The 432,379-nt window shown below is 45.5% G+C and overlaps 2 protein-coding genes across 9 annotated transcripts; one reads left to right on the top strand and one right to left on the bottom strand.

Moving 5' to 3' along the window:
• Positions 1-33,480: 33,480 nt before the first annotated feature.
• SPRING1 (SREBF pathway regulator in golgi 1) lies at positions 33,481-355,980 on the bottom strand. 7 transcript variants are annotated; one of them, XM_047761604.1, is made up of 7 exons: positions 355,727-355,974; positions 346,413-346,569; positions 343,362-343,513; positions 342,859-342,972; positions 181,450-181,527; positions 118,129-118,212; positions 90,087-90,104 (listed from the first exon to the last, which is right to left on the bottom strand). In XM_047761604.1, exons 1-7 carry the CDS (start codon positions 355,835-355,837, stop codon positions 90,102-90,104), a joined length of 699 nt encoding a protein of 232 aa, XP_047617560.1. In that variant the 5' UTR covers positions 355,838-355,974; the 3' UTR covers positions 90,087-90,101. The 7 variants fall into 7 exon arrangements, with proteins under 7 accessions (XP_047617562.1, XP_047617560.1, XP_047617559.1 ...); XM_047761603.1 differs by lacking the exon at positions 90,087-90,104 and adding an exon at positions 94,040-94,377; XM_047761606.1 differs by lacking the exons at positions 90,087-90,104; positions 118,129-118,212 and adding an exon at positions 33,481-34,456.
• Positions 355,981-356,117: 137 nt separating this feature from the next.
• On the top strand, positions 356,118-425,079 carry RNFT2 (ring finger protein, transmembrane 2). Of its 2 annotated transcripts, none has more exons than XM_047761505.1 (11): positions 356,118-356,281; positions 358,207-358,381; positions 358,903-358,961; positions 364,722-365,200; positions 367,782-367,858; positions 371,362-371,462; positions 375,049-375,202; positions 416,171-416,320; positions 417,933-417,998; positions 418,122-418,223; positions 424,044-425,079. In XM_047761505.1, exons 2-11 carry the CDS (start codon positions 358,358-358,360, stop codon positions 424,176-424,178), a joined length of 1,347 nt encoding a protein of 448 aa, XP_047617461.1. In that variant the 5' UTR covers positions 356,118-356,281; positions 358,207-358,357; the 3' UTR covers positions 424,179-425,079. The 2 variants fall into 2 exon arrangements, with proteins under 2 accessions (XP_047617461.1, XP_047617462.1); XM_047761506.1 differs by having other exon boundaries at positions 356,119-356,176.
• The last annotated feature ends 7,300 nt before the right edge of the window (positions 425,080-432,379 follow it).

Here is a 432,379-nt window from a genome sequence, read left to right as displayed (position 1 = left end):
AAATGCCTTTTGAACCCTTACTCCTAGGCACTGTGAGCATGCGTTCATTCATTGCATAAATGCTTTCTAATCTCCTGCTTTGTGCCAGAATTTTTTTTTTTTTTTTTTAACTCCCAGGCACTTTACTAGGGCTGTGTTGGGAGCAGACCTTCCCTCCAGCATTCAATCAGTAACCAACATTTCCAGTATGGGAGTACAGAGGAATGCCACCATAGGGAGGCTCTTTTCCAGCCCTCAAGGCTTGAGTTCCATGCAAAGGAGGAGAGAAGATAACTTCTTCATTAACAAGCCCTCAAACGTGGAAGAGCCGTGTAGATTGGACTAAAAGAGAGGAAGAGTGGAAAACAGGAGAAAGATGGAGTGTAAGAAAAGGAGAGAAGTGTTAGACATGTGAATTGAGCTTTAGGAACTACTACAAGTAACTGCTAAAGCAGAAGCCATAAGCAGCATGTTATAATGTGTACTATCATGGCCAACACTATGTTATAACCCACTGACACTATGTTATAATGAATGTGCCTACCTTATTTCACATAGTCCTCTGAACAACCACATAAAAAAGATACTGTTATTATCCTTAGACTCTAGGTCAAACCTCAGAAGCACAGTGATATCTCTAAGCTCTCCAGTTAGTGAATGGCTCAAACCCAGGTCTATCTGGCTCCAGAGCCCAAGCCTGAATCCACAAGGTTCTGTGGGCAGATGCCTGTAGATTGCTTTGGCAACCCTAGTTGCATTACTTTGATCACCATAGTTTAACTCTCTGAGCCTCATTTCCCAACCTGTCCAAAAGGGGTCCCAATTGCTGACCCACTGACCTCAGTCCACTGCGCATGTCTATTAAGATACTGTTGGTGAAAACGTTTGGAAAAAAGAAATGTCAAAGCACTCTATCGACATGCATGGTGTTAATTGAGCCTGAGCAATCATTGTGATGGTCCATCATATCCAGACATATTTATATCCCAGGAGACCTTCATCCTACACACCTGGTCACCCAGTTCTCATTCTTCAGCAAATCTCTTTAGACTCCCAAAGCAACCTAAGAGGAAAATGAGAAAAGGACATGTATAGTTTAGAGAATAGGAAAGACACATGGCTTTAAAAAATATAAAAAAGATGCTCAGTCTCACTTGCTGCTATTGACAGAATGTATGTGTCCCTCTAAAATTCATATGTTGAAACTTTAATTCCCAGTGTGATGGTATTTGAAGATAGAGCCTTGGCAAGTAATTAGGTCACAAGGGTGTAGCCCTCATGATTGGATTAGTGCATGGTGTAAGACAAAACGAAAAGATTTCAAGCCCTCAATTACTCTCTCTCTCCTTCTCTTCTACCCTCTCCCTTTTCCTCTCTCTTGCCACTCCCCACCCAGCCCCCTTTGAAGACATAACCAGAGGAGGGTTCTTACCAGGAACTAAATTAGCTAGCACCTTGATTTTGGACTTCCCCACCTCCAGAACTGTGAGAAATAAATTTTCCTTGTTTAGCCACCCAGTCCATGGTAATTTATTAGAGCAGCCCAACGAGCAGACTAAGATACTCATCATAAGAAAAACAGAAATTAAAATCATAATAAGTATTGACAATACTTTAAAAGCTTAAGCAACTGTGAAGGGAAGTAGAACTCTCACACACTGCCAGCGGGAATATAAATTAGCGCCACAGCTTTGGGCATCAATTTGGAAAATATCAGAATTTATAATGAGCATTCCCTTTGACCCAGCAATGTTACTTTTAGGAGTTTATCCCACAAAGATACTTGCACAGGTGTATAACATAGACATGTAGTGCAAAGATGTAAACTATAGTACTGTTTGTTGGACAAACACTGGAAGCAACTTACATGTCCATCATGCAGGGAGTAGTTAACAGTATAATCCAATGCAGCCATTAAAAATAATGAGTTTGCTCTATGTGTACTGACATAGAATAACCTCAAAAAGAAATTATTGATTGAGATATCCCTGGAAGGTTGCATGAAACAATGGTAACATCAGTTGCCTCTGGGGTTGGGGAGTCAAAGTGGGGAGAGAAGTTCCCGTCGTGACTTAGTGGTTAACGAACCTGACTAGGAACCATGAGGTTGCAGGTTCGATCCCCGGCCTTGCTCAGTGGATTAAGGATCTGGTGTTGCCGTGAGCTGTGGTGTAGGTCGCAGATGTAGCTCAGAACCCGCATTGCTGTGGCCGTGGTGTAGGCTGGCGGCTACAGCTCCAATTGGACCCCTAGCCTGGGAATCTCCACATGCTATGGGTGCGGCCCTAGGAAAGATTAAAAAAAAAGACAAAAAAAAAAAGCGGAGAAAGAAACTGCTTTTCACTCTACGCTTTGCATGCTTTAAACCAAATGTGTCCATTACCTATTCAGTGCAATAATTTATAAATAACACAAATCAATCAATAAAATTGAAAACAATAATCAAATGCCACCATAAAAGTAAATTAAAAAGCAAATAAACAACACAAGACAAAAGGGGAAAAAAACTTCATCTGGGGAGTTTTTCTTGGCTGTCAAAGCTAAGGCCCCAGAGTGGAAAAGGCTACAAGTGCAGTGTGCGATTGCCCTGGCAACATGAGTACAGAATGAGGACCCAAGGGAACTGGGTTCTAGTCTCAGATGCACCACTGAGCGACCCTATTATCTTAGATAAGCCACTGAACCTCTCTGGGCCTCAGTTTCCTCCTGTGTGAAAAAGCAGCTCAGGTGATCTTCTGGGTCATTTCTAGCAAAGAAACACTTTGACTCTCTACCATGGAGATGACTGATAAAAATCTTCAGAGTCCTTAATGGTGAAAGCAATGGGAGTTGATGGGAGAGCCTCAGGAGAGAAGATAGAAACAAAACAAAACAAAACCCATCACTGATGACTAGGAAGCAGCAAGGCACTAGACTCATCAGAAACATCCCCATTCATAACTGAGTTTCTCCATTTGTGAAAATGCCTACTGTCCAGACAGGAAATAGAGGTGCCCCTCTGCACAAATCTCAGGTCCTATTCTGAGAATAACAGGTTAGTTCCCTTTCATGGTTACCAAATGTAATAGCAGAAAGAAAATGGAAGCAAAAATATGACCAGAGGAGGAACCACCCTATTAGAAAGAACACAGGAAGCCACCACAGCTGCAGGGTGGGAGTATTTTGTAGGAGTTAAGAATATGGCTTCAGAGTAAGACGCACCTGGGTTCCAGTCTCTGCTCTGTCATGCACTAGCTGTGCAGCCTTGAGGAAGTCACTTAACCCCTCTGTCCCCTATTTCTTCTGGTGTGTTGACCTCTCAGAGTGATAACACAGGGTGAGTTCTCAACACAGTGCACGGCCCAATTGGCAGTGATCAATAAATTATAACAATCACAGTCACTTGTCCATCCTCCTACAGTAGAAAGCGGCACCCAGTCCCACCACTTGAAGAGTTGTTTTGTTTTTCCCCCTTTAACCTCAGCTTTATTAGATTTACTTCATTGTAAATAACAAAAGTAACAACATGCTAGCTGTAACAAGTTCAACACAGGAGTATGCAAGGAAAAGCGAACATTCTTTTCTCTATCACAGAGATAACCAAACTGAACCAAATTGTTGCGAGTCCTTACTCTGCTTCATCCACACTCACACCAAATCACATAATTTAAACACACATTCTCCTATGGGATTTTTTTATTTATATATTTTTTTACTTTTTACGAAAATGGGATCATGTCACATATATTACTTTGCAAGCTGCTTTTTTTCACTTAACAATTTATCACAAATATACCTCTAGGCCTATATATCTTGATCCAACTCAGTCTTTTATTAGTTGTATAGTGTTTCATAGAACACCTGTGCCATAATTTATCCAATTATTCCCCTATTTCGGAACCTTCCGGTGGTTTCCAGTTTTTTCCTACTCTAAATAAGGGTGCAGTAAATATCCTTATCCATATATTCTTATGTACTGACACTTTTATTTCTGTAGAATAAAGTCCCCAAAATAGGATTGCTTTTTTATTGTTAATAAACGTGTATTTTTATTGTTAATAAATACAGCCAGAAGACTTTCCCCAAAGATTGTGGCAATTCACACTCCCTCAAGCAATACGGGAAGAGAGTACACTTCCTCACCACCTTGCCAGTATCTGGATGTTGCCAATCTTTTTTTAATTTTTGCCACGCTGATGGTGAAAAATGGTGTCATTGTGTGAATTTGCTTTCCCAAACCCCAGTGAGTAGATCTTCCCTTAGGTCTCTTGACCATTTGCATTTCCTCTTGAGGTTTCTCGCTACTCAGCTACTCAAGTTGGCAGCTGAGAATGAGAGAGAACCAGAGGCAGTCCCAGCGAGACCAGTATGGGGTTTGGGACAATGGCATGCACCGGCCTTGGGTCCCTCCCACCTGGTGTGGACAAGGCCATTTGTTCCCTAATTCCATAAAGATGCTTCCAGACGCTGCCATGCAGCAGGCCTATCCTTTTCATTCCTTCACTTTCATTATTCAATTTTTAAGTGGAAGTTTTAAGTTCCCTCTGAGAGAACGGTCTTATACCAATCAAGCTGTGCTGCCTTGGGCAATAACAGCTCTGCTCCTAACCACCAAGGATTTCCTAATTGTTCCAACCTCTCCCCTAAGACAGTGCAGAGGATGAAGTAAAAACAATAGCAGAGTGCAGCCTGAGGTCTGGGGAAGGGCAAGAACTTCAGAGCTGAATGATGGCTGGTCCAGATCCCAGCTCTGCCACTGACCCTCTTGACCTCTTAGAGGGTGATTTAACCTTCCTGAGCCTCTGTTTCCCCATCCCTAAAGCAAGGTCCACCTTGTATCTGCCTCTTAGAACCATTGTGAGGATTCAGTGAGTTATTTGCACAGCAGCACCTGCCTGACACATACTAGGTATTCAATAAATATCAGTGACTATTCAGACCCAGAGCTTTTCAGAAAATACAAAGACTGAACTCCAAGAAATACCACCAAAGAGATCATGTAAGCAATGATATACGAGTTTTTAAAAATCCCAATCAGCCTAAATTAACTATATTCGGTGCCATCTACACCTTTTACCTACCTAGGACTCTTTTGCTTTCAGTAAGGTGATTTTTGAGTAATTTAGCAGCCCACGATAAATTGCTTTCAACTGGTTAATAATAAAGAAGTGTACAAATGATACCCTCTGATTTTTTTTTTTTTTTTTTACTACACTGACACTTGACCAAAGACAAGTGACTATAGTCATAAATTTTCAGCCTCTACTAACTTTACATGTTGCAGGCTATGGTCACAGCAGGTGGTGAAATATATCACATGCAACTAAATTCTGTTTCCTCTGGATGGACACACATACACACACACACGCTCTTAGAATCTGAACGGCCTCACTCATAACAGCCAACTCAAAATTATCTTTAAGGGAAGAGGGTGTTCACACGGTGGATTCTGTAACTTTTCCTCTCCAGGGCTGTGCAAGTGTGAATTCAATGCTCATAAAAGAAACGGCCTTCTCGGGTGGCCCTGAGCCAGGCTGTGCTCTGGGAGGGGAGATGCCAACTCTTCTGGCAATTCTGCCAGCACATCTCACCCTTTCTGCTTTCTGTGCTCCGGGCCAGACCCAAGCGTCCAGAGGTTTGTAAGGAAGACAAATGTCTTTTCACCAGTGGCCTAAATCAGGGGCTAGATAGGAGAGAAGGCAACTGATTGAGCCACCCCAGCTGTGTGATACTACTCTTGGAGAAGTGACATCCCGGTCCTAGCATGTTAGACAAAGGACCCCATGCTGCAGGGACCATACCCATACCAGTTCCTTCCAAACTGTCAGGCGCTTTAAGTTCCCAGCCTGAGAGGACACTTTGCCTGCTCCCTAGCACAGGTGTGTCAGCTCCCTGCTGGCTGGGTTCCTGCCTGGGGGGGTGGGGGTGGGGGTAGGCAGCTCTTGCTTTCTGCAACAGGTCGTTTTATTTGAAAGCAACCCTGGGAAAGAGCACAGTCCTTACTCAGGCAACAACTCGGAGGCCAAAAAACAGCCACATGTGAGAGGTGAGTCATCACCTTGTCTTCACATGGCCCAGTGACAGGCTCACTGGGCTCTCCTGGTCATCTGGGTTATGGTGTCTCAGCAAGGATGAGGCAAGCAACTCCTCTCTCCCACTTGAGTCTCAGTTTTTCCTTTTTGAAATGGGCCACTGACCTCTTAGCACACTGGTGAGTTATAATCAGTTGGTTTTTCAAATTGCGTACACAATTTCTCAATTTTCAAATGTGCTGACTGCAATCATCTCCCGCGGATGGAAATGGAGTACATCTACAGAGTCACTCTGTTGCTGCTGTCGGTACAGATCGCTTCCCCAAGGAAATAAATTACTTTTCATTCTCTATATATTGTTTACTTTATAGTCTCTTGATCTTACTTTGCTGACTTCTTGTGTAGATTTTTCTGTAGCTTGGTTCCCACTTAATCACAACAGCTTCTGTAAATGTTAGCAAGTTGTGTTATGGGGATTTTCTACCAGCATTTCACAACGCTTACTGAACAGAGAAGCCCCTTCTTTACATTCCACCAAAAATACCTAGGCAAATATTCCCTCACATTAAAAAAAAAAAAAAAAAAAAAAAGAATAGACCCTTAAAGTGACTTTCCAATGAGCAGACTTTACTTCATATTAATCATACAATAACTCAAACTCAAAAAACACCTTTGCAATGTTCTGTGTTTGTGGTTTGATGAAGAGGTCACTGTTCCCATAGCAATTGCTCCCTAATGAGCCTGTTCAGTATAATCTAATCAGCCACATCTCAAGATCCCAACAGAAGTACAGCTTTCTCCTCCCTAACAGAGCTGTGTGGTGGGTGCTACCAACAAGACATTCCATCAACCATATATACTCAATTACCCCCTCTTCACTGTAGCATCAGGAGGGGCTGCTTTCTGAATGTGTTTAGGCAGCTCATTTTCTGCCAGGTGTCTAATTGTCACAACTATCTCATGGGGTAGGTCCTATCACAGTCTTCATCTTATAAATGAGACAGCTGAGGCTCAGAGAGGTGAGCTGACTTGCTTAAGGTCACACAGCTTGGAAGTGCCAGGCGGGATCTGAAGCTTGACCACTGCTGCCTTCTGTAATAAGATGAGGTTAGAGGGTTCCCACTTGCTTAGACACCCTCTGCCCTTTATTCTGGGCTTCCCGTCTCCACACGGGCCAAGTGTGCCTCCCCATCAATGTTCTGCAGGGTCCTGGAACAGTATAGTTCCACTACTTACCAGCCACCTGCTCTTGAAGAAGCAGCCTCAACCCTATGAGCCTCACTCTTCTCATCCATCATGCGTGCATAATTATCCTGGCATCATAAGGAGGTTGGTAACAACAACAACAATAGTAGTAGTAGCAATAACAATAATAATAATAATAACTATAATAATAAGCACAGACATATTTATTGAGCATTTCCCATGCACCAGGCACACGGCCAGATAGTTTACACCATGGAATTGTTTAATTTTCCCGTGAGGGAGATACTATTATTGTTCCATTTTGCAGATGGGAAAAGTGAAGGGTGAAATGAAAATATCCAAAATGTGCCACCCCAAGCCTAAGCCATTTGTCTCTCTGATGATCTCACTCCTGCCCCACTCCCACTGTGTCCTCTTTCCTGCAGAGCAGTCGGAGGGATCCTAATCAAACCTATGTCACTCCTCTGCTCTAAACCCTTCCATGATTCCCATCTCCTTCAAAGTTAAAGCCAAACACTTTGTTGCCACCTGTGGGGGCCCTGGGTCATGTGGCCTCTTGCTCCTTTGCAGGTGTCCCCCCTGCACACTCTGCTGCAGGACCATGACCTCCCTCTGGCTCTGCTCACACACTCAGCCTCAGAGCCCTGGCCCTGGCAGGCCCCTCCTCCCCTTGGGTCAGATGGCCCCCAAATTGGAAAGACCCTTTTGGACCACTGCACCTAAAGCAGTATGCCCCAATCCCTCCCTCTTGCACCCTTACTCTGTTCAGTTTTCTCTTAGCATCTAAAAATCCTCTGACAGGAGTTCCCATCATGGCTCAGTGGTTAACGAATCCGACTAGGAACCATGAGATTGCGGGTTCAATCCCTGGCCTTGCTCAGTGGATTAAGGATCCAGCGTTGCCGTGAGCTGTGGTGTAGGTTGCTGACCCGGCTCGGATCCTGCATTGCCGTGGCTCTGGCATAGGCCAGCAGCTACAGCCCTGATTTGACCCCTAGCCTAGGAACCTCCATATGCAGCGGGAGTGGCCCAAGAAATGGCAAAAAGACAAATAAAAATAAAAAAATAAAATCCTCTGATATGTATCTGTTCTCACATATTTGTGCTTGTCTCCCCCTTTCCCTATTAGAATATAAAGGGGATGGAACATAAAGGCTTTTTTCTTCCCCCTCTTTGATCGCTATCATATCCCCAGTGCCTAGAATATTGTTGGTGTTTAACAAGTGTTTGTGGCTTCCCATGTGGGTCAGCAGGTTAAGGATCCGGTGTTATCACTGCAGGGGCTGAGGTCGCTATTGTGCCAAGGGGTATGATACCTGACCCAGGAACTTCCACATGCCGCAGGTGTGGCCAAAAACAAAAGCAAAATGTAAAAAAAAAAAAAAAAAAAGCATCCCACAAATGTTTGTTAAATGAAGGAATTACAAAATAATACTAAGCAGTAACTCCTTGGCCAGTGTCTGGCACAGAGCAAGTGTCGATCAATGTTGGGTTTATTATCAGAGGTGTTAAACCACCTTGGGCCACAGACAGCTCCTCTCTATGGCAGGAAGACAAAAGCCTTTTCAGCCCTAAGCCTCACTCCGCCTCTGTCCACAAAAACCAGTCCCATGAGAACTACTGAAGGGCCCACTCCCCCCAGTAGCAGCATAGAGGGGGGAGCAGCCCTTCCTTGCCTGTTGTCACCAACAGCCTGAGTGGACAATTGCCCTCCAGAGCCAGAATTAGGATCAGTGATGTAGCCTGAGCATCTCAAATGAGTTCTGCACCTGGCCACAGTAGCCTGACCAGCACTGAAGGTTAACTTTTGTATTACAATCCGTTGTTCCCTGTAATTTTGAAAGTAACACATGCCCCATAAAATATTCAAACATCAAAGAAATGTGTAATTTAGAAAATGAAACACCCCTTTCCCCAACCCAGATAACTTACTGTTAACAATTCAACGTACTGGATATTCAACTAATTTTTTTTTCCCTAAGCACAATCTAACATCTTTTATTATTCTTATTACTTACAAAAATGGGATTATACTGTATACAGAACTTGTATTTTGCTTTTTTTCCTTAATAGGGTTTACTGAGGTATATAATCTACTTATAGTAAAATTCACTGTTTTTAATGTAGAATTAGGAGTCTTGACCAAACATCTACAGCTGTGTAGGCATCACCACAACAAAGACTTAGGACAGTTTCAATACCCTCCCAAATTCCCTTGTGCCCTGTTGTAATCAACCCCTTCCTTCAACCCTAGTTCCCAGAAATGATTAATCTATTCTCTGTCCCTATATTCTGCCTTTACCAGAATGTCAAATAAAATGAAATTACAGGGTATGTAGCTTGCCACAAAACATAATGCATTTGACGTTCCTCCATGTTGTCATATGAAGCAGTGGCCCATTCCTTTTTATTGGTGTATAATATTCTACTGTGTACCATATTTTGTTTGCTCATTCATCAGTTGAAGGACATTCAGGTTGTTTTCACTTTGGGGGTGATTACAAATAAAGTCACTATAAACATACACACACAGGTTCTAGGGTGACTATAAATTTGCATTTCTCTTGGGTAAATGCCCAGGAGTGGGATGGCCGGACCAAAGGTATATTGGTAAATACCTATTTAACCTTATAAGAAACTGCCAAACTGTTTTCCAAAGTGACTTCCCCATGCTCCTTGCTTTTTTTTTTTTAACCTAACGGATATGTTATTATGTGATAATATGTATTTATTTGTTTGTGAAAATCTTTCCCATTAGAATGGAAGCTTCATGGGGGCAAGGACATTGTCTCCTTTCTTCACTGCTGCATCCTTTGCCTAGAACAGATACTGGAACATAGCAGGTGCCCAAGAAAGTGTGTAGGATGAATGATCTGTCAGACCTCCTTCCACATGAGGAAATGCAGAACCATGTCATTAATTTACCAGAGGCACTACAGTGTACATGACTATCTGGCTCTGTCTCACTTTTCTCCACTAGTCCCCATACTGTGAGTCCTTGGTACCCTCCAACTTTTCACTCCAAGACAAGGCTAAATTGGAGTTCGAATTGTGGCCCAACAGATTAAGAACACAACCAGTATCCATGATGATACGTGTTCGATCCCTGCCCTCTCTCAATGGGCTGAGGATCTGGTGTTGCTGCAAACTATGATGTAGGTTGCAGATGCCCTTGGATCTGGCATTGCTGTGGCTGTGGTATAGGCCAGCAGCTGCAGCTCTGATTCGATCCCTAGCCTGGGAACTTCCATATGCCGTGGGAGTGGCCCTAAAAAGAAAAATCAAAAACAAACAAAAAAACCCAACGAATTCAGGATAAGGCTAAATTGATGGGGTTGCATATTTCTTAACAAACTTGTGTGAGTGTTTCATTAAAACAAATTCCTGGGGAGTTCCTGTTGGGGCACAGCGGAAACATTCTGACTAGGAACCCCAAGGTTGTGGGTTTGGTCCCTGGCCTTGCTCAGGGGGTTAAGGATCCGGTGTTGCCATGAGCTGTGGCGTAGGTCACAGATGTGGCTCCGATCTGGCATTGCTGTAGCTGTGGTGTAGGCCAGCAGCTGTAGCTCTGATTGGACCCCTAGACTGGGAACCTCCATATGCCATGGGTGTGGCCCTAAAAAAGCAAAAAAAAAAAAAACAAAAAACAAAAAAACACCCAAATTCCTGGAAGTAGACTTGCTGAGTCAAAGGATACAAAAGATCACAACTTTCGTAGATACTGCAAAATGGTTATACCAGTTTATACTTCCACCAAGACTGGAGGAGAAAACCTGCTTCAAGAGATTATCTGCTTCACCACAGCCTTCCACACACTGAGTATTGCCAGTTGGGATAAATGTTAAATCTGCGCTGCTGGGGGTTTCAGAGTCATCAAGACCAGGGCTTCCCCAATTTTTGGATTTCATACATGGGTACACTCTCCAGAAAGAATTGGGGAGACTGACATAAGACTGCCAGTTTCTTGTTTTGCTAAGAAAAGACCGAAAAAAAGAAAAAGAAAAAGATGAAAACAAATCTACTATCTATAAAACATATTACCTCCTATGGTCTCTTAAATAAAAGGACATTTTTGCTCCATTGAAAAATTGGAAAGGGAAACTCTGAGAATAAAATCAATCTAATTGTAATCCTGTTGGACCTGGTTGTGAATTGGGGAATTCACTGTGAATTGGGGAAAAGAATGCAGTCCGGGTCTTGCAGATGAGTTTGGATGGGAGCCTGGTTGCTACCTGCAGGCCTGCATAGGTGACCCTGCAAGGACTTTAAATGAGAACAACAAAAGGTAGTTGGAAAAAAATGAAACTGAACGGGGGAAGAAATGAAAGTGTTACAATTAGCTAATTGGGCTTAGTTCTTCTGGGTGTAGCTTTATCTCCCCCACTGTGTGTAGAGTTCTTCTCTACATCAAAGACCATCAAATGCCTGGAGAATTGGAACCAAAGTTTATGGAGTGCTTTGAAGATGTAAAGTACTGCTTAAATGCTAAGTATTATTACTATTATTACTTTAAATTTTAAATACCTTTTGTTTCTGGTGGTGGAAATTTTTTATATGTGTGCCGTTTTTATTTTATGCTGAAAGGGAGCCTGTCTGTTAAATCATACCTTGATTCAGGCTGGACTGGGGCAAGCAAGCCAACATACCTTTGGAATACCGAACCAAATTCACCACTCTGTCCTTGTAAATTGTGTTCTCTGGGAAGATGAACACTGTCAATCTGATGCTGTCAGTTTATGTAAGAACATGTCTCAAGATCTAATTGAAATACAGTATCTTTCCAGGCAGAGTTGATAGAGTTATCACATTACAGATTTTATTTGACTCTGCATCTCAATTCATTCCTTTGTATAGTTTCCAGATTTCTTCATAAAACAGAAATTAGACACAGTCTTGACATTAGAATTTCACGAAGAAGCAATCAAATCCAAATTACTTCGAAGAAGGAAAGGACTATAAAAGTGACTAAACAAAATGAAAGGAAAAAACATTCTGGAGGGCCCTAGATCATGAATTAATTTTCTTATTTGGTCCTTGGGACAAATCCAACTTAATTTAGGAGGTTGCCCGACTTAAAACACAAGGAAACACTTTGCATCTGTGGCTACTAAGAGCTTGAAGATAAATATTGTAAAGTTTGAAAGTTTTGTTTACTTTCCTTCCTATTTTGTGGGGTGTGCAGAGAACTCAGACGATGAATTCGACTGGTCTGTATCCCTCTCGTGTGCTCACCGTGTGCCAATAGTTTTTTTTTTTTTTTGCATTAATGGGAAATATTTTAAATTATAAAATCATCAAAGCTTAAATGAATCACTTGGCATAAAACTTGGATCCAGAGTGAAACACAGTCATTGGACCTTTGCAATTTCCTATGGTAACCAAAGACCAAACTGTTTTAAAAACTCTTCTAGTAATGAGATTCACAAGAGGTCTCAAGTTACTAAGTGGCTTTGAGCCTCTTTTGAAACCAAGTAAAGGAAAATCTCATTAATTTGAACTGTGCTAATAATGGAATTTGTTATAAGTCAGCCTGGCCTAAGCTGCAGTTTACCTTTGCTCTACCTGTGAAGAAAACCTTACCAGCATAACTGTGTAAAGAAGATTGTGTAAGGAGTGTTCCATGTCTTTAAAAGAATAAACTGTTTTAAAGCTTTTAGCACCTTGTCTTACCCAAAGAAATTCCTGCCAAATCCAGATGAGTTTTAAATGTTGATTAGAACAGCCGGGAAGTAATACTACTTGGGAACTCTTTCTTTGTCAAATTCTCCTCTGTACTCAAAAGAAAGAAAGGTTCATTTTGTTTAAGGATTCTAAACAGTCCCTTTAATGCAGATGGATCTATTAACCTGCCCTTCACACATATTGTCAGGAATGAATGAGGTTTTATTGAGGCAGCAGCAAAGGTCTGTAATTACAACCACCAACAAAGGAAGCCACTGGATATAATGTTTTTTTCCATGACACTTATATGTGTCAGGCCACATGCTAAGCACTTTCTGATTTCTCCATGCTGTGCTTGGCAACCAATAGGATTTTACTAGATGGTCACATTTACAAAGTAATCTCTGTCTTCTTCCAGCTATAGGAGGACATTAACATCTGTTGACCTCATTGGTATCAATGGACAGGGTGGTCAAAGGAAAAGGAGGAAAAGATACATAAATCAAGAAATAGATAATAGATGATAGATATGGATGGATGGATGGATGGATGGATGAATGGATGGAAGGTTGGGTGGAGAGACAGAGAGAGACAGATAGACAGATAGAAGTACACAAAGCAAAGAAACAAGGAGAGGTTGTGCTTTGGACATGCTAGCCTGGTGTCAGAAGATGATTTTCTTTCCAGTCAAGAGCTGTGGCAGGGCACAGTAGAAGGTTAGCCACAAACTAAGAATGACACAGCCCTTCTGGCAATTGAAGCAAGTTGGCTTAGGATTCTGTGTGCTCTTCTGACGAGGTTCCAAACCTCATCAAGCTTTATTTAATTATTTCTCTATGGGGAGACATGTAGGTTGTCATAAGTCTGCTATTAAATATAAATATAAATGCTATGATGAACATCCTTACATATAGGTTCACTTCTAAAGAAAGTGAATAGATAAGTACTTGAACGATAGATGATAAGTAGATAGATGGATATTAGTAGAAGGGAAGAAGTAGGAAGGAAATAAAATAAACAAATAAATAAACTATGGTATGTCCATACAATAGAATACTACTCAGAAGTAGAAAGGAGTGAAATATTGGTACACACAGTAACATGGATGGATCTAAAATCAATTACGCTAAGTGAAAGAAGATAGACTTCTATATGTTTCTGTTTATATAAAATCTGAGATAGAGGAGTTCTCGTCATGGCTCAGCGGTAACAAACCAGACTAATATCCATGAGGATGTGAGTTTGATCCCTGGCCTCGATCAGTGGGTTAAGGATCTGGTTTGCTGTGGCTTGCCATAGGCTGGCAGCTATAGCTCTGATTTGACTACTACCTAGCCAGGGAATTTCCAAATATCAAGGGTTCAGCCCTGAAAAGCAAAAAAAAAAAAAAAAAATCTGAGCTAGAAAGCAGATCAGCAGTTGCCTGGGTACTGGGATGTGAAGCAGGCAGGAGGGATGACAAAAGGGGACATGAAAACTTTTTTTTTTGTCTTTTGTCTTTTTTGTTGTTGTTGCTATTTCTTGGGCCGCTCCTGCGGCATATGGAGGTTCCCAGGCCAGGGGTCGAATCGGAGCTGTAGCCACCGGCCTACGCCAGAGCCACAGCAACGTGGGATCCGAGCCGCGTCTGCAACCTACACCACAGCTCACGGCAACGCCGGATCCTTAACCCACTGAGCAAGGGCAGGGACCGAACCCGCAACCTCATGGTTCCTAGTCGGATTCGTTAACCACTGCGCCACGATGGGAACTCCCATGGAAACTTTTGTGAGTGACAATATACTAGTCATCTTGATTGTGGTGATAGTTTCATAGGTACATACCTATGTCAAAACTTATCAAATTGCAAATTTTACTTATTATTTATTATTTTTCTTGGCTTCTTTATTATTTTTATATTGCTTCTGCAGAAAGCATGTTATCTGAGGTGGGTAGAAGGCTGGGACTGCCCTGAGTTCATGCCTCAGCTCTGATTCTCTTTAACTTTGTGGACCTGAGCAGATGAATTCCCCTTTCTGAGCCTCAGTTTTCTCATCTGTGAAATGGGGATGGCAGGTAGTATTTTCCCTAGAGTGCTTATGAGGATTCACAAAATGAAGGCAGGAGGGGCTTAGCACACTATGTGGCACACAGCAGTCACCGAATACAAGCCTATTTTATTTTATTTTTTATACAGTAGTTAGGAAGGTGAAGAGCCTGGACTCTGGAGTCAGGCTGATCCAAATTCAAATCCCAGACAACTGCCCCTGGGCAAGTGACTTAATTTCTCCAAGTTTCCGTTTCCTCCTCTACAAACCAGAGATGAGAAAAATACACTGGTCAACAGCCTAGCAGGAAACAGGGGGCATACTGGAACCAGATAATCTAAGGAGCGTTTAATAGAGAGACTATTGGCAGAGGTGTGGGCAGGGTTTACGGAGAGGAGAGCAGGAAGGCATAGTACAATACCTGGGGCCAGCAGAGGGAGGATCTATTCCCACCCTGCCTCTGCAGGAGTAAGGAAAGGGGTTCATTCCAGAACCTGGAAAGGGAAGCTGTTTGGAGAGCATCACTCAACAGCAGCTATGGAAGAGGCACCCCCAGCCCATAGCCACACAGCAAGGAGGAGTCTGGGGGATTAAGTCCTTGTCTCATTGTCTTCCTTTCTCTGATCTCTCTCCAGTGCCTCTTCTGTTCCTGGGCAAACCCAACCAGAGGCCAGAGTACATGGCAGCCCACAATGCTATCCACTGCAGTCAGCCTCCTGGACTCAGAGCAAGGGGTGAAAGGGGCAAGGAGACCTAGAGGGGCAAAGAGATGAAATCCAATACACAAAGGTCCCACCTCATAGGATTAACAGGATTAACTGAATTCACATCCTTAAGGCATTCAGAACGAATAAGGCTTTGCTAAGTGGCAGCCTGTGGTTACCCCAGAACCCACCCTAGTTTGGGCTCTTGAGGTTGGTACTGGGCCAGTCTTGACCCAACCTATAGTGCTGGGAAAGGAACTGAGCTGATCTTCTGCTACATTCTGTGTTTACTTAGAGAAAACTTGGCAGCTGAGAGCAAGAAGAGGTTGACTGTGGTTTTCTGCAACAGCTGGGGGGTGGAGGAGAGGCGGAGAGAGGGGAGCTGGAATCTATTAGGACTCCTGAAAGCCAAGAGACCCCAGAGCCCAGGAATCTGAGAAGAGTCCACGTCGAAGGCCGTGTTTGCCTGCATTCTCTTTCCAAGGGGGCTGCAGGTCTGGGGGCTGAGCCATGCATCCTGGGACCTTGTCCCCTGGAGGCAGGGCCACAGGGCAGCCCCCAGTGCCGGCCATGTGGAATGTGCCACTCTTGGAACCGAGGTTTTTTGCTTTTTAAAATTGGCTTGTAAATCTGTATATAGTTTTCAGGGTTTAGGAATTTTATTTTATCTGGATTAAAGTCATGTTCTGCTTTGGCATTGGAAGGCGATTATGACTGTTAAAACAAGAAATGAAAAATATAGGCCTGGAATCATCAAGGCTGCCTCCTGCCAGACTCATAGGGATTTGTCTTGGGGGCCAGGCTGAAGGTTTCCTGCCCCCTCTCCCCTGACAGTTCTGGTCTTTCTTGGTAAAGCTAGAGCGGACTGAATCTGAGCAGTGAATACAATGGCTTAGGAGGGAGGGGTCCATTAGGAAGAAAACCTTTATCTTTGCTTAGGTGAACTTTACCACTTTCCCCTCATTCTCTGTTCCCCTCTCACAGCACACCCTCTAGGGCATTGTTTAAAGGACTTTCTCACTGTCACTGTCACTTGGCTTCACTTGGTCTGGGGGCAGATGGCTTAAGACTCTTATTTCATCATTTTGGCATAACTTTGAACTTCCCAAACTGCAGTTTGGGGCAAGACTGAAATCACTGAGGCTCCAGCTTCCTTGGCCTACTTTGTCACCTTCTCTATTCCCTCTCGCTTTTAAAGCACACATACACACACACTTCTTTCCTAAGGGCAAAAGTTATACTTGCTCCATGAAGAACACTTGGAAGGCAAAGGAAAAAAGCACCAAGGTGGGGAAAAGCATAATATTATGAGAGAATATCACTCAAGCTTTTGGCGAAGACTGTTCTAGTATTTTTCCTCAACATCCATCTAGCTGTCATTTTTAATAGTATCACAGGCTACGTGCAGGCTTGTTGCCTGTGTTTTCACTTATACGTCATGAGCTTTTTTTTTTTTTTTTTTTGGTCTTTTTAGGCCTGCACCCATGGCATATGGATTTTACCAGGCTAGCCGTCTAATCAGAGCTGTAGCTGCCAGTCTACACCACAGCCACAGCAACGTGGATCCGAGCTGTGTCTGTGACCTACACCACAGCTCACAGCAATGCAGGATCCTTAACCACTGAGTGAGGCCAGGGATCGAACCCGCAACCTCATGGTTCCTAGTCGGATTTGTTAACCACTGAGCCACGACAGGAACTCCTGTCTTGAGCATTTTTTTGTATTCCTGTAGATAATGTGCTGTATTTTACAACAATAACAGTAATGATTGACATTCATTAAGGGCTGCCGTTAAGAATTCAGTCTTTGTAGCCAGGGAGATTTGGGTCCCAACCTTGGCTCAGTTTTTAGCTGAATCTTTGGGGAAGTTACTTAATCTTACTGGGCCCGAGTTTCCTCATCTATAAAATGGGGCTAAAGGGTCATCTACCTCAGAGGAGAGGTAGCTGTGAATTCTGGCAAAGAAATAAAAGCCTGGGGAACAAGCAGGACTATAGTAAGTGTTTGATAAATTCCAGTTCATACTCCTATTGCAGTGATCCATGTAAGACATTTGTCTGTGTTTTTCTTTTCATGAGAGTGTTACATGCAGCCTTCTCTCTAAATCAGAACTTTGCGTTCCACAGCATTTGTTTCATGGTTAAGCAGCTAGATGATTTGAAACTTCCATCTTCCCCCAAGAACACTCGACAAAATTGGCAGTCTGTGCTATGCAAAAATTCACCCAGAAATGGAAGAGAGGGACATTTGCACAAGCTGGGTTGTGTCTACAGAATTAGAAGGCACAGTTGGACTAATTTTAGTGCCTAAAAATTGGAAACATTGGAAGCATGCTTCATAGGAAAGGCAAGTTCTCGAAAGCGGCAAAAGGAACCGTGAGGATGGGTTGAATTGGGGACCATTCCCTGAAGGTTTAGGCACCGACCCAGTCTGTACACAGACCCCATTTGGCTGAAGTTAAAAGGTTTGGGCGGGAAAGGGTTAAGCTCCTTCAAGTCTCCAGGTTAGAAGTGACTAGGGAGGTCCCCTCCATTGTCTTGGTTTTCCCAGCTATCTGCCTTCCTTTGTCCTGCCAGAGATAATTCTGATCCTGTGACCTTCTGTCGGGCAGTCAGTCCCTGTGTCGGGGGCTCGCTGGTATTTCGTCCTCCGGGATTTCTGAGAGGCGCAGGCCCCTGTGATTGGCCTCACGTGGGCAGAAACTGCACACAACTCACTTTGTATCTGGGGAGCCGAGCGGGGGCCTAGCTCCTTGCTGCCGCAGCCAATCAGGCCCGGGCTGAGAATTTATGAGATGAAGGGGAACCACTTTGAAGAAAGGCGCCCTTGTCTGCGGCCTCGCCATTGCTCGCTGGTGTGCGTGGGGTGGTGGGGAGGGGTGGGCTCGGCCAGAGGGCCGGCGCCCTGGGGATGGATGGGGAAAGAAAAGAAGCTGAGAAATCAGGGTCAAAAGTCTTTCTGTGAACAGGAAAGAAAACCGAACAGCTCGCCTTCCTCCTTGCAGGTGTGTTCTCACAGTGCGGAGCCCTGGCCTCCCCAGGGGTCAGGGAAGAATGGGAGCATCAGAGCCCTGCCTGCTTTCGCCCCAGACCCCCCTCCTCCAAGAGAGCAGAACCAGAGAGGGTGGGATTGGATCATTTCTAGAAGCAATCACGGCAGCCAATAATCTAGAGGCAGTCAGAGCTCCTTCAAGGCAGAGAGCTGTGGCTTCACATCTCACTAATGTTAGACCCTTTGGCTTCCTATCTCTGAGCCTCAGTTTCTTCCTCTCTAAAAGGAGGTGGTTAATAACAGTCCCTTGCTCATGGGGCTGTTGGGAGAGTTGTGTGTAAAGCACTTAGCACAGCGCCTGGTATGTAGTAAGTGCTGAATAAGTAGAAGCTATTATTAATGGCAATCTATTTGGTTTCAAAAGAGGTATGCTGCTTTCCTTAAAGCCCAAAATGGGAAGTCCATTCATTCACTTGTTCTCTCATTCATTTATTCAGGCAATCAGTAAACATTTAAGGGGGCCTACTATGTGCTGGTCATTTTGCTGGAGATAATGATGATAATAGAAGCTATCACTTGCTTGGAGCAGACTATGTGTTAGGCTCTGTTGCAAGCCCTGCCTATGTATTAACTTCTACAATCTTCACCAGCACACTGTGGGGTAGGTACAATTTCCCCAGCTATATGAAAGCAGAGCATTCCTGTGACAACTTTGTAAACCAAAATGGCTTAAATTGAAGAACAATTACCTTAGGACCCATCTTGCCAATGGATGTACAAAATAAACTGAGATAAAGGACAGGTGCTCATACAGTTCAAAGCTGTGGTGGCTGGATGCTGAGATGCTGAGTGTGGTTCCCGGGGAAGGAGATTGGCAGTGCCCATCTTGCTGCTTGGGGCATGTGTTGACTCTATAAACCACAGGGCAGCAAAACAAACACTGGACACTATTTTGGCTTTTAGTCTTTTTTCCATAAAAGTGAAAATCCTCTTCAGGTTTCTTCCAGTGAGCAAAACAGGTACTAATGTAGGTCTTTCGTAGAAGAGAGGTGGTATAAAGCGAACTTCTGATAAGTGGGGGATACTTGTTTGGGCCAAGATTGCACATCCAGTAATATTAGGAGCTGAAATTTGAACTGAGGCCTGCCTGCCTCTCAAATCTACGTCTTAAACACCCTGCTAGCTCTAAACTAACAAATATTAACACATGATGCCTGCCCCACCTCCCCAGAGCAGGTCTGTCCACTAGAACTTTCTGCAATGATAGAAATATTTGCTATCTAGGCTGTCCGATACAGTGGCTAATGAGGTAACTAGTGACACAGAGGAACTGGATTATAAACTTTTAAAAAATTCGCATAATATAAATGTAGAATTAAATAGCTACACTTGGCTGGCAGCTATCATATCAACTATTGTGGCTCTAGGAATTCAGAGTTTAGGTGAAGAAATTTCCGTTAATCAAAGCAGAAGGGTTTTGCATGGCTCTGACCAAGTTCCAAGGGCACAGAGAAGAGAAGACAGCTTTGGTTGGGGTGTGGCTTGGGGCAAGGTCACAGGAGGCTTCCCAGAGAAAGTCATCTCTGAGCCAAGTCTTGAGGAAGGAGGAGTTAGCAGAAGGGGAGGCATTCTTGAATATACCCAGATATGCTGGATTTCGCAAGAGGCACTGTGCTCAGTCAGTACTTTGGTGGAGATTGAAATCTGTAATAAAGACCCAGGGTCTCTGAGCTACAAGATAACCAGAGCTCACCCCTGATTCAGGAATATCTTTGTCCCCCCCACCACCCCAGTTTACAGGTATCAGCTTGTGTTTGGCTTCTAATCATCACCTCTCTGAGGACTTGAAAACACCTGGAAAACAAATTTGAAAAATTCACTGGCTTATCAGAATATTTTGTCAATATTGCTTGAAACTAAGGGTCCAAGAATCACCAGCTGGCTCAAAGACAGACAAAAGAGTAGTAATAGTAATAAAGATAATGATGATAATAATGAAAAACAGTTACCACTTATTAAGACACTTTGTGCCAGACCCAATGTTAAGTGCTTCTGTGTATTGATCGTCTCATGCAATCTTACAATCCATTCTCTACATGGCAGCAAAGTGGCCTTTTTAAGACATAAACTCTAAATCAGATCATGCTAGTCTGTGGCTAAAAACCCTTAAGTGGCTTCTCATTGTATTTAGAATGAAATCAAAGTTTCTTGCCCTGGCCTGCCAAGCTTGCCCTTTGCCTACCTCTCCCCATCTGCTCCCACTCTCTACCTACTCACTAAGCTCCAGACACATAAGAACTGCTCTCTGATATAAAGTGTCAAGCTATTGTCTGTCCCAGGACCTTTGCTCCTGCTGCTCCCCCAATAATCAGCTCATCTCCCTGCCACTAGAATGAATGTGCTGCAGGACAGGGACCTTGTTTCTTTGATCACTGTTGCATCTTTAGCCCTTACGACAGTAAGTACTCAATAAAAATATGTAATTGAGAGAATTTCAACCTTATGTACTAGACATTATTATTCTCATGTAACAGAGGAAAAATCGAAGGTCAGAGTGGTTTCATTTGCTCAAAGCCACACAGCTTGAGTTTCCAACTACGTAGCTGGAAGATTCTGTCCATTTTTTCCTTGGCAGCCAGCTGTGCTGAGACTGCAGGGCTACCTCTGGAGGACGAGCATCCTTCAAGACTCGGTTTTCATCCTTTCACTCTGCAAATGGCCCTGGTTTGCCTCACTTCATCCTTTACTGCCAGGATCTGTCTATATAATAAGAAACCGTAACCTGCAAAACTACCCAGTCTTCCTCTGGCTTTTACTTTATGCTTTGCTTTGATCATAAAAATGAGTATTGTAGACAGACTGGAAAGCATAGAAAAATATATACAGAAACTGGGGGGATGAACCACTCACGACTTCACTACCCTGAGGCAAATCAGTTAACGCTTTTGTTTCTTGACTGCCAATCTTTTCTATGGTTTTTATATCAGAGCTGTGCCCATCTCTGTATGTAATTTTGTGTCCTGCTTTTATCCCTAACGCTGTATCTTCAGAGTGTTCTTAAGGCATTAAACATTTTTTATAAGCATTAAAGATAAAGGTTGCATAATATTCCTTTCACTTGGATACACCTAGTTTACTCAACCAAATTTCTTCTTTCAGAGGGGATTCCCTGTTCTCATCTTGTAAATCAGTAAGCCAAAAAGAGGGCTTACATGTAAGGAGACACACATTAAAATTATGACTTAAATATAAAGAGATGTTTGGACAATTATATTTCCTTTTTGAGATCAGAAAAGGGCATGTTTGTATTCCATCAGAATAATTATTGCTATTATTTTATCATTTCCTGAGATTTCATGGCATATGAAACTTGTGGATATTCCAGAGAAAATCCTGAATTATACTTAAAATTTTTCACTGAAAGCGTACATTTTAGGGCTGTGTTGACTGCCAGCAAAATTCTCATGGCTGCCTTGTCACCTGTACCTTTTCAGCCACCAACACCCTGCCCCCCCATGATGCAGCAGCTGCCATGACAACCAGAAGGTAGGGTGACAAGGGCTGGGAACCTAGAAGCCAGAAACCAAGGATCAAGGTACAGCTTCAGGGCCTAATCACATGCCCTTGGACATGTCACTTCTTTTTCCTGAGGAATGAGGATGATAGTCTCTGTCTCAGAGAACTGTGAAGGTCAAATGAGGGATCAGACGGGGAGGGTGTGTAGTAAACTCAAAAGAGCCATAAAGTTGTTTGGAATTCTTACGATCCAATGAGTTATGAGCACAGTGGCTATTTAAAAAGACTAAAGGTCAGCAGAGCCAATGTTCTCCAACCCAAATCTTTAAAAGGCTGGCTCTTGTTATAAGATGATATATATAAACCAGATTAGTGGGCCCTTGGCTTGTGATAAATTCATGGGGATTTGAAAGAGTGGGTGTAATAGTAGCTGCCTACCCAGTATCATTGGCTTACTTTGCTCTGTTCTAACAAAAGCTCTGTTTGGGTCAGGCATTTGATGACTCCCCATTCAGCATGAGACACAGGACAAACTGGCTCCACCCCCAGCTACAGGGTTGGGCCTGATTGGTCAAAGAATAATCCCTCCTCTTGTCAGTGATTGGTTCCGCCATGTGATCCCGCTTTGGCCAAGGAGATAGTAGGCACATGCGAGACACACTGAGAAAGGTCTTTGTGCTCCCAGCAAAGTATCAGGAAAGGAGAGTCTTTCTTTTCCCTTTGGATGCCCCATCTTTAATTCTGGCTGCCATCTTGCTATCAGATGGGGAGGAAGCCAAGAGGGAAAGGGGAAGACTTGGGAGAGGATCCTGGCTGGTGGTAATAATAACAGCAATCACTGCAGCAAACACTTATTGAGCATTTAGAACTTAACAGGTACTGTTCTAACTGTATTACAGGCTTTAGCTGGGGGTGTAGGGGGTGGACCCACTTATTCTGGCGGTCTGTGAACTAAAAATGATTTTTTTTTAATGTTTTTAATGGTTGAAGAAAAATCAAAAAACGATATTTCACAGCACATACAAATTATACAAAATTCAGCTCTCAGTGGCCATAAATAAAATTTCATTGGAATACAGCCATGCCCACTCATTTATCTGTTGTCTATGGCTGCTTTCATGCTATGACAGCAGAGTTGAGTGGTTGAACAGAAACTACCAACTACCTTGCCAAGAGCAAAGCCTAAAATATTTACTACCTGGACCTTTATAAAGTTTGCCCACCCTTGCTTTAGCACACACAACAGTACTATGAGTTGGTGTACTATTACTATCCTGTTTTTCACAGATGAGAAAACTGAAGCTCAGAGAGGTTAAGTGATTTGTCCAAGGTCACCCAGCTATTAAGAAATTCACTGCCCAACAGTCTGCTCCAGAGCCAGTGTTCTTAACCACTTTGGGACGGAATCTGCATTCCCAATGACAGTGTTGAGAATCTGAGTCAAACAACCTCAAACCTGCCTCCCCTGGGGATTTCCGGGTTCAAGAGGTAAATGACATGACCACATTAGCAAAGCCAGTTTGAGACCATGTTTCTGTTCTTTGCAGTTGACAGCATCTCAGCTCATGCCGTGAGACAGCACCTTAAAGAAGTAAGAGAAGAAAGGAAAGGCAAGCTATCACCTTCTTGGACCAACTGCTTTCTTTCCTCAGTCAAAAGAATAAAAGCTTTCTTCAGACACTTCAAGTCTCTACAAGTTCTTCCCTCTAAAAGGGATTATGAAGGAAATCCTATTTTAGAATTGCTGCTGCTGTTGGCAATCTGCAGTATTAGCCTGATGAGGAATTACACTCGCTAATAAAATATCTCGAGTTGGGTTGAGTCTAATTGTTGCAAGTGCTGGTTGTAATGGCCTGTCGCGGGGACTTCTGTGCGGGAGCATCCCTCACTTGGCTACAGCCCATGTGGAAAATCAATTTCCTCTAAATGTTTGAAGAATGGCACAGAAGGACCTGATTTCTTTTCCCTCTGCTAGAGTCAATCTGGAGACGGTGAGCCTCTAAAATGAATGAAAATAGATATGGTTGCAAGAAGCAGGGTAGAACGCCACGCTAAGCCAAGCCTGATCTAAGTTCTAACCTTTTTGTCCTAGGCCGCAGATTACAAACATTTATGTCCCAAGTTAACATGCTCTTGAAAAGTCATGGAACAGAAAGGACTTGACCTCTACCAAGCAATTTCCCTTCTAGGACTCTCTCCCACTGAAAACCCCTAAGGAGTAGGCAAGACTCTACAGACAGGGTGTTCCTCACAACCTGGTTTGTGAAGTGGAAAGTTGGAGGTAAGATACTTTCTGACAAGAGGAGACTGGTTAAATAAAGGGTGGTATTTCTAGGCTCTGTAGCCATTAAGAAGAAACAGATAGATCTGTATGTATTTCATGTGGAAAGAGTTTTGTGATATGGTATTGAGTGAAAGAAAAAAAAGCAAGTTGAGACCAATATGTATAGTATAAGGTTGTTTCTGTTTAAACAAAACTATTCAACAATGATGTACACATTTATATGTAGATGCTTGTACATGAGTAGAGAAAGGTCAGAAAGGATATACACCAGGTTGTAGAGGGTGGTGGTTAAACCCACAAGTGGGAATAGCGCAGATGAGAGGGGAAACTGCCCTTTGATATTTAGATTTTTTTACAACAAGGGTATGTGACTTGGTAAAACAAGGGTAAGGATAAAGGAAATAAAGAACTGGCTTTCCGGCATGTCTGAATAGCACTATACTCAGCACCATTTCTGAGGGTAAGAGAATGAGGTCTCAATTCCATGGTGCTCACCATCCACCCAACCCATGAATGCAAATCTGTTACCCAGCCTTAGTCTACGGTTGTCACAGAGAAATGTCAACCTCAGCTATCTGCCACCAAATCAGAACCAAACCAAAATGTCCTGCTAAAACTTAAAGATTACCTAAACAAATTGTGGCCAAAAAAAAAAAAAATATATATATATATATAACATGAAATGTACCATTTTAACCATTTTCAAGTATACAATTCAGTGGCATTGGGAACATTCATGGTATCAAATGACCACCAACACTGTGTGCTTCCAAAACTTTTTGATCACTCCAAAAGGACACCTCATACCCGTTAGCAGTCACTAAACTTTCCCCTTTCCCCAGCCCCTGTTAAAGTACTAATCTCCTTTCTGTCACTATGGATTTGCTTATTCTAGACCTTTTTTGTTTGGTCTTTTTAGGGCCACACCCACGGCATATAGAAGCTCCCAGTCTAGGGGTCGAATCGGAGCTACAGCTGCTGGCCTACACCGCAGCCACAGCAATGCCAGATCCAAGCCCCATCTGCGACCTACACCACAGCTCATGGCAAAGCCAGATCCTTAACCCACTGAGTGAGGCCAGGGATCGAACCCGCAACCTCATGCTTCCTAGTTGGATTCGTTTCTGCTGCGCCACAACAGGAACTCCTATTTTAGACATTTTTACACAAATGGAATCATACTAAATGCAGCCTTTTGTGTCTGGCTTCTTTCACTTAACATCATGTTTTCAAGGTTCATCATGTTGTAGCACGTGTCAGCACTTCATTCCTTTTTTTTTTCTTTCTCTCACCTTTTTGCCTTTTTGTCTTTTCTAGGGGCGCTCCTATGGCTTATGGAGGTTCCCAGGCTAGGGTCTAATTAGAGCTGTAGTCGCTGGCTTATGCCAGAGCTACAGCAACGCCAGATCCGAGCTGCACGTGAGACCTACACCTCAGCTCATGGCAACGCCAGATCCTTAACCCGCTGAGCAAGGCCAGAGATTGAACCTGCAACCTCATGGCTCCTAGTCGGATTCGTTAACCACTGAGCCATGATGGGAATTCCTTCGTTCCTTTTTATGGGTAATATTCCGTTGTATGGATGGACCATAATTTCAACTGTATTCATCAGTTGATCAACATTTTGGATGTTTTTATCTTTTCGATGTTATGAATAACACTGGTGTGAACATTTCTAAGTACATTTTTTTTTTTTTTGGCTGTGCCCACAGCATGCAGAAGTTTCCAGGCCAAGTATTGAACCTGAGTCACAACAGTGACTTGAGCTGCTACAGTGGCAACACTGGATCCTGAGCCACCAGGGAACTCCCCTAAACACATTTTGTTGAGCATTTGTTTTCAGTTCTTGTGGGTACATACATTGGAATGGAATTGTGGGGTGATATGGTAATTCTATGTTTATCCTGATAAAATTTTGCTTTTAAAATCTCAGAAGGCTGGTCTCCTGACCATAGAGGAAAAACTTCCCCTAAGTTTCTCTATGTCCCCAAGTCTAGGCAGTTAAGTACACAGATGAAGATAATTACTATGTAATTACCTTATCTATGCTTAAAAAAAAAGATCCCAATTCTAGGATATTCCAAATACTGCCACCAGATGAGCAATTGGGAAACTATTATTCAAAGTACATTAATCAAGTGATTAATCCAGGATTTCTTGTGTAAGTTTCACATTCTGTTGCACTCGTGGAAATTCAACAGTTCTGACTATTACCAAGCACAATGACACCAACCTTGAATTGTCCAGGTGCCAGATCAGATCTTCCAGGTGAGTAGGGTCTTGAAATGGGCTTTTGCTGAAAAGTGACTTGCAATAATCAGCCTGTTTTAAGGTGGGCTTAACTGGGCATCAGTAAAACAGTAGGTAAGTTACTTTGGGAGAGTCGGACCTGGGTTGAAGTCTCAACTCTGTCATTAAATAACTTACCTTGGGAAAGTCACTTAACCCTTCTGAGTCCCCCAGTTTCTTCCTCTGTAATATGGGACTAATTATAGGACATACTTCATGGCTCATTTATTCAACAAATATTTATTATACACTTCTTGTGTGTGCAACACATACTGTTTACCAGCACAGACTAAAACAGACAGGAGTCTTTGGCCTTGTGGGCAGAGACAAGAAATTAACATAATAGTAAGGATGAGGTCCTTAGATGGTGACACAATCTATGAGGAAAAAAAGGGACAGGAGGGTGGAGGGAAAGTCTGCATTATAAATGGTGTGATCAGTATAAGTCCCATTCAGAAGGGGACATTTGAACAGAGGCTTGAAGGAAGGAAGAGGGTAAGTCATGTGGATACCAGGGAGGAAGAGGAAGGGGTAGCGTAAAGGCCCTGAGGCAGGGGTGTCTCCTTCAGGGAAAGCTAAGGAGACAGGTGTGCCTGGTCCGTCGTGCGTCTGAGGGAGGACGGAAGAGCTAGTTTTGTGGACCACAAGTAAGTATTTCGGATTTTACTCTGAGAAAGAGAAGGAGCCCTTGTAGGTTTCTGACCTGAACTGATTTATATCTCAAAAGCATCATTGAATCTGCACAAAACAGGAGGAGCCACCGTTACTATCAACGTGGGTTCCCCTGGAGGGGCAAATCAGGAGCTACAAAGAAAGTGATCCAGAGAGAGCTGAGTCCATTTTCCATGTGATCTGCAGTGAGTTATAAGGCTCTGACACAATGAAGACAAGGGCTTCTGCACCTTCAGAGAACTGGGAAGCCCAAAGCAGTAAAACTGCATGATTTAGGCCAAAATAGAGATTTTGGGGTCAAGCTTTCCAGGTAATTGTGAAAGCTTCCTTCTCACAGTGTATGGAAGACAACATCAATCAGGGAAAATATTTGTTTCCAGATTCCCTGACTTTAGAAATATTTACTGGCCATATCATTGCAACCCAGATATTTATTTTTGGGTTTTCAATTGATGCCCAACTCCAGAATTACTTTCGGGAAGAAGAATTAATCACCAAGAGACAACTGGATTCCTTTCAACTCACCTTCTCTTTGCTCCAGATTCCAGAGACAAGAGGTTGTTTCTGAGGCTGATCGAGATGGATTTTTCCAAGGGGGATGCCAATATCGCTCTTTGAGCCTCTGGTAATTATGCCTCCTGGAAGTCCTCTGCCAACCTCCTCCCATCAGACATCTGGCCCCAGCAGGGAGAAACAGGGACCAAGGCTCTTATTTTGATTTTGATGTTGGCAAAGGAAGGTTGACTAAATTCATCATGAATGCAAGTAAAAATCCACCAAACCGTATCTCTCTTTGTTGCATCTCTTGAATTTCTAGAGCTGACAAAAGTCTCGCTTCCCTTTTTTTTCTCTTTTTTTTCATTTTGCTCCGGATTAGGTGTGATTTTTCTTTAACAGTTAATTAGAAAATAATAATGCGAGTGAGCTTATTGTTAATTATTTGTATCTGTACTTAATACTTATAAGTGTGCTCAGTTCTTGCGAGCTACTGTTTGGCTTGTCAAATGTGTTCGTCATTATAATTAACTGAGCCCATGTACATTTACTGGTGCTGCGAGTAGAATTATGGGAACAGCAGCAGATATGAAATGTCTCCACCAACCTGCACTTGTCCCTAGAATGAGAACTTTGGGGCAATCAGATCCTCTGGTGACGTTCATTCTTCACCTGTCTGGCTTATTTCCTCACTCCTCCTGAGATGGTCTTCTCTGTAAGACTTCCACATCCTCTCTCTAGTGGCTTCCTATTAACTTCATTTGTACCACCAGGCCCAGCTGCATTGTCTGTGGAGTTTGGTGCAAAATAAAAACATGGATCCCCTTGGTCAAGAATTACTAGGAATTTCAAGATGGCAACAGCAGAGTATTAAACTCCACGTGGGGCTCTGGGGACTGTATAGGTTGCACCCACATGAAGCCAGCACTGCAGACCATGATTGCCTTTGCCTTTGCCTTTTGGGAAAGTACCCTATCCCTCTTCTCTACAGCTGGAACAGTGCCCAGCACCCCAGACAAGACCAAGAAATGAGCAAAAGTGTTTTCCAAATGCAAGCTTGAAAAATGCAGAGAGTAATCATGGACTTCCCTTGTCCTCCTGTGGGAGAACTTCCTGGAGGAATAGAAATGTTCTCTATCGATGCAGGGGTGGTGGCCACAGGGTAAACCTTGGTCAAACACATCAGACTTTAGGGGACTGGGACTGCGTTACACTATGTATCATTACACTTCAAGTAAGAAATAGCATACCCGGGGTTTTCCCGGTGGCCCAGCAGTTAAGGATCCAGCCTTGTCATAGCTGTGGCTTGGGTTTGAACCCTGGCCCAGGAACTTCCACATGCCACAGGTGCAGCCAAAAAATAAATAAATAAAAGAAAGAAAGAAAGAAAGAGGATACCTTAAAAAACCCCAATGGCTCCATATTACTTCAAGGTAAAGTCTATTTTTGTCACATGTCCCACAGTGGCCTTCCCTGGGGGGCCATTCGTCGTTTTCCAGCGTTACTTCCAGCTCTTCTACCAATCCATTTTCTAGCATGCTGGGTGCCAGCACGCCCACCTCTGTGCCTTCTTACTCCTGGTGGCCCGGGAGTGAAAAATCTAATACTAACCACCAGCAGACACTGACACTGGCACCAGTGGAAAGGACTGAGGAGCTGGAGTGGAGCCCAGAACTTCCAGCTGGACCAGGTATTAACCCCTTCACTTCTGCATTGGCAAGTAGAGTCCCAGGGGATTGGGGGGGGAGGCATTTGGTGGGCTGAGGGCACTGGCTATTTACCAATAAATATGGCTATTTACCAATGGCTTTTTACCAAAAAATCGGCTATTTACCAATCAAAGATGTTACCTGACACAACCAGTTTGGCATGTACCTCCTGAACTTCGACTCACTGCCTACTATTTGAGCCAGCCTCTCCTCTGGCTGACACCTTTCTCCTTCTATAACTCTATAATAGCATTTACCATACTGTCCTAAGTGAATTGACATCTTTCTCCATCTCTTTAAGGCTGAGACTGCATCTCCCTATTCCCACAGTCTAGCAAGGTGCCCGACACACACAGACTTGGGCACAGACAGGAGTGAAGGGGTTTTCTTGTTGGCTTTTCTGGCACGTGGGGAAGACACAGCTATACGTGTGTGGATGGATGAATGAATGTGTGAATGAATGAATGAGTGAGCTCATCTTTACCTTATCTATATTTCCTTTAATCGAGGCAATGCAGTTTGGAGAGAGGGTATCACAGCAGCGAAGATCTCAGACTCCGGACCTCTGGAGAGGTCCTACACTTGCTGACTGGCATGCCTGGGCAAGCAACTGGACCTCCAGGAGCATTACATCAGGTCAGCATTGATCTGGCTTCACAGGGTTGTTGAGAAGCTCAAATGAGACAATACCTGCAAAGCACTTAGCCATCAGCAGCTCTGAATGAAAAGGAAGTTGGATCTTGGAGTTCCTGTTGTGGTGCAGGAATCTGACTAGGAACCATGAGGTTGCGGGTTCCATCCCTGGCTTTGCTCAGTGGGTTAAACATCCCGTGTTGCCATGAACTGTGGTGTAGATGGTGTTGCTGTGGCTGTGGCTGTGGCTGGCAGCTGTAGTTCCAGTTAGACACCTAGCCTGGGAAGCTCCATAATCCACCAGTGCAGACCTAAAAAGACAAAAAAAAAAAAAAAAAAGTTGGATCTTGTTCACCAGGGAGGTAGAATCAGTAGATGTGGTCACTGGACAATAGGAAAAAAAAAAAGTCATCTGCCATTTGCAACCATCCTCAAATAAACAGCTCTGATTTTGCCTTCCGTGATCCACCCAGTCTCCTGGGTGAGACGATTGCACAACAAAAGTGAAAATTTCTCTGCAATAAGAATATAACTATTGGCAGATGTCACTGAACCGAAATCTGGAAGATGATAAAAATGGGCATTTTCTCATTGGCCTCCAGTGTCCTGTTTCTCTGTAGGAAGACTCCAATTTCAGCCAAGAGAGTAGTCTTCAATCACGGAAATCAAGAGAGAAACCAACCCGTTGATTGCTTTCCCAATCAGAATGCCTTGTTTTCAGTCTTTCTGGATATTCTGCCCAAGAATAATTCTTGGCTAAACATGGCATAGATCGTCCCATTGCCCCATACTTCTACCTCCTTCCAAACCACCGTCTCCCAACCAAGTTTTGAATTTCCAAGAAAAGGCAGTTTTCCATTCTGCCTAAGAACTCAGACTCCAAAGTCAGACAGAATGGAGCTCCAGTCCTACCCTTACCAGTTTCTGGCTGTGAGATCTTGGACAAGGCTCTTAACTTTTCATAGTTTTATTTTCCTGCTCCATCCAACAAGGAAAGAACAGTATCTATATGGCAGGGTTTCTGTGAGGACTAAATGACACTAAATGGCAGAGCTTGGTGAGATGGCATTAAATGTAGGCTGTTATGATCCTCATTGTTTTCAAAAAAGGATATGGGGTGGTAAAAAGATTTTTAAATTTTATAATAAACCCTGCAGAGTTGCAAAATCAGAAAGACCCTTGTTGAATAAGTCATCTCATCATGTCCCCAAGTCGCAGGCTGACAAATGCCACCTCCCAAGGTTCAGAATCAAAGCCCTGGAACCTGGGAAGGTGATCTTATTGAAAAAAGGACCTTTGCAGATGTAATTTAAGTTAAGGACCTTGGGATAAGAAGAGTCCCTAGGAGTTCCCGTCGCGGCTCAGTGGTTAACGAAGCCGACTAGGAACCATGAGATTGCGGGTTCGATCCCTGGCCTTGCTCAGTGGGTTAAGGATCTGGAGTTGCCGTGAGCTGTGGTGTGGGTTGCAGATGCGGCTTGGATCCCGAGTTGCTGTGGCTGTGGTGTAGGCTGGTGGCTGCAGCTCCCATTAGACCCCTAGCCTGGGAACCTCCATATGCCGCAGGAGCGGCCAAAAGAAATAGCAAAAAGACAAACAAACAAACAAACAAAAAACCAGAAGAGTTCCTAAGTCCAATACAAATGTCCTTAGAAGAGAAGAGAAGGGGAGGGTCTCACACATGAAAAGCCCATGGGAAGACAGAGGCAGAGGCTGGAGCTTTGTGACCACAAGACAAGGAAAGCCAGCAACCACCGGAAGCTGCAAGAGGCCAGGAAGGATCCTCCCCTAGAATCTTCAAAGAAAGCCTGGCCCTGCCAACACCTTCATTTCTGGCTTCCAGAACGAAGAGAAAATACCTTTCTGTTTTTTATGCACCCAGTCTGCAATCATTTGTTGCAGGCACCCCAGAAGACTAATATATCCTGTGGCATCTTTTTTTTTTTTTTCTTTTCCTGTCTTTTGTCTCTTTAGGGCCGCACCCTCGGCATACGGAGGTTTCCAGGCTAGGGGTCTAATTGGACCTGTAGCTGCTGGCCTACACCACAGCTCACGGCAATGTCAGATCCTTAACCCACTGAGCGAGGTCAGGGACCGAACCCACAACCTCATGGTTCCTAGTCAGATCATTTCCACCATGCCACAACGGGAACTCCCCTATGGCATCTTTAATGGGGAGTGCAATTCCCTGCCTCACCGGGGAATTCTGAGAATGAAGAAGGCAAATCTTTGGAGGTTTCTGGCCTTGAGCTGTTTGGGAAGAAGCCAGCAAGGGCCCCTCACAGCCTGATCATTAAGAACAGACAGATTGGGGTTCAAATTCTTGCTTCCCTTTTAACAGCTGTGCAATCTTGGACAGGTGACTCCACCTCTCTGAACTTCAGTTTCTTCATATATAAAGCAGGAGTAGTAATATTCCTACCTCGCGAGATAATGGGATGATTTGGAAAATATATCTGATGTGCCTGGTATGCAGAAAATTCTACAATGACTCTTTTGGGGAAATCCAACTGGCTTCTCACACAAGCTGAGAGGCTGATGTGGTCATGGAGGGACTGTGGCCGTGGGGAACCCACAAAGCTAAATGGCGTGAGTTGGGTTGAACTCGTGGCCATTCCTGGTTAGCATGGCTATTTTTCTCCTGAAGGAAAAGCCTGGCTGTCCTGGGGTGCCTTGTGAGATAGCCCACACTCAGGGATCCTGCTTTCTTGTTCCTGCTAAAATCGAAGGGGACAGAAAGCCTTAAAAGTCAACCCCATGCTCCCAAAGGGTTGCTCTGTGTCTGCCAGGAACCTTCTAAAGGCAGCGACTTCTAAACAAGCAATACTGACTCCAAGGCTGTTTCTGCCCCTGCTTCACGAGTCTGTCTGGGCTCAGAAGACCCCGCCATCCATGACCCTCCTACTTACTGCCTAGAAGGGGCACATCCTTTCCACTCAGTTAAAAGGACATTTTTCCGGGAGTTCCCATCGTGGCGCAGTGGTGAATGAATCCGACTAGGAACCATGAGGTTTCGGGTTCAGTCCCTGCCCTTGCTCAGTGGGTTAAGGATCCGGCGTTGCTGTGAGCTGTGGTGTAGGTTGCAGACGCGGCTCGGATCCCGTGTTGCTGTGGCTCTGGCGTAGGTCAGTGGCTGCGGCTCTGATTCGACCCCTAGCCTGGGAACCTCCATATGCCGCGGGAGCGGCCCAAAGAAATAGCAAAAAGACAAAAAAAATAAAAATAAAAAAAAATAAAAGGACATTTTTCCAATGAGAGCAGGTCATATTTCAGACTGCATTGCCAGGGTATCAGGAGCCAGTAAAAGGGGGCATTTAACACCGTATTTATTTTGACTGGCAAAACAGGTCATGGCTGTAAAAGAAACAGCTCTTGAGAATGAGGCAGCCTCGTCGACTCTGGGCTCACTCTTTCTACCCACACACACACTGTTTAAAGCATTCCAGAGCTGCTGCCAACTTTCCTGGCAGAGCTCTTATTTCTTTACATGTATGTTGCATTCCATCTGGTTAATGTGCTCTCTGTGCCATTCGTGGATTTTGGCAAGGCCTGGCAAGGTGGCCTGGCATGCTGAGGCTTGTTCTAAGCAAAGCAGGGCAGGAGGTAGAGGGAGGCTGGAGGCCAATGGAGGGGTCCGGTTTCCCCTTTGGCTCATGGGGGCCTGGAGTTGCAAACACTGAAGGGGAGTTGCAGAGCAGTTTTCTTCCAGATGTGGCTGAGTCATGTGCGTGCCACTCCTGCTGTTCACCCTTTGAGGGGACTTGGCGGGGGGGTGCACTTTTACAGTTTCTGATGCGTGGCCAGAAAAGTTAAAGCATTGAAGAAAGGTAACAGTGGGGAAATCAACTCATACTCATGAATCTGGAGTTTCCCTAGAAACCTTTGGAGGCGAAGGCCAGAAAACACCAACACCTGGATCCGATAGGCCCAAGGCCTAAAGAAAACTGAACTCAATCTTTACATTATTCTCAAGAACCATTAAGTACTTGGTTGGAGAAGCTGAGGTGACGTGCTGTGATTTGGATCCTATTTCATCCACTTGGAAGACAGGAAAGCCAGGTTTACGCACCGCCAAAACATCTGGTGAAGTCAGTTAAAAAGAAAATGTACCACTCCGGTTGGGGGTAGGTGGGGGTGGGTGGAGGTGGAGATAAAACCCTTTAGAAACAGTTGTTGGGTATTGGGTGACGAAAAGCATTCCATTGATTGACTCAAATGTTCACTTTTCCATTGATTCCTGTTGAGTCAAGAGCTTCGGGATGGGGAAACAACGAAGACTCTGGGCAATGAAAGAAAGATTATAGGGTTAAAAGACACAGAAAAGTTCTCACCTTTAGAAAGAGTGTGAGTGCACTTATTTTTTTTTGAGTTCAGCCAAGAGTGTGAACAGAATCCCCCTGTTAAATGGAATTCCTGGGAGTTCCTACTGTGGTGGAATGGGAATGGCATTGCTTCGGCAGTGACTCAGCCACTGCACGGGTGAGGGTTCGATCCCCAGCCCGTTGCAGTGCAGCTGCAACTCAGATTGGATTTCCTGGTCTGGGAACTTCCTTATGCCGAGGGGCAGCCAAAAAAAAAAAAAAAAAAGAAGGAAGAAATGGAATTCTTCACCTGAATCAGGAGGAGATGACATGGTACAGGAAAAAAATAAGATACGGGCTCCTAATAAGAAACAGCCACATGTGGAATAAAATTAGTGTGAGTTGTGTAATCCCAGTTGGCCAGTTGTAAGAACAGGGAGGAGAAAGGAGCATAGGGAACATGTTTCAGATGTGATTCAACAGGTCCTGGAGCCCGTCCTGACCCTCTGGGTTGGAATTTCTGACTCCCTTCTCTGCCTTGACTCAGAAAAGGAAACCGTATCCTGACCGCTCATTTCTTTTTATAGAATTAAACTTTCTTGCCAACTTCCTCCAGAGCACAAGATCATCTCTCGTAGTCTCTAAACAATACGCCAATCATCAGGTGGAAGCGAGGGGGAGCACTGACCTGTTCGCCCCAAACATCACCCAGAACCCGAGCAGAAGATAAACGGGAACAGTTTGGCTTTCGTACCCGGCCTGGTAAATACAACATGTTCTCACAGGTTGGAAAACCGTCTGGCTCATCTTTGTACTTTCTCTTCTTTCTCTCACTTCTTCCGACTTGGATCTCATCATTCGGCTCTGACGTGGGCCAAGTTCACATTTGCCAGTTACCGAATGGATAATGGGTGGTTTGTAAGATTAGTAATAGGCTCGGGATGAGGAGTCAGGCAGCCAAGTGTATACTGTGTGCGTACTGAAATAATGTCTCTTGATCTTGACTTCCCACCCAGCCCTGATTGGCTGGCCACATGTTGATAGGAATCAAGGGGGATGGAACAAAATGCCTTAGTTCCCACTCATTCGGTCGCCATATTTGCACCAGCCACAAAACCCCCACGATAGTTTCTTGCCCTGGAAAACCAGCTAGTGGGGGGTTGTTTCCTGGGAGTAAGGTACACTGGAGCTTGGAAGCCCAAAGGCACCATTAATAGAATGCAAAGAGTTTAGTAGTCCCTCATTAAAAATGGATTTTGTTTTCAATGCTTTGAGGACAGAACAGTGAAGTTGGAAACCGTGCTTGTAATTGGGAGCAGGTCTCCTGCCAGATTCTAACAGCTTCAAGGGATATCCAGTTTTAGGTTTACAGTACTACATTCTGGCTCATTGAAACTGCATCTAAACGTTGCCAGAATGTGTCATAAACTACAAAATCTGTACAGAAATATATCGACATAATGGCTCTGTAGCCTTAAGTCAGTGGGGTTGGGGAGCAGCGCTTGTCCCCAGCAGGGTTGTTCTTGCTCTGTCTCTTGGCAGACTTGGGGCACCTGGGACAATGATCATTCATGGGAGTCTGACCCTGGTCTGACCAGCTTGCTCAGCTGCTTAGAACGCCATGCTAAAGAACTCTGGACACAAAGCATCTTCTTTCAGATCCTCCACTGTCTAAGCTCCCTCCTGCCTCTGAGCCTTTGCTCATGCTATTCCCCCTGCCAGGAACCCTATTTTCCCAGCTTATTCCTAATCCAGCCCTCAGTTTACAGGCTGATTTTTCATGGAAGACTTCCCTGACCCCTCAGACTGGGTTCCTTTGTTTGAATTCATTTGGGCTGCTGTAACAAAAATCCTATAGACTGAGTGGCTTAAACAACAAACACGTACTTCACACAGTTCTGGAGGCTGGGAGACCCAAGATCGAGGCAGAGTCAGTGTCTGGTGAGGACTCACTTCGTGGTTCATAAATCGCCAACTTCTTGCTGTGTCCTCACCGGATGGAAGGGGTGAAGGAGCTCTCTGGGGTCTCTTTTATAAAGGGACTAACCCCATCTATAAGGACTCTGCCTCCCAATTGCCTCCTAAAGATCTTACCACCCAATACCTTCACATTGAGGGGTTAGGATTTCAGCATAAGAATTTGGGGGGGATGACACAAACATTCAGTCCATGGCAATAGAACTTCTCAAAATTGTCACTTAAAACTTCTATTTTCTGGGCGTTCCCATAGTGGCTCAGCAGAAATAAATCTGACTAGCATCCATGAAGACGCAGGTTTGATCCCTGGCCTTGCTCAGTGGGTTAAGGATCTGGCGTTGCTGTGAGCTGTGGTGTAGGTTGCAGATGCAGTTCAGATCCCGTGTTGCTGTTGCTATGGCTGTGGTGGAGGCCGGCAGCTGCAGCTCCGATTTGACCCCTAGCCTGGGAACTTCCATATGCCACTGGTGTAGCCCTAAAAAAAAAAATAGAAAAAAAAATCCCAACTTCTATTTTCTATCTGATAGCGGTGTAACTTAGACTATAATGTGCAGACAAATCACCTGAGATTGCGTTAGATGGCAGATTCTGATTCAGCTGATCTGGAGCAGGGCCTGAGAACCTGCATTTCTAACAAGCTCACCGGTGATGCTGATGCTGCCTCTGAGCTACACCCTGAGTGCAATGGTACCAACCTCTCTCAATCACAGTTCCATGAGAAAAAAGCCTGACAGAAAAGAAAATGAGCTGTTCTACTATTTTCTTTCTTTCTTTCTTTCTTTTTTCTTTTTTTGTCTTTTTGCCTCTTGCAGGGCCGCACCCGCGGCATATGGAGATTCCCAGGCTAGGGGTCTAATCAGAGCTGTAGCCGCTGGCCTACACCACAGCCACAGCAACGCAAGACCCGAGCAACCTACACCACAGCTCATGGCAATGCTGGATCCTTAACCCACTGAGCAAGGACAAAGATCGAACCTGCAACCTCATGGTTCCTAGTCAGATTGGTTAACCACTGAGCCATGACGGGAACTCCTGTTCTACTATTTTCTCAGTTCTCCTAAGGATGATGCTTAACTAGCAGTAAGATGTATAAAGAACCAGCAATAACTGCTAGCTGGTTCTTGACACATCTTGTCTGCCTTAAGGCAAAGTTTTTCAGCCTCTATACTATTGACACTTGGGGTTGGATAATTCTTTGTGGTGATGTGCTGCCCTGTGTATTTGCAGGATGTTTAGCACAATCCCTGGCCTCTATCTGCTAGATGCTAGTAGCACCATCCCCCAACTGTGGCATCCAAAAATGTCTCCAGACATTGCCAAAGTTCCCCGGGGAAACTGTATTGCCCCTACGAGAACTACCGACTTAGGATATTAGGGCATCATTTTCTGGCATGCCCAGCTGAGAAGACCAGGAAGTTGAAGAAAGCATTTTGTTCATAACCATAGTCTAGTGCAGCGCTCTGTATATGGGAGTCCCTCAATATGTGTTTGTCGATTGACTAACTGAATGGATGAATGAATGAAAATAAATGAATGAAAACGAACCCTCAAATCCTGCTTGGCTGCTGGGTGAACAGAACTGCCTTCACATAGCCTCTACCCTCCTCCACCCCCCTCCCCCTCAAAAAACAATAAAACTTAGTGGGGCAGTTGTCATCCAAGGCACAATTTTATTTTTATTTTTTGTCTTTTTGCCATTTCTTGGGCTGCTCTCGTGGCATATGGAGGTTCCCAGGCTAGGGGTCGAATCAGAGCTGTAGCCACCATACTGCGCCACAGCCACAGCAATGCAGAATCTGAGCCGCGTCTGCAACCCACACCACAGCTCACGGCAATGCTCGATCGTTAACCCACTGATCAAGGCCAGGGATCAAACCCGCAACCTCATGGTTCCTAGTCAGATTCGTTAACCACTGCGACATGATGGGAACTCCACAATTTTTTATTTTAAATGTAACATTTTCCAAAGTAAATATCCTTTTGAAGAAAAAGAAGAAAGATTCTCGCTTGAGATCTTTTTAAAAACGTCTCCAGTGACTAAAATCCTCTTACAGAGTACCCAGAGAATTCAATTTGCTTAATGAAAAAAAAAAAAAAAATGCTGTTTTTAGTCTCAGTTGTAGAAAATACTTGAAAATAATATCTTTTTTTTTTGCATCCAAATGGGCATATTATAAAATGGTAAAATTAATTTTGGTTCTAGTTTGTTTCTGAAATTCCACTTCAGACTTAGGCTTCCTGGATAAAGTCATATCAGGAACTCATTTGGAAAAAAAAAATTGCTGTAGTAATAACACCAGGAATTCAAACACACACACAAAATCCCAGTAACTTTAGAATTTTTTCAGGGGTGGGAAGGGATAATTTTTAAATGATTTCAAGAGGAAAATTGCAAATAAATACGAGTAAATCTGCACCTTGCTCAAAATCTAAGGACTGAGGTTCTATTGATAAAGAAGGTGGGAGTTCTTACTGTGGCACCATGCATTAAGGATCTAGCATTTCTACAGTTGTGGCATAGATTGTAGATGTGGCTTGGATTCAATCCCTGGCCCGGGAACTTCCATATGCCACAGGCTGAAAGAAAGCAAAGCTGACCTCTCCCTCTTCTCTTCCAAAGCTTTGGGCAAATGGGATTGAACCACTGAAGAGGTTTCTGGGAGTTCCCGTCATGGCGCAGTGGTTAACGAATCCGACTAGGAACCATGAGGTTGCGGGTTTGATCCCTGCCCTTGCTCAGTGGGTTAAGGATCTGGCATTGCCGTGAGCTGTGGTGTAGGTTGCTGACGCGGCTCAGATCCTGCGTTGCTGTGGCTCTGGCGTAGGCTGGGGGCTACAGCTCCGATTCGACCCCTAGCCTGGGAACCTCCATATGCCTCGGGAGCGGCCCAAAGAAATAGCAAAAAGACAAAAAAAAAAAAAGGTTTCTGGAAAAGGATATGGTGGTGGTGACATTTCAGTGTTCTAGGTACATTCTTCTTTACCTAGTAGAGGCATAAAATCTTTTTTATCTTGCATACCTAATATGCAATCAACTGGTAGAGGCTGAATGCGTGGTTTTTTAAAAAGAGAGCTATGACTGATTGGTAATGTCTGTAAAGCAGAGGAGTAGAGAATGGTGGTGAACCAGCTGTGTATTTGCCATTCCTGGATGCTGGTGTGATCTTCTCTATCACAGGGGCCTTAGGCAAAAGGAGAATATCAAAGAGAAGGTATCTTGCACACACATGAGTGTAACATGTCTCACTGCATGTCACAGAGACACGCCAAGGAGACATTTCAATTCAAGAAAGCACCCAAGGAGTTCCTATTGTGGCTCAGCAGAAACGAACCCCACTAGTATCCATGAGGGTGCAGGTTTGATCCCTGGCCTTGATCAGTGGGTTAGGGATCTGGCATTCCTGTGAGCTGTGGTGTAGGTTGGATGCAGCTTGGATCTGACGTGGCTTGGCTGTGGCTGTGGCTGTAGGCCACAGCTGCAGCTCTGATTCGATTCCCTAGCCTGGGAAATTCCATATGCCACACCTGTGGCCCTAAAGAGCCAAAAAAGAAAAAAGAAAAAAGAAAAAAGAAAAAGAAAGAGAAAGAAAGCACCCAAGGTAGATATGACACAGAAACACGCTTTGGGGAGACATTTCCCTTTCTTCTCTGGACATATTGGAAGAGGATACCATATGTATGACCCCCTCTCAGGGTCATTATGGCTGGAGCATGCCATCCGGTTTCACCCCATCCGGTACCCTACATTCCATTCTGTCACTGTGACACCATATGCTGCCAAAACAACATATCCTCCTTCCTTGGAATAAAAAGGTCTTTTCATAAGACTTATTAAGTCTGAATATTAATCATACTCATCATTATTCAATCTGTTTGCTGTCCACAATATTTAAATGAAGGGAAGTGAAAAAATAGAAAAAGGCAAGTTTAGGATTTTCATGACACTGATGAGTAAGTAATGATGGGGAAGAAAGTGACAGTGACCATAAAAAAAGAAACATCTTAGAGTGGAAAAAAAAGAATCCACAAATAGAATCAACTTTCAATATTAGTCTTTATTTCAAAAATAAGGGGAAGGATGATTAAAGAGATGAATTCACATTTGAATAGAGTCCAAATGACTTAAGAATTATTTGGATTCAAATATTTCAGTTGGACAAGGAATGATATTGGAGTTATGTGATACATTAGGGGCTGAAATGTAATGGAAATATTTCTTTCATTTAACAGCCATTTTCTGGCCTTTGCGGCCTTGAGAATTTCCTAGGTTGTCAGTGCCAACCACCATCCCCCAGCTTTCCTTTGGACTCATGGACTCATGGACTCCTATTTCAGATCCAGCCTGTTTGGGGGGAATTTGAAGTTTGTATTTGTGAGAGCTCCTTTTTTACACTATGTGGCCATTAAGGAAGGATTTCCATGGAGAGTTGAGAGGTGAGTGATTCTGAATCCAAATTAGAAAGTTTTGGTAATAATGATATAGCAGAATCACATCTGAATTTGGTGCTGGCTTCAGAGCCTCCCCTCATGGAAGAGACTGCATGAGGAGAACCATCCCTGATTAGTAGAGCAAAAGAGGAAGTGCCAGCTTGGGAAGACAGGAAGCAGGTGGCCCAGTGCTTCTCTACCACATCGCGAAAACAGAGTGTATGTGGTAGGCCCTAGCAAGCAGGATTTAACTGTAAACCCAGCAAACATTTATATTTATTTATTTGCTTTTTAGGGCTGCAACTGTGGCATATGGGAGTTGCCAGGCTAGGGGTCGAATCAGAGCTATAGCTGCCAGTCTACACCACAGCCACAGGAGTGCCAGATCCCTAATCCACTGAGCACCACCAGGGATCAAAGCTGCATCCCCATGGATCCTAGTCAGGATGGTTAACCGCTGAGTCATGAAGGGAGCTCCCGCCCAGTAAACATTTATTAAGTACCTACTCTGTGCCAGGCCCTGTACTAAGGGGTCTTACATATGGCATCTCATTACTCCCCCTGCCCTGCTGCCTATTCAGTGGGCTCCAGTCATCTCTCCTTCCTAAGTGCAGATTTGACAGTTGCCTTACAGCAGGGTTTCTTGGCCTCAGCACTACTGACATTTTAGGCTGGATAATCCTTTGTTGGGAATTGTCCTGTGCGTTATAAGATGTTTAGCAGCATCCCTGGCCTCCATCCACTAGATGCCAATAGCATACCTCATCCTAATTATGACAACTAAAAATGCCTTCTAGACATTTTTAGACATCCTCTGGGAGAGCAAAAGTGCCCCCAGTTGAGACCTCTTCCTTATAGACAGAATAGTTTGAATCCTCAGGTTGCTGCAGATGAACATTCTTTTATTCCTTCCCACAGTCTGACCTGAGTGGTTTATACATAATACTATAGCTACCCTATTTTATGGGTAGGGAATTGTTCAAGGGTAACTTGACTCCATCTTTTTTTTTTTTTTTTGTCTTATATGCTGATACGAGAACCCAAAACCTCCCTTAATTTTTTTGTTTTAGGGCAGCACCCGCAGCACATGGAGGCTCCCAGGCTAGGGTCCAATCAGAGCTGTAGCCGTTGGCCTATGCCAGAGCCACAGCAACGAGGGATCCGAGCCGCATCTGTGACCTACACCACAGCCCATGGCAATGCCAGATCCTTAACCCACTTAATCCACCAGGGATCGAACCTGTGTCCTCATGGATGCTAATTGGGTTTATTAACCTCTGAGCCATGACGGGAACTCCAACCTCCCTTGAATTTAACAACACTGGTCTCCTGCAGTGGTCACAAAGGTCCTTCCAGCAGAGAATCTAGCTCAGGCCCAGGCTTTTTCCACGAAGCCAGTGGTGACAACTGCTGTTACTGAACACTTCGCAGGGTGTCCTACCATCTTCCTAAAGCCTCACGTCGACACCGTGAGGAAGGTACTATTTCTGCCCCATTTCAAGAGGAGACATAGACTCACACAGGTTAATTAACTCAAATTATACAGCTAGTGAACAGTGGCACCCATTTGATGCCAAGTTGCATTGCTTTTCAAGAGAAAATATGCACAGCATACACTCAATAACTATTAGTGACTCTTTTCTAGAGGGGGAAACAAATCTGTCTAATTTGATCATGAGCAGTTACTCAAAATTATTTCCCTGAATTGAAAAAGCCTGATTGCATTTCCCAGTCCTCCCAACATCATGGCTAGCAAGGATGAGGATATTCAGGATGTATATGTATATACATCCCAAATTGTGTTTCTCTTCTAAAATACAAAACAGAAGCTACCCAAACAGGCACTAACTAACTGTCAAAACAAAACAGATCATTTCCTCTGGAACTACAAAAAGACTGGTGTTGGCAGGTACCATAAAATAATCATACTCATACTTGCCGCAGCATAGTATCTCTACACATTTGCTACTACATTTTCCCATGTGGCTGAGGGCTTCTTGAGGTCAGGGACCAACTTACTCATCATCACTAGATCCTGGTCCCATACCACATTTGTTGAGTTAGTGAATAATACATGAATGTACTTTTTTTGGGAGAGGGTCTTTTTTTGTTTTTTTAGGGCAACACTCATGGCATATAGACGTTCCCAGGCTAGGGGTCGCATCAGAGCTGTAGCTGCTGGCCCACACTTCAGTCACAGCAATGCCAGATCTGAGCTGTGTCTGTGACCAATGTCACGGCCACGCACTGAATGTGGCCAGGGACCAAACCCTCGTCCTCATGGATACTAGTCGGGTTCGTTAACCACAGAGCCATGACAGGAACTCCTGAACATACTTTTTCTATGTTATTGAACAAACTAATACACACTTTATCTCCATTCTCTCATTAATCATGGGTGGTACATATTTTCAAGAGCATCTTTTCCATAAGAAGAGACTGAAATTGAGGGAGATAAAGTGACCAGCAACAAGGTCATCCTGAAGAAAAGTGTGGACTCAAGTCTCATGCTTTGAACCCCATATGTCAAGCTTTTACAACAAGGGCCTCCAAAGTAAAGGTGGGTTAGGAACCCCAGGTGCTAGACTTCACCCTGATGTCTAACATTTCTGAACCGTCTTACTATTTAGTAAATTAAATATAGGGAAATTTCTTCCTACAAGCTTTTAATGTTCATAGATTCAGCTACACATGTTTGTGGAGAGAAAGAGAGAGCAAGGCAACAAGTACAGGGAGTTCCCATAACAGGCTATGGGACCAGAGTTACTTTTGGGTGGGACTCGAGGATGGCTGATCCCCTGATTCCCAGTCTCGGGAATCATCGGCCTCTTCTCATGTGTGGCCTTTGGCTGCCCTGAGTGGGAGTCCGGTGTTTATGTTTTTAAAGTGTTCAAGGGTCATCATTCCTCATACAATCTGACCCCTAAATACAAGGATATTGCTTCATCTGGTACTCAGCCAAAGAATAATGTGGGATAAAGTGTCTGGGCAGAACTCACTGTATTGAGATATGGTCTATGGGTGACCAAGGTGGCTGCTTCCTAAAGGACTTTTGAGGGATGTATGTGACTATCACCACATATGCTGTTTTTTGATCCCAAGATACACCTGAGAATTATCCAAAGAAAACATCAAAACCAGACCTCATGCAAGAGATCTATGAAGACATAAACTAAGAAAGACAACTCTGACCTTTTTTTTGAGTGCTAAGCATTGTTCTATGACATTCCTATAGACTAATTCATTTACTCATCAGACATGCCTGTTTGGTAGGTACGATCATTATTATTTCCATTTCACAGATGAAAAAGCTGAGGTATAGAGAGACTCTGTAATTTGCCCAAGGACATAGCTAGGAAGGACAGACGCAGTATTTGAAGCCTGGTGAACTGGGCCCTCTACACTAAACCACATTCCTAACATCCCAACCAGGCAGTGATCCCCAGGAGACTTAAGAGTTCCTCATCTTTCTATCTCCCCCAAACCTAACCCTGTCCACTAAACACTAAGAGTTCAATAAAGCTTATTTTTTTGTTTGTTTGTTTTGTCTTTTTGCCATTTCTTGGGCCACTCCCGCGGCATATGGAGGTTCCCAGGCTAGGGGTCTAATAGGAGCTGTAGCTGCCAGCCTATGCCACAGCCACAGCAATGCCAGATCTGAGCCGCGTCTGCGACCTACACCACAGCTCACGGCAATGCTGGATCCTTAACCCACTAAGCAAGGGCAGGGATCGAACCCACAACCTCATGGTTCCTAGTCGGATTCGTTAACCACTGCACTATGACGGGAACTCCAATAAAGCTTGTTTTGATGTGAATCAACTTCTTAGATGGTTGACAGTCCTTTAAAACATTTTCTTTCTTTCCTTTTTTTTTTTTTGTCCTTTTGCCTTTTCTAGGGCAGCTTCCATGGCATATGGAGGTTCCCAGGCTAGGGGTTGAATCGGAGCTGTAGCCACCGGCCTACGCCAGAGCCATTGAAACGTGGGATCCGAGCCATGTCTGGGACCTACACCACAGCTCATGGCAACGCCGGATCTTCAACCCACTGAGCAAGGCCAGGGATCGAACCTGCAACCTCATGGTTCCTAGTTGGATTCGTTAACCACTGTGCCACAATGGGAACTCCCTTTAAAACATTTTGACAAGGGAGAAGGAACAACTACCCAGGAGCTCAACATTTCAAGCAATCTATAGCTTAGTAAACACACCAAAAGGAGTGGAAACAGGGTGATAAAATGAAATATAAATAGCCTTACCATTATCTGCGGAGCACATTGTAATGCATAACAGTGGCTGGGCTCCTTCTCTGTAAAAAACACAACTTCTTTGCAATGTTTTGTTTGTGTTATTCTTTCTGTTAGTGTGAAAGGATTACAAATAAAGAGTTAAATATTTTAGTGAGAATTCTATTAACTGGGTCAGGAGTTGAACGCAGGCCTATATTTGTCCTAACTCTGAAAAATGCTTTGCAAAGCCCAATCGTGTAGGCAGGGGAAAGGCTTAGCCTACTCAAGACAACAGTTTTCAAGTAAGTTGACAACCACTTTGCTGGGGTTCCTTTAATGAGCTAATTACAAAGAGCTCTTAGGTGTTCTCTGCAGCCAGTCCTGAAGGAGCTCTGTTTAAGAAACACTGAATGAGTCATTAGCACCTGAAATACTATAAACACTATAGACTCTTAGAATTTAGAATGAAATGAATGTATCTGCCACTTCAGACTGATCTGCAGCCCGCAGGACTTTTTCAGTTGCAAACAACAGAAAACCAACTCAAACTGGCTTAAACAGAAAGGAATGCTTGTTAGCTTTAGGCAGGACTGAATCCCTGTGCTTAAACGATGTCAGCAGGAATCTGACTTTGTCCATTTCCTGACTTTCCTTCCTTTGTGTTTGCTCTGTTCTCAAGTAAGTCTTGCCTAAACGATGTTAAAGGTGTTCCTGGAACTTTCAGCCTTACAGTCTACCAGCTTAGCAACCCAGCAGAAAGAGAGTTCTTATTTTCAATACTTCCACCAAAAATTCCGGTCTAAGAGTCTTTGGCTCTGATTGGCCAAGCTTGGGTCACATGTTCATCTCTGAACCAATTCCAGTGGCCAGAACAATGCCCTACTCTAATTAGTCAGGACTGGGTCATGCCTACCTCTAAAGCCAAGACATGGCAGGCCCACTTGGAACTGCAAGGATGGGGGGGGGAGAATTTTCCCAGAGAAATATCCAGATTCTGATGCCAGACCATGGGGGCTGGGGTACAGAGGGGGTGGATGCTGGGCAGGCAAAACCAATGAATGTCCTTGGAATCTTCTCTCTAAACAACAAGCAAGTGTTGTCAAGCAGAAGAACTTTACGAGCATAATTTAGATATTTGCTTAGATATCTGAGGTTTAAAACATGACCTGTATTGGCTACAACAGTTTGGAAATATTTTCTGCAAATTACACTCACCCACATGGCTTGAAGTTTGGGGTTTTTTCTTTCTATCTTTCTGTTTGTTTGTTTTTTTTCTCTAATTCTCAGAACAAGTCCTTAAGAAAAAGAGGAACAGAAATGCCACAGAATGATTCAAAACAGACGACACTGAGAGCAGACAGAGATGGCAAATTAACACACTGTTGACATTCCTCCTGTCCTGATGACATTTCTTATGTTGAATAATATTCTCAGGGTTCCTTTCTGCCTTTCCATTTTTATGCTGATGACTTTGTTCCTAATTACAAAAGCAATATCTACCTAATTCAGGAAAATTTGAATGCATCCAGAAAATGCCACAGTGAACACACATGCACACAAACACACACACACCATTGGCCACCACTTTAGTTAGAAACATCTATTTAACAAGTACCATGCCCAGTGCACATTCCAGAAACTATCCTAACCCCATTTCACAGATGAGGAAGCTGAGGCTTATAGCATTCAAGCTGATGTGTTGTGGAGCAGAGACGTGAACTCTTGTCTGTGTGACCTCCAAAACCTCGTCCTTATCCCCTCTATTACTCCTCTACTCTATCCTATTACCTAAAGATTTCCAAAATTAACCTTACAAAAATGGTGTATTGTACATAATGTTTTAATGGCCTGCGCGCTCCTTCCTTCCTTCCTTTTTCTTTCTTTCCCTTTCTTTTCTTTCTTTCTTTCTTTCTTTCTTTCTTTCTTTCTTTCTTTCTTTCTTTCTTTCTTTCTTTCTTTCTTTTTCTTTCTTTCTTTCTCTCTTTCTTTCTCTTTCTCTCTCTCTCTCTCTCTCTCTCTCTCTCTCTTCTTTCTTTCTTTCTTTCTTTCTTTCTTTCTTTCTTTCTGTCTTTCTGCTTTTTAGGGCTGTACCCATGGCATATGGAGGTTCCCAGGCTAGGGGTCGAATCGGAGCTATAGCTGCTGGCCTATGCCACAGCCACAGCAACGCTGGATCCTTAACCCACTGAGCAAGGCCATGGATCAAGTCCGCATCCTCATGGATACTAGCTGGATTTTTTTTTCTGCTGTGCTACAACGGAAACTCCCTAGCCTCCTTTTTCATATACCACATTTCCCCATGTTATCTGTTATGCCTCTATGCAATTTTGGGGGGAATGCATTGAATCTCTCATTTGGATGTGCCATAATTTACTCAACTAATCCCTGATCATTGGACATTTATGTTACTCCTAATTTTTCATGCTGTAGTGAGCCACCTTGAAGGGACATTTTTGCATACATCTCTGATTATGTCCTTAGGATAAATTCTTAGAATTGCTGGATCAAAGGATTTGGGTATTTTGGGTGTTTAATAACTATTGCCAAATCGTTCTGTAGAAAGGCAGGCGCAGTGTATAATTCCATAGCAATGTATGAAGTTCTACATCCCCACTCTGTCCCATTATGCTCCTCCTCAGAGATTACTAGTCATTAGCTAATTGTGCCTCCCATTCCCTGCAGTGGGGAACAGGGACTTTTTCAGAGTACAGTCATTTAATAGTATTCAAATGGTTTAATGCAAATACAGTGGTAAAAACTGGTCAGTAATAATTTGCATCCCTATCATTGTTACTGTCTGCGTTGGCAGAGTTCATAAAAGCTTTTTTCTGTGGGCCTGGATCCACAGCCTTGGCACAGGACTCTGGCCAGGACCACAAAGATATCTCTGGGTACAACCAGGTGTTATGCACTGGCTTCTGTAAAGGAGGATATGAGGCTGACCCCCCATAATGATCCTCCCTTATGATAGCAAGTATTACCCTGACATGGAGCCTGTTCCACCTAACTTCCCTTTCTATGAAAACTGCCATGCTTTGGGGAGCTACTGTCAGCTGTTTTGTGTCCCATGGTGGGTCCTAATTGGACCAGCCATTGGCCTGTAATGTATTTGGACTCAAAGCACAAGAGAATCAGACTTTTTGGGGATTTGAACTTGAAGAATTGAAATATTGGAGGCAAGTGGAGAGTAGCTGGATCCACTGGTGGGAAGCAATGGGGCTTGGGAGGGAAGATTCTGTAGCCCAAGATTCTATGGCTCTATGTCAAGATAGGCTTGGACCATCATAGTAGGTGCTCAATATGTATTTATCCAATGGATGAATGGATTTGCTTACAATGGATCTCTCTCTTTCTACTCTGTTCAGCACTCCTTCCCCCTTTTTTTAGAGGCAGTGCCCCAGTGGGTAATTCTAAAATGTGCCTCTAGCAGGAAGAAGGCAGATTCTACATTGTGTGAGTTGAAATTGTCCACTTGACCTATCTGAATTGAGTGGTGAAGTGTAAATCCTTCAGCCTCCATGGTGTGACACCAATGCTCTTTTCCTTTTATTTTTATTTATTTATTGCCATTTCTTGTGCTGCTCCGGCGGCATATGGAGGTTCCCAGGCTAGGGGTCGAATCAGAGCTGTAGCCACCAGCCTACACCAGAGCCACAGCAACTTGGGATCCAAGCCACGTCTTCGACCTACACCACAGCTCACGGCAACGCTGGATCCTTAACCCACTGAGCAAGGCCAGGGATCGAACCCACATCCTCATCGTTCCTAGATGGATTCGTTAACCACTGAGCCATGACGGGAACTCCTCTTTTCCTTCTTTTACAACCACATTTCTTTAGGGCTTATTTCCACTCCCAGGATGCTCCCTGTACTTTCTGCCCTTTGTGCATTTATGCTACTGTTTCTCAAGTCTGGTGTGTTCTTCCTTTCATCTTTCCCCATGGAAATCCTACAAGTTCTTCCCAAAGGCCACCTCTTCTAGGAACTTTTAGCTGATCTGCCCTATTTTTTTTTTTTTTTCCTGCTTTTTAGGGCCACACCCAAGGCATATGGAGGTCCCCAGGCTGGGGTCAAATCAGAGCTACAGCTGCTGGCCTATGCCGCAGGCATAGCAATGTAGGATCCAAGCCTCATCTTCGACTTACAGTACAGTTCATGGCAACGCCTGATCCTTAACCCTCTGAGCAAGGCCAGGAATCCTCATGGATCCTACTCAGGTTTGTTAACTGCTGAGGCACGAAGGGAACTCCCTGATCTGCCCTATTTTATTTTCATCAAAGCACTGGTCAGGACCAAAGACCCCTTTATTTGTTTATGTGATTATGGTCTATCTTTCCTTCCATGAGGCTCCTAGGGTGAGATCTTCTTTGTCTTGGCCACAGCTACATTCCCAGCTCTTATAATAGAGCCGCATACACTGTAGGGGCTAAACTAACAAACAAATAAACAAAAAACCCAAAACCATCTCGACTGACCCAGACTTGGAGATGCCATCCAAGCAAGGCTGGTGAAAGATTCCACTCTTGGATAGAGCATGAGCACCTGCTCAGTCATCTGGTGGTCCTCTGTCATGGCCCAGCGTGGCAGGTCTGCTTCAGTCCACCCTCTTCCTGGGACCCAGAGGCTCATTTGTTCTTTAATTCCACAACCTTCCAATCACTATTGCTTTGTCCAAGTGACTCTGTTTCTGCTTCTTGCCATCACAGACTCCTAACCATATACTGGGTCTTCATAACTAATATTCATTTGCTCATTTGCAGAGGAGGAAACTAAAGCACAAGCCATCATCATTTGTGGCCTTTGAGGAGCTTTTCCTGAGCTCCTGTGGGGCTTGGCTGATCAGGATCCAACTCAGAACAAGATGCAGGCCCTTCACCCTGTTTTGCAAGTGCCCACCCTGTTGCTGGCAACCTGACCTCCACCTGGTAATGTGGAGGTGAGCGTAATCCTCAGGAAGTTGGGTCAGGTAGGAGGTGGTGAGTCCCATCTGGAAAGGTGAGAACTGAATTTGTTCCTTGGTGGCTTCCAAAGCTAAAGGAGACACAAAACCAAGGCCCTCTCTTCTCGGACCTGGGTTCCTCTTGGCTCCCAACACCTATCACACACCATCTGATGTTCTGGGTCCACATGCCCTTAGCCCCTCTCCATGCTCCTGTCAACTATGGTTGAACTCAATACAGAATTTATGACATGACATTGGGTTGATTCCTTGACCTGCTATCTGTCAGGACCTATGCCTCAGCATAATTCATTTATGCATTCATTCATTTACCAAATATTTATTGAGTGCCTACTATGCAAGGCCCTGTTGTGAAAAGTTGGGATACATCAGATCTGTACCCTTCCCAAGTTTACAGCAGGGGGAATAAATAATAAGTTATAGATCACAATAAATGAGCAAATTATCTAGTATATTAAAAAGCTATAAATCCTCTAGGAGAAAAAGTGAGCCAGGTAAGGGGATTAGGATGAAGTAGAAGGCAGGTTACAGTTGTAGCAGATTACAGGCATATCTCAGAGGTTGCTGTATCAGTTCCAGACCACCTCAATAAAGCAAATATTGCAGTAAAATGAGTCAGACACATTTTTGACATCCCAGTGCATATAAAAGTTACATTTACACTATTCTATATCTATTAGGTATGCAATAGCATTATGTCTAAAACAATGTACATACCTCTAAATCAAGGTATAGACCTCAATTTAAGAATACTTTGTTCCTAAAAAATGCTAACTACCATCTGAGCCTTCAGTGAGTCATCATCTTTTTACGAAACTCACATCAAAGATCACTGGTCAGCGATCACCATAACAAATATAATAATGTAAAAGTTTGGAGTTCCCGTCGTGGCGCAGTGGCTAACGAATCCAACTAGGAACCATGAGGTTGCGGGTTCGGTCCCTGCCCTTGCTCAGTGGGTTAACGATCCGGCGTTGCCGTGAGCTGTGGTGTAGGTTGCAGACGCGGCTCGGATCCCGCGTTGCTGTGGCTCTGGCGAAGGCTGGCAGCTACAGCTCCGATGAGACCCCTAGCCTGGGAACCTCCATATGACGCGGGAGCGGCCCAAGAAATATCAACAACAACAACAACAAAAATGTAAAAGTTTGACATATTGTGAGAATTATCCAAACGTGACACAGAGATATGAAGTGAGCCAATGCTGTTGGAGAAATGGCGCCCACAGACTTGTTTGAAGAAGAGTTGCCACAAACCTTGAATTTGTTAAAAAAAGAAAAAAAAAAAAAGCACTATCTGTGAAGCACAATCAAATGAGGTCTGCCTGTACTCAGTGGTGGCCTCACTAAGGAGGTACTGGAGGAGAGAACAGCTGAGTCATACGGGTGCCCGGGATAGGGGTGTTGCAGGCATAGGGACCACCAAGTGCAACATCCTTAAGTGAGAAGCTTTAGAATCCAGCAGGTTGGGGTTCCAATCGCCAATGCTCTACTTTCTCTCTGTGTGAACTTGGGAAGGCTAATTAACCTCTTTGAGCCTCAGTTTCCTTATATGTGAAATGAGGATAAAAATTAGATAATACTCATAAAACAGGTGGAAGAGAAGTAATATTCAGTAACTGTTAAAAATGGGCCCTGCCCAATCCTACAGATTTGGGAAATAACTGCAGGAAAAGTCCAAGGTAGCAGCAGGCAGTAAAGCGTGGTGGTTCAGAGCATCAGCTCTCGTTTGGTAGCCCTGTGACCCTGGGCCAGTTTATGTAACCTCAGGCTCCTCACTTTTAAGTGGGATAATAATAGCAAGGACATCAGAGAGTCATTGTGAGGAATCAGTGAGCGGATCCTGGAACGTGCTCAGGAGGTGGGCTTGGCTCTCAAGAAGCACTCGATGAATGGCAGCTATTTTTTGGCTGAAACCATGGGGAGAGAGGCTTTCTTTTCTCCGTAGGATTGCTAAACTGGTAGAATGTGAGCCGGGAGCTGCTGGGGGCCATCTGTGGGAGGTCCTGCCTGCAAAGGAAGCCAACTCAGACAAGGCAGAGCTGAGAGGCAGACAGAAAGGGACTCCTGATGACTTTTTTTTTTTTTTTTAAATATGTAACTTTAAAAATTATTCTGAGGAGTTCCCATTGTGGCTCAGTGGATTAAGAATCCGACTAGGATCCATGAAGATGTAGGTTCGATCCCTGGCCTTGCTCAGTGGGCTAAGGATCTGGCACTGCCACAAGCTGTAGCATAGGTTGCAGATGTGGCTCAGATCCCACATGTTTGTGGCTGTGGTGTAGGCCGGCAGTTGCAGCTCTGATTCGACCTCTAGCCTGGAAACTTTCATATGCTGCAGGTGCAGCCCTAAAAGAAAAAAAACTTAACCCCAAAAACTTACTACCGTGGGCCTGCACCACACACAAATTTAACTTATGCAAATCCAACACTACAGGCTTGCCTTGGTGTGAGGAAGTGAGTACAGTCCCCAAGAAGCAAAGGGCCAGGTAGGAGGTGTTAGGAGCCATCTGGAAAGGTGAAGACTGAATTTGTCCTTCTGTGGCTTCTGTAGCTGAAGGTGTCTCCAATCCAAGCCTCACCCTCTTCCCCTGTGATTCCCAGCCATTCCAATGTTTGGCACCTTCAGATGCCTTTTTTAAAACCTCACAAAATCTCACCAACCTGCACATGTAACAGTTGTATGAGAAAAGGCCTAACAACAAAAAGCCACTATGAATTATTCTCTGCTTTTAAAGGAATTTTTTTTTTTCTGTTGCACTAGTGCTGAAAATCTAGTCATATGTCTCTGTGTGGGAGGTATTGTTTATTCATTCTATGGACAATTCCAGCTGCACTTTCGATGTGCAGGCCTTCCAGAACCCAACCTCCCCCCCCTCCCCCCGCCCCCCCCACCCAGACCTCTGCCGCCTGCAGGTCACAATGGAGCACTTCTGAGTTTGTGGCTTGCAGCCCACAGAGAGGGTCTATAGCTCCCTCCTGAAGGCCACAACCAGGTCCCAAACGGCCCTACTCTTACCCTGGTTTTTCTGAGCAAGTAACTGATACATCCATGGGTTTCCTGCTTTATGCATGACTAAGTGCCACTTTCTAGGAAACTACTAAGTAAGTTACTACAATTTACTAGTCATAACTAAAATTAGTATGTTACCAGGGTTTACCAAGAACTCAGCTGCAGTGTTCTTCTTGGAAGTCTGGCTCCTGCTCCATGTTTGCCAACATTGTAAAACTCCTGCTGCACAGATTAGAACGTGGGAACTGGTGATGTGGATGGGATGAGGGGATGAGGGGTGTTTGTCCTTGCCTAAGTGAGCCAAAGGTCAAAAGAACTTGAGATCCACTGTTCTAAAATCTGGAGATTCAGAAATCCCCTCTTGGGGTGCTTTACTGCCCCCTCCCAACACATTTCAACAGCTTTGACGTTTCCAGCTACCCCTACGTCAATACTGACTCCACACACTTAAACCACAGTGAGCTACCCACACAACACATTTTAGACAACGAGTATCCATAAATAACATTAAGATTCTAGTTCTGACCTCCAGATGCCTAGGACTGCCTTCACACATTTCATAAACATTCATTAAGACTTTAAAATGGATCAGGCATGTGTTAGTTTTGGGGCTGACGGTGGTAATCAAGTCTGTTGCATTCCCTGTCTGCATTAAGCTTGCAGTCTAATGTTAGAAAAAGACATGACACAAAGAACAAAGCAGTTATACAATTCTAGGGGTTTAAAAAGCTAAACAAAGTATTGAGGTGGAGATTAGCAGGAGAGGCACTGTGGTCAAGGAAGGTATTATCAGCCAGGCTTCTGTGGTTGCAAGCAACAGAAAATGATGCTGGAATTTGGTTGGAAAGATTGGGGGGTGTGTGGCTCACAGAAGCAATGAAAAAGCTGGATCAGGTGCAGGAACAGAAAGCACGGAAATGCTGAGACTCTAGGGCATAAGAGGAATGGAGTGTCATTTAAAAAAAAAAAAATTTGGCCATCCCATAACATATGGAATTCTTGAGCTAGGGATCATATCTGAGCCATGGTTGCATCCTAGGTTGCATCCTAGCTGCAGCAACGCAGGATCCTTTTGTTATGGGCTTCAAGTCCAATTCAAGGAGATTAAACCCAAAAGCCTCTGGCCATGTTTCTTTGTAATGCGCCTTTTCCCACCTTGAGCAGACTGGACTGCTCCCTCCGGCTAGGGAAGGAAGGTGGCCCATTCCTCACCCCACCTCTATATAATCTGTCCCCCATGCAAATAAGGTATCCTGCCCCAAACCAATCAGAAGATCAAACATGCCGCATAGAAGGTCAAACAACATTCAGCCCTTATGCATGGTGTAGGCAGCCGGGGCAGGAGAAATTGGGTCTCTGCTCAGGTCCACAGTGTGGGGATATAAAAACAACTGTAAAGTGAGGGGAGCCCCCCAAACCCCCGCCCCGTGCCACGTGCGTGACCTCTCTCTCCTCCCTCAATGCCCGCTGTTTCAATGTTTTGCTGTGGCAGGGCAGGGACTGAGAAAACTGCAATTTTATCATTCTGGAACAAACTCTATCACTTTAACCCACTATGCCTGACCAGGGATTGAACCCGCATCCTGGTACTGTAGAGATGCCACTGATCCCATTGCCCCATGGCAGGAAATATATAAATGTCTCGTATACAGGATATGTCAAGACCAAGCATTTCCCATCCCTAGTTCATCTGGGTCAAGGCCTCTCCCTTGCTGGAGAAATGGGTGGAAGGACAGGACACCTTGACAGACAGATGTTCCAAGACCACATGGAACAGGCAGAGGGAAATAGGGGGTCTGTGACAGATTCCATTGGCTGGCCAAAGAAATATATGTTTCCACCTTCCCTGTTGCCTATTTCCATTGTCAAGGCTAATAAAAAGCTAATTTATTGCCTTCCCAGGCTCCCTTGCAGGAAGGGGTGGCCACATGATACAGGTGTGGCCAATGAGACAAGATGTTGGGAGTTGGAAGAGGGTTCTGGAAAAGCTTTTGTTTCTAAATAAAAGTGACAGAACTTGCCATTACCACCACTGCCCACTTTTTGCTGGTTTGAATGTGGGGGGAAAAAGTTGGAACGGCGGCCATCAGCCTTCTTACAACCATGAGAGAAAGCCCAAGAGAATTACAGAGATACTGGTCTGGATATTGCTGTGTCATAAAACAAACTCTTGGAATCACCTGAGAGCTTATTTTGTGAGAAAGATAAAACTTTTTTTTGGTAAAAGCTATTGTTTGTTGCGCATTTTCCTGTTACTTGAAGCCAACCATATTTTCAGCAAATTGTGGTAGATTGTATTATTGTTTCCATTTGCTCCCTTGTCCATTGCCATGTGAATTGCAGCACCTCCCACAGGGGGTCTATCCCTCCCCATCCTGGACATGTGACATGTTTTGGCCAATGGACTGTCAGCAGATATGACTGACATTCATATACCAAGTCTGAACTAAAAGCTTTAAGAGCAATTGTTCATTTCAGTGGTTTCCTGCTGTTTCCCATCGACCACAAAGGCAACTTGTCCCAAATAGGGGCTGCTCCTTCAGCCTGTGTTCCAGAATGAGAGATGCATGGAGCAGAGCTGCAGCAGCCGAAATGTACCAAACCTGAAATAAGTTTGTTGTCCTAAGCCGCAGAGTTCAGCTTACTCTGCAGCAAAGCTGACCAATACACTGAAAATAATAGTGGTACCCCCAAACTGGTATGGATGTCGGGCAGGCAAAATCATGGGTTTGAACTATTGAAGACCTTGTTGAGAAAGTGACAAAAAAAGCTGAGACCTAAAGTCTGCAAAATAGTCAGCCAAGGAATCAGGTGACATGGTCTAGGTCAGAGAATCACATGCTCAAAGATCTGAGGTAGAAAAGCACTTGGCAATTTTTAGGAATTGAAAGAAGGTCAGCATGGCTGGAACATCCTCCTTCTTACTCCTTACTCTGTTTCCACTGTCTCTATTTTCAAGCCTTTAGCTTGGACTCATGTTTCTAGTGCCACTCATCTCCTTGGACTTGCTGACCTAACTCAGATTCACTGTCCTTGACCATCCGCCTCTCCAAGGACTCAGCTTGCAATTGTCCCTGACTCATCCCACTCTTAGCTACTTGGATTATCATACATATTTGCCCATACGAGCTGTGACCACAGGAACCAAACACTAGCCCGAACCCAGTGGAGACCCTCTGGAAACACAAGGCCAGGCATCAGACAAGGTAGGCTTTCTCCCCATCTCACTACCTACGCTCATTCTGTGGGACTCCAATTCAGCACCAGGGAAGGAGAAATCCTTCCACAAATCTCTTAATTGGTGGCCACACACAGCTTGTTAAGCTTAATTAATGAGCTCTTATCAACTTATTGCTGATGCCTTGGTGGAAAGTTGAATTTTACGTGCAGGTTGGGAAAACAGATGGGTGGGTGTGTCTGCATGGTTCTCAGCGGGTTGAATTCCTGGTGGGCATTGGATATTCAGTCTACAGCAGTCCAGATCCCATGCTTATTAAACTGAATGAAAAGTCTGCTCCTAAAGCTTATGAAACAGATCTGTTTTAAGATACTTGCCTGCCCACAGGTCCCATCAGTGAGGTCCTGCCTCCATTTCAGCCCTGGAAAGCTCCCCGGTGGTTTTCTATTTCTCAGGAGGCTTCTCAGTTCTTTATTGGTTCCCTGTCCTTGGTTTCTGAGAGAATTGTGTCTTTACAATAAATCTTGTCTTGCTTAGAGGAGACTGAGTGGGTTTCTATTCCTTACAACTCAAGATGTTCAGACTAGACCATCTGCTCTCAGTTCTGCCCTCAGCTGTGTTATCTAGTAGAGACCAGAGTGTCTTTATCTGGAGAAGGCTGCCCGCCCACTCTAAGCTGATCCTTTGAAAGAAAGCTCAGTTTGAAGGTTTGGCTTTTTTTATAGTGGAGTCAGGGTGAGCCTTCATAGAGAGGAGCTGAGGAAGGATAGGAAAGTGGAGAAATGCAGACATGACGTTGGGGGCTGGCGGAGAGATGGAAGAAGCTGGCAGCTTTTCTGGAATTCATAAGCTGGAGTGACCAGGGGGCCCGACTTCAGCCTTGCAAACATGTTTGTTTGGGCTGGAGCTATGATTTTGAAACATCTGTGTATAAATGTTTTTGGGCAGGAATGCAATTTTTGTTCACCATAGTCTTCACCACTCCCTATTGTCTTCCGCCCAGGGCTTCCCTCACTTCGTCCTATTACCTTCTGCAGCCAGTTGGGATTGTCAGCTATGCTTTATGTAAAAAGCCTGGTAGGAGAGGATCAGAAAGGATCTACCATTAACTTCCACTGTGATTTCACACTTGAAATCTTTGTCTTTTGTTGTTGTTGTCTTTTTTAAGGCTGCACCCACGCATATGGAGGGTCTCAGGCTAGGGGTGTAATCAGAGCTGTAGCCGCCGACTTACGCCACAGCCACAGCAATGCCAGATCCAAGCCGCATCTGCGACCTACACCACAGCTCACAGCAACGCCGGATCCTTAACCCACTGAGCAAGGCCAGGGATTGAACCCGCAACCTCATGGTTCCTAGTCGGATTCGTTAACCACTGAGCCATGACGGGAACTCCCACACTTGAAATCTTTCTATCAGAGTCCCTTCCACCTTCTTGGCCTCATCATTTCCATGCATCTAACGTGCTGAAGAGTTAGGTGCAAACCTACACTGAAAGTAAAATGAGCATCTCACATTGTTTTGGACTCAACCACAGATGGAGAACTAATACTTCTCACCAGTTGCTGAAGCTCAAGCAGGAAAATAACCTCAGGTGCTCCCTTTGGAAGGAAAAGGGTTCTCCGTGGGAATCATTTCTGCCTCTGGGACCATCCAACTTCTCCTGGAGGAAAAGCCAAAAATGCCTCTCTGAAGAGCGGGAAAGAGAAAATACTTTGGGATGGCCATGATGGGGAAGCCTGGTCCAGGGGCAGTGGCGAGGGCAGGGGGCAATGTATCCAGGGCTGGTAAGAGACTCTCCGACTGCATTCCCCAGCTCGGCCTGAACTTTCGACCCCATTGTCTACTCTAATTACAGGAACCAGCAGGATTAATTCCTCGACCTACTTTCCAGTCCTTTTTGCTGCCACAGAGCGATAAGGCCTCACTGGGTTTCTCTCTGTCATTTTAATGTGGCAGAACTCGCTGAGAAGTTACATGCAAACTCGAATTTGAACGAAAGAAGCATCTCCTCTTTGAACTGAAGAAAGGGGCTCAGGAGAGCCCCTTTTCTGCTGATTCTAATGTTCAGCTTCACTAAAGAGCAAACACATAAAAAAACCCAAAAAACCAAAAAACAAAAAACCCCACTTTGAGAACCATCGGATATGGAAGTAAAAACAAGGTATCATTTTCTATCTTCTAAATTAGCACAATATTAACTTGATAATAACAAGTGCTAGTGAGGTTGTAAGAAACCTATATGTTCACAGTCTGCTGGGTGGCACAATTTTCTAATACAGCAATATATATCAGGGGCCTTTAAAAACATTGCTGTCCATTGACCCAGCAGTCTCATTCCTGGGAAGTTATCCAAAGGAAGTGGTTCAAAAGAAGGAAAAAGCTGTATACATAGAGACCTTCCCGGCAGCATAGAGACAGGGGTGGCAAAACGACCTGAAGGCTGGCAAATCCGTGGGCCAAATTCAGCCTGAGACCTGTTTTTTATATGGCTAAAATGCTAAAAATGGCTTTTTAAAAAGCAGTCTGAAAAGACTGTTAAAACAAACAGGCAAACAAAGGATATATAAAGTGCTGACCCTGAAGGAAGAGGAAAACTGGATGAAGACTATAAAACAACACGGGGAAATGTTTATAATACATTAAGCTTTGCAAAATATAAATGGAATGTTCGCTATGATATCAACCATGTAAAAGTATGTCAGGCCATAAAGACAGGAAGACAAGGCAAAAAACGAAATCTGTTGTTTGGGAGTAATTTGAGAGGATTTATTTTTTCTTAAGAGAATTCCTTCTTATTGGAAACAACCTAGATGCTCAAGAGCAGGGAGTTATTGTGAAAATGCTGCAGCCTTATGATGGAGTACTACACAGCCATCAAAATGGGGCTGTGGGTCTGTAGTTACTGGGGTGCAAAGATGCTCATGAAGTATGTCAAGAAAAAACGCACATTTTAGAGCAGCAGGCACAGTGCGATCTCATTTACATACAGGGAGACGCTGCTTTATTGTGCTTTGCAAATACGTTTTTCACAAATTCAAGGTTTGTGGCAACCCTGCATCAAGAAAGTCTATTGGCACTATTTTCCCAACAGCATCTGCTCACTTTGTGTCTCTGTGTCACAGGTAGATAATTCTCCCAATATTTCAAGCTTTTCTGTTTTTATTATATTTCTTATGGTAATCAGTGATCTTTGATGTTACTGTTACAAAATGATTAAGATTCGCTGAAGTCTTAGATAATCGCAAGCATTTTTTAGCAATAAAGTATTTTAGTTTTTTGGGGGGGGAGGGGGCCACACCCACAGTGTGCAGAAGTTCCTGGGCGAGGAATCCACCTCTTGCCACAATAGCAACACAAGCCACAGCAGTGACAATACCAGATCATTAACCCACTGAAACACCAGGGAACTACAGCAATAACATATTCTTAAATTAAGGTATGTACATTGTTTTTTTTAGATGTCATGCTATTACACACTTAATAGACTACAGTTTAGTGTAAACATAACTATTATAGACACTGGGAAACTAAAAAATTTGTGTAACTCAACTTATCGCAATATTTGCCTTATCACAATAGTCTGGAATCGATCCCAAAATATCTCTGATGTCTGCCTTTACATTGAATATGGATCTACTTCTGTGTATAGGGATGGAGAACAATCTGGAAGGAGAGATATCAAGTAAGTTTACGGCAGTTATTTCTGGGTAATGGGATTTGGGGTGAACTTTTTATTTTTACTATTTGAAGGTGTATGGTTGTGGTTTTTTTTGTTTTTGTTTTTTTTTTTTAGCAAAGACTATTTAGTTTTTAGAATCTGAAACAAAGTATTTTCATAAAAATTTTTTTTAATATTGTTGAAATGTTTTACAGTACAAAAAAGAAAAAACGTGCCATTTACAATGCAAAGTCATAGGAATCTGAGGAAGAATGTCCCCTCTCAGCTGCTGAGGCCTTGTACTGCCTCCACCTTAAATGCTCCATCCTCCAGCCTGAGGCTCCCAGATGCAGGCCTGAGGTCAGGCCAGGGAACTGAAGCTCTTACTTTGGATTTAAAGTTTAAGGTGACACCAAAATCTCCGTAATCACGATAAATATTTTAATACTCTATTTTTAAAAAGTAAAATTAATGGAAAAAATCCATGATGAACAAAATATTAACATTTTAAATAAAGATAGGATCAGTATGACTGATTTCCCTTTTGCCTCAGGCCACAATATGGCTTCTCGTCACACCGTTACTGATCTTGTCCTTATTTAAAATGCTAATATTTTATTCACCATGAATTTTTTTGGCATTAATTTTTATTTTTAAAAAAGTATCACATTAAAATATTACTTGTCTTGATCCTGAGTTTTTTGGCACCCCCTCAAATGTGCTGAAGAGTGTTAAATTGTACACTTTTTTTTTTTTTTCTTTTTAGGGCTGCACCCATGGCATATGGAGATTCCCAGACCAATCAGAGCTTTAACTGCTGGCCTACACCACAGCCACAGCGAGGCCAGATCTGAGCCGCATCTTCGAATTACACCATAGCTCACAGCAACACTGGATCCTTAACCCACTGAGCATGGCCAGGGATTGAACCTGCAACCTCATGGTTCCTAGCTGGATTCGTTTCCACTGTGCCACAAGGGGAACTCCTAAATTGTACACTTTTCAAAAGACCTTTATCATTTATCTCAATGGAGCTGTTTAAAAACCGTGGCTTGAAATTTGAATTTTATGTAATTTTCATATATCATAAAATTACTCTTCCTTTGACTTCACCCCCCAAACTTATAAGTGTAGAAACATTCTTAGCTCATGGGTGATACAAAACGAGTGATGGTCCCAGTTTGGCTCATGGGTCATTATTTGCTGACTCCTAAAATAAAACATGGAAAATGCGTGACACAGAACCTGACGAGTCCACTGGTGTCCTTGAGGCTGTGTCCTCTGATAGATGACCTACCCATACCCATAGTATTAATACCTACAGCACTTGGGGATTTGTTGGGGAGTACAGGCTATGTACCTAGAACAGAATTTCCTTTCGGGTGTCAATATTTAGTTTCCCCACATAATCAGGAGCAGGGGTGGGGGTGCTGCGGCAGGCCTGAGGCATCTTGCCCTGGAGGCCTGGGGGCTGCTGCATCAGCTCTGATGACTACTTCTGTTCTCACCACTCCGTAGTCTCCTTCTGCCATCAGTAGTCTCCGCTTCTCACTCATTTCTCAGCAGAGTTGGTAATGACTGTCCAAGCAGCCGCCACCTAGCAGCTTATCTGCTTCATTACCGCGTGACAGGGGCTGTAAAACTGCAGATAACCCTGGCTCTCTCTGGGTGAGAGGGTGGCTGCCTTATCAGACCCTGGCTCCAATAATTAGCCATTCAGGGAAATAAAAACAAATATTGGACAGTGACTGCCTCATACGTGACCAGAAGCCCCTGACTTGAGAGCCTGTGGGCTTGGTTATCTCCTTATCGCTCCCTCTCTGTTCTCACTGCAGTTTTCCTGAAATTTCCACCACCCGAGCTTCCGTTTCACTCACCTGTGTCCTCTGAGTAGAAAACCCCATGTCCTTAACCTTCCATTTTTCGTTCGCCCTCACCTAGTTTTTCACGCCCTCCAATTCTTCCACTTCAATCTGTCATAGCAGACGACCAAAGAAAGTAAAGTGGGCCGAGGATGCCTCCGTCAAAGGCCTGTTGTGTGGATTAAATGAGACGAAGTATAAATGAAGGACCTGGCCTGGTGCCTGACCCAAGGTGGGTCTTGGTCAATAGCTGTTAGTGTCATTTCAGCAGATGCATTCAACAGCAGTGCCCAGGATTTGCAGGCCTGTCCTTATTCCCAGGGGTACAGACTGTCTATTGGTCAAACTTCATCATCCCAAATGCAGTAAATACCTTGCCCTACCAAAATGGTTCCTAATCAATTTCATCCTTTCATTCATTCAACAGTGAGGGGCTTTTGTACCATATTAGGTAATTTGGTCTCTTCTCTAGATATTGGAGGCATTGACATTTTTAAAAAGTTAAAAAAAAACTTACCAAAACTATGCATCTGCACATCTAAGCAACCAAGCTCTGTTCTAGGCAAGAGTGACATGGTTTCTGTCCTCAAGGAGCTTAACAATGAGACGGGCAACCAGGCATATAATGCAAGGAGCTCTCAGGAAAGAGGAATCAAATTCAGCCTAAGGTTCGGACTTAGGGGCTTCCTGGGGTGGAGGTGGAGGCAGGTGCTAAGGGGGCTCAGGAATCCAAATCCCAGCACAAGGGGAAAGCACAGATGGTCCTTGTGCTTTCAGCATATTGTTACACCAGCAGGTCCTTCTTAATTGTAGATTGAAAGACTTTTTTTGGTTAAACCCACAATGTCTGAGCCTTGGCTGCTGCGGGAGGCAGAGCAAGCTGCTGAAGTACAGAAAGCTTTCTGTACTTCAGTTTCCCCATCTAAAAAATGGAGATGATGAAGACAGTCCCACAGGGGTGTCACCAGGGATAAAATGGAAAAATATAGCAAAACATTTGGAGGCTAGGAAAAGCTAGATATTGTTATGCACATTTATCTTTACCAACTTCTTCCTCCTGCCTGCTTCCCACCCACAGGCAAAAGAAGGAGGGATAGATAGTTATTTAAAACAAAGTTTTTGTTATCACCTGTAGCACCCAGTGGCGTTTTTTTTTTTTTAATGAATATCTCCCGAAAAGGAATCTATTTCCTGCCTTTTAGGACTTGACAGTTGTGTAGACCCTGTTAATTGTTTACCCAATATCGGTTCCCTCATTTGTACTTGCTCACAGAATGCAGTTTCGTTTGGGGTAACAACGTGCCAGCCTCTGAGGTTGGGTTGTGATGTGTCTAAGCTAGTCTGGCCATGTGACCCAGTTTGGGCCAATGAGACCTAAGCAGAAGGCTTTTGCTTTCTTGGCAAATGAGGTCCCGGTTGGCATTGCGTCTGCCATCATCTTCCTGCACTGAGTTGGGAAAATGATGGCTGGAGCTCTGGCAGCCTCAGTGCGGTCATAAGCAAGTAGTCAAAAGACTCTCAGAAACTAGTCCTGACATGATTGAGACACTCTGGCAACACAATTTTTGTTTGGTGAAAAGATAGACGCTCATGTGTTTAGCCATTAAAATAGTTTTGGTTACAGTTAGTGCCAAAGGCAATCCTGACTGGTTGAGCAGGGCTGATCACAGACAGGTTTTCTGTTCACAGCCAAGAGCACTAAACCAAAGCACCAAGTTATGGGTATCTGGGGTCTAGAGTCAGCTTACCAGGACTTCAACTTAGAACTCATGTCCTGGCAGTGAGACCAGGACCAGAATCCAAGGAAGCTGACTTCCCCTCTTTGTCACTAAGCCAGAAACATGACAGCAGATTAGCTGGAGAAGGAAGAAGTGCCTCCATCCAACCTGGCAGGCTGGGGCATGCAGAGGCCAGAGGAATGGGTCTCCACCTGGGATGAGAATGGCTCAAACACCCTGACACCTGACTGGATCTGGGGTTCCCACTCTACCACATGCCCTGTTTCCTCAACAGATCTGGCATTTTGTGTATCTGATTAAGTCTCATGAGGTCTTGTTTCTACAACCTTCTCCCTTTGTTCACTTGCTGCTCAGAATGAGGAATGATGATGGGGCAGCAGGCTTAAAAGTCCAAGGGGCTATAGCCCCTTCTCCTCATGCCCGCCCCCACCGGGGCATAAACATTTGCTGAGTGAGTGACTGAATGCATGAATGAGCCAGTCCTGCGGATTCCATCCCGCTACTATCTGTGCTAATCCATAATAATTTCTATTTGACTTTGGAATGCATTATATAATTTGAATTCTGTAAATTTACCTTCCTAATTAGGTTCTTCTTTGGCTAACACAGAAATTACTTTGCACAGATTGAGTGATGGCAGGGGGAAATTTGCTAGGTGTTGGGATCATTAGGTAGATAATCCATATATTGGTAGTCAAGAGCTGTCTATGCCAGGAAGGTCAACTAGCCTGATATTTGAAGCATGGGGAGTGTGTGTGCCTGTCTGTATGTGTGTATCTGGTGCCCTGTTTTTGCATTAGCCAATTCACAGAAACTGGGTCTATCTTTAGGAGACTCTACCTTCCAACTCAGTCTTGGTCTAGACTTTCTGACCTATCCGGTCACTGTTCTGAGAGTTACAAGATAGTTCACAGCTTCGAAGAGGCAGAAAAGAGTGGGATTACACGTGGTTCTGCTCAGACTTTGGAACCTCAATACCAAGGAGTAGGTTCCTAGTGAGTATACCAGAGACTGGGATATTGCATTATCCCCCTACTTGCCCAGTGCAGAAAAGAATGAGTGGATGAATGGTTGGATGGATGGATTGATGGATGGATGGATGGATAGATGGATGGGTGGATGAACTCTTTATGCAATAGTCTCCAGTCCAAATCTGGGTTCTCCAGGGATAACTGCTGATGTATTGACTCCTGTGCCAGCCATCCATCTGGATCTCCACTGACTGACCCTTCCGTTTGGGCTGGGGCTGGGGTTCACTTGGACCCTGATTTATAGACTCTAAAGAATCCCAGGTGCCCAACCCTGCTGGGGATTCTTGGCCCCATGTGCCTGGGTGTAGAATGTTTGGTTCCTGGTCTTATTTCAATGTTTAGACATTTGAGGGGACCTGGCCTGGCCATGTGCCTTTAAGTTGGAAGGTCTTATTCCAGCCACATGGCCAGTATTCAATACAAATGAACCACTGACTCATTTATAGCCTTTGTCCTGGACCATTTGCCTTGACCTAGCTAGCTTGGCTTTTGTTCATAACGTCCTCTAGGTATCTTGGCTCCAGCCACTATATCAACCCCCTCAGGCTGATTTGCATTTTCATATTGGCTGTGATCTCATAGTTCTCTCCTGGACAATGGGTCACACCTGACTTCCTACCCCAAAATTGTGTCATTGAGCTCTGCTTTCTTTCCTCAATGAAGATTCATGTCAATCCCTTTGATTTTATCACCCTTGGCACTTTGGGGTTAACACTTGACCAAATCTAGGACCCTATGTCCATAGCATCTTGTAGCCTTCTTCCCCTGGGTCCATCTGGCCTCAAGCATGAGAGTAGAATGTCTACACCTGTGGATCTGTTTAGGTCTCCAACCCCAGCCTTTCCTGATCTCTCTTGGCAGCTTTCCTTCATCAAACATTTATCAAATACCTACTATGTGGCAGGCACTGTACCAGGCCTGAGGGATTTAATTCCCACCTGGACATACATAGTTTCATTGCATGAAAACCTCTCAGAGAGACAGACATGTAAACAGACAATTGCAATGCAATGTGTTTAGAGCCAAAACATAAGGATGAGAGCTCTGTGAACCATCACAGCACCTCCCAACAAGGAGAAATCAGAACTGGAATAAAGGAGATAAAAAATGGTGCCAGACACCAAATGAGTTCAAATGGAAACCCCAGGGAATTACTGCCCCAGAGTTCCCGACCCTGGAAACCAGAGCTACTTCCTCCTCTGGGTGGGGGGGCAGGGAGGGGAAAGCACTGATGGTCCAACAATGGCAACCACCAGTGCCACAGGAGCTGATCTGGTAACCGGGCTCTAGATATCAAGCCGCCTCCCTCCAAAGCAGTACTGCTCCAGCACAAAAGTTGTGTTTCTGCCTAAAAGGAAAGAGTTGGAGAAATTACTGAAAACACAGTGATGGTAAATTCTGCTCCGAGATAATGGGGACAAGGGTTTTGAAAGAGTTCTCTGATTCTAAGAAAAAAAATTAGAAGGAAGATGAGCTCGTGCCTCCATGAGATGAGAAACCAAGAGACAAAGCAGTATGGATGTTCTGGCATCAGACCATGCTAAAGAAAAGAGTAAAATAAATGCCATAAAAGTAATGTTTGTTCCCCCTCTCCCTCACACGCCTATTCTTAGCTAATACTCACAGCATGGTACCTGGAAATCTGAACTCACTAATTTGAACTGTGTGAGGAGAGAAAGTCTAATCGAGTAAATGGTTCAAATGATAGAACTTATTTGGAAAGAAATGATTTAATTACCTGGAAGAAAGTATAGTCGCAAAAGAAGGAGCATAGGGAAGTGGGGGAGGGGTCTACTTATGTGAATATATGAGGCTTATTTGGTAATAGAACATAATTGTTTTCATAAAATGATGCCTAGAGTCCTCAAGAAAGTGCTTGCCCTTCCTCTTCCTGTCTGGATGGGCTTCCCCTACATCATATGATCTGCATTCTTGAGATGATATTCATTCTGCTCTTCCTCTTAGAAAATAAGGTGGACAAAGTGCAGGGGAAGTAGCATCTCAATAAAAGAAGGTCCAAAAATGCCACCTCTGTTATACTATTAAGTTCTTTGTCAAAACCTGATGGGATTCAAAGCAGAAGTTTCTTCTTAGGGGAAAGGTTCATGTGAGAAAAACCAGGGATGGAGTCAGGGAAGTTAGGAGGACCATCAGAGCCCCAGTGAAGAAGAGAGGGAAGGAAGGTCTTGTGGGAAGCATCCTAGACCACTGCGCATCTAGGGGAAGGCTTGGCAAGGCCCTTGGAGTACAGCTGCTGTGCTCAATCGTGGGCTGGGAGCAGCATCTCTGGCAATATCAGAACCAGCACTGAAGCCCTTGATCAGTTAAGCCCTGTGGTATGAGGTCCTCAACACACATTGTCATGATTGTTCCACCTCTCTTCATAGTTAGGGTGGCTCCTGTGTCAGGTTCAGTTCTTTGAGTGTTTAGAGTAGGGGTTTCTGCACAGCTTTTGGGTATGGTAGACAATCAAAGAGATAATTTTCATGCTAAAGTATTTCAGTTGCTGAGCTATTTCAATAGTTCGTGAAGACCATTGGGGTAAATATTTAAAAATCAAGACAGAGCTTCTCAACTGTAGTCCTCTTCTGTCAGAAAACACTTGGGATACCTGTTTAAATGTCTTTATTTCTGCCTAGACCTGTCAAATCAAAACCTTGGGAGTTGAGAAACAGAGCTCTATCAGATGCCATATTTGTTGATAGCACAAAGTAAAGGGAATCTTGCTTGAGATTATTTACACCAGATCCAAATTAAATGATACCTAAGTGAAATGTAACTACATTTTAACATCGAAATCTTCCTACTTTCTTTTCTTTGCCATCAGTAGCTACATACACCCTTCTGCTTCAAATCCTTCTGTTTTCCAAGTCCTCCTTTCAGACAGCTGGGAAAAAAAAGTTACAACAGTCTCGGAAAACTGGGCTTCAGAGAAAGCAGTAAGATTACTCAATTGTTTCCCCTTTGTTAATTTGAGGATCTTAAATTATGCATGTTGTTGTGCTCACATTTGCATGTTCAATTCACATGCCTGAGCTACCAGTCAGCAAGATAAAATCACGCATAATAATTTAAATAACCTGTGTCTGATTTCTCCTCACCCAAATTTCGGGGCTGACAGTCCTTGAGACAAAGAATAGATAATTAAATCACTTGGGAAATGCAAGGGAGGTGCTGGTGGAGTCAGGAAAGGAAGGACGGGGTCAAGGAGCCACCTCGTGCTTCCATCCCTTCTGGACTGCCAACACTTTCTCCTTCCACACCCCACTGGATTTCATAACCTCCATGAGGCCCCTTTCCCAGAAAGGACTGACTGTCTTGATTCTGATCCTTGGGCAAGAAAGGCCAGGAGTGGAGTTTGTCCCTCTGCCTGATGTGGGTAACCTTGAATATAAAGAAACCACCACAATACAGATGGTCCTGAAATTTGAACCAATGCAAGGCAATATGCAGATTAGGAACTTGGAGCCACCGGCCCATTGGCTGATTGCTAGTGTGACGTCACAAAGGCCCAGCCCAAACGTGGCCAGAAGTGCTGTGGGCAAGTTTCTGGACAAGTTTGAAAAGGTTTTATTATTATTTCTTGTATGTGTGAGTCCCCTTTTTAAAAAAAATGAGCTGGTGCTGGTTTTCTGAATTTCCTGTGTTAGGGGAAAAAAAAAAGTGCTCATGTACAGCCAGAGCTGAAGGGCTCAGAGCGGAAGAGCATTTTGTTCTCTGTGTGGCGGCTCTGTCCCTTTACTTAGGGTTGACTGGGGTTTTGAACAAAAAATGACATGAGGGAAAGCTGTGAATTCCAAGTAAGCTATGGGGATTTCATGAACCTCTGCAGCTTGGTGGTTTCTGAGAAGCCCCAGCCTGACCCAAACTCTGAGAGCCAGCTAGTGGAAGTCTTTGGCTGTGATCTTGACTCCAAAGCTAAAGAAACACAGCCATAGGAGGTTGGGGGACCCCTGACTTTTCCCTACCTCTATTCCAGGTTCAAGACAAAGAAGGAATCAAGTTCTCTGACTTGTGAGCTTCTGGCAATTGGCCTCTCAATGTGAAGTTTCCAATTTCAATACCTCTGAAGAGCTGAAGTCATTAGAATGGAGAAAGAAAGCTTCTATAGAGATAACAAAATAGATAACGTCAAGCTTCACACGCCCTGAAAGCTTGTCTTTCCCAAACCGCTGCCCTTGAAATGACTGGTGGCTCCTATTTGGTCTCCTAGGGCCACTGGTAATTTTTCCAGCATCACTCACCACAGGGAATCTCCCCCTTTCCAAATTGGCACAGGTAGAGATGTAATGCAGCTGAAATGTTTTGGGGTGAGAGGGGCAGGAGGAGACATTCTATGTTTGTTTGGTTTGTCCACATACGTTTTTTTTTCTTGGTTGTGCTCACAACATGCCGAAGTTCCTAGGCCAGAGATAGAACCCGTGCTATAGCAGTAACCAAAGCCACAGCAGTGGCAATGCTGGATCCTTAACCTGCTGAGCCACCAGGGAACTCCTGTCCAGATTCTTTTTTTTTTACGGCTGCACTCTCTGTATATGGAGGTTCCCAGGCTAGGGGACAAATTGGAGCTACAGCTGCCATCCTACACCACAGCCACAGCAACACCAGATCCAAGCCGCATCTGTAACCTATACCACAGCTCACAGCAACGCTGGATCCTTAACCCACTGAGTGAGCCCAGGGATTGAACTGGCATCCTTATGGATACTCGTCAGATCTGTTTCCACTGAATCACAAAGGGAACTCCCCAGATACCATTTTATCTCCTGGTAATACCATCCATTTTTTTCCTTTGGGGTATCATCCCACCCTCACAGCCTTACTCTAGATGGAAGAGGATCCCTTGCCCCCAACTCTAGAGGTGGACACGTGTTCCCAGGCCTGGCCAATCTGTGATTCCCATTCTCCTGGCTACACAGTGACTGATGGGACTGGGCATGTCATGCACATGAGGTCCGGTGATGGTCAATCCTGGGACCATGATAGGAACTCTCTGGGAATAGGGGCTCTCTTTTCTCACTGAGATTGCTAAACTTATAGGAGGCAGCCTTGGAGCTGATGATGACCATTCTTGCTATTCAACAATGAAGTCAAGTGGAGGCCAGCAGCTACAGCTCTGATTCCACCCCTAGCCTGGGAACTTCCACATGCCGCAGGTGCGGCCCTAAAAAGCAAAAAACAAAACAAAACAAAACCCAATGAAGTCAAAACAAGAAACAAACAAACAAACAAACAAATAAAGATGAGCTAAAAGAGAGAGACAGATTTCTGATAACGTTTGGGCACCTGGATCCAGCTGTGCCTAAAACTAATTTCCCTGAACATTTTGGTTAATGAAGCCAATATATTTTCATTTTGATATAAGTCAGATTGAGTTGAGTGTTTGTTAATGTGGTAAAAAGCGTCCTCATTTATACATCCAACCACAGGGCAAGCCTTACTCTTACTCTCAAGGAGGGGTTTAGGGCTACATTAGTTCCCAGTACTAGGATGGGAACTACATTGGTTCCTTCTACTAGGATGGTAGAGGAGGGAAAGGGTTGCTGTGATGGCATGCAGGTGACAGATAGAGGAGATTGGTTGTTCTGGAGTGGTGCAGCACAGGGACCAAATCAAGGGGGTTGAGGGCAGATAGGGCTGGGCAACTAATATTGCCTCTCTGAGACTTTTTTCTCCCATGTGTAATATGAGAATGAAAGTCTCTTTCTGTTGTGTGGATGTTTTATGCACAGGGTCTATGTGCATAGTAAATGCTCATAGCAAATATTAGTTAATTCTAGACAACCCACAATAGAAGAGATGGGCTCTCTTCCCTGGCCTCTGGTGGAATGTGGGGACAATGGAGAGGCGAGCTCTCCAACAATTCTGAGCCTCTGTTGACACTGCCAGACACAAGCACCTGCTAACCAGGCAGCATGCACCTGCCACCTGCCACTCTGAGAAGGGATTCCAATCCAGCCAAGTAGTCGGCCTCCTTTCTAGGCCAGATCCTGACTGTGTGTGGAGTCTGTGAGCCCGCCCACCTGTTCAGAAACCCCAGCTGGGCTCTGTTCATTCTTTGCCAGTCCCACCCCCCACCCCCAGCTTCCTTCCTTGATCCCACACCTTCCATGTCCTCGTGGGCACTGTGCTGGGAACCACAGGGGATGCAAGGAAGGAAATCTGCATTTGTAAAACTCCTACCATCTGTCACACTGTTGCCTATGTTTATCTGTCTGCTTCATGAACCTGAGTGTTGTGTTAAACACACCCATTTTACAGAGGCCTGAACTGAGACCATTGCCTGCTGTGGGTGATGGAGCAAAATCCAAATTCTGGGGTGTTTCTTCAAGGCCCAATACTTCCTGCTCCTCTCACATGCTGCCTACCACAAATAGAGAATATACGTAGTGAAATGATGTCACAAAAAATGTGATACACAGTTGCACTTGTGGGCCTTTATTCCAGAGAAATAAAAAGTAATGGTCATACAAAAACCTGTACATGAATGTCTATTGTGGCTTTATTCATAATTACCCCAAACTGGAAACAACCTAAATGTTCCTCAATTAGAGGATGGACTAAAAAAATTGTGGTACACCCATACTGCGGAATATTATTCAGCAATAGAAAGGAATGAACTATTGATATTTGCAATAACTCAGATGTCTCTCAAGGCCTTTATGCTGAGTGAAAAAAAGCCATCTCGAAAGTTTGCATACTGCAGTTCCCGTCATGGCTCAGCGATTAATGAACTTGACTAGTACCCATGAGGACGTGGGTTTGATCCCTGGCCTTGCCCAATGGGTTAGGGATCCAGTGTTGCCATGAGCTGTGGTGTAGGTCGAAGACACGGCTCAGATCCCGTGTTGCTGTGGCTGTGGCCCAGACCAGCAACTGCAGGTCTGATTCGATACCTAGCCTGGGAACTTTCATATGCCTCGGGGGCAGCCCTAAAAAGCCAAAAAAAAAAAAAAAAGTTTGCATATTGTTTGATTTCATTTATATACCATTTTCAAAATAACAAAATGGAGAATAATGGTTGCCAGAGACTAGGGGAGAGCAGTTATAGCTAGAAGGTAGCATGATGGAACTTTGTGGTCATGGAAAGGTACTGTATCTTGATTGTGATGATGTTTACACAAATCTACATGTGTTAAAACTGCATAGAATTGTTCACTTAGGAGTTCCTGTTGTGGCTCAGTGGTTAACAAATCCGACTAGGAACCTCGGGGTTGTGGGTTCGATCCCTGGCCTTGCTCAGTGGGTTAAGGATCCAGCATTGCCGTGAGCTATGGTGTAGGTTGCAGATGCGGCTTGGATCCCAAGTTACTGTGGCTATGGTGTAGGCTAGCAGCTACAGCTCTGGTTGGACCCCTAGCCTGGGAACCTCTATATGCCGCAGGAGTGGCCCTAGAAATGGCAAAAAGACAAAAAAAAAAAGAATTGTCCGCATACACACAAACCAATACACCTGAAACCAGCAAAATCTGAATAATTGGTCAGTTGTACCAAGGCCAGTTCCTGGCTTAGAGATTATGACAGTTATGCAAAATATTGTCACTGGGGGAAACTGAGTGAAGGTTATGTGGGACCTCCCTGTCCTTTTTTTTTTTTTAACTTCCTGTGAATCTGTAATTGTTGAAAAAAAATTTTTAGGTTAAAAACCCCAGAGTTATCTGGTGGCACAACGGGTTAAGGATCTAGAATTGTTTTTGCAGTATTTTAGGTTCAATCCCTGGCCCAGGCACAGACCAAAAAAACCCCCCCAAAACAACAAAACCCCAACCCCCCCCACAAATCTAGCACAGAGTAAGTGCTCAATAAATAGTTGCCATACATCCTACTAAATTCCAGCTCTTATGTAACCATGCACACAGAGTAGGGAGACAAGACATTAATAAGTGACTCAAATACAGAAGAGAGAAAGCAGAGATATGCAAAGACATACACGCAGAGCTACATACATAATTAAATTTTTTCTAATAACCACATCCAAAAGGAAAAAGGAACAGATGAAATTAATTTTAATGATATTTAATTTAACCTGATATACCCAAATATTATTTCAACATGTAATCAATATAAAAATTGATGAGATCATTTACATTTTTTTGTACTATGTCTTTGAAATCTGTGTGTAAGTATAACACATCTCAGTTCAGATGCTAAATTTTCATTGAAAATACTTGATCTGTAGTTCGATTTCAAAATTTATGGTCGAAGAATTAGTTTCACACACTCAAGTTGTTCCAAACAAACTTAAAGTTTTCCAATAACTGGATACAGTATTAGTTTTTTAAACTTAAATTTAAATTAATTAAAATTAAGCAATTTTAATTAAAAATTTCATTAGTTACATTAGCCACATTTCATTGTTCAGTGGCCGCATTAGGCTACTGTGTTGAGCAATGCAGGTAGAGGGGGATGAGTTCTAGCTACAGGATTCCAGGTAAGATTTTTAGGGAAGTGGTGGTATTTGAGCCAAGCCTCAAGGAATCAGTATGATTTTTAACAGGGAGGGAATGTGTCAAGTACATAAACCACTACAGACAAAAATTCTGTTGCTTGCCCACTCAATATCTATATCCCCTTTCCTTGGCAATCTAACTTGATTTTTGTTAAGTGGCAATAGACCACCCTAAAAAAAAAAACAAAAAAAAAAACAAAAAAACCCTACACTTCCCAGCTTCCTTTGTAGATACCAAGCCATTTCTGATCAATAGTATGTGGAAGTACTAGAGTATGGGTAGAATTTTCAGGAAAACTCCTTAAAAGGGGAGTTGATTTAGTCACTGCATCCTTTTGCCTTTCTCTCTTCCTCTTACCTGGGTTATAAACCTTGTGTCACAGTTTGGGGATCTTGGACAAGCCACTTCACCTCTGAGTTTTAACATTCTCATCCATACGATGGGACTACAATACCTCCTGTGGTTTCTTTTCTTTTTTTTTTTTTCCTGCAGTCCTCATTTGTTTTATGCTCCTGCAGTTTTCTGAGACTGCAAAATCAGATCATATCTGTAAAGAACTTACTTGGCAACATGCCTAGCTCCTTGACTTCTCCTTAACTGGTAGTTGCTACCATCCTGCTGGCATTGTCTCAGCTCGAGAATGGCCAGGTCAGCGCTATTGCCGCCTGGGTCTTGAAACTGAAGAGTGGAGCATCCTTGATTGTGAGCAACCACAACCTCCTGGCTCTGAAACTCAGTCTGGAATAATGGGAGGTATGCTGGTCTTGAATTTAGATGATCTGGTGTCTGGTCCCAGCTCAGCTGCTGATGGGGGACAAGCTGCCACTGCCATCTCTGAGCAGCTTTCCCTGAGGGGGTTGTAGACAGAGGCCCTGGGGGTGTCCAGTGGGCTGTACTTATGGGAGAAACAGGGCAGTGGGGGACTTGGGATTCAGACACAAGGAGAGGGGCAAAGGTAGTGGACATGAGGCCTGGGGGTGGAGAGGGTCCTGTCCTGGCAGCCTGGGGTGTATCCTAACACCCTTGTGAAGGGAAGGCAAGTAGGAAGCTATTAAGCTTTACTTTATTAAGCTTCTACTCTACCAAATGCTTTCTATATTATCTTATATAATTTTTGGGGGGCCCTGCCTGAGGCCAGGATTGAACCCAAGCCACAGCAGTGACAATGCTGAATCCTTACCCGCTGGGCCACCATGTAACTCCTATCTTTTTTTTTTTTTTTGTCTTTTTGCTATTTCTTGGGCCGCTTCCACGGCATATGGAGGTTCCCAGGCTAGGGGTCGAATTGGAGCTGTAGCTCCCGGCCTATGCCAGAGCCACAGCAACGTAGGATCCGAGCCACGTTTGTGACCTACACCACAGCTCCCGGCAACGCCGGATCGTTAACCCACTGAGCAAGGGCAGGGACCGAACCCGCAACCTCATGGTTCCTAGTCGGATTCGTTAACCACTGCACCACGACGGGAACTCCATAACTCCTATCTTATGTAATTTTTTTCCCCCCATTTTTGGCTGCCCCATGGCATATGGAGTTCCCAGGCCAGGGATCAGATCCGAGCCACAGTGGTCCGTCCCCTAGGCCATAGCTCTGGCAATGCCGGATCCTTAACCCACTGTATGGGGCCAGGATCAAACTCCCAGTGCTCCCAAGATGCAGCCAATCATGCTGTGCCACAGCAGTAACTCCTACCTTATGTGATTTTAATAACAGTTCAAGGAAGGCATTTTAATCCCCTTTTGATAAAGATGGAGATTAAGGCCAAGAGAGGGAAGTGACTTGCCTAAGGGTCACACAGCTGGGAGGCAGCAGAGCTGAAATTCAAACCCGGGCCTGACTGTCCAGGGGGGGTGTCTTTTCAGTTCCTTGAAAAATGTCACTGAGAAATGCCATCCTGGGATTTTCTCCTCTGGGTTCCACTCCCACGGGAGTTGAAACCTCCCTAGGCCCCCATCTACCTTCCAGCCTCCCTCCTTCTTGCCCTCAGGCTTCAGTTTAGACATCAGCCTTGGAGAGGCCTTCCCTGACCACTCCCACCCCTCAGGCCCTGAACAGGTCACACAAGTCTGCATTATCCTCTCTCACTGGGCTGCTCATTGGGGTCACACATCACAATCGCTTATTAACTTTTTGTTTGCTTTCTTTATCTAGACAAAGTTTTTACTTCTTTTTTTTTTTTTTGGTCTTTTGCCATTTCTTGGGCCGCTCCTAAGGCATATGGAGGTTCCCAGGCTAGGGGTTGAATCGGAGCTGTAGCCACCGGCCTACGCCAGAGCCACAGCAGCGAGGGATCTGAGCCACGTCTGCGACCTACACCACAGCTCACGACAACGCCGGACCCTTAACCCACTGAGCAAGGGCAGGGACCAAACCTGCAACCTCATGGTTCCTAGCTGGATTAGTTAACCACTGCGCCACGACGGGAACTCCAAAGTCTTTACTTCTAAGGTGCTCACAATTACATGGAGAAGAAAGACATGGAACCCAGAAACCAATAGTTATTCAGGATGGTGAGAAGTGCTGAGAAGAAAATAAAAGTAGGCAATGGGCTGGAAAGTGACAGAGAGGGAAAGGGAAATTTAGATGGGGATGGTCAGGGATGGTTTCTTGGGGAGGGGATGTTTTTGATGAGATCTGAGAGATGAGAAGGAGAGAGTCATGTGAAGATCCAGGAAAGCATGCTCCAGGCAGAGGGAAGGGCGGGGGTGGGGGGCTGGGGGTGGGGTGGGGATGAATTTGGGATGTTTAAGAAATAAAAGAAAGCCTAGTGGCTAGGGTTTGGCAGTCCAGGCGAAAGTGACAGGTAATGAGACAAGGCCAGGGGCCAGATCATAAAAGGTCTTAGAGGCTGAGAAAAGGAGTTGGTTGGTTGCTTATCGTTTGTCTTCCACGTAGAGTGTGAGCTCCAGGAGAGCAGGGAGTTTGTCTGTCTTGTTCACCACTGTATCCCTAGACTCTAGCCCAGTGCTGGGCACATGGCAGGTATTGTGGGTGAATCAAGGAATGAACGTGTCCCCCACTGCCTCTGGCACTCTGGATATGTTCCCTGTAGGTGTTTTAGCATCTCTTTTCCCCAGGCTTCCTGTCTTCCCTTTGGTGTCCCATTCATCCCAAACCCTAGCTTTGAGAACATACCCCAACCATGTGAGATCATTTACCCACAAAGGCTCAGGGGTCCCCTTTTCGAGGAGAGCAAAGTGCATTTCAGAAAGCTCCCCCACAAGCTTTATGATATCAAATGCTGGGATTTCAGGCCCAGGTGTGTCTGTGCTCCCGTGCATGAGTGCATACTTCGAGGTCCTAGTTCCCTGCTCAGATCAGCACAAGAAGGCGACCCCAAGCCACCAGCTGCTAGGAAACTCGGTCACATCAATAATTCCTCTGCCTTGCTCTACACTGGTGCCTGGGGGAGCGGGAAGTTAATTAGCTTTGCTGGAAAGGGCCTGTGAAATGTGTGGAACTCTACAGCCTGAGAACCTTGCACGCTCAAGACGCAATTCTGCATTCCAGCCCCAGCCTGGGCTCACTCGGCCGCATCTTACACCTGTTCACGGCCTTGGGTGGTATTTACAGACAGTGGACACTCATGGGTCAGCGGGAGGACAGGAACGGGGACATCCCCATGCTGTGTCTGAGTTGTCGCTGAGTTAACTTAATGATGAAACAATCACCATTCATTCTCCCTTCTCCTGGGAGTGCAAATGGCTTTATAAACACCAGGCCTAGGGCGAATGAGGGAGGCGGGGTAAGCGGTTTACCTGGAGTGGGGAGTGAGCCTTCAGTCCATTAAAAGGAGTCTAGAGCAGAAGTTAATGGTCCCTCCAGGCTTGGAAGTTAATTCGGTCTTGAAAATAGTTCTCAAAATCCATTTGCCCACCACTTGGGCCCACACTGATCTCCACGCCCTGCCTCTGCCTCCCTGGAACATCTCCATTCACTGTTTCTTGGACTGACTTACTCCAGGATGCCAGCCTGGGAAGTCACTGACCTTGGACTGGGTTTCTCAAAGCTGGACAAGGGTGACACAATACAAGTGAGGCACTTGCTTCTGGTCCAAAATTTAAGGGGTGGCCCCAAAACTCAGTCATCAGGAGAAAATAAATACAGGCAGTGACTTTTTAAAAATTAAGATCAATGAAAAACATCCATGAGGAACAAAATATCAAGATTGATAATAAAGACAGGGCTCTTACCTTCATTCACCCTACTTGGACCCTCGTTCAAAATAACCTTGACCCTCACTGGCATGACCTTGACCCTCACTCATATGACCTTGACCCTTACTTGCATAATCTTGACCCTCATTCATCTGTCTATATTCCCAGTCCTGATGCAAGATGATTTCAGGTGGTCCATGTGTGAACAGTTAAAATTTTAATACTTAGGTACTTTATTTATTTATTTATTTATTTTTTGGCCACACATGTGACATGTGGAAGTTCTGGGACCAGGGATCAAACCTCCACTACAGTAGTGACCTGAGCCAAAGCAATGACAACGCCAGATCATTAACCTATTGAGCCACCAGGGAACTCCTAAAGTTTTAATACTGGAACTCCTAAAGTTTTAATACTTAGGTATTTTTTAAAATTATGGCAAGTAATCCCAGCTTTCTATTCATGGTAAGGATAGACCATTTTTCTTTTACATCAATTCCAGTAAATAATTTAAATAAATTTCTTGGGTAAATAACAGCACAAGTGGTCTGTGGATGGGGCCAAGACCCTGGTGGGGGGGATGCTTGGGCTAAGGCTCCACATGTGACCCTGCCGAAGGCAGGGCCAAGCTAACCTCCTTTTCTGTTTTTTACTATATGAAAGTGACTTCCAATTTAAATCAGGTGCTTACAAAGAAGAGAACAGGGCTCAACAGGAGAGTTGCCTTGACAGTCACTGAACCTCTCCAAGCCCCCAACTCTAAAATGAGGTTCATAATACTTACCATAGAGGGCTATGAGGTTTATAGGAAGTGATCATAACATGCTTGGTGGGGATTATTGGGGCCACATCCTGACTTTTGTGGTAGCTTTCCCCATAAAAAAACACAAAAAATTGGTGTTCCTTTGTGGCACAGTAGGTTAAGGATCTGGTTGTTGCTGTGTCATGGGTTTGATCCCTGGCCCAGGAACTTCCACATGCCATGGGTGTAGCCAAAAAAATTATTTTTCATGACTTCATAATTATGAAGATGAATGCAATCCACCTCAGTTATATTCACCTTTATACCAATGCAAAGTATGCAACTTGTTTATTTCAAAAAGTTAAATATTTAGGGGCTTCTAAAAGTACTATGGTTGCAGGCACTGGGCTTGCTATGCCAGACAGAGAGGCCAGTCCTGGGCACTACAGGCAAACACTCAAGTCTTTTTTGATCTTCACAACACCACAAGGCAGGCACAATTAGCTCCATTTTATAGATGATGAAAAAGAAGGCCCAGAGAGGTTGAGCAACTTGCTCAAGCTCACACAGCCTCTGGGTAATAGTGCAGAGATTTGAATCCAGATCCCCCTGATTCTAGAGTCTGCCTTCCTGCCACACCCCAGGAGGTGAGATCATCTGGAGGGCTGCTGACCCTAGTGATCATGTCCTTTTTTTTTTTTTTTTTGTCTTTCTAGGGCTGCACCTGCAGCATATGGAGGTTTCCAGGCTAGGGGTCTAATCAGAGCTGTAGCTACTGGCCTATGCCACAGCCACAGCAATGCCAGATCCAAGCCGCTTCTGTGACCTACGTCACAGCTCACGGCAACGCCGGATGGATCCTTAACCCACTGAGTGAGGCCAGGGATCGAACCTGCAATCTTATGGTTCCTAGTCGTATTTGTTAACCACTGAGCCATGATGGGAACTCCTGATCATGTCCTTTGACAGAGGAAATTATGATTACATTCAGGGCCAGCTCCTTCAAGGTCCATAAGGGGGAAGCAATCTGCAGGAGGACCCCAGTGTCCTGGCCTCTTGGTCGCCTGTTAATTTGGGTGGGAGCTGGGTGACATGCTCAGGCTGGTCGTTTGAAAGTCTCTGGGCATTAAGCTGCCACCCCCAGGCAGCAAGATGTCCTCAGGGCCTCTGAGACACTGAGCACCAAACTCCAGCAGGGAGGGTTGCTATTTGCTTCATGCTTCTGTGTTCTTGAAAAAGACAAAGAAAAAGAGAGAAAAAGAACTTTGGATGCAGACCAAAGCCACTCAGGTTTTCCGCTGTGTGTCTCCTTGCAGCTCCTCAATGAGAAGGGCCTGACAAGTGTCACCTGAACAAGGGGTCAGCGCCATTCCCTTCCACGCACGCGACACTGCAATTTTAAACAATTGTGGCTTGAGACAAAGATCCTCCCGGGGAAGGAAAATCTAACCGAGTTTGCAGTTTCCAGCTTCGGCGCTTCTTGAATTATACATGGGCAAAACCCCCTTGAAGGCTGCTTTTTAAGCTGTGAGGGAAAGGCATATAATTTTGGTCTCTGGCATTCTGCTAGAACACTTGCTGAAAATGGGGCCCCTCCCCAGCCAAGTGGCGTTTGCCTCGAAACCAAATGGGGGACGTTTGACGCTTTAAATAGCTTCAAGCTGCCAACAGAAAGGATGCCGAGGGGACGGGTTCTTTTCCTCCTTGCCACAGTCTTGTCTCCTTAGGGCTTCTGTCTCTCGGAGGCCCTTGCCTTGTGGTGGCAGCTGTGACACAGACCACAGACATTCTCCTCCTTCCTGGCTGGAAAGAAGGAAAAGTGCTATATCCTTCCGGAAGGGGAGGCAAGGGACTGGGTTGGGGCCTCAAGGCACAGTAGGGTCCAGCCAGGCTCAGTTCAGCCTCCTCTGGGAGATGGCAACTCCAGGTCCAGCCTGAAACAACGCCATGCTGGGTCCAGAAAGGATGGCGCTATTTCTGGCCCCTGTAATTGGGCAAACTGTCTCCAGTGGTCTGTAGCTGCAAAATGCTACTCAGAAGATGGGGGTCCCTGGACTTTTCTCCCACCAGGGTTTGCCCAAGGACAGAGGTCAAGGGCATTTGAAGGGTGTGAGTTGGCTGGGGTCATTTGGGTCATTGGTGGCTTAAGAGTGTGGGTCCTGGTGACAGTCACAGGGGTTGGAATGGCGCTTTGTAATTTATTAGCCGTGTGAACCTGAGAAGTCACTGCACCTCTGGGACCCTCAGCTTCCCTGTCTGTAGAATGGGCTGATTACCTCCTTCAAAGGGTTACTGTAAAAATGATGTGCGTGCTTTATTTAGCACAGTAGCCCGCTAGGCTTTAAGCGCTCCAGAAGTGGTGGCTATCGTGATTACCTGCATGTGGAAGTTAAGGAAAGGACAAGTGATATTAGTGCCTGTTGGTAATTCAGAGGGGGTGTGTGTGTGTGTAAATGCTCGAGGGTGTGCATGTATGCCTGTGTGAGTGCCTGTGCCTTTGGGTGTGAATGTGTGTGTCCTTGCACTCGTGCACAGGCTCCAACCAAAGGTGGGGGGCGGGGCAGGGAAAGTGTTCTTGGCCCTAGATGTGGAAACCTGAGAAGGGCAAATACTTCATTATTTAGATTCAAAAGCTACTCATTAGGCGGGACTCGGGCACTTAGAAAGGAAAGCTGACCTACAAGTGTAAAATGTTATTATAAGTAATGACAATGATTATAGGATGAGGGTGTGAGTGGAGAGAGGGAGCTGGAGAGGTTAATGTCCATTAACTACTGCGAATTAGGAGATGGTGCTTCTGCAGACACTTCTGGGCGAAACCTAACGGTCTGTTTATTTACCTCACGGGGAGCTCTTAGCACATCAAAAAGGTATTTAAAACACAACCCCCCCCCCCCCAACAATTAGCTTTAGGAAAAGAGTAAATATGGACACAATTTATCACTCCAAGAGAGCCTTGCTATCACAGATGCCGTGCTTAAATAAAACAGACACTAAGACCCTCTGGAAAGATCAACCCAGAAGCAATTTACTTATTTGCTGATCATCGCTGGGCAGTGGGACTTTGGTGGCACCGAAACAGTTCATATCTTTCTGCTAATTTGTATAACCTGAGTTATGTGTTCCTTTTTGCATCCAGTGGGGGAAGGATGACTCAGGAATGGGTAGAGGTGATTTCACTGGCTTTGTCCATCTTTGGTTTAACAACATAATAGAAGGAAGCTGGACACTGAAGGAGCCACAGGAGTGGGACTTCATGTTAGGGGATGAGTTATCTTGGTTTACCTGGGACTGAGAGGTTTTAGTGTTTGAGCTGGGACATTCCTCAGGCAAACAGGGATGACTGGTCACCCAGCTATGTCCCCTCCCCTGGGCCCCAAGTGTGAGTATCAGTCAATCCCGGTTGGAGTAATAGAGGGGCAGAAGCTGGCTTGCCGCTTCCTTGTTAGAAATTCAACCTCTCCCCACACCCCCACCCCCCATATGTCAAAACAGACTGTGAACCCATTAGCAGCAGGAATGTGGGGTCATGTGGGACCAGAGCAGGAGAGCCACACACACCGAGGTAACCATCCAGGGAGACCTCTGATAGGCGAAGGCGCGGGGGTCCGAAAGCTGATCTTGTGCAGATTGCTTCTAACTTCCAGAGAACTCTTGATGGAAACTTGCAGAGCCTGACAACACTGCAGATTCCAGAATCTCTGCCCCTCTCCTCAATATGTATCTGATCATGTTATATAAACTGAGGCAAGAACACACACTATACCCTCGAAAAGCACATCATTCTACCATTTCAGCTGTTTCCACTGCTTCTGCGAGTTCGTATATAAATATCTCTGCGTGTGCGTTTGTGTGTACATTTCTTGACATATTTACGAAGTCCCAGTTTGCCAACCTTCGGGGCATAATGCAAGAACTATTTTTCATCCTAATCTGCTGTAATGACATGTTTTATTATACTATTTCAGCTGTTTCCATTGCTTTCGCTGTTTCATGTTTTATGTATTTTAACTAATGCTTTAATTTTAGGACGTTGTGCCCTAAGGTGATTTCACAAAGGCTCACTTTGGAAAATCGACGGGGATTCACAGCCATGGCCGTTGGAGGCTCTATCCACACCCAGCACTGCACAGAGGAAAGGGGGTCCGAATGCAGGGCAGGAAGCTAATTCATTTGAAGGCAGACCTGGGAGACTGATGGCCTAAGGGCCCGGTGTCCATAACACCAAGATGTAGAGGGACCCTGTGTTTGCCTAGGGCCTCTGCCCTGTTTTAACCCTGAAAGTCTGGTGTCTGGGACCCTTCTTAGCTCTGGATAAAGCTGGATGACTGGTCACCCTACCAAGGTGGCGGGTTTGATGCTTGCATAGGCTGGTTCTCAGGAGGTGGGGCGCTGTCGTGTGACACTGAAAGCGCCCGGGATTGGGGATGCCATCTTCGTTTCAAACCCCAGACTGCCAATGCCATAATATCATTTATAATAATATCATTTGAATTTGAGGAAGTCACTTAATCCCTCACTAAACTTCAGTTTCCTCCTCTAGGAAAAGGGGCTGGGAAAGCGAATCATACAGAAGTGCCATAAGGGATAGAGGAAGTGATACGCCTGCCACGCTTGGTACTCAGTCTCCCAGTTCCCCGACCTAACACTGAGGGAGTCACACTGGATGCTTTTGAAGTGCTCAAAATCCCTGCCCTGTGGCAGAGTGAAGGGCTGAGGCCTCTCAGACTTGGGCACCAATGTGTCCCCATAGCTTGTTAAGACCCTTTGGCAGCGAGGGCTGAGGGGCACAAGAGAGAATAATAATAATGGTAGTAATTATAATTATAAAATATTATAGTACTAATGGTAATAATACTAATAGCTTCTGTTTATTAAGTGCTTACTATGTGACAGGAAAGCCCTGTATTAAGCACTGCCTTTCCTCATCCCATCATCCCATGAAATCCTCCAATAGGACACCTGTTGGGTAGGTGAGATCCTAACCCCCATTTTGCAGATGAGAAAATGGAGGCCCAGAGCGGTGAAGGCATTTACTGAAGATCACAGAGCAAGCAAATGTTCAAATGGGGCATTTGAGACCACATCAGTTACTCCAATGTCCATGCTTTTAGCATGACGCCCTACAGCCTCTTTGTCTGGAAGCAGTGAAGAGTCACTTGGGGCTGTAAGGCATTGAGAAGAAGGGCAGAGGGAAGGTCAGAGGGCAGAGCCGAGAAGCCCTTTGATTGTTGGGCCTCAAATACCTGCTCTAGCCTGAAACAATCCCAAAGTAGGGCACAGGGAGGGCCCTGGTATAACACCTCTCTTTCTCCTTCCTCTTTCTCTCCCACACCCTCTCCATACCCATGGCCCATCCTGGACCCTCCTGCCTTTGTGTCTATGTATACACGTATGTTTCCCCTGAGCAGGAAGGTCATTACTTTCCCTTTATGCCCCATATCCTCTCTCTGAAAACTCCTATTCACCCTGCAAAGCCTAGCTCTTCAATGTCCAGGCCCTTGTCCCTTTAAATTTCCACTAGTGGCTTCTTCACTGACTTAATCACAGCATCTGCTTGTGCCTAACGTGAAATGATGGAAAGCTGGTAGAAAGTTTGTTGGTCAGAGAAGCCTCAGCTGTCTTGCTCACTCCATCTGGATGACAATCAGCCAATGTGTTTTGGACCCTGACCATGTGCTATCACACGCCACTGTGTTTAATTTAATTAATGAAGCCCCAGGAGCATCATCATTTCTATTTTGTAGATTATGGTTAAGCAAACTACAGCCTGTGGGCCAGCTGCCTGTTTTTGTAAATAAAGTTGTACTGGACACAGCTATGCTTGTTCATTTGTGGATGTCCATGGCCGCTTTCACGCTACGGTGACAAAGTTGAATGGTTGCCACAGAGACTGCATGGCCTGCAAAGATATTTACTATTTGATCCTTTGCAGAAAAAGTGTGCTGGCCTCTGTAAATCAAAAGTGAAGTACTGAGGTTCAGAGAGGCTTAGCGACTCGCCCCAGTTAACTCAGCCAACCAAGGACAGACAACCAAGACAGACTTCAAGGTGGCACTCTTTCCATGCCCTAAATGCCATCCTGGTTTTCTTCCAAGTCCCCCGCCCCCGACAGCCATTCCCCAGGGCTCTGCATCAAGCCACACAAAGGAGGGTCTCTCCTGCCTGGCATGGGAGCCAAGTGTAGTAACTGATGACAGAGTCACCTGGATGCAGGTATGAGCACTTAAGGCACATCAGGGCCCGGAAAAAAAGGGAGTGAGCAGGAGAAGATTTTTGTTTTATTTTTTTTTTACAGAAAGAAGGTGCATTTGATAAAGAATCTCACCTCGCCTGCCAATCTCATTTTCCAAGCACTTTACAGATAAACCAGTGGCGCAAAGTGAATCAATTCTTGCCTAACTGCTCTGCAGTTTCCACTTTCAGCCGGGCCAGATCCAGCAAGGCTTGCAAAGGGCAGGGCCTTCCTTGGGATTTGAGACCACCCCTCAACCCGGGAGACCAAACTCCTTCTCATATCCCACAGCTGAGCTCCTCCAATGTCCCCCGCCCCCCATCGGCACCCACCTTCCCCATTTCAGCCCTGCAGCTTCCCCCTTCCAGCGTCTCCTGGGGTCTGCTTCCCCACCCAGCTCGGGGAGCTTATTTCAAACTGAGATACAATTACAGATCACATTCCTTTTCTTCTCCTCTTTTTCTTTTTAATAAAGCTGTTTTGTGTCTCCTTTCCCCCGCCTTCCTGCATTCCTCCCATCTTAGTCTTCCCCTCTCCCCCTCCTGTAGGAAATGTCTAGGATTCTCTCACTGGGGTGTAATGGTTAAATTGCTACCAGCTGATTAAACAGCAGACGTTGAAGCCGTAATCCTTGGCGTTCAGGAACCTGGGGAGGCAGCGACGAGGGCCCTGACCCGCTTAGCCCCTGCTGACCCCCCTGCGATGTGCCCGCCCTATCGTCGCTCTTTTCATCTGTCCCAGGCTGCCGACAGAATCCTCGGGGAAGGGCCAGGGGAGGAAAGAGAGAGGAGAGGCTGTGGGAGGGGAGGGAGGAGCGGGGTGGGGGACGGTGGGGGTGGGGGTGCCCCCCTGGCTGGGCCCAGCCTCCGAGGAATGTCTATTCCCATCCATCCCTTCCCTGCTCATCTGTAAAGCCACACACACGCACACACCCATACGCAAACCCAGACCCCGGTCACACATAATTCACTCACTCAAACACCCAGGCTCTTTCTCACTCTGAAGAATGAAGACCAGAGGAGGGAAGGAAGGGCCCACCTGCCCTGCCCCCCCTCCCCACAGCGCACCTGCCCCAGCCAGGAAGGATGGGGAAGATAAGAGAAGTGTGACCTGGGAGAGGAGTGGTGAGAGGGAGGGGGAGGGCTTCGGGGATGGGCAGGCTCAGGTTTGACTCTGCTGGTTGCACGATCCCCTGAGTCAGGACAGCCCTTCTTGGAGCCTCCCTGAGCCCTGTTTGCAGACTGGGGGTGACTGCCACTTCACAAGGTGGCTTGGGACAAAGCAAGTGAAGGCACATCATCAGGTCTGGTCCAGCACAAAGCATGTCTCCTCTCAAAAAGCCAGTGCCCAGGGCTGCGGTGCAGCGTGTTCATCTTAACCTTCAAACACTTGGCCCAGGAAAAGCCATGTGCCCCTGGGCTCCTCTCCTCTGACCCCCAGCTCTTCCCCTTGCAAACTGCCATCGTCATGGCTTCCCGATGGGCATGTGACAACTGGATGCACAGCTCCAGGATCCAGGCCCCCACGAAGGTGTCTTTCCCATTCTGACCCACGTGGTTTTGACTCAGGCTCTGGGTGAAGCATAGCCGGGGGCAGGGAGGCTCCCTGGGAAAGTTTATTTCCACGGAAAGTACAGTTCAGATGGGGCGCGGGGGCGGGGGGGGGGGGGCGGTCTGGGCAGCTTCTTCCTCCCCCACACTTACTCAGAAGCCAGAGAGGCGAGCCTGAGGACGCACACGGCTCTTGGAAGCTTCTTTCCTCTTTCCAAGGGGAAAGGAAAAGCCTCTGTCTTAGTCATGGTTCTCCAGAGAAACAAACAGAACTGTCCATATGCAGACATGTGTCTCTATATAATTGTATCTATATAGATAATTCTGCATAAATAGATAGAGGTATGAAATAGATATCCTATATGTAGGATAGATGATATAGATGAATCCACATATAGGGTTAGATGTATAGTCGGTGCTCCTTATCCGTGGACTTTACATCTGCAGATATTTGCTGTACTGTGCCATTTTATGTAAAGGATTTTTTTTTTTTTTTGTCTTTGCTATTTCTTTGGGCCGCTCCCACGGCATATGGAAGTTCCCAGGCTAGGGGTCGAATCGGAGCTGGAGCCACCGGCCTACGCAGAGCCACAGCAACGCGGGATCCGAGCCGCGTCTGCAACCTACACCACAGCTCACAGCAACGCCGGATCGTTAACCCACTGAGCAAGGGCACTAGTCGGATTCGTTAACCACTGCGCCATGACAGGAACTCCTATGTAAAGGATTTGAGCCTCTTTGCATTGTGCTATCTACTGCGGCTCCTGGCACCAATCCCCCACAAATACTAAGGGCAACTGTAGGTATATATATATAGGTATATCATATATCATATATATATGATATAGGTATTGCGTATACCTATATACCTGATAGATCTATCAAGAGGGAGCAGGAGAAAAAGAGATAAGAAATCGGCTGGCACACTTATAGAGGCTGAAAAGACTCACGACGGGCCAGCGGGAGAGCCACTGCTGGGAGTTCCAGTCCAGGGGCAGGAAGAGACTGCCTCCCAGCTCAAAAATACTCAACTGAGAAAGTGGAATTCCCTCTAGGCATTTCTGATCAACTCAGGCCCTTGAGGGACTGGATGAGACCCACCCACTGTGGGGAGGGCTAACTGCTTTACTCAGTCAACCCATCCAGACGCTAATCGCATCCTTAAACACCCTCACAGACACACCCAGAGAGTATTTAACCAAATGTCTGGGCACCTAGTGGCCCCATCAAGTTGACACATGACACTGACAGCATAGCCTCAGGAGAAGGCTGCTGGAAGGGCTGAGGGCCAGACCCATTTCTGAGCAGGGGGGTCAGTGTTCCCCGAAATCCATGTCCACCTGGAACCTCAGAATGCGACCTTCATTGGAAATAGGGCCTTTGTAGACACAGCTAAGCTAGAATTGAGATGAGACCATGGTGGATTAGGTTGGGCCCCACATCCAGTGAGAATGTCCTTATGAGAGACAGAAAAGGACACAGACACAGGGAAGAAGGCCATGGCAGGACAGGTGGTGGAGGTCGGGGTGATGCTCCATCAGTTGGGGAACACCTGGTACCACCAGAAGGCAGGAGAAGCAAAGGATCCACTCCCAGAGCCTCGAGAGGGAGTTCAGCCCTGCTGACACCTTGGTTTTGAATTTCCGGCCTCCAGAACTGTGAGACAATAACCTTCTGCTGTTTTCAGCCACCCAGTGGGTGATAATTGTTAGAGCAGCCGCAGGCAACAAATACACTCTGCAAAGCATGCATCATTGGTCCCATTTTACAGATGGGGAAACCAAGGCACAGAGAGAAGAAAGTCCTTGTCCAAAATCACACAGCTGGTCAGAAGTGAAGGCAGGATTCAAACCCCTGTCTAACTCCAGTGCTCAGAGCCTGTACCACTGAGTTCATCCAGAAGGGACGTTTCTGCGGGGGAGAGACCTGGTGAAAGATGGAAGGGAAGGCAAGTGCTGGCTTCCTCTGCCACCAGCTCACAGGCTGTCAGGGAAGCTGGATAAGGGGTCCCAGGGATGGGACCTGCAGTCTAGGCACCCTTTCCTAGGATGAGTCTCTGGGCGGGTGGGGGTGGGGTTTGAAAACTCCACCCGTGTAAGAGTGGGAGAAAAAACTCTGGTCATAGCTCGTTTAACCAGAACGTTTTTCCTGTCTAGGAGCAGCCCTCACCTTGGTTTGGGCAACAAGCCACTAAACCTGGGCATTTACCTAGAGGCAGGGCTGGGGCAGGTGCCTAGGGCCCAGAATTCAAGGAGGCACTTGTTCTCGAGTCATGCCAGTGCCCAGCCCCCAGTGGTCTGACCCTGACAGTGGGTGCCTCCTAATATTCTGTACCCTGCTGGCCTCACCCCAGTCCTGGCCTGCCCTAGTGGTCACTTGTCAGAGGAACAGAGGGGCATTCTGGGTTACTGGCAGCAAGTGGGCTGTGGAGCCTCTAAAATCTGGGTTTAAATCCTGACTTGAGGCACTTACTAGCTGGGTGTCCGTGGGTGGGTCTGTTCTCTTGTTTGAACTCAGTTTTCTCATCTATAAAATGGGGATAATAGATTAAAACCTATCTCATCGGTTGTGGTGGGGATTAAATGAGAGTCTGAACGTGAGGTGCCTGGCACTTGGTAATGTCAGCTATTGTTGCTACATTCGCAGCTTGGAAAGAGGAAGTTAGGGGGGTAGCAACGTGAGTAATGGCTGCATCTGGAGGCAGATCAAAGGTGGCCAGCCATGCTGACGAGCCGGTCGGGTGTCTCTTCAGAGTGAATGATAACTGGTAATTTCTTGTTTAAGAAAAACTCAGGCTTAGACTGGAAGGGCGAGGCAGGGATGCGAGGCTGCAGCCCAGGCACAGAGCTTTTAGGAATCTGCACAGTCCTGAGCAGGGAGTCACCTTGCCAGCCTCTTCCTTCTGTCTGGACAGGAGCCATGAAGTTCCTGGGGACACTGCCTGGACCATCTCCTGGCGGGGAACACTGGACAGAAGTTCCAGCTCCCCACAGTTTCAGCTCTGAGGACATGAGCCGGTCACCTCCCCAATGTCTTGGTGTTTCCATCTGAGCCAGAGAGGATACTGGACCAGGGCTCTGGCAATAAGGACAGGTTGGGTTGAGCAACCGAATCTGTTCCTTATCCAAGCAACAGATCTTTTCTCAAGCTCGGCTTTGGTCTGATGACCTGCCTACGGTGGGTCCTATGCCACCACGGTGCGTTCATGATTTCCCAGGCTGATGGCGGTGGTCTGTGAGGCCCCACAACTGCCTGGTGAGGAAGGCAGGCAGGGCCTCATATCAGTTTACCCACTTTTACTTTTTAAGTTCATTGATTTGCCTTCCTGACCCTTGTTCCCAGAAAGAGAGGCTTACATCCAATATAAGCCGCAGGTTCGAAGTTCCTATTTGCAATTTTTTTTTTCCTTTTAAGGGTGGGGCTGCCCATCGGCGAAGGCAACCCCCTCCCAATTTTCCAGTTCAGACTACAGCACCTCCCACCCCCACTTCCTTGCACCTGGCTTGAACCCAGCTCTTTAACCTGCCAGGGATCCTCTGCCATGCTCCCAATGCCATGTTCTCACTTTTCCATTAGCACAATTATCTCATTCTTAATGAGTGTGGCTACCGTTTATTGAGCTGCTACTATGTGCCCAGCACTGTGCTAAAAGCTTTCCCATGTTATCTCATTTAGACCTGGCAATAAACCCAAGAGAAGAGGATTATTTTACAGATAATGTAAAATAGTTATTTTATGCCAGAGGATTATTTTACAGAGGGGATGAGCTATGTGACTAAGAGGGGGAAACAGGGTTTGAATTCAAGTCTTCATCTTCACATTCGGGGCCCTAAACTTCCCAATAAGCTATCCCGTACTTTAGTTACCTACAGACTTCTCCCCCTCCTTCAACCTTGGGTCCCTATGTCCGCTGAGATATAGAATCTGAGAGAGCAGAGAGGCACAGCTATTATTTTTTAAAAGAAATTAAATAAACTTACAATTACATAAATGCTATTAAAAACAAAGGAAATAAGTGTTCAAAACGCCTCACTTGATCAACCGACGGAATTATTCTATTATCTTGAGATTATTTACGCCTATTATGTCTGGATGGTGAAAATACTATATGGTATTTGTCACTCTGCATTTGCACATCTTTTCCCAACTCTGTGTTCGGTGACCTTATATTGGTAGCTTGAAATTGGCCATGGTGTGAGTATTTACACCGTGATAACTGGCAAATGCTGCAAATCAGGGTTTTCTTCCGGGGAGCCAACTATTAGACATTTACCTGCCCAGGGCTGAAAACAACATATGAAGCAGCTGAGGCTCGGAAATGCGAGGTGATTTGCCCAAGGTCAACTGCTAGGAAGTGATGGAGCCAGGATGACATCCCAGTTCATCCCATTTCCACAGCACTGAAACACCTTCATGTCTACTGAAGACAGAAAAAAAAAAAAAAAAAATCAGACTCCTTTCCAACCCACCCCAACCTCCAGCTGCTGCCTTGTGTTTGGTGAGTAAAATCAGAAGGTGGTTGGAAAATGCCAGCCATGTAGAAAGGCTCTGATTCAGAAAGAAGAGTGATAGGTAAATCCTTGTCCTGGGAAGAAGGGAGAGAAAGAGACAACAGACAAGGTCAAGTTTTTAACAGACAGTAATCTCATTTCACTCACCTGAGCCTTCAAGAGCTAGTGCTAAGTTGGCCAATTAAAAGTAATTTCATCTCTAGTGTCTATTTGAGAGTTATTTAAAGAAGACTTAAATAGTAATCTTTCATTTATCCCAAGAATAAAATAACATTCCCACCTCCCCCTCCAATCTAGCCACTCTTTTCAAAGTGAGATGCCGTGTTAAATGAACATTATTAATTGCCAACTGGAACTGCAGTTCTTTGAACTCTATGGACGCGGCACTGGTTTGTTGCTTCTTTCAGTTACACATGTATTTTTATGTAGATTCAAGGTCCCTCTTGTAAAAGAATTAGGAGCTCAGCAAATATCAGAAAAGCCTGAAACTCATTGGTTGGTAAATATCATTCGTTCCATCTCTAGGAGGGCAGAGAACTTGGCCTGGGTGCCCTGGAGGGATGTGATCCTTGCTCCTGGGAACTTTATAACCTTGTTGGGGATTTCAAGGCAAGTCTCTACTAAATGGGTGAAGAACAGTGAGAGGGGAAGTGCAGATATTAAACAAGTCTGGAGGGCAATTCGACAACAATTATTCCAGAGAGGCTATCTCAGACAACACTTAGAAATCACTTGTATAGACTTTCAAACAAAGTTGGGGTGGGGGAGACCCTAATGGTGGTCTGCTGGTAAGGATTTGGTGAACCAGTCATTTCTCATTCAGTACAACCTTTTAGGAACATGTCAGGCAGATCAGGCTTATCCTGATTCTGGTGTTCACTACAAGCCACTGCAGTTGCTCTGTAGTCTTTGCTGTTTCGTCCATCTTGGACCCCTTTTCCCTTCGGGTAAAAGCATTCCAATATTCCTTGGGGGGAGTACACCCCCAGTTCTCCATCCAGGTAGTTCATGGGGCGCTGGTTTTACCCCTGGCTTGCAAAGGAGTATAGTAGACAGACTTCTGTTTTTTTTTTTTTTTTAAGTAGACAGACTTCTAAGACGCACTTCGCCCTCACCCCACCACCTCATGATCCCTGTCTCTTGCTGTCCACACCCATGTATAATCCCCTCCTCCTGGGTGTGGGCTGAACCTAATGATGGGCTTCTAATCAATACAATAGAGCAAAAGTAATGTGATGTCACTTCAAGGATGAAGTTACAAAGTGTTGTGATTTCCGTGATGCTAGCAGACTCTCTCTACTTCCCTCTCAGACTGCATGCTTTGATGAAGGAAGCCACCATGTGGGAGAGCCAATGTGGCAAGGAACTAAAGGCTACCTCCAGCCAAGGCTACAGCTTGTGAGAATCTGAGGCCTTCAGCCCAACATCTTGTGAAACACTGAGTCCTGCTAAGTAAGTTTGGAAGCGTATCCTTTCTCAGTCGAGGCTTCAGATGAGACTGGGGACCCAGGGCTAACACCCTAAGAGCAGCATTGTGAGAGAATAGGAAGCAGAGCACCCAGCTGAGCTATGCCTGGATTCCTGACCTAAGGAAACTGAGATAATAAACGTGGGCTGTGTTAAATTGCTAAGTTTGGGGGTCATTTGTTATGTCATAATAGATAACTGACAGGGAAGACACGTGACCCTGTTACCCAGCCAGAGCACTGCAATCCCTCAGCTACGATAATTAGTTCAGGGCTGTCCATGTGATCCATTGTTAGGGTTAGGCCTAATCTTAGAGCTTTTATAAATCAGAGGAGCAAGAGGTGCTGTGTCTGTTGGTCTTGGGGTTGGAGGGTGTCAAAGACTACCTTGTGAAGAGGATATACTTGAGAATGAAACAACATAGCATCTTGATAGAGAGATTCCAGAACCTGATGACAATGTGTGAGCCCCTATATCTAACCTTACCTGAAACATTCCCTATGGAATTTTTAGTTATGTAATCTAATAAATACTACTTCATCACTTAAGTCATTTTGTGTTGGGTTTCTGTTATTTATTAAAGGCTCTTTTAGCCATTCATTTGATAGGTATTCATTGAGTTTTTACATGCTGTGACCCAAGCCACAGCAGTGACAACACCGGATCCTTAACTTGATGAGCCACTAGGGAACTCTGTGGTACCTATTTCTTATAGGTTGAATTATGTCCTCCCCCTAAACATATGTTGAAGTCCTTCTCCCCCCACCTCCCACCAAGTACCTCAGAACGTGGCCTTATTTGGGTCATTGCAGATGTAATTAGTTAGAATGATGCAATTAGGGTGGGCCTTTAACCAATATGACTGGTGTCCTTATAAAAAGGGGAAGTTTGGACACATATAGACACACATGGAAGGAAGACAGTGAAGAGAGGCAGGGAGGATGGCCATGGACAAACTGAGAAGAGAGGCCTGGGACAGATTCCTCCCTCCACAGCTCTCAGAAGGACACAAGCCCACCATTACCTTGATTTCTAATGTCCAGCCTCTGGAACTGTGAGTCAATATATTTCCGCTGTTTAAGCCCCATGATTTGTGGTACTTTGTAATGGCAGCCCTAGCAGAAGAATACACCATTTTACAGAGTAATGGTTGGGAAAGTTAAGTAACTTTTCCAAGCACTGATTCCAGCCCAGGTCTCTATGACCCCAAAGTCCATGCTCTTAACTAACCACAAGTCTAAAATGCATGGTATCCTACAGGCAGTGGGGAGCCGGAGAAAGTCCGAGCAGCCCATCCAAGCCATGTTTCAGGTGGAATATCCTCATGGCAGGGGTCAAAGTTCCTTCTCATGTCTATCGTGCATCTCTTTTATCCTCGGCTCACTGCCTCTGGCCGGGTTTCTAGGAGACAGGCAGAACCCCTCTTTGAGGCCTCCTCATAAAACCCCTGTGTGGAAGAGAAGTAGGTAATTAAGTCCCTTCCTTTCTAGGACCTGTGGTCTCAGGCTTTGATCTTCCCTCCCTCTGCCCTGAAGCTTCTCCAGCCACCGAAGGAGGCATGAGCAAGCTGTGAGAATGGCCAGGCAAGGGCAAGTGTCCGAGGGGACTCAGGGCCCACCCCAGAGCCAGTGGGATAAGGAAGGAGCACTGGCGGGAGGCCTGACCTTGCCATGTGCCATGTGGCTACAGTGAGCCCTGGACGCCTGTCTACCCAGCAAAAGGCTGCTGATGTTAAGTCCCCTTGTTTGCTCCTGATGTCCCAAGTCACCCAATAGCTTGGAGCCTCTATGCCCCCCACTTCACAAATTTAAATATACATGTTTATATACTACATATTTGGTTAAAAAGAAAGAGAGAGGGAGAACAAGAGAATGGGAAGCTGCTTCCTCTATCTTGAGTCACTAGAAAGCTCCTCTCCCATCCTCCCCCCACCCCACCCGCCTCCCCAGCCCCGTGGCCTCCTCCCTCTCCATCCTCTATTCTGTTTGCAAGGCTGTTATTCCTGCCAAATGAGTCATTGATGTGGGAAAGTTAATTTATTTTGGCAGACTTCACCACTGCTCCGAGAAATGGAGACTGTACCTACTGCCATAGAAGACACAAGCTATTGTGATGATTCACTCATTCCTCTCTCCATCCATCCATCCAACCAACCATCCATCCATCCATCCATTCCCAGAGCTCTGATTGTCTCTCACATACATATGTAGAAAACTGTTTTCTATCTCAGGGAGTAGATGTGATGCTTAAATGAGGTAATATAGGTTAAAAGACTTTGATAATAATAATAATAATAGCTAATCCTTGTTGAGCATGTATTATGTGTCAAGCTGCATGCTAAACTTTTTTAATAAATAAGGCAATAAATCAAGCAGGCTTGATTTAATAAATTTAGTCTTGATGCTGCTTTCTGGAATGGGAAGATTGTTATCTTTGTTTTTGGAGATTCAGAGACTGAAGTTCAGAGGGGTCAAGGTGACCTGGCCACAGTTGTTACATGTCTCACAAGTGGCAGAGGGAAGTCAAGCCCAGCTTCTTCTTCTTTTTTTTTTTGTCTTTTTGTTGTTGTTGTTGTTGTTATTGTTGTTGTTGTTGTTGCTATAAGCCCAGCTTCTTCTTATCATGATCCCCGTTTATAAGGTGTTGACCATGTGGCAGGCACTGGACGTACAACCTGCTTCTCCACTTCCAGCTCTCTTGGTTTTTCACACGAACCTGTGACGTGGGAACTGTGATTAGCATCTCTGTTTTCCAGCTGAGCAAACTGGGTTTTGGAGAAGTGGGGCAATGTGCCCGAGGAGGCATGACTATTACCCAGAAGAGCTGGGTGGGGAGCAGGCAGTCTGGGCTGGGAAGACGCTCTGTCCTCATTGAGAGCAGAGAGCCTGGCACTTTGCACCTGAGTGTCCCTGTTCTAGTTGATCACACTCACCATCGGCACCGTGGACATTCCTGCTGGTATCCTTACACAGTCCTGGGCACACAGATCCTGTGACAAAGACAGTACTGTGTCTCACCAGACCCCTTGTCTTCATTCAAGACACAGATGGACCCCGGCAGTTATGCAGGTTCACATCACCGGATTCTGACCAGTGGAATGTGGGATAAGGGATGACGGTCATTTCCAAGCCTGGCCATGAAAAAAGCCTGTGATGCTCTGTTGGCTGGTCAGATGCAGAGAGAGGATCCTGTGGAAAACTCTGAGACTCCAGGGGAGGGTGGAACCCTGAATTGGAAGGTGCCTGCCATGACTGTATGGAGCCGAGATCTTCCAACTTGAGCTGCACTGGACTGTGACGTGGACCTCAGCCTTTGTGGGGGTACTCACTGAGATGGGGCTGTTATAGCAGTTAGCCTGTCCTCATTCACACAGAGGTTATTCGAAGAGTTTTTTTTTTTTTTGTCTTTTTTGTTGTTGCTATTTCTTGGGCCGCTCCCGCGGCATATGGAGGTTCCCAGGCTAGGGGTCGAATCGGAGCTGTAGCCACCGGCCTACGCCAGAGCCACAGCAACGCGGGATCCGAGCCGCATCTGCAACCTACACCACAGCTCACGGCAACGCCAGGTCGTTAACCCACTGAGCAAGGGCAGGGACCAAACCCGCAACCTCATGGTTTCTAGTCGGATTCGTTAACCACTGCACCATGATGGGAACTCCCGAAGAGTTTTTGATACTACTGAGATTCTGGTCTAGGGTGTCCTTGGGAAAGGGTCCACCTTCACCAGAAGCCAAGCTTCATAAAGAATCCCCCGTATCAAGTGCAGGGCCTGGCACACAGTAGGTCTTCAGGAAATATTGGGAAGTGGCCAAATGAACCTCCTATCTCAGAGGTCGTTGGCCCAACTGGGAAGCTCCCTAGATGGTGATGCAGGAAGGTCTTAATTATGCCACCTAATCCTCCATCCTTCCCCAGGACTCATGCCAACTAACTTTCATCCACCTCCGTACATGTCCCCAGTACAGTGCTGGGGAGACAAGCCTAGCAGTAACATCTAGAACCTGCTTGTCAAGGCTGACGTGGCTCTACAAATATCAAGCTGACTTTATTCCGTCCTAACGGGCTGTCAAATATGGGAAAAGCCAAGCCAAGTGGGCTCAAAGCTGCACACACTGTATTCAGATGTTTACAGAAAACCAGTGCATGAGGATTTGCTTGAAAGCTAAATTTCCTCTTAGCCAAAGCCCAGAAATACCTTTTAAACCTTGAGCAAATAAGCCAGAGAAGAAGGCATTTTCCCTCTGACAGAGCCCTTAGAGCCCTGGGAGATCTTCTACTTTGCAAGGAAGCAAGCTCACTGCAAAAGGTGTGCCGCACGCCGCCTACAGCCAGCCTCTTCAAGAACTTTCCCTTTGGTCCCAGAGCACAAGGCACAAACAGCCACAAGACCCAGCCCTAACTTCAGGCTGTGAACAGAAGCCCAGAAATGCACATCTAGGTCCATTTGGAGAGATAACGTTAGTGCAGAATAAAATTAAAATGAGCCATTGTTTTAAAAAAAAATTAACAAAACAGGAGTTCCCACTGTGGCTCAGAGGTTACGAACCCCACTAGTATCCACGAGGATGCAGGTTTGATCCCTGGCCCTGCTCAGTGGGTTAAGAATATGGTGTTGCTGTGAGCTGTGGTGTAGGTCTCAGACACGCTCAGATCCGGCATTGCTTGGCTCTGGCATAAGCCTGGAGCTGCAGCTCTGATTTGACCCCCAGCCTGGGAACTTGCATATGCTGCAGGTGCAGTCCTAAAAAGAAAAAAAAAAATCAACCAGCCAAACAAATACTATTTCCCAATGGAGTGTTGAACTGAGTAGGATGTTCATTGAAGGAATATTTGCTAGAACTATCACTAACACTGAGAATATTGGCTGACATTTATCGAGTGCTTCCTAGGTGCCAAGCGAGGGTTTTCTACAGAAACCTCATTGAATCCTCACAGCTTCTGAGACAGAAATGATCATTATTAACTCTTTTACAGAGGCAGAAATGGAGGAGCAGAGAGATTCAGTAACAGGTTAGCTTTCATAGGGCCAGCAAGCAGCTGTGCCAGGATCCTCACCCAGCAGGTCTGGAATTAGCCAGGTTCCAGTTCAAAGCCCAGCTCAGCTTGGCTATAAGATCTTGGGCAACTTGTTTAATTTCTCTGAGCATCTGAAGACATGAATAGTAATAGTACCTAGTCCATAAATTTTAAGTGAGATGACATATGTGAAAGTAGCTAAAATTATCTTATTTTCTCTTATGGCATTTCATCTTGTGTGTGGTTTTGTTTATAAGGTGTTATTCAGGCTGTTGGCAGCTGGAAGCAGAAGTCAGCTGTCCACGTCCGTGTGCATAAGAGGCACTGGGGAGCCGAGGCCAGGACGCAGCTGATGGGAAGGGGCCATGGCAGGGGTTAGAGGAGGCAGGAAGCAGCCACAGAAGGATGAAGAGGGCTTGGCAGGATAAGCCACGAGACCTCCAAATCCAGCAGCAAAACTAGTGAAAATGGCCCCCGAGATCAAGTGTGCTGTGGCCCCACGGGGTATGGCCACGAAGGCACCCCTCCTTTCTTCTTGCAGTGGAGAAGATGACTTGGATGAGCAAGAAGGAAACTGCAGAGAGAGTGAAGGTTTTGGCTTTGGAGGGTGGTCAGGGCAGTGCTTGGGAGAAGGAAGGGGCCAGTTGAACAGGAAGAAACAGGCAGTGTATGAGTTTCCTGTGGCTGCTGTAACAAATGACCACAAATTGGTCACTTAAGAAATCACAGAATTCTTCCTTTTTTTCACTTTCTCACAGTTCTGGAGGCCAAAAGCCTGAAATCAAGGGGCCACACTCCCTCTGAAGTCTCCGTGGGAGGATTCTTCCTGGCCTCTTTCTGCTTCTGGTGGCTCCTGTCATCCTTGGCTTGTGGCTGCATCACTGCAACCCCAGCCTCCTCCTGCACATCCTTCTCCTTATGTGTGTCTCCCTGCTTTCTCTTTTCCTCTCTTATAAGGCTATTTGTCATCAGGTTTAGGGACCCTCCCTAATCCAAGAAAATCTCATCTTAAGACCCTTAACTTTATTACCTCTATAAAGATACATTTAAAAAAAATAAAGTCACATCCACAAGTGGAAATATATTTGGGGGGGCCACTATTCAACTTGCTACAGGCTAAGGAAATAGAGGGGTCAATTTACCCCTTAAAACTTATAATCATTAACAATTTCAAACATTAAAAACTATGGAACATAAAATAACAGACATCCATGTACCCAGAACCCCAATTTAACAGATGTTAACATTTTCTTGTAATTGCTCTGATCTTTGTCTTGGAAAAAAAATATATATATAAAACATTACAACACATCTCTTCCCTTTCTTCTCTCCTTAGGGAGAACCACAATCCTGAATTTGGTCTTTCACTCTCGTGCTATACTTTCTTTTTTTTTTTGTCTTTTTGTCTTTTTGCCATTTCTTGGGCCGCTCCTGCGGCATATGGAGGTTCACAAGCTAGGGGTCTAATTGGAGGCTTAGCCACCAGCCTACGCCAGAGCCACAGCAACTCGGGGTCTGAGCCACGTCTGTGACCTACACCACAGCTCACGGCAATGCTGGATCCTTAACCCACTGAGCAAGGCCAGGGACTGAACCCACAACCTCATGGTTCCTAGTTGGATTCATTAACCACTGAGCCACGACGGGAACTCCCGTGATGTACTTTCACTGTGTGTGTATGTAACTTTAAATAATTGATAATACTAGTTCCTGTGTGCCTTAAAATTTTTACATAAACGGTATCACACTGTATTTATCCTTGTTAAAATTGGCAGCTTTACGAAGATAAAATTCACATATAATAAAACTCATCCTTTTAAAGAGTACAATTTAGGGAGTTCTCTTCGTGGCGCAGTGGTTAATGAATCCAACTAGGAACCATGAGGTTGTGGGTTCGGTCCCTGGCCTTGCTCAGTGGCTTAAGGATCTGGCGTTGCCATGAGCTGTGGTGTAGGTTGCAGACATGGCTCGGATCCCACGTTGCTGTGGCTCTGGTGTAGGCCGGCGGCTACAGCTTCGATTAGACCCCTAGCCTGGGAATTTCCATATGCCGCAGCAGCAGCCCAAGAAATGGCAGAAAGACAATTAAAAAAAAAAAAAAGTACAATTCAGTGGTTTTTCAGTACATTTACAGAATTGTGCAAACATCACCACTAATTCCAGAACATTTTCATTCCCCCAGAAAGAAGCCCATACCTACCAACAATTCTACCCCTACCTTTGCCTTTCCCTTTCCTCCAACCTCTGGCAAGCACTAATCTACTTCCCTTCTCTATAGATTTGTCTATTCTAGAGACTCCATATAAAGAAACACATGTGGTCATTGGAGACTGTTTCCTTTCATCTAGCATAATGTTTTCCAGGTTCATCCATGTTGTGGCATGCATCACTACTTCATTCCTTTTTATGGATGAATAATATTCCAGTGTATGGTTAGACCATTTTTTTGTTTATCCCTTCATTAGCTGATGGGGTTGTTTCCATTTTGGGCCTATTATAAATAATGCTGCTGTGAACATTCATGTACATGTTTTTGTGTGGATGTACATTTCTTTCCTTTTCTTCTTCTTTTTTTTTCTTTTTTTTTTGGTCATGCCTGCAACATGCAGTAGTTCCCGGGCTGGGGACTGAACCTGTGCCATAGCAGTGACTGGAGCTGCAGCAGTGACAATGCCGGATCCTTAACCACGAGGCTGCCAGGGAACTCCTGGACATATGTTTCAATTCTCTTAGGTATATACTTAGGAGTGGAATTATTACATCATATGGTAACTCTATGTTTAACTTTTTGAGGAACTGCTTAACTGTTTTCCAAAGTGGCTACAGCTTTTTGATTTGCCACCAGCAAAGATTAGGGTTCCAATTTCTCCCCATCTTTGCCAATAGTTGTTACTGGCTATCTTTTTTTTTTTTTAATTTTTATTTTATTTTATTTTTTGGTTTTTTGCTATTTCTTGGGCCGCTCCTGCGGCATATGGAGGTTCCCAGGCTAGGGGTCGAATCGGAGCTGCAGCCACCAGCCTACGCCAGAGCCACAGCAACGCGGGATCCGAGCCGCGTCTGCAAACTACACCACAGCTCACGGCAACGCCGGATCATTAACCTACTGAGCAAGGGCAGGAACCGTAACCTCATGGTTCCTAGTCGGATTCATTAACCACTGCACCACGACGGGAACTCCCTGGCTATCTTTTTGATTACATCCATCCTAGTGGGCGAAGTGGTATCTCACCGAGGTTTAGATTTTCATTTTTCTGATGGTTGATGATACCGAGTATGTTTTCATGTGTTTATTGGCCATTTGTATGTTTTCATCAGAAAATCATTCATTTAACTAAGCAAATATATTCCTTCATTTATTTAAAAAAATTGGGTTATTTTTCTTTTCATTATTATTATTATTTTATATATTTATTTTTAAATGAGAGTTGCAACGTTTATTTCAGGTTCTCTCTTGTTTTTTTTTTTTTTCCTTTTTTGCCACACGGGCAGTGTGTGCAAATTCCTGGGCCAGGGATTGAACCTACACCGCACAGGAGCAACCAGAGCCACAGCAGTGAGAACGCAGGAGGCTCAACCAGCTAGGCCATCAGAGAACTCCCTTTCTTTTCATTATTGAGTGGTAAGAGTTTTTAAAAATATATTCTGGGTATAAGTCCTTTATCAGATATATGACTTGAAAATATTTTCTCCCTTTCTGGAAAAGAATGCACCTGTTTTCAAATTTGATAATCTCCAACTTATCCATTTTTTCCATTTGTCACTTTTGCTTTTACTTTTAGTGTCACTTCTCAGAAACCATTGCCTAAAATCCAAGATCATGAAGATTTATGCCTATGTTTTATTCTAAGAATTTTATAGATGTAGTTCTTACGTTTAGGTCTTTGATCCATTTTGAGTTAATTTCTATAGATGGTATAAAGTAGGGTTTCAGCTTCATTCTTACACATATAGACATCTAATTGTCCCAGCATAATTTGTGGAAAAGATGGTTCTTTTCCACTGAATTGTCTTGGCACCCTTGTTGAAAATCAATTGGACACAAATGTAAAGGTTAATTTCTAGACTCTTAATTCTATTTCATTGCTCTATATGTCTATTCTTATAGTAGTACCACATGGTCTTGATTATTGTAGCTTTGCGGGAAGTTTTGAAAGTGGGAAGTGTCAGTCCTTCAACTTTCTTTTTCTTTTTCAAGAGTTTTATCTCTTCTAGCTCTCTTGCATCTCCATCTAAATGGTAGGATCAGTTTGTCAACTTCTGTGAAAAAGACACCTGGAATTTTGGTAAAGATGTCATTGAGGAGTTCCTGTTCTGATTCAGCGGTAAGAGGATACGGGTTCAATCCCTGGCCTTGCGCAGTGGGTTAAGGATCTGGCATTACCTGAGCTGTAGTGTAGGCCAGCAGCTGCAGCTCTGATTTGACCTCTAGCCTGGGAACTTCCAATATGCTGCATGTGCAGCCCTAAAAAGCAAAAAAAAAAAAAAAAAAAGCAAAAAAAAAAAAAAAAGAAAAAGAAAAAACAAAAAGAAGAAAAAAGAAAACATTGCATTGAATACGTAGATTAATTTGGGCAGTACTGCAGTACTGCAATCTTAACAATTTTGTGTCTTTGGAATTTCTTTCAATTTATTTAGATCTTCTTTAATTTTTCAATGGTGTTTTATAGTTTTTAATATTCAAGTCTTGCACTTCTTTTGTTAAATGCCTCCCTAAGCCTTTTATTCTTTTTTATGCCATTGTAAGTGGGAATTATTTTTTTAATTTTATTTTTCGACTGTTTATTGCTAATATATTGTATATTGATCTTGTATACTATAACCTTGATTAACTTGTTTTAAAATTCTAATAGTTATTTGTCTTTGTTTTTTGAATTTGCGGATTCCTTAGGATTTTCTATATAAAAAAAGATCATGCCATCTGTGAATAAAGATAGTTTTACATCTTCCTTTCTAATCTACTTGCCTTTTATTTCTTTTTCTTGCTTAATTGCCCTAGCTAAAACCTCCAGGACAATGATGAATAGAAGTGGTGACAGTGGATATCCTTGTCTTGCTTCTGATCTTAGAGAGAAATTATTCAGTCTTTCATCATTAAGTATGATGTTAGCTGTGGGGTTTTTCATACATGCCCTTTATCAGATTGAGGAAGTTCCTTTCTATTCTTAGTTTTTGAGTTTTTTTTTTTTTTTTTTTTAATGAAAGGATATTGGATTTTGTCAAATACTCTTTCTGCACCTATTGAAATGATTGTGTGGTTTTCCCCCTTTATTAATATGGTACATTACATTGATTAGTTTTTTTTAATATATTAAACCAATCTTGCATTCCTGGGATAAATCCCACTTGGTACTGGTGTACAAATCCATTTTACACGTTGCTGAATTTTGTTTGCTTTGTTGAGAAATTCTGCATCTAAATTCACAAGATACTGGTCTATAGTTTTCTTTTCTTTTGATGTCTTTGTTTTTTGTATCATGGTAATACCCGTCACATAGAATGATCTGGAAAGTATTTTCTCTTCTTCTATTTTTTGGGAGAGTATAGGAAGGATCAGTGTTAACTATTCTTTAAATGTTAGGCAGAATTCACTAATGAAGCCATCTGTGTTTGGGCTTTTCTCCATAGGAAGTTTATTCAATTACAGATCAAAACCTTTAAAACTTAATAAGAATTTTTCAAAGGTCTAGCATATGGTTTATCCTGGAGAATATTCCATGTGCAGTTGAAAGGAATGTTTTCTGATGTTGTTGGGTGAAGTGTTCTATAGATGTCTAAGAGGACTTGTTGCTTTATAGTACTGTTCAAGTCTTCTATTTCTTTGTTAATTCACTGCCTTACTGAAAGCACAATATTGATGTGTCCAGCTATTATTGCTGAATAGTACTGTTCTTGCTGTTCTGTCAGTTTTTGCTTCACGCATTTCAGGGCTCTGTCGTTAACTCCTTCGCTGATTGATTATCATTATAAGATATCTATCTTTATCTCAAGTACAGTTGTTGTTTTTTTTTTTTTTTTCTTTTTATGGCTGCACCTGAGACTTATGGAAATTCCGGGGCTAGGGGTTGAATTGGAGCTGCAAATGCCAGCCTATACCACAGCCACAGCAACACTGGATCTGGGCTGTGTCTGTGACCTATGCCACAACTTGCACCCCCAGCTGGATCCTTAACCCACGGAGCCAAGCCAGGATGGAACCCACATCCTCACAGAGACAACATTCAGTCCTTAACCCGCTGAGCCACAATCGGAACTCTCAGGTTTTTAATTTTTTTCTTAATGTCCATTTTGTTTGATATTTGTATAGCCATTCTAGTTCCCTTTAACTGTTTGCATGGTATATCTTTTTCCATCCTTTTACTTTCAATCTACTTGTGTCTTTGCATCTAAAGTGTGTCTATTATAGACAGCATTTAATTGTATTTTTAAAATTCATTCTGCTTATTTTTGCCTTTTGAGTGACGTGTTTAGTTCACTTACACTTGATACAACAAGGCACAGTTTAATGTAATTACAGATGAGGTGTCTGTAATTTTGTTATGTATTTTCTATGAGTCTATGTCTTTTTTTTAAAAAAAATCCATTCCTTCATTACTGCCTCCTTTTGTATTAAATAGATATTTTCTAGCATACTATTTAAATTCCCTTGTTCTTTCTTTTACTATATTTTTCAAGGTATTTTCTTAGTAGTTGCCCTGGGGATTACAAATAAAACCTTAATTTAAAACAATCTAGTTCAGATGAACATCAACTTAATTTCAACAGTACACCAAAACTTTTCTTCGATATAGCTCTGTCCTTTACTCCCTGCTTTGTGCTATTGCTATCTCACAATGCAATACAAAGAAAAATTATATCTTCACATTATAAGGCCATCAACATAAGTTAGTAGTTATTACTTTATGCAATTGTCTTTTAAATAAGAAAGGAAAAGAAAAATACATTTATGCATTATTTTATTTTTACCTATGTAATTACTTTCAGTTGTCCTCTTAATTCCTTTGTGTGGATTCAAATTAATGCCTAGGGTCCTTTCCTTTTACCCTGAATGACTCCCTCTAGTATTTTTGTAAGTCAAGTCTCCTAGAAGTAAATATTCTTTGTCTTTATATATTTGTCAGTGCCTTAATTTCATCTCCATTTTTGAAGGATAGATATAGTGGATATGGAATCTTTTGTTGGCAATCTTTTCCTTTCAGTACCTTGGATATGTCATCCCACTGCTTCCAAAACTTCACAATTTCTTTATTCTTTGTTTTGCTTTGTCTTTTGTCTTTTTAGGGTTGTATCCATGGCATATGGATGTTCCCAGGCTAGGAGTCGAATTGGAGCTATAGCCATCAGCCTGTGCCACAGGCGCAGCAACATCAGATCTGAGCCGCACCTGTAACTTACACTACAAGTCACGGCAACACTGGATCCTCAACCCACTGAGCGAGGCCAGCAATTGAACCTGCGTCCTCATGAATACTAGTTGGGTTTGATAACCACTGAGCCATGACAGGAACTCCCAAAACTTCATAATTTCTGATGAGAAATTCACTCTTAATCTTATTGAGGTGATGAGTCACTCTTCTCTGCTTGTGAGATTTTCTCTTGGTCTTTGCTTTTAATAGTTTGACTACCCGTGACATATCATGTCTACATATTAATCTGTTTGAGTTAACTCTACTTGGAGTTTGTTAAGCTTCTTGGATATGCAGATTAGTTTTTTAAAAATCAAATTTGTGATGTTATTCTTCAAATATCCCTTTTGCCTTTTTCTCTCCTTTCTTTTGGGGACTCCCATCCTGCATAGCTGGTATGCTTGATAGTATCCCACAGGCTTCTGAGGCTCTGTTCTTTTATTTCTATTCCTTTTTCTTTCTGTTGCTCAAATTGGATACCCTCAAGGGACCTGTCTTCACATGTGCTAATTCCTTCTTCTGGCAACTCAAATCTGCTCTTGAGTTCCTCCACTGAATTTTTCATTCTGATTATGGCACTATACTTTTCAACTCTAGAATATCTATTTGGCTTTTTAAAATAATTTCTATCTCTTTATTGATATCTCCATTTGGTGATACATCATCTTATCACCTTAACTTTCCTTTTGTTCTTTTAGTTCTTTGAACATATCTAAAACAGATGATTTAAAATCTTTGACTAGTAAGTTCAAAATCTTGGTTTCCAAAGGGACTGGTTGCTGTGAATGAGCCATATAGTTCTGTTTTTTGAGAATGTCTTATATTTTTTATTGAAATTTAGTAATATAATATGGCAACACTGGAAACCAGGCTTCCTGCCTCCCTAGGGCTTTTGCTGTTTGTTGTTGTTACTGTTGGTTTAGTGACTTTCCTGGACTTATTCTGTAAAGTCTTTAATCTATGTTGTGTATAGTCACTGAAATCTCTGCTTTGTTAGCTTACTGGTCAGCTTTTTATTAAACAGAGATCTTCTTAAATGTCTTGAGCCAGTTAGTCTCCCAGCCTTTGCTGAGGGCCTATGTGTGTTGGGGTATACTTTTCATGCTGTAGTGGACAATTGCTTCATTTCTGCTTGTAAAGATCCTCAACGTCAGCCAGAGTTGAGACATGAGTGCCTTCTAAGGTATTTCTTGAGCATACACACCATCTTATGGCCTTCCAGATTCCCAGGTCTATATCCGAGCTGTTCAAAGCCTCCTATGGACAGTTGATAGCTCTGGGTTTTTTTTTGTTTTTGTTTGTTTCTGTTTTCTCCCCCCCCCCCCCCAGTTGTTTGGTCAGCCTCTTTTAGCCCCAAATGGTTAAACTGCCTCCAGATGACTGTGATGTTAAAAAATTGCCACTGATTGTTTTTGACAAATGCCATAGAAATAGAATTGGGTGAGTTGTGAGTCAGGTCAGATAAAGACAAGCCCCAAGAGTGGACATTTCCAGTAAGCCACCAGACAGGTTAAATTGTGACAGTTCTCTGGGTATGGAACTTTTGGGGAGCTCTAAACCCATCTGACCTAACCAGCAGCTACTGGGTTACTGTTTTGCATAGCTATCATAGTTGTAAGGCTGTTAGTTTTCAAGGCCACCATAGAACTAGGGGAGGAGGATGGGATTAGGGTAAGTTAAAACAATGCAAATACTATTGTCACTGAAATTTAGCTATTAAAAAAAATAATCTTCAGGTTGTTGTAAGCCTTTAGTTACTTTCCAGAGACCTCAAAAAGTTGATTTTGACAATTTTTGATAGTGCTCTCATTGCTTTTATGGAAAAGCAGGATTTCAGAGACACTTTCTCTCCCATTCTGGAAATGCTTCCATACATATATAAAACTGTACAACTTGCTTTGTTCTCTCATAATTGCCTTTTTATATGTATGCTGAGACTTAATTTATTCATGTTAATTGCTGAATAGTATTCTACTTTGTAAATAAACTACCATTTACTAATCTATACTCTCAGTAAGACACAGTTATTGTTTTCCAATTTTTGTTCTTTTTTTTTTTGTCTTCTTAGCTTTTCTAGGTTTGCACCCATGGCATGTGGAGGTTCCCAGGCGGGGTCTAATTGGAGCTGTAGCTGCTGACCTATGCCAGAGCTACAGCAATGCAGGATCCGAGCCGTGTCTGCGACTTACACCACACCTCATGGCAACATCAGATCCTTAACCCACTGAGCGAGGCCAGGGATCTAACCTGCATCCTCATGGATACCAGTCAGGTTCATTAACCACTGAGCCACGACAGGAACTCCCCAAGTTTTGTTGTTAATGATAACAAACATAAATATTTGTGCATGTCTGTGTAGACACATGAGAGTTTCCTCTAGAGCATACATGTAGAAATGTGTTTGCTGTGGCAGAAGGTATGTACATCTTTAGTTTTAATTGATATTTCCAAATTTCTAATCTGTAGAAATTGCTAACCCACTAGCAACAAATAAGAGTTCTAATTTCATCACATACTTGCTGCTCTTAAAATCATATTTTGTTTATTTTTGAGAATCTAATAGGTATGAAATGATATCTCATTGTTTCTTAATTTGCATTTGGAGGGTATTTTGTAATATCAGCCAAGGCTACAAAGAAGATAAACACTTTTTCAGCCTGGTAAGTTGTAGAAAAGCCAATGAGAATTGTATTCCTAGTAAAAAATATACCTTTTAGCCATTCCCACTGAGACTAGACTCTAATGACTACCTCTGCATCCTCCTTCTGCAGCTGCAGATCTTTTCTTGGTTGAACTTCAGATGAAACCACAGCCTCAGCTGACCTCTTGACTGCAGTGAGGGATGTTAAGCAGAGGGCCAAGATAAGCCTTGCTTGGACTCTGGATTCACAAAAACTGTGAGATAATAAATATGTGTTGTTTGAAGCCTTTAAACTATGGGAATATTGTTAGGCAGCCATAGATAACTAATCTGGGAGAAAAGGATTGATTGCTAACTAACCTTTGAGTTCTACGTGTCTCTTTTCCTGGGTTTGGGCTCCACTGCATTAGACAGTGGAGGGCCTGGGTCCCAAAGATCATCATCTATTTACTTTCTGTCCCCTGCAGGCAGGGGCCATGACTATAATCTCAGTGCCCTGCACAGTGTGCGGCATAGCATAAGTGATCCATCATTATGCGTCTAATTCTAAATTGATGAGTGAGCTCCAAGGCCCCTCAGAGGACTGGGGAAACCCAGCTGCCAAACACAAAGAGTCAGGCCTGAAGACCCTCAGGGAAAGGGTCAGGGTCTGGGGCTGAAATAGCCCATTTGCCTCCTTTTATGAGGACCAACTAGGGAGCCCCACTGGAAGTGTGGGCATGACCCAGACAATGGCACAGTGACCATGGGTCATGAGGGAGCCTCAGGCAGTGCAGGACAGTGGTTAGTGCAAAGGCTCCAGAACCCATCGGATTTGGCCCAAGATCCTGACTCAAACCCTTACTGATTCCCTTTCTTTGCTAAGCCTCGATTTCTCATCTGTAAAATAGGGTTAACAATGGTGACTATGTTGCAGGTTTGTTGTGAGGATTCGTGAACACATGCAAAATTTTTAGCACATAATAAATGCTCAGCTAAAGATCTCACGGGAAATATATTTGAATAGATCACTTACGTGCAGGCTGTGAGCCCCTGGCAACTAAAATTGTGTAGACTGGAGCCCAGTTTTCTTTTCCCGGGGCCACAAGAAGCTAGCTCCACCCAACATATGCCAAGGAGAGGAGGAAGCTTGGAGTGGGCCGGGGAGGTGGGATGGAACAATGCTATCTAAGAAGAGATCAGTTCCTCTTTCTCCTTAAGGAAGAACTGCTGCACAGACACAGAGAGATCCTGGAGACAGGACCAGTCTGACATGTAAACAGAGTAGCAGTCATGCAATGGAGATGACTGAAGGGGCAGAGAGAATGGCCCACCTCATCCCCAAATCCCCCACAGGCCAGTCACTGCATCTGAGATCTCCACCATTCAATCTGCTCCCAAAGGTCCCAGGAAATGTGATCCGTCAACTTATTTACACTCATCCAACATCTCTTTAGTGCCTACTGCATACAGACCATTGTGGGAGGAAGATTCACTCACGTTTGTTTGGGAATTTACAAGGTACTTGAACAGTTAATTTGATCATCATGGCAATGCTATGAAGTAGGTATTTATGATTCTCCCCATTTTGTAGAAGAGTAAACTGAGCCCCCATGAGGTTAAGGGTTAAGGGACTTTTTGCAAGTCAAGCATGTAGTAAGTAGTAGAGCCAGAAATCAAGCAACTTTGTCTGCCTCCAAGTTCTCGGTGTTTTGTTTTTGTTTTGTCATGCCCACTGCTCTCAAGAAGTTTACAGAAAACAGACAAGTCAGCCAATTGAGAAAATAGTCAAGGGCTTTTAAACTTGGATCCCTGGTGCTCTAGGGGTCCATTGGGTGCTGGGAAGTGGGAGAGGGTTGACAGGTGGGTGGCACTGGGCCTTGGGCTCCCTAGACATGGCGACCATATCTTCTACCCTTTCTTCTGTCTCTGGAGCTACAAGCTGTTTGATTTTCCAGGAGAGATAATACAGTAGGAAAACCAAACAAGACTGTCTTGAATACCTATTGTGCATCATGCCTGGGGTGGTGGGGGTGGGGTGGGGGGAGCCACTTTGGGGAGTTTAAGGGGAGCTTATAGAACAACCCACTTGTGAAAACTTGAAAAGCAATAAAAAATTAAATAACAGCTCAATTCAGCAACAGATGAGTTGTCCCACGGCCACATCTGGTTCCCTAATTAATTGCTTCAGCAGTGACTTGGGTGGTCAAGAAAGAGCCAGGATCTGTTTAGCTCAGTAACCCAGCACCGCCCATCATCAGCACAAGGAGCTGGAGCCTGGAGCAATGAAACCCTGGCCGGGCAGGTTGGGACGGGAGGAGACAGGAAGAAAGGGACTCTGTGGGAGGTGGTGAGGACTGGTGAAGCCTCTCAGAATGGGAGGACAGCACCAAAAGCCGGGTACCTCTCCACAGTGACTGCAGGTCTGCTCGCCCTCAATGAGAACTCACCCCTTAGAAAGCTCTGCCATCCCTTCGGCACCTCCTGAAGCAGCCCCTGCTACTGGCTTGCCCACTGGACCCTGCTGGACAGAGACCAAACACCAGTCGGTCCTGCAGGCTGAATGGAAACCCCTGCCCTTGCCTCTCTGGAACTGAAATACATGGATGATAACAGCCACCTGATGGGGCTGCTTAGATAGTGAACTGGATACTGCATAGCCTTTATGGGCTGGCATCATTAGTTGCTGGCACATGGCAAGTTCTCAATAAATGTTATTGGCTACTCTCTGCAGCTACATGTAACATGGGCAACCTGGGAACAAGCTGGTCTTGGTTTTTACTCACTCACTTAACAAGCATTTAATGGGCACCTACTCTGTGCCAGGTACTGCGCTGGGAGCTGAGGCCAGAGATTGAGAAGTTCATTTTCCTTAAGTAGCTCCTGGTCTACTGGGGAGGCGGAGAGCAGACAATCCCAGTTCGGTTAAGAATTGGAACATCTGCTTGGTAACAATGAGTCTAGTTCACACTTATTGAGTGTTTGGCCTGTACCAGTTATAATGCACTTTACATGCATTATTATCTCATGTGATCTCTATGAGGCAGGATTTGATCCTTCCTTTTCCAGATTGGGAAGCTGAGGCTCTGAAAGGCCAGGTCTTCAGCCAAGGACACGTGACCCAAAGGTGGCATAAAGCCTTAGTTATTATTGATTTTTTTGGGGGGGGAAGGGGTCTTTTTAGGGCCATGCCAGCAGCATATGGAGGTTCCCCATATGCTAGGGGTCGAATCAGAGCTGTAGTTGCCGGCCTACACCACAGCCACAGCAATGCAGGATCTGGGCCATGTCTGCAAACTACACCACAGCTCATGGCAATGCTGGATCCTTAACCCACTGAACGAGGCCAGGGATCGAACCCACATCCTCATGGATATTAGTTTCGTTACCACTGAACCGCGACAGGAGCCCCAGCTATTATTGATTATTATAGCAGTCCTTGCTTTTGCGTGGTTTTGATACGCATGAACTTCAGTTACCAAGTTTAAAACAATAACACTAGCTGCCCCGCCCCAACATGGTTCAAATTTCACTGATCATGGCATAGTAAGTGTGAGTGATTGCCCAAAGTACAAACTTTGCTGCTAGCTCTTCAGTCCCCAGATCACTGTGTAAATAACTGATGTGTGTCACAGTCAGTGACACATCACGTCACTTCTTTCCAAGTCTGTTTGTGACTGGTCACTGAGCATCTGCCATTCAGTTCATATATATGGACAGCTGAGTGTGTAGCTGTGTTGCCTCCCTGTCTCTCAGTGATAACTGGCGTGACATTTTGCACAAATAGATAATACAAAGAAAGGACTGGTCAACAAAGATGAAAGTGCAGGGCAGCAAAAACATGAAAGAGTAAAGCTGGAAATGAGATTTAAATCAAACTTCAGAGGGGTTTGTCATTGGAGAACACCAGGAGTTGGGGTTCTCTCTCCAGAGAGAAAGAAATAATAGAAGATGACATGTCAGGTACAATATATAGATATGAAATATATGCTCTCAATAGACAGACAGACAGATAGATAGATAGATAGATAGAGTGGTAGATAGATAGATTGAGTGGTAGATAGATGGACAGACAGATAGAGAGATGGATGGATGGACAGATAAAGGAGTAAGTCCAAACAGGGTATGCTGGTAGGTTGAAGACAGAGTTGATGCTGCAGCTTGAGTCTAAAAGCCATTTGCTAGCAGAATTCTCTCTTCCTTGGGGAAGGTCAGTCTTTTTATATTAAGGCCTTCGACTGATTGGGTGAGGCCCACCCATATTAAGGCAGGTGATCTGCTTTACTCAAAGTCCACAGTCTAAATATTAATCGCATCTGAAAAATACCTTCACAAAAGTACCTGAATGTTTGACCAAATACCTGGGTACCCTGGCCCAGCCAAATTGCCATAACATTAACCTTGAGAAGATTATATGTTTATAGAACAAATAGATGATCACAGGAATGTTGACACTGTCTCCATTTAAGAGGCTCTGGATCTGCTGCCAGAGGAAGATAGATTTACTGACATAAAGAGGGAAGTGGTTGGGAGTTTCCATGGTGGCTCAGTGGTTAATGAATCTGACTAGGAACCATGAGGTTGCAGGTCTGATCCCTGGCCTTGCTCAATGGGTTAAGGATCCGGCGTTGCCATGAGCTGTGGTGTGGGAGGCAGACGCAGCTCGGATCCCGCGTTTCTGTGGCTCTGGTGTAGGCTGGTGGTTATAGCTCTGATTAGACCCCTAGCCTGGGAACCTCCACGTGACACGGGAGCGGCTCTAGAAAAGGCAAAAAGACCAAAAAAAAAAAAAAGAGGGAAGTGGTTGTGACGAAAAGGATGAAGATATCTCAGAGGAAGTGAGGCCGGCAGGAACTCGGAGATATTTCATGACATTGAAAGCACAAAGGATAAAATGTTGGAAACTGATCCGATCTTAGAAAGGAAGATGACAATTTGCCAAGGCATATAAAAGATACTCTCTCTGTATTATTAGTTAACCAGAAGAAGAAGGCAAGCGCTGTTCAAACTACGCTCGATAATTTTTACACATGGAAATACAACACTTCAGTTCTCAGTGTTTCCAGTGGCCTAAAGTATACTAAATACATGTGAGTTTTACTAATTTTTCATTTCCTTAAACATTTATAACTGACAGTGAGAGAGTTTTCAATGTTTTGACAAAAATGTTAAAGGTCACAGAATAATCTTATTTTATCGCATTGATTTTTAAGCTCGTTCTGCACAATTTCAGCTTGCACGTTCTCTGCAGTCTGCACAACCATGCAAAGCAAGGACTGTCTGCTTTATTTGTAACATCACCATCATCATGATCATCAGCTTCACCATCATCTCCATCAGGCGGGCCTGGCAAACGCCCGGGATGCCGGGCCAGGTGTCAAGTTCCTTTTGACACATTTTCTGACTCTGGACAGGGGGGCCTCATGCAAAATCCCATGCTCCGGCCAACCTCATCCTCCCTCTGCAGGGGTTTTGGGATTCTCTACAGCCTCAGGAAGTTCCCAAGGAGGAGAGCTCAGTTTACACACCAATAAAAATAACTCAGGGGTGATAAATGTCTCCAGGACAAGCCGCTCTTATGCAACCTGCCTTGATTTCAAAAGCCCCACATGGCACCAGGATACAACTCGGACTGCGATGGACACCCTGGCTGACAGCACAGGGACGTGCTCCCTGTGGGCACAATGTCTGGGGACAAGTGACTCTGGCAGATGTGGGGTGATTCATTCACAACACAGGGCACACAGAAATAGCACATCAATTGACTGGCTTAAATACTGATATTTCTTGTTTGCTTTCTATTTTTGGTAAGGTATGTAAGTAATAGATGGTCTTAGAAGAAAACTCAAAATACAACATAGGCCAAAAGGAAAAAAAAAATCAAAACCACCCATAGCACAAGCACCAAAGAGCACGGCTCTTGCCTTTCACCCCTTCAGAGTTTTATGGAAGCTCTGTACCAAGAGCACAGGGTTCAGAACTTCAGAACACAGACTCTGGAGCCACTGAGTAAGATTGCTGCATACGTAGAGGGTTTCCGTTTTCTCTCCACTACAAAAAGAAGGCAAGAGGAAACCACAAGTCTGTTCTCTGTGTCCATGAATTTGCTTCTGTTCCGTAGATAGGTTCATTTGTGCCATATTTTTGATTCCATGTATAAGTGATATCATATGGTATTTGTCTTTCTCTTTCTGACTTCACTTAATATGAAAATCTTGAGTTCTATCCATGTTGTTGCAAATGGCATTATTTTGTTCTTTTTATGGCTGAATAATATTCTAAGGGAGGGGGAGGGAGTGGGATGGACTGGGAGTTTGAGGTTAGTAGATGCAAACTATTGCATTTGGAGTGGATAAGCAATGAGATCTTGCTGTATAGCACAGGGAACTATATCCAAGCACTTGTGGAGGAACACGATAGAAGATAGTATGAGAAAAAGAATGTATATGTATATATATGTATAATTCGGTCACTTTGCTGTATAGCAAAAATTGACAGAACATTGTAAATCAACTATAATAAAAAAATTTTAAAAATAAACAAAACAAAAAAAGAAGGCAAGAGGAAGCCCTTGTGATTAAGTCTTTGTGTACATCCTTTGTTTTTTCTTTAGGATAAATTCTTGGGAGTGCAACTTCAGTGTCAAAGAGGCCACACATTTGTTCATTCCTTTGCCAGTCAGGAAACTGTTTAAAATGGGCTACCTGGGATTTCTGCTCAAATGGGAACTGGCAGCCTAACCCACCATCAGAGAGGGGAGGCCCAGGAGGGCTAAGTCTCTCATCTAGGGCCCATGATACCTGTCAGCTCCATGAGGGCAGGGATGGTGTCTGCCCTGCTCACTGCTGTGTCCCTGCTTCCCCAATGACTGAATCAACTCAGAAGAAGAACCAGAATTTTCTAGAACCAACTGGAGCCCTGAAGCCTCCACGTGCTTCTGCTAATCGCTCTCTTAGAGATACTATGCTGGATTCTTTCACCACACAGGCTTTGTTAGATTCTGTAATGAATAAAATATTAGCCAACACACTTCAAAGAGAAAAGGAGGGCACGAGAAACCCCCCAGAAAAGGCACACAGGAACAAAGCAAGCCAGCTATGAGAGGTGAAAATAAATAAACGCATCATTTGTACTGTCATTTGATTGACACGTCTTGAATCATTTATGGCGAGCTCCACCTCTTTCTAATAATATGGAAATCGGGAACGTGTTGCTTTCAGTCATGATTATGAGTGAGTTTCACAGAATGTTCTCAGGTGAGGGAGACAGATGTTGGTGGTGGCACAGCCATTGAGGTGCACGGTGATTTATGGGTTTCAGTGGGCAGCCACCATGGGTTTCCTGCAGTGTGGTAGCCTCTGATGTGTGGTCAGAGAGGAAAATGTTACTTGTCCTTATAAAAAATGATCATCCAGTCATCCAATATTCATCAAGCACCCACTATGCACCAAGCACTGTTTGAGTGCCAGGACTCTGCAGAACTCCTCATTCACTTTGCTGGGACAAAATGCTTCATGAACACCTACTGTGTGCTGAGTGCCATTCTGGATGCTGTGCCAATAGAAAGTCAACAAAAGATTTTGGAGAGCAAGACAGATGCAGAAACAAGTAGCCACCTCTCCACCTGAGTAGGGCTTATTCTTTTAAAATCATGTTTCCTGTGCATCAAGTACTTTGATTCTCCTGGAAGTCTTAGAGACCACAGGCTTGAGGAGTCTTCTAGACTCAGACTGACCTGGCTTGGGCTCCTGACTCTGCCACTTACTGTGGAAAGTGACTCACCCTTCTCAGCCTCCTTTTCCTCATCTATAAAAGGGAGTGCTGCCAGATGAGATGCCTTGTTAGTATAAGTATATCCCAACTATTATATGGGGGTATACTTATACTATAAAATATTACTCACTGTTCCTCTGAAACTCCAGCTGAACTGGGTGGTCTGTTGTTTTTGCTTTTCACTAAATCTGGCAATCCTAGAAGGGAAAACTGACGGTTTCCGATGGATGCCTCTCAAGGGTAGTCAATACTCTCAGTTACTCCCAGAGCAGCAGAGAGGGGGGCCACATTGGCCCTGTGAAGGGATTCTATGCAGGACACCAAGCGTATCCTTGAGTAAGTCCTTACTCTCCATCCCCAAGTCTTCACATCAGGCGGACTCCCAGGCCCATCAAATTTGCAGGTAGACAATCAAGGTTGCAGCTAAGAATCACAGACTGTCAGCTGAAAAGACCCTCAACAATTGCCTAATCCGATTCTCTGATTTTGTAGAGGCGGCCTGGAGAGATTTGGTCATTTGCTTAAGGCTGGGGTCACAAACTCCAATGCCACAGGGGTCAGCCATGAGAAACTAATGCTGGCTAAGATGATAAGGAGTGGTGAGGACTGTGGCAAACTGGAGAGAAGGGAGCCCTCTAATAGGGCAGCAGCAGCAGGCTGTCTCCCACAGCCATGAAAGATTGGGGACCCAGAGTGGTTGGCACCTCAACAATTCTCCCAAGAAGTTGGAAATCTGCCTGTGTGTTTCATGTGAAATCTCTTGGTTTTGAAATGTTGGCACCTAATTGGAAATTCTTAAGAAGAGTGTATGGGCCAAGGAAAATATGTCGGCAGGCCAGAGTGGACCCTGGGGTCACCACATGCAATCTCTGGCCTACTTCCCCACAGGACATTGGAAGTGCAGCCAGGGTTCCTGGGCCAATGCAATTTGTATCTCGCCAGGAGAAGGCCACGACATGGGAGGAGGGAGACAGGAGTGGAAATATGGGGGGAACGGCTAGCGGCTCCTACCCAGAGCCTCCAAGGTGAGTCAGAGAGGGAAATCTCAGGCACCACTGCCATTTTGTTTTCATTGAGAAGGGACTCATAGAACATAAAATGAACCATTGTAAAATGTATAATTCAGTGACATTTAGTACATTCGCAAGGTTGTGTGACCATGCTGATTGAGCTCTCAAACATTTTCATCACCCCCAAAAGGAAACTCCGTACCTGTTAAGCAATCACCTACCCCCCTCCCTCCAGCCCCTGACAACCACTGATCTGCTTTCTATCTCTATAGATTTGCCTATTCTGGACATTTCATGTAGATGGACGCCTATGTGGCCTTTTGTGATGGGCTTGTTTCACTGAGAATCATGTCTTCAAAGTTCATCCATGTGGTAGTCTATGTCCTTCATTCCTGTTTACGGCTGTAATATTCCACTGTGTGGATGGACCATACCTTATCCATCCCTTGATGGATATCTGGGTATGTTTACCTTTCAGCTTCAGTAAATAGTCCCAAGGCTCTGTTTAGGGGGATGTAACCCTACCATGGTGTTTAGGGCCTGACGGACCCATTATGTACAGCAGCGCACACTGCCTGGTGTGGAAAGTAACATGTCTTTTCTATCAAAGGAAATCTTGGTTACTCCATTTTGCTCCCGTTTCAGCTGAAACCATTTCCTGAGACACCCCTCCTCTTTCCCTCTTCTCCCAGTAGCAATTTGTTTCAAATTAGCCAACCAGGAAGAATGTGTGCCCTGACCTGACCAATGGGAAGGGGACAGGTATATCACCTGTGTTAGGGATAAATGGGGAGGGTCTTTTCTTTTTTGCGCTTGCTTTTTGAGTACCTGCGCCCTTCTGCAGAAGTAAAGAGCCTTGTCGAGATATCCCCCGTGTTCATGTGTCTCATTTTCCGACACTGATGATCTGAGCCATCTCCCTGACACTGGTGCCCAGGAAAATGTCTTCATTTCTTTGAAAATCAGAAGTAAAAAAACCCAGGCTTTCAGAGTTGAAGAAAATGTATTCATTTTGCATTTGGCCTGGATAATATTTGTCTTTATACCAAAGCAGCCATAAAATATAATTATGGAGGAAGGAATCCACAAAGGCAAGTGACAAGGGCACACAAAAGTAGCCCTGCAGGGACGCAGAAAAACCAAGGACCCGGAATTAGAGAAACCAAAAGGGGGAACCATTTTTCCCCAACTCACTGGTCTGAGAGTGGACACCCAAGGGCCAGGTTCTTTGTCCTGTTCAATGTGGCCTCCCCTACTGCCAAAACAGGGCCTGGCACATAGTGGGTATGCAATAAATTTTTTTTTTTTTTTTTTTTTTTGCTTTTTAGGGCTGCCCTCAAGGCATAAGGAGGTTCTCAGGCTAGAGGTCCAATTAGAACTACAGCCACTGGCCTACACCACAGCCACAGCAACGCAGGATCTGAGCTGCGCCTGCGACCTACACCATAGCTTACGGCAACTGCAGATCCTTAACCTGCTGAGTGAGGCCAGGGATCGAACCCGCATCCTCATGGATCCTATTTGGACTTGTTAACTGCTGAGCCATGAAGGGAACTCCTCAACAAATACTTTTTGAAAGAATTAATTAACCTAAGATGAGTCACCGAGCTTCTCTGTGCCTTGATTTCCTTATCCAAGACATGGGAAAAGAAGCTTTATCTCCAAGGGGGGCTGGGAGGGTGAGAGGTCTGTGCCCGGTGCCAGGAAGGGAGAAGGCCTTCAAGATCTACTTCCTTCCCTTTGTTTTCTCAGCAGGGTGGGGGCAGGGTGACGTTGATAGCCGCCTTAGGAGAAGCAAATTTCCATCAAACCCGAGGTGCATTTGCTCTTGTCTCTCTGAGCAAATACATCAGATATTTCGACATCTTGGCGGAGGATCCCAGGGTCTGGGGAGAGGGGGTGATTAGCAGACAAAACCACAAAGAAAACGGCAAGGAAAATGATGCCAGAGAGAAACAAGTAGTAACAGGGAAGGGCCAGGGAGTGAGTGTGTGTGTGTGTGTGTCTGCGCGTGGATGTGTGTTCATGTGAGTGTGTGTACGTGAATGTCTATAAATGGGTTGTATGTGTCTGTGTGAGAATTCTGTGGTGCACATGTGCACGTGTATGTGAGCACGTGTGCACGTGCGCAGGGTAGGTAGAAGCGGTGGAAGGGAAGGGGTGGGGGAGGCAGAGAAAAGCAGCCCTGAGATCACAGACGCGGGAATTCTGCTTTAAGTCAGGGCGAGGCTGCGTGTTCCTAGAGGCGGGCAGCAGGGTGGGGTCTGAGGGCGGGAAATGACCATATCTGGGTTTTGTCTTGATACAAGGAAATTCTTTGCCCAAGGCAACAGTCCCCCCCTGGGGTGTGCCCTCCTCTGTGGGCGACTAAGAACTCCAGAGAGCCGGCATCCTCTTCAAACCCAATTTGCATTAGAAATCAATGTGGGCTCTTTTTTTTTTTTTTTTTCTCCCTTGGAGCCCTGAGATGCCAAGACCCTCGAGCAAGTAATAATGATGCTTTTTCAGACCAGGACTTCAAACTGCTTAACTGTGATTAGTCTCCTTTTAAACACAGGAAAACCAGGGTGACTTGAAGGAATCCACTGACAGGTCAAAGGGAGGCTCATGGAAACCTCAGCCCCATGCTGGGTCCCACTTACCTGGGGGCTGCGGCACCAGGAGGCCCTGCTGGTTTCTGGACAGAAGTAAATTGAGTCTCTTATTGATGTCCCCAGGCCAAAATTCTGCAAGCCAAGGAGGCAGGGTACTGTTAGATCATTCGGAAGACCTTTCTGTGGTCAGCTCAGTCCAGAAGCATCCATGTGTCACGGAATAAGAGGCAGCTTGTTGGTCAGAATAAGGTTTGAGTCCTGCGAGAGTGACCTCAGTTTTCTCATCTGTGAAATGGGGATAGTGTGATTCAGCATAGAGTTCATTGTTTGAGGACGAAGTAGACTTGGAAAAGTTTAGCGCAGCGAATGGTACAGACCCAAGAAATGGTAATCATTAGATTCAAAATACCACAATCTTTCCATGAAAAGACTATTTCCCCAGCAATGGAGATCCTGGGACTCTCAGTGCTCAAAGATCTGAGGGGGCTAAGAAAACTCACCCCACCCTCCTGAACCCTCCAGATCATGGTTGCTGAGAGATGAGATCAACTCCACAAAAACAGCAAAAATATTTCCTGATAAGAAGTCACTGTCTCCTGGCTTCCCGGGAAGCCTTGGTTATGCAGGCTGAAGAGGTTCTAAGAAACCCCGCATCAAGAATGTTTGACTTCAAGGAGTTCCCGTCGTGGCTCAGTGGTTAACAAATCCAACCTAGGAACCATGAGGTTGCTGGTTCGGTCCCTGCCCTTGCTCAGTGGGTTAAGGATCTGGCATTGCCGTGAGCTGTGGTGTAGGTCGCAGACACGGCTCGGATCCCGCGTTGCTGTGGCTCTGGCGTAGGCCAGCAGCTACAGCTCCAATTTGACCCCTAGCCTGGGAACTTCCATATGCCACAGGAAGTGGCCCTAGAAAAGGCAAAAAGACAGAAGAAAAAAAAAAAAGAAAGAATGTTTGACTTCAAGATTGAACTTTTAAAAATTTACTTCCTGAGAGATCTGGACTAAGGCTGAGTGTCCAAAGATACCCAAGTAGATGACTAGTGTGGCAGGAACAGGTGTCCTGGAAAGGGGCTGGATTTGGAGGGAACCCCAGAGTTCTACAGACCTGGGTTCAAATCCCACCTCTGCTGTGTTTCAGCCGTGTGGGCTTGAGAGAACCGTGCTGTAGTAATACACTCTCTTGGGTTGACAAGTGTCTGATGGCAGGCCCATAGTAGGAGATCCAAAATGGCGGCTCTGTTGGTTGGATCAATTCAATCAGTGAATGGCCTGGCTTGAGACCATCAGAATGATTCTCTATGTGAGTCAGGGGTTGGTCCAAGTCACAGACATTTATGAAGAACCTGTTATGTGCCAGATCCTGGGAACTCAGTGGGAAAGGAGATGGACCCCTGTCTAGGGATGAAGGATGCCACTGAGTGGCAGTGACATATACAGTCTGATCACCATGCTTCTCCTGAGAGATGCTCACTCAAGCAAAGGGTGACATGCTCCTTGCAGGTGCTTCCCATGCACCTCCTGGGAGGGTGGGTCCAACCACACATTCTTGGAACTGTTGTGGTGTTCCCCAGAGGCACACGGTGATGGCAGAGGGCTTTCTAGTTTTAGACAGACAAACAAGAACAGAAGAAGAAAAATGTGGCCGAGCTGTCAGGTGGGGGGAGGGTGTCCCTGGGTGGTGAACCTTGTTTCAGAAGACTGGTGTGCAGCCCAGTTCCATAGGAGCCTCTCTGAGGTCAAATGACTCACCCAGCATCACACGAGATTGACATGAGGTCTCCAGGCCACCAGCTACCAGCCAAGAAGCCCCCAGGGGGTTGTTTGCTGATAAGAATGGGTCTTTCCCCCCTCTATGTCCAACCTGCAGCTGCAGAGGCCTGCAGGGTTGGTTGAGGACAGGTGCCTGAGGAAAAGGAAGGTGGAGTGGATGGGGCTGGGCATCTAGCCTCAGGTCTTTGGGCCCAGTGAGAGTTGTCTTTGGGGCCTGGAAGCAGCCTGGTCCTACAGCTTCCCTCTTCCCTTCCCGGCACAAATGAAGTTAGGACAGAGGAGGACAGGGCATGTGTGAGCAGCCTGCCCTGCCTCTCCTAGGCCCTGGCATGAAAGCTCACCTTGCCCAAGTACCTGTTTTAGTCTCCTTGGGATGCTGTAACTGAATGGTTTCAACTCTAGGAATCTGTTCTCACAGTTGTGGAAGTGCTGTCAGGGCCATGCTCCCTCCCAAGTCTCTACAGGAGGGTCCCCCCTTGCCTCTTCTGGCTTCTGGTGGTCACCTGCAATCCTTGGCTTTCCTTGGCTCTGTAGATGCATCACCCCGGACTCTGCCTCCACCTTCCCATCCCTGCCTTCCCTGTGGCCTCAGCGTCATAATCTCCTACAAGGACATCAGGTTAGATGAGCATCCACCCTCTTCCAGGCTGAGCTTATCTTAACTGATCACAAATGCAAAAACTATTGCCACCTAAGGTCACATTCACAGGTTTGAGGTGAAAATGAATTGGGAGGACACTATTCATCCCTGGTCAACACTCAAGCATTGGATTCATGTAGTCCTGGGTTCAGATCCTGGCTTTACGCTTACAGGTTGTGGACTCGTATACCAAATCTCACTTGGCCTCTGTTTGAACACAAGAAAAATGGGGGTATGTGCATGCCCAGTAGGACATTGTAGGACTGTTGTAAAGATTTGAACAAATATACCGTGTTCACATAGTAGGCCTCACAAAACAGAAGAGGTCTTTATCACTGTAGGACTATGTCTCGGATGTCCCCATCCCCCGCAACTGGGGTAAAGTTCTGGCTCTAGGTTTTCCACCCCAACCCACAGCAGCACCCGCTGCACCTGCTGGGAACAAGGAACTGAGGTGTGGGTGCATGCGCAGCCTCCTGTGCTCGCCACCAACACCCCTCCCTGTTGCACCTGCCTGTCTTCTAGGCAGAGGTCAGGATGTGGCAAGCACGTGTCCAGGGGAAGCCAAAGGGACAGCGTGGTGTGATTCCAGCAGGGAAACTTGCACAGGATTGCTTCTGTTGTTTCCAAGTTCCAGACTCCAGGCGGAGCGGGCAGGAGTGAGGATGTGTCTTCAGACAGGAAGCCTCACTCCCAGGATGTGGTTGGAGTCTGGAGCTGTGCTCAAACAGCTGTGTGGGCATTATAAATCTCTCTCCTGGAGATGAGGCACCGAGGCTCTGATGTGTGCCACTGATGGTAAATCTGTCAGCACCCACAGTGCAAGACCTGGACTCTGAGAGCATCAAGGTGAGGCTGTCTGCCTCTCTCAAGCCTATTAATTGCACCTGCAATCTATTCCTCTCCAGATGTGGAGAGCTGTCTCTTTCTTCATTGAAAGTATCAAGAGAATTTTATCTGCAAAGCAGACTGTGCTTCAGATCCAATCTATATGCCTCTGCATCCATGCTCTCACCCGAAAACTTTCTGCCAGGAGGGACCTTTTTCTTCAAGACCCTAGATGATTTGGATGAGTTTAGGCCCGATGGTGTCTGTTGGGTATTGTGGAGGATTGAGTATTGTTTGTTTTTTGGTGCAGTTTATCTTTAAATCTTCACTTTAAAAAAGTGGTCATTAGCATTATTTTGATTTAGAGGATGGGAAATCAGAAGTTCAGGTCCTTGATTTCTCACCTCATATGACTTTGAACAATCCCTTCATCTCTCTTAGATTGCTCATTGTAGAAAGATGATGATAAAATCTTATTAGCTGGATACAAGTATGAAATGAGATACTCCATGGCTTTCAGAGATTTAGTTGAAAAAAAAAAAAAAACCTGTGGTTACTGCTGATAAATCAACTTCTCAAAAAACAAGCAGTTCTGATTCGTAGCACTTGCCATTTTCCATGGTGTAAAATATTCCCATCGCCACTGATTTTAAGTTACCAACATGACATTGCTGAATGAGGAGTTGGAAATGAACCATTGGTTCTCCTGAGCTGAGCTGAGCCCACTCCTTCATAGTCTTAAAGACAAGAGACACAAACTCCGGCTAATTTTATCACAAAAGAAATGCACCCAAAGGATATCGGGTAGCTTGCAGAATTTCCAGGTGGTAAATTAAACTTGGAGTTTGTACAGCCAGGAGTTACACTTCAACTCATCCAAGAAGCTGGCCAATAGTGAAGATGCTGCTACTGTCCCCTCTGGCATAGATACAGTAATATGCCCTGTCATCACCAGCAATTCAGGACACTGGTCAATGTCACTAAAACGGAAGCCACTGATATCTCTGAAAACACCACATTGCTGCCGCTAATGCCATCCTCACTAGCATGGAGAAGGCACAGGAGAGGTGTGGTCCCTGCTTCCTCCCTTTATGAACTTCATTTACTCTAGGAAAGTGCATCTGAGTGGTAGAGCCCAGTCACATGTCTGTGCCTAGCTGCAAGGGAAGCTGGGAAGTGAATATATTAGTTTCCTATGGCTGCTCTTAACACCAACCAGGTGGTTTAAAACCACAGAAGTTTGTTCTCTTACAAAGGCCTGAAGTCCAAAGTCCAGGTATCAGCAGGGCTGCCCTTCCTCTGGAAATTCTATGTAAGAATCCTTCCTTGCCTCTTCTGACTTCCAGGGTCCGTCACCATTTCTTGTTGCTGCATCACTCTAGTCTCTGCTTCTGTTTCACACGTCCTTCTTTTCTCTCTGTGTCTCTCCTCTGTGTGTCTCTTATTAGGATATTTGCCACTGGATTGGGGGCCCACTTGTATAATCTGCAAAGATCTCATCTCGAGAGCCTTAATTACTTCTGCAAAGATTCTTTTACCAAATAAGGTCACATTCATAGGTTCTGGGGTTTAGGACGTGCACTTATCTTTTGGGGCCACCATTCAACTCACTGCAGTGAGTATCTGTTTTAGGTTCTAAGGTAGGATGTGAGCTCTGCTCATTAGATGGGAGTTTCCTGCATTAGAAGAAGGGGCCTGGAGGCTGGGCAGTCAGGAAAACATCCAATGTCTTCTAGAACTGGAGTCACAGTATTTTTTTTCTGTAAAGAGTGAGGGGGTAAATATTTTTGGCTGTGAGGGTCACACAGTCAACTACTCAACCCTGCCCTTGTAGCATGGAAATAGCCATAGACATTCTGTAAACAAATGGGGATGGCTGTGTTCTAAAAAACTATTTACAAAAGCAGGTGTCTTCCAGATTTGGCCCAAGGGCTGTGGATTGCTGACCCCTATTCTAGGACATGAAGGAAGCCAGCATGTTCTATAACATGGAGGAGTGCCCAGTAGGTGCTGATTGAATCTTCAGTCCTCAATGTGTTTGAAATGTATTGGACATGGAAGACAGAGCCAGGGTAGAAATTAATAAACAATTAAACTCATCATTAATGCCCTGTGACCCAGAAGGTGAAGAACTGTAGGGTCTAGACCATGCCTCCCCCAATCAAGTTTGTGAGGTAAGTTTGGCCTCTTTAGAGCCGAGAGCCAAGATGCCCTGAATGTGGGTTCCGGTTTCACAGCTAGTAACAGCAGCTCTGACCCAGCCAGAGACCCAGGTACCCAAGATTATAAGGAGGATCAGGGAAGAGTGTGGAGGGATTTACACAAATGAACCCCATCTGAGGAACACTGGGGGCAGGAGCCTAGCATGTCCTGCTGGCAATGGAGAGGAGCCATCAACGGCCTTCATAAGGGTCGAATCACATGAAACCTCCTGGATGGTAAAACAGCACAGGTAACAGTGTCTGAAGGGCAAAAGGGCAATGCTGTTGCTTGTAGTAAAAAGAAAAAACAAACACATCAGCTTTGAAGGCTGACAGATCCAGGTCCAAGTCTCAGCTCCCCCAGTGACCCAATACACTAGCTGGCTAGGTCTCTCTACCTTTCTGAGCCTTAATTTCCTCATCTGTAAAATGAGAAGAGTTAGATACATCTCACCAAATGGTTAGAAGGATTAAATGAGACAGTTTTCCTAAAAATGGTAGCACCCAGTGAATGCTCAGTAACTAACGCTCAGCTAGTTCCCAACCAGTCTGTGAAATTAAACGTGAATTTTTGAAAGCCAGCACGCCGGAACATATATGTCAAAATAAACGTGCTCCTTCAAAGGAGGCCTCAGGAAGTCCACACCTCGGCCAGCCAGGGGCGCGGCAGCTTTGGCACAGTATTTCGGGAGCTGGCTGATTAGACTTCAGTGCCTCGGCAGTTTGTCCTGACTTTCTTCAGCGGTCAGCAGGTCCTCGCTCTTGGAGAATGAACTTGCTTTCTGGATGGAGCCCAAAGTTAAGTGGAGCCAGGTCTGATGAACGAGGTAGGAGATGAAGCTGGCTAGGAACACTTTGGGTGAAGAAAGATCCGTGATTGCAAAATAATGAGCAGGGGTGACTTGTGTGGCTTGGAGCCTGGCTCTGAAGGAAATCCCCAGAGAGGAGTTCCAGAAGGGTTTTAAGCATTGGTAGCTTTGCTGGGATAAGTGAGCTAAGCCCCTGGAGAGGCCACTATGGCAGGGGAAACACTTGTTTGGGAGGGAAGTACTGCCGTGATTGAGGTCTTTGTATGTTACAGTTGTATCTTGTAGGATTCATTCATTCATCTATTCATTCATTCATTCATTCATTCATTCAACATTTGTTAAGCAGGAGACCCTATGGTGCTAGACACTGGGTGTGACACCAATCATGACTCCATTCTTACCCTCATATTTACAGCTGTAAACAGATATTATTACAACCAGTATAAAGGAACGTCTAGACAATGCCACTGTGATCTTTGCAAATGGTGACTCTAGCATTGTGCAGTGCACAACCTGTACAAAGGTACGTGGCAGGCTTGTTTGACTGGGAGAAAAAAATAAGGATGTAGGTTACACGTGTAGGGAGACACTTGATCTGGATCATTAAGGAGGTGAAGCTGTTTTCAAGGCAAAAGGGGTGGGGAAAGGGAAAACCAGACTCAGGAACAGTGTGTACCAAAGCACCAGGAGGAGAGCCAGGTGGGTTCAGAGAATGCTGATACATCTGGTGGATTTAGGGAGGAGGCAGGCAAGCTGGGGGCAATGAGGCTGAGGGGACTGATTTCTAGAGAGTGAGTCAAGATGCCCCAGGGGTTTCTGGGGGAGTCAGAGAGGCCCCCCCCCCACCCTGAATGTCAGACATTCCATTCCTCTGAGTTGGCCTCACAGCCTCTGCCTGAGGGAAAGATGCAAGAAAGCACATTAGCCTTGGTGTGGCACAGATCCGATCTGGATCCCCACTCTGCAGCATGTAGGCTGTGTGTTCTCCAGCCAACCACTTAACCTCTCTGAGCAGGAATTTCCTAATCTGCAAAATGGAGGTCACAGTAATGCTGGGGGTTGGGGGATTTGGGAAGATTTGAAGTCAGAGATACAATAGGTATAAAAGTTATTTTCTTTCCTCTCCCAAGTTTCGAGCTCTGTCAACCTTTGTGTAGGGCACAGAACCCAATACTTAGGGTGCTGACAGCACCAGCCCTCCAAAGGTTGAGCAGGTAGATGATTGTTTTCTTTTTGGAAAGTCTCTCCAGACAGTAGGCTCAAGTCTCTGCGTTTCCTCCATTAACATTAGCATTGGTGAGCACTTTCTCTGTGTTTAGCATTGTCCTTGCTCCTCAGTGCTTTTTTAAAATGCAAATCGGCCCCTTTGAGTCCCTAGTGCCTCAGGGTAAATGACTTTTATCAGCGTATTCCATCTACCCTGGAGTGGTAGGGTGGGACACAGAGAAATCAATTGGGGGTTGCACACCCGTGCTAAAAGGGAGGAGGTGGGGGCTAGCTGCCCCCTGTGCACCCTCCCCCCGCCCCATATCAAGGAAGCTCCTGGGATTGAAATCCATAGGAAGAAGGAAAAGAGCCCCGAAGGCATATTGAACCCCCTGCTCCACCCCAGCCCAGCCCACTCCCAGCCCCAGTACCAGCAGGCATCCAGCATTCACTAGTTCTGCTCTGCGTGCCGGGCTAGGACTGTAAACACCAGAGAGCCCTCAGGGACTCACGGTCTGGCCGGGAAACCACAAGAAACCACAAGGCACAGAGGCCAAGGTGATGCTGTAATGCTAACTGTGATAAACCACCTGTTCCTGAGTATTTACTGAGTCTGGCCTTGTGCTAAGAACCTTGTTACCTGTTATCTCCACCTTGAGGTGGCTCTAAAGCAACCACTCTTTGCAGATGAAGAAACTGTGGCTCAGAGGGGTGAAAAATGCCTTGCCCAAGGTCAGAAAGCTAGCAGGTGTCAGGGACTATAAAACCCAAGCTCTCCACTGCTGTGTTATTTGGCCAGAACTAGAAAATCTGCCCACATGTCTGAATTCAAGTAAGGGATTTCCCTCTGTTACCTTTCATTGCTTTTCACTGCAGCATCTTGGAAACAAAACCCTCTGAGCCTCTATTGTCTCATTCATGAAGAGGGCTGCACCAGAAACCTCAGAAGTCCCATCTTAACCACAGGATTCTTCCCAAGACACCCATCTACAGCAGAGTCTCCCTGTGTGTGTGTGTGTGTGTGTGTGTGTGAGTCTAAGATGGGAGAGAGAGAATATGAAATAAGAAATACAGCAGCGTAAAAATATGTATGAAATACAGCCTCCTTTTAAAAGCAAAATGTGGAATCATGCAAATCTCCCGAGTTAAAAAAAAAAAAAAAAGACATCAGTAATTGCATCGTTTCAAAACCAAGTGGCTCAAGTGAAATTTAAATGGTGATGCACAGTTGCCATGTGTTAGAGACATTTTAATGGATATAAAGAGACAGGCTCACCACCCCTTTCAGGGGTATGCTTGGATTAGTTGAGGTGTTAATTATGTTAAGATCTTCAAGAATACATTCCTTTTAAAACTGGGAGCTCTCTCATGACTGTGCACGTGTATAAAAATATGCAGCCCATATAAATTACAGGTCCCCATATGGCTCCTCCTATAGACTTAGCTGCATGCAAAGAACTGCCGTCAAGCCATCAAACAGTAATCAAATCCTTACTGTATGGAGTCCAAACCTTGCAGCAACACTAAATGCAAGTTGTCCCCTCCTTTGCCCCATTCTCTCATCCCACATTCCTAACTCCTAAACTCCTAGACATTTCCTCTCTCATTAGCTCTTAGCTTTGGGGGTGAAATCAGTTTCTCTGCAAAGTCCTCCCCAGCTTTCTCACTTGTCCCGTTACATGTCTATACTGAATGGAGACTCTGTTGAGTCTGCAGGGCTGAGGACTTAGACCCGGGCTGGCAAGAACTCTTCAAGGAGAAAAGGAAGGAGGTAGAAACGTCAGCATTGGTAGTTGTAGAGTGCAATCTGTGATTACCCCTTGGTCTTATCTCTTTGCACTCTCCCTGGGCCCCATCTTGTCTTGCTGATGCCCTTCCTGGGTAGGGGTAATTCCCCTAGGCCTAGGCCGCCCCTCTGCCTGGCCTGCCCATCTGCTCCTTCTCTGGAGTCACCTCCTGCAGGGTCTCTTCTGTGGCCCTTCCCCAGGGCCCCAGGCACACTTAGCCACTCCTTCCTCTGGATTCCACCCTCTACACACCCACATTCTTGACAACCACCTGCAGGGGTTTTTAGGTCAGTTTTATCTTTAAGTTGTAAGCTCCCAGAGAGCAAGGACTAACACATTTTCATGCCTTGATCTATAGCATTGAGCTCCGCCGTACATAGTAGGTGTTCCACAGATATCACTACAAAACACACGCCCAAGAAAGGCTTCCAGAATCGCACAGAATTGAAAGGGAGAATGCAAATGAAACATTCCAAGCATAGGGCCCTATAGCCCTCTGGGAAAGGCCTGGCAAAGGCTGACTGCCCAGTTCCTCATTTGTAGCTCTCTTGTACATTCCCGGTAAGCAAGCTGGCACCCTTGGTGTGCTCTATCCCCACAGATGGCTGAGCAAACAAATCCCATTTCCCATGCTCCTTTGCAATTGGCGTGGCCCTGCTCCCATCCAAAGGCAGGATGATCTGCTGTCTCCTTGACTTATGCTGATCTACTCTCAGAATAAAATGCAGCAGAAGTGAGACTGGTCAGCTTCCAGCCCTCAGCCCTAAGAGGTCTTGAAGCTTCTATTTTCACCATGTCAAGAAGCCCAAGCTATCCTTCTGGAAAGGCCGCACCAAGGAAAACCAAGCCCCTCAGCTGAGAACCAATGCCAACTACTTGGATATCATAGCCCCAGCCAAGATCCCAGCAGAGTGCTGCCATATATTTGAAGCCAGCTGACATGATGGGAAGAAGAAGAACTGCCCAGATGGCCCCCTCCTAAATTCCTGATCCACAGAATCATGAGCAATAAAATAGCTGTTATTTTAAGCCACTGTTCTGGGATGGTTTGTTACACATCAATAGATAACTGATACAATAAGTTTTTTCCGGAGTTCCCATTGTGGCTCAGAGGAAATGAACATCCATGAGGACGCAGGTTTAATCCCTGGCCTGGCTCAGTGGGTTAAGGATCTGGTGTTGCTGTGAGGTATGGTGAAGGTCGCAGACATGGCTTGGATACGGAGTTGCTGTGGCTGTGGTATAAGCCAGCAGCTACAGCTCTGATACGACCTCTAGCCTGGGAACTTCCATATGCTGTAAGTGTGGCCTAAATAGACACACAAAAAAATAAAAATAGAAAGTTTTTTTCTGAATGACCAAAAAAATTAGTGGTGGGAGTTTCTGTGGCTTCTGAGCTAGGAGTTAGAGAGACTATGACTAGAATTCAAGCTTTTCTACTTGTGTTTGCTTGTTTTTAGCTTTAAAATATTGAAGGGTCCCTTAACCCTGTGATCAAAGTTAGCAGCACTAGACAAATTGACAAGGAGCACTGAGAAGAATGCAGGACATTTCTGTGATAATCCAGCCAAAAGTATATAACCTGAAAGTAATTATGAAGAAATATCTGACACACCCAAACCACGGGGCATTCTATAAAAACTGATCATGTCTCTTAAAAACCATTAATGTCTTGAAAGACAAAGAAAGACCAAGGAACTCTTCTAGGTGAAAAAATGTTGAGAGATATGACAGCTGAAAGCTATATGGGATCCAGGGTTTCCTTCTGTTATAAAGGACATTACGGTACAAACGGCAAGTTCTGAATGAAGTTTCTAGATTAGTTAATGATTCTGTATCAGTGTTAATTTCCTAATTTTGGTGATTATTGTAAGACAGTATATTGTAAAGGACTGTCACTTGTTTTTAGGAAATACATGCTGAGGTAGTTAGAGGTAAAAGAGATGTTATACCTGCAGCTTAACTGTGAAATGGTTCTGGAAAAAAAAATACATCTTTCTCTTCTGTGTATATCTATCTAGAGAGAAATAGAAAAAGGATAAAACAAATATGATAGTGGTTACATTTGGGGAATTCAGGTGAAGGGTATATGGGAATTCTTTGTACAACTCTTGCAACTTTTTCTAAGTCTGAAATTATATTCAAGTAAGAATAATTAAAAAAAAAAAAAAGAAAGCAGCAAATTATGGTGTGTGTATGGTGGCCCCCAAAGAAGACAGAATGATCTGCTTTGGGGGCAGGACTGTCCCAGGAAATGCCTGACTTTGGAGCTGACTTCTGCCCCTTTTCCGTCTCCCTCTGGTAACACGCATGTGGCAGGGAACCACTGGCCAGACTGGCTGCCTGGTCCACATCCCACAGGTAGCCTAGCATCTAGAAAGGAGCAACAGCTACTGCTAAACTCATGCCCTCCACTTTCACTGATGCCCAGGGCTCTCTGAAGGCAAGGCTGGGTTTGGGATTGTTCACAGTGAGAATCGGTTAGGGAAGTTTTCCCTGGGAGCGTCCTGGAGTCCCTGGCTCAGCTCCAGCTCCGCCTTCCTTGCCCATCTGGATTTGGGGGATTCCTGTTCAAAGCCAAAAAGCCCAGGATAATGGAGGTGAGAGGCTAGGGCAGTCCTTCTGTCAGGAAGCACTGTGAGAGCACATACCTGGGCAGTTTTGCGGTCTCATCTGCCTGGGCCAGCCTGGGGTGAGAGGGGAGGATGTCTATGGTCCAAAGGTAGTGCGGGAGGCGTGCGTGGGATCCAGGCCACCGAGGCTTAGGCTGAGCGATGCCACCCGGGCAGGTTTCTGGGCAGAGCTTCCTTCCAGAGAGGAGCTGGCTGGGCAGGAAAGAGCCAGGAATTTGGAACTGGAGAGAGAGCACGGGGAGGGCGGTCTCTGAATCGCCCCTTCCTGACTTGGTGACCCTGCTTGGAGGTTTCTCGCACCAGGTGAAGGCCCCGACCGCAAGGGAAAAGATCAAACCACACTTGAGATGTCAATGGCGTGTTAAGACAGTGCCCGACACAAAGGAGGCTCACCCACAACATCCATGCTGAAGTTCTACCCATGTTTACAGAGCACCAACTCAGAGCCAGGCACAGTGGGGCCCTTGAGAGGCTGTGCTCTCCCTCCCCCGCAACCCCCAGGCCCCAAGAGTAGACGAAATGCCTTCCCCTCTTGCTCCTTCACCCTGATCTTCCCCCGTTCCCCTGCCAACATCACCACCGAAGCCCAGGTGCTAGAGCGTCTGGGTTCAAATACAAGCCTGGCCTCCAAGCGACTGAGGTTATCTAACCTGTGTTTGGATAACCTTGGCTTCCCCACCTGGAACTAGTAATTGCATCTACCTCTTAGATTCTTCTGGAAATCAGCTGAAGCCATCCATATACATTAAATAACAGTGAATGCTTGTATAGCAGGTACCGCATGCCCGACATGGATCTACACTTTTTATTAGTATAAATAAAAATATACTAATCCTGCCCCCAAAGGATTAGTATATTTTTATCATTCTATCTTCTTTGGGGGCAACCATATATGCACCATAATTTGCTGCTTTCTTTTTTTTTAAATTACTTTTTACTTGAATATAATTTCAGACTTAGAAAAAGTTGCAAGAGTAGTACAAATTCCCATATACCCTTCACCTGGATTCCTCAAATGTAACCACTTTATCGTATTTGTTTTATCCGTGTCTATTTCATCCCCACTTTACAGATGAGAAAGTTGAAGCATGGAGTACTGCATAATTTGCCCAAGGTTGCAGACAGAATAAGAAGCAGAGCTGGAATTTGACGTAGGAGTCTGTGTTCCTAACTCCTCATCTCTCCTGTGGTGGGCACCCAGGAAGTGCTCAATTCATGTTTGTTGTGACTAAGGCTCAGAGTCTGGGCCCGCTTCACAGGTATACCACCTGTGCAGCTCCACAGGGCCTGGCGCTTAGAAGGGTGATGCTTGTTAATGCTCTGTCACGGTCTTGAAATTCTCAGTAACATTAACATCTTCATTTTGCCCTGGGCCCTGAAGATTACATAGCTGGTCTTGCCCAGAACCTTACAGGAGGTGATCACCTCCTCCTCCTTCTTCCTCCCTCCCTAGACTGTGAGCCCCTTGGGATCTTAGACCCAAATACTTATTTCTCCATCCACCTTCATCCATGCCTGGCAGGGAGCAGGTGTTCCAGTTTTGGCCAGGAGGGACAGGGTGACCAGAGTCACAGCTGTTGTCCCCGCCCCCCCTTCCTTTCAACAGCCCAAGAACAGCTTCCCGCACAGGGAGCCTCAGGAACTGCCAGAGAAGGAAATTCTCTCAAAGTGTGCAGGGCCTCTGGCCAGTGGCCACCAAAACAAGGTCTTTCCAGAACAGCAGGGAGAGGGAGGAGCAGCCAGGAGACACTGTAGCTCCCTGCAACAGGGGAATCCCAGCCAGCCCGAAAGATCCTGATAAACAGTTAGTTATGATGCCGACTCTGGAAATAGTGGCAGTGAGACCCAGTGTAACGTGTAATTACGCTGTGTGGAGCTGGAGCTGGGCAGCATTTTCTCCAGCAACCCTGGGGGTGATGCAGATCACAGAGCGCAGGCTTGTGGTCAGGGCACAAGGTAAATAAGACCCTCCCTAAGGGCAGACGTGACTCAGTCCAAAGGTTCAAGTGTGGCAGTGACGGTGGTTAAAAAGAATTTTTTCTCCTTGATATAGAGAGCAGGTAGTGTGGGGGGAGAGGAGGAACAAACAGTATGTGTCAGACTCTGTGTTTGATTGATATCATGTAAAAGGGGTTTGGGGCCAGGCGGCGGGCGGGGGGGGGGGGTTTGAGCATTTCTGGGGCTGGATGGCATGCCTCTCCCCTCCCTGCCTGCCCACCCTCCCCTCATCCACATGCATTTCTAATTACTGAGATTTTTAAAATTGAGGTGAAATTCACATAAAATTAACCATATTAAAAGTGTATGATTGGCGGCATTTAGTACATTCACAGTCTTCCGCAACCACCACCTCTATCAAGTTCAGAAACATTTTCATCACCTCAAAAGGAAGACTTGCACCTGTTACTTAGCTCCCTGCCCCCTCAGGTCCTCCCCCAGCCCCTGGCAACTACTAATCTGCTTTCTGTCCCCATGGAGTTACCTGTTCTAGACATTTTATATAAATGGAATCATAGCATGTATGACCATTTGGGACTGGCTTCTTTCACGCAGCCTCCTATTTTCAAGGTTCATCCACCTGGTGGCATGTATCAGTGCTTCATTACTTTTTAATGGGCAAATAATATTCCATTGTCTGGATGTGCCATTTTTGTTTATCCAGTCATCCACTGGTGGACTTTGGGTTGTTTCCATGTTATGGCTTTTATAAATAACGCTATGAGCATGTGCAGACAAGTTTTTGTGTAGACATGTTTCAATTCTCTCGGGTGTATATATATATGTAGTAGAGGGATTGCTGGGTCACAGGGTAATTCTACACTGAGCTTTTGGCTTGTTTCTATGGCATCTGCATCAATTTTTTTTTTCTTTTTTGGCTGCACCTGAAGCATGTGTAAGTTCCCAGGCCAGGGATCAAACCCAAGTCACAGCAGCGAACCAAGCCACTGCAGTGACAACACTGGCTCCTTAACCCACCATGCCAGAGAGGAACCCTGCACATGTGCCTTTTTTCATTTCCATCAGCCATGGACAAAGGGTTCTGATTCGTCTACGCCCTCACCAATGCTTACTTACTTTCTTTTTCTTTTTCTTTTCTTTTTGTCTTTTTTTTAGAGCTGCACCCACGGCACATGGAGGCTCCCAGCCTAGGGGTCTAATAGGAGCTGTAGCTGCCACCCTATGCTATAGCCACAGCAATGCTGGATCTGAGCCGCGTCTGCAAGCTACACCACAGCTCACAGCAATGCCGGATCCTTAACCCACTGAGTGAGGCCAGGGATCGAACCCAAAACCCCATGGTTCCTAATCAGATTCGTTAACTGCTGAGCCACAGCGAGAACTCCTACTTTCTTTTTAAAATAATCACTGATTTCTCAAGGGGCCCGAGGTAAATCCCAGTATACCACTGCGGCTCAAACACACAGCCATGTCTTCTGGAATTACAGGAAAGCCCTATAAAAGCCAGAGTGCAGGGGCACTCCCTGCACCCCACCCCCCCAGCACGAAATAATTCAACACACAGAAAGAGACAGGTAGAAAGGGCAGCCCCAGGCTACACCAGTCCTACAGGTCCTGATGCCCATTTTAGCATGGCAAGCTGCCCCCGCGTGCCATGTGGGTGCTGTGGGGAGAAACAGCTGTGTGTGAACTGAGATACAGGCTAGGCCCTTGGCGCCCAGCCAACTTTTGCCACAGACACCTCTGCCTGCACGTCATGGAGGAAGGTGACATTTTGCCAGTTCCACCAGAGCACTGGTGACCTGGAAGACCTGGCTCAGGGCAGCGCTGACAAAAAGAAGGGTTATTTCAGTACTGGGGTTGGTGGGAACAGGGCCAGCCTGTGTGAGTAGTCACACAGCTTCTCCTACCCACCACGAGACATAGAAGAACAGCCATACGTTGTTTCACAGCACTTCACAGTACTGTGTTTTTTTTTTTTTTACAAATGGAAGGTTTGTGGTGACCCTGCATTGGCCAAGACTATTGGCACCATTTTCCCAACAGTGTTTCCTCATTTCCTGTCTCTGTGCACATTTTGGTAATTCTCGCGATACTTCAAACATTGGCCATTATTCTATTCTGTTAGGGTGATCTGTGATCAGTGATCTTTGATGTGACTATAGCAAAGAGATTACGACTCGCTGAAGGCTCAGATGATGGCTGGCATTTTTTAGCAATGAAGTATTTATTTATTTATTTATTTATTTAGTCTTTTCTAGGGCTGCACCTGTGGCATATGGAGGTTCCCAGGCTAGGGGTCGAATCAGAGCTGTAGCAGCTGGCCTACACCACAGCCACAGCAACACGGGATCTGAGCTGCGTCTGCGACCTACACCACAGCTCATGGCAACGCTGGATCCTTAACCCATTGAGCGAGGCCAGAGATTGAACCCACAACCTCATGGTTCCTAGTCGGATTCGTTAACCACTGAGCCATGATGGGAACGCCTGAAGTATTTTTTTTTTGTCTTTTGTCTTTGTTGTTGTTGTTGTTGTTGTTGCTATTTCTTGGGCCGCTCCCGTGGCATATGGAGGTTCCCAGGCTAGGGGTTGAATCGGAGCTGTAGCCACCGGCCTACGCCAGAGCCACAGCAACGCGAGATCAGAGCCACATCTGCAACCTACACCACAGCTCACGGCAACGCCGGATCCTTAACCCACTGAGCAAGGGCAGGGACCGAACCCGCAACCTCATGGTTCCTAGTTGGATTCGTTAACCACTGCGCCACAACGAGAACTCCTGAAGTATTTTTTTAGTTAAGGTACCCATTATTTTTTAGACATAAGGCAATTGCACACTTAATAGACTGCAGTATAATGTAAACATAACTTTTACATGCATTGGGAAACCAAAAAATTAATGTGACTTTCCTTATTTCAATATTCACTTAAATATTATGCTCTGGAATGGAACTCATAGTATCTCAGAGGTCTGCCTGGACTATTGCATTATGATTGCAAAGGAAGAGAAACAGAAATAGCTGGCAAACAGCACTGATGACTGCCATAGACAACTGACTGTACACAATGTATTGTCTACAGTGTATTGATATGTAAGTAATATTACAGTGGTACTTATGAGCGCTCCCACGTACCAATGCACTGAGCTAAATGCATCTTTAGATGAATTCTCATGGCAACCCTGGGGTGTGACCAGCCCACCTCCAATGATTCTCATCTGTTATTGGATGTTTTAGGCTGCAAGTTACAGCAATACAGCTTAGGCTCAAATGACTTAAGAAAAGTAATTATTTCACATAATAAGAAATCCAGGGCAGGACACACTCAGGCATGATGCCTGTGGCTGCATGGTATAGTCAAGGTCCAGTTCTTCTTATCGTGGACCTGACGTCCTCTGAGTTGACATTGTCTCATGCTGGAGATTTGTGATGTCACATACAGACACTATGACCAGCCAGCATCACCTTCTTAGGAGGGAAGAGGAGTTTTCCCGGAAGCCCCAGAAGACTATCCCAAGTCTCTCTTCGGCTGTCATTGGACCACATAACCACTTGGGAACCAATCACGGCAAGAGAAATGGGGGCTCCTTGCCTGAGGTCACCATATGGGAAGAAGAGGTGTTAGGGAGGTGAGAGGATTGGGGTTTAGCAAGGCTGATCCAGTGTTTGAGCCCAGAGTTGCCTTCGTCTTGACTTCTTGGATATTCAGGAAAGCAGCCCTGGCAAGGGTGGTTCTGAAACCTCCAGCCCAGTCACCCTCCACTCCTGATTTCCTTTTTAACCATGGTTTCCAGCACCTGGGCATCATCCACCTTCAATCTCTCCCCTTCCCCTAGTGTCCAGCCAACCAGTGACCCCACACGTCCATTCCAATCAGCCAGCGCAGCTCAGAGCCAGCCAGAGAACTTTCTGTTCTGCTCCTGATCATGTGTCCACCCGCATCAGCCTTTCCTGGCTGCCCGCAGGGCCGAGGCCTCTCAGAACTGCTCCTGTGCAGTCAGACATATCCGGCTGATCAGCAGTTCTGGGCGGGGGCCGGCAGGGGCAAGGGCCTTTCGGATCCTGTCTGTCCACATGCATCAGCTGTTCCCAGCCAGCGGCTGCAGGCAACACGGCCTGGCCTGGCCCCATCAGTGGAGGGGGCTGTGCAATTAGCAATCTGTCTTTGAAGTCTGAGATTGAGCTTGGGCAAAGGAGGTGAACAATGGCGGAGTGGGTTTTGGAGGAGTGAGAGGGAGGGATGACAGAGGAAGAAGAAAAGGAGAGAGAGAGAGATTCTGAGATGGCAGAGACCTCTTCTTAGTCCTGCCTGCATCCCCAACACCTGACAGAATACTGGGTACAAAGCAGGAAGAGATGGTTCGACGGGCCTGAAAAACACAAGAGAAAGAAGATCCCTAGAGCGAGGAAGGGAAGGAAGAGGAAGGAGAGACAAAGACTAGAGCAGGGCAGGAAGGGGTGAGTACAACCCGCCATGCTTGGCTTTCCATCCCATCTCGATCACAGTCCCCGGCACACTGCAGTGGCTCCACATGTTCATCTTGCTGCACTGAGAGAAGAGGAGGAGAGGAAAGAAGAGAGAAGGAAGAAGAGCCCAGCGTAGGGGGCTCGGGGGAAGAGACGGTGAGACAGAGACAGGGGAGGGGAGGTCGGGATCAGGAAAGAGAACAGACAGGACCGACCCAGCAAAGGAAGTGGAAGCAAAGAGGTTAGGCAGGCGATGGGAGCTGGAGCAGGCTCAGCCCTTTGATGAAAATGCACATTAGCAAATGTGCTGGGATCTGACAAGTGCCAACAGGCCCATTGCAGAGTTTAAAAGTGCTACATCTGTCAGGGTTTCAATTTTTAAGTCAGCACTTTCTTTCTCCTTCTCATGCTGGGATTCTGCAATTGTGGTCTTCCCTGAGTGTCTCCCGCAAGCATGTGGGGCTTGTCGTGGAGCCTTCAGACTTCCAAAGAGCCTGGGAGGGCAGGATGGGCATGTCAGAAGGGTCCACGGGTCAGGTGGAGGGGGCGTGTGGGTGCCACCCTGACAGCAGCCATTGCAGGGGCCTCCTGCAGAAGGAGGGCACAGGAAAGCAGGTAAGGTTTTCAGCAGACACTGGGAGGTCCTGAGGCAATGAGCCTCTGGTTGTACTGGGTTGAATAGGGTCCCTCAAATTCACATCCATCTGGAACTTCAGAGTGTGAACTTAGTTGGAAATATGGTCAAAGATCTTGAGATGAAATCATCTTGGATTTATGTTGGGCCCTAAATCTGATGACTGGTATCTTATAAGAAGAGAAGAGACCACAGACAGAAAGAAAGGTGATGTGAACACAGAGACACAGATTGCAGAGATGCAGCCACAAGCCAAGGATGGTCTGAGCCACGAGATGTAAGAGAGAGGCATGGAATAGACTCTTCCCTAAAGCCTTCAAAAGGAACCAAAGTCTGCAGACACCTAATCTTGGACTTCTGGCCTCCAGAACTGAGAGAATCGTTTCTGTTGTTTTACACCACCCCATTTCTGGTAACTTGTTACAGCAGCCCCTGGAGACTAACACAACCTCCTGGCCTAGGTCAGGGTGGGAGGGAGGGGAGTGGAGGGCGGCTCCCTTTTGCCTGCTGGAATCTGATGGGATGATGGGATGACAGTTAAAGATGAGGGAGGGTTCTTGACCTGGTCCTGACCAACCTCCAGGGCTGGAGGGTGATGGGTTTTCTCCCCACCTGGGAAGCATGTGTATTCTCTTCTCTCCAGAACTCAGGTCCCTGTAGCTGGAGGCTCTGTCTCTGGGAAGGCTTTCATCCATCGGTGCATTTAGGGGCAAAGGGAGGCTCAGGAATCCACCAGAGCCCCAGCAGACTGGGCCCAGGGTGCCAAAGAGGAGTGACATCTGGGGGCCCCTTAAGCAAAAACTATGACCTCTGACGGTCCTGGGTTCCAATCCTGCAACTTCCTAGGTGTGTGAGCTTCCCTTGGTCTTGCCTTCAACTCTGGGCTTTGAAAACATCCTCATCTGTAAACTGAAGATCTGTCAAGACCCCCTCCTTTGCACGGTCATTGGCAGAATTAAAGGAGAAAATGTGTAAGAAGAACCCAGACCAGGTCTTAGGAAATGGTGACGAGGGAGATGAAGATCTTTCCAAGCCCGTTTATGTCTGACCCTGAAGGGTTATAGTGGGCCGTAAAGAAAGAGGATCTCTGCTCTGCAGTAAAATTGGAATTTTACTAGAAAATAAAAATGTGTGCAATTATTAGGAAGCCATTGAAATACAGGACAATAGCAAGTGACTGGGATTTAGTGCAGCCTGACTGGGGTCAGGTCGGACATGGGGGTCAAGGAGGCAGTAGATAGGGTAGGGTGACCACACATCCAGGTTGGTGCAGAGGGGTGGCATGGTCCATAGCAGGGAGGTGCGCAAGATGAAGACTGGTCAGGGCAGGGCAGGGGAAGGAGGGACTCTAGTTTGCAAAGGCACAGACATGGGAGCTGGCGGGACCTGTGGAAGAGTCTTGACTGAGGCAGGTGTTTAGGTCCTATACCCACCCTGGCTGGGGGTGGGGCAGCTGCCCTGGTGGCTGGTGCAGAGCACTGTGGAAAGGTCCATGGGATAGTGGACACCTGCTCTGCTTCAGGACTGACAACTGCTGGGAGAAACAAGGAGAAGAAAGAAAAGTAAAGACAGACTCATCCTATGCTTGAGCCCAGATACGATGGACGGTACAGTGGCACTGAGTCTTCCTTGGAATTTGGGTCAAAGCTGCACCTGGTGTCTACTTGTCCTAGAATTGCTTCCTCCAGTGAATAAACACTTGCTGAGGATCTTGGAGCTGGGCCCTATTGCTGGATATTGTAAGGGAGAGAGACCTGGAGGTCTCACTCTGGGGCTTGAGGTGGGTATGCATGGCCAGGGAAGGTCTCCTGGAGCTGACCCCCAGTGATCCAGAAGTGCTAGTCTTAGGAAGAGGCCAGGAGAGGTGGGGTGTTCCAGGCAGTGAATGGCACGTGCAAGGGCTCAGAGGTGTGAACAAGCAGAGATGCAAGGAACAGAGAAGCTAGGAAGGACGGGGCAGGAGCTCAGGGGATGTGGGAGGAGATGCAGGCACAGAAGTGGGCCAAGGTCAGATCAAGGCTGGCAGAGGTGAAAGGTGAGTGAAAAGGGCCTCGTTCTCACTGGACACTCAGACCCAGACTGACAAGCTGCCCATGGTGACATAGCTCATTAGCATTAGAGCTGAGGTTAGGCCCCAGGATCCCAACTTTCTGATTTCCTCTTGTTCTGACCCGGCTTCCCCTTCTGAGGAGGTGAGGACAGTGACTTGGCAGGTGGTGTAGGAAACCTTTGTAGGCCCTGCTGCTGCCCCAAGAAAGGCTTGGCTCGTCTGGACAGCTGGGTACTGCCCCTGGAGCCCGAGAGCCAGACTGTGCTCTGCTGCACAGGCTTTACGTCTGCCCCTTAATTTCCAGGCCTTTCAATTTCCTGATCTAAGAGAATTTTACAGACATAGTGTGCATGGCTGGCTGTAATAACCGTCTGCTGAATAAATGACCCCTTCTGTCTTGACTCACAGGTAGTTAAACCTCATGCTGAGAGCAAAGGTGAAGTACTTGGGGCTGGGGGGTGGGGTGGTTTGCTCTGCCAGTGACCTGCATGCTGTCTTCACTCTTGGGGGCTTCAATTTGTCATTGACAGAACATGACTAACAATGTTTATTTAACTCCTTTGGTGTTTTGGAACTGCTTAAGCAAAAATATTTGGCATAAGAAATGCTTCCTGATTTCTGCTGTTGGGTGCCACTGCTCTAGCACCCCAAGCTTCCTCCAGGGAGCCACCTCTCCTCTGTCACCCCTACACACAGTCCCTGGGCTTTGGGTACCTTTAAAAGCCTCCTTCAGCTCCAGGGACCACGTGACTCTGGACTGACCATTCAGAACCCTGCATTCTCCTGGCCAAAGAGATTGACTCAGAAGTGGGCATGTGGCCCCATCAGAACTGATGGGATAGGAATTCCTGCTGTGGTGAAGTGGGTTAAGAATCTGAATGCAGCAACTTGGGTCCCTGCAGAGACACAGGTTTGATGCCTGGCACAGTGGGTTAAAGGATCAGGTGTTGCTGCAGCTTTGGCTTGGATTCACACCCTAGTCTGGGAACTTCCATATGTTATAAGTATGGCCATCAAAAAAAAAAAAAAAAAAAACAAAAAAACTGATGTGACACAATAATTCTGCTGCAGCCTTTGGAAAAGGCTGCTCACTCTTCTTTGTTGGACTTGAACCTGGGAAAATGTGACAGGAGTTGCTGGCCACTCTCATTTCATTGAGTGAAATAGATCCAATAGTGCCTGGAGCCTACCTCTCCTCTGGACTTTTCAGTTGTGTGAATCAAGAAATTCCTCATTTTGCCTAAATCAGCTTTAGTTGGTTACTGCCTACTTGAAATCTAAAGAGTCCTGATATGATCATCACATAGATTAGGGTCAGAAAACTATGGCTCACGGGCCAAATTCAATCTGCTGCCTACTTTCCCCCTCCATTAAGGACATTGGTGAGATATAATTCACGTACATTAATTCATCCATTTAAAATGTAAATTTTGATATCTTTTTTTGAATATATATACAGTCATGCAACTGGCACCAAAAAAAATTTTTGGAACATTTCCATCCACTCCCAAGATTTCCCACATGCCCGCCCCCCCCTTTCTTGCTTTATCAGTAAATGAAATTTTTAAATAGCAGCTTTACTGAGATACGATTCACATACCATAAAAGTTACTCATTTAAAGTGTACAATTTTATGGCTTTTAGTATAGTCACAGAATTATGCAACCGTCACCACAGCCAATTTTAGAATATTCTCATCACTTCAAAAAGAAACCTCTTATCTTTTAACCATCCCAGCCCATTCCTTAATTCTCCCTGCTCCAGCCTTAAGCAACCACTCATCTGCCTTTTGTCTCTATGGATTTGCCCATTCTGAACTCTTCAAATAAAGGGAATCATACAATATGTGCTCTTTGTGTCTGGCTTCTATCATGTAGCATAATTTCAGCATTCATCTGTGTTGTAGCATGTGTCAGTACTGTGTTGCCTTTTTTTTTTTTTTTTTTTTTTAAAGAGCCATACCTGTGGCATATGGAAGTTTCCAGGCTAGGGCTCAAATCAGAGCTGCAGCTGCAGGCTTACCCCATAGCCACAGCAATGCTGGATCCAAGCTGCATTTGCAACCTACTTCTCAGCTTGCAGCAATGCCAGATTCTTTTTTTTTAATGATTTTTTCCCATTGTACTTGGTTTATAGCATTGTCAGTGTTCTACTGTACAGCAAAGTGACCCAGTCACACATGCATATATACATACTTTTTCTCACATTATCCTCCATCATGTGACTAGATATACTTCCCAGTGCTATACACCAGGATCTCATTGCTTATCCACAGATTCTTTTTATTTGATTTTTTTATTTTTTTGTCTTTTCTAGGGCTGCACCCATGGCATGTGGAGGTTTCCAGGCTAGGGGTCCAATCAGAGCTGTAGCCGCCGGCCTACAGCCTACAGCCACAGCAACATGGGATCCGAGTGGTGTCTGCGACCTACACCACAGCTCACAGCAACGCCAGATCCTTAACCCACTGAGCAAGGCCAGGGATCGAACCCAAAACCTCATGGTTCCTAGTCAGATTCGTTAACCACTAAGCCACAATGGGAGCTCCTATCCACAGATTCTTAACATACTGAGCCAGGCCAGAGATGAAACCTGCATCCTCACAGAGCCAACATCAGGTCCTTAACTCACTGAGCCAGTGGGAACTCCTAAATTGCTTTTTATAACCAAACAATACTACACTGTATGGCTAGACCACATTTTGTTTTTCTGTTTATCCACTGATAGGTGTTTAGGTTATTCCCACTTTTTGACCATTATGACTATTATTTTATGACTACTTTGCTGCTGTAACATTAGTGTACAAGTTTTTGTGTGGACATATGTTTTCAGTTCTCTTGGGTATATACCAAGGCATGGATTTGCTGAGTCACATGATAATTCGACATTTAACCCTTGAGCAACTACTAGACTATTTTCCAAAGTGCTATACCATTTGACATTCCCTTCAGCAGTGTATGAAGATTCTGATTTCTCCACCTTCTCATCAACACTTGTTATTAACTGACTTTTCTTTTTTGTGTGTGTCTTTTTAGGGATGCACCTGCCACATATGGAGGTTCCAAGGCTAGGGGTCTAATTGGAGCTACAGCTGTCAGCCTACACCAGAGCCACAGCAATGCCAGATCTGAGCCCCGTCTGCGACCTACACCACAGCTCATGGCAATGCCAGATCCTTAACACACTGAGCAAGGCCAGGGATTGAACTTGCAACCTCATGGTTCTTAGATTCGTTTCTGCTGCACCATGACAGGAACTCCGACTTTTCAATGATAATCATCCCAGTGGGTGTGAAGTGCTATCATCTGTTTTTGTAAATAAAGTTTTATTGGAACACAGTCACGCTCATTTGTCATTTCCATTTTTGTCTATGACTGCTCTTATGCTACGAGGGCAGAGTTGAATAGTTGCAAAAAAGATGGTGTGACCCACAAAGTCTAAAATATTTACCATCTCACCTTTTAGATAAAAAGTTCACCAACCCCTGATTAAGATCGATCCTTTGATTTTTTGTAAGAGGAAACTAAGGCCCAGAGACATTATATCTCTACCTTGGGGCACACAGCCAGGACTGAGATCTTTCTGGGCCTCAGTTTCTACATCTATAAAATGGAAACCAATATCACAAGATGTGGTGAGAATTAAAGCAAAGTTGGTAAAGTGCCTAGCCCAGGGGTGGATATTCATCATATGCGATGCTTCCTCAGGTCTCTGACACCTAGTCCAATGGTCTAATGCTCCACCCACCTCCTAATTTCCCATTCAAGTGCTTTTTTGATTGGTCAGCTGGACCCAGTTGAGTTACTAGTGTGTGTGAACTGATCCTACCTTACAGTGATCTGGAGAAGCCTGAATATGCATCATACATAAAAATCAGAGCCACACATTTGGTAGCATCACTTGGCGTGAGGGCTAGAGTCCTCTTTCCTCCCGCGTGTCCTCTTTGCCCTGCTGTTCTGTGGTCCTCAGGCAGCCACTGCTCCTGCTGGCCTGCAATCCAGCTGTCAACAGCTCTGCAACTTTCACTCCTTCCTTGCTCTGTGTCAGAGGCTCAGCCCTCCCCATTGCCACCCCCGCCCCCAATGCAGCCACGCGCCACAGAACAGACCATGCTTCTGCGGTTGAGAACATGGGCTCCATTTGAAGTCAGGCAGGTCGGGGCTGTCTGACCCTGGGACCTGGGCATCTTACTCAACCTCTCTTTGCCACATTTTCCTTATCTGCAAAATGGGGACAGCTGTGTCTACCTCTGAGGGCTTCCTTGAGTATTAGGGGAGCTAAATGTATGAGAAACCCTAAGCACAGTGCCTGGCAGGGTTTAATAAATGTGTTCTTGGAAAAGTAGGGGTAGAAAAGAGCGACTATGTTGTAGTTGTGCAAAGGGCTTTCTGTACATTCTTCCATTTTACTGTGGGGATGGGGGCTCAGAGATGTGAAGTGAGCTCCCCAAAGTCACACAGCAAGTAAGGGCAGAGATCTGTATCTAAATTCCTCTGCACCTCAGGGCAGGCCTTTCCCCTTTCCAGGCCTCCATGTCCCCATCTGTCCCCATCACCAGGCCGATGATCTACAAGGCCTCATCCTGTTCTAGATTCAGAGTCCCAGCTCCCTCAGGGTCCATGTCTGGGGGCAGGGGGATGGCTTACTCCTCTGTCACTCATCTGGCCTCCTGACCAGTTGGCAGTGCCCATATCTGTCCCACCTGCTGCCCTCCCTCCCCTTGTTCCTGCCTCTCTCATTTCTGCGGCTTAAGAGCATCATCTGCTCTCTGCACAATTGACTGAGCCAGGGAGAGAGGGTTTGGGGTCCTACAGGTGTTTCTACTCCTGGCTAATTTGTTTTCACCAAGTGCCAATCTGACAGGTCTGCAAACCTCCCTTCGAGTTGAAAATGAAGGTCTGCTGGCTCTGCTGTGGCAGGGTCTAGAAAGAATCTTTATTCAACTCGGATTCTCGAAATGACTCCTCTTTAAAAGTCTCTCCTCTGAGTCAGCTCTCCAGGATGCTGGAAAATATGTGGGAAGAGACCCCTGAGGGGAACTTCAATCTCGACAGTCACTCTCCCTGGAGCAGCTGTCCCTGCTCACTTCCTGCCACCTGCTCCCACTCTTCATGGCTGATTCTATCTTTTCCTTCATCGTGTCTAAAACATCACCTCCTCAGAGAAGCCCTCCCAGATTGCTGGTCTAAGTGGCCTCTCCCCCCATTCTTCTGGTCCTCATTTCCTGTTTGCTTCCTTCAGCACATTTAACCCAAGTTACAGTTTTAGGCATTCCTGTTAATATATTTGAGTACTTGTTGAATATTCCAGGTTTTCGGCAGGGGGGGGGGGCGGGGGGGCAGCAGCGCACATCAAGGTTTTCCATCCATCTATGTAACCCAGCTCTGTCAGTGCTTAGCACTTAGTAGGTGCTCAGTGCGTTTGGGATGAATGAATGAAAAGCTTGTTCAGAGCAGCAAAGGAAGCCCAGGAAGCTGCTTTTTGGCAGGGAAAACATGCCGAACCAGAGGATCCTCCTGCAGGGAGCTGACTTCATCTGCCTTGTTTCCATCCCAAACTTGTCCAAGAGGCTACAGGGCTGCATGGAGGGTACTATGTGTACAACTATTTTTGCAGCTTTTCAGACTTGCGAACAAGCTGCCTTCCCAAGAAAACACATTACACAGTGCCTCCCCCCGCCCTGCCCCTCACAGGGCCAGTGTCCCAAAGATCAGCCCTTTGTTTATGATAATAAAGCAGGGGCCATGGCAACGCACTGTGATGTCATGGGAGTGTGAGGTCATAAATCCTTCCAGAGGAAGAATGGGACAGAGCGGACACAATGGACTCTGGCACCCCCCTCCTGCCCCCCCAGCCTGGCTGGGGCTGTTGCTGGATATGTTTTTCTAATACCAAGTGGCTCATTTCTTTTTCTTTTTTTTCCTTTCCCCTCTTTTTTTTCATTCCTCGGGGGGGGGGAGGAAAATTAAAATAAATAAATAAAAGTTTTAAAAGACTCTGAGTGGAAAGATTTGTCCCAGGAATTTCCTGTTGGCTAATGTCCAGTTAGCAGGGAATACCAGCAATAATGTGAACAATGCCCGCTCGTCCCAGACCTGCCACGGGAAAACGAGCCCGATTCTCCAGTTTTGTGGCAGAAACAAGGCAAAGCCCTTGGAGAGTTACGGGCTCGGGACCAAGGGGTTTGCAAGGAAATCTTCCCTCTTTTTCCTCCTTTGTCTTTCCTTACACTCAATCCTTCTCCTTCTCTCTCTCTCTCCATCTCCGTTTTTCTTTTCCTTCGTCTCAATCCGTCCTGCATTCTCTGAGACTAGTTCTCTGTTTCCCCACGACTCTCAGGCTGTCTCCTGCCATCTCGGCCCCATCTCTTTCTCAGTCTGGGTTGCATTTCTTTCTCCTGCTGCATCTGTCTGAATCTCCCCATCTCTGTCTTGGTCAGCCTCACTGTTCCTGACTCACTGTCGAGTGTGCTCTCTCTTGCTCACTTTCCTCCCGTACTTCCCCTGTGCTCATGTTACTATAACAAATCAACATTTCTGACTCAGAGGACTGAAGGGTAGGCCCGCTGCCCAGGCTTTGTGATCTGCAAGCTGAGCAGCCAGGGGGCCAGGTTTCCGGCTGGGGGCTCCAAGTGGCAAGAGGAACAGGGACGCGGGACATCTGCACCCGCTCAAGGAACACTTTGGGCCTGGGATTTGGAAGCGGCACAGGCAGCTGCAGAGAAGGCAGCCCACCGTCTTCTGGGGCCTGCAGACCTTTCTCTGATGCCCATTTGGTGGGGGAGGGCGGGCAGTGGGGAGGAGGAAACTTCTAGTATTTGGCCACGGCAGGTCCCTTGTCTTGCCCAGAGCCTCCTTCTGACAACCTATATGGTGTGCTCCACCAGCCCCCATCTTTAACCTAAATCCAGGTTTTTTGCCTTAAACTTATCAACGTTTGGGCTGGATTCTTCTTTGTGGCAGGGACTGTCCTGTGCACTGTAGGATGTTTAACAGCATCCCTGGGCTCTACCCACTAGATGCCCGTAGCATCCTCCTCCCAAATTATGACAACCACAAATGTCAACAGACATGGCCAAATGTCCCCAGACATGGCCAAATGTCCCTTGCGGTGGGGGTAAATCACCCCTGTTTAAGACTGATGGCTCTAAGCCATCCTGCTCTTCTCCTTCGTCCCAAATTCCTCGCTCCCATTTTTTAATGGGCTCCCTGTTATTATTATTACTATTATTTTTTACTATGTATATCATAGTGCACATCCATCTGGAACTTTCTACGTGGCCAGGGACTGGACTAAGTGCCTTGTATATATATGAAGTAATTTCCTAGCACCTATCTCCTAGGGCCGTGGTGAGATCCTCATGACAAAGCCACACCCCTCACCCCAGAGCTAAGCCAGTAGGTATTGTTATTATTGCTGTTCTCTGTGGGTCTTAGTTTCCCTAAGCCTTTTCTTGCCTCTGTGCTTTTCACCTGCCCTTCCCTCGGCTTGCTCTGACCCCATCCTCTCCCTCCACCTGGCACCTACCCCCTCTTCCCCAGGACCTGATTCTAATCTGAGCATCTTTGGGCTCCTCCACTGGAGGCTCCTCTCTCTTTTTAAGCAGTTCCCAGCTGAACAGCCCCAGGGGAAAGCTGGAAGCTGGGGTGGGGTGCAGGTACGATGGCTGACTCATCCGTGTCCTTGGCAGTAGATGGGTTTGGGGCTTGGTGACCACTGAAGTTTCTGATGAAAGTAGGCCAGGTACTTTGGGTGGGAAGCCTGTGACAGGGGCATAAAGAAGAGGAGGAGCCAGCCCGCCTCCAACTCCCCTCACCCGTTATGGTCCACATGGCCCAGCCACACTCTCTTACTGGCTCCATGTGAACCAAGCCTGGCCCATCAGGGGAAGACCCGGCTCCCCAGCCACAGTAATGGACTCAGGGATGGGCACAGAACTCAACTTGGTCCAATGGCATTTTTCTGGAACAAAGTGGACTTAAAGGCAATCCAGAGGCTCCTTGCAGCCTTTATGACATTAGGAGGGGGCATCCAAACTGAGAGAGAGAGGACTGAGAGACGGAGCCAGAGACCAGATGTCACCTTTTGAAGCTCTAGGTCAAGTGATGCTGAAGTTTCCATCTTGAACTCCCCATTCTGGGGCTAGTAATTTGCCTATTTCATTGAAGCTGTTTGGAGTGAACTGTATATCCTTTTATGTCATGTCCCTTGACTCCCAAGCCAGTGCCCTGCACCCCGCAGTGCCTCCTACTCTGTTCCTCCAAATCAGCCTTGCTAGAGAGCCCTACATGGTTCTGATCTCAGACCCAAGAGCTCCAGAACTGAGGAAGAACCCCTTAGCTCTGCACACTGTTTCCTGTCTGCCCTGCCTCAGCAAACTCAAGGTGATACTTAGATCAGGAACTGAAAACACATCCACAGCTCCCCAGGGAGGAAGAGGGGACTACCGAGTGGCTCTCATGTTGGGGTCTGTCTGCTCAGTGTCAGATCAAGACACGAGGCCTCCCCACAGAATAACGGAAGGCTGGTTATGGGAGTGAGCTCGCCAGGCACACACCTGCACGTCTCCCCACAAGAGTTGCACAGGATGCTTCAACTTCCACCACAGCCCCATGGTCTCTGTGCAGAGAACTGCCCCCCACCCTACCCCTAGTGCTCAGTCAAAAGCAACTCACTAAAAGGTAAGCCATGGCGGATGGGGGACGCAGCAGAAAAATTGCTAATGTGGATGCCACTGCACCTTCTAGGATGAAGTACAGATGGGCAAGTAAGTGTGTGCATGCGTATGTGAGACCTGTGTGTGAACTACTGCGCATTGCAAGCTGCAGATACATTTTCATACTAACAGCATGGTTTGGGAGCACGCGGCACATGCGCACATGCGTACAGGCCCCTTATATTAAGCATTTTCAAGCACTGCTCCACGCTGGATTCTGAAACCCTAAAGGGGGAACAAACGTGGGGCATGGTGCTGTTAGGCAGTGAGTGCAGGGAAAAGCCAACAGATAGTCCTTCACGGTTCCCAAGGTGTCCTCCACGCCATCCAAACGTAACCATCCTCCAGTATCTGGGGTTCTGGGAAGCACCCCAAACTCAGCTGCTTTCCTACTACTTACCACCCTCATGCCCAGATGGCGCCCACGATATAATCATGGTATAACCCTCCCTCAAGGCTTCAAGCCATGGAATAAATTTCGAGCCATGCTATAAACTGTGCTTTTGGATGTCATTGAGCGCTCCCGTGCCAATGACATCACTGTTTCCATGGCAACTAATATAATTAACATGAGAGAAAGTGCAAGGAGAAAGAGAAAGGAAAGAGGGAAAACACCAAGTCTAACCCCAAACAGAGCAAATTACACGGTGGGGGAGAGGGAGGGGGACCGAGGGGTCTATAAAATGTTTTACTGCCACTTGTTAGAAAGGCCCGACATAACTCTGTTCATGGCTGCAGGGGTAATGAGATCATTTGCAAACTGTATCTCTCGCAAAATACAGAAAGGGCTTTGTCGCCTTCACAGTTTATGGAGTTGAAACAGAGGAGCCTGCTCCAGGTGAGGCAGGAACACCTCCACCCCCCTCCCTGTTGAAGGTTCTTATTAAGCCAGAGGCTACTCGACCCAGGACCGGGGGGACTTAAACAGGCGTGGGTTTGGCCCTCTGGGTATTTGCATCCTCACAGGCGGTGTGGAAACACTGAAACATATCCAAATGTGAACCAGAAATGGGAAAAACGATGTAGCAAACACTCACACTTGGCCGTGTGCGGTGATGACACCTCCCATCCCAATCAAGCTTTCCAGCACCTAGGAACCTCGAGGGCATTATTTTGATCAAGCTTAGTTCTGGCACTTCCTGTTTTACGCCCACTCTGCAGATGAGCACATCAAGGCTCAGAGAGAACAGTTCATTTGCCCGAGTTGCTCCAGCTGAGTCTTGAAGCCAGCTCTGTCCGAGTCCTGGCACAGCCATCTCTCTACCATCTCAGGGCCATCCCAACTGTTCCTAGGCTGTCAGTAAACTCCTGGTGAGGCTGAAAGAAATTCCCAGTCCAATCCTGGCTTTCATGCTGTATGCAGAGTAAGTTAAGTCATTCTTCCTCACTGTTCCTCAGTTTCTCTAGTCTTCTATTACTTGATGATGTCAAGCTGGAATGGCCCAGAAGGGCTGTGCCCTCCATGGCCTGGTTAGAGCCAGCTGGGCCTGTGACAGCACCTCACACAGGGCTCCATCATGTGGAGATGTAGAATTCCTCAGAAAGATTTGGGGTGCTGGGGGACACTAAAGACAGTGAGGGCAGGACTGGCTAATCTGTGGAGCCCAGTGCAAACTGAAAATGTGGGGCTCTTGTTCAAAAGCGAGGAACAGTGCTGTTAAAAGTACTAAAATATAAAAAGCAGAAAGATTTCTTTCTTCTGTAGACTCTCTCTCCTGACCTGTCAGAGTTGCACTCTCTCAAGCATGGAGATACCTGGGGACAAGTGCAGATTGTCATAGGTGCCCAGGACCCTGCCATGACCTGGCATGCACATGCATGGCCCACTGTTGCTGGGTGCTCCCTGCCCCGCCAGCTACCAGGCTAACTTGCCTTGCCCTGGGTAGGGTAGGGGAATTAATCAGGACATCATCCCTTCCCACAGGTCCGCCACCCCAATCCATGGTGGGTGGTGACCCCCAAGAGTTTTGCAACCTCTGTGCCAGATCACACTTAGTACCTGAATTGGAGGTGTGCAACAGGCTTGCCCCTTCTAAACTGCCCGCTGAATGCACCATAGTGCTGCCAGTCTGGGGTACAGAGGGTTGCCACTCTGTCCCCTCTCTGAGATGCTGTGGGACACACATGCCCAACTCCAGCTCTGCCTGAACCACCTGCAGTCCCCTACCAGAGACAGGGTGGCTGCAACCACTCGGCGGGGCTGAGGAGTGGATGGAGAGAACTCATCCTGGGGAGGTGGGAAGGTAGTGAGAGCAAGACCCCAAAGTCAAGGCTCCAAACCCCCCGTGCATGTGGCAATGTCCCGTCCAATTCCACTTACGAAAGAAATCCAAAGATAAAAGTATTCAGAATTTCAAGATGGTGACAGCAGAGCCTCAGTCCCCAAACGTGTGCCCTGTGTGACTGCACCTGTTGCCTGCCCACGTGGCCAGCCCTGACTGACTGTGAGTCCTGTCAGCTGTGATTCTAAGTAAGATTTCATATGGTAGAAACAAAGAAAGAGTCCCTACCTATAAAGAACATTAATTGTAAATGATAAAGAGATACGCCCCTGGAGGTGGGGGGAGTCACTTTATGGAGGAAAAACCTGACAAACACTACTTCAGCCAGGTGATCAAGGCCAACGCCAAGTTGATAGCATGTACCCTTGATGCGATGTGAGAAGCATGACACATTTCCTTGTGGTCTTCCTCTCAAAACCCATAACCTCAGTCTAATCAAGAGAAAAACATCAGACACATTTTAAGGGGGTGGGCATCCTTCAAAATCATTGACCAGTACTCCCCCAAACTGCTAACATCACCAGGAACAAGGCAAGTCTGAGAAACTGCTACAGATGAGGAGAGGCTAAGGAAACACAGTGACTAAGCATAATGTGGCATCCTCAAAGGGGTCCTGGGATAGAAAGTGGACATTAGGGAGAAACCAAGGAAATCTGAATCATAAAGTATGAATTTTAGTTAATAATAATGTATTCGCATTGGTTCATTCATGGTGACAAATGTACCAGCCTAATGTAAGATATTAATTGTAGGGGAGATTAGGGAGTGGGCTATATGGGAACTCTCAGTACTCTCTTCAAAATTTTTCTATAAATCTAAAGCTGCTCTAAAAGACGAAGTCTATTTAAAAAAAGACTACATCCTCTGACCTAGTCCAAAGCCTTCCTGGTACAGATGAAGGCCAGTAGAATGAAGTGGTCATAATCATGGGCTCTGGAGGCAGGAAATCTAGGTTCAAATCCAGGCTCTGCCACACTGTTGTGTGATCTTGGGCACCTGACTTTCCCTCTCTGGGACCTTATGTCAAAAGTGGGTTTAGAGTAACAAAGTCAAAAGCTCAAGGCATGAAGCCTGGCAGGCTAGCGATGCTACCCCCAGGGGTGGAGATCCATCTAGGAACACGAGTTAGCCAAGCCTGCATCATCCACATCAGGACAACCCTGGGACAGAACATGCCTTTTGAACATATCCACATACAGAAACAGCTTGTCCTATTACACAGTGGCCCTATTGCGTCAAGGCGACTCTTAATTGGAAATGCTAGAGTTTACGTCTGGTCATCGAGTTGTACCATTGGACTTCAAAAAAGATGGTATGATTGCAATTTCTCTGTGATGAAGCCACATTCCAAGAGGAAGGTAGGTAAATCCAGCCCAAGGAGCTGCAGTATTGAAAGAAATGCTTCCCTGGGCTGTCTTGAGAGTTTCTTAAAAAGGGGAGTTCCTCTCCTCCCCTCTCCATCTATGAACTCTTGTTAACAATGTTGCTCACACTCAAGGTTGTCCTGAGGATTAAATGAGAAGGCGCATGTAGAGAGCAGAGGCCAGTGGCCTAGAGCAGGGCGAGCACTCAGCTGATATGGACTATTATTTACAGGCCTCCAACTAGTAACTATGCTGGGACTTGATGTTGTTATCTCCATTTCACAGATGAGGAGACTGAGGCTAAGGACTTAGCCAAGGTCAAATATGGGGTAAGTGGGGGCTGGACTCAGCAGCATCCTTCTGGAGGATGGGCATCCTTTCCTAATTCCCACAGTGATGACGGGATGGGCCAGGGGCAACTCTGTGAGCAGAAAGGGGATTCAAAAATCACGCTTATGTGACTGAACTCTTAACCAGATTATTCTGCAATAAGAGAGCCGTTCTACCTTTGGCATTTTCTATATCCTCAGAACAATTTACTAAATCATATTCTCGGAGCTGCTCAGGAAAGGGGAGCTATTCAAATCCAAGGTGATCATTTTCCTTTGCATGCACAGTACAAGGTCTGCTGTTTGGGGCATTTGTACAAGGTGTGCAAACACTGCCGGCTGTAAATATTAATGTTGAGTATCATAGCTGGGCCATTATTGGCAGGGCTGGGCTCAGGTTGACTCACAGGTGGCCATTTGCAGGATGCATCTGAAGGATGCAAAAGGTACCACTTGCCCCCAGTCAGCCCTCCCGCTGCCTTCCCATCGGCTGGCTGGCCTGCCATGGCCTGAACTTCCCATATTTGACCTTCACGGTCTCCGAGGCAGCCTGTGACTGTCTCCTGCAGGCTGCTGTGAAAATACACGTTTCCCAGGAAGGATTCCGGCACCGACCTGGCGGGCAGCAGCTGGGATTGTTTTAAAAAAGCAGTCCCGCCCACATTCCAAATTCAGAACCCAAAGGCTGGCAAGCTCTGTGCTCGGCCTGAGTGTCGTACTGCCCTTGCCCTCCACCGGAAAGCACTTTGTGCAATTATAGAGCCCCAGAGGAAGCAAAGGAATTGTTCCTCCGTTTATGTTGGGTTGGTGCTGTCTTCCTTGAACATGTGTCTCAACTTCCCTGCCCCCACTCCCCGCCCCAGAAACATATTCAAGTCACCATGGGAATAGTGCCATTCATTTCTCAGAGGCTCTTCCTGCACCCCCTTTCCCGTACATCTCCCCCACTGCCCTGGGTCAGGGCTCCTGGCCCCTGGGAGACCTAGCTGACAAGTGCAATTCACTAGGGTGACCCGGGGATGGGGACAGGGAGGGAACTTTGGTGGAGGGGCTGCCAGGTGACTTCACAGGATGGAGAGGGGTGCATAAAGTTGGGAGCAGATCCCCATTTAATCCTGGTCAGAAAGATTTTTCCCAGAGCTGCCTTGATGAACTGTCATAACATAGTGGGGCCTCTGCTGGCACCATGACATCCATTCCTTGGTAAGATGGGAGGATTAAATAACGATGCATGGAAAGCATTAGCACCTTGCCTGATACATGTGGCTGTTGTTGTTTTGGTTAAAGATTTATGTCCTAATTTGGGCCAGAATGTGTCCTTTCCTTTCCAGTGCTTACCATCACCCACATTTACATTTATAAAGCCCCCATCTGGTACAAACCCATTATGTGCCAGATGCAGTGGGTCACACCCAGCTGTGGAAGAGGATTTACTGACTGCTTACCTAGGTACCAGGCACTTTACCTGTGTTACTTTGCTTAACCCCTTAAGAACCCTAAGAAGGAGACCGAATGTCCCTTATTTTACAGATTCGGAAATGGAGGTGCAGAGACAGTTTCTCGCTTAAAGGGCAGAGTTGTGAAACTGGAGCCTGTAGACTTTCCTCTGTGGCACCAAGTCCCTCGTGCAGAAACACAGTCCCTTGCCTTCCTGAAGATGTGTGTCGTGGAGCAGAGAAAGGAATACCTTGGAAAAAAGCACTACAAGTTGAAGTCAGTGACCCAAGCGAGCACCTGAAGGGGTCATGTGAGTGCAGTAGAGGCAGACCTCACCAATAACAGAAGGCTTCCAGGAGGCACTGCCAAGTGGACATGGTAGGATTTTGGTGGCAGCAACTAAATAGGACACAGAAAAAAACTGGGAAAATTCAGATGACAGTTGGGCTTGAGGACAAGAGGTGAGAGAGAGAGGAAATTCTGATGGAGGACCAACTGAGAAGCCTTTATTTAACTAACTGAATGAACTCTGACTTTGTTCTGCAGGCAATGGGAAACCTTGTTGGTTTTTAAGGAAGAAAGTAATTATTTTTATTTATTTATTTTTTTTAGCAGTGCCTTGGGAAAATCCGTCTGGTTGTGCATCATTTTCATAAGTACAAGTGCTTTGAAGTTCCTGTTGTAGCGCAGTGGAAATAAATCCAACTAGTATCTATGAGAAATGGGGGTTCCATCCCTGACTGCGCTGAGTGGGTTAAGGATCTGGCATTGCCACGAGCTGTGGTGTAGGTCACAGACTCAGCTCTGATCCTCTGTTGCTGTGGCTGTGGTGTAGGCTGGCAGCTGCAGCTCCAATTTGACCCCTAGCCTAGGAACTTCCATATGCCTCAGGTGCCACCCTAAAAAGCAAAAAAAAAAAAAAAAAAAAAAAAAGCTTCTACCACCACCTTCCATCAATGCATTTCTTTATCAGCCAGGCACTGGGCTAAGCCTGTTAATGACTGATTTTACTGTTCAAATGACACTGTGAGAGGTTTTATGATCACCCCCATTTTCCAGTGTCCATCTCTCCATTTCCAGATGTTGGGATAGGGTGCAATTATTTTGTATTGTGGGATAGAAGTGAATTTTGGGGGTTCAGAGGGTGGACTGTAGTGGTTTTCATAGTATCCTACCCCAATTCATGTCTATCTGGCACCTCAGGATGTGACCTTATTTAGAAATAGAACCTTTGCCGATGTAATTAGTTAAGGATCTCAAGATGAAATCATCCTGGGTTTACAGTGGGCCCTAAATCCAATGACTGGTATTCTTATAAAAGAGGGGAAGACACAGAAACAAAAGAGGAAGGGTATGACTACAGAGGCAGATCGGAGTGATGTAATGACAAGCCAAGGAAAGCTGAGGATTGCTGGGAGCCAGTGGAAGCTAGGAGAACAGCATGGATTCTACCTCAGAGCCTCCAGAAGGAACCTATCCTACTCACACCTTGGTTTCAGATTTCTGGCCTCCAGAGCTATGAGAGAATACATTTCTGTTTTCCTAAGCCACACTGCTTGTAGAAACCTGTTATGGTAGCCCTATAGGAAAGTAGTACATATTGCGTCATGGTTAAGAGGACCCAGCTTTCTCTGCTTCGGTCTGAGAGAAGGGAAGAGGAGATGGTGGACAGGACCCCAGTTAGAAAGCCTGCTGTGGTTGAGAGCTGCAAACAGTGCTTCACCCACAGGAACATGTGCTCAGGGCTGTGCACAGGGCCTGGCACACAGTAGGGGCTGTAGTATGCCTGCAAAAATGGGAACTGTCCGTGCCTCTAGGTGCTGATCTACATTGAAGATGGTTGAGTGAAAGGAGAGAAGGCAGAGAAGAGAAGCGGTCTGGGTCAAGGTTTGGGGGCCAGGAGAAAACCAGAGACTGTCCCCCTTTCTCTTTCTTACAGCCATCAGACAGAGCTTGGCTAATTTGGAGCCTATGACCTCCATTACACATTTCAGAACTTAAACCTGCCTCTTTCTCCAGCTTAGAACCAAGATAATTCTAAGTGCCAGCCTATTAAAATCAGGTCCCCATACCCTCATCATTCACCAAAAAAATCCACATGACTCTCATAGCAAAAAGTCCTACATGGTCCCTGTGACTCTAAAGGGCCAGGAAGCATATTTGACCTTTTTTTTTTTTTTTTTTTTAATTCTCATCTCTCAGCATAAAGAGAGACAGCAGATATTTTTCAGATAGGCTGATTTTTTTTAATCAAATGAAATTAAAGAGCAGGGAATGATGTACATTTCTTATGGGGAAAATGGGAGACTTATTCCCTGCCTGTCTTAAAATAGCCTGACAGAATGCAGTATTTGCATTATGCTTGGGGTCAGCTGCTCTGGGGACCGTGGACCAGCCTTGCCTGGAGAAGGGAGTGAGGGGCTGGGCTTTGAGATTTACTGCATTAATGCTTCTCCAGTTTCTGTGGAGTAGCCACTGGAGAGAGGCTTGGCTGCAGATATAGTGAAATAAACACATGCAGAAACGCAGTATCAATAACTAAATATAACTCACATCCAAAATGCCTTTCACTGCACCCGGAGTGCTTTCCAAATATATTATCTCATTAAATCCATACAAAGGCAGAGGGAGGTGGGGTCCTCTCTCCCTCCTCTCAGGAGGGGATGGAGATTCAGAGCCTGGGCCTGGTGATTGCATGTGGTGTATCCTTTCATCTACACCTGTGGTCTTCCACATGGCTTCACAGAGGACCATGGAGGTGCCCTGGGGGCAAACAGCAAGGACGGGCTAAGGCAATGCCAGCTGCTATAACAAACGGGCACCCCCCTAAAAAAAATATATATATATATATATGACTTAACATAACAGACACGTATTTCTCACTATGTGAAATCCCAGATGGGTGTTGCAGACTGGAGGCAGCCTTCCACATGATCATCTAGGGACCCCAGTCCCCTCCAGCTTTTGACTCTGCCCATCTCTCAGCCTCAGAATCCTCTGCAGTTAGCCTATAGCTGGGGCAGGGTTTTATGGGCCAGGCCTGAATATGCTCCTATCACTTCCACCCACATTTATTGGATAGAGCGCAGTCGCATGGCTATCCCTACTCACAAAGGAGGGTGGGAAATGTAGTCCAGCCCTGTCACATGGCTACACCTACCGCAAAGAAGGCTGGGAAATATAATTGAGCTCTTTTATAAGAGGAAGAGGAATGAGTATGGTGAAGAGCCAGCCAGCCAGTTTCATGGGACCCTCCACTCTCACTTCGTGCTCCAAGAAGGGCAGTTCTGATTTTATCTATTTTTATGTAGCATTCTGCATAAGATTTAGTTTGGGACAAGGACACTGGGATGTAAAACAATATGTTGGAGTTCCCGTCGTGGCGCAGTGGTTAACGAATCCGACTAGGAACCATGAGGTTGCGGGTTCGGTGCTTGCCTTTGCTCAGTGGGTTAAAGATCCGGCATTGCCGTGAGCTGTGGTGTAGGTTGCCGACGTGGCTCGGATCCCACGTTGCTGTGGCTCTGGCATAGGCCGGTGGCTATAGCTACGATTCGACCCCTAGCCTGGGAACCTCCATATGCCACAGGAGCGGCCCAAGAAATAGCAAAAAAAAAAAAAGAAAACAATATGCCAAGGCTCTAGATAAGTTGTCCTCAGACTGGGCTGATTATCTACTGGACTACTAAGGGGAGGTTATGAAAAACACGGATTCCTGGGCTGCTCCCTTGGCAATTCTGATTCGGTAAATACGGGGCCCAGTGTAGGTACAGCCAGTCTATGTGCTGGGCTTCTCTACCACTTGCCATTGCAAATTTGTGAACAAACTGGCGAAGGATAAAGATCGCAGGTGATCACATTGAAGAAAAGATCAGAGATAGCAAAAACTGCTAGTGAGGACATGGAGGAAGAGGAGCTTTTTCACAACCACTTATCTAGTAAAGTCTGTACCCAGCAATTACACTCCAAGATTATGTCCCAGAAAAACTCTTACTCATGTGCACTGATAGACACATGTAATAATGCATCATTGTCATGACTGCGGAAATCTAGAACTGACCCAAACGTCCATCAGTGATAATAGGGCTAGGATGCTGCATGTTCATACAGTGGAGTACACAGCAGTGAAAACAAATGAACTACAGCTATGGACAAGACTATGTCTGAATCTCTCATTTTGTTGAGAACAGAGAAGCAAGGGAAAAAAGAATTTATAAGCATGAGTCCATTTACATTAAACCGCAAATCAGGCAAAACAAAATGAAACAGTTTAGGGATGTAAGCATATGTGGCAAAATAATTAAAAATAAATATCTACAGAATTCCCTGTTGTGGTGCAGTGGAAATGAGGAGGGTTGGCAATCTGGCATTGCTATGAGCTGTGGTATAGGTCACATATGCCACTAGGATCCCACGTTGCTGTAGCTCTGATTTGACCCCTAGCCTGGGAACTTCTATAAGCCGCAGGTGCAGCCCTTAAAACCAAAAATAAAACAAAATAAAAATAAATATCTAAAGAGCTTGAACGATGGATACCTCTGGGAGAGATACTCAAGGGGCCCTGAGATATTGGCTGTGTTCTACTTCTTTGTCTAGGTGGCCGATAAATGAGTATTTCCAATTGTATTTACAATTAATAATCATTTTTATACTGACATACATGTTTTACACCCTTTTCTATATGTAGGTCACCTCTCTCAGTAGAAAAAAATAGGGGAAGGTAAGGGAGCATTGTTGGTCCACATGGCTCAGGCAGTACAACACGGGATCCAGAGAACACACTTTGTTTTTTTGTTTTTTTGTTTATCTTTTTGCCATTTCTAGGGCCGCACTCATAGCATATGGAGGTTCCCAGGCTAGGGGTCTAATCGGAGCTGCAGCCACCGGCCTACGCCAGAGCCACAGCAACTCAGGATCTGAGCCGCGTCTGCAACCTACACCACAGCTCACGGCAACCCCAGATCGTTAACCCACTGAGCAAGTCCAGGGATTGGACCCGCAACCTCATAGTTCCTAGTCGGATCGTTAACCACTGAGCCACGACAGGAACTCCCCAGAGAACACACTTTGGACCCAGAAAGTCTCAAGTTCAAACCCTAGCTCTCTCTCCAATATCCATGCATGCTTGGACCAATTGCTTAGCCTTTGGGTCTCTTGGTTTCCTTGTCTCTATAATGGAGAGAAAAAGCCTTCCTCATAGGAGAAAATATACAATGTGTTTAGTCTCCTCACTGGAAAAAAAAAAAAAAAAGGACCTATTTAGCACAGGAATCAACATATAGTAGATGCTCAGTAAATTGTAGCCTGCTATGCAAAAAAACACATAACATGTGTAAGCCAACAGGAAGCTGGACCCAAGACAGCAAATGCTGAGGATACTACAGTCATCATCATTGTATCAGCCTCATTCCTGTCTCATTTTCTGTCTCTGTCTCTGTTTGTCCTGCCTTCCCCCATTCATCTCCTTCCAGTCAATGTCACTTGGCTGTATTTTGCATTTGCCGCAGATAATTGTGGAAGAAGGTGTGTAGACACCCAGACACTAGACATCCCTGCTGCCATATTGCCTTGGTAGAGGTGACATTTGGTTCCCATCCTGCCAGCAATGCCCATCCGGCATGATCTCAAGGAGCCTGAGTCCTAGCCTGTGCACCACTCCTAGGGAACATCACTCTCTGTTTTCTTGGCTCCTTCCTCATTCTCTCCTTAGGACTCTCCTCAGTTGAATCCAACGCTGTCCCCAAGGTCACATTCCTGTCAATTTCAGTGCCAGGCAACAATTCTGCCCCAGTTTAAAAATGGTTGGAAAACACTGACATATGCCAATGGTGAGACTGTACCTGATCTGAGGTGGGCTGGGAGTATCTTTAAGGCCTGGGGGCCTTCAGGTTCATAGACACAGGGCATTTGTTAAAGGTGGGGAAGACCTCTGAAGCTGTCTTGCTATTCTGATCACCAAGTCCATTCTCTAAGGATGGCCTCTGCTTCCTTTATCTCTGAACACAGGGACTCTCTGTAACAACAGAGATCTTTTAAATATTTCAAACATAGGGCATCTATCTAGAGAAAACCACGACTTGCAGACACATGTACTCCAATGTTCATTGCAGGACTATTTACAATAGCCAAAACATGGAAACAACCTAAATGTTCATCAATAGAGGAGTGGATCAAGAAGATGTGGTACATATACTCAATGGAATATTACTCAGCCATTAAAAAGAATGAGATACCAGCATTTTTACCAACATGGATGGACCTAGAAATTATCATGCTAAGTGAAGTCAGCCATACAATGAAACACCAACATCAAATGCTTTCACTGACATGTGGAATCTGAAAAAGGGACAGACTGAACTTTGCAGAACAGATGCTGACTCACAGACATTGAAAAACTTATGGTCTCTGGAGGAGACGGTTTGGGGGTGGGGAGATGTGCTTGGGCTGTGGGATGGAAATCCTGTGAAATTAGATTGTTATGATCATTATACAAAAAGAAAGAAAGAAACATGTCATATCATGGCAGCTTTCCATGTTAATACATATAAGTCAACCTCAAAAAAAAAATATTTCAAACGTAGAATTACCGGAAGGGCATCCAGGGGGTATTAAGGGCCATTTGCAAGATTCTGTGGTCAAATAAGTTTTGGAACTACTGGGTTCATCACGACTAAAAAGATGCCTTTACAATAGGACTTCTTGGAGCCTTTAAGATGCTAACGTACTTAAGAAAATCCAGTAGAGGACTAGAAATTAAGCATTTTCCAAGATCCCCACAGAGTTTCTTGTGAGATTAGTTTTTCTCAAAATACTGTCCCCCTCCCCTCCAAAAAAAACCTTTGGGGACATTCTGTGGTAGCTGGAATTTTAGATCAACGGTGTAGACATATGATTCCCGCTTTTCAGTGAGCCCACTGGACAAGTTTCCCTGCCGAGGAAAGGTGAGCCAGGCCTGTGGTCTTTCTTTGCCTCATTATACCCAGCAGCCAAATGGGCGCAGGGCCATTAACACCAAGGCTGTCACAAGAGTTTATTACTTTTTGTTACGTGACAGGTTATTATTATCATCAAGGGTACATAATAGTGGGCAGCTTTGCAGCATCATATAATTTCTGGATGACAAAAAAGGTTCCCATTATATCATCTAATTGTTTACTTTGGTCAGAACAGGAAGATCCTGGCTGATCTAATCATACGCCTGGCTTTGTGGGCACACCTTCCTCCAAGGAGCTCAAAGGGCTTCACTTTTATTAGGTCAGAGTCTTTCTGGAGGTGAGGGGAGAGGGTAAGATGTGGTTTCCTCAATGGCAAAAAATAATTATTCTTTTAAGTTACAGGAGAAGCATCATTCCCAGATGCTAAATGGCAAGCCTCCCGATATAAACAGTTAACGCAATCCTACAGTGGAAATTATTCCAACAACACTCAGAATCTTGGGTTTGGATGCCTTCACTTTGCCCACAGCTCAGGGTATGCCAACCTCAGCCCCTTGAAGACAAAAGCCAGGAGTCACGGAGGCTGCACTTTTTACTTGTCACCTACTTGTTCATGAAGGCAGAGATGTCAATCCATGTACAAGAATGGGTTGCAGACATTTTCTTTACTCGCTGGTGCATGCTTCCTACTGAAAAGCACCACTATTTGGGGTTAAACAGCCTCACCATTGACTGGCTGTGTGATGTGGGGCAAGATACTTCAGTTTTGTGAGCCTCAGTGTCTCCTCTGTGAAATGGGGAAGTGAGAGTGCCTATCTCCCAGTGTCAACGTGAGGACACAGTGGGATGGCCTGATGCCATGTGAAGTATTCAAGGTACTGGCTGTCACCACTGGCCTCCCAGAAGAAGCCTGGACATGAGAGAGAGAGAGTCTGTGCTGGAAAGACCTTTGTGACACAGCAGGACTCTTCCAGAGACCAGGGGTGTTAAATTTAAGGGAGTTTTGGGTTCTCACATCAGCACATAAGACAAAAAAGGATGGAGTCAAATTACCCTTAAAAAAAGCCCTGCCCATAAAGTAGAGTCTATATGGTATTGTGTGTACCCCACTCAAGTTTGTGAATCACTCTGCGTCAGACCATAGGAGGGGATAAAAGGAATATTTGTCTAGAGCTGCCTGAGCATTCAAATCATTCTGTCTCTAAATAAGTGGGTTCTAACTGAAGGTGACTTTGCCCTGCCAGGGGACATTTGGGATGACACTCTCATGAACTTCTGGTGGGAATGCAGACCTGCCAGCCAGCTGTTCTGGGGAGCACTTTGACAATGACCAGCAATAGCCTTAAAATATATGTGTCCCTTGACCAGCAATTCTAGGAATTCATCCCAAAGAAATCAGACAGCGTTCAATGTGTCACTCAGCTGTAATGATATTCACCACAGTTTTGGCAAAAACAGCAAAAGATGGGGACCTACTTGAATGTCCAACAATGAGGAACTGATTGAAAAGTGTGGCACTGACGCACATTATAGCCGCTAAGAATGACGCAAAAGTGTGTGTGCTGACATAGAAAGATGTCCTTTCGGTACTGTGGAGAAAAAAAGGCAGATTACAAGAGTCAGTGCATTACATTTAAAAAGTGCATATGTATAGAAAGAAGGCTGACAGTCAATAAACATATGAAAAGATGCCTAGCTTCACGGTAGTCAGAGCAATGCAGATGAAGACACATTTACCCAGGAAACTGACCAAAACAAAAAAAAAGGACTGATGATTTCCAGTGCTGCCAAGGACATGGGGGAATCAGATTTCCACATGTATAATTTGGTACAGGCTTTTTGGAGGGACATTTGACGACATCTACCAGCATTTAAATCAAGTGATCTACAACATCATTTCTACGAATCTTTCCCACAAAAATGCTTGCACAGGTGGACGAAGAAGTATACTTTGTATCACTGACAAATTGGAAGAAACCTAGGTGCCCATAAGGAGGGGAGTGAGTTTGTAAAGCATAGTTTGTTGATGCAATGGAATGTTATCCAGTTATTAGAGAGAATAAGGAAGATCTGAAATAGTGGGTACAGGAAGCTCTCCAAGATATACTGTCAGGTGAAAAAAAAGCAAATCAATCCCACTCTTGGGCATCTACCCAGACAAAACTCTACTTAAAAGAGACACATGCACCCGCATGTTCATTGCAGCACTATTCATAATAGCCAGGACATGGAAACAACCCAAATGTCCATCAACAGATGATTGGATTCGGAAGAGGTGGTATATATACACAATGGAATACTACTCAGCCATAAAAAAGAATGACATAATGCCATTTGCAGCAACATGGATGGAACTAGAGAATCTCATACTGAGTGAAATGAGCCAGAAAGACAAAGACAAATACCATATGATATCACTTATAACTGGAATCTAATATCCAGCACAAATGAACATCTCCTCAGAAAAGAAAATCATGGACTTGGAGAAGAGACTTGTGGCTGCCTGATGGGAGGGGGAGGGAGTGGGAGGGATCGGGAGCTTGGGCTTATCAGACACAACTTAGAATAGATTTACAAGGAGATCCTGCTGAATAGCATTGAGAACTATGTCTAGATACTTATGTTGCAACAGAAGAAAGGGTGGGGAAAAAAAATGTAATTGTAATGTATACATGTAAGGATAACCTGACCCCCTTGCTGTACAGTGGGAAAATAAAAAAAAAAATATTAAATTAAAAAAAAAGAAAAAAAAAGCAAATCAAAGAAACATATACATTGCACAATCCTGTGTATGTTTAAAAAATATATTACATATCTATATATACATGCATGTCTACAAAAACCCAAAAAGGGGTGGCAAGTTCCCACTGAACATTTAACAGCAGTTACCTCTGTGAAGAGGGAGGTGGGGAGAAGGAAAGGGGTACTTTTTAACATTCCAACTCTTCTTGAATAGTTTGCATGCATTCAAGCAATACCTGGCTGAACTTTAAAAAACAAAGAAGAGGGAGTTCCCGTTGTGGTACAGTGGTTAACGAATCCGACTAGGAACCATGAGATTGGGGGTTCCATCCCTGGCCTTGCTCAGTGGGTTAAGGATCCGGCGTTGCCGTGAGCTGTGGTGTAGGCTGCAGACGCATCTCGGATCTGGTGTTGCTATGGCTGTGGTGTAGGCCAGCGGCTACACCTCCAATTTGACCCCTAGCCTGGGAACCTCGATATGCCACGGGAGCGGCCCAAGAAATGGCAAAAAGACAAAAAAAAAAACCCAAAACCAAAAACCACAAAGAAGAACCATGGAAATGTGCGAACACTGGGTAGAGTTTCTTTCTGGGTAGAGGGGTGACTGTATTTTAGTTTCCTATAGTTTGTCAGGATTTTCCTACAATGAAATGGGTATCTGTGCAATTTTAAAACTTTTTTTTTTTTACTTGTAAGAGGAATGATATTGATTGAATAACTTACAAAGTCATTTTCATAGAGAAGCTACTGCTAGATGTATAGGACAAAGCTTCCTACCCTCATGGATTCTGTGATCTAGTTGGGACTCTCTCTCTCTCCACACACACACACACACACACACACACACACACGTATGCATGCATGCACACACGTGACAAGACAGAACAGAGGCAGTAAGTGTTTCTAGAGGTCAAAAGATGCTAAGAACGGTCTGCAGTGATGTGGCAGGGCTGGTGTCCTGGGGGCTCTGGTAGTTAAACACTGCCTTGTAGAAACAGGAGGGCTTTAATAGACAAGAAACCCTCCAGTAATTGAAATTCTATTATCTGTGCTGGTGGCATCCTGCTCTGGGGATTAATGACCCTTGTTATCAATTAATTCTTCCTGGATTCCAAGCTAGATATCGGCTGCTACGACTTAAGTGGCTTTCTTTTCTTCTGTCCTTCGTGGACATGGAGACCTTTCTGTACATCTCAACAGGAAAAATAAGCTGTGTGTCCCATTCATCTTCTAGATTAAGACCACAAACAAAGGAGAGGAAACTCTTCCTGATGTGAAAACACAATCTCATCTACCACTGCCACCCATGGCTGGTCTTTGAATCTATTTCTGAATCCCTTTCCTCCGCTGGGTTTGCATGCTTGCTGCCTGATGCATGTCTTTATTGTGGGCAAACCATTCAGAGCACATCACCTCTGTCCTCAAAGTAACTCTGGGAGGTAGTTGTGATCATTGCCATTATACAGATGGGAAAACAGACTCTCAGAGTCAACTGACTCTCTGGGCCACAGAGATGGAGTTTGAGGCCTGGGGACAGGGTACCTTATCTGCATCATCACTGCCTTAAAATGATGAGGTCAAGGATGTGGGTGACATCCTCTGAGCTAATGAGCTTTCAGCCCTCTCTGTGGTGACAATAGCCCACTATACCTAACACAGGCCAGACACACAGGCTTTCAATCTCTGTGGATCAGAGCTGAGTGTGTCCCCACTGACATGCACTTTTCCATCCCGAACAAAAGCCAAGCATGAACACAGGTGCTGGGGTTAAAGACCTCTGCCCCTAAGGGCTCACAGGCCAAGTGCGCGAGACATACTCTTAAAACACTCAACTTGAGTACAAGGTGGGACATGCTGTGGGGGATGAGAAGTGTTCAGGATTTGGGAGAGGTCGAGAGGAGCTCCTTGGAGAAGTCAATGGGCGAGCTGAATCTTGAAGACCAAACATAAGTTTGCTGACCAAGGGAAGAGGGAGAAAGGTTGTTCCGGGATATGGGAGAAAACAAAACAGGGCATACCAGCACCAGCCAGCGTTTACTAAATGCTGGCGGTGGAGCTACTTTCCATGGATCACCTCATTTGACAGTCACCCATCCTCCAAGGCAGGCCCTGTTTTTCGTCTTTTTTTTTTTTGTCTTTTTGCCTTTTCTAGGGCCTCTCCTGCGACATATGAAATTTCCCAGGCTAGGGGCTAGGGGTTGAATCAGAGCTGTAGCTGCTGGCCTACTCCAGGGCTGCAGCAATGTGGGATCCGAGCTGCATCTGCAACCTACACCACAGCTCATGGCAATGCTGGATCCTTAACCCACTGAGCAAAGTCGGGGATCAAACCCGCAACCTCATGGTTCCTAGTCGGATTCTTTAACCACTGAGTCATGACAGGAACTCCTGTTTTGTCTTCATTTAATGTGATTTGCCCAGTGCTATTTAGCTCAGAGGGCAAAGGGGTGGATTCAGGTCTGTCTGGCTTCAGAGCAAGTGGTCCTAACCCTTCTGTATTTGCCTATAGAGCGGTGGTTCTCAATCGGGGGGTGATTGGCCCCCTGAGGACATCTGAAAATATCTGGAGGGGTGGAGGGTGCGGTTGGCATCCAGGGGTGGGGGCCAGAAATGCTGCTCAACATCCTACAATGCACGCGATGGCCCCCCAAACAAAGCACAGAGCAGGTGGGGTGTCTGCTGTGTGCTGGGCACTTAGTGGGTAGCTGGGGGAACAACACAGCCATGGGAGGGGCCTGGGCAAGGTCCAGGCAAGGCATAGAGAGAGGAAGGATATGAAGCAGGGGCAGATGGGTACCTTAGGACAATCACCTCAGCACTGCAGGGGAGCACATCTCAGAGGAACGAGGAAGAGCTATGGATCAGGCTGGGGCAACAGACTAGGGTCCAGGTGAGACTTGTGGGCAGAGGTGGAGAGAAAAGAGTGGAAGAGACAGAAGAGCAGCTTCTCTGATCGGCTGATGGGCTGGCATCGTGTCCCACTATGAAGGATGGTACATTAAACCCTCTAAATGAGAGTAGCGACCTGATTAGAGATGGAGCCTGGGGGCTCCCCCCATGGGATGCGCACAGATTAACTCGGTTATTCAAGCAGCCGGGCTCTGCGCTGTGAGAAAAATGCTCAGCCCGGCAGTCACATCTGGCCTGTGGGCACGGAGGCTCCCCTCTCCTGCCCTCAGTCTCCCGAGGGTCTCCCTGCTCACCCCCGCTCCCCGTCCCGCCCCGCCCCAGGACCCTGTTCACTTGTCCTGCTCATCCCAGTTCCTTGCACTTGTCTAACTCCTCTCGCCCACCTGCCCCGGGGGGTGAGGCAGGGCTGGTGGAAGCGCTCAGACCCAGGCCTCCTCAAGTGAGGACTCGTGTCTGGTCTTGCAACAGGGGCTCTCTTGGGGGGCCCTCTGCTAGGGGTGGGGTGGAATTTATTTGTGCTGGGGGTCCAGATGGAGCTCTTTGGGTTGAGCCTAATCTTGTTTCCTAATTCTGAAGACAAGAGGTCTTGGAAATGGATCCCGGAGGACACCCCACCCTGGATTAGGCTACTGGTTGCTTCCTTCAAAAGGGCTTAAGTATTTGAGCCCTGGGACTTGAGCTGCTGCTGCTGCTCTCTCTCTACCCCCCTCCACTTGGGTGTGTGTGTGTGTGTGTGTGTGTGTGTGTGTGTGTGTGTGTGTGGTGTAAAGACTTCCGGCCATAAGAACAGCCTCACTGCCTCTTAAATCATGAAATCATGTCAGCCCTCTGCTCAAAAGCCTCTGAATGTTCACAGAACCACAAGATGAAATCAAAGCCACCCAAGGACCCCCATGATCCTACCCTTTCCAGCACTCTGACCTCATCTACTACTTTTCTCCTGTAGTGAACTTGCTGCTCCAGCCAGAAGATCACCTCAACATCCCCCAAGGGCTCCCTCTTAATACCCAGCCCCAAACGTTTCCTAGGATGGGCTCCCTGAACTCCTCTCCCTGCCCTCTTCCTTGCAGGGAGATATGTTACCTTTTCTTTCATTCTCACCTCCACTCCCTACACTCAGCTCACACTCCTCCAGTTACTCCCCTATAATACTCACAGGTTTGGGGTTGTGCATTTCTATTCAATGGTTGTAGCTGGGGGCAAGTGTCATAGTAGACAGGAGAGGGTGATGGACATACAAGGTCAGTGTTTATTATTATTATTACTTTAATTCTCCAATCTCCAACCCCCTTTCCTGCCTTCATCTCTAGGCAACCACTGATCTACTTTCTGTCTCTATAGATTTCCCTATTCTGGACTTTCATGTGAACAAAATCGTACAATCCATGACATTTTGGGACTGGCTCCTTTCACTTAATGTTTTCAAGATTCGTCCAGATGGTAACATGAATTGATACTTCACTCCTTTTTATGGTTGAGTAATATTTCACTGTATGGCTAGACCACATTTTATTTATCCATTCATCCATTGATGGCCATCTAGGTGGTTTTCACCTTTTGGTGATTGTGAATAATGCTGCTATGAACATTTGGGTACAAACTCTAATGTGAACACATATTTTCATCTCTTATAGTGTATATTGTTTTCATTTTTTTTTTGTCTTTTTGCCATTTCTTGGGGCACTGCTGTGGCATATGGAGGTTCCCAGGCTAGGGGTCTAATCGGAGCTGCAGCCGCCGGCCTACGCCAGAGCCACAGCAACTCGGGATCTGAGACGCGTCTGCAACCTACACCACAGCTCACGGCAACGCTGGATCGTTAACCCACTGAGCAAGGGCAGGGATCGAACCCGAAACCTCATGGTTCCTAGTCAGATTCGTTAACCACTAAGACACGACGGGAACTCCATCATTTTCTTTTTTTTTTCCTGGCCATCTTTCACTTATTTTTGAAATTCCAAATAACATTAGAACATGGAACCACTGAGTGTGTGAAGAGAGAAGACATGGGTTTAAATAAAGTGTCTTCCCAGGGCCATTCAGATAGTAACCCTCTCAAAGGGCAGCAGTCCCATCTTACATTTCTTTTAGATCCAAGAGATTTCTCAGCAAACTCTTGTTAAGTGATGTGAATGGTAATAACCCCTTGTTGAGTGACGTGAGGGATGATATCCAATTGGACAAATGTTCACTGCATCCAGTCCCTTTACACGCCTGCCAGGTATAGGATGCTGTAGAATGCCACAAGCCATGCCCATTTTACAGATGAGGAAACTGAATAAGGGAGACTGTGCCTGAGAGGAATTCCATAAGACAGCTGGAGGTGTGGCAATTCGCCTTTTATTCTGTTGGCCTCCCCTGTGGGAATGAGATGCCAGAGGCTCTGCTTTAAACGGGAAAATCTGGATTGTCCTGACAGACATGGGATCTGGTGTTACTCCTTTTTACAAAAGGATCCTTTATTATAACAAAGAACTGAAGGTCCCATTCTTGGCCAGGTCCCTGGGGGGCCTGGGCTTTGTGGCGTAGCAGAACACATCACTTTACGCCCCAGCTGGGCTTCTATAAAGGGGTTGTAAGTTAAAGTTTTGTGAATTGGATCATAGTTTAGAGAAGAGATAAAAGAATAAGGCTGTGAATCCTTGGGAAGAATCTGTGCGTGAGGTGATAATCAGAACCAGATTTATGATTTCTGTGAAGACAAAAATCAGAGATAAATGTCAACAATGCCTGGAATCCTACGATGATTAATTAAGAGCCTCCTTGGGTAATAGACACTGTTCTGGCTTTAAAGATGTTTTCTCATTTAAATCTCACCAAAAGAAAAGAAAAAGAAAACAACTTTTGAGTTAGGTGTTATTTATCTCTGGTTTAAGAGTCGGGGAAATGGAGGCTTGGTGATATTAAGCAGCTTGCCCGAAGTCACAGGGCTCAGAGGAGAGCTGGGATTCCAACAAGGCCCACCCTTTTTTTGGAAGCTCCGGCTCTTTACCAGAGACAGCGCGGAGGCTGCTTGTCGACTCTGAGGTTAGTCTGCCTGGCTGCAGTCCCAGCCTTGTCCCTTCCTCACTGTGCATCTGTTTCCTGGACTGTAAAATGGGCTGCAGAAACCCTCCCTCAACAGATTGCTGTGAAGTTTCAATGAGATAATGTACTTAAAGCACCTGGCACACAGCTAGCACTCCATAAATGATAGCAATTATCCTGCAGAACTGCTCTGCATCGTGGAACCATCAAAATCAACAACACATGTCAATCACCTACACTGTCCAGTGCACCCCGATGTCCCCTAAGCATCAGCACTGTGATTGGATCACCTGTGTTTCATACTAGCCCTGCCACTCACTCACGTGGGACTTCGGCAAACTGCTTAAGCTCTCTGGGCTTCAGAATTGGGGCTACAGAGAGCACCACCCTAAAGGGTGATTGTGAGGAGTAAATGAGCCATGGAAAGTGCCTTAAACCAGGAATCACTCAAATGGTAGCTGTGGTTACTAATATGTGCTAGGAGATTTACAGATGCTATTTCGAGTGGTCCACGATCCTAAACATGTTTTTATGGTGCAGGCAGCTGAGACCAGAGAGGTTAGTAACTCTCTGGGTCCCACAAGCTGTCCAAGTGGGGCTTGGGTCTGTGCTCATCTGACATTGTGCAGGCCCAGCAGGCTATCTACCCAACAGCCATTCCTCCATGTCCCTCTTTCCTGATTTTGTTTGGGGTACACCATTCCATGTGTAGGGAATGTAGCTTATTCCTAGACCCAGAAGGCTATGCGGTAATTTGAGTCCCCTGGGAAGCAGATGCCAAGCCAACAGAGGTTTTTTTTTTTTTTTTTTTTTGTCTTTTGTCTTTGTTGTTGTTGTTGTTGCTATTTCTTGGGCCCCTCCCGCGGCATATGGAGGTTCCCAGGCTAGGGGTTGAATCGGAGCTGTAGCCACCGGCCTACGCCAGAGCCACAGCAACGCGGGATCCGAGACGCGTCTGCAACCTACACCACAGCTCACGGCAACGCCGGATCGTTAACCCACTGAGCAAGGGCAGGGACCGAACCCGCAATCTCATGGTTCCTAGTCGGATTCGTTATCCACTGCGCCACGACGGGAACTCCGACAACAGAGGTTTTTAATGGGGAACCACCTATGAAGGATAGAGGGAGGGAAGAGGAGGAGGCAAGGAGAGCCTTCAGAACACAATGCTGGTCTGACACCTGAGAAAGGAGATGGGGAAGGAAGGAAGGAGGACTGGGAGAAGCCTGAGATTGCAGTGCAGCTCTGAGAAAGTCTCAGCTAGGCTGATGTGGGGTTAGAGTCCCACACGGGACAGACATTTCCCAGCTCTAGGACCCCCACCAAACACAGTTACTGTTCCAGAACAGCCTGGGATGAGTGGGATATCTTCATGAAGACTGCAACAGATCTGAAAGGGCAGCACCTGCAGCCTGTCAGATAACTACCCTCATCACAGCAGGTTCTCTCTGGGTAGCATACCTCTATGGCCACCATTAGTCCTTGGCATTAGCCCAAGTGGTTCAAAGTGATTCTATTCCCCTAGGCAGTGCCTAGATTAGGCAGGAATATGTGATGTGCCTAGACCAATAGGACATATTGGGGCACTTGTGGGAAAAGTGCGTTTTCCTCTTCCACTCAGTGCAGCTGTGGAGAGAGGTGGTGTCTGGAGCTGTGGAAGCCTTTTTGAGATCATGAAGACACAAACTTGAAGACAAAACCCAACACATTCAAGATGGCAGAGTGAGGAGATTTTAAAAATGTGGGTCATTGATGAAATCAGTGTATCGCTGAATTAACCACCTGGAATATTCTCCCTCAAGAGGCTTACTATGTGAGATAATAAACCCCTTATCAAAGCTATTATTGCCATGTAACAAATTATCACTAAATGTAGCAGCTTAAAAACATTTTTTTTGTCTTTTTTTTTGCTATTTCTTGGGCCACTCCCGCAGCATTTGGAGGTTCCCAGGCTAGGGGTTGAATCGGAGCTGTAGCCACCTGCCTACGCCAGAGCCACAGCAATGCCAGATCCGAGACGCGTCTGCAACCTACACCACAGCTCACGGCAACGCCGGATCATTAACCCACTGAGCAAGGGCAGGGACCGAACCCGCAACCTCATGGTTCCTAGTCGGATTCGTTATCCACTGCGCCACGACGGGAACTCCTAAAACAGCATTTATTATCTCACACGGTTTGGAGAGTCAGGAATCTAGGAACAGCTTAGTAGGGAGGTTCTGGCTCATGGTCTTTCATGAAAGCAGTCAAGAGGTTGCCCCTGATTACGGTCATCTGAATTTTCAACTGGTACTGGAGGATCCTTTCCCAAGATGGCTATTGGCAGGAGGCCTCAGCTCCTCACCATGCGGGCCTCTCCATAGGATAGCCTGGGTGTCTTCACAATATAGTGGTGGTTGGCTTTCTCCAGGATCAGTGAGGGAGAAAGGAAAAAGCCATAATGCTTTTTATGACCAAGTTTCTAAAATAACCCACTGTTATTTCTGCCTTATTCTATTCACTAATTGCAAGTCATGTAGGCTAGCTCATGCTCAAGGGGAGAGAAATTAAGCTCCAGTCTATAAAGGGAGGAGTACAAAGATTTGGGGGGTTTAAAGCCACTAAGTTACTTGTTGCTGGGTCTCCTTTACTTAAAAAGATCTCAAAGACAGAATTCTTTATACTCCATGACACTGCCAGCTTGGGTAGGGGAAACTGGGTACTGGGGATAAGACCCAAACCGTCAAAAGATTTTCCAAATTGGAAACCCTCCAGTCCCACTAGATTCTCACAGAGTGGGCCTCCTTAAAGACAGGTATACCTATAAAACATGTCCTACTTGAAAATAAATGTAAACATAATACTTTATGAGGAAATATTAAAAATATACAACAAAGGATAAAGCATAATTCAACAATTCCCATGAATACCACCTAGCTTAAGAAATAAAGCAATACGCACGTAATGGAAGCCCCGTATGTTCACATACTCTGATCACATTGTTCTCCTCATCCCAGTGGGAAGCATTATCTATATTTCAGTGTTTTTCAGTCCCCTGACTTTTTTTTATACTTTAATTGCACATAGTGTGACTCTGTAATGTATGTTTTGCTTGTTTCTAAACTTTGTAGAAATAGGGCCACATTGAATAGATTCTTCTGCAACTTGCTTTTTCCTCTACATTATGTATGTAAGATTCAACCGTGTGAAGGTGTGAAATTGGAACCCTTAGACATTGCTGGTAGGGGTGCAGCCACTTTGGAAAACCACCTGGCAGTTTCTCAAAAAGTTAAATATAAAATTGCCATATGACCTAGCAATTCTACTCCAAGGTATATACTCAAGATTAAAACAGATCTCCACATAAAAACCTGTATGTGAATATTCACAGCAGCCTTATGCATAAGAGCCAAAAGGTAGAAACAACTCAGATGTCCATCCACTAATGAATGGGTAAACAAAAGTGATCTATCCATACAATGGAATATTATTTGGCCACAAAAAAAGAATGAAGTACTGATACATGCTACAAAGAAGATGAACCTTAAAAACACTATACTCAGTGACAAAAGTCAGTTCCAGAAGACCAAATGTTGTATGATTCCATATATATGAAAGGCCAGAAGAGGCAAGTCCATAGATTAGGGGTGGCCTGGGGCTGGGGGTGGGGAGGAATGGGGAGTGACTACTAATGGGTGTAAAGTTTCTTTTGGAGGTAATGAAAATATTCTGGACTTAGGTAGCAGTGATGGTTGCTCAATGTGGTGACCATCGTAAAAACCATTGCATTGCACACTTTCAACAGTGAATTTTATGACGTGTGAATTATATCTCAATAAAAAGACTCAACCATAATACACAGGCCTGGTCATTCATTTTCACTCCTGTATCATAGTAAGCCATTAGTGGGAATATTCCAAATCCATCCATTCTCCCATTAATGGATATTTGTGTGGTTTCTCTCTTTGCTGCTATTACTAGTGGTGCTGCCACATGAGCATTCCCTGCACATTTCTTTGTGCACGAGTGAGGGTTTCTTGGAAGTACATACCAAGGAGTGCGGTCGCTAGGGGGTAGGGCATAGGCATCTCTAACTCCACACCACTGCTCTCTAAAACTCCCTGTGAGTCTGGGGAGAGGAGGCAAGGAAGCCATCTCTGCCTCCACCCTTGGCCCCTGCAAACCACCTGAGGTCTCAGAAAATAGGGCACTCGAATTGGAAAACAAATAACAGAAATCAAGCGGTGGGCTGCTTCCCCTGCCGCCGTTCCGAGACCCGCCGGACGGGCAGCAGGGCCTCCCCGACCAGAAAATATTAACAGCATTTAATGAATATTCACAAGGATTCATTAAACATTTCCCCGTGTGGCTGAACAAAACAGTGTTCAAACCCCCAAGCCATTAACAAAAAAGGAAGAAGAAATATTACAGGGATGATGTGCACAAGCCAGAAACGCCACGGGCAAGAAACAGCTGCTGCTGCTTTTTTTTTAAACTCAACTTCATCTTCTTCATCTCACGGGTGTTTAAAATGGGCCCAGTGTCCTAAGTCTCTGTGACGTCTTTGAATAGACGGTCCTGATTAATAGGGCGATGATTACATTTTCCTACTTCATGTACACAGAGAGCTGCCTTTGTCACGGCAGCAGTATTTAAAAGAGGCATTTCCGTTGGAAAGGGTTTCTCCATGAACTGTCTCGTTGGACCCGTGCGACTACCTGATGGGTGGTCCAAAACTTACACTCAGACAAGGAAATGGGTCCAGGTTCATTAGTGGACTCACTCAAGGGCACTTCTCAAGGCTATTATGTCTGCAGTGCTTTGGACATCTTCTGAGGAAAGTTGAGCCTGTGACCTCATGACCTCATCCCCTGACCATAGCCCACTGGACCAGGCATGGGCTGGACCCAAAGCCTGAGATGCAGAGGTGGTCTTGGGTGAAAATGCTATCCAACAGAGGTGCCCTCCCCTGATCGGCGGCTAGAGAGCCGGGGAGAGCTTCCGTCTGGGGGAATCAGGTCAGGATGTAGAACGGATTGGAGTCCAGACAGAGGTGGATAGACCCATAGCCCAAAGCATGACCTAGTCCTGGAAGTCACCACAGTCACTGGGCCACATTCCATTCCCTCCTTCCAAGTGAGTCAGTAAACCTGGTCCATACTCAAGGGGAGAGGACTCAGCTTCCACCTCTGGAAAGGAGGAGTATCCAATAATTGATGAGTATTTAAAAACCACCCCAGACCCAAGTCTTTTTTTTTTAGGTCTGCTCCCATGGCATATGGAGGTTCCCAGGCTAGGGGTCGAATCGGAGCTGTAGCCGCTGGCCTACACCACAGCCAGAGCAATGCCAAATCTGAGCCATGTCTGCGACCTACACCACAGCTCATGGTAATGCCGGATCCTTAACCCACTGAGCAAGGTCAGATATCGAACCTGGGTCCACATGGATACTACTCAGATTCATTTCCACTGAGCCACAATGGGAACCGACCCAAGTCATGTTATTAGGAAATGGTGAAAGCAGGATTCATCGATCCATTCCTTCTGCAAATATGGGTGCTTTTGATACTTTGCTCTCTAGTATGGTAGCCATTAGCCACATGGGTGATGGAGCACTTGAAATACGGCTCGTGGGCCTGAGAAACTGTTTTTAATTTTATTTAATTTTACTTAATTTAAAGTTAAAAGCTGTTCATTCCACTATTAGAAAACTTTTACATATGTTCAACATAACTTGGGTAAGCAAATTGCGTCTCCCCATAAATCTGATGAAATCCAAGTAAGATTATTTCCAATGAAAATTTACCATTCTAATTGAGATATGCTTGTAATATAAAACATACACTGGACTTTGACTACTTAGTAGGAGGAAAAAAAATTTAAAATATCTCATTAACATTTTTTGTATTGACCACACATTGAAACAATAATATTTTGGATATATTCAGTTAAATAAATGATTAAAATTTATTTTACCTGTTTCTTTTTTGCTTATTGAATGTGGCTGTTTAAATTGGGAGTTCCCTTAGTGGCTCAGTGGTTAACAAACCCAGCTAGGAACCATGAGGATGCAGGTTTGGTTCCTGGCCTCATTCAGTGGGTTAAGGATTCGGCGTTGCTGTGAACTTTGGTGTAGGTTGCAGACACGTCTCGGCTACCGCATTGTTGTGGCTGTGGCGTAGGCTGGCAACTGTAGCTCCAATTTGACCCCTAGCTGGGAACTTCCACATGCTGCAGGTGTGGCCCTAAAAAGCAAAAAATAAAAAGAGAGAGAAATTTTAAATTACCTAGATGGCCCACATTAGATTTTTATTGATGGCATTGTATGATGTACTAAATGCTATGGAGTCATAGTTCCTGCCTTCCTGGAGCTTACAGTCAAAAGGGAAAAAGATATTAAGTGAATAATGCAAAGAATAATGAGTGTTACAAGACAGAGTCAGGGAGCTGTGTGAGTTTCACAGGAGACCTGACCCAGATTAGTCTGTCTCCAAAGCAAGCCTGTGATTTGAGAGGGAAGGAGAGAGTTACAAAGCCCAGGGTGGGGAACAGCTTGGTGGAGGTGAGGGGCAGAGGCTCTGTGCTGGGGGATGCAGTGCCAGCCCTGTGGGTTCAGAGCCAGAGGAAGCGGATGTGCCAGGAGCATTGCCACTTTGATGTGCAGGTGGTGAGGTGGCAGGGAGGGGCCAGGCTGCCATCAGCTGTCAGGTTGGCACTTGCTGGCTCTGCCCACGCACTTAGCCAGGTTCCGGAGGCCCCTGGGGCTCTCTGGGTGTGGCTTCATGTGGCTGTGCTGGAAAGCACCTGGGCTCTGGGGAAAGCCAGAGCACTCAACAGGGGGCTGGCCCTGGCTCAGATTCAGGGTCTATCTTCAGCCCCAGCTCCCAGACTCCTTTCCAAGCACAGAAGGTCTCTGACAACTACGCTGGGATTGGATTTGAACAATCAGTCAATTGAACTCATTGGTCCCTGCTCCTGGCCAATGTGATGCTCATGGCAGCTTCAGATGATTCAAATTCCATTGCCACCTACCCAACCCCTTGCCATATCTTTCCTTCCCCACATCTGCCCTTTGCATTGTCACTCAAATTCTTATTGTTCTTAAAGCATATTGTTCTTGCTGCCTCAGGGCCTTTGCACTCACTGTATCCTTTTCCTAGAATACTTCCTCTCAGAATTTACATAGTTGGTGTCTTCTTTTTGCTTAAGGTCACCCTTGTCTCTGACTACCCTTTCTAAAGTGACACACCATGATTCTCTGTCTCATTTCCCTACTGGATATTTGTTCATTATCACACTCCTCACATCAGAGATCATCTTGTTCATTTGTTAGTTTGTTGTGGTCTGTCCTCCCAACCAGAAAATATGCTCCAGGAGAACAGGGGCCTTGTCCAGAGCCTAGAACAGTTCCTGGCTTGTGCTCAAAAAATACTTGTTGAATGAATTCATTCATCTCCCTAAAACTTGGATCTGAAAACAATTATGGAGACCTCATAGGAATGTGGACAAATGTTTGCGATGAAATGCTAAGTTAAAAAAAGGAACAGAAAATGGTACTCTCTGATACTGTACATATAAAATATGTAAGTACAGAGATGAAGAAGAAAATGTACAAGTGGGAAAAGGCTGTATGTTGGGGGTGAAGGACTAGAGGGTATTTCTATCTTTCAAACTTTTAGTTAGTAGGGTTATATTGGTTTTTTTTTTTTTTTTGTGGCTTAAATGATGGAAATTTATTTCCTCACAGTTATGGAGCCTGAAAGTCCAAGATAAAGTTTCCAGAAGGTTGGTCTCTCTTGGGGCTACTCTCTATGACTTGCAGCCTTCTGGTTACATCCTCACATGTTCTTTCCTCTGTCACAACATTCCTGGTATCTCTTCTTTTTCTTTTTTTTTTTTCACTTTTTTTTTTTTCCCACTGTACAGCAAGGGGGTCAGGTTATCCTTACATGTATACATTACAATTACATTTTTCCCCCAGCTTTTCTTCTGTTGCAACATGACTATCTAGACAAAGTTCTCAATGCTATTCAGCAGGATCTCCTTGTAAATCTATTCTAAGTTGTGTCTGATAAGCCCAAGCTCCCGATCCCTCCTACTCCCTCCCCCTCCCATATTGTTTTTTAAATAACAGCTTTACTAAGATATAATTCATACACCATAAAGTTCACCCTTTAAAATCAGACAATATAGTGATTTTTTTTAGTACATTCTCAAAATTGTGCATGGATCTAATTTCAGAGCATCTTCATCATCCCAAAAAAGACACCCTATACTCATTAACAGTCAGTCTCATTCTCTCCGCCTACTCAGCCCCAGGCAATTGGTAATCTATTTTCTGTCTCTATGAATTTGCCTATTCTGGACACTCCATATATGTGGAATGATATAATACGTGACCTTGTATGTGTGATTTCTTTCACTTAGCATCATGTTTTCAAGGTCCACTCATGTATCAATACTTCATTCCTGTTCATGGCCGAATATTATTCCATTATAGAATCTCCAGTGTGGATAGACCACATTTTGTTCTATGCATCAATTGATAGATATATTTGGGCTATTCCTGTTGTATTGTTTTCACCAAGACCAAAAAAAACAAAACAAAAACAAAAACAAAAAGATTAAGTAGGATCTTCTCTCTGTAACTCTACAAACATGACCTTATCATTCTTCTCCCAAATCTTTGAGGCCTTAAGATAATCAAGAAACCTCCTTTGCTTACACCTGGCTATTTCCCCAGCATCTTCTTAAACTCCTTTCTCTGGACTCCTCTGCAATTTTGACGGACTAGTCATGTCCCCTCTCCACTATGACTTGACCAATACTGTTCCCTCTCAACTTCCTAAAAAAAAATCATCACATTTTTCTCAGAAGTTACTTCCTTTCGGGAGTTCCCGTTGTGGCTCAGTGGGTTACGAACCTGCCTAGTATCCATGCAGATGTGGGTTTGTTCCCTGGACTCACTCAGTAGGTTATGGATCTGGCGCTGCTGTGAGCTGTGGTGTGGGTTGCAGATGCTGCTTGGATCTGGTGTGGCTGTGGCGTAAGCCAGTAGCTACAGCCTCTAGCCTGGGAACTTCCACATGCTGCAAGTGCTGCCCTAAAAAAAAGTTACTTCGTTTGCGAAGATCCTATTCTCTGTGGTCTGTGGTCCTCTGTCTACAACACTCGCTGCACCTTTAAAGGACTCAGTATTTTGTCTGTTCCTCTCCTGTTTCCTGCCTTGGCCTGTGATAGGAGTGCCCTTAGGCTTTCATTCGCTTTTGCCTCCCTGGTGTCTAACATGGTCCCTGGCACCCACTGGGTACTCACCTAAGTCTGACTGAAGGTACGAATGGGGCTGTTATCTGCTGTGATGTGCTGAACAGGCATCCTATGAGACCATCCTGGCTAACAAGACATCAGACTGTCGCCATTAACAGAATAGGCCCTGGAGTCTGACAAACTCAGTTTGAATCCTGCCTCGGCTACTTGCTAGCTGGGTGACTGCTCAGAGATCATTTCCTCATCTTTGAAATGGGAGTAATTTCTCCCACAGGATGGAGTTGTACAGATTAAGCTGCAGGTACATTTAGCAAAACGCAGTTGCTCAGTAAGTGCTGTTTTAAATAGAAATAGATATAAAATGTATGCTTTTAAATGTTTTTAAGTTATAGTTAGTTAGGTGGCAGTAAGTAACTTCACATTATTGTGTCAATAAGTATTTTGATGATGATAATGATGATGTCAGAAGCCTTAATGGCATTTATTTTGTAGAGACTAGACATGCTTTTCTGAACCAGTCATGGACTCCAAGTCTCTGCTTTAACTAAATCATTTCACCTTCCCAAAATCTTCCCAAGAATTCTGGGAGGTTTTATCCTGCGCATTTACACTGGAGGCTCTGAGTGTTCTAATGATGAGTCCAAGGGCACTCAGCAGGCAGGGAGCAGAGCTGGGACAGTCCCCAGGTCCACTACTTCCCCCTAGCACCACCTAACTACCGCTGCCTGCTGGATTATATGATGAACCCCTTTTGACAAGCCACTCAAATTGCTTTTCTGAGGTTTTGGCTTTGTCAGTGGGAGGGCTGTAGCTGAATTGGAAAAGAGGTGATGCCATTCCGGGACCAGGTAAATGAGTCCAGGGGCATCTGGCATCCTTAGCTGGGACCACACGTCCCAAACACGGGGAAAAGGCAGGGGTTCGGCCCCGACAAGCTGCTGATGTCTTCATGTGGCTGGGATGGCTCCGCTGTGGCAGACCCAGCGTGCATCGCCCTGGTGACAGATGATAAAGATCTCATTCGGCCAATGAGATCCACTCGAAGAACTGAATGGAGACAATTGAAAAGCCCTGCACACCAGCCACCGAAGCTGAAAGCCCGCAGATTCTGCTGATTTAAGGTCTTTTGTGCGGATTTGCTGATCCTGGAGAATCTCAGCTATTTGGGCTTTTTAATAGAGTCTCTTGGCCTCCTTGCAGGGAACAGGCAGTGCCAGAACGCAAGGAGGACCTGTCTGGTTGAGGCCACAGCATCAAGAAGAGATGAGCGTCTGACATTTGGCCCATCGTGTTTCATTTTGAAGACTAATTATGATTGCTTCCTAATTCCTCACTGCCTCCCAGGGAAACTCTTAAAGGGGCCCCTCTCCCCTATTCCCTCTGCCACAGGGACAAATATTTGCCCTTGCAATTGCAATGCCTCCTCCTGCCATCATTGCTATATTTCAGCAAGTACTGAGAGCCCAGCAAATGCTAGTTAACCAGCTAATTGCAGCTACAACTGACCCCTTGAGTGTGTGAACGAACGTGACAAGTGGCTGGTGACATGTTCAAGTCACTCATTTGTGTCGCTGAGTTTACCATTTGACGGTGCTCTTCTAAGTAAAAGGGTCTCACACCAGGTGATTCCAATTCATAGCGCCTTTGGAAACAATCCTGAAATTGGCTAATGATTTAATAGTCATGGCGTTTATGAAGAGAGGATGTTGGATAAAATCCTGTAGAGATCTGACCCACTGCCTTCTAGGTGCTTCTGCCCTGGCCACTCCAGACAAGCAATATTCTAATCTCGCTTATAAAATGGATTTCAAAATGGCAAGTAAATCATGGTTCATGTGTAGAATGAGATGGCCTTGGGGCATTGAAAAGGAAGCTATATCTCCCATACCCAGCCCAGCTCACCTGACTTCCCACCTGCATGCCTTTGCATTTGTTGTTCCCTGCATTTAAATACTTTTCCACGCTTTCTGACCCCCCCCCCCCAAGGACACATGTGTATACATTCAGTAAATGTCCAACAAATGAGTGTACTTGTATGCCTTTTCCCTCCTCAGGGGGTTCACAAAGTGAGGCATATGGTGGGTGCGTCTGTGGGGGCAGCTGGGAGTGGAGGGAGGTTAATCTTGGTGGTTTAGAAAGAAGAGGTCTACAGTGTAAAGCTAAGTGGGGAAAAGTAGGTTACGAGCAGTGTCTTATGACCCATTTTTTTGGTAAAAAGAAAATCCCATATTTACATGTTTGTTTTATGCAGAAAAGTCAGAAATGGTGTACAGTACATTTGCAGTGATTACTTCTAGGGAGTCAGGGGTGGTAGACTATAGAGTATGAACAGGAACTTTTTTGCTTTTCATTTTCTACTTTTTAAAGTGTTTGTTTTTCCAATAGGCACTATATTAATTCTAATAATTAAAAATCTAATAAAGATTTTTAAAATGTGCTTGGGGAACAGAATAGCTATGCTTCCAAAATACTTGCAATTGGCCTTTGTCACAGATGTACAAGCTGCTAGTTATCGTGTTGGATGCATGCATTTGAATTACTCAGCCAGACTGTGAGCGTCAAGAGGGCAGGGACCAGGTCCAACAGCAGCACGGACAACAAAAATTCCAACACTAACTGCATTCCTCAGTGTTAAATGTGCTACATATATCGCCGAGTTAACTTCATTTACTTTTAAGTCTTCAGAGGCCCTGAATGCTCTGGGCAGGCATAAGGGCTCAATAAATATTTTTGATTGAGGAGTGTGGTTGGCAAGCTTTGGGGAAATATACAATTGGGGCTCCCTTGTTCAACTGTGAATGCTTTTCTTTGAGAGTGGGATTTTAAAATGTCTTTCCTAACAAAAGAGGATAGTAGGTAGCAACCTAGAGGGGAAGATCTACCCCCAATCCAGGCCAGAATTCTAAAAGTGTGAGTTCTAGAACACACTAGGTCATGTTTTCTAGAATGGGTTCTGCGGAACCCTGGTTCTGCACAGTGCTTTGTGAAAAAAGAGTTCTGTGATTCGGAAAATGCTTCCCATATAATGGATCCTCTTGGAGAGTGTGTGCCTGAGTGCATTAAAGGCTCTGAAAAGTCCTGCAGTAAAGAAGCAAGTTTAATTTTGTTCAACCCCAAATTTCCCCAGATCATTTGATCACAGAGCCCACGGTTTCATGAACAATTCTGGACAGCTTTCATGTGATAGTACACTTTGGTAAATGATGTCCTAGCATGTTCTCAATCAGCCGCCACCAAGAAATGTTTGATTCCCCTTGGAGGCAGATCAAGCAAGGCTCCACCCCAGGTCTGAAATGGTCAGTACTAGGTGCTCCAATGTCCTCCAATTTGGTCAAGGAAAAAAAAAAAAAAATCTGGCAAAGGCTTTACGGTGTAGATGGAAGCAAAACATCCTACCTCCCAACTCCTAAAAGGGTACAGCACACCAATTTTCGATGCTTTGGGAAGCACAGATGATCTGATCACTGCACAGCTCTGTGAAAAGAATGAAAAGAATGTGAGATATGGGGTCAGAGAGTTCTGGGTCAGTTCTGCCAGAGGCACACTGTGTGGCCTTGGGTAAGTCATTATACTTCTCTGAATCTGTTCCTACATTTAAAACTGAGAATTAGGGAGTTCTCACGGTGGCAAGGTGGGAATACAATTAGTATCCATGAAACAGTGCCTGGGTTTGATCCCTTGCCCTGCTCAGTGGGTTAATCCAGCATTGCCATGAGCTGTGGTGTAGGTCACAGACGCAGCTTGGATCTGGCGTGGCTGTGGTTGTGGTGTAGGCTGGCAGCTGCAGCTCAGATTCAACCCCCAGCCTGGGAACTTCCATATGCTGTACATGCAGCCCTAAAAAGCAAAAAATAAAATAAAATAGAGAATTAAAGTGTCTCCCTTGAAGAAATTTTTTGTCTTTTTTTTTTTTTTGCAATTTCTTGGGCTGCTCCCGCCGCATATGGAGGTTCCCAGGCTAGGGGTCTAATCAGAGCTGTAACCACCGGCCTACGCCAGAGCCATAGCAATGCCAGATCTGAGCTGCCTCTGCGACCTACAACACAGCCCACGGCAACGCCGGGTCCTTAACCCACTGAGCAAGGGCAGGGATGGAACCTGCAACCTCATGGTTCCTAGTCGGATTTGTTAACCACTGCACCACGACGGGAACTCCCCTTCAAGAAATTTTTGAATGAACATACTACATAGAGGATGCTTGATGATGGAGAGTTGCTATTTCCCTAGAATTATTCACTTCTACTACTGCTCTGCTTTTCTCGGTTTCTATCCCCCAAACACTAGGAGTGGTCTTTGACGAGGACCTACCAGGCCTGCAGATGGATAAGATGGGAAATATGGCAGACAAAAAATTCATTGGATATAGTGAAAATCTGAACTGAAAAACCTTGGAAAGAAATGCCATCCTTTAACTTTTTGCATTGTTACCATAAAACCAACATATCATCAGTCTAAGGAGAATCTTGTGTTTTTAGGATAGATAAGAAAAAAAGGAATTTAATTTCATGCACTCTTCACCGCAGAAACAGACAGGAGCATAACCTCCGTAGTCGCCCAGTCTTGGGTTGGAGTGTCAGTTACAAGGCGCCCTGGCTGAACAACCCTGGATAAGCAAGTAAACCTGTCTGTTCTTCTGATTCTTCCCGTGTAAAATGGAGAGAAAGAGGAGTGCTAAACCTCAAAGGAGTCGCGATGTAAAACAGCACAACATGCCGGCAGAGGGCCCAGCCCAGGGTCAGCACCCAATATCATTCTTATTGCAACTAATATTAACTGTTACACACTGGTTTCTCGGTTCCTTTTGCTGATAACCGATTTCCCTCTCCCGTCCTCCCTCTTGCCGCACCGCACCCGCACCCCCACCCCCACCCCCAGCCATCTCCCCTACACCCTGTTATCTTTTCCAACAATACACACAAAAAAGCCAGCCGTGAACGCAGCTGAGCCGCGCAGGCATTTTCTAGGAACCGGGTCAACGTCAGGGGCGGGTGCTGAGTGCGGCCGCCCCAGCATCGGGTCCCCTGCCGCGCCGCAGGTAGGGCGTTCAGCGTGTTCTCAGGCGGCGCCCAGGTCCTCCGGAGGCGGGGTAGATCCGTGGGCCGGGGAGGGCGTCGCGGGCGGAGAACTCCCTGCGTGCCCAGGCCTCCAGCCGGCGGGACGCCGCGCCCCCGGGGCGGCTGAGCTGCTCGGCCCCAGCGGGCTCGCCGCGCTGCCGCCGTTCCCCGTGCCGCGTGCATGCCAATTAGGCCGTAATTTGATTTCTGTTCTGTCTATGCGAACCCCATTAAAACCCAATTCTGCTTATTACCAACAGCTTTCTAGTATCGCAGTGCCTCTCCCTCCCAGGATTGCTCCGGCGCGGAGAGCATCTGAGCTCCGCGCGCCCGCCGGGCGGGGATCCCTTTCCCCAGCGCGGCGCTGTCCCCACTGCCCGAGGACGTGCAGTGACCCTGCGGCTCCCACCCCAAGTTCACCAGACCCAGATCCAGGTCCAGACTCAGGGCCCCTGCCGAGCCATGGGACCATTTCTGCGGAAACAATGGGATCGTAGAAAGCTAGAATTGGGCGTTGTTGGGAATCCGGAGGTCATCAAGTCCCGCCTCCCACGCCCAGCAGGAATTGCCTAGACGCCAGGAGATCCTTAGTCCTCCGCCGCCTTTGCCTGGGCTTCCCAGCCTTGGGAGTTCACTCCCTCTCTCGAGGAAGCCCGGCTGGTTCAAGTTCCCGCCCTTCTGCTGTGTGACCTTAATCAAAGCTCTGGACCTCTCCGGTCCAAAGTAGCTTCATTCGCAAAATAGGCACGGTGGTAAAGCCTGCCGCCTGACTGTTGGAAGGATAAAATGAGACACGGTCAAAGCGGAAGAGCGCCTGATGGAGTGAGTGCTCAATAAAAGGCAGCGGTGAGAAGCAGCACTGTAAATGTGAGCCAAAAATCTCACTAATCAAGATCAATATATTTAAACAATATTTTATGAACTGAAAAGTGATGCTAAAAAAACCATTGATGAACAAATTATGAAAAGTTCTAAAAAGACAGGACTAGGGTTAGGATGTGTCAAATGAGATCCTGTGAGTTCAAGGGGGAATCCTGTCTTTCTTTAAAGATATAATGTTTTGTGTATTATGGAGTTTTTAGTACTCATTTTGAGATTTTTTTTTAATATTGCATTGAAATATTACTATTGATCAGTGAGTTTTTTAGTGTCCCTTTAACTTTTGCAGCCAAGAGTCCCCGTTCCCAGTAGCAGTCACAATAAAAACCTTTCAGAGCCTCAGTTTATCTGCAAAATGGGGCTAAGAATGAGTATTTATAGAGGTGTTTTGAAAATTAATAAGTAGGCAGCATAATTAAGGGCATCTGCTATAGAATCTGACAAGTTCGAACCCCTCCTCTGCCACTTAGTAGCTGGAGGAAGTGACAGCCTCTCAGTGCCTCTGTATCCTCATCTGGGTGATGGGGGCACTGATAGTGTTTAGCCTGGATAGCTTGCTGGAGGTTTAACTACAGCAGTGCTCACAAAACACCTAGCACATACTTGGCACGTAATAAGAAATAATTTGTGTTCTTGCAATTATAAGTTGAAAGTATATACTTGAACTTGACTGTCCCTGGCATAGTATAAGCCCTCAATAAGTGGGGGTAGAGGGGATCATTTTTGTAGGGACCTGGCACACAGTAGGTGCTCAGTTGACTGAAAGTGCCACCAGGGCAGAGACCGCTTCTCTTCCTTCCCTCAGCCCGTGAAGTCTCTGCACACAATGGGTTTACAAAAATCTTTACCAAATAGGTTAATAATTAAGTGATCTAAGTCCATTCCATCTTTGGTTTCTGGAACTCCTGGAAAACTTTGTTCTTTCATAGACCTAACATCCTCATCCCTGTATAATAGCAACAATGTTGATAATTGGGTGTTGCCTTCTGCTTACTCTCAGTGGAAGGAGCTTGTCCAATTTCAAGTCTCAAAAACACACATGGGAGGACTCCAGAAGCTTTCATGTTTGGCCCCTTGGCGTTGCAGAGAAAACTAAAAAAGGAGGATAGAAATGCCTTCCTTCTATGGCATCTGCAGCCAACTTCCTGACATAACCACGGGCCAGAAACCCTCCTACCACAAAAATATTCGATGCCACAAGAATTATAGAAATGGCTTTGGGAAGTGTGCTAAGGCTTTCCCAGTACTAGGCCTGGGGCAGCTGCCTCACAAATTAAATTAGCTGCCCAGCTCCTATAGGCTCCTTAGGCATTTGAGTTGACAATCTCTGGTCCATCTGGACCCTCCACTACCTGATCCCAGGATCTGGCCCTATCTTCTTGCCTGCCGGCTCTAGACCCTTGGCCTTCAGTAGGACACACAGACAGGAGGTTCAGAGCCTGGACGTGGCTTCTGATCCTTCTCAGACCTTAGAAACTTGCAGGCATGGACCTGACCATTCTATTTGCTGGTCTGGGTTCCAGAGCTGTCTCCAGACCCTTTTCAGTGCTGTGGGGGTAAACTGGTGACATCATTGAGGCTCCTTTCCAGGCATGGAGGTGTAATGTGGACAGACCAGTCCACCCTTGCTCATCTTGCACTTATGGCATGCAATTTCAAGATGACTAACTGGGGTTAAATAGCTGAGATACACAGGTTCAAAGCCAGCCTCTCATTCTCTTGACATTGAGGTCTCGTCAGCAATAAGAGTCAAAGTGTGTACTCAGGACAGATCCTGGCTGCAACAAAGAAGCAGGATCCTGGAGGTCCCATAAGTACTAAGGTACTGATATCCTCTGATTGCTGGATTGTGAAGAGGTTCATGGGGTGCTGCGAGAGGAGGGCTGGCATAGTCAAGGTGGCAGGTGGCACTTAGGGGTTCAGATTAATAGCTCCTCACCAACTGCTGCAGACAGAAGTGTTCTACCATTTCAAAAAGAGCATCACTGTCTCAGTACATCCCAGTGAGTGTCAGTGCCACTTCTAAGCACTGCTCCACCACCAGATGTTGAGCCCCGTGGAGATGCGTTTGTGTTGTCCCCTCTACAGAGTCTGGCACAGGGCTTCACAAGGGGTGCGTATATGCGTGTGTGTGTGGGGGGGGCGGTGTGCGCACATCCACACACACCCACACATATTCCATGTCTGTGGAAGGGGGGAGATGGAGGCATTCTTGGACATTAATGAATAAACCTGGGGCTGATGACACCCTTCCCATGAAAGTACCTGGGGCAACTTGACTGCCTGTCTCTGTCTAATTACCCTGCTGACTTGCCTTCTTTTAACAGTTGGAAGTTTGGGGTTGGAGGATTCCACTGCACTTGTTTCAGTGACTTCCACGCAGACCTTGCCCATGTCATTCTTTTTTTTTTTTCTTTTTTCTTTTTAGGGCCACACCTGCAGCATGTGGAAGTTCCCAGGCTAGGGGTCAAATCAGAGCTACGGTTGCTGCCTACGCCACCACCACAGCCACAGCAATGCCAGATCCGAGCCTTGTCTGTGACCTACACCACAGCTCATGGCAACCCTGGATCCTTAACCCACTGAGTGGGGCCAGGGATCAAACTGCATCCTCATGGATCCTAGTCAGGTTCATTAACCACTGAGCCATGAAAGGAACTCTTCACCCACCTCATTCTGACAGAGTGTGAGAGGGTCTGTTCCAGTGAATTTTAATACGGGCTACCTGGGTCATCTCATAACCAACGCTTATTTTCTTCATTCATAAAACGATCCCCTTACACGGGGCATCTTTTCCTGGAGCAGCTGTAACAAATTATGACAAACTGGTGATCATTAATGACATAAAAGAACAGAAACTGATTCTCTCACTGTTCCAGAGGCCAAAAGTCCAAAATCAAGGTGTTGGCAGGGCCACGCTCCCTCCAAAGTCTCCCAGGGGAGGATCCTTTGTTGCCTCTCCCAGCTTCTCATGCTCCAGATGTTCCCTGGCTGCGGCTGTATCCCTCCACAATCTTTTTACTTCTCACCCAGTAGAGGGGAAACAGCAGTGATGTTACAAGACAGTGAACTCTGAGATATCATGGGGGTGGTTCTATCATCTGGAGAAAGGGAAAGCAGGTGTGCGTAAGTCAGAGGGCCTCAAAGAGGGGCAGTTTTGCCCTTCAGGGACATTCAGGCAATGTCTGGAGACATTTCTAGTGGTCATGATAGGGTGAAGGCTGCTACTGGCCAAGGACGCTGCTAAACACCACACTGCACAGGACAGACCCCCTCCACCCCCCAGTCCAGAGTTTGCTCGTGTCTGGGTTGAGAAGCCCTGGGACAGATCCTTTGAGTTTATGTACGGCCCCCAGGATGGCACACAGCTGGCACATCCTGCAGAGAGCCGGGAACTGATGTGTGTTCCCATCTGGGAAGGGAAGCCCCAAGTGCTGCCCTGACAACATGAGGTGTTTTCGGTGCTCAGCTAAGACTCCCAGAAGAAAAGACGTCTTCCATCCAAAGCCAACTCTGCTCCCTAGTCTTGCTGGGGCCACTCCTCTGTGAAACCCTGGGAGCCAGAACCAGAAGATACCAGAACTTCATCAGGAATTTCCCTCATCAGTGACTGACTGGGGAAGTAGAAGGCAGAGGCACTCATTTCCGACAGCACGGCAAAAATCTGCTCTGGGTCAGAAATCAGCCTTTGGAGTTTTCCAAACTCATGGATAGTCTCTTGGGGAGAAGACCCACTCAGCAGTGAGGACCTTTCTTGACAGACAGCGGACAGGAACTGAATGCCAACCACTGCCCCCTGACACACTAAAGATCAGCTCCAAGTATCCATCTTCCAAAAACATGGAGAGATCTGCACTGCACTGGGAGGTCCAGGAGCCCAGGTGCCAACTCAGAGCATGGAGGAAACAGAATTTTGCATTACCCAGGCATCTAGTTTGCAGCTAAGACCTATTCCTCTTCTGGCAGAGGATGCCCCTAGTTGGCCAGCTTGGTCTCTGAAATATTTGTGAGTTCCAGCACCAGATGGATCACAAGATGCATTTTCTGCAAGTGCAATGGCCTGCTTCTGCCCTCCTCCTGTGCTACCAAAAGGAGCTGGTCTTGGTGACTGCTGCCGTCTTCCCTTGACCCTGAGCTTTGGAGATGGCTCTCTGGGTAGTATATGGCCTCATTTCCTCACTTCTTGAAGAGGCCAGGAGGGATGTGACATGACACATATTGGACACAGAGCCAGGACACCTGGCTTTACCATCATCATAGGGCGAGAGTTTGCATACCTTGTATATTAGTTTCTCAGGGCGGCTGTCACAAAGTTCCACAAACTTGGGTGGCTTAAAACAACAGAAATTTATTTGCTCACAGTTCTGGAGGCCTGAAGTCCACAATCATGGTGTCAGCTGCCCCCCAAGGCTCTAGGGGAGAATCCTACCCCCCAAGGCTGTAGGGGAGAATCCTTCCTGATTCTTCCAGCTTCTGGTGGCTCCAGGCATTCCCTGGCTACCTTCATTCCCGTCTCTGCCACCATGGTCACATGGCTTGCTCTTCTCTCTGCATGTCTATCTTATGAAGATACGTGTGATCACATTTAGGACTTACTTGGATGATCCTGACTTATCTCTTCAACTCAAAGCCACTAACTTAGTCACATATGTAAAGACCCTTTTTCCAAATAAGATCACATTCCCAGGTTCCAGGGATTGGATGGAACTATTTTGGGGGGCCAGGCATTTTCGGTTTAGTACACTCATTTCCCTTCTTCTGGTCTCTTCTGGAAAAGGACAGGCTGGGGACCCCCAAGTTCCCCTCTGGCTCTGAAAATCTGTAGATGATCTTTAGAGAACACACTTCACCTGTCCTGATGTTCACAACATCTCAACAGAATGTCTAGTTTTTTCCAAAACACTTTCACATCTCTTTGGCTTTGTGCTGCTGACCCCTTGGAGAAGTCAGCTAATATTAGACTCATTTAACTGGTGAAGCAACCGAGGTCCAGGAACTCCCAACTTGTTCTCTCCTTGGGTTACTCAGGTAATGAGAGCCAGGAGCAGGCCGGTCAGTTTCCCTGGGCCATGCTTCTTCCCATAGTATAGGCTCTTTCCACCATGGGCTTTGTCCTGGAAGCAGAGGAAGGTGCCTGCCATGGAGATCCGAGTCCATAGAGGAGCCCTAATGCATATTCCCTGGAGCACGCTGGAAGGGCTTCATTTGAAATCATGGTGGTCCAGACAGCAGCAGATTCCCTCTTTCTCCCTGTGGGGATCTTCCTGAGCAATGGGATTTTCTCAGACCTTAGGAACTGAGAGAATGTTAGGGGCATTAGCAGAATTGGAAAGATCTGCTTTGCTTCCAGGCAAAAAAAGACTTCAGCAGTCTTAGAACAGATCAAATTCAGTGGTGGAGACTTGGGGGGCAGGTCCTTCCTTGTTCCCCCTGCCTGTGACTTGCAGATCTGGGCAAAAAATTTCCTATCCTAGGCCTCAGTTTCCTTGAAATAACATCATTTTTGTGGAGGGCATAAGGTGGGTAGAATGCCCCACCCCTGCCCTTTTAACCTAACTCAGAAATGAGGATGAAGAGTTAATTGCAGCCAAGTGTTTGGAGTTCTTGAGAAGAAAGTCGTAACATCCACAGAAAGTATCATTAACTTTATTACTTCTCAGGAAGAGGTGGGGGAACCAGTTAGGAATTGGCTAGATGAGAGGTGAGCACACTGTGTTAAGATCCCCAGAGGGTGTGGTGGGTGGATGGGCTGGAAATGACCATTATTTATTTATTGCTTTTGTTAAGTGCCTGTAATGTGCTGGACGCTGTGCTGGATGTGTGTGGAACACAGACATACATAAACCACTCAGGGGCAGCCTTCCGTGGGTGGGTGGAAGTTAAAAGCTCTCACATCTCCTCTTTCCACAAACAGGAGACTCTTCCTCATGGGCCGAACCTGGTGCCAGAAACCCCTGGCATTAACTACTGATCCTTGGGGGTAGCCTGCAGAGGTTGTGTATCTGGGTTAAAGCATCTGATTACCTGGGAAATGTAAGGCAATGCCTGGCTCACAAATAGCACACACTGATTTAGCTCATTTCACCCACTCTTGGCCACCACATGGCTGGGACCCATGGGGAGAGATTGGCCCTGGGCTAATGGATGCTGCTGGGCAGTTCCGTGGGAAGTCAGGGGTCAGCACGACTGGAAGGTGGGCAGGGAAGGGTCAGTGCAAGAAGCCTCTTGCCACCAATTGGCTTACAGACTTCAGAGGAAACAAGATATCAACAAGTAAATGTTTAACTAGATCTCAGAGCAAGAGAAGAACTTCAAGGGCTAGGAGTGCTTCCAACTGCCAGGTGTATGACAGCTTTTAGCTTCTGTTGGACCACTGAAAAGAGAGTTTTGGACCCTTTCCTTTGAAAAATGCACTGACCTGTGCATGCAGATGTACACGCAAATGACACACACTGTGTAATCAATTTCAGGGTGTCCACTGATCCTTAAAGCTCAGCCCAGGACCCCAGTGAGGTACACTTCTTTACCAAATTCAAATACTGTGCTTTCACTACCTAAGTTTGAAAGTTCTCAACAACCCTGGGTGATAGGTACAGCATCATCCTCTTCCATGAGAGGCCCCGAGGGGATAGGAAACTTGCTCCAGGTCATGCAGCTAGTGAGTGTCCAAGCTGAGACCAGGGCCTCCTGCCTGCACAAATCTAGAAGTCACTGTTTTGCCCACTTCTATGCTGTGCTCCAAGGAATGCATGCGTAGAGAACGCAATAAGAATAGTACCTCCTTGGAGTTGGCCAGTGTAGCTGCCCTGGTAAACTCATGCCTAAGTCTTTCCATAATCATATCTTTAGAGCTCATTTATATGCATATATGCAAAAGAGCCAACTGAGTGATAGAAAAATGAGTCCTGGGGGAATTCTGATAGGGATGCAATTGCTGAAGGCTTTGATGCTAAGTCTCCAATTGGAAGAATATTTCTTAATCATCCACTTAGCCAACAAATGCATATGTAAAGCACCTCCCATGTGAATTTCAGCCCCCAATCAACTTGAGTAAAATCCAGACTCTTTACAATGGTCTCCATGGGCTCCTTGCCTTTCTCTCTTTTCTTACCTCTTGCAATCCTGACTTATAAGTTCTTAGATCTTGCCAAGCTTTTCCCACCCCAGGGCCTTTGCACTTGCTGTTTCAGCTGCCTTGGAATACTCTTGCCCTGGCTCTTCCCTTCTGGATGGCTCAGTCTCATCCCTTTGGTCTCAGTTTGAATGTCACTTTCTCAGAGAGATCTGCTTTGACTTTATCTAAGGATATCCCTCCACTATTCTCCAGCCATCTGTTTCTGTCTTCTTAGCACTTACAACAATCTGTAACTGTTTCATGTCTTCATTTGCTTATGTTCTCATTCTCTCCCTCTTTCCCTTGGCCATATAAAGTTCCATGGAGGTGGGAACTGTCCTATTTTGTTCACTCTTATATCTCTGCTTGTAGCATGTAATAAGGGCCCAACTATTGATGAATGAGTGGCAGAAAAGTATGTTTGGAAGCAGGAGGAGGACTCAGCCACCACTTTACCCTACTTAGGGCAGTGATACAATCAACATTTGACTGCCCTCATCTTGAGCTAGTAGGAGCATGACTCTCCAATACGGTGACCCCTGGGCTCAAGAAAGAAACCAAGTTGAAAAGATAAAGGTCCTCTGACTTGGAGAAGCAAGAACAAATGCATTGTAAGGGGAGGGTTGGGATGCTCCCAACTGAAGAAAGATGAGACAGTGATGTTGAATTAAAAAAAAAAAATCTTACCAACCGGTTCCATCATCAAAGAAAAGCACCCTATGGACAGTTTTATGACATAGTCTGAAGCACAGGAAATGGGCTGCACAGAAGTGTCAGGGGACTTTCAGAAGTTGTACTGCTTTCTTAGGAAAATGCTGCTGGCTTCTGGAACTGCGGTTTAATTAAATTCAGTTGGCTGGATACCTTCAAAGGCTGTTCCAGGTTCTTACCAGCCCTTGCAGACAGAGACATCTTCCAAGCAAATGTGTGAGCATAAGAGTTGTGAAGCAATCCCTGGCAAGATAAGGCAGGCGTTCTCCAATCACAGATCATACCACCCGGGCGTGCAGCAGGGCAGAAGGTTGAGGGACACAATTGTCCAGTTCTTCCTCCACCTACCCCACCCTGCCTCCATGCGGGACCACGGAGGCAGTGCTTTCTCTGTGGAGGTGTGCAGGGCATCTGGGCTATCCGAGAGGCAGCAAAAGGGGCAGACAGACCCACAACTGATTTCTCAGCCTTGAGCTCTGATGCAGGGTGTAGTGAGTCCAGGGTGACTCACTACACCTCAGGGGTGGAGCCTGTTGGGCAGGTTCCTCAAAGTTGATCTCCCAGAAAAGACAGCTTTTGGGGGCCATAGGGGCTACTCTCATTCTGACCTGACCCTTATGATGAGCCCAAGACCATGCCAGGTGTGTGCACATTGTTCATTGTGTTGGATTGTGTTGATGACATTGAGAAAAATGTTTTGTTAAGTCCCTCTTCCAAATGAGGAAATCAAGGCAAAAAAAGATCATCATCACAGGCCCAAGATCACTTGTCTTGTAAGTGGCTAGCAACCCAAGTTGACAGGCAGAACTCATGCATTTTGCTCTATTTATTAATGACATATCACTACTGACTATCAGGCACTGTTTTGGGTGCTATGGATATGAGTATATAAATATATATACATATATTTCCCATACCCCAAGAGCATACATATATATATATTTTAAATGCAATTCTGGTCCTCAAAGAGTTTACTTCTTCTTTTACACCTAAGGTTGCGTCTTACATATGCACACACACACACATATTTTTGGGGGGGAACTTGGCATCTTACATATTAATATGTGTATCTGTCTCTTCTCCAATTAGGCTGCACACCTTTGAAGAACAGGAGCTCTACCTTAGCTTCCCAGGCATGGGCCATGGCCCTCTTGGGCAATTTGGTGAAGGCTAGGGACCCCTTTTTGGAATCAAGCTTTTACATGCATAAAATAAAGCACATAGGATTGCAAAGGAAACCAATTATACTGTAATACAGGTATCAAAATATGAAAACCCGAGTTTGTGAGATAGTACTATTTGAGCTTCTTTATTATGTTATAAGTATCAAGATCTAGCCACTGGGCTTTGTCCTACTGCAATTTTTAAGTTGTGAGGAGCACAAACAATATTTTGATATCTCTGCAAGGACTGTTAGTGATAGGAAAGTCTCTGCCATCTGCGCATGTCAGTTCCTGCTGAAGTCACAGGAACTGGATGCTACAGAGGTTTATCACCTGCATTCCTCAGAGAAGAAAATGCTGCCTTTCTGCTAGAGGTGAGTGAAAGTAAAGATGTTATTTTTTTCCCCAGCTAAATTCATGGACCCCTAATTTCCATCTACGCTTCTGCAAGGGGTCTCAGGATGCCAGATTTTGGACCCTATTAATCAAGTGGCTTTTCCACACACTACTACTTTCCACAAGCATCCAGGGCTGCTAAGAACCTCAGTAACCCAGCTGGGAAGACACTGCCTGGGGTCGCTGTCCTATCTTGTTCTGTGATTGAGCACACACCTGTTCAGTTCTTCTACATCTCTGAGAGGACATGGTGATGACAGGTGGAGATGAAGCAATAAATAAAGGCAGGAGGGCAGGGTAGTCAAGAGCATGGCTGGGGTAGAAGCATCACAGGGGATTGGATGCACAGTCAGATGCTCCCACTCATTAGCTGTGTGTCCCTGGGCAGGTCAGTAAGGGACCAGGACCCAGCTCTCTCACCTGTGGTGGGGCTGAAGCATATGCCCTGGTGGGGTGGCTGTGAGGCCCCAGTGAGACAAAGGATGGAAAGTTCTGGTACAGCGCCAGTGCATGAAAAGCACTCCATAAAAGACAACTGTTTGAGAGCCACCTTGCACTTTCATTGTTTATGGAGTGCCTCTCTCCAAATCCCGTAGAGTACAACAGATAGTTTTTGAATCAGAATGTTCCAGATCACTGCTTCTCTCTGTCTCACCTGGAATCCCACTCTAGGAAGGGGCTATTCACGGCTGAGAGAGAAAGTTGCTCTCTTTCTCCCAGCCCAGTACGAGCTGATGAGTTAGGGAAGCGCACATTTAACATCGGTTCCGTGGCTTTTCTTTCTTCTTTCTTTTTTTTAATTGTCCACCAAAGCTGAGTTGCTGAGTGAATCGTTAAGGGAGTGAATTCCAAGAGCGTGAGCTTCTCTTGTTTTCCAGGACAGGTTTGGGCCAAGACAAACCTCGGTGATGCCAACAGCAGTTGCTTAAACAGTGGAGCTCAGAGCTGGCTTCCCAGCCTGGCTTGCATGGCTCTGTTTGAACTTTCTCCTCTCTCCTTCCACCCAGTGATTAAAGGAACCACATGGAACTTTTTCCTTATGCCTCTTCCCCTTCCTTCCCCATGCACCCCTTTGGAAAGGCTCCGCAAATTCCCTGTTTCTCAAAGAGCCTGGAGCTGTGGCCTCTTGATTTATGTTCATTTGGCAACAGGAGGTTGCAATGGCCTGAGAAGCCTGAATAACTGGAAAAGGGAAATGGAGAAGGGTGGGGCTGATGGGAGGGCCTGACTGTGGCTTGAGCTTGGCCCTCCCCACTTCAGACCAGAGCCAAGGACCCTGGGACCAGTGGCCAAAGGAAAATCAAACCAAGTTGCTGGAGTTTGAAAAAGAAGTCAAAGTTGTCAAACTAACAAATCTGTTCTTTATGGACGCTTGGTGATTCCTGGTTTTCTCCTTCCAGATCCCTCCTGGCCATTTTGGGTTTAATAAATATGGGGGAAAGGGGGAAATTTTAATTGCTATGCTTTCATCTCACATATAAGATTGTATCTATTTCCCAAATTAGATCTTGTGTGACTTGAGGGTAGGGACTATTCTTCTTTTCTTCCTTTTTTTTTTTTTTTTTTGCTTTTTAGGGCCGCACCCGCAGCAAATGGAGATTCCCAGGCTAGGGGTCAAATCGGAACTGTGGCTGCCATCCTACGCCACAGCCACAGCAATGCCACATCCTAGCCACATCTGTGACATACACCACAGGCTCATGGTATGGCAGATCCTTAACCCACTGAGTGAGGCCAGGGATCAAACCTGCATCCTCATGAATGCTAGTCAGATTTGTTTCCGCTGAGCCACGACGGGAGCTCCCCCTTCTTTCCTTCTCTCCCAACCTCCTTCCCTTCCACAACTATCTATTGAGCACCTACTATGTGCCATCGTCATCTCCTCTCTACTCCCACCCTAGCACTTAGCACATCTGTCTCCCATTAGGTGCCTAAGTGTTGGATGAATAGATGGACAGATGAAAGAACAGATGGAGGTTTAGGTGAGACTCCAGGAAGTAAGTCAGGGTCTTTGGTTCTTCTGGAAGGTTGTACATGTGATTAACATCTCAGAATTGGGATCCCTGGCAGCAAAGATGTAGGCTGGGACTGCAGCTGGGATTAAGGACATTTGGTTGCCATTCCCAACTTGGCTACCACCTTGCTGTGAGTCTGGAACACTTTATTTAACTCTTTGGGCTGTAGTTGTCCTATCTGTAAAATGGAAGCAACCTCAAGACTTTAGAGTTCTATTCATCTTCAAAACCCTTTACCCCAAACCAATGAAATCAGATCCTTCCATAAAAGAATTGTGTGACTACCAGCTTCACTCTCAGCTCAGTCATTGCTTGGACTGTTTCTTCTTGGTCTTACATAGAATTGCCCATGTATTATCTTGTTCAAGAAACAGCTGCCTATCATATCCAGTGTGCCTTCCTCTCCTTGGCTTTCAAAAGATTCACAGTCTGTCCACAACCCACAAAGCCACTGCATTTCTCAGCATTCAGCTTTTGGAATCCCCCACTGCAGTCCGGCTGCTTCCTCCCTGACACCCATTTGCCTCCAGGCCTTTACTGATGTCTCTTCCTGTTCCACTTATAACTTCTAAATCTTAGGGATTGCACATTTCTATTAGAGTCAACCAAATGTAAGATGGTTTTGAAGAGATCATCTAAAAACAAAAGCTTACTATAGGAAAGGAAGAAATGACCCATATTTCCACACCCAAATGCAAGCTCTGTGGATGTCTTGGTTTTGTTTCCTTTCAGTCTTTTTTCTTTTTAAACCTGAGCATGGCCTTGAGGGAGGGACCACATAATTTTCTTATCAATCACCTATCGCTGTGGAAGCTGTCTCTAATCTTTCACCATAGTCTACGTGTTGTGAGGAACATCCTGTCACTAAATCTTTTTACATGTCTTTAATTATTTCCTTGAGCTAAATTCCTAACAGTAGAATCACTGGGAATAAAGGCTCTTTGATGATGGGGGTGCTGTGTGGGAGTGGGGGAAGGGGAACCACATTGTGATCCAGATTATTCGATGAGTTCAGGCAGCATGCTCAGTGAGAAAGTGCCATCCCCATCTTTTCCTTGAGAACTGGCCAGTTTGACAGGCATCTCAGCATCCTGGCTTTCCTGCTGACTCATGTTCTGGCCCAATATCAGGCTTCTAAGACCTCTAGGAGGTTCTTTAAAGGCAATATGCTAAAGAGAAAACGGCCAGTGTGTCCTGAACTGGGACTGAGGATTCAGAGCTAAGTCTGTCCTGGGTCTCCCCCCACACCCCCTACCTTGGCTGATGGAACTGTGCACTTGGACATGTGTGATTGACTGTGGTATTAAGAAAATATGTATGACACAATGTTTTTAAGCTTTTTCCAGAGATATTTATATCACACAAATGGCATGTTGGTTTGTTGTTTTTTTCCCCCCCTCTCAACCACCAAGAATGAATAAATCAATTGTCTTAATCAAGCTAATGGAGAGGCCATGGGCTAGAAAGATGGGCGAGAGGAGGCTCTTTGCCTGAGCCTGAGGCTCCCTTATGGGGCGGGGGGCAAAGTTGCTTCATATCTCTGGGCCTCTGTTTCCCTGTCTTTGAGATGGACTTGGTGATATCCAAAAGCTAATGACTTCACAGGAGAAAAATCATCTTCTAAGCATTTGGAATTCCTTGGAAGAGAGTAGCTGCATGAATTTTTAATCCCCTATTTTCAGCTCTTTGAGCTGTGTGTAGGAGCAGAGCTGTAAACACAGAGAACTCACCACTACAGTCTAGTTTATAAGGTGCTTGTCTCACACAATCCCATAGATCTGACCTTAAGAAAGATTCAGAATGTGGGGGAAATGCAGTTTGTTGTGGTGGCTGTTATTACATAAAAATTAATGGCTTGGCAAACACAGGGATCACGCTGTCATGCTGGGGTCATGTTTACACCAAGCATATGTATTTCAAGTTCCTAAACCTTCAGCAGCACTGCGGGGTCGAATCGGCACAATTCCTATGCAAGACCCAGAATCCCGTGCCAGAATCATGGCTCTGAAGGGAGATGTTAGTAAGTATGAATTCTGCAACCAGAACCCCATCAGCCTCCAAATTCCTTATGGATAAAGCAGGCTTTTCGGCTTCTAATTTACTGAGATCTACCAACTCCACTGAGCAGCGATAAAAAGAAAAGGGAAATTCATAAGGATATAGGACCCAAACTTGGAAATTATTCATTGTTTATCCACAAAGTATTTATTGAGCACCTAGAATCTACCCGGGACTGTGCTAAGTGCTGGGGATACAGTGGGAAGCAAAAGCAGAATTGTCCCTGCCTTTGGGGAGGTTGTAGTCAAGTCAAGAAGATGGAGATTAATCAGTAATCACACAGGAAAAGTAAATTTACTTCCACGTTGGGAGCTGTGAAAGGAAGGCTATGGGACTGAGATGCACCATATTGAGGGATCCAATCTAGCCTTGGAGATGGGGGAAGATGGAAGTCGCTGTATATGCAAGCCCTTTTTTAAGAAAGAGTGGTATATTTGAGGACATGAAAGACCAGAGTAGTAAAACTGAGGGAAGAGAACTAAAAGATGGAGCTAGACACATCCATTGGAATGGCCATTACAGAGAGAGAGAAAAAAAAAATGGAAAACAGCAAGTGTTGGCAAGGATGTGGTAAAATTGGAACACTTGCGCTCTGCTAGTGAGAATGTAAAATGGTACAGTCACTGTGAAAAACAGTTTTGGTGGTTAGTCAACGATTTAAACCCAGGTTTACCATATGACCCAGCAATTTCACTCCTAAGTATATACCCAAAAGAATAGAAAACAGATGTTCAAACAAACACTTGTACACAAATATTCATAGAGGCACTATTCACAATAGCCCAAAGTTGGAAACAACCCAAATATTCACCAAGGAATAAACAAAAGGTAGTCTATCCATACAGCGGAATATTATTCAACCATCAAAAGGAATGAAGTTGCTACAACATGGACATTGAAAACATAATGCTAAGTGAAAGAAGTCATAAAAGATCACATATTGTAGGATTTCGTTTATATGAAATTTCCAGACTAGGCAAACCCATAGAGACAAAAAGCATATTGGTGGTTGCCAGTGGCTGAGGGAGGGCAGGATGGGAAGTGACTTCTGTTGTTGTCTGGGTGATGGCTACACAACAGTGTGAATTATTTAATGTCACTGAATTGTATACTCTAACATCATTAAAATGGTAAATGTTATGTGTAATAATGATAATAATACTAACACTAATAAAAAGATGGAGCTAGGGAGGTAGGCTGAGCCAGCTGGTAAAAGACCTGGATGGTGTTTTCAGGCTCAGAACAATGAACACATCATCACGACTGCTGGTGGGAAATGGATGGAAATGGGCAACAGTGTTAGGACAGGGAGCTGTGAGGAGGCGGGAGCCATGGTCCAGGAGCAAGATGGCTTGGACCGGGGGGCACAGTAGTGGTGTAGAGAAGGGGGCAGATTGGAGTGATATGTAGTAGGTAAAAGCAAGAGAGCTTGATGAAGGAGTGGAGTCACCATCAACCCAGACTCAGCACTGCTCCCGCAAATATATTTGTGCACTTATCATTCATGGGGCTTGAAGGGAGAAAGTATGTGTCCTCATTGGGGGTCTGAAAAGCATGCTGGAAGAAGACCCTTAGATTCAATTTTTTATTCTTTTTGCTGCCAGATCTTAAGCAAGTAGCTTCATTTCTTTGTGCCTCCATTTCTTCCTCTGTAAAAAAAAATCGGGGCCCTAAGACCTACTTCATAAATTGTTATGTGGAGATTGGAAGAAATAAGCGTATCGGGAAAACAGCACCTGCCGTAGCTTTCTTCCGGGATTCTTGGGAGCCCCAAAGGAGCTGTTAATCTTTCAAAGACTGTATAGATCACCCAGGGAAGGCAGCCCACACGGCTGAGGCTGATGTCACAGCTTTTAGAAGACGGGTCTCTTGAACAGATTCTCCAAAGGCAGTGACTTTATAATAATCTCGAAGGTAACAAATTACAGTTGTTAAGGCTAGGATAAAAAGACAGAGGGCTCTAGATAAGAAGCAAAGTCGCCCATCACTCTGTACTCACCCTGTCCCCTCCAGCGCTGACTCCGCCCCCAGCTAAGCCCCACCCAGACCCCGCCCCTGATTTTAGCGCGGGCCACGCCCCCTCAACTCTCAGCTCCCCTGGCTTGGCGGCTCCCACCTGCGCTAAGTATTTGGTACCCTGGCGGGGATGAGAGGGAGTTTGATGGGTGAGGATAGGAGGGCTAGAAACTGGCAGGGTGAGAACCGGGGAGATGGAACCCTCCCTGTCCCCTCTCTTCACTCACTCCCTTGTTGAGGGCCTTGGCTTTTGCATAATGTAAGTACTTATTTAATGCGTGCGCTGGCTCAAGAGCTCTTCATTTGTCTTTCTGTCCTTCATACGCCAATGTGCTTCCGCCTGGCGTCTGTCTAGGTTGAAGCGCCTGGAGAGGAGGGTGCTTCCCAACAGCTCCTTCTCGACCCCAGCCCCGGGCCAAGGGCAGAGGGAGACTGGGGCTGGGGTGGGGGGCGGGGGGGAGAAAGTGAGGGGAGGACGAGGGGGAGGAGGGAGAGCACCGTATGACGGGCTTCTGGAACCAGATCCAATGCCAACTTGGATTTTGTCCTTTTCTCCAATAAAAGGTACTTTTAAGCTTTTTAAAAAAACACTTTTTTTTTTTAATTTAAAGAGACTGGTTGCTATCCATCTGATTGGAGTCATCACAACGCAAACGCGAAACTGAGTCCAGCACACACTCGGACACACACACACACACACACACACACGCACCCACCCACCCTCCTCCCGAGGTTTTCCCTAACGTGTATCTACTCCGCTTACAACTAGACGCGGCCCCTCCCCCACCTCGCCTTTCCCTTCCTCTGCTCAGTCTTGGGAGGAGCATTCTCTGTGTCTTCCCAAGTCCCCGAGGGGGACCTCCTATGTCGGACTGGGGTGGGGGGAGGGTCACATAACGAAGACCAGAAAGAACAAATTAGATAATCAAAAGAATTATAGTAATTGCTTTCACTTTCCCCGCGCCCTCTCAGCGGATTCTCTCCCCGCCCCTTCCCTGGCTTTCTGTCCGTTGGGAATACTCAGTCTTTCCAACCCTCTCCCCTCCCCCAGGCTCCTCCTCTCCTCTCCCCTCGCTCGCGCGTTCCCTCTCTTCCTCCGTTTTCTGGTGTGCTGGAACGTTCAGCGGAATATGATGAATGATCACCTGTCACGGCTTGTTTATTATAATGCAGGCAATCAATTACACATCCCCAACGCTGGCCGGCCCGCAGGAAATTTATATGCTCAGCACAAACCAATGTGAAAATGGAATCTCATTTGCCAAATGTCTTTCTCCCCGTACAGCACGATGATTACAGTCTGTGTTTGTTTCAACAGTCGTGTACAACTGACAGTGCCATCATTTACTGCCTGGCTCAGGTCACGTTTCTCTAAGGGTTTATTTATTGTGTTATGAAGGCCAGCACAGGAAAAGGACAAGGGTGTCTGTCAGGGATGCCACCTTGTTAAAAAGTGGGCGGGCTGGGCCGCATTCCTGGGCAGCACTGCAGCCTCAAACCCCCAGCCCTGCCTCCCCAGGCCACCTCCCCCCAGCATCCTGTTGCCAGGACTCCTAGGCCCCCTGCAGGGAGGCAGCTCTGGGCATCAGAGGCTCCACAGGTCCCAGTATCAGACGGACCACAGTTGAAATTCTGGTTCTGCTGCTGTCTAGTTGTGTGTGGTCAGGGATTCAATCTCTTCATCTGGAAAATGGGAGTTTTAATATTATGATGTCTGGGAATATCAGAGGGGTCGATAAATGTTAGTGACTTCAGATCATGCTCTAGCCAAACTTAAACCCACCCATGGGGAGGCTGCGAGGAGAGGTCCTATTTGGAGAGATGTGAATTGGAATTCATGCCCTGTGTTAAAATCTCCCTCAATCTCTACTTTATGAGACATGCTTGCCTCAAGATTGCCTGTTCTCCTTCCGCGTAGAATTTTGCCCCATGTTTCCTCTGCTCTGACATATAGTGTGACTTTGGGGAAATAAAATGGCCACCTTGCTTTGCTTCGGTCATTGCAAAAATAGGCATAGCATTCCTGGCCTTTCTAGCTGTTTGATCTCAGGCAGCCAGTCCCTTTATCTCTGAGGGCCTAGGATTCCTCCCGTGGGAAGTGGAGAGAATAACTCCTAAGCAGCCAGCCAGTCTCGCTGGCAGGATCCAGAGTGCCCATGGTGTAAAAAGTGCCATGTAAACTGCAAAGAGCCATTGTCACCTCTGTCTGGCCTCTTTCTGTCAGGAGTTCTGGCTGGTCCTTGGGGTTTTGCTGCACAAGGCATTCATTCATTCAAATTTGTGGCCTCCATAGCACTTGACATAAAGTGGGAGATCAGTTAAAGAGGGGCAGGAAGATTCTCATATGTGTATTTATTTGATTGTTCTTTATTGTATTGTGTGTTTCTTAGGCATTTGTTTAACGGCTGTCTGCCCCGCAGGAATGGAAACTTTAGGAAGAAAGGCAAGTTGATTTTGGTCACCTCTGTGTCCCCAGCACATGGCCTTGACTTGGCACATCTTAAAGAAATCAGTAAATACTTGTGGCTTTCATGGATGAGTGAATGAATGGCTATATGAATAAATTCATTACTAAGGCAACCTCTATGGTGCAAAGGGCAAGCCCTGGTGAATGGATGTTTACAGGTATATCCCTGATCCTCACAGAATCAGCTGTTCCACATGTGTCCAGCCTTGTCTGGGTGTCCAGGGTTATATATACTACGTGTACTCAGTGCCAGCTGGTGAGAGATCACAGACCTGTCTGCGCTGGCTACTCCTCTCTGCCCCTCGGACCAATATCCTCCGGATAAACTCCCCATTTATCACACCCCATCCTATGTGGCCCTGAAGTCTCTACACTTCCCTAAAATCTCTATACCTCCTTATGGTATTTGGGCCCTCAAATGCCCAGCACAGCATCTGTCTAAAACAGATGTCTTCAATCAGTCAATAAAGATGATCCTTTCTAAGCATGAATGTATGGAATACAACTTAGAATTCCATTAAAACATGCTGGGTCAGGAAAAAAAATGATTTGAGACCATATTTAAAAAGCAAAAAAATTATAACAGCTGCATTGTATATTTTGTCAAGTGCCTTGGATTTGTGGAAGGGATTTTGTTCTATAAATATAATTATTAGTTGCCATGATTATACTAATAACCAGGGGGATGGCACAGAGCCGTGCCTCCCCAGCAGGGTGGGCTGGATAGGGCTGGGTATTCCCTTCGCTGACTTGCTTCACTAGTTGACTAACAGACCTTATTCCCTGGCTGAGCCGATCACATCATGCCAAAGCCAGCTTCCCGAGTGGAGGGGGAGTGAGAGTGAGTGCAGTGGGGTCCTGGGGGGAAAGCAGCCTGTGTTTGCTGCTGCTTTGACAGTTGAGGCTCCGAGAGGGGCTGGCAAACAATGGGAAATGAAACATTTGAGTGGTTGCAAAAAATTCCGTGGGAAATCCCCCCTGGTGGTATTTATGTGCGCTGGCAGTGACAAGGGGAGCTTGGGGCTTTCGATTTCAAGGGTTCCTGAGCAGACCACAATAGTGTTCTGAGATGGCAATCCCAAGAAACAGCTCTCCTGGGCCTCAAAAGGCTGGCCTGTGTCTGTCCAGGGAAGATTAGGCCACGTGCACACTGCTGGCCATGAGCTGCAGTGGCTTGTCGTGGGCTCATCCACAGTTGTTGACCTCTGGCCTCCCAAGCTTATACTCTAAGACAAATCCCTTCAACGCTTCCCCTAGATCTTTCCTGGCTCCAGGAACCTAGGGCGGGGGTGGGGGAGGCGGTTGGGAGGGAGGGGGTGTGTGTAATATGACTGGCAGCATTTCCCTTGGGCTCAGCCCGCCTGCAGAATTGTGGGAACCTTAGTTCCCTGCAACCCCCTCCCCACTACCTAATTGAAATAAAATTCAAAGTTAAGGCTTTCTATGCATTCTCCTGGCATTTGGGGCCTCCTCCTGCTTTCTCCATTCCCATTTATAATGGATATTTACTTGTCTGTTGCTCCTCGCACCTTCATTGAGAGAATAAACTGATATTAACCAACTCTTGTTTTGCTTTCCTTTGAACTAATACATATTCAAAATACTTAACCACTCTTGCTAATGTCTTGCTGCTGTGATAGAATACATGGGTTTATAGATCCTCTTAAAAGTGAGGTTTATGGATTTTTAGAAATACACAGTAGATGAGAAAACTGAAACCTAAAGGGATTACGTGTGTATTAGTCAGGAAGTTTCAGTTGCAAAGTGACAAACTCCTAACTTGAAGGGACTTAAGCCGGATCAAAAGTGTATTGGCATTTTTCACTGAGAAGCAAGGGCTACATTAGCTTCAAGCATGGCTGGATCCAGGCTCTCCTTTAGGTCTTCAGGGAATTTGCCTCTCCCTATCTCTTGGGCTCTGCTTTTCCCTGTTTAATTTCAATTTCAGATTGGCTCTCTCTACCTGTTTTACATCTTTGCAGAATCAATTCAAGGCTTTCTCCTGGTTGCCTCTGTACAAGCCAGGTGTGGTGGTGCCCGTTGCTCAACCAGTGACTAGGGCAAGGCGGATGGAATGATCTGACCGCCCAGGCCCCAATCACGTGTTCACTGTTGAAGCTAGCAAACCACAGGGACTGACTGAGAGTGAATAGTTCCCCCAAAGAACATGGGATGCCCTTTCCAGAAGAAGGAATGGATACTGGGTGGGCAGAAAGTCATGGTGTCCTGTACTTGCTGCCAGGAAAGGGCTCACAGAGATCCACATTCCGCCTCTGGAGAATGCTGGAGACTACTGTGGGCACCCCCGTCATGCTCTATCCAGCCCTGGGACTCTAGCCCTGCCCCTACCCCATGAACTCATTCCAGTTGGCAGTTTTCAAAATGTGCCCCCTGGGCACTCCTGGAAGGAAGAAGACAGTGGAGGGGAGCAAGAAAGGAAGGGTGACAGAAGCTCAACGGCTGGGACTCTAGGACCCTCACCCCTATTTCAAGCACCTGGCAATTCCCATGTCCCTTTGTATATTCAGTTCCTGTGTATACATTTATTTAAACAAACGGCTCCTCATATTTTTAAAACTTGCAAATCTAGTGATTTTCTGTAACCCTTGCCCACTCACTCACTCATTCATAAATAAGGAACAATAGCCAGAAAGGGCGAGAGTCTGACCAAGGCCACGTGGGCAGCAACAACGTGCAGAGTCTAAGAAAAAAACACCTCAGGATTCCCCTGTCCTGCCCTTCCCACTGCAGCCTGGAGAGATCCATGTTAGAGACCCGTGGACGAGACCAACACACATACCCCTGCCGTACATCCCTGACTGGTTAGCCAAAGGGTGCAGATCTTAACACAGATGGAGTGGCTTCCCAGAGCGGAGCAGAAAGAGGGAAATTTTGTGTGGCTTTTTCTCTGATCTCTGGGTATAGGCAGACACTGGGGACTCTCCCTGTAGGTAAAACTCTGCCAGAATGGAGAAAAACAGCCAGATTCTGCTACTCCACGCCTCGTACGCTGAGCTTACGTCACCATCCCAGAAAAACTTACATGAGTAAGCCATGTGCTTCTGTGTAAGATGTTTACAAACAACTTCTCTGCTCTGCTCTCCCGTGTCTGGAAAGCTCGTCTCCAGGCACCAGCCCTGCTGCACGTTTCAAACCCACTTCTCTGCAGCACTGGTCACTGCTAATCATCACAGCTAAACTTTTTGAGTGCTTACAGTGTTCCTGAAACCATGTGCTAAGTGCTTGACAGGTGTTGCTTCACTGAATCCTCCCAAGAACCCCATACAGAAGGTACTATTCTCATCCTCATTTTACAGATGAGGAGAGGAAGCTGCAGAGAGATGGATTAATTTCTCCAAGGTGCTCACCAGCTCCAGACTCTGGCAATCAGAGTCAAGAGTGTGAGCTCTTGGTTACATTGCTACGCGAGGTGCATGATGAGGGTTTTAGACACGGAAGATGTAGTTGTAGCCGCACCTGTACCCAGACAGACAGAAGTTCTCTGCTTCCTTTCTCCTTTCCTACACTTTCTTGCCTGGTGTCTCCAGCAAACACACAGGGGATTCCAGAGAGAGAAGGCTCGCAAGGTGCCGGTGGAACACGGGTAATTCGGGTAAGGAAAGGCACGTGGGCTCGTTACTTAGACTACCTTGCAGCCGCTTATTGAATTAGTGTGATTCTTAACATCTTCAGCTTGGATCTCCTCCAGGCCAGCCAGCTGGTGCATTCAGTACGACTCAGCTCGCCTTAACTCAATTAACTAAGCCGAGCTGAGCTGAGCTCAACAAGTATTTCTGAAGCATTGAGCTGGCTGCAGGAGGGAAAAAAAACAAAGGAGAGCAAGACTCAGACTCTGCCAGACTTCGTCCTTAAGGAGATGCCTTGAGCTTTTAACGGGTAACACAGTGCCATATTCTCTAAGTACCACCTTTGTACTCCTCTGTGCTATGATTTACTTCATGTTTTTTGTTGTTTTTTTTTTTTTGGTCTTTTTGCCATTTCTTGGGCCGCTCTCACGGCATATAGAGGTTCCCAGGCTAGGGGTCGAATCGGAGCTGTAGCCGCTAGCCTACGCCAGAGCCACAGCAATGCGAGATCCGAGCCGCATCTGCAACCTACACCACAGCTCACGGCAACGCTGGATCATTAACCCACTGAGCAAGGCCAGGGATCGAACCCGCAACCTCATGGTTCCTACTCGGAACTGTTAACCGCTGTGCCACGACGGGAACTCCATGTTTTTCTTTAAATAAATTAATTTTTAAGGAAATTAATTTCTTTAAACCTAGTTTTTTATAATTGAGATGAAACTGACATAACATAAAAACAACCATTTTAAAGTGAACAATTCAATAGCATTTAGCACATTTGTCTAGTTCCAAAACATTTCTATCACTCCAACATAAAATCCTATACCCATGAAGCAATTTCTCCATTTTCACCTTCCCTTAACCCCTCACAACCACTAATCTGCTTTCTGTCCCTATGGATTTGCCAGTTCTGGACAGTTCATATAAATGGAATCATATACTATGGGATCTGGCTTCTTTCACATAGCATCATGTTTTGAGGTTCATCTATGTTGTAGCCTGTGTCAGTGTTTCCTTCCTTCTTACGGCTGAATAAGATTCTTTTGCCTGCATCTACTGCATTTTGCTTATCCATTCATCTGTTGATGGATATTTGAGCTGTTTCCACCTTCAAGCTATTGCGAGTAATGCTGCTACATAAGTTTATTTCATTCATTCATTCATTTAGATATAATTGGCATGCAACACTAAAAACATGGAATGCTTCACGTATTTGCACGTCATCCTTTTGTAGGGACTGTTTAATCTCCATGTTGTTCTTATTTTTGGGTATGTGGTGCCTGAGTACTAAATGTTTATTTTTTAAATTAAAAATTTTTTTTTTGCTTTTTAGGGCCTGGGTGCGGCATATGGAGGTTCGCAGGCTAGGGGTCAAAATGAAGCTGTAGCCCCCGGCCTCTGACTGAGCCACAGCAACGCAGGATCCGAGCTGTGTCTGCAACCTACACCACAGCTCACAGCAGCGTCAGATCCTTAACCAAGTGATTGAGGCCAGGAATTGAACCCACAACCTCATGGTTCCTAGTTGGATTCATTTCTGCTGCGCCACGACGGGAACTCCTAAATGTTTAATTTAAAAGGAAAATTTAGGAGTTCCCGTCGTGGCGCAGTGGTTAACGAATCCGACTAGGAACCATGAGGTTGCGGGTTTGGTCCCTGCCCTTGCTCAGTGGGTTAAGGATCCGGCGTTGCCGTGAGCTGTGGTGTAGGTTGCAGACGCGGCTCGGATCCCGCGTTGCTGTGGCTCTGGCGTAGGCCGGTGGCTACAGCTCCGATTCAACCCCTAGCCTGGGAACCTCCATATGCCGTGGGAGCGACCCAAGAAATAGCAACAACAACAACAAAAGACAAAAAATAAATAAATAAATAAAATAAATAAATAAAAGGAAAATTTAATCACTGCTATAAATAGGGAACCTGTATTTTTCTTATAGAAAGTAGAATAGATATGTAACTATTAAAAGTAACAATGTCGCCTTTGTAGCACATAAAATCCCCCCATGTACTATCAGATGCAGTAGTAAAAAGCCTGGACTGTGGACATGGTTAGCCTGCGCTCTGAATCCCAGTTTTGCTATCTGTGGGCACCGGGACCAATGTCCTGTCCTTTTCCAGCTTCATTTTACTCACTTGCAAAATGATAACATGGCTGACCCCCGGATCAGGCATGGGTTAGGGGCACGGACCCCATGCTGTCGAAAAATCTGAATATAACTTTATAGGCAGCCTCTATATCCATGGTTCCACATGGAGTATTTGACCAACTACAAGTGGTATAGTACTGTATCATTTACTGAAAAAAATCCCCATGTAAGTGGACCTGTGTTGTTCAGGGGTCAATAGGACTTGTAATTGCTTCCTCCTGAAGGTGTTGTAAGAATTAAAATCGTGTAAGGTGCTCAGTGTTGTCAGGCATGTCGTAAGCGCTCATCCTGTGAAAGCTGGTGGGTAGGATCACAAGTTGGAAACAGGAGCAGTAACAGTTCTAGGAGCTAACAGAGCAAGCATTTGACATGTGCTGGGAACAGGGTGAAGCGCGCCTGTGTATGTGTTATCTCACGTAATAACTACAGTGTTCTATGAGCCAAATATTATTACCCCCATTTTGTAGATCAGAAAACAGGGCTAAGAGAGGTGGGACCAGTAGCTGAAGGTCACAGAGCAGGGATTTGCACTCTGGGAGAGTTAAATGACTATGTGACAAGTAACCCCAAATCCACTGGAATGTCAGGCTGTGCCTGGGTACAGATGATTCATTGCAAAAGGGCTGCCTGGGCCCTCGAGAGCCAGACCTGGCAACTCACAGCAGACCCAGCGTGGGGGCTTCCTTCTGGCTGGGCTCCTCCCAGCTGTGTCTTTCTATCAACTCCCTCTCTGTCTCTCAGGTCTGCCAAAACAAGGCTCCTCACCTTTTCTACTTGACTTACCTCTTTTACTTAATGGGATTGAGTATTTGCTGCCCCCCCCCCCCCCGTACCCCATCATCCCTCAGTGTCCCTAAAACCACCTCTTTGCTCTGCAATCTCTCCTCTTCCACACTGCATGGGAGCCCTCAAGACTGTCACGTAGCCTCTTATTAATTACCCACCGTCGGTGCAGAAATTAGCAGTTCTCAAGTTCACATGTATCCATTACACCTTCATCTACAGGGTTGTGCCTGATTCACACTTTCAAGCTGTGTGAGGAATCCTGTCCCACCCAAGACTGACACTAGCGTTGGGTTGTATTACTTTCCTGGGGCTGTAAGCATGAATCAACACAGACTTGGTGGCTCAGAACAACAGAAATCTAAACCCCCACAGAGCTGGAGGCCAGAAGTTTGAAGTCACAGTAGCAGCAGGGCCTTGTCGCCTTCACCCCACCCCAACAAAAGGTTCTAGGAAAGGATCCTTCTTGGCTTCTTCCTGCTTCTAGTGGCTCCAGGTGTTTCTTGGCTTGTGGCCTCATTGCTCCAATCTTGGCCTCCATCTGCACATGGCCTCCTCCCTTTGTGCCTCTTTTCCATTTCTTGTGAGGACGCTTATTGTTGGATTTAGGGCCTACTTTTTTTTTTTTTTTTTTGGTCTTTTTAAGGCCGAACCCACAGCACATGTAGATTCCCAGGCTTGGGGGTCAAATCAGAGCTGTAGCCGCCAGCCTACGCCATAGCCACAGCAACATAGGATCCGAGCCTTGTCTGCGACCTACACCACAGCTCATGGCAATGCCAGATCCTTAACCCACTGAGCGAGGCTAGGGATGGAACCTTCATCCTCATGGATACTAGTCAGATATGTTTCCACTGAGCCATGATGCGAACTCCTAGGGCCAGCTTAGTCTAATATGATCATCACCTTAATTACTTCTGCAAAGGCCCTATTTCTAAATAAGGTCACGTTTAAAGACCCTGAGAAGATGTGAATTCTGGTGGGATGCTACTCAACCCACCACAGAGGTCCTCAGTGAGACCGATCTTCTTCTTTTTTTTTTTTTGGTCTTTTTAGGCCTGCACCCATGGCATATGGAAATTCCCAGACTAGATAGAATTCAAATTGGAATTGTAGCTGCCAGCCTATACCACAGCCACAGCAATTCAGGATCCAAGCCACATTGGTGATCTATACCACAGCTTGCAGCAATGCCGGATCCTAAACCCACTGAGTGAGGCCAGGGATCAAACCTGTATCCTCATGGATACTAGTTTGGTTTGTTACCATTGAGGCACAATGGGAACTCCTAGACTGATATTCTTCATAACAGGTTATTTCGTATTTGAGCCCGGCCAGTACAAACAGAAAAGGGTTGAGTTTTCCTTCGAAGACAGTTATCAGCCATATTTCCATATTTTTTTTTCTTTCGTTCTTTTTAGGTCCGCACCTGTGGCATATGGAAGTTCACAGGCCAGGGGTCAAATCAGGGCTGCAGCTGTCAGCCTATGCCACAGCCACAGCAACGTGGGATCCAAGTCTCATCTGCATCCTACATCACAGCTCATGACAACATCAGATCCTTAACCCACTGAGTGGGGCCAGGGATCAAATTTGTATCCTCATGGATACTAGTCAAGTTCCTAACCTGCTGAGCCACAATAGGAACTCCATCGGCCATACTGTCACACATCTCCTTTTCCCAGCCCTTAGTAGCATCCTGGGCAGATCCTACAGCTTTCTGGCCAGTTTCTTACATTAACAAGTCCAATCCAGGTCTGGGCAGTTTAAAACATCCATCTTTGTTTCTCACTTTCCAACTCAGTTTTGCCATAAGGCCCGAGAAACCCAGGTTGGGCCTGGCCACCTCTTGCCCTGCTCCTCCCCCGTGCTTCTAGCTGCTACAGTGCACAGATAGGATGTTTCCATGGGTAACTGAATTTGGCCAATGTGACACTAAAGCAAGTTATCCAGATGTCTTTATTTTAGACTCAGCTGATATGTAAATACACATCTAAGAGCAGGTAGTTTCCAACCTTATTCGGCCCAGGAAATTCTTTTCCCACAGAACACCCCATCACCCTGCTGTTCCCCAGAGCATGCTTTGGGAAACACAACATTATAAAATACTATAAAATGCAAAGTACATTCACAGCTATTATGTGTGCACAGCAATAGAAGAGGAGCTTTTGGGTAAATATACCAACTCTGGAGCAATTTTATGATTTATTCAGAAAATTGGCTTTCAGATCATTATGGACAAGACCCAATTTGGCTGGAAGACTATAATCCCTCAGCAGAGCCACACGGACAGCTAAGCTGGCCAAATTTTATTCTGAGACGGGATAACTCTCATATTGAAAGGCAAGAATTTTAAAGAAAAATTTACCTTATAGTCTAGTCTTAAAATATATGCAATTATGTTCTGTACATTCAACTACAGGGACTTAGCAGAAGAGTAATAATACAATAATATAATAATGAGAGAAAAGATAGAATAAATACACGTAATAGCCAGGCAAGGGTTCACCTGCCTTTCTTCTCTGAGGTCCACACAATAGTCTCAGCCCTGAGGACCTCTCAGCCCTCATTATGAGTTCAGTGCTTAAATATCTGCTGTTTTCATATAATACAGCCTCTAAAATCTGGCCAGCTTCATCTGGTGCTCAACTGAGCAATCAACAACCCTCTCCAATGCTGCAGAAGACCGACTGTGCTGGACTGACTGGGAGAAACTGCCTCCAAGGTAATGTCCCTCCTAGGGCTTTCAAGGTTAATTTCTTTCTCTCTAACTTTTATTTTATTTTATTTTTTTGGTCTTTTTGTCTTTTTAGGACCCACCTGCGGAGTGTGGAGATTCCCAGGCTAGGGGTCTAATCGGAGCTGTAGCCTCTGGCCTACACCACAGCCACAGCAATGCCAGATCCGAGCTGAATCTGCAACCCACACTACAGCCCATGGCAACGCCTGACCCCTAACCCACTGAGTGAGGCCAGGGATTGAACCCACAATCTCATGATTTCTAGCTGGATTCGTTTCTACTGCGCCACGACGGGAACTCCCACGGTTAATTTCTGACCATAGTCCAAATTCTGTTTACTGTAGAGCTGTACTGTCACCTCAGATGTGACTCCCCTGTAGTCTCAAAGATGAATAGAAACTGGTTCTGTTTGTATTGACAAGGCAAATATATTAAGAAAGCCAGGATCAACCCTACAACTGGGTTCAATATGGGCCATCAAGGTGATAAAATTTGAAGAAAGTCAGTCACCATCACTCTGTGCCCCATTTCCCATTCCCTCTCTGCCCCATACCAAAAAAAAAAAAAAAAAAAGCTTAGAGAAAAAAAATTTACCTGAATGTGGAATCTCCTTAATTCTTGGTAGTCTAGCAAGCTTATCAGTATATTCACTTAGCTACCAGTCTGCTAAAGGTCAGAGGGGCTGCGAGTCACATCAGCCTGGGGAACCCAGAGTGAGAACAAACTCTCTCTCAATTTTGTCCTCTGCGTAAAACATCTCCACTGCCCAAAGAAGGATGTCCAAACTCTGCTGGATCCTACCCACCTCATGAACTGGACCCTACAGAGTAGGTTTTTCATTTTTTTGCAAGTCTGCCAAGCACATAGCATGGATTTTGACAGACAAGCCAGAGCACAAGGAATAAATGTCAAACAAGAGAAAAAGTAACCTGTATAAAATGCAGGTACCATATGTGCAAGACTCAACACTGTGTCATGTCAAAATTTAAAAGAAAAAAAATTTTTCCTTGGAGCTGCAGCTGAGGCCTATGCCACAGCCATGGCAGCACTGGATCTGAGCAGTGACATACGCTGTAGCTCATGGCAGTGCTGGATCCATAACCCACTTGAATCTGCATCCTCACAGAGACAACATCAGGTCTTTAAACCACTGAGGCACAATGAGAACTCCAAGATAAGAAAATTTAACTGGAAAGCAGTTTAAATATTTACAAGACTTCTCAAGGAGCACCTCCCAAATCCTATTTATAATGTAAAGCAAAACTTTGGAACTTTTGTATCACCTCCATGGCATCTGGGCCCCAAATCTGTTTCAAATTCTCCCTAACTTTTCTCATTTCCCCTCCCATCTCTCTTTTCAATTACAGCTTCCACTCTTTTCTAGAAGAGCAGGGTAACTGGTAAAAGCATGAGTTCTGGGGCTCACTACACTGGGGACAAACTCAGTTCTGTTACTCTAACTTGAGTAGAAACCTGGTATATGGTAAGTATTCCATAAATGCAACTTGTTATTTAAATCTTATTGCCTTCTCCACTATTTTTTTTTTTTAACTTGGCCCACTTTCCCATTAATGCAATAAAAAATGTGTATGTGTTTCCTAGGACTGCCAAAACAAATTGCCATAAATTTTGTGGCTTAAAACAACACGAATTTATTCTCTTATAGTTCTGGAGGCCAGAAGTCCAAAATCAAGGTGGCAGTATGGGTATGCTTCCTCCTGGGGCTCCAGGGGACATTTTTGCATCTGGCCTCCACCAGCTTCTGGTGGCTGTTAGCAATCCTGGGCTTATGGCTGCACAACTCCTCTTCCTGCCTCTGTCTTCACATGGCTTTCCCCTGTGGGTCTTTCCTCTGTGTGTCTCTTGAGAATATTTGCCACTGGGTTCAGGGCCCACCCAGATAAATCCAGGGTGATCTCATTACAGGATCCTTAATTTAATTGCATCTGCAAAAACCCTCTTTCTAAATAAGGTCACATTCACGGGTTCTGGGCAGTCAGGATGTGGACATACCTTTTGTGGGGGCCATCCTTCAATCCACGACACAATGACACTAGGTCCTTCCTCTTGTGGGTGGTGGGCAGGGACATGGTGATATACTCCTGTAATATTTTTTTAAATTTTCTTTTAAATTTTCTTTTTTTCTTGTCATGATGACTAAATCAAGTCAGCAGCCAGAATCAAGTACTTGGGAATGCGGAAGGAAAGAGGCAGATGGCAAAAAGGCACCATCAACTTCTCCTTTCCACTGACGTGAATCAACTCTTTAAACAATGCAGGTTTGCAGCCATAGCACACCTAATTGCAAGAGCTGCTGCATTCTGTGGGGGTGAACTGGGTGTAAGAAGCAGCGAGTTTCAGCCACAGAGTCTGACACTCAGGTAGACACATCCTGTCAAAGGACAAGGGATAGTACAGTATCTTGGCTTTTCCACCAAGGGTGCTTAGCTGCATGCATCACTGGTGGAGGAGGTGGGGGGTTCAGGCTAGTTGTTTATTGCTATCCTATGTTAAGATTCCTGCCTTGCCTGCACTGAAGGGATCTGGGAAGCAGTGACTTCATGCGACTCAAATTGCAATCAGCCAGCCTCTTGGCTCATGTGTTTATCTACCCAGAACTATTTTTGGTGTGTGTTCATAGACAGCACACACCAAAGTATTTGGTATTTGAGATGCAAGCGTTAAAGATGATTAAAGTTAGCTGCTAATGAGCATGCCTAGAATAGATACATTCTGTGTGTGTGTGTGTTTGTGTGTGTGCGTGCTCCATGTGTGTGCTCTGTTGTGTGTCTGCAAAGCAGATGTCTACAAGCGTGCCCTTAGGTGACCTCACCAATGCCCTGGATCAGCTAAGATCTCCATGGATGCAAAGATGGAAATGGATGAAAATATTGCCTTACCAGACACCTCAACTCCCCCAACTCTATTCTGGGTTCTTTCAAATCCTAGCCCATTCCACCACATCAAAGAGCCTCTCTTGACCACTCTGAACTCCCAGACCAGGGATAACAAATGGGCTTCCTCTCCAGTATACAAAGCTGGACCAAACTGGCAGGGGGTACCTGAAGCACCATATTGAGTAGGATGCTGAGGACGTTCAGAGCATACCAACAGCTCAAGGCCTTGATATATGTCCCTGCTGTCTAACATAGGATCTAGATGGAGTAGGCACTTAATAACCACTTGTTCAGTAATTAATTTTCATTGTTTGGACTCTGAAATTAGGTCAGAAGTTCTCTCCCTGAAGTGCAATTCCCTAAGGACTTCCGAGAGTGAACTTGGATGCTCACTTAAGAGCTGGATGCCTGGGCTTGCTGGCCCACCCTCTGTCTTCCCAGCCCTTCCCCGCATTCTGCAGATCTTGTCGACCAAATCCTACATGTATACAGGGGTGCCCCTCTAATGGGATGGTCTGTAATTGTTCGGTGAGGTAATAACGTCAGGCTCATCCATCAAGCCCTTCTCTAATAGTTCGGATTTCCTGATGGAATGTAGTGTCCTCAAGAAGAAGAGAAGCATCATAATGGGAGGGTTTATGTAGGCTTGTTTCTAGCTGTGAGCTATGGACCTGAAATGATAGTTAAATCGATGGAGAGGCACTAAGCTATTGCCTCTGAATCTGGGTATCCGTAAAACCCAAGTATTGACAGCCCTGAGTGGATGTTTTGCCAGCTCTTCCAGCCTTGATTGGGGTTCTCTTTCTCTCTCCCTCTCTGGACAGGAGCAGCCCAAGATAAGTGGAAATATGACAGCTAGCTGATTGTCTTCATAGTCTGCATGACAGACTGCACCCCACCCCACCCCCCAGCCGCTGTAAGACTCTAGGTCAAGTGCTCTTCTCCACTCTGTGGCTCTAATGGGGAGAAATTAGCTCTCGGTGGTATTCCTAATTACTGTGAGAAGCGATTCCTCCCCGGTCTGGTAGTAATGGGTCTGGCAATGGACCAAGAGGCAGGAAGCCTGTCTCCTTCCCCAGCTTCTTTCTCAGTCCTGCAGTGTGACCTTAGGAGGTGACTTAACCTCTCAACTTCTTTGATGCCGCCTTTGTAAAGATCCACCTGTTATCACTTCATAATCCTGCTCTAGGATAAATGACACACACCTCTAAAAGCCATAGTCTAATCCCCAAGAAAGACTGGAACCACATAAATGCTAAGGGTAGCCTTTTCCTTCATTTTTGCTGACTTGTGGGATTTTTAAAATAATGGCAAAAATGAATGGATTTATGCAATTGTTTTGTTTTTCCCCAGGCACTTTGAGGCATTTCTGGGATATGGTGTTATTGTTCACCTCTTTTATAGAGTGGATATTGTTGTGCCCATTTCCTAGTCAGCAAACTAAGAGTGCTCACATAGATGGCCTGGAACTAATTCCTACTCCTAATCTAGTGTGGTGCTTCACTGCCGATGCACAGATCCCTAGGGATATTGGCTTAGCCAATTACTAAGCCGCATATCAGCCATTTTCTCAACCTCCCTCCCCTCCAGCTATGCTGACTTTTTTTACAAGCACCAAATGCTTTCCAATCTCAAACTATGCACACCTGTTCTCTGTGTGGGAGGCACTTCCTGCACATGTTTCCTTTGGCCAATCCCAACCCATCCTGCAGGACTCAGCTTCAATGTCACCTTTGCAATGAAGTCTTCCATGACCTCCAGGTCTTGTCAAGTCCCCCCATTCTCTGCTGTCATAGGCACTATATTTGTTCTTTATAGAGCTGATCACACTTGTATCTAAATAACTGTTAATGTCTGCCCTCCCCATTAATGATGAGTTCTTTGAGGGCAAAGACCTATTTGTCTTGTTCATTACTGTGATTCCAGAACTAAGCAGTCCCCCAATAAAAATCTGTGGAATAAAAATCTGGATAGAGGATAAATGGATGTCTAGATAATGGATAGATGAATGGATGAAGGGAAAGAGGAATGAATGGATGAATAGATAATGGAACAATGGATAGATGAATGAAAGGAGGGAGGGATGAATCGATGGATGGATAGTGGATGATGGATAGATAACGGATGAATGGATAGAGGGATGGTGGATAGATAAATGCATATGGATGAATAGATTGATGGATGATGGTTAGATGGACAATGGATGGATGGATGATGGGTGATGGATAGATGATGGATGGATGGATGGATGTAGCATGTTTGTATATGAGCTTGATCCAAACTACCAGTATTCATCATTGAAAGAAAGCTCTATGTTCCAACTGCTCATAGAAGCTTATAGATGGAGACCTAGGATGCATATTAGTAGGACCATGCTCCAACTGAGACTCTGGGTAGAATCCTTCTCTGCCTCATTCTAGCTTCTGAGGATGGCTGCCAAGCCTTGGCCTTCCTTGACTCACAGCTGCATTACTCCAATCCCTGCCGCCACAGTTACATGGTGTTCTCCTTGTGTGTTTCTGTCTTCACACTGTTTTCCCTCTTCTTATAAGGACGCAAGTCATACTGGATTAAGGGTTCACCCTCCACCAACATGACCTCATCTTAACTAATTACACCCGCAACAACTTTGTTCCCAAATGAGGTCACATCCTGAGGTACTCTGGGTTAGGGCTTCAAGGTACCTCTGCAGGGGACTCAATCCAACCCATAATCACCTGTGAAACAGCGATGTCTCTCCCAGGTGTGTATCCTAGAGGTACATCTACCTAAGATGACGAGGAGACACGTGAGGATGTGGTAGCGGTCAGGTTTGTCACAGCAGTGAGCCAGAGGTGACCTACCTGTCACCTGTGACAAAGGAAATGGATAAATCAAATATGATAAATGCAGATGGTGGAATAATACTCAGCAGGCAGAAATAATACAGTGGATTTGCATATATCACCAGGGATGGATCTTAAAAACATAGTGTGAAATGAAAAAAGTAGAAACTAGACTGAGATTTATGATACAATACCATTGACATAAATTTAAAACACACACCCAAAGAACATTATGTATGTTTCATAAGCATTGGAAAGTGGGTTGGAAAGATTTATTTTGAATACACTGGAGTCTCTGCCTGTGGGAGGAAGTGAGAAGTGGTAACACTAGATGAAGGCAAAGAATAATACGAAAAGGCACATGAGAGGTTTGGAACAGACAAGTGCTGGACCTGTGGCATAGACTGGGGTGTGTGATTCTACAAATTCATGCATCTGGGATCCAAATTTTACAAAGAGGATTAATTAGTACAATTGTGCTGAGGACTTGGAGGGGAGCCTGGGGTCTTGCAAGGACAAATATCAGGATAACTGGTGAGCTATGGACTTAATGGAAAGACAGCACTTATACTAGGACCTAGAGAAGAACTAGAGCTGTGCTGAGTGGGAAAGAGCAGGAGAGAAAGCTCTAAGCAGAAAGACCAAGTGTGTGCAAGCCCAGGACAGCCCAGTCTGACTCAGGTGTGTCAGCCTGGGAGGACATGGATCCCATGCCATGGCTCTGCCCTATCCACCATCTCTAAGGAAGGAGAAGGGACAGAGTGTGTGGTGTGTGTCGCCTATTCAGATGCCTACAGGGACCAGGTGGCAGAAATGAATAAATGACACAGGTGCAAGAGAAACATTTCCATAGAGAACTATGGGTCTTCCTATATTTCGAAAATGCAGAGCTCTCCAAGTCTTGCTTCCTTCACTTTTGATGGAGACATAGGTGCTGGTTTCTTCTTTAAGGAAAGAGCAGTGGAGTGTGATGAGAGGCAGCAGCTGACTCAGAGCTGGGGGAATGATAGGGAGAGGTGGAGTCTGTGGAGGGCCAGGAAGGGATGCCCCAGAGGAAGGGACAGCTGCCACTGAGCTTCAGACAATGCCCGCCTCCTTCCCAATGTGGTCCCAGTGTCAACAGCTCTTCCCTTTTTCAAGAGAACTTGTTGATCTGAATTTTTATGAGAAATCCTTCCCTTTCACCTGTTACACTAATCTAACCATAATGGGGTACCACTTCATCCTAGCACTAGGATGCTATCATAAAATAAATAAAATGGAAAGTAACTAGTTTTGAGGAAGACATGGAGAAACTGAAACCTTCATACGTTGCTGGTGGGAATAAAAACAGGCCCAGATGCTGTGGAAAACTGTTTGGTGGTTTCTCCAAAAGTTGAACATAGAATTATCATGTGACCCAGCAATTCCACTCCTCATTATATGTCCCAAAGAACTGAAAGCAGGTGCTCAAGCTAGCACACCTCATAGTAACATTATTCACAAATAGTCAGAAGGTAGAAATAGCCCTAAAGTTCATAGATGGCTAAATGCATCAACACAATGTCATCTAGCCACACAACAGAACATTATTTGGCCATAAAAAGGAAAGACGCACTGACGTCTGCTAGAATGTGGATGAACCTCAAAAACATGATGGCAAGTGAAAGAAGCCAGGCACAAATGACCACCTAGTGTAGGATTCCATTTATATGAAGTGTCCAAAACAGGCAAATGTATAGAGACAGAAAGCAGACTAATGGTTGCCAGGGGCTGGGGATGAATGAATAATGGGTACGAGGTTTCCTTTTGGGTGACAAAAATTTTTTGGAACTAAATCAAGGTGACAGTTGTACAAGACTGACTGTACTGAATGCCACCGAATTGTTCACTTTTAAATGGTTAATTTTATATTATGTGGATTGCACCTCAATAAAAAATACTGGAAAATATATAATTCAACATTTAAGGGGAAAAATGCAGCAAAGAAGACAAGTCTGCAGACTGACTCTCAGGCCTGGGATGCCCATGTCTAAGTCACAAGCCACCACAGACAACACACATAGAGCATGTGGTTAGGATCCCTGTTTTACTAGTAAGGAAACTGAGGCTCCAAGAGTAAAAGGATCGAGTGTGGGTCAAGTGCAGGAGCTGGGGCTGGGGGCCAGAGTATTGTCTCCAAGCAAACTGATCCCATACTCCTTGAAGCTAGGGCCAGAGGGTGGGAAAAGTATAAGAGAGGCCACAGTTATTGAAGCAGGTGGTAGTGGGAAGTCTTGTCTGAGCTGCAAGTTCAGACAAAAACCGTGTGTCAAGGTCCCCTCAGAACTATCACCTCCTCCCTCACAAGGCCTGGGCACTCATAATGATTGTAAGGCAATTCAGCAAACTCACACTGAGCATCTACTATGCACAAGATTTGCCCTAGGTGTGAAAATAATAAAAGTAGCAAGTGCGATGCCTAAGGGTTTGCTTCATACATAGCCCATTCTACACAGGGCCCTTGGTGATGCTCACAGCAATTCTCTAGAGACAGAAGCAGGGGCTGGCATACCCTGCACCCTTTACCTTATACCAATTCAACCACATGCTGCTGGCCAAATAGAAAAGAGGGAAATGCTCATTGAGAAGGTGTGGACAGCGCCACCTGTCCTATCCCTAGATGGACCCGTCACACAGGAAAAGCTTGGAAATGGAATGTGTGGACCAGCTCACCTACAGTCTCCAATATGGGGAGCCTTTCCCGTGATGAGCAGCTGTCTGCATTATATGTGATCCTAGAACAAGATTTCTCAGCGCTTCAGGGGAGGAGAGTCTAAGCGGTTTGTCATGGATGTTTTTGCTTTCATGCTGGCTTTAGAGTCTGGTACCTACATACCCTGCGACTCACAGGTAGTATGATTATGCCATCCCACAGATGAGAAAACAGGATCACAGGGAGTAAGTTACCTGCCCAGGGTCTAATAAGTGATGGAGAAGAGATTTGGGCTCAATCTGCTTTGCCCTAAAACTCCTTCCTTTTTCTTTCACTATGTTGCCTCCCTATCTGGAGAGGGGCCCAAAGAAAATCAGTGTACCACAAGACAGACTTCGCAGACTCTCCTTCCTGGAGGGGCACTGAGCAGTCCTCTGCAAACCTCTTGGTTCTGGATGAGGCCACAAGTAAATCCAAGTTCAAAAAGTACGTATTGAGGTATGCAATACTTAGGGTTCATCTGATTCCAAGCAAGAGAGAGAACCTAACTCAGAGTAGCTTAAACCAAAAAGGGCTTTGGCTCATATAACTGTGAAGTTCACATGGTGATGGATAGAGGGGCTGAGATGGTCAGAACAGTCCCTCCATATATGTCTCCCTCTGTGCTGCTTCCTTCTCAGGCAGAGTCTCCCCTCCTTTATGTAAAGAGAGCCACCGGCAGCACTATGTTTAAAATGTGTCCACTTGGAAACCCAGCAGAAAGATTTTCTTCACCCCAATAATTCCACCAACATCCCTAAAGACAACCCTGATGCCCTGTGCTTGGGTCTAATGCACATCCAGGAACTAGTCACTATAGCCAGGGGTGTGCAAGAGTCTCTGTGATCAGGCTGGGCCATAAGCCCAGGCCAAACTTGAGTAAGGTGAGCCTCAAATCCTTATAGAGAAGACAGAGTGGAATGCTTGACCAGACAGGAAGGGAAATGGGCTAGGCAGGTGAACCAGATGCACTGCATGCCATCCGGGCACCTCAGGACCAGGTTGGGCATGTTCAGTACATGATGTCACATCAGTCATGACAGTCCTATATCATGACTGCTGCTTCACAAGGCTCAGAGAGGCTCAATGCCATGGCTAACACCTTGCTTCCAGGTGAGGAACTGGCTCTCCTTGGCTATTAGGCCCCTGCTCTTTTCTTTCTTTCTTTTTTTTTTTTTTTTGGTCTTTTTGCCTTTTCTAGGGCCGCTCTTGTGGCATATGGAGGTTCCCAGGCTAGGGGTCAAATCGGAGCTGTAGCCGCCGGCCTACACCAGAGCCACAGCAACACGAGATCTGAGCCATGTCTGCAACCTACACCACAGCTCAAGGCAATGCTGGATCCTTAACCCATTGAGAGAGGCCAGGTATCCAACCCTACAACCTCATGGTTCCTAGTCGGATTCGCTAACCACTGTGCCTCTACAGGAACTCCAATCAGCCCCCTGCTCTTAGGTAGCAGAGCTAGGACTTGAATCCGGATCTGTCTGACTGAAGTTCTCGGCTTGCTGCCCCCACTCCCCATCCCAGAGGAACCCCTCCATGCTGGTGAGCCCCATGACACCTCTTCAGCGCTTTGTTCCAATCTCTTAACTTGCAAACCCAGTCAGCGAGTTCTTTATTTCCACAAATGGTGCTATTAAACGAATGGCTCTGGGAGCTCTAGGCTGGCCTCAGAGCAGTCAAGCCTTCCAAAGAAATACATTAGAAATTCTAGGAGCTGAGGCCCATATGGAAACATTTACGGCCGCCATTTTGTTTCAGGAAGGCAAAAGGCACCTAACACCTTGAACTTGAGCTCCTTGTAAAACCTCTAGCTGGGAGCTAAAGGCGACTGGGGTCAGTCACCTCCTAGAAAGGCCCCTTGTAAAGGGCCATGGCAGACTTCATCAGGCAAAAAAGCTGAGAAGCCAGGGTTGAAATAAAGGTCTCTTTCTGTTTGGTCAATAAGCAGCTGTGAAGGATGCGTAGGACGGAGCTAAATTTATTTGTTCCTTTCTTTCTCGGAACAGCAGCAACAGGGCTCAGAATGCAGCTGTCTTGCTCTCCCGTAAGCCTTTTGCAGGCACCAGCATGCACAGGGGTTGGCTCTCCAAGACGTGGATTTTTTTCCGGTTGGTTCCCTTCCTGACGTGGGGAGGACTTCCAGGGCCTCTCTCCAGTGGGAAGAATTTTGGAGCTGCCTCCCAGGCCCAGGGTGAAATCATTACCTTTTAAAAACAGACAGGCTGCAGAACGGAGATACCCTGGCCCTTGTGGCCACACCCTGGAAAACCACAGAAGTCCCGACCGCCTCTGCTTTCACTGCTCAGACCTGTGGGAAACTTGTGAGACACAAGCCGCGTGGGGAGGGGGTGGGGGCATCTAGGGAGGGGCCTTTGAAACACAAAGCCAGGCTGGCTTGGAAGAGTCTTTTTTGGAATCCATCTGCCTTCAGAAAGCCTAGCTGAGGGCTACCTTCACCAGGGCCTTGAGGTACTGGTCGAAGCAGTGGTTTTTTCAGAAGTGCTTTGTTGAGACTTTCAAAAGGTCCCCGCGGGTGGGGAACTGAAAGGAGGAGGGGACGCAGGGGAAGAAACTGCTTCTTTATTTCTAGCCTTGCTTGAACAGCTTCTTGACGGTTACTGCTACAGTTCTGCTGAGTCAGAAGCATCCCCCAGCTGCTCACCGGAAACACAGCTGTTGGGCGAAAATAACCACAGAGCCCAGCACTGAGCATCCTACACCTTCCAGAAAAGAGGGCAGAAAACCTCAAAACAAATGAGAAAAATACAAAACAACAAAAGATGCACCGTCAAAAACCCACCACAGCTCGCTCACTCAACCAACCCTGTGGCTCTCGCTTCATCAGACACAGCTCAGAGATGGAGCAGAGTTTGGCAGCTTTTTCACAGGTTAAGTAGTGTCCCCCCAAAAGAGAGATGTCGGTATCTGAACCCCCCTGAACCCATGAATGTGACCCTACTTGGGAGAAGTGTCTTTAAGTCTTTACAGATGTAACAGATGTAAGGATCTCAAGACAAGGTCATCCTGGAATACCTGGGTGGGCTCTACATCCAATGACAGGTGTCCTTGTAAGAGTGAGGCAAAGACTGGACTTGCAGAGGAGACATAGACACCCAGTGGGAAGGCCGGGTGAAGATGGAGGAAGATTGCAGTCATGCAGCTCCAGGACAGGAACACAAGGATGTGCTATGGCAACCACGGGGAACTAACACCCATGGCTTCCATTTGCCTGATCTTCTCCCCACCGCCCCTTTCCCCTCGTCCAGACTGAAGACACATTCTCAGCATCTCAGTTGCAAGGTGCCTTATATAAACACTGAGGCTCCCTTTCTTTTGGTCTTAGTAATTACCAGGAAGTAGGATGGTGCCTCAAGGACTCCGGGGTCTAGGGAGGAGCTGGGCTCCTTAGTTCGAGATAAGACTCTGCCACAGACAGAGATGCAGGTGTGTGACCTCATTAACCAGCCACCATTCACTGAGGTAGCTGAACGTGGTGTGTTAGAAAATGGTTCTGAATACTGGCTCTGCCACTTACTACCTGCATGGCCTGGGGTCAGCTATTTAACTTCTCTGGGCCTCAGTTTCCTCAGGTGTACAATGGGGAGATGAACTGAAATCCTCCTCCTACTAAACAGGAATGTTGAAAAGAATAATTACTGGGAGTTCCCATCATGGCTTAGTAGTAATGCACCTGACTAGGATCCATGAGGATCCCTGGCCTCCCTCAGTGGGTTAAGGATCCGGCATAGCTGTGAGCTGTGGTGTAGGTCATAGGAGCGGCTGGGATCCTGAGTTGCTGTGGCTGTAGCTCTGATTCAACCCCTAGACTAGGAACTTCCATATGCTGCGGCTCTAAAAAGAAAATAAATAAATAAATAAATAAATAAATAATAAAATGTAATGTATACATGTAAGGATAACTTGATCCCCTTGCTGTACAGTGGGAAAATAAAATAAAATAAAATAAATAATATAATAATTACTGTTAAGACATAACTGTTTCTAAGGAAATCAGGGAAATTCCCAGGGGTCAAAAACAAAGAAGGAAAGAAAGCCCAGAGCTGATACCGCAATACACGAGGTGCCTGGGAACAGGAGGCACCACCTTGAGTCACACAAGGTTGGGAGCTGGAATTGGAAAACCATCATAAAGCCACGTCTTTATGAGCTTCCGCCCTGATACAGTTGTAAGGATTAAGTGAGTTAGTACATGCAAAGTTGTTCTTGGATGAGGCTGTACTTGATAGCTCTTATCTACCAGTGTTTGATATTCGTGTAGTAAATGTCTGTTGTTTTTGGAAGTTCAGCATCTATGACACCATATTTTGGTGACAGCATCCCAATTAACCTTTGGGAGATTACCTCTCTTCCACCCCCTTGGAAGGAGGATATATGACTCAGACCTGGCCCATCAGAGTCAGGGACTAGTTCAGGGATGGGCATGCAATCCAAAGTGGGTTAATCAGAGTGAATAATTGATGAAAATATTGGGAAAGAGAAATTCACTTAGATCTGCATGTCAGAGGAATATGAGCCTGGAGCTGCTGGAGTCTATCTCTGTCACTACCTGGGAAAAATCTGCCTGAGGATGATGCCGAAACCAAGGATAGTGGAGATGAGAGACAGAGAGATTCCAGATGACACTGTCTGAGTCTCTGGATCCAGCAGAATCTGAAACCCATCAGTACCTCCAAACTTCTGCTCTCTTCCCTTCTGAGACTCCAATTACATGCAAAGTCAATATTGTTGCGGAGGTCTCTAATGCCATGGTCATTTTTTTCTAGTCTTTTTCTCCCTATGCTATGGTTTGAATAACTTCTATTATACTGTCAACATGTGTACTAATTTTTTTCTTCAGTACTTTAATATGCTGTTGTTTAATATGTAAGCCTATCCAGTGAATTTTACATTTTAGATATTGTTCTTTTTCCTCTCCAGAAGTTTCATTTGCTTCCTTAATTTTCTTTCTTTCCACTTCTTGTTATGTTTTCCTTTAAATCTTTGAACATATTTGTAACAGCTTTTTTGAACTCTTTGTTTGTTAATTACTTCATCTCTGTCATTTTGATTCTGTTAACAATGACTGATATTTCCTGGTAATGGCTCACCTTTCTGTTTCCTTAAATGTCTAGTAACTTTTTAGATGCTCGGTAATGTTATGAGTTGAATGTCTAGATTTTGTTGTTCATTTTAGCAGGCAGTTAAATTACTTACTGGTCAGCTTGATTTTTTTGAGGTTTTTGAAAAGCTTTGTTGGGGTGGATTTTAGCCTTTCTTCTAAGGTTAGTTTAGCTCTACTGCTAAGGTCTGATCTCACCATAGTCTCTAAGGAATGCCTTGGATGTTCAACAAGTTGTTCCCATTCTGGCTTGCTGAAACTTGAATGCCCCTCAATCCCATAAGAGCTCTGGGAATTATTCGGCTTAAACTTCCCCAGTAGTTGTTCTTTGCCATCTTTGTAGCATTTCACCCAAAGCCCGAGCAACTTAGTATTTGCCCAATGACTGATTCCTTATACTGTTTATCTAGATAGTACCTTCTTCTCTGGAAATTTGCCTCACAAATTCCAGCCTCTTCAGCCTCTGCATATGCTAATCTATGTCTCCTCAACTCAAAGAGGCCACCATGTTCTGCTTAGGATGCTCCTTCCTGTGCTGTAATCTAAAAAGTACTTCCAGGCAGAAAGTCAGGGGGATCAAGGGGCTTACTCATTTGCTTCCCTTCTTTCAGGGCTCAAAGTTCTGCACGGCTTGTTGCTCTATGTCTGAAAACAATTGTTTCATATATTTTGTTCGGTTTCCTAGTTGTGTACTGCTGGAAAACAAGTCTGGTGCCAGTTACTTCATCATCGCCAGAGGCGGAAATCGACTCTAACTAACCTGAGAGAGGAAAAAAAGTATGCATTGGAAGGGCCTAGGGTGATTCACAGAATAGATGGACTAGCCAAAGAACAGTCCTCAGAAAGGACAGTGGCCAGAACAGCTCTGGAGACATGGGAATAAAGGGGCAGTCTCTTCTGGGCACAGACACCTGGATGAATTAGCCCCAACCCTATGGAGTCCTTCAAGACTCAAATTTCTGGGTGAAGATGTCTGGACTAGCCACAGTCATGGGCCTATGTCTTGGCCAGAGGAGAGGCATGCACTCTGATTAATGACACTATCAAGATGACATCCAATGCTGGAGGATGATCATCAAAACAAAACTGGGTTGCTCTTTCCAGAGGAAAGGAGAGTGGCTGATAGGCAAGCAAAAACAACAGATATAGTACCCAATGTCTCTGAGAGAACATCTTTAAGAGGAGTTGGCTTTTAAACACAGAGCCTTAGTGTTTATTTTTGTTATTTCTCCACTAGACTGCATCACTGTCCTTCCCCTGACATCCCTGCCCTCCCCTGCAACACAGAAAGACTTTTCCTGGGACAATTCCACTTTATGGGCAACATAAAGACAATACGAGCTTTGCATCAGGCCAGAAACACTGGTGTAGGGCTTACTAGTAGCAGATTTTTCTGAGCCTGCCAAAGTTCAAGAAAGACTTCCATGGGGGAGGAGTGGGGAAGGCAAGCTTGAACCTGCGTCCTGGGAACACAGCAAGGAACAAAACGTGTTCATTCCTCTTCCTCTACTTATAACCACCCAGAGTTGGAAGCTCCCTGCATGGAAGAGAATGTTTTGTGTTTTAAGAGAGAGTATGAGGTGGCTGCAGGCTAGTTTATCCAGCAGCTTAATTCAACCAAACATATAGACAAATGTACCAGCAGGTAAGGGAACCAGCAGTTCTCTGCCTAGATTGTTCTGAGGAAATTCTGCTGCCCCCACACTGCCTAGAGGCTAATCAGATTGTGTGTGTGTGTGTGTGTGTGTAGTTCTACAAAACTTGGCACCTGAGGTGCTTAAAATTTCCACAAACATTACTTTCTTGTATAATCACACCCATTTCAGAGACGGAAAATGAGAGGTATAGTACGTGGAATGGTGAGTCAGTGATAAAACCAAGAATCAAGTTTACGACTGCAGGGTAAAGTTCTCCTGGTGCCTTGAGAACAATTTTGAAAGAATGAAAGTGGGAGGGAAGGGAGGGAAAAGTTGAAGGAGGTAGAGAAAGAAAAAAAGGAAAGCAAGTCTTCACAGGTGCCAGATTTTCAGAGACTTAGGGTGTTGAGAGATGCTGTTTGTATACAGTCAAGATTGGAACTGGGGGTTCCTGTTGTGGCACAGTGGAAATGAATCCGACTAGTATCCATGAGGATGTGGGTTCGATCCCTGGCCTCGCTCAGTGGGTTAAGGATCTGGCGTTGCTGTGAGCTGTGGTGTAGGTTGCAAACATGGCTCGGATTCTGTGTCGCTGTGGCTGTGGCTATAGCCAGCAGCTGTAGCTCCAATTCAACCCCTAGCCTGGGAACTTCCATGTGCTGTGAGTTCAGCTCTAAAAACCAAAAAAAAAAAAAAAAAAAAAGATTGAAACTGAAATCATAAGTCAAGTAAAATCTCATCATATCACATGGCTTTGTTTATGAGTTTTGTCCATTGTCTGTTGTTTTTCATTCTCTGTTGGGGCTTTTTAGAAGTTTTTTCATTCTCTGTTGGGGCTTTTTCTTTCCCAAGAAAAGGGAAAGGTTCATGCTGATTGAGCTCACCTCCCAGGCCAGCGGGGGAAAAAAGGTATGGGGATTAGGACAGCCTTCTGGGAAGTGTCTAGAGCCTGTGAGGTCTGTAAAGGGACAAAAAAATTGTGTTCACTGTTCCATTTCTGATGCTGGGCACAATGCCTGATCCGTGGTAGGTGTCCAGTAATTTATCTGTTGAAGGAAAGAGTGATGAAGTGAATGTGAATCTCCAGTCACTCCTACCCTACATATTCACTTCCAGGCCTTTGCACATTTTTTCCATTCTTTGTTGTCCTGGCAATTGTCTCCTCACCCTTTTAAGGCAATGGATCTTAACCTTTCGTGGGTCATGAACTCTTCTGAGAATCTGATGAGAGCATGGAGCCTCTTCTCAAAACATTTACCGACTCAGACACACAATTGTGCAGATCCTTTCCAGTTGTGAGCAGACGCCTTGAACCTCACCCATAGTCTCTACTGACCAGCCCCAACCTTCATCTCCTTCCCCACACAGTTATTTGCTCCTTCACCAGGTTCCCAGAGCACTTTCTCTTTAGTCCAAAGCAACCATCATTTCTTTTGCTCACACATCTATCATTTGGCCGGCCTCAGAGGGGACCTCCACTCCGTTAGCTGGGGCAGTCTGACACTGGGGCTGGAATCATCCAAAGGCTTGCTCACTAGCCTGCCTGGAGGTTGATGTTGGAAGGGCCTAGACAGTAGCTTTGGGAGCAGTTGCTGGGGATCATGGGCCAGCTCTGCCTGTCTCTCTCTGTCTCTACTCAGTTTCTCTGGCACGTCCAGAGCACTTTACACATACATTACCTAAAAAACAACTCTCTATTGATTACCTATGCCTGTCGATGGTGGTAATTCACTTAATCTGTTTTACCAGCAACAATAACTGTGTGTCCGTCCAGGACAAGGATCACATTGTGTTCATCTCTATTTCCCCAAGGCCCTAACAGGTACCTTCTACAAGGTATGCGTTTAACAAACGCTAGTTGGAATGTGGATCTAGGTATGTGCTTATTATTATCCCACCACATTTCAGAAACAGGATTAGAAGGTAGCCTGTTTACATGCATCAATACAACAAAATAAAAAAAAAATTTAAAAGGAAACAGGGACAAAGTGAAAATAAAGATAGGAAAATATGTTGAAATAAAGGATAAAATTGGTACCCAAAATATATACCACGAATTCCTATACCATTATTGGCAGTGACCCAGAAGTCTGGTTTAAGCATCCTAGCAGTAAGGGTACAGAGGGAGATATAATTAGTTGCAAACTTTATGGTGTTGGATATAAACAAACTGATTACTTATGAAAACATAGCTTCTACTAGTAAAACTGCAACCTCCTGGCATTAAAAACGATAACTATTATACTCAATGCAGGTTAAGGGAAGTTCAATACAAGCCAATCTGTAAGTGAACAAAACAAAGGGATGGAAGGTTGCCATTCTCTGAGAGTTTACATTTACCAATGGAAAAATATAAGGCCATCTAGTCCAGCTTTTCCTAAAGGGCATACAATGGAATACCAGTCCTCAAGAAGCTCTGCCCGCAAATGGTTCTGTGGTCAAGGAAAGGTGGGAAACCCACCCATGGCTCCCTCTTGGAACCTCACAGTGAATACTAGCATTTTACAGGCTCTAGGAATCCTGCGGTAAAGAAACCCAGCATTTCCCAAGCTTCTGCCCACTGTTGTGCAGGAACCTTAGGACAGTCTCCACATGTGACGCAAGTCCACTTATCCTACTTGTAAAGAGTTTTTCTTTTTCCTAAGAACAGATAAGATTAGCAGACTGTTGGCCAACAGGGACCTGCTGTATAGCACAGGGAACTCTACCCAATATTCTGTGATAATCAAATCTATATGGGCAAAGAATCTGAAAAAAGAATGGATATGTGTACATGTGTAACTGAATCACTTTGTTGTACAGCAGAAATTATCAAAACATTGTAAATCAACTATACTTCAATAAAACTTTATTTATTTATTTATTTATTTGTCTTTTTGCTATTTCTTGGGCCGCTCCCGCGGCATATGGAGGTTCCCAGGCTAGGGGTCCAATTGGAGCTGTAGCCACCGGCCCACGCCAGAGCCACAGCAACTCGGGATCCGAGCCGCGTCTGCAACCTACACCACGCTGGATGGTTAACCCACTGAGCAAGGGCAGGGACCGAACCCGCAACCTCATGGTTCCTAGCCGGATTCGTTAACCACTGCGCCACGACGGGAACTCCCAATAAAACTTTAAAAAATGAAAGAAAAAAAAAAAAAAACCCAAAACCCTAGCAGACTGCTATTCTTAAACAAGCTATGCCAGTATCCCTTTTCTTTGTCCCTTAAAAGGACCTAGGAAGGAAACAAAGTAATATCTGCAAATCTTCTCCTTAAAGTACTTTTATTTATTTGCTCTTTTTTTTAGGTATGATTCCAAATAAATAAATGATTTGTGGAAAAGAAACTGGTCATTCGAATTTGAAATAAGGCAGAAGAAAGGTATGATTGAATGTCACTAAGAGCCTACAATTTTTGCCCTGGAGAAACTAAAAAGGGGTCAGCACACCCCTTTTCCTTGCTGGTCACTTCAGTAAATATCAGACAAGACCCCTCAGTCATCCATAACCATATCCTTGGTTATCCATAACTGATCCCTAAATGGGCAATAGTTGCTCAGACTGGTCAGAAAACTAAAGAGTTGCACCTTCAGCAGATGGCAGGGAGCAGCAAGGGCAATAACTGTCTGTTTGTTTTGGCATCGCCGATGCAAAGAAATTTAGGGTGTGTGTTACCCTTTGTCCAGTTCCTGTCTCTTGGTACACTAGCATTTCCATCTCAAAAGAATCCAAGTATGAGCTAGTTCGAAAAGGGAAAGTATGCCCCATTTTGGCAGGCTATGGGAGAAATCCCAGAGCCTTTTCTTCACAAAGCACTTGTTAATATTCTACTTAATATTGTACAGAACCCATGATAGAAAATAGATGAAATAAATGGTGGGACTGCAGAGCCTTTATGTTCAGTTCTCAAACTAGGTTCCATGGAGCACTTGGGTTCCTACAGTGTCTCAGGGGCTGCTGGAGAGAGGGGAAGAGGGCCCTGAAAGGCAGAGATCTGAGCCCTCAGACCCAATTCAACCACAGCAGTTTCTTTTTTCAACCTAAGAACATGTTTGGGGAAAAAGGGGAGGGAGTGGTTTATTTAAAATTAGAAAATGTTGGAGTTCCCGTAATGGTGCTGTGGAAACAAATCCAACTAGGAACCATGAGGTTGGGGGTTTGATCCCTGGCCTTGCTCAGTGGGTAAGAATCTTGCATTGCTGTGAGCTGTGGTGTAGGTCACAGACATGGCTCACATTTGGCGTTGCAGTGGCTCTGGCGTAGGCCCGCAGCAACAGCTCTGATTTGACCCCTAGCCTGGGAACCTCCATATGCTGTGGTGTGGCCCTAAAAAAGGAGAAAAGACAGGTAAGCAAGTAAGAAAATAAAATAATAAAACAAAACAAAACAAAACAAAATAAAATAAAATAAAATTAGGAAATGTTTGGAGTTCTGGTCATGGCTCAGACGGTTAAGAACCAGACTAGTATCCATGAGGAGGTGGGTTTAATCCCTGGCCTTGCACAGTGGGTTAAAGATCCAGCGTTACCATGAGCTACAGTGCAGGTCACAGACATGGCTCGGATCTGGTGTTGCTGTGGCTGTGGCGTAGGCTGGCAGCTGCACCTCTGATTCAACCCCTAGCCTGAGAACTTCCATATGCCACAGGTGTGCCCCTAAAAAAAGAAAAATAAGATCCTAGAAAATATTTGAGAACCACTGCTTGAAGAAAGCACCATAAATATTATTCCTCAGAACTGAGATTCCAATAAGAATGGAAAAACTAACAGTTTTAGTTATATTCTTAGCAAGAACCCAGGGGGCAGAAATTTAATTTTTTTTTTAAATCAAAAGCAGAGCCATGGCAAAACCTATGATAAATGAAGAAAATATTTGCAGCTATGCAATTAATAAAGAGTTAATATGCTTAGGTGGTGAAATGATCCTACAAATTAATAAGGAAAAGGCCAATAACCCAGTAGAAACATGGGCCAAGGCTATAGAATTCACAGAAGCAGAAATGCAAATATTCAATAAACATATGAAAAGAGGCTCAGGCTCACTTGTCAGGGAAATGCAAATGAGAACAATGAGATACTATTTTTTACCCATCAGATTGGCAAAAATGGAAAATATGTGTAACATCCAGAGCTGGTGAGGGTGTGTAAGGAATCTAGTTCTCTCAAACGCCATCGGGGGAGGACTGTAAATTATTATAAAGTGGTGGAAAATCAACTGTTGGTATTTTTGAAAATTTAAACTGTAGCCCGGCACTTCCACTTCTGGGAATATATCCACCAGAAATGAAAATGCCAGTGTATAAAGACATAAATACATGAAGAAGTGTATTGCAGGATCGTTTGTAATAGTTAAAAAAAAAACCTGGAAGCAATCTGAATGTACATTAATAGAAAAATGGCTGAACAAATCATGATGTATTTAAATGAAGGAACACAGCACAGATATTAAAAATTATAAAATAAAACTGTACACATTGACTGGGAGATATGCCTGTGACACCTTGTTAAATAGAATGAAAGCAAGTGTGATCCTATTTTTATTAAAAAAAATAAAAATAGGGCAGTTCCCATCATGGCGCAGAGGAAACGAATCCGACTAGGAACCATGAGGTTGCGGGTTTGGTCCCTGCCCTTGCTCAGTGGGTTAAGGATCCGGCGTTGCCGTGAGCTGTGGTGTAGGTTGCAGACGCGGCTCGGATCCCGCGTTGCTGTGGCTCTGGCGTAGGCCGGTGGCTACAGCTCCGATTCAACCCCTAGCCTGGGAACCTCCATATGCCTCGGGGGCAGCCCTGAAAAGACAAAAGACAAAAAAAACCCCAAAAAACAAAAAACTTAAAAATAAATAAATAAATAAATAAAAATAAAAAGATCCCCAAAAAAGTCACACCCAGTAAGTGGGTTTCCATATTTTTGTTTTTGTTTTTGTTTTTTTAAATATATAAATAAAGGAAACGGTAAGGAAGCATTTATATGTAATCGTCAACACTGATTACATCAGGGAGCTGTACTGGAGTGGTGAGACTATTAATTTTATTTAGACACTGCTTTATGATTTAAAATGTTACAAAAGATATGTATTACTTTTGTAATTCAAATGATCAGAATTTTTAAAAACAGAATTAGGACAGGAAATTCAAAGCAAATCAAATTACTTTGATGATCACTGGAAGGCAGAGTGAGGCTGGCCTCCTGGTATAGGATCTTAAAGCACTGAACCCACGGGGATATAGAGCTAATAGAGGGCAGCCCAGCTATGCATCAGGTGGGTAGAAGGACAGCCTTTTAACAGGGCTGACATTTTCCTTGAAAAACAGTCCTTACTCCTCTCTAATCTTTGCAGAAGGATTGAATGAGACCCCAATGTGATCGGCTATAGCACAGGAGTCAGCAATTTTTTTGTATAAAAGACCAACTAGTATATATGTGAGGGTTTGTGGCCCATTCTACCTCTGTCACAGCTATTCAGCTCTGTCACTGTAGGACATGAACAGACATAGACAGTATGTAAATGAAATGGGCATAGATGTGTCTCAATAAAACTTTATTTATATAATAGGTAATGGGTGGATTTGACTCAGGGGTTAGAATTTACTGAGCTCTGCTGCAGAACATGGGCAAGATTATTTTGTAAAAGCAAATTTTTCATATGATAATATTTAACACGCATATGATAAGAAACACACCAATGTGATGAATTTTTACAAAGTGAACACATCTCTATAACTACCACCCAGATTAGGATGCAGAACATTACCATCACCCCAAAAGTCTTCCCTGTGCCCCTCCCAGTTATCACCATCCCCCACCACCAAAGACCCAAAGATAGCCACCAAGTTTACTTCTATCCTTATAATTTGTTTCACTTGGTTGTAAACTTTACGTAAATCGAATCATACACCATTATCTTTCACTCAGGGAATTGTGAGTGAGATCCCTCCAAACTACTGTGTGGGTTTGTCCAACTTCATTGCTAAATAGTGTTCTCTACATTATGTTGCAATTATCATATTGTAAGAATATGCCACACTTTATACATCTGTTCTACTATTGATGATACTTGGGTTGCTTCCAGCTAGAGGCTTGCTATAGACTGAATGTTTATGTCCCTCTAAAATTCATAGTTTGAAACCTAATCCCCACTGCAATAGTATTAAGAAGTGGAGCTTGGGGAATGTAATTAGGTCCTAAGGGTGGAGTCCTTATGAATGAGATTAGCGCCTTTATAAAGAGACCCTAGAGAGATCCTTATCCCTTCCACCATGTGAGGACATAGTGAGAAGATGGCCACAGTGAGGAAGTGGACTTTTAATGGACATCAGTTCTGCTGACACTCTGATCTTGGACTTACCAACCTCCAAAACTGTAAGAAATAAATGTCTGTTGTCTATAAACCACTCAGTCTGTAGCATTCTGTTATACTGCCTGACTAAGAGAGGGCTATTACAAATAAAGCTACTATGAATATTCTTGGCCATGTCTTTTGATGCACATATTTACTTATTGATATTGAGCATATTCCTAGAGCACATGTGCTACATTTGGCTTTTGTAAATACCAAGTAACTTTCCAAAGTGGGTGTCCTAATCTGCACTCCTGTCTTAAGTATTTAAGAGTTCCAGCAGCTCTCAGTATTGCCAACACTTGGTCTTGACAGATTTCTTTCTTTTTTAATGTTAGCCATTCTTGTACATATATGTATAAAATTTATATACAATGAAGTTCGAAACACTTAGGTGTCCAGCTAAAAGCTTTATACACATAAAAATTTTCATTGTGGTTTGAATCACATTCCCTTAATTACTAATGATGTTGACTCTGTTTTGACAGGTTTATTGGCCCTTTGAATTTCTCTTTTGTGAAAAGTGTATTCATGTGTTTTGCCCATTTTTTAAAAAAAGGACTGTTTGTCTTTTCCTTATTGATTTGCAGAATTTCTTGAAATATTCTGAATACGTGTCCTCTGTTGATATCTTTATTCCCTACCATCTTCTCCCACTCTGTGATTTGCATCTTCATTGTCTTAAAAGAGTATTTTAGCGAACAGAAGTTCTTACATTTAATGAACAATTGATCAATTGTTTTTTCTGCTTAGTTGTGTGTGTGTGCCCTGTTTCATAAATATTTGCTAAAGGAAAACTATTCCTATACTCTCAACACTTCTGAACCAAACATGTCAGATTTTATTCTCCCAAACCAAACAATTTTCCAACCTTGGGACACAAACTGGGTGTCATATAATTTAATTCAATTCTGATACTTACTACACACATTTAGTATCAAGCCCCACAGGTTAAAGGCTCAGTCTCATAAGACCGTCCCACCACTCAGATGTCTGTCACAAGTAACGGATGCCTAAGGTACCTACACTTCAGTATGACTTGGCTGCAAAGTTGGGAGTTCCTGCAACACTCACATCCTCCATTTAATAATTTTCTGGAATGGCTCACAAAATTCAGGAAAACATTTACTTATGTTTACTAATTATAAATAGATGGATATAGATGAACAACCAGATGAAGAGGTACATAGGGTGAGATCTAGAAGGGTCACAAATCACAGGAGCTTCTGTCCTTATGAAGTAGGGATGCACCACTCTCCAAAATGCAAAATGTAATGTGTTCATCCACCCAGAAGCTCTCCAAATCCCTCATAGTTTTGGGATCTTTATGGCAGCTTCATCATATAGGCATGATTGACTTTTTTTTTTTTTGTCTTTTTGCTATTTCTTGGGCCACCCCTGCGGCATGTGGAGGTTTCCCAGGCTAGGGGTCGAATCGGAGCCATAGCCACCGGCCTATGCCAGAGCCACAGCAACGCAGGAACCGAGCCACGTCTGCAACCTACACCACAGCTCACGGCAACGCCGGATCTTTAACCCACTGAGCAAGGGCAGGGACCGAACCTGCAACCTCATGGTTCTTAGTCGGATTCGTTAACCACTGCGCCACGACGGGAATTCCATGATTGGCTTTTGACTCAGCCTCCAGTTCCCCTCCTCTCCCCAGAGGATGGGAAGTGGGGCTGAAAGTTCCAAGCCTCTAATCATGACTTGATCTTTTTTGGTGACCAGCCCCCATCCTGAAGCTATCCAGGAGACCACCCAGAGTTGCTTTGTTAGAACAAAAGAAGCTCCTATCACCCAGGAAATCCCAAGGGATTTAGGAGTTCTATGTCAGGAACCAGATGCAGAGACCAATACATATTTCTCATTATGACACACTTGACTATTCTGAAGTCATGAAGATACTCTTCCGTGTTATCTCCTAGAAGCTTTCTTGTTTTGCTTTGCATATTTGAGTCAACAACCATCCTAATAATATAAACCAGGAAATATTTAGGAGTAAGCATTCCCCACTGCAATATATTCAGTCCCTTGTGCCTTGCCATTTGCCATCAAAAGGTAGAGTCTATTTCCCTTTCCTTTCAACCTGGGCTGCCTCTCTGACTGCCTCAATCAACAGGATGCAGAAGAAGTGACAGCATGACTTATAAGGATAGGTCTCAGGAAGGGATATAGCTTCCACGTGGCTCTCTTCCAGGACTTCCACCTTGGCCACCATGTAAAAAGTCCAGTTCCCCTGAAGCCACCAGGCTGAAGAGACCACTTTGAAATATAATGTATACCAAAGAGCCCAGGGTTCCAGCCCCTAGCTATACAAGTCTTCCTACTCCAGATGCCAGATATAAGCATGAAGATGGCTTCTAGATAACCCCCACCCTAGCCACATGAAATACCCTGAGCTGGAACTGCCTAGCCAAAGGACACAACTTCCCAGGCTCCAGCCTAGCACTAGTTTCACTGGGAGAACTAACCTGTGGACCTACATGTAGTCTGGTTTCCACTTGTCCCCTCCCCTATTTATTTCAAGGATGTGTTTTCAAATCCCAAAGGCAAAGGAAGATTTGACTTTCCTTTTTCAAGCCTCATTTCAATCTACTTAATATCTTTGCAAATGGAAGAACCCATTCAGGAAAGGAGAAAGACTCCTGGAGAGTAAAGAGGTGGGAAAGATGAGATAAGATGTCCTCCTTGGAAGCTCTTGAAGGGTAGTGAAGTCTTGGTGTTCATCCAGGGAGATTGGCTGGAGATCACTTCATGAGCTTTGGTCAGAAATATAAGACCTGAAGTGGGGCTGAGGGAACCCTTACCCCATAAAAAATTGGAATAAGGCTGATTTCTCAAAGAGATTTCCTTGCTCCGGACTTCCTGTCAGCTTCTGGCTCCAGCCATCTAGCAGCTCGGGTTAAAGATAAAGCTCCTTCCAACTAGTGTCTGGGGACTAACCAGACCTCTGGGATCCAAAGAGGGAAATAGCCAGTTCTACTTCCTGGAAGTTTAAGTGGAGTAGGTAGATCAGGGTGATTGATTAACAGGACGGCATTTTTCACTTCTTAAATACATGCTTGACTATTTGCTAACAAGGGCAATAACACCTACCTCTACCCACAATCATATTATTTATCTGTTTATTCCCCACCCCCACCCCACTATACGAGCTGCAGAGCAGAGACCTGGGTCTTCTGCTTCTCACCATGTCCCTGGTGCCTTGCCCAGTGGGTTCTGAATCACTTCCTGAATGAACAGGTGAATGAATGAGCGATAAATGATAATAACAACCCTTTAGGACTGCCTACTCCAGGCAGGCACTGTCCATTATTTCACATTCTCCTTCATCTTCCCTTGAGAGATGCATGGTTCTCTTGGTTTTAGAGCGATTAGGAAATTTGCTCAAAATCTCAGACTCACTGAGGGGCAGAGCTGATTTAGAGCCCAGCCCATCTTACTCACACACCCTCATCTTTAATACTAAGCATACTCTTGGGCGCAGAGGGGCCTATGGAGAGACCGCCCACCCTCATTTTCTTCCTTGAGATAAAAGTGTTTTCACAAGGGCCTTGGAGACCAGAATCTAAAACTCCAAGCTTCTCTGCTAAACATGGACCCAGCCCCGCAGCCCCTCCCAGAGCCTCTGGCTTAGGCCAGGGTTCCTGTCCCACTTCTGTGGCCTGGGAACTTGGGGGAAAGGGCAATTAAATTAACAGGGTCACAGAGAGAGGAGGAGGGTGAGAAGCTGGTGGCCAAATCCAGAAAGGCCAGATTTCAATTTGCATAATAATTTTGTTAGCAACAATAGGCATCCAGGACATCTATTTAAAGGCTGTAATGTTAATTTAATGGGAAAAAAGCTAATACAATTCCCCCAGAATTTTTCAATTAAATTAATGTGATGGGCTTTAATGGATAGCTTAAGTAGAGAGCGAGAATAGGAGAAATATTGCATAAATTATACATACATTTATATATATGCTTCCCATATATATAATCTCTTTGCTCGAAGGTTTTGACATATGAGAGGTCCTAGGCTTAAATCTGGCAACCGGTTATAACTCTATTTCAATTAAAGTGACCCTTTTATCATCCAAAGAAGCAGAGGGCTCCTCCCTGTGGGGTTTCCACAAACCCCTTCCCTTCAACAACACACCAGGAGATTCAGGTCTTAAAGAAACAGAGGGCTCACTGTATGATAGTCCACAATAACACATATGTGCACAAAAAGTCAATGATATAAGAAATCCAGCAACACACAATCCTCTTCCTTTATCTCTTCTCCCTAAAGACATCTGAAGGGGCCATAAATAAAATGGACTGAATTTCAAGAACCACTTTACTTTCTCGAGCATGAGTTCATTCACACAACACATTCAGTGAGTGTTTACTGAATAGCCACTAAATGTTGGATTCTGTTGTAGGTACTTCCAGGAATATTATAGCAAACAATCGGACATGATGCCTGCTCAGAAAAAAATCCAGGATGTGTTCATGTAAGCTCTTCGTGAGTCCATTTTGTCACTTATAAAATAAAGATGGTGATGGCAGGAGCCACAGGTCAGGGTCCAAGATGGCCCCCAATAATCTCACCACCTGGTACTCACACCTTTGTGTGGGACTCTCACATGCTGAATAGTGGAGCCAGCAGGATACTGCAGAAATGGAGGAGTGTGACTGCTAAGGTAAGGTCATAAAAGATATTGCAGCCTCCTCTTTGTTCTCTTTCTCTCCCTCTCTGAGTTTGTTTACACCGAAGGAGGCCAGCCACCATGCTGGGAGGATGCTCAAGCAGCCCCGGGGGAGGTCCATGTGGTGAGGGAGCTGAGACCTCCTACCATTGGCCAGCATCATCTTGCTAACAGCCATATGAGTGAGTCACCTGGAGCAGGTCCTCCAGCCCTAGCCACACCCTCGGATGAAACTGCAGCCCCAGCCACCATATCACTGCTCTCTTTTGAGAGATCCAGAGTTAGAACTACCCTGCTAACCATCCTCAGATTCCTGACCCACAAAACTTGGTGAGGTAATAAAGGTTTATTATTGCCTTAAGCTTCTAAGTGTTAAAATAATCTGTACTGATTATTAATAGTGTAATAATAATGTACCGATAAATAGCGGACACAATATTCTCCCTTTCAGCTGGTCTTGCATGAAATCATGATGGAGGTAAAGTTGGTCCCCTCTTCAGGGTCCACTCCTGCTTCCCATTCACCTTTGTGCATCTTGTGCCCTTTCCTAAGGCCACAGTCTCTGCCCCTTTGCTTAAGCTCTGAACTGATGCATAGATTCAGAGTTGCACATGATCATTCTCAGAGGTATTGCCATTTTAATTACAGCCTTTTGAAAATCAAAAAGGATTTCAGACCCTAAGAAACAAAGGTCTCCAGGTGAAATCTGGGGAAAGAGAGGAGCTGTTAGGTGATGGGAGCTCTTAGGGGCCCTCAAATCACTTCTCCCAGGGGCCTGTGATTTTCACTCAATTTCAGCAGCCAAAACAAAAAGGGCACACAAGTGCTAACACTGACTCATTTCCAGTCTTTAGCATCATTCTTTGTTTCCGAGGGCAACTTTCCTCCCTTATTGGCTAGGATGGTTCATGAATTGCTGATACAAAAGATAAATAGCTAAGTGAGGTTTCCATTAATTAAACTCCAAAGTGGACTGGCTGGGAATATCAGAGAAGTCCTGGCCACACCAGTCCATGAAGGTGGCTATAAACTTGCAGGGAGCCCCAGACTGAGTCTCAGCTCCTGCATGAACATGAGTGAGTCCACTCATCTTTCTGAGCCCATTTTCTCTTTCATAAAGTGAGGATATTAATAGCTGTTTCATGCAGGTAGGCGGGAGCCTGGCACACAGGAGGAGCTGAATGCACGCTGCTTTTGTACAGTGCCCCATGGACAGTGTGGGAGAAGCAGTGGGAAACATCCAGGAAACTATTTCACTGAAATGTGCAAGAACTGACACCTGAGAAAGACAGGTCTGCTGTGCTTGGTGGTGAGCACTCTGACTGGCAAGCTGGACCTCAGAGGACTGCCCAGCTACCAATAGCTCTGCTACCCACCAGTGCAGGTAGTCCCTATAGGGTATTTCCCCGGAGGGTTTCCCTCTGAGACTGACTGCTGAGTTGGCCCCCTTTCCCAGGAGGCATGAGGGCAACTGCAAAGGGAGTGGGGGAAGCCAGAGTTCCACCGGACAGCGTGCAATGCTCTCCCTGTTGGGACCAACTCCCACCTGAAGTGGAGGCAGGCTGAGTCTCCAGGGGCAGCACATTTAGGAAAGTCATAGCAGGGATGTCTCCAGAGCATCAGACCCAAGATGCTTGGGTCTTTTTCCTGGTTGGTACAAGACAGGGTAAGAGAGCTGCTTCTACACAGAACCAGAGGATGAGACTTGAGGGTCCCCACAGCCATCTTCACTACTATGTGAAGAGAGAGGAGGCACACAGCTCCTACTACTTAACCGATTCCTTCTCTTTCTGAGCAGACAACTGGATCCTTGTCCTCTGCAGCATGCTTCATCACTGTCTGTGATGATCAAAGCAGAATCAGAATAACATTCACTAGGCAAATGAGTACTAACACCCTGTCTTATAAATGAAAGTGAGTATAGGTTGTGTTACAGAAATCAGGTAGCCAGACAATGAAAGAATCAGTGAGTTGTTTGTCCTTGATAGGAGCCGCTCTTTGCAGTGGAGGCTGTGACAGAGTGATGATCATGATAGCATCTGTCAAATCAGCCCTCCATCCATGCATCCACACATCAATTTGTCTACCCATCCATCCATCCACTCATGCAATCACCCATTCATCAATCCATCAATCTATTGATCCATCTATCTATCCATCCACCCATCTATTCATTTATCCACCCACCTATTCATGCGTCTACCCATCCATTCAACCAAGTATCCATTCACCCATCTATCCATCCAATCATTCATTCAGCAAAATTCAAAAATTCAAAATTCACTCATTCATTCAGCCAAATTTTATGGACTACCTAGGGGATTCTTAATTCAGTGTGCATTTATTGAGAACTTATTCTATGCCTGCTGTACTAGAGGCTGATTTGCAAAGTGGAATAATCCAGGGCCTTCAAGGAGTTCATAGTCTGGTTATGGGTGGAGGATCAGAAAGTAAACATCCATTAGAGTGAAAGGAGTCTAGAGAATCACAGAGGAGATCAAACAACCTATGGTTCAAATCGGCTGCCCAGAGCCTTTCAGTCTGTAAATAACTGATTATTTGTTGAAGAGTCAGTGAAGGTGCAGCTGAGAGAATGCATCACCTGTACAAATGTGTTTCACTTGACTAGCATCTTTTGGGAGAATAAGTGCTCCCCCATTCTCAGCCATCATGGTTCAGCGAGAGCTGACTCCACTCACTGGCTCTGGGTCTCACCAAGCAGAGAACCAGCTGTGCCTGGCTATAGGAATGGGTTCTGGGGTGTGGGCAGCAAGCCCTCCTCAGGACCTGGGTGGGAGCCTAGGGGGAAAAAGGGACTCTCCTTTGAATGCTGATGAGCCTGGAGCTGCCAGGACCCAAGCTTCACATCACAGAGCAAATGTGTCCGAGAATGATGCCAACACAAGGGAGGTCAGACCAAGAGGAGGAGAGAGGGGGGGGTGGCAGTGTTTGAGCTCCTGGATCCAGCTTTGCCTCCTCCGATACATGAATCAATAAATCCTTCTTATGGTTTCAATCAGCCTATGGTGGTTTCTGTCACGTACAACCTAGAATCCCAAAGATCACACTTGGGAACGTTCAGAAATAAGACCTGTGTCTACAGGAGTAGGAACTGCTCCATCAGGTAGCTTTGCTTGCAGGCTGGGAGATGAAGTAGTGGAACGCCAGGTGGGTGAGTTGATGAATAACATCTTGATCACTGGTCAGTCACAGCCTCATAGTAAAAGACAAAGTCAAGGACAGACTCACTGACTCTTTCCTCCAGGATAGAGGTGATCTAGATTTTTGGGTCAGCCCTGCCTCTAATCTGCTGTGTGATCTTGGGCTAGTGACTGTCCCTCTCTGGGTCTCAGATGCCTCAATTGCAAAGTAAAGAAACTATGTGAGATCCACATTTCTTAAAACATAATTGGGAGAACAGTAGTCTTTTGAAGTGAAATGGAGAAACTATCTACATATGTGTATAATTAGGAGTTGTGATGAATTAAATTATGTCCCTTCTGCCTCCCTCTCCCCCTCCCCACAAAGACACATGGAAGTCTTAATTCACACACTTTCAGAGTGTTTCCTTACTTTGAAATAGAGAAATTTTAATTAGTTAAGATCATAGTGGAGTAGGATGGGCCCCTAATCCAATATGACTGGTATCCTTATAAGAAAATAGCCGTGTAAGACAGACACCCAGGAGGAAGGCTGCATTACGAGGAAGGCAGAGATGGTAGGGATGCAGCTGCAAGCCAAGGAATGCCAAAGATTGCTAGAGACTTCCAGAAGCTATGAAGAATCAAGGAAGGATTTTTCCCTAGAGTCTTCAGATGGAGCATAGCCCTGCTGACATCTTGATTTCCAACTCCTAGCCTCTAGAACTGTGAGACAACAAATTTCTGTTGTTTTAAGCCCTCTAATTCATGGTGCTCTGTTATGACCACCTTAAGGCACTGCTAAAGGAGTCAAGGACATCTGCTAATTCTGTACGCCTTGTCCCCTCAGAGGTCAACCATTCACACTCTTACATTCTGGGTCCTCCAGAAAAGACCCACTTAAATGTGTTTAATCCGGCATTTCCACAACCTCTTTGATGACTGCTAAGATTGGATGATCTCTAAGATCTCTTCCAATTGTGACTTTGTGGGATTGCCCTTAACCTAATCATCTCAAAGAGAGAAGACATGGATGGCTAGGACGGGTCAGGCAGGGAATGTGGGGAGGGTTTAGGCAAACTTTCATCCTTTTTATACTTTAATTTTTTTTTTTAAGAACCTATGTATGTGGTTTAAAAATATTCAAACGTTTAAAAAAAAAAAAAGCTGTACAATGAAAATAAATCTCTCTTCCACACCTCTCCCCCAGGCCTTCACAAGATAAAACACCCCACTCTTATTTATTCGTCCAGAGATAATTCTATTCATATATAAGCACATATATAGATATGTTCCTTGTTTTGCACAAATGGTAGTCTGCTATATTTATCATTTTCCACTGTGCTTTTTTTTTAAACTTATCTTGAAGATTTCTGTATCAGCAGGTACAGATCAGGGTTTCTCAATCTTGACACTGCTGATATGATAGGCTGCATAATTCTTTGTTGTAGGGGCTGCACTGTGCATTGTAGGATGTTTAGCAGCATCCCTGGCCTCCCCTCACTAGATGCCAGTAGTGCTGCCCCTTCGCCCTCAATTATGACCACTGAAAATATCTCCAGACTTTGGTAAATGTCCTCTGAAGGGGGGTGGGGGTGGGTCAGTAAAGCTGCCCTGAGTGGGAACTACTGATATAAATCTACCTCATTCTTCCAAAGGGCTGTCCAGTCTTCTATTGCACAATTTACTCACCCAGCCGCTTACTGGTGGCCACTTAAGTTGTTTCCGGTCTTCAGTTAGCATAAACAATGTTATAATGAATATTCTTGCACATGTCTCTTTGGCGCATAAACATACATTTATCTGTTTGCTAAATCTCTATGACATTGTCTTGTTCACCACTCAGTAAATACTGGTTAAGTAAATATACAAATAGAAGGAGAAGAATCGGAACTGGGAGCTTGCGATTCCTACCTGTTCCGCCAAGTCGGGGAAATTCTGCTTATGATTGAAGGAAATGAGGCCAATGCAAGGAGAGAAAAGGCACCAAGAGATGGAGTTCTCATCTAAGCCTCTGGATCCAATCTGCCTGAAGCTAGATCCTCCTGGATTTGCCCATTTTGTGAGTCAATGGATTTTTCTTTACTGCTTAAGCCTGTTTGAGTTGGAGTTTTGTAACCTACAACTAAAAGGCTGCTGGGTGTCAGCAGAAGCATTATCCCCTCAAGAAGCCTGTCCTGACTCAACCCTCTTCTCTGGGCTCCTACAGATCCAGTGTTGTGTGTGCATAGTTAAGTACTTCCTCTGTGAGAGTCACTGTCCCCCCATGGGATTCCTCACCCCTGTATCCACAGCCCTTGCCCAATCTGGATGCTCAAAATGTTCTGATGAATAAATGAGTGTTAGTACCATATGACTTGTGGCCTCAATGCCTCAGCTAAGTGGAGGCTCAATAAATCCATGCAAGGAGCCTCCTGGCAGCAGGAGAATCCTCTTAACTTGATTCTGGAAGCTCTGCTAAAGGAGCAAAACAATACCTGCTCCAGGGCACAAGGCTGTGAAGGGAGGGAGGGGTTCCTGGGGTGAGGGGCTATCTTCCAGGAATCTCTGCTGTCCTGAGCCGCCCACTGGACGTCACTGGGCAAATGGCCCAGTGGCCCCTAATGTCTCTGACTGTGCTTAAACTTTCCACTCACTTCCAGAACAGGTTTGGCTTCACTGGGGAACTATTCTGCTTCAGCAAATCACGCCCCACCTGCTGCAAACAAAGCACACCGTTTACATCATGAATGTTTATAAAGTGCTCTGAGCATCTTGGACAAGAGCCTCCACACAAGCACAAAGCATTACAGGCCAGCAGAAAGGACAAGAATCTCCCTCAACAGATTCCTGTCTGTAAAGTGACCTGATTCTATGCCAGTTCATGCAAGAGGATCCGAGAAGGAAGGAAGATAATGAGCACACGTGTACATCCGAATGCTAGGAGTGTTCACATGCATTCCGTACTGTTACGTGAGCACCTACTGTGTGCCAGGCACTGGTCTAGGTGTTCATCATTGAACCAAAGCTTTCATTCCAGCAGGGGGAGGCAGGCAAGGAAGAAAGGATTCATTTCAAAACCAAATAAATGTTATAAAGAAAGGAGAATGGGGAAGGTGGGATAAAGAGGGGCTTTGAAGAGATGCTACTGGAGGCTGGGAAATCACTTGTCACCTACTCAACCCCCACAACCACCTGATGTCACTGCCCCCATTTTATAGAAGAGGAGGCTGCAGGTAAGAGCACCGCAACCTGCCCCACAGTCACATAGAAAGAGCAGGCATCTTAAGGGTACCTGGGGTTTGTTTTAAGCAGGTTTGGTAAGATACTGACACTGAAATGATTGTCATGAAGAAATAATTTTATTACATCCACAGATTCCTAGAGACAGGAGGCATGGCCTTCTCCACAGGATCACATGGGGAAGCATCAGGGTCAGTCTGGAGGCAGAGGCAACAAGGGAAAAACACACACAAGAACTTTTACCATGGTTTCTCCTGGAAGGAGTGGGTGAGGCAGGGTAATCAGGCTCAGGATAGGCTAGTTTGAATAATCTCAGGGAGATCTCAGGCCTAGGTGCTGTCCCCAGGTTGTGTGCCCTGGGGTGAAAAGGGCAGGTGGGTTGTAGCTCAGAGGGTGAGAGCCCCATAAAGCAGAGGAGTGGAGACCAGGAGCTCTGGATCAGTTGGTTTGCATTTGAAAGGCATGCTTCCTAGTGAACTGTTCATTTTACCCAAGAATTGGCTAAGCCGGGGAGGGGCAATCCCTACTGGGTAGCAAGGTCCCAAGATGTTCAAAGCATCAAAATACAGGAAATAAGACATAGTTAATACACAGACCCAGCCTGGGGCTCAAGTTGCCCCCCTTGGCTGCCCACAGTCACTGCAGGGACCAAGACCCTGGTTAAGAGGGGCTCTCCAACAGGTTGGGTTCAGCTCCATATGGAAAGAGCAGTGTTGTTCTTATATCACTTAAGACATGGGCTCATTAATCTCATAAGCTGGCAGACAGAAGGGCAACATGAGATAAAGACAGGTCCCTAAATTGTGAAGCTGATGAGAAGGAAAATGAGTTTGTGCCAGGATGCCCCTAAATTGTTTTCTTTTCTTATAAATTCTGCCCCATTTCAATTCAGAGCTTGTTGTTAAGAGCAGAGGACAGAGGAGGTGGTGTCCTTGATTAAAACAACACAAATACTGTTTTCAAAAATGTAGCTGGCTGGTGCCCATGTTGTTTTAATTTGCTGGGACCAGATTGTCCAGCCCTCATGGATTTGATCCCAGACAGGCTCGTTTGACTTATTCAGAGAAAAACTCTGTTTTCAGCCACAAACTGTACCCCTTACCCTGGCCAAATGTGTCGCAAACCTCACTAAAGGTCCCAAGAGTTGTTGTCCAGGACTCCCAAGCCCACCTTCTGGATCCCATCTCCAGATGCTACTTGTATGTCATTTGGGTGGCACTCGTCCCAGGAAGAACCACAGAGCTGAGCTAGGCTTAATCTCAGGATGAGGTACAAACATATGGCAGGTACTCCATAACTGCTTGCTAAAAGAATGAGTGAGCAATTGGATGGTTGGATGGATGGATGGACGGATGGAGGATGGGTAGATGGATGGATATATGCATAGGTAGATGGATGGATGAGTGGATCGATGGGTGGATGGATACATGCATAGGTAGATGGAGGGATGGATGGATAAGTGAATGGATAGATAGGTGGATACATGGTTAGGTAGATGGGAATTTTCTTTAGTATTTCATTCATTGATGGCTTGGGACTTAGTTCAAGTTCTACCAGGCTGTTAAAAAAGAATTTTCTCTCCTTTTCCAATGAAATGTTTCCATCCCCATATTGGCTAGGATAGCTCTCTCCTTTTTAAAAAGGCCACCTCCTTCCTCAAAAAACTAAACACAGAATTACCATATGACCCAGCATTCCCATCCAAAGGAAATAAAATCAGGATCTTGAAGAGACATGTGCACTTTCCTGATCACTGAAGCATTATTCACAATAGCCATAATATAGAAACAACCCAAGTGTCCACTGACATATGGACGGCTAAAGAAAATGTGGCATACAGAGTGGAATATTATTAGGCCATAAAAAGGAGATCTTGCCATTTGCAACAACAAGAACCTGGAAGACATTATGCTAACTGAAATAAAATGGACACAGAAATACAAATATTGCATGCATATTGCATTCACTTAAATGTGGAATCTGAAAAGGTGGATCTTGCAGAAACAGAGAGCAGAATTAGAATGGTGGTTGCCAGGGGCTGAGGAGTGCAAGAAATGGGGAGATGTTGGTCAAAGGGTACAAACTTTCATTTAGAAAATGAATAAGTTAGGGGACCTAGGCAATAATACTGCTGGTTAATAGTACTGTATTGCATATCTCAACTTTGCTAAAAAACATCTATCTTAAGTGTTTTCACCACATACACACAAAATCCTAACCATGAAAAATACAAATAAAAGGATCCACTTCTGATTGTTTCATTTGAGTCTTTTCTTTTATGCCTTAAAACAAGCCTGGCAGCACGGAGAACACAAGGAGATTATGAAGACAGGCTCTCCTTTAAAAATGACCATGATCTCACTCCTCCTCCCACCGCCGTGGAAACTGGAGCATGGCTCAAGGAGACCTGCTGTCACAGGATCCTGCTTATGGGCACAAAAGCCGGGAAATTTCAGAGCCAATCTGGGCCAGGGGAGGCTGGAGCTCTGAGCTCAAGAGCTGGGCTGGAATGATTCTTCCAGACTGCAAAGTCAGAGAGTGGACTGCCTGCCGGCCAGCCTGCCCAGCGGCAAACAGGAAATCCCAGAATTTATAGATGACCCCGTTACAAGGCAAATGTTTTGGAACAAATTGTTCTTCTTTTTAAATCCTTGTTTTCCACTAGTTTTTCTTTCTGGATTCCCCCTCTCCTTTCCACCTTCCCACTGTCCTTGTTAAACCGGGGCCGCAGCGCCACCTGCTGCCCATCATGGGCAGCAGGACTAAGCTGGACTGGCCGTGGGTCCTGTCCCCAGCTCCTCTGCCCAACAATGGGTAGGAGAGTGGCTTTCTGGCTCCTGTCCTGCAAGTCTGTGCTTAAGGTCACGTACCAAGCCGCAGGAGAACTGCTCCTGGGGTTCTTATGTGACTTGAAGACTTGCCGCAAACCCTCCCCACCGCCTGTCCTCTGGGAGAGCCAAAACCGGCAGAAAAAGTGAGTCATGTGGCATCACTGTCCAAGGCCAGGTCTCCACTCCCCTCACACCAGCTGTGCCAGCTTTGGCCAATCACGTCAACCCAATGAGCCTCGATTTCTTCTGGACCCAACTGCGGCTACTTCACCAGGTGGTATGGAAAACATAGGTGCACACACCTGGCCCACAGAAGATGCTTCATCAAGAGCGGTCTCCTTCCTCTCCTATTTGGAGTGCTGCTCACTGGGAAGGAACAGCTTGGAGAGTCTGACATGCAGAAAACTGGCATGTTGCTCTCCTTACAGGAGTGAGAGCTCCCCACACCACAGCAGTACACATGACCAGCCTTGGCCAAGCCCCCACTTGTGAGCTGAGTGGCCCTGCAAGTCTCAGAGTCCTCCCCTGTATGCGACAGTAATGCCCACACCACAAAGCTTTCTCTGAGCAATGAAGTGAAGGCACATCCAAAACTGAGTAGAGGGATCTTCAGGTAATAGAGTCCTCCACGACTCTGGCTATAATTGTTATTATGAGATGAACAGGGTGCCTAACACATAGTAAGTGCAAACATCATAGGACATAAGGCAGAAGACCTTGATTAGTATGGTCCAGCCACCGACATGCCATGAGACACTCACCACCACAGTGCCTGATCCTCCTCACCTAGAAACCTTTCTTTATTGAGTAGGACCCTCTGCCTGGGACTTCGTTTTTTTCGTCTGTTAGATGGACATGACATCCACCCTATCTATTGCTCAGAAATATAGAGGAGATCTGTCCAGGGGTGTGTGCGTGCATGGAATGTTTAAAGAGCTTAGGAAGGAAGGTAGGCTTTATTTTCATTTTGGGTGGCCCCATGTGCCTGGTGGCTTCACCTTCCTCCTCCAAGTGTTCCACGGAGTACGTGGGGTTTCTCTAGACACAAAGTAGTGGCCATATCCCCAAGCCCAACTCACAGGGGAGGGGGTCAGATGAGTTTTATACCATAATGGCCAGAATTCACTCTTTTGCTACTGACACAAGTTGAATATACTCCAAGAAGTAGTCTCCCCCCTCTATGAAAGCTCCTCTTCTAACCCAGAGAGAGGATAAGGCACAGTGGGTCTGCAATACGGTGACTGGTTGGGGTGACTCATGGCAGGAGAGTGATGGATCAGGTGAGGTGAGGAAGCAAGGCTGGGGCCAACTTGAGCACCACAAAGGACAGTTCCAACCTAGTTTGGTGAGCCCTTAGGAGCCACAGAGGATTCATAGGCAAGGGAGGAACACGTCCAAAGAGAGAATCCAGGCAGCTGCCTGCTGTATAAATTACAGTAAGGACTCCACAGCTCCTTCTACACTGCCCTAGAGGTAGGATAACCAACCATCCTGATTTATCTGGAACAGAGGGAGCTCCTGGGAACACAACATATTCAGTTTTAAAGCCCGGGAAGTCCAGGGACAAGCTGGTCACCTTGTTTCAGTGTAAAGAGCACCTCCTGGAGTTGTGCAGTACTGATTCTGACTCCTGCCCTATAAGGCTTGCTTTCCCCCTTCTCCTTACCTGCTCTCACAGATAACCTGTCTCCTATCCCATGTTCCCTCTCGGTTCTATTCTACTGAGCAACAGCTAGTATATTGGATTAATACATAGGGATGGATTGCATGCTTACCCCTTCTAGGTAATCTTTGTGCATTTAAACAAAGGCCTCCTGGAGACAATGTTGAATCCAATGGAGTGACTCTAATCATAAAGAATTTTGACACCGGAGAGATGGGGAAGGATTTGGGGGAGTGAGTGAGTGGGGGGTTGCCCACATCACATCCCATTGGCAGCTATCTTTTTTACCTTGCACAGAGCCAGCTCTTTCTTCCTGGCTTTCTATTTACCCTCCTGCCCTGCCAAGCAAGACTGCAGGAGCCTGGGCTGCTTAAATATTCTGTAAATAATGCTGACTATGGAACTTTATAGATAAACTCACAGACTCATAGCAATAGAATCACAGAATGTCAGAGTAGAAACAGATGCTAGACATCATACAGGCCAGGGTCAGAAAAGACACTGCACTCATGCTGCCACTTCCCCCTGCCAAGCCCATGGCAGACATCACTAATCAGTCATGACACTGTCTAGCTGAGCTTGTTTGTAGCCGTAGAGTCCTTCGAGGCATTCCAGGAAGCAGCTACCAATTATCTCAGATCTACTAATAATAGCTAAGGTTTATTGAATACGTATGCCTCAGTCCTTTTCTCACACCCTTTCTCGCTATCACCTCTTGAATTACTAATTGTTTACCAGGCCCTTTATATCAGGATCAGGGTTTCTCAATCATGGAGTCATTGGACATTTGGGCTGGACAATTCTTGGTTATGGGGGGCTGCCCTGGGCATTGTAGGATGTTTAGCAGCACCCCTGGCCTCTACCCACTAGATCCCTGTAGCATTGCCCCCCCACCCCAAGTCGTGACATCTCAGAGTGTCTCCAGGCATTGCCAAATGTCCCCTGGTGGTAGGGGGTTGGGGCAGAGTCCTTCCTGGTTGACAACTATTTGTTTATAGATTTTTCTCTAATCTTCATAATAATCCTTTGGGTTTTTATTTTACAAATGATGAAACTAAGGCCAAGAAAGGACCCAAGACAAACTGGTGACAAAAGCAGGATGCAGGGAACAAATTCCCCTCTGAAGACTCTTCCTCCTTCAGTCATTCAGGAAATTCCATTCAGTTCATTGTCTTTGCCTACAAATTCCCAGGGGAAGGCATGGAACCTGTGGGGCTGAGAAAAACCAGATGCCTATTCGATGCTCCCACATTTGACAAGGGGGCTGGAGGTGGACAGGGCCTGGTGCTGCATGGCAAACATCTCAGGCTCTTCTCCGCCCTGAAAATGGCTCTGGGTGCAGAGGCAGCCCGGGGGAGAGGCTGTCTGGGACTCTGTGCCACTTGCCAGCGGCAGGGATGCTATGAGAGAAAAGGCAGAAGTATTACTAATAATACCCGCCTTCCCTCAGACATTGACAAGGCTCTCCCCACTTCATGGGAAGCACATGAAATCTGGCTTTGCCCCCAGAGATCTGGGATTGAAATCCTGACAGTTTGGACATACAGCCCGTGGGCAATGTTTCCTTTCTCCAGGGCTTGTGTCTGTGCCAAGAATTCCTAACAAAGGGGAGGGAAATTAATTAATTTCAAAAACCCATAAAAAAAAAAAAGGCTCATGAAACTGACTGGTAAGAAACTGTCCATTTTCTCCTCGGTAGCGATCAAAATGTCGCGAGTTTCTACACACATATTTTACAGACATTCCATAAATCCTCTCGTTGTGCTTCTTCCCTATAAGTAAGGTCCCCTGGGAAGTCATTGAGTTTCCTCACTACATGTATTCAAGAGAAAATTGGATGTAACACTTAGAGAAGGCAGCGGTCAGAGGGGAGCTGGCGGGGGGAGGGGAGGGCGTCTGAGGAGAGAGCATAGACTGAAAGTTCAGTGCCAAGGACAGCGACACCCCTTGTCTTGGAAATTCCTGACATTTCCAAACTGTCTTTGGCTTCTAGTGCACAAATAATCTCTTTGTGCTATCTTTTTATTCCTTTTACATAGTTATTTCTGACCACAAAAGTAGTACTTTTTTTGCATAAAATCTGAAAGGGGAGAGGAAAGTAAAAAGAAACAAGACACCCCCCCCCAAAAAAAGAAACCCCACTTTGAATCTCATGGTTTCTTGCTTTGTTCGGTCTTGTTATGAAGATTTTCCTGGGCAGTTTGATGGCATCATTTCCACCGCGGGGGGTCCCACTTTTCGTATGTGTGATAGTCATCCAGGGAGCTTGTTAAAACTGCAGAAACCCCAACCCTGCACCCCTGGGAGTGGGGTGTTATAGATCGGGGTTGGGTCCCACGGATCTGCATTTTTAATAAAACCCTTGGGTGACTCTGATGTGGGCAGACACTGGACCACACTTCGAGAAATAATGAGTTTCAGATTTTTCAGACCCTTGGCAAATCAGAGATATGAAAATCCAGATTTAAAACAAAAATCAGGGCTGGGGGGGGGGGTTGATTTGTTTTCTGGAAGGGCTCAGCTTAAATAGGCATTTCCCCCAGTGCCGTTAACATATGATTCCATTCACACTCAGTGATTCAGCGATGCGGCCAGGACTTCATCTGTGACACTCTGGGCCAATACGGCAAAACGCCACCTTTTTACAGAGCAGCGGTGACACCCATCTGCTCAAATAAATTAACGTTTCCATCTCAAATAACTCATTTGGCTGGATCATCAAGGTTACACGCCAACTCAAAGAGGGAGGGGAGGAGGCAAAGCAGGGGATGGGTGGAGGGCGGAGAGGCATTTTGCAATATATAAAATTGCAACACTGCTGCATTTTTATAGCCAGAGGGGGGATGGACGCAGTTATAGTGTACGTCACATGCGCCCCGTTACCATCTCCTTCCATAATTCCTACTGGTGCCTTGGGGTAGGTCACAGCCAGAGCTGCAGCAGCTAATGGGTGCAGTGAGCTGGGGCCAGTGCTCCTGTGCAAGATGCTATGTGGAGTGTGTGTGAGCGTATGAGTGTACGCATGTGCATGTGTGTGTTGGGAAGGGGTCAGTATCCAGAAGTGAGGAATCTTCTGGACAATAATATCAAGAAGTTCAGTGAAGGGCACAGGGTATACAGTGCTAAGGGCAGGTGTTTCTTTTTTTTTTATTATTTTTTTATTTTTTACTTTGAAATAATTTTAGAGCTGAAGATCCGAAAATAGAGATTTCCCATATACACTTCACCCAGCTTTCTCTAATGTTAACCTCTTACACAACTGCTGCACAAGGATCCACACCAGGAAACTAACATTGGTACCTTACCTTTAACTAACTTACAGCTCCTACTCCCATTTCACTAGTCTTTCCAATCCGGTCCTTGTTCTGGCAAATGGGTACTCTCAAGTCAGAGAGATCTGAGTATGACTCCCAGCTCTGTCAATGTGAAATTGCCCAAGCCCTGCCATCTCTCAGAGCCCTGGTTTCTTTGCTGTAAAGTGGGAAGTAACCATCTCTGCCTAATAGAATCCTAGTGATGATTGCACACAAAACTGTGTCCAGAGTTTGGCACACAAGTAGGAACTGATGTTCGTTTTCTTTTCCCACCCTCTTTCAAAGGAGCACACTCCATCCTCAAGGACAGACATTTGTGTAAATTCCTGTTGGATCAGCTTGACTTAATCTCAGCTGCTGGAGCAAGTGGCTCCGTTTGGGGGAGAAGACAAGACAGGAGGTGAGGAGATTAACTAGGAAGTCGTTGCAACAATGCTTGTAAGCTAATTCTGCACAGTGGCAGCAGAGAGGTAAGGAGAGGAAGGGTTTAATAAACATTTCCAATGCAGAATAAAGAGAAGCTGATGACGGCTGGATGTGCAGAGGGGAAATGGGAGGAGCCAGCGATTAGCAGATTATACTTTTGAATGACTGCTAATCCCTTTCACTGAGATGAGCAAGAGGGAATCAGTTCAAGGGAAGAGAGAGGCCAAAAACAGTAATAATCTTAACCAGCACTTGTTGAGTACCTGCTGTATGCCTGCCAGGCACTGTGCTTAGTGCTTTCCGAGAATGAGCCACTGAATTATCTTAATAACCCAAGAAAATTGTGACACAGAGAAATAAAGTCATTTGCCCACACGGTTTTGGGGGAAGTATTAAAAAAAAGTACCTGCAGGCAGGACTGGCTACATAACTTGCAGGGCTCTTCACAAAATATAAATGAGAACACCTTGTTCAAAATGTATTAAGAATTTCAGGATGGTGAGAGCCAAACATTAAACCAAGCACAGGGTCCTTCTTTGAGCGGGGCCTGATGTGAATGTGGCCTGGTGCGACCACACAGGTCTCAGGCCCTACTCCAGGGAAGCCATATGAAGCAGGCTTGAAGAAAGTCTTTGAGACAGAAGAAAGCTCAGGAAGAGCATTGGGGGCACACCTTCTAATGTTAGCCTCTTACACAACTGCTGCACGAGGATCAGCCAGGAAGAGAAACTCACAAGGAACAGCTGGGAAGCAGGAGTGGGAACAAGAAGACACAGTCAGAGCCACTGAGGATGAAGTTGTCCCTCTCTTTGCCAACTGGGACATGGCTGTTGGCCTCGAAAGCCCAGTTTCTCTAGAACCGAGGAGGCAGAGGTGGGAGCACATCACGCAATGGGCTGAATGGAAGTGCGAGAGCCGCAGGGCAACCCTGGCATTCTTATCTCAAGAAGTTCTCCCCTTGCCAAGATCAGAAGGTAAGTTAGTAGCACCACAAAAGCGATTAAACAACAACAACCCTGACACTGCTGAAAGACCGCTTCTCAATTGGATCCCCTGGGCACTAAAAAATGCCTTCCTCCTTCTGCTCTTTCTCCTCCCACTTAGCCTCCCAAATGTTTGGCCGACTCCATCCTTAAACTGTGGCTGGGGACTGGAGCTGAAACGCCTTTGAGGATTCTTGCACAGCAACCACGAAAATCTCTTCCTGGGGACTCAAGTGCTGCCAAGGCTTCAGCGTGGCCAGCAGGGCTCAGAGCCGGAAACGAGCTACTTTCCTTTGTTTGGACAATTGCAACCAGAGGGACAGTTATCATGGGCTTTTATTTATAGATATTGGCTGGGCTGTTGGTCTCATTCCCAATAAAGATACTAAAAGGAAAAGAGGCAATTCACAGCTCTAGACCCAGCCTCACAAAATTAAACTTGCCTTCCATTTCACAGCCTCCTCTTTTCAGTGTCATCTGCCTGAATGTTTTTACTCTTCTTTTCTTTCCCAAGTCTTAAAGTCCCCAAACTACTGGAAAGCCTCCCCCCTCCAAACTACTGACCTTCAACTCACATAGGCAGATTACCAGTGATATTAACACCGAACACCTAGACTTTCCAAGACTGGTTAATTCTTGAATTTAATAATAATCAGCATTTTCAGGAATTTGTATTTTCTAAAGTCACAGGAGTGGTCCATACCACTCAAAAGTTTAATTTTTTAAAAAACCAGAGTTCATTTTCCAAGCAGTTTTAGGTTCACAGTAAAACTCTGAGGAAAGTATAGAGAGTTCCCACATACCCCCCACCCCAACATACGCAGCTCCCCCACTATCAAGATTCCCCATCAAAGTGGGACATTTGTTATAATTGAACCTACACTGACATACCACCAATACCCAAGTCTACAATTGATATTAGGGTTCGCTCTTGGTGTTGTAGACTCCACGGGTTTGGACAAATGTCTAACGACATGTGTGTAGCATTACAGTATCACAGAATAGTTTCACGGCCCTAAAAGCCCTCTGTGCTCCTCCTAGTCAGCCCTCCCTCAACCCAACTGCTGGCAACCACTCACCTCTTTACTCTCTCCATAGTTTTGCCTTTTCCAGAATGTCATATAGTTAGAATCTCACAGCATGGAGACTTTTCAGAGAAAAGTTTAATTTTAACTTTTAAAAGGCATGGTTAATGTGGTAAACCCCAACTGCACAGAAGTCAATGCCATCTACAGTATGCACTAGTCTGTGTGAACCAACTATGCTGCAGTAACAAATCAGCCCTGAAATCCCAGTCCCTCCTGAGTCTGTTTCTCAATCACACAGAGTCTGACAATGGGGACTCCCTTAACCTCAGGAATGGCTTCGAGTGTCCCTGTAGCAAAGGGGACAGTGAGTCAAAAACTCCCACCTTCCGCCCGGAAGGTACATGCAAACTCACTCGATGGGCACACTAGGCAGTCAGCCCCTATCGAACCACAAGGGGACAAGGCAAGGGACGTGAACACAGGGGCTCTGCAGCAGCGAGCATGACTGTCTCTGCCACAAACTGAAAGTTATCTTCTGTGCCACGATCCCACTCTGCAGAGGAAACTACCTTTTGTTAACAGCTGGGTCGGCACCCTTCCAGACTGTCCTCTAATGTAGGCATATTAGGGTGCGACACATAACCTACTCTGCTACATATTCACATGTAATATGTAAAACTGCTTCTTTTACATAAATGAAACTGTGCTTTGCCTGCACTCTTATAATATACTGCTTTCCACTTGACAGTGTATCTTGGACATCCATTCCAGTAGAGATCAGTTTAAATGTGATTTAACAATGAAATGGTAACATTAAACTGTCCTCCTTGGTGCTCTCTGCTCTGACTGTGAGCTCCTGGGCCACAGGGACAGCATCATTGGTGACATTAATTGGGTCTTTCCTGTTTATCAGGCTAAGTGACTTACCCCACTCCCAACAACACCATAAGGTCAGTGCCATCATCATCTCTCTCCAGTATTCAGACAATGTACCTGTAGCTCAGAGGGGTGGAGAACTGTTCTGTCCAAGGTCACACAGCAGCTGAGTGGCAGGAGGCAAACTACTGGCCTCCAAAACTTGAGTTTTCTCAATCTCCTTGCTTGCGGTGCATTTTCAAAGCCTCAGCACCTACCCTGGTCTTAGGACATGATAGATGCTAAGTAGTATCTATTGAATAAATGGCTAAGAGATGCCCAAAGACTGAGTGGAATCCCCCTAAACTATATGGAAATACCCATAGGCACCTATAGTGCTTATTGCCAATACCAGTCTCTGGACTCAAATATAATGTGTACCTGTATTTGTATTCTGATGATACTTAAATTCCTAGAGACCTAAACCATGTGTTTCCTACCAAATATCTCCAACTCCCATCAAAACAAAAAACTAGGCAGAGTTTTAAATGCAGAGTATATACACAACATTGAGTTCTCTAATTCAGGGCTTCCCACATCTTGTCTGGGTGATGCCACCAGCCTCTCTGGCATCCACTGGTCCTCCTGCTCCCCGCTGCTCTCCACAGACAGAGAAACCCTCTGGAAGGATAGGTGAGCGCACCTCACTGTCCTGCTTGGAACCCCCAGCCTCCCTTGCCCTTGCACTGAAATCCCCTTTCCCCCAGGCGGTGTGCCCTGTGGGCGCCTCCCCTCTGCCCACAGGCATCCTTCACTCCCCTGGGTCTCTGCTCAGGTACCCTTCTCTAGAGGCCTTCCCTGAACTTTTCCTTGAAAGCACACCTTTTTTTTCCTCTGAGCCAGGGGTTCTCAGCCTCAGCACTAGCAACATTTGGGGCCAGACCATTCTTTGTGGTAAGGGCTGTCCTATGTGTCATAGGACATTGCACAGCATTCCCAGCCCCTCCCACCAGATGACACTGACACACACCCCCTCAAATGTGACATCCAACAATGTCTCCAGACACAGCCCACTGTCCCTGGGGGTAAAATCACCCCCACTGAGAATTCCTGCTCTAAGTGATTAGTATGTACACAGCAAGCTCTCCAAAAAGGTGGAAGGATGAACCTATTCAAAAAGGCTAGTGTAGCCCTTCTAAAGAGGCATTTCTCCGTGTCCTTCTGGAAATGCTCAGACCACTAACCATGGCAGCTCTAGAAGGAACCTAGGCCTAGTCTTCTGTTGAACAGAATTAGATCCTTTAAGCAAAGGTCTGCTGTGAAACAGACATTCTGGGATGTATGGGGGGAAATGCTCAGGTTTTCCCTTTGCTTCCTAACTAGCCATGGAAGGGGAAGTGAAGGCAGGGAGGATCATTCTTCATTATAGCACCCAAGAATCCCTGCCTGGAATTCTCACTCAGAAGCCAGGTAGGGGCTGCAGACAGGAGCACCTGGGCTGAAAGGCAGGTTAGCCAAGGGCTAGCTTAAAACTCATTCTGGTCTAATCCAGAACAAAGTTGTCTCTCTCTATATAACTAACCTAATACTGTGGTTAAGCACACATGTTCAGAACAAGCCTGAGAAATTCATGCTGTAAATGGTGACAGTTGAGGCCAAAGCAACAAATGCATTCATTTGGGACAGCCTGGGGTTTCTGGCTTCTGCAGGACAATCCAAACCTGTGCTGCAGCCCTTGTCATTTTGTCACGGCTCTGACCTCCAAGGCATGACATGCTGTAAACCAACCAGGAATCTCCTATATGTGCCCGTAGCAGGAAAATGTGATAACTGTTTTGTTTCTTGGGATGATTTTCAGATTCATTCATTCAAACATTATGCTGGAGGTTAAGAGTATTGCTGGCTCTGAAAACAGACAGCTCGCTTAAATGCCAGCTGTGCCACTTACTCACTGTGCGAACTTGGGAAAGTTACTCAACTTCTCTGAGCCTAAGTTTACTTGCATATAAAACAGAGATAAAAATGCCTACCCCTGATGCAGTGATGATTAAACGAGATAACACATATAATGTACTTAACAGAGGAGCATCAAATAGAAGGCAGATAGTGGTATTATCATCATCATCATCATCACAACTCTACATTCAAAAAAAAATGTAAATAGCTTTGTAATCCTTGGACAAAGAGTGCAAAGGAATAGTGATAGACAATAAGGCTGGTTGGTGGGTAGGACAGCGTTATTTCTGACTAGGAGAAGATATAGAAGCAAAAAATCTCAGAGCAGAAAGGACTATTGATGATTATTCAGTTCAACACACTTTATAAGTAAGGAAGCAAAGTTGAAGTATTTGGATATGGGGTGAAGTGACTCGTCCAAGGTCACAGAGAAAGTTAAGGTCAGATCTGGGACAGATGGAGCTCAGGCTTCCTGACACCCAGAGGCTTTTCCATTGCTTTGTCTATCACTGATATATCTCCTCCCTCCATGTAAACCAAGTCCATGGTCAAAGACAGATGTCCCAAAAACGTTGTTGGTGGAAAATTCAAGTTGATGTATAGTATTTCTAAGAAACGTTTCCATAGAGCTGCACAAATAATTGGAACAATAATACCTTATATAGGCAGAAAAGAACCATTCACTCAAACAGGACGTGTAGGGAGGGGTGGGGGTAATGTGCCTGTTTGCCTGGAGCAGAGGACAGAAAGGCTGGGCAGAGTTCTAGAGGACTCAGGTTTAAAAGCCAGCATTCCAGAAGAGGGGCCTGAAAATTTTTCACAGTCCTCCTCATGGGTAACACCCAGCCTGCACATCTTCACTGAACAAGCATCTGCTGGGTTCTTCTGTAAGCTGGGCCCTGGCTAAGGTACTGACCACAGAATGTCAGCTCCTCTCTTGCAAAGCATTTCCACCTGTAAATTTTTCCTCTTGTTGCTGTAACATGTGACCACAAACTTATAGCCTGAAGTTTAAAATCAAGGTGTCAGCAGGGCTGGTTCCTTCTGGAGGCTTTAGAGGAGTAGGAGTTTCTTTGCCTTTTTCCACTTCTGGAGGCCACCTACATTCCTTGGCTTGTGGAGCCTTCCTTTCATCCTTCTAATCCCTCGTTTCCATCATCACATCTCCTACTGCTGATAACAAAACAGGTCCAGGCATGTATTAGCCAGGGGGCCATCAGAAAAGTACTTAACTATTTGGAGCCAGTTTCCTTTTCAGAATGCATTAAGTGGGGTCCATGTAAACACTGAGCACCAGACCTGACCTGCAGTAAGGACTCAAGAAAGGCCACAGTTTTTATGATAACATCATCATCTGATACTCATGTCCATAAAAGAGCTTGGGGGACACAGATGGAGAGGAGTGACATCTGCGGGGGGCTCAGGAAAGACTTTTTGGAAGAGGTGAGCCCTGAGCTGGCCCTGATCAGATAGATGACTGTGAAGGAATCTGGCCAACAGACAAAGGGGAGAAGGGGCATCCTGGGCAGAGGAAACTGCACGGTGAAAGGCCCAGGTGTCAGAAAGTATACAGGGTTTATAGAATCAGGAAGGCTCAGGAGGCCAGAGTAGAAGGTCAGGGGTCAGTGTCAGGAGGCACGATGGATGGCAAAGTGTTCAAGAGTTAGGTCTTTGGAATCAGAGGGGCTTGGGCTCAAGCCCCATGGCTCCACTTAAGATCTCTGTAACCCAGGGCATCTTCTTTCTCTCTCCTGATCCTCCTTTGTAAAAGGTGAGTGGTGATAGCTAGCGCCGATCTCCCCAAGTTGTTGCATCAATGGTTTGGGAGTACAGGCAAGTCCCTTGGGAAAGGCTTTGCAGACCTGGCTGAGGAGTTGGGATTTTAATGAAGCACTTTTTTTCCTCTTGTTCACCCTTTCACTCTACACCCGCTGTCCCTTCTCCTCTACCAACAGGAAGTCTGAGAGCTGAACTTCCTAATCTCATGTTTCTGTCACTGTCCTCCTGAACTTAAAAATAATAGATTTTTCACAGGTGGAAAAGATGTTATGAGACCTTTGCTCATCTATAAAATGTGGGTAATGATAGCATCGACCTCCTGTGGTTGCTCTCAGGATTCACAGAGACCGTGCAGAAGGCATTTGATACCACATCATGGGAGGTTAACCTTGTAGGTTCCAAAGTCAGGCAGATTGAGCCTAAACTCTGGCTGTGTCAGTTACCAGCTCAGTGACTGTGGGCAAACCTCTCCCAGCCACAATCCCTTGTCTACAAAAATGTGGATGATAATGTCCAGACAGAGGTCCTTTGGGGGACCTAAGGGAATGCCTAGGACACATTCATTAACTGTTATTATCATGATGTTCTTTTCTTTTTTTTTTTCTTTTTCTTTTTGCTTTTCTTCAGGTTGCACGTGTGGCATATGGAAGTTCCCAGGCTAGGGGTCATATTGGAGCCAAAGCTGCCAACTTTTGACACCACAGCTCACAGCAACACCAGATCCTCTAACCCACTGAGTGAGGCCAGGGATTGAACCCGCATCCTCATGGATACTAGTCGGGTTCATTTCTGCCGAGCCACAATGGTAACTCCATGATGATGCTCTTTTCACTTACAAAGGAGGAAAATTAGTCTCAGAGAGGGGAAATGCCTTGCCCAAGGTCACACAGCAACTTGGTGGCAATTGATCACACAGGAGGCAGGCTCCTGTAGGATCAGAGGTCAAGGTGAGCTCTTGGCATAAGTTCCAGGGCCTAGAATCTGAGACTCTGCAGAGAGCTCCCCTTTGCAGGCTGTTTTCCAGTGTGAAGGGCAAGGTGGTATCTCCACCCCCACCCCACCCCCGCCGCAGCCTACAAATCCACCTTGGTGGCCACTGCATCCCAGGGTTGTGCAGCTCTGCCTGCTGAGGAATCAGATGGCACCAGCAGACGGTCTCTCCATGCTACTGGAGCCTGCATCACTCCCATCATTTATTTTGGACAGGACACAAGATGGGATATCAAAAGAATCAGCTGCTGGTCAGAGGAAATGGCTAAGGGGCCAGCCCTCCTCCTGGGGCTTCCAAGAGCAGAGTAAATACCGTGTGCGAGTGGGAATCTGCCTCTCCCATTTTAATCCGACTTTATGAATTGAAACTTGATCCATTCAAAGATATAAGAGGCACACTACTTTCCTGGTATAAAGCTCCTTACTTAAAAAAAAAAAACCCACTCATTTATATACTTTTTTAAAAACTGTAGGTATTTTTATTTATATAATTAAAGTTAAGATTGGAGAGTTTCAGGCAATAGTTGGGGCGAATAAAAGGGAAGCGGTCAGGACTCCTGGTTCCCCACATTCAAAAGAGCCAAAGGATGACCTTACACGCAGCTACTCTTAGTTGCATTTTTCCATCATGCTCTGCTGAATAATTGAGCTTTTCAGACTTCTTGGGAGCAGCTACTGGTGTGAGTAATGCCTTCCTTTGCTCCAGGCACAACACAAACACCCCCTAATGCCCAGTCAGTGGGCACATAAGATTTCAACTACAATCCAGGCCAACAGGCACCACTGCCATTATGAGGCAATTGCCACCATTCAGCTTCAACAGCAAGGATGTTTGAGGCAGCGGTTCTGAGGAGGATGGCTCAGAGGGGCCACAGATGTCAGTGCTTGCAGCTTCTGTCCTGGGCGTGGGCAACCACATTACAAATGGGTTGATACTGACATTTTCCTTGGCAGGTAGGGCAGAGTGAAAAGAACAATGACCTTAAGGTCAGCGTACCTGGAGTCAGATCCCTGCTGCAAGCCAACGTCTACCCTTAGTTTCCCTGTTTATAAATTGGGCAGCTCCAAGAGACATACTCTAAAGGTTGGTTTTTGGTTTTGTTTTTTTGTCTTTTTAGGGCTGCACCTGTAGCATATGGAAGTTTCCAGGCAAAGGGTCAAATGGAAGCTGCCGTTGCCCGCCATAGCCACAGCCACAGCAACTCAGGATCTGAACTGCATCCACTACCTACACCACAGCTCATGGCAACACCGGATCCTTAACCCAGTGAGCAGGTCCAGGGGTCATACCCATATCTCATGGAGACTGGTCAGGTTCTTAACTCACTGAGCTGTAATGGGAACTCCTAAGGTTTTTTTTTTTTTTTAATAGATTTTAATTTTTAGAGTGCTTTTAGGTTCACTACAATGTTGAGCAAAAGGCACAGAGAGTTCCCATAAACCTCCTGCCCCCCACCACATGCACAGCCTCCATCATCTTCAACATCCCCCAGAAGAAATGGGAAACTTGTTATAGTCAATGAACCCATAGTGAAGCATCATTATCACCCAAAGTCATAGATTACATTCGGGTTCAATCTTGGTGTTAGACATCCTATGGGTTCTGACAAATGTACAATGACATGCCTGTGCCATACATATACATATGGCATAGTGTCACTGCCCTAAAAATCCTCTGTGCTCCACCTCCCATCAACCGCTGGCAACCATGGACCTTTATACTGTCTCCACAATTTTGCCTTTTCCAGAATGTCATATAGTTGGAATCATACAATGTGTCTGTAACCTTTTCAGATTGGCTTATTTCACTTACAAATATGCATTTAATTTTCTTCCATGCCTTTTCATGGCTCATAGCTCATTTCTTTTCAGTGCTAATAATAGCCCACTGTTTGGATGGACCACGGTGTATTTATTCATTCACCTACTGAAGGGCATCTTGGTTGCTTCCAAGTTTTGGCAATTATGAAGGAAGCTGCTATAAACATCTGTGTAAAGGGTTTTGTGTGGGCATAAGTTTTTAACTCCCCAAGTCTGAAAACCAAACCAGCTGTGTCTCAGATATACAGCATCCTTTTGATAGTTTTCAGTCTAAAAGTAAGTCCGAAGGAATTGACTCTGCTTATATCAGTCACATTGGCCACTGGAGTCTGAAAAAATGTAACAGAAAATAGCACAGAAATGGCTGAAGTGGAGATCAGAGGTATGAATTATCTTTTTACCCATGGAGTAACAACATTTTGCTCAACGAGTTTTTCATAGCAAAATCAAAATGTTATCAAGGAACACCCCCCACACCAATTACAGCCATACCTCATTTTATTATGCTTCTCAGATATTGTGGGGTTTTTTGTTTGTTTGTTTGTTTGTTTTTACTAATGGAAGGTTTGTGGCAACCCTGCATTGAGCAAGTCTATTGGCTCCATTTTTCCAACAGCATTTGCTCACTTCTTGTCTCTGTGTCACGTTTTGCTAATTCTCAAAATATTTCAAACTTTTTCATTATTTTTATATTTGTTATGGTAATCTGTGATGAGTCATCTTTGATGAAGTCTCAGATGATGGCTAGCATTTCCCAGCAATAAAGGATTTTAAAATTAAGGTATGCACATTGGTTTTTTGTTTAGTTTTTTTTTGTTTTTGTTTTTGTCTTTTTGCCTTTTCTAGGGCCACTCCGGCTGCATATGGAGGTTCCCAGGCTAGGGGTCGAATCAGGGCTGTAGCCACCGGCCTACACCACAGCCACAGCAACTCGGGATCCGAGCCGCATCTGCGACCTACACCATAGCTCACGGCAACGCCGGATCCTTAACCCACTGAGCAAGGCCAGGGATCGAACCCACAACCTCATGGTTCCTAGTTGGATTCGTTAACCACTGAGCCACGACGGGAACTTCTGCACATTGTTTTTTCTTTAGACATAATGCTATTGTACACTCAAAAGACTATAGTATAGCGTAAACATAACTTTTATATGCAATGGGAAACCAGAAACTTTGTGTGATTCACTTTATTGTGGTGATCTGGAACGGAACCCACAACATCTTGGAGGTCTGCCTGTACTATTGTTAGTAGAATAACAATAGAATTGCCCTCCATTCAGCCTGTCTAGGATTCAACAGTAACCCTGGAAATATTTGTTCCATTAAGGTAAAATCTGAATTATTTTTACCTTATACAAAATATGTACTGCCGTTGTCTTGGTGGAAAACATATTTGAGCGATGATCTGAAAGGAATAATGCTGGGTAGTCTGAGCTCACATGGACAGTCTGATTAACTCCCAGACCTAAGCACTGTGCCCAACCCTACATTGGTGAGGAAGTGGTGCTTCTGAAGGGTCAGGACTGGGAAACACCCTCTGATGACCTGAGTACCACGGGGCCCTGGGAAGCCCTTAGGTTCACTGAGTTTGAGTCTACTGAAACAATATTATTTATTATTCTTGGCTGTGTAGCTCACTTACCAGGTGACTTTAGGAAAATAATGTAACCTCTTCACTTTACTCACTTCTAAATGGGTTCACTGTTTGCCTACCTTGTGGAGGTGTTGTGCTGATAAAACAATTGATGGCAGAGCAGAAAGGCCCTTTAATCATTTGATGCACTGCCTCAGAAATCCTAGCTGCATGCAGTGAAAGAGATGGCCATGGTCCTATCTAGCAATCACCAACTGGGGATAGATTTTGCAATCAGCAAACTACTACCAGGCTGAGGGGACCTGGAACAGTGCAGGTCTAGGGTAAATGCATGGGCATCTGTGTCAGAAAACTTGGGCTCAAATCCCAGCTCTCCCACTTGCTGGCTGTGTGATGTTGGGAAAGTCAACTAGCCTCTCTGAGCCTGCATTGCCTGTTCCATGAACTAGGAAAACCCAGTCTTTTAGGGTTGGCTGTAGGGATTAAATGAAGCAGCTGACATTTAGTAGATTAATAAAGGGCAATGGTTATAAGGGCCTGTCATTTTCCATGAGGTCTTACGAATGTAATGCAGTGTTTCCAAAATGTGCAGCAGTATTTTTACCACTTAGGGGAAATAAAGAGAGGGTTTTATGTGGGACATGGAAATTCTTAGATGTGTGGAATTAGGAACAAATAGGGCACATCAGAGTTGTGATTTCATGACTGTTACTGATTAGGATGGGGATAGTTCTAGAAAAAGAGTCAATTTAAGTATTATAATAAATGATTATATAGTTGGACTTGGGGTAATAGAATTTGAAGGTGGTGTATGAAAGGCTTAAGCCACAAATGACTGATAGCATAGAAAAAGGCACTGGGCTAGGAGCAAGTTCTGACCTTAAGTTTACATTCATCAATCATATGACCAAAGTCCTGCTCCTAAGTCTATCTGAGCCCCAGTTTCTTCATCTGTAAAATGGGATAATAATATTGAGGAAGATAAAAATGAAATTTCTTGTTAAACTGAAAAGTGCCATCCAGCTTATGTAAGAGGTTTGTTATCCCTAATATGTGCTTTTTCTCTTTCTAGGGCCATTTCTGTGGCATATGGAGGTTCCTGGGCTAGGGTTTGAATCGGAGCTATAGCTGCTGGCCTACGCCACAGCCACAATAACGTGGGATCTGAGCCACATCTGCGACCTATGCTACAGCTTGCAGTAACGCCAGATCCTTAACCCACTGAGCGAGGCCAGGGATTGAAACCACAACTTCATGGATACTAGTCTGGTTTTTAACCTGCTGAGCCACAACGGGAACTCCCCTAACATGTGCTTTGATAGAGAAATAATCCACACTTAGCTGCCAGCTGATAAGACTGCAGTACAGATCAAGTTCAAAGTCAAGGAGGGTTTCAATCCCTACTCTGCCAGTTACTATCCTGCAGCCTTGAGCAAGCCGTTTAAGGGATTAATAAGAACATACCATTTGCAATTCAACTCAAAGACCAAAAAGACCAACAACTCAAAGGAAAATGGACAAAAGATGTGACAAGACAGAAGACCAAAGGTGAAATATGATGGCTTTTGTATATATAAACATGTTCTCTATCTCATTCGTAAGATACATGCTAATTGTACCCACACTGGGTATGACCTTTTTGATCATCAAATATGCAAAGATCAGTTTGATTAAGCTGTATTGGTAAGGTGTAGGAAATAGGTATGCCTTTATAGTAGATGGTGGGGAGGTAACCTGTTCCCACCTCTATGGGGGGCAATTTACAATTTGTCAGGAGTGTAAAAGTACAGACCTTTTGAGGTAGGCTGAATGCTGGGTTCCACACGCCAATCCCTGGAATGTGTGTTACCTTATGTGGCAAAAAGGATTTAAGATTAGGAATCCAGAGACGGAGAAATTATTCTCAGTTATCTGGGAGGGTCAGATGAAATCACTGGGGTCCTTGTAAGAGGGAGGCAGGAGATCAGAGAGGAGGGGCGGGTGCTGATGGAGCAGACATTAGTGTCTTTTGAAAATGGAGGAAAGGGTCACAAGCCAGGGAAGACACGTGGCCACCAGAAGCTGGAAAAGGCAAAGAAATGATTCTTCTAGAGCCTGTGGAAGGAACCCACCTGTCCTGATTTTAGCCAGATGAAATGGATTTTGGACTTCTGACCCCAGAACTACGAGAGAATCCATTCTGTGTTGTCTTAAACCACTCGTTTGTGACCAAGCGGCCAGGAAACTAACACACATTCTGCCACTCAGCAAAAATCCCACCTCTCAGAATTTATTCTGAGGACACATCTGAATAGATACACAGTGATGACACATGAGGTTACGTGTTGATCTCTGCAGGTCAGTTATTCTGTCCAGGAACAGACTCAGGCTGTGACTGCATGCCATCTGTAGGGTTCCAGTCACACCCAGGCTTCCTTCATCTTTCCAGCTGCATTGAAACTGGCAAGGTGATGCCCCTCTGCCAACCTGCAACCAGACTCCAAATTGCAGGCAGATCGCCAGAGCAGCAGCCAGTTTCCAGTCCCTATCCCCAGGTCAGGCGCAGAGGAGGTCCCTCATTACCTAGCCCTGAGAAGCCCTTGGGTGAGCCCAAGTGGAGCTCTCTTCTCTCTACAGGCACAACACACAGCTCTTTGTCTTCACTGCAGAGCGAGTCTTTTTCCTGACACGTGAGAAATACTCCTGCGTGATGGATTAAAATTCCTCAAAGAAGGAGAAAGAGGAAAGCAAAATAAATGTATTTCCATGACTTTGAGTACAAATCCCCGTGCAGGGCCGTGTGCCATCCTCAGAGCTGAGCTGGAGCTATTTTAGAGCCAGTGTCGTGTGTGAGACAAATCTACTCGACTGAAAAATCTTCTTTTACAGGATAGAGATAGGCAAGAAATCAGTGCTGGGGCTCTCTGAGTGCTTGATTGTGGTTATAAACGTTCCCGGCTGCATCAGCAAAGCTGCTCCAAGTCGACCATAAACCTTTGGTGGGGACTCAGGAGGCAGGGCTGACAAGGCAAGTTGAAAACCTGGGCCCCTTTGACTAGGAGTCCTTCCGAGCTGCTAAAAATACTGCCCGAAGTGGGAGCAGACCAGGGAAACATCCCCCCAGCCCCCATCTGTGACTGGTAAGAAAAGGGGCCAGCTAAGGAGGTGGGATGGAGGCGCAGGACAATTCAACAAACATAAGATGAAGCAGATTTGGTGCTGTGTGCCAGAGATGCAGAGGTGTCTCCCCAGACTAAAGGAGCTTAGATGAAGGTGAGGGCAAAGCATGGACTTGAGCCAGAAAAGTTTGGGTTCAAATCCCAGCTCAGCCATTTATACTCCTTTGTATTGCCTTGTGCCCAAAGCATGTGGTTTTATAAGCCTCAGTTTTCCCATCTGCAAGGTGGAGCTAATAATCTGAACTTGTGGACTGCAAGCTTTAGGGATGATGTATGGCTAGTGCCTGGCACAGAGTGGGCCCTTGACAAATGGTAGCTGCTATTATTGCTCTGACAGTCTAGTGAATAAAGATCTTTAAAAGCAATGGGAAATCAAACAAGGAGGAGGAAAATCACAGACAATCCCAGGTTGTATGGTTTGGGTGATAAGTGTCAGAAAAATTCTCAGAAAGGAAAAGTTCCTAAGACTTCACCCAATCTCTACTCATAGACATCTCTTCCAGCCTCCTGAAGCTGATAAATGCTATATTTCTTCCAGCCTGCCCAGATCTGCCAGCACCATGGAATATTCATCCATGTGGTGTTTGTGGAACTGAATGGCATCATTCCTCTTCTGATACCCAGGGTACAGGAAAATGGAAGGTTGTGGTAAATGAGTAGATTAGGGGTTTGGGTAGATTGTAAAGGACACCCTGCGTGGAAAAGGCAGGTGTGTGTATCACTTGGAGGCCAATCAGAAAGGCTTGTGTTTCACTCGGAGGCCAATCAGAAAGGCTGGGCTACTATACTCACCTGCCCCCACTTCAGACATTGGCTATAAGTGGGGTTCCCAGGCCACTTGCACACCTGGCCACAAAACTGAGGAAGTTCTCGTGACCCACTTAGGCTCAGTAATTCCCTAGAACAACTCATAGAACTCAAGAAAGTGCTTACTTATGATTACAATTTTGTTGTAAAGGAAGGACACAGATCAGATCATTACCAGGAAGAGACACACAGGGTGACGTCTGAGAGGGTCCAGAACATGAGGCTTCCCTGCCCTCTCCCCGGGAACCAAGGCGCCATCAATGTGTTCTAGCATCATCCTGGCACATCTATGTGTTCGCCAACCAGGAAGCTCTACTGGGCTTTTTTGTATAGAGATTCGGGATTTTATCACATAGGCATGATTGACTGAGTCATTAGCCATGGGACTGAACTCAGATTCCAGCTCCTATCCCTGGCCCAGAGGTCAGGCTGTCTCAAGGCTCCAAGGCTCTCTCTCATACAGTTGGTCCTCCTAGTTGACCCACTCCATGCTGATCAGGTGGAGCCCCATGACCCCATCGTGAGTCATCTCATCTCTTAGCATAAACCCAGGTCTGATCCAAGAGCTTATGAATTAATGAAGATACTACTTTTACATGGGAAATTCCAAGGATTTAGAGTCTCATTGGTAGGAACCAGAGATAAAGGGCAAATTCTTTATTACACAGCAGATGTAAAGTGGAGGAGTGTAGGAATGTGCTGGAACCCCGTGAGGATGGGGCAAAACCCAAAGGTGGATCCAGGAAAAGGTGGGGTAGTGGCAGGCTTGGCTCCATCTCATGCCAATGAGATGAGCCAGCAGATAGCAATGCTGAGTGTGTGCTGCATCACTTCCACCCTCCAAATCTGCCACAGGATCTATCCCTCTGTGGCTGCCCGCACTGGAAACATATAGGGATGGGAATCCCAGGAAATGCAGGTGAGCCCAGCCAGGGTGACTTGATAAAGCCACGGTGTACATGAGTTCAGTGAGAAGCCAACCCCTCAGCAAGGCCAATGCTAACGGCAGGGGGGAGGGGAGGGAGGGGGTACCCATCTCCATGGTGTGAATTAATGGGTGGTGAGAAGATGTTTCTAGAACAATCTTGAAGCCTCATGACTCTGAGATAATGCTGACTGTTCCTTTGGTTTTTTTTTTAAGAATGCAGACACCCTGGGAGAAGAACTCATCAAGACACAAACCTAGACTCACTAGAGTCTGAGGGGTTTCTGGCCCTTTCTCTGCATCTACCTTATGTTCCCATCCTTGGCTGACTCACACCTGTGAGGCAGAAAAGCAGACTTGCCCACAGCTGTGTACGACTGAATTACCCTTTGGACTGTCTTTCTATATGAGCCAAAGGCAGAGGCTGGAGCCCTCAAGCTGATGGCTTGGCATCTCCCTCACAGGATCTACACACTGTCCCCATTAGGGGCTACATAAAAAGGACCTGACACAGACCACAGCCCTGGTGAGCCTGCCCATGAGACCTGCTTCCTGCAGGAAGGAAGGGGCCTCTCCTGTCATCTCCTCCAGCCTCTCTCTCAGCCATTTCACAGCCTGTTAGCACTTCTGTCACAGAGGACCCAACACTCCAAATAGCCCATTTCACCACCTAGAAGACCGTTTAGAGGAGAGGATGGAGGGAGAGAGGAGATCAGGAGTTAACAGGATGACCCAGGTTATCAGTTCCTTCTGGTTACCCATTCACAGGGTATAATTGTCTGGGGATAATTGAGACATACAAGGAAAGCAGATGCGGAATATTCTAGATAACTGATACCCTACTGAGGAACAGGTAGACAGATCGCATAACACCCTCAGTCTCCCAGGAACTGTTTAATTTCAAAATCTGTCCTTTTGTGGGATGAAATATCTTTAGTTTTGCTTAGAAAAATATGGTCAAAATATCTGTGGACCAGAAGCCGCCGCCTTAGCGGTCATTCTTCACCCAACATCCAAGCCATTAGCAGCTGCAGTTTCCAAATCACTTCTTAGGTCCACCCAGTGCTCTTTCTCTGGCTTCACAGCACCAAGTGAGTCCAAACTCTGCTGGCTCTTCCCTGCATGACTGTGACTGCCTCCCAACTGGGTCCCTGTATCCTTCCCCTTTGGATGTAGGCTGCTGTCATGTTCTTGCAATATGACATACTCTGGGCTGTCCTTTTGGAACAAAGAATTCCCATCATATGAGTGCCACCTCCTCAGTGATTTAGAAATCAGAATGCAAATGCCCAGACCCCCCTGTCGGCGTGTGACCCAGAACCCATGCATCGATCGCTCCCCATGAGGTGAGTCCTGAAGGTTCGGTCTCATTGGTGGGGCTGGCAGAGACCCCAGCCTGCCTGTGGCCAGAACAGCAGCAGGGGTGGCCCAGAGGCTGCCAGTTGAGCTGGGACACGCATGTTGGAGCAGCAGGGGCAGCAGGGGCAGGGAAAGCTGTGCTGGGGTGGGTGATGCTCAGCAAAGGCTGCACAGGGATTTAAATATCAGGCCTCTTTGCAGGCATTGTTTTGGGGGCTGCTCTTGGAAGCTTAGCTTCAAGTCTGGTTCTCTCCAATAACTTTGAGATTGACCTCATGTCCTTTAAAAAATAAATCTCTTTTCTGCTTAAACCAGAGTGGATCCTGTTTTTTACCCTAAGAACTGGCTGACAGACCCCTCTTCAGTCTGTTCTCCAAATGGCAGTCAAAATGAGCTTTTAAAAAACTGAAATCAGGAGTTCCCATCGTGACTCAGTGGTTAATGAATCTGACTAGGAACCATGAGGTTGCGGGTTTGATCCCTGGCCTTGCTCAGTGGGTTAAGGATCCAGTGTTGCCATGAGCTGTGGTGTAGGTCGCAGATGTGGCTCGGATCTGGCGTGACTGTGGCTCTGGCGTAGGCTGGCAGCTACAGCTCTGATTAGACCCCTAGCCTGGGAACTTCCATATGCCATGGATGCAGCCCTAGAAAAAGGCAAAAAGACAAAAAAAAAAGGAAATCAACTGAGTTCCCTTGTGATACAGTGAGTTAATGATCTAGCATTGTCACTGCAGCTACTTGGATCACTGCTGTGGTGCAGGTTCGAGCCCTGGCCCGGGAACTTCCGCATGCTGTGCGCTTGGCCAATTGCACCATTTGCCTTCTGGAAAGGCCCTGTGTGATGGGATTCCACTTAGCTCCCTGACTTCATCGACCCCACACTCCTCCTCTTGCCCTCTCTGCTCCAGTCTCACTGGCTCTAACAGGTTCCTTGCCAGCTCCGGACTCTGCTTTGGTGGTTCCCTCTGCCAGGCAAGTGTTCCCTTCAGCCCTTCCCTTGAAGTGATCACAGATCAGTATCACCTCTTCAAAAAGGCCTACCTGGACTGCACTGGAGCCAAGGCTCACTCCTCCCTCATTATTCTCCATCCGGCCACACTGTTGATTCCTGCAGAGGATCTAACCCAGTCTGTCATTATTTTGCTTGTTTACTCATTTATTGTCATGTTATTGTTATTTATCCTATTACTTGTTTATTGCCTACCTCTAGATGAGAGACTCTATGAGGGCAGAGATCTGTTTTCTCACTAGTAAAGAGACCCTGGACCTAGCACACTCCTGGCTCCATTGTAATAACTCAGTAGATCTTAGGTGAACAAATGAATTGGCATGAATTAGCATTGACTGAGCACCTATGTGCTAGGCCTGTTATAGAATATGTGTGATACGTGATATTAACTCACCGAATCCTCACACTAACCTGGTGAGGTATTATTAGTCCCTATTTTACAGATGAGAAAGTTGAGTGCAGAAAGGTTAGGCAACTTGCCCAAGGACACAGAGCAGTAAATAGAGAGGTGGGTTTGTACCTAGATAGACTAGCTTGGGAATCCATGGTCTTAACTAGAGCTGCCTCATAGAAAGGATGGAAGGAAGGGAGGGAGGGAGAGTTATGCGTGAACAAGTGAGTGAAAACTATGTTAAGTCCAGTATTTCCAGAAGCAGGGTGATCTCTAGAGGTTCCTTCAAGCCCTGGGACTATATTACTGAGTTGGGTAGAAGCTGACTGGGCCTGCTGTACACAGTGAGCATCTGCACTCACAGCGCACATGGGTATTTTACTAATCCCCCTGCCAGCCATTGGTAAATATTATTACATCCACATCCACAAGGGAATTGGGGTTTCAAACTCAGAGTCACGGATCTTTTACTGTGTGCTGATTCATAGACCCTCCTGTGAAACTCAGAGATTCCCCAGGGGGAGAAAAGTTCATGCTTCCCAATTTAAACCCTGCAGGAGTAACTGGGCTAGTCAATCGGTCTAGCCTTCGGCCCAGGAGATATCTCTGCTCACACCCTGAGTACAGTCAAATTCACACATTTGGGTAATGATTCTCTTAGCTACCCTGCCCCCACCCCCAAACACTTTTTGGACTGAATTCTGAACAAGCCAAAGCACACATTTCACTAGCAACTGTAGAAAATACCACTTTGTCATGATTATGATGCTGTTATTTACTATTTGTTAGGTTATGATATGATATACTGCTACAAATGATGTTAGGAATAGCAGAATCTTCATGTTTGGGTCTCTTCTTCTTTTTTTTTTTTTTCCTGTCTTTTTAGGGCTGCACTCACCACATGGAAGTTCCCAGGCTAGGGGTCGAATTGGAGCTGGCCTACACCACAACCACAGCAACACCGGATCTGAGCTGTGTCTGCGACCTACACCACTCACAGCAATGCTGGGTCCTTAACCCACTGAGCAAGGCCAGGGATCGAACCCACTTCCTCATGGATATTTGTCAGGTTCGTTACCACTGAGCCACAATGGGAACTCCATGTTTGGGTCTCTTCTGAGGATCTAGAATAATCATCATAGAGACACAGCGGAGATGACAATCACATTTTCCCTGGACTGTGAAAGAGTGAATGAGTGAAATAGGATATTGACCAGAAGATTTGTGACTTCCTTGTTTTAAAGCTTAATAAAGGGATCTGCATGAAGAAACCAACACGTTTTCTCTGAGAGCTGAGATGCAAAGCGATCTCTGTTTTGCTCTTTCTATTTATAGCCTCTGTATATTTATATTTTCTTTATATTTCTTTATGTTTTCTGAATTGGTTGGTATTCTTTTAAATGAATGAATTCATTTTTTTATTGAAGTATAGTTGATTTATAATATGTTAGTTTCAGGTAAATAGCAAAGTGATTCAGTTATACATACACATATATAATATATATATGCAAATATATATTCTTTTTCAGATTCTCTTTCATTGTAGGTTTATTACAAGATATTGAAAATAGTTCCCTGTGCTATATAGTAGGTCCTTGTTGTTAATCTATTTTATGTATAGTAGTGTGTACCTGTTAATCCCAAACTCCTAATTTATCCCTCCCTCCTCCATCCCTATATTCTTTGTTGGTGAGGAGGTAGTAGTTGCTCTTACAGTTGGAAAAAAAATATACCTATTTTTTAACAAGTAACCAAAGGGAGGCATTTGGGAGGGCACTCTGGACACCAACTGACTAGCAACCTTGCATTCTATAAGCTCTTCTGTGCCCTGAATATAAAATGTGGGGTCGGGGGGGTACGGAGAACATTACTAAAGACAGTTGAGGGGAGTCTGAGGCAAACGCCTGGAGCCCAAAGGAGCCAGGGAATGGAAAGAATCGATCTGAGGGTGTAGCGTTCACACGCGGCAGCAGGCTCTCCCATTTTTAGCACTGAAAGTTCCATGTCCTGGGAAAACCTCGATCCCGGGCACACGGGGACAATCGGCCAGCCTACCAGGGAGCTGGGGGAAGTGCTGTAAAGAGCCAGCAAAACTTAGAAGGCAGCTGCTACCACCTTATAACTTTGATCTGTCACCTCCATGAACATTCAGAATCCTTTAACAAAACGGCTCATCCGAGGGGTCTGCTCTTTCTTGTTCCCCGAGAGGCCCCTCCATTTCCTGAGAGATGACTTTATTCTCTATTTGTTTTCACAGTGGTCTCTTTAAAGTCTCAGCTGTTCCAGGGAGAGTAAATAGGTTTTAAAATTAATTATCAATTAAAGGGAGGTTAATTGGCATCAGGCTCACCATCTATTTTGTCTGTAACTGAGGCAGCCCAACCCTCCCCCTCTCCAGAAACCAACGACCTACACGAGGGCCAGTCAACCCCAGCAGCAGAGGCTGTTCATGTGTGATCATGGACTAATGAAAATAATCCTTGGTGTTTACCTCTTCCCTGTTGGAAGGTGAATTCTGTGGTCATTTTGATTTTCCGGCTCATCAGTATGCATGCCAGCCTTCCAGGTAGGATTACCAAATTTTAAAAAAACGTTGCTTGCAAATATTTTATTGGCATAAAGATTTTTCACCAGTCTCCACTGCACTTAGGGAAATTACCATGATAGAGGAAATGAGGGCAGCAAGGCCTAGAGAAACAGCACATTTGTCACCCGGCGTGTATTTCCCCCTGTAATTAACAGCTAGCACATCTTCTCATGTCCTGATTTCATTTAAGCTCAGTTTGATTTCTTCTAAGCTCTTTACATGTGATCCTATGCTTTCCTTGCTCCTATTGGAAGGCCCAGGGTTCCTTCAGATAGGGAGAAGTCTGTGGTTTGTGTTAACAATGATCCTTCACTGAATTCCATGGCTTCATCTGACCTCATTGTTAATGAATATTTATAGGGAGCCAATAGGGAGCATTTGCAGATTCGGTTCAGGCCAGACAGGTGGGTACTTACAACCAAGACAATTACGTCACCTGGTGTTCTGATGGGCACGCATCTGGAAATACGCAAATTACGCAGGGACTAGAGAGGACAAGGGCTGGCTCTCCTCTGCATCCTGTCACTAACCCAGAATGCTCTAAAATGCAGGAAACAGGGGTCACAAAAGCATCATCTGAGTGTTCTGGGAATGTCACTTGATGATTTGAAACCCAGGGAGTCTCTTGGGAGTCAGTGGAGTGTGAGAGTCGATAGGTAGCATTAGGCGAAGATACATCTGGGAATTGCCCTGTGGCCACATTCCGCTTTCTCCCTATTCTCTTGGCTCCCACCCCTCTGCATGAGGCTCAGAACAGCGGAACCTATGCTGGTGGGTGACATGGGGGGCGGTGGGGAGGGAGCTGTGTCATAGGCCCTGGAGGCCAAGCATGTCAAAGCATCTTACAAAGTCGCTCTCAGCCACTGTGTCAGGCACAGGGGGCTGTAGTTAGCCCCACAGAGCAGAGGGCAATACCAAGGCAGAGGAAAAAAAGGGACTCAGTTTAGGAAGGGGAAGGTCTCACTGGAGAGGTGAGAGGAAAAGCCCATTCATTTCCTGACTCCCAGGCTGCAGTTCTGGCTGCAGCTCCCTGCAGTACATGCATCCACTGCTATTTCTTTCTCTCCATCCTCCCTTCTCCAGGTCAAAGACCATTTCCCTTCCTCCTTCTTCCTTGCATCTCTTAAATCAGGCTTTCTCAATCTCAGCACTGTTGACAATTAGGGCTAGGTAACTCCTTGTCTTAGGGGGCTGCGCTATGCACTGTAGGATCCCTGACCTCTACCCTCCAGATGCCTGTGCACCCCCAACCTAACTGTGACAACCAAACATGTCTACAGGCATTGCCACATATCCCATAGATAGCAAGACCTCCCCCTGTTGACAACCACAATTTCAGACTGACTGGTGACACCGCAAGCTACCAGTTCAGCATCCTGGGATTTACTTACATCCTGCCCCTCAGCCCTTGATTCTCCTCTAACCTCAGAGGCCACACTATTGGCTCTTGTTTCTGGATCCCACATCACCCTCCAAAGTCTTTCCAGGATGTACCACTTCACTCCTTCAGTCTCATCTCCTCCTCAGATGACACCAGTTCACAACTTTCCTGATAAACAGGGGATCATATAATTTCTTGTCCAAACCAAGATCCTTCTGAGAGCGAAAGGGTATACCATTAATAATTACACTAGGACAACAGGTGTAAACAGAGATGATTCTGGGCAAACAGGGACATATGTTCACCATAATATAAGCCTCTTCTGAGGGAAGGATGTGTTTGTTTGTGTGTCCAAAGTCTGACAAAGGGATGCCACATATACCTTCTAAGTCTGTGGCTTTGCACACCTGGGTTGTCTTCTCCAGATTCATGGTGAGCAGCTCACCAAGAAAGGTCAAGAAAATAGAGTGCTAGAATCTTACTAAAGGAACTAAACTAACCTACGTTCATAGTATTATCCACAATTACCAAAAGGTGGAAGCAACCCATGTGTCCATCACTGGATAGACAAAATGCAGAATATCCCTACAAGGGAATATTATCCAGTTGTTAAAAAGGAACAAGAGGGAGTTCCCGTCGTGGCACAGTGGTTAACGAATCCGACTAGGAACCATGAGGTTGCGGGTTTGGTCCCTGCCCTTGCTCAGTGGGTTAACGATCTGGCGTTGCCATGAGCTATGGTGTAGGTTGCAGACGCGGCTCGGATCCCGAGTTGCTGTGGCTCTGGCGTAGGCCGGTGGCTACAGCTCCGATTGGACCCCTAGCCTGGGAACCTCCATATGCCGCGGGAGCGGCCCAAGAAATAGCAAAAAAAAGACAAAAAAAATAATAAGGAACAAGAAATTCTGACGCATGCTATACATGGTTGAACCTTGAGGACATTATGCTAAGGAAGTAAGCCAGTCATAAAAGGACAAATACTCTACGATTCCATTTATATGAGGTACCTAGAGCAGTCAGAATCACAGAGACAGAAAGTGGAATGTAGGAGTTCCTGTTGTAGCTCAGTGGGTCGAGACCTCGACATAGTGTCTGTGAGGTTGCAGGTTCGATCCCTGGCCTCATTCAGTGGGTAAAGTATCCCTCATTGCCGCAGCTGTGGTAATAGGCTGTAGCTGCAACTCCAATTAGACCCCTAACCAGTGGACTTCTATATGCCACAGGTGCAACCCTAAAAAGAAAAAAAAGAAAGAAAGAAAGTGGAATGCAGTTATCAGGGCTGGAGGAAGTCAGGAAAGGGGAATTAGTATTAGTAGGTATGGGGTTTTGGTTTTGCAAAATGAGAAGATGTCTGTGAATGGCTGGTGGTGATGATTGTGCAATAATGTGAATGTATGTAATGCCACTGAACTGTATACTTAAAAGTGGTTAGGATGGTAAATTTTATGTATGTATATCTACAACTAAAAATAAAAGTAAAACAAATGATTTAGAGAAAAAAGGAAATGGAGCTGTGTTCAACAGGGAAATGCCAGGGACAAGGCATTTGAATTCTTGTCTCTGTTTTTACTTTTCTTCTCGTCCAGCATGGAGGGAGGAGCGCATATGGACAGAGCTGCTCTTGTCTTAAGACAGAAGTGATGCTGCCCCAGGCTGGAGGGACCCCAGTTATCAGCGACAGCCTTGGAGAGCAGTCTCTGTTTCTCAAATCCTACTGTTCTCCCTTAACCCTCTCCCCACATTAAAAAAAAAAAAAAAAATCACTCATTGTCTTAACCCAAGCAGCTAACAAAAATAGCAACATCCTCCTCCTGTGCCTCATGTCCCTGTGATCTGTTTGCAATGACTTTCTTGAGATGAGATTTATAAATCCCCTACTGGCAAAAAAGGGAGACTGCATCTTTTCCACCCACAGCTTTCCCGCTCTGTCCAGGCCAGCCCCTGACTCCTCCAAATACGAAAAGCCGAGGACAGTCTATTCCCATCTACCACTATGAATGATGCAGGGAGGCTCCAACGGCATAGTCTCAGGGGGCTTTTGGCAAAGCACTTCTTCTGGGGCTGTGCAGTTCAGTGGTCAGACCTGCTCTACCTCAGCTCTGAGCAGTATTTGTTGTGAATGGAGTTAATCTACATGATACAGAAAACGACGACCAGAGGACTCAAAAGCAAAACAGTGCAAGGTTGGAAAACCTTGCTGGCTCCAGTCTGCGAGAGGTGAAGCTCGCCCAGGTCAGTGCTAGGAGCCACTCACCCAGGTCAGTGCTAAGAGCCACTCTGCAGCAGCCTTGAGGGGCAACATGGAATGGGTTATGCAGCGTGCACACAGGGGGTGTGGGATCAATTAACAGGGTGGAAAGGTGGTGAGTTTTCCAGATTGCTTTAGCACTCCTTATTTATCCTACACAAGGAAGTATGAATGAACTGGATAGCTGATGACTCTGAACAGGATGACTATATGGGGGGGGGGCAGTGTGTGTGTGTGTGTGTGTGTGTGTGTGTGTGTGTGTGTGTGTGTGTGTGTGTGTGCTGGGGTCTGGTGTCAACTCAAGATTTCAGGCAGAAGTAAGATGCCCTGCTGCTCTCTCTGCTGAGCTACAAAACTCTGTCTCAAACAGCTGAAGGTCAAAGCTGGTGAGTCTGGGTGACAAATATTGGCAGAGCTTTTATTTTGAGCAAAGTCAGGCTATTTCATCTTCCACTGTGCTCCTTGGGAAAATATTTTCCAGGAGCTGAACTATTCCCAGACACAAAACAAAACCTGTTCATCGTGCTGGGAGTTAAATATGGAGGGAAATGGAATTTATCATGTTTCCGTAAATATTCATTAATTCAACAAAATAATCTTAGTATAGGCAAGGTGCTGTGCTCTATATCTCTGTGGGCATCAAGATAAGAGCATTCTCAAATGACATGTGTTTAAGTAAAAATACCTTGTGTTTAGACACCAATGTATCTTCCTCAATTTAGGACAGAGATCAGCTAGAAGCCCAGTGTGGCAACCAGGGGACATACCTTTCTGTGGATGATGGAAATAGCCTTCTTGTTTGATGTTACTTCTGCTGACTACGTTTCTCAGAACAAAAGTAAACATGAAGGCCAAGGGAGTTTCACAAATATTTGCTCTTTGGTTAATATTAATGTATGTTCATGTTTACTCGAATTTTCAAGTACACTTTGAATTGGTACCAACTGGCCATAAATGAACTAGTAGCAAAACTGGTAAGAGCAATGGAGGGGACAAGTGCGAGTTTCTTCATAACTATTTTCAGAGCCTTTACATGATGTCTTGGTATTTCTTTTTTTCCTATTTTTCATCTCTATCACCAATATTAAGCCCTGAGGTTAAGGAAGAAGAGGAGTTAACATTTTTCTAAGCATTCCCATGGAAGTGCTTTAAATTCCATTTCATGATCTTACTTAGTCCTCGACTGGCCCCTGAGGGTGAGTTATTCCCATTCTACAGACTAAGGAGACAGGCACAGAAAGGAAGTCATTTGCCAAGGGTCAAATGATTTGAGCCTGAGTCTGTCTGTCTGTAAGCTCTCTATAACTATGCAAATAAATGAAAAAAATATGCTTCTCTTTATATAGCATAGAAGTATGGAAAATAAATGAAATCAGAATTTGTTTTCCCTAGTGCATTATAAAAGTTTGTTTTTCAGATCATTAATCACTTGATAGAGAATAGAGAAGGGATGGGGAAACTGAGAACTCCAATAAATACCCTAAACCACTGTCAGTTGAAGATAAAGTGTTGCTGAAATCATAATGCTGATCAGTGGGAAAATACAATTCAATTTGAAATGTTTGCTCGGTACCCAGCTTTTAGCAAGCTCATTTATAGCATAAGTTAAAACAGATTAGCAACAAGGGCAGAGAAGCAGGGGGTGCATTGGGAAGAAGAAGGGCTTTGGAGTCAGATGACCCCAGGCCCTGGATCTGAATATCCTCTGCTGCTTCTAAGCTGTGTGACCTTAGGCAAACTGCTTAACCTCTCTGAGTTTCAGTGTCCTCATTTATGATCTGGAGGTAATAACATTTCAGCAGGGTTCTGGGGAAGTTTAAATAAGAAAGTATACAAAGCACCCATCCCACTGGAGATAATCATTAAATATTCATCTCCTTCTCTATTCACTGGCTATAAAATTGTTACTCAAGTGTCTGAGGCAATTTCTAAGGCTGGATTGAGAATGGTATTAATAGACTATGAAGGGATTAAGAAATAATCACACTGGGAAATTTAAGGCAGAAAAAAACTGCTATTTATCTTTAGGACCCAAATGTGTACATCCATGGCCACATACATGTACTTGTGACCCAGATATGGAGAAGTGTCCATTTCTGGGTTGGTGCCACAAAATGCCAACACACAAAGGCCTGCTTTGCAAGTCAAAAGAATTCATTCAACACAGTCCTTCCAAGAGTGTGGTCCTTAAAGCTCTAATCTCATAAATATTTCCTAAATGGAAAACCAAAATGAGCATTCAACCTCTAAGTTTGGAAATCACAACATACTATATCTCTCCCTCGGAAATTTTAATATACTTTAATGGCAAACCAATTTGACCACAGAACCCTTTTCCACTTAACATCTATTATTCATCTTATGAAACTAGTGTCCCAATCACACATGCTGGAAAATGCTGGTTTTAGATTAGTCAAAATCTACTGCATTTCAACAGTATTAAAAGAAAGAAATATAAATTTCTAGTCAGTTCTTACTTGACCTTTGTTCCCACTGGCTTTCTCTTTCAAAGTCATTTCTGCTTTCACATGTGCTCACTGTGGTTTATTCTACTTAATATAACAAGAAGCAATTTATTCCTGTTTCAGAATGTGAGAGCTAGACTCTTAAACAGGGTAGGAAAATGACATTGCCAAGATTGAGAAGCATTTCCTAAATCTAATGACTACCACAAGGAACAAACATAAAGCGGTGCTTGCATCAATATGGGCAGATACTTACTAATTTTCTGTGTTTGAAATTCCTTAAAAGTTTAACTGTCCATACTTGGCACATCAAAGAGGATTTTATTAGGCACATCGGAAGGGTTTTCCTTCCAAAACAGCCACAGAATCAAATGAGGACATAAAAGTACGATTTATCACTTTGTCAATGTCCAGCCCTTAAGGTCCCAGTTCACATGCCAAGAGACCCTGAAGCCAATAGGTCCCCTCAATTCAATGATCAACGACAAAAGTCAATATAGACAACATCAATGAATTTGCAGAGTATTGTCATACTTTAAATGGTTGTTGGCCAATGTCTGCCATAAAGTTGGAACCTCTGGTGCATTAAAACATTTTGAAGCCGTGGTCAACAAAAGACCAATTTGGTGTTGGTGTCAAAAGCCTTGTGGGAAGCAGTATTCTGAGATGGTCCCGCCCAGCTCTTGCTATATACACACTTTTCCTCTGTTCTTCAAACACTAATCTAGGTACTGCTGAGACAGAATTCTGCAGAAGTAATTAAGGTCCCGAATCAGTTGACCTTATGAGACAGAGATTGTCCAGGTGGGCCTCACCTTCTCACATGAGCCCTACAAAGCTGAATCTAAATGTCAGAGGCAGAAAAATCAGAGGTTCGAAGAAGGAAGATTCTATAGGCCGTTGCTGGCTTAATGATGGAGGGGGCCACATGGCGAGAAATGTGGGCAGCCTCTAGGAGCTCCCAGCTGACAATCAGCCAGGAAGCTAGGACCTCAGTCCTTAGAGTCACAGAAAATGGAATTCCTTCACCACCAAGAATGATCTTGGAAATGGGATTTTCCTAGAGCCTCCAGATGAGAACTCAGCTCAGATGACATGTTGATTTTAGCCTGCTGATATCCTGAGCAGAGAGCCCAGCTCCCCCATGCTGGACTCCGGCCCACAAAACAGTGAGATGGTAACACTGTGGATGGTGTTTTAAGTCATTGAGCTTGTGGTAACTCGTTAGACAGCAAAGGAAAATTAATGCAAGACTTGACCAACAATTTGGGGGTAGTCTGGAGAGCACAAGATGATTCTTAAGTAAAGGGCAGAATGCAATTGTTTTTATGACCCCCTGCTGCTTTTCTCGGTCCAGTAACTCAGCTGACAGTTGGCCATTAGAATTAAAATAAAAGACAGAGTGGTGGGAATGCAAGTCAAAACTACAATGAGATATCAATTCATACTCATTACGGTAGCTATTAAAAAAAGACAATAACAAGTGTTGGTGAGGATGTGGGGAAATTGGAACCCTCACACATTGCTGGTGGGAATGTAAAATGGTGTAGCCACTTTGGAAGACAGTCTGGCAAGTCCTCAAAAGGTAAAATATAGGGTTATCCTATGACCCAGCAATTCCACTCTTAGGTATATATCCAAGAGAATTAACAACATATGTCTACATAAAAACTTGAACAAGCATTATTCACAATGGCCAAAAAGTAGGATCAGTCCCAATTTCCATCAATGGATAAGTAGGTAAATAAAATAAAATGTTTTCATATATATATACACACACACACACACACACACACACTATATACATATACACACACATATATATATACACACACACATATATATATGTACACACACACACATATACACACACACACATATATGTAGGTATATATCTCCATATAACGGAATATTATTCAGCCATAAAAAGGTGGATAAACCTTGCAAACATTATGCTAGGTGAAAGAAGCAACACAAAAGGCCATATACTGTATCAATCCATTTATACGAAATTTCTAAAATAGGCTAATCCATTGAGTCAGAAAGTCGTAGATTAGTGGGTGCCAGGGTATAGGGGAGGAGGAGAAATAGAGACCATTTGCTAGTAGGTATGGGGGTGATGGAAATGTTCTGGAATTAAATAGTGGTAATGTCTCCATAACATAGTGAATACACAGAAAAAACACTGAAATGTATACCTTAGAGGGGTGAATCACGCATTATATGAATTATATTTCAATAAAAATTTAAAAAACAAAAATGGAAATTTCAAAGACCTCATAAAGTGTTTTTTTCAAATACATCTATTCTCTGCATGTTACTCCATCTACAACTTTTTACTGTGAAAAGTGCCAAACATATAAAGTTGAAAGAATGAATTCCTGAATATCTTCCACCCACTTTCAACAACTGCCAACATCCTGTCATATTTGCTTTAATGCCCTCTCACTTTCTTTCCACACACGGCTTTTTGTTTTGTTTTGTTTTTTTTCTTAACAGGATCGTGTGTGTTTGCCTTATCCACACAAGTATAAGTTTTTTAAGGGTAAATAACACGTTTTATGTAACAACAAATCCAGTGTGGTGCCTCACTCATCTCCAGAAATACGACTCTCTAGAGCAGTCATCTCTAAACACTTTGTAAGCAATAGAACCCTTCCTGTGATTGATAGCATATTCTGCTGAACTTTGGTACCTAGAAAACACTTATAAGGACTAAATGTAGAATGTTTGGTAGACAGTGAGTGATCAGTAGCTGTTACTTTTGAAAGTTGAAGAATTCAACATTTACTAAAATAGTAAACAAGCAGCTTAAGCTTGGGCATAAACAATAGGTCAAGGACTCTTCTGAATTAGGTAAATTAATTAATGCAGTAAAATTTATTCCTGGGCTTATCATCTAGTACAGAGGCGATAGATAGGGTTTGTTGGCTGGTAGGGGCTCCCTGGAGCACTGGGTTGCTATGATTGATTAGTGATGTCTGCCATGGCACTGGATGTGCTCATTCTGAGTGGACATGTTTTCCATGGCTGACTGAGGTTTATAAATGCTGCATGAATGCAGAGTAGAGGCCTGTCCAGTCAAAAATCAATTTTGATAAAGACGTCTAGGTTCTTACTAAATGTTTTTCACCATGCCTGACTTTTTATTCCGGTGTCATTTTTACCCCTTACCTATGCAAGCTCCCACCCACTCTTTTCCCCCACCATCCTTTCTCTATTACCCAGACAACAGAAACCACAGAGAGTTAACAGACAAAAACAGCATGTGGTTTGATTGCAACCAAATTCTAACACACTGGTTATGAATGCCTGGAAGTATGAAGAGAAGAATGAGTGTCATAAGGAGTAAAATTTCCCTTCTCTTCCCCCCCCCAACTTGAAATAATTCAGCATTTTTACTTGTCATTGTCTGGGAAGTGGCTTCCAGGTATAATTCCTCATACAGGGAAGTTTTTTTTTTTTTTTCTTATTTACAGCCGTACCTGCAGCATGTGGAATCTCTGAGGTTGGGGGTTGAAGCAGAGCTGCAGCTGCTGGCCTATGCCACAGCCACAGTTACACTGGAGCTGAGCCGCATCTGCAGCCTATACTGCAGCTCACAGCAACGCCAGATCCTTAACCCACTGAGTGAGGCCAGGGATCGAACCCGCATGCTCACAGAGACTAGTCATGTTCTCAATCTGCTGAGCCTCAATGGCAACTCCCAGGGAATATTTTTAAATGTGTCTACATCAGAACCATGTTCACTATCTTAAGTGAAGATTAAGATAGCCAGGGTGATGATTACCATGAACATTTTGGCATTTCATTCATGGTATTCAGTCATCTCTTTCTTTTCTGTGAACGCTTTCTTTTGAACCCACTCTAGATAATAATAACTGCTTGTATCTATATAGCATAATATTTTCCAAAGAATTTTAATTTCATCTGATGACATCTGGAATAGTATGGTGATTATCATTTTACAGATGAAAACTCACATACTGAAGTATCTGAGAAACTAAGTGAACTTCCTGAAATCACATAAGATGGTATAGCATGGTCCAGTATTTCTCCTGTGAACATTCTTTGAAGGTAGTGGAAAGAGGCTGGCCCACTCACTGGCTGTATGAGAAACACCGTAAGACAGTAAGCCTTGCTGAGCCTCAATTTCCTCATTTGTGAAGCTTCAAAACTCATAGCTACCTTTTAGGCTTGATGTGACAGGGAAAGATGTGTAAAGTGCCTCTCCCCTTGTGGTATGCTGAAAAAAGCCCCTCCAAAGAAATACATTTACTTTCCAATTCCCAGAACCTGAGAATATTAACTCATATGGCAAGAGGGTTGATCAAGTTGAAGATCATGAGATGGGAAGATCATTCTGGATTATCCAGGCAGCCCCTAAACACAATCCCACATATCTAGGTGAGAGAGGCAGAGGGAGATCTGACACTGACACACACAGGAGGAAAAATGATGTGAAGACAGAGGCAGAGACTGGAGTGATGTGGACACAAACCAAGGAATGGCAGCATCAGAAGCTGGAAGAGGCCAGGGATGGATTCTGCTTAGAACCTCTGGAGGGTCTGTGGCCCTGTCGGCCCTTGATTTTGGACTCACACTGATGCACGTGCACCTGCAAGCGTTCACACATGTAATGATGATGCCTGTCTAGGAGTGTCACTGGAAGGACTAAATCTGATGAAGTTTTCCAGGTTTGGCAAAGGTCCTGGCCCATCACTCTCACACTGTAATTACAAGCTATTACCACAAAAGGGAAAAGCCCTCATCTCAAAGCAAAACTCAAACCAAAGTGGAAATCTAGATGGGTTTCCTGGAGCTGCTATAGCAAATTATCACACACCACCTGTCTGGAGGTCAGAGTCTGAAATGGGTCATCAGGATTGCCTTCCTCCTGGAGGCTCCAGAGGGATGCCAATTCCTTGCCTTTTCTGGCCTCAAGAGGATGCTCTCATTCCTTGGCTCTTGGTCCTGCCTCACTCCCCACCTCCACTTGCACGGTCACATCTTCTGTGACTCTGATGCTCCTGCCTCCCTCTCATAACCCTCATAATTGCACTGAGTCCACCCAGTAATCCACGTTCACCCCACCATTTCCAGACTCTTAATCCACCTCTGCAAAGCTCCCTTTGCCGTAAAGGCAGCATATTCACAGTTCTAGGGATTAGGCTGTGGACATTGTGGAGGGCCACTCTGCTTCATTCATCAGAGGGGAAAGTAGTTCTCTAAATGAACCTGCTCTTTTCTTTTTCTTTTTAATTGACCATAGTGGGAAAAGACGGAAATCTGCATTTTAACACACTATACTCAGCAGACACGTTTACATGTTGAGGAGCCTATTAAGTTAGGGGACATAGAATCCAACAGGTAGATCACTTAACCTCATACACATAACAACTGGGGGTGGAAAGAGGGCCTTGGATAATGTTGGCCACTTCCTTCTAAGATGTTGGAGACTGATCACACAGCAGCATTTCTGTTGGAGCTCATTAGCAGCTCATGTAATCAATGGGAACATTCATCCTAACAATATTCCCGGCTATCTAATTTCCATGACATCATTGCCTCTTTTGATAGAAAAGAACCCTGAAAACTTTCCCAAAGGAATACATTTTGGCTCTCTCTCTCTCTCTCTCTGCATCTTCTACTTTCTTTTCTTCTATGAGTCTTTTAAGCTCGATGGCGCCAGATACATATACATCTGCTGCCTCTGAGCCCCAGAGTATGTGTTCCTTCCTTCCTTCCTCCCATGCCCTGCCTGGAAAAATCTTGTCACTAATGCAGATGTTCAAACCTGGCCTGCAAAGGGGAGGGAGGGGGTCCATGCTCAGAGTGTTTAAGACTCAGTCTGAGAAGGGACAGATGGCTGTCTAGGTGGGATGGGGGCAGATGAGGGGTGCAGAAAGTGACTGCCAAAGGGTATGTGATTATTTTGGTAACAGTTGCACAACTTTGTGAATATATGAAAATCCACTGATCTGCACACTTAACATGGTAAATTATATCTCAATAAAGCTATTTCTTAAAAAAAGACTCAGTCAATAAATAAGAACAGACCTGTTTCCTTAAGAAGTGTGCCTGTTTTCAGTACTGGTAGTAGCTCTGTGTCCACTAGAGAAGACAGCGGGGTTGATGGACTGTGAAGTGCTGACAAGATAGGAGCTGTGATAGAGAGAAGTGGAGGGTGCTTTGGGAACACAACAGGAATCAGCAGACCTGGGATCATGTAGTCCATCTGTCCTATTGAAGCCAGAAAACCACCTCTAGTAAAACTGTCCCTGAGACCTTCATGATGTCTGCTGGCCTCACTGCACCATCGTAGTTCCCTAGAGTCTGGGTCCCTGGTCCATTCCTCGTCTCTGCCTGGCTATTGTGCCTAAGCCAGCAAGGAATGCCAGGCTAAGGGACACTTCCCAGCAAAAGCGGCACTTCATCCCAGCCTTGACGGACACTTAAGAGGCAGCCAGGTAAAGAAGGGATGGAACAAAGCATTCCAAGCCAAGGATGTGCTAGAGCAAAGACACAGGAGGTAGAAGCATATTTAGTCTGATTCCAGGCATTCTAAGCAGTTCTGTGTGGCCAGGCCATAGAAGGTTGCAAGCCACAGACAGGGGAATAGAAAGGGCCTCACAACGGGTGTCTTGCTGAGGAGTTAGGACATTATGCTAAGGGTTATGGGCACTCTTCAAATGCCTACAAGAGAGCACTATTCACAATGGCCAAAAATGGGAAGCAACCCAAATGTCCATCAGTGGATGAATGGATAAGGAAAATGTGGCATGTCCTTGCAATGGGATATCATACAGCCACAAAAAGGAATAAATCACTGACACATGTTACAATGTGGATGAACTTCGAAGACTTTATGGTAAGTGAAAGCAGCCAGACACAATGAACAAATATATACAAATGTAACAAATGATTCCATTTGTATGAATTATCTTGACTAGGAAAATTCACAAAGATGGAAAGCACATTAGAGATTACCAGGAGCTAGGGTTGGGATGGGGATAGGAAGTTACTGCTTACTGGGTCTGGGATTTTCTTCAGGGGAGATGGAAAAGACTGGAAAGCAGACTACCGTTGTGGTTGCACTACATTATGAACATAATTAGTGCCACTGAACCGTGCAATTTAAAATGGTTAAATGACATATTTTTTTTAGCCAAACCTGTGGCATACATAAGTTCCCAGGCCAGGGATCAAATCTGCACCAGAGCAGTGACCCAAGCTGCACAGTGACAAGCTCATTCCTTAACCTGCTGTGCCACAAGAGAACTCCAAAATGACAGACTTTATGTATGTATATACCACAATTTAAAGTTTTTTAAGCATGAGAAACACAAATGTTCATAAAGCACTATTCACAAAAGCCAAAGAGTAGAAACAACCCAAATGTCCATCAATAGATGGAGAGAGAAACAAAATGTGGCATATCTATACAATGGACCATTATTCAGCTATGACAAGGAATGAAGGGCTGACACAGGCTGCGACATGGATGTGGCTAGGTGGAAGAAGTCAGACACAAAAAGTCACATCCTGTATGCTTCCATTTATATGAAATGTCCAGAACAGGCAAATCTATAGAGACCGAAAATAGATTCAAGACACTGTAAGACACTGGGGAGAGAAGGAATGGAGTGGCTGCTTAATGCATAGGGGATTTTATTTGAGGTGGTGAAAATATTCTGGAGCGAGGTAGAGGTGTTGGTTGTACAACACTGTGAATGTACTAAGCATAAGTGAATTATATATACTCAAAAAAAATTGTTCGTTTCATGTTATGTGAGTTTTGCCACAATTTTTTAAAAGTGTGAGAGGAGTATAGCTTCCTGGTTCCATAAAATATCTGTCCCACAATCTGAAGGGTTTTCATCACAGAGCCAAGTCTGAAACCCAAGGTGGGGGTCTCTACTTTGCTACAATATTCTCCCAATTTCTCAGGAACACCTGCCAGCCAATCCAAAGAGGGGAAACTTCGCACCCCACCCTACAGTGCAGCAACTCCTAGGCTGAAACCAAAGATAAGCATTGAAAAAGTAGGCAGATTCAAGGCCAAATCCAAACAGTAAGGCTTCTCCCTCCTTCCAGCCACAAAACAGAAACTTAAACTGATGAGGGTCATGATCTGGTATGCCTGGGAGTGAGGGCTGCCAGATCTGTGTTTGGAAACTGCTGCAGAAAGCACCTCTACCTCTGATAAGGTTGGGGCCATTGCCTGAATCCTTTTCCCAGGCTTCCTGTCCATGTCTGTATTGTTTTTAAATTCCCTCCAGATGATTTCCACTCCTGGTTTTTGGTCTTTCTTCTAAAACTACAATCTTATTCCTTCTAATGCAATGAGTTGAGGAGGAACTCACCAAGAGCTCCAGAAGATTCTTGGGTGAGAGTGGAGTTAACAGGGCTCTGCATGCTGGAGCACTGGCTGGGTTTCTCAGGCTCCTTGAGTCCTTGAGTCTTAATGATAAGTAGGGGCATTAATTTTTCCCTCTGCGTGAATGAGGCCACCCACAGGCCCCAGATGTACAGAGGCAGGAAGGAGGGAACTGAGACATGCAAGTTACTCACAATGCCAGCAGACTGGGTACGGGGCAGCTTGACAGGTCAAGGAGAATATTAACAAGAAAGCAGAATAAAGAGAAATCTGGATGATTTTTGTATTGTTCACATTAAAAATTCCAACTTCCTTATGATACTCTACAGTGGCTCTCAACTGGGGGATTCTTGGTTATGTGACATTTTTAGTTTTCACAGTGAGGGAGGAAGGTGCTACTGGCATCTATTAAAGGTCGGATGTGCTCAACATCCTACAAGTCACAGAACAGCCCCCTATAACAAAGAGCAATCCGACCCAGCACATCAACTGTGCCAAGGCTGAGAAACTATGTTATACCACATTTACATTAAAAGAATACTTTTATTTTATATTTTGAACATATAATAGTCTACCAGAAGAGGGAAATTTTATATATGAAGACATTTAAATAGGATGCCAAATGTTTACCCAGAGTATTTCCTAATGATAAAATTCCTAAAATAAAAAACTTAACACAGAATCTTGCAAGCTTCCTCATTTTCTTCATTAATCTACAAATCTACAGACTAGGGATTGTTTGAATATGTGTCTGAAATGCCCACAATAGGAACAGCTATGCTATAGAGGCAGTCAAAATGGGATTCTGGGACTCTGAACTCTATTCCCAGATGAATAGGATAGCTTCTGCCCTCAAGTGGCACATAGTGTGAGAAACTGTCTAATAGTAGAGCAAAAATGCTTATGAAGTTAGGCAAAGAGGTGACTCACTTCTGGGGTATTTGGGGAAAAATAACAAAGACAGAGAATTTTGAACTGAGTCCTCTAGAGATTCGTCGAGAGAATAAAATGAGGAAGGACACTTGAGACAAGAAAACACTAAGATGTTGTTGTGTATTGAATTGTGTCCCCCAGAAGGATATGTTAAAGTCCTAATCTCCAGAACCTGAGAATGCAAACTTATTTGGAAATAGCGTCATTATAGATGTACAATGAGGTCATACTGGAGTCTGTGGACCCTTAATCCAATATGGACTGGATAAGAAAAGAAGTAACACAGTCACACACAGGGAGAACGCCATGTGAAGAATGGAAGTGGGAATTGAGGTATGCAGCTGCAAGCCAGGGAATGCGAAGGACTGCTGAGAACCATGACAAGCTGGAAGAGGCAAGGAAGGATAATCCCCTAAAGGTGTCAGAGGAAGTGTGGCCCTGCCAATTCCATGATTTTAGACTGTAGCCTCCGGAACAGAGAAAATACATTTCTGTTGTTTTAAGCCACCAGGTTTGTGGTATTTTGTTACAGTAGCCTGAAGAAATGAATGCAAGCATACAAGAGTTAAATAGCATACAATTCCTTCATTTTTAATGAACAGCTGGATAATTGTTTGAATCAGCATGGTAAATGAGTAACAGACGATTCAATGTTGAAAAGATACCAGAGAACCTGTCACATCTTTCTTGAAGGCTATACGAAGGAGGTGTGACTGTGGGAGCTGTGAAAAAAGGATGAAAGTGATAGAAGGGAGATGATTTGATAAGCTGAGAATTATGCTAAGAAAAGCTGTAAATTCTAAGATGAGACGGAAGATGTAGGGTAGCATCAATGCCAATTCTTGACTAAACCATCAACTGGGAAATTTTCAAACCCTGCATATCAGCAGTGTCAAGAACAAGAAGATATATTTAAGGCTTTAATGTCAGGTTAGAATCACAAAGGAAGAGATAACTGAAAAAGAAGAAGGAAGAAGAGGAGAGGAGGAGGTAATGAACAAATGGAAACAATGAAATACAATTCCATATTTATAATACCAAAAAAACATGAAACAAATGCAACAAAGTATGTACACAACCTATACAATGAAGGAAATTTTAAAAGATTGAAATAGAATGATATACCATGTTCATGAATGGGTAGAGTCAAATGGTTAAGATATTAATTCTCCTCAAGTAGATCAATAGATTCAACATGATCCCAACCAAAATTCCAACAGAGTGTTTAACATAAACAAGCTGATCCTAAACTTCATGTGGAAATGCAAACTACCTAGAATAGAAAAAGCAACTTTTTAAAAAGAACAAAGGTGGAGAACTTACCTGTCCATGTGGTACTGGTTGAAAAGACAGACATAGAGATCAGTGGATCAGAACAGAGTTCAGAAATATACCCACAGGTACATAGCCAATTGATTCTTGGTGAAGGCATCAAGGTAATTCAATGAGGAAAGAAGTTTTACAACAAATAGTGAAGGCACAACTGAATATCTGCATGGAAAAAATAAAATCCTATCCTTACTACATATGGATCACAGATGTAAATGTTAAAGCTAAAACTATAAAACTTCTACAAGAAAACATGAAAAAAATCTTTGTGATCTTGAGGTGGGCAAAGATTTCTAAGATAGGACACAAAAAACCAAGACCATAAAAAAACTAATGAATTAAACTTTATCAAAATTTAAAACTTGGCTCAGCATAAATGAAAAGAAAAAAAGGCCAAGCAAGAGACCAGGAGAAAAAAATTATATCTGACAAAAGACTTGTAGAGAGAATCTAAAAAAAAAAAACCCCGTACAATTTAATCATAATACAAACAATCTCATTTTAAAATTTATTTTATTTTATTTTTCTGTGCCCACAGCATGCAGAAGTTCCCAGGCCAGGGACTGAACTCAAGCCACACCAGTAACCTGAGCCATACCAGTGTCAACACTGATTCCTTAACCACTAGCCCACCAGGGAACTCTATTTTTTTTTTTAATTTTAATGAGCAAAAGATTTTAAAAGACACTCCTAAAAGAAGGTATATAATGACCAATAAACACACAGAAAAGTGCTCAACACTAGTTATCAAGGAAATGCAAATAATAACCACCATGAGATACCACCACACGCCCATTAAAAGGGCTAACATTAAAAAGACTGAAAATACCAAGTGTAGGCTAGGATGTAGAGCACCTGGAACTCATACACTGTTGGTGGGAATGTAAAAACAGCACATCTACTTTGGATAAAAGGTCTGGTAATTTCTTAAGTAAATATATATCTATCGTACAACCCATCCACACTTAGATATTTATCCAAGAGAATGAAAACATGTGTCCACACAATCTTATGTACAAATGTTTATAACAGCTTTATTCATAATATCCCAAACCTGGAAACAATACAACTGCCTATCAACCAGGTGAATGGGTAAACAAATTGCGAAATGCTGCTCAACAGTAAAAGGAAATGAACTACTGATATATATATATATAACAACGTGGCTAAATCTCGAAAACCAGAAAAAGAAGCCAAACACAACAGTAAACATGGTCTGATTCCATTATATAAAGTTATACAAATTGTAAAAGTAGAGTGACAGAGAGCAGACCATTGGTTGCCTGAAGGCAGAGGCGAAAGGGGAACTGACTTCTTCTAAGTGGCTGGAGGAACTGGGGGCAGGGGTGTTGGAAATATTCTGTACTTTTGATTGAAGTGATGGCTATCTGGGTGTATACATTCATTAAAACATTAATTCATACACTTAAAAAGTGTGCAGTTAATTGTGTGTAAATTAAACCTCAATAAAGTTGATTAAAAGAATAATGAAGGCAGGGAGTTCCCGTTCGTGGCTCAGTGGTTAACAAAGCTGACTGGCATCCATGAGAATGCGGGTTCGATCCCTGGCCTTGCTCAGTGGGTTGGGGATCTGGCATTGCCATGAGCTGTGCTGTAGGTCGCAGACATGGCTCGGATCCTGCATTGCTGTGGTTCTGGCATAGGCTGGCGTCTACAGCTCCAATTGGACCCCTAGCCTGGGAACCTCCATATGCCATAGGTGCAGCCCTAAAAAGACAAAAAAGACATAAAAATAAAAGAATAATGAAGGCAAAAATCTCCTTGATATTTTGGGAGCCTAAGGAGGCTTGGCAGGGTTATGGTTTGATCCTGCTTTGTTACAGCGGATGACGTCATTCGGACGTTTTGTTGACAGAGATCAGGACTCTGGGTTTTTCTCTGCTGACTTATGTGTGTGTCTTTCCAGTCCTCAGTAAATGATGACAGTAAAAGGTTTGAGATCAATTCTCATCTTATGTGCTCTGCGGCAGGGAACTCTGATTGTGATTCGCAACATTCTCTCTCTGTCAGCCTCTCTTCGAAAACGCAGAGAGAGTGAAAAATGTGTCATTTACTTGAAAGAGGGAGGACAGTTTGGGTAAGCACCAGACTGAATCAAGAGCCACTTAGCACAGCCTCTGATTGGGAAGAGTTGTGACATTCAGCTCCTCCCTGCCCATCAACAAACCAAGAGCCCAGTTGGGGTCACCTGGCCCCTGTGTGAGGAACCTGACCCATTGGGAGGTGACAGTCTCATTGATTGATTCCCTATTACCTAAGCACATGTTACAGACTCATTGTGTCCACCAGCACTGTGAGAATCCCTGAAAGGTACAACCCATTCTCAGGCCTGACACTACCTGAACCATCTGGGACAGCTAAGAAGACAGTTTTCCCTATTTTGGGGGATATGGGTCCTTGGGTAACCAACTGATGTGCTGACAGCCAGCAATTGGGTGAGGTGTTAAAGGAGCAAGAGACAACCTCAGGCCCAAGAGGTGGACAATCCAAGGGTCAGTGTCAATTCACCTATCATTCTAAGGTCTAGGCAGCCACTGTATGAGGACCTAGAGAACTGGGAAGAAATCCTGCAGGTGCTGCAGGACCAGTTAATAAGGTAAGAAGGTAGTCTGTCCCATGTTCCTAGCAGGAAAGCAAAGGCTGGGGAGGCAGTGTGGACGTCAGCCCTGGCCACTCAAGTGTTCCTGTCCACCTCCCCCATCCCACTCCACTCAATACCCACCCAAGAGGCAGAACAATTTGGAGTTCCCGTCGTGGCGCAGTGGTTAACGAATCCGACTAGGAACCATGAGGTTGCGGGTTCGGTCCCTGCCCTTGCTCAGTGGGTTAACGATCCGGCGTTGCCGTGAGCTGTGGTGTAGGTTGCAGACGCGGCTCGGATCCCGCGTTGCTGTGGCCCTGGCGTAGGCCGGTGGCTATAGCTCCGATTCGACCCCTAGCCTGGGAACCTCCATATGCCGCAAGAGCGGCCCAAGAAATAGCAAAAAAGACAAAAAAAAAAAAAAGAACTGCATCATTTCTCTTGTCCACACTTTTCAATGGCTTCCCTTTTCATTTAGGGTAAAAATCCAGAAAACCTTACTGTGGGCTATGAACCCCTGGACATAGAATAATTCCCTGGGGGCACCTGCTCATAAAGCGGATTCCAGATTCCTTGTCCAGAGATGCTGATTCTGAAAGTCTGAGATGGACTCAAGCACCTGCACTGGCAGCAAATCCCTGAAAAAATCCCGATGAAGGTGACCCACGAATCCCCCTTCAGATGGAGTTTCTGTCATTGCTTAGCAGTAATGAACCCGACTAGGATCCATGAGGATGCGGGCTCAATCCCTGGCCTCGCTCAGTGGGTCTAGGAGCCAGCATTTCCGTGAGCTATGGTGTACATCACAGACATGGCTCAGATCCCACATTGCTGTGGCTGTGGTGTAGGCTGGCAGCTATAGCTCTGATTTGACCCCTAGCCTGGGAACTGCCTTATGCCACAGGTGCAGCCATAAAAAGACAAAAAAAGAAAAGAGAAAGAAAAAGGAATTCTGGCCTCCTCGGCCCTCCTCTCATCCTGTGCTGCTCACTCTCCCCCTGCCTGTGATTGCCAAGTGCGCGAGTCCCCTTCCTTTCCTGTGAAGGCAGCAAGTGCTTTCCCAATAGTGGGGTCTTCATCAGCTCCTCCCACAGGCATTCTCTGATTTAGACAAATCTCAATGCCTCAGAGGCATGTAAAGTGCTCTTTTTCAACTTAAAGACAAGTTATAAAAACTAAAAATAGAACTGCCATACGATCCAGAAATCCCACTCTTGGGCATCTATCCAGAGAAAACCATAATTTTTTTTTTTGTCTTTTTGCTGTTGTTGTTGTTGTTGTTGTTGTTGTTGTTGCTATTTCTTGGGCCGCTCCAGCGGCATATGGAGGTTCCCAGGCTAGGGGTTGAATCGGAGCTGTAGCCACCGGCCTACGCCAGAGCCACAGCAACGCGGGATCCGAGCCGCGTCTGCAACCTACACCACAGCTCACGGCAACGCCGGAACGTTAACCCACTGAGCAAGGGCAGGGACCGAACCCGCAACCTCATGGTTCCTAGTCGGATTCGTTAACCACTGCGCCACGACGGGAACTCCGAAAACCATAATTTGAAAAGATACATGCACCCCCCATGTTCATTGCAGCACTATTTACAATAGCCAAGACATGGAAGCAACCTAATGTCCAACATAGGAATGGATAAAGAAGATGCAGTATACACACACACACACACACACACACACACACACACTGGAATATTACTCAGCCATAAAAAGGATGAAATAATGCCATTTGCGGCAACACGGATGAATCTAGAAACTATCATACTAAGTGAAGTTAGTGAAAGACAAACATCATATGATATCACTTATTTGTGGAATCTAAAAAAGGGATACAGATAACTTATTTGCAGAATAAAAACAGACTCACAGACTTTGAAGAACTTATGGCCACCTAAGGGGACAGGTGGGTAGGTGGGAGGGATGGACTGGGAGTTTGGGACTGGCATACGCACACTGAGGTATATGGAATGACTGGCCAATGGGGACCTGCTGTATAGCACAGAGAACTCTACACACTATTCTGTGATAATCTATGTGGGAAAAGAATCCGAAAGAGAATAGGTATATACATATATATGACTGAATGACTGCTGTACAGCAGAAATTATCACAACCTTGTAAATCAACTATACCTCAATAAAACTTTTTTAAAAAAAAGACAGGTTATCAATATGTGTCCCTGAGACAGAAAATTCTGGTGCCACCGGTGTTCTTTCCTGTTTCAAGATGTTCTGATGGCCCATGTTTCTCTACCTAAAATCTCAGTCTCTCCCCCCACTCACCCCTGCACCGTTCTCTAAGTTAAATGTCTAGCTCCCTACAAGACTGAAAGCCCTCTGAGGGCAAATGCTACATCTCTCTTCTTTGCTGTTTACCATGAGCTGAGCATGATGCCTAGTAGACAATTAATACTCAGTGGCCTGCCCCCCCATAGTCCCCTCTGGGGAGCAGGGCAAAGTCTTCCGCGTGCTACTTGGAGAAGAAAGCCCACAGTACTAGCAGCAGAGAGGGGCTCAGTCCTAATAACAATTAACACTTGCAAATAGCCCCCAGGCTCTTCTTCTATGCCTGATAGAATCAGCTCAGTTCTGATTCGGGAACCACATGCAGCAATGGGGCTCAGGGCTCCCTTGCTCACCCCTCCCAAGTCAAGGGCAGCAATGACACAACCTCAGAGTCCTAGGGACCTTCACCAGCCTCACTCCACCAAACCCTCAGAGACCAGATTCAACTCACCTGAAACCAAAGTCCATATGTTTTTTTTATTTTGGGGGGGGAGAATCATAAAAGAGATGCTCTAATGAACTTATTTTCCTTCATTTAAGGGTAGGGAGGTTTGGGGTCACTTTAAAAATTCCTTCTCCATTTTACTAAAGCTTTGTTTGTTTTGTTTTCCCAGCAGGTCTGCTATGATATTCAGGATCCCTGGACTGCTTGTAGGAGGGGCATGGTTTTAGTAGATCATGAACCCCTTTTGGATATGCATGGTTTTTTATCCTATTTTAAATGATTGAAAATCATATAGAAGCAGCAGCAGCCTCTTTGTAAGCAAAACACTTGTGCTCAAATTCCAGCTCTAAGCCTTACGAATGAAGAAACTCTTGACAGGCTATTTACATCATGGGAAGTTCTGCAGGGGGCTGTCCAAGGAGCGGAGGGGGTGGGGGTCTTTCTAGACCATCTACAAGGAACCCCTCCTGTGCTACCAGGTCAGAGTGCATGCATGTTCTCCGAGAAGCCCAGCCAGGCGTACCTGCAGGTGGTTCCTATCCTATAGACGAGAAAACTGAGGCCAAGGGAGGTTACTGAATGTCCCTGATCAATGATTGAAAGTGGCTGAATCTCACAAGTAGAAGGGAAGAGAAAAAAAGAAAAAAAATCAAACCCCAAACCCAAACTCTTTGCTTCGCCTTCTTTGTTCGCCTTCTGGAACTCAGACTCCCGACTCGCCGGAGCGAGCATTACAAGACGAAGATAGCTTTCCCATCCTGTCGTGTTTTTCGCTCTCCTCTGATTCCCACCTGCTTGTTGCTGTCTGCTGGTGTCACACCTTCTGCACATTCCGAGCTCAGAGCAGAGCTGGGCTGGGTGAAAGCAGGGCTCCATCTGCCCGCGAGCTTTCTGGGGGGTGTCTGAAGGTAACTTTGTGCCGGCACCCTTTGCCAGGAGACTGAGAAGCCTTCTGCAGTGCCACCCGGCTCCCATCCACTCTCGGCAGAAGAAGCCAGTACCAAATCCAGCCCCTGGTGCCACTCAGCCAGATGGCAGGGGAAGCAAAACAAAAGTGACCTTGTTAGCAGACTGTGTCTTCCCCGGGAGAAGCTATTTTTGTTGTGGTTGTGAATTGAAGTTGTCTCGGCTGAGTACTCCTTCCCTGCAAGGGCTGTGGAATGTTAATTTGTTCCAAAGTTCAGTATTTTGATTAGAACCAGGAGTGCCAGATTTTGTCAGAAACATTTTGGAATGGGGTAGGCTCATGAGCGCTCAGTCTTGCAGCCTCCCTCTCTCTCTCTCTCTCTCTCCCCCTCTCTCTCACTTGGCTGCTGCACAAAGTAAATGTTGTTGCAGCAGCTGCTCTGGGGGAACAGCCCATCACAAATGGAGCTGAGGGGTGAACCGGCTCCTCCCTGTATGTGGCCATGACCTCATCGCCACAGAGGCACACAGAATGGAGACGGATGTGAGACAGGACCGTCAGGACACACCCTGGGTCTGCAATGGAAAGAGCAGGGAGCCCAACCCAGAGCCTGGAATGTAAGGGTCCTCAGTAAATAAATGTGCGCTGGAGAAAAGAACAAGCACCACCAAGACTCGACCCATCAGAATTTCTGCAACCAAGAGGTCACATGCAAATGTAGTTCTGGATTCTGAAAACCCTCCTCTTTTTCTTTGGTTCTCTTCCCCTGACCATCTTCACTTCTCTTTCTCTTTAATGAGTTATGAACCCAAGTCATGTGTACTCTTACAAAATAAACAAAAATAAGATGAAAGTGCCCCCCACCTCTACCCCAGTCCTAGCCTTCCAGGCCTTCCTGGATGTAATTTGATGCAGGCCCTGCATTACTGCCTCATTGCAATTGATTATATCAAATCTGTTATTTGTCATCAGTCTGCTGGTGAAAAATGGCTTTTGGTTCTCAGTTTGTTTGTTCTGCAGCATAGGACAGTGGTTAGAAGCATGCACCCAGCTTCCCTGCAACCTGATCCTGGCCCAGCAGTAGTAATGGCAGCAGTAGCTGTGGGGACGAGTTAATCTGGCTGAGAGTCCATTTCCTCATGTATGGAATAGGAAAGGTTCCCAGGGTTAGCTCCAGGGTGGCTGGGGGCATTGAATGAACCTACATATTCAGAGTGTTCAGATGAGGCTGGCCCATGCAGGCACCCTGAGGGGGTGGCTTTTATCATCATTGCTGTGATCTCCCTGGTCACTGCTGGTGTAGGACATACATACCCCTGCTCCACACCTTCTCTTTCAATTCAGTGTGAGACAATTTCCCACATTTCCCAGGTTCCAGACCACAATGAACTGGGGAGCAGGAATTTCTGGGCTTTTTTTCCAGCTGCTGTGCAAAGAGTGAACACATACGTGGGGTAGAGTAGCTTTCCTGTTTCTTCCAGCTGGGACAACTAAGGTCCCCAGGGTGGAGGGACTCCTCCAGGGCCACAGAGACAGAGGCAGAGCCAGGGTCAGCACACTCTAAGATAGCCCTCCCTCTCCAGGACCAATGCCAACTGGCCAGTGATAGCTTCCTGGAGAGCTGGGTTGAGGATTCTGAAAGTACAGTAGAGATGCTGATGGGGAAGTGATGCTTTGGTATAAACACAAGAGAGTGGTGGTACCTGCTGTCCCCCGCTGCTCACCTCCCACCCCCACCCAATGCTGGTTTGTCTGCCAGGGAATAATGCCTTCACTGAGAGTAAGGGATATAAGGTCTGCTATACCAAGGATGCTCAGGCTTTGCTTCTGGGCCTCTTTCTTCCTCCGTTTGACCTAAACAGTCCTAGTTATGGGGTTCTGAAAGGCTGAGCGGCCTGTGAATGGTCTTGTCCAGCAGGAAAGTCTGGATGCCCTGGGCCGCTCCCTCGTCTACTTAGCAGCCAAAGTGATGGCTTGGCGGCCCTCCTGGGTGGGTGTTCAGAAATGCAGCAGCACAGCCCCTGGGCAACAATCGTTCAAAAGCACTAGTAAGCCTGAAGCAAAGACCTAGCTCTCTGAGATGCCTGAATACTCTCAGCCTTGGATCAATACTTGGGAGGGGAGGAGCAGATGTACATGCTACACACTCAGAGGTGGACGCTACTGCTCCAAGCTGCAGCTCGAAAGGAACCTGGCCAGCCTCCCCCATGCTCTCACTTCCCCTTGCGGGACCAGGGGGACCGTGGAGGGCTCTGCTGCAGGCTTCCATCTGCTGCTGCAAACATCTGTGCTTGCTGCCTTCCATGTAAACTGTCTGTCCTTCTTCCCTCCTTCCCTCCAGCTGCTCCTCCTCCCCTTTCCCCCAAAATGGGTGTGCAGACTGCAGGCAGATTCCCAGACTGTCCGGGTACAGGATAGCCAACACTTCTTCCTCGGTACCTGGCAGCCAGGTGTGTGAGCCTTTGGAACGCTCACAGGCATGCTCTGCTTTGCCAAAACGTGGTAGGAGCAAAGTCCACATTTGTCAAGCAGACACCTATGGACGAAGTGTCTCTATCCTGCATGGGCAAAATGCTCTCTATCTGACTTGGCTATCCCTTCTAACCAATGTAATGAATCCTTTCCTCCGTTGGTTCTAAGTTCTTAATCAGAAGAAGAGGGGCATGTGTACTGGACTGCCTGGAGCTCTTCAACACTTACATGGCAGTCCCATGTTTCCATACCCAGGCAAACTGAGGAAGGGAATTATCTGAAAGGCCCCTGGGGCCCAGAGACTGGTAACAAACCCCCGTCTCCACCACTACCACTGCTACCCTTGTGCATTTAAGCCCTGACTTAGAAATCAGTGATTACTGACACAAGGGAAATGATAGTCTCTTCAACAAGTGGGGTTGGGAAAACTGGGTGACTACACGCAAAAGAATGAATTTGGACCCTGAGCTTACACCAGATACAAAAGTGAACTCAAAGTGAATTAAAGACCTAAATGTAAGACCTTAAATGATAGAACTTTTAGAAGAAATAGGGGGAAAGCTCCAGGACATCGTAGTTGGCAAAGATTTCATGGATATGACACCAAAAGCATAGGCAACAAATGCAAATATAGACAAAAGAGATTACATCAAGCTCAAAAACTTCTGTGGGAGTTCCTGTCGTGGCACATTGGTTAACGAATCTGACTAGGAACCATGAGGTTGCGGGTTCAATCCCTGCCCTTGCTCAGTGGGTTAAGGATCTGGCGTTGCCGTGAGCTGTGGTGCAGGTTGCAGACGCGGCTTGGATCCCGAGTTGCTGTGGCTGTGGTGTAGGCCTGCGGCTGCAGCTCTGATTGGACCCCTAGCCTAGGAACCTCCATATGCTGCAGGAGCTGGCCAAGAAAAGGCAAAAAGACAAAAAACAAAACAAACAAACAAAAAAAACTTCTGTGTATCAAGGGAAACAATCAACAGAATGAAAAGGCAAACTACAGAGTGAGAGAAAATATTTACAAATCATATATCTGATAAGGGATTAACATACGGCATATGTAAGGAATCTCTACAACTCAACAGCAACAAAACATATAACCCAATTAAAAAATGGGCAAAGGACTTGAGTAGATGATTCTCCAGAGAAGATCCATAAAAATGGCCAAGACACATAAGAAAAGATGCTCAACGTCACAAGAAATGCCAATAAAAATCACAATGAGATAAAACCTCACACCTGTTAGGATGCTGCTATCAAAAGAACAAAAAAGGGAGTTCCCGTCGTGGCACAGTGGTTAACGAATCCGACTAGGAACCATGAGGTTGCGGGTTCGGTCCCTGCCCTTGCTCAGTGGGTTAACGATCTGGCGTTGCTGTGAGCTGTGGTGTAGGTTGCAGACGAGGCTCGGATCCTGCGTTGCTGTGGCTCTGGCGTAGGCTGGCGGCTACAGCTCCGATTCGACCCCTAGCCTGGGAACCTCCATATGCCACGGGAGCGGCCCAAAGAAATAGCAAAAAGCCAAACAAACAAACAAACAAACAACAACAACAACAAAAAACAAAAACAAAAAGAACAAAAAATAGCAAGTGTTGGTAAGGATGCGGAGAAGTTGGAATCTCTGTGCACTGTTGGTGGAAGTGTAAAATGCTGCAGCCATTATGGTAAACAGTATGGAGTTTCCTCAAAAAATTAAAACTAGAGCTACTATGTGATCTGGCAGTCCCACTTCTGGGCATATATCCAAAAGAATTCAAAGCAGGATTTTGAAGAGATATTTGCACATCCATGTTCACTACAGCACTATTCACAACAGCCAAGAAGTAGAAGCAACCCAAGTGTCCATTGACACATGAATGGATAAAGAAAATGTGGTCTATCCATTCAATGGAATATTATGCAGTCTTTAAAAGGAAGGAAATCTTGTCACATGCTACAACATGGATGAACCTTAAGGACTTTATGCTCAGTGAAATAAGCTAGATCCAAAAGGACAAATACTGTAGGACTTCATTCACATGAAGCATCTATCTAAAATAGTCAATGTCAAAGAAACAGAAAGGAGAAAGGTGGTTGGTTACCAAAGGCTGGGGGAAGAAAGCAGGAGGAAATACATGTTTAGTCAGTTTCCATTTTACAGGGCAAAAAAAAATCTGGAGATTTGTTGCATACAATGTAAATATAGTTATTACTGAACTGTACACTTAAAAATGGTTAAGATGGTAAATTTAATGTTATGCTTTGTTTTACCACAAAAAAAATTAGCAACCATCTATGGTGGAGGAGGGTGGACTACAACATGAACTGGTCCCATATGACTGTGATTATTAGATCAATTAGAAATGATGTTTAAACACCTCAGAAAGAATATGTACATTTATTAGATAATAGGATTTTTTTTTTTTTTTTTTTGCTTTTTAGGGCCACACCTGCAGCATATGGAGGTTCCCAGGCTAGGAGTCTAATCGGAGCTATAACTGCTGGCCTACACCACAGCAACGCCAGATCCTTAGCCCACTGAGCAAGGCCAGGGACTGAACCTGCAACCTCATGGTTCCTAGTCAGATTCGTTTCCACTATGCCACGACAGGAACTCCTGGGATTTGATTTTTAATTTTTTTTAAGTTATACAAACAAGAACCAGAACACATTGTTTATATAAAATGAGCATCTAAGGCACACTCTTGCCTCCACAGAAATAACTGTATTCCACAGAATAATCCATTTGTGAGCTGGAAGAGATCTTTAAAGATTCCAACAGTCTCCTTTAATTGATGGATAAGGACTCTGGGGGCCTGGCTTGCTTTTCCCAATATGTGTTGAGAGGCACAGTTCCATCAGTTCATTTCTTTATAGCCACATCCACTGCTCAAGACTATGTCCGCTTTGCTCACTGTAATATCCCCAGTGGTCAGAATAATGCCTGTCTCAAAATGGGTGTTCAGTAAGTGTCTGTTGAATGAGTAAATGAGTGCAGGAACAGACCCACCAGTGAATGTTGTGTCATGGGGATCTGTACAAATGCACTGCTACATACATCTGTGTCATTTTAATATGTCCATTTCTGTGCATGTCTGCATTGCTAATGTGTGTTTCTGTGGATTTATCATTTACTCTTGGAGATGACCTAAACAGACAATCAGAGGCTGCCAGTAAAGAAAATGCTATTGAGGAGTCAGACATTGTATTATTATACTCTATAAATAAGGATGCAAGGTATACAAATTAACCTCTTAAGTCATAGCAGACTAGTGGGAGATTCTCTGAGAACAAGAGATCCAGGGTCAAATGAGTTTGGGAAACTTCGGATGAAACAACTAAAGATGTCTCTAAATGTGGGCTGTCTCGAAGTCTTTAAATGCCAAAGCACATGGTCACTCTTGAAATGTGGAAAGAGGAGGTAGCAGTTCCCAAACTCATCTGATGTTGGGACTCTTCTGGATCCCTCCTTTGAGGAGAATTTTGCAGCAAATGCAGGTAGATGCTGAATCAGAAGAATTTTGCTTAGAGTAAGAAGAATTCATCCCCGCTGGGATTAGAGAGAGCTGGGGGCAGGCAGAGGTATGCAGGTTAAAGAGGTTCCTCCTTTCTGTTCATTCGTTCATAATTCACTCCCCCACTCAGCACACATTGTGAAATGTGCATTAGGAGCTGGGCCTTGTGATAGACACTAAAGATATGAGGATGGATGGGAAATGGGCTCCCTTCAAACTTGCATAGTCCAAGAAAACCTGAATATCAGGTCTCCCTGCTGCCCCACCAAATGGACTTAGGCCAAAAGTGGGAAGTTATGGGCTCAAATATTTGAAACACCCAGGGAATGGGGGTGGTGGTGAAATAAGCAATTATTATAAATGCCCAAGAAGCAGATGATGAGGGCAGCAGAGGGAGAGTGGGATCCAAGAAAAAGTGCACCTGTGGAAAATTAGACTTATCCCTTCAACCAACAGATGACCCTAGATGCTCTTTTACTCCAGGCACTGCAGGGATACAGGACAATAAACACAAGACATGATCCTGAGCCTGCATGACTTGATATATCAAGTCAATTCACTAACTATCCATGAACTGTCTTCTCAACAAGGCTAATCAACTTTGCCAGAAGCAAACACAATTCCAGGACTGAAGGGGCAGAAATGAAAATGGTACTCAGACCCAGGCATACAGAACACAGGAAGGGGCCAGGAAGGCTGGCCGGCTCCTTCTACACCAGCTGTCACAGATGTGTTGCCACTGGGTACCCAGACAATCACTGGGTAACAGATGGAAACTCTGTACCTTTTTTCTCCCACAATAACCAGAATAATTCCAGAGTAAGAGAGGGAAGAAATCAAACAGAACAAATGAGAGTGGGGTGCAAGTGAACAAGCTAAAACGGGACAACAAATGACAAGGCACAGTAGCAGCCACCAAGTTGTGCTATGCTGGCAGCAGAAGCTTGGCTCCAGTGTCAGGTGTGACCGCAGACACTCAGAAGGCCCAATGATTTCCAAAACATGCTTTGGGAGTTGCAGCTCTTTAAAATGGCTTTCTGTTCCCTCCCAATCACTTCCTGACCCCTCGAATAAAGCAGCAGCTAACAATGATGTGAAACATGAATGCAGGTGTATGTGGGAGCACACACCTGTAGAGGAAAGAGGCCAGAGTTGGGGGTGAAATTTGAGGTCAATGTTCTATTAGTTTCTTCCTGAAATTTGTGGGTCTCAGGATTAAACCCACACTGAATATTCCTTCGGTGCATTCTGACCTGTGTAATGGTTATGTGCGCTCATGTAGGGCCTGGGGAGAGGAGGATGCTAGAGAGGCCGTGCCCTTTCATTCACAAGCATGAAAGAGGTAGCTTTCCTGCAGGCAGCTTTGGAAACCCATCCTGTGGAATGTAACTTATATTAGGACACTCACAAGGGCTGCTAACATGCAGGAGATAAAAAGGGTGGGAAGTGGGGAGAAGGGATTGCTGGTCCCTCCAGAAAGAACCAAGAAAGGAAGTCATCAGGTTTGGGTTTGAGACTCAAGTGGTGGTCACACTGGGGAAAACTCCCCCAAATTCTGAACCAACCATGACTCCATTTCCCCCTTGTTCATTTTTAGGATGTCAAACACACTCATCTTCTTTAGACTTGTGCATGACTTGAGCCTAAGGGATGGTACTGATGGTGAAATGCATCCATGGTTCTTGTAGTCTAAATGTAATTCATGGCTGCTTTAACAGAGCCTTTAACTCCACTCAATCCCCATCTTGGGAACTTGGGTTTTAGAGTTACTCCTGTGTTACTGACAAGGAGGTGAAGGTAGAAGGGAAATGTCCTTTGTCAACCAGCTCACAGCTAACTCAAGGACCAAAGATTCCGGCAGGGCTTCCGTGCCTGCCTGCTTGCACCTCTCACAAGTGGCCAATCTTAATAAATCTATTTCTTGCCTACCAAAGGAAAAAAAAAAAAGACCAAAGATTCTAACTCCTGTATCTCCTGAACCCTTCCAGGCCAGGGTTTGTCAGACCACAGGCCGCAGGTCAAACCTGGTCCAAGGTCTGCAAGCTAAAAATGGTTTGTGCATTTTTAAACAGTTGGGGAGAAAAGCAAAAGAAGGATATTTCATGAGACGTGAAAATTATATGAAATTAAAATTTCTGTCCATAAAAAGTTTTATTGGCCAACTGCCGTGCCAACTCATGATGTAGTGTCTACAGCTGCTTTTGTGTCTTAGTGGCAGGGCTGAGCAGTGGCAACAGAGACTGTATGACCCCAAAAGCTGAAAACATTTACTATCAGGCCCTTTATGAAAAAGTGCATTCCTCAGTGGCCTATGGTGTTGCCTGAGGAGGTTGAGACCTTCCATGGAAGCTGCCCTCAGAACTGCTTGCCCAGGATTCCCTGCTCCCTGTGGCAACTCTCCTCTGGCAGGTGCAAAGGCCCTATTCCCAGGCCTCTGTTGGTGATGTTTCTCCAGGGAGCCCCGTGGGAATGCCCGATGCATCTGCTGCATCTTCTCAGTCCTGCCCTTACCTTCTTACAGAGACTGTTCCCCAGAGTACACCCTATAAATCTGTATGCAATCTTTGTCTCAGAATCTATTTCCTGGAGTTCCTATTGTGGCGCAGCGGAAACAAATCCAACTAGGAACCATGAGGTTGCGGGTTCAATCCCTAGCCTCGCTCATTGGGTTAAGGATCCAGTGTTGCCATGGGCTGTGGTGTAGGTCACAGACATGGCTCTGATCTGGCGATGCTGTGGCTGTGGCCAGCAGTTGTAGCTCCGATTAGACCGCTAGCCTGGGAATTTCCATATGCCGTGGGTACAGCCCTAAAAAAGACAAAAGACAAAAAAAAAAAAAAGAATCTATTTCCTGAGGACCCTATCCAAGATGGGGGAACATAACAAAACTTGGGGGAAAATATTGCCGCCTTCTCCCCTAGCCACAGACCAGCAGTCATATCTCAATTTCTTCTCACATTAGTATCACTGACGCCTGATCAATTCCAGACCAGTTCTCATTCTTTAATGAAATTTTTTTAGGGCCACACCCACGGCATATGGAGGTTCTCAGGCTAGGGGTCGAATCGGAGCTGCAGCTGCAGGCCACAGCCACAGCCACAGCCACAGCCATGCTGGATCCTTAACCCATCAAGTGAGGCCAGGGATCATAGCCAAACCCTCATGAGCCAGAACAGGAACTCCCCAGATCAGTTCTCACTCTGTTGATTAGATTTAATAGAGAGAATTTGGGGGTAGGGAGAATTAGGGTTTTCTAGTCAACTTGTCCTTTTGCATTCTTCAGAAGCTGTTCAAACCCCCTGCTTGAAACTTAGAGATGATTTCCCACTGCCCTGGGGTTAAAGCCACAATGATATTCATGGCACACATGGTCCTGCCTTCTCTTTAGCTTCACTTTATCCCTGTGTCCCCTTGTTCTCTGCATTACACATCACTGACACTCTCCAAGTGTTAGTTTGTGCCACAGGACCTTTGCATATGCTGTCTTCATTGCCTAGACCCCACTTCACAGCTAGTTCACTGAACTGACTCCTGTTTATTCCTCAGATCTCAATTCAGTTGTCTCTTCCTCAGGGCAGCTCTTCCCAGGCCAATCTCTCTATCGGACCCAGAATACTTGAGGGGCCTGTGAGAAAAATGTTTAATTTCTTTTAAGATCAGAAGAACGAAATGATTATAGTCATGACTGCATATTGATAAAGCTAGCCTGGGTTTAAACTAACTCCATTAGAAAATGTAATTTCTTTTAAATTGTTTTTGTTTTTTTAAGGCTGCACCCATGGCATATGGAAGTTCCCAGGCTAGGGGTCAAATTGGAGCTGCAGCTGCTGGCCTATACCACAACCACAGCAATGCCAGACTCGAGCAAGCTACACCACAGCTCACGGCAACGTCGGATCCTTAACCCACTGAGTGAGGCCAGGGATCGAACCCCCATCCTCATGGATACTAGTTGGATTCTTAACCTGCTGAGCCCAACAGGAACTCCCATAAAATGTGAAAATTTTTTTAATGAGAAAGGGGCCCAGTGAGGCATGAATAATGTGTAGCCCTGGCCTTTTCTGACTTCTCAACCTCCCAGCACCACTAGGTCAGCACTCCCCTTTAAATCCTTCCATGGTACCCTGAACTCTTCCATCAGAGCACTTACCACAGCTGTTGTTTTACATTTGTCCCTAAACTGCATGCTTGATCAGGGCAGGGACCATATCAGACATGCTCTGTATAGCATTGTGTCCAATCCACCTGACTACTTTTTAAGCAAGAACACTCACTCCATCTGCTTATAACTGCCTGTCTCACTGGCAGGTCCAAGGGGAGGGGACAGGACGGAAACCAAGAGGAAAGGCTCACAATGGACCTGGGAGAATGGACCATGCCAAACTTCTCCCCTTGGGGAGCAGGGGGGAGGGGACAGCGGAGATGGAGCGTAAACAAACATTTCCTTGTCTGGTAGGTCATTTTGAAATTATGTGCAGGTCAAGCACTTTAGACTCCCGGAAGTCAGAAAATATCTGCTTCCAGAGGCCATTAATGCTCAAGGGCCCCCTGGAGTGAAGGGGGACTTTCATTAGTGGGTCCTGTCCTATACGGGCAGGAAGCGTGCTAAGTGACAGTCCGGAGTGAAACAACGGAGCAAGCAAAAAGCAAGGGGGAGGGGCGCTGAGCTCAGAGTTCAGAGAAGAGGGAGGGAAAAAAAACAAATATATCCTGAATTAGAGGAACTGGCCAAGTGCGGCTGGAAGCCCTGGGCAAGGTGCTCCGGGGAGAGGGCTGAGAACTCTGACTTTCTTCTTTCAGGGAGGGACTTGGCAAGGGCTGGAAAGTGTCCTTGTTCCTCATTCATCAGGACAGTCTACACTGCCACTGGCACTCTGGCTGACAGAAATGTGTGCAGCCGGTTGGAGGACAGCAGGAGAGCATTAAGAGAAAGCAGATGAGGCTGCCAGATGTGGGACTTGGTTCTTGACACCTGGCTGCCCTCATTTGTTTCCATTCAGCAAAGATGGCAGGGGCTGTTCAGTCCACTTTCATCGTTGGGGTTGTATCGATGGGTTTGGAGAGGGAAGAGGATAAAGGGGAAGCTTGACTGGCAGCCAAAAGGAAAACTTAACAACACACACACACAACGCCAATTGGTAGCAAACAGGATGGACGGGTGGCTGCAAGCCAAGACCCTCTGGGGTCACACCGAACTCGGGCTTGGTGGCACAACAGCCGGGCTGCTTCCCTTTGCCGGAATGAGGCAGATTATGGTAAGAGGCATTGTCATTCTTAAAATTCCCCTGTCCTCACAGATCTAAAATTAACAAGACTATTTATAGTGCTGGATATGGATCTGGATCAGAAATATGGATTTATATTATATGAGTAAATAATATAATAAAGAGCCGGTGATCCAATGTATGAACTGCAGTTATCTCTGCCTATGGCAACTGATTGCCAATGCATTTAATAGGTTGTAATTATCAGTAATTATGTCTGTGTCCTCTGTATTCAAGGATGACTGATATTGTCCCTATATGTGGCAAAGAGCACCAAAGAATGAATCATGTAATCATTTACTTTAAACAGCTTTTTGAGATATCATTCGCATACCATACAATTCAATGGTTTTTGGTATATTCACAGGGTTGTGCAACCATCACCACAATCTAACTTTAGAACACTTCTGTCTCCTCTAAAAGAAACCCTATACCAATAGCAGTTAGTCCTGGGTTCCCCTTTCCTCCATCCCCTGGAAACCACTAATCTCCTTTCTGTCTCTATAGCCTTGCTTATTCTATATATTTCATATAAATAGAATCACACAATGTGGTCTTTGAGTACTGGCTACTTTCACTTAGCATAATGTTTTCAAGGTTCATCTATGCTGGAGCATCTATCTGTGCCACATCATTCATTTTCTTTGCCAAATACTATTCCATTTTATGGATATGTCACATTTTTGTTTATTGATTCATCAGCTGATGGACATTTCAGCTGTCTCCACCTTTGGGCTACTGTGAATCACACTGCTAGGAATGCTGGCACACTCAACCAAGTAACATCGAAAACTGTGATTATCCCACAACTTCAAACCCTGCATATCTTTCTTCTGACCTAACAGTGTATGAAAACATACTAAGTTTTCCATTCTATCTTTTCCTAAAAGGGAGTTTTGTGTGAAGGGATCATGGCAGCCTATGAGTTGGAATAGGGGGATTTTGAAGAGATAAGACCTGAATGATTTGGAAAAATAAAATTGCTGAGCTAGGCAATGCTTCTTATGTGACAACTTTGTACTGTGTGTTCATTTGCATATCTGTACACTCACAAGACAGGCCACATGAAGAAGGTGCAAACCTGGGGCCCAGAGGCCAAGTTCATCCCCCTGGCCCCGGCATACTGTGTTGGGCCAGCATATTACCTTAAAATTCCTGTATCCAACATTTTAAAAATTACTTAAAAAAATCTTGATTTCTGCTTTCTCTTGAGAATGTAAGAGCTCTGGCCTCACAAATACTCAAGGCCAGCATCTTCCAGTTGCCAAGACCCCATAGCTCCCTTTGGTCTCCAAGGCTCTGAGGCCAGGCTCCTCTGTCATAGATCATTTACATGCACTTTTGTTTTTCTGATGATAGAGAATCATTTCTCTAGAGACAGGCCTCTACCGAACATGAGAAAATCTAGCTGAGAAAATGGAAAAAGCATATTTCTTCATGGAGAAAAAGACTTCTTTTTTTATTTAATACACACAAATCACGTATGTATGGTTGATATAGATAGGACACGCCTCTCCTGTCTGATGCGTATCTGTCCTCTAAAGGGGTTAGAGTCTTCGCCCTAGGCCTGCAGCCTTCTCAAATGTGTTGGTGGCATCTCTCCTGTCTGAGTACATCTCGTATGTTCTGTAAAGACCATCCCTCTAATTTCATTTTGTACCCACTGTCCTGAGTTCCCTGAAGCACCTCATCAAGATTATTGCTCAAAGATGCCTCAATATAGAACAGGCTGCCAATTCCAAAGAAATCTTTGAAGATGATAATATGTGTCTTTATTAAGCACTTGCTGTATGCGTAGGTCTGTTCTAAGCTCCTTAGGTCCTCAGGTACTCCGGTTTTCACCTACCCCGTGACAAACAAGCTAAGTGAGTTGTCCAAAGTCACCCAGTAAATGGTGAAGCTGGGATGTGAAGTTAGGCAGTCATATTCTGGAACCCACTCTCTCCACTACTAGTCTAGGTGACTATTCTAGATTGATTGATTTTCCTTGAGTGTGAGGTCTCTTTTTTAACCAAGTGAGAGAAACCAAGGCATGGAAGTGGCCCAAGTCTTATCCAGGATCAAATAAAGCCAGAGTGCCCAGGACTTTCTTCCATACGAACCATAAGCGAGTCTCCTGGTTTGTCTCTTACAGGTTTTTGATTTTGATTCATTCGGACCTTCCCATTCCAAGCCCATCTTTCCTTTCTCAATGTCAGAGGTTTTGGGGATAGTGATAGGTAACATTTTGGGTGGTACAAGAACGCATTTAGAAAAAAGTGTTTACATAAGGTTGCAGGTTCAATTCCTGGCCTCTCTCAGTGGGTTAAGGATCTGGCGTTGCCGTGAGCTGTGGTGTAGGTCGGAGATGCGGCTCAGATCCCCTATTGCTGTGGCTGTGGAGTAGGCCAGCAGCTGTAGCTCCCATTGGACACCTAACCTGGGAACCTCCATATGCCTTGGGTACAGCCCTAAAAAGCAAAAAAAAAAAAAAGGTGTTTAGAACCTAATGCCCTTTCTTGGAGTTCCCATTGTGGCACAGCAGAAAAGACTCCAACTAGGAACCATGAGGTTGAGGGTTCGGTCCCTGGCCTTGCTCAGTGGGTTAAGGATCACGGCATTGCCGTGAGCTGTGGTATAGGTCACAGACACGGCTCGGATCTGGCTATAGCTCCGATTAAACCCCTAGCCTGGGAACCTCCATATGCTGCTGGTGCAGCCCTAAAAAAAAGGACAAAAAAAAAAAGAGAGAGAGAGAGAACTAATACCTTTTCTCATTACAAGTTAAAAAAGAAAAACGCTGTGTCCCACAAGCAGATGAGTTGTAATTTTTACTTCAGTTGATTACAGGCTGGACACAGCTGAGACATGTGAATAGCAGCAAAGAGGCAGCCGAGAGTTTCAACTCCGCTTCCACAGAGCTCATTGGGGTTCTTCACGAGCAACCACACCTGCTTCTCCTTTTATTCTAGGATCTTCTTGAAATAGGCCCTGAGGGTTTGGTATAGTGGTCATCTACCCTCTCTTCCCAGATGGGGACAGGGTGCCTCAGAGAGGTGGAGGGATGCGCTCAAGGCCCCAAAGTCACAGGCAGCAGTGCAGGGGTCAGAATTAGTTGATTCCATACAATGTGACAATTATGGCTTGTGCCGAGACCTGTAAGTGGCACTGGGACTAAACAGAGATACATAAGATGTGCCTCTCTTCCTGTGACAAGAGGGTCCCTGTGTTTGGCTCAGATATACACCCCAGAGAAGCCCTGGTCCCTTCAGGTGCCCAGAAGGGCTGCCAGTCTTGGTCCAGCAGCCCCCTAGGGGCCAAAGTGCCAGCCTGCTGTGGTCCTGGACCTCCTGTGGAAACTCTCCCATCAGTTCCAGCTTCCTGCTGGTGGTTGCCCCCATGCTGGTGAAGCCCAGGCATCAAGGAGTCCAAAAAAAGTTCCTCTCAAAGCTGAAAATTAAGCTGGACCCTATATCACTCCTTACATCAAAATAAATCCCAAACAAATCAGCATTCAATTTAAAAATTAAAGCCACAAAAAGGCTAAGGAGAAAAAAATGGTCATTAAAAATATATGTAATTGTGGAGAGGAAAAGGCAAACACAAAACCCAAAAACCATAAAGAAAAGATTAATATATCTAACTACATAAAAATGAAAATCTCCTCCATAGTGGAAAAAGATTACAAATGCAAACAATAAACTGGAAAAATATTTGTAACACATTTCTTTAGCATTCAAAGAGCTCTTATATATCTCTATAAAAAAAAAGACAAAGCCAAAACACAAAATGTGCAGAGGACATGGAAAATCAGTTCATAAAAGAAATACAAATGGCCAAATAAGCACATGAAAAAAATGTGCTCATAATGCATGCATGTTAAAATGAGTCAATTCTTCAGCAGGAAGATTGTCAAAGATTAAACAAGTTGGTAATGCCCAGGGTGGGTAGGAATGTGGGGCTGGTTCTTTCATACATTCTTGGGGAGGGTGAACTGGTACAGCTCTTTGGAGCATAATTTAGCACACTACCGAAATGTAAAGTGTGATACCTGGGGTCTAGCATGTCCACTCTAGTAATTTATTCTACAGATGTGTTTGCTCCAGCACTGCAAGGTGTACATACAAGGATGCTTTTGCAGCAGCAGTATTTGTAGGCAAACATTAGACAAAACCCAAACATCTGTAAATATCCAAATGATGAAGTAACTAAATTTAAGTACCCAGCCACATTGAAGATCTGGAAAGATCTCCAAGGTGTGCTGATCTTCCCCAAAAAGCAAGACCCAACCATCATCAGACTGGCCTTGACTCCCAGTGGCATCTCCCCTCCCACCTGACTTCAATTCTAGCCCAACAGTTAGGGCTAATTTACTAACTCAATGACTGTGGGTGAGTCACTCAATTTCTCTGTGCCTCAGTTTCCTCCAGGTGATTGGGGACTGCAAACACTGCCCCTGTCACAGGATTTAGTGGGATAATACAGGAAGCACTTAGAAGAATTCACGGCCTTTGGTAAGCACTATCTAAATACTGGAATTTAAAAGACTATTATCATGAAGCTAAAGAGCAAGAGGTAGAACAGTGTAGACAGCATGCTATCTAGCTTTCGTACTTACAGGAAAAATAGATACAACATGTGCCAAGTATGAGCTGCAGCTGCATAAACACAAGAAAATGGTGACATTGGAAAAGAACAGAGAGGCTGGAGACAGAAGTGAGACAGGGACTTTTCACTGTAAAACCCTTCTGAATGTTGTTGTTGAGCCAAGTATATGTACTAGCTGGTCATAAACAGACAAAATTAAAAATTAAAAAGAAGGTTATACATAAGTACATATCGTTATACATGAAGAGAAAATTTCAGGAAAGCTATACAAGAAATTGTCAGCAGAGGTTACATCTGGGGAGTGATATGAACTGGAAGGTGACTTTTACTTTTGTCTCTCTTTTTATACCATGTTATTTTTTTTTTTTAAATCTCAGATGCCTACATGAGCTTTATAGCAAAGAACAAAAAGGCATACCCGATCCAAAAAAGATAAAGGAAAGAAGAAGGCTCCCTTTCCACATCACTTATGAGACTCTTCCTCGCTAATAGTCTGGCTCTTTCAGCTCAGCAGCCAGCCATACCGGAGGCTGAGCAAAAAGCTGGGTGGGTAGCACTTGAACCCGACAGGTGGTCAAGGTTCTGGGCCGAAGTCCGGCACATGGTATTTCTCCCATCATCTCCCATCGGTAATGGAATCAATATCCACTTAAAAACCTGTGCTGGCTTCCCACTGCCTACAGGAAAAAGTCCAAACTCCATAACACAGCATGAAAAGTCCTTTTCAATCTGTCCCCCTACACCTCTCCTGCTTCATCTTCTATGTTTGAGTCATACCAAGTAGTGGGGTGCTAGGGAAAAGCATGGTGGGCAGGAGGGACAGACAGGCCTGGGAGGAGGAAATCTTAGTTCTCCACTTATTAGACTTGACCTTGGCCACGCCATGTGGTCTCCTAGCATCATCTGAAAAACTAAGACAACGCCTACTCCTTGTAGTGTGTTAAGAGATTCAACAAGAAAGCAGTTAGCATACTCTTTGGTGTGTAACTGAATGATGCTACTCAATGGCTCTAGCAATTTTTTTGTTACCTCTTCTGGTCTTGGTAGAAGCTCTTCTATGCCCTAATCTCCTTCCTCCTCTTCTCCCTAGCAAACTTCTCACGAGGCCTTTCCTGACTCCCTCTCTGACTTCCCTTAGTATTACTTCACTTGCCCATGGTGACACTCACCACTCTGTATTAATTATGTTACCTAGGGTATAAGTGTACAGCCTAGTATAAATCTGGGCAGAGTAGGTGCTCAGTAAACATTTCTGATCAAATACACTTGATCAGTGAACCTCTGGACACCAACGTGACCAAAACTGAGAAAGGGAATATCTGAGAAAAGGAAAACAGGCTTCCAATTCAAGGAAGCAGATAAGGGCTCCAGTCAACTCCCCATGGCTGGTCTTTTGTCTCAGAGAAAGTTGTACAGACCCTTGCCATGGCTTTCATAATGCTTTGCCATGTCTTGCTCCCCAGACTTCTCTTTAACACATACCTGTTTGCATACAATGTGACCCCTGGGCACCATAAGCTGCCTTCTCCTTCAAATGAAATGTTTATCACAAATGGAGAGGCTACCCAACCATTCTGCTTTCCAATTACAGATGCACTAGGGCACCAGCACTTGAGAAACAGCAACCTTGCTGGAAAATGTCAGAGCAGATGTTTCTAGGTTGTGTATAAAAATAAACAAACCCACAATGAAGGGTTCCCTGGCTGGCCCCCACATGCCCAGCATCAGCCTGGAGAGCGGTTCAATGGCTGTGGTGGTAACGCTCGAAAGGAAAGGACAGCTCCACGTGGGAATAGTGCTTTGCTGGGCCTGCAACAGCCAGCTGGGTGGAGAGAGGAGGGGCCCCTGTGCCCTGAGCTGGGGGGTGGGGGGAGCAGGGAGAGGAGGCTTGGCAGGGTTTGGATCTGAGCCTCCACTGTTACATCGAGCACTCTGTAGCACAGACTCCAGGGCTGTGAAAGGAATGAGAGAATGGGGGAGCAGAGGGAGGAGGTGGCAGGCAAGGACAAGAAGGAAGCTGCATTTTTCCAGCAGCTCCTATGTGCCTAGTGCTGTGCTGGAGGTTTATGTACATATGATCTCATTCCATCCTGACGTCCTTTCTGGGGTATGGGCATTTCCATTCTGAAGATAAGGAAACTGAGTCCAGAGAAGGGCACACAGTCAGAATCCCATCCAGTCCTGTGGGGCTCCAATCCCAGCCTTTGTTCAACAATCCCCAGCAACAGACAAGGGCAGGCCCTCACCCTCTGCAAGGAGGGAACACTCTCCATTTTTGGGGTCAGGGAGCTTTAGTTTTCTTGAGGCCAGTGGCTCCCTCTCTCCTCTGCCCAAGCAGCCCTGGCTTTTCTTCAGGAGAGAGGAAAGCTATTCCTAAAGAAGCCACAGCCTAGGGTAAGGAAGAAGGTGATACTGCCCCCTAGTGTTCGATAGACAGCACATACCCCTGAATCTCTTAAGGCAGCCCTTTCCCTTTAAGGCTGCCCTAGCTACCATGTCAATCAGACTTCGACTTAATGATGGAAAAGCACTCTTGTCATTCACTCTGTCACCCATCCAGTTTTTAGGGATGGCCCTGGCCCAGCAGTGATGATGCGCATAAAGAGGCCATGTGTGGAGGTGCCCAGGCAAGTTTTTAACCACCCTGGGTGCTTGGAGTTAGTGGAATTAGATTCCAGGGCTCCCTTTCCTTTAAAAAGGTACATCCATCAACTTCAGTACCACAGAGGCTCTGATCTCAAGCATATCTTTGCTGAAACACGATTCTGAGCAGGTAAATACTTCCCCTAACACATCTTTAAAGACAGAATGACTCATCCACTAAAGCCAGGCAGAAATTCCATATTTACTAGGGGAGGGAGGAAGAGTCCTCTGATGGAGAAAAACCAAGGTTTATGTATAATTGATGCAAGATGTCATCTTTTGGATCAGATGAAAGATTTTCTGGTCTTTATCTTGCTTAGGAGACTTCTTATGGATTTCTTTTTACACAATAAGTGCTTGGTAATCAGAAAAGAATCTGATTCCAGGTAAGCCCATGCTTTAGAACAGAACCTTGGGCACCCCCTCTCCACCCACAACAAGGATGGATCCCAGTTTCAGAATACCCATTTTGGCTCTGCAACCTTCTGGAAATTTCCCTGACCTTTGTTTGCCTCTATTTCCCCTGCTGTAAAATGGAGCCATGCCAGCTCCCATTCATGAAGAGGTTCAAGGAGATGCAAGGCTCTTAAAGAAGGCTACAAGTATCATGGGCTCGGAATTCTCATTACAAAAGCTCATTTCACCTTGAAAGCACTACAGCATTAACTAGATCTGCCTAATTACATTGTAGAGAAATGCCTGGCATTTATTTCACCCAAATGTGACAGCAATTGGGGTGGTCACCTGTCAAAAATGTCCCTCTGCCAGAGAAAGAGAAACATAAACTTGCAGTCTTATCTGATTATCAATGAAGGTTTTGTGCAGGTTTTTTTTTAAAGGTCTAAATACTGGGTACATGATAAAAGAACAGTTCCTTTTTGCAATATGCCTGCTGTCATAGGTCTCCAGGCAAGATATTATATCTGATAAATAGATATGGACAATAGATAATGTCTATATTAATATCACTAAAACGTGGTCCTCTCCTGCAGCTCACCCGAGACGGGGACGATGATGTACAAAGAGGCAGATGCCAGACAGGAGACTTTTTTCTTGTGACAGTTTGAGCTCCCCTGCTGCAATTAACTTTTTCTCCCCCTCCCTCTCCTCCTTCATCTCAGGCAACGCAGTTCAGTAAAAGGGGGCCTGTATTTTCCTCCCGCTGATGGAAGTTGATTAGCAGTCAGGTGGAGTGATGCTCAGGGGACAACACAGCGGATTAATTAAATCACTTCTACTGGCTAAGTGGTGACACTTTGATTTATAGCAGAGCTCACTCAACCAGACAGCAGCTTTTCTTGCATGCCGAAGGAGAGAAGGGCCACACTGGCCACTGGTTGGAGGCTGAAGGCTTTGCAAACTCTAAAAACAAGCATCCTAGTCATTAAAGCAGTGGCCCCCTGCTGGGCTCTTCTCTCTGGGGCAGGGGGACCTGCAGGCTCAGGAGAGGAGCTGGAAAGAATGGAGTGGCCAAGGCAGGCCAGCAATCTAACAAAAAGCCAGGGGATCCATTTTAGAACACACAGAACTCTTCCGACCCTTGCAGAAAAGCAGGCTTGAAATGGCTCAGTGCGGGTTTTCTCTAGGTCTGTCTCTACCGAATGGTTTGCTGGCATTGCATCTAAGCTCACCCTCAAGACACAGCCCTAGTGTGGTCTTGTCGAATTTGACTTAGGGGTATTTTGACTATTTTCCATTACAGCATGGGGTCTTCTCAATGAGGAGCCCTCAGACCAAAACGCACATGAAAGCTGAGCTCCTGGTGGTATGTTTTATGTTATGAGCTGGATACATCTTGTGGTTGATCTTGTTTCAGTCTTTGCTTGGGTAGCTAGGAAGCTCAGAGCTGACTGTGCAGCACAAACTGCAGGCCCTCACACAGGCCCCTGCATATGAACACCTTATGGATTCCATGCAGAAGTCTTTCTCAACTCTCCCTGCACTCAGAACACTTAAAGTGTTATCTTAAAATGTTTGGGGAGGGGGAAGCCTATCTCCAATTCCTTTAGGAACAAGGTCATATAGGATAGCAGTCAAAACCTTAGACTTCACAGCATAATTTAGCAAACTCTAATTCTCTTATAACCTGTATTGGAGAAGGGTGCTTATTTAGAAATAAATTTCTGGGTCCCACTGCAGACTTTCTGAACAAGAACAAGTCAAGACAGGACCCGGTAATCTCCTAAGCAACCCCGGACCACTTGAGAACTATTGTTTCAGAGTTAGAGAGCCCTCAAACCAAATCTCAGTTCTACCAATTAACAGCAGGTCACCTCAAGCAAGGTCCTTTATCTCTTCAGGTTTCCTTTTCTCAACTATAAAATGGCATTGGTGAGAATTAAATCAGATGTCTGTAGGTAGGCAAACACCTCACATGGCTGGCTGCAAACCATAAGAATCAATAAATCGTGAACAACCCAAGTGGCCATCAACAATGAATGGCTAAACAAAGGTAGTATACACAGATATGGAATATTATTCAATTGTAAAAAGAGGGTTCTGACACCTGCCACAACACGGGTGAATCTCGAGGACATCATGCTCAGTGAAAGAAATCAGACACTAAGGAATAAATATTGTATGATTCCACTTACGTGAGGTACCTAGCGGAGTCAAAGCCATGGAGACACAAAGTAGAGTGGTGGTTGCCAAGGGCTTCAGGGGAAGGGGAGTTAGTGTTTAATGGGTACAGTTTCAGTTTGGGAATGAAGAGTTCTGGAGCTGGATAGTGACAACGGCACAACGGTGTGAATGTACTTCATGCCACTGAATTGTACACTGAGAAATGGTGAAAGTGATAAATTCTGTGTTATATATATTTTATCACGATAAAAAATAAAATAAATGGTAGATACTGTAACCACTGCCACCACCGACAAACCAAACTTATCTTGGACCCCTCTCAAATCCCACCTTGCTCCCTCACATCCTCTACAATCAATTTAGCAACAAAGCATCTGGTTGAGGTGTGGGAGAGAGGAGAACAGACGATGAATGGGAAAGAAATGACAGTATCTAGCCCTCTCATTGTTTTTTCTTTAACCCAGGAGTCCCAAAAGTCCCCAAGATGCCTCAAAACACTTACCCCAACTGCGAAGGAAGCTGATGCAATATCAAATATTAAAAGGGTAGAGGAACTAGCATAGCTTTCCATATAAATGAATCTGCTAACATATATGAAGATTGCTTTTAAAATTCAAATATAATTATTTTTTAAAAGGCATCCCGTGAGCTCTGTCTCTCTCCCAACACTGACACTTCTGGGCCCTTGTCATGCTCCAGTGAGGCGCCTGTTGGCAGCCAGCCCAAAGCACTTTGTAACATGCCCTCCAGATCCTAAGTGAAAACTGATCAAAGAATTGGCACCGGCAAAGGCAAGACTGAAATCAGCTCTCAGAGGGGTGGGGCTGGGCTATTGTCCCTCTTTGTGGGAACAGCTGCTTAACGGGGAATTGGAGCGGCGTGATTATAATATGCAGACGGGCCGCTCAGCTAACAGAAACAGGCTTAAAGTACTCTGGGGGCCTCCACCTTGCACTTTGGCAAAGAGCTATGTGAGGATGCTGTGTCAAACCTTTTTGAAAATGTCTCCTTGACATGGAGGGTGAGTAAGGGCGCCGGCGAATCTCATTACAGCCCCCACGCCTCCCTCTGCTGTTCCCTGGCTCCCTTTTCTTGACTGCTGCCAAGGGGGAGCTGCACGGGGGTCACTCTGCCCCTGGTTTTAATCAGGATAGAGGAAATGCAGGAAAGGAGAGCTGTGGTTACCTGGGTGAACCTGGGAGCCCAGCTCCTGAGTCCTGTGGGCGAAGGTCATGTGTTGGTCTGCAGATCAGAGCCTACAGGTTTGCAGACTCCAAGGGTGGGGGCGGGGAGAGTCAGGGAAGATGGAGTGAGTCTCATACGAGTTCTTATAAATGCTAATGTCACAGAGAAATTCATCTTCATTGTGCTTGGCACCATCCTGACACCAGGGACCTCAAGGAGTCCTGTGGACACACCTGACCTCTGGTTCCGCAGATCCGGGGAGGGGAAGGAGGTGATCCTTGAGGTGTTAGGCTTGTCCACATTCCCCATCTGACATAATCTTCCCCCTGCTGGTATCCCCTTCACCAGAAGAGGAAACTGCCCATTAGGAAGGAGAAGACAATTTAACCAAGGTCTCCTAGGAGAAAGTGGCAGGCTAGGACACACCCTCGGTCTGTCCCACTCCAAGGCCTTTTGTTTGTGAGTTGGTTTTGCTTTTAATTGCACTGCCCTAAGGAAACAGATGCACTTCTTTTTCTAGAGGGGAAAGTTGGCTGCTCCCAAAATCCTGCCTGCCCTAGTTCCCAGCGATTTCACCTCCTCTGCCCATCAGCAGCTAAAAGGCCCCCTGGCCTCCATCTCTACGGTGACTGAGAGGGAGATGCAGAGGGAGAGGGGGGAGCCAGGGAACAGTTTTCAAATGAATATATGCATGTGTCTCTCCTGCTAATCACTGGAATGCATTTTCAGGAGAGGTGAGCAGAGGGATTAGCTGCAGGACTCCCATTAATGTTAACTTTATTTCAGTAATGAGGTGCCAAGGCATGGAACAATCACGGTGGCTAATACGGTGTAATCACAGTGATGAGATACGCATGCTGGGAAGGAAGGGAGAGGGAGTGAGAGTCAGGAGGGGGAGGCCACTCACTGGTAGGGACGATGACACCAAAGAGGCAGAGGGAGCAAAAAGGAGAAGAAAAGGGAGGAGGCAGGTGAGCCCTGCCAAAGGCTGGGCTGGCTAAAGGAAGACCCCAGGAGGGAGGAAAAAGTCATTTGCCAAAGTCACACAGCCAGTGGAAGACTTTCAGTTTGAAGATAGATTTACCCTATTTGCTACACTTTACCATATTCCCCTTCCACCCCCCTGCCCCTGCTATGGAGAGAGGGTGAGAGAACTGACATGCACACACCAGGACCTAAAAGAGCAGCACCAGAAGGAAGAAGTGGTTTTGCAAGTGGGCACCCCTGACCCACCATGACACTGGTGCCTGGCTGTGCTAGTGGGCTCACCATGCCCAACCACGGCTGTCCATCTGGACGTCTTGGTGCTGCTGGGAGAAGGGGATGAAGGAAAGGAGGAAAATCACCCTCCTCAGCCAAGTTCTAGCTACCACCTGTGGCCAGAAAAGAAATCCTAAACGCACCCACAAAGAGAAGCTGGAATGTTCGCTGGCTCTCCAGACCACCCAAATCCTTCATTTGGAAAATGCCTGCTGGTTGAGGCTGTTCACTCTCAACAGAGTCTAGTGTCTCTCCAAGTGTGGTCTGCAGGCTCATAGAGCACCTGTGGAAAAGACAGCTTATCCCCGGAATAAGCACTTCTGGGGAAGGGCTCTGGAGCTGCCCTTCCACAAGGCCCCTAGCGTAGGTCTCCCGAAGGCTTCTCTGTGCTTTAAAGAACTTGCAAGAGTCCAAGGTACAGCATTTCAATGTCTATAAGAAGTAAGACACACACTGTGGGCCAGTCCTGCCCCAAATCCATGACCCTAATGCCGCATGTGTTGCTTAGAAGCATGAAGTTCATAACATTCAACGTATTTATGGGGCACCTGCCATGTTACAAGCTCTATTCTATGCCCTGGGAATATGGCAGGGGACAATTTTAAGTCCCTGCTTTCATAAGGCCTACATCCCAGTGAAGACGACAAACAGTCATTTCCTCACAGTCCTGTCGGAGAGTGCTGTGAGGAAAAATAAAACACTTGGATGAGAGCAGAGCACTGATTCTTAACTAGGGGGATGCTGCCCCTCAGGGGACAGTGGGCAATGTCTGGAGACATTTTTGGTCGTCACAATTGAGGAAATGCCACTGCCATCTGGTGGGGAGGGGCCAAGGACACTTCTCAGCATCCTAAAATGCTCATGACAGCCCCCACTGCAAAGTATCATCTGGCCCCAAATGTCACTAGGGCTGAGGCCGAGGACCCCTAGCCTGGGGTCCTAGCCTGGAGAAGACAGAGTGTGCTCTTCAAGGAAGAGTTCAGGGAAGGCCTCTGGAGAGGGGCACCTGAGCAGAGACCCAGGGGAGTGAAGGATGCCTGTGGGCAGAGGGGAGGCACCCACAGAGCACACTGCTTTGGGGGGAAAGGGGATTTCAGTGTAAGGGCAAGGGAGGCTGGGGGTTCCGAGTAGGACGATGAGGTGCTCTCACCTACCCTTCCAGAGGGTCTCTCTGCCTGTGGAGAGCAGAGAAGCAGAAGGACCAGTGGTAAGCCTGCATGCATCATCTAGACCAGAAACCCAGGGGCTTGAACAAGAGCAGGAGAGGTAGGGTGGCAAGAAGTGGTCTGAGGCAGAACAATGCCATCAAGGTAAACAGAGTCTTTAGGACTTGCTCAAGCATTAGATGAGGGTGTGACACAGAGAGGAGTCAAGAGGGATGCTTGAAGCCCACATTGCACTAGGTCCCTGGCCTAAGTGCATCCCTGAAAAATGTGACTCCTCCCATTTCTCCCCTTAACCCAGTCGTTCTCAACTAGGGGCAACTTCCCCTCTCCCAACCCAGGAAATATTAGGCTGTGTCTGGAGACACTATGTGCTGTCACCACTGGGAATGAGGGCTGCCACAGGCATCTAGTGGGCAGAAGCCAAAGATGCTGCTCCACATCCTTGTGCACAGGACGGCCTCCTCCTGTCCTACCTCCAAGAATCATCTGGCCCCACATGGTAACAGTGGAGGGGAGGAATCTGGCTCCACCCTTGGCCCACTGCCTGCCTTCTCTCACAGAGGGCCCGGCCTGCTAGCTTAGTGGGACTTCTTCAGAGTCTGTACAATCCAAATCAATGCATGTCGGTGGCTAAGGTCCATATTAGCTACATCTCACTTGCTTCTGATGGTGACACAGATCAGATGCTGCTTGTGTCACCGCTGCCACCACATGAAACAAGAATGTTGGAGAGCAAATTCATTATCCAGCCGTTAAGAGCAACAGAGCGTACGTACGTCTCTCTCAGCCTGGGGTACCTGGGGGCCAGCTCTGCTGCATGATTGAGTGGCTGCCAGCCTCCTCCTCTCCATAACCTTGACACGCCGGGCAGGGCCTCCCATGTACCACCTACAAATCCAAAAGGCAAAACTGGCAGCAACAAACAGATGCATTAATGTGTTTCATGCCCCTGTTGCCACCAGACTTTCACAGGGGGAAAAACAAAAACAAAAAACCTCCATTTGTGAGGTTTAATATCCTAGATGCTAGAAATCAGATTCGGCAGAAGGAAGAAAACATGACGTCAACATAGGGATCCATTTGTATTCAGTCATATTTGCTTAAAAGCCAGTTTTGGGTCTGCAGGTTATTCTTGCTGGCTTGGACCTCAAGCAACAAGCTATCACACTTCCAGGTGGTATCTTTAAGGAAAGCTAATTAGGATTCCCGGCACTTGTAGCATGAAACACTTTACAATTTTCTTCAAAGCAATTTGCCAACATTAGCTAATTAAAACACCCAGCCTTCTGTTGAGGGACAATGGGAAGAGAGTAGAATCTTCATTTCTCTGCATCTGCCTGAGGGTTAAAGCTCCAAATTCCTGGTGCTTCCAAGTGGTGGGGGTCTTTCTCTGAAGAGGGCCTTTCATGGGAGCACTGAAGAAAGACTCCAGCCCTCTAGCACTTTATCTCTAAGTCTGAGCAATTAAGATGGGTCCCCTAAGCCAGAGGTCAGCACACCATAGTCTGCAGGCTGGTTCTGGTCCTTGACCTGTCTGTGTTAATAAAGTTTTACTGTAATACGGCCATGCCAGTTTGTGTACATATTTGTGTCTCTGGCTGCACTCAAGCTACAACAGCAAAATTAAACATTTAAAACAGAGCCCATATAACATTCAAAGCTTAAAACACTATTGGGCCCTTTACAGACAAGTTTGCTAACTCTTGCACTCCTGCCTCTTCACATCCACCTTGACTGTATCTTCCACCTGGAGGGGTCAAACTGTCCCAGCCCTGACCAGGCTTGTCTCACACGTCCATCTCCAGGTATCTGTGTCATCAGTGGCTGAAACGCAAGAACCAGCAAATCCACATGGGGGGGAAGCCTTCTCCATGCATGACAGGGGTCCAGCTGGGACATGTATGTGTTGTGAGCAGAGGGGCAGAGAGAACCCAGGAAAGAGCAGTGTTGACCTTCACTTAAAATCATTTCTTTTTCCTTTTTTTTTTTTTGTCTTTTTGCCATTTCTTGGGCCGCTCTCGCGGCATATGGAGGTTCCCAGGCTAGGGGTCGAATTGGAGCTGTAGCCACCAGCCTACGCCAGAGCCATAGCAACTTGGGATCTGAGCCGAGACTGCAACCTACACCACAGCTCACGGCAATGCCGGATCCTTAACCCACTGAGCAAGGGCAGGGATCAAACCCACAACATCATGTTCCTAGTCGGATTCGTTAACCACTGAGCCACAACGGGAACTCCTTAAAGTCACTTCTTGTCTTATACCATCGCACCCCATGGGAAAGCCACGTGCCCCCTCGGCTTGTTTCCTCTAGTGTCAAGTGGTAAACATCATCCACTTTGCAGGGTGGCTGTGCTTTCAAGAGCCTTTTAAGACGCTGTTGTCAACGTCACATAACACTCCCTCCCTCGAAGGCCACAGAGGAGGACCAACCCCCGTTTTCAAGTCCTGGCCCGGCAGCTCTGCTCCCAGAGTCTCATTACAGTTATTAGCAGGATACCTCAAATGAAGGCCTTTGAATAAGTGTCCTCGGACAGCAGAAAGGTTACATCATTCAAAACAGGAGGGATTTGATTCACCTCCCCAGTAAAAGTGAGAATTAGGAAATGTTACAACTCAATAGACTGTTTCTCCCTTTTTTTTTTGTCTTTTGTTGTTGTTGTTGCTATTTCTTGGGCCGCTCCCGCGGCATATGGAGGTTCCCAGGCTAGGGGTCTAATCGGAGCTGCAGCCACCGGCCTACGCCAGAGCCACAGCAACGCGGGATCCGAGCCGCGTCTACAACCTACACCACAGCTCACGGCAACGCCGGATCGTTAACCCATTGAGCAAGGGCAGGGACCGAACCCGCAACCTCATGGTTCCTAGTTGGATTCGTTAACCACTGAGCCACGACGGGAACTCCTGTTTCTCCCTTTTATTTCATTTCCCTAAGAATCGCAGGGCCGGCCTTCCCCTGCAACTTATCCCCAACATTCCTCCTCCCCAGGCCCCGTCACCCAATCTGAAAAATCCCATGCTCAGAATTTACTCCCCTCTTTTGAGCACCGCCCATGGTAAGCCTCTGGTTGGAGGAAGAGCATGAGGATGAAGCTCATCAGGTCCCAGGGCTGCTGAGGATTAGAGGGAAGGGTCAGGGGTCACTGATAGAGTCAATTTCCTCTTATCCTCAGGTGTCTGATGGCAGGACTGATGTGACTCGTCGGCTTGGGGGTGGCAGAGATGTTCTAGACACCCCCTTCCATTTTCTCCCAACTTCACTACTACATGCTTATCTGCCTTTATCCCACATGTTGTTTGTGTGGAATAGCTTGAAGGGTCCTTATTCATCCAGGACAAAACTGCTTTATGAGGGTGCAGGAAAAACTCTGCTGCTGGCCACATGCCCAGCATTCCCCTTATAATGAGGCCCCCTGCCAATCGGCCCCTTGAAGAAGGAGCGGGGGGGAGGCAGGGCAGGGGTAACCAGCAGACAGGAGAAAGGCACTGTGTACAGATGCTGCACAGGCCTTCCAGAATCAGAGGACAATGCATGTGTCCCCCAGACTGGCAAACCGCCATGTGCCGGATCGGGGTCTTACAGTGTAGATTAGAGCGGGCTCAAGCAGACCCTGAACTTAGGGCCTCCAAACAAGGAAACGAGATATCCCTGCAAGTGGCCAGGATTTTAGCTGGATCCAAACCCCTCATTTCACATTTTGCATCCAGTCAGTAGCACTGCCCACAAGAAGCTTCTGAAGGCAAAGAAGCCTGTTCACCAGCCTGAAAGTCACAGAATTAGGGCACCTCAGGGCTGGAAGATGGAAATGAATATTTGTTGAACATGACATGGGCAAGAAACTTCACATACATTCTGTATTAAATCCAAAAGGAGACTGTGAGGAGGGTACTGTTATGCCTGTTTTACAAGTAAGGAAACCAAGCTTCAGCAACTCAGTATTAGGGTAAAATGACACTACTAGTCAGGGGCAAAACTGGGGTTTCAGCCCATGTCTTTCTGGCTGAGTCCAGCTCCCTGTGCTGGGCTCCACTTCCTCTGTGGGGAATCCCAAGTACAACCCCCATCCCCTCACACACACCACCTCTTTGCAAAGCTTTACTGTACGTATTTTCAAAACACCTTTATTAAGATAAAATACAAATATAAAATGCACACCCATTTCATGTGTATTGAGTCTACCTTAATATACTCAAAGTTGTGCAGCCATCCCTACCGTCAACTTTAGAACATTTTCATCACCCCAAAAGAAATCCCATGCCCATTAGCAGTCACTCCTCATTTCCCCCAAACACTAATCAGCTTCCTGTCTCTTTGATTTGCTTATTCTAGACATTTCATATAAATGGAATCATATGACATGAGGCCTGTGGGCACTGGCTTCTTTCACTTTGCATCATGTTTTCAAGGGTGGTCCATGTTGTAGCCTGTGTCAGGACCTCATTCCTTCTTCTGGCTAAATCACATTCCACTGTATGGCTAGGCCACATTTTCGTTTATCCAGTCATCTGCTGATGGGCATTGGGGTTGTTTCCCCTTTTTGGCTATTGTGATTAACACAGTATGAATATTTGTGTAGATGTTTTTCATCACATTTTTTAAAAATCACATTTTTACTCCTTTTACTAAAGACTGAAAGTTATAAACATATGCTTTCTTCATTGAACGATATTGCAGATATTTGTTAAAATGATCAAGGTACTTATGACAGGAGAAGCAGCTGTGTGTGGTAAAAAGAAAGTAGGTCAGAAGATAGGACACAGAATTTATTTATTTTGCATTTATTCACTAAAGACTGATTAGAATGGAGTATAAGGCATTATACTGGATATCAATGATTTCACACCCTGACTGTTCTATCATTCATTTTTTAAAAAAATGTTGTTGCCCCTTCTGTTCTAGAAACAAAGGTCAGTCATTTGTCCTTCCATGGCCTCACTCTCCTCATGAGCAAAGTGGCAGCAATACAGACACCTAGATCTACCTGGGAGGGCTGGGAGAAGCAGGTATAATGATACACTTGAGAGAGTCCTAGACCATCAGGAACTCAACGAATATAATGATAATATGGCCCATTTGACCTGAGAAATGACTTGCATTCATCTTCCGTTCCTCTCCTAAGGTAAGATATTGCTTCCTATTCAATGAGGAAATGTTTCACAGACCAGGATTTGCCCATAAAACAAGAGCCACACAAGCTTCCTTGCCTTGTAGAAAACAGATTCAGTTTTCTTAAGCGGTTGAACATTTAAACCATACCTCTGAAGGTGGAAAGACTTTATAAAGCAAGAGGAGCAGATCAGAATCAAGAATTAGTTGGTACCTGACAATGTGCTGTGGAGAAGGGAAAAAAGGGAAAGGCCTTCAGTAGAATTTTAAAGTTCCTGGCACCACATTTTCCCATCCTTGCCAGAAGATGGCGACGTGGCCCCACAAGGTCGCATTACTGCAAGGTTGGCAATGGAATGACAGAGACAGAGGGCACCTAAGTCGTGTGGCTTAGATACTTGGGCACCAATGGCATTGCAGAGGTCTGGCTGGGCATTGCTAAATACACTCGTAGGGGAGAAAAGGAGGCATGAGGAATAATGTTGTGTTTAAAAAGGCTACAGGGAGCTGATGAAATTGCTAATGGCTTAAGGTCTAACTCCAGATGTCACCAGAATAAGGATACTGGGGGGAGGGAGCAGTGAAGGCATCAAAACCAAGAACATTATGCAAGTTAGACTCAACTAATTATTCCTTTATGTTACATCTATTCCAAGGAATACTATCATTCATTAAAAGCCAAGTGGTATTAAACATGATACCAAAAGCACAAGCAACCAAGGAGAAATTAGATAAACTGAACTTCATCAAAATTAGAACTTTCATGCTTCAAAGAACACCATCAAGAAAGTGAAATAATAACTCACAGAATGGGAGAAATATGTTTGCAAAACATGTATCTGATAAGGGACTTGTACCTAAAATATGTAAAGAACTCTTAACTCAAGCATAAAGAAAAATAAATTTAAAAATGGGCAAACGATTTGGATAGACGTCTCTGCAAAGAAGATGTACAAATGGCCGCTAAGTACATGAGAAGATGTTCAACATCATTAGTCATCAGGGATAGGCAAGTCAAAAACCACAATGAGGTGCCACTTCATCATTAGAATGGCTACAATAAAAACGACAGACAATGACAAGTGTTGACAAAGATGTAGAGTAATTGGAATCCTCATACATTGCTGGTGGGAATGTAAAATGGTACAACTGCTTTGGAAAACAGTCTGGCAGTTCCTTGAAAGGTGAAACATTGAGTCACCATAAGACCCAGCAATTCCACTTCTGGGTATATACCCAAGAGAACTGAAAATGTGTGTCCACACAAAACTTGCCCACACATGTTCACAGCAGCATTATTTACAATAGCCAAAAAGTGGAATCAACCCAAATGTCCATCAACTGTTGAATGGATAAGCAAATGTGGTCTATCCAAAAGATGGAATATTATTCAGCCATACAAAGAAAGAGTGCTGATACAGGCTACAACATGAGTGAAGTTTGAAAACATGCTACTTGAAGGAAGTTAGTCACAGAGCCCATACTCTGTATTATTCATCCATAGAGACAGAGGTAAATTAATCATTGCCAGGAATTGGTGGGGAGGAAGAATGGGGAGTGACTGCCAACAGGCATGGATGGGGTTTCTTTTGTGGGGATAAAAAATTTCTGGATTAGGGAGTTCCCGTCACGGCGCAGTGGTTAACGAATCCGACTAGGAACCATGAGGTTGCAGGTTCAATCCCTGGCCTTGCTCAGTGGGTTGAGGATCCGGCGTTGCCCTGAGCTATGGTGTAGGTCACAGACGCGGCTCGGATCCCGCGTTGCTGTGGCTCTGGGGTAGGCCGGTGGCTGCAGCTCCGATTCAACCCCTAGCCTGGGAACCTCCATATGCCACGGGAGCGGCCCAAGAAATGGCAAAAAGACAAAAAAATAAAATAAAATTGAGTGTGACATACAATAAAATTTACTCAAAAAAAAAATTTCTGGAATTAGTGGTAGCGTCTGCATAACTTTGTGAATATGAAAACCCACTGAATTTATACTTTAAAAAGATGAACTATATGGTACATGAATATTTCAACTAAAAAAAAAAAATTTTTAGGAGTTCCCATCATGGCTCTGCAGAAACAATTCTGACTAGTATTGATGAAGATGTGGGTTCAATCCCTGGTCTCGCTCAGTGGGTTAAGGATCGGTGTTGTGGTGAGCTGATGCAGATGCAGCTCGGATCTGGCATTGTTGTGGCTGTGGTGTAGGCCAGCGGCTACAGCTCCATTTCTACTCCTAGCCTGTAAACTACTGTATGCCTCGAGCGCGGCGCTAAAAAGACTAAATAAATAAAATTTTTAAAAAGAACAAAGTGCTGACACATGCCACAACTTTGGATAAATCTTAAAAACATTATACTACATGAAAAGAACCAGTCAAAAAGACCACATACTGTATGATTCCATTTTTATATGAAATGTCCAGAATAGGTGAATCTACACAGACAGAAAGTTGACTTGTGGTTGTCTAGGGCTGAAAGGATTGGGGGGAAATGGGGGGGCAGTAATAGCTAATGGGTACAGGATTTCTTTTAGGGTGATGAAAATGTTCTACGATTGTGGTGATGGTTGTACAACTCTGAATATAGTAAAAGCACTCAACTGTACACTTTAAATAGGTAAATTTTATGGTAAGTAAATTGTATCTCAACAAAGCTGCTACAAAAAAACGGAGTTCCACAGCTGCTGGGTCACACAATGGGGGAGGGGCAGGGAATGGCAGGAAATACACCATTCTCTTTGATACCATGTGAATGTCGCCCCCTGGAGTTGTGAAATGAAATGTGGGCTATCACCCACCTCCCTGGATCAGTGTATTCTTGGCAGGGGCAGTGATCCTGGCTACCTAACTCCACAGTAGGCCTGGTGTGCAGGCCACTTTCTCTGCCTCCTGCTCTCCAACTCAGAGGTCAAGGCCCCGTTCAAGGGCCATTCATTGGGTTACAAAATGATAAATGGAATTGCAGTTTTCTTTTATGTTAAATATATTAACGTACATAAATATGTATGTAAAGAGATATATATCAAATAGTGGTTATCTACAGATGGAAGGATTATGAAAGCTTTTACTGTTTACTCTCTAATTTTCTATAGTGTAACATGTCACCCTGTACTTAGAAAAAAAATACAAAATTTAGAAAAAATTCATATATGTATATTTAAAAACATGTTATTTTACTCTACAAGTGTTCCCTGCCAGCCTCACTCAGAGTTACATTCCTCTCTCCTCACTTGTAAAATCCTGTATGACAATTAGTGACAAAATTGCCTGTGTACCCCAATAGACTCTATGCTATCTGAAAGCAGAGATCATTTCTAATTCAGCATTCTATCCAACATCCAAAAATTTTGTATGCTTGGTACACACGATAGATGTAACTAAATATCACTCAGCATCCTGTCTAAAACCCATATGAAAATTTTATTATAGACTTTGCATCCTTTGAGGCAAGAAGAGTATAATGTCCTTAATGCTTTGTATTAACATGAAGGAAGTATTTCCCTTTTGCCATTGCTGCCAGGAAACTCAACTGCATCAAGAGTGTTGTTGACCATATCTGCATGTCTGCATTCTATTTTAAACTGGTTCTAATTTAATGTTTAACCAGTTAGTATTATATATAAATACACAGCATTTCCTCAAATCCTTTTTGAAAAGAAACAAGCTATACTACGGAGTTCCTGTTGTGGCGCTGCAGAAATGAATCCGACTATGAACCATGAGGTGTGGGTTGGCTCCCTGGCCTCGCTCAGTGGGTTAAGGATCCAGCGTCGCCATGAGTTGTGGTGTAGGTCGCAGACGCGGCTTGGATCTGGCGTTGCTGGGACTGTGGTGTAGGCTGGCAGCTGTAGCTCAGATTAGACCCCTAGTCTGGGAACCTCCATATGCTGCAGATGCAGCCTTAAAAAAAAGAAGAAAAGAAGAAAGAAACAAGCTATACTACTGCAGGTCTAGGAATGAGGCAGGACTAAATCAATGGTGCCTATGCTGTCCAAGCATAAAAAGACTTTCCCTGGAAACACAAAGCAACAGTTTATCCTAAGGAGGATGGAAGCATCAACATCTGAGGATGTTTAGGTACTATATCCCCCAAACCAGAGGTTCAGGATCGACTCGATTTTAAATTCCAGAAGGCTGTCTTCCAGTCCTGTATACTCCCCAGCACAGAGCTAGGCACACAGTAAGTGCCAAGTAAACACCTCCTGAATGAATGACTCGGGCTGGCAATTCCATGTCATCATCATTCAAGGGACAACAAAGTTTAACCCAGGGTTCCTCCAACTTGGCACTGTTGACACTGGGGGCTGGTTAACTCTTTGTGGGGAGTGGGGGGTGGCTGTGAGCAGCACCTTCACATACACACTTTGTGACAATCAAAAATGTCCTCACACATTGGCTGACATCCCCTCGAAGGCAAATTCTCCCTCCAGTTAAACAGCACAGGTTTAAAGCATCACTTTCCATGTCCTGAAGCTATGAGCTAGAATGCCAGGGCTTGAAGGAGACCTATGCACACTCCTGTGTACACTCTCACAGATGGGCAAATAGGCCTGGAAAAGAAGAGATGCTGGAGGCAGGAAGAAATTCAGCAGCTCAGTGCTCTTCCCTGCCCAGGGTTGTCCTTTGGGTTTGCATAGTAACACAGCATCAGTTCCCTGAAGCACTGTATCGGTCAGTGCAGGCTGCTGTAACAAAATACCACAAACCAGGGAGCTTAAACAATAGGAATTCATTCTCCCACAATTCTGGAGGCTGGAAGTCCAAGGTCAAGGTGACAGTAGGTTTGTTTCTTCTGAGGCCCTCCTTTGGTTTGCAGATGGCTGCCTTCTTGAAGCCCTGGTGTCTCTCCCTCTTTTTTTAAGACACTGTCTTTTGGACTAGAAGCTACCCTCATGGATTCTAATCCAAGTCTCATTGTAACATAATCATCTCTCCAAAGGCTTTCTCTCTCTATAGGTTACATTATGATGCACTGGGGGTTGTGACTTCAGCATATGGATTCTGCAGGGAAACAATTCAGCCCATTATAAAGACTCTGCTCAGTGGGGAAAAGAATATTAAGATAGAGCCCTCTCACCATGGCTGTGCTGAAAAGCTAAGTTCCCCTTTCAATGCATTTTTCAAAAACCCTTCCTGGCTGGACCAGCAATGAGAAGATGAAACAGTTTGCTTAAATCAAGGATGATCCAAACCCAAGCCTCAAACAGTAGGCTTCAGAGCAAATAACCCCTCCTCCATCTAGGAGCTCCTCCTCAGCGCTCAGAGCCCAGGGTGCACAGGGGCTAAAGTCCAGGTCCAAGAGCAAAAAAGATCTGGATTCAATCATTACCCTGTTTAAACCTCCTAAAGACAGTGTTTCTGCAAAGAAATTAATCTGAGTTAATTTTCTTAGAATGAGGATAAAAAGACCTACCGCATAAAGATAGTTGCTAGGATTAAATAAGTGGCCTTTAGTGCTAGAATGATTGGAAGACAGTCACTGCCATCACAATGTGCCTAGACTGTGCCTGAGTACGCCTTCCCAGGCTCTGAGGTTGGCCTGCGGCTCCACCATCTAATGGTACAACCTGGAGCAAAATTTAACCTGAGCATCAGAGCTTGCTCCTACAATGAAGATGAGAAAGAACACCTGCCTTAGAAGATGGTGCCATGTCAAAGTGATGGCACAAGAGTAGGATGGTATGTTGTAAGCACTTCCCAAATGTTTTTTGTCTGAGCAGGAGTGGTCAAGAGATCATCCTATGTTTTGCCTTGCTGAATGAGAGAGGAGGAAGAAGGGGGCAGCCATGGATACTTAGTTAACCTTGGGGTCGTTGATGGCACCAGCAGCAGATCTACTTCCTTCTCCCTGCAAAGGATGCTCCCCTGAGTGCCCGTGCACAAAACTGCAGGCCCCCAGAAAAGAGTCCTGGTCTGTCATCACCACCAGGTGGTCCTCCATCTACAGAAAGCTTCACTGTCTTAGGGAGAAGGCGTCGAGGTAGGCATGGGTCCCACCCCGTCTCCTGACAAGGATTGTGCTGAAGACAGAAAACCTATGGAACTGGTGCCACCAAGTGGCGCAGAAAGCAACTGTTGGTGCTTGTGCCCCCAGCACCTCCTTCTTCTCTCCTACCCCCACTTCATTTTCTTCCTATCTCTCCATCCTCTCTTCCTCCATCTTTCCTTAAAAAAATGCCTGTGAACATCTTTTAACTTGGCAGCCGTCCTTGGAGGTCTGAAAAGGCTGCGGTGAAAAGACAAGGCTTCAAGATCACTTTGGACTCAACTCCTTAGTTCCTCCCTGTGCTAAATCAGGTCAATGAGCTTATTTGTGTCAAATAAGTGAGCCCAGTCGACTGCTAAGCGGCTGCAAGACCATTTATCTCAGCTTCCAAGCTGGCACTCAGCAGGCGGCAGGCAGGGCTCAGGAAGGGCACGGGTGGCAGGGTCTGAGCTCTCGGAGCACACCCTGGATTGCTGCCCAGATGAACCACCCAGACACACACCTGCTCCGACCCCAGGCAAGAAACTGAGTCCAGCACATGCAAGGGACTCCAGGCCTCTGAAACTCTGGATGGGAGCACAGATGATTCCAGCTCCAAAGAGCACCCACAGAGCACTTGGGACCATCTTCAGAAAGAGACATCCCTTGTGCCCTCAGAAATCATCACATGGGCCAGACACCTGACAAAGCAGAGCTGGCTCTGGAGGAAACTTGGCTGCTTTGAGCTCAGATCATCCTTTCCCCAGACCTGACATCCAGAAAGATGGTTCTCCCATGTCCTTCCCAGCCATTTTACATATTTTAATTTTTCAATTTCTGCATTTAGTGATTCACTGAAATGAATGACATGCCTGGGAGATCTGGGGCAGGGCTCCCCACAGCTTCTCCTTTTAGCTCTCTCAAGGAAATCTAAGTCTGCCATGACAGGCTTCAACCTCAGCTTGCTCCATGCAGGTCAGCTCTGGCTGTGGTAGAATGCCTGTAATTTATTTGTGAAGAACACAAAGACTTGTTTCCCCACCGTGTGAAGATCAGACAAGGAAAAGGGATGCAGAAATGCAATGCCAAACTTGTTGCAGGTCTAAAAGGGCTTTCATCCCTACCCTGGTTTTATTTTAGAGGCTGGATGATACAAGTAAAAGGCACAGTTTCCCTGCTCTGTAAATTAATTAGCTATAATTGATTTAAGTCAATCTAACAGGAACTGTTTATTTTAAAATAAGTACAGCAGTCTACCTTTATTTATGTACTGACACAAAATACACATTTGTGTACAAAATATAGGCAAAACTTCACATCAAAACTTTAATTAGTGGTTATTTTGCGGGGATGGAGGGCTAGGGATCCATTTTGGCACAATTTAATTTCATAATTTTAAAATGTAATTTCCTACATTTTCAGGTTTCTGCCTAGTAACCATAAAAGAAAAGCTTTTGAGTGATGACTACAGAAGCCCTTAATAAGGATTCCAAGATGCTTTGAGTATCTCAGGTTAAGCATGTCTAAATAATTTAGCACTGCATTAAGGTACAGCTACAGAGCACAGTGCTGCGCCTCCCTGTCAAAAGACAGCTGTTCTTATGATGGAAAACACAGCCTCTGTCTTCACAGGTGCAGAGTGGCAATGCATGATAAGTTGGTCCCAGCAGAGAAGAATATGGGGTCTATTTGAAATCTGAGGAGAAAGGGGCAGAAAATGGTGCGCTCCGACCGAAATCTTCAAGAGAAGAGAAGCCCTGGTTTGAGGAAAACAGGCTCCAGATGGTTGGTCTCCACTGATCCTGTGAGAATCAAAGCCAAGGACCAGGCTGCTGGGTTCTGGTCTTGCTTTAACACGTGGCAGGATCTTTGGCACAAAAATCAGAGTTTGGGATTTGCAGGAACCTTAGTGATCACCCTCTTCTGACAAATACGGAAACCAAAGCCAGAAGAGGTCAATTTATTCAAGGTCATTAATGCCTTTGCTCTTGTCAGTAAAATTAGGATGCTATTCACACACTTCATACTGCTATTACACTTACACACACATATTCTCTCTCCCCTCCTTAAAATAGTGATGTGTGGCCAACATGGCCTGAAATCTTGAATTTCACTGAGAGTTAACACTACTGCTTCTCCTGCAGTGAACATTTATGACTTTGTGATAACCTCAATGTAAGCTGACCAGAGCTTGCTTTATTCTACACTGCATAAAAACATTTATGAATTTAAAAAGTTCAAAGACTTGGAGGAACTATTGACCCTACCAAAAACTTTGAAAGTACCTCTTACAAATAAAATGCATTTCCAGCAATGATGTGTTCTGGCTCCTTTGGGTCCACAGACCATGCAGTCCTAAGAAACACGGTTGGACTCCTGTCCAAACACTTGACTAATGGACTGCCTGGCCTGTTGGCTGTAACTGGGCAGTTGTTTTGTTTATTATAACATTAAAGGCTGTACTTCCGTTTGTTTAAAAGTTGAGCAGTACAGCTCTAATAGCAGACATGAACTGAGTTGTACACACCAAGGTTCATGGCGAGGGTCTGCTGGGAACGGAGTTGGCCAAAGGAACATGACCCCACTGTTCTCCAACTCAGGGTCTGCCAGGGGCACCTGATCCCCTGACTATGAAAGCAGGTTGGACACAGAATGTCACAGATATGTGACTGAGTGAAAATAGGAATCCTGGTACCCAGAACTATCCTCATGTCATGACAACAAACTATGCAAGAAGAATCCACACAAAGGGCCTGGAAGGCAATGTGCTGATGCCAGACTTGGGAAACGTATTGTGTAGGAAAGAACTCTCACAATCCCACTGGTTGCCTTTTTAATTATTACTATGTAGTTAGGTGGTACCTTTTTATAGCAGAATGACTAGCTCTCTGAATGGAATCTGCAGTGACGCTTCCCCTCCCCCAAGCCCAAAGTCCCTCCTTGCAAAGAGCTGCTGTAGGGGGACTGGGGAGAGCAGGTCTGCCAGGAAGGGAGGGGCTGTTTGTAAGCCCACAGGTCATTGTGCAACGGGAGGGTGTGGGTGTCTGCATGTGGACTGTGTCAGCATGCAAGGGACGTCACAGCACAGTAATAATGCCATTCCTGGAGGCAGCACTGTGCTGGTGGAGGCCTGCAAGGAAGCAGCATGTCCTGTGGGATTTCAGGGTAATTTAATCAGTAGCACTTGGGCACGGCAGAAGGCAAGGGCAGGGAAGTAATCAAGTCGGCTCTCAGCTCCTGGTAGTTTTCTTGCTTTATGGAAAGGGGGAAAATACAACCTGAGAGTAGGGCCTCTGCACCTCAGCACCACCAATGTTTGAAGCAGAAAGATCGTGTGCTGGGGGGGGCGGGGCAGGGGGGAATCCTGTGGATCCTGTGCCCTGCTGGGTGTTCATCAGCATCCCTGGCCTCCACCCACCACACACACACTCCCCTCCCTCAACTGTGACAAAAAATGCCTCAGACGCTGCTAACTGTTCCCTGGAGGCAAAGCTGCCCCTTTTTCTGCCCTAGATCAACTGGAAGTTAGTTTTGTTAACATATGAGCCACTTGCTTCTGAGTAATGCAGGGCTGCGAAAGACAAGAAAAGGAGTTTAAGGCCTCCCTCAGTGAAGAACGCTCTATAGGAAAAAGACTGAGAAGAGAAAAACTGGACAAGGTCAGGAACAGCAGTTCATATCTGAATGATAAATGGCCAATCAAAACATGGGAAGGGTTGCCTCACTATAAATTAAATAAATATCAATGAAAACACTGAGATCCATTAGCAGAGTTAAAAAAGATAAGGTGGGATTCTCGGGGGTATGGCGAGAGACACTCCCACACACTTGGGTGCAAGTATAAACTGGTGAAAAGAGTTCTTGGATAAACACACAAAGGTACATGTGAAAGTATATCATCAGTGCATTATCTGCGGTAGCCAAAATAATAATAAGCTAAGTGTCCTCAGCAGGGGATTAATAACATTACTGTATATCCATGAAATCGACCCCAGGTGGTCATTAAAAATGATCAGATAGGCCTATATGCCACATAGAAGGATGTCCATCAGAGGATTGCTTTCAAGAGGAAAAAGTATTCTCATTTCTGCCTAAAAGTCCTGAGGGAAGAGAAAAAAGATGGGCTGACCTCTAGGTGGTGTAATTTTAGGTTATTACCTTCATCTTCACCTATTTCTGAATCTCCTGCATTTTTAAAATCTTAACATGAATTCTTCTAAAAATGGTAATAAAAATACTACCAAGAGCTCTGTAGTTTCCACCCTTCCACCCAAGGGGCCCAATCATTGCAACCTTGCTGACTACCTGACATCAGACCCCTGTTGGGGCTTTACTCACACTGACAAAACCAGCCCATGAGGAGTAGATGAGATCCCACTTTGCAGAGCAGGGCCTGGGGCCAGAAGAGGAAAGAAGACTACCCAAGGCCTTGCCTTAGTAAGGAGGAGTTACTGACTGTAAGGTCAAATTCTCCACTGCCTCTGAAAAGTAGACCAAATAAGCAACATGTCTGCCCATTTCCAATTTACCTGCAAAGCCCAACGATGAGAACAGCTTGCTCGGAATCTAGCACACAGCTGCTACAGTGCCTTGGCAGTCTCACCCACGGAAGACGCCTCGGATGGCCTCGGAGTCAGCTCTGGGAACAGGCTGAAAGCTGCAACCCTGTTCTAAAATCCTATCCCCTGTTTTCACAAGAGCTGCCAAGCAAGCCTGCCCTTCAATGCCAACTCCAGCATCACAGGGTTCAGAGCTCCCCTCCCGTGCCTCCAAGGCCCAGGCCCTGTGGGTGCCCCTCCTTTGTATGAGGCCATCTCAGAGCCTTTTTCAACAGAATATTTCTCTCCCTGTTAGGACATATATTTATCCCTCCAGCAAGAGGCATGGCAATTAAAATTCAGAACCGGGGGAAATGCTTTGAATTGCTCAATTGCCATTAGCCCCAAATACTATTTAAAACATTTGTTTCTAAACTAAAAGTGTTTTCATCCTTTCTTTAATTTTTTCCTAAAATCCCAATGTGTATCACACATTTTGTTAAGCTCTGGGCATACAAAAAACTAAGACAAGGTCCCTAATTCTGGAAACTTTCAGTCGAGGGAACCAAAAACAAACCAGAGAGGCGCAGGGAGGGTTCAGGCTGGAACCCTGGGGAGGCCCTGTGACAGTCCAGGTCCTTGGATGGCTTCTTTACAGAGTCTGCAGCACTGTGAGTTTCCAAAATAGCAAATACACCTCTTAGTTAACTGAAGTATCAAGAAACATATTCCAGGACCAAGTGAAAATGATCTCTGAATTACTGACCCAATTTGGCTATTAATGCCACTTCTCCCCTCTTTTGGCCACTTCTCCCCTCTTTTGGCCTGCGGAGGGGGTGGTGTTGACAGATGAGTCAGCCTCGGAGTGAGCAAGGAGCAACAGGAAGAACAGTGAACCCTAAACCAGGGATGAGGTCCTGTTTTGGTTCCATCATGAAATCTCAATGGGGCCCTAGGAAGTCACTTCACTCTATTTCCTCATCTACGAGGTGGGAACAAGCAAGCTTAATTCTCTAAGATGTAGAAACGGTGAAAGCAGTGAAAATGCAAAACATGTTCACCAATATTCAAATGTAGAGTAAAGAGGCACTGCTGACCTTTAATGGAAATTGTTTTCACAGTAAATCTATGTTATTGTTCGAGAGCTCAAATAAGCTCAAAGGAGAGGCGGGTCAGTAACAACCACTAGGAGACAGACTGAGTTACCAAAAGGAATGAGATGGTAAAACATACAGATGTGCCCATTATTTTCATATACGAAGTCCAATTTAGCAACAGTGAATACACACAGAATTTGTAAAGCCTGATTCAAACTGAATAGATTTTCTGGGCTCTAACATTAAAAAAACTTCCAGACAGCTGACCCTATAAGAAAGCTGACTTAGGGTGACAATCTACTTTGGGAAGACAAGTGTAAGAAGAAATAAGAGGAAGTTAAGGAAAATTTCCATTGCAGGAATATACAAGAAGGCAAACAGGGCCCAAAGAAAAAGCTCCACTGAAATAAAAATGCTGAAAGTGGATTGTAAAACTTGTACCCTGCTCCAAGGTCAACAACTGAGCCAAAACAAAGAAGACCAGGAGTTCCCACTGTGGTTCAGAGGTAATGAACCCAACTAGTATCCACGAGGTTGTGGGTTCGATCCCAGGCCTCACTCAGTGGGTTAAGGATCTGATGTTGGCGTGGCTGTGCTGTAGGTCAGCACCTATAGCTCCAATTAGACCCCTAGCCTGGGAACTTCCATATGCCACACTAAAAAGCAAAAAACAAAACAAAACAAAACAAAAGAAACATGAAGAAGACTTTGCCCAATCCCAGGGTTAGCGAGGGGCTCCAGGAAAAAGGGTAACATGACCCCTGAAAGCAAAGAACCATAGTACTATTTGGGCATGACATCTTGATCTGACGACCAAACACTCTCAGTCTTGGCATATTGGAAACATAGGAGGCCTCAAGCATGTGGACCAGCAGCCTGCATGTCCAGCATCCATGGAAGGCAAATGTGAGTTTCTCACAGCACCTTGATAGAAACTTGGGTTTTGTTCTTCTTTGTCTCCACCTGCTACATCTCCTGAAGCGAAAGCAATAAAGGATGACCACTTACTGTCAGTTGCGAGGTGCATCTTCACCTAGGGATTGCCTTAAAATGGGGTTTCCATGTCAGGAGAGGAGAAGGCCTCCCAGCAGGTGACTTTCCTGAGGCTCCTGCTGTCCCATGGTTGAGCAGACCAGTCATTTCAACAGGGATGGAGAAAGCGAGAACAAAACCCTCCAGGACAACAAGACAGAATTTCTGGTTAAAAGGTGAGCACACATAGGTAAACAAGCATAACCAAACATCAGTAGGAAAGAAACCTGAGACCACAGGGTGCCAGGGGCTAGGAAGTTGGCACAGGATAAGAATGGAACAGCATCTGAGCTTTTAGACAATTTTAAGATGTCAGGACACGGTGTTCAGGGGCTACCCCAAAGATGCTGTTAAAACAAAACAGAAAACAAACCACCTTGAGAGAACACGCACGTTCTAAGAAGTCAAACCTTTTATCTGGGTGAAGGGATTTCAGTCGTAGATCTCCAGAACACGAAAAAACAAGAACAATTTCTTTGAATATATTCAACTATCAAGACAAGGCATTTTCCTCTAATATTAGAATTTTCCCACTACTTCAAACAAGTCCAATAAATAACTTTACAGGGAAGGGCCGGGGGAGAACACGCACGGGTACCCACAGGGCCCTAAGGAGCCGCAGCGGCAGAGGCACCCAGAGCTGACGCCTCTGCCAGGTTGCCCACAGTCTTGTCTTGCTCCAATGTGACCTGTTGGCATTTCCAACTGTTTACAGAACAAGTCCATCTGGTAAGCTCGGTAGAGAGTAAGGCCAGAGAGCACAACACAAGAAGTGGTTAAGGTCAAGTCTTCTCCCAGTGACTAGCGAGGGGCTTCAAGCTGCCAGTCCTTCGGCAGTCCATCCTCGCCGGCGGGTCATGCGGGGAAGAGCTCGGGAGGGCTCTCTCCATAGCAGTACTTTGCTATGGGATCCCTATAGGTGTTCTCGTGCTGCACGCTCTGTTGGCAAAAGGGAAGAGAAGAGCGCCGTGAGAGAGAGTGGAGGGAGGCTGGCAGACAGAAGCCCAGGCGAGTCCATCTCCAGATGTCACCAAAAGGCTCCTGGGTACTTTCTGGAACAAGGGTGGATGCTCAGCACGGAATGCCAGCAAAGGGCATGAAAATGGAGATAGCATCACCGTATGACCACTCCTTTTTATGTGCACAAGTGAGCTTTTTTAACAACCCAGATGTGACCAGGACAACTCAAGACAACAAATTTTCCTGAAATTATTTTAAGTCAGATTAAGACTCAATAGGTGTTTTGCAACTGGTCCCATGCTTCAAAGGAATTAGGTCCCTGGCACTGAACCCTGCAGAGATGAAGGCGATGCACTTCAAATCACTTTCATTTTTATGTACCTAAGGGCTGGCACACAAGCCAAAGCCCACAGTACCACACAAGTCTCATATGGTCAAGCAAACTGCAAGTGCGGTTTAACACTGACAAACATCCTCGATGGTTAATTTTACAGCAATTTGTTTTCATACAAGCAACTTGAGTTTTTGGCACAAGTTCGTTAATTAGCCTAAAACCAAGGCTAAACATCTAAATTATAAGTATTAATCCAATTTATAGACATGCAGCCAAATCTCTTTCTTGAGACACTGTTATGAAAGCAAATTGGCAACTGGGAAATTTCTCTTTACAATGAAACGACAAAGTCAGAAAGTTTAGGATCTTCACTCAAGTTTGAAAGTAACTTTTGGGTTTTATCAGTTTAGGAAAGAAAATACTTGGCCTTTTCTAGCATTTCTCAGAACGAGAGTCTGAAATAAAGTAAGTCACAGATTTAGCTTTCCACTACACTTCTTTAAAGTCCATTCAATGGAAAATTCTTCCAGTGAAACAAGGCCATCCGGAATTTCTTCGTATTTCAAATGCTCACCATAATCACTGAAACATTTACCCAATGACGCTGAATGCTCTACGAGCAGACCAGAGACATAAAGACTAGTATAAAACCAAAAGGAGGACTACAGAAATCTGGCAAAGGGTGTAAGAATTCCAGAGAGGAGTTCCTGTCATGGCTCAGTGGTAACGAATCCAACTAGCATCTGTGAGGACTCGGGTTCGATCCCTGGCCTCACTCAGTGACTTGAGGATCCAGCACTGCCGTGGGCTGTGGGGTAGGTCGCAGACGTGGCTTGGATCCCATGTTTCTGTGGTCGTGGCATAGGCCAGCAGCCGTAGCTCCTATTCAACCCCTAGTCTGGGGAACTTCCATATGCCACCATGGGTATGGCCCTGAAAAGATAACAACAATAAAAAAGAAAAAAAAAATCAGAGAATGAAAAGTAGTCAGTTATCTCAGACAAGCCAAGACAACTTAGACACATGGGGAACAGAAGCCAGAAGTGTGCTTGTATAATAAACATGTCTGGTGATCTTACAAAGGGAGCTCCAACAACTGCCTGATCACAAAGGCTGAGAGCAGAGAGCAAGGACTGATGGAAAGGCAAAGACATCCAGGCGCTTTCAGCAGCTGTTGCCATGTTAATGCCCAAAGAGCAAAGCATTTAACGACAACATGCTAGAAAAGTATTGAGAGCCGACAACCTACAGATTTGTCTGTGTATTTTCCAACATCCACCTGCCCCATCCCCTCTAATCCTAAAATAAACCACAACTCTGGCCTAAAATAAACTACTACCCACTCTAAACGACTGTTTACTGGAAAGCCTTAGTCAGATTTCAAACAAAGACGGAGGAGAGAACTTCTCTCAGAAACTGGACTATTAGCACTCCACCCAAACTTAAAAAATAATTTTAAACTTCCACTTAAAATGCAGACAAGCCAATCAGAGATGCAAGCTGGTCAGACCCTGATTAATATAAACATTTTACATCCCTAAGTTGTATAAATCTCATGTTGACATTCTAAATACCGTCAGCCCTCCATATCCACGGCCTCCGCATCCATGGATTCAAACAGCCACAGATGAAAAGCAATTAAAAAAACTCCAGAAAGTTCCAAAAAGCAAAACATAGCATTTACATTGTATTAGGTACTGTAAGTAATCTAGAGATGATTAAAAGCATATACGAGGATACCATAGGTAGGTTATATGCAAATATTATGCCATTTTATAGAAGGGACTTGAACCTCCAGTGATCTGGGGTCCTGGAACCAATCACCCTCGGATACCAAGGGATGTACTATCATTCCACCAAAGGTCCACAGAGCTTCATATAACTCTTCATCATCACCCCACTAAAGGCCCCCCCAGTGCACATTTTCAAGTTTTCTTCTAGATGCTGACTCCCACCCAACCATTTCCCAGCCATAGACATCACAACTTCTGACCTGGGATGAGGTCCTGCATTTAGCCAAACACAATTCAAAGTGGTCTTCAACAGCCATGAAGAGGTTCTGGAATGCCACAGCTGCCCGGTTAAGGAAGCGCTCCAGGAGAAGTTGCTATGGAAACAAAAGTTAGTACCTGTAATGAATTCCAGACTCAGCATCACAAAGTAACCTTGGAAATCTCTCCTAAACTAAGAGATCGCTAATATAGGGAAAGAGAGAGGGAGAGGGGAGCTTGAGTGAGTAGGAGGCTGGTGTCTTATTCTTTAGATAAGTGATCAGCAATACAAGGACCCATTCTGCCAAAGAACCACTAGAGTAACTGGGAACCACCTCCTTTCCATGTGGACAAAAGCTACCTCACAGCAGCCATTTCTGACACCTACAAAGTTCCATTCTGAGTTCTATTTCCAAAAGAAACTCACATGAAGATTCTAATGCTCACTGTGAAATGAAGGCAGAAGGAATAAAGTAGATGTAGCACAAAGAGCAGCTCCCCATACCTTGCTGGGCTGCAGGCAGCAGGAGACGCAGTACTCGTAGGCACTGCAGCAGCCATTGGACAAGCAGCCATCACAGCAGTACTGCTTTGTGCCAGGAACATTGACGTTACAGCAGCCATTCACCAGCAAATCCTTCCTTTCACAAACATAACCTGAAAGTCAGAGACTAACCTGAGTATAAACCCAGCAGTCCCCCCAACCTGTCCACCAGGGGCAATCACAAAGCGGCAATCAAAGTCCTGCACACAAAGAACCACAGAGACGGAGTCTGGAGTTGGAAGCATCCTATGGACCCCAGAGCCAGGAATCAGACGTGGTGTGAGGAGGGCTTGCTTCCTGTGTGCACCAGCTTACAGGAAACAGGGACTCCTGTTGTATAAGTCCTTTGCACATCCCAATCTACCTAAAACAACCTTTTAGCTGGCTATTATGCATTTGATGTAATCATCATGTCACCCATGTTTTCCTGTTCTACATATGCATCTGAAGAAAAATGTAATTAAAAAAAAAATCTGAAGAGAGGGAAAAAACCAAGATGCTCATTCCTGAAAGTGAGATCCTTCTAGATTAAAAAACAAAACAAAAAACCTAACTCTACATACACTCTTTACGGATCCTTCTAGATTAAAAAACAAAACAAAAAACCTAACTCTACATACACTCTTTACATTTAAATACCTTTCAAATGCTTGCCATTTATTTAGTAGTTTGAAGGAATTTTTAAAGTAGTAGTAGTCACACTTAACCTTTATAAACTGATTTAGGCTGTTTCTAAGTATACATGTCAGGGATTCACTTACTCTTCAGCATTACAGAATGTGAGTACTCTAATAACCCATGGAAGAAAAATTCTAATTCCCTCCACTCCTCATGTATCTCTTCATCTGAACCCCCCCACAATCTAGTTCATTCATTCATGCTCAACTTTAAGGAAATAATCTCATGAAAGCTAATTTATTGTTCAGAGCTGCTAAATAAACATTTCTCTACATTCTTCTGAAAGTAGGACAGAAAAATGTAAGAATAAATCCATGAGGGACACCACCTGGCCCCTGGGAAACTTCCAGGTGCACACACGGACCCACAGGTGCAGAGCAGCTGTTCTTCGCATAGTTCCAGTACAAAGGCCCCAGCCTCTTAATCCTCAGAGAATGAGACCTGGTGAAGCATGAGGTTGTTTTCAGAAACTACTCTGGAAAACAAAGTCTGTGCAAAAGCTGGGGACACCAGTGAAATAACAATGGAAGAGACTGAGCAGCCTCCCTTCCCACCGGGGAAACTGAAGCCTATGAGGCCTGCCATTCTGCCTTCTAAACTGAGAGAGGATGATTCTAAAGCCATAATAAGAAAAGCTTCTGGGACTCTTCCTAACCATTCTCACTCACTTTCTTCAGAGAGATTATAAATTAAAACTCCAGAGTTCCGGAATTCCCATCGCGGCTCAGCGGTTAACGAACTCAATTGGCATCCATGAGAACACAGGTTCGATCCCTGGCCTCGCTCAGTGGGTTGAGGGTCTGGAGTTCCATGAGCTGTGGTGTGGGTCGCAGACGCAGCTTGGATCCTGCGTTGCTGTGGCTGTGGCGTAGGCCAGCGGCTGCAGCTCCGATTGGACCCCTAGCCTGGGAACCTCCATATGTCTCAGCTGTGGCGCTAAAAAGCAGAAAAAAAAAAAAAAAAAATCCAGAGTTCCATTGCAGCTTATCAGTAATGAATGTATCCATGAGGACGCAGGTTCAATCCCTGGCCTCACTCAGTGGGATAAGGATCCAGCGCTGCCATGAGCTGTGGTGTAAGTTGCAGATGAGGCTTAGATCCCGAGTTGCTGAGGCTGTGGTGTAGGTGGGCAGCTACAGCTCCAATCCAACCCCCAGCCCAGGAACTTCCATGTGTTGCGGATGTGACCCTAAACAAACAAACAAAAAAACAAACTTCAAAAAAAAGTTATTTGTGATCTTCAGAGCTTGGCATTGCTGAGCCGTCAGCACATTTTGTGCAAAATTTTCCACATCTTCTGACAAGGGTGGTTTTACTGATTCATTCCTTCAATCCCAAATAATCTCATCTGTTCTGATGCCCCCTGAGATGTTTTCAAAAAGGTTTTTTTGTTGTTGTTTTATTTTGTTGGGGTTGCAAACTAAAAAAAATAAAATCTTTCTCTATCTTGCCCCTATAAATAAGAATGAGGTTTTGCCAATTGCAACAACATGGATGGACTTGGAGGATATTATGCTTGGGGAATTAAGTCAGAAGGAGAAAGACAAATATTTTGATATCCTATATCACTTATATGTGGAATCTAAAAAATAAAACTAGTGAATATAATAAAAAAAAAACCTGCTGTTTTAACTGTACCAGTAACCCATTTTGAATGTGCATGTAATTCATTTGAGATTATGCAGTAAGACAGAGTGCACACATTTCCTAAATGCCAACGCTATGTGGATATGATTCAGGTCATCAAGAAGGAAAATTGATTATCTTATAGAGTTCACTATCAAGACGAACATAAGTGGAGTTCCCATTGTGGCTCAGTAGTAACGAACTTGGCTAGTATCCATGAGGACTCGGGTTTGATCCCTGGCCTCTGAGCAAGACGCAGACGCAGTTTGGACCTTGAGTTGCTATGGCTGTGGTGTCGGCCAGCAGCTATGGCTCCAATTTGACCCCTAGCCTTTGAACTTCCATATGCCACCAGTGTGGCCCTAAAAAGCAAAAAAAAAAAAAAAAAAAAAAAACGATGAGGAGAAAAGACAGGAAAGATTTGAAAGTACTGGGGTTGGGAAGAGACTGGCAGCAAATAACCAAGCGACTGATGCATGACAAAATGCTAAATCTGTAGTTATAGGCACCAGATTTACAGGAGTCACAGGCTCTCCAGAATTATCAAACCAAGCTTCTCTAATATTGAGGGGAATCCTGAATGCCAGGATATAAAAGACAAAGACATAAGAAATGCTGGAAACAGGTGGGGGCGGGGAAAGGCAGCATTTATTTAAAAACCTACAGATGGCTGCACGGACTGCAAGAGAGGGTGGGAGCCATCCTTACCCAGTTCATCCGTGATGAGGTGCTTCCCTTGGATGGAATTCCGGCACTGGTTGCTGGGCCGACTGCTGTTGCCCAAGTTAAATTGCACTTTCCATGGAATGGGCTGATCATGGTCTTGAACCTGAAGGAGATTCCGATCTCTCACCGCCCTCTCCTCCTACAAACAGACCATAAATGAGAAGGTTAAAGTATCATTTCTTATATTTTCAATAATTTTTCACAGAAACTATTATAACGAGACAAACAATATAAAAAAAGTTGGCACAACAGGAATCTACACTCCCACAGCATGAGCAAAGTTTGAGCCAAAACCATTTAAAAAATGCAATAGGAGTTCCCGTCATGGCTCAGTGATTAACGAACCTGACTAGTATCCATGAGGACTCAGTCCCTGGCCTTGCTCAGTGGGTTAATAAACTGGCAATGCCATGAGCTGTGGATGTAGGTTGCAGATGCAGCTTGGATCCCGTGTGGCTATTGTGTAGGTCGGCAGTCATAGCTCTGATTCGACCCCTAGCCTGGGAACCTCCATATGCTGCGAGTGCTGCCCTAAAAAGACAAAATAAATAAATAAATAAAGCAAAATAAACTTGTAAGAAGAATAAATTAGGGTTCTGCTTCAAAACTGGTGGACTTAAATAAATGGCCCCTGGATTAAGTGCATATTACAAATGTGTACAAAAGTGTTAATTCTATGAAAAAAAATTGGAGGGAAAAAGTTGTAAATTTTCTTCCTGATGCCAAATCATTTAAAGTGTTTTTTAGGTTAAAACAAATACACTGTGGAATAGAATCTAAAATCTGAATACACTTTTAAAACAGAGAGGAGACTTCAAAGAAACTCTGCAATATTTCAGACAATATCCTGACATGGCACTGTCTAGGGCACACGGTCACTTTCATTTGCAGTGAGGAGTTCTTTAGTGGTAAACTGACAGGAACCCTGAATTAGGAGGTTGAGTTTAGGGACAAATTTCTTCCATGAAAACGTACTGAGAATGTGACCTTTAGAACATACTTTTCTTTACAAAGTCACCCATGCCAGCCAGGCCTTTAGCTAGATATGCAAAGTGAGGAGTTGCTCTAGAGGTGAGTTTAGACCTCTTCTTCTAGCCTCCAAGCTTTAGCTGGTCTTTCCAAATTGCCTTTCCTATACTATTAAAAAAAGGTGAAAGGTGCCGGCAGAGTGCCAGAAAACAAGCCAAGCAGGAGAGAGCATCTTCTGAATTCTTCAACCTATCCTTAGAAAACAAAACAACGGGGAGTTCCAGTCATGGCTCAGTAGAAACATATCTGACTAGTATCCATGAGGATACAGGTTCGATCCCTGGCCTCATTCAAAGGGTTAATGATCCGGGGTTGCTGTAAGCTGTGTGGTGTAGGTTTGCAGACAAGGCTTGGATAGAGCATTGCTGTGGCTGTGGTTGTAAGCCGGCAACTACAGTTCCGGTTTGACCCCTAGCCAGGGAATCTCCATATGCTGCGAGTATGGCCCTAAAAAGACCAAAAAAAAAAGAAGAAGAAAGAAAAAAGAAAACAAAACAATGATAAGACTCCTTCCAAGAGGTGTCTTATATACTTTAGCCATTATACCATTTTAATAGAGCTCTGTGACTTTTGCTATTAAGAATGATCTGTCATGTGTCATCATTTGAACAAAAGGGACTATGCGCAAAGTCGATGGCAAAGACAATGGAAAAGAGCTGCACAATTACTGAGATTTCTTTAGGAAAATGATCTGGAAAGATTTATTAGTATTTAAAACATTCATATCCACATACACTTATAGCAAACACATTTTTGAGACCTCACTCATAGAAAGTACTCAAAAATAAGGATGCACTAGGCTGCTTACTATAGCACTGATAATTTGGAAGAAAAAACCTAGAAGCCCAATCACACATAAATAATTGAATAAACACTGGTATAGGTGTGGCTATTACCAAAAGAAAATCAGATTATGACTGATGTGTATTTATCTAGGGCAGAAGTCTTTAAACCTGACTTGCACATTAGATTATTTAGAGACCTTAAATTCTGATCCCTGACACCAACTCCATATTGAGTAAAAAGCTCTGTGGATGGGACCTGGAAATCAATATTTTTAAAGCATTTGGCTGATTTGTTGCTTTTTTCACTTATTATACTATGGTCATCCACCTGGATAATAAGTGAAAAACAACTTACAAAATAATGTGCATATTAGCACACATTATAATAATTATATTAGTATATACATACAGGTTTGTAAGAGCTGAGATAAAGTTTTGGAAATATATACTACAGACAATTAATATGGAAGGTACATCGGTGATTATTAACATCTATCATCATCTTTGGAATAATTTCATTTTTGAATTAAAATAAAATGATGAAAACATTATTAAAAACAAACTTATCATAAATAATAAGAGACATTGAGTGGGGAATCTAGAGGAACTCTGTACTAACCTTGAAACTTTTCTGTAAATCTATAATTATTCCAAAATAAACGGTTTACTAAAAAAATGACAACCAACATGAAAGACATAGATTGCCCACAAACCCATCACTTAAATAAAGCTGTATCTATTTTTGCGTATTAACTTCTAGTCTTTGACCCCAGCATTTATACTACAAATTAGGATGCTTCACATTTAGCTCTTCTTGACACTAATTGGATGGTAAACCATTCAAGTACCCACATTATCTTGATAATCATATTTTCAAGGCTATATAATAATCCATCATGTTGATGCGCCGTAATTTTGTAAACACATCCTCTACAGATCAACATTTAAGCCCATCCCAGGTTTCTGTTATCATAGATAGCACTGCAATAAAAATGTAGAGCTTTTGCTTATTCTGTTGAATAATTTGTGGTAGGAGTTATGATTAGAAGAAAGTCAGTGCTATATAGTGCCAAATAATTTCCCAAAAGCTACATATGCCATTTGTGACATTACCAGCATTGAAATAACAGTATGCCACACCAGTACTGAGTTTTGTTCTTTTTTTATTAAAGGTAAAAGAGTCCTTTAAGGTGGCTTTAAGTTCTATTCTGGCCCGTCTTTTGTTTCTTTTATAGGAAAGAACTGGCACCAGTAGGAACAGGATGGCTTGCACAAAAACAACATCTGTATTCCTCATCTAGGCAAGAAGAGGAGTTAAACACAGAAGCCTTGGGAATATGGGACAAATCACTTAGGTGCACACTGCTTAACTACCTGGAAATGCATGCTCCTCTGCTCTGCTGGGACCATATCAGTTAACGGCATAATCGGGCTATGTGTAAACTAAACTGAGCTTCAAATGCTACCCTAGATAAATTAATAGCCGTAAAGACTATTAAGAGGCTGGTCAAAGCACAATAAACCGGATCTTCCGACAAGGTTGAAAGTGCTATTAACATTACTCTCAAACTATTTCGTTACTCCTCCTGCAAGAAAATGAGAGCTTACAGACAAGTGCGTCCCGTTAGGACCTCTTCCACATAACTATGTTCCTGGTAAACAGGAAGGCAATTCTCCCAGCACTTTAACTTATTTTCAAACACGAGTATTTAAGGCCTTGCCAAAAAGACTGGGTAAGAGTTGTACAACGATAAAAGATTGTACAAGAGAGCGTTTAAGACATAATGGCAAATGTAATGAATTAGCACATGGTTGCTTTTCTAAAGGTCCAGGTTTGCAAGGGTGAAGTGAAGGGGCACTGAGGGGATCCCTTCACTGGACAGGTGGCTTTACACCTTTCCCACACTGGTCCATCTACCTTATTATGTTGTCTCAACTTTAAGCTCCCCTCCGTGTGTGTGTGTGTGTGTGTGTGTGTGTGTGTGTATGTTTTCATTGAAGATCCATTCAAAGGTATCAAGTTCTTACAATGTGTTAAGGATACAGAGATAGGTAGTCAGGTTCTCTATTCTCAAAGAGCTTCCAGAGCAGCTGACAGAGAGGTGTGCACAGAAATCAGTGTGCAATCAACCATGGTGGATGTCCATATAGGTTACATGGGGGTACAAAGAAAAGAGTACAAACAAAAAAGAGGGGAAAAAAATCAAACAACAAAATACAAAAACAGGAACTTTCCTCAGAAACTGCAAGGAGCTATAGCAATGTTTTTATTATTAATGTATTCTAATATTTCATTTAAAAGGGGGAATTTTAATAACTGTCCTATCTATTTTTCAGGGATTATCATAAGGTTCAAATAGGTGTCCCATTTAAGTAGTAAGGCACTTAAACATAAGGCGTTGTCATTAAAGGAATTGCTTACGATTCTCAAAAGTGAAGAAAAAAAAGAGATAAAGGCCAGAGGGAATCCCAAATGTCTCAGATCTGGGGAATGGCTAAAAAATACTGCCTGACCACAGAAAATTCTAGTTACAAAAAATTATACTTAGAGAGTTCTCGTTGTGGCTCAGCAGTAATTAACCTGACTAGTATCCATGAGGCCTCAGGTTCAATCCCCTGCTCAGTAGATTAAGGATCTGACATTTCCATGAGCTGTGGTGTAGGTCACAGACTCGGCTTAGATCTGGCATTGCAATGGCTATGGTGTAGGCCAGCAGCTGCGGCTCCATTTCAACCCCTAGCCTGGGAACTTCTATGTGCGGTGGGTGAAGTCCTTAAATACACACACACACACACACACACACACACTTAGAACAAGCTTTTAAGGATGTACCTATGTTACATGAAGAACCAGTACACCCCAACTGTATTTTTAAAATACGAAAATGAATAAAGAACATAGGCCTGAATATCATCAGTGAATCCCTCATTGGTGAGATTAAGTATAACTGTTTTCCTTCTCCACTCTGTGCAATACTTTATAACCTCTGAAAGGTCTATGTACCTTTGTGATCAGGGAAAAATAAAATTAAAAAAACAGATTAGCAGCTCTCCCCCTTATGACTTATTATGCTTTAGACAGTGTTTAACTTGAAACCAATCTACATACTTAATTGCTTTAAAGCTGAAGATGTTCATATATTTTCAAGGAGTTATGCAAAGAGCCCTGAGACTGTCAGGAAGTGCACTACTTGAACAAGTATGAGAACAGTTATTTACATGAGAGGACCTCTAAGGACCCTTCTGACACCGAGATTGGGATTTCTCTAATCTCAGTTCAAATACCCCATAGAGTTAGGCCCACCTTGCCGCTCTATCACTATATATCACAGATTGTTATCTAAAGTAATTCTGCTCATTTGCTGCTTCTGCCTCTCACCTCCTAGCAGAAGACAGGCCCTCAGAAAGTAAGACTGTATCTGCTTTGCCTCCCCCTGTGTCTCCATCACCTAGCCTAGTGCATAGTGCAGCTGGTGTTCACTAAACATTTGTTAAATCAACGTGCCCAAGTCACCTAGCACCCAATCCTCTCCCCCAAAGGCATCCCCACCAAGGTCACTAATTTCTCCTGTGCTCCCATCCCTACAATTTAAACTATCCCCCAAAGCATTAATTAACATGAAAACCAAAGAAAAGAGGAATTCAAGGCAGTAGAGAATAATCAACTAGTCTCTAGGCAAAAAAGTGGCCACATCTGCTCCATGAGTTCATAGTCTCACTGAAGCAGAGCTAAGGATCATAAGGAGCTCTGGAGTTTTTCACAGCCTCTTCTCAATTAATCTTAAACCCCACCCACCTCCTGCCCAACAGACGCCAAAGCACAGCTCCCAGTTACTGATGGAGCCTGAGGCTAAGTAAAATGGAGCAAACTCTCCTCAAGCCATTTAGCTCATGCATGGCAGAGGACCATGACTGCAGCAGCCAAGAACAGAGCAGGAGGAGCAAACTCACAGGCATGCAAGAGCACCAGTCAGAATGGGTTCCAAGGACCTTTCATACTCTTAAAATTATTGAGGATGGTCAATATGTGGGTTTATGATGGCTAAGGTTATTATTGATATTTACCATATTGAAAATTAAAACATAAATTATTCAAATATTTATTTTACATAAGTTGTTTAAAAATAACAATAATGAGCCCATTACATGTCAATAGTTTTTTGTGTGGGGGGGACCATTTTTAAAAACAAACAAAAAAATGTATTTGATGAGATGAAAAAATGTTTTTACATTTCTGCAAATGTTTTTAATGTCTGCTTAATGGAAACCAGCTGGATTCTCACAGCCTTCTCTGCATCCAACCTATTGCAATACGTTGTTTGGGTTGAATCTTACAAAGAAAATCTTACACAGATATGTAGTTGGAAATGAGAGTATTTTAATGGCTTTTCCAGATAATTATAGATAATCTCTGATACCTGGACAGTTTTCACAGCCTCTTCTCAATTAATCTTAAACCCCACCCACCTCCTGCCCAACAGACGCCAAAGCACAGCTCCCAGTTACTGATGGAGCCTGAGGCTAAGTAAAATGGAGCAAACTCTCCTCAAGCCATTTAGCTCATGCATGGCAGAGGACCATGACTGCAGCAGCTGGACAAGTACAGTTTTTTAAAAAGTTCATTGCAGATGGTGCAGCCACTTCGGAAAACAGTCTGGCAAGTTCCTCAAAAAGTTAAACACAGAGTTACCAAGTGAACCATCAATTCCACTCAGAGGACCAATACCCAAGAGATCTGAAAACATTATTTTCAAACAAAACTTTGTACATCAACACTCATGAAAGCACTATTCATTATAGCCAAAAGGTGGAAACAAGCCAAGTCTCCATCAACAGAGGATGGCTAAACAAAATGTATTCAAACATAAAATGAAATATATGCATTATTCAAACATACAAATGAAGTACTAATACATGCTACAACATGGATGAGCCTTGAAAACACTACCTTTTAAATGAAAAGAAGGCAGAGGAGACCACATAGTGCATGACTCCATTTATAGGAAATGTCCAGAGTAAGTAAATCCATGGAGACAGAAAGTTGACTAGTGGTTGCCAGGGGTTTGACAGACAGGAATAGAGAGATTATAGCTAAAGTGCTTCTTAAGCTGTGGGGGAATCAGATCCAGAGAAATCTGCAAAACAAAAATTCTGCCAACAGTTTTAGAGGATTCACAACCATCCTCTCCTCCCCCACCTCACACACACACAAACCTATGATTATGGTCACAGATCACAAGTTAAAAAAAAAAAAAAGACACACTTGGGGGGGGCGGAGAACAAGGTACATGATAGTACTGTAGAAAGTCATGGAGTAGACAGAATCTGAGTCAAGACAGGAGAAATTAGTAGGAATGTGCCAGGCTGGGAATAAAGGAAGAGTCAGCCCAATTAAAAAGACTCAACTGTTTGTTCAACCAATATCTGAATACCCGTGAAGTGCATGGCAGTATTCTAGGGACTGGGATTCTGTGAACAACATAGACTAGGTCCCTGTTCCTTAGAAAATTACATTCTAGAAGGGAGAGTGAGGAGAGACAGATAAATAAGTAAATGATCCAGAAATACTGAGTGATTCCTACCACAAAGAAAATAAAGAAGGACTACTGGAAAGGAACTGAAATCACTGAGATTCTGTCACCTGTGTGGCCTGAGGCACTAACAGTCAGCCTCACTTGAACTGACAGAAAAGATGCACCATGCAGAGATTCTGGAACAGGAGTTTGGAGTTTTATCTGAGTGCAACAGGAACCCAAAGAAGAATTATACACAAGGGAGTTCTTGGATTTTTTTTTTTTTTTTCAGATTATCAGCCCTCCTGTTGGGTAGAGAAGAGATTGTAGGACAAAAAAGGAAGCAGAGACCTGCTGGTGGGCTGCAGGAGAGGTCCAGACAGGGATGAAGGTAGGCTGATTGAGGGTGGCAACACAGACAACTGGGAGAGATGAACAGATTCAGGATCCAGTGTGGGGCCAGAGACAATGTTTTGCACGTGAGGAGAAAGAAAAGCAGAAAGCATTTGTGGCTAGATGACCTGGTGAATAGTATGCAATTAAGTGAGCCTGGGAAGACTAGGAAGGGTTGGTGGTGGAGAATCAGAGGTTCTGTTTTGGCCAAGTATGAGAAGCCAACAACACATGTAGGCAACTGCATATAAGAATTGGGAGTTTTCAGAGTTCCCACTGAGGTGCAAGGGGAGCAGCAGTGTCTTGGGAATGCTGGGAGACAGGTTTGATCCTTGGCCCAGCACAGTAGGTTACAGATCCTGCACTCTCGCAGCTATGGCTTAGGTCACAGCTAATGCTCAGGATTGGTTCCCTGGCCCAGGAATCCACATGCCTCGGGATGGCCAAAAAAAAAAAAAAAAAAAATCAGTTTTCTGGATGGCCTAGGCTAGAGCTAATACTTAAACCAACGGTGCTAGAGATCAGCTGGGTTAGGTGGAAGCAAGGCGGAGGAGTGAGTCCTGGCTCACTACAGCACCCATAGGTCCACCAGACAGAAGAGGAACAAGTGACCATGAAACAATGTCTGTGAAGTGGCAGTAAACTCAAGTCCCAGAAGCATTTAGTTCACAAGAATGTCAACAACACCTGCTAGTCAACAAAAGAGGCTCACAACACTCAGCCTCTCCGTTTGTCTGAGGCAGGAGGTGGGATACAGGTTCTCTGTCTTCCCTTTTCATCGCTCCTCCACCAATCTGCTTAAACTAGGGTAACCTTATCATTTAGCATTTATTCTCCTCCATTCACTGATAAATTTTACTTAGGAACTTGACCCTTGAGAACGAAAAGGGGAACTGTCCTCTAACTCTATCAGAGCAGTAGCATGAATCAAGGTTGTGCTGGATACACCTTGGCACAGGCTCACCCTTTCTAAAAGCCCAAACGCTATAACTGTACTTCTAAACTTAAAATGCTCTTGCTAACACGTCCCTCCAAAGCACCCCGACGTTTCTCCCAAAAATTCTCACAGGGAAGAAAAACGAAAAGGATGAGAAGTGAAAAGAAAATTCTACCTAACCTCATTATGCATAGAAAAGGGCACCTCGTGCTTCCTGTGGAGTCTCCCTGAGCCCCTAGTTAAACGAAAACCAAGTACACCAGGGCTGGCCTCGTAGTTCGGCCCAGGCATCTCACCTTTCTCAGGCTCAGTTTCCCCCGCCGTAACACGGGGACACCACTGCCCAGACCTGCCGTGGGGATGGAGGAAGAAATGCACGCCCCTGTTTAGCTCAGTCCCTGGCAGGTGGGAAGCAGGTAAGCAACCGACAAGGCGACAACAAGCACAGCGTAAGGGCCCACAGCACCGGGTCGAGTCCCAGCTCTGCCCCCAGCCTACCAACGAGAGAGGCGGCTCCCTTCGCCCATCCTCAGTCCTGGGACAGGAACGCCCACCTCTCCGGCCCAGCTCAGTGGACACTCAGGCAGCGCTGCCGCAGAGGTAGCTACCCCAACCCGGGTAGAGAGGGCGACCACTGACCTGCTTGAAGGTGCTAGTGAGGAAGTAGACGAGCGAGAGCCCGAAGACCAAGGCGAGCACCCACCTCTTCCTCAGGAGGCGGCGCCACACCATGGCCGCCAGGTTGACCATCCCGGCGCGGAGCGGGGCAGGCCCGGAGCCCGGGCGGCATGGCCCCTACACGGGCGGGAGCCCCATCACTCGAGGGGGGCGCCGATCCCGCGGCCCCCAGCCCAGCCAGCTCCCGGCAGCCACCCCGCGCCTCCCCACGTGACCTCTCCCCACGCCCCGCCTCCTTTCCTCTCGCGTCACCCACCGGTCTCGCTCCGCCTTCTCCTCATTGGTCAATGCAGACAGGCGGCTTCCTATTGGCTGAATCCTAGCAAGGGGGCGGGCAATCGTGTGCGTGAGACCCCTGGAGCTGTGCCTGGTTGTTAGCGCCGGGCGGGGCAACCTGAGAAAGAACCTGAGGTGAGGCCGGAAGCACTCGGAAGTCAGGTGTTCCCCTGGCGGTGAGAGTGATTGGTTTGGAAGGACGTGAATGATGCTGAGGTGACTGCTGAACTGTCTGGGCAGGTAACAAGAGAACGCTATTTTTTTTTTCTCCCCCTGGCATGGTTAGTGTAATCTCATGCCCTTGCAGTCCTAAGGGCGTTTCGCGCTCAACGTTGGTTGCGGTAATAAAAACGCTGGTGGTATTGTACCCGAAGTGCACCTGCCTGCTTCCAATGCAAGTGATGCAGGAGATGTTCTCCTGCGTGCATTTCGGTGCAGTAACGGCCCGGGGATGCAACTTAAAACATCTCATACATTGAAAACTCTTGGTTAAATCCTTCTGAGTGCGATGAATGGAGCAGAGGGTGAAAAGGCATTTCATTCGGTCATTCAGATGCATCCCACGTGTAAAAATCTTATTCCAGAATTCAATATTGGAATAATTAGGTACGGCCTGCTTCCAACAGAAAATCTGAAGCCCCTAAAAAGCACGCATCTGAAAATGGAATCTTGGGTATTTGATTTAGGAAGCTGTGTCAAATTTGTGGCTAGAAATTTGAGATTCTGTATTTTATTTTTCCCAAGGGTTTGCACGAGATGAGGAATCATTAACGGAATGGGTGGGGGGGATCGTTAAGCCAAGACTGCATGTTCTTGAAAAATATTTACAGGATGAGTTTTCCTTCATGTATGAAGATGGTGCTACTGACCCACTTCATGGCTGATTTTCCAACAGAGAAAGGAGGCTCTTGGTGGGTTGTCTCTCTAATCAGGGGCCCTGGTAATGTCCCCTGAAGAAGGCTGATTAGGATCAGGTGGTTATTCAACAGTCAAGGATGGTGCCCTGAACTGAGAGTCAAATACCATCTTTTGTTCTTGTACAAGAAAATATTCAAGGAACCGAAACCTGTTCATATAAAGTCTCTGGCCTTTATTTCTTCTATAGGGTGAAAGGTCAGGGAGGGAACAAGGGATAGAAAAAGGTAAGTGAAAGACCCACTGATGTTTTATTCATTGAATACTTGTTGAGTGCTCCTCTGTGCCAGGCAGTGTTCTAGATGCAGAGGTGCAGGGGCAAGCCAGGCAGGTGAATCTTTGCTTTTGTGGCATTTACATTCTCACGGGGGACAGATCATAAATAAATAAACAAACATGTAAATAAGTGGTAAGTGCTATGAAGAATGTAAAACAGGACAATGTATGTTGAATCAGGAGGGTGAGAGGAGAAGGCCTCTGGAAGGAGGTGGCATTTGATGAGGGAGCCAGCCAGAAGGAAAAGCATTCTAGGAAGAGGGAACAGCAAGTACAAAGACCCTGAGGCAGGGACAAGCTGACATGTTTGAAAAATGAAAAGGCCAGTGTGGAGTTCCTGTCATGGCTCAGTGGTTAATAAACCTGACTAGTATCCATGAGGATGTGGGTTCAATCCCTGGCCTTGCTCAATGGGTTAAGGATCTGGCGTTGCCTTGAGCTATGGTATAGGTTGCAGACTCGGCTCAGATCTCGAGTGGCTGTGGATGTGGTGTAGGCCAGCAGCTGTAGCTCCAATCAGACCCCTAGGCTGGGAACCTCCATATGCCAAGGGCGAGGCCCTAAAAAAGAAAAAGAAAAAAGAAAAGGCTAGTGTAGTCGAAAGAGAGTAGTGAAAGAGAGTAGTTAAAGGGAGAGTGGAGGAAAATGAAACTGGAAACAGGTGAGGCTTGTACGCAGCACCTGTGGGCCAGGAACAGCACTTGGATTTTATTCTGATTGCAGTGGGCAGCCTTTGGAGGGCCTAAAACATATTTTCTGTATTCCCCAATCAGGACTCAGAGTTTGACAATAGGACAAAATACATTAAGATCATAATTGTCGTCAGGAGTACCAAAGAGGGGTCGGCGAGAGGCTAACTAGGGATAAGGAGGCAACAGAACCATCTGCTTATAGCTCCCTATGAATCCTTAAGACTTATTCTCAGGTTCAAGGCATCCCATGGATGATTCACCTAAGTATACTGTTCTATCTAGGCTTGAGAGTCCAGGGTAATTCCCTGTGACCTGTGTACCCTTTTGGAGAGGAGAAGAAGGAGAGGCCTGCTTTCCCTGGAATCCGGTGGTCAGATCCCTACCTGGAGCCTTGAATGCCCACCTCAGGTGTCAGCATGGAGTTCTGAAGTCCATGTGGTTCCTCACAGTGAACCAGGTGATGTGTCTCCACAAGATTTCACATCCTCGTTACCACTTCATTAAATGTGAGGGCTGGAAGGAAGCTTTGGGTTCAGACACTTCACTCCCTCCCATTAGCTGATGGGGAATCTGAGGCCACAGAGAGGTTACCGATTTGGCCAAGGTCACATGGCAAATTAGGGGTGGCATCAATCCAAAATCCATGTCTCCTGTCAGTCTGCTGCTCTGCTGCTCAGTTCACCTCCTCCAGCACCTCTTTGCTGCACAGTTCACTTTCTCATCTCCTCTGAGGACTTCCTCCACCTCCTGGCCTCCTCATCCTCCTCATCTGTGAAATGGGGTGATGACACTTTCCTCATGGGATGGAATGTTGATTGGAGGGTTAAATGACATAACAGACCAAAACGCAGTTTGCAAAATGTCAGAGTGCTCAAGGGATATAGAATACAAGCAGTACTTGCTTATGGTTACCATGGCAATCTGACAAGCACTGGGAATGTTGGGAGACGCTGCCTCATGTCATGCGTTGATTTTTAGGTCTTAAGGAAAATGCAGAGACGCCACAGCAGCAACACGGATAACGTTCCACCTGAAAGGTAAGTATCCCCTCATTCCATCTGAGGGCTCTGGGCTTCAGGTGGTCAGGGGCAACCCAAAACTGGATTGAACAATACCTGCCCTTCAGGGCTGCTTGTCAGAAGAGCAGAGGAGATCTGATTGGCAACTTCTTTGCACAGCAATGGCCTTACGTCCTCAACACACAACAGCTTGCTGTTGCTCTTATGGTAGTTCTCAAAGCCTGTGCAACCTGTGATCCACTTGACCCACTGTATCAATGATTGCACCCAGGGGATTTTAATTTATAGAGGTGTCTGAGTGGCAACATAGAGAGGCTAATGACATTGAAAGAAGATTTTTACTACTTGCATTTCCCAAGAGAAGGGGCAAGGTACATCCCTCAGGGCAACATGGGGCAAGCCCAGGGTCAGCCAGGAGGCTGAAAAGAGCAAAGGGAAACACAGGGCACAGCTTTATGGTGTTTTCTGCACAAAGGCAGGGCAGGGGAAAGAGTTCAGGATTGGCTAGTGTGAATAACATCGGTGGGCTCTAGGCTATAGGAGAGGCCTCTAGTAGTCTGGTACCTGGCCATGGGTGATTTGGGGCAGAGGAAATATTGGCAGAAGATTGTAAACTAGATAAAGGAGGTGGTTGGGGATATGGGCTCTGGATCACAGGGGAGTTGTAAACAACTTTGGCCATCAGTTTGGCCCTATAATGAGTAGATGCCAAGTAGACAAATACAGAATCTAAGAAGACACAGTTAAAACACTCATGAGATAGGATTTCTATTCTAGTTAATCCCAAGCAAATACAGACCATGGGGACCTGGTCTCAAGTTATGACAGTCTTCCAGCCCCAGACCTACCACCGTGCTGACACACACATCCACTGAGCAGACAGCCAAGTTTTTCCTCCCTCACATCCTGTTCTGGGTCCCCTGCAACTCTGAGGTTGGCTGCAAATTCACAGAGGATCCACCAATCCCAACACTGGAACCAAATTATGCATCAGGCCTGCCTGTTCTTTGGGAAAGAACACTGGCCTTAATTCAGAGAGCCCTTGGCCAAAATCCCAGCTCAGCCACTTCCAACTTTGGTGCCTTTGCCAAGCACCTTCATCTCTAGGCCTCAGTTTCCTCATCCGTAAGTGGCAAATAACAAAACGCAGGGTTGCTTGTGAATGAGTTGAAAACACACAAACACAGCATCTGGCACATAAAGAGCAGGGCTGTTGGAGCGTTTTGAGCCTCTGAAGATAGAACTGCTGTCAGTGAACTGTGAGATCACTGGGGCCAGAGACCACACCAGAAAAAGAATGGCCACTGTGTATTACGTGTTTATTTATGTCACCCTCACATTAAGTTAGGACTGTTTTTATCACCTTTTCATAGATGAGAAAACTGAGGCTCAGAAAAGGTAAGTTACATAAAGTTACACAGCCAGGAGGTGGCAGGGCTGAGATTCAGGCCCCAGTCAAGTTGCCACCACATAATCTGTGCTTTGAGCCACCACATTCCAGCTGCCTCCTTCCTGGGTGGATTCAGCCCTCTCCTAAGCTGCTTCACCTTCGAGCCTTTAAGTGGTTAAGCTGGAAGCACAGCCTCTGCCCTCCAAGGAATATTCTTTCGCATTTAGGCTGAAATCTTGACTGGATGCTGGGGAGAGGCACAGGGAAGGGAGGCCAGCTATAAAAAGGCCCTTGGTGGGTAGAGTTTTCCCTGGTTGTGCTGGAGGCCCCCTGAGCCCAGTGAACTCAAGAGTGCTGGAGAGCGCAAGGCAGGCAGGAGACTTGCCAGGGCCCTGTGGGGGTGATGAGGGAAAGAAGGTGGCCACTGTGGGCACCTGCCAGGACTCTTTTCTGAGCTCAGCTTTTGTTTTTTGTTTTTTTTGTTTTTTTGCTATTTAGGGCCACACTTGCAGCATATGGAAGTTCCCAGGCTAGGGGTTGAATCAGAGCTGCAGTTGCCAGCCTGTAGCACAGCCACAACAATGCCAGATCTGAGCTGTGTCTGCAGCCTACACCCATGGCAACGCTGGATCTTTAACCCACTGAGTGAGGCCAGGGATTGAATCTGCATCCTCATGGATACTAATCAGGTTCATAACCCACTGAGCCACAGTGGGCACTCCTGAGCTCAGCTTTTTAAAGTGCAGAAAAAGCTCAAGGCCCCTTGAGGATCATAGCCATGGTGTTAGTTGTTGTTGTCATTATTAATATTATCTTTATTATTATCCTAAACCCAAGGGAGTAAGACCACACATTTCCTGGGCTTTTGGAGCCAGCAGGGATGGGCCAGGGCAGTTGAAGGAGTGGGTAGCCACCTTCAAGTTCCCTCCCTGCACCAGGTTTGTGATACCTTACCCGCAGGTCAAGTTTGTAAGGCCAGTGAAGCCAACCCTGAGATTACTCCAGACTGGCATCTCCCCTGCTGGGTTTCACTGGTGTTCTCCAAGGTATTCCACAAAAGAAAAAAATCCCATGGTCAATTAAGTTTGGGAAACCTAAGTTTAAACTAAGTTAGTGTTTTCAGTTGCAGGCCTTCTCAGAGCCTTTGGTATGCTTATTTATTCATCCTTTCAAATATTTATTGAGCATGTTCTGTGTACCAGGTGCATTGTGCTGGGTAGTGGCAATCCAGTAGGGAGCAAACAGTCATGGTCTTTGACCTTATGGAGCAGGCCACAGTCCAAAAGCTCCCCCAAATGATTATAATGTACACCCAGGGTTGAGAGTCACAGGTCAGGAGTAAAGCAATAGCTCAGATCAGTCCCATGCAGGGGAGGTTAGGATGCAGTGAAGATGGAGAATGGGGGAACCATCGTTGTCTGGAAGGTAGGCAAAGGCCCACCAAGCAAGAAAGATTTTAGCTGAAATTTGATGGATGAGCATAGGTTACCTAGGTGGGGCAGGGTGGGGGTGGAGGAGACAGCTGGTGAAGGGGACAGCCTGAGCAAAGGCCCCCAGTAGGAAGTCCTGGGGTAGTGAGACCCAAAGAGCACATGATGAGATTGGAGTTTGAGGCCATATGGCAAGTTCATCTCTCTGAGCCTCAGTTTCTTTAGGTGTAAAATGGCAGTGATTTTAGTTTTTATCTACAGGGTTATCTGAGCCTGCAGGAGGGAGTTTAGAATGAGAAGCTTTTAATGGGGTAGTGAAATAATTGAATATATGATTTTAAAAAAATGCACCCTGGTCTTTGAGTGGGGAGTAGATTATATAACATCAAGTGTGAAAGCAGAGTGTAGACCCTCCCCTGCAGGATCCCTGCAGTGTCATTTTGTGCCTGGCTGATAGCTAGCGTACATGTATTAAGCACCCATTGTATGCCCTGGGCCGTGGGGTCCCAAGGATAAGTGGAACTCAGCTCTTACTTTCAGAAAACTCAGGATGTATTTAGAGAACATCCAGTGGGGCCCTTCTCTGGGGTAAGAGAAGGCGGGGGTAACTCTTTGCCTCTCCCACTGCCACATACACTTTGAGCAAATCAGCTCCACCTGTATCTGTTGTGTAGCCGATTCCATTTGAGAAGACAAGCTCAAGAGAAGAGAGATGACATACAGAGCTCCCAGGTGTGGTGTTTGTGGGAAAGAGCTCCCAGTTCAGAGGCTCTCCATTCTTGGAGGGCTAACTCAGTGGCTCTGAAAGAGCAGCAGCATCCTTTGCCTGATTCCAATACAAGAGGCCCTTGCTGGAACTAGAAATGGCAGTTGGCCCTAGAGATTTTCATAGTTCCTGTTGTGCCTTAGCAGTAACGAACCCAACTGGTATCCATGAGAACATGGGTTTGATCCCTGGCCCCGCTCAGTGGGTTAAGGATCTGGCATTGCCATGAGCTGTGGTGTAGGTTGGACATTGGCTCAGATCTGGCATTGCTGTAGCTGTGTGTAGACCGGCAGTTGTAGCTCTGATTTGACCCCTAGCCTGGGAACTTCCATATGCTGGGGGTGGGGCCCTAAAAATAAAGGGATCCCCAGAAACTCTATGCATGAGTGGTGTTTGTACCCATTTTCCAGGTGAGAAAACTGAGTGCAAGTTTGTTAAAACCCCCTAGAAAGGGTGGAGCTAAGGTTCACATGTAGGCTTCTCTAATAAAACCTCCTTCCCATTACTCTCACTGCCCTCCAAATACCAGCTGTGACCAAGGTTGACCTTCTTGGGAACTGGGAATCATGGAACTTGAAGATTATGGAATCAGGGGTACCTGAGTTCCTGAGGTTATTCTAGAGTCATAGGACTCTGCTCCCTTTTCGTACAGTGGTTAAGAAAGCAGGCTCCATTCCCGGGGTGGTTCAGTGGAAACAAATCTGAATAGTATCCATGAGGACACAGGTTCAATCCCCTGACCTCCCTTAGAGGGTTAAGGATCCGGCGTTGCTGTGAGCTGTAGTGTGGGTTGCAGATGTGGCTCAGATCTGGTATTGCTGTGGCTGTGGTGTAGGCCAGCAGTTACAGCTCCAATTCAACCCCTGGTCTGGGAACCTCCATATGCCACAGGCCAGGTGTGGCCCTAGAGAGACAAAAAAAGAAAGAAAAGAAAGCAGGCTCCAGGTGTTCCCTGGTGGCCTGCGGTTGAAGATTCAGCATTGTCACTGCTGTGGCTTTGGTTAGATCCCTGGCTCAGGAACTTCTGCATACCATGGTCACAGTCAAAAAAAAAAAAAGCAGGCTTCTCCAAAGTTAGCTTCCCTGGTTTTAAATCTCCCCTGTTCCATCCCTTACCAGCTGTATGACTCTGGACAGGTTACTTTTTCTGTGTGTGCCTCAATTTCTTGATCTGTGAGAGGGCAGTATTATTAGTATCAAAGTCACAGGGTTGATAGGAAGATTTAATGAGTTAACTAATGGAAAGCATTTAGGTAAGTATCTGACAGCTAGTAAAGATTATTACCCTGTTGCTATTATTACTTGTATTAGTTTTCTAGGGCTGCCAAGGTATCACAGACTAGGTGGCTTAAAGAAAAGAAACTTATTTTCTCACAATTCTGAAGGCTGGAAGTTCAAGGTCAAGGTATTGGCAGGACTGGTTTCTCCTGAGGCCTCTCTCCTTGGCTTGCAGATGGCCATCTTCTCCCTGTGTCTTCACATCGTCTTCCCTCCCATGTGTCTATGTTCAAATTTCCTCTTTTTTTTTTTTTTTTTTTTCCTTTGGGGCTGCACCCATGGCATATGGAGGTTCCCAGGCTAGGGGTCAAATCACAGCTGTAGCCGCTGGCCTATTCCACAGCCACATTAGATCCAAGCTGTGTCTGTGACCTACACCACAGATGACAACGCTGGATCCTTAACCCACTGAGCAAGGCCAAGGATCAAACCTGCGTCCTCATGGATGCTAGTCATATTCTTTTCCATTGAGTCACGATGGGAACTCCCAGATTTCCTCTTCTTATCGGGACACCAATCATATTGGATTAGGGCTGGTTCTAATGCTCTCATTTTAATTTAATCACCTCTGCAAAGACCCTGTCTTCAAAAACAGTCACATGATGAGAGTTACCTTGTGATGCAGCAGGTTAAGGACCTGGCATTGTCACTGCAGAGGCTCAAGTCACTGCTGGGGTGCAGGTTTGACCCCTGGCCTGGGAACTTCCATATGTGTGGGCATGGCCAAAAATAAACAAACAAAGAAAAATAGTCACTTGCTGAGGTACTGGGGTTAGGGTTTCAACATATGATTTTTCTGGTGGGGGATGGAGGGGGCCACAATTCAGCCTATAATATCATTGATACTGTCAGTTGCCCCCCCCCAATACTCCACTGCCTGACTAGGTGGGGCTTTCTCCCCCCTTCTGGCCCAGAAATCGCAGCCAAGCGCTCAGCTCCGAGGCGAGTGTGGATGAAGGCGGCGTCTTTGAGAGTCTGAAGGCAGAAGCAGCCTCCCCACCAGCACTCTTCTCAGGCTTATCTGGCCTCCCGGCAGGCAGCCTCCCTACTACCCCATTCCCCTCCAGCCTGGTGCTGGGGGCCTCAGCTGGCGGCGGGGACGTGTTCCTCCAGATGCCCGCGTCCAGGGAGGAAGGTGGGGGCCGAGGCGAGGGGGGCACCTACCACCACCGCCAGCCCCACCACCACTTCCACCACAGCGGCCACCGAGGGGGCTCCCTGCTGCAGCACGTGGGCGGGGACCACCGCGCACACTCAGACGACGGGGGTGATGAGCAGCCAGGGACACCAGCCCCAGCCCTGTCTGAGCTGAAGGCTGTGATCTGCTGGCTCCAGAAAGGGCTGCCCTTCATCTTGATCCTCCTGGCCAAAGTGTGCTTCCAGCATAAGCTCGGTGAGTCCCTGGTGGATGCAGGGGTCACAGCCTGCAGCATCTCCTGGGGGTTATGGGAGGGGGGACTCCATCCCAAATGCCAAGGGAAGGCAGTAGAAGTCCTTGCAGTGCAGAGTACTTAAGAGTCCAGGATTCTGAGTCAGACCTGGGCTCAAGTCCTGGCCAACTAGCTGTGTGACTTGAGACAAATCACTAACCTCAGTTTCCTTATCTGTTCAGTGGGGGTTGCAATAGAAACTTCCTCAGCTGGTTGGGTGGTTGGGTAAAGTGAAGGAATAGAGTGTAATACCTAGGAATTCAGCCTGCTCATGTCTGAATCTGGGCTCTGCCCCTTCCTAGCTGTATGACACTGTGTGTGTTAACCTCTCTTTCCCCGTGCCATCATTCATAAAATGGGGGTTATGATGGTATATTTACTATCATGTATACTATTATATTTATATTATAGCTATACATATATTATGATAGCATGTTACAGATACTGGTGTAGCATATGTATAGATAGCTTCTGCCTTCCTGAGATTGAGTGAGAGTAAATGAATTAATATGTGTAAAGCACTTAGGACAGTGCCTGGCAGAGAATAAGTGCTATGCAAGTATAGATTATTATTTTTATCATATTCATTATTAGTAGATATAAAATACTTAGCATAGAACCCTGCCCATAGCAGGTGCTCAATAAATACTACCTATTATTATTAGGAAGTAAGATAATGATTCATGAAGTGCCTGGCCTAGTACCTGGCACACACTTAACACTCAATAAACATGGTCTCTGGTCCACTGTTATTGCCTCTGTTACTAATTGTTATTAGATCATGATGTTGCTATGTCCTGGAGAGTTTTAGGCTCTTGCTTTCATCTTATGGTCAATATAATGGTAGGCAACATCTCATGGCCTACAACATCTCACAGGAAATAGAATAGATGAGGCTATCATTTGTGTCTTATTTGACCCTTTCTGATGAGTTTCCGCTGACTCAGATCACTCCACCTTCCTTTCTGGGGTGCTCCCTTGTCAGTCCCTCCCTTTTTATTCCTAGACATGGAAGCCAGCATGTTCCCCCTCACCCTGAACTCCAGCAAACTCACAGCCAAGTTTTATTCTTGAGTTTGGTCATTTTCTTTCTCAGCTGGCAAGTTTGTTTGATCAAAGAGGAAAGTAGAAGAAGGGATTGTGGGGTTACTAGTTTTGATTTTATATGTTTTCAGTGAAGAAACACATCTTTTACAAAGTAAATCTGGAAGAATACCGGAGGTATTTTTCACTAGTGAAAAAGTAAAATTGAGGGATGGAGTGGGATGGACTGGGAGTTTGGTGCTAGTAGATGCAAACTATTGCATTTATTATTTTGCTTTTTTTTGGGTAATTTTATTTATTTATTTATTTATTTAGTTGCTTTTTAGGGCTGCACCTGCAGTGTGAGGAGGTTCTCAGGCTAGGGGTTGAATTGGAGCTGCAGCTGCTGGCCTACACCACAGCTCACAGCAATGCCAGATTCTCAACCCACTGAGCGAGGCCAGGGATTGAACCCACATCCTCATAGATACTAGTCAGGTTCATTACCACTGGACCATAATGAGAACTCTGTTATTATTATTATTTTGGCTGCACATGCAGGGAGCAAACACATGCTGCAGTTGCAACCTGTGCCACAGTTGCAGCAATGCCAGATCCTTAACCTACTGTGCCACAAACCGTTACATTTAGAATGGATAAATAATAAGATCCTACTGTATAGCACAGAGAACTGTATCTAACCTCCTGGGTTAGACTATGTCGGAAAACAATATTTTAAAATAATGCTATATATATGTAAAAAAAATACAAATTTCCTGATTATCTGTGTTCAAAAAAAGTAAGAATATAAGTGAACAGCAAGCGTAGGGAGCCCTGCATGTTGTATGAAAGCAGAATCCTGCCGCAGGGAACAAAAATAGGATTTGAAAATTCCTGTTTAGGGAAAATTCCAAGATTGTAGCTTGACAAATTGCGGAATGACATTCTACTCCACCCCCATCACCCCCACCCCCAGCAAGGGTCATGTTTTCTTATGATATTGTGGTCTTTTTCTACAAATGCTTTTATTGCAAATAACACCCCATAGCGATAGACCCCATTTCCTAACTGCTAGAGACTGTGCTATAAGCAGTATCCGTCCATGAGGTGAGTACTGTTATTATTATGCCCATTTTGCAGAGGAGGAAACTGAGACTCAGAGAGGTGCAGTGACTAGTCCAAGCTCACACAGCGAGGGGGTGGCAGAGCTGAGATTTGAACCCACGTATTACTGGACTGCACAGCCCATGCTTCTAACTGGTTCTGTAAAATCCCCCCACAGTGGTCTCAGGCCCATCCCGAAGTCAAAGGCCTGTTCTCACATTGGCTCAGGGTTCCCAGCAATCTACATGGCAGCTCAGATGCCCTAGAAAGGGGATTTTCTCTCTCCTCTGTCATTAGCATGTCAGCTCCAAGGGGACTAGGGATGTATCTTTTTAACGTTGCTTGCAGTCCCTCATAAGCCAGGGCCAGGCCTGACAAGTCTAACTGGGTGGACTCAGCCCCTCCTCTGTCCCACAGGCATTGCTGTGTGCATTGGGATGGCCAGCACCTTCGCCTATGCCAACTCCACACTCCGGGAGCAGGTCTCTCTAAAGGTGAGTCACCTGGCAAATTAATCTCCTAGGACTGCTGTAAGTAATGACCACAAACTTAGTGACTTAAAAGAACATAAATGTATTCCTCAGGGTTCTCCAGATCAGAGGACTGAAGTGGGTCCCTCCAGCTGAAGATAAAGGTGTCAGCTAGATTATGTTCCTTCTGGAGGGTTCAGAGGGCAGCCTCTTTCCTCACCTTTTCCAGGTTCTGGAAGTCACCCACATTCATTGGCTCATGATCCCTTCCTCCTCCTTCGAGCCATTAACAGTATATCTCTGTGACCATCCTTCCATGGGCACATCTCCCTCTGACTCTCCTGTTTGGCTCCCTCTTCCACTTGTAGGGACCCTTGTGATTACACTGGGCCCCCTGAATAATCCAATTGATTCTCCATTGCAGGGTCGGCTGATGAGCGACCTTAATTCCACCTGCAGCCTTCATGGCCCTTTGCCACATAACCTAACATAGTCACAGGTTCCAGGGGTTAGGATGGGGACACCTTTGGGACACCTCGTCTACCTCCCATTCCCTGGGCAGATCCCCACTTGTACCATCCTCCCACACCCTTCCAACAGTAGCATCTCTCCCACATGCCCCCAGCCCAGTCCCTCTACCCTCTTGGCCTTCAGTAAGTTAGCTCATTTTCAACCCACCCTCATGGTTAAGGCTGTCTCTCTGTTACTGCTGGGTAGCTGTATGGCTTAACCCCCATTGTCCCAAATGCCCTCTAATATCTGCTGAGCACTAACTGTGTCCAACACAATGTGGGCCATCACACAGCTCATCCTGTGGATTCATCCTGTGGAGGGAGGCAGAATCATTGTTAACTCATTTTCCCAATGAGGAAACACTGGCCCAGAATTTCTTGACTAAGAACTCAGTTTCTTGCCTAAGGTCACACAGCCAGTGCAAAGGGTGGTGTCAAGATGAGAACAGGCATTGAGCCCAGAGGCTGTATTCCCCCCAGGTTCAAATCTCAGCTCCTCCACCCTCCTGCAAGCCCTTGGACAGGTTCCCTTGCTAATGCAAGCTCAGGTGCCACCTCTGAAAAGGGAACTGCCGCACCAAATTGAGAGGATTAAGTGAGATGGCACATGGAAGGTGTTTAGTGTAGTGCCTGGCTTATAGGAACAATATAACTGAGGGGTTGTTTTGTTTTGTTTTGTTTTGCTTTTTAGAGCCACAACCATGACATATGGAAGTTTCCAGGCTAGGGGTCTAATCAGAACTGCAGCTGCTGGCCTACACCACAGCCACGGCAATACCAGATCCAAGCCATGTCTGCAACCTACACTGCAGCTCACAGCAACGCCAGACCCTTAACCCACTGAACAAGGCCAGGTATCAAACCCTCGTCCTTGTTCGTGGATACTACTCAGGTTCATTACCTCTCAGCCACAACAGGAACTCCTAACTGAGCTATTTTTAACACACCTACGTTTCTGCTACACATGTGATCTTACACTAGCCACCATCCTCTCTGACCCTTCTTTGGTATCATCTGCCTTTTCAGAAGCACCTGGGCCTCGATGAGGCACAGAGGGCAGCTCAGTCTCCCTTCGACTCATGAGCACATTGGAGTCCAGAGCTGAACAGGGAGCCAGCGGTTCTTCTTGACTCATTCTTATCTTCATGCAAATCCCTTTCTACTGCTGTTGGAACAACATCTCCATCGATGCCATAGTGGGGGTTGTTGGGACTGGCTCTTTCTCAAATATAGTAACATCTACATGGTGCCTTGACTTGAATTTTAGTGGCAAGGGGATACCTGTATCCATGGAGAGGTTTCTAGAGGGTCCTTGAACCCTTTGAAGCACAAGTGATACCATTCTGTGCAAGAGAGACTGCATGGCTCTTAGGAAGTTTAGGAATCTCAACTTGCTACTGGAAAACTACCTTATTTGTCCTTCGGAGTCTGTCTTCTCAGGCCTTTGCTAATTCCCTTTCTCTTCCACTTTTGGTTTGGATTTACAGGGGATTAAACTGAAATCTATTATTTATTGGGTAAAAAGGACTGCCAAGTGGATTAATCACAGTGGTAAGAGGGAGTGGTTTGTTGGAGGTGGTTTCTTGGGCCGTTAACCTTGACCACTCCTGGAATAATGGGTGGATGGAGATGCATTTATTTTGTTGGCTCCTTGGAAATGTGCGTTGTAACCGTGTGAAGGGCGCAGAGCTGTGTCTGAAGACAGCGGAGCATTTACTGAAACCACAGGGAAGGTTACACTGGGAAAGTTATGACCTCATCTTGTTCCAGCAATGCAGCCGCCCTGGTCCAGGAAAAGACAGGCTTTTGAGAATCAGCGGCTCGGGGGTCTGTTTATGTATCCCAGGGTACACAGGCAGGAACGCCTCTTCCAGAAATGCCCCAGGGTTGCTCTTGGGCTAAGAGGCTACTGGGAAACAGCAAACTTAGGTTTCTCAGCTTGTCTTCCTGGAGACTAGTTAGAAACAAGCCTGGAGAAAGAGAAATGGGGCCAGATTACAAAAGGCTTTGACCGCCACATGTAGGAGTTTGAATTTAATCCTATAAATGTCACCCCACATTGAATAGTCAGTCTGGGGCAGTATCCCCAAAGGTCCATGCTAGAAAAAGTTAGAAGGTTCCAACCTGTCAATCTAAATCTACTGCCAGTGGTTGTGAAGTCCGAAAAACAGGTTCTACCATTTAGTGAGCCTGAAATATGTGCCTGTCCCAGACTGGATGTTTACATTTATAAAGTTCACTTAATCCTTAACAAAACCTCACTTTTTTCTTTTTAATGGCCATACCCATGGTATATGGAAGTTCCCAGGCCAGGGATTGAATCTGAGTGGCGACTTGTACCTACACCACAGCTGCAACAATGCTTGCTATAGATCCTTTAACCCACTGCACAGGGCTGGGGATCAAACCCCATGCCTCCTCAGTGACCCAAGCTGCTGCATTCAAATTCTTAACCCACTGTACCACAGTGGGAGCTCCAACAAAGCCTCATTTTTTAATAAGGGCTCCAAAGCTTAAAACATGTGCCTTCGAGCAAGGGTTACCTAATTTCTCTCTGCCTCAGTCCCTAACAGTAAATGTAAATAAACTTAACATTCCTATGTGCCAGAAACTGTTCTAAGCAGTCCGTGTACATTAGCTCTCATAACGCTATAAGGGAGATACGATATATATTCATTTTACAGATGAGGAAAGGGAAATATGGAGAGTTTAAGTAGTTGCCCAGGGTTGGACAGACCCCCAGATAGCAGACAAAGGATTTGAACCCCGGCCATCCAGCTCCAGAATCTGTTTTGCTAACCATGGTGTCCTCTTGCCTCTCTTGTTTGTTATCATCCCTTGGGTTTCAGTGGGATAGAAAGATGCCACTGCCTTTCCTTTCACAGTTAGCCCTATTTCCTCCAAATCTTTGAGAAAGGGAAAAGTTGCCCCTTGTCGAGCGAATGTTTTGGAATGTTCCACCAGGTGCACCTTTGGCATTTCAGCATCCCCACAGAGCTCTTGCTTTGTTTCTAGGAGAAGAGGTCGGTGCTGGTCATCTTGTGGATCCTGGCTTTTCTGGCGGGGAATACCCTCTATGTGCTCTACACGTTCAGTTCCCAGCAGCTGTACAACAGGTGAGCTGGGGAGTCTGACCCCCATTGGGGAAGGGGGAGCTTTGTTGGGCTTAGGATCCACAGCCCCTTCACTTGAGGACAATGCAGTTGTAAAGTTGAGATTCCACTCCATTGTTATATGCATGCATGCTTAGAGCAGAATCCTTCAGTAGGAGTGGTGTAAGCCTAAACCACAGCCACAGTAATGCAGGATCCAAGCCATGTCTGAGACCTACACCACAGCTCACGGCAACTCCGAATCCTTAACCCACTGAGCAAGGCTGGGGATCGAACCCACAACCTTATGGTTCCTAGTCGGATTCATTTCCGCTGCACCACAATGGGAACTCCAATTTTGCATTTTATAGTAGCCACACAGTGTGTGGTGGACAACTGGCCAGGGAGGGTCTCTGGGATGAAGTTGAAACTCGAGCTAAGCTTTCAGATCATGTCCCTTTGTTTTGAAGATGGACTTAGAGGAGTGAGCAGTTTCACCACTTTCTGGGGCCACCCAGAATGACACCAAAGCAATTTGGGAAGTTGGTTCCAAGATATCAACATGCATCTCACACACCACATTAGTTTTCTGGCCCAGAAGATCAAGGTCCTGCTGGAGGGTGTAGGAGGTGGAGTTTCCCAGAAGCTTGGATGGATTTCCAGCTTATGCCCTTCTCTGGGCGTGATCACACTCACAGGCTCAGACCTCTGTGCCCTCATCATACGAGGGCTGAGTCAAACTGACAGCACACAAAGAGGGAGAGAATGGCTTAGGAGAAAAGCAACAGAGATGAGCCTCCCTCCTTATTGATGTCAGTGGTCTAGCGTGTGTTTGTAACTGATACCAACAGCCATTATCTTATTTTCCCTCTCCGTCAGCAGGGTATCGCTGTCTCCATTTGACAGGTGAGAAAACTGAGGCTTAATCCAACCCTTTCTAATGAGCTGTGGTCCTGGAAAATAACAGTGAGCTTGAATCATCCCCAGATTTGAAGTCTGATAACCAGTGTCAGGGGGTCTTAGTCCTGCCTTTTACCAACTTTGTGCCCTTTGGCAAATAACGGAACCTCCTAGAATCTTTCCTAGTTTGCATTTGTGAAACCAGGACCAAGTTAATTTTTACCTTATCCACCAAACAGACTTATTAATTAGAGGCCAAATGTTTTAATATGTGAAAAGTCCTAGGCAAACTGTGAAATATTTGATATATCATAATCATAACATAATTAATATTATTCTTTTATGATGCATTACTATACCTATTGGTGGTGGTGGCTAATGGGGCATAAAACCGACAATAAAGTGTATCCGTCCATTAAAGTTCATAGTGTACGTTAGAAATAAGTGGACTGGAGTTCCCGTCGTGGCGCAGTGGTTAACGAATCCGACTAGGAACCATGAGGTTGTGGGTTCGGTCCCTGCCCTTGCTCAGTGGGTTAACGATCCGGCGTTGCCGTGAGCTGTGGTGTAGGTTGCAGACGCGGCTCGGATCCCGAGTTGCTGTGGCTCTGGCGTAGGCCGGTGGCTGCAGCTCCAATTCAACCCCTAGCCTGGGAACCTCCATATGCCGCGGGAGCGGCCCAAGAAATAGCAACAACAACAACAACAAAAGACAAAAAAAAAAAGAAAAAGAAATAAGTGGACTGAGTGACCAATCTGTGGAAAAACATTTTGTTTCTGCTCCAAAAGCCGAAACAGAAAAAATACTAAGACGATGAACTAAAAACCAGAGAGGTGAATTTAGCAGGTAGGCATCTCTGAGATAAACTGGAAAGTAGAGGGAAAATCTTTATTTCCTTTTTTATTTTTTTTTTTTGCGATCAGAGATGCATAACAGACAAGCAGAGCATGGAAGTCAACCAACCAGCCTGGGATGGTACCAGGGAGAGACAAGAGAGAGCAAACACAAAGAGGGGAGCTCAGAGCTGCCAGCGTCTCCCCTTGTCGTAACTTGGATGCCACTCAAAGCTGGAGGCAAAGCATCCCACAGAGACAGGGCTCAGATGTGGAAGAACACTGAGGGTATCATGAAAGATTGCCAAAATAGATTGTTTTCATTGATTTTGCCCTACTCTAGTTCTTCAAGGTTTTTTTTTTTTATTATTATTATAAACGGAAATCGATTTTTAGAAATAAAAGTGAAAAGATAAGCCAGTGCATTCCCAGGATGCTCTCATCTGGGAATCTCAGTTTGTACCACTTTCCACCAGCCCAGCAGCCTGTGTGGGAAGCATTTAGACAGCATTCGCTCCAGGCTGTGTGCACTGTTTCCTGCTTTTCAGGGGGCACAGACAAGACTCGGACTGGCCTTTGCTCAGAGCCTCGAATCTGGCAGGAGGAAAAGTGAGGGGACCAGCACAGTTTGGGGGCTGGTGCCAATGCTAGCTCCATATTCTAGCTGAGATGCCATGGGTGGTGGCTCCACATCCTAGCGCTCCAGATTTTCCCAGCTCAAAATGGAACCGTCCTAGTGCCTAGCCCATAGAGTCTTTCGGAAGATGAAATGAATTGACACATAAAGTGTGTAGAGTAGGCAGCATGATGTCAAGAGCCAAGATATTAATACAAATAGCATACTCCTCAGAGGTGGTAGAGAGCAGTGCTGCTCAACCTGTGGTCCTGGACCAGTGCCAGTTCAAGAATGACTTGTCTGTCTCCAGTGATGGAAATTAGGAAATTGAGTGTGAGGTTGACTTACCTGGTCCCGGTGGTAAAATGGGTTTACGGGTTCCAAGTAGCACTGTTGTAGAATGAGGATTGAGAGCAGTAGCCAGGACACCTGGATTCGAATCCACCGTCATTCCTTCATATCTGTAGAACCTTATGCCTGTTATTTGACCTTTCTGTGCCCCAGTTTTCTCATCTGCAAAATGGATAGGGAACAGCTCCTGCCTCATAGACATTATTGTTGTCACTGCTGCTGGGCAGAGTTGGTAGCATGTCTATTATCTCATCGATTCCCAACAGTATGAGGGAGGGGACAATTTCCATTTCATTGATGAGAACGCTGAGGCTTACAGAGAGAACATTATCTGTCTAAGGTCCAATAAATCAAGAAGCCTGGATTCACATTCAAGTCTGTCTGATACTGATGCCCATGTGTTTATCATGCACTGTGACCTTGGACAGCTTCACCTCTCCAAGCCTCAGTGCCTCATTTATAAGTGGGGATAAGCAGTGGTTACTGCACAGGACAGTGAGATTCAGCAAGAAGAGGGCTTAGCAGTGTCTGCTCATCAAATCCTCCCCTCCTTCTCTCTCTCTCCTTTGTAATGTTGGTCAGCCTTCTTTCTGTCCTTCCTTCCACTTCCTCTTGTGAAGCCTGCTGTGGACCCATAAAACTGGAGGGAATCTTAACTAGTGATGCTCCAGGCCAAGCTCATTTAACTCTCAGGGGAACTGGGAAACTGAGGCTCAGAGAGGTTAAGATACCCACCTGAGGTCATACAGCAAATTAGTAGGAGATTCAGCAACAGGGCACAGATGTCTGACTCCCAGTGTAGTGCTCTTTCTACAGGTAATCTTTACAAGGCTCCCAGAGTGAGAAGAGGAGGCTACCAGGTGCCAGTGATCCTAAATGAACATCTTGACTCTCTGATTTCTCCCCTAGCCTCATATTCCTGAAGCCCAACCTGGAGACGCTGGACTTCTTTGACCTGCTGTGGATTGTGGGGATCGCAGACTTTGTGCTGAAATACATCACCATCGCCCTCAAGTGCCTTGTCGTGGCTCTGCCCAAGATCATCCTGGCCGTCAAGTCCAAGGTAGGCACAGGCTACAGCCCTCATCATGTCGATCATGCAGGGGTTTTAGGGGACCTTCTGGAGAAGGAAAGAATGGGCCTGGGCAGAGCCTATGTCAGTGCATCAAACGAACAGAGGAGCTAGTATATCCTATTACCTCCCCCACCACCTCTTGTCATTCCTTGAAGCTGAGTGTCATTTCTTTGTTGTCACCACCCTCCTGTCACACCTCTGCTGTCCAAATGAATTCCCTCAGTTTCATTGTTTAAAGCTGCCCTTGATGCAATTTTCATCTAAATTTCACCTGAGAAAGGAAAAAAGCACATTGACATAAATACCCTGGGTCCTGCTTCTCCCGGGGAAAGATGGCTCTGACAGGTTTTGACTCTCTCCTTCTGGGGCCTGTTCTGTAAAAGGTACTGAGGCTCAGCAGGAAAGAACTCTGTGATCCATTAGTGATGCCTGCCATGCATGCAGGAAAGGAACTGGTGGAAATGATCTTTGCAGGGTACCTTAGGGAAAGGCCTGCCAGCGGATGTTAAAATGAAGAGGTCTTGGAGGATAATCATTATAATTCAGAGGACTGAGAAGTGTCAGAAAAAGACATTTTTAGGTTGGAAAGCTCAGAATTTGTCCCAGGCATCAGTTGGCAGAAGAGCAAGTTGGAATTGGCCGTCTGTCTTAAGTGATAATTGATCAAATCGTTAACCAGGTGCATAGGAAAAATGCACTCATGTGTTTCTTCTGTACACACGCATAACACACACACACACACACACAGTACTTCTGACACCAAACGTGTGGGTTTTCTACACATCAATTCTCTGACACCAACTGGATGCCCTATAACTTAACTCAGTTCTACCTTGAGATTGTGTCAGATCCCACAGGTTAAGAGCTCAGTCCCACAAGACTTCCCCCCTCACTTCAGATGCCAGTGGTAAGTCCCAGGTTGTCACCTATACTTGGGACCACCCAGCTGTCAGTCAGGGTTCCCATGCCCCCCTCCTTTGATTACTCACTTCTTGATGCCCTGAGCCTTCTCCTTCATAGCATTTGCAACACTTCGTTGAAGGCAGGAGGTGTGAATCCAGGCATGTGGGGAAGCTAGCTCAGCATTGGCTGCCTGGAATAATGATGCCTCATGATTCTTGAGCACCAACCGTGTCTCTGAGACTGTGCAAAGGGCACTTCACGTACGCATTAGCTTCCGTAGCTGGTTGCCCTTCCTCTCAGGGAGGAACCACTACTCTCACTGATGATGAGGAGATGGAAGGTTAAGAGGGCAGGCAGCTATCTCATGGGAGAGCTGGGATGCCAGCCCAGGGCTTCAGCTTCAAGTGCCACCTCAAAGTGGGTATGGGAGGAAGGTAAGGAAAACAGGCAAAGAATGATTACTCATCACCTTGAGCATTCTGGTTCTTGCTAAATTCTTTCCTGTGTCTTGACTCATAGAGGCTCTCAACTCCCCTCTGAGAGAGAGATTATTATCACCTCTTTCTAGATGAAAAGCTGAGTGCAGTCTTCCCCCAGTATCTGCGATGAATTGGTTCCAAGATTTTCCTCAGATACCAAAATCTGTGGATGCTCAAGTCCCTCACAATTGACCCTCTGCATTCGTGGTTCTGCATCCTTGGATGTTTTTTTTCCTTCTGTTTTTGAAGTATAGTTGATTTACAGTGTTGCACCATTTTCTGCTGTACAGCAGCATGACCCAGTCGTACATATATATATATATATTCCCTTTCTTATATTATCTTCCATCATGGTCTATCCCAGGAGACTGGATATAGTTCCCTGTGCTATCATCCTTTGGTTTTCTTTTCTTTTTTTTTTTTGTCTTTTTGCTACTTCTTGGGCTGCTCCAGCGGCATATGGAGGTTCCCAGGCTAGGGGTTGAATTGGAGCTGTAGCCACCAGCCTACGCCAGAGCCACAGCAACGTGGGATCCGAGCTGCGTTTGCGACCTACACTACGCCGGATCCTTAACCCACTGAGCAAGGGCTGGGACCGAACCCGCAACCTCATCGTTCCCAGTCAGATTCGTTAACCACTGCGCCACAACAGGAACTCCCATCCTTGGATTTTCTATGCAAGATTGGTTGAATCCACAGATGAGGAACCTGCAGATACAGAGGGCCCACTGTTTATGTTTCCTGTGGCTGCTATAACAAATAACCCCATGCCTGAGGCTGAAAACAATAGAAATTTGCTTTCACTGTCCTATAGGTCAGAAGTCCAATATCGGTGTCATCAGGTGTGTGCGTGTAGAGGGGGTGGGTACAAGATGTTAGGGGATGATTCCTCCTTGTCTCTTCCGTCCTCCTGTGGCTGCTGGCATCCCATAGCTTGTGGCAGCCTCACTGCAGTTTCTGCCTCTGTGGCCATGTGGCCTCGGTTATGTATGACATCTCCCTCCACCTGTCTCTTGTAAAGATACATATGACTGCATTTGGGGCCCACCCAGACAATCCAGGATACTCCCCCGTGCCAGGATCCTTAATTTAAATGTGTCCTCAAAGACCCTTTGTACCAGATAAGATCACATTTACAGGTTCCAGGGATTGGGACCTAGTCTCTTTGGGTGGCCATCTTTGCATTTACTCTGTACTGAGGCTAGAGGAGGGGTAAGATGTTTTGTACAGAAAAAACACCAAGCTCTTCAGTTATAGATTCAGAATCCACTTCTTTCAACTCCCAAGTCCATGGCCATATCAGGAGATCATCTTCCTGGCACTGAATGGAGCAAACTCCTGGGCCATTCCCAGCCTGGCCCCTTTCTAGCTACAGGGCCTTGGGTTAGTTGTTACATGTACCTGAACATATTTCTTCCTGTAGAAAATTGAGATGTGAACAAAATTCTGCTTGAGGTGCTGCCAACATGAAAAGACTTAATGTATGTGGATGAAATGAAGGATGGGTGGGCCATTGCCTAGAGAGGAAGCTTTGCAGCCCACCTACCTATCTGAAATTTACTCTTCCTTTCAGTCTCTCCTGTCCCTTTCCCTAGGTTCTCTGTTCTTCAGCCAGACCCCACTCCTTTCATTTCTTTCCACACACCATCTATTCCCAATCTGACATGTGGTAGATGGTCTTATCCCGTTTTCTGGATGAGAAAATGGAGGCACTGAGATGCAAGTAATGAACCCATAGAGCTTCCAGAGTCAGCTCTGTGCTGCCCTGTCTCCTACTCACTGATCCTTTTACCTCAATGACCCTTTTCCTTTCTTGGTTCTTAACCAACTCATGCTTCTCTTGCAGATCACAGCCTCTTAGGAACCTTCCCTGCTCCTTCCACCAAGGGATGGGGCCCCCACTGGGGACTCTCACATCACCCTGTAACCCCCGATTCCAACACTCACCATCCTGATTGTAATTGCATGTTTAATTGTCTGCCTCCTCTGCTCGACTCTAACCTCTGTGACAGCAGGAAATGAATGCATCTGGTTTCTTTGTTGATGGATCACCAGCATCTGATATGCATTCAGAAGTGTTCATTGTATGTATGTACATAGGTTTGGGTGGGAGGATGGATGGGTGAATGGATACATGGGTAGATGGATGAATTGGATGACTAGGTGGGAAGATTGGTGGCTATGTGGATAGATGGGTAGTCAAGTGATTGTATGTATGGATGGATATTTAGATAAATGGTGGAAGGATATTTGGATGGATGGATGGATATTTAGATCAATGATAGATGGATATTTGAATAGATAGATAGATGGAGATTTAGTTGGATGCATGGATATTTAGAAGGATGGACAGGAATTCCCATCATGGCTCAGCAGTTAAAGAACCCAACTAGCACCCATGAGGACAAGGGTTTGATCCCTGGCCTCACTCAGTGGGTTAAGGATCCAGCATTGCCGTGAGCTGTGGTGTAGGTCACAGACGCGGCTCGGAGGCTGCGTTGCTGTGGTGTAGGCCGGCGGCTACAGCTCCGATTCAACCCCTACCCTGGGAACCTCCATATGCCGCCGGAGCAGCCCTAGAAAAAGGCAAAAATAAATAATAAATAAACAAACAAACAAACAAAAAGAAGAATGGACAGACAGGTGGGTAGATGGATGAGGGAGTGGACGAGTTGATAGTCTGTCATCACCTCCTCTTGTAGCAGCAGTGAAAGCTTAGGTTCCATTGTCAGCTCAGCTCCAGCATCCGTATTTGGTAGGTATCCAGACACCTCTGTCATGAAGACACCAAAATCCGCAAAGCAAAGTAATACTCACTTCACTGTGCTAGAAAAGAATGTGTAGGGACCTTCAAAGAAATCTGGTGCCAAGTCAATAGTAATAAATACAACTTAACATTGCTGAGCAATTACCAGGAGGCAGGCAGTATGTTAAGCAATGCCATTTGTCCAAGAAATAATTGCTAAATGCCAGCTATGTGTCAGGCACTGTTCTAGGCACTGGGGATACATCAGTGAAGAAAGTAAACAAAAATCAGTGTACTTATGGAGTATATAGCCTACTGAAGACACTGCCTTGTTTACTCTTAACAAGACTGTAAACATTGTTGATCTCTTTGCACAGAACAGAAACTGGGTTAAATAACTTGCCAAAGCTCATAAACCTCAGAGTAACAGTGCTGATGGCAAAAGGAGCAGCTAAGGTAGGTTCAGCCCTTCCTATGAGCCAGGCACTGCTCTAACTCATTTCCTTCCAGCGTCTGTCTTACAAGACAAGTGCTGTTGTCCCATGTGGTTTTTTTAAGCTGAGGTAACATTCACGTAACATAAAATTAATTGGTAATCATTTTGTAAGTCTGCAATTCAGCGGCATTCAGTACCTTTACAGGTTGTGCAACCATCCCCTCTGTCTGATTTTAAGACACTTTCATCACTCCAAAAGGAAACCCTGTACCCATTTAGTCACCACTCCTCCTTCCCTCTGGCAACCACCAATTTGCTTTCCATCTCTATGGATCTACCTACTCTGGGCACTTAATATAAATGGAGTCATACATTGTATGACCTTTTGTGTTTCCTTCTTTCACTGAGCATTGTGTTTTCAAGGTTTGTCCACGTTGTAGCAGGTGTCAGCCCTTCATCCTTTTTATGGCTCAGTAATATTCCATTGTGTGAACAGACCACCCTTTGTTTATCCATTCATCCATTGATGGACATTGGGTGTCTTTCCCCTTTTGGCTTCTGGGAATAGTGGTGCTTTGAACATTCATGTACAGGTATCTGAACACAGTTTTTCTGGGTAAATACTTAGGAATGGAATTGCTGAATGATATGGTCATTCTATGTCTAACTTTTTGAAGAACTGCCAAACTATTTCCCCCAGCAGCTCCACCATTTTACATTCCCAGCAGGTGCTGTTTTTTACCCCTGTTTTCCAGAGGGAAAAACAAACACAGTGAGAGGTTAAGAAGTAGCCCAAGGAGTTCCCATGGTGGCACAGTGGTTAACAAATCCGACTAGGAACCATGAGGTTGCAGGTTCAATCCCTGGCCTTGCTCAGTGGGTTAAGGACCCGGCATTGCCGTGAGCTGTGGTGTAGGTTGCAGACGCTGCTCGGATCCTGCGTTGCTGTGGCTCTGGCATAGGCCAGGGAACCTCCATATGCTACGAGAGCGGCCCAAGAAATGGCAAAAAGACAAAAAAAAAAAGAAGTAGCCCAAGGTCACACAGTGTATAAGTGGCTGATCGGGGATTTGAACTCAGGCAGTCTGACTCCAGAACCTCTGCTCCATTATTAGCCCACACCCCCTCCCATGGGATTTGCTTGGGAAATTCCTCAGAGTTGACTGAGGAGCAGAGTCCCCATACCCCATCTGTATGAAATTCCCCCAAGTGAGGCAGTGGCTACCTCACTTCCTTCTCACTTGGACGGGCACTCCTGAGGGCAAGGGGGCGGGGATGGGATGCACACCCCTTCCCTGCACCACCGAGGTGTGGGCGACAGTTATTAATGCCTCCCTGGCAACCGTCCAGCTCCCCTTTTCTGATTATTATTATTTTATTCGGCGAGATTAATGTGCCAGGTCAGAGCATAATCCAGCCTGTAAAAAGTGATGTGAATAGTCTCCTCAAGATAAATTGCAGGCTTGGAAAAGGTTCACAGCCTTTCCTTGCCTGTCTGAGTGCTCTCCCGAATCCTCATCAATCCTTGTCTGGGCGGAAGAAAAGGACGGATCTTCATTTGCAGCTGGTGGGGGGAGGGGGAGAGGAGCACATCTGTCAGGGACCCCTAATGGCTCACAGCACAGATGCTCTTTCCTGTGCCTCCATGCTGTCCACTGAGAGTGTGGGTTGCTCTTTAATATTATAATCATGATATTGGAAGGGCCTCTGGTACTTGGGTTGCTGGATGACCCCACGGTCCTTGATATGTGAGGCTGAGTGAGCCATTAATTCCCATGTGCCTCCAGACACCGGAGAGTCTGTCCAGGATCTTCTACACTTGTGCCTCCCAGGGCGGCCATACTCATTGGTTGGCCAAGAAGCTGGTGGGGTAACAGTAGCAAACCCCAATCTCTAACCTTAGCCCCAAACTATCACACTGGCTGGGTGTCTAGAGTGGCCACTCGTCATCTTAAATCCAGATAACTTAAACCATCCATCCATCTTGGTCCTGCCTGGTCAGGCTCCTACCCACCTCTCCGATTCATAACCCACCACCCTGTCCTCTCCCTTGCTCACTCTGGACCAACCTTCCTTCTCTGGGTTTTTTTTTTTTTTTGTCTTTTTGCCTTTTCTAGGGCCGGTCCCTCAGCATATGGAGGTTCCCAGGCTACGGGTCAAATGAGAGCTGTAGCCGCCAGCCTACGCCAGAGCTGCAGCAACGCAGGATCCAAGCCGTGTCTGCAACCTACACCACAGCTCATGGCAACGCCAGGTCCTTAACCCACTGAGCAAGGCTAGGGATTGAACCTGCAACCTCATGGTTCCTAGTTGGATTCATTAACCACTGCACCACAACGGGAACTCCCCTTTTCTGGCTCTTTGCACTTAACTGTTCCCTCCACCTGGGGAGGTTTTTCCATATATTCCCATGGCTATCCCCTTCCCATGATTCAAGTGTCACTCCAGGGTCACTTCCTCTGAGACTCTGTCACCTCTCTGACCACCCTGTTCAGAGTAGGGGGTCCCCAAGCTGCATTATCCGTCACCATTTTATTCCCCTCCTAGTGTGTACCAGTATCTGAAATGATCAGATTGTTTTGTGTTAATTTTCTATCCCCCTACTCGAGTGTAAATTCATGAGAACAAGGACCATTACGTCTGTCTTGACACACAGGAAATGAACCATAGATATTATGGTGCATGAAGCTGCATGAGCTGCTTCATGTTAGTTATCTTTTAGGGTGTTAAAATGAGGCCTGCTGCTGCCCCACCATGTAGAGGTTTCCTGGGCTACATCCCCTTTCTCTCCTTCATCCCGCAGATATTACTTGGGACTTATCTGCTTACAGAGGCAATCCAGGACCCTGAGAATATAAAAATGAGTAAGAGAAGTTACTGCTGTGGCTCGTCAGAAAGAAATCCAGTTAGTATCCTTGAGAACGCAGGTTTGATCCCTGGCCTCGCTCAGTGGGTTAAGGATCTGGCGTTGTTGTGAGCTGTAGTTTAGGATGCAAATGCGGCTCGGATCTAGCATTGCTTTGGTTTAGGCTGGCAGCTACAGCTCCAATTAGACCCCTGTCCTGGGATCTTCCAAATGCCATGGGTGCGGCCCTAAAAAGCAAAGAAAAAGTTTTTAAAGAAGAAAAAATTAAAATGAGAAAGATGCCCTTCTCATCTTCGTGCACTCCTTAATTCTCTGTGAGTAAAACTTGTTTTTGTGTTAATCTAACCTGAACCTGGTTAAGAAACCAAATCTTGTCCTAGAAAAATATACATCACACCCTCCACCTCCTAGCATTAATAGTAGTAATGATTTAAAACTCAGTTTGTCCATATTGCTCCTTCCTTTTGTTAAAATGAAATACTGTTAGCCTAGGCTTCCAGAACTGCACTGTCCAGGATGGCAGCCACAAGCTGCAGGTGACCACTTACCTTTAAATTAGTTAAATTTAAAATTCAGTCCCTCAGTTGCATTAGCCATATTTCCACTGATTGGTAGCCACACACAGCCAGTGGCTGCTGTGTTGGACAAAACAGATATAAAACATTTCCATCATCTTAGAATGTTCCATGGACAGTGCTGTTCTAGAACATTCCTAGGACAGGGTTTCTTCAACCTCTCACTGGCATGAGTAGCAGGCAGCTGCCATTCTGCCCTTTTCCCAGATGAAGAAATATAAAGGCAGGTATTTCTCTAAAAACTTTCTAGGGGGTCGCTAGTAAACACCACACAGCAAGAAGGACACTGGCCTTGAGTCAGCAAAACCAGGTTCAACTCCTGTTTTCTGGATTTACTACCTATGTAACCTTGGACAGGTGACCTCATTCTATGGAGCCCTCAGCTTCTTCATCACTGAAATAGTCATTTTTATCCCCTTAAGGTTATCAGAAAGTAGACAGGCGGGTACCCAGTTGCTGGGTGGTTACTAGGACTAGCTGTGTCAGAAGCAAGGGAAAGCTTAGCTGAACTGTTCCTCTCCAAAGAACAAAGCAGTTGACCAACTTCCTGTCTTTTCCCGTAAGCACAGGAAGGAGGAAGCCCTTCCCGTGTCCAAAATCATCTTAACTGACCTCTGGTATAGTGTGCACAGCCAGCCCCTGGACAAGAGTTTCCACAGGGGAGATTCCACGAGCTTTCCGTGCAAGTGGTTTGTCTCTTAAGTTGAGGGAAGAGCAGACAAAAGTAAGAAAGGTGGTTTCCTTGGACACGAGAGCCAAGAGAATTCATGACGCTTTTGGTGTCATTAAAATCCCTCTATTTCTGGGCCCTGAACCCAGTGCTCCAGCTCTCAAGTGGTTTCCCATTGATGGAGTCATCTTCCCTCAAGATGAATGGGGGTCAGTCATTCCCCTCGTTCCCCTCCCGCACCAACATGGGTCTTCACCAGGGCAGGCCTGGGTTTCCTAGGCCTCAGCTGTGGTTCTCGCACTACATCATTTTATATATAAATGTGCAGAACTTCCAGAAGAGCCAGCTGTGCTTGTCCCCACTTCCCACACAGCAGGGTGGGAAGGGGTCAAAGCAGTGAATCCCAACTAAGGGGACATCTGGCCATTTCTGGAGACATTCTCGATTGTCATAAAGGGGTAGGGGTTGCTCTTGGTATTTATCGGGTAGAGATTAGGCATGCTGCTGAACATCCTGCAGTGCACAGGACAGCCTCCTGAGACCAAGAATTATCAGTCCCAAATGTCAATACTGCCAAGCTTGAGAAACCCTGGATTAAGTGTTTGTTTTATGAGCTGAATTGTGTCTTCCACCTCTCCACCCCCAAAATTCATGTGTTGAAGTCCTAACCCCCCCTCCCCAAAACATCAGAATGTGACTGTATTTGGAAAAAGCCTTTAAACAGGTAATTAAGTTAACATGAAGTCATTAGGGTGGGCCCTAATCTAATAGGACCAGTGTCCTTGTAAAAAGGAAATTAGGATACAGACACACGCAGGGAAGACCATGTAAAGAGCCGGGGAGAAGATAGCCATCTATGAGCCAAGGAGAGAGGCATGTAGCAGATACTTCCCTCGGGGCTCTCAGAAGGAACCAACCCTGCTTCTACCCTGATCCCAGACTTCTGGTCTCCAGAACTGTAAGAAAATAAATTTCTGTTATTATAAATACCCAGTCTGTGGTATTTGTTATGGCAGCCCTAGCAAACTAATATACCTATAGATCAGTTTATCTACATTTCTGAACCCTTTTGAGAGCATTTTTTTCATCCATTCACATGTCTCCCAACTTTCTCCCATTCCTCTAATTACTGAGGATACTTTGCGGGTTTTTTGTGTGTTTTTTTTGTTTGTTTGTTTTTTGTTTTTTTTTTTCCTTTTTAGGGCCACACTTGTGGCATATGAGACTTCCCAGGCTAGGGGTCGAATCAGAGCTGCATGTGCCAGCCTACGCCACAATTGCAGCAATGCCAGATCCTTAACCCACTGAACGAAGCTAGGGATCAAGCCTGCATCCTCGTGGATATTAGTCAGGTTCTTGAACCACTGACCCACATGGGAACCCTAGAGGATACTTCATTTTTTAGTATGTTGTCTAATCACAGTGTTCAGAAGTCAAAACACCGAAAACAGTATATGATGAAAAGGCTCTTTTCCTCTACTGCCCTCAGATACCCATTTTCCCTCCTGGGAAATAATCCTGTGGTCCCTGAGTCTTTTCACAGTTACTGTGTACATGTACAAGCAGACACATGTATATACTCTTCCTATTCTTTATATAGTCAAATAGTAATATTCTATACATAGCATCTACCTTGCTTTTTTTTTTTTTTAACTCAACCATCTCTGTTGGAGGTCGTTGCAGACAAATACACATGGAAAACACAGCATAATGGTTAAAAACCAGACTGCCTGAAGTCAACTCCCATTGATAAACCCTTTGCCATTTTCTAGCTGTGTCATCCTGCAGGTTCCTTCATCCCTGCGTGCTTTCACTTCCTCATCTATAAAGTGAGAACATAATAGTACCTGCCCGTTTTTAATCTTCAATTACTTCCTAACAAATGACCACCAACTCGCTGTCTAAAAAACATACCCGTTTATTAGTTCACAGTTCTGTAGGTCAGAACCCAGATGGGCTCGACTGTGTTCTCCATGTAGGGTCACATAAGGTCAAAATCAGTTTGTTGGCCACGCTGGGCTTCTGTCAGAGGTTCTGGAGGAGAATCAACTTAAAGGCTTATTCAGGTTGTTGGCAGAATTCAGTTCTCTGTGCTCGTAGGTCTGAGATTCCCCATTTTCTCACTGGCTGTTGGCCTGGGGTCACTCTCAGCTCCCATAACCACACTCTGATCCTTTCACATGGCCTCCTTGGTTGGAGATTAGATTAGACCCACAGGATAATCACCCTTCTGATGAGCTCAGAGTCCACTGATTAGCAACCTTAAGTACATCTGCAGAATCTCGTTTGCCGTATAATATAACTTTCATCATATTCCCAGTCTTAGGGATTAAGGAGGGATATTGGGGGGCAGGGTTCACCACATACTACCTCAAAGAGTATTGACAAGGATTTGATTGCAGATTTTACAGCATTGCCATAGGTGAAAGTTAACTTTTTTTTAAAGCAGCTGGATTTTTGTATTTTGGAAACTGTTTAGATTTATTAGGGGTTTTTTTTAAAGGGATTCCTCTAAGGACACTTTGGACAGTTATGAGGTGTTCAGCTTCCTTTGATCCATTGATTCTGTGGTTCTCTAGGACTCAGGTTAGATGTCACCTCCCCTCAGTCCCCTTAAGGCAGTGTCATTTCTCTTCAGCCAACTATCTCCCAGCACTTACCACACTGCTTTGTAATTACCTGGGCCAGTGTCTCCTCTGCTGCACCGTAAATTCCAAGAGGCAGAAGTATATGTCTGTTTCATTCACTGATGCTGCCACTTCTTTTTTTTTTTTTTTTTTTTAAACCCTTACAAGGATTCTGTGCAGGTGATAGTCAGGTTCACCTAAACCCATTTTACAGATAAGGATCATGGAAGCTAAACAATTTGTCAAGGGTCACTGTGCTTGTAGGCTGCAAGGCTAGCACTCAAACCTAGCTCTTTTGACTTATGATGTAACAATAAGAACATCAGCTAATGTTTCTCAAATTTTCTTCCTACTTGTTTATACCTCTGCTATGCAGAGTGTTTTATTTGGTCCTATCAACAATACTAGGAGATGGGTACTGTTTTTATTCAAATTTACAGATGAGAAAACTATGGTTCAGAGTAACCTGGGAAAGTCACCCAGCTGATGAGCAGTGTAACTAGGGTGCAAGCCCAACGGGTACTCTGTAGCTGTTCTTGAAGCTATTGATCATTTTTTCATCTCATTTCACTGAAACAGAACAGAAAGGCAGCAACAATAATGTGTATCATTAGCAATACGAATAGCTGATATTATTTAATGTGTAGTGTGCTTTATGCTTTTAAAAAAACTTAACTCCATCTCTGTAATTCCAAGATTAGAGCATGTAAACAAGAAAGACAAACAAGAAATTATCTTTTTCTGGAGGCAGTTTGGAGTCATGAAAAGAACATGGACTCTGAAATTAAACTTAGATTCAAATTCTGGCTCCACCACCTTCTGCCTTTTAAGATCCCGATTAACCTCACTGAGCCTCAGTATCCTCATCTTTAAAATAGGAATATCAGGACTTAACCTCATAATCCTGTTATGAGGATTAAGATAACAGAGGTCAAGTGATGGCTGGTTATTGTTATTCTAAAGAAAGTAAAGAGCATTCCCAGTTTTCCATTTAGTTTACAGTGAGCAAGAAAGTCAGAAGCCAACCAAAATCAAGTGGAACAAAATACCTTTATTAAACTGTGATTCTGAGGCTTTAGGGAGATGTTAATAGGCATTTTATTAAAAGGCGTTCCTTTGTCAGATGACTTTGGGAAATGTTTTAAACATTATCCTCTACTTGCACACAGTAAATGCTCTGAGAAGTCCTGCAGCCAAAAAAATGCTTTCACTTTGTTTTCCCTGATTTGTCCAACTTATTAACCATGGAACCCTTGTATTTAGGAGCACAGTACACTGCAAAACTTAGTTCAGAGATTGGCAAACTACAGCCTGTGGACTTAGTGCTTGTTCTTGTAAATAAAGCTTTCTTGGACCATACTCATGCTTATTCATATATTTTCTCTGGCTGCTTTCATGCTACAATGGTAGGGCTGAGTAGTGATGACAGAATCTCTCTGGCCCACAAAACCTAACACATTTACTTTCTGGCCCTGTAAGAAAAATTTTGCTAATCCTGGTGAGGAGTTTGAATTCATTTGCATGACCATTTCTAGTTTGGCCTTTGCAGGAAAGTTTTATCTAAGTGAGGGACTCAGTATTTTGGAGCACATAGACACTTTGGGAAATAGAAGACCCCAAGGAGTGAAATATGGCCAAAAGTCTGTGCTGGAAACCATCAAAAGTGAGTTTGCCCAGATGTCAGTTTTGAGGACGTGACTATTTAAAATCACCAGGCTAATTTTAGTTTTATCCTAAGGCAGCAGGTGGTCACATTCAACCCTAGGATTTGTTCTTTCTTTGCTCTGCTTAACGTTTATATCCCACGTGCCCACTAATACCTAGAGCAGTGCTGAAGCCAGCAATGGCAAACTCTCTAGGAGCTGTTATTTGCCCGCCTGTGCCCATGTCAGGCATCACTAATCAATCATGGCCCTGATCTACCCAGATTCTGCTTTCTTTTTTTTTTTTTTTTGTCTTTTTGCTGTTTGTTGGGCCACTCTCGCGGCATATGGAGGTTCCCAGGCTAGGGGTCCAATCGGAGCTGTCACCACCAGCCTACACCAGAGCCACAGCAACGCGGGATCCGAGCCGTGTCTGCAACCTACACCACAGCTCACAGCAACGCCAAATCCTTAACCCACTGAGCAAGGCCAGGATCGAACCCGCAACCTCATGGTTCCTAGTCGGATTCATTAGCCACTGCGCCACGACGGGAACTCCAGATTCTGCTTTCTTAATGCAGCAGTCAAGGTAGCCTCTACCAATCAATGTCAGCACAATAGATGAAGCCTAAGCCTTTACATTCATTTCTTTTCTGTTAAAGAAAGTGGAACATTCTGACATCTGCAGAGCTCTGTGACTTCTCAACTGTATAGATTAAGCCCTCCAAGATTATTGAAGATAATCTACTTAAAGTCAACTGATTGTAGATGTTTCCCAGATTTACCTTTACAGCAACTTCTAGGTCTGTGTTTGATTGCATAACTGGAAACTGTTGCCTAAATTGAAACATAAAACAAACCATCACAATCCACCATTAAACAAGATATTGACTTTGAGGCTGAGGCAGATGCTTTATTGTGTCAAGGAAGTATCCATAAAGTCCCATTTATTGAAATTTTCAAAGTAATAAATGGTTGTTGAATTTGATCAAAAGTCATTGATCTTTCTCCTTAGATCTGTTAATATGAAGAACTGCATTATTAGGTTTCCTATTAAGCCTTATGTTCTTAGAACAAACCCTGCATGATCATGATGTATTATCTTTTTGATATGCTCCTGGACTCTGCATGCTACCATTTTCCCTAGGAATTTTGCATCAGCTGTCATAGGAGTTCCCCTCCCTTCATAGGTGACTTCCTGGAAATTGCTCCCATCACTTTTACTTAAAATCTCATTGGCTGCCGCTCAGTCACAATTGCTACATGTACCCTTCTTACAGCTGGGTACCAGTGGACCTAAGTAAAAATCAATATTCTTATTTTGAAAGCGGAAGGGGAGAATGGATGTTGAGAGGCATCAGCACTCTCTGTCCCAGGATGATTATTCCTGGTTTGTAGATGAGGGAGCCAAGGCTCAGCAAGGTGTGTTCACTTACCCAGAGTCACACAGAAAGTCTGTGGCAGAGCTATGACTTAAGGCTAAGTCTTCAGATGCCAAGGGAGATGGCCTAGGGACCAACAATAGTAGCATAATCAATATTCTATGATAATATAATAATAACAGATAGCTAACGTGCCTAGTGCTGTTCTAAATGCTTCATAGACATGAATTAATTTGATCATGACAACAACCCTGTGAGGTAGATCCTTATTACCCCAACTTGCAGATGAGGAAGTTGAGGCACAGAAAGGGTAAATAATTTGTCAAGGGCACATAGCTGCTAAGTGGCAGGGCTGGGGTTTGAACTCAGGCAGTTTAGTTCCAGAACCTCTCAACTTTTTTTTTTTTCTTTTTTTAACAGCCATACCCATGGCATATGGGAGTTCCCAGCCTAGGGGGTCATATCAGAGCTGCAGCTGCCTGCCTACACCACAGTCACAGCAACACCAGATCCAAGCCACATCTGTGACCCACATGGCAGCTTGCAGCAACTCTGGATCCTTAACCCACTTAGTGAGACCAGGGATCAAACCTCCATCCTCATGGACACTATGTCAGTTTCTTAACATGATGAGCCACAATGGGGACTCCCAGAAGCCCCCAACTCTTAACCACTACCCCGTCCTCTCTTCCCTGTCCATCCCTTCTCCCCACCCCTGCCCTCCTGACTCAGTTACTGAGCACAAATGGTGGCAACAGCATGCTTTGTGCGTAAGGCACAGCTAGAATCGCTCCCCAATCCAGACACTGCGGGCCCCCCCTTCTCCCAGCCCCTCTGGTCTGCAGTCTCCTCTCCAGCTGCCCTACTCCCACTTTTGTCTAAGAGGCCTGCACATCATTTTTTGTTGTTGTGCTTGTTTTGTTTTGTTTTCTTCCCTTCCCTGCGTTTCCTGGGAGACTCTCAAGGCTACCTTCTGCCTCTAGGGGACGTAGTAAGGACAGGGCCAAGTGGGCCCCTGGGATTTCCTGCACCCCAGCCTCTACCTTTGGCAGGGAAGGGGGTCTTTTGACTTATTTATTTATTTATCTAGTGCTGCTCAGCTCCACACCCCCCAAGCTGTTGTTTCCCACCGGGGAAGATGAAAAACGACTTCAGACAATGGAGGACAAGGCTTGCCACATGGCCCCCGCAGTTTAATTTCCTTTAATTCATTTTATATTGAACCAAATGATACTGTTTGTTTTTAATGGCAAACACTCAACACGGAGGAGGGGCAGCCAGGCCTCCTCCTGGGGAAATTAGGAACACAGCTGCTACTTAAACTCTCCTCCACCCGCCCCTCAGCACTGAACCTTTGGAAATCACTTTGCAGGTTGAAAGATGATACCTTTCACCAGCTCAGATGGTCACTGTATAGGAAGCTGGCATGGCTCCCCACAGCTGTAGTCAACCCTCTTAGGGCAGCTGCCCCATCCCAAGGACGGACCCCCCCCCCCCTTTCTCTGGGAATAACTGGATATATGGGAACAGGGCTGGGGTCGTGGCTTTTGCTGGGGCTACAGCCGTTGTCAGTGCCCCTCCTGCCCTGCCCATCACTGAAAATTTGAGGCAGGCACTTGGCCCAAGCAGGACCCACCTAGGGTCCTCCTTCCAGGAAAGAGGAACATAGAGGTTGGATGCACCCATTCATTCAGCCCTGGGAGCAGTATCATGCATCAGTCTTGTGTTGTTTTTTGTTTTTTGTTTTTTTTCTTTTTGCTATTTCTTTGGGCCGCACCCGCGGCATATGGAGGTTCCCAGGCTAGGGGTTGAATCGGAGCTGTAGCCACCTGCCTGCGCCAGAGCCACAGCAACGCGGGATCCGAGCCGCGTCTGCAACCTACACCACAGCTCACGGCAACGCCGGATCGTTAACCCACTGAGCAAGGGCAGGGACCGAACCCGCAACCTCATGGTTCCTAGTCGGATTCGTTAACCACTGCACCATGACGGGAACTCCCCATCAGTCTGTGTTTTAACGAGATCTTCAGGTAACTTGTGTTGCTGGGAAAGTTGGAAAGACACCAGTCCAGAGGAGCAGTCCTTCCACTTTGGCTGTGACCTGCCTCGTGATCCTCTGCTCCTTCGAAGCCCAGAGAACCCAGATCCTTCCAGAGTCCCTTTGGGCTTTGGTGGGCCAGGGTCAGTTTCAATTCCCTGAAGGCAGAGAGAACTTTAAGGAAGACACCGGCCCCCTTGGCAGAGGCTGGAGGGATTCACAGACTTTGGCCTGCTTGTGGCTTTGGCAGAGGCCAAACCACCAATGATTAATGCCCATTTTGGACATTCTAGAGGCCTATCCTATCTCTCAGGGGCTGGGCCATACTCCTGCCTGCTCATTCACAGAGTGTTAGACCCCGAAAGACCTTCTTATTCAGAGGAGGAAATAAGAGGAGGAAACCAAGGCCCCAAAGTTACTGCTTCCAGATCCCAACTGATCCTCTCATATATTCATTCTATATTTTTTACTAGACGTTGACAGAGTGCCAGGCACCCTGCTAGGCATGGGGCTGCCCATACCTGGGGCTTTCAAGTTCAAAGCTCACAGTCTGATGGGGTGGCAGGCAGGGACAAAGAGCCCTCTTGCAAAACAGGGGGCACCTGAGCCAGCCCCCAGCAAAGTCTTCCTAGATTAGGTGACCTCAGAACTGAGCTTTAAAGCAGGGGTAGGGGTTAGCTGGGCAAAGCCAAGCCAGAAGGGCCGGCCAGGGAGAGCAGACAGCCAGAGCCACAGCAATGAAGTGGGAAACAGTTTGGCGTGTGTGTCTTTCCAGGTAACTGTTGAAGATCTCCTCTCTCCCAGACTCCAAGCTCCAAGAAGGCAGATGTGACATGTGCCTGGTTATGCTTGGGCACAGCGCCGCACAGTAGGTGTGCAGTGCCTCTCAAGTGAACGTATGAGTGATGTAAATGGCTGGTGTGAATCTGGCTTCAGAGCAAGACAGGGAGGCCCAGTCGCTGGCTCTCAGGTCCACCCTGTTCCTTCCCACGCCACAGTATCACTAAGCAGTGGCAACCTCTTCTCTGGGGTGCTGCGGCAATTAATTAGCCAGCTAAGTGGTGATTATTTTGCTCTTTTCCAGCTAAATGATTAGGGAGGCAGCCAGACTCCTGGAGGTGGCCTTGGGGGTGTCCCCTTCACCTCCTCCCTCCAAGTGGGAGCCTGGAGTTGTGCTGGGGTGGGGGGTGGAGGGTGCCACCCTGCAGCTCTCCTGGGCTTGGCTTCTACTGAGGTAGGTGGGGCTGCTTGCTCTCATGTTTCCACTAAATACCCTGGGGACAAAGAAGGGAGTTAGGACTGAGATTTGGTACAAGGTAGCCTACTGTTGACACTTCTCAACTTTCAAGCTTGTCCAGAAATGTTCCAGAGTCATTTGGGCTCTGGAGGGAGGCAGACCCCAGTTTGAGCCTATTGGGGTGATCCGTGTCACCTGTGGCCAGTCACCTCCAGCTCTGTGCTTCACTTTCCCCATCTGTGAAAAAGGAGATAATGCTCTTTATCTCTCAAGGTTTTAGGGGAGATTTTAAAAAATAAATATAGACAACAGAGGTGGAGGTGCTTTCAGCAGTTCCTGACACATAATAGGTGCTCAGTACAGGTGTATGTGTTTTTCTTTTTGTGTATTCTCTCCCGTGAGCCTCACAGGTCAGGACTCTGCAGAGGTTGGAGGTCAACAGCAGTCCTGCGGTTCAGCTTACCTGGTAGCCTACTAAGGCTTGGCAGACCCCTGCCTCTTCTGCTCGGGGCGTAGGAATGCCAAGATCAGACCTTGAATGGCCCAGAGAAGAAAACAAATGTTACACTTCCTACACTGGCTGGGTCTTGAACAGCCTGACTGGGAATCTGGCTTTGCCCCTAGCTGTGGATCCTCAGAAGTGAATTCACGGCTTTTGAGCCTCCACTGCCCCATCTGTGCATAGGGGCTGGTAGGATGATGTTACTTGCATCAAAGAGGAGCGCAGTGAAGAGAAAATGAGCTCATGGATTTAGAAGGCTTAGCACAGTTTTCAGTGCCTGCTAAGTCTTTGCTGTGAGGATAGGACCTAGTCCTGCCTTCAAGGGGCTGATGGAAAGGGGGAGGGAAATACACACAGAAGAACAAGGACAGGACAGAGGGAGAGGACCCCGGGTCACAGAGACTTACTTTCTGCTGTGTCCTTACTCAAGGTCCCTGGCACATTGCGGCCCTGACGTCAGCAGGGGCAGTGAGACAGCTGAGGAGAGGAGGAGCGAGCACTCTGTCCCCACCCTAGGAGAGACGAGGTGGGAGGGGGGTTCCCTGCAGCCAGCTTCTGTGTCTAGGGCTGTTCCTATTTTAAGTAGGGGGAAACCATCATTCCTGGGATTTCAGCACATTGTCAGTAAACTCAAAGATGGCCAGGGAGTCCTTTCTAGTGCCTGCCTGTTCCTCACCTCTTTCTCCAACCTAACATCCCATCCATCACTTGCCAGATGCTTTGAACTTCTCTTGGTCCCTCCCCGCACCACCTCCTTGCTCCTGTCCTCTCATCTCAAGGACTTTGCAGTGGCTGTCCCCTTTACGGTAGACACTGTCTCCCTGGCCCAAGTGGGGTTGGGCCACCCACCTGTGTGCCCCAAAGTGTGCACCGTGTGCCACTGTTACTGTTGGCTTGTCTCTCCCACTAGACTTCACACTTGCTGAGACCAGAGGCGGGTCTCTGGTGTGTTTCCTTTGTTCCCTAGCATGGTGCCTGGCATGGAGTGGGCACTCAAATCACAGACACTGAACTTAGTAATTAGTTAATGAGAGTGTTGCCAGGGCAAACTGAGCATGCAGTGAATTGAGAGGGTCTCCTGGACTTGGAGTCAAACAAGCAGACTCCATCTCAGCTGCTCCAGAGTCCGTAGACTTCTCTAAGCCTCAGTCTCCTTATCTGTGAAATGGGGATGGTAATCATATGGATGTGATGATGAAATAAGATCTTACCTGTGAGTGGAGGCTTCCTATTACTGCAGCCACAATTTACTATTTAGTGAAAAAAACAAGGTAAGCAGAGGAAAGGGGGCCCTAGAAGGCAGGACACTACTCCTTCCCTTGTTATTCCCAAAGAATAACTGCGGATAAGAATTGTCATTACAGAAGCCAACCACAGCACAAATGCAACATGCCAAGCACCATCCTAGTCTCCTACATCTATCCATCATCCACCCATTCATTCACTCATACTAGTATTTTGTTGACCACCTACTCTGTGCAAGGCCCTATACTAGATCCTAGGTATATAGCAGTGAATAAAACAGAATATCTTGCTTTCAAGGGACTTATGTAAACAAAATGCTGAGATAAATAAGCAATGTGTCAGGTAGAAAAATATAAAACAAGGAGTGTCAGCATGGGGCTGCTCTTTCAGATAAGGTAATCAGGGAAGGCCTCACTGAGTAGGTGACAGCCCTGTAAAGACTTGAAAGAAGCAAGAGAATGTGTCATGCAGGTATCTGGGCAAAGGTATTCCAGGCAAGGGAAATAGCATGTGCAAAGGCCCTGAGGCGGAAGGCTCCTTGGCAGGTTCAAGGAGCAGTAAGTCAATATGGCTGGAGCAGAAATGGGAACAGGACCAGATTCGTGGGCATACAACCTGTGTAGAAGTGCCCCACACTTGGTTTAATTATCTGCTGTCACCATCTTGAAATTCTAAAATTTTTTTAAAACAAGAGACCCGGCATTTTCATTTTCTACTAGCCATTGTGTAGCCAATCCTGGTAGTAGGAGATAGACCTAGGGAGGTGGCAAGAGACCACAGTACCAGAGGCCCCTCCTAGCCCCAGGTGTGCTCTCTGGCCTCCTCCCAGCCTGCCCTAGATGCAGCCCTTCAAGGAGAGGCCTTAAAATAAGATTCTCTGACCGTTTGATCCTGACACTGTCCTAATGTAATGGGAACTATTTCTTCCCTATTATTAGTTTCCTCTTGCTACTGTAACAGATGACCACAAACTTAGTGGCTTAAAACACTAATTTATTATCTTATAGTTCTAGAGGTTGTAAGTCCAAACTCAGTCTCACGGGGCTAAAGTCAGTGTGTCAGGAGGGCTGGTTACTTCTGGAGAATCTGTTCCCTTGCCTTTTCCAGCTTCTGGAAGTTGCCAGTGGTCCTTGGCTTGTGGTCCCTTCCTCTGTCTTCAAAGCACATTTCTCTAACCTCTTCTTCGTTCACTCTGACTCTCCAACCTCCCTAATAAGGACCTTTGTGATGACATTGTCCCCACCCCACCCCTAATAGTCCAGGGTAACCTCTCCTTCTCAAAATGCTTAAAACTTAATCACATCTGCACAGGCACAAAATTCCTTTTGCCATGCAAGGTAACATTCACAGGCTCTGGGGATTGGGATATGGGCATATTTGGGGAGCCATTTTTCAGCCTACCACATCCTCCACCTCGCAGAAGAGGAAACTGAGGCCCAGGGAGGTGATATAACTTGGGCTAAATCACCCTCCCAGCAGAGGGTCAGACCTGGAGTTGGGTTCCATGTCTGTCTAGTTCCTGCCGTGGTCTCTAGACTGCCAGGAAGGAACATCTTCTGCCCATCTCTACATCCTTCTCTCCACACACCCAACCCCCAGTGCTTTAGGAGCTAGACAGGCTTGGGTGGTTGCAGCCCAGAGCATTTGTAGCTGACATGAAGATAGATAAGCACATCCATCCACCTGGGACTGAGACAGAGGGAGGAGGCCGCCTTTCTGCAGCTAACAGGGTCCCAGGCCACTTTGGGCTTAATCATCAACACCTTATAATTAGGCCTCCCCTGGGCCCTGTTTGTAAAGAACCTCCTGATATGCATGTTGCTGGGACACGTGGCCTGGGCCCTTCCTTTTCATGGGGCCAAGGCTTTTAAATCAAGAGAACCACAGCCAATGAAGTGGAGCGTCTGACTACTGCTGTTGAGGGGCAGATTTCTCCTCACAGACTAGCAACTCCCTTGGAGCTCAGCCCAGCCCCAGGGACTCTCTGCCAGCTGGCTTCTGGGGCCATAGCACAGAGGCCAATCCCAACCATTGGTATGGAAGCCAGAAGAGCAGAGAAAGGACCAATGTAGGAAATTGGAAGGTGGGAGGGAAAAGGTGGCAGGTGTTTTCAGCCGCTCTGGTCTTTAATAACAAATATCCAGTTATCAGAAAGTAGGATGTGGTGGTGGGTCAGAGCATCCATGCTCACATCAGACAGACCCCAGAATCCCACCTTTGCCTCTTACAAGCTCTGTGACTTTAGGAAAAATGATGAACTTCTCTGAAACTGAACCTCGATTGCCCCATCTACAAATTGGGGGTACTCATCTGTTCCCTGCCTTAGGTGGTTGTTATAGTCACTTTAAAAGTGAGCAAGCAAATATTCTGCTTGTGGCTTTTATTTTTAAGGTAAGGTGCGTGTGTGTGTGTGTGTGTGTGTGTGTGTGTGTAATAACAAAACTCATGTAACCAGCTTAAAAAGTACAAAATTGATCATGGCTTAGAAAATCCCTGTGCCCACCTCCTGGGTTCCATCCATCTCCCTTCCTCCCCTTGTACATAAGAAATCCCAGGGTTTTGTGGTTACCACTCTCTCATCTTCCTTGTGTCTGTTTCTTTGTAGTTTTTATGTCTCCTTCCTTGCTGAGCTATTATTAAAGACCGGAGCAGGCATAGCATGTATAACCTCTTCCCATCCACACCTTATTTCCTATCAGCTTCCTCCTCTTTCTCTCTCCTCTTTGTTACCAAGCAGGACACTGCTGGTGGAAACCAGAACATCAAGCTTGTCAGAATTGTGAGTAAACTTAGAATTAATAGGCTCTAAGTGAGCACCAGAGGGACTTTGCTGTGAATGAAGTACAGGTACCAAGAGGCTTGGACTTCCTAGAAAGTATGAAATAAGCCCAAGCTTTATGCTCAAATGAGCCTGGATTTAAATAGCAGCCCTGCCCACTAACCTGGACCACCAATTCTTTGCATTCACTCTAAAAATATTTGTGTGTCTGGTGAATGACATGCATTGTCTAGGTGTGGGGATGCAACAGTGAATGAAATAGACAGGGTCCCTCCTTTCATTGAGTTGGGGAGACCACCATTCAACAAACACACAAACATAAAACTTCAAATTGCAAAAGCATTCAGAATCAAGTAACACAATTCACAGAGGAATTGTGGAAATGATATTGGACCTGAAACTTGTACTGCCTTGCCATCTGACTTTAGTTCAAAAGAATTCAGTTTTCTCATCTGCAAAATGGAGCTGGAAATGACCCCCTCACAGCTCTGCCTTTGGTAATGGCCCTGACTCAGTGCCTGGCTCAGCCCAGCCACTCAGTAAATGTCATCTCTCTTCCTCCCTGTCAGCCTGGGCAGTGGATGTTGTTGGAGATGGAACGAGGAGCTGTGTTAGTGAACAGTTAGTAAATGATGGAAAACTGGCTGCTCACAAGGGAGTTGGGATGCTCTCTAAGAGGGTTGCACTGGCCCCTCTTTGAATGCCTTTGATGGCTGACCCCTGGAGGAGGGAGAGAGGTGAGAGGGTATATTGCCCACTGTCAGTAGGAAAGCTTCATCTTTTGCTGGGGAAGGTGGTGGAGAGTAATACAAAGGTTGTGTTGTGGAATCAGATCCCAGCTCTGCTGCAAGTCACCGCAGCCTTCTGAGCTCTCTGGTGCTCACCTACAAACTAGTCCATTTAATACCCTCTCCTGTGGGTTTGGCATGTGGAACAGTGACTATTAATATCAAGTGCCCAGCACATCATGGGCACCCTGCAATCGTGGCGGTGATCACTGTACCCACAAGAGCAAGGAGGAACTGGGACAAAGGAGTGGAGGTTTGGGGGTGCAGCTATAGGGAAAAAAAGGGCTAATTCACACCATTTAGGTTCAAGTCCTTGTCCACCCTTTCCTAGTTGGGTAACCTGGGGCAGGTCCCTTACCCCTCTAAGCCTCAGTTCCTTAGATTGGCAGACAATTTAAGAGTAGAACTTGCTTCACGTAGCAGCCGTAAAATCATGCATGCTAGTCGCCTCGCACTGCTCCAGACCCCAAGTCCTGGGGAGCTGGTGCGGTCACTTCCTGCTAGACACGCGGCCTTAGGGGGTGAAACATTCAAATAACTGGGCGGGGGAAGATGGAGCAAAAGAGTGGAGAGGGCAGATTTGCCCTCCTTTGTCCGCGAAGGATTAAGAGCCTGAGTGTTGCGAGCTTAGAACTAGTGCCCGCACGCAGACCCGGGCGGCCTGGGGCGCGAGGCTGTGACCTCATCGGTCGGCGCCGTCCCGCGGGGCCATGAGATCATGAGATGCCGGCGCTCGCCGAGGAGTCGATTTGTTGGGAGCGCGGGGACAGCCGGCCGCCCGTCGCGGTGATCTCATCCGGGCCCGGGGGAGGAGGAGGAGGCAGGAGGCCTGGCCGGCCAGAGCCACCAGGAGGAGGATTGATGGCAGCCGCCGGCCGGTGACGTCACCGGCAGTGCCCGTTGCCGGGTAACGCACTGCCGCCTGCCTCTGGCCCCGCCCCCTCCGACCCCGGGCCCCCCCCCCACCTGCCTTGCACTCAGCCTCTAAGCATCCTGGCTCACTGTTCTCTTTCCTTTTTTATTTATCGAGGCATAACTTCCATATTGTAAACTGATCTAATTATAAGTATATAAGCTCAATGAGTTTTTACATATGTATGTATCCATATGTAATATGTGTATCCGTATGTTTTAAGATATCATAAACCCTCTGCAATAGAAATACAATGTGAGCCACATAAGCAATATAAAATTTTCAAGTAGTTACATTAAATAAGCAAAAAGGAACAAGTGACATTAACTCTAATATTTTATTTTTATCTATTTATCCTAGTATGTACAAAGTATTATCATTTAACCATGTAATCAATATTAAAAATTTTAATGAGGAGTTCCTGTCATGGCACAATGGTTAACGAATCCGACTAGGAAGAATGAGATTGCGGGTTCGATCCCTGCCCTTGCTCAGTGGGTTGACGATCCAGCGTTGCTGTGAGCTGTGGTGTAGGTTGCAGACATGGCTCTGATCCTGCGTTGCTGTGGCTCTGGCGTAGGCTGGCAGCTACAGCTCCGATTAGACCCCTAGCCTGGGAACCTCCATATGCTGCTGGAGCGGCCCAAGAAATGGCAAAAAGACAAAAAAAAATTTTAATGAGCTATTATAACTTTTCGTTGTTGTTTTCCTAAGACTTTGAAATTCCATGTCTTTCATACTTTCAGTACATCTCAGCGCATATTTAGCCACATTTAAAGTGCTCAAGAGCCACATGTGACAAGTGGCCATTGTATTGGCAATGCAGCACCTGAAAAGTCTCATTAATTCCCCCTTCTGCTCAGTCTCCCTTCCCAGGGTACCCAGTATTCTGAGTCTCACCATCCCTCTTCAGTTTTCTACCCTCCTAAACACGTTGTATCTTTGCTTTCTCTCTCCCTACCTCTCATTTTAACTCCTACTAACATCCCTTTTTCTGATCCTCTTAGAGCATGAAATGGCATGAAGTGGGAAGTCGGACTGCTCTGTCCCAGTGTAGCACTTGGACAACCTCTTAGAGCCTGTGCTTTTCACCTATTAACTGGAATTCATAAGAACAGTGTCCCTGTCCTAAGGTTATCAGAGTTGGAGGCCGCATGCGGGTACTAAGTGTTCCACAGAGAAACTTTCATCACCAAACTGTGAGGTGGCCCTAATTCTTCTCTTTTTCTGCTAGTTTCTTCTGTCTTCTCCCTCGTACTTCTCTCCTTAGCTTAGTCTCCCATGCTTTATTCCTGGCTCCCATGCCTGTGTTGAGCTTTCTCATCTGAGAAATGGGACTGGGTCATAACTACCACATCAGGGGAGCATTTGATATGCAATTCCTGGCCCGTGGTAAGTACTTAATAATGAGATGCCTTTCTCCATCTTGGCCCCTTCCTTGCCTGGTTTCTCACTCCTGGGTGCCCTTTTTCTTTTGGCCTCTAGTTCTATTATTTCTCCCCTCTCTTATGCCCACATCCCCCTGTGTCCTTTCCTGTGTCCCTCTACTTTTCCCACCCCCTACAGTTCTCTCTAGCCTTCCTTCTGGTCCCTCTTGCCCCCAGCACTGCTGGCCAGGCTGTTCTGAAGTCAGTTACCCAGGTCTTCCCCACCCCTACTTTCTCAAGTCTGAAAGGACCTAGACTGGCCTTCCTGCCCTGGCCACAGCACGCAGCACCTCAGAGGTCAGGATTGCAGCTGTTTTGTACTAAAGGGCTCTTTCAGCCTCGCTCCCTCATGCAGCCTGCAATCATAACAGACCCACAGGCTGCCTTCCCAAGAAAACAAGTCTTTGTTTTCAGCCCTTTGCACCAGCCCAGCCCCCCCATTTCAGAGCAGGAAGCATGGCCCCTGTGGTGGCTGGGAGCTAACCTGTGGTCCAGGGCAAGCAAAGCAAACGAGGGAAAGCACCTGGGAGACTGGCCGAAGTTCCTGCTTGTTTTTTCCCCACGTTAAATGAGCGCTTACAATGAGATCTCCCTTTGGCCCTGTGCTAGCTTTAAGTCAGAGAAGCTTTCCGGCTTCCTTTTCCTGACACCCCCCTTTCTGTGGGGACCCACCTGTCCCTCTCCCTGTGTTGCTGAGGCTGCTCACAGTCATGGCGCCCCGCTTGCCCCCTGCCCAGTGTGACCAATGCATCCATGGCTTCCTGTTCAGTTTGGTAAATGGTCCCTGGGAGAAACAGTCTCTCTTTCTTTTGGAGTTACACTGTGAGAGTGTTGGCCATCTTTCCTGCCATTTTTTCTATCCAGCACTGTCTGCGTCTGCTGGAGCAAGTTGCCTATTCTCTCTCTCACTTTCCTTATCTGTAAAATGGGAACATTAATAGCACACACTTCAGGAGTTCCCACTGTGGTGCAGTGGTTAATGACTCCGACTAGGAACCATGAGGTTGCGGGTTCGACTGGCCTTGCTCAGTGGGTTAAGGATCCGGCTTCGCCATGAGCTGTGGTGTAGGTTGCAGACGCAGCTCGGATCCTGCATTGCTGTGGCTCTGGTGTAGGCCGGCGGCTCCAGCTCCAATTCGACCCCTAGCCTGGGAATCTCCATATGCCACGGGAGAGGCCCTAGAAAAGGCAAAAAGACAAAAAATAAATAAATAAATAAAACATAGCACACACTTCAAAGTGTTGCACGAAGAGTGTGTGCCTCGAACATAGTAGGAGGTAAGTTGTCATCATTGTCGTCATTGCCTGGAGAGAGCCTGTCCTTGGCAGGAGGGAATGAAGCTTACACAGGAAGAAGAGCAGAGATCACCTGAGCTGAGAGATGGGGAAGAGGAGGAGAGAGGGAGAGAACTACAGAAACACAGAGAGATCTTTGACTACATTGTTTGAGCTCCTGGATCCAGCTACACTTTAAGCCAGAGCTACCCCTGCCATCCCAGATTTGTGACCCAGTAGATCTCATTCTTTGTGTAACCTACTTGACGTTAGCTTTCTGTCACTTGCAACACTAAATACAGACTTTTATACCAATAATTCTTGTAATAGTGATTCGAGGCCCAGAAAGTCAGCACTGAGTTAACACTCCCATCTCACAGAAAGGGACACTGTAGCCCAGAGATGGAGAGCACCTTGCCCAAGGCCCCAGAGCTAGGAAGGATGCACACCTAGCTATTGGACTTCAAACCCCATACTTTTAACACTTTCACAATATAGGTGACTACATATAAAAATAAGTTCATTTCCATTTTGCCTTCCTGATCTACCACCATCCTATTTAATCAGGTTTAATTCATTTTGTCTGCAAGATGTTCTGTACTTGCCAGGTTGCTAGTTGGGACTACAGCTAACACTTTTGGAGTTCTTACTACATGCTAGTTTTATATACATCAGTTCATTTACCCTTCCAACAAGCCTAGGAGGTAGGTACTAGCATTAACCCCATTTTACCAGTGAGGAAACAGGTATAGAGGGATGAGGTGACTTACTCCAGACCACTCTGTAAGAGACAGAGTCAAAATTCAAACCCAAGTCTCTGACTCCAGAGTCCATACTCTTCACCATTGTACTTGCCCAGACTCCAGGGTCTCCCCACCCTGGGAGCAGAGCTGGGACTTGGCACCCAGAATCACAATCCCTCCCTCCCTTCCTCTCCCCCTCCCTCCTTTTCTTCCACACTGCCTGCCTTTCTCATGGTGCTCTTGTGCCCAGCTCACCCCCTTTCCTTCTCTTAGCCTCATCAGTTTATAAACTCTTCCTTATACACAGACCCTTGGTTCCTAGCACCTTTGGTATCCTCTATGAGCCACACCTATGGAAAACCTAGCTATTTGAACCACAAGATCATTTAGCCCACCCATGCATTTGTTCACTCATTCACTCAACAGACATTTGTTGATTACCTACCAAATGCCAAACCCTTTGTATTAGTTGAAATTGGGATAAGCTAATAACAGCAAATACACACACACACACACACACACACACACACACACACACACGTGTGCGCACGTATATATATATATGCTTAAATTTTTAAAAGAATTCATTTCTTCCCCTGTAAAAGTCCAGGGGTAAACAATCCAAACCTGGTAGTGTGACACCTTCCAGCTTACTGCTTCACCAATCCTAGGGTGTGGGAGACTCCTCCTTGTGGTCCAAAATGGCAGCTACTGCACCAGCTGTCACATCCAAGTTCCAGGTAGCAGGAGGGAGAAGGGGGAAAGAATAAAGTGAAAGTTTCTCTGAAGTTGCCACCTGACACTTATACTGTAGCTTAGTGCTGCTGAAGTGCCACTAAATTGGCACCTGGATGCAAGAGAAGCTGGGAGATGTAGTCTTTGTTTGAGATACCATTCAGCTAAAATATTGAAGACTCTAGTAGTAAGGAAGAAGGAGAGATAGGCTGCAACTAGGGACACACCATGACTAAGCATAGGGGAAAGATGGTGAACAGGATTTGGTTCTCTGCACTCATGAAGCTTGCAGCCTATCAGAGAAACAGGTAATTAATAATAATAGGGGTCAAGTTATTGAACACTCTATTCCAAGTGTTTCCCTGGGGTTCTCAAACATTTTAGACTTGCAAGTTCTTTATGCTTTTAAAAAGTGTTTATGACCATAATAGAAATTAAAATCAATTCACCGGAGTTCCCATCATGGCTCAGTGATTAACGAATCTGACTAGGACCCATGAGGTTGCAGGTTCAATGCCTAGCCTTGCTCAGTGTGTTAAGGATCCAGCGTTGCCATGAGCTGTGGTGTAGGTTGCAGATGCGGCTCGGATCCCGCATTACCATGGCTGTGGTGTAGGCCGGTGGCCACAGCTCCAATTGGACCCCTAGCCTGGGAACTTACATATACCATAGGAGCAGCCCTAGAAAAAAATAAAAGGCAAAAAGACAAAAAATAATAATAATAATAATTTAAAAAAATAAAATAAATTCACTGTAATAGAAATTTAAACCAAGGATTTTTTTACAGCACTTAACTAATAATTAACTTAATAATTTAACCCATTACATGTTAGCATAAATTACGTGTGTGTGTACGTGTGTGTGTGTGTATATTTATTTGTGGCTGTACCCATGGCATATGGAAGTTACCAGGCCAGGGGTTGAATCCAAGCCTCAACTGCAGCAACGCTGAATCTATTAACCCACTCCACGAGCCAGGGATTGAACCTGTGCCTCCGCAGCAACCTGAGCCACTGCAGTCTGATTCTTAATTCACTGCGCCACAGTGACAACTCCCAATAATATATTTTAAAGAGACGTAACTGTATTTAACTACTGAGAAAAGGCTTTTTTCACATTTTTATAGATTAATATCTGACTTAATAGAAGATACTTGCATTCCCATAATTGTTGCAAATCATATTGTGTAGCCTCAGGAAAAATTCCACTGTGTACTTTTTAGAGAATAAAAATGTCCATTAATGTTTGGGAATTATGATGAAAATAGTTTCAACTTCACAGATCCCTGAAAGGGTTTTGAGGACCCTCAGCGTCCTGGACCACACCTTGAGAAATGCTGATGTAGTTGGATGCTCACAGTAACCCTATATAGTCATCATGATCAAGGTCACAAGTTTTCCTCAGAGCAAGGCACATTCAGGGAGCCTTCATAGTATCCTACAGCTCCAGTGTAGACAGGGCCAGGTCAAGAGGCTTGGTAAGTAGTTTAGCTTCCATCCTGAGGGTGGTAGGGCGCCATGGAGGGTTGTAAGCAAGGGTTCGTAGTGATCAGATTTGTGTTCTCCATAGAACATTCTGGGAAGAAGCACCAGTATCGCTCTCCTCGTGGTGTAGTTGGCTTTTTGGCACAGGGTCTTGGAGTGCTAACCCACCAAGCCAGCCTTAAGCAGCCCTGGCAAATATCACCAGCCATCCACACATCAGACCTACCCGGGAGACATGGCCTATGGGACAGTCAGCACCCAGGGTAGCTCTGACTCCTCTCCTTAGCCACTGTCCAAAATGAGTTTCCTTTAGCTAAAGGCAAGCAATCATAATAATAATATGCAACATTTAATATTGTGTTATGTCACACTTTGTTTTAAACCTTTACCTGTTACCTATTTTTTTCTGATGAGAAGATTTATAAAGTGCCCTCTGGAACTAGCCTGCCTGGATTCAAATTCCGTCTCTGCCACCTACCTACCATGTGATCTGAGCGATTGACTTAACCTCTCTGTGCTTCAATTTACTCTTCTGTAAAATGGGGATGATGATAGCTCCTATCTCACAGGTTGTTGTGAGGATTAAATGAATTCATACAAAGTGCTTAGGACAGCACCTGGCAAGTAATAAGCCCTCAGTGTATATATTTGCTCTTGTTAACATCACATCCATTTGAGGGATCTGCAGTTTATAGATGAGGACACTGGGGCTCACTTATTCATTCAGCAGATATGTATTGAGCACCCTGTCTGGTGCCATGTGCTCCTGTAGATTCTGCAGACAGAAATGGTAATGCCAAAAAGACACAGAGCCCCTGTATTTCAAGAGCCTATAGTCACATAAGGAAAATACAGTCTATGTTGGGGGTGGATGCAATAAAGAGAACGAAAGCTGAAATCGAGGATGGGGAGTATCGGGAGAGGTAGGAAGTGCAGGTGCTATTTAATGTATGTTGTTCAGTGGCCCTTCTTGATAAAATGACATTTGTACCAAGACCCAAGGGAAGTGAGGGGGCCAGAGGGTGACCATCAGGAGGAAGGGTACTCCAGGGAGAGGGAAGAGCCAAGTGCAAAGGCCCTGAGGTTGGACTGTGCTTGGGTTTTGTTTTTTGGGTTTGTTTGTTTGTTTGTTTGTTTTTGAGAAACAGGCACATCAGACAAGTGGACTGGGGACAGATCTTATAGGATCTGAGACAGGGCAAGGGTTTCAGATATTCTCTGAGTGGGACAGAAGACTTTGCCAAGTTTGAGTCCAGAGATGATCTGATCTGCCTTGTATTTTGAAAAGCTCACTTTGGATGCCATGTGAAGAATAAAGCTTAGGGGAACAAGGACAGAAGCAGGGGTCAGTTAGGGAGCTGCTTCTGCAAGATTTATAGATGAACTGGTTGTTCGTTATGAGAGAAAGGAGAGACAGGAATGATTGCAGGGGTTTGGGAGAGACAGACAGACACAGAGGGAGGGAGGATCCTCTCATGTCTCTTCTTATAAGGGCACTAATCCCATTCATGAGGGCTCCACCTTCCTGACTAAATTACCTCCCAAAGGTCCCCCCTCTCCAAATACCTTCACATTGAGGGTTAGGACTTCAGCATATGAACTTAATGGAGACATATTCAATCCATAGCATCAGCTGAGTAGCCTTAGATGAGTATTTTGGTTCTGTTTCCTTCCTCCCTCCCTTCCACCCTTCCTTCTTAAAACAACCACTGTTTTATTATTGCCCATGATTCTGTGGGTGGGGAGTTCATCCAGGGCACACTGGGAACAGCTGGTCTGCAGGTGATGTCCACTGAGGCTGGACCATCCAAAATGGCTTTTTCACTCACTGATGTCATGCCTCAGCCAACATGGGTGAGATGACTCACCCAGGGTTCTATATCTGGGGCCCCAAGTTCTTACTGTTGACTAGGTTCCTTGCTTTTCTCCCATGTCGTCTCTCTCAGAGCCCCTCCCTCTCTGTGTGGCCCCCTCCACATGGTCTCCCTTTGCCCTTTGGGTTTCTCACCATGTGATACTGGAGGAGGAAGGGCAGGCAAGAGGGAGGATGTGATAGCTGCCAGGTCTCAGGGGGCCTGGACCTGGGAATCCCAGATATTACTCCTGCCTCATTCTGGTTCATTCCTTAGTTCTTTTGAACCTGAGGTGTTCCATTTCTAAAAGAGGTAATGGTGATGGAGTTCCCGTCGTGGCACAGCAGAAAGAAATCCAACTAGGAACCATAAGGTTGTGGGTTCGATCCCTGGCCTCGCTCAGAGGGATAAGGATCTGGCATTGCTGTGAGTTGTGGTGTAGGTCGCAGAGGTGACTCAGATTGTGCATTGCTGTGGCTGTGGTGTAGGCCGGCAGGTTTAGCTCCGATTTGACCCCTAGCCTGGGAACCTCCATGTGCTGCAGGTGTGGCCCTAAAAAAAATAAAAATAAAAATAAAAAGCCAAAGAAGTAACGGTGATAATGCGCACTCCTCGGATCATCACAAGCTTCTTTACTACACTTATCATGCTCTAGTCCCTTCCTGGGGACCTATATTTTAGGTTCTTTTAATTTTTTTCTTTTTTGGATGCCCTACAGCATACAGAGTTCCCAGGCCAGGGATCAAATCAGAGTCACAGTTGCAACCTATGCTGCAGCTGCAGAACTTTTAACCCACTGCGCCAAGCTGAGAATTGAACCTGTGTCCTGGTGCTGCAGATACGGCACCAGTCCCATTGCACCACAGTGGGAATTCCTATTTTAGGTTCATTTGCTTATTCAATCCTTACAATCACTTTGGCGTGTTAGCGCCTGCTTACACTGGCTTGAGAGAGCTGATGGTTACATTTTCAGGAAATTTGCAAGCAGTCATTAAATCCTATGTAGCTTGAAATTGGCCTTGTGGGAGTATTTACACCACAAAAATTGGAAACATACATATCAGGGCCCATTTTTTTTTTTTTTCCAGAGAGCTGATTTGCCAACATACTATAGTGTGTGTGTGTGTGTGTGGTGGTCAACCTCATTAACAGATGAGAAAACCAAGGCTCAGAGAAGTTATTGTCCAAAATCAACCAGTTTGGTAGGTAGCAGATTTGACCTTTGAAGCCCCAAATCCCATGCCTTTAACTACTGTGCTGTCCTGCTGCAGATAAATGTGTATGAAAGAGATTTGTAAACAGGTAAAGCCATACAAATATTCATTATAAATTTGACGCAGAAAAAAGTCTTTCATCTCTGTCTATCCATTCTTTATATCATTGCACATTTATGCTGCTAACAACTGTCTGATTATGTCTCCCTTCCCTTCCTCTTTGCACCACCTTTCCCAGGTAGGTGCATTCCCCAACATTCTTCTTCCCTGTTTCTTTCTGGGGCTTCTCAGCATCCTGCTTGCCTTCATTTCCCTCTCCCTTCAGAGTCGGTCCTCTGTTGTTTCCTTGCTTCCCAATTCACTTTCGGTCCCTCCCCCATCCTAGCAGTAGGAAAGTCAGAATAGAATCCGCCTTTCCCGCCTCGACAGCTCCCGCCCCCTTTATCAGAATCCCAGCAGTGAACTCTCCATGCCCAAGTTCTGCAGCAATTGCTACTGTTCCCCCATCACTGGTGGCAGGGAGGCCAGACGGCTCAGAATCTGATCACTTTCCTTGTTCTCTGACACCCCAGAGAAACCACACATTCCATTTGGTGGTCGTCAGAAATAACAGGCTTAAGCAACCTGGAATTATAAAACTGCTTAATTAGAGAGAGATGGTTTCACTGGGATATGCCCAGTTTTCCCTGGTGGTTTTATCTCCTTCTCCAAGTGCCCCCCCCCCCCCGGAGCTAATTGCTACCTTTAGCGTGGTGCCACACAGACTCTCTCTCCCTTTATTTTATTTTTTGTGATATCAAGGCTGCTTACAAAGAGAAGTACTGTACTCTCGTCTGTGTTTCCACTCTCCTTCTCCATCGGTAAACTCCAGACATTGACCTGAGGAATAAGGGTGGAATTCTTATGCTTCAGAGGTCTCTCATTCTTAAATAAGCACCTACTATGCGCTCTGTGCTGGCGATACAACCAGGAGATAAGTTATCTTCAGGCTTGTGGTGCTCATAGTCCAGTGGGAGAGAGAGTGATTAGTACTAAAATATATTTTTTTTTAATATTGTGAGAAGTGCTCTAGAGGAATGATTTAAAGGGTGTAATGGGAGCACATAATTTAATGAAGGAGTCAGGGAGGGCTTCTCAAAGGAGGTGATAAGTTAGCTGAGACCCAGAGATGAACAGATGTTAGCTTGGCAAGGGGTAGTCTACCTGTCTACGGAAGAGGAGTTTGGGCTACAGAGCAAAACAGCTGAAAGAAGAGCCAAGAAGCTGGTCCCTGAGCCTGCTGTGAAATTCTGCAGATGGCTGTTGTCCCCATGATGACTTGACTTATCTAGGTTCAGATGTTGTAGACCAAGGATTGATAAACCATGGGCTACAGCTCAAGTATGCCCTAATACCTGTTTTTTGTGAATAAAGTTTTATTGGAACACAGCCATGCCTGTTTGTTTACTTATCTGTAGCTGAGGGGAATAGTGAGTGGTGACAGAGTATGACCTCAGAGCCAAAGTGGTCTCTCTCTGGCCTTTTGCAGAAAGAGATTGCCAACCCCTGTTCTAGACCCACTCATGAGGCAGGTAGGAAGCTTGGGGTCTGAACCAGGGGACCAGCCCATAGCTAGTGGAGCCTGAGAATGGGGGATCCAAAGACAATGACCAAGCCTCAGTAGGAGCAACAAAAGAGAGACAGTGGGCAACAGGGTCTGACCCAGGCTGTCTGATTCCCAAAGCTGTACTTTTTTTTTTTTTTTTGTTATTGTTGTTGTTGTTGTTGTTGCTATTTCTTGGGCCACTCCCGTGGCATATGGAGGTTCCCAGGCTAGGGGATGAATCAGAGCTGTAGCCACCGGCCTACGCCAGAGCCACAGCAACGCGGGATCCGAGCCGCGTCTGCAACCTACACCACAGCTCACGGCAACGCTGGATCGTTAACCCACTGAGCAAGGGCAGGGACTGAAGCCGCAACCTCATGGTTCCTAGTCGGATTCCTTAACCACTGCGCCACGACGGGAACTCCCAAAAGCTGTACTTTTAACCATCAAGCTCAGCTGGTTGTGCAAGAGTAGCCTGAGAGGGGGACAGCCAGGTCTGTAACCAGGATCAGCCAGATGCCACTGTGCAGGGGTTCCCTAAACACAGGGACATAGGACCTTTCACCATGAGGCCAGGTGGACTGAGCAGCAGGCCTCCCAGCAAGATGCCAAAAGATTGCCCATCCTTTCTGTCACCTCTAGGCTTCTGGAACACATTTCTTCCCTCATCCTGCCCACATTTCTTCACCATCCTGGTTCCTACTTATCCATTAAAATAGTGCTTCTCAAACTTGAACATGAGCACACATCTCCTGGGAATCTTGTTAAATTGCAGATTCTGATTCAGCAGGTCTGGGGCGAGGCCTAAGATTCTGCATTTCTCACAAGCTCCCAGGAGATGTTTATACTGTTGATCCTGGGACCACTCTTGGGGTAGCAAGGCTTTAAAGATCAGCTTAGATGACACCTTCTCTTAGAAGACTTACCTAATCAGACCCCACCTCCACTTCCACCCCATCCCTGTTGCCCCCTCAGTCCTGGTGCCCCCTCACACTCTCACCTCTAGCAGAATTCTACCGCACCTTATTGTAATTATTTGCTTAATATCTGGCTTTCTCATTGGTTTGTGAACCTCCTGCGGACAGAGATGGTTTCTTGGTTGTCTTATCACCAGAGCCTAGCACTGTGTCTGGTACATAGACGGTGTCCAGTAATGAAGAAATCAGGGGTGAAGGAGAGAGGAGGGCGCATCAATAAATGGGAGGGAAGGAGAAAAGGAAAGATGGATGGATGCAGGGGTGGATGCATGAATGGGAGAGAAAGAGGAAAGGAAGAAGGGAGAGTTTTTTGGAGGTGCATTGAAGGCAAGGAGGAGTGACAAAAGCCAGTTAAGGTTAAAAGTTGGGAGAGGAGTTCCCGTCATGGTTCAACGGTTAACAAACCCAACCAAGATCCATGAGGATTCCAGCTCAATCCCTGGCCTCACTCAGTGGGTTAAGGACCCAACATTTCCAGGAGCTGTGGTATAGGCCACAACTCGGATCTGGAATTGCTGCAGCTGCAATGTAGGCCGACAGCTGTAGCTCCAATTGGACCCCTAGCCTGGGAAACTCCATATGCCTCAGGTGCAGCCCTAAGAAGCAAAAAAAAAAAAAAAGACAGTTGGGAGAGACTGTGCTGTTGATCCAGAATGAGATGGAACCCGTGGATTATAACATGGGTATTCCGCAGAGCCCGGGGCCTGCTGTCAGGATGTGGATGAAGCTGGGCAGCCCTAGCCATCACTGATCTGCTACACTATTGCTCCAGCATCCATCATGCCATTGGCATATAAGACAAACATGGACATACGGCCAGCAAACACATGAAAAAATGCTCAACATCGTTGATTATAAGAGAAATGCAAATCAAAACTACCATGAGATACCACCTCACACCAGTCAGAATGGCCATAATTAATAAATCCACAAATAACAAGTGCTGGAGGGGTTGTGGAGAAAAGGGAACCCTCCTGCACTGTTGGTGGGAATGTAAACTGGTACAGCCACTATGGAGAACAGTTTGGAGATACCTTAGAAGCCTATACACAGAACTTCCATATGACCCCACAAAACCACTCTTGGGCATATATCCAGACAAAACTCTACTTAAAAGAGACACATGCAGCCGCATGTTCATTGCAGCACTATTCACAATAGCCAGGACATGGAAACAACCCAAATGTCCATCAACAGATGATTGGATTCGGAAGAGGTGGTATATATACACAATGGAATACTACTCAGCCATAAAAAAGAATGACATAATGCCATTTGCAGCAACGTGGATGGGACTAGAGAATCTCATACTGAGTGAAATGAGCCAGAAAGACAAAGACAAATACCATATGCTATCACTTATAACTGGAATCTGGAGTTCCCGTCGTGGAGCAGTGGTTAAGGAATCCGACTAGGAACCATGAGGTTGTGGGTTCGGTCCCTGCCCTTGTTCAGTGGGTTAACGATCCAGCGTTGCCGTGAGCTGTGGTGTAGGTTGCAGACGTGGCTCGGATCCCGCGTTGCTGTGGCTCTGGCGTAGGCCGGTGGCTACAGCTCCGATTGGACCCCTAGCCTGGGAACCTCCATATGCTGCGGGAGCGGCCCAAGAAATAGCAACAGCAACAACAACAAAAAACACTTATAACTGGAATCTAATATCCAGCACAAATGAACATCTCCACAGAAAAAAAAATCTTGGACTTGGAAAGAAGACTTGTGGCTGCCTGATGGGAGAGGGAGGGAGTGGGAGGGATCGGGAGCTTGGGCTTATCAGACACAACTTAGAATAGATTTACAAGGAGATCCTGCTGAGTAGCATTGAGAACTATGTCTAGATACTCATGTTGCAACAGAACAAAGGGTAGGGGAAAAAATGTAAATGTAATGTATACAAGTAAGGATAACTTGATCCCCTTGCTGTACAGTGGGAAAAAAAAAAAAGACAAACATGGTAGCTCTCCCCCACTTCTCTGCTCCCCAGTCACCTCCACCTCCTCACAGGCTCCGGCAGGAAACCAGCATTTCCCACCAGAGAATGTTCCCGGGGTCAGGGACTGGTAGGGAGTGGGTAGAGGGCCCTTGGAAAATAATGACCTCACCATGAGGAGGCAGCAAGACAGTCACAAAGGCCATGCATTGCAGTGAGTGGATGACTAGATGCCCTTCCTTGGTCATTAACAGATGTGGGTACATCTGCTTCAAGGGGTCCCCTTCCAAGCAGCCCATGCCAGCCTATCAAGACAGAATATAACAGGGTGGATATAAAGTCTCTGTCCACGTCTTATGCATCATCCATTTGTGGATAGACAACATATTTTTATAACCACCTTCTCCCTCTCAATTTAAACACATCATATGCTCAGTACAATAAAATTGGAAAAGGCAGAAAACCACAATGAAAATGAGTAGTTTCTGCATTCTGTATCTTTTCTTCTATAATATGAGCAATTCTCCAAATCAATAGGTATCCTTCACTAGGATGATTTCTTTTTAACTTCTTATTTTGAAATAATTTGAGGGTTCAAAATTGTAAAAGTAGTATAGAGAGTTTCCATATACCCCTCACTCAGCTTCCCCTAATGTTAACATCTAATAATACCATGGTACAATTAGCAAAGCCAGGAAATTAACACCAATACCATTACTGTTAACTAAACTACAGACCTTATCACATTTTGCCAGTTGTCCCACTAAAGTCTTTTTCCTGGTCTAGGATTGAATCCAGTATCCCATGTTGCATTTAGATAGATGCTTAGTCCTCTCTGATCTAACAGCTCTTTGGACTTTTCTTTTTTTAATTTATCTTTTATTAGGGAATAGTTGACTTACAGTGTTGAGTCAATTTCTGATGTACAGCAAAGTGACTCAGTCATACATGTATATACATTCTTTTTCTCATATTATCTTCCATCATGGTCTATCCCAAAAGACTGGATATAGTTCCCTGAACTATACAGTAGGACCTCAGTGCTTCTCAGTTCTAAATGTAATAGTTTGCATCTACTAACCCCAAACTCCCCATCCATCCCACTTCTTCCTCCTCCCCCTTGGCAACCATAAGTCCGTTCTCTATGTATGTGAGTCTGTTTCTGTTTGTAGATAGGTTCATTTGTGCCATAGCTTGGATTCCACATGTGAATGATAACATATGATATTAGTCTTTCTCTTTCTGACGTACTTCACTTAGTATGAGAACCTCTAGTTGCATCCATGTTGCTGCGAATGGCATTATTTTGTTCTTTTTATGGCTGAGTAATACTCCACTGTATATATATATACCACATCTTTTGTGTGTGTGTGTGTGTCTAATTTTTGTCTTTCTAGGGCCACACCCATGACATATGGAGGTTCCCAGGCTAAGCCTCCAATCAGAGCTGTAGCCACCGGCCTACACCACAGCCACAGCAATGCGGGATCTGGGCTTTGTTTGAGACCTATACCACAGCTCACAGCAATGCCAGATCCTCAACCCACTGAGCGAGGCCAGGGATTGCCCCTGCGTCCTCATGGACGCTAGTCAGGCTCATTAACCACTGAGCCACAACAGGAACTCCTATTACCACATCTTCTTAATCCATTCATCTGACCTTGGACTTTTCTTTGTTTTTTGTGATCTTCACGTTTTTGAAGGTATGGGACAGTTATCTTGTAGAATGTTTTTCAGTTTGGATTTGTCTCCTGTTTTCTCCTGATTTAATTGAGGTTATGAGTTTTTGCCCAAGTACCACATGAGTGATACTGTGTTCTTCTAGGTGCATCATATCAGAGGGTTCTGGCTTGAATGTGGCTTAATCACAGGGATATTAGCCTTGATCACTTGGTTAAGGTTGGATGTGCTGAATTTCTTCACTGTAAAGTTACTCTTTTTCAGGATGATATTTGAATGGCTATATGGCTCTGCATTACAGATCTCTACTTTAACCAGACCCTGTTTTTGTGCATTTAGTTTGTTACCTGTTTTTGCTTGTACTCTTACAAAGAATGCTGCCATGACCATTCTTACTGGCACATCTGTTAGCACATGTTTTTCATAATTAGGATAAATACCTAGAAGGAGAATTGCTGCAGCAAAGATTATTCACATTTTTAAGGCTCTGCATGCCTGGGCTATTTGTTTCATTCAGTTTTATTGAGATGTATAACATTGTATATCTGTACAACAAAATGTATAGATTTGAAGCACACATTTCAATGAGTTTTGGCAAATGTATACACATGTGTAACCACTCCCCATCGCTATGTAAAATATGCATTTTAAAAATCTAAAATCTAAAATTTTTTTCATTCCCCAAAATTCCTTGATGCCCCCTTATAGTCATTCTTCCCCCAGGTCACACCAGTCAACGACTGATCTTATTTCCATCACTTCAGTTTAATTTTGAAGTGAATTAAGTGAATTAAGAATAGAATTAAGTCTGTTCTCGGACTTTATGTAAATCTGAATTACACGGTAGCTACTCTTTTGTAAGTGTCTCCTTTGATTGGAGAGATCTATCCATGTCTGAGATCTATCCATGTTGTTGTGTATATCAAACACTTGCTCATTTTTTATTACTAAGTACTATCCTGCTGTATAAATATACCACCATGTGTTTATCCATCCTCCCATTGATGGATGTTTGGGCTATTTCCAGTTTGGGGATATTATGAAGAAAGGTGCTGTGAACATTTGCCTACAAATGGACATATGTTTTCATTTCCCTCAGGTGCACACCTGGGAGTGGAATTACTGGGTCATAAGTAGGTGTCTGTTTTACTTTATTAGACACGACAGGGTGGCTTCTTATCATGTCCATTGTATAGCACAGGCCCCAGAAAGCTTGAGGGACTTGAGTAAAAGCCAAGGGAGGGTTAGTTCCCCTAGTGGCTCAGCAGGTTAAGAACCCAACTAGTATCCATGAGGACATGGGTTCGATCCCTGGCCTTGCCCAGCAGGTTAAGGATCTGACATTGCCACAGGCTGCAGCAAAGGTCACAGATGTGGCTCAAATCCACTGTTGGTATGGCTGTGGCATAGGCTGACAGCTGCAGCTCCAGTTCTACCCCTAGCCTGGGAACTTCCATATGCCACAGATGTGGCCAAGAAGGAAAAAAAAAAAAAAAAGCCAATGGAGGAAGGGAAATAATCCCTGCCCTGTGCCAGGCACAACACTAGATGCTTTTCTTGTTTATTTCCTTTCATCTTCAGAGCAGCCCTTGAAGGTAGGAATTGTGATTCCCATTCTATAGATGAGGACAGTGAGGCTCACAAACATACAGCAAGATAAGATTCCGAGATCTGAGCCTCCAAGTCCATGTTCTTTCACCAGATATGATCCTGCCTCCTTGATGGTGGAGCTGGGCAGGAGAACACATTTTCTCCTCTTCTTCTCTGCCTGTTCTTACCTGCATCCTGTGGTCCACCCTACCTGTGCCTGTAAGGACAGTCACCTATGATTCCTGGGTCAGCCCTCTAGAGATGAGAGTGATTTGTGGGTTGGGTCAGGGACTGCGCCCTCATGATTGGCTACAAGCCCTTAAAGCCACAGCAGGCACCAGGGAGTGACCCACGTTCCAACCCTCTTCAAAATGTGTCCAGTTTCCCCCTCCCCGAAATGCGATCCTCAGGGTGTTGGTCTCCTGGGCTGGTGGGCAGCGGGCGAGGGCAGTGGGCAGGGGCCACGTCTCCCCTGTCACACTGCAGGCCCATTAGGAGAGGGCCTGAGTGCTTTCCAAAGCTGATTAATGGGCTGCCTGTGACCTGGAATGTCATTACTCCCTGGGTTGCCCCCCCCCAACTGAGTCCTTTGGGTCTTTAATGCTAATAATAATTGATGCTTTCTGTGTGGTTGCAGGGAAAGTTCTATCTGGTCATCGAGGAGTTGAGCCAGCTGTTCCGATCACTTGTTCCCATCCAACTGTGGTATAAATACATCATGGGTGATGACGCCTCCAACAGCTACTTCCTGGGAGGGGTCCTGATCATTCTCTACAGCCTCTGCAAGGTGAGGTGGCCTGGGGGCTGGGGGTCTGGCCTAAGGAAGACTCACTCAATAGCCAGGCCTGTGGGCAAGGGGAAGAGGGAAGCCTGGAATAACATCCTAATCTCCTTTTGTTTAATTGAAAAATTAAATTCACACAATATGAAATTAACTACTAAGTTTCACATTTTTTGTTTGTTTGTTTGTTTGTTTGTTTGTTTTTAGGGCCACACCTGTGGCATATGGCAATGCCCAGGTTAGGGGTTGAATCAGAGCTGCAGCTGCAGCCTACACCACAGCCATAGCAATGTGGGATCTGAACCGTGTCTTCACTTACACCACAGCTCACAGCAACGCCAGATCCCTGACCCACTGAGGTGGGGCCAGGGATGGAACCTGCATCCTTATGGACACTAGTCAGGTTTCCGCTGAGCCACAATGGGAACTCCAGCTGCTAAGCTTTTTATAATGAACAATTCAGTGGCATTTAGCAGGTCCTCAGTGTGGCACCACCACCAGTTCTATCTAGTTCCAAGATATTTTCAAAAGAAACCCTGTAGCCATGAAGCAGTCACTCTTCCTTCCTCTACCAGCCCCTGGCCACCACTAGTCTACCTCTGTCTCTATGGATTTACCTTTTCTGGACATTTCATAGAACTGGAGTCATACAATATGTAACCTTTAGTGTCTGGCTGCTTTCACTTAGCATCATGTTTCTGAGGTTCCTCCACATTATGGAGTTATATCAGGAATTCACTCCTTTTTATGGTTACAGCCCCCTAATTTCTTGCCCATGAAGCTCATCATATGCCAGCCTTTCACATCATCTTCACAACAGCTCTTCAAGGTACATACCATCATCTCTCCTGTATTATGGGTGAGGGTGCCAAGGCCCAGAGAAGTAACTAACATCACTCAGCTAGTGATCACAGAACAAGCATCAAACCCAGGCAGGCTGCCTCCAAGGCCTGGAGCTCTCAACCCACCAGCAACACTGCCATGGCCCTTGTTTTCTGTTCCTCTGAAATTGCACACCCTCAACTCTGCAAATCAGTATGCCTTAATTCCCTTTTCATCATTAATACAAATCAGGTTTCTCCCCCCAACAATAAGCACATCCTCCTCTTTCTTTTTTTCCCATCTATTTCTGGCTTCAGAGAATCCTGCGGGAATGCATGTGTTCCCTTTCCTTCCTCCCACAGGACTAGGCAGGTAAGGCAATCCATGCAGTGTCAGCCATTGGGTCTTCTCTTGCCTGATCCTGATCTGCTGGCAGGGGCTGACTGGAGTGCTAGACAGAGAAGGACGATCAAACCTGGCTTAGAGGAAGAGTGCTGTGATCCATTAGCAATGCCTGCCTGCTAATGGAGTGCGGCTTGGGAGTGGGGAAAGGCAGTAGGCACACCATATATTTGCTGTCCTGGCCCCCTTGGCAGGCGAGACTGCTGATGGAAGGCAGCAAGACAAAAGCCAAGCTAAACTGACAGGAACGAGGAGTTTGAAATGGGAGAATGTTCCCTAAAAATGTGTGCAGTGAAAGATGAAGAGGGTCCATGCAGGTTGTTCAGGAATGGGGAGAGAGATCTTAAACAATCCTTGGATACTTTTCAGCCATTGCTCTGCTCTCTCATTTCAGTCATTCGATATCTGTGGCCGCTTGGGTGGTGTTAGGAAAGCCCTGAAGCTTCTCTGCACCTCTCAGGTAAGCTGGCTTCTCATGGTCCTAACTGAGGTCACAGGAACCAGGAGCCGGGAACAAATCTCTGTGCCTCTGAAGGTGTCTCTGCAGCGAGGGACCACAGCTGTGCTTGTCTCTCTCAAACAGAATTACGGAGTCCGGGCCACTGGACAGCAGTGCACAGAAGCTGGTGATATCTGTGCCATCTGCCAGGCCGAGTTCCGAGAGCCTCTGATCCTTATGTGTCAGGTGAGCAGTGCTGGGTGGGGCCACTGGAAACCAAAGGTAGGAGACTTCAGGGTCCTGCCCCATGTAGAGGTCCCAAGTGCCTGTACTGTTGGGGCTCTGAGATGGGTGTTTGGGGCAGTGTGGTCAATCGTGGAGTCCATCAAACCCAACTTCAAATCTCAGTTCTGCCTTTTACTAGCTGGCTGCCCTTGGGCAGGTTACCTCACCTCTCTGACCCTTGGCCTCATCAGTAAAATGAGGACAATGAAAAATTCAGTATGGAGTTCCCGTTGTGGCTCAGCAGTAATGAACCCACCTAGGATCTGTGAGGATGTGGGTTCAATCCCTGGCCTCACTCAGTGGGTTAAGGGTCCAACATTGCTGTGAACTGTGGTGTAAGTCGCAGACACAGTTTGGATCCCACATTGCTGTGGCTGTGGCATAGGCTGGCAGCTGCAGCTCCAATTTAACCCCTAGCCTGGGAACTTCCAAATACCATGGGTGTGGCCCTAAAAATAAAAAAAAAATTTTTTTAAAAGAAAAATTCAGTATGGTATAGTGTCAGAATATCCTGAGTGGATCTCAGCAGCACTGTGGACCATGGGTGTCTCAGTCCATCTCCCTGAGCCTTGGTTGTTCTCATTTATAAAATGGGTATTATAACAATGCCCACTTCATAGAGCTATTCTATGATTAAATGAGATCATCTCTAGAAAGAGCTAAATGTGAATTATTCAGCCCTAAAAGTTGCTGTTATTACAGTTATTAATATCATTATAATTATTATTACTGTTTATTTTCATTATTGGTTGTGAGGTAACAACAGCAGTAGGTACTGGTCAGTCCCTTTTAAGTTCCTGAGTTTATCCCTTCTCCCCCCACCTCCTCCTGATGTTGGGGGCTGAGATTGTCAATTCAGCAAATGTGTGTGAGTCAAAGCATCCTGTCACACACTGGGGAAGGGAGGCAGAGGGCATACAGACCCTGTCCCCTTCTCTAGAAGCACACGGTCTCCTTGGGGAAACAGACACATACATAAATAACTATGAAACAAGGCAGGCAGTGATAAGTGCTGTGTAAGAGAGATTCATGCAGCATCCCAGGGGACCGGGCCAGAGAGCGATGAGTTAGAGGTTGAGCAGGCTGTCGGGGAGACAGCCTGCAGACTAGAAGGAATGGGAGAGCATATGACTCCCTGTCACCACCACCACCTGCCGGGGATAAGAGGACAGGAGATGGAGTCCTTTTTGGACATCAGCAAGGTTTATTTTTTGGGGGGTGGGAGGCTTTGGTGTTTGAGAATGTTTAGGTTTGCTTTTAATTTTTAATTGTATTTATTTTAAAATTGAGCATAAACTTATATGGCTCCAAAATTCAAAAATGAAATGAAGAAGCCATGATGACTAAATGCAGTGTGGGACCTGGAATGGAGAGAGGACAGGAGAGAAAAACTAGTCTCATGAAATCTGAAGGAAGTCTGGAGTTGAGTCCATAGTCACACATCCATGTGGTTTCTTAGCTTTGACAAACGTTCCACAGCAACACAAGAGGATAATGTTAGGGGAGACTGGAACTGGGTAAGGGGTATCCAAGAGCTTTCTGTACTACCTTTGCAACTTTTCTGTAAGTCTAAAATTATTCCAGAATTAAAAGTTTATTATAAATATTTTAAAGATACAAAAAGGGAGGTGGTAACAGGGTTCCTACCCTTGTCCTCAGCTCCCCAGGTCCTAAATACCCACGTGGGCAACCATTCTTGCCAGTTTCTTGTATATCTCAGAGATGCTTTGCATGTGCACACACACACACACACACAAACATCGTTTTCAAAAAGATGCAAGTTATTGTACCTTCTACCCAAGCTGTATTCTGCGTCTTTCCCTTTTGACTTGAAACTGCCTGAAGAGATGACTCCTTATTTGCATAACATCACATTTTATGAATAGATCCTCATTTGTTTAACCATTCTCCTATTGGTGGGCATTTAGTTCATATTCTTTTGTTATTACCACTATGGCTTTCAGGAGAGATCAGGAATCCGGGAGATCTGTATAACGCCTACCTGGGCACATCATGTAGATTAAATGACTTAATTTAGGTGAAGCATTTAGAATTGCTCCTGGCACGTGGTCAGGGTTCCATAAATATTAGCTCTCATTGGCACATATTCCGTTTCACATGTGTGCAAGATCTTAGTAGGATAAGTTCCTGGTGGTAGCATTACTGGGACAGAGGGTATACAATTCTGACATATTGCTAAACCGCCCTCCATAAAGAGTGTCTCCCCAGTGCAAAGCATGCTGTGCCCTCTTGCTCCCCTCCCTCACCAACACACCGCCGTTATCAAGCCTTTTTTGAGCCTTGCCAATCTGACAGGTGACAAACGCTATCTCGGTGCAGTTTTTAATTTGCATTTGCCTAATTATGAGAGCAGATGAGCATCTTTTCATATGCTTCAGAGCCATCTGTATTTCCTTCTCCATAGCAGCGCTTATTTGAACATGATGTCAAGGTGAAAGTTTTTCTTCTTCCTTGCTGGCAGTCTCGCTAGGCCTTAGTCTGTGTGTCTTTTCCCCCATTCTTCTCCCAGTACCACTCCATCTTCCCACAGCTGGATTAGAATTGGTGGGAGGGGTTGACAGGACACTGTCATCTCAGCTCTAGGAGCTATAGCCACACCCAGTGGTGGTGGAAGCCCACATACATGGCCAGGCCTAGCACTGTCTAAGTCTTGCTTTACTGCTGTGAGCCGGGCTTAGAAGGGCAGAGATGACTTCCGCAGGGGAAAGGACCTTGTTCATTCCTAAATGTACTGAATGAAAGAACAAATGAATGAAAGAGTCAAGTGTTACATCCTCAATAAAGGCTTCCCTAATTCTGTATCCCCAGACTAGGTAGTACCCCCCGCACTATGTTTTTGTCTCATAGCACTTATTCCACTTGACAGCTAGATGGTTAACTGGGCAACTAATTGTCTCCTCTTTGCCAAATTATAAGTCACTTGAGAGTGGTGACCGTGTCTGTCTTGTTTAGTAGTGGAATCACAGCTGTGACTCAGTAAACCTTAGATGGATAGAATGGGAAGGACGGACGGATGGGATAGGTGAGATGGATGGATGGAATGGGATGGATGGATGAGTGGGATGGACATGGATGGTAGCCAAGTGGAGGGGTGAGTGGGTGAGTGCAAAGTGAGTAGATAGAGGTAAATGTGTGGGTGACTGGGAGGATAGGCAAATGGATTGACAGATGGGTGGGTAAATAGGTGGGTAGATGGGGAAATGGATGGGTGGACGAATGGACAGTTGGGTAGATGGAAGGATGGACCAGTGGATAGATGAACAGGTCAGATAGATGAGCAGATAGATAAAGAGCCTGCTGGGCTAATAGAACATTCTGTCTCCCCTTCAAAGGGCCATCAGATTAAGCTCAGTGGGTCATAGTCACACCCACCACTGCCCCCCAGAGCCGGGGCCTGAGAAGCAGAGTGTCCGTTGAAGCTAGACAGGCTGACACTGAGCCTGCCCAGAGGTTAGAGCTCTCTGCTCAGATGAGCACGCTTGCCTGGTTAGTCACCCCACAGTATTTATGACACGCCTCCTGCCAGGCTGCAAGGGGGTCAGCATTTTGAACACAAAGTCAGAAACTGTGTGTATAAAGGACTCCTTGCCAAAAGGGCCAGAGTGTGTTACAGAACAAACTGCCCCCCAGTTCTCAGTCACTGTGAGTTTGTTTGCAGAGGGCTGGTGATACAAAAGAAAGAGGGCAAGAACATAGCAACCCATATTGATTTCGTGCTCACAGGTGCCTCACACTTGATGCTTTCTGGGAGGCTTACCTGTTTGCATCCTTACAGACACCTGATGAGAGAACTAATAGCCGTATTGTACAGAGGAGACAGGCTTAGAGAGCCTGCTCTGAATCTTGGCGAAGGACACAGAGAGTCTGGATGGAACCCAGGGTGAGAGTGAGGTGTCGATCCCACCCTAGGGGCACCTCACCCAACTCCATGCCAGGAAACTGGAAGGGCCCCTCCTCCCCCTCCCTCTGTAGGGGCTCCTTTGTTCTCCAGATGCTGGAGGCAGCCCAGCCCCTGTATGGGCCTGTGTTCTTTGAATCTAATTTGGCACCAGATTCTGTACTGCCTCATTCTCTGAGAAGAAGACTGGGAGCCCTGGAGGCCAGGGACCAGGTCTTGATCATCTGATACTTCTAAAATCTCCCACCTGACCTTCCCTAGAAGGCATTCATCTGTCAGCTATGTTTACAGAGCCTCTAGTCAGTGCAGGCTCTGGGCTGGGCAATGGGAATGCAACAGTCACTATCTTTGTGGGCAGCTGCTGGGTCTGCTGACTCCTGGGTCCTGCCCTTCAGACTATAATGAGAATTTGGGCATGGCCTTCAAGGCTCTGCGCGGCCTGCTCACCTCCTTTCCCCTGCTCCCCACCTCACTGCTGCCACACTGGCCATCCTTGAGGACCTCAAACACTTTCCCATCTCAGAAGCTCTGCACAGCTTTTCCCTTCAGCCTGGAATGCTCTATCCCCACCTCCTCTCTTCACCCACTTAACTCCTAAACATCCTTTAGGCCTAGATCAGACTAGTCCCCCTTTTACGTACTCCTATAGCATCATGGAGCTCTTCTCTCGAACACCATCTATGATTAAGCACCTACTGCATACTCTGCTAGGAATGAGTTTATAAGAAGCTTACAGTCGGGCATGGAGAGACAGAAAATAAACAATAAAAAGATATAATGATAACTATCACTGTATAATAGCCAACACTTGTAGAAGACTTACTCTGCATTCATAAGTCTCATTGCATTCATAAGTTGCTGACATTTCGATTCTTCATCTCTAAATGTTTCAGCAAATGTCTCTCAAGAATAAGGACATTCTCTCCATGGCCTCAATTCTGCTATCACACCCAGGAAATGTAGACTTGTCATAAAATACTAGTATTCAAATATATATTCAAATTTCTTCAGTCATCTTCAAATTATCCTTTATGGCTAGGGTTTTCCCCCATCCAGGAGCCAATCAACAATCATATACTGAGTTTGATTATCTTGTGAAAGTGCCTTTAATGTTAACCTTCCTATGAGGGGAGTGGTAGTGTCCCCATTTTACAGATGAGAAAACAGAGGCACAGGGAAGTGAAATCACTTATCAAATTTATACAGTCAGAGAGGGGTAGAACCCGTTAATGTTTCCAGTCTCCCCAACTTTCTTTTGGAACCTTGGGGTCTGCTCTCAACACACCCACCAAAGTGTCCTTTTTAAAATACAAATCATCAAGTTAGTCCTCTGCTCAGAACCTCACCATGGCTCCCTCCTTCTCTCAGAATAAAAGCCAAAGCCCTACACAACCCTCTGATTTCATCCACCTTCCACTCCAGACTGAGTCCCATTCTGCTTGCTCTTCCTCCAGCACACCAGGCACACTCCTGCCTCAGGACTTTTGCACATGCTATTCCCTCTGCCAGGAGCACTCTTACCGTATGCCACCATGCCTGACTCCTCACCCTCCTTTAAGCTTTACCTAAATATCGGTATCTTAGGGGCATCCTCCCAGGCCACCCATCTACCATCGCAGGCCTCCCAAGCCCTCCTCTCCCCGCTTCTCTGCTTTTCTGTCATAGCAACTCTGACTGACTCTTAGAAATCTGACTTCTCAGAGATCCATTTCGCCACTTGTCCCCCCAGCTAGAATGCAGCTCCGTGAGGGCTGGGATTGTCTGTTTTGTTTGCCTCTGGGTCCTAGCTCCTTGAACCAAGGTGGGCACAGGGTGGCTGCTCGATAAAGCATTCCCAGTGGTTCTGATCGCTGTCCCTGCAGCACGTGTTCTGTGAGGAGTGCCTCTGCCTCTGGCTGGATCGAGAGCGCACCTGCCCACTCTGCCGCTCGGTTGCCGTGGATACTCTACGCTGCTGGAAGGATGGGGCCACCTCGGCACACTTCCAGGTGTACTAGGGCTGACGACTGCGCCATCAACTAGGGACCCCTGCACACCAGGGAGGTCACGGAGATTCAGCGGTGTTGGGTCCAACTCTGGGGACTTCCTGGAACAAAGGCCTCAAGCACGAACTGTCCCTCCCCCTGCCTCATTCCATCTCTTCCCCTAAAGCCAGGCCGCTATCCTGCCTGCCTTCACCTTCCTCTCTCATTCTGTTCGTGTTCTCTTCATCCTTCCTCTACACATGGGGAAGCCGTCTCACTCAGACTTATATCCACCTTCCCTCCACATCAAGGAACTAGTGACAGACCGAGTACCAGACAGCCCGTGGTGACCTAATACCTGATGCTGCAAGTGAGAGAGCCCTGGAGATACTGCTTTCCCTCAAATGGCCCAGGTCCACAGAGAAGAATCACTGTGAAGTATTTTCCAAGTACAAATGCTGAGCCCCACCTTATACCTAAATAACCTAGTGGACCAGACAGTGTAAACCAGGCATAGCATCGAGCCTCCTGCCTCGACGGCCTCCTGTAATCCTCTCAGCAGCCCTCTGTGGAAGTACTGTGTGTTTTCCATTTCACAGATAAGGAAACTGAGGCTCATGGCAAGCAGTGATGAACCGAGTTTCCAACCCAGGCGTGTCCGGCTTCAGAGCCTGACTCTTAACCATATGCTCACCAGCTGCTCAGACACTGCAGGCATGGAGCCCAGCAGGCATGGGTTTTTTTTTTTAAAGCACAAGAGGTAATTCCGATGCCCATCAATGGCTCGGGTGCATAGCCTGGGCGATTAGACTGCACTGAGAGTGTTGCTCTAAGTGAACACTAGCTCCTGAAATCTAGTTGTGGCTGGGTCCATGGAAAGACGTGGTCCTTAAAATCGCTGTTTTGCTGGTCTCTGGCTGGGATGCTCAACCATGATTGGGTATCAAGAAAGGCTAGTTCTGGTGCAGATGCATCACTGGGTGTCCACTTCCATCTTTATTTCTCTCCTCCCTCTTTTGCCCTCCCCCTCACTTAAGTCTCAGGCTTGTCAGCAGCTCCTGTGGCCATTGCCTTCTCGCCTGGTGGCCTTCAGAGCAAAAGGCATGATCCATGTTATGGATTTTTCCACAAGCCAGGGTGGTGGTTTGGAGCACAGCAGCCAACAGTGTTTCTGGTATCTCTATACCAGAGCTGCTAATCTAACACGACAACTTCTCCATCTGTGAGACCCTCCCTGTTCTGAAATCTGGGAGGAGATGGCACAGGGGATCCCTTAGAAGACACTGGAACCTGCCCTACCTCTCTCCCAACTCTATTCTCTCATTGTCAACCCCAGCACAACAGGCTAGTGCCAACGGCATTACAGAGAAAGCAATCCATAATGAGCAGATTAGCAAGAAAGCCCCAGGAGAAATGGCAGGAGGCTTGCTGCCCCCTCACCCTTAGCCAGTATTCACATGCCCACCCCACCCCCAAGAGATGCAGGACATCCCCCCCACCACCAACACCACCCTGTGTGCTCTCAAGCCAGGACCTTTTCCTTTGCCTGATATCCCTAGCTCTTTCCTGGTACCCAGCAAGACATCCCTTCCAGGGCAGCATGGCATCTTTCAAGCTCTGTTACTATGGCAATGGCTGGGATGTTACAATCCCACTTGTCTGGATAATCAAGTCGGAAGGGGAAGCGGAGGGAAATGGGGCCAGACAGATTCAGACTGTTCTGTTCCCCCCGCCTTAAGGAAGGACTGAAGGGAAGCAACAGGAGCTTCTGCAACTGGTTTTTATCAGAAAGATCGCCCTGCCTGCAGATGCCATCAAAGAAGCATGAGAAATTGCAGCTGGAGAAGACTTATTAAAATGCCAGTATATGACAGAGCAGAAAGAGCAGTCCGTTGGGAGTCAGGCCTGGAATTCTGATTCCAAACTCTGCAGGATTTTGGGAAGTCCCTTCACCTCCCTATAGCCATCTCCAGGGTGACAAACCCTAGTGTATTATCTACTGGAACCAGGGAAACTAACAATGTAGATTACTGGTGAATACCTGGACCGTTTTGTCAATTACACTCATGCTACCAAAAAAAAAAAAAAATCTCTAACATTCTGCAAATAACAAGCCATGCCTCTGATGCTAAAAAGAGTGTCACATGTGGGGGAACACTCATGGGCAGGTGGGATGATTTCATTTAGGATTTTATTTATTCATTCCCTACCCATTGGGGGAATGTCACATCTAGAGGTTTTCTTTTGGGCGGGAGGATTTACCTTCTGCTCTAGGGAGGAACAGTGGCAGGTGAAAGAGGTTTCCAAACATCAGGCAGTGTGTATTCCCCAACACAAGTTTTTGGTAAAGGCAGCCAAGAGTCACTGTTGGAAAGGAAGAACAGTCCCACTCTCTTTTACCCTTGTTAGCTTTGCAATTCATTTGTTAGAAGCAGAATTGGGTGTCAGATCAGAGAATCCTACTCTTAATATTTTATGATTCACTGACTCAAGTTTGTTCCATGAAGTTCTTAGGAATGGCCCTCCTAATGTAAAAGATCTTGAGCATAATGAATATGAGAGATAAAACAGCAAGCTTTGGACGCAGCTGTAACAGGATCATCACCTTCTTAAGGGGAGTGTGTGAGAGGTATTGGGAGACTCCCAGGCAGCCAGGATTTGGGGTGGATAAGAGGAAATGTAAGGCAAGTCCTGGAATCTTTTCGTACTTTTGCTACGGGCCAAGCAGAGCTGCCTTTGGTGTTTTTAATGTCCCCGTAGGTTCCATTCTGCCAATAAATACAATCTGTCCATGAAACTTTTATCTGTGGTCTTGAGTCTCCATTCACCTCTTGAATCCAGGTGGACCTGTTTTAGGACAAGTTTGAAGACACACTGCATGCAGGAGGTGGTCATCTGATGTCAGCCCCCCCTCCCAAAGTGGATCCTGTTGAATTGCACATGATTTGTTCAGGAAGTGCTCCCAGACACCAGTAAGGGAATGAGTGAAGCCCAGCAAGAGGGTGACTTTGAGAGAAGGTCCCAGCTCAGCTTGATCCCACAGGGAGCTCTGGAGCATTAGCTGCATCTTGGAGTTGGTCCCACCCTGAGGTTTCTATGCTCCCACCCCATCAGTGGGCTTAGCTGTGGGCCGATTGTGGGCTGGCGGGCTGGCGGGGGGAACCTCTGAGGCACTCCATTAGGAGGCCCCAAGCCTCTGAAGGTGTTAGATGCCACAGAGCATGCAAAGGGGCAAGATGGCTCCCAGAACTGGTAAAGGGATCTCAAAGTAGCATCCACAGTGCCCACTATGGCTGTTAACTATAGGTCAAGTGGACCTAGGATGTATGGGCTGATTCAAGAAGGGTTTCCCCAGATAACAGAGGACGATGGATAGTTAAAATGAAAATTAATAGAATTAGATGACCATTGGTGTCAACATGGTCCACATTACGAAGCCAACCACAAAAGCATCATCAGGCAGAATTTTTTGGTTGCAGGCATTCGAAAACCAGCTCAAATATGGCTTAAATAAAAGGACATTATTTGGTCCATGTGACAACATAAGCTTTAGGTACAGCTGGATTCAGGGGCTGCAGGGAGGATGTTAAAATCATGTCTCTCTGTGCCTCTATTCTGTTTTCTTTTGAGACAGTTTGATGTTAGGGCAGTCAGATCTCATGTGGCGGGAAGAGGGCCCCCAGAAGCTCTATGCTTCTATTCTACCAGCTTCCCAACCCCATCAAAGAGAGCCCCTGTTTCCCCAAAGCTCCAGCAGGCGTCCTGAGGTTGACTCTCATTAGTGTGTCCCCAAACCAGTCACTTTAGTTTTGGGTACTCAGAGTGCTGGACAGGCCTGGGTTGGGTGTTGAACTCTGGACATGGGGACAGAAGTGGGTGGGAGATGGAGTCAACCCTTCCAAGTCACATGGACCAAGAGTGGGGGAGGGGTGAGTCCCCAAGGAAGAAGAGAGTATCTATTTTCTTGAAAAACCACCTGTCCTCAACCTTACCATGCTTTTTTTTTTTTTTTTTGCTTTTTCTATGGCCGCTCCTGCAGCATATGGAGGTTCCCAAGCTAGGGGTCTAATCACAGCTGTAGTCGCCAGCCTACGCCAGAGCCACAGCAACGTGGGATCCGAGCTGCATCTTCAACCTACACCACAGCTCACGGCATCTCTGGGTCTTTAACCCACTGAGCAAGGCCAGGAATCAAACCTGCAACCTCAAGGTTCCTAGTCAGATTCGTTAACCGCTGCGCCACGACAGGAACTCCCAACCTTACCATTCTTAAGAAGAAACTAGAACTTGGTCTCTTAGTACTACTCAGACCAGGTAAACTCAGGTGAAAGTACCCCACCCAGAGTGGTCCATTAGCCCATAGTTGGAGACATCCATCTGCAGGCTCATTTGCTTGTTTATGTGCTGTCACGCATAAACGATGCTTCTGTACACTCACCTTGAACTGCTGGGCAAGTTCCCCTAACCTTGCTTAACCCAAGTGTGCTGCTCAAGCCATCCTTCCTCTTGGGGTGCTCCCAAGAGCACGACAGACAGGAGGGGGTGTGTGCCTTCTGTCCCTGGAAAGGTTGGTGTGTGCAGCCAGATCCTCCCATAGTCTTTGGGGACAAACCTTCCAAAAGGAAATGAAAACGCAAAGGCCTTTGGATGGAAGCACACAACAAGTTTTTTTTTTTTAATAAAGTCATTACAAATATGTACAAAGTGTCTCCAAGGTATGAAATTCCTCTTACAAAAGAGCACAACAAACCACCAAGGGCAGAACCCAGAACGGAATGTCCCCAAGCTTATTGCCTCTCCAGCTGAGTCAGAGGCCTCACTGAGGTTCCAAAGAGCCCCACAGCCATCCCTGCCACACACACAGGCTCCTGGGCGCTAATAGTGCAAAGAACCTTGAGGGGAGGAATTGGGGGTTCGAGTGGGGAAGGGGACAGAAAGGAGGTGAGAATGACTTCTCAGATCCTGGTAAGTAAGTCGAAGAGGCCCTGTTTGTCCCAGGGACCTTATAGAAACGAACACAAAAGGCAAGGAACAATACATAAAATCCCCAGCTAAACCATCCAGCCTGTCCTGGAGTGTCCCCAAATGCCACTTAGTTAGGCTCCCCTGCTCCTTGTTGAGCTCCAGGCCTGTGCTTGCCTTTGAACTAGCAGCACTCAGGAAGGAACCCAGTATAGCAGGATGGTCCTTTGGGCTTGGAGGTGGGGAGTCACACATACTGGATCTTGGCTCAGCCACATCACTCTTTGCAGCTTAGGCTAAGTTGCATAACCTCTCTGAGCCTCAGTTTCATCAACTGTAAAACAGGAAGAATAATAAGAACAACAGTAGCACTGTCTTCCAAAGTAGGCGCAAGGAATAGCTAAGGGGGAAACTTAGCACAGTACTTGGGAGGGGTGAGCAAGCATACATGGCAGCTTTCTTTACTGTGTGAAGCAGCAAGAACCAGTCTTTTCATGTTGGGAATGAGTTGAGGTCATCAGCTTTGAATCGCCTTCATGATAGTATGTATAGCTCTCGGTAAATATAAATACTGTAGAGCAATCAGCCAGCAAGGCTTGGGGTGATGACCTGACAAATCTGTCAAAGACCATGAACCAGACCGGAAAGGGATGTTGAACGTAAGTGGGTCTGCCCCTCCGTGATCAATATGTAAGTCTCTTCCCAGAGGACAACCTGGCACATTGTAGGTACTCAATAAATAGGTGTTGAATGAATTAAACTTTAAAAAATAAGCTTTCAGTTTACACTTTAAAATGACACTTTTGACATCAACTCCCTCCCTGCGTCAACTCCCATGAGAAGGCCAGGGTGTCTGGCCTGCCCCCTCGCCCTGCACACCAGCTTCTGACCCTGTGATTGGCCCAGGTGGACGTAAGGGGACCTTCAGAAAAGGAACCGGTATCAGTGTAGAAGAACAAAACCTGTATTCTGGTCACTGCAGCTTTCTGATACCAAGTGGGCACTTAACAGGTCCACGGTGACAAGCCAGTGTCCCGAAAGATACTTGTGCAGTATCAGAGGGGGGCTTCCACAGGTTCCCAGTGAGGGGAAGTGATACTTTGTCACTGTCAGAAACATGGTAATAAAGCTAGGAGTACATTAGATCAGATACATAAATTGTGACACCAAAGTCACAGCTCCATTGTTCTGTGACAGTATCATGTAAACCACCCCATTTCCCCCCCTCGAAATAGAAAAGAATTTAAAAATGAGACCTGGAAGTGGAAAAGAAGTCTCCAGGATCCCTGGGAAAATGGAACAAAATGGGAAGTGGGTTCTAGGGGATGCACCGCTCAGGACCACGGACAGCAGCCAAGGCGGCACACGGGCTCCCCCAAAAGAAACCTGCTACTCAGGCTACATTTGTGCCCAAAGGACCATGCAATGGAACCCCAAATTTGAAAAGGAGAGAAGAGATCTTATTTGCTCCGAGGGGAGGGAGAGAAGCTTCCAGGACAGAATGGATTCTATTTGGACTGTTGAAGTCCCAAGGGGTTCCAATCCGTGGCTCCCAGAACCCCATCCTCTGTGAGCTCCCAGGAAAGAGGAGGCCCTTCTGTTTGCTCCACACCTCATTATGCAGCAAGCTACCTAAACGATGATCTCAGAGGCCTCCCTCTGCTTTGCACGGACACACACACACACACACCCCACACTGCTGTCTGCTGAAACCCGATATGAGGTCTTTTTTAAAATTTATTTCAAAGCCTCCCTCCCTCTCTTCACAGACGCTCTGCAGTGAAGCTAATCAAAATCAATGACTCCTTGGCAGCCAGAGAAAAGGAGCAGGGGGAGGAGAGGGAGGGATGGTGCCAGCACTTTGCACACTGTGGAAATATTTAAAAAAAAAAAAAAAAAACCACCACCCCACTATCTCATGCAATCCAAGTAATGCAATAGGAGAGACGGTGGAGACAATATATACATATATATCATGCTTCAATTTCCTAATACAAATGTCCATCAAGAAGTCAAATCTCATATAAAAACAAGCATTAAAAACAACCCCTTGTCAAAAATCGGGGCAGTCGAGAAATGCACTCAAATTAATGATGTGCAAGAAGAAACCGGGGTTAGATAAATACACAGTTTCTAATAATATAAGAGAATATGTACAAGGGACTTGGCTGTAAAGCTCCATTAGGAGGGTCCTTGGTGCCCAGTTCTCTCAGCAGTGTGGCTTCATTGAAATAAAAATTGCCCCAAAACCCCAGCATCTGGAGTTTGGATCCTCCAGGGTAAATGTCACAAGCTAGTCAGGGTCGAAAAAGGGATTCTCTGACCCTTAGCCTGTGTCTCAGTGGTCAGCATGTCCCCACTGTGGTCTTGAAGATGCAGCCTTAAAGCAGCAGAGAGCTGTGATCGAGTACAACCATAGCAGTGAAAATCCCCTCCCCAGAAAATGGGGTAAGCTGGAAAATCTAGTGTCTGGCTAGGAAAGTAACCAAATAAAAGCAGAGACTGCATTTCATATCATTCGAATTGCCTTCTCTAAGTTCACGGCTTGGTGGGGATATCGCCTGAGGCTCCCTGACGACCCTGTCTACACACCCAGCCCGTCAACAGAACTGTGAGGAGGGCTCCAGCCATGAAGGGAAACAAATTCTCTATAAACAAGCTTTCCTTTTCACTTTGCTGAGTTCCAGGCTCTTGGGGAGGGGAGGAGAGAAGGAGCTGCCCTCACCTGCCATAGTTCTAGGTTGTATTTTTCTTGAAAGGGCTATTTAGGAGAACGTGGATTTAAAAAAAGAAAGAAAAGACAGCTCCAGGCTTGCAGCAGCACTGAAAGCTCCTGCATTCTAAAGGACCTGGTAATTTTCAGCAAAGCCCATGAGGAAGAATTGCCATTTCCGCCCCATGGCAACCTTAAAATGGCTGTTCCCTCTGCTGGCTTCTTAGAACTGGAAGGGTGTCCACTAACTAGCCCAGCAGACCCCCTGTCCAGAGTACTGGATGGTGACCTGCAAATCCAGCTTCACAGAATAACTGAACCTGCAGCCTGGTGCCTCACCATCTCAGCTTTGCACACAGCAGTGTGTATGCCCTACACAGAGGAATAATACCTGTTGTTGGATTTTTTTTTTTTTTAATGAAAGCAAAAAATAATCATCTCTCCCTGAAGAGTCTTTGCAGCCAAGTCTCAGTCCAGCACACATCTTTTTTTAGCCCTTCTAGAAACTTCTGAAAATAGTAGCTTATCCTGAAAAAAAAAAAAAAAACACATCAGACTC

The sequence above is a fragment of the Phacochoerus africanus genome, chromosome 15 (assembly GCF_016906955.1).
Source record: "Phacochoerus africanus isolate WHEZ1 chromosome 15, ROS_Pafr_v1, whole genome shotgun sequence".
Lineage (NCBI taxonomy): Eukaryota > Metazoa > Chordata > Mammalia > Artiodactyla > Suidae > Phacochoerus > Phacochoerus africanus.
The sequence above is the reverse complement of the archived record's forward strand: the minus strand, read 5'-3'. Positions and strand labels throughout refer to the sequence as shown.

Coding starts and splice junctions, on each gene's coding strand:
- SPRING1 (XM_047761602.1), bottom strand. CDS start 355,837: ATGGTCAACCTGGCGGCCATGGTGTGGCGCCGCCTCCTGAGGAAGAGG. Junction 346,570..355,726: donor TCACTAGCACCTTCAAGCAG/GTCAGTGGTCGC, acceptor GTCTGTTTGTAG/GAGGAGAGGGCGGTGAGAGA. Junction 343,514..346,412: donor CCTCATCACGGATGAACTGG/GTAAGGATGGCT, acceptor TCTGACTTTCAG/GTTATGTTTGTGAAAGGAAG.
- RNFT2 (XM_047761505.1), top strand. CDS start 358,358: ATGTGGTTCCTCACAGTGAACCAG. Junction 358,962..364,721: donor GATAACGTTCCACCTGAAAG/GTAAGTATCCCC, acceptor CTTCTGGCCCAG/AAATCGCAGCCAAGCGCTCA. Junction 417,999..418,121: donor AGCTTCTCTGCACCTCTCAG/GTAAGCTGGCTT, acceptor TCTCTCAAACAG/AATTACGGAGTCCGGGCCAC.